The 555621-nt window shown below is 34.3% G+C and overlaps 83 protein-coding genes, 2 non-coding genes and 1 pseudogene across 127 annotated transcripts in view; 48 read left to right on the top strand and 38 right to left on the bottom strand.

Moving 5' to 3' along the window:
* The window catches only part of LOC108205830 (pentatricopeptide repeat-containing protein At2g20710, mitochondrial), a 3350-nt gene extending 256 nt beyond the window's left edge, over nucleotides 1-3094 (top strand). Inside the window, exons 1-2 of the mRNA XM_017375924.2 lie at nucleotides 1-270; nucleotides 1635-3094. The exon at nucleotides 1-270 is cut by the window's left edge and continues 256 nt beyond it. Coding sequence (XP_017231413.1) covers nucleotides 1-270; nucleotides 1635-2846 — 1482 coding nt within the window. The 3' untranslated portion in view covers nucleotides 2847-3094. The remainder of the gene's footprint in view (nucleotides 271-1634) is intronic.
* Nucleotides 3095-4052: 958 nt separating this feature from the next.
* On the top strand, nucleotides 4053-5093 carry LOC108207747 (uncharacterized). Its single transcript, XM_017378178.1, has one exon. The coding sequence runs from the start codon at nucleotides 4053-4055 to the stop codon at nucleotides 5091-5093; it is 1041 nt and encodes a 346-aa protein (XP_017233667.1).
* A 2667-nt stretch (nucleotides 5094-7760) lies between these two features.
* Nucleotides 7761-11145, top strand: LOC108209846 (protein TRIGALACTOSYLDIACYLGLYCEROL 2, chloroplastic-like). Its single transcript, XM_017380996.2, has 6 exons — nucleotides 7761-7903; nucleotides 8003-8634; nucleotides 8741-9070; nucleotides 9344-9459; nucleotides 10503-10593; nucleotides 10686-11145. Exons 2-6 carry the CDS (start codon nucleotides 8119-8121, stop codon nucleotides 10776-10778), a joined length of 1146 nt encoding a protein of 381 aa, XP_017236485.1. The 5' UTR covers nucleotides 7761-7903; nucleotides 8003-8118; the 3' UTR covers nucleotides 10779-11145.
* Nucleotides 11146-11599: 454 nt separating this feature from the next.
* LOC108209845 (uncharacterized) lies at nucleotides 11600-14900 on the top strand. 2 transcript variants are annotated; one of them, XM_064088086.1, is made up of 7 exons: nucleotides 11600-12472; nucleotides 12553-12671; nucleotides 12841-13512; nucleotides 13676-14054; nucleotides 14139-14295; nucleotides 14382-14475; nucleotides 14589-14849. In XM_064088086.1, the coding sequence occupies exons 1-7, from the start codon at nucleotides 11735-11737 to the stop codon at nucleotides 14701-14703; spliced, it is 2274 nt and encodes a 757-aa protein (XP_063944156.1). In that variant the 5' UTR covers nucleotides 11600-11734; the 3' UTR covers nucleotides 14704-14849. The 2 variants fall into 2 exon arrangements, with proteins under 2 accessions (XP_063944156.1, XP_017236484.1); XM_017380995.2 differs by having other exon boundaries at nucleotides 11605-12472; nucleotides 14379-14475; nucleotides 14589-14900.
* Nucleotides 14901-15707: 807 nt separating this feature from the next.
* LOC108207746 (uncharacterized) lies at nucleotides 15708-16703 on the bottom strand. The gene has a single exon (XM_017378177.2). The coding sequence runs from the start codon at nucleotides 16701-16703 to the stop codon at nucleotides 15708-15710; it is 996 nt and encodes a 331-aa protein (XP_017233666.2).
* A 1580-nt stretch (nucleotides 16704-18283) lies between these two features.
* On the top strand, nucleotides 18284-19652 carry LOC108206497 (uncharacterized). Its single transcript, XM_017376821.2, has 2 exons — nucleotides 18284-18505; nucleotides 19388-19652. The coding sequence occupies exons 1-2, from the start codon at nucleotides 18354-18356 to the stop codon at nucleotides 19443-19445; spliced, it is 210 nt and encodes a 69-aa protein (XP_017232310.1). The 5' UTR covers nucleotides 18284-18353; the 3' UTR covers nucleotides 19446-19652.
* Nucleotides 19653-22256: 2604 nt separating this feature from the next.
* On the top strand, nucleotides 22257-27506 carry LOC108209937 (actin-related protein 2/3 complex subunit 2A). The gene is made up of 10 exons (XM_017381155.2): nucleotides 22257-22468; nucleotides 22993-23059; nucleotides 23211-23418; nucleotides 24297-24466; nucleotides 24829-24906; nucleotides 25432-25564; nucleotides 25658-25749; nucleotides 26898-26954; nucleotides 27038-27109; nucleotides 27198-27506. The coding sequence occupies exons 1-10, from the start codon at nucleotides 22407-22409 to the stop codon at nucleotides 27219-27221; spliced, it is 963 nt and encodes a 320-aa protein (XP_017236644.1). The 5' UTR covers nucleotides 22257-22406; the 3' UTR covers nucleotides 27222-27506.
* A 720-nt stretch (nucleotides 27507-28226) lies between these two features.
* LOC108209939 (transcription initiation factor TFIID subunit 11) lies at nucleotides 28227-32362 on the bottom strand. Of its 2 annotated transcripts, none has more exons than XM_017381156.2 (5): nucleotides 32212-32362; nucleotides 30597-31015; nucleotides 29155-29242; nucleotides 28615-28714; nucleotides 28227-28527 (listed from the first exon to the last, which is right to left on the bottom strand). In XM_017381156.2, the coding sequence occupies exons 1-5, from the start codon at nucleotides 32317-32319 to the stop codon at nucleotides 28400-28402; spliced, it is 843 nt and encodes a 280-aa protein (XP_017236645.2). In that variant the 5' UTR covers nucleotides 32320-32362; the 3' UTR covers nucleotides 28227-28399. The 2 variants fall into 2 exon arrangements, with proteins under 2 accessions (XP_017236645.2, XP_017236646.1); XM_017381157.2 differs by having other exon boundaries at nucleotides 32143-32244.
* A 1490-nt stretch (nucleotides 32363-33852) lies between these two features.
* LOC108208414 (endoglucanase 16-like) lies at nucleotides 33853-36495 on the bottom strand. Its single transcript, XM_064088085.1, has 7 exons — nucleotides 36084-36495; nucleotides 35727-35936; nucleotides 35431-35631; nucleotides 35268-35345; nucleotides 34994-35143; nucleotides 34612-34884; nucleotides 33853-34391 (listed from the first exon to the last, which is right to left on the bottom strand). The coding sequence occupies exons 1-7, from the start codon at nucleotides 36300-36302 to the stop codon at nucleotides 34059-34061; spliced, it is 1464 nt and encodes a 487-aa protein (XP_063944155.1). The 5' UTR covers nucleotides 36303-36495; the 3' UTR covers nucleotides 33853-34058.
* Nucleotides 36496-38643: 2148 nt separating this feature from the next.
* LOC108206460 (uncharacterized) lies at nucleotides 38644-42204 on the top strand. The gene is made up of 7 exons (XM_017376765.2): nucleotides 38644-38991; nucleotides 39071-39107; nucleotides 40197-40267; nucleotides 40853-40947; nucleotides 41509-41576; nucleotides 41677-41787; nucleotides 41926-42204. The coding sequence occupies exons 1-7, from the start codon at nucleotides 38781-38783 to the stop codon at nucleotides 42056-42058; spliced, it is 726 nt and encodes a 241-aa protein (XP_017232254.1). The 5' UTR covers nucleotides 38644-38780; the 3' UTR covers nucleotides 42059-42204.
* Nucleotides 42205-43001: 797 nt separating this feature from the next.
* On the top strand, nucleotides 43002-44772 carry LOC108208549 (uncharacterized). Its single transcript, XM_017379078.2, has 4 exons — nucleotides 43002-43485; nucleotides 43562-43821; nucleotides 43911-44093; nucleotides 44203-44772. Exons 1-4 carry the CDS (start codon nucleotides 43074-43076, stop codon nucleotides 44515-44517), a joined length of 1170 nt encoding a protein of 389 aa, XP_017234567.1. The 5' UTR covers nucleotides 43002-43073; the 3' UTR covers nucleotides 44518-44772.
* A 1155-nt stretch (nucleotides 44773-45927) lies between these two features.
* Nucleotides 45928-50273, top strand: LOC108209992 (PHD finger protein ALFIN-LIKE 4). Its single transcript, XM_017381220.2, has 6 exons — nucleotides 45928-46060; nucleotides 46159-46304; nucleotides 46441-46473; nucleotides 47149-47377; nucleotides 48814-48946; nucleotides 49767-50273. Exons 2-6 carry the CDS (start codon nucleotides 46205-46207, stop codon nucleotides 50049-50051), a joined length of 780 nt encoding a protein of 259 aa, XP_017236709.1. The 5' UTR covers nucleotides 45928-46060; nucleotides 46159-46204; the 3' UTR covers nucleotides 50052-50273.
* Nucleotides 50274-50785: 512 nt separating this feature from the next.
* LOC108209506 (uncharacterized) lies at nucleotides 50786-65655 on the bottom strand. 4 transcript variants are annotated; one of them, XM_017380445.2, is made up of 16 exons: nucleotides 65468-65650; nucleotides 63963-64455; nucleotides 63227-63318; nucleotides 61324-61488; nucleotides 60855-61248; nucleotides 58263-58381; nucleotides 58085-58157; nucleotides 57792-58012; nucleotides 57662-57706; nucleotides 56939-57020; nucleotides 55778-55969; nucleotides 54611-54751; nucleotides 53778-53903; nucleotides 53499-53669; nucleotides 51553-51612; nucleotides 50786-51452 (listed from the first exon to the last, which is right to left on the bottom strand). In XM_017380445.2, exons 1-16 carry the CDS (start codon nucleotides 65506-65508, stop codon nucleotides 51345-51347), a joined length of 2523 nt encoding a protein of 840 aa, XP_017235934.1. In that variant the 5' UTR covers nucleotides 65509-65650; the 3' UTR covers nucleotides 50786-51344. The 4 variants fall into 4 exon arrangements, with proteins under 4 accessions (XP_017235934.1, XP_017235935.1, XP_017235937.1 ...); XM_017380446.2 differs by having other exon boundaries at nucleotides 56939-57017; nucleotides 65468-65641; XM_017380448.2 differs by lacking the exon at nucleotides 55778-55969 and having other exon boundaries at nucleotides 51205-51452; nucleotides 65468-65655.
* Nucleotides 65656-66460: 805 nt separating this feature from the next.
* Nucleotides 66461-71486, bottom strand: LOC108206237 (mRNA-decapping enzyme-like protein). 2 transcript variants are annotated; one of them, XM_017376466.2, is made up of 8 exons: nucleotides 71211-71486; nucleotides 69945-69985; nucleotides 69607-69656; nucleotides 68628-68772; nucleotides 68200-68256; nucleotides 67914-68019; nucleotides 67072-67524; nucleotides 66461-66668 (listed from the first exon to the last, which is right to left on the bottom strand). In XM_017376466.2, exons 1-8 carry the CDS (start codon nucleotides 71370-71372, stop codon nucleotides 66612-66614), a joined length of 1071 nt encoding a protein of 356 aa, XP_017231955.1. In that variant the 5' UTR covers nucleotides 71373-71486; the 3' UTR covers nucleotides 66461-66611. The 2 variants fall into 2 exon arrangements, with proteins under 2 accessions (XP_017231955.1, XP_017231956.1); XM_017376467.2 differs by lacking the exon at nucleotides 69945-69985 and having other exon boundaries at nucleotides 71211-71402.
* A 2598-nt stretch (nucleotides 71487-74084) lies between these two features.
* LOC108206236 (potassium transporter 5) lies at nucleotides 74085-78734 on the bottom strand. The gene is made up of 8 exons (XM_017376465.2): nucleotides 78479-78734; nucleotides 78033-78267; nucleotides 77615-77863; nucleotides 77332-77382; nucleotides 76569-76829; nucleotides 76318-76485; nucleotides 75383-75637; nucleotides 74085-75280 (listed from the first exon to the last, which is right to left on the bottom strand). Exons 1-8 carry the CDS (start codon nucleotides 78566-78568, stop codon nucleotides 74313-74315), a joined length of 2277 nt encoding a protein of 758 aa, XP_017231954.1. The 5' UTR covers nucleotides 78569-78734; the 3' UTR covers nucleotides 74085-74312.
* A 4415-nt stretch (nucleotides 78735-83149) lies between these two features.
* LOC108207745 (uncharacterized) lies at nucleotides 83150-88075 on the top strand. The gene is made up of 9 exons (XM_064088083.1): nucleotides 83150-83575; nucleotides 83750-84172; nucleotides 84265-84421; nucleotides 84534-84775; nucleotides 85018-85955; nucleotides 86052-86398; nucleotides 86551-86811; nucleotides 86896-87101; nucleotides 87239-88075. Exons 1-9 carry the CDS (start codon nucleotides 83228-83230, stop codon nucleotides 87938-87940), a joined length of 3624 nt encoding a protein of 1207 aa, XP_063944153.1. The 5' UTR covers nucleotides 83150-83227; the 3' UTR covers nucleotides 87941-88075.
* A 63-nt stretch (nucleotides 88076-88138) lies between these two features.
* Nucleotides 88139-90960, top strand: LOC108206258 (uncharacterized). 2 transcript variants are annotated; one of them, XM_017376498.2, is made up of 5 exons: nucleotides 88139-88517; nucleotides 88635-88876; nucleotides 89327-89439; nucleotides 90191-90331; nucleotides 90461-90960. In XM_017376498.2, the coding sequence occupies exons 1-5, from the start codon at nucleotides 88283-88285 to the stop codon at nucleotides 90711-90713; spliced, it is 984 nt and encodes a 327-aa protein (XP_017231987.1). In that variant the 5' UTR covers nucleotides 88139-88282; the 3' UTR covers nucleotides 90714-90960. The 2 variants fall into 2 exon arrangements, with proteins under 2 accessions (XP_017231987.1, XP_017231988.1); XM_017376499.2 differs by having other exon boundaries at nucleotides 88171-88517; nucleotides 88638-88876.
* A 607-nt stretch (nucleotides 90961-91567) lies between these two features.
* LOC108206551 (small ribosomal subunit protein uS11z) lies at nucleotides 91568-94163 on the top strand. Its single transcript, XM_017376887.2, has 6 exons — nucleotides 91568-91708; nucleotides 92403-92522; nucleotides 92596-92641; nucleotides 93123-93208; nucleotides 93515-93644; nucleotides 93893-94163. The coding sequence occupies exons 1-6, from the start codon at nucleotides 91706-91708 to the stop codon at nucleotides 93958-93960; spliced, it is 453 nt and encodes a 150-aa protein (XP_017232376.1). The 5' UTR covers nucleotides 91568-91705; the 3' UTR covers nucleotides 93961-94163.
* A 1237-nt stretch (nucleotides 94164-95400) lies between these two features.
* LOC108206812 (probable small nuclear ribonucleoprotein G) lies at nucleotides 95401-96806 on the top strand. The gene is made up of 4 exons (XM_017377228.2): nucleotides 95401-95552; nucleotides 95655-95677; nucleotides 96273-96394; nucleotides 96509-96806. The coding sequence occupies exons 1-4, from the start codon at nucleotides 95518-95520 to the stop codon at nucleotides 96569-96571; spliced, it is 243 nt and encodes an 80-aa protein (XP_017232717.1). The 5' UTR covers nucleotides 95401-95517; the 3' UTR covers nucleotides 96572-96806.
* Nucleotides 96807-97226: 420 nt separating this feature from the next.
* Nucleotides 97227-99484, bottom strand: LOC108208561 (alpha carbonic anhydrase 1, chloroplastic). Its single transcript, XM_017379090.2, has 6 exons — nucleotides 99263-99484; nucleotides 98877-99082; nucleotides 98661-98767; nucleotides 98429-98531; nucleotides 98141-98323; nucleotides 97227-97656 (listed from the first exon to the last, which is right to left on the bottom strand). Exons 1-6 carry the CDS (start codon nucleotides 99345-99347, stop codon nucleotides 97522-97524), a joined length of 819 nt encoding a protein of 272 aa, XP_017234579.1. The 5' UTR covers nucleotides 99348-99484; the 3' UTR covers nucleotides 97227-97521.
* Nucleotides 99485-105265: 5781 nt separating this feature from the next.
* LOC108210124 (uncharacterized protein At5g03900, chloroplastic) lies at nucleotides 105266-114568 on the top strand. Its single transcript, XM_017381395.2, has 13 exons — nucleotides 105266-105883; nucleotides 106966-107073; nucleotides 107153-107253; nucleotides 107398-107478; nucleotides 108397-108469; nucleotides 108555-108620; nucleotides 109420-109506; nucleotides 109724-109789; nucleotides 110463-110602; nucleotides 110689-110775; nucleotides 110873-110936; nucleotides 112733-112876; nucleotides 114253-114568. Exons 1-13 carry the CDS (start codon nucleotides 105473-105475, stop codon nucleotides 114394-114396), a joined length of 1572 nt encoding a protein of 523 aa, XP_017236884.1. The 5' UTR covers nucleotides 105266-105472; the 3' UTR covers nucleotides 114397-114568.
* Nucleotides 114569-116111: 1543 nt separating this feature from the next.
* Nucleotides 116112-118784, bottom strand: LOC108206661 (uncharacterized). The gene is made up of 4 exons (XM_017377034.2): nucleotides 118481-118784; nucleotides 118096-118234; nucleotides 117326-118003; nucleotides 116112-116426 (listed from the first exon to the last, which is right to left on the bottom strand). The coding sequence occupies exons 1-4, from the start codon at nucleotides 118561-118563 to the stop codon at nucleotides 116286-116288; spliced, it is 1041 nt and encodes a 346-aa protein (XP_017232523.1). The 5' UTR covers nucleotides 118564-118784; the 3' UTR covers nucleotides 116112-116285.
* Nucleotides 118785-120433: 1649 nt separating this feature from the next.
* Nucleotides 120434-122932, bottom strand: LOC108208091 (glucosamine 6-phosphate N-acetyltransferase-like; annotated as a pseudogene).
* Nucleotides 122933-123236: 304 nt separating this feature from the next.
* Nucleotides 123237-125212, bottom strand: LOC108206801 (glucosamine 6-phosphate N-acetyltransferase). The gene is made up of 2 exons (XM_017377212.2): nucleotides 125072-125212; nucleotides 123237-123886 (listed from the first exon to the last, which is right to left on the bottom strand). Exons 1-2 carry the CDS (start codon nucleotides 125128-125130, stop codon nucleotides 123388-123390), a joined length of 558 nt encoding a protein of 185 aa, XP_017232701.1. The 5' UTR covers nucleotides 125131-125212; the 3' UTR covers nucleotides 123237-123387.
* A 721-nt stretch (nucleotides 125213-125933) lies between these two features.
* LOC108208503 (ABSCISIC ACID-INSENSITIVE 5-like protein 5) lies at nucleotides 125934-128121 on the bottom strand. The gene is made up of 5 exons (XM_064086357.1): nucleotides 128005-128121; nucleotides 126766-127548; nucleotides 126479-126550; nucleotides 126364-126390; nucleotides 125934-126238 (listed from the first exon to the last, which is right to left on the bottom strand). The coding sequence occupies exons 2-5, from the start codon at nucleotides 127516-127518 to the stop codon at nucleotides 126158-126160; spliced, it is 933 nt and encodes a 310-aa protein (XP_063942427.1). The 5' UTR covers nucleotides 127519-127548; nucleotides 128005-128121; the 3' UTR covers nucleotides 125934-126157.
* Nucleotides 128122-132177: 4056 nt separating this feature from the next.
* On the bottom strand, nucleotides 132178-141889 carry LOC135150826 (uncharacterized). Of its 2 annotated transcripts, XM_064088082.1 has the most exons (5): nucleotides 141722-141889; nucleotides 133886-134148; nucleotides 133551-133762; nucleotides 133095-133365; nucleotides 132178-132728 (listed from the first exon to the last, which is right to left on the bottom strand). In XM_064088082.1, exons 1-5 carry the CDS (start codon nucleotides 141816-141818, stop codon nucleotides 132423-132425), a joined length of 1149 nt encoding a protein of 382 aa, XP_063944152.1. In that variant the 5' UTR covers nucleotides 141819-141889; the 3' UTR covers nucleotides 132178-132422. The 2 variants fall into 2 exon arrangements, with proteins under 2 accessions (XP_063944152.1, XP_063944151.1); XM_064088081.1 differs by lacking the exons at nucleotides 132178-132728; nucleotides 133095-133365; nucleotides 133551-133762; nucleotides 133886-134148 and adding an exon at nucleotides 138762-140762 and having other exon boundaries at nucleotides 141722-141874.
* A 1928-nt stretch (nucleotides 141890-143817) lies between these two features.
* LOC108205741 (uncharacterized) lies at nucleotides 143818-146815 on the bottom strand. Its single transcript, XM_017375790.2, has 5 exons — nucleotides 146503-146815; nucleotides 145556-145818; nucleotides 145250-145461; nucleotides 144750-145020; nucleotides 143818-144265 (listed from the first exon to the last, which is right to left on the bottom strand). Exons 1-5 carry the CDS (start codon nucleotides 146600-146602, stop codon nucleotides 143960-143962), a joined length of 1152 nt encoding a protein of 383 aa, XP_017231279.1. The 5' UTR covers nucleotides 146603-146815; the 3' UTR covers nucleotides 143818-143959.
* A 1238-nt stretch (nucleotides 146816-148053) lies between these two features.
* LOC108208708 (probable purple acid phosphatase 20) lies at nucleotides 148054-150280 on the bottom strand. Its single transcript, XM_017379231.2, has 5 exons — nucleotides 149841-150280; nucleotides 149349-149640; nucleotides 148681-149255; nucleotides 148444-148532; nucleotides 148054-148357 (listed from the first exon to the last, which is right to left on the bottom strand). Exons 1-5 carry the CDS (start codon nucleotides 150000-150002, stop codon nucleotides 148174-148176), a joined length of 1302 nt encoding a protein of 433 aa, XP_017234720.1. The 5' UTR covers nucleotides 150003-150280; the 3' UTR covers nucleotides 148054-148173.
* A 22373-nt stretch (nucleotides 150281-172653) lies between these two features.
* Nucleotides 172654-177386, top strand: LOC108209825 (serine/threonine-protein kinase D6PKL2). The gene is made up of 3 exons (XM_017380963.2): nucleotides 172654-172897; nucleotides 173772-175944; nucleotides 176391-177386. Exons 2-3 carry the CDS (start codon nucleotides 174119-174121, stop codon nucleotides 177235-177237), a joined length of 2673 nt encoding a protein of 890 aa, XP_017236452.1. The 5' UTR covers nucleotides 172654-172897; nucleotides 173772-174118; the 3' UTR covers nucleotides 177238-177386.
* A 531-nt stretch (nucleotides 177387-177917) lies between these two features.
* Nucleotides 177918-181148, top strand: LOC108206479 (tyrosine-protein phosphatase RLPH2). Its single transcript, XM_017376792.2, has 4 exons — nucleotides 177918-178544; nucleotides 179840-179907; nucleotides 180108-180287; nucleotides 180709-181148. Exons 1-4 carry the CDS (start codon nucleotides 178034-178036, stop codon nucleotides 180877-180879), a joined length of 930 nt encoding a protein of 309 aa, XP_017232281.1. The 5' UTR covers nucleotides 177918-178033; the 3' UTR covers nucleotides 180880-181148.
* A 2081-nt stretch (nucleotides 181149-183229) lies between these two features.
* On the top strand, nucleotides 183230-184651 carry LOC108206726 (beta-mannosyltransferase 2). Its single transcript, XM_017377114.2, has 4 exons — nucleotides 183230-183646; nucleotides 183876-183986; nucleotides 184158-184238; nucleotides 184336-184651. The coding sequence occupies exons 1-4, from the start codon at nucleotides 183422-183424 to the stop codon at nucleotides 184405-184407; spliced, it is 489 nt and encodes a 162-aa protein (XP_017232603.1). The 5' UTR covers nucleotides 183230-183421; the 3' UTR covers nucleotides 184408-184651.
* Nucleotides 184652-188903: 4252 nt separating this feature from the next.
* Nucleotides 188904-192148, top strand: LOC108206931 (uncharacterized). The gene is made up of 3 exons (XM_017377369.2): nucleotides 188904-190014; nucleotides 190620-190803; nucleotides 191422-192148. The coding sequence occupies exons 1-3, from the start codon at nucleotides 189481-189483 to the stop codon at nucleotides 191889-191891; spliced, it is 1188 nt and encodes a 395-aa protein (XP_017232858.1). The 5' UTR covers nucleotides 188904-189480; the 3' UTR covers nucleotides 191892-192148.
* Nucleotides 192149-194150: 2002 nt separating this feature from the next.
* Nucleotides 194151-195359, bottom strand: LOC108207743 (ethylene-responsive transcription factor ERF024). The gene has a single exon (XM_017378173.2). The coding sequence runs from the start codon at nucleotides 195067-195069 to the stop codon at nucleotides 194455-194457; it is 615 nt and encodes a 204-aa protein (XP_017233662.1). The 5' UTR covers nucleotides 195070-195359; the 3' UTR covers nucleotides 194151-194454.
* Nucleotides 195360-196579: 1220 nt separating this feature from the next.
* Nucleotides 196580-206299, bottom strand: LOC108210187 (25S rRNA (cytosine-C(5))-methyltransferase NSUN5). Its single transcript, XM_017381469.2, has 13 exons — nucleotides 205912-206299; nucleotides 204741-204799; nucleotides 203146-203196; nucleotides 202793-202922; nucleotides 201999-202084; nucleotides 200980-201078; nucleotides 200292-200345; nucleotides 200032-200176; nucleotides 199678-199739; nucleotides 199292-199379; nucleotides 198503-198583; nucleotides 197830-197991; nucleotides 196580-197108 (listed from the first exon to the last, which is right to left on the bottom strand). The coding sequence occupies exons 1-13, from the start codon at nucleotides 206123-206125 to the stop codon at nucleotides 196834-196836; spliced, it is 1506 nt and encodes a 501-aa protein (XP_017236958.1). The 5' UTR covers nucleotides 206126-206299; the 3' UTR covers nucleotides 196580-196833.
* A 1168-nt stretch (nucleotides 206300-207467) lies between these two features.
* On the top strand, nucleotides 207468-209076 carry LOC108205970 (STOREKEEPER protein). Its single transcript, XM_017376107.2, has one exon. The coding sequence runs from the start codon at nucleotides 207602-207604 to the stop codon at nucleotides 208661-208663; it is 1062 nt and encodes a 353-aa protein (XP_017231596.1). The 5' UTR covers nucleotides 207468-207601; the 3' UTR covers nucleotides 208664-209076.
* A 2710-nt stretch (nucleotides 209077-211786) lies between these two features.
* LOC108207742 (putative F-box protein At1g47790) lies at nucleotides 211787-213037 on the bottom strand. Its single transcript, XM_017378172.1, has one exon. It carries the CDS (start codon nucleotides 213035-213037, stop codon nucleotides 211787-211789), a length of 1251 nt encoding a protein of 416 aa, XP_017233661.1.
* A 528-nt stretch (nucleotides 213038-213565) lies between these two features.
* On the top strand, nucleotides 213566-214387 carry LOC108207740 (mitogen-activated protein kinase kinase kinase 20). The gene has a single exon (XM_017378171.1). The coding sequence runs from the start codon at nucleotides 213566-213568 to the stop codon at nucleotides 214385-214387; it is 822 nt and encodes a 273-aa protein (XP_017233660.1).
* A 505-nt stretch (nucleotides 214388-214892) lies between these two features.
* On the bottom strand, nucleotides 214893-224733 carry LOC108209333 (peptidyl-prolyl cis-trans isomerase CYP57). The gene is made up of 10 exons (XM_017380178.2): nucleotides 224207-224733; nucleotides 223223-223401; nucleotides 223043-223144; nucleotides 221983-222089; nucleotides 221738-221879; nucleotides 220799-221021; nucleotides 219604-219649; nucleotides 218515-218704; nucleotides 217441-217581; nucleotides 214893-215481 (listed from the first exon to the last, which is right to left on the bottom strand). The coding sequence occupies exons 1-10, from the start codon at nucleotides 224424-224426 to the stop codon at nucleotides 215341-215343; spliced, it is 1491 nt and encodes a 496-aa protein (XP_017235667.1). The 5' UTR covers nucleotides 224427-224733; the 3' UTR covers nucleotides 214893-215340.
* Nucleotides 224734-225004: 271 nt separating this feature from the next.
* On the top strand, nucleotides 225005-231460 carry LOC108209332 (U-box domain-containing protein 52). Of its 2 annotated transcripts, none has more exons than XM_017380175.2 (8): nucleotides 225005-225416; nucleotides 226077-226153; nucleotides 226768-226889; nucleotides 227002-227211; nucleotides 227306-227537; nucleotides 227621-227722; nucleotides 227962-228393; nucleotides 230443-231460. In XM_017380175.2, exons 1-8 carry the CDS (start codon nucleotides 225242-225244, stop codon nucleotides 231166-231168), a joined length of 2076 nt encoding a protein of 691 aa, XP_017235664.1. In that variant the 5' UTR covers nucleotides 225005-225241; the 3' UTR covers nucleotides 231169-231460. The 2 variants fall into 2 exon arrangements, with proteins under 2 accessions (XP_017235664.1, XP_017235666.1); XM_017380177.2 differs by having other exon boundaries at nucleotides 225250-225420; nucleotides 230443-231318.
* A 759-nt stretch (nucleotides 231461-232219) lies between these two features.
* LOC108206654 (uncharacterized) lies at nucleotides 232220-233789 on the bottom strand. The gene is made up of 5 exons (XM_017377025.2): nucleotides 233631-233789; nucleotides 233404-233514; nucleotides 232934-233004; nucleotides 232786-232848; nucleotides 232220-232701 (listed from the first exon to the last, which is right to left on the bottom strand). Exons 1-5 carry the CDS (start codon nucleotides 233692-233694, stop codon nucleotides 232363-232365), a joined length of 648 nt encoding a protein of 215 aa, XP_017232514.1. The 5' UTR covers nucleotides 233695-233789; the 3' UTR covers nucleotides 232220-232362.
* Nucleotides 233790-235254: 1465 nt separating this feature from the next.
* On the top strand, nucleotides 235255-235767 carry LOC108207739 (extensin). Its single transcript, XM_017378170.1, has one exon. The coding sequence runs from the start codon at nucleotides 235255-235257 to the stop codon at nucleotides 235765-235767; it is 513 nt and encodes a 170-aa protein (XP_017233659.1).
* Nucleotides 235768-238862: 3095 nt separating this feature from the next.
* LOC108210249 (probable magnesium transporter NIPA9) lies at nucleotides 238863-247104 on the top strand. The gene is made up of 9 exons (XM_064088080.1): nucleotides 238863-239068; nucleotides 239725-239823; nucleotides 241707-241836; nucleotides 242998-243086; nucleotides 244034-244090; nucleotides 244195-244253; nucleotides 245124-245244; nucleotides 245688-245836; nucleotides 246399-247104. Exons 1-9 carry the CDS (start codon nucleotides 238958-238960, stop codon nucleotides 246616-246618), a joined length of 1035 nt encoding a protein of 344 aa, XP_063944150.1. The 5' UTR covers nucleotides 238863-238957; the 3' UTR covers nucleotides 246619-247104.
* Nucleotides 247105-247913: 809 nt separating this feature from the next.
* Nucleotides 247914-249961, top strand: LOC108209688 (heat shock factor protein HSF30). 2 transcript variants are annotated; one of them, XM_064088079.1, is made up of 3 exons: nucleotides 247914-248340; nucleotides 248837-249739; nucleotides 249820-249961. In XM_064088079.1, the coding sequence occupies exons 1-2, from the start codon at nucleotides 248080-248082 to the stop codon at nucleotides 249638-249640; spliced, it is 1065 nt and encodes a 354-aa protein (XP_063944149.1). In that variant the 5' UTR covers nucleotides 247914-248079; the 3' UTR covers nucleotides 249641-249739; nucleotides 249820-249961. The 2 variants fall into 2 exon arrangements, with proteins under 2 accessions (XP_063944149.1, XP_017236223.1); XM_017380734.2 differs by having other exon boundaries at nucleotides 248837-249735; nucleotides 249820-249960.
* Nucleotides 249962-251138: 1177 nt separating this feature from the next.
* LOC108209687 (cytochrome P450 711A1) lies at nucleotides 251139-255034 on the top strand. 2 transcript variants are annotated; one of them, XM_017380733.2, is made up of 6 exons: nucleotides 251139-251261; nucleotides 252354-252581; nucleotides 253258-253410; nucleotides 253521-254295; nucleotides 254377-254472; nucleotides 254573-255034. In XM_017380733.2, exons 2-6 carry the CDS (start codon nucleotides 252373-252375, stop codon nucleotides 254909-254911), a joined length of 1572 nt encoding a protein of 523 aa, XP_017236222.1. In that variant the 5' UTR covers nucleotides 251139-251261; nucleotides 252354-252372; the 3' UTR covers nucleotides 254912-255034. The 2 variants fall into 2 exon arrangements, with proteins under 2 accessions (XP_017236222.1, XP_017236218.1); XM_017380729.2 differs by having other exon boundaries at nucleotides 252304-252581.
* A 2435-nt stretch (nucleotides 255035-257469) lies between these two features.
* Nucleotides 257470-258038, top strand: LOC108208172 (glutaredoxin-C10). Its single transcript, XM_017378673.2, has one exon. It carries the CDS (start codon nucleotides 257555-257557, stop codon nucleotides 257957-257959), a length of 405 nt encoding a protein of 134 aa, XP_017234162.1. The 5' UTR covers nucleotides 257470-257554; the 3' UTR covers nucleotides 257960-258038.
* Nucleotides 258039-258602: 564 nt separating this feature from the next.
* On the top strand, nucleotides 258603-258676 carry TRNAV-AAC (transfer RNA valine (anticodon AAC)). The gene has a single exon. It is a non-coding gene; the product is annotated as a tRNA-Val (tRNA).
* Nucleotides 258677-262398: 3722 nt separating this feature from the next.
* On the top strand, nucleotides 262399-270701 carry LOC108209925 (ATP-dependent zinc metalloprotease FTSH 4, mitochondrial). The gene is made up of 7 exons (XM_017381141.2): nucleotides 262399-262681; nucleotides 263172-263259; nucleotides 264339-264602; nucleotides 265218-265457; nucleotides 266428-266552; nucleotides 266688-267164; nucleotides 269522-270701. Exons 1-7 carry the CDS (start codon nucleotides 262655-262657, stop codon nucleotides 270497-270499), a joined length of 2199 nt encoding a protein of 732 aa, XP_017236630.2. The 5' UTR covers nucleotides 262399-262654; the 3' UTR covers nucleotides 270500-270701.
* Nucleotides 270702-271929: 1228 nt separating this feature from the next.
* Nucleotides 271930-278450, top strand: LOC108206259 (uncharacterized). 7 transcript variants are annotated; one of them, XR_010289191.1, is made up of 10 exons: nucleotides 271930-272069; nucleotides 272285-272400; nucleotides 272874-272956; nucleotides 273875-273996; nucleotides 275006-275170; nucleotides 275852-275945; nucleotides 276123-276428; nucleotides 276746-277076; nucleotides 277699-277804; nucleotides 278102-278450. XR_010289191.1 is itself a non-coding variant. In XM_064088078.1 (7 exons), exons 1-7 carry the CDS (start codon nucleotides 272051-272053, stop codon nucleotides 276364-276366), a joined length of 843 nt encoding a protein of 280 aa, XP_063944148.1. In that variant the 5' UTR covers nucleotides 271930-272050; the 3' UTR covers nucleotides 276367-276718. The 7 variants fall into 7 exon arrangements, 1 of the variants encoding a protein (XP_063944148.1); XR_010289188.1 differs by having other exon boundaries at nucleotides 277699-277808; XR_010289189.1 differs by having other exon boundaries at nucleotides 277685-277804.
* Nucleotides 278451-278543: 93 nt separating this feature from the next.
* Nucleotides 278544-280559, bottom strand: LOC108208465 (malonyl-coenzyme A:anthocyanin 3-O-glucoside-6''-O-malonyltransferase). Its single transcript, XM_017378994.2, has one exon. The coding sequence runs from the start codon at nucleotides 280538-280540 to the stop codon at nucleotides 279185-279187; it is 1356 nt and encodes a 451-aa protein (XP_017234483.1). The 5' UTR covers nucleotides 280541-280559; the 3' UTR covers nucleotides 278544-279184.
* A 3791-nt stretch (nucleotides 280560-284350) lies between these two features.
* On the top strand, nucleotides 284351-287789 carry LOC108206958 (probable beta-1,3-galactosyltransferase 12). The gene is made up of 7 exons (XM_017377412.2): nucleotides 284351-284840; nucleotides 285409-285561; nucleotides 285639-285721; nucleotides 285813-285912; nucleotides 286011-286124; nucleotides 286338-286480; nucleotides 287379-287789. The coding sequence occupies exons 1-7, from the start codon at nucleotides 284422-284424 to the stop codon at nucleotides 287465-287467; spliced, it is 1101 nt and encodes a 366-aa protein (XP_017232901.1). The 5' UTR covers nucleotides 284351-284421; the 3' UTR covers nucleotides 287468-287789.
* Nucleotides 287790-299214: 11425 nt separating this feature from the next.
* On the top strand, nucleotides 299215-308727 carry LOC108205588 (K(+) efflux antiporter 4). Of its 2 annotated transcripts, none has more exons than XM_017375545.2 (20): nucleotides 299215-299681; nucleotides 301376-301419; nucleotides 301653-301711; nucleotides 301849-301927; nucleotides 302012-302073; nucleotides 302155-302230; nucleotides 302318-302392; nucleotides 302783-302854; nucleotides 302985-303068; nucleotides 303492-303560; nucleotides 303653-303730; nucleotides 303996-304084; nucleotides 304930-305026; nucleotides 305177-305230; nucleotides 305845-305940; nucleotides 306879-307067; nucleotides 307162-307239; nucleotides 307439-307483; nucleotides 308026-308115; nucleotides 308237-308727. In XM_017375545.2, exons 1-20 carry the CDS (start codon nucleotides 299381-299383, stop codon nucleotides 308327-308329), a joined length of 1830 nt encoding a protein of 609 aa, XP_017231034.1. In that variant the 5' UTR covers nucleotides 299215-299380; the 3' UTR covers nucleotides 308330-308727. The 2 variants fall into 2 exon arrangements, with proteins under 2 accessions (XP_017231034.1, XP_017231033.1); XM_017375544.2 differs by having other exon boundaries at nucleotides 299242-299681; nucleotides 308026-308118; nucleotides 308237-308467.
* A 1379-nt stretch (nucleotides 308728-310106) lies between these two features.
* On the top strand, nucleotides 310107-316442 carry LOC108206331 (homeobox protein BEL1 homolog). Its single transcript, XM_017376591.2, has 5 exons — nucleotides 310107-311472; nucleotides 312578-313928; nucleotides 314311-314666; nucleotides 314846-314906; nucleotides 316128-316442. The coding sequence occupies exons 2-5, from the start codon at nucleotides 312747-312749 to the stop codon at nucleotides 316290-316292; spliced, it is 1764 nt and encodes a 587-aa protein (XP_017232080.1). The 5' UTR covers nucleotides 310107-311472; nucleotides 312578-312746; the 3' UTR covers nucleotides 316293-316442.
* Nucleotides 316443-317706: 1264 nt separating this feature from the next.
* Nucleotides 317707-322183, bottom strand: LOC108205645 (protein NDL1). Of its 8 annotated transcripts, XM_064088073.1 has the most exons (12): nucleotides 321785-322183; nucleotides 320930-321005; nucleotides 320687-320786; nucleotides 320020-320117; nucleotides 319803-319915; nucleotides 319597-319657; nucleotides 319406-319492; nucleotides 319225-319302; nucleotides 319085-319141; nucleotides 318932-318987; nucleotides 318338-318476; nucleotides 317707-318239 (listed from the first exon to the last, which is right to left on the bottom strand). In XM_064088073.1, exons 2-12 carry the CDS (start codon nucleotides 320966-320968, stop codon nucleotides 318018-318020), a joined length of 1050 nt encoding a protein of 349 aa, XP_063944143.1. In that variant the 5' UTR covers nucleotides 320969-321005; nucleotides 321785-322183; the 3' UTR covers nucleotides 317707-318017. The 8 variants fall into 8 exon arrangements, with proteins under 8 accessions (XP_063944143.1, XP_063944141.1, XP_063944144.1 ...); XM_064088071.1 differs by lacking the exon at nucleotides 320930-321005 and having other exon boundaries at nucleotides 321785-322181; XM_064088074.1 differs by lacking the exon at nucleotides 320930-321005 and having other exon boundaries at nucleotides 319803-319891; nucleotides 321785-322180.
* A 2331-nt stretch (nucleotides 322184-324514) lies between these two features.
* Nucleotides 324515-331304, bottom strand: LOC108206532 (uncharacterized). 2 transcript variants are annotated; one of them, XM_017376861.2, is made up of 3 exons: nucleotides 331131-331304; nucleotides 329511-330024; nucleotides 324515-324916 (listed from the first exon to the last, which is right to left on the bottom strand). In XM_017376861.2, exons 1-2 carry the CDS (start codon nucleotides 331299-331301, stop codon nucleotides 329533-329535), a joined length of 663 nt encoding a protein of 220 aa, XP_017232350.1. In that variant the 5' UTR covers nucleotides 331302-331304; the 3' UTR covers nucleotides 324515-324916; nucleotides 329511-329532. The 2 variants fall into 2 exon arrangements, with proteins under 2 accessions (XP_017232350.1, XP_017232351.1); XM_017376862.2 differs by having other exon boundaries at nucleotides 329511-330021.
* Nucleotides 331305-337820: 6516 nt separating this feature from the next.
* On the bottom strand, nucleotides 337821-339530 carry LOC108206902 (AAA-ATPase At5g17750). The gene is made up of 2 exons (XM_017377333.2): nucleotides 338466-339530; nucleotides 337821-338371 (listed from the first exon to the last, which is right to left on the bottom strand). The coding sequence occupies exons 1-2, from the start codon at nucleotides 339432-339434 to the stop codon at nucleotides 337913-337915; spliced, it is 1428 nt and encodes a 475-aa protein (XP_017232822.1). The 5' UTR covers nucleotides 339435-339530; the 3' UTR covers nucleotides 337821-337912.
* A 2880-nt stretch (nucleotides 339531-342410) lies between these two features.
* LOC108208341 (uncharacterized) lies at nucleotides 342411-343138 on the top strand. The gene has a single exon (XM_017378865.2). It carries the CDS (start codon nucleotides 342487-342489, stop codon nucleotides 342994-342996), a length of 510 nt encoding a protein of 169 aa, XP_017234354.1. The 5' UTR covers nucleotides 342411-342486; the 3' UTR covers nucleotides 342997-343138.
* Nucleotides 343139-343685: 547 nt separating this feature from the next.
* LOC108210281 (uncharacterized) lies at nucleotides 343686-348698 on the bottom strand. Its single transcript, XM_017381597.2, has 7 exons — nucleotides 348205-348698; nucleotides 347323-347361; nucleotides 347151-347221; nucleotides 346773-346837; nucleotides 346425-346514; nucleotides 346228-346320; nucleotides 343686-344245 (listed from the first exon to the last, which is right to left on the bottom strand). The coding sequence occupies exons 1-7, from the start codon at nucleotides 348612-348614 to the stop codon at nucleotides 343808-343810; spliced, it is 1206 nt and encodes a 401-aa protein (XP_017237086.1). The 5' UTR covers nucleotides 348615-348698; the 3' UTR covers nucleotides 343686-343807.
* Nucleotides 348699-351018: 2320 nt separating this feature from the next.
* On the bottom strand, nucleotides 351019-354755 carry LOC108206015 (leucine-rich repeat receptor-like serine/threonine-protein kinase SKM1). Of its 2 annotated transcripts, none has more exons than XM_017376174.2 (3): nucleotides 354615-354755; nucleotides 351756-354341; nucleotides 351019-351561 (listed from the first exon to the last, which is right to left on the bottom strand). In XM_017376174.2, exons 2-3 carry the CDS (start codon nucleotides 354301-354303, stop codon nucleotides 351209-351211), a joined length of 2901 nt encoding a protein of 966 aa, XP_017231663.1. In that variant the 5' UTR covers nucleotides 354304-354341; nucleotides 354615-354755; the 3' UTR covers nucleotides 351019-351208. The 2 variants fall into 2 exon arrangements, with proteins under 2 accessions (XP_017231663.1, XP_017231665.1); XM_017376176.2 differs by having other exon boundaries at nucleotides 351756-354346; nucleotides 354615-354754.
* Nucleotides 354756-363410: 8655 nt separating this feature from the next.
* On the top strand, nucleotides 363411-367494 carry LOC108206369 (uncharacterized). 2 transcript variants are annotated; one of them, XM_017376644.2, is made up of 3 exons: nucleotides 363411-363743; nucleotides 364342-364674; nucleotides 366780-367494. In XM_017376644.2, the coding sequence occupies exons 2-3, from the start codon at nucleotides 364495-364497 to the stop codon at nucleotides 367293-367295; spliced, it is 696 nt and encodes a 231-aa protein (XP_017232133.2). In that variant the 5' UTR covers nucleotides 363411-363743; nucleotides 364342-364494; the 3' UTR covers nucleotides 367296-367494. The 2 variants fall into 2 exon arrangements, with proteins under 2 accessions (XP_017232133.2, XP_063944139.1); XM_064088069.1 differs by having other exon boundaries at nucleotides 363468-363743; nucleotides 364160-364674.
* Nucleotides 367495-369707: 2213 nt separating this feature from the next.
* LOC108210234 (ankyrin repeat-containing protein At5g02620) lies at nucleotides 369708-373873 on the bottom strand. Its single transcript, XM_017381534.2, has 3 exons — nucleotides 373296-373873; nucleotides 370894-371309; nucleotides 369708-370767 (listed from the first exon to the last, which is right to left on the bottom strand). Exons 1-3 carry the CDS (start codon nucleotides 373750-373752, stop codon nucleotides 369856-369858), a joined length of 1785 nt encoding a protein of 594 aa, XP_017237023.1. The 5' UTR covers nucleotides 373753-373873; the 3' UTR covers nucleotides 369708-369855.
* A 731-nt stretch (nucleotides 373874-374604) lies between these two features.
* LOC108210235 (aquaporin TIP4-1) lies at nucleotides 374605-376592 on the bottom strand. The gene is made up of 3 exons (XM_017381535.2): nucleotides 376260-376592; nucleotides 375716-375957; nucleotides 374605-375051 (listed from the first exon to the last, which is right to left on the bottom strand). Exons 1-3 carry the CDS (start codon nucleotides 376384-376386, stop codon nucleotides 374674-374676), a joined length of 747 nt encoding a protein of 248 aa, XP_017237024.1. The 5' UTR covers nucleotides 376387-376592; the 3' UTR covers nucleotides 374605-374673.
* A 3176-nt stretch (nucleotides 376593-379768) lies between these two features.
* On the bottom strand, nucleotides 379769-386903 carry LOC108210089 (casein kinase 1-like protein 4). 4 transcript variants are annotated; one of them, XR_010289185.1, is made up of 17 exons: nucleotides 386689-386893; nucleotides 386466-386506; nucleotides 385706-385775; nucleotides 385465-385613; nucleotides 385241-385336; nucleotides 385033-385103; nucleotides 384000-384061; nucleotides 383832-383895; nucleotides 383507-383591; nucleotides 383045-383171; nucleotides 382686-382762; nucleotides 382456-382516; nucleotides 381235-381350; nucleotides 380866-380986; nucleotides 380642-380774; nucleotides 380164-380314; nucleotides 379769-380007 (listed from the first exon to the last, which is right to left on the bottom strand). XR_010289185.1 is itself a non-coding variant. In XM_064088067.1 (15 exons), the coding sequence occupies exons 1-14, from the start codon at nucleotides 386762-386764 to the stop codon at nucleotides 380897-380899; spliced, it is 1185 nt and encodes a 394-aa protein (XP_063944137.1). In that variant the 5' UTR covers nucleotides 386765-386903; the 3' UTR covers nucleotides 380424-380774; nucleotides 380866-380896. The 4 variants fall into 4 exon arrangements, 3 of the variants coding, with proteins under 3 accessions (XP_063944137.1, XP_017236835.1, XP_063944138.1); XM_064088067.1 differs by lacking the exons at nucleotides 379769-380007; nucleotides 380164-380314 and having other exon boundaries at nucleotides 380424-380774; nucleotides 386689-386903; XM_017381346.2 differs by lacking the exons at nucleotides 379769-380007; nucleotides 380164-380314 and having other exon boundaries at nucleotides 380471-380774; nucleotides 380866-381046; nucleotides 386689-386895.
* Nucleotides 386904-387169: 266 nt separating this feature from the next.
* On the top strand, nucleotides 387170-391612 carry LOC108206731 (protein NRT1/ PTR FAMILY 1.1). Of its 3 annotated transcripts, none has more exons than XM_017377118.2 (5): nucleotides 387170-387324; nucleotides 388244-388381; nucleotides 388493-388710; nucleotides 389940-390490; nucleotides 390644-391612. In XM_017377118.2, exons 2-5 carry the CDS (start codon nucleotides 388279-388281, stop codon nucleotides 391527-391529), a joined length of 1758 nt encoding a protein of 585 aa, XP_017232607.1. In that variant the 5' UTR covers nucleotides 387170-387324; nucleotides 388244-388278; the 3' UTR covers nucleotides 391530-391612. The 3 variants fall into 3 exon arrangements, with proteins under 3 accessions (XP_017232607.1, XP_017232608.1, XP_017232611.1); XM_017377119.2 differs by having other exon boundaries at nucleotides 387190-387324; nucleotides 388189-388381; XM_017377122.2 differs by lacking the exons at nucleotides 387170-387324; nucleotides 388244-388381; nucleotides 388493-388710 and adding an exon at nucleotides 389282-389417.
* A 649-nt stretch (nucleotides 391613-392261) lies between these two features.
* Nucleotides 392262-396216, top strand: LOC108206946 (protein NRT1/ PTR FAMILY 1.1). Of its 2 annotated transcripts, none has more exons than XM_017377398.2 (4): nucleotides 392262-392441; nucleotides 392540-392757; nucleotides 394000-394550; nucleotides 395057-396216. In XM_017377398.2, the coding sequence occupies exons 1-4, from the start codon at nucleotides 392339-392341 to the stop codon at nucleotides 395922-395924; spliced, it is 1740 nt and encodes a 579-aa protein (XP_017232887.1). In that variant the 5' UTR covers nucleotides 392262-392338; the 3' UTR covers nucleotides 395925-396216. The 2 variants fall into 2 exon arrangements, with proteins under 2 accessions (XP_017232887.1, XP_063944136.1); XM_064088066.1 differs by having other exon boundaries at nucleotides 392305-392441; nucleotides 392511-392757.
* A 2288-nt stretch (nucleotides 396217-398504) lies between these two features.
* LOC108205986 (protein NRT1/ PTR FAMILY 1.2) lies at nucleotides 398505-402406 on the top strand. The gene is made up of 4 exons (XM_017376132.2): nucleotides 398505-398743; nucleotides 398834-399051; nucleotides 400368-400918; nucleotides 401349-402406. The coding sequence occupies exons 1-4, from the start codon at nucleotides 398629-398631 to the stop codon at nucleotides 402229-402231; spliced, it is 1767 nt and encodes a 588-aa protein (XP_017231621.1). The 5' UTR covers nucleotides 398505-398628; the 3' UTR covers nucleotides 402232-402406.
* A 2470-nt stretch (nucleotides 402407-404876) lies between these two features.
* LOC108206803 (U-box domain-containing protein 25) lies at nucleotides 404877-406417 on the top strand. The gene has a single exon (XM_017377214.2). It carries the CDS (start codon nucleotides 405064-405066, stop codon nucleotides 406030-406032), a length of 969 nt encoding a protein of 322 aa, XP_017232703.1. The 5' UTR covers nucleotides 404877-405063; the 3' UTR covers nucleotides 406033-406417.
* A 5202-nt stretch (nucleotides 406418-411619) lies between these two features.
* Nucleotides 411620-417204, top strand: LOC108208095 (L-gulonolactone oxidase 3). The gene is made up of 3 exons (XM_017378578.2): nucleotides 411620-412483; nucleotides 413504-413759; nucleotides 416367-417204. The coding sequence occupies exons 1-3, from the start codon at nucleotides 411788-411790 to the stop codon at nucleotides 417179-417181; spliced, it is 1767 nt and encodes a 588-aa protein (XP_017234067.1). The 5' UTR covers nucleotides 411620-411787; the 3' UTR covers nucleotides 417182-417204.
* Nucleotides 417205-419198: 1994 nt separating this feature from the next.
* On the bottom strand, nucleotides 419199-427212 carry LOC108210034 (protein EMBRYONIC FLOWER 1). 3 transcript variants are annotated; one of them, XM_017381281.2, is made up of 8 exons: nucleotides 426944-427212; nucleotides 426313-426409; nucleotides 425575-425723; nucleotides 424689-424945; nucleotides 424472-424564; nucleotides 423436-424304; nucleotides 420344-421451; nucleotides 419199-420236 (listed from the first exon to the last, which is right to left on the bottom strand). In XM_017381281.2, exons 3-8 carry the CDS (start codon nucleotides 425715-425717, stop codon nucleotides 419743-419745), a joined length of 2964 nt encoding a protein of 987 aa, XP_017236770.1. In that variant the 5' UTR covers nucleotides 425718-425723; nucleotides 426313-426409; nucleotides 426944-427212; the 3' UTR covers nucleotides 419199-419742. The 3 variants fall into 3 exon arrangements, with proteins under 3 accessions (XP_017236770.1, XP_017236771.1, XP_017236769.1); XM_017381282.2 differs by lacking the exon at nucleotides 426313-426409 and having other exon boundaries at nucleotides 425575-425738; XM_017381280.2 differs by lacking the exon at nucleotides 426313-426409 and having other exon boundaries at nucleotides 426944-427211.
* Nucleotides 427213-435874: 8662 nt separating this feature from the next.
* LOC108206241 (protein PEROXIN-4) lies at nucleotides 435875-441354 on the bottom strand. Its single transcript, XM_017376473.2, has 6 exons — nucleotides 441240-441354; nucleotides 441081-441127; nucleotides 440136-440255; nucleotides 439936-440064; nucleotides 437997-438126; nucleotides 435875-436141 (listed from the first exon to the last, which is right to left on the bottom strand). The coding sequence occupies exons 2-6, from the start codon at nucleotides 441084-441086 to the stop codon at nucleotides 436053-436055; spliced, it is 474 nt and encodes a 157-aa protein (XP_017231962.1). The 5' UTR covers nucleotides 441087-441127; nucleotides 441240-441354; the 3' UTR covers nucleotides 435875-436052.
* Nucleotides 441355-442818: 1464 nt separating this feature from the next.
* Nucleotides 442819-447257, top strand: LOC108210115 (uncharacterized). Its single transcript, XM_017381381.2, has 8 exons — nucleotides 442819-443337; nucleotides 444006-444164; nucleotides 444382-444713; nucleotides 445730-446069; nucleotides 446429-446577; nucleotides 446669-446762; nucleotides 446864-446935; nucleotides 447050-447257. The coding sequence occupies exons 1-8, from the start codon at nucleotides 442984-442986 to the stop codon at nucleotides 447095-447097; spliced, it is 1548 nt and encodes a 515-aa protein (XP_017236870.1). The 5' UTR covers nucleotides 442819-442983; the 3' UTR covers nucleotides 447098-447257.
* A 729-nt stretch (nucleotides 447258-447986) lies between these two features.
* Nucleotides 447987-454109, bottom strand: LOC108210130 (la protein 1). Its single transcript, XM_017381400.2, has 9 exons — nucleotides 453954-454109; nucleotides 453759-453837; nucleotides 452560-452709; nucleotides 452292-452434; nucleotides 451493-451641; nucleotides 450506-451016; nucleotides 448979-449126; nucleotides 448500-448569; nucleotides 447987-448307 (listed from the first exon to the last, which is right to left on the bottom strand). Exons 1-9 carry the CDS (start codon nucleotides 454002-454004, stop codon nucleotides 448208-448210), a joined length of 1401 nt encoding a protein of 466 aa, XP_017236889.1. The 5' UTR covers nucleotides 454005-454109; the 3' UTR covers nucleotides 447987-448207.
* Nucleotides 454110-454159: 50 nt separating this feature from the next.
* Nucleotides 454160-454233, top strand: TRNAV-AAC (transfer RNA valine (anticodon AAC)). The gene has a single exon. It is a non-coding gene; the product is annotated as a tRNA-Val (tRNA).
* A 1498-nt stretch (nucleotides 454234-455731) lies between these two features.
* On the top strand, nucleotides 455732-460368 carry LOC108206442 (rhomboid-like protein 11, chloroplastic). The gene is made up of 7 exons (XM_017376744.2): nucleotides 455732-456086; nucleotides 457437-457558; nucleotides 457940-458025; nucleotides 458162-458202; nucleotides 458327-458493; nucleotides 458573-458635; nucleotides 460007-460368. Exons 1-7 carry the CDS (start codon nucleotides 455846-455848, stop codon nucleotides 460190-460192), a joined length of 906 nt encoding a protein of 301 aa, XP_017232233.1. The 5' UTR covers nucleotides 455732-455845; the 3' UTR covers nucleotides 460193-460368.
* Nucleotides 460369-460876: 508 nt separating this feature from the next.
* Nucleotides 460877-463139, bottom strand: LOC108207737 (proline-rich receptor-like protein kinase PERK1). The gene is made up of 7 exons (XM_017378168.2): nucleotides 462724-463139; nucleotides 462442-462528; nucleotides 462272-462342; nucleotides 462042-462127; nucleotides 461788-461932; nucleotides 461534-461695; nucleotides 460877-461105 (listed from the first exon to the last, which is right to left on the bottom strand). Exons 1-7 carry the CDS (start codon nucleotides 463013-463015, stop codon nucleotides 460917-460919), a joined length of 1032 nt encoding a protein of 343 aa, XP_017233657.2. The 5' UTR covers nucleotides 463016-463139; the 3' UTR covers nucleotides 460877-460916.
* A 1692-nt stretch (nucleotides 463140-464831) lies between these two features.
* On the bottom strand, nucleotides 464832-466180 carry LOC108207736 (uncharacterized). The gene has a single exon (XM_017378167.2). It carries the CDS (start codon nucleotides 466178-466180, stop codon nucleotides 464891-464893), a length of 1290 nt encoding a protein of 429 aa, XP_017233656.1. The 3' UTR covers nucleotides 464832-464890.
* Nucleotides 466181-470011: 3831 nt separating this feature from the next.
* LOC108206279 (glycosyltransferase BC10) lies at nucleotides 470012-473020 on the top strand. The gene is made up of 3 exons (XM_017376528.2): nucleotides 470012-470278; nucleotides 470816-471391; nucleotides 472261-473020. Exons 2-3 carry the CDS (start codon nucleotides 470864-470866, stop codon nucleotides 472897-472899), a joined length of 1167 nt encoding a protein of 388 aa, XP_017232017.1. The 5' UTR covers nucleotides 470012-470278; nucleotides 470816-470863; the 3' UTR covers nucleotides 472900-473020.
* Nucleotides 473021-474918: 1898 nt separating this feature from the next.
* LOC108206055 (vacuolar protein sorting-associated protein 32 homolog 2) lies at nucleotides 474919-481906 on the top strand. Of its 2 annotated transcripts, none has more exons than XM_017376228.2 (8): nucleotides 474919-475069; nucleotides 475201-475274; nucleotides 475864-475963; nucleotides 476380-476465; nucleotides 476565-476656; nucleotides 478569-478683; nucleotides 478768-478964; nucleotides 481598-481906. In XM_017376228.2, the coding sequence occupies exons 2-7, from the start codon at nucleotides 475203-475205 to the stop codon at nucleotides 478957-478959; spliced, it is 657 nt and encodes a 218-aa protein (XP_017231717.1). In that variant the 5' UTR covers nucleotides 474919-475069; nucleotides 475201-475202; the 3' UTR covers nucleotides 478960-478964; nucleotides 481598-481906. The 2 variants fall into 2 exon arrangements, with proteins under 2 accessions (XP_017231717.1, XP_017231716.1); XM_017376227.2 differs by having other exon boundaries at nucleotides 475158-475274.
* A 702-nt stretch (nucleotides 481907-482608) lies between these two features.
* LOC108209908 (protein HESO1) lies at nucleotides 482609-489604 on the bottom strand. The gene is made up of 9 exons (XM_017381117.2): nucleotides 489360-489604; nucleotides 487661-487849; nucleotides 487275-487448; nucleotides 486805-486989; nucleotides 485119-485214; nucleotides 484739-484784; nucleotides 483953-484059; nucleotides 483719-483820; nucleotides 482609-483629 (listed from the first exon to the last, which is right to left on the bottom strand). Exons 1-9 carry the CDS (start codon nucleotides 489379-489381, stop codon nucleotides 482850-482852), a joined length of 1701 nt encoding a protein of 566 aa, XP_017236606.1. The 5' UTR covers nucleotides 489382-489604; the 3' UTR covers nucleotides 482609-482849.
* A 1313-nt stretch (nucleotides 489605-490917) lies between these two features.
* LOC108208918 (calcineurin-binding protein 1) lies at nucleotides 490918-504761 on the bottom strand. The gene is made up of 19 exons (XM_017379535.2): nucleotides 504622-504761; nucleotides 503538-503612; nucleotides 502816-502935; nucleotides 502697-502737; nucleotides 501604-501815; nucleotides 499549-501374; nucleotides 499067-499288; nucleotides 498288-498959; nucleotides 497879-498114; nucleotides 496112-496322; nucleotides 495832-495987; nucleotides 494879-495036; nucleotides 494610-494802; nucleotides 493883-494277; nucleotides 493479-493659; nucleotides 493115-493344; nucleotides 492258-492921; nucleotides 491731-491809; nucleotides 490918-491482 (listed from the first exon to the last, which is right to left on the bottom strand). The coding sequence occupies exons 1-19, from the start codon at nucleotides 504622-504624 to the stop codon at nucleotides 491211-491213; spliced, it is 5946 nt and encodes a 1981-aa protein (XP_017235024.1). The 5' UTR covers nucleotides 504625-504761; the 3' UTR covers nucleotides 490918-491210.
* Nucleotides 504762-508802: 4041 nt separating this feature from the next.
* LOC108206269 (protein ALTERED PHOSPHATE STARVATION RESPONSE 1) lies at nucleotides 508803-514833 on the top strand. Its single transcript, XM_017376514.2, has 4 exons — nucleotides 508803-510109; nucleotides 512160-512335; nucleotides 512596-512819; nucleotides 513746-514833. The coding sequence occupies exons 1-4, from the start codon at nucleotides 509092-509094 to the stop codon at nucleotides 514572-514574; spliced, it is 2247 nt and encodes a 748-aa protein (XP_017232003.1). The 5' UTR covers nucleotides 508803-509091; the 3' UTR covers nucleotides 514575-514833.
* A 716-nt stretch (nucleotides 514834-515549) lies between these two features.
* Nucleotides 515550-517726, top strand: LOC108206387 (large ribosomal subunit protein bL28m). The gene is made up of 2 exons (XM_017376665.2): nucleotides 515550-515862; nucleotides 517022-517726. The coding sequence occupies exons 1-2, from the start codon at nucleotides 515663-515665 to the stop codon at nucleotides 517449-517451; spliced, it is 630 nt and encodes a 209-aa protein (XP_017232154.1). The 5' UTR covers nucleotides 515550-515662; the 3' UTR covers nucleotides 517452-517726.
* Nucleotides 517727-519413: 1687 nt separating this feature from the next.
* Nucleotides 519414-527864, top strand: LOC108210166 (peptidyl-prolyl cis-trans isomerase CYP95). 2 transcript variants are annotated; one of them, XM_017381444.2, is made up of 14 exons: nucleotides 519414-519517; nucleotides 519937-520059; nucleotides 520156-520210; nucleotides 520754-520842; nucleotides 521143-521167; nucleotides 521992-522030; nucleotides 523724-523841; nucleotides 524042-524184; nucleotides 524269-524623; nucleotides 524810-524910; nucleotides 525518-525728; nucleotides 525813-526562; nucleotides 526639-526704; nucleotides 527128-527864. In XM_017381444.2, the coding sequence occupies exons 2-14, from the start codon at nucleotides 519985-519987 to the stop codon at nucleotides 527609-527611; spliced, it is 2511 nt and encodes an 836-aa protein (XP_017236933.1). In that variant the 5' UTR covers nucleotides 519414-519517; nucleotides 519937-519984; the 3' UTR covers nucleotides 527612-527864. The 2 variants fall into 2 exon arrangements, with proteins under 2 accessions (XP_017236933.1, XP_063944135.1); XM_064088065.1 differs by lacking the exon at nucleotides 519414-519517 and having other exon boundaries at nucleotides 519871-520059.
* Nucleotides 527865-528613: 749 nt separating this feature from the next.
* On the top strand, nucleotides 528614-529537 carry LOC108207735 (U-box domain-containing protein 2). Its single transcript, XM_017378166.2, has one exon. It carries the CDS (start codon nucleotides 528614-528616, stop codon nucleotides 529535-529537), a length of 924 nt encoding a protein of 307 aa, XP_017233655.2.
* Nucleotides 529538-529657: 120 nt separating this feature from the next.
* Nucleotides 529658-532329, bottom strand: LOC108208484 (uncharacterized). Its single transcript, XM_017379019.2, has 4 exons — nucleotides 532075-532329; nucleotides 530776-531766; nucleotides 530144-530316; nucleotides 529658-530027 (listed from the first exon to the last, which is right to left on the bottom strand). Exons 1-4 carry the CDS (start codon nucleotides 532201-532203, stop codon nucleotides 529794-529796), a joined length of 1527 nt encoding a protein of 508 aa, XP_017234508.1. The 5' UTR covers nucleotides 532204-532329; the 3' UTR covers nucleotides 529658-529793.
* Nucleotides 532330-533691: 1362 nt separating this feature from the next.
* On the bottom strand, nucleotides 533692-538961 carry LOC108205584 (pentatricopeptide repeat-containing protein At4g01400, mitochondrial). Of its 5 annotated transcripts, none has more exons than XM_017375535.2 (4): nucleotides 537465-538961; nucleotides 535386-535769; nucleotides 535195-535250; nucleotides 533692-534366 (listed from the first exon to the last, which is right to left on the bottom strand). In XM_017375535.2, the coding sequence occupies exon 1, from the start codon at nucleotides 538939-538941 to the stop codon at nucleotides 537523-537525; it is 1419 nt and encodes a 472-aa protein (XP_017231024.1). In that variant the 5' UTR covers nucleotides 538942-538961; the 3' UTR covers nucleotides 533692-534366; nucleotides 535195-535250; nucleotides 535386-535769; nucleotides 537465-537522. The 5 variants fall into 5 exon arrangements, with proteins under 5 accessions (XP_017231024.1, XP_063944134.1, XP_017231022.1 ...); XM_064088064.1 differs by having other exon boundaries at nucleotides 535386-535504; XM_017375533.2 differs by having other exon boundaries at nucleotides 535195-535769.
* A 4659-nt stretch (nucleotides 538962-543620) lies between these two features.
* LOC108207734 (uncharacterized protein At2g29880) lies at nucleotides 543621-545360 on the bottom strand. Its single transcript, XM_064086356.1, has 2 exons — nucleotides 544492-545360; nucleotides 543621-544409 (listed from the first exon to the last, which is right to left on the bottom strand). Exons 1-2 carry the CDS (start codon nucleotides 544846-544848, stop codon nucleotides 543834-543836), a joined length of 933 nt encoding a protein of 310 aa, XP_063942426.1. The 5' UTR covers nucleotides 544849-545360; the 3' UTR covers nucleotides 543621-543833.
* Nucleotides 545361-555621: the final 10261 nt, after the last annotated feature.

The following is a 555621-nucleotide window of genomic DNA, read 5'->3' as shown; positions in this document are numbered from 1 at the left end:
AGCTCACTCCGGTTTTCTCGCTCTCTTCATTTCCACAAGCTCTCAGCATACTATTCTTCTTCTTCTACTAGTGCATCATCATCGCACACTGATTATAAAAAGGATGTCGATAGTTTGTACAGGCGAATATCCCCGGTTGGAGACTGGAGTGAGTCCGTTGTTCCCATACTTAATCACTGGATTCAGGAAGGGAGGACTGTCAACAAGGTGCAGCTTCAGAGAATTATTCGGGAGCTTAGACGATACAAACGTTACAAGCACGCGCTTGAGGTACATTGTGTCATTCTTCGTTTTGTTGTTTGTGAATATGTTGAATGTGATTCGATACAAGTTTGTTTGTGGAATTGGAATGGATTAGCTTCCTTAGTGGTGGTCACAGGTCATTGCTGAGGTACATTTTTAGCAGTGTTGTTAAAATCGCGAGTAGGCTAAGGTTCTCTGAGCATCGTTTAAGTGATTTTGTGTTTACCAAATTGGCATAAAATTGCGCAATTACTTGCTAAAAAGCACAAAAATCCACGCAAAAAGCTGGAATGTGTACATGAGAAAGACTGATAGTTCATAAAAGTTTGATACTTTTGTGTGATATTCCACTATGACTGAGATTTTTATTTATGTTTGAAATTATTTCAAGTACTATTCTATTGTTTATTGTTAGAAAAAATGATCTTAGAAGCATATAAGAATATGACCCTGTTTGGGAATCAGCGGTTAGCAGATTAAATTAGGTGTTTTGTTAGAAACCGTTTGGTAAATAGCTGTTTAATTAGCTTTTTGTATTCTAAGTAGATACATGTTAATTTTCTAATTGAAAAAGCTCCCCCAAGTAGCTTTTTAGTGCATTAGTTTTTAATGTATACAGGGTGGGACAGTAAAGACTCAAATGTATGGCCTTTGGTCAAAAGGGGGGAGGGAGGGAGTCTGGCCACTAAGCTACCCATAGATCCTTGTTTTGTAATGTTTTTTTAAGTGTCACTTTTGGGTATTTTATAGAGGTAGGTGCTTGTACCTAGATTTGACATTCAAAGCAACAACAAAAAAGCAAGGCTTGATCATTCGAAGAAGTGCTTGCACTAATATCTATCTAGGATGACTTTCGTCTTTGTTGATGAGAATGTTGTATAAAAATAGAAGTGGCTTCCCCTCCAAGGTTTTTCGCTATTAAAGGAAATGTAGAAAAAGAAGAGCGCAAAAAGAAGGGGAGACAGGACTTGAGTTTTTGTCATTTGGCTCCCAAGGTTTTTTAGAGAGAAGAGAGAATGTGTGGGAATGTTAGTAACAAATATCTTTTCATAGAAGAAAGACAAATAGTCAAATACTAATGGAAAAGTTACCTCAGAGCTTCTGTTCACTTCTCTCCCCATCATCCAGTAGCATGAACATAATTTTTTAGGTGTAAACTTGCAAGAACATTATTCTCTCTTTTCTCATTTCCCTGATTTGAAAATAAACCCGGGAGCATAACTTGGTATGAAATTTACAAAATTGGAACTAATCTTTTCTAAAATTGGATCGTTATTTTACTTTTTATCGTGAATTCATCCAGCAAAGTTCCTAAATATATGTAATGCTTCAGTACCGTTATATTCCAGATTAACATCCTGTTCTTCAAAATGTTCTTGTTGCTATATCAGGTTTCTGAGTGGATGAGTGACAGTATGTATCTTAGACTTTCACTTGGTGATATGGCTATCCGGATGGACTTGATCTATAAAGTTCATGGGATCGACCAAGCTGTGAACTATTTCAATAACATTCCCGAACAAAAGAAAGACGTGGAGGTGTATGGTGCACTTCTTTACTGCTATGCTGAAGAGAGATCTTTGGAGAAAGCAGAGGACCTCATGCAGGAAATAAGGGCTTTGGGATTGTTGATGGAAACAGTGAGCTACAATGTCATGCTTAATCTCTATTGTAAGACTGGAAACTTTGAAAAATCAAAGTCTCTGATACATGAGATGGAAGAGAAAGGCATCAAAATGGACAAAGTTACCTATAGCATCCTGCTTACTGCATGTTCCAGCAGCTGTGACACCAAAGAGATTGATTCGATACTTCAGAAAATTGAATCTGATCCTGAGCTGGTTTTGGATTGGAACATCTATATCACTGCTGCACATACATATATAAAAGTTGGTTGCATAGACAAGGCTTCGGAGATGTTGGAGAAATCTGAGGGATTCATACTAAAATGCAACAAAAAGAATACTGGATTTGATTTCCTTCTCACACAATACACTAATTTGGGTAATAAAGCGGAAGTATGGCGTGTTTGGGAACTCTACAAGAGTATAGAAAAAATTAACAACAGTGGCTATATACGGATGTTACCATCTCTTTTAAAGTTTGATGATGTTAAAGGTGCAGAGGATGTCTTCAGGGATTGGGAGTCCAGTCAGCTGACTTATGATTTTCGGATTCCAAACTTCTTAATTGGTTATTACTGCAGAAAAGGTCTTATGGAGAAAGCTGAAGTTCTTCTAGACAGGGCCAAAAATAATGGAAAACCACAACCTCAAACATGGTATTATTTTGCCACAGGTTATGTTGGTTGTGGACAACTTCCAAAAGCTGTAGAAGCAATGAAAAGAGCCATTTCAGAGTGCCGACGAGGATGGAAGTTGCCAAGCACAGATATTTTGATCGCTTGTTTGGAATACATTAAAAATAACTGTGATGTCGAGGAAGTAAAGGGTTTTATAAGGTCCCTTGTTGCAAAGGAAATCATCTCTACTGACACCGAAAAAGAGATGTTAAATTATTCTGGCATTAGCAAAGAAGATCATGATTCCAAAACATCTACTGAAGGTGATTTGATCGTGTTAGGTGAAGTATGTAAAACTTAAATTCTGAAGCAGTAGTAGAATCTCCTGGAAATGATTAGCAATTTTCTTTTAGTGAAAAACCAAATCGGAAACAAGCATCCAGGCGGGAGGTTTTGTGTGTGTGTCTGTGTTATTCAGTTAGATGTAGAAAGTAGAAACTCATCAGCAGTTTACTGCCAATGCAAATCGGTGTAATGTGCTCCCAAAGTGATAATATGCAAAAAAAAAAAAAAAAAGAAGTTAATGCAAAAGAATATCTTTTTTATATATATAGCAGATGCAAAGCATGTTTGATTAAAGAAGTTAGAATAGTACGGTCATGTTTGGAATTTACAGGTTTGACGAGAAATTTGAGTTTTGATGCGGGAATCATCATATTTTAGTATTTGGGGACTAGCAAATTGAAATAATGACTTAAATCTAGATGTTAATTTTGAAAGAAAATTATTGAGGAGTTTTTACAATTGTAAATTTGATGTGTATCTATTTAAAATTCAAAAATTATATTAACAACTATTATAAAAACAATTACATATAAATAACTAATTCAATTCATTAATAAAAATATTTACTCCAATCAATTAAACAACTCATTCAGCAACGTTTAACAAATAGATCAGTCAAAACAGCTCACTCATATGCCAAGAAGCCTCCATCAATTTTGGTTTATGTTATTGCATTTAAAATAAAAAAAAAAACCAACACATGCACAAAATATTACTCCCTCCGTCCCTCTCAATTGTTTACATTGGAGGGGATAAGGAGACTAAAACAATGTATAAAAAATGAGTAAGTGGGTAAAGTGGTGGGACCTATCAATATTTAATAATAGATTTGAAATAGTGGAGGAAAGTAGTGAGTGTAATAGTAATTTAATAGTGGAGGAAAGTAGTGGGTGCAATGATGAGAAAAATTTATTATTTATAGTAACGTAAAGAAAAGAGAGGGACATTCCAAAATAGTAACGGTAAAGAAATGAGAGGGACCGAGGGAGTATATTTACTTTAGCATAATATATCATTTTTTAACTTGTTCCAGAATGTGCTTTAAAAAAGAAAAAACTTGTAGTCAATTCGAGAAAACACAAGGGAGAAAAAAAATATATATTTGAAGTATACTAGCGCTCGAGCCGTAAAATCCATAAATCATCAAAATTTATATAACGTTCCAAAACCCCCAAAATGCGTCGCCCTGGTTAATTTAGAAGCCCTAATTTAGTCGGAAGAAATGGCGGCGTTGCGGTGGTTCTCGAAGCTCCGAACCAATCCAATAATCAACATCCACACAGCTACTTACGGAACCATCTCCAAAGATTTACGCGATTTAAAACTCAATACAGTTGTAAATCTGTTTGAATCTTTCGGGTTCTCACAAGCCCATGTTGACAGAATCTTGCTTGTGAAACCCACTCGTCTTCTCAGCCCCCGACTCCTTAAACCCAAGCTCCAATTCTTACAATCTATTTTCAACCAATCTGATTCTGACGTTGTCAAGATTGTTAACAAAACCCCACATGTACTAAAAAGGAGTTTGAAGAATCACTTGGTCCCAATTTTCGATTTGCTCAAGTCGATTACTGGTAGTCATCAGAATGCTGCTGCTAGTATTATGAGCAACCCCTTTGTGCTTACGTACTCTATTTCGACAGATTTGTTGCGGAATATTGAGCTGTTGCAGAGGATTGGGGTGCCTGAGGATCAGGTTTTGAAGTTTATTACGGGGTACGGGCAAGTTAGTGGGAAGAAACATGATAAGTTCTGTAAGGTTGTTGAGAAGGTTAGGGATATGGGGTTTGATGTTTCTTCGTATAGCTTTCGTCGGGCTGTAAATACTATGTGTCTTATTAGCGATGAGACTTGGGAAGCTAAATGTAAGGTTTATAGAAGCTTTGGGTTTTCGGATGATGAGATTGTTTTGATGTTTAAGAAGCTGCCGGCTGTTGTTGCTTATTCGGAGAAAAGGATTAGACAAGTGGTGGGATTTTATGTTGAGAAGTTGGGATGGCCTCAGTCTAGGTTAGCGGTTATGCCATATGTGACTGCGTTTAGCTTGGAGAAAAGGATTGTACCAAGATGTTCAGTTTTGCAGGCTTTGGAGTCGAGAAAATCAATAACTAGTAAGTTAGGTTTATATCAAATATTGGTGATGGCTGATAGTGCATTTTTGGAGAAATATGTCATTGCACACATCGTTGAAGTTCCGGATGTAATGGATGCTTACACAGGCAAGTTGAGGTTTGATGAATACAACTTTAGATGCAGATTTTGAGATTAAAGCAAGCCCTCGCATTCTGACTAATGCAATATATTTCAGTGCTTAGTTTGAGGCTTAATTCCTGTAACTAGTTTCCATGAATCTCTGGTATCTGCTAGTTTAGGAAGAGCTAGTAAAGGCAAAAAACGGCAGGAAACATATGTGGTCTTTTGTTCTTTGGTTTCTTTTCTTCAAATGTACTAGATTATCACATTAGACAATTCACAAACATTACCCGCTGATACATATGCTGTCAAAAAATATTCAACAAGGTCAGTGACATGATCTGTTAGGGGCTTATTAGACATCGCGATATGGTAAAGAAATGCCTTATGTTTTGCACAAGCAAACTGTGCAGTGGCAAAATCCCTCTATTTTAAGTTGTAATTTGTTAAGTTACATATATGCCAACAAGCCAGGCCATGATCTATCACTTGATTTTCTTGATGTGGTGCCATGTTGGTGTTTGTGTCATTGTGTCTGTGGTGTGGTGGGGGTATGTAGTCCTCCTTACACATTACACTAGTTACTGCAAAATATGAATGTTCCCTGCTTACACATCACCTGTTATCTTCAGAATTTGTTGCATGTTTTCATCACTGGATCAAACTATGGAAGGCACACAAAGTTTCTTTTTTCTAAATCTTGATTCCTTCATATACACATGTACCACTTCTTTCTATACTTTAGATTTGTCATCATTAATTAAAGTTCAAACTAAACTAAACCAAGGGAATCTATGTAGCTTTTGCTCTGCCTCCTGATTGCTGCAGGCAGACCACTCTTTGATCTTCTACTTCATTTCTGACTATCTGCTGCTTTAGATGTATTTGCTCTTCCAGTTTAATCTCAACTTTTTTCTTCCTCCATAAACTCTGGTTGACCTACCAAGAAAGGACAGAGGATTTTGGATATAATGAGCATATAATTATAATTGAGATTAGTAATGTGCTAATATAATCAACAGCTCAATTGCTCAGTGTACGCCTAAATGTCCTGATGGCTACCACTGGCTAGTCACTATGATACATATGCTTCTGCTAATGAGGATACTGTCTATTGCATGTTTGAGATACCGGCATCTAGTAGTAGGTGCAGCAAAAATTTTCGGGAGCAGAGTAGTTAAAGATCTTGGAAACAAAGCTCTCACAAACTTGAACATCTCTACGGAAAAGAAGAGAGGAAAAAAACATGATAACATATATTTATCTTCCTCAGAAATTATTAGGTTCCAGCTCTAGATAAAGTATAAGTCCTGATAATGTAACAGTTGCACTTTACAGAAGAGTAAAAGAGTGGAATTTTCAGCTAACTAAAGATCAAAAGTTACCTGCTGATCATTTGTTATTCAACCCAACAGGCAATCATGTTATCCAACAATGACACCACTTTTTTTCCACCCCCACCGTTCCGAGTACACCCTGAAAAGGCTTCACTCAATTCCTGAGCTTCCTTGATCATGGCTACCCTCAACAAAGCTCCATAAACTTGGGTTCTCAAATCCGGGCCGGGTACAAAACCCGACCCGACCAGCAGCCTAATAGCCCTAAGACTTTCCAAAAGCGCCCCACTCCTGCAAAACCCACCAGCAGCAACGGCGTAAAACCTATGATCCGGGTCAGGGCAATCGGGTCGGGTCATCCATTTAAACACTTTCATCGCATTTCTTGGCTGACCCTTTTTAAAGTAAGAAGAAAGAAACATTCTGGAAATGGTGGGTAAGAATGTGGGGTTCGTGTGCTTGATTCGGGTCATGAAGGAGATGGGTCGGGTCAAATCCGGGTCAGAGGAGAGAGAGTGGACTAGGATGGAGAGAGAGATAGAAGTGGGAGGTGGGTTAGTGAGGAGAGCTGTGTGGACAAGACTAATGGCTTGTGGAAGATTGTTTGATAAACAAAGACGAGGGATTAAAAGATTAATCCTGTTTAGCTCCTCTTCTGTAAGTTTAATTGTTTTATTACAGGAAGAAGTGGGTGATAAGCGTGGATATCTTAATGAGGAAAAGTGATGGAGATGCGTGACAAAATGCAGGGAGAACTTCTGAAGTGATCTCATTTCTACACCACCAACAATTATAAACACCAGGACATGATACTTTAATTTCAAGTATTTGGTATAGCTGTCATCTGTAGTCTCCTTTACAAGCTCAATGCCTATAGTACCTTGACTCCTTGAGCAACTTAAATGCTTTAGAATCAAGCTAGGAGAGTCCTTTTATCGGAGACGGCCTTGGTGAAGAAATCATCTTTGGCAGATTTAGAATCGGTTAATAGGATGTTTTTTTAGAGAAAAAGAAATAATTTAGCTGAAATTATAAGAAATTAGAAAATATAGCCAATCTATTTTAAAATATATTATTTTATTTATTAAATAATAAATAAATATCTTGTATATTTAATCAAAAATTAATCAATTTGATATTTCAAAATAATTAGGACATATAATTTGGAACAGGAAAAATATGCATGAATTCGCTAAAATATGCGATTGCACATTTTAATGCAGTTTCACAGAAATGATTATTTAATTTTAAGTCAATGAAATACGTATATCAACAAATTATGTTTCCCGACAATAAAATTAAAAAAATATGTGATATTATAATTTGTGGTAAATAGTAGAAATACACCACGAAAAAGTTACTAACCCATTATCTGGATGGGTGGGCCGAGTCAAAACCTGTATGCGTTAGTCTTTACATATTGTTTTTCCCTTTTCTTTTCTTTCTTCTTCTTTCTCACACACATCCCAGGCAACAACAAGAAGCTGCAGATTTGGGGGTTTCAGAAAACAATTTTCACTCACTCAGGACCTTCAATTCAAAGGTGCTTTCTTCTTATTCTTCTTTTCTTTTTCTGGGTCTGTTCATGTTTTGTATTTTCTTGCTTTCCATTACTTACACTCTTGCATTAACCTCAATTCAGCTCCCCAGTACATATGCTAATAATGTACATATAAAGTCAGATTTGTTGGACTCAAGAGTTGAATTTGTAAGACTAGAGTTACTTGAAATATTGAAACTTTGAGTTCTGATCGAGAAATGGTTGGGAAATCTTTGGTTTTATCGACATGTCCTAGTGTGATATCTTCGTATTCGGTGTCACCCGTTTTGCGAAATGGGGTTGCAAAGTACTTACCTAATCTGAATTCAAGACCCGGAAAGAGACTGGTTAGTATTAAAGCTACATCTGTTAATCCAGGAAATACCCAGCCACCATCCGAGCAGAAGAACCCACTTGCTGTTGTTCTTGAAATTCCTAAGACTATTTGGCGACAAACTTTGCGACCTTTGAGTGATTATGGGTTTGGGAGGAGGAGCATATGGGAAGGTGGGGTTGGCTTATTTCTCGTGTCGTGCACAGTTCTTTTTGTGCTTAGTTTGGCATGGTTGAGGGGTTTTCAGTTGCGCTCAAAGTTTAGGAAGTATTTGGCCGTCTTCGAGTTTGCACAGGCTTGTGGTATCTGTAATGGTACGCCTGTTAGAATTAGAGGGGTCACCGTTGGAAATGTTATTCGGGTCAATCCCTCACTGAAAAGCATTGAAGCAATTGTGGAGGTCAGTTAAATGTGTTTTTTTTTCCAATGTTCTTGTACAAAAGATTTGCTTAATTTGTCTGTTTGCATGTTTTGCCTTGTATGGCCTCACAGTTTTTGTTTTGTAGGTCGAAGATGAGAAGGTAATCATACCTCGTAACTCCTTGGTCGAGGTTAATCAGTCTGGTCTTCTCATGGAAACTATGATTGATATAACACCTCGCGACCCAATTCCGACTCCTACAGTAGGGCCGCTTCATATTGATTGTGTGAAAGAAGGTCTGATCATATGTGACAGACAAAAGATAAAAGGAATTCAAGGGGTAAGTCTGGATGCATTAGTTGGAATATTTACACGCCTTGGACGTGAAGCGGAGGAAATTGGTGTTGCCAATACCTATTCATTAGCTGTAAGAGCTGCAGCAGTTATTGAAGAAGCAAGGCCACTCCTTGCGCAGGTGGTCTTACATACATCTTAAATTTTATTTATTTGTCTGTTCAAAATGATTTTAGTTTCATTGGTTTGCGTATGGTCTTAAAATTTCAAGTGAGCTGTTTACTTGAGTTGCCAAATATAATCTCTCCTTCAAAGGCAACCAGTCACAGTTTTATGGCAGTATATACTTGAAACTTGACGGATTAAGACTTTTGGTTATGCTTGTATGGAGTTTTAATATATTGTATATGTGCTCGTGCATTGAAATTCTCGATTTGATTTAGTGATGTCCCAGATCAAAGCCATGGCTAAAGATGTTCAACCTTTGTTGTCTGAGGTTCGAGAAAGTGGTTTGCTAAAAGAAGTTGAGAGTTTAACCAAAAGCCTCACACAAGCGACCTTGGATCTGAGGTAAACAGTCATTTTAATATTTTGTTCTCGCTTAATGCTTTAGAAGGCCTGAACCAATAGTTGGACATAGTTCTGCTGTTTGGTGAGTTAGTTGCCCTGTAAACTAAGAATTTTATGGACATGTTGATATCATTGAAGCATTGTGCCTGGCCTGAGAGATTCACAACATCGTTATAGTTCAAGCGAAGTGTTCATTTTGAACTTTTGAATATATCACATATACAAAATAATATAGAATTCGTCAGTGACTCAGTGGCTCCCTTGTCTGAGCAGTGCCATAAATTTAAACATGACCCTCATTTCTGATAACTATGTCATTAAGTGGTAAGTCCAAAATGTGTTATCTTTTGTGGGACTGAGGTCTAAGGATTCAATGCCTCTTAAACCTTATTTAGGGTAGACCTTATACTCCTACGAATATCAATTGTAAAATTAGATGTTTAATGTGTATATTGTTTGATCGTTGGTGGTTATAACCATTTTTTGTTTGGTAGTAAAACTTGCTTTTCCTCTTGTTTATCCGCCATTTGATTGTGTAATGAATTGAATGAGAATTTGCAACATATCACTCAATTAAATCTTATTAAAGTTAAAACTGCATGATCCTTGCATATTAGTATCATAATGTCCAAGAATTTTGCTAATATATATGAGCAATGGCATGTATGTATATATCAGAAAGTATTTTTCTCTTGATAACATGCCCTTCGTGGACAAGAGGGGAGTGTTAAATTACTGAAAATTATGAATCATAAATTGTATAATGGCTCAACATATAAACAGTCTGATTTTCCAGATCTCGGTCTCCCCGCGTGCTTTCCTCGGTCTTGTATGTTTTTTGTATGATAGTCTTAATTCCATAGCTTGCTGCCCCCAAAAGTCCCGGCTACTCGCCATGCTCACGACTAACTAGCGTATAGACCATTCTTTAACGAACTCTTCATTGTTTGCCATCATGCTTGATATTTCCTTTCCATGTATGTGTGTATGAAATATATGTATTTGCATATCCTCTTACACAGGATCTGAATCTTATATTGCAGAAATGTGCATTCATCCATTATGACCCCAGAGAACACTGAGCTGATCCAGAAATCCATATACACTCTTATATTCACCCTGAAAAATATTGAGGTTGGAGACGAATTAGACTGAATACCATTTACATGTTTAATAATTATGTTTCTGCTATGTTTTCTCCTCTAAACTTTTATGCGAATTTGCAGAGTATAAGTTCAGATATTGTGGGATTTACTGGTGATGAAGCTACAAGGCGAAATCTGAAGTTGCTTATTAAGTCTCTCAGCAGGCTGTTATAATGGAAATGGGGGTTTGACTACATGGCTAAAAAGTATTGGCTTACGGAAGAGAAAATAGTATCTCTCTAGGTACTTATTGTCTGTCTGGCGGGTTATGTGTTTTCAAAGGGAAGTACAATGTGGGATTCTAACATTGGAGCCTCGTGTTGGTGAAGAGGCCAGAGTTTTTCAGTTGTTGGATGCATCGACATGAACTACTAGGGCAGAAATTCCTAAAACTTCCAGTCTAGAGTTCTCTGTTTTATTAAGAAACACATATCCTGCAGCTAGGACTTTTTGAAGGGTTTATGGCCTTACCGGTAAAAAATTACCAGCAAGCTCTTCTTAATGTGAAGTTTATGTTAAAATAAAGGCCCAGTTAAGAGCAGGTCTGCATTGCTCAATAAAACAGGGGGGAAATGAAAAAAAAAATCCTAATTTTTATTCCCAAATCCTAATTGGCAATGTTTGATTGGTTTTACTTATAATAATAATAATAATAATATGATCCTGTGTGTATATATAAATCATCCCATTAATATCATCTTAAGTTTGTCAAAATTTGGGGTAGGGACTAGGGAGTGACAAATGTTATTGCACAACATAAGGCTTATTGAATTTTACGTTAAGAAACAAAACAAAACTGAATATCATAATTCATGGCCCTTATAGCATCTTTCCCTCCTTTTTCTTCTCTCCAACCTCCAAAATCACTCCTACTTCTTGGGACATTTCTGCTACTCTTTCTCTCTGTTAATTCCTCCAAACGTTGTTTTCTATAACTATTTTCACGGTTGACTTTTTCTAATACACCATAATTTATCATTCTTGCCATTTCTTTTCAAGGGAGGTAAAAAAAAACTGGCAGATTTTTGAGCTTTGATTTTGTTCTGCTGTGAAATTCAAATTTTTGCTGATTTCGAATACTTGGTTCCCCTAATGCAAATGTATTCTTCTGTGATATCAAGTAATTTTAAATGTTCAGTTACTATGCTCGAAAATTTGATACCAGATATCAGCCTGCATCGGTGATGGCATCATCCCAAGTTGAAATCTCTTCTCGTGCTCCATTCCGACATGTTTTAGGACACCCCGGCAGCAGGGAAGATTTATGGGAAGGAGACTGCGCGAGACACACGAAGAGTCCTAAAGTTTCAGACAGATGGGCAAGAGCCCGGGAAATTGTGTTCGAAACAGAGACTTCTCCGACAACCCCTGACATTAATTCAAGCGAGAATCGGAAAATTCGTGCTGTATCTTCTCTTGTTCAGAAATGGAGAGATTTTGAGGCAGAGTCCAAAAACTCGAATGCAAACAACAATAACATCAGTCCAACTCTTAGCAGCAGGAGTAATGCAAGTTCAGTGTTTTCAGACAGCTCGACGTTTACTGATGTGATGCATGTGAGCAATTCAGATGTTTCGACAGAATATGAGACAAATAGAGTGGCGGATATAATTAAGAGATTGACATCGGTGAATGGGGAAGAATGTAATGACCGAGATCAGAATGTTTGTAAGTTGATGAAAATTCGGACAACTTCTCCTATATCCCCTCAGAAAAAGAATGCTGGGAAAGTAAAATCTCCGCGGATTAGAGGGCGTCAGGCTTCAAATGAGGTGTTTATGCAAATGGAGCGCGACAGGTACCAGGAGCTTCAAAGATTAGGAGACTGCAAGGCTGTATCCAGTTTTGCTCATCGCAAACAATTTCAGGTATTGTTTGAACAATGATGTTTATGAGTTTTGCCTATTGACAAGGTTTCTCATTTTCTTGTTCATTTCTTCATAAACAGAAACTGCTCCGGGTTAGATTCTTACGCCAAGGCTCGGATGCAAAAGATTATAGTAAATCTAATTTAACAGTATCCAAGATAAAGGAGCCATCAGAAGGATCTGGTATTATGCATCTTAGGTAATTAATGCAAGCTTGATATATATATATATATGATGCTAGCTACACATATACAATTTGCCATCTCTCTTGTGCAATTTTAAAAATTATGCATCTCTTAGTGTGAAGCATATATGGAATTTCAGAATCATTATTATTATGCTAACATAGTGTGTAAACATTTATTTAGGGACAAATTTAACACGGAGAGTACTGGCGCCGAGTCAAGTCCACGAAAGGGGCATAGAGTAAGGAAATCTGCGGACATTAACCCAACAAAAGAGGTTATAGACCACACAACCGCGAATGCTAAAACACTCACTATCTCCACTAAACACGAAGGGAAGACTCATCCGCAGGATATTGCTCAATCAGGAAGTAGCCCTCGTACAAATGCTGTTGCTAACATTCAAGAAGCAGATACTTGTAATGAGGATTTCACACCCTCGCATCAGAACACTAGCCAAGTGCAGGAATCAGATAAAGAAGTTGGTCCAGGATTAGGTGTAACGTGGAAACCAACAAGCTACAATATCAAAACGTTTGATTTGCAAGAACTTGCGGACAAGGCAGCAGTAGTTTCATTAAAAAGGTTTAAAGGCCTTGATGCAGAACCGTCCCTTGAATCGCTTCATGACTGGATAAAAGAAAGTGGTCCTGAATGGACTAGTGAATTTCCTCAAAACCAAAGCGAGTGGGAAGACATAGAAGCTTTAAATTATGAGCAAGCGGAATCATATCAGGACTGGGTATTTGATGTTTCTCGTCCAAGGAGTGACTGGGAAGATCTAAGGCAAGAAAGATATCAGGAGATGCTTGATCCTTTCTTAAAGAATAAAGATATAAAGAAGTTACTTGAAAGGTATGTTAAATACTAAATATAAACTTAGATATCCATTATGCTTATGTTTGAAACCGTAAACAATTTTCTTCTTCTTAACAACCATGATGGTATGCCGTATGTCTTCAAAAAATAAGAAGATAGTTCCCCTGTTATTATTGACAATTTCTTATATTATGTGCAGAAGAAGTGTATCATCATTTCTTACCAGCGAAATGCGAGATAAAATAGATCAAATAATGATATCTCGTACTGAAGCAAAACCAAAGCTAATAGTTAATCGAGTAGAACACAAGTTGGAGGATGAAAAGAAGGGATATGAACACCCGATAGTAACTAAGAAGATTTTTGAAGAAGAAAACAGGAGTCCTGTTGCACCTGGTGAAGCTGCCGAATGTTTTGAACAGACACCATCATCAATATGTTCAGCCTCACCATCTGTCCAATACAGGTCATGGACTCGTAATCCAATCCATAGTCCTACTGATGAATCATTTTCATCTCCGTCTCTAGATCAATCTCCCACACCTAACTTCTACACAAGGGATACTAAGCCATCACTTGTATGTGTTCCTTTTAATTTTTAATCTACTTTATGCACTTAAAATAATTTCAATATAAATTCATTGATATTGTTGATGAAACAGGAGATGGAACTCATTTATGGATTAAAAGATCATATGGAGCAAATTCATCAGGAGTTAAGTGACCTACGAAAAGCCTTAAGTGTCTGCATAAGCATGCAGCAGGCACAACCACAAAATTTAATGCAGAAAGGATTGTCAGATTCTTATATTCATTCAGGTAAGCACATTTGCTTTGTTGTTCAATTTTATAATGTGTTATCTCTTTGTAAACAAGCTACTAAGCTAATGTTCCTCTTGCAGTAGCTGTAGGAAAAGGAAATGAGTCTATCGGTAAAACTCCAGGAAAAGGGAGTTGTTGTCTTTGTTTCAAATCAGAAGTTGATTCACTTCTGTACAGGTGTGAAAAATCACTGTAAAAACACAAATGATAATTATGATAGATTTATTAAAATTTGAATTGCACGAGTTTTATACACATCATTTGTCATATGCGTGCCAATGTGTTTGCAGATGTGGCCACATGTGCACCTGTTTCAGATGTGCGCAAGAGCTGCAATTAGATAGCGGAAAATGTCCTATATGCAGTGCTTCAATACAGGATGTTGTACGGACACGTCCCAGATAAAGGTGAATCTTGCACCTGATTACCTTCTTTAAACAACATATAGCGTCGTAAAGAATCATAAGGTGGATGAGAATCATGAGATATATATTTTAGACAAATTATAGCAGCACAAATCAACGGTTCGAGTAGTACAGAGTATCAATTATAGTACTTTCAACCATTTTAGTTTTGATCTTAATTCCAGTAAAAGTTTATATATATCTGTGTGTGCTTTTGTTACTTGTTTATTTACCACAAGAAGAGAGTAGAACTGGTGTTCTTAACATTACAAAATAGGCTGAAGTTAGCTCTTTATATATAACTGGAGTGACTAATATCGAAAGTTGGAGAATGAAAATCAAAAATTTGAGCCAGTGAAAAGATAAGAGTACTGGTTTAAATGATTCTGCATATACTGTAAAACACAAGGCCGGGTCTAAAAGAAGTATACCCGGAAGACCGGGTTATTGGAACCAATGCATCAAGGATCAGACCGGTGTGCGTTCAGGCCGTGTTAAGAGGTGCATGCACAGTGAAGAAATACAACTCTATCTGGAATACTGGGATGGGGCGCAAAGGTGCTGGTGTGCTCAGGCCTCAGCAATGATATTGTTGTGCAACTGTACATACACTTTACAACTCTTGCACTAGATTTTGCAGTCGAAGAGGTGACATTATCTAGCTAGACACCCTGACCGACTATTATTGTAGTTCGTGTTCATTTGAACTGAGGAATATTCAATTGTTTTCAGGCTCTTCATATCACTTCCTTGCAACAATTCTGATTTCATAGTGATCCAATGAAGATTCCTTTCTGTGATATACTGACATTTAAGTACTGAATTAGTGTTTCTGGTGACTTGCCATTGAATTCTGTCAGGTTGATTCTCTTATGCTGAGTGTTGAATGTCAAATGTCTAGTTACAACTTATGCCAGTATACAACTTTGCTTAGTACCACGATTAAGAAAAATTAACTGTATTATTCTCCAGATTAATAAATTCTCAAGAACAGCAACATCGAATTTAAACCTTAGAATACTCTAACTGAACATCCTTGAAGTTCAACGGAACATAATCTCCACTATACACCTCAAGATGATCTGCGAGGGACAATTTATCGATGCTTTCACGGTGATAAGATTTGCAGATCAAGTAGATGATCGTTTGGATGACAAGTGCAAAGTGAATCAGCATGGACAGTAACAGAGACCAAAGACAGGCATGCGATATCTTCCCCAGAACTGACTCTCCTCCCACAACACTTGCTCTGAAGCCCAGGTAAATTCCGATAAAACATAGCTTATTGATAATAAAAATAGCAGCACAGAGTCCAGTGTTCCCCTTGATCAAATCCTTGCTCTTGAACAATGCTTGTATTCCATACACGTCTTCTAGCACCGATATAATGCCTGCCAAGTGCCACATAAAGCCGATATACAAAATCCCTGACACGTATACTAGTAAAACTATGATTCCAACTGTGATCCCAACCACACTTGTTCCTAAAGTAACAGCCCACAGAGCTGCTACAAGTAGAAGAACAATGATGGATGCAAAGACAATGATGAAGTTCCATAGAAAAGTGACCATGAGTCTTTTCCAAACCTTGGGAACCACTTTCATGACCTTCTTGTAGGTGACTTCTTTTGCAGTGTAAATGCATGCAATAGTGTACACAACTGCTGAGGTTGAGAGGAGGGAGAAAACCAAGGCAAAGATGAAATAAGCAATCTTGAAGAGCCAAAATGCGAGCAACTCGGATGAGAGGACATCTGAAGTCTTGGAATATTTCTGAGTTTCCATTTGGTCAGTATGATCCAGATCATACTCACTGCGGATGATTTGTCCAAACAAGATTTCGGAGATTTCGATTTGAGCCAGGTAGATGAGGGAAAGAGGAAGGATTATAGTGAGTGTGATTTGGCTGAAAATTTTCCTATGTGAGGATGTCACACTGAAGGCTTCTTTGAAGATGCCCAAGAAGCCAAGAAACTGAATTTCTTCTTGTTCTCTGTCCATTGCTATTATTTGCAATCTTGTTTCAGATAGAATTGAAATGGTTTTAAAAGCTGGTGTTTAAAGGGGGAGTTTGCATGTATTTATTTATATGCTGGGTGAAGGTGGGTGGGAGACTTGGGGTCAGGTCAACAAGGGTGGTCGCGCGTGGATTTCATAATTTTATAGATGAAATTATTGGTCTGATATGCTTAAAGTACAGTCTGAGACGAAGACGAGGAAAGAGCATGTGAATAAATGAAAGTATCATCGTAAAAAAATTATAGTACTGGGCAATCTTGGTCGGTGAGGACCAACTTTAGAGTAGTTTATTGGCCATGAATTGCAATGTGTTCATTCCATTATGGCCATATGGACAAATATATAATTATAAAAATACCCGAGAGTCCTTTAGGTTATCGGCAATTATTTTTTTGTTAGACATCAAAGATCATAATTCCAAATTTTTGCTAGAAATAGAATACTTAGAATTTTTCATTCAACACCTTCTTTTGTGATTTATTGGAAATTATTAAAAAAAACAGAAAATTTCAATCAAATCAAAATATCAAAATATCTATAAATCAATAAAAAAATTTAAAAAAATAATTCAACACATTTTGGAACACGATTCCGAACCCATTATCGTACATATAAAATTAGACAATAATAATTAATATTAATATTTTAATTAATATAAATTAATTTAATTATTTTTAAAAAGTTAAATATATTGATTTCAGCAAACAACCAAACACATGATATCAATATGATACCTTAAATAGTTTAATTCGTTATCGGTTATTATTGGTTTATTTTTATCATAATATTTATGTATAATATCGGTTATTGGATTGAATCAAATTATTCGATTACAATACTATATAAATACCAAGAAATTGCACAAAAAACTAAAATTAAAAATACTAAAAAATTGGGGATATTATTCAAACTACGTATATCTTTTTTTTAATTTTTTAAAACTACTATCACTTCTAAACAAATTATGAAAATTTCATTTTCCAAAATATGATCTATGGCGCCTCCAAATTGCAATTTTTTCTAGTTATTGAAAAAATAAATTGATTAATGTTGCTTGAGTTGTCTTTCTTATTTTCAAATCAAATTAACTTCAAACTAAAAATCTTAAATTGTATTTTGTATTGCAAATATTATGATCATATTAAAAATTAAATTCAATTTCCTTATTATATGATAGGCTAGTGCTAAAACGTGCACTATTCAGTTAAAAAGGATCTATTAAACTAAAATTAACATTTATTAGCATAATAATATATTTCTTTCATAATTATTAAATAATAAATATTATTTTAAAATATAAACAGTCATTAGATTATTTTAGAATATAAATAATGACGGACTCATTTAATTTTCAAATCTGATTTTTTTGTAAGGTTTTGTTAGTTGAAATATATATAATACTTTAATAGAATTATTTAATAAAAATACTATATTATCTTAAATATAAATATTTATATAATTTATGATATAATAAATATAAATAATTATATAATTTTAATTGAGATCAGTCCTAAATCGGTTTAGGTCGGTCACGGTTTCTATAACCCGGGTTACAACCCATATCAGCGAACTTTGATTTGAATCGAGTAGATAGATCACAGGAAGGGCTAGGGTTTTAGCAGACAAGAAAAAATGGCTTTAACGAACTTGATCCTAACAGTAGCAGGAGTAAGCGCAGTGATATTACTTATGAGAAGTGATGTCAAACAATCCGCCAACATCTTCAAGCGCAACGTTCGTCAGATTCGTCACTGGCTCGAAGAAGAATCCGCCTCTGCTGCTAAGTATGCCTAAACTTTCTATATTTCTTACTTTTTCTATTTATCTTTTCTTTAATTGAAATCATTTGCGAGATTCGATTCCTCTGTATGCTCTGATGTTTGGAGTGAATTAATTTATGAATTCAGTTTTAGTTTTAATATATATGTTTAGAATATATGAATTAATATGTGCTGGGCCTCCCAAGGCTATATGAAAAATCCGATATCTTGCACAAGGAAATTCTTGCTTTGTACTATTAAACACACAGTTTACAGAAAATTGGTGTTGTTGCCGGCTGAAATGATCGTGTTATATGAATCAAAACTAAGGCATCTTTGGGTGGTCATATCTACCTGTAAGTTTGTATCTGATATTGTTGGCAGGTAGCTTATATTTGTGTTGTAGTTTTACTTTTTGTTTGATTTGGAAATTGGGGATGCCATGCATTACTGGCAAACTAATTAACATAGGTGCAAGTATTGATTTAGTTAATATATATATATATACCCATGTCGCGGTGCTGCAGTTTGAGATCCAATTTTGTGATTAGTAATCTTATTTTAGTTCATAAGAGTGGACAACGTAAGATTTATATAATCCACCTGTCCTACAACAACAGCAGTGCAATTTATCAGGGACTCTAAAACTATTGTATCCAGGAAAAACAACTCAAAAATCAGGAAGCACAAAATGGTTCAACGTGTGATGTATAATTAGTATTTTGATCTGAAATTAGAGGAAGTGTTGTTGGAAGCTTGCCGTTAGGGGTTTCATTATTTAATGTTAGTGTTACTTGCTCACTTTCACATCTGGCTCTTTGTATTGGTCGATCTTGGCAGTTCTATCGAATTCACATTTATTAGTATATGCAAGTTGTATGAATTTTCATCTTGAAAATTGTGTAGGGAAATGAAGAACGCAAAACCAAAGGAGCTGCCACCGAAAGATGTTCCTAAAGAATAATGAACCACGGCTGTCACAGAAGAACTGGAATTTGGTTTATTTTCTTTTGTTCGTGTAGTAGTATATGATGATAAGTTTGGCAGTTATGATGCTCTTAAAACTTCCTCGTAATGAATTGGAAGGGCCAATGGTTTTCTTTCAGGAGAAGAGTCACTAGTATGTATTAATATAGCATTTTAATAAATATCCATCTCAAATTAGCAATGATCCTATGATAAAATGTCCTTGATCTGATGAAAATGTTAGGCCCTGTTTGATAACAACTGAATGATTAAAATGACGGACTCGTCGAGAACTTTATCCAGTAAAGATCATTTGACTAACTTTTACTTAAGCTAGACCACTTAAAAAAATAGCTGGATGACCGCGGCTCATATATCTCAATCGTCCAGATTGTTTATCGCCTATAGTGTGAAGACTGAAGATAATCTTCAATCATCATATATACTACTTTCCCGCAATTTTTAGGTGTTCTTTTCTCAAGACGGCTTTTGAGTTCATCTTCTTCGACTCTAGCAGGTATGAAACAATTTTCACTATTCATCGAGTATATCATTATGGTTATAACTTTCTACAAATTGAGATACTTGTTCTTTGTTTTCTTTGTGTCTTTCTTATATGTATGAGTATGTGTTTGGATTGTATTTCCTCTCTCTAAGAAAAACCTAAGAAGAAGATGGTGTGACTCAGTTTTTGCTTTAAATCTTCCTACCACTCTGTGTCCCTGTATATTTTGGCTTTTTCTCCTGCTAACCAAGATCTTGCTACCTCTGATGCAATTAAAATTTGACGAGAATTAGATCCCAGAGGTTAGATTCTGGCTGTACGATTTATTCCTTTGTAATTGTGTCTATTTTAGGTTTCTGAAAGCTTTACAATGGTTATAGGATAGGGATGAAGATAAGTGTGCTGGAGCTATGAGATATGTGGGGATCCTTTTTCATGGTCTTTGTAATATTCTGGAGTATTGGCCTGGATTCAGTTAGATTTATTCTGGAACAACTATTTTCTTGTTCCTCTACATACACAAAATATGGAATAAGAGGCATTATGATCACATTTCTAAATTCTTGATGGAAAGGTTCATGATCAGATGATGTTGATATAATAGATTGAAAAAAACATGGCTGTCTGGTTTCTGGTCGAAAGATAGTTGGTCATGTGTACAATAACCTCGAGCAATTTATTTAACAAAATCTTACTGAAATTATAGGATTGCATTACTGAAAAACATTAATGGCATGTATTGGTTTCATCCCATCTTGCTGACATGCAGTACTGAGTCTTAATTTATGGAAAGACTTTTTTGTCCTAGTGTTCATGTCTTTGGCGACCTAAATTGTTTTTGGTGTTTACCTGATTCTTCTGCAAAAATTGTGAATGCGTTGGAGTCATTTGAGTATACAGAAGGTTTATGAATAGGTTGCACTACTATTATAGTTGATGTTTCTTTGGTTTCTCAGATAAAGAATGAGGCACAATTGAGACTATGCTATCGGATGAAATACTCAAGGAGGAGATGCTCAGTTAAGCTTTGCATAAGAACAATGACAACTTATCCTCGGCGGTTATTAAAAACTTAGTATGTTGATGACATAGTCTATTGCTGGTTTTTATAGCAGAAGCAAGCATCAAATTGATAAATTCTAGAAGGGCTCAAGTTGATAATTATATAAACCTGAAAGTATATCCTATACAGTTTGTTTGCATCCCTCCATATTTAGAGCTATCAACAAATGGTCACCAAAGAGCATCTTTAGTTTCTTGATAAAGGTTTATTCCGCAGCAAGTAAACTTGCTACTTTAGTTTCTTGTGCTTTCAATTTTTATGCTACAGTTCGAGACGAGGAAAGAGCATCTGAAACAATTAGAGTATCATACATCACAATTTATAATACTCGGTAGTCTTGGTCGGTGTCCGGCATGAGTCAGCTGACCAACTTTATATAGTTTATTGACCATTAATTGCAATGTGTTTATTCCATTATGGCCATATGGACAAATATATAATTAAATTTATAGAATCATCCTGGAGTCTCTCAGGTTATCTGCGATTAATTTTAATTAAATTATTAAAGATCATAACTTCTAGACCTTTTTTTTTATATATAAGCAAGAATACACAATTTTATATCAATAGAATGTATAGAATTTTCCATCCAACACCTTGTTTTTTGACAAAGATATGATAATATCGTGAATTGAAGTAAGTCGGTTGATTTACTTAGTTTATGATTTATTAAAAAAACTGATGAATTAGAAACTTTTTAGTTATCGTACTACATAAATACATAGAAAAGGAAACTTAATCACAGTATCTATATTTTTTAAATTACTATCACTTCTAAATGAATCTATAAAAATTTATTTTTTAAAATACGATCTCCAAATCTCAATTTTTTGTAATTATTAAAAATAATGAAGTTGATTAATGTTGCTTGAGTTGTCTTTCTAATTTCAAATTAAATTAACTTCAAACTAAAAAGGTTAAGTTGTATTTTATATTGTAAATTATTTAAAAATGAAATTTAGAAAAACACACACACACACATAAATTATTTTTGAAATAAAAAATAGAAAATATATATCTTTGGAGAAAATTCAAGAAAAGTAAAAACTTCTGAGATATAGATTCGAGTTTACAAGAATTCTAATTTTTTTATAAATAAATAAATGAAATATATCATAAGTTCATAACTCAAGAAGAGAAAGATGATTTCTAAATTTATTTATAATCCTCCTGCCCATTGCCCCTGTTCTGCGACTCTGCCAAATAATAGTACAAGAAAGTAAAAATTAAGCAGCTAAAGCAAAGGGACTAAATTGTAAAAATTTGAAACTCATAGTACCAAAACTCTTGCAGTTTAAGACAGCAAGAGAGAGCTGCCTGCAGTAGACAAGAAGAAATCTCTTCCGACAATACACAACTCTAACATAGACATACACACGTAATCATCATCGATGATACTTTTGCAGTCTCCATCGAAATATCTCCTTCAGATCTTGTCTAATCGCCTCAAAAAGTATGTCGATGCTCTTTTCTTTTTTGCCTATTTTTTTCGACATTGTTAATTCTTGATAATTGCTGTTTATGTATATGTGGATTTTGATAATTTGAAGTGAAGCTTAGTTTGATAATTTAGATGTCTGATACGGTTAGAGCTAGATTTTTAATTAGTAAAATGCATATATAGAAATTATGTTATGATTCTCAGACTTTGAACATTGCCCTAGGTCTTAATGTAGTATATGAAAGTTTATATAAATCTCAATTAGACTATTCTTATTTTGTTCAGAAAATTCTGTGTCGGCTATAATAGTGATTAATTTCCGCTTAGGTGCTTGAGTCCGCTATGGCCTCAACTTGTTGAGGCACTCTCACTTGATTCAGCTTAGTGCCTAATGTTTTTAAGAGCACTTTTAGGCTCTTAAAAACTCTGGTTAATCTGCAAATGAAGAAATGTACCTGGGTCCCATTTTATTTCTCGGGCCTTGCTTATAATTTTCGTAGCAGTTAATAATTCTCTTTACCTCCTTCAATGTGCAGTCTTGAGAAAGGAGTCGAACTTGATTGTCAGTGGGTTGAGTTTGACGATGTCCGTTACCATGTTCAGGTAAATTGCTTAGTTTTTGCCTTGGAGGTTCTGTTAAAATTTTGTGTGTAGGAAATCTGTTGATTTTCTTGTTTTTTTGGAATCTAGATAATTGAGTGGGTACAGAACTCGATGTAACTTGAATATCTGACTTTGGATAATAATCTTGCAGGCATCTATGAAGAATCCACAACTCCTGCTACTGTCATTGTCATTGCCCACACCACCTCCAGAAACTGTATTTATTGGGGGCCTTCCTCCTGGTGCAATAGAAGCTGTAAAAGTAGCCTACGGTGCTGTGGTAAAAATTATTGATCCTCCAAAAGATGGATATAATCTCACAGTGAAATTGAACTTTTCAAAACTTCCTCCAGACGAAGGTTCGACAAGTCCCTTTTCTTATGTCATTATGAACATGCTATAATTGTGTTGTCGTATAAGATGAGTATTTAAAACTCCATATATAAATCTTATGTGATTGTTTTTATGCAATGTTTTTTAGTAAATATAACACCGACCCAACAACTTGGTACCATAGTTGTTCTACAGTTTATTCAGCAATAAAGCAGGTACCATAGTTGTTCTATAGATTATTCAGCAACCTAAGGTGTATAGTGGGCTGTTTGTGATGAATGTCTGTAGGAATTTCTTATAATTCTTTAGTGTGTATGTAAAAATCACTAGACAAAGGCACGCCCTCTCCGGATTATCCTTTCAGTTTTATATAAGCATGATTGTGTTGAAATGTGATGTACCTTGTAATATGCGTCAAGACAGGCATATGTAGTTTACCATACAGTATCGTGCCAACTCATAGTTCATCTAATTTCTTGCAACAGAAATAGAGCACTCTGGATGATACAAGTGTACTTGTATGTCTCTCGTCCTATCGTTTACCTGTTGAACTAGCATAACTTCAATACTGGATGCGTCGTTATTCTTTCACCTCTTATATATATTTGTGGGGCTTTTAATGTTAGCAAATATTATTGTGGCATTCACACAATTTTCCTTATCAGCAGTAATCTTTGGGATCACTTTTGATGGTTTAGTAGATTAAATTCAATTCTCATCATAGTTACGCTATTTAAAATTTAGTGAGTCCTGTATAATACCATGTTTTTTTTCCCAATCATCACATTATGAGTATATAGGAATTATTTCTTTATAAAATCTGTTTTTCTTACAATCATTTTCATTGAAAAATGGTCATGCTTGTGCTCTTCCCTTAATGCCTTTTGTTCTTGATATGATTTAGAGAACAACAAAGCTCTACTGATAAAGATTGCATCCGTAAGGGAAGTGGTACTGGGGGCTCCCTTAAGAGTAGTTCTAAAGCATCTGGGCGCCAGGACTCTTGCTCCAGATGTAGAGAACCTCATGGCCCTTGTACATCGGCCAAAGGAGTCCTTTTTCCTTGTTCCTCGGGTAGATAATTCTTCTTTACTAGTGTTACACCTTCCAGCACCTTAATTAATTAATCCAATATGCACATGTCGACTTACAATTTTCATGTGTATTCACGTACCTGAGATGGCCATTTGATTATTGACTAAAAAACCTGCAATTGTTTTTACCACTGCTGTCCATTTTAGTACTTTTTTCTACTCATCTCCAACTGACTCCTTTAATTTTAAGTTTATTTTATGTTTACAAAGGGTTGCGTGTATTTGCAATATGTGTGTTTCAGTGTACCAGTCTTTGCATCTTTTTCATTAGTAGCTATATATTAATGTGTGAGAAGCTCTTTTGATGGCAGTTAACTATTATCTTTCAATGGTTTATGACAGGCTGAAAAGGTGACCATAATTTTCCCCATGAGATTTAAGGATTCAATAGATACAGTTCTTGCAACTTCTTTCCTTCAGGTACCCAAAGTGTATTACAAAGTCCAATCCAAGAGTTATTGAATTACATCTCTCACTCTGTCTTGTCTGTCACTTCATTCCTACATGTCATAGTAGGAACAAACTTATATATTATCATTTTATGTTAATATATTTTGCTCTTGTTGTTTCGTGATGTTGAAGATGTATAGTGTTTAACAAAATGACTGCATTTTAAATCACAAGATTGATGTGAACCAATGCTATTTTTACCTATCATCCTGGGAACTGCTGCTTTGTTTTTAGTTACTGGATGTCCAAGACAAGTGCTGGATATGCAGACACAATTCACATAAATCACATTCATGTAATTGTTATGGAAGAAGCAAAATCTCACATGTTCCCTTCATTGTAAACAGAAAACACAAATTTTTAAGCAACTAAGCAAGATTATATACGAAAGATCCTTTCCAAGCTCTCTCTTAGTTCACCGTCGTTTCTGTGACAGCTATATGTTCACCATAATTAGTTGATTTTACAGCAATCTAAGAATTTATTATCATTCAGGAATTTGTGGAAGCAAGGCGTGCTGCTGGACTTAACAATGCACCATCTTGTTCGTGGTCTGCTTCTCCTCCCTCAGAACTAAAGGATGGTCCTGCTGAATCATTGTGTGTAAATGCTGGATTTATCACCTTTGGTAATGCCTGGAATAATGATAATGATGGGTTTTTCTTGATACAATTTTTCCTTGATACTCATTGGCTGTAATTTGCATGCTTGATTATGGCAGTCATTCTTCCTCGACATGTAGAAGGCAAAAAACTTGACAGAACTGTTTGGAGTTTATCAACATTCCATGCATACGTGAATTATCACGTCAAGGTAAAACTTTGTATCCTACGATCTTCATCAAGGCTTATCTTTTAATCACCTTGTCTTTAATCTTTCATATAATTTTGTAGTTATCTGGGATTATTGAATTGAAGCTTTTGAGAATAACTCACACTTTCTTGAGATGAATGACTTACTGAGGTATAAAAATTCGATTAGGCACCATGGGAGGACAAAGGGAGCTGAAAGATGTCCTTAAAAATGGTCATAGTTTTGGAGTTAGATTTAGACAATGACCAGCTACACCTTAACATGTAGTTTACCTATGTAGGCGCAAATATCATAATCTTTCTTGAAGTCATCCTGAATTTGATTTGAAACTGAGAGAATTACTAAATGATATGCTTTACATGGAAGTTGGAACTGATTTAAAGAGAAGTGTTTCACTAAAAGAAGTTAGTACTAAGTTGGAGTGCACTGCTCCTTGTTTGTTAAGTAGATACATATTTAAGAAACAAACTGTGATATTAATACGAAAATTCCAACTTATTTTGAATTATATAATAGCATTTAGCTTTGTACATTGAACAAAAAATTATGCCGTGTTACATTGTTTAGATCCAACTTGCACAAACTATTAAATGTCACATTGCCTTGATCCAACTTCGACACGCTATTATATGTGATCGTAATTCATTTCTTCCCGGAGTAATCAATTACAACTGTTTTGCTACTATATAATGTTTCATATTATTTTTCTGAATTGTCATTGTTGTTTATCTATTTTTTGTGGACAATTGTTCTGATTACTACTAGTATCATTTTTTTATTCTACTTGCTGCTTGTTATATAAATTCGAAATAGTTTACAGTTTAACTCAACTATCTAATTGGGTCCTTTCCCAAAAAAAAATGTAATTGGGTCCTTTACTCATAATTTACTGACCAAGGAAAGTTCTAGAAGCGGAACAAATACCCCACTGCTGATTTTTATAATTTCCACTATTGATTCTTATAATTTCGTCTACTTTGCATATAACAACATTTAATCTTGATTTTAATCAGAAAAAGAACGAAGCATGATTTTATATTTTAGTTCGTTACATTTTACTCTTTAGTTCTACAATATACAACTTATAAAGCTAATTACTTTATATTTTCATTCAATAAGTGACAATCATCTTAATCCAATTTAAACAGTGTTCTGAAGGTTTCATGCATACACGAATGAGACGTAGAGTGGAGTCGTTAATTCAGGTACATTATTATACTCTGGGGATACTTGTGTAATTACTAGCTTTACGACAACATCTAATGATAACAATGTTATTCTTGCTCAGGCTCTAGATCGTGCGAAGCCTGACTCACTAAAGACCAAGCGAAGTGGTCACAGCAGATCCTTCAAACGACTGGTGTGTGATAAAGACAGACCTACTACATATTACTTGAGATACCTGTATTCAATGTGTCCTAATTTTGCTTCTTTTATGACTGTTATAGAGCCTCAAGGACGGAAGGGGGTAAAATATATCATACAAATGGAATTCAATTGGTCAAGACCAGTAAATTCTGCTCGTACTTGAACTACAAAAGACCCAAGCAGTGGCTGTATTTAGGTAACTAGGATTATTGCACTGCAACTAGGCCAAACCTCAGTGACGCATTCCTTCTGCTCAATACGTTTTACTATTGAGATGTACCCATATTAGATGCTCCTGCTGATTGTTTTTTCTTAGGTATATCTGTATTTTCTGTAACTTTTTGTAGTAAATTCTAGGCAAAATATAATTTCAGTTCGCAAATCGGCTACATGACTTGTTTCTCCCATGCATCCAAAAGATTAGCGATATAAATATATATTAGTACGGCAGGATAATTGGTCAGCACATTAGAATATCCCCCAAGGTGTGGGGTTTTTGCATGTCACATTTATGGACTCATTTGGAGCAATGCTCTGAGACTCATAGTAGTATTTCTTTAGCGATTTCACTTTGTTCGCTACTTATAAAATTATAGTATGATTTATTAAAAAAAAAAAAAATCATGTTGGTCTTTGTAAAATACAGAATTATTTTTCAATGTCCATGGTTGTGTAATCATAAATTATTCGTAGATTACACGAATATACCGTTTTTTTTATACCGGCAGTACATTTTTAATGCATACTGTAATTTTTCAGCTTTATATTTATTAAATGTTATTTCAGTTTCTTTTTAGTTTTTTTATACAAGTGAAGAGACTCGTGCATTTTCGAACTCTCAATTTCAACTAAACCCGTGCAGTGTTTAAAACGATTTGAACCATCGAATTCGAGTAAGACATGCAATGACACAGGCACAAGTTATAAGAGACTATTATTTTATTCAATAAATTTTTTTCCCACAAAAATGCCAATGTAGCATATAAATAAGAGAAACTTCAACTATAGTATATAAAGGAATAATTTTTCTTTAGCAACATCATCACACTCGGCACTGGCAAACCTTGAGTATTCATACTTAAAACAAATTTAGAGAAACACAAAACAAATTTAGAGACAATAGCATAATCTGAGTAAGTTCAAACAAATTTATAGACAAATAGCATAATCTGAATCAGTTTATAGCTTACAAAGAAAAATTGAATTTTATGTACAGTATCTCTAGGTTTACCAAATGCAAAAGATTGTAAATATCCTGCACTACCCACATGACATACACTCTTCAGCGAAAGAGCCTAGGGACTGATCTTTTCGGAACCTTGCCTTCGAGTTTTAGTCTTCTATATGCTTCTCTTATGTGGCAAGGCCTTATTGGCCCAGTTTCATTTCTCTCTGTCATAACCACCCGGGCTGCCAAGTTGCAATGGCTTAATACTGGATCAATTACGAAGGGATAAAATGAGCTAGAAAAGTACCTAGCAAGGCTGAGTGTCTAACCTGTTTCCACAAGCTCGCCAACATATATTTTTGCTATTCCTGATACCACAATTGTCATAGGTACTGATATTTTTGGGCTTCCGGTGATGCTTCCTAGCAACTGCATTTCCATCATGAAAAATTACACTTGCACATTTCATTAGAAAAAATTGCAATGGAGCATAAAGCAAAAAATCTTGAAAAGACCATAAAGCTATATAACAGGAGAGAATTGCTGCATAAAGACTCCAAATAATTCGGAAAAATCTAAATCCCGGAGCAAGTGAAAAATCAGCAAAATTCTTATAAATATTCTATCATGTATAATTATGAGATAGGTTTGCACATGCTATGCACAATGTACATGACATCCACATACCAGAGTCATGAGGAATAGGAAAATATAATATCTTATAAGATGAAATTACTAGGATCATCAATGTCTCTGACTTTTTGGGAGCATAAATGCCCCATGTGTGTGTGTGTGTGTGTGTGTGTGTGTGAGTGAGCGAGAGAGGGGCTGTAGAGGGATTTGGGGGAGAGGGGTGGGTGGGGCATTACCCTTTTCATATTAGCCTTCTGGAATCCAGATCTCCGGAAAGACTCGTACCTACTCATCTGTTCTTCAGTGAATTGTGATAGAATAGACCTGACAAAGTACAAGTGTGATTAATTAGTCATCCAGTGACCGAGTTGCAAATATGAGTCACGAATCTGATACAACAGATCTAACATAAAAACGACCATTCAATGACATTGAATATCAGCTCCTGCTCATCATATAATCGGTAACATCAATTTGCTGTACTACGGCACATTTAGATTGTAGCAAATTGCTATATGATGATTTTAATATTCTTTACAGATGTTTATTAGAATTATAAAGATAACTCAGTATGTACCTTGTCATGTAGGTTATGTTTCGGATCACTTGGGATGCTAACCTTCTGAAACCACCACTTACTATACCAGATTTTTTACTTTTTAATAATGTGTGTACAACCGTCAAGTCAGCCTTAACACCATAAGTTTTACTGGGGTATTTCAGTATTTTTACTATCATCTTCTTCCTCTCAATTCACAAACATCATTGATAAAAATTTCGGAACTGCCCAAGCATCTTAGAACCCTTCTGTTATAACTTAGTTGAATATTCTCCGCTCCGTATACAAATTCATTCGTGCTAGTACTATTGGAGAGTATCTTCAAACTAAACCCCAATTCTCAAACCCTAAATGGCCAGTGACGCCCCCAATTCCAAAAAACCCAAAATCTTACCCGCTCCAGACCCTCCTAATTAGCACCCTGGAACCACCGTATCGCTGCCCTCACACAATGGATTTCACTTTTACCAGTTCATGATCGCCGGTTCTATTGCCGGAATGGTTGAACACATGTCCATGTTCCCGCTTGACACAATCAAAACTCCTATGCAAACCCTAAATTCTTTCCCAATTGCATAAGTTTCAGTGTTAACTTCAAATTTTTGTAGATCCAGTTTAACTTCAAATTTTGTAGATGCAGTCTTAACTTCCATTGACACTTCAAATACTCACTTACATGGGTCCTAAATATTCTCTGAAGATTCACAAAGCTTGTCAAGTTAGCAGCATGGCTGTTATGGTATCCGCCATTGCACCGAGTCCACAATATGGCGCTGTGTTGTTTAAAAATCATAAGGTGGCCTCACCATATAGTCATGCACTAAGGCGTTCTCCTCAAGTACTAGGGGTCATCATATGATACTTAATTCTATTATTCTTTTTCAACTACTAAGGAGCTTCAGGAAGAATATCATGTTAGAAGATGCTCCTTTAACAGTACATAACAATACAAAAACCATGTTAAGAGATGCTCCATCATCATAATGATCTATTTATACACACACACACACACATGCATGTGCGCAGTTTGCTGGAAGCTTACAGCAAAAATGACAATGGCATAGACATGCACAAACATTCGTGTCATACTAACTATAAATCCCAAAGTAGGTAACTTACTGCATCTTGGCCATTTTATCTGGATCCCCAGTTGACTGAAGCTTCCCCAGCTCAACATCCATATTATCCTCTTCTAATTCCTCCTCCTCATCGTCCTTATTCTTGCCACGACTTGCAGTAGCAGTGGTACCTGCTGCAACTTGCATTGATGATGATGCGGCCACAGTCGATTCCGGAGGACGATCAATTACAGTGTCACCATCATCATTATCAATTTCATTATCATCGTCTTCATCATAATTATCATCATCTTGAACATTAACGGCAGTGAGCTGGTGACTAGCTACAGATTGCTTTTGGGTATCACGAACATGATAATCAGGCAAAGAGTTGGCTGGTGATTCAGGGGGGGATTCGTCCTGTTCCTCAAAAGCAACCTCAAAAGGATCTTTCGATTGTTTCATCATAATAGGTGCTCCCTATATATAAAAATATTTTGATTAAACAAACACAATAATTAAACAAACACAATAAGTCAACTTTTGACTTATAAGCCAGTACTTGAGAAGTTGAAAATCCTAACTTCTTTTAGTGACTTATTTTTATGTTCAAAATTTGAATTTACACAAATGTATAGGATCACTTTAAAGATAATATACTATTTTATTATTTTGTTAATAAATTTTATACATAGTAAGTTGTAACTATCAAATAAATTATCCAAACACATATATCAAAAATTACTTTTCACTTATAAGCAATAAGCACTTTTTAAGCTAATACCATTCTTGAAAACAATTGTGAATTTGATGTCTTAAATCTCAAATTACAAGTCTGATCAGGGGCTGTTTCTGTTCTGGCAGCCCGTATTTGATAGTTTTCTACATTCATTACAACTTCAATATTTACGAGCCTTACCATTCTGGAAAGGTCTCAAAATCCTCTACAAGTTCCATGTTTTCCACTATTATTCGAGTTTATCTTTATAGGGTAACTAAGCATTTTCCAGAGTGATCACTCCTGATTATATATAGTAGTATATTTTTTATTATATATGGGTTCAAGTACATGTTAAATGGTGATTAAAGCACTTGGGATCATATCATGGTTAGCATTGTGTGGTATTTGGTAATTTTATAATGTATGTAAGTGAGAATGGCAATCCTAAGGTTTATGTGAGTAGTGTAGACATTCCCTTGGTGTAGCTGTAAAGTCGTGATATCAAGATCTATATTGAGAGTAACCAAAGACACCTTGAGTTGTGGGACGTTAAAATCTGAACACGTAAATCGATTTACACTACCAGCAAAGCTCAAGCAACAGTTAATTAAGCTATCAACTAAAACAGCTAGATACATCAGTCTATTAACTTAACATTATTTACCGAAAACCCTAAGTTTAACGGACTCGTTTCCAAACCCGAAACATAAAATCACCGAAAAACTAGCAAATATCAGCCAAGATAAACAGTGAATCAAGTACATACATCATCAACCAAAACCATATGATAAGAGAAAATCAACCAATATAAACATTCTCATTAACAATTAATCACTCAACGAATTCAACTATATGCTGTTGATTAGATTGTATACAGTATACATACATGTGTTTGTGTGTGTGTATACAAGATGGTGTGTATACATTGCACATATTAGATTGAGGTTGAATATACCTGAAAGAAGAAAGGGGGGCAATTTGTGTTCTTAGTCGTATATATATATAGCCGGCCGCCGGGTATTTCTTGGAACTTTTCTCGACCTAACGGGTATACTTGTACCATATTTTTAGAGCTTTATTTTAAACCTTCTTTTTGTTGATTTATTATTTTTCTTGAAAAAATTCTGCGACCTTTTTATATTTTCTTTGTCGGGAAAAATAAATTTTAATTATTTTTAAATATAGAATTTAGTTTGTAAAATTTGAGATTTAATATTTAATACATATGATTTGGTATTTAAATTTAAAATAGAAGAACTTGTAATATGACCAAAAAATTCAAATAACTCATTGAAAACAGAATTTTCAGATAATTTATTATTTTATTTACCTTTTTTCGAAAATATAATTTTATTTTTAACATATTTTCAAAACACATTTTTATGATTTGTTTACAAATATACAAGGAAAAAATTGGATAAAACAACACATTTGCACATTACCATCAGTTCAATTTTAAGTATTTAAAGAAAATTAAATCAAAAAATCTTACTAATGTTTCACGTGAAGACATTTTAATAACTATTTTTAATAAAATAATTGATTATAATTTCTTAAATTTTTTTTGCATATGCAAGATAATTACTATTTAAATTTTTAATATTAAATCCTAAGAAATTTACTTGTTTTGGTGTGTTCAATTTTGTTATTTTGGACCGTTGATAATGATTCAATTGGTGTATCGGGAGATCTGGGAAGCCAGCTTTAAATTTGAAATAGTAGTGATTATCGCAAAAGCTCGTCTTGCACAACGAAAGATTGTTCAATATATAGGGACATCTGTATCTCGGTTGACGTAACTGATGGGTATGAACACGTATGAACACGGGACTATCACCTGTTTTTTATGTGCGCAGGTCAATTGTGATGCTACTATATTTTCAACATTGTTGGTGTCGACTGGATTATTCTGGAAACCTTTGTATTCATTTTTATTGTCAAGAATATTTATATTTTGTTAAGCGATCTGAAAATAGAATGACTAGTTATTTAGCTTATTTTATTTCCCAATCAGGTTGTATTATCAGTTTGGGTAATGAATACATTTTGTCAAAAAAAGTTGTAAACAGTAATTTTGTAGAAAATTCATGATAGTTCAATTATAAAACATTCTAAAAAAGTGACTTACTTAATTTTTTGACTTTTATTTGTTATATCACAGATACTTTTTAACTTTGAGTAAAGGTCATATAATAAAATTTAAACGCTCTATTTATTATTATTACTAGCCTTTAACCCGTGCGAAGCACGGGCGGATATATAATTCGTAATTTATTATTTATAATTTAAATTTTAACATCATTTTATTAGTATTTTAGTATTAATGGATTGAATTTTAATTAAATTATATGTGTGTGTGTGTCATTGTATATTTATAATTTTATTTATAACATCATTATAATTTTTTTAATGAAATATTATATGATAATAAATTGTTATGAGTGTTTTTAGTATTTGAAACTGTTTAACAATATAATACTAATAAACTCCACATTTGTAGACTTGTAGTACGAAACATCGAATATCAAACCAAAAAATATAACTAAAATCTTGGACTACTAATTATACTTGGCTTATTATAGTATAGTATAGATATGTTTATCAAAGTTTTCTTCTATTTCTGCATGAATAAAGCGTTGTAGTTGAATACAATATACCTGATTGATGAACGTATACATTTTACATCATCAACGTTTCAAATTTGCTTAAACAAAGAGTACATGACAGCTCAACTTGTTTTTTTCTGCATTGTTAGAACCCCCAACAAAGTTCAGGAGGCAGAACAATAAACAGTCCATTGCATCAAATGGGATGACTACGATTGGCTAGTCTGGCCAGAGCGCCTACAGCGAGTGAGTTGGCATAAGTGACTGGCTCAGTGTAGGAGGAAGAAGATCGAAGATCCTCAAAGAAATCATTCTTGTCAGGCCCACCAACAAAGGCTCCGGTTAGCTCATTAGGATTTGGTACATTTGGATTGAACCAATTAGCAAAGCTCATGCCACAATTCACCACCTCGTTTGCAGCCAGGGGTGGAACTGAAGCTCCTCTGTGATGAGCTTGTTTTGGTGGATTTGTACCGAATCCCACCATGTATGACCTTCCTTGAGGATTTGCTCCTAAAAGATAATCCATCTGCATGCACATTTGATATTAATCAATATATCTTTAGAAGTAGACAGCACGTACGATCCTGTATAACTAATAAATATGGATACTGTTCAATGATTTACTGGTATGTTTGGTTTTTAAGTAGGTAATGTGGAAGTTTTTTAGGACTTTAATAGTTAGTTAATTATCTGATGAGTTCTGAGGAAAAGCAGGATGAGCTTGACAAAAGAACCGTGTTAACTACCTGTTTCTGAGAAAAATCCAGTACTTGAGCACAAGTGATTTGTTTATCACCACATTGCACGACTTGCTTGTTACGAGTGAGGAGATCACCATAAACACTAAAGAGGAAAGAAGTGCCGGTAACATATTGAGCATTTGCACCATCTCTAAGGTGAACCATGCCTCCTGGAGTTAATGTAACCTGGTGGAAAGGGCTGTCTGGATGATTAGAGCATATGTAACCATCTGCATGTTGCTTAAAGTTCTCCAATTCTTTTTGCCCTTCCCAAAATAACTGCAACAATTCGATTGTACAACAGTCACTGACCGTATATGAGAGAGAGGGCAGGAGGGGGAGAGCGGGGGGGGGGGGGGGGGGGGGGGGGCGAGAAAGAGAGACTTACTTCAGACAGGACAATCTGAGCACCGGCATACTTCAGGTCCCAATTAAACTCGGCCACATTAGCACCAATTGCCTCATCTGTAATGTACTTCAAGTACGTAGGCTGTCTACTTGCCTTGTACAACCATGTTGCAGCCCACAATAGTTCATCCTGCACACAACATGTCATCAATTGATTTCTTTGTGTGATTATTTATTTATTTTGTACAAACTAGCATGAAGATATTGGCATGTTTATGTACATGGCACGGATATGAAACTGGTTACATAATTACATTGAAGCCTGAATATGAGCAGTAGAATGGGCATTCTCCATCAAAAGTCCCTCTATGCGCTTTAGCAAATTTAAATAGCTACATGCCAAAAAAAAAAACAAGTGAATTTTATGATGTTGAGGAGAAACTAAACATATATATGGATAGATTATATCGTGAGTACGGATTTGGCTTTGTTGAGGAGACGACGAGAATAAGTATGATCAACGCCTCTAAACACCAAGGAAGCAGCAGCCATAGCAGCAGCCGTTTCAGCAGCAATCTCGGTTCCAGGATGATCTTTATCAATTGTCAGTACTGTTCTCGGTGTATTCATGTTTTCTGGCCTCACCCAGCACTCATGATCTTTGACCGGATCTCCTACCTTAATAATTCGTCATCATGCTAGCATTAGTACAACATATATATCTATATCAAGCAGAGACAATAATACATAGTTTCAATTGTATACGAGACGACCTGGACATGTAATTTCTCTTTGCCAGCGGCTTTCAAAAAATAATCTGTACCCCAACGGATGGCACACCTGACATTATCCATTTCTCCAGCAGCCTCGAGTTCTGCTGCATAGAAATCAGCTGCCCATGACAATGTTGTTATGGTAAATGCCATTGGAAGTCCATATTTCACATTGTCCCCTGCATCATAGTATCCTCCCACCAGATCCACCTACATAATACACAAACAAAATCGTCATCATATATATTATATCATAACTTACTGCAACTTATAGAACCGGATTTGTTAAAATTGCGCCAAGGACATATTCCCACAATGCAAATTTCCCAAAATTATAAATGATCAAGGAGACGTTACATGAGCTTCTTGGCCATCTTGAAGAGCAGAATCGCCTCTCCAAGGAACCCTATTGTTCGGAGGAAGCTTCCCTGACCTTTGCGCCTCTAAGAATAGAAGCGATTTTGTCAAGGCATCATGATAATCAAAGTGACCATTGGCCACATGAAGAAAAAAGGCATCAAATATAGCGAGCCATGTCACAATCAGGGCTGCTACTCCCCTTGGACCATTTCCCATGAACACAGACTAGTAATTAACTTTTTCGAAACCAATAGTTAGTTATGATAGATAAATATGTGTATATGGTTGTAGAAAAAGTTAATTAAGAAAGGTCATTGAGTCTTAGCTAGATATTCTGTTAATAAAATTTGTGAAAAATGGTGGTTGCAAGCATTTTGGCGGGAGTGCCAAAAGTGGAAGGTTAGTTGATTCATTGGAGTTGGAAAGTCTGGTTTTTCTAAAAACAAATCATACTGACTCATGGTTGATAGAAAAACAAGGAATTTTCAGCGGTTAAGACAGCCGTTTGCATTATTAGCTTTTGTATGTTATCTGTTGGTACGAAAATTTACATTGTCATTCTTCTATCTTTAGATAATGCATTTCTTCCGTCACACTCACATTTTTGTGTCTCTCCCCTGCAACAAAATCGAAATCAGCTGGCATTGCGAATGAAATTATTTATTCATTTATCGGTTTGATATTACCAGACTCAAATACAAATTTCGCATGGTAATATCTTAACAAATTTTTAATATCTTTATAATAAAATCTCCATGTCCGTCAGAATGAGTTTTTTACATAATTTTATAAATTAATGCAATTTTTTAAATAAATATATAATGTTTAGACATTAATTCAAAATATTTTTTTTTAATAATTGTATAATTATATTTTATAAATTTCAAAATATATTATATACTTATATATAATAAGCGTAAGGGAGATAATTTGGTCGCATGGTCTAACTTATCATCCGTTGGATCGTATATTGAACAAATAAGCACCGTTAGATTAAGACAAAATTAAATTATGTTCTATAAGAAAACTGATATCTACTTGCATGTTTATAATTCTTTTTCTAGGGTCAGGTTCCACATAGAACCGCTTAAACTTAGAACCTTAGAACCACATTAATAGTCATTAAATGAAAATAACCTAAATGTGTTTTAAATTAGTACATATTTAAATATACATGTATTCAATTAATGCACATTCCTGATTTTAATGAAACTAACCATATTTAATCATTCCAACAAAAAAAAATATTTGATCTTTAATTTATATATCTCATGTGATAAAATGATATATACATACAAATTAATTTATATACTGCTGCAGAATCGTGATATATGAATAAATCGAATATATCTATTATGATTTTTTTAACTCTATTATTTACATATACTGCAACAGAACTCCTACATACGATGAGCTAGAGATTTATCTATTATGATTTTTTTAACTCTATTATTTACATATACTGTAACAGAACTCCTACATACGATGAGCTAGAGTGTGTATGTTTTGATTTTATTTATCATTATTTTATGTACTGCAGCAGAATCTCTTGTTTTGTAATATTATATGAGTTATATATATGTACCGCAACAGAAATCTCCTCTCTTTTATAATATTATATGAGCAAGAAATGTACTGTAGCAGAATATCGTGTTTTGTAATATTATATGAGCTCGATATGTACTGTAGCACAATCTCATGTTTTGTAATGTTAAATGTATATATATTAATTAATTGTTATTGTAAGTAAGTAAATAATCAATGATTGTTATGATTTGTAATAATGATCTATATATAAGGTAAGGTATCTTAAATAGCATCTAGTTTTAATTTATATTTATATAGCTAGGTAAATCATGACCATTAAATTCATATTCATCCAATGGATGTGTGTGGTCCTAAGTTCTAATTATAATATTGGTTCTAATTTGAACCTCACCCTATATTTCTAAATCCAAAATAAATTCTGTCTTTCATGTCTTTTTGATTTTTTTTTAATCCAAAATAAATGTTTCCTACCAATTTTAATTGTAGAATCGTATAAATCGCACCATCACAAAATTATTTTTATCTAATATATTTTAAAATTAATATGCCCGATTTATGTGAGGAACGAATACTAAAACATTTTCTTAATCCAAAACAAATTCCACTATCTTATTGCATGTTTATGATTCATCTTTTTAGTTCAAAATAAATTGTGTTTATCAATTTTAATCTCGAACCATAAAAATTTTTAGAAAAATATTTGAATCACAGTATAATAATTCTAATATAAAATATATTTATAAATATAATCTAATAGGAGTTGGCATCACATATTCTACTTAAAAAATTTTAAAATTTGATAGAAAGAATTTAATACTTTGGCATGATACATATAATTTTAATTTATTATTTATAAATTTAATTTTTCACACCATTTAAAATATATTTTAAAAATTTATAAATAATTAAAAAGCTCTCGTGCCTTCCACGGGCTATAAGGTAGTATTTATAAAATATATAAAAATAAATAGAACACAGAGAGTAACTTTTTTACGGTTACAAAAAGGAAAATTGATTTCAGGCAACTAGAACAGACGTGGCAAACAGAGGATCGGATAAGACGTTGTCTTCCCTCCGGCGAAAGACCACTATATATACACACACAGCACAAAATAATCGAATTGTACGTATAGGCTGTTTAAAGCAATGGGAGCATCACCATTGTCTCAAATTAGCTGCTGCTACAGTAGCAGTAACTCCATTTCATCCCTCTCGCAACTCCACTCATCGGACTTTCCCAGTCGGAAATTATCGCCGGCGTTTTCCGTTACCTGCGCATTGTCACGGCGAGAGAGCAGCCGGAGATTAGTCTCCGTCTCTCTGTTCTGTCTCTATTGCACTTCATCAATTCCTAAACGTAATTTATTTTTGCCTAATTTTATAATTTCAATTTTACTTGAATGATTACTATAATTAAATTTCTTTTGTGTGTGTAGTTGCTGTGGCTGGTGGACTTGACAAGTACTTGAAAAGGTAACCAGGTGTTCGATTACTCGAGAAGTTTTTGGGTGTATTGCTGTATACATTGTGATGTAACTGTGGTGCTCATTCTTAAGTAGTAATGTATGAAATTATGCTTCATATGTTCAGCCACACTGTGTGTTTGATATGAAATTGCGAAATTCCTAACGAGACAGGAATATCCAGCACCAGGCTACCTCGAATCCAGAACTTTATATGAATTTTGTTCTAATACCTGAAGTGAAAACTCTGTACTTAGTTATATTAACTCGTGTTAGAAACAATTTACTTGTTCTTAACTTTTAGGATTATGTCAATATAGAGTTATCTCATGTTGGAATCAGACAGTTAATGACAAAATATAAAATAGCATATTTCCATTGTTTTCTGAGAATGAAACTGTAACATATATTTTTCAGTTTTTATCACATTGTATATTCTGAGACATCAAAAAGTTCGTCACTATCTTTTTTTCTCCCCAGTGTGTACCATTTCTTTAATATAAAATTAGATTGTTTCGGATCTTCTAGCCTAATATCCCGTTTAATTTGTCTTTACTCATAAGAGAAGCAAGTTTTTGTTTAGCATACTTGGTAATCTGATAGAAAGGATTCCTTATTCAGTTGTCCATTGTCCAGCTACTGACAGTGATATATATTGTACAGTCTTCTCATTTTGATAATAAGTTTCTCAGAAAATAGTTTTTACTAGTATTTGCACATATCACTGTGCTCCATTCATATTTACCTTTATTTATGTTTCTCCCACTGTACATAATATTCTATGTCTCAAAATAATTTATATCTCCATACTTTACCAGCCCCATATGCTTAATCTTAAATCACAATACTGCCCCACCTTTATATAATACTCTCCATCTTAATGTAGATTAACATACTCCCTGTATCTGTGCTCCCTCCCTAATTAAAATGATTCACCATATACCAGCATATTTATATGGAGAGTAAAATATGTACAATTATGTGCCTGAAATGTAAAATATACCGCACTGACTTGTGAACTTATCAAGCACAGGGTCTGGAGACTGTTATTATCCGTAATTCTTATACTTTCTTTTTTATATGCTTCCTTTGCCAACAGGAAAAAGCTCGACCCGCTAGAGGCTTATGTTCCTGCCGTAATATTGACACAGTTGCAGATTGAAGACTTGGGTAGTTGCAATTTCCTCTTAGCTCTAAAATAAATTTGATGCAGAATCAATACCGACATTTTTTATTGGTAACTAAAGTGTTTGTAAATGATTTTCTGGTCAATTATTCCTTCAATTTTTAAAAACTGCAATGGCACTCTCACAGATCTGAAAATGTTAATCTGGCACATTTTGGTCATAAATAGTGATGCATATTTTATCTCATGTTGTCATTATCAATAAAACTGCTAAATTGCTTTGAAAATTATGTAGCATTGTTCAGTTTGACTCTCTTTAGGTACTCAATTGCATCTTATTTGTATGTATTTAGTTTGACCTGCCCACGTCTGCAGGCCATACTTCTAGACCTGTTAATTTACGCTAAGTCATAAAATCTCTGTGAAAATCAGAACAGCAGAATCGCCTATGAAAAGGCCACAGTTGGGCGGTACATGTTTTAGGGACTCCATGATTGCATCTTTATTTACAAATGTAGTTATAAATGTATAGTTTTTTTGCAGCCAATATCCGTTAACAGCTTCATCTTAAGATGCAAATTGTTCAATATCTACTGTTGCATCATGCTTGACCTCCTGTTTCTATGTAGGAAAAATTCTGGACGTTGATAAACCTCAGTATGCTACATACCGTAATCTATTACGATCTGGCCCTGCAGCATCTCTTCGTGTTAATATCCGAGCTGTAAGTGACATATTGTTAACAATTTTACCATAAGGAAATGTGAGCATTACAAGTGCACAAATTGTGAACATTAACACCTTATCATATATGTAGAATAAAGCTACTACCAATTCAAGAGCTGTATCAACATGATGAGACTAGAATGACATGGTCATGACTGCTTTATGAAATAATAATTTAATGCACTACTTGTCTCGGAAGACACCTCCAGGCAGGAGAGTGTGGGTGGGTGGGAGGGTGGGGTTGGGCCATTGGGGAATTGGTTTTTAGATCCTAGGTCCTGGATATCAATCACCAAGTAAATGTGACCAATAATAGCTGATTGGGATACTTCAGACTTACATGTGAACTTTAGGAGCTTTAATATGCATTTGCTCTTTCCATTCCTCTTATCTCCAGTTTGCACACCTGGGCATAACAGATAATGCGGCATTTTCATAAAGTGTACGTATAGTTACCAGTTTTTGAGTTAAAAGTTAGGTCTGCTTTATTGTTTTCAGTTTCTGTGACACATCACATATTTCCTGCTTTGAGTGAATGCATCACCTTAATTTCTTTCAGGTGGCCCAATATGCAGCTGAGGCTGGATATGAGAAAACTGCTTACAGTAATGTTGATCAGTGCCTTGGGTATAATTTCTTTTACTTGCTTGCAACTTAACTTTGAAGTCTGTAACACGTAACTGCATAGTGAATTGAACGATCTCATATCAGTGATTTGTACTTATAGTGCATTGGAAGAACTAGATTCATTGCTTCTGCGTGCATCAAGAAACGATGGAGAAACATCAATTAAATCAATGAAGTTGAAGATTGATATTGCCGTGGATGCATTGAACAGGTAATTTACATTCAACCTGTTTTGCCTGTGAATCGAATATAGATCCACAACGAACAACATTATTCTAGGTTGACAATTATCTTCATAGGTACAGTTAGAAATCTTATTATCTTCTGATACCCTACGTTTGTCATGAAGCCTTCTTAAAACTGTTCCCTCGGAGGTGCTCAGCAAAGGAAAGGAGGTAGCTGATGCATACTTGACCCCAGAAGAAAGTGTCCCAACTGATAAATTGGACCCTGGTTTGAAGCAGCTGGAATCTATATTATGAGGCTTCCCTATATGTACGAGTATACATATATGTACAATGTAACATACTATATCATAAAGAATCTCTATATGAATAGAAGGTTAGTTGAGTTCGATGCTGGAAATAACATCTTTTGTCTATATGAATAGTTGCATTTTTTATTTGAATGTATACTCTATTATACCTAGGTAAAAGTTCTAAAAGTTCACTATATTAAACAATATAATGTCTAAGCATATTACATACAATTTATTATATAGTAAGTTCATGGTAAAAGGTAAAAACTAGAAATGACAGCTCTATAATTTTTGGTTAAAATGCAAAAGTAAAACTGGGACAATGCGGGTTAATCCAAAACTAACTCCAGATGTGGTCACAGTAATGTCTGATGTGAGACTGATGTCTAAGTCGCCCCTTGGGAGAAAACGGTATCATTGTTGGTCAGTAAAACATACTACTTGAATTTTTAAAATATTTTTTTTGATTGGTTTCTATCGATCCGTTCCATTTGTCCGTAGCTTTTATTCGAAGCATAAAAAACACCAACTAAGAAAGCAGTTCGTCTCCACCAGACATTTGCAGTTTCAACTTTGAACGAAATCTTTTTCCATCGGTTAGTATCAAGACACACACGATATCATGTTACACTACAAATCATTTAAACATTAAAATTGTCGTATTAGTCATTACTGATCCGTAACAATATTAGTGTGTCCGCGAAGAATCTACTCAGAATAACAATGCATTCACGCACACTGTAAATAACTATGTTGACGCGACGCCCCTACAAGCAGAAGCTAAAATAGAATACAGACGAAGCTTAGAAGTTTTGACTGGCTAGTACTAGTTGAAAGTTTAGCCGGCTAGATTCGTTATAAACAGTAAATTCCAAATTAAGAGATAAACTACATTTGGCATAGCGATTATTCGGGCGTTCACAGCTATAAATTTCAGTTCCTTGAGGAGTCCGAAAGCTATGCGAGGTTACTGAGTAACCGATATCATTCTTTTCAAATATAAACGTTGATGAGATTCTATGGGGAAGTTTTACTATTGTATCAGTTTCAGAAAGAAAGAAATGAGCAGCACCCAGACCTTGGTTTGTGTTAAACAAGTCAAGCAAGAAGCGGTGGAGGAATGGGACGAAACGATGCCATTGCCTGGAGACATTGTAGAAGGTATTGCAGAGGAGCCTAATGATGATCTTTTGTTTGTCAAGGCAAAAGGCAGGTCTGAATTCAGCTTACAACTTGGGAAAGTTGGGCGTCGTAGAGAGGAGTTATGGTTAAAGGTCCGGAGGGGTGAGCGTGTCCTTAAGCTTCGTGTTTGTGTTGTCCCTGAACGGAGTTCAAAACTTCAGAAGAAGTTCACATTCAGAGCAGCTTCAAGTGACAAACATGTTGCTGTTTTAGCAGATTTGACATTTGATCAATGTTGTGAACTGCAAGGTAATTGTTTTCAGGTATCTTCGTTATTTACCATTTTCTTTAATTGAAAAAATAATGGAGTAAATTTATTATGCAGAAATGAGCAGGAGGGTGGTTAAGGTCACACCTATTGGATTTAATCAGAAGGGTGTGAAGTATGATTGGAAAATGAAGGTGGGAACTTACTTACCCGATCCGAGATCAACCGTTGTGAGTTCCATAATATTCATGGCTCTTGCAACGGAGACTTGTGCGGGAGCTACAACAGTAAGAGCAATGGCATGGTTTACTGCAGCAGTATCTTCAGGAATTCCACTTGTCTTCATTAACATCCAAACAGAACAAATCATCAACTCGGTATGTTCCTCGTTTTTCTCAGTGATTTTTGTTGTTTGTATACCATCGTCCCCATCTGATGACATAGAGCCTGTTTTTTCTTTGTTTAGGACAAGGCTAGTCCAGTGGAAAAGGAGACAATTTGGGGCCGGCAGCAAAACTATGCTGCTACGATTCAGATATCACAAGCAATAAGGCTATGGTTTTTACCGGGAATAGAAGAGAAATTAATTGAATTAAAACCAAAACATGGAGATCTCAGATTCGGAATGGACATCAAACGAACAGAAGAGGTAAAGTCCATTCCACTTTGGTTGTAAAATATATTTTTTTATTTTTAATTTTATAAATCTGCAACAAACATGAATATCACTAAAATATAAAAGGATTTTGCAAATGCAGGGATTTATCTGTGTGAATAGAGTGACTAGAGGGACAGCTGCTGATCGCGCTGGCCTGAGGCAATTACACGAGGAGGCAACCAGAACAGGACACCTGGTGGTGATATCTCGACTAGACGGGAAGAGTCTGATGCCTTCCCAGGCAAGTTCTGCTGGCCTCATACACTGCTGTGACAATGCTAATATCAAGGAGACACTTAATTCAGCATTGGAAGATTTGGACAGTATAAAACTGCACATAATGTCATGGCCTAATAATGCAAGAACGGATCATACTGGACGAGCTGGAGCTGCAATGCTTAGACCACCAACTTGATTTTGATTCACAGCAAAACCAGCAGGGATCAAATAATAGTATTCTCTGCAATGACCTATCTATTAGGTGAAATTGTAAATTAATGCATGGGAACGACGCAGTGTGCATACTAGTTCAAGTTTTGTTTAGGATGGTGAGTTTGCATCAGCTTAATGTTATGCTTGCTCTAATTTGGCTGTTACATATTTATACATTTTGTTTACTTGCCATCCAAGTGAGAAAATAAATGATATAATGCCAAAACGGTTTTGTGCTAAGCACTAAAAATCATAAATTTGACTCATTTTGATTAGCTCTTGTTTCTTAATAATCCTTTACATATACAATTACACCAATCAAAATGTCTGATTTTTCAAAGGGGCCATGTTTCCATACTTGTGTAGTCGTTATTTTCAAATTTTTTCAACATGTTTTGACTCTCCCTCATTTTTAGTTATGGGAGAAAAATTTTCAGCATATTTTGACCCTCCCGGCTCCGCCACCGAGCTACACTCATTTCTAGCATCTCCAATAAGCTCTTTATTTGAGCTCTTAAATTAAAAAATAAAGAGCCATGCCAAATTTTGAGCTCCAAGAGACTCTTAGAGGCTCTTTAAAAGCTTAAAGTCTCTTCTCTTTCAATTGTAGGAGCAACTAGATAGCTCTTAACTAATATTTTATTATAAGTTTGTTCCACTTACTCTCTTTAAGAGTCTTGGAGATGCTCTAACATCATATTCCTTAGAATATTTTTGTTGGAATATATTAGGTATCAAATATTGTTTTCAAATAAATTTGAATAAAATTTGAGTTACTTAATATTATTCATTTATATTCGATGAAAATGCTAACTATATTGCTTAGATTTTTTTGGTATCACCGCATACTCCCGGTTTGACAATAAAGTTTTTTCCGATGATACTTGGGAGAGGAAAAAAGAAGAAATATTTAACTTTTTTAGGAGTGCTATTGCTAGTAAGAAAAACAAAAGAAAACTGAATATTTGGAAAGAATTTTATTATATATACTAAAAAATTCTCTTTAATTTTGAAAAGATTTGGACGTCTTATTTCTTAATCTCGGACATAGAATTTTCAAATAAAATTTTCTTCTCTTTCTTTCTTTCTTTTTTTCTTTGAAGAAATTTTCTTCTCTTTCAAAATTTATTATTTAAACTTTGGAATATGTACATGCCTCTTAGTTAGATGTTAAATATTTTAATTGATAGAAATCAATCATTTTCTTCATAAATAAATTACGAGTGAGTAAGATAATTATTTATTCGCCTTCAAAAAAAAAAAGATAATTATTTATTCCTTCAAAAAACTTAATTATTTTTCATGTGGGCAATGTCGAACATATCGGAATGCAGTAAGCAGTAATCAGCTTGTTGGGCCCCAAGTCCAAATCAATCTAAAATTAGTAAAGTGGCCCAAACACTGACTACACGGACTCAAAAGTGTGTATTAAATCCAGTTAAATAATCCGGTTAAGTCCCACTCATCTCTCCCATCTGTATGTATACATGTATGTATGTATCTGCGGCAGACAAGCAGTGAGCCAGGTCATATTATTTCCACAACATTTCTTTCTCATTGTTCCCCTTTATTTAAGTATTTATTATTATTTTACAAGTAATTAATAATATATTTATTTCTACAGAAATTCAGACAAGAACAAGAGCAGTGCTGTGTTTACTCGCAAGCTGATGGAAGGGGGTGGTCAACACTACAATCCTCGTACAGTTGAAGAGGTTTTCAGGGATTTCAAGAGCCGCAGAGCTGGAATTATTAAAGCTCTTACTACTGGTCTTTTTCTTTTTCAAATTTAATATTGCCCTTTTTGTTTTCTTGTTTAATTAATTGCCCTCTTCTGGGGTTTTTTTTGTCTGATTTTGCCCGTTTAGAGTTAATTTTGGTGTTGATTTATTGTGTTTTCTTGCAGATGTTGTGGACTTTTACCAGCAGTGTGACCCTGGTTCTCTCCCTCTCTCTCTCCCCCCCCTCCCTCCCTCTCTCCCTCCCTCTCTCTCTCTCTCTCTCTGTGTGTGTGTGTGTGTGTGTGTAATAAGTTAAGATTTAGTATTTGACTGTGTTTTGTGTTGAGTTTTATTGTTCTAATTGTGTGCTGTATTAGATGTTTATGCATGCTTATATAATTGTATTTGTGTGTGTTTTACTTTCTTTCTCCGCAATGAAAAATTGGAATTTTGTTCTAGTGGTATCAACAATGTGCCCAAAGTGCGACCTGATATGCATTTTTTTTCTTTTTTTTTTAACATTTTGACTTGGCACAACAAAATCAGAGTTGCTTTCTGTTATACTAAGTGAATTGCAACTGATGCCTTTTTTTTGTTACCTGTTACGTTTGCTTGCTCAAATTATCAAATTTCACATTATCAAGATTTTTTTTGGTCCAAGTTGTGATTTTGTGAAACTCTATATTTGAGGGTTAGAGAGAATTCTCTCTTATTTAAGGCCTTTGAACTACCTTTTTATTGCATCTAGTCTTGTGTGTAACTAAAAGTCTTCATCTTTTCCCTGCTTAACTCTTACAAGCTTACTAATTTCTACTTCATGATGATATGTTCAATTGAACTTGTAAATCTTCTTCTTTTTTTTGACTTTTAAAATCATCTCTCTTAAATAACAGAGAAGGAAAATCTTTGCCTTTATGGGTTTCCCAATGAGCGGTGGGAAGTTAATTTACCTGCAGAGGAAGTGCCCCCAGAGCTTCCAGAGCCTGCACTTGGTATAAACTTTGCAAGAGATGGGATGCAAGAGAAGGACTGGCTATCTTTGGTTGCTGTCCACAGTGATGCATGGTTACTTGCTGTTGCATTTTACTTCGGTGCTAGATTTGGATTTGATAGAGCTGACAGGTAATTAATTTGTCGCAAATCCCCTTTTCCTCCTGTTGTTGTTTATAAGGATCTTGACAACTTTGTGTTATAATATACTATGACACTTTACCTGTCTTCTGTTAGTTGTTTCAGAACTATAAAAAATCTGTTGATAACTAGACAGGTCCTTGACTATTGAGATGCATTTTCTGACATTCTTTCAATTGTTTCCTACAAAATCCTTTTGAGGAATTCTTTTGTTCAATGTGTGCAAAGATGTTTCCTTTGCATGCAATATGAATAGTACTGTTCTCCTTGAGGGACTCATACTGTATGAAATGAACGAAAAGTCTCTCCTTTCAATGTCGTCTATTTTAGGCGAGACATGCATAAATATTACGGCATCTGTGCATCTTGAAATTATGAAGTTCTGCACAAGCTCTATTACTCAGCTACAGTTTGGACATAGTTTCTTTTACAGCTAATGAGACCGCTAATGAGACTAGAAAGTGTTCATAAATATATTGTTTCTCATAAACATACTTACACACACACAACCCACATATATATCAAAGATGTTCAGTTTGAAAATTTAGCGATTGCAGTAAATTGTGGTCTGGTTTATGTCATATTAATGTATTCATATTGTCCATCTTGGAATTTATTGTGTCTATTCGTTTCACAATTTACAATAAGTTAAATAGGATGTGTGGGGTGTCTATTTCTGTTATCTGTTTATAACTGGATCCATTATCCTTCCACCTACAAGCTATGGTTGTTTTTATGTGTGTTCGTGTAATACTATGTGCGGTGTTCTATGGAAAAAATGTTATAAGTTTGTGTCTATTGTTGTATAAATGTATTCTGTCGACAGATGAAATCAGATAGCTGAATAATCTTATTTTTGATATCCCTGAGCTCCTACAAAGTACAAACACAGATGATATCAAAAAATTTTAGCCAACAGATGGACATCAGTACCTAAAACTGTACCATATGTCTACGACAGTGATTCTGGTTAGCAGCGACTGTTTAAAACCTAAATGATTTGCATCATTGAGGCAGGCTAAGCCAGTGAACAACGTTTTGGTTTAGATGAGTCATTATATGTTTGCATATGTGCTCAAACTTCATATTGTATTTTATTGTTATGCCATATAGCAGTGAAAAAACTTTGGTGCAAGCATTGTGCTTTACTTGTAGTAATTGCATAAATATTATGGACCTAGAAACAAAAGATTGTCTTCCTAGAGGTAAAAAAAGGAATATCCCAGCTAATTTCATATTTTGTGTTTTTGATTTGGAGTTCCACTGAGCGACTGACTTGAGGAACAGCCTGAGTATATAGTCTATCAGTCGTGAATATATAGTCTATCAGTCGTGGCCAGAAGTTTTCTATTGTGTTCCCTTATGGGATGATATATTTATGGTTTTATAACCATCAGTGTGATATCTAATACGTACTGTCTATGCAGAAAGAGGCTTTTTAATATGATTAATGATCTTCCATCAATATATGAAGTTGTGATGGGGATTGCTAAGAAACAGACAAAGGAAAAATCTGCCGCATCAAATCATAGTAGCAGCAAACCTAAGTCAAATCCCAAGGTAAAGAAGGCTTCCATCGTCTCTCTAAGATGATCTACATTGTGTTACTGCTATATACTATACTCTTAAGATTTTGTCTCCAATTATTATCAAACTTTACCTGTTAAAGGGGATGGTTTTTAATACAAGAGTTAAGTTAGATCTTGTATCATTGTATACATATGTTGAATAACTGCTTAGTAGGAATTCAAGCTCTAGAATTGCTACCTTGTACAAACTATTGTGAAAAAGAATTCTTGGAATTAAGACGACCAGTAATAAGTTGTTAATTATATCCAACCTTTTGTGGTAACTAGAATTATTAGCTACTTGTGCTTCATTTTTTATACAACTGTGGCAGCACATATCTCTGCACATTGTGAATTTTGGCAAGTTCTTTGGTTCTTGCACTCATCTGAAAATTTTGTTGGAGAGTATGAATTACATAGTACTTAAAATTGGATACAGTGTACGCCAAGTGAAAGCATGTCACTGTTACAGGACAACCCTGTACAGTTGTTACTTGTAAAACCAGTATATATGGTTTACAAATCTGTTGCTATCACATGTAAGCAGCCGTCTTATCTTTATTAGTAGATGAATGGCTGTGAATAGCAAGATATATAGGTATTCGCAAATTGAAGTCGTTATTGATGTCTTCCCACTTGTTTCTTATTTGATGATGATGATTATTAGTAATTAAAACACTGATTGCAGTAGCAGCTCTTGGTTACACTGTTCAAGTCAGAATATGAAAATTCACTAACATCACAAATATTTGATATATAATTTTTAGTGCTGCATATCTAAATTGTTGCGTTTGAATTTCATGGTAATACAGCGCATCATGGAACCTCAGGGAAAGTTTTCGAAGGGACTACAACAAAAAGATGAGGATGAGGATGAGGATGAAGAGGATGAAGGGTTAGAAGAAGAGGATGATGAGCATGGGGATGCTTTGTGTGGAGCATGTGGCGAGAATTATGGACAGGATGAGTTTTGGATCTGCTGTGACATTTGTGAGAAGTGGTTCCATGGGAAGTGCGTGAAGATCACCCCAGCGAGGGCTGAACATATCAAGCAGTACAAATGCCCTGCTTGTAGCAACAAAAGGGCACGTGTTTGATTGTGGCCGAGACAGCAGAATCCCCTTAATCTGCCTATGGTCTAATTTCCGGTTCTAGTCTCGGCAATGAAACAAGTATCTTGATTGTCACTTTTAGACCTACTCTTGCATTTCTCAAAATTGTTGCTAGTTATGTAGGATGATGCTTCTTTTGTTAACCTAAAGATGGTACAATCTGGATGCTTATTTTCTCTGTTAGAATACATGTTTTCGAACTTAGAATATGTGTTGTTCGTGAAGGCGAGTTTGTTGTGTGGGATGGGCTAATTCCATAAGAGGGCAAGTCGACTTGATGTCCAAACCGCCTGTTTTGTAAAATGATTGGCACTTCTTACCCTATTTCCAGATTTACCAACTTATATCCCATTTAAAACCGTAATGTATGCCAAAAATTCTATTATTATTCCTCTCACACGAACCGTGACCCCGGCTGCAAGGCGTTTGAAAATAAGCATTTCATTTGGATTTCAAATAACATGTTTTAAGTCATCGTTACAAATTTTCATGTTTAAACTAATATATAAATAACATGTTTTAAGTTATCATTACAAATTTTTATGTTTAAACTAATATTTGAATATTTGGGTTTCAAATGAAATCCAAATTTGAATTTCCAAATAGATTATAGATTATTTGATCAAATCTATAATTTCAAATGAAATTCAGGTTACCAATCAGGCTGCAGAAGTAGTCGTGTACTATTTAACAATGCAATTTAAGTTTCGCATAATGTATACACTGAGAGAGTATTTAATTTCTGTAAGTCGCAGTAATAGAGATTATTAGTACAAAATATATTTACATTTAAAAAACAACATACGTTGTCAGGTGACAAACACATGCAAAATTTGTTTTCCTGTACATTTCATATTGATTGCCTAGTAGTAATGAAAATTTCGTCAGACGTTGCAAAGTGTATATTTCATCCGTTAAATGGTGAAGGTCAAATGGTCAAGGAGGCCATATTTTGGAGTCTTTTAGTAGTCAGATTGGATTGTTAATACCAGGCGTGCTTGTTCTTGGAATGCAAAAATGCGAAACCTTTTGACATCAAAATTATGTCAGTTTAGGAAAGACGGTCACCCTTCATGCCATCCAGAAGCCGGGACTTCTGTCGATGCTCTGCAACCACACTAATGCTAGTGCCTATCTGAACTGCTAGACACTTGGAATGAACTTCTTTATGCTCATCTTTTGTCAATTGACTTCTGAGAAATGATGATTTGACCAAGGAGTCCATTCTTGAGGAAACTCATAGAACTATGAGCAATATAAGTGTATATTCTTTTTTAACTATTCATTTGCATCCTCAACCAATTTTCCTTCAGTGGTTTCCATTTCCTTTACCTTCTCAAGCTGCCTCAAGAGATCTAACCTCTCTGCTCCATATGTAGACGGAATCTACACATACAAAAATATATAAATATTAAATAAATACAATATGATATGCTCTATTATATCCTAGCAATCAAACTAGAGATACAGCAGCAGTAAGACCCACCAGTGCCGGTACATATCTTTGAATTGCAGCCAACATTGCTGCATGCCCAACTGCAGTAACCTACATCATGTATAATCAGTAAAACTCACTTGCAATCATAATACTCTGAACATGGACAAATCTGAATATTTGGGAATAGTATTATACTTGTAATGTCCTAAGCTCAGTGAAAGTAGAACTGTGTGTTATTTTCTGTCTTTGTTTCTATTCCCTCTGAATTACATTAGCAATGGATCATCAGTAGAAATATCAGGCCAAAACTTAGGATACATAGAGGGAAAATTAAAGTTCCATGACGATCTTTGTGATACCTATTGGAATATGGACTTAAAGTTATATACGTTTAATTCTAGTCACCAGCTAACTAAGAACTGGAGTAAACCTTAGTTCCTCAGGATATATATATCAATCATTGCCCATCTTGTACTATTTTGACGGTTCCAAGGGTTCAGTAATAAAGTAAGCTGTTAGCCTATTTTCACGCAGCTTGTAGAAAAGAATAATTGTCTCCACATTGATTCTTCTCAAGAACAAAACAATAATCAACTTCAGTGTATGAGGGTTCATTCATATACACAAAATTAGATGCAAAATATGTGCTGCAGTTATGTCACTTGAATATTATATCATACTAATGTTCAAAATCAAGTTCAATTAGCAGTTTGTTTCAAATCTTATCAACTCAAAAAGCGTTTTAGCCGTCACCCCATAATCAGCTTTTGCACTGGACCAGGACACCACATATATCATAATTTTAATCAGCTAATGGAGCAAGATATACGAAATCATACACTGAACAATACTCCTAACAACAAAGTTCTGTTTTACTCTGCAAAAAGAAGGTCATAACTGTAGTAATCATTATCTTATCAGTTAAAAAATACCAAGACAATTCACTTACCGAGCTTATAATTATGCAGCTTACAAGGTGTACTTTCTAACTTTAAATGTATATCAGTGCAAGTGTGTGTGTGTTCCAGATGTAAACTTAAATACAAAGTTTTACTTCAAATATGTTTTATGAACTACCGTAACACCTATAAAACTTGTCTACATATTTATTTTAAAGTGAAAATTAACTTAATTGACGAATAGTTGCTCAAAGTTTGTTTTTAGAAGATTAATTCGTATCGAAACGTATTCTCGAAAGGCACACATGAGCATTACCAAATAAACTAAGCAGTTGGACCGTTTCATTAATAATCATATTGTATGGCCCACTATACTTTACTATCTATGTAATATAAGACCTTAAAATGAAAAACATGTCCAACTGATTTTGATAAATGGCAAAATACATATTAAAAAGAACTGAGAGGAAGCCCTACAAAAAAAATGCAAGGATAAAAAAACCTAGATATTCTCACATCCTTCATTCACTCCCAAAAAATTCAATTGTTAATAACAATCTGTTTGTAATTATTAAATTTTGTAAAAATGTTTAAGAATCTGTTTTGGAATCTCAGTTAAAGTCACAAGATTTTTCTAATATTTCTAAAACAATTAATGATTGTACTATTGATTAAGGAGAAACCAACGTATGTAGCCATTTAATAAGAGCAAGTTTGTTATTTACTAGAATCTCTTTTTAAATTTCAGTTGTGGCTCTCTTGAGCCTGACCTATATGTATAAGTAATACTCCCTTTGTCTCATTTTAATTGATGTTTGACCTTTTGACACGTATATTAAGATGTAAAAAAAAAATAATGGTTGCACTCAACAAAAAAATTTAATTCTTAAATCAAATAAAAGTTTAGAGTTCTAAACTTCTATTTGATTTATTTTATTAAAATTAATTATGTTTAGATGTGATACTTTTAGCACCTTAAAACACATGTCATAAAGTCAAACATCAGTTAAAATGAGACAGATGGAGTACTATTTAAACAAAAGGTAGTTTAAAAAGTCAGGAAAGTGCTCTGTGAGAGACTCTATATTGACTTACAGGAAGCAGCATCAGAAAACCTATTGGAACTACTGACACTACGTCAGTCAAAGTTCTTCGTAGTGCTTGCTTTTCTTTCTCTGTCAATTCATCCCCTATAAGGAGTCTTCTAAGTAATCCTGATGCAGCAGCAACATCAATAGCTAGAAGCCGAGTCCCTTGCAATACATTCTGATCGTTCACATGTTTAGTGAAATCATTTATTAGTATGTGTCGTAACCTGTGGAATGTTATTAAATTTAAACTACAACAGTACTGGCGAGATTTCAGAATACATACAGTACTTGTTTCTTTTATCTTATCCAGCGATTTTTTAATAATGTTTTCTTTTTGAGCCTTAACCAATCCAGTCCCTATAGCGTCCTTAGCAAAACCAGCAGAGTTGGTTGTCATTTTGTTTGCCTCCTGCATAAAAAAACATGGATAACTCTAGTTGTATATAATGCCCAAGTAAGCCAAAGTATGTTAAAAGTTCCATGTGTCACAGTGATGTACTTGAAGCATGCAGTCTATTAAACAAATATAAAGTGCCAAAACTACTTGAAGGCTAATCCGAGTTATATATAAGCAGTTTCACATGAAAAAGAAATACCAAGCTCACTTGCACCAGTAACAATCAAAATGCCAAAATAATTATGGACAAAATCACAAGCAGTTGGAAATAAGCTATATTTGTCCTATTTCACGGGAACAGCTAATGTACAGTATTGATACGGCATTGCTCTTTTACACAATTTTATAATCGCCATATTACCTAGTCAGCAAACATATACAATTGAATGATTACCATATAGCACATACAGGATTTTTGTGCTGATTAAGGACCATCATATCAAAGAATATGAAAATTGGTAAAAATAACTACTAGGTGCTGCTCATCTTGAAATAGTTTCTGTCCTCTGATCTATTTTTGGTTTCTTTCTATATATACCTTACATTATCAAGTGGTTTTCCCTAAATTATGCGGATATTCTTTGCGATGGGGTAAAGTAGAAATTACATTTCTTTTCAGTTACTACAAACAGAAACATCTCAAACCACTACACCACACACCAAAAAAAAAATGTTGATGGGAAAATTATCAGGCTCCTAATAGAAACACTAAAAGGTACCTCTTCATTGTCAGATTGATCTTGAACTCTTTTCTCAAGTTCCATAAGCTCATTTCTCAGAAGCTCAAAACGTTGTATCTCATCTGACTCTGGCTCTGCAACGCCCCTACTGAAAGTATCTTGGAAATAAAGATCATCCACCTGAATACAGGGAATTCTCCAGAACTGTTATCACTTCTCACGTAAAGAGCATAACTTACGCAACTACACAAACACACAAGTATGAATTTCTAACACAATCTTGAGAGAGACTAACAAAATATGATGAAGAACACCATGATAAGGGACTCTTTTAAGAAGAACATATAGATGTTTTCTAGTAAAAAAGGGACCAAATGTTTGGGACCATGAGCCATGTCAAACAAGCTGATACTTTTGTGCTAAAAAGAGGTACTGAAACTCATCTACTAATGGGGTTGTTTATGTTTCGAGTGAAAATGGGCTATTCTCCATTCCGCACATTACCAGCAATCAAATTACGGCATGAAACTTTTCATATATGTGTATCTCCATCTTGAAAGATACATACTATTTCAAGTAAAAAGGTTGTATTACAATGGAGATTTTCAAGATTTTAAAAATAATTAAATTTGCTAATAATCAATTTATGTTGACATAGAGATCGAGATCAAGTGGAGCACTGTATACCTCTATGTAATACGTAATACTCAATATTTACCTCACACGTTCTGGCTCAAACTTGAGTCTATGTATAATGCCTCTCCTTGAGACTAAATGCTACTATGGTTAGTGATACAACAATCTCGAAGATCAACACATTTTATACTGGCAAGATAAATTAGATACTCCTTTTCCATTCAGTAGGCAAATAAATTGCTTAGTACCCAAGTTTCATTATATAAATGATTGATACAAAGACAGAAGGCCTTTTATAGTATCACAATTTTTATATACAGCTATATACATTATCTTTTAATTATTTACATAACAAGTAACTAACTATTTTAAGAAAGGGAAAATATATGTTATCTATAAGAATATAACCAATGGACTCTTGCAGAGAGAGAGTGTCAGTTGGAAACAAACCAATATGTAAGGCATGTCACAAAACATAAATCACAAGACATTTTTAGTTATCAAAGAAAATGATAATGAAATTCACAAATAGATTACTGATAAGAGGATTGGGTAAATACAAAATCATACATGTTGAAGGGAATCTGCCTTTGCTCTAAAAGAAGCCTCAAGAAATTCAGCCTCTTTTTTTAGTTTTCGCATCCTTTCTAGGTCAGAACAAGCAGCTTTTAAATGCTCTTTTCTAGAACTATTGCTTGAAACATGTAACTCCTGGAGCAGTTCTTCTAACCTTATCATAGCATCTTCAACACTTTCTAATGCCTACAGTCATGCGAGAATTAATTCATAATGAGACACAGACATCTTCATTTTTGAGTCACTAAAAAACTAAGGTTAGCAGAAGTAGTTGAGTGGCAACAAAATATCCTCCATGACTGCAGATATGTAAAATGTGACCTATGACATACTCAGCTACAGAGGCGACCTACAGGAAATGACCAACTATGCAGCCTAGGTTATAACAAATCAAATTACAAACTATTACATTAAAAATAAGCAAGATGGAACCATCCAAGATATGATCAACTCATTGAACAAGAAGTTCCCCCTCTAGCTATTTCAGATCTTAAAGCCTTTCAAAAAAAGTTATAAAAAAAGGCCTAAGTGCGAACACCTCTAATAAATTTTCAAAATACACTACTGCAGCGCAAGGAAACTGCATATTTGCAGGTACAATTATTCCATCATACATGACAACATAAGAGTATGATAGTAAATTTTTTAATATAAGATCGTATAGTGCATATGTATAACAAATTCAAGATTATCTCATGGCTAAGTGGTTATTCTGTATCATCAAACTATGGGATAACATTATACCAAATTGCTAACAATGATATTCACAAACCTTACAATTGATCGATTACTAGTTTGGACAACGCGTCACACTATGATTTATTCTTTTATAGAGAAATGACTCTCATGAGTCTCAACTACTATTACTTCATGCACAGATACATATACACTTATTTCTGCCAAATGAAAAGATGTATACGTACAGAATCAATCTGTAATTGCATGTTTTATGGTTCAACCTAGCATCAAGATGTGATGCTAAAATCTTGCAGACAATATACGCACAATGAGAAAATTTGACAAGTATTTTCGTGACATATTAGAATGATAATATAACCGGAAACGAGGAGAACTAGATGCATTTAACAAAGACGCACAAAAACTAAGAAGCACATCCTTTACGGCAAAAAAATTAAAGAATACTATGAAGTTTACCTTATCAAAAGAATCTAGCCCTCTCCCAGATCTAGTACCCATAAGAGATTTCTTCAGAGTGCTTTCCGTCAATTGTTTCCTGCTACATATTTTGTACAAGCTAATTCATTGCATTTGAATTATTTCAATAACTGTATCATTTACCTAAACAAGATTCATAGTTCTGATTGCTCTTTTTACAAAAAAAAAAATTGATATCTTCCCTGCAAAAGGCAATTATAAGCTTTATCGCCACAAGGATTAAAACTCTGTAGAGCTTTAACCCGTCTCAAGTCCTAGGCATATACTAGTAAAGTTCGAAAATATAAGCTATGGTTCATCAAGAATAACTGTAACATGTCAGCCACTTGGTCGCCCTATGGGAAATATGGCATCCAAGCGCACGTGAATCCCCAGTGACGCCTAAGCTATTAACTATATAATAATTTAAATTAATATCTGATCACACACACACACATATAAAGTAAACTAATCATTTATTCTTACAAGTAGTGAATTTCGAAGATAGTCTGATTATATATTAAAACATTTATAGATCTAATATAATATTAACCATTTACATCTTAGTTTTGCATAGTGATTTCTTTGTATATCACTGGAGGAAATTAAAGCAAAAACTTTGATCCATAGAGTAAAATTTTAATAAATGGTGCTGTTTGTAATATTTAAGCTTGAAACGGGTACAGAAAAATACAAACCCTTTCTGAGAAACATACTACTTACTTTTGTATCCCTAGTTCTTCCATACATCCCCTTAACATTTTGTGCCTGAAAATTCGGACATGAGATTAGTGGGGCATAGTTGTATGAGAAATAGTTCTGTTCAAACATTATGCATAATTAGTGAAAATACCCTCTGGAAAGAAATCTTGCCGCTTTAACATTAGAGGGGTTCTCCAGCCACATACTGTATTTAATAAAACTCTGTATCCAGTGCGAACAAACTTCTAATACCAGGGGAATAGCTTCAGCATTCGGAGGCCCTTCTCGTTTACTTCTGTCGCCATGGAAGCCTTTAGAGGCATCTTTATTAACAGGATAAAATGGAATCCAATCTAGCTCTTCACAAACAACCTACCGAAAACAAATTCAATTATCTCATAGAATAGAGTCCATAGATGATACGTGCATTTTATAAGCGCTAACCTCCACATACAACTGATAAGAACTTATAGATGAGAGCTCTGGATAATATAACAAACTTCCACCAATAAGGTGCCTGATTAAAAAAAAATAAACACATAGCTAAATATAAGAGTTACAAATTCGAAGAAAAAATATTACATATAAATAGAATTAAATAATCGTAAATAACAAACTATACCTTATGAATCCTTTCATAGGTTCATCTACCACCTCAAAGCCACTGGCATAGAGGAAGGACTGTGTACTTCTTCCCAAAGCAATAAAGAACCCAAATATAGCCAAATCCCTTTCTAACACCTACAATATTTAAGCAAAAACTTTCAATAAAAGAAACAAGTTAAAACATAATACAGACCTGGAATGTACGTGTATCTCTTGAATAAGTTCAGAAAAATACACAGATTAATCGTATAACCTTGGTTTTGTACTAGTATAAATACACCATAACCTGATTCAATTCCCTGACAATCAATATTGGAACGCACATTGCCATATATGCTACCTTCCCAGTAGTGTTTCTGATAAACAACCTGTAACTAATAAATTTTATGTCTGAATAGTATATATATTAAGAGATTGTAATATTATGATTTTATCACTACCAGGTTACACATTCAGCCTCATTTATCTGACATCAGTGTCATGACTTATTAGACAATGTTTTAGTGAACTACCTTTCTCAAAAGGGGTGTAGGCCCTCACAGTCACATTAATTAATAATATGGCCCTGAAAGTCACAGTAGGTTAAAATGGCCCTGATTGTCACAGCAAAACGTCACTTAAAATTCCGTTTATAGTGAAACGTCACTTCGGTTGACGTTTATATTTTTTTTTCTCTTAAAAAAAGCCAAGACGCAATTGCGTCTAACGTTTCATCATTGTTTTAAAACTACAGAACATAAACGTGGTTTTGACCAACGTTTTACACATTTTTTAATTTTTTAAAAAAATCTAAAAAGCCTTGCAATGTGAGTTTAAACGGCGTTTTGCTTCCAAAACACAGCTTTAAGCTGCGTTTTACCTCCAAAACGCAAGTTCAAGAATATTATTTTTTTAATTAATTTAATTTTAAGATAAATATATCATTCTAAAACCCAAATATGAACCCTAAAATATTAAAAATTATTAATCAATATTTTTAAGATTAAAATTTTAATTTGGTTCCTCGGCTTCAGGGCCTTCGGCCCTTCAGCCTCGCATTAATTAGGGTTTAGGCTCGACCCTCAATCCTAAACCCTAACGTTCGGCCAATTAATTTACAGTACGAATTAATCATTCTGCAACCCAAACCTAAACCCTAAATGTTAACGATTGTAAATTTATTTATTCCGCCGTATTCTCGGCTTCAGGGCCTTCGGCCCTTCAGCCTCGCATTAATTAGGGTTTAGGCTCGAGGGAGTAGGGCCTACCGGCGCTACACCCTCAATCCTAAACCCTAACGTTCGGCCAATTAATTTACAATTACGAATTAATCATTCTGTAACCCAAACCTAAACCCTAAATGTTAACGATTGTAAATTTATTTATTCCGCCGTATTCTCGGCTGAAGGGCCGAAACCTTCGGCCCTTCAGCCTCGCATTAATTTGTCGGGTATTTTAATTTTAAGTATAAATAAATCATTCTAAAACCCAAAAATGAACCCTAAAATATTAAAATTATTAATTTCAACTTTTTTTATAGATTAATATTGCCCTGTAAGACACACCAAAACATTAAGCATTGCGTCTGTATTGTGTAAACATAATGGTGAAACGCGGGTCTAGGTAACGTTATTAGCTTATAAAATATATTAAACATATGAACGCCACTTCATATGGCGTTTGGGGTGGAAAGTGTTGAACGTTAGTTGAAGCCACGTTATAGAGTGACAATAAGGGCCTTTATTTAATCCGGTGCCAATTGGGGCATTTCAAACCGTAAAAGTGCCACTGGGGGCCTTTTCTCTCAAAAGTAAGACGCATTTTCCCCTAGATGAACAAGCTGATAAGATTATGCCAAAACAAGCAATACTTGACTTTTTGTGGCCAAACTGACCAAACTTCTACTGAAAATTAAAATTGTCGTTTGACGATTTAAAAATCTGGACATTACATCTTAAGTTGATTTAGATATACTTTCCGATAATATAATCTTTTTTAATTATATACTGGGTGTCATTTTTGTTACAAAATTGGTCAATTTGACCACAAAAGGTAAAACATTACAGATTTTTTAGAAGGAGGAAGCATTAGATTGTATGAGGATCTAAAATCATTGCTAATTTTGGCCACAGATTCATTTTAAATTATGTAAAAGACATAAGAAGAATTGTTTAATCATTATTTAATTGGCATAAGTGGCACTGTTGGGAAAATTGTGATCGAGATTCTTTCAATGAATTTTGTCAAACTTCAATTTAATATTTTAAGGACATGACAATATATATAAGACTAAATTCAGATCTATTAGCTCTGAAATATGTAGAACACAGTAACAATATTATTTCGACAAAAGGTTTTAAAAAAGCTGGGCTAAGTAATAGGATGACTCCCATCTTAACTAAAACCGCTAGATTATAGAGTTATCTTTCTTGTATATCAAGAACTGATACATAGTAGGTAAGATCTATCTTATCACTTGCATCCTATATAAACAAATCAAACAGAGTTTGATTCAGGAATTTTCCTTTTGCAAGTTTAGCTGATAACTCCAATTACACATACACACATCTCAAAGTATCACCCACACCCTTTTTACAGAGTAACGAGCACGGAGTAGTTAAGTACTAACCTCAGTAGTTTCAGATGTTCTAAGTTTCGACCATACTCTCTCCCTATTGATAGCTCGAAGTAGCTGCTTCTGAAGGAGACTCACCCAGAATGCAACCTCTTCAGTTCTCCCATCATTTTTCACTCTGGATGCAGCAGCCCGAGGACCCAAATGGACCAAAAATTCTCTCCGTAAACCGATATCTTTTACAGAATGATAAGCTTTGCGTATGGGTATAAATTCAATGAGCATGTCCATCAATCTACCAGTTACATCAGGAATAATAGAGAAGAACTGTGCACAAGAAACTTTAGTTGGTCCAAGTTTTGTAATTGCCGCAATGCAGCTCAGTGCAAGCATGAGCAAAGATTTGTCAATTGCACGCCCTGCATCCAGAGAAATATCTTTGCCCCACCTGGAAGGCATGAAACACTTGAGTTCAAGTTTATTAGTAGAAATGGTTATGCTTAATAGGAACAGGAGTACTTACACTGTAGTAGCGGCAATGAAGCTTTGATCCTTCTCAAAATAATTTACAAAACTGGTCACTACTGCTGGAATTTGTTCAGACCAAAACCAGTCATAAGCATCAGGTTGTTTGGCTAGCATTTTCTCTCTAATTTCAATCTCTAAAGGCGCACATTGTCGTAATAAACTGCATCAATGTGTTTGTTAAGATATAGAAACATCATACTAGGCTCAAAACTAATAACATAGGACCGGTTAAAACTTTTACTAACGTATTGCCGAATAATCATCATGCAAAAGTAAAGCCATATGCTCCAATTCGGGAAATATTAGACCTGTTATTTGCCACTTGTGTTGACAGTTTTTTCATAACTTACCAACATAGTATCTCATCTATCTAATCGTTATCTTCATCTTTTTTCTAAGTATTAGCTTTACAAAACCTGATCATTATCTTCATCTTTTTTCTAAGTATCAGCTAGCTCTGATACCATGTTAAGTGACCGGTTCTCCTAAAACCTCGAGGTGTTGGGAGCAGGGCTTACCAAGATCATATATTCTTAATGATTATAATCAACAATCTTCAATCACCTTCTTATTATATTTGTTGTAGATAAAATAAAACATAACACTAAATCTTTTTTATACTATCATATTACCCTTGCCAGTGATGCATGTTTTTTCATAGTTTTGTGATTATTGTGGGAATATTTCATTTTGTCATCTTATTTAAAATAGATTTATATATATATATATATATATATATATATATATTTATATATATATATATATATATATATATATATTCCTCTTAAAACCCTTAGCCTAAAAACCCTTGGAACCTTCTAGTATTAATAAGGGTTCTGCAGCAGAAATGCACATGCAAAAGGTGTATTATATTTTAAAATTACTTTTGGACACAAACAACGATGCAAAAAACATGAATTTAGATTAAGATCCTGAAAATCTATTTAAAATTTATGGTTCTGCAGCAGAATCTTAGTGGTTCCAAGGTTCTATATTAAGGATGAGTTTTCTCTTGAGCGCGATATTATATATATATATATATATATATATATATATATATATATATATATATATATGCTCATGATCAAATAGAAACCACCCTTAAAATATCATATGCTTTATTAAACTTTTATTAATTAATATATGAATTATGATGACAAAATATAATTTTTTATCTTAAACTTTTCAATAATAAAAAAAAACTTATGATTAATACAAATAATATTTATTATGAGATCTTTCAAAAGAAAAATTATTATGAGAAGATAAATAAACTGAAACACATAGTATGCTTTGGGCTATCTGGAGGGTTCATACAAATTTTTTAACATCTCTCGTTCAACTGATTTCTAGAGTCGTTCAGCTGTCAAGAAGCTTAACAAACAGTCTTAACGAAACAGAATGGAACATCCAGTCCAGTTTAGAGTCATCCACCCGTTAACAAATGGGACCTAAGCCATTAGATCAATCTAATCTAATTCCCCTTTAGAATTCACCACACACAATAAACCTGTACCCTCCCACACTTGAATCCACATAATCCCTCCGTTTTTTATTTGATTTTTCCCGTTAATCGGTTCACTTTTTTCGAAATCCGACTTCACTGTATTTTTTTTCATCTCCCAACAATCAATTTCCCTACCATATTTGATATATTTTGATGTGATTTATAAATTTTTTATTTTGGTTTTTAGTTTTTATTCTAAGAGATGTTTGTAGTGGAGTAGCGCCCTGTGTGTGTGTGTGTGTAATTGTAATAAACTGTTAGTTATTTGTGCATACAACTGGAATAATAGTGCAGATGATAACCGTCCTTAGGCTTATGTTACAAGATGTTGTATCAATTTTAACTTTATGATTCACGATAATGTATTGCCATCAAGATCAGACAATGTTACCTTCTCTGGACAAAGACATTAATGTCTCTGTCTCTTCCATCTCCACGGGATGAAATCTCACATCCTGCTTGCAGTAAGGAATACACCGAAGCCTGGAAAAAATAGTATGATTAGCCTACTTTTACATCAACATACTAGAAACAGGAAAGAAGGATATTCATGGAATCTCAGTAGCTTGTGTCAAAGTAATCTGGAAGAGATGTCTATGAACTCTATTATACTTTTTTAGTCTGATCTTAGTGGCTGGCTGTCAGTACCCTTTTGGGGAAGACCCTTTTGGAAAGCACAAAAGTCTGGATGTAATTTATTTAGTTATAAATGCTACAACTAACATATGATTTTCAGATCCTCCAATGTGAAAGCTTCTCAATTTCAGTTGTTACCCTGTGCTCAAAAGTGTAAGTGGAAACAATGTAGGAAACCGATATAGGCTCGTCTTACAACTACAGATGGCACAAGAATCAATTTACATGTATATTGCATGATGAACTAATCCTGCAATATTCTGTGTTACAAGCAATAATAAGACTTACAGTAAAACAAACTTTTAATTTTGATTCATTACGATCTTCATAATGTTAAAACCTATATGAAAAGATGTTACTTGCTAAAAAAACCAAAACGATGTGTAGGAGTCGGAAGATGCATCTAACTGTCTGATATCAACAGTAAATCACATCTGAGCTCCCAAAAACAAAGTGTTGAGTTATAAGAGAAGGCATAACAAGTCATGAACCTGATAAGAAAGTGCCTTCAGCCAGGAATTTCTATCTACACCAAGCCAGGCAGTTGAGAACCAGGAAGTTTTTGACTCAGAGCTCTTTTGTTTGATTGCCAACTCAAATAGCCTTGAAGCATCATGTAGTGTTTGGACGAGTCCAGTACTATAAACTTCACCTTGCAATGTCTGATTAAATTGCAGTGTCATATTATCTACATCACTACTAGTGCTTGGTTGGGAACTCCCATTAAAAGTCACATTGTCATCTGCTGAAGCAAAGGGTAACAAAGTTCTCATCCTTTTCGGCTTACACATTTTTAAAGAGTGTATTTCAAAAGTAGCCAGTCTGCTGTTAAGACTCAGACTATCATCCGCAAACAAAGAAAACTTTATATGGTATCTCTTCCTTGAATAGCCATGTCCAGATACTTGGTGATCTAAGTCAGCTACTCTTTTGTTGAAAAAATGAGGTCTGGTTGGTTTTTGTGAAAACCATGAGTTGGAAGAGCTACAAAATTTAAAGTAACGGGGTGAATGAGCCATATAGAAATGTCCAATAGTTTTAAGAGATTACAAGAATCAAAAGGATTGCATGTTATAACAGTAGTCATTGAGAAACATATTTGTTGGTCATATGGAACAATTTCACCACATCCATAAAAAAAAACTGATAGTGATACAGTGATAAAGATATCTTCAAGCATCTGTCTGATTTACAACTAACTGAACGCCTCAGCTACCAATAAGTTGATCTCATTCTATCTATCCATAAGTTACTGCAAACGATCTTCACTACAGTTTAAAGCTACAGAAAAGCAAAAGTTTTACTTTGAACTAGAGAGCAACTAAGTATTACTAGTCCAAATAATTTATGTTGGTTAACAAAATGATTCTTTTGGCTGCTATCTATGAATCAGATAACATTTGTGAACATGGTAACTGAATCGCAGAGGACAAATAAGACTTTTACGATACACGATCTCTAGATTGAAGTTCTTAAAATTATTAGGCCAACCTAGAGTTTAAAGCAAATAAGCCTTGTACGTGGCACAGACATAGATATTAGGCTAAAATAATATCATATATACATACCAAATGTATTTTAAACCTATTGAGTTTCAGTTAATATACAGCAGTGTTAAGAGACGTAGAATCCAATTAAGCTCGTCTCCCCAAAACTGGATTTAACTCGTAACTCAACATAGTATCGGAGCTCAAGTCGCGAGATGTTGGAATTTGAACCTTCATACCCCCAACATTCTAAATTATAAATAAGTATCATTATTATCCGGACACCCCAAGGTTCCACGAGAGCTACATTCTAGCCGGTACAGTATGTGAGTTGTGAATACTGATACAAAATAAGCTAAGCTCGGATACAAATTACGTGTGAGGAACACAGTGGCAGCATCAATTGTGGAATATAAACAGTGTTCACTTCAAATTCAACAGCTCCATAATCACGAAATTAGAGTTAATATAGTTTAAGAGGGAAGTAAAAATTGAAGTTGAAAGAGTACCTCGAAGATACCAAGCTCTGATTATGCATTTTAAGTGACATTGATGAGTACTAAGACACTGTATAGGAGATTTAGGATTTGCTGAGTTATGTATGTATATAATGTTGAGTTCAAATATTTGTATACAGATATATACAGATTTCAGAGAGAGAGATAAACTTGGGCAAATGTGAGCAGAACGATGAGGTGGGGCTATCCGTAGACGTGTTAGATCAATCCATCACATACGAAATGTTTCTTTTTATGTAAGTTGTAACTGTGGGTAAACAGCTAAATATTCAGTTTTTTATTACTATCTATTTGAGTTTAAATATGAGGAGGAACTGAATTATTTATATTTATTTTTTTTTGAAAATGAGACAGAATCGGCAATTTACCGTAATAAACTGGTGAAATTTAAATAATAGAACTTTAATATCCGAAAAAAATATCTAAATATCTAAATAAATAAATAAATTAAACATTTTTCATATTTTTTATTAAATATTGTGATCAAATCATATTACAAATGAGATACTTTTTTATAATATGCATATTTTATTAGATATTAAATTATTATAATCGATCAGCTATGATTTTGACTCTTTAATCAAAAACATGTAAAATAATATGACTATTATTATGTAGTATATAATATGCATATGAAACTTTTTATCTTTACTTACATAATTTAAGTAAGACTTGTCTAAAATTCTATTATATTTATTTGAGTAGCTAAAAGCCATCCAACTATTTTCAAAATTTTGATGAAACATAATATTAAATTATTTCATTTAAGAAAGTTATTCTACTTGAATGTAAAATAATTAAACTTTAGCTAATTATATTAATATATAGTATTTAGTTACATGAAATATTTGAATGGATTAACCACTAAATATTTAAACAAATCATTTAAGTTTATATGTCCCGGATAACTCCACCGTTTGTAACCCATTAATAAAGATTTTTTCTAAATGCGATTTAACTAATTTGTATCAAACCATTCCGGTCCGGTCCAATCCCTAGCATTTTAACGGATCAGATAAACACCCCAATCTCTGGCAGCTAAATTGATATCCTTGAGTCCTTGACACCTCTATACAAAATGACTTCACTATAAAACCTACAAATAAATGAACCCAATTTATAAACTCTGAAGTGGTCAAGATCGGTGGACTCTCAGCAGTGCTTGATGAAACAGGTCAATGAATTGATTATCCTGGCAAAAACCAAACAGAAGTTAGATGGAGAACTATTGTTCTTCAAATATCTGAAAATTCATTCTATAAAACGAGGATGTGTTTGATTCTTATATATCTAGGATCTCTACACATATATGCTGCAGTCACTTGGGAAAAACGTTCTGGAAATATACAGATTTTCTGGTCTAATCTGAAAAAAGAACTTGTTTCTTAAGATTATTTTCTCAAAGCAAAAAGGGCATAACTGGCAACAGGCATTCATCCTCAGCTATGGTACTATGAAGGAAAAAGAAAAGCAGTTTTGTATAATATAACTACATAACAATATAACATATGAACTCAAATACAATTTGATTTTATTGATAGATGTTAACAGACCCCCATATATGAGTAGATAATAAAAGTGAGAGGTAGGCATGCCTGAACAAGCAATAGAAGTGCATCACGGATTTCATCTCTGCTTAGTGGTCCATAACTTGCAGGTGGTGTTGAACTAGGAGTTAGAGATATTGGTGGAGAAGGTGGTGGAAAAGGTTGAAGCATGGGAGTTCCATGCGATTGTTGTGTATTCAGGGGAGTCTGCAGGGGAAGAGTAGGCAAAGATGGATATATCAGTGGTGTGAGTGGTACAGAAGAAGGGGGTTTAAAAAAAGAAAAGGGTTTGAGAAGATTGGCAACAGGATTGCTACTATTAACTGCATCAGGGATATCATGAAGTGGCATTGGAAAAGAAGATGAAAGAGGTCGAGGTGGAGTTTGTGCAGCTGATGCAGGAGAAGGGGCAGCATTAAGAATGTGAGAAGATAAAGGGACAGCAGACTTATGTCCAGAACTCAAAATATTGGAAGAATTATGCCCTACATTTTTAGCCTTCTGCAAAACAAAGTTATTGTCACAGATAGAATACAATAGATGTGTCTCACACTCAAGACATAAATGCATGAACATGTTTACATAGAGAGAAGAATTAGTGGGAACAATCATGTGGAATCACACCATTAAGCTAAAAATCAGTTCTTATTTCTTTTTCTTTTTCCTTTTTTTTTTTTTGGGGGGGGGGGGGGGGGGGGGGGGGGGGGGTTAAGATCAGTTACAAAAAATCTAAATAATTCAAGCACATATTTGCAATCACTGAGCCTCGGACCCTTGACGGCTTAATAACAAGTCCAGCGTACTTGCATTTAAGATTGATCGACTTTGTGTATATGGTATAAAATGGATAATGTAACAATACTATGATTAATAGTTAAATGAATACTTACACTAAAGAAGTTGAAAAAGGAAAGATCATCTGGTACATTAAAAGATGGTTCCAGCGGCCCTTCAATCACGGCAGAGGTCGGTACTGCTTCCAGTTCCTCAAATTCACTAAAACATATGAAACAATTTAAAGAAAGGATGAAGAAAAATGAAACTGAATAATTGGAAATCATACTTATGCACTGAAGATATGAGTAGCTGAGCACACAACTTCTTAAGGAAAAGAAAATTTTGCCTTCCAAGTTGGCCAATAAGTAAATGCATCCACATTAAAGCAGCAGTCGGTACCTTTTGTTTGATGCTACTTTCAGCTTCGAAGGAATCTTTGCATATGCGTTGAGTATCCTAAAGATAGAAATAAAATAAATCCACCGTATGAAAGATATTACTATGCATTATATATTTATAAAAACATCAATTTAAACTGATCTTCCTATATAGTAGCTCTGCTGCATAAAACCATGTACTTCTCATGCAATTTTAATATATGAATAGATAGATGTTTCCTCTGTTATCTTTATCACTCTAAACTCCACTAGATCAAATCTTCTGATCTTCTCTTACGTACTGAACCGGGAGATCAAGTAACTAAAACATAAATTTGACATGCTATTACAAATAGTTATATGATAATACCAGCTCTCCTGCAAACTAACCCCCCATAGAAGCTACGACACATGTCCATTTAATAAATTTCTCAAAGTAAAATAGTGTACCTCGTAAATAGATTAGCAACATCTTCACATTCATGAGAATTATAAAACCAGATCCCATTGACTTCTTGGGCTTCATTGCGATACAGAAGATATGGAACTTGAACTTCAAACTCAAAATCTCGAAAGAGATTTTCCACAAGATTTTCTGTTGACATTGAGAAAAATGAGAAGCAAAACAACCATATGGTCTACGAATATATGTACTACACAAAGTTTCCTGATGGGAGCATCTATATAAATACATGTGCAGGTTTCCCTGTGCATTTCTAATAAAACATACAATGTACACATCTGTCCTGCTTATCCCTTACTCCATCAGAAAAGATGACATCTAATGTTAGAAACCCCCTAAGTTATATAACCTATGTCAAATGAGATGAATTGTTCACTATAGTTTACAATTAGTTAAGTTTTAAATGTCTGTTTTATTATTACTGTCGAGTAAACTTCCTTGCGAGAAATATAAGGGAACATGCCTGAATGAAATGTCTGTGTTAGTGGCGTGTTCCACTAACAACATCCACGGAAAAACATATAGGCCAGGCTTATAAATATACGAGAAAAAGAAATTGCTTGAGAAATTTATTTCTAAAAAAGTCTACCTAAAAGGCTAAAAGTATGAGGACAACTTTGCGGTGTTTTATTTGAGATACAGTATGTGTAAAGTGGTGAATGAAGAGCCAAAAAGATGTATGGATCAAAACAATCATTAGGACCCAAAGCTAAGACATGTTCTGCAAAACAAATTATTTTCTAACAATTAAGATTGTTATTGTAGCTTAAATCTTCCTCAAGTCCTACAAACAGGCGCAAGTATAAATGATGTACAAGTAACCTAATACAATCACTTTACAACACATTTAAAATATTCCTTCCAGTATCTTGTATACAACAAAAACTAAAATCTTGTGAACATTTGGGAAAATATTTACAAGTTGTCATCTAAAATTTCATGAGCAAAATAAATATATAAACCAACCTGTATTTCGCCTATTCATAACTATGAACTGGAATTGAGGTTGACAGTTCCTGCAATTGAAACCCAAAAATTAATAGCATCCCAATGCACACCAAAAAGTATAGATTCAATTTTATACTGAGAGCCTTCCATCCCCAGGATATATCAGCCACATACAATTAAAAAATAAAAATGGACATCAACACAGTTTCAATAGTTGAAACTTATATATTTGCCCTTGCAATCATGACAAACAAGCTATACTTATTTTCCATTGTAATTTACAGCTCCTATGAACACATGTTATTAAAATTCATGACTACTTAAGATACCAATATGGCAATATATATATAAACTACCTCTCGACAACAAAAAGAGACCCTTCAACATCTTTGCGACTCTGAAATTATAAAAAGAAACATGTCAAGACAAGAAATGTAAGAGAAATAACCATACTTCAGAAGCATTTTGACTATGGTTAAAACAGAGCCGGATACCCATTATGTTGTTGTCAATCCATATAAAGTAATACATGCATTTATACATCACCTTAGTACACATAATTAAATTAAAGTGGAAGTTTTACAGTTCCCAAAAAAAGAGATATGGAAAACAAGAACGACAATGTTTGTTGATATGAGAGTTAAGCTGTTCCCAAAATAAATGACATTATGTTATTTTATCTTTAAAGAAATCCTTGTATCAAAATCATACTATTCTTGAGGGCATGCTTAAAGAGAATTTCCATATTCAAAGTAATATATAAAGGGGGGTTGCAGATGCAAAAACGTTTAGGACCTGTCGTGTTGGGAGGGTCAAATATCCTTTGGGTAAGTTCAACTATATTTTTCTTTATTTTTACACAAATCATAGAGATCTTGGATGAGTAGGGAAGTCAGCAAACCGACACGCTTTTTATGGCAAGAAATTTCTACATCGACAATTATCAACAATCAATCTGTAAAATAAATAATAAGATCCAGACATCTTGAATAGTGCTGTTATAACTCGACATCCTGGCAAGGTAAAATCCTAAGTGCTTTCCTATAAATTACCTTCCACAGAAGTAAACCTAGCCCCCCTACACAATCATAGCAAATTAAATCAACTGTCGCAAACATTCCAGTCTTCAGTACTTACGGAACCAGGAGTCGTAAGTTTTATCAGTGCAGTCATGCACATCAAAGGGGAGATGTGCGAAAATTCTCTTTGTACGTGTAGCCACTTTCAATATCCCTAGTCCACGCCGAACCATTATCTTTTACTCTATATGTCAATTCTACTTGTATACTACAGCCATTAGCATAGATACTTTTCTTATTTCTCCCCAGTCCCTAGTAGTGTACAAGCATAATTAACAAACATTTTCTTTATCAAATTTCGATAAATCAAACAAACTTGACACGTTCACTAACACGAAAAGACCTAAATAAATACCCATAACTATTCGCACCCTAGTATAAAGTTACTTTAAAAGTACATTCAAATTAAGTACAGAACAAGCATGCACAGATGCACTCAACTGTTATGATTTCGCCAAAAACATAAAATCAAATAAATTGGGGAAAAAAAACACAAACAAAAATAGAGAACAATGAATAATCCGGAAAGGCGAAAAGCATTACCCATTGATTAAGATCGATATCGAAAGCATAAAACGTGACATGCGCTGCAGTGATTAATATCTGTTCAATATAAGGATCCATTCTCTGTAGTACTGTTAAATTTAGCACTCTTGTGCCCTGCTGATCAAGATTTGGCATCAATTTTCCGCTCCGATTTGACATTGAATTGGATCCGAATCAGTATAAACCCTACCCGATTTTGGATGCCACTTGCCAGTCTGAGAGAATATACATGCAGCGGGGGGTTTAATATTCTAGTCTGTTCCAGACTTTTCATACTTTTTCATAAAAAGCAGGGAATAACAGTTCGGTAGCTTTTTCAAACACCAGGCTTCTCATATTTTTATAAAAATTTATGTCAAAATGGAAAAGTATCTTCTGTCTCATTTTTAAATATCATCAAAAATATTATTTTCTATATTATATCTCAAATTATGTATTTATTAAAAAATAATCACATAATTATTTTATTATGTAACAATATTTTTGCCTAATTTTTTTAACGATGCTACAGTTTTTAATAGTATCATAATAATTTGGGTTGATATTTTTTTTTTTGTCGGAATTTGGATCAGTCTTTGATAAAACTTATTTATTTATTTTCTTAAACTAACTTTTCTTGAAAAGATAACTTAAATTGAATTCAAACATGTATTTTTTATTTATAAATAATTATGTTGACATTAATTATTTGTACTTAATAAAATACATGAAATAATGAATTATTTTTTGAAAGTGATGAAATAATGATTATTAAAATGATAGGAATATGACCCATTAATATCTCTAGTTCCTTTGATACATTTCTTATATCCCTTGTCTATGTTTGAAAATGCGAATACATCCTAACAAAACAGAATGAAATTTAAAAAGAAAAAGAATGATATTGAATTGTATTACTCGTTTGTTTATCCAGAAATAAAATTAAAAATTATATGATTATTTTATATTTGATTTTTAAATATTAAACAACATCAAAAGAATCAAATATGTTTGTGTTTATAATTTGATACATTCTATTATTTAAAAATTTTATTAACTTCTTAAATACCTTGACTTATAAATTATATCGCAGTTATTTTTAATATATAAAACTAAATTAAAATTTATGTTTGATTTACAAAAATATTTTACATATTATTTTTAATGTTAATGATTTTTGAAATAAATTATAAACAGAAAAACAATAAGAATCATAAAAAGAAGAAAGAAATACCTTGTGGGGGTGGGAAATGGAATATGAGGGGTTTTGAATAAATTTAAAATCAAAAAAAAAAAAAGAAAAGAAGAAAGGGGATGACAGTTTTCCTAAAACAAATAAAAATAAAGAGAAAGAAACTGATTGTTTCTTTTTTCCTTTTGTTAATTACCCCTGACCAAATGACATATATATATCAAGGGAAGTCAATCGGGTAAAAACTATTCATATTTATTTCTTAATATTTAATTATATTTAAAAATATGGTAATATTCATTGAAATGGTATAAAATCTTTTAACAAAAATTGAGGAATTTTTGGCTCTAATAAAATAATAGATATGTTGAAAGATTATTGTTGAATCCTCGGGACTATACTTCGCCGACATTTTAGGTCAACATTTTAGGTCAAATCTGTCATTTTTTCCCAAAATCAAAACCAACTACAATTAATTAAAATTCATAAATTATTATTAACTTATTAAAATGAAAACATAATTATTTTATGATGAATAATAATATTCTGATCTATACTATAAATATTTTATTTAAAATAACAAATATAAATTGGTTTTGAAGAAATCAACTCTAACCTCTTCAGTTTCACAATTAATTTTCATATTTTCTGGATATGTGAAAACATAAAAAGAGTATATTAATGCCAAATACTTCATGATTTCATGATGGTAATGTAGACAGTTTTTATTGATTAAACATAACAAATTGTGAATAAATAGAATGATAAGATATGAATGGTGTATTAATTGTTATATTTTAATCTACAAGATTACACATGTAAAGTTTTATCTTTATCATGAACGAAATGCATTATTTGACAGGAAGGAAATAGAGAATAGAGAGAGGAAAAAGAGCTGTAGCTCTGGAGACACCAGAGGCTGGAGCCTGTGAGTGTAAACACTTGGTTGTTCTTTTATTAATCATAACAAATAAAAGTATTTTACTGGTTGTAATATTATTGGAGTTTGGTTTAAAAGTTCATCACGTTTCCAAAACAAAATAAAAATTTGTGCATCCTTTAACAAATCAATGCAAAATGACATAGTTTAGCAATTTAATATAGCTTGATTTTTGGATAATAGTATAGAGTACCTTCAAATTGAATCATATACTTAACTTTCTGCTGCAAGAAATCAGTTCTGGAGAAGGGACTGTCCCATCCGTTAATGTTTGTAAAACCTGTTAAAATGAAATGTTATTGAAAGTACAGACATATCTTCGAATTTTGTAAAACTGCCAATAATATATAATAGTACTACAGACCTGCATAAGAAGGTTCATGCTTCCAGTAGGTGAATCAGAAATAATTTCAAGAAGCTGATGTGCCAATAGTGCGCACAAGAATCAGGATTTGGCCAAGAACTGCCTGCATCACATATCTACCAATTATTATCTTGAAATAAATACATAATGAGTTTCATTACAATTTATATACCGAACCTGTCTTGCCACATCTGACATGCTGTACTTCACGAAAAGGAGAATGCTTCTGTTCAACATAAGGATATAAAATGGATACCTTTCCAAGTGCAGAGGCAGCGGCATATAATTGTGCCACTCAATTATTGTTCAGAATTAATACAGCATGTAATCGAATCAAGCATTCCATTAAATATATCAAAGAAATTGTTAGAATTTCAAGAAGAAAGAAGCAGATACTCATACACAAAGCACACATTATCATGATAAAAATATAGTAAAGTCGATGACTGTAGGCATTTGTGCTACTCGATTTGTCAACTCATGGAATAAACAGAAAATAAGGCCTGACAACTGGTTGGCTTTGAGCCATCAGAAATAGGTCTTTAACTGACACCAACCATAAATTATTGCCACATATCATCATAGAGTTTGATAACTATGTGTATTAGAAGCACGGCTGGTTTTTCACAGAAGCTCATAAGTCATCCCAACTTTAAGCATCCTCTGTTGAGGTATATCAATCACCTTGTTAATGCTCTGTCTCACATTGTTCTTCAGGAAATTATAAGCATAATTAATTAAAACTCTTTTCCATAGGCTTGCGCCTTTGCCTGCAATCACTTCATTTTCTCCCACGAAATGCACAAGTCCAGCGTACCATGCCTTCTTGAACACCTCTGTCATCTCTGTGTCACATGTTACCTCCTCTAAGTCTCTCTCAATTGCCTCATTTTCTATTTCATCTTCCTGGATTTGCACAGAAATGTCATCACTATCCGCCTCATTACTTTGTAGATGATTTTGCTTACTTTTGTTAATTAAAAATTCTTCTTGCACGTATGCTTTTAATCTTTCTGCCAAAAGTCTTTCAAACGGTTCCTCTTCATTGCGTATATCAGTGTATCCATATCTCACAACGCAACAAAACATATTAAGTTCTTCAGGTTTAACTCGACGAAAGGAAAACCGCTCATCCACCAGAACTTTGCTGATTGGTAGTGACTTGATCGAGACAAAAACCAGAACAGAATGCAGAACTGGAACATTTGATACATACTGAGTAAATATAGGAGGTATCCCTTGAACAAGCTCTGAATAGAACACTGCAATGCCAGGGATTCGACGTAAGTTTGTGTTAAGTGCAATATCCTTCAACCTTTCAGTAGAAATCTTGTGTTCCAACTCATAGTAATACTTTCTTCGGTACACATCATTCCATGTGTACATTATTGCCAACAAAATTATAGAAAATACTAGCGGTAAGTATCCTCCCTCTGTAAATTTTGAAAGAACCGCACTTAAGTACATAATCTCTAAACCTCCAATGATAAGAATGTAGGAGATTATTAGGAGAATATGTGTTTTCCATATCATTATCATGATGACAAGAAGTAATGATGATGTTATGACCATCACAGATACAACCGCGAGACCTGCACATATCAATCTATATTTTACTCATGTGAAAGTTTAAATTGACATAATATGTATAAAATAATTTATAATAAAATAGATTAAATGAAAAAAAAAAATACCATAAGCATTTCCCAGTTTCCCAGGATCCCTGAATCCAAGAGTGACTGCGATACAAGCGAACATCAACAAATAGTTAATTTCTGGTATGTAAACTTGTCCTTCATATTTCGTGGAGGTATGAACTATTTTTACACGAGGAAAGCACCCCAATGAGACTGATTGTTGGATGATTGAGAATGTTCCAGATATCAAAGATTGGCTTGCTATTACTGCTGCCAAAACAGCTATCACAAACATAGGCCAATATAGTGGACCTGTACCATGTCAACAATTTTACAAAGCGATTATGATCTGTTGATTATATATAAGTTTGTCTTATTGAAACATTGGATATGCTGAAACATTTATTGAAATCACCAAGTATCTAGATACGAGAAAGTACAATCTATTTATATTTGGACAAGGGATCGAAAGGGAAGAGCCTTTAGTCCCTTCATGTATGTACATAAATTTGAATGTATTAACTAGAATGGCAGTTGTCTAAGGCACTTAAGGTCTAGTTTTGTTGTCGCCAAAAATAGGGTAGAGGACTCATTTAAATTAATAGCATATATGTAGTTAAATAGTGAGCTACGGATATGGTTGTAACAGGCGCTGATGTGCAGTGGCTAATAAGGTCTTCCATAGTATCTCTTATAAGAATCCAAGTCCATTGCTGATAAGATATCCAAATATTAGGTCTACTTTCCAGACATCATATTGCATACTAGGATTAAGCAAGCCTGGACTAGGTCTATTACGGTTTTTACCTTGAGATATAAGGTGTATAGCTAACTTTTCACAAGTTAACTATCATTTTGCAAAACTATTATCATTTGCAGTTTGCTTATACGAAAATTTGTCGCAATTCTTAAGTTGTGACTTTTCACTACATTGTTAATGACCAAGAGTAACAAGTCAAACTATAGCAATATACAATTTAAACTAGAATTACCAGGCACAGCTTTGTAGAAGGCATTCACAGCATCCATTTTGTGCTTTCGGAGGTAAGAAGACTGGCCCATGTATTGTAGTACAATGGCCGGAAAAACGACAGAACATGTACTTAATTGTATGGAAAGTACAGTAAAATGTCCAACATCAGCAAATAGTGCCTCAGCACCTGCATTTGCAAAATTAATGGTCAAAAAACATAAAGGATGCAATATTTTCTCTTCTGCTCTGGAATCTGGAATAAATGATCACCTGTTATGGAGAGGACAGTGCCTCCAAGGGAAATCCAAGCCTGTTTTTTGTCCCTTTTGAAATAATATACAATGTGGATCGGATTTAGAGCTTTAATTATAGAAGGATCGTGCTTGATGAAATTATACAGGCCAGTGAAAGCAATGAATATAAACCAGATGAAAAGGATGGGTGCAAAGGTGTAGCCAACTTTGTCTGTTCCAAATCTTTGAACCATGAACAAGGCAACTAGAACTGCAACTGATATCCACACTATCATATCTAAGAAACAAAGTTGCACTAGTTAGTATAAGTATAGGATATTGAAATATAATTGTCTGCGGTGTGTGTCGAAGGAAAAGTGTGTGATTTTATTACTAAAAAATACTCCCTCCATCTCATTTTAAGTGTCATGTTTGACTTTTGAATGGTCAAACTGACCAAATTTTGACTGAGATTTACACATATAATATAATTTTTAAAAGTAAAAAAAATTATGTCATTATAAAGTATATACAATATACTATAAAATGTAATTTTTAGTTTTTTAAAATAATAACAAATTTGTTTTTTATGCTTGGTCAAAAATTGGTCAATTTGACCGTTGAAAGTCAAAACAGGACACTTAAAATAGGATGGAGGGAGTATATATTTATAATGTTATAAATTTTGGTTTAGATTTTACTTTTCTCTGTTTCCTATATTTTAAAACGGTTGTGCTCTATATATAGTAGGCTTTGATTAGAACTGATTACAATGAGAATAGATAAATTGTTACTTTTACCTTCGTTCAATTTGTTCGAAGCTTGCTTAATTCCTCCCACAGCTGATAGAACTGTCGATCAAAGTGAAGCAGAAAAGTTAACATAACTTACTCATTGCCACACATAAACTACAAGTATATTAGAAATTTTAAACAGTTCTAAAATATATCAACCTTCAATATCTGATCATGGTAATAAGAAAGTAAGTATCATTTACAAAGCCTAGTCAATGGTAACTTGAAAGCTGTGATCAGTCCCACGTTATAAAAACTGTTCGTAAATTCTAAGAGAATTATAAATTACCTGAAATGCAAGGAGTGAGAATACCATCGCCAATAACCATACAAGTGCCAAGCATTGTGGCAAATAGAAGAACATACTTACAGAACTGGCTTTTCTCTAGCTTAGATTTCAGCTTTGATGCTCTTTTCAGCCTTTTATTTGGTGTCTCCAACTCATAATTCGATACATCACTATCTGCAGCTTCTTGACTTGGTATGAACCCCGCCTTTGCATATCGGCATATCAAAGAGTACAAAGCAAATGTCCCTCCTAATAATCAACATCGACATAAAATACTATCAAATCAAATAATTCAGGTAAGGAGCATAAGATGGGTCGGATAATATTAACATTATCTCCAACTATGATAATAAAGATACATTTAAAAATCTGTAACATACTTGACTTGCATATTTCATTGTGTTATTAAATAACATACCATCACCATTGTCATTTGCTTTAAGGACAATGAAAACATATTTGATGAGCGGGATCAAAGTGATGGTATAAAAAATCAAAGAGAAAGCACCGAGTATGTCATCTTCATGTTTGATTCCGTCCGGAAAAGTACCAGCAAACACATAAAGCGGTGATGTTCCGAGATCTCCATACACTATTCCAATACTCTGAAAAGCTAACCGCAATATGTCAACCCAGCCTAGACCATGCCCATCCTGCTCCGTGCAACATTTAGATGTTTATTATCTCAGCTTATACAACATCGTTCAAACTAATACACCAGCTAATTGGGTAATGTTATTAGACACATTGAACCCATACTACAATTATACTCTCACAATAAACAGTTGGGACAATTTTTTTTTAAATTTAATCCATCACCCTAAAATAGTAGTTTTAATACCAACAAATATTCATAAAAAATACCTTGATGGTATGACGGCCATGCAGATTTCCAGATTCACGATCAAAGGAATCCAAGCGCTTTTGATTAGTTGGCTTTGTTGTTGAAGTCATGATCTACATAAACTATATTGCTAGCTGAACTCAACTCAAGCAGGTTGTAACTAATTCTTGAATGAGATATAGAGTGCAGGTCGAGTAACGTGGAGAGATAAAAAACAGACTGAATGTAGTTTGTTGAAGACGCGTACACACTACACAATGCAATATTTTCCATGGACACGTTTTGTGGTTAGTCCATCTATGAAATCCTGCATTCGATAAGATTTGTTTTTGTACTTGTTTGATTAGATTATTAACTGATTAAATTAAATATTAAAATGGTCATTAAAGTGAGCGGAGCTTATATAACACCTGGTTCATCAATTTTATTATAGATCAATTGAATTATTAAAATCAAATAAATATTTCTAAATATGAGTTCAAACAGTAAAATATTATTTATAAAATCTTACAAATTAGTTTTGAATGTTATCATAACCAGGTAAAAGGTTATGATTTTTAGGGCAAATTTAATAGTGGCCTAAAGGTCCAAATTTGGACCGGTTTTGGTCTAAATCTCCCTAACAGTGGTCTAAATCTTGGTTCAAATTTAGGCCGGTGAATAGTCCCGGCCTAAATTTAGGCCGGCACTATTCACCGGCCTAAATCTTTTTAATAACATAATGATAACTTTTTATATTTAGTTAATTAAATGATTTTATGTTAATATAATTATTAAATATTTATAAATTATATTTAATATATTTTACTTAAATAATCATATATATTATTATGAAATATAATAAAATAAAATAATCATAAAATAATTCAAATTAACAACACATTAAAATGCTCGCTTTCAACAATTTTTTGGACGATATCGAAAAATAAAAAAAATAAAAAAGCTCATATTGCACCTCAAGATGCATTAATTGAGTATTTATGGGAACATATATTAGTTCGGAGTAGTATTGAATCTTTGTAAATTTTATTTTAGTTAATTAAATAAAATGCTAAATTTACTTTTATTTTCTTTGTTTTTCTAATTTAATGAATAATTGAGTTTAATATTAATATGAAATCTTATATTATTGTTAAAAAGATTAGAATAATAATAATAATAAAATTGTTAGAAGAATAAAATATTGATATATGAATTTGGACCAAGATTTAGGCCAAACTGTTGGAATGAAAAGATGGTTCGGTCTAAATTTGGACCAAGATTTAGGCCAAAAACTGGTTCCACTGTATATATGTATCATAAATATATATTAGATTTATCAAGTTTATTTATTATTTATTTTTATTAAAATAAAAAATAACTATATTATAAAAAGTAAATAGTAAATAAACTTGATAAAATCTAAATATATTATCGTAAATATCAGAAGTCATAACATTTTAGTTGGTTGTGGTAATATTAAAAAATAATGTGTAAAATTTTATAAATAATATTTTTACTGTTTGAATTCAGTTATTTTAATGACCATTTTGATATTTACCTCAGTTATCAACATGCATTTCTTGAAAGGATCCATCATCTATTATTTAAAGCAAATTTTAAAAATTTTAGAACTAGAAACGTTAATTACCTGCAAAGACAGAATAAAGGTTTTTTTTAATCAAATCTCATTCATTTTAGTATAATTTTTTATACGTCTCATTCAATTATATACACTTTTCAAAATAATAAAATTTAATAATATACAATTTTAACTACATTAATTATTTTCTTTCGGTATACACACTTTTGACATTAGATATTAGCAGCTTGTTCACTTTATTCATTTTTTCTCTATTTCTCTATTAAATTAGGAGAAGTGTATTCGATTAGGATTTTAATGTATTGTTTTTAGTCTACGAATTTTAATGGATTGTATGTGATTTTGATTTTGTGCGGATTCGTTGATAAAATGTCGCAGAGTTGATAGGATTTAAGCACAATGCTTCAGAATCCCATTGATTTTGATGGGATTTCAAAAAATTTAAAATACACGGAAGAATGCTACAAAATCCATCATTTTATGAAAGCCAAAAAAATCCATCAGCATTTGAATACCATCAGATTTTAATGAATTTTAAACAATCTCAATTGAATACCATTGGATTTTAAAGCACAATTTAAAATCCCAATTGAATACCACTAGATTTTGTAGCATAATTTAAAATCTCAATCGAATACCACTAGATTTTGTAGTATAATTTAAAATCTCAATCGAAAACCTCAAGATTTTAATGGATTTCAAACAATCTCAATCGAATATCCTCGGATTTCATGAATGCAAAAAAATGTATTAAAATCTCAATCCCGAGTAGGTTTTTTATTAATTTTCATGCGTCGTTCTATATGTATACCGAGGTCCGAGGGAGTACGCAGGAAGAAAATGAAAACTACTTCAGAGATCTCTGTTGCCTATGATCAAATTTTATATAATTTTTTCCCAATAACCTAATTCTTTGTTTAAGAGCCAGCCCAACAAAAAAAATTCGATGTCAAAACAAAATCTGAAGGTATAAAAACGGTATGTGTTTACTATTCAATGGTGTGTTTTGTTGGCCAGCGTGTAATAGAAACGGTATAGAGACTCAGCCGCACACAGAGTCTATCCATAAGGATACGGAAGGAATGACCGAAGGGATCACCGAAGGAATGATCCCAAGGGACACCAGAGAGTATCGGATTGAATGAATATGAAAGAAGAAAATGCGATTCCTAAACCGGTTAGAGTGCAATAATCGTTTTATTGTCAATACAGATTTAGTATCTTGAAAAAATCAGAGTTGGAAGCTCATCAATGCATAGTGATGGAATAAAAAGATAATTCCGATGTTTCAGCTCTAATCACCCCGGGATATTGTCATGGTAGTACTAAAGCATGGTTCAAAACTGTAGACGAATACAATGTTTTGTAGCATAAGTTGTTCTGAATAATAGAAGTATTCTGGTACCGAATCGATGGTTTATTTCTCCTGGAAAAATTTTATGAACAAATTTTTGCTGGTCGGCTGTGGGAATCTTGTGAACAGATTTTAGCTCTATGTAACAGGTAATCCAAAATTTTTATAATTCCATTCTTTTGTTGATGTATTAGCACAAACAAAACTTAATCTCATGTGAAGCCAGTATTGTGGAACAAAACGTCACTGTATTATATGCGCATTTGCTGATTATCAGAAAGATTCAAACAAGTAAACCAAGGTTAAAACTTAAAAGATAAGCCTCGTGCATAAAATGCTCATACTTTTGTAATTTATAGTCAGTGTTGGATTTGTTTTGTACTCTTCCATGACTTCCTTTAGTCCTTTTCATCAATCTGGATCATCATGCCACTACAAGAAATATAAGAATCTAAGGGTCTCTAAATGTGTTGTGTATTACTTCATTATCAAGTTTACTATAACGAGGAAAACTACTTCGCTAAGATAACTTGTCACTAGCTCGACTAAAGATGAAATTAGAGATTATACTGCAAGCACCGAATACAGCTTTGTAGTTCTTAATCTATTTGAATGTGTTCATATCAGCCACCCAGAATATTGATACCACCAAAGTCTCTCGAGAAGGCAGGTCATTGTTTGTGCCTTAACTAAGCAAACTGTGCACAATGCCTAAGAATGGATGTATCTTCATTCAGAAACAGGTCGTATTTTCATATTTAAGAATCAGTGTCACAGTCTTGAAAATTTTGTATTCTTTCTTTGAGATGATGCCATGTGAAAGATCTTGCATTGCCTGGAACATAAGTTTTTTTGTGTATTATATGGTAAATTGCTGTAATTACTGAGTGTTTACTTGTAATGTATATCAGACATTAAAACCAAAGAAACAGCCACATTACAACCAAAGAAACAGCCAATTTCCTACAAAAATGTCGCGAGAATGTTGTGAATTTGCAACAATCGTTCTATTATTATTATATGGAGTATACAAACACTAGTGTATGTCATGTTGCAAAAAAAAGACCAGCGTTAATTAAAATGACTTCTTGCACGCTCTTTCAACTATATTACAATAAAAAGTTTACAAATTCACACATTGACATTAACGGAGTTGTTCACATGTTCAATGCACATAACATAACTATTGTCGTTTGGATTCAGTTCAGCACAGCAAGTACAATGATCAATGAACATAAGATAACTACACAGGAGGCTGAATTAGAAGCCTTTTAATGAAAATATCGGACTCCTGCACTTTTACAGGGCAGAACTGCCTGGCAAAGCTATTCAGGGACATGAATCCTAAAAAATGGAGTGGTTTCTCCAAAAAGGGTGTCAAAAATGATATGAAGGGGAAAAAATTCTTTTGTTAATAATGCGGCAAATTTGGCACCTCTAGAATGGTGCCAACCGTTGGAGTGTGCTATTATGCGCCAAAGGGTGACACATATTAAACAATATACAGCAGTCCTGACTTACTCGAGGTCTCGAATTTAACCGTAGCTACGGTTGTTGACAATACATAGCTTTTTGTGGTGATTATATTTCTTTTCAAAATGTGAAATTTTGGACAAGTTTAAGAGTATGGTCAGGCTAGATACTATTTAAGACACATGATGTTGATATATAGAAGTTTGGCGCCATAGTATATGGGTTTTTGTTTTATTTACTTGGACGACCGTAACAGCCATGGTAGACTGAATCCATAACTGATATACTCTCACTTTGGTTTTATCAAGCACAGACTCAGGCTTATAAGTTATAATATAAATACAGAGATTCAACAGTACGATGTATCACATCAATGGTAATAGCAACTCCTATAAACAATTTGGCTTCTTTAGTTCTTTAGCACTGGTAAAAACCAAAATGGAGAAAGCAAAACCAGAAAACATATTAATTAGTGAAGGAGGAGGAGGAGAAGATGGTTATGATGTCGTTGTTGTTGGTTCAGGATATGGAGGTTCAGTTGCAGCTTGTCGCTTGTCAATGGCAGGGTTAAAAGTCTGTTTAGTTGAGAAAGGAAGAAGATGGGAAGCTCAGGATTTTCCAACTAGCAGTTTGAAGATTTTATCAACTTTCAGGTTTGAAAGCAGCAAGCTGGGAATCAGTTTTGGCCCTAGAGATGCTTTGTTTCAGGTCTTTCTTCATCCTCTAATTGATATATTTTTATTGAGATGAAATCATTTAAATAATGGCCAAATTACTCGTGTAATATTCAATATTAGATTTTGAACATAATTGAAGGTGAAGGGTGATTTAATTTGAATGAGCTGTTTATTGTTTTTTATTATATGTATTATCAAATTACAGGTATATGAGCAAGAGGATTGCTTAGCAGCTATGGCTTGTGGGCTTGGTGGAGGTTCATTAGTTAATGCTGGAGTCATGATACCAGCTCCAGTCCGTGCTAAAAGAAACGTGAAATGGCCTAAAGAATGGGAAAATGATTGGGAACTTTGTGAAGCTTCTGCTTCATCCATGCTAAGGGCTCAAAGTGTCCCCACTAAGTTTCAGAATTCCAAAGTCATGGAAGATATCATAAAAGAAGAGTTTGAGGTGAGCATAGAGAGTCCGCTGAAGCTGAGTATTAACTTCGATGAAAATAAACAACCATTGAATTCCAAGAATCCTGCTGAGATGGGATCTTGTTTAGCCTGTGGCAACTGTCTTTCCGGCTGTCCTTACAATGCCAAAAGTTCTACAGACAAAAATTACATTTTCTCAGCAATTCAGGTATCAGGAGCACCATGTATTTTCGAATTTAAAAGTGTTAGTTATTATATGCCCTTTTAAAAATGAACTCGTATGCTTTTCTCTGGATGCAGGAAGGATGTACAATAAGGACAGACTGTGAAGTGCAGTACGTGGTGAAAAACTTGGATAAAACTTCCAAAGAAAAACATTCTAGCACAAAAAGAAGACGGTGGCTTGTGTTTTTTAATGAGATTGATCATGTGAAGTGTGATTTTGTAGTTCTCTCAGGTTAGTCAAATATTACAAAAATAGTTCCAGAACTTTTGTTGTGATACTAATCTGGCTATTGTAATTTCCTAACAATTATTGTTTTTTATTATTGTAAATTGGAATTTTGTAGCTGGAGTTTTTGGGACAAACAAAATACTGTTTCAGTCTCAACAGAGAGGACTAAAACTTTCTAGCATGCTTGGATCAGGGATTAGTTGTAACGGAAATAATGTTGCATATCTTGCTAGAAGCTCAGCCCCCTTGAATGCCTCTGGCTTAGACAGGAAGAACTTCTCTGAATTACCATTTCAAGAACGGCCTGGCCCTGCCATTTCTTCATCCTACACTAATTCTTTGGGGTTCACAATTCAGGTCCGAAGCTTTCCCAATACATTATGCACCTCAATCACCTTCAGCTCATAAAAAATCTCTCTTAGACTAAACTGAATTTTTTAACGAATATTAGCATTGAATTTTTAGTCTTTCTTACGTGAGTAAATATGCATTTGTAGGAAGTTTCTTATTTGCTTATAAACTACTGGAATATGTCATAAGACTTAGCTTTTACTTTTCATAGCAAGGGCTTTCTGCATTTATTAATTTCATTTCCACAGAGTGCAGTACTTCCAACGCCTTATATCTACATGCTATTTAAAGGATTTACAAGTTACAGCTGGCCAGGTGGGTATGGTATAATACATGAAGTTTTAGACAAGCTGATGGTCAGTTTCGGAATGAAGAAAAGCCAAGGCATGGTTCTAAATGTTATGGGATATGATGAGAGTGATGGGAAAATTACGTTTGAAAGGGACACAAACAAAATCTACTTTCAAGCACCCAAAGATACTTTACTTCCGCGAAAAATCAAAGCCCTCCAAAAGCTCAGTGAGAAGTTAGGAGGATTACTTTACATGTCAAAATATAGAAGCACCTCTGTTCATCTTTTAGGTGGTTGCAATGCAGCATCAGATCCTTCACACGGTGTTTGTAATTCTAATGGTCAAGTTTTCGACACAAATTTCCATGATAGTGTCCATACTGGTTTATATGTCTGTGATGCCTCCTTAATCCCTTGCTCGGTAGGCATTAACCCATCCCTAACTATCGCTACAGTCTCAGAGCATGTGAGTAGGCATCTTGTGAAGGATGTTCTCAACTACGAGAACATGTATGGTGCCAGATTTAATCGTACAGCCATTGATCAAAAGCTTAGTTCAATGATTTCTAAGAACTTAGGAGGTAGTCGTACATCTTCTATTGCTTTTACTGAAATAATGAGAGGGCATGTAGGGGGTATGCCAATTTCTGCTCATCTCAGAGTGAAACTGAATATGGAGACCTGTAAAGATTTTGACAATATGAATATGATGAGTGGAAAATCACATCCCCTTCTAAGAGGAAAAGTTGGTGGATATGTTGTATGCCCAGCTGTAGAAAGCGACAAAATACATGTGATCGATGGAGAAGTAGACCTGTGTGAAGTAGATATCAGAACTCCTTACACGCAATACATGCACTACAAGCTCACCCTTGCAGCTTCTTCTGGTTCAAGGTTCAACAATAGTAATTTATATTATTGTTGTTATTTGTTGTCTAATCATCTTTTCTTCTTCACAGTACTGATTAAGGCTTTATCCTTAAATTGCAGATATATTCTTGAGGGAAGAAAAGTTTTGAATCCTTTTCTCCTTGGATTTTACATGATTAAAGAATCAACATCTATGAATGTTACGTTCAAAAAAGTTACGGCAAACAATACTAAAGAACAAGAAGCAATAGTCCTGAAAGGAGAACTTCATATCTCCGTCCTTGAGATCATTAAGTGTTTGATAAGCATGAAAGGAAGATGTAAGGGGAAGTTTATATGTCTTCTGTTGGAATCTTTTCTCAGAACTTACATTTTACGATTACCGCGTGGAATTAACAAGGATTTTACTACCCCACATGTTCTTGAAAAACCTTATCCAAGCAGTGATCTGCTAAAGATAGAAACAGGTACACGAAAGTATACTTGGCCAGGAAACGACAACTCTGAACAAGCTAATCTAGTGTTTTCCCCCCTAAATATAGTATGGTGCTCTTTATTTACGAAGTAATTTGAAGTTTGACTAAAACTGACAACATTGGTCCTTCTTGTAATTCTGCAGAAGACGGTTTCATAATCAGTTGCAAGCGCTGGAAATGCAGTCAGAGTTTTTCAAGACTCGGACATAAAATTTTGTACCCAGTCCTCCTTATTAACGGGTATTCAACAGAGAGTTATTGGCTACCTACTGAACCAAATGATCTGGTTAGGACTTTACTAGAACAAGGGCATGAAACCTGGATTCTTCAGCCAAGATTGCACCCTTCCAATTCTTCTAATTGTTTCACAATCAAAGATATTGGCAGATATGATATACCCAAAGGTAAATTTGGTGAATGCAACTGTACTGAATCAACTGTGAGATTATGTTGCAAGAATTTTAATTTCTCGTGTTCCTGATGTGCAGTGATTGATAAGATAATCGAGTTGAATGGAAGATTTGTAAAGGTACATGTGGTTGCCCATTGTGTAGGAGGCTTAGCCATGCACATTGCTCTTCTGGGAGGTCATCTCTCATCCTCCAAAATAGCTTCTCTGTCTTGCACTAACTCTTCAATGTTCTTTAAGCTAACAGCTCTACCTTCTGTCAAGATGCGGCTTCCCCTTTTGCCCGTACTGTCCCTCCCTCCCTCCCTCCCTCTCTCTCCCCCCCTCCCCCCCCCCCCCCCCCCCCCCCCCCCCCCCCCCTCCATCCCCCTCCCTCCCTCCCTCCTCTCTCTTATGTTAATTTAACATTATTCAACTTGCAGATGTCAATGGTAATACTTGGAAAAAACAAGACCTTACCTTTGTTTGGAACTCTAAAAACCACATCTTCACAAAGACTCATACGAGCCATAGCCCGTTTAATGCCACGTTATGAAAGATGCAGCTGCGATGAATGTGAAATATTTTCAGGAATATTTGGGAACACATTCTGGCACAATAACATCACCTCTAGCATGCACTACTGGATGAACAAGAAAAGCCTACCAGCCCTCCCAATGGCCGCATTTCCTCACCTTAGAATAATCTGTAACACCGGATTCATAGTTGACGAAAATGGAAAAAACACATACCTAATCCATCCAGAGAGAATGGCACTGCCAACCCTATACATATCAGGTGGAAGAACTCTTCTAGTGACTCCTCAGACATCTTTTCTCGCAAACAAGTACATGAAGCTACACCAACCTGATCACAGACACGAGAGAGTAGTCGTGGATGGTTTTGGACACTCGGATTTGTTGATCGGAGAAAAGTCATATAAGAAGGTTTTTCCACACATTCTGTCTCATATTGGATTAGCTGAAGAGGAAAAAACTTCCTCAGCAGTGAAAAAGAAGTACTATAGTAAAGAAGCCTTGGCCTGGGGCAATGAGCAGCAATATGAGGAAGGAAAAGCAGTCTTTTGGTGTTGCATTTTTACAATATTGCTAGCAGTAGTATTACTATTTACAGTGTTTTCTTAAGTGGACATTTGTGGGAACTTTGAGCTTCTGTCCTGTATTTAGCAGAAGAAATTACAATAAAATCTAATTTATGTCCATCAGAGCAATTTTCCCCCAGAATAACTTGTATCAAAATAATTTAAATTAATCCAGGATTTAAAGAATATAACCACAAACATAAATGGAATCATTCTGCACATTCCAAAGTTTCCATAACAAAGCAAACCACAATCACTTTGTCACAAAAAAAAAAAAGCAACCACAACGACGTCGTTTTGTGGTTTCTTTTTTTCTTCTCCTCCAGAATAACACAGCTACAAAACAGCTGGATACAACACAGACCAGAACGCAAGAACGTGATCAATGGCGACAATTACCCGAAACAAAGCCGGTAGAAAACTCCTGAACCGTTTAATCAACCCGGTTTTTTTCCGGTCCACAAGGCTGATCGAAACCCTAGCTTTCGAAGAGGTCAGATCGGACAAACCCTACAATCACACAGCACTCGTTCTTCACGGTCTCTTAGGTTCTGCTCGCAATTGGCGATCATTCTCTCGTATTCTCGCTTCATCTCTATCCACCTCCACTCCTCCTTCAGGTAACAATATATATATGTAATTAGTTAATCTGATAATTTTTACAGTATGTTTTTTGTTGTTTATTTGTAATTAGAATTGGTGAGAATTGTTTATTGAATGAGGTATTACATGTGTAGTAGAGTGGAGGATGGTGCTTGCGGATTTGAGGAACCACGGGAAATCGGCCGGATTAAAAGAGCTGATTGCGCCTCATGACATTCCGAATGCTGCTAATGATCTGGCGAATTTGGTCAAGTCGCAGGGTTGGAGTTGGCCTGATGTGGTTATTGGGCATTCTATGGGTGGAAAGGTTACTCTGCAGTATGCGCAGAGTTGTGCTCGCGGTGATTATGGTGATTCCGTGAAGTTGCCTAAACAGGTATTGTTCCTTTATGTGTTCCAGTTTTTTAGTACTACTTGTACTTTTCAAATGCTGCAACAAAACACAAGGAGAATGTGCATCAGCAAGTATTAATTCCTTTACGACAAACAAGTATTATCAAATAGTATAGCTAATGATACCAAAAAAAATTCATTATAAGAAAAGAAGCTCAAATGCCAATGACTTTAAATTGTTTTTACTCTTCAACCTTGTAGAATATCATCGATTAGGCAAATTCTGCCAAGTAGTTGATATGTTCGGATTTTTTAAATCAAAACTAAAGGTCACGGCTATTTATACATAAACACTTTATTTGGTACGTGTCAATTGATTTGACAATCTATAGTTAACTCACAGATGACAATCTATAAACACTTTATTTGGTACGTGTCAATTGATTTGACAATCTATAGTTAACTCACAGATGAGATACATGATGCATAACAGCTGTGGGTACTAGATTCTGTACCTGGAACGGTGAACCCTGAATTCAGTGATGGAGAAGTGGAGAAAGTTTTGAAGACCTTGCAGGGTTTACCTTCTTCAGTCCCTTCAAGAAAGTAAAGACTCTTATCACATATTATATGATTCTTTGGTTCTACGCTTCTATTATCATCTGAATGTTATGAATGTATGTTTGCACATATTTTTATAACAGCATTAATTATATAATATGGTGATCATTAGCAGAATACGACAGTAGATAGTGCAGACTTCAGCCTATATCATTTCAAAAAATAAATAGCAGCCTTTACTGATTTGTGAAATAAACTTGCACCAGCCAGTAGGTCTTGAATCTCCATATCTTTGATTTGTGTACGTTTCAGAGAGTTTTCAAATGACAGAAAATAAGTATCATTATTAAAACTGCGGTTAATCGGGTCAAATTATAGGCTTCATACATATCTGTTATTTTGTATATTAGATTTTGGACCATATTAAGTTTGAAACTAATGCCCGTGGTCGTGGATTAGTCAGTGGAAATATATTGCATTTAGGCAGTTCAGGGATTCATCTGTGGTCGTGGATTAGTCAGTGGGAATATAATGCATTTAGGCAGTTTAGGGATTGATCCGAGAATAGCAGGCATTTTTTTACCCACTTAGGTTTTATAGGTACTTGGATTCTTTATCATATCCACCGGAATTTCATAAAGATTGGTATTTGGGACTGAATCCTATCCTAAGATGCTTCTGGAAACTGTTTGGGCACCAATAGAAGTACCTTTTTGAGCATGGTATTTGGCTATTTGCCAAGGACAGCACCTTACTGATGTATACTGAATACCGTGATGACTTTTCCTAATTGTAGATGGTTGGTCAATCATATGATGACTCTCGGTTTTTCAAAGTCATTGTCCGATTGGATAGGCAGCAATCTAAAGAAAACAGAGGAAGGTGAGACATGGGCTTTCGATCTTGAAGGTGCTGTAGAGATGTTTAATTCATACAGGTAAATTTCAATTAGACTCCAGGATCATCAGAACTGTAATAGTTCGCATCATTTATTTTTTGACAATATTTCATTGAATGATTACGCCTTTTATTTTGTTTGCTGATGCTGTTCTGTGAGCTTTTTCAGGAAGACAGATTATTGGCCTCTTTTGGAGAACCCGCCTGAGGGGATGGAGATAGCAATTGTGCGAGCAGAGAATAGTGACAGGTGGGATCCTGATGTGGTCCAGCGGCTTGAAAGCCTTGCCAGTAGGAAAGTTGATGGAGGTGGGGGAAAGGTTTCAGTTCATGTCCTTCCCAAGTCCGGACATTGGGTTCATGTAGATAATCCGAAAGGACTTCTGGAGATTGTGACGCCTAAAATTTCCTCCCTCGATTAAACCTAATTCTTTGCCGATGTTAGGTCTGTCTCCTTTGTATCTTCATTTTGCTGAAGAGAATAACAGCAACACGACTTCAATTGTGATAGTTTGTTGTGGAGTACCAGATTGAACTTTAGTTGAGCTCCGGCTGAATATTTTTCTTTCTAGATAATTTAAAATATACTCTAAACTTCAAAAAGTGTTGTAGGACGAGTTGTATGTGTTTCAAAGATATTAATCTCAAGTCTGTTTCGCAGTTATGTGAGCTGGATCTAGAATATGGAAAAGACTATGGAAACTTGCAAGTTCATTTCAATTAAAAATTTTTGATATGATCTTGTCAATATCATATTATATAAATTCTGTTCATATAGAAGGTAGTATAGTGTCGTTTTTATAATGATATTTAGTTAATAACTTTTTTATATGTGTTTTAATTAATAATTAATAATTTATTTTAACATGTTGTTTATATTCAAATATTAGATTTTAACAATATGTATGCAAAATTTAATCCAATTCTATGATGATCAAATTTATGACACTTATTTATTTTTATATGATATTTATATTCTTATAGTTAGAATGTTGAAATTATTAAAATTGTACATTTTAAATAAGATATAAAGTATATATATCAAATAATTTGTAAACTAGTTAATTTTATTTTAACAATCAAATAACATTGGTTTTATACGTATTTCCAAAGTTATTGAACCGTGTATTATATTATCAACTTTTGTTTCTTGTAATTTTATAAATATTACGGATCCTAATCATAACACTGGTTAAAAAAAAATCTTTTTCAGAGAAAAAACATTAGCGAAAAAGTTAAAGATGAATGTGGACTGTGGAGGGGTAAAATTGGTAATGTAGCAGCGGCCCAGACCAAAAACCCTAGCGATAGTTATTTAAGACGAGTATGCATATGAGCACCGCTCCGCACTCGCCCCTTCCTCCGCCAGCACTCGCACGATCTTCAGCACCCATCTGATCACTCATCGCCGACAATGGTATTGTATTGTATTGTATTCTCCTCTCTGTTTGTAATTTTGTTTGATTTCTGATACATCGATTGAGAGATAATTCTGATTAATGTTTCAAATTCTTTATTTGTTAGTAACTAGTTGCGTATCGAAAAATGCTAATTAATCAAATTTTGATGTTATCATGTCAAATTTTCATTATCGGTTTATGTGAATTTGGATGTGTTGTGAAATCAGTTATTGGGGATTAGCTTTTACATGTCTTATCACTTATGTGGTGCATTCGGCATAGAAGCCAGTTTCTCTCGAGGTTTAAATAATCCGAGGATTAAAGTCATGTGTAGGGATTAATTGTTTAGGAAATTCAGGTAAATAATCTCTGTCTAGGTGATTTCTGGAATATGTATCTCTGTATATTACTTGTTGCATTGTTAAATGTTTAGTCGTGCTTGCTATCGTTACTTATTTAGGTAGTCTAGTTGTTGCGCAAGCTTTTTGTTTGATGGTCTTGTTAAGCTTCTAGTTTAATCAATTAATGAAATTTGTCTGTGAGATTCATTATTTGTTAGGTTAGGCTGTAGTGCATTGTGCCTTCAATATTTTTGCTGTCTTATACTCGTAAAGTGGCGAGTCATAAATAATCTAATGAATTTGAGACTTCTTTTTACAGCTAAATTGCTGTATTTGTTGTTGATCATCTGTCTTTTCTTCTATGTACCAGTCGAGGAGGAAGACCAGGGAACCCAAGGAAGAGAATGTAACCCTTGGACCTGCTGTCAGAGATGGAGAGATTGTTTTTGGCGTTGCCCACATTTTTGCTTCATTCAACGACACTTTCATTGTGAGTACTTTGTTGTCGTTCATTGCTTTTAGCTAGCGCTATGTTCTGATTATCATTTGTATCTGAATTGCAGCATGTTACTGACTTGTCTGGAAGGGAAACCATGGTTCGAATTACTGGTGAGCTTCTTCCCTCCAACTCACATTCAGTCAAACATAGGTGTGCACGCATGCACAGTCACACCCACACACGTACGCACACACATATATGTATAGATGTATATTGAGAGAGTGATTAAAGGTTGTCTCCTGTGTGATACTTGTTTCTATTGTTAATATGGAAATATTGACGTGTCTCTTTGGTATCAGCTGTAGTGGATCATTTCTTTGTTTTTAATGAGTGTATTATGTCGGTTTTTGTGATAAGCTTTTTGTATACGGGTGATATATACTAATTGTTAAATTGGAGGTATAAAACAACTTTAGTACCACTATTTAAATCACAGGCACCTTTAAATTTACCTAGCTAATCTTATTTTACGCAGAGAAATTGGTCTAAATTAGCAGAGTTTTTCGTCATGTGAATCAAAATCATATGGCATTTAAATTTATATTAGCTAAAAGAATCCTGATGACCCTCAAAAATGTTTATTTGGAATAGGGGGCATGAAGGTCAAGGCTGATCGTGATGAATCTTCACCGTATGCAGCTATGCTTGCTGCACAAGATGTTTCACAGCGATGCAAGGTTATTTATTCTTTCTAACCCAAAGCACGATTTAAGATTTTGATTTTAAATTATTTTTCAGTAATGTTTTGCAAATAAAATTATTATATTCGATTCAAAGGAAGAAAAATAGTATTATTTTTTTTACTCCTGCATGTATCTAGCAAGACAGTAAGGGGAGGAGTTGTTTCTTTGTTTTTTTAGTTTTCCATTAATTAACTCCTTCCAAGTAAAAATATATAGCAATTTTTTCTTTTGACAGTTTTTTTTTACAAACCGCTTTAAGTCCTGACAAGTACTTTTTTTATATTGCGCTTATAATTTCAGGAACTAGGCATCACTGCTCTTCATATCAAGCTGAGGGCCACAGGTGGAAATAAGACTAAAACCCCTGGTCCAGGTGCCCAGTCTGCACTCAGAGCCTTGGCTCGTTCCGGCATGAAAATTGGACGCATTGGTAATTGTTCCTGTTTTTTGTAGAAATTATCATTTTATCCTTCATTCTTACTTTAAATGTATATATTGTACCTATATCCTTCCTTTTACTGGTCATAGTAGCTAATTTATAGATTTTGTCATTTTCATTTTTTATTTTTTGTTCAAGCAAAAGTGGTTTCTAGAGTTCATCAATTGTTTGCATCGAGTCAAAAGTTCAACCTTAATAATGCTTTTTTGCAGTTGTTAATATATTTTATTAATTTGCAGAGGATGTGACCCCAATTCCCACCGATAGCACTCGTAGAAAGGGTGGTAGGAGAGGAAGACGTTTGTAACTGTCTCTCGAAGTTCTTAAACATGCCAGCAGCCAGAGGACCTTGTCTGTGCTCTGTAGTTTGTTTGAGAAATTGATGTGGCATTTAGGATATGTTTTCAGCGACATAGAATGATTTTGACATTATAAATTCTAAGATTTTGCTAAATTATATTCTCTGAAATAATGCTTGTTTTTTTTATATTTAATAATTTGTTTTCGTCCTGTTGATTGTTGATAAATGTTTGGAATGATATCAAGCAGCGCTAAGCAGGCAACTAACTTGAGATGTGCTGTTAATTGAATCAACCAGTAGAAGTCTGGGATTTTAAATTATTTGTATACAAATGTATTCCATTGTGCAAGTATTGTGATTTGTGAAAAACTGAAAATAGCTACATAGATCTCCTTCGTTTTCAGGAGCACGGTTGAAAGGTCTTCTGACCAAAATGCGAGAGTTTGATATACGCTGGTGTTTATTGTTCATGTAAGAACCCCCCCAGCGATATACAAGATAGTTGAGGAGGTTTGTACCTGAGAGTAGAACCCTTTCTAGGAATTTATTTTGAAATGTCTTGACAAAACTAAACTTTGAGTGCAAGTCGTCTTCAACATATTTAGTTTGTTGGCAAGAGGTTTTCCATGTTCTAGGCATCATAAATTCTCTGCTGTACTGGTCCAGGAGCCATTGTTCATGACAGATGAACCGCTACCGCTTTCATGATAAAAGTAACTTTCAATAATTAATATCAATCAAGTCAAACGATTTTTACCGCAACTTCTTTTTATCAAAATTTTGATCGGAAAAATAACTCTCCATATATAGATTGTAACGAGTCTAAAGTTTAAATCAATCTAGAAATATTTGTGAGAGTAAATAGCTAATAAAGAGGAGAAATACCTGACAAAAAAAATAAAGAGGAGAAATATTAAAATTAAGCCCTTTCATACCATGTCTTTGTCCCTTGTCGCTTAATGACTAAAATATTTTCTTGATAATTGTTGGATAAAATTTCACGAAATAATAATAAATTCTGAGAGTTAAAGACACACTAACGATCTTACCAAGACTATGTTCTCAATACAATAATGATGATAAAAATATTGCCTCTACTCTGTTAATAGTGATGATAAAAAAAATTAAATTAATTATTTCGTATAGTATAATGAATCATATGTCAAACACAATAATAATTTGTGAACCTGCACTTGACGAAATATTGTATCTGTTTTGCGAAAAATTATAATTAAATTCATAAATTCTATCATCCAATTAAACTAAATTAGCAAAAAATGATTTTTATTCATAATATTATTCGTTTATTGAGAATTTCTTCCGAAAAAACTGTTCAGAAGCCAGTAGCCAATCATTAAAGTATTCCAAAGCCCATTACCTACCCTAAACTTCTCCAGCCCACGGGCCTGGAGCAATATGTACAATTTACAAACAGCGCTACTATTACAATTTTACCCCGCCAGAATCGAGAACCCTAAAACAAAAACAAAACTAGAGAGAGCGGGTCTGTGTGTATTGTTAATTTGCAGAAGCCCTCAAGAATCTCTCTCTCTCTCTCTGAAGATGAGTCGGTCAGGCCAGCCCCCAGATCTTAAGAAGTAACCTTCCTATCCTCCCTTCATCTTTCAGTTATATATATTTTATTTATTTTAATCTATCACGCCTTAATTATTTCTAATTCGTCTGCTTCTTGATTTTAGGTACATGGACAAGAAGCTTCAAAGTGAGTTCTCTCTTTCAATTCATACTTTTTTATGCTTATATTATTGTTTAGTAATGTCTCATATGTTCTGCACAACCCCGATAAATTAACCCCGACCTAAATTTGTGTTATTATTAGGGATGATTATCGATTAGGTCACTTGCTTGGTTTCAATGTATTAAGTAGATTATCAACAAATTTTTGGTCTTATTTGCACTTCTCACTTCGATTTAAGTTGCATCTTGATATTCTTTTGTCAAGTTAGGTCAAATTAAATTTAGAAAGTAAAGATTGAATTCGATTGAAAAGGGAAGACGGTACATGTTTATTTAGTAAAACTGAAGTAGTCAGAAAGATGGGTGTATCCTGGACGGCTCTTTTAGTAGTGTTTTCTTAGCTTTTCCCTGGTTGGAATACTACAAAGAGTTGCTATCGGTACATGTAAAAATCTGCCTCCCGTAGTATTTTTGTCAATGATTGTTTTCTACATGAGAGAGAGAATAGCTTTCTGGATACTGCTGCTGCTGCTTTCATGGTAGTTGGTTATTGATGGAAACTTTGGCGTAACTTTTAGATTTTGGCATTTTAGCTTTGTAATGGTTTTATTCAATTGCAGTCAAGATGAATGCTAATCGCATGGTGGTCGGGACTCTTCGTGGTTTTGATCAGTTCATGAATCTGGTGATCGACAATACTGTGGAAGTGAATGGTGACGAGAGAAATGATATAGGCATGGTGGTATGTTTCCTGCCTTACCATCCATACACACACACACACATCTATACTTGTGCACATGCCATTCATGCCCTGTTTGTTCAGCTTCTAATAAAATGTATTCTCTATGGTGATTAGGTTATTAGAGGAAATAGTGTTGTCACTGTTGAAGCACTTGAGCCTGTAAGCAGAGGGCAGTAGCTGCAAATTTGTATTTTTTTGTGGTAGGTGGTTCTGAAGGCTTTTATCCATGTAGAACTTTTGAGGACAAAAACCATTATATATAAGTGCTAGGCACTGTGAGTTCTCATGAATTTTATTAGACGGCTATCAGACTTCTGTCTTGGTTGATATTGTATCTTAAAACTAAATAGATACTTTTGTTATTATTAACCTGGTTTATGTTATTCTAACCTCTTATGGTTTTCTTCACTGATACCATTATCTTTTGTTTTAGTTAATCACTGTGAAATCTTTTTCCTGTTGCGGAACTTGTTCATATAAAATTACTGTATGCTAGAGTGCACTTATTTATTAAATATTTTTGTTTTTAGAATTGTAGAAGGTGAGCATGGGCTGGTAAATTATATTGAGAGAGCTTAATTATTTTATTAAAAGTCTAGAAAGTGAGGTTGACTGTAAGAATTCAGGAACTTCAGCCAATGGTATCGTATGATGGAGAATGATTGCCAAAAATGATCCTGACTTCTGGTTAGTATCTCTTGAACAGGCAATAGTAAAAGCTTCGAACATAAGCTAACAATTAAGGTTGCAAATTGTACTCTGGGTATTCTTGAAGAATGCCCTAAGAAATATAGCTTAGCGGGTCATTATAAAAGAATAATAAGATCCCTCATAAAGCATAATAAGATCCCTCATTTGTTAAAGATAAAAGTAAGGTACATCTCAATTTGCAGTTGCATCCAGAAAGAATAATAAAAGAGAAAAACAATTATTTCCACTTCCGCTTTTACAAAAATATATAACAGGTTCTAAGACTTATCTTTCTGGCCATTAGCCTTGTGGTTATGGTAGCTATAAAAATTAACTCACGACAGCCCTTCACTATACAATTAGCTACATTCTATTAGTTGATCCTAGTACTTAATTCCTTTGTTAAGAATGACAATATAGCCTATAGATCCATCCATCTACACTTTCTTTGGCTCATCATGAAGATTGACTGGTCGACCATTGTCAGGTTGCACGGGCCTTGCGTTCATCTTATATGCCTCTTCCATTGGAGCTTTTAACGCGTCTATTTGTTGTTGAGACATAGATGAAGGCTGGCATTGCAACAATAAACTAGTTTCAGTTTGTGTATCCATGATTGTGTGTATAACCGGTGAGCATGAGAGAAAACGAAACCTAGTATTTTAGAGCAACTCCAGCAGCTTCCCTATATCATATCCTAAGTCCAATTATAAGTAATGTGACATAAATTAGTGCTCGAGCAGTGTCTTAGAAGTGCCTTAAATCACTAGGATCCTCCTTCCATGCCTTATTAATAAGGCACCACTAGCCATGTCTTATTTGATTTCTTTAATAAAAAAAATCATTTCTCTCTTTTATTGTAACTTATTTTCTCTCTCTTCCTTCCATCTTTTATCAATCTCTTTCCAAATTTATTATTATAATAATAATAAGGAATGAATTATAAGGATCATTGTTGGAGTTGAAATACAAAATCTTGTCCTAAATCACTAGGATTCAATATTTTATAATATTTATAAGGAAAACACTAAGACACTGCTGGAGATGCTCTTATACCTTGCCAAAAATAATCCAGGTAACATTCTCGGTACAGGGAGGTGTCGTGAAAGAGCCAGTGTATCTGAAATAGTTTCGAGTACTTCTCTTCAGTTGCCTTGTGCTCAAGTTCCCAAGAGGAATTTCAGAATGTTCGTTGGGTCCGCATTTATCTTTAGCCAACTCTTTTAAATGTTTTTGCACCTGCATGTATCCATTCATACATTTCAATTCAAAACACCTGTAATGCTTCTTTATATCTTTAGAACAGCCTGTTCCAAAGCGCCTGCAAATCCAAAAACAACTTACCCTGCCTAGAAACGAGTCTCCATTGCCTACTTGGTAAAGAATGCCTGTAATAGACATGCTGCCATCATCCGCCTTGTGGACCAACTGAAGCTCCGCGTCTAATCTGGAATGCAGCTCAGAGATGATAGTGTTCAGAGGCAATAAATCTAAAAGCCCTTCCAGAATTAAACACACAGAAAATCGCATTTCATATATAAATTAAGAGGGAGCTAATTAGTTAGAGAGAACATACTGCTTTCCATCCATTGTGTGTTCCGATGGAGTATGCCAATGCAATTGTAAGAGACTGTAATTCTTGCCATCTATGTTCATCGTTCCCGCGCTCGAGTCAAAGTGTACCTGCAAGTAGATACACACACACAAAAACTTGTGAGCTGGAATGGCTGAATGCAGAACAATATTGAAATTTTTCGAGAGGCATCAGTTTAAGGCCACAACGACCACTTACAGCGATGTTGAAGCCATTGTTTACTAATTTGGCACCGGCAGAGTAATAGTCTCTGGATAAGGCTCTGAGCTGGTTATTGGGGGTTGCTTTGGTCCTCGAAATGTCGATTGGAGACTGTGCTTTGCCATCTGCACAAACCGCGAACTTGGGGTCTAGGCTTCCCCATTTATCAGGTCCTTTAGGACCCACATACCCGAATTCAATAGCTGCTCCAGGAAAACAATCACAGAAGAAATTGAATTATTTTTGTAACCACATTTTAGTAATTTCTAAAACACGAAATTGACAAGATTACAAACACGACCAGAAACCCGAAACTACAACTGCCACGCTAAATAACCACTCAGACGGATAATGTTACATATTGGATTGAGAAATAAACATACTTTCATCGGCATCAAGTGTGGAATATGCTGTGACAATGACAAGTGAAATCGTGATCACCAGAACTGAGAACCTAAAAGATGCCATGAATTAAGAAAAATGAATAAACAAAAAGAGATGGATGATTAGGCTTTTGTAATTAACTAATGTTCCTGTAAATGCATATCTATGTGTGGTGATTAGTGAAATATAACGTTGAATGATGGAAATGTGTGGCCTATAGTTGTTGAAAATGCTGAAACAACAATAATTAAGCTGATCTTCATGCTAATTATAGATGAGGCTGAGAGAGAATCAAGCAGGGAAACCGATTAATTGTCCAAACTCTTGGAGCGCCTTTGCTTGGTATGCGGGTTCCTTTTTTCTCCGTAGATGGTCCTTGAAAAGTTGAAAATTAAAGCTCACTCTTTTAATTTTTGGTCTGAAAAAGGTCGGAAACAAAAATTTACAAGTAACTGATTACTTGATAACTAAAATTCAAAACGTTTCGAAATTAGTTGGATAGAAATGAACATGCATGCATGCTAAAGCTGAAACTTAAAAACTCTTGATAGTGGGTTGTTAAATAACTTTAACTTACATGTACTAGTGGCTAGTGCATACGAGTTGAGACAGTTGATGGTATGATAATTTGAAATTATTTAATTATGAAGATTAATATAAATATGAAATCTTATTATTATTATTTAAATTATAATTAATAAACACATGAGACGTGTCATATCAATCCAAATTTGTACTGAATTTTTGTACGTATAACATTTACCTTTCTAAGAACTTATGCCCGGTGAAGTATAGTATTTCAAGCTACTCTCTCTGATACATTATATCGGGCGTTTGACTCTTTACACATAATTTTGGATCTTTTAATCATATAGCAAATATTAATATCTATGTAATTTTCATTTTTTGAATAAAAATACAACATACATATTTTTATTTGGAAAAAAATTTACAAAAATACTAATTTTAAGCATGTAGTCAAACCTCCTAAAAATACATGTAAAAAGTCAAACGTCGACTAGAGGAGTACTGTGCGGAGATTATCTAAATTCTTTGAAACGTATACACATTATGAGCGAAAATACAAACCCCGGCAAGAGTACAAAACCCCCACAAATATGGCTCCCGTTGTCGTTTTATCACAGTCAGCTGTTGGCATAGATAGATTGATACTCCTATTGCACCTTGGAGTAGGTTTTTGTCATATTCATGGCAGCCTACTCAAACTCATTTCGAATTCTTATCCACATTGACCACGTTTTAAACAACCATCAACAAGCTATTATTCCCTATGAATGTTCAGAGTGGAATTGTTTGAGAAAAAAAGTATAACAGTACATTTAAGCGATTATTATTCCTCGGAACAATGCTACTGACTGAGAATTGAGATACATTCATACATATGAAAGTGGCTTGGTAACAGGGCAGGTGGTGCTGAGATATTTAAAATCTCATATAAAAAATTTAGTGTCCAATAATAATATTTTTTTATTAGATCAGTCATATAAAAAAAATATTTTACACATGTCCAACATTTTTCTAATTTTACACATATCTAATATTGTTGGCTAAATTGGACTTATATATAGAATATTTGATAAAACCTTTGAGTTTTAAGATATTTTACTAATACAGACTATATTTTTAAAAATATCATGTTATAATTATTTCAAATTGCACAACTATAATATATTATTATAATATGGTAATAGATGCTTTAGAATCTTGTTACAGTTCAAAAGCAGTAGGTTAACTAAAATTATATGCAAGAGTAGTTTTTCATTGGAATTGAATTTTTTTCAAATAATTTTTATAATTTTTTTATAGTATATATTAATTATGTTTAGCTAAGAATTTGAGAAGATGCTCTACCGAATTATTTAATATACTGAGTACTATTTTGAATAAAATAAAAAATATGTGCCCTTAAAATGGTTTTCTTTGCATATATATATGATTCCAAATACCATGTCAGCTATATTTCATTGATATTCATATTCTAAGAGAACGCTGTTAACATACAAGTATTTCTTCTATTTTGAAATATAAGTAGTTGGATTATTCTGCATGTATTTTTAAATCCTTTGACCACATGCTAAAAATGATTATTTTCCCAATTATTTCTTTTTAAATAAAAATATATGATTGATATTATTATTCAGAAAAAAGAAAATTTCAAATTAATGATTTTAAACCTCCAGTAAAAAGACTTTAAAAACGAGGGAGTATTAATTATCAAAGTGCCACAAAATTGATTACCGAGCACCAAAGGGAAAGAAAATTGTTCATTACTGCCGCCTTAGAAGCCTCTAAAGCAGACCCTCAGGTAATCCATGAAAGAATTTGCAGTCAAAAAATTCTGTAAAGCACTACTGCCAAGCAAGGGGATTTAGTAGTGGCCCTCTTTCATCTAAAAAGTTTCTCCACTGTTCTACAACTTTACGTAACCATTGCCCGGTAATAACGCACTCAATAATTTGTGACAATGTGCATGCACGGTTGTCTCCATGCTTCCATTTTACTGTCTACAACTCAATGCTTTTACTTTACTACAAGGCTACAACTAACAGTGTGCTAGTTGACACTGATTTTTTTTGCATTTGCCTTGTTAAATTTTCCCACTTTAATAATTAATCTTTGGGCATGAGCTTAGCAGCTGGTTTCTTCTGCTTGTTCACTATGCAATTCATGTTTGTGTATTTAACACAATATTATCATTGATTTTTTATTTTTTTTACTTCTGGACCAAATTTTATACAAATTACTTATCGTGATATTCGAGTGTTTGTTCATCGGTAACTCGATAATTAAAGTTAAAAATAGTTTTATGCATGAAACAAAAAAGACTTGAAATACACGTAATTTCTTATATTGATGCGAGAGACTTATGCAGCAAAAAATGCCGGATACAGGTATATATACAGACTAATCACACTGTCCTCCTTGGTCCACTAGTCTGTTGGACTCGCAAATTCCTCAGGAGGAGAGTTCCAAACAGGTGCTCATGTCAACAAGTAAAGTAAAGTTGAAAATCAATAAGGCGGGGCCTATAATCCAAAAGTGGGGTGTAGTTTATTTGGTTCCATCATTGTATTTCCATGACAATCTCCTATAAGAACAACATAATAATCCCCTTGACAACATTAACGAAATACCAACTTCTGAGTTGCATCTATTTCTCTCTGTTAACTACAGATTTCTTCTTGAGCAAAAGAAATTTAACTCAACTATGGGAAATTGCTTAGCTCAACAAGAAAAGCTGATTCAGGTCATGAAACCGGACGGAAAGATCCTGGAATATAAATCACCTATGAGAGTACATCAGGTTCTGTCCGAATTTGCTGGCCATGCAATCTCTCAGACCCTTCCGGTGATCAAACCTCTGTGGCCTGAGGCTGAGATGCACGCGGGTCAACTTTACTATCTCTTACCGCTCCCAGTTCCTTCACTAGAATTTCGCAACACAAGAAAAACGGCTGGAAATGAAGAAAGCAGAGGCTTGAGGATTAAGCTGGTAATCAGGAGACAAGACCTCGAGATGTTAAGTAAAGGAGGAGTTTCAGTTGAAGATATGATTTTGCAGCTTCAAAATCAAAAATTGGATGGTAATTGTAACAGAAATTATAAAGGATGGAAGCCGGCTCTGCAAACTATACCTGAAGCTTGCTAGCTAGTTTTGTTCCTTTACTCTTTTTATCTACAGAGCCTCGAACCCTCAAACACGTTGTTACAAGAAGAGGGGTATCCGCTAGGCTATAATTACGGTTACTGAAGATACTGGATATATGTATTAATGAACTTTGATCCAATGGATTGCAAACTAATTATAGCAGCATTGAAATGCACTGATAATCTACACAATTCATGTTTGCTTATCCCTGACTTTTGAACTGTAAGTGTTGTTTCAATCCTAGACTACGAGAAGCCTTATAAAGTTGGAGAAGTTTATATACGGCTCTATGATTTGCAAAGAGTGAGACGGAAGATAACTAATTATATGATCAATGCCATAAAGTGTTGTTTAAATCTTCATTAGCATTTGAAATTTTTTTACATATATAAAGTCGAGAAGCAATATATATAAGGGAATGCTAAATTGCTAATAAAAAAAAAGAAAATAATCAGTAAAGTTAGATGCTCTCTAAGCAAGCTGCATAACAATTTTCTGATGCACCACTTTTTGCTTGGAAGTTAGTAGTGAATTTGAATAGCTGTTTCACCCTGTAATAGTTCTGCACCAGTAAATTAGATTAGTACTTACATTTAGCTAGATCATGACATTCATAAATGACTGCCTGACTAACTAAGCACTGCAATGTTTGCTAATTCCGCCTTATTGTGATTGTACCTTGTTCACCGTCAAAGTACCATGCGTGAGGAATATATTTACAAAATTTTACTAGTTCTCTCAAAATAGAGCAGAACTAACTTCATGGTGCGGCTTCAAACTAGTGCTTTAAACGGGTGTTTAACCAACTGGTAGACCTATGCAAAAAAGCTAAATATCAAACTTTATTAAAAAAACAAAGATAGTTTATAAAATAAGTCACTAACATACTTTTGAGCATTTGGTTTGTTTCATGGTTGCTGAGTTACCTGAGTATGGTTACCTTATATTTATATTATATTTGGATTAATAATTTTATTGTGAGAAATAAAAATCTTGTTTATTGTTGACCGGGAAATCATTCTTTATGGACAGTTTGTGATATGAAATTTCAGGTCTTATTCTCATATCCCCATTCTTCCTATTTCTGCAATCAAATCCTACCCAATATAGTTCATGGAGGAAAAAAATCTACTTATATCAAGAATAAAATATAATATATTACTCCCTCCGTCCCACCCATTTCTTTACACTTTCCTTTTTGGGGTGTCCCACCCAATTCTTTGCATTTCAAAACTTACCAAAAATATTTAATGGGTCCCACCACTTTTCCACTTTTCTTTCCTTTTCACACTACTTTTACTCCACTATCTACTTTTTATACATTATAACCAATGGGTCTCACCACTTCACCCACTTTTCTTCCACTTTTCCACTATTTTATACTCCTCCGTCTCAATTAATAGGTCCATTTTGGAATAAACACGCATATTAAGAAAAAAGTTGGTTAGATAGAATCTTATTTCATGTATCATTAATTAGTGCATTGAAAAGTGAGAATATAGTTGAGTTTCAAAAAAATCACAATAAATATAAGGATTTAGTGCATTGAGAAATGAGAATAATGTTGATTTTCAAAAAAATCATAATTAATATGTAGATAAATTTGTATTGAAAGAAGTGAGTGACAAGTATTTTGGGACAAATTTTTTTTCCAAAATGGACCTATAAATTGAGACGGAGGGAGTACATATTTCTTAACCTCCGTGCCCAACCCATTCGATAAGAAATGGCTGGGACGGAGGGAGTAATAATTAAGTGAGGTTAAACTATGTGGGTGTTTGGCTAAGTTTCTAATAAGTGCTTCCGGGCTTCTTTTAGCACTTTAAGCAGCTTCTACTTTTTACGTGGTGTTTGGCAAAAATAAGCAGAAGTGCTTATTTTGGGTTTTTAAGCCAGAAGCTGGAAGCTAGACATACTAGCTTTTTTTGAGCTTTTCCCGTGATTTGCATTTATTATGAAGTTTTAAAAATTTTAATATATAATAAACTTTATTTATTAATAAAGTTTTTAATATTTTAATAATTTGATTTTTTTTAAAATTTATACATTTAAATTACCAAACACTCAATTGACTTATAAGAAAAAGTTATCCAAACACTTTTAATAACTTATAAGTCAAGTTCACTTATCAATTATAATCCACTTCTTTATTTTAAGCAATAAGTCACACTTTTAAGTTAAGCCAAACGCCCCCTAAACTTTGATTATTATTTTTAAAGAATACGCTTTCATTATTTTTTTCTCTCTGACCATTTTTCCGAAAACACAAACTGTAGTATATTTTGTGTCAGTTTCCTTATCTATCTTTTTCAGTCTGATTTTCTTGAATTTGAAAATTGAGCATGGTCTAAAGTTGGACACACTTCGCTAAAGACACAATCATCCTCTCATCCTCTCGTCTCTTCCGCCCTCACTTGTGCACCAACCAAACGCAAAACAAAAACCCCAATTAAGTATTTAACCTACACACCTGTACGTACACATCCATGGCCGAAACCCTAATTACTCCGGCCTAGAACTCCGTGCAGACCTCAATTCGATGGCGTCGTTGGCCTCGTGCTCAATGATTACATCTCACAAGTCTCGCGCAATCATGTTAACTCTTAACTCCTCTTCAATTTCATCTCTTAAACCAACTCAATTCAATTATTTTCAGTCTCAGTCTTCGCTTTTCTTGCGAAATAAATCAAACTTAGAAATTAATAGTAGAAGTGCTTCGAGAAGTGTGATTAGGGCGAAGATAGATGTATCGCCGTTGTCGATTAGGCCGGGAGGTATAATTGAGACTGATAAGTTGCCGTCTGATGTTCGCAAGATGACGATGGATGCGGTGGATGCTTGTGGAGGGAGAGTTACTGTTGGCGATGTGGCTAGTAAGGCTGGTATCAAGTTGGATCAGGCTCAGAAAGCTTTGCAGGCTCTCGCTGCTGATGCTGATGGCTTTTTGGAGGTAGTTTTATTCCTTCCTTCGATTTTTTTTTAGTTGACGTCATTATTGTGTTTTGCCATTGCTATTGCTTGTGATGTTGCAGTTTTGATTGTTACTAATTGGTAATTAAAGGATAACTAACACTTCACATTGATTATGTAGAACTTTCTGCTCTTTACTCTTTACTTATATGAAGTTCACAAATCTCTAGTCAAATTCAAATACAAATTCAATTTTCAAAGACCTAATTCATACTTATGTACAGAGTAATGCAGGGGTCCCAAAAGACACATGGCATGTTTTAATTTGTGGAGTTGATGTGCAGGGGGTGTTTCCATTTTATTTATAAGAATTGAACCAAATCCAACAACAAATTGATAACTCATCTTTTTGGAAATTTTTCTGGGTGCTCTACCATCTCTCAAAATTTATATAATAATTGATTTTGATAATATCAGGCCCTACAAGTCTGGGGTTCTAGTTCTTGTTCGCCTACAGTCAAGGCCACCCGTTCTAGTAGGTATCTAGGAGAAGGGGAAGGCTGGGTAGCCCGTAGCTTACAAGCTTCTATGCCATCAGACAGTGTGAAATGAAAATTTTTTGTGCACGTCACTAGCATGTAACACAGTAAAAGTACGATCCATGCTTTGCATTATAAATTTGTAAGTCGCGTATCCTATTTTCGTAATTTTTATTATGGTCACATTTTACAGTACATAAAGCTCAAAATATGTGTACGTATTGGGGAATTATGGACTCGGTTAATAGAAAGCGTATTATATAAAGGCAGGCTGTCAGAACATGTCAGGGATTAACATATCTTATGTAGGGATGACAAAACAATCCGATCCGACAATTACCCTATCCGTTTCAACCGATTGGATACAACCAAACCCGATAGTTTTGGATTTGAATTATATATGTGCCGAACCGAAATCCGATCTGAAATCTGAAACCCGATGAATACCCGATGGATTTGGATTTGTATATAGCTAAACCTGATCCAAACCCAACCATTGCCATCCCTAATCTTATGTATCTTTTAATTGCTTTAAGAAGTTTTTTAATTTCCTAATGTCAATTTTTGAAGAATCTATCAACAGGTTTCAGATGATGGTGATGTTCTGTATGCTTTCCCAAAGAATTATCGTTCAAAGCTCGCGACCAAGTCACTGAGGATCAAGTTCGAACCCTTATTGGAAAAGGCTAAGGTAATATCCTTATAAATTATTAAATTAGAATCTGTCTGATGCCATTACTAAGGAATAATGTGCTTGTTTTTCTTAACAGTCTGGAGCTGAATATGTAGTAAGAGTTTCCTTTGGAACAGCATTAATTGCTTCAATTGTTATTGTCTATACAACAATTATTGCTATCCTTTCAAGTAAAAGGTACATGGATCTTAAAACCTATAAATCCAATTTTAAAGACTGACTTGTTTATTGTACAATCCTTCACTTATTTAAGTACCTGTTCGCTATACAGTTAATTCAAGTGGAACATATTGACCAATTTTTATTTTATTTTTTTGGCAGCGATGAAGACAATCGTGGTAGGAGAGGTAGATCCTATAATAGTGGTTTCAACCTTTTTCTTAGTCCAACAGATCTGTTTTGGTAATATATACAACTGGCAATTATTTTCTACAATGTATTACTTTTAGTGTGGTAGACGATCTTTAAACTCCGACTTTTGAAGGGTTACATCTTATCCTTGAAATAGAATCTGATAAAAAGAAAAATCTATAAACATGAATATGGAGAAAATATGATTTATATAGTTATGATGTACTACAAGCTGAAAATCCTATGGTTATATTGGGTATACATTGCGTATTATGTTAGTTTCTGTCCAAAAATTGTGCTCGTTGATTTGTCAGTGTGCAGATCTCGGCTATTGCCTATGTCATATTTTCATATGCTCTGGCCCGAAGTAGGACATTTACTCAAAATCTTTTTACACGTTATAACAGTACTTGTTTTAAGATTAGTGAAAATTAAGCTGTGTGAAGTGTATTTCAAGAGATCATAAATTCATAATGGTATTGCGAATGAAAAACAGAAATTGTTCCGGACTTACATACACACTCCCCTGATTGCATTTTACACAATATAGGATTTTGTTTGTCAAATTCTATACCAGAGAGTAGAACAGTACTTAAAACAGTACTTGTTTTAAGATTAGTGAGAATTAAGCCGTGTGATGTGTATTTTTAAGAGATCATAAATTTAGTAAATTTAGGGTGGTATCGCTAATGAAAAATAGAAATTGTGCTGGACTTACATACACACTGCCCTGATTGCATTTTACACAATATAGGATTTTGTTTGTCAAATTCTATACTAGAGAGTATAGAATTTTACACAATAGCCATTTTGTTTATGGCGCTGATCCGTGGCTCCTGTTATTTGATACCCCCCCCCCCCCCCCCCCCCCCTCTCCAACATGGTTTTGACCCCTTCTAGTGAATAGATATGCCAGCTACGCTGTGATGTCCTGCTAGTTCTAATTTGCTTCTTTCTTTAATTATGTAGGTACTGGGATCCATATTACTATAGAAGGAGACGAGTACGAGCAGAAAATAATGGGATGAACTATATAGAATCTGTAATTGCTTTACTATGATGGAGAAGTTGTGATTAATTTGTATACGTGGATAGAGCATTTTTTTACTTGAATGTCTGCCTTGTAGGTCTTCTCCTTTGTATTTGGTGATGGTGATCCCAATACGGGTATTGAAGAAGAGAGGTGGAAGTTGGTAATAATTGAGCTCTGAATTAAGTGGTCCGTTACTTTCGAAGTTATGTTTGATTATGACATTGGTCTTGAAGTTATGTTTGATTATGTCATCGGTCTTGTGTTTGCTTCTTAATGTTTTCCAGAATTTCACTATGTCCTCCCTAATATTGAATCTAAAAAAGGAAATATAATACTCAACTATTCCGTTAAATGCACTTAATGATAAAGAGTGCCTTCTTCTACTTAAGGTGCTTAAATATTTTTAATGCAGTTTTACCATCTACATTGCGTTAACTTTTTGACCCCTGTTGTATTATATTGAACAATGATAGGTGATTTTGCTACATAACTAAATCCGTATCTTTGATAAAATTCCATACTTTTGCTGAACTAATTACTAAAATGGCTTTAAAATAACAAGATCTCTAGAATTAACCGAGTAGGCGAGTATAGTCCACTGTGTCTGGAATGGTAATATCAAAATATGAGAACTACATTTTCTACTATGTCAGAAAGCACTCTTTACACTTTAGCATGGGCAGAAGCTAATATATGAATGTATTCTTGGGCTTGCAGTTCTTTGTGTGTCTTGATGTAAACATCTTCGAACTTTAAAATGAATGTGAGGTTTTTTATTTGACATATTGGCTTGGCAATGCTTTAACTGCTAATTGTCATTACATTTGTGAGGTCTTAAAATCTCTATTCTTCATTATATTTAGAGTATGAAATTCTTCTTTATGGTCTCATGATGAGGTAACAGCCTCGTAATTGTCTTAATCAAGTGAATCTCATGGTTTTTTATTATCACTTTTCAGATGGGGGAATACATAGCATCAAATGGCGGTGTTATTGCCGCTGAAGAACTTGCTCCATATCTTGATGTGGAACAGAGAAAGGACATGGTATGTGAATAAACTCTTTAAATATCAGGCCTAGATGGTTATCTACCTTATTGTGCTCGTTATTATATATTTTATTGGACTTGTATATATTATATTTTTTACAGATATAATGGTAATGTATCTTTTAAGCTGAATGTCTCTTCGGTCATTATTGAACTGCATTACTAATCAAGCAAAAGCTTCTTGGTATCTCATGCTCTGCTGTTGTCTTTTACAGAATGACGAGTCATATATTTTACCTGTACTTCTACGATTTGATGGACGACCAGAGATAGATGACGAGGTGCGTCTCTTTTTTACATATATAAAAAAAAAATTATTCTCCATTCTTTTTTTATTTTTGACGAAATTATTCTCCATTCTAATGCCTGCATTGCATGGCATCCTCCTGGTGCTAGTTTTATATTAATTTTTCCGTATAAATGACATGTTATAATGGTGATTTATGTTGATAAATTAAGTAGCGTCACGAGTTCTCTTTGTGGTTCACTAAAAGATATTTTTAATTTTGAACTTGAGAAGGTCTTTCCTTTTTTTTTTTTTGAGAAGGTTATGTCTTGTTTTTGAACATCATAAATGTCTCAAGCTTGGTCAAACTTTAATCTCAGCTATATTTTTGAGTAGTATAAGAGTTAACCCTATCCAAATGTATCAATTCCACATTTGGAAATACAATTTTTTTTTAAATAAACTATATTTATTTGTCTACTTATATACCATTCATTGAATATGTTATTGTATAGTTTTTCTTTCCACATATGGATCTTATAACCTCAGTAAATGGACGATGTTTACCATGTTAATCAATAACAGGTTTATTAGAAGAAACAGATGAGAATCTGGAGTTTAAGAAGTCCTTTAGGAGATGCAAATAGTTGAAATAAGATACTATCGTCAGCCCGTAATGCTATCATATAAAGGTCCTATTTTTGAGTCCTTAAATCTCTTTTGTGCAGGGAAATATTCTGTACCGATTTCCGTCATTGCAAATAACAGCTTCAAGAAAGGGTGGAAGAAAAGAGTATGTAGGGAGAAAGTGGGCAGACTGGGTTGGAGGGGTTGAGAGATATTTCAGAGAGCAGCAGTGGCAATTCAGGTACCCTGCATTTCTGCTTTATAGTGTATTGTTGCTTTTTCATTTTTCACTTCCACTTCTGATATGTTCAATGTTCCGCGATGCAGTAAAACTAGTAGTTCTGAAACAGCAATGGTCGTTGGCTTAGGTGGGCTCAATTTGTTTGGTGTTGTCATTCTGGGCACCATGTTGAAGTAGGTTTTAGACATCTTAACACTTCTTTTCATTCCATGAATTTTTGCTATACCTCTCTAATACCACTTCCATATTTTATTACATTGTTACTTGAAGAAATATGACAGTTGTACCAAGTGGATTTATCACCTTCGTCTCCAACATATTCCCTCTGCTTCAGGTCTGACATTATGATTATTTCTTATTTAAACCTTGTAGGGTATGCTTTTCTTATACTATTTAGTGTATGTTTTGCATTTATATGTAGTAATTACCTATACGTTGCAATCTAAAAACCTGTTTACTTATTGACGTACCCGCACCCACATTTGCCTTTGACATGGGTTGGACCCAGGCTAAGGGGGTGAGGGAAACACTGCTGGAGCAAGATCCCTTTGGTCTGTTTAGGATAATAGAAGAATCTTAATATATTACAGTCCTTATGTACAGAGATTTGGTTTGAGAGATCTTCATGCATGTGAATGAATAATTTTAGAGTTCATTATTGACACCGGGAACATAATTGATTTTATATTGACATGTGATTCGCTGCTGATTCAGTGCGATGGTTGGCTGTCACATAACTAGTTTTTCACAATGCTTTGACCCTAAAACAAAAGTTTCTGTTAATTTTTGTATATAATCATTTGCAATATATTCAGAGTTTATTGCACTTCATGCCCCAAAACTATGTTTGGAATACACTTTGGTGTTGATATTTTGAACTCAAAACACTTTACACCCTGGAAATTTATGCTTCGCTTACGAAGTGCGCCCTTTCTGGTCACAAATTCACAATACCCGTAAAATGTTCAATTAACGTAAGGCATACGGGCTTTTCAGTAATTTCACAAACACACACATTTAAGATTTTATACAATTGTAACATATTATATTATTTTGCAAAGAAGAAAGCACTTACGATTATTTCTTTAAATTAAATTTAATAGTCGTGATATATTTGTTGAGAAAATGTAATTGTTTAAAGTTTTATACGGAATAAAAAATTCTTATTATTGATTATTGAAATGTGTCATTTTTAAATGATGATAAGAGATCATTATTTTAATATTTTTAATTGCAAATTGAAGTATGTTAGTAGGGTCCTGGTCCTGGTCCCTGACAACCATTTGTCAGGGACAGTTTATCTAACAGACACTTCCAGGGGTGTCGGATCTATATTTCAAGGGTCCAGATTGAAACTTTTTTTTTTTTAACTATCCGCTATAATTTTCCGCGGAAAGGAAAAGTTCCGATCCACGGAAAATTATAGCGGATAGTTAAAAAAAAAAAATTAATCCAGACCCTTGAAATAAGGCTTTCCTGACAAATTGTTGTTAGGGACCAAAACCCATGTTAGTATTGTTTCTATGATGTTTTTATTTTATTAATGTTATCATGTTAAAAGGAGGAAAAGTTAATTATTTGTTTATTGGTAATAGTTATGACAACAATACTTTCAAGGTTTATTTGTTAGTAAGCACCCAAAGTTGCAACTGCAATTTATTAGTATATGTATGTAATTGTTTGCAGATTTACTGAGAAACCCCTATGATTTAACATTAATGGAGCATTTAAACGGTATTGTTATCTGAAGAGGCACATTCAGCAAGCCTGTTAGTGTTGAGTTTAAAAAATCAACACCAAAGTGCTTTTTGAACATATTTTAGGGTGTATGGTACAAATGTGCAATGAAAAGACTCTTTCAATCCTAGATGCAGATTGAATAAATGCATTGCCATAGTGAGACAGATTTTGCCATGGCTATTTATCTAATACACATGAAATGGAATAACTATTATGAATCTTATTTGGCATAAAAATAGACCAAAATACTATGCTACACATGCAAGAGGGATGAAACAGTATATACTAATATAATTTTCCTCTTTGTTTCGTTAACCTATGTTTTTATTTTACCAGACCTAGAATTTGGGCTTTGTATATGTAGCCTTAATAATAAACATAACTTTTCAGATATATGCTGCCTCGTTTTTTGCAATTCCTTTGGTCCGATGGCTCCTTGTTCAGAAAAAAAATGCTGAAATAAGAAAAAGAAACCAGGCAAGGGAACAACGTTATTTGGCACTCCAACAACCAGATATGGCTCTAAGGCGAAAGGTAAAGTATATATGTGTTGCTTGCAGTTTCCCATAATTATATGCATTTAAATAATGTTAATTGTCGAGGGTTTGTGTTAAATTATTTTGAAATAAAACTGATTTCAAGAGTTGAGTAAGCTTCTATTTTCTTTTAGTTCCAAGTCAGAGTTGATCTGTTACCCCAGGAACTATTTTCAAAAGAATATGAGAGATTTAGGCTTTTTGCTTTCATAAAGTGAAGGTAGCCTAATGGAAATACAAATGATAGTTAATTAGTACCTGAGAAAAATTGGACCTATTTTTTCGTTGTTTTTTATATACACATGATTGATTGTGATTCAAAACTTTTGACTTACACGTGTAACTCCCATTTTCATGAGGGCATTTTTGGCAGTTTTAAAGAGAAAGTCAACTATTTATATCATGAGTGTTATATATTTTAAGTGTATCCTTTAAAAAAGTGTTTTCAAAATTGTGGACTTCTACTACTGCTAAACCTTATATATTTCTCTTGTAATTTTTCTATAATATTTCTTTCTCAGGGTACTGACAATTCAACTTGAATTGTTATATTTGTTATCATCTTCGAGTGTTGGATCTGTGAAGTGTGTAAAATTGATTAATGCAATATAAGCTTATACCATACTACTTGTCAGTGAAACTTTTGTTCATAGTATTAAATGCATATTATGACACTGCTGCTTCTCATGTTTTGACTAAACTATAGGACTGCTGTATTATTCTATTGAATTAAGCATCAACTTGAGTGTGCACATTTAAAAGAATCCTGTTATACTTGTGTGTTTGACTCAGCATCGAGTGCTTAGGATCGCCGTTGCTTAAATCAAGTTCTTTATGGTGAAATATAGTTGTACCATACCATTACATATTAGTATATCACATACTACTCGTGTGATTCATTTGACAATAACAAATTACTGATATTCAGACGCGTGTGTAACTAAACTGTACATATGACCAGAGCATGGCCAGCATTGTGCTATAGCTCTATTATGAAACAAAGAGTAAAATACATCACTCTAATGGTGTGCTAAACATTGTGTTAAAATAGCACAATGGTATGGTTGGTGCTATATATAGAACTAACCATCGGAGACATGTTGTTCTTACACCAAAAATCACTTTTTGGTGCTAAATTATGATTATAGCTCCACCGATTTTAACATCACCATTGACCAGGCCCTGATATAGCCACAAATCCCACTCCCACAACAGGCTTGCTGATATAGCCTTAGCTTTCACAGCTTACATTGTAAATGTTTTTGCATTAAATTTGTTTAACTTTGTGCTGATCTGGCCTAAAAAAAACCTTTGCACTGATCTTTAAGCAATATATTTACAAATCGTTGCTGACATATTCGTGATGCGATGCAGCTTATCAGTGCTAGAGACATGGCCAGCAGAACAGTCATCAGTAAAGATAGGATTGTATACAGTACTGAAAGGGACTTATTTGAGCAAGACTATGAAGCCACGGAATGGGATAAGAGATTCCAAGAGTTAGAGAACTCTGAATAATTTTTTACTCTTTTTTTTTTTAGCGATTTTTGATTTTGTAGCTTATTTTTGATTTATACTAGGAATGTATCATGTTCTAGACAACTAGTTAAATCCTGATTTTGTATTTGCATGTACAGACATTATGTGATATACTTGATATAAATGAAAAGGTGAATATTATTAGTTGTAATACTACTAAAATATAACTAGTTGTAATAGTGCTGAAACACAAAGGGTAATTTGGTATTTGCATGTACAGACATTATTATATAATACAATAGTATTTGTTAGTTGTAATAGGGCTGAAATTTTGGACAGGTCCCTATCCTTTCTTCCTTGGTATAGAAACATAAAAACACAACACTTCTGTTTTGTTGGTCGTACTACATCGGTCTTGTAATTAATAATTATGGACCGTCATCATTGTAATTATTCTTGGGGTTCTTACCTGATCAGTCTGCATGGATAAAGCAGACAATAAATAATCACAGCTTCTTCCATAGGGCATATATGTGACATTTTCTTTGAAATTTTTAAAATGCAATTTATGCGTTGTTTGTGTTTTTTTATTGCAGCATGGCCTGAAGTTTGATGTGCACCAAGTTTGGTTAATTATTAACCGTCAGTAATCTTTGTGTTCAAGTGTATCATTATCTTTGTGTTCAAGTGTATCATTTCAACCTTTTTGTCGGTTTTCGTCTAATTTATTTCTATATAGTTTCTATTTTATTTTTGTATGTTGCTCCATTTCTATATATTTCGAAAATAATAACTTTTAATAATATAAAATATTATTACGCCTACTTTCTTCCACTGTCTTTATTCAATAATAATATAAACACTGTTACACCAATTATTTTCCTCCACTATCTCAAATTTATTACTCTTTCCATCTCATGTTATACGTATTGTTTTGACTATTGAAGAGTTAAATAGATTAAAATTTGACCGCAAATTATACACACTATCCAATTAAAGAGAATTAAAAAAGTTATACTATTAGAAGATATATCTAATCGCCTTCAATATCCATTTTTCAGTATTCTAAAATAATTAATATTTTTTTTAAGTAATGGTCAAAGTTTGCTCAAATTGACCAACTAATAGTCAAAAGAGAACAAATAATATGAGATGGAGAAAATATTAAATATAAATGAGTCTCATCACTTTATCTACTTCTCATCTAACTTTACACATTTTCTTAACCTCTGCGATATTGGGTGGGAGTGTGGGACGGAGTATTTTATTAATGATAATCTGGCAGAATGCAGATACTCCTGTCTTCTTCCAGCTACCATCCTCGGGCTGAGACCATTATATTCGATGAGTCCGCTATTTGTTTTATTATTCCGGAATTCTTTTCCTGCAGAAAAGTGGTTCATTGTTTTGCAATTTGTTTCGATTTGTAATGTATGAGATATATATCAGATACAACCAAGACACTCTACAATTACCAAAGGGGTGGTGCTCCAGTGGACATCATGTCCTCTCCCTCACATGGGTTGAGACTTCACAACCCACCTTTTTTTTTCATGAAAAAAATGAATATGACAAGTTCAAAAAAATCTACTTGTCAAGATTCTTGAGCATGTTATGGAAAATGATGCATCACATCGAGTTTAAGTGCAATAATATATTTTTGACCCACCGCTACCTAAATTTATACCTTTTCGCTGGCCCGTGCTCCCCTTTACTTTAAGTATTTCATGCTAAACATTATAACATTATTCGACTTCAGATACTGGCTGTGACCCAAATTCAAATTGTAAAAGTGTTCATAACAGGATTAAAATAGGAGGCATAGGTCAAGGAAGGTATATAATTTTTTCATATATATAATAAACAGATGGTGATACCAATTCAAAAACAATATTGGCTTTCAATCAGTAGCATGGAATGTGGATCTTTTATGTTATACGAGGCCTTTGATATTTTCTCCACCAATCTCTGATCCGCCAAAATAAGTACATCACTGCTGCAAATAACTCCAACCACAATCTCTGAACACTGCTCCATGCAATAGCGAATCTCAGTGATATAGACTGACGCTGGCAAACAAAACATAGCACAGTGTAAATACAAGATGTGAAGCAGGAAGCAACCTAATAACTTGTGAAATTCAGTTGATTTCACAGTTTCAAGTCCCACTAATTTGCATATGCATCATGTTGACCAAGCAAATTCTCTTCACCACACCTTTATATAATTAGCGATTTGTACACTGCTAATCATGCTGCAATTAAACTGTTCCCATCTACAGACATTTAACATATTGCCCTACTTAAAAGTTGAACATCTACTAATTCTACATAAAACCTCGCACTCTAAAAATTCATTTCTTTACTATTCAAAGGCCAGGAGGTCCAACAATTTCAAAACTTTAAAGGGCATCGAAATGTCTTAAAGGTATCACATGTTGGTACTAGTTCTATATTTTTTTCTTTATTACATTTATTTTATACCAAGTGCCCATGTAGCCTATATTACAAAAAACAACTTTGTACCTATGTCCTATAGAAACAATGTTGCCTATATAAGAGAAACAAGCTAGTAGCTGTATCCCATTAAACAATGTTTTCTTCGGTAGCGGTAAGTTTAGCATGCATCTGAGAAATAAATGCATGCCCACTCTTCTTGTTCATTCATGTATGATTCGTATAAAATTACTAGCAGCATAAGCATCTTATTAATTGCCCAGCCCCTAAACATATTTTGCTCAGCTGCCAGCATAACAAAAGACGTTCATAGACTGGAACCAAGTTCTCTAAGTAACGAAATTTTCTACCATATTTTTCTTACCCTTCTAGAAATATAGACGTATTAATATAATTTAACTAAAAACATTTTCGAATTTGGCATGAATTTAGACGAGTGTCCACATGGACTTCTAGAAGCAATATACTGCAAGCATAGTATAAATTATCACAGCTCAATGCAGTTAAACTACCTGCATCCCTTGTGTAGCATGGAAAATATCATTCCAAGAATGCCCTTGCTCTTCTGCATCTTCCCACTTCTTAGTAAATTTCCTATAGCCTCTGGTCCCATATGCCGACAATACATTCCTGAATGACCCCAAAGTTTTAATTTTGTTGTAGAACACCCCCAACTTGTTGCCGTGAGAGTTGTTCTTACTATCAGCTTTTTTAGCTTCCTGAACCCAATCCTCTTTCTCATTATGTTCGGACACTTCAGAACCAATTTGCACATTATACTGAGAAGCGACGTTTCTTAACACCACATTTTCTGATTGTTCAAACGCACTCATATCCAAACTAACATACTCCCCAGGCTTCTGCTCAACAATCTCATTATTGAAACTAGTTGATGAGGATGGATCCAGAAACATCGTCATCATGCTGCGATCTTCTATATTATGATGAGCTACATCTTGAACAGAATTACCCCCCGATAGAAACATTGCAAACCCGTCTCTGTCCTGTTCATCCAAGTCAGCCCACTCGTTCCTCACCAAGGACGTATCCTCCAAGCTTTGACTCACCTGTGATATTTGTCCCGCAATGGCTCCTATAAATTGCTTGTGCCTAGAAATGGCAATTTGCTTTCTCTGAGACTTGTCTGATGTAGCTCCTGCCAGTGCCACCTCTCTTTCAAAATCTTCAAGCTGTTAAAACAGTCACAAACTACAATTAAAAACAACAGTACTCTGAGTGTACAAAAAACAAACAGTAAAATTAAGGTATTTATAATATCCACCTGCCACTTGACAGTCTCGAGACTAGTTGCTAGTTGACGCCTGTGAGATTGCAAGGATGCAAGCAACCTCTGATCAGGATGATGGGTTTCTTGAACAAGACTTTGTTCGTGCAACAAAATACGATACACTGATTCCATCCTAAACAATAACAATAACAATAACAGATCAACCATGAATTTCAAGAACCAATCCTTTGATTCACATCAATATGCAAGAACCTCCTAGTCGATAATTCATTGCCATATCATATCTTTCCTATAATGTACAATATAACACTTGAATTTTTAATTTCAATGCCAATATTTCATGAACATATACATATAAAAGCAAGCACAATATACACACAGATAGCTATATAAATGAAGAATGAGAGGTTGGGGGTACCTGTCTGCGGAATCTTGAACAACTTCGGCTGCTGAGAAGAGCGGGTCGGATTCCCATTCTTGGTAACCCGAACCCGATGCCATCTTTATCAAAATGATGTAACTTAAATTATAAAAAAAAAAAAAAAAACAAAAGAAATATGAATCTTTGTAATCAAAAGGAAGTAATAGATAGACAAACAGTGTGTGAAATACAGTTATAGGAAGATGTTGATAAGCAAGAAAGGAAGAGGAGCAAGTGCGTGTTGGTGTGTGTTTTTCCCCAACTATGACTTGGGGTTTGACAGAGGATGTAGATGCAGGTAGTTAAAGAGTTGTAAAAGTATAGAGTATTACTTTTATTTATATTTATTTTTTGTGATTTCATATAATTGAATTATGTGAAAAAGACAATTTGCAACTGAATTACTTTTACTTTTATTTTTGTATATTTCTAAAAATATTTGGCCTATGTTTCAGGATTGATCTCACAATTTTGAAAAATAATCTTAAAAATCACATTTCAGAAAAATATTCCTAAAATATCACTTCAAACACTATTTCATTTTGTGTTGCTCAAAAGATATCATCATATCGGTTTTCATAATTTTTATTAGAAAAAATAAAACACTACTTTTAATTCGGTTTTCAGTTCAAAACATAATTTTAAATTGATTTTTGAAAAAATAAAAATAAAAAAACACTACGCAATCTAGCATTTTAAATTGAGAAATAATAATTATGACCATCTTTCCGAGATGTAATATTTGGAGTATTACTTCTCAAAAATATGATATTGAAGGGCTTTCTTTTATTTTACATGATAAAATTTTCATTCTATTCAGTATCCAGTTATATTTCGCTAATTGAACTACCGTGTGCTCCGAAGTATTTTTACAGAAAAGTTCCAAACGTGATTTTGCAAACAAAAAATCAAAAAGAACTGGAAATTAAATTTTAGTGAAAAAAAACACTTGATCTTTCTATCAAATTAGCCGAGAGGTTTCAGAATGAAGTTAAGCGTGCATATTGTAAAGTTAAAGCACAACTTACCTGGAATTGTTTTCCGTTGAAGTCAATTATCAAATCAGTGTTCTTACAATGATACTATCAACAACAATTAACAATCAGATCATGACACCAGTTGATCTGTTGATGTATTGTTAACACGGTGAATCCATATATAGTATCAGAGCCGGGCCTGAGGGTGTGCGGGTTGTTCAACGGAACAGCCCTCAAATATTAGGGGCACAATTTTTATGTAGGTGTATATATATGTATAGTTAAAATGAAAAAAAAAACAGCAAAAAAAGTAAATTTTATTTTTAAGATTAAAAAATTGTAAATGAAAAAAAATTGAAAAGTGTTATACACTTCAATAATTTTTAAATGTTATCTTGAATAAGTTATATAAATTCTAAAAAATATTAATTATAGCATAATCATGTTAATAAAAATAAATACTTGTATTGAAAAATAATTGCATTGAAAATTGTCACAGTTAGATAAAATTCTAATTTAACTACTAACTTCATTAAAGTTAATTAATTTAACTACTTATACTATTTTTTTTCTTTCTTGATGACCATATGCAGTAATTATATCATTAAAATAATGATTCAATCTTTAGTAACTAATTTATTTTAAATTATATTCATTTTTAATTTATACATGCATATATATATATATATATATATATATATATATATATATATATATATATATATATATATATATATATATCAAATATGAAACAAGTAATTTAAATATAAAATGTAGACTATAAAAATAATTTGTTGTAAAATGTAGACTATAAAAATATTATTAATGGATTTGCTTCAAAAAATGTTAGAAAAACAATTTTCAGATAATTTTATATTATCTATGTATTTGTTTTATTTTTTTACAATTTTCCGTTAATTTTTATAATTTGAAAAAAAATATGTTATGCACTTTAATTGTAATATGATTTTTACAGTTTTGTGTCAATATTTATTATTGCATGTACTCATATATTTTTAGACTATTAGGGCACATTTTTTACATTTTGCACAGGGCACTTCAAATCTCAGGCACGGCCCTGTATAGTATGCACTGCTCATACAAAATAATTGTCCATCTGAATTGCTCCCTGCTTAAAACCACACTTCTCATAGAATCCGATGTTTCTAGCACCACAATAGAGCACCACCTTGTAACATCCCACTGAACAAGCATGATCGGTGAGAAATCCAACAATTTTCTTTCCTAATTGCAAACCTCGTGCATTTGAGTCAACTACAACATCTTCTATGTGACCCGCTTTGCCACAACTCCTTATAAACTTTCTTTCAATAAACATACTTCCGGTTGCTATAATCTTATTTGAACTATCATCTTCAATTACACATACTACACGGTCATCACCATGTGATTTCAGCTCTTCAAAACCGATTTTGGAACTCTTGGTCAGAGACAGAATCACATACAGTTAGTTGTTGCAGTAATTCAAGGAAGCCCTTATTTTTGTCAGATATCTCAAGTTTACGAACTTGATACTTTTGTTCAACATTGGGGCAACTACCACTCTGCATTTGGTATGCCTGACCGACTTGACACCTGAAACTCAAAAAGAAACAAAAAATTATATACGTGAAATTTGTTCGTCTGGAGGATGAATTGGTATTGACTGTGGTGTAGGGAGACCAATTATCCTAAGAATTAATGATACTAATAACCAAAAACCACAAAATACACCTAATAAACATATACTTAAAAGCCAAACCAGCCTTAGACTTCCATAATTACTAAAGTCCCCAACAGAATTAGACTCGGATATGCAACATTGCAACTCATTTGTTATAATCTAATTAATCATATCAACACGACAAAAGAATATGCAAGATAAATACACATTTTAGTATTAGCATCATCATAATTCATATCTAAAGACTTTAAAGTGCATACAATTAGCAACTCTCCCAACCCTAAAAAAAATAATAGAGCAGATACACTACTCCCAGCTCGCAAAATTGTAAAAAATGTGGTGAATACAGGACACTTGATGAAATGTTAAACAACTAGAAGCCATAGAAATTACAGTCAATAGATAGGTCTAAACCACCAATATTCATTAACCCCTTCCTCCGCTCTCCTACTCTCCTTGTCTACTGTAGGCCACCCAAAATATAAAAAATCCCTAAGTTTTCACTAAATGGAATCGAGCCTGCTAGAAAACCCATAGACATGACAATTGAGTTGCACAAAGAATTGTGGAAATAGTTTTCATTTAGTAAAAAGAAAAGAATTGTGGAAATAGTGGGAGCTAAAAGACAGCAGACTTGTTGACATGGAACTTTTCAACAATAGTAAAATCTGGTGCAAATTTGTACACCCACAAAACTTAAAATCGAGTTGTTTAAAGTTTTAAAACCGAAGCATGTAACAAAATGGTTGAAACATTCAGAAAATAACATGATAATGACTTCAGCTTCACATGGCTATCTTCCCCTTCGTTTCTCAAGAGTTTGAGATAAAAGGAACAGTTAGTTCCATAATCCAAGCTATGTATTAAATAGATCAAAAACCCATTAAGGACCTTAAACTTAATATTCAAACTAATCGATGAGGAATGTTACAAACACTATCGAAAGCCACGAGCACAAGGATTCTCCAGCATATAAACAACTTCGCTTATAAATGGTTCAATTCATGGATCAGAAACAATGATTAATCATAACAATTAAGGTGTTCCCAACAGGCTTTAACTACAATCACATACACTCATAAACTAAAATTACTAAGAGGGGTGTATTGGATTGGGATTTTAAAGCATTTTTTTGCATTCATGAAATCCGAGGGTATTCGATTGGGATTGTTTGAAATCCATTAAAATCTTGAGGTATTCAATTGGGATTTTAAACTAAGCTACAAAATCTGGTGGTATTCAATTGGGATTTTAAATTATGCTTTAAAATCCGATGGTATTCAATTGTGATTGTTTAAAATCCATTAAAATCTGATGGTATTCAAATGCTGATGGATTTTTTTTCATTTCATAAAATGATGGATTTTGTGGCATTCTTCAGTGTATTTTAAGTTTTTTGAAATCCCACCAAATTCAATGGGATTTCGAAGCATTGTACCTAAATCCTATCAACTCTGCGACATTTCATCAAGAATCCGCAAAAAATCAAAATCCCATACAATCCATTAAAATCCATAGACTAAAAACAATGCATTAAAATCCCAATCGAATACACCCCCGTAAGTAGAGTAAATGTGACTAATTCATGGGCAATCAAGAATGAACTACAATGGCCTCAACGGTAACAGAGTAAAGAGAAGTTACCAGAAGGGCCGGAAAGATTTCAATCGAGGCAGCAGTGGAGAAACCCTCATCACTATAATAAATCAAGTTGAAAAATGTGTGGAACTGAAAGATCTGTTTCTAATTTAAAACATAGGATATTACTTATTATCTTCTGAAAAGTTATTTTTGTGTGGTGCTGACTTTGTTTGAGTTTGTTTATTACCTTTTTTATATTTTTTATCAATATAATTTTTATATGAAGCAAAAGTAGTTTTACCTGGGACATTAATCAAAATTATGATATTTAATTATTTAATATTTTTAAACAAAATTTAATTTAATTGCTTAGATGTTTTGTATTTTCCTTTAATAGCTATTACCTGGAAATTTAATTTTAGTGAAAAAAACACTTGATCTTTCTGTCAAATTACCCCCGAGAGGTTTCAAAATGAAGTTAAGCGTGCATATTGTTAAGTTAAAGCACACGTAACCTTGAATGTCGTTTTCCATTAAAGTTCAAATATCAAATCAATGTACTTACAATGCTACTATCAACAACAATTAACAATGAGATCCAGACACCAGTTGATCTGTTGATGTATTGTTAACACGGTGAATCCATATATAGTATGCACTGCTCATACAAAGTACTTGGCCATCTGAATTGCTCCCTGCTTAAAACCACACTTCTCGTAGAATCCGCGGTTTCTATCACCACAATAGAGCACCACCTTGTAACATCCCAGTGAACGAGCATGATCGGTGAGAAATCCAACAATTTTCTTTCCTAATTGCAAACCTCGTGCATTTGAGTCAACTACAACATCTTCTATGTGACCTGCTTTCCCACAACTCCTTATAAACTTTCTTTCAATAAACACACTTCCGGTTGCTATAATCTTATTTGAACTATCATCTTCAATTACACATACTACACGGTCATCACCATGTGATTTCAGCTCTTCAAACCGATTTTGGAATTCTTGGTCAGAGACAGAATCACATACAGTTAGTTGTTGCAGTAATTCAAGGAAGCCCTTATTTTTGTCGGATATCTCAAGTTTACGAACTTGATACTTGTTTTCAACATTGGGGCAACTACCACTCTGCATTTGGTATGCCTGACCGACTTGACACCTGAAACTCGAAAAGAAACAAAAAATTATATACGTGAAATTTGTTCGTCTGGAGGATGAATGGGGATTGACTGCGGTGTAGGGAGACCAATTCTCCTAAAAGAATTAATGATACTAATAACCAAAACCCACAAAATACACCTAATAAACATATACTCAAAAGTCAAACCAGCCTTAGACTTCCATAATTACTACACTAAAGTCCCCAAGAGAACTAGACTCGGATTCGGATATGCAACTCATTTGTTATAATCAATTAATCATATCAACACGACAAAAGAATATGCAAGATAGATACACATTTTAGTATTAGCATCATCATTTATCTAAAGACTTTAAAGTGCATACAATTAGCAACTCTCCCAACCCTATAGAAAACAATAGAGCAGATACGCTACTCCCAGCTTGCAAGATTGAAAATAATATGGTGAATACAAGACACTTGATGAGATGTTAAACAACTAGAAGCCACCAAAAGTACAGTCAATAGATAGGTCTAAACCACTAATATTCATTAAGCCCTTCCCCCGCTCTCCTACTCTCCTTGTCTACTGTAGGCCATCCAAAATATAAAAAACTTTTCACAAAATGGAATCGAGCCTGCTAGAAAAGCCAAAGACATGACATTCGAGTTGGGCAAGGAATTGAGGGAATACGGGGAGCTAAAACACAGCAGACTTATTGACATGGAACTTCTCAACAATAGTAAAATCTGGTGCAAATTTATACATCCAGAAAACTTACAATTCGAGTTGTTTAAAGTTTTAAAACCGAAGCATGTAACAAAATGGTTGAAACATTCAGAAAATAACTGGACAATGACTTCGGCTTCACATGGGTATCTTCCCCTTCGTCTCTCAAGAGTTTGAGATAAAAGGAACCCATTAAAGACCTTAAACTTAATATTAAAACTAATCGATGGGGATGTCACAAACACTATCGAAGGTCACGAGCTCAAGGCCTCTCCATCATATAAACAACTTCATTTCTAAATGGTTGAATTCATGGATTAGAAACAATGATTAATCATAACAATCAAGGTGTTCCCAACAAGCTTTAACTACAATCACATACACTCGCAAACAAAAATTACTAATTAGAGTAAATGTGAGTAATTCATGGGCAATCAAGAAATAACTACAATGGCCACAACTGTAAGTCTGTAACAGAGCTAAAGAGAAGTTACCAGAAGGGCCGGAGAGATTTCAATCGCAGCAGCAGCGGAAATGGAGAAACCCTTATCATTAAAATAAATCAAGTTGCAACTTACAAATGTGTGGAACACTGGAACTCAAAGATCTGTTTGTTTTTTTTTTTTTTTTTTTTTTTGTTTTGTTTTTTTTTTTTTCCAACAAGGTGTTGGTGTGGTGGTAGAGCTCTTGTACCCACTTGCGGGAGGTCGGGAGTTCGACTCCCCACGTGTGCGTGTGTAATCAATTAGCAAAAAAAAAAAAAAAAAAGATCTGTTTTTTTTTAATTTAAAACATACGAGGAGTATTATTTATTTATTATCTTCTAAAGAGTTATTTTTGTGTAGTACTGACTTTGTTTGAGTTTTTTAATATTTTCATCAATTTATTTTTTATGAAGGAAAAGTAGTTTTACCTGGGACACTAATGAAAATTATGAAATTTAATTGCTTAATATTTTTAAACAAAATTTAATTTACTTGCTTAGATTTTTTATTTTCCTTTAATAGCTATCTGTCTTTAAAAAAATTCCTCTGTCCTCAAACACTTATTTTGGTTAATATAATTTTTTTACTTAATTACTCATTAGATTAGAGTAATTCTAGAATTTATTTTTTTTCCCTCAATGCGCACTTGTTTACTTTTCTATCAAATTTTGTGAGAGAACATATTTTGGTCCGCTCATATGCCTCCTCGAGTCCTCGTTTTTCATTTGTTAGACATGGTATTGTTACACTCCAGTTGGTCATATACAATTTTTTAATTTATACTCTATCTCATTTTTCAGAGATTAAAATTTTGTATAAATAAACATACCACAGCATTTATTTAATTTCCACTCCGTAACACAGCGATAACAATAACATAACATTTATTTATTAACAGTCCAGATTCCAGACAAGGTAGTGAGTGAGACATGTCACAGCTACACCTTTTACCTTGTTTTATTAAGATTTAAGTTTGCTAGCAGCAATGATTTATTTAAAACGAAGAACACCAAATCGAAACACCACGAGAGCAGCGGCATAACACCATGGCAGCAGAACAGATTTTGCTAGGAGAGTATTGGTGTCGGTCCTCCTTCAATACAGACAGCTCCAGCTCCTTTTGAGGCCTTTCTTTCCGTCATTATCCTTGCGAGCTTTCTTCAACTCCTCCATCTCCTGCATCACGTCGTGAAAATATGATTCTGATTCCTGAATGTGATTGAAAACAAGTCTACCGTTTGCAATATTAGTGTGTGTATTGCAATTTGTTCTTTGAAGGTATTAGTGTGTGCTTAACATACCTGCTTCTTCCTCCTGTCCATGGTTTCCTGTTTACAATATAAGAAGCATCATATCAACTTGTCAAAATATAGATCAGTTTTACAGAAACAATGTTGTATCCGATATCTTACTTACCAAATCCTGTCGCAGACGAGAATTTTTTTCGTTCAGCACTCGCAGCTTCTCTTCGAGATCACAAGTATAAGCCTAGCCACTCAAAAATTTTAAGTAAACAAACTTTAGAAATACAACTGTTCCCTTCTACAGACCATGAAACACTTCGTTTTTCGGGAACATTTCTTTTTAAATAGATTTAAACCAAATTAATTTGCTCAATTCTTAAAGTACTAAGCACTACTCCCCCATCTTTCATATTATCCCTATATGATTTAATTTATCATTTCACTAGACACAGACCGTACCTGCCTCCTAGCCCTTGTCCTGGCAGCAGATTCTCTGTTTCTGATCTTTCTTGCTGCCGCTTTCTCCACTGGATCATCGAGCCTGCCTGATTGGTCTGCCCCGACACTCTCAGAGGAAGTTGGATTAGATGGGACATTTATGCCCCCTCCTGAAGCCATAACAGGCCTAACCATATCACCAGCTGGTCCAGACGGAAGTCCTGTACTGTTGTTGTGCTGGTGTGAGACAAAAGACTGCTGATGAACAGGTGAAGGAGGCCGGTCAGATCCCGGAACTACACCTGCCATGATAAAAAAGTCTTCCAGCGTCATCCCTCCGTTTGTTGCCTGATGCTGGGAAGAGTCAACTTCTCTCCATATAGCAGTATCATTCACTGATGATGTACTAATCATGCCTTCCGGATGTTGTGGATTATTATTGGAGGTGGCTGCAGCTGTGGGAACTATGGCTACTTCCGTGGGGGCAGCAGTGCAGAGGGCAGTACTGGTGTTGGAGACCAATGTCTGTGCAAAAGCTTGAATTTCCTCTTCTGTCACCATGTTGCTCAGAAGCTCATCCATGCTCATCGATCCAAAGCTTCCAATATCACCTGAGAATGTGTGTTGAAAGTCATCAAGGGTAAGGGAGAAGAATGATGATTGACGATCTAGTGATGGGTGCTCATGGTTGTCAGGATGTTCAGGGGCTGATGCTTGAACAGATGATTCAATCTCTCCTTGCGATTGAAAATCTGAGTGGTCTGGCATCACCATTCTGGAAGAGAGTATCAGAGTAATCTTTATCTGCAGTATCAGAAGGAAAGTAAAATAGAAAAATTACTTAAAGTTTAACCATAAACATAATAGGATTTTTTTCAATAACGATGCAGCGACTCCGGCATGTGGTTGAATCTAAACCTTTCTTGAGAGAAAGAAAGAAAAATATAATGCAATCTAAGCCTTTAAAGCATCCTCAATCAAATAAATATAGGTATTATCTGCGTGAGAAATAACTTATCATTCAACTGCAATAGGCAACTAGGCATGAAATCGAATTGCGAAAAAAGAAAAAGATAATATATGTGTAGCTACCATAATCAATTTTCACAAGCACTCAAAGAGGCAGAGATCACTAATTCAACAGTGGATTATTTTCAGCGGTTGGGAGGCTTTCAATGTGACTGTCCAACAAATCAGATTCGAATTAAAGAACTGTAACAGAATTACTATTAGCAAAAGCAGAGAGGATCAGAGACGCACCTCTGGTTTTGCAGAGAAGGGGCCGGGATAATTCGCCAGACTGATCAAAGCCTGATGCTGATTTATATAGATGAATGCTCCCTACCAAGGTCAAAAATTACTGCGTGCAATTATACAACCGTGGACGGCTAAACCGTTTGCTTCATTAATATCGTATACTATCTTGGGCGATAGTTATATTATATGCTTTAGCGATAGAATTGCGATGAATAAAGTGTAACTGCCGCAATGACGTTTAGTTGATAAGCATGAATTCTATATGGAACCAAAATAAAAAGCGGAAAGTAACGCATGTTTTTCTTCCATGCAGAGATTAGTAAAGGTGTTTCAAACTTGGATATATACAGAATTCATTTGTGGTTCGTAGATGTGACAATCGTTTCATGTTGTGTATATAATGATCTTTGTAAAAAAAAATCTCTAACACCTCGAAGTTTTACAAAAACCGCTCACTTAATATGATATCACAGCACAGCTCAGACAATCAAGGCCTCGAGTTAGCTTCCTGCCAGCCCCATATTATGGAGATGAAGGTTGAGAGAATGTTAGATATAGGCCATGTGACAACCCGGGTCAAATCCCGAGCCTTTTCCGAAAATCAGGTCAAGTCCCAAATTCCGAATCCGAAAATAAGCCCAAATACACTAGTCAAGTCCCAAATTCCGAATCCGAAAATAAGCCCAAATACACTGGCTCAACTGCAACAACTTGGGTAATCCACAAGCCCACCACAGGCCCCCAAAAGATCATGATTTGTTGGTGCAATTAGTAGTAGTATTTATGCTTATAAACTGAACTAAAGTCCACACACTCCTCGATGTGGGACTGGGGTGTTACAAGCCATGTTAAGAAGTTATAGGTTTAAATCAAAGTAGAGGTTTGACTAGATGAATGATCTAATATTGGTGTTTGAACGTTAGCATATTGAACTAAGGCCTGGACTCGATAAGCTAATTGTCAAGAAACTAGAGCTATTTCAATTTGAGGATATTCATGTGTCAAATATAAAAAGCTAATTCAATAGTTATTCACCAAACAATTTTGTTCAAACAATATTGTTCAAAAATAGCTAATTCAATCCGCTAGTCAAAATGGATAATTCAAGCAGTCGGTCGAAATAACTAATGCAATCCATAACTGCTAACCGCTAATTATCAGCGCCATAATGATCCACTTTCGTATGATCAGGATTCTGGAGTATCAAACTCAAGACACTAAGTAGATTTGTGTACTTCCTGGGAACATGTGATTCATTTCAAATGACATAATCTGAGTTGTCATTTTTAATTCTACTTCATACAAAGTAATATTCATATGTCTTGGATTTACAATCAAATATAAATACAACTTATTTGTTTGTCCAAAGATGTAATATTCAAATCCACAACTTCAATTAAAATCCAAGTTCCTAAACATGCATTAAATAATTCTTACAAATATATATACTAAATTTCATGTCTTGTCATGGTTTGTCAAGAACTACAAATAATGCTTTAAATTGCCATTTACGGCTCAAGGCCCATTGAATGTGTGATAGGCGACTTGAGAGTTGAGATTGATTATGAGCAGAGTTTGAATAGCCAAAGATGTAAATGAACTTAATTAGTCAATATAAGATTACTCAAGTTAAATCAAGCTCGGTAATTATTATAAAAATATTAATAATTTGTGTAGCATATTCCTAAAATATTTGTTAATAGATTTGTACTTGTTAAAATATCACACTCTTGATACATTACAACATGTATTTTCTTTATTGGTCAGAAGCCAAGGTCTTTCTCGGTACCTTAGTGACAACCACTTGACGACCCAAAAATTATTACCAGTCGAAGTTCCTCTTGGTTTTGAAGCCAAGCTATTTGAAAGATACATTGTTTGGGATACATTATACTCTATACTCGAGACTGGCTTTAAAACACACACCGTAGAACCACTCCAGCTTGAGTGTAGATTGCATAAGTTCGCCAATAAGCTTGACCTCGTCTAGCTTAATTAACTTGTTTCACTTTCAAACTTGACTTCATATAACAGGAAAAAATGCAAGTTAATCACCTCAAGCTCGGCTGAGCTTAGATACAACCTAGTTAGTTTTACTACAAGATACTTGCACATGAATAATTTTAACCAAACCATTATTACATGTTTCTACTGCTATATCAAATTCCCTCCCCCAAAATAATCCCTATTTTCATAAATAATAATAATAATAATAATAAAAAAAAAGTCTGGCAAAACATGCCCCAAGACTAATGCTCTCAAGAACACTTTTATATCAGTATTAGGGGTGTACACGGTTCGGTAAAACCGACCAAACCAACCCGAACCGATCACTTTTCGACCGAACCAACCCGAATTTTTTTAACCCGATATGTATCTGGTTTAAAAAAATATAAACCCGACTTAATTGGGTTGGTTATGGGTTTGAATATTTTTAGGCCGAACCAAACCAACCCGAATAAAAAATAAAATATTTTAAATATTATATATATATGCATAGCCCAGCACTTTGAATATATTTTAAATATATCATGTTGGCTAAATTAGTGATTAGTGTTACAAGTATATGATTATTGTTCACAAAATGGTATATCTTCTACAATGTTTCCGAAGGTAAAGTTTCTTAAACTACCTCAGAAAATTTATTATAAAATATTTAAGTTACATGTTTCAGTTTTACCGAGTAGTCTGATGTGATTATATTGGTATGCATAGGGGAGTAAAGAGTTGAGCATCAGTTTATAATATTTATTAACTCAACCGAACCAATCCAAACCGAACCAAACCGAAGTACTACAAATTGGTTTAGGTTACAAATTTATACGATTCGGGTTGAGTTGAAATTTTGAAAACCCGACTTAATTGGGTTGGGTCAATAAATTCTATCAATCCGCCCAACCCGAACCGTGTACACCCCTAATCAGTATAGTGAAAGATTCTAAACATTGTTCAAACTGCATTTCAATTTCTGTTCAGATAACAGTTATAAACAATTAAAGGCAAGAACAAGTTCAGATAACCAACATAAATTCAATAAGATCACATTGACCAAAAAAAATAAATCAGTAAGATTACATCATACACATAGAATTATGTATAAACATGCATGTATATATAAAAAAAATTAATAATGATTACCCATTGAGCTTGGCTATATTTAGCAGCAAGACCATCTCCCATGTGTAAAGAATTGAAACAGACATGCTTTGATCTGTAATAAATTTATACCGCGGCAGTTATATACGGCTAAACTGAAAGGCATAATTGTGAAACTGGTAGTAACGGATAAATATGAGCAAGGCAAGTCAATAATAATAAGAAAGTGTATCTGCAGGGAAAGTGGGCCCCAGGCATTGACTCACCTCGACGTTTGATGAAAGAAGAAGAAGTAGAGCAGAATTTGAGTTGGGTCAGCTGCTTGACACGTATATGCCACATGTCGTTACCACAAGCCGCATTGTTCATACATCGCTGTATAGAGTCTATGAATATAATTTTATTTTTTTTGTCACATGAATATAAAATTTTTGGTCGGATACATGTTCGTCGTTTATTATAAAGCACCAAATAGATCCGTTTGAATATTAATAAATTAATTGATTAATTGATGTAGTAGTAGTTATATAATAATGAAACAATAATATAGAAGATAATATTATTACTCCCTCCGTCCCTTTTTATCTGTCCATTTTGGAAAAAAAACACATACCAAGGAATAATTGATTGTATGAACTTTTTCATTAATTACCTCTAATTAATATCTTGAAAATGGTGGAATACCCCTACTTTATGTCTTGAAAACATGAATTTAACCAAGTTTTAAATAAGTCAAGCCTTGAAAATTGAAATTATGGAGATATATTTGAAAAACTATCATTAAATTAGTTTTGAAAGTATAAATGGACAGATAAATAGGGACAAATTTTTACTTCCAAAGTGGACAGATAAATAGGGACGGAGGGAGTAGTATTTTAATTTTAATTTACTTAAAAGCTAAATATTATTATTGACAAATTTAAAATGATATAAATATAATAGCACGTAACTGATACTTTATTTGACTTTTATATAATAGTTTAATAAGGTTTATGATATTAATCATATTATAATATTATATATCTATTAGTTATTTGATAATTTAAATAAAATAAGGTATACTTGTTATGATACTTGAAATAGAATAAATAAAAATAATATGTAAAAAATTCTGCATATTTTGTTGATTTTCTCCTGATCCCAGGTAGAAAAAAGTTTGTACATATATAATATTAAAAATAAAATATTATTTGATCGGCTCTGCAGAATTTACTTGATCGGGATCCAAATGTGCTAAAGCGATCCACTTTCTACATGTAGAATGGACCACTACATTATATTTTCAAGACGTCCGAATCAAACAGCAGATTGCATTTTTTTTCTCTTTAAGGAACGGTGTCTCCTCCCATTATAAGCGCTTTGATGATTGCATTGCCCATTCCATCCGAAAAAGGGAACAAGTGGCCAGCCCCTGCAACTTCATGATAATGAATCCATGCTAGCTTTTGGACAATGTATCTTTGCAGTGTCACAGGGACAATCATATCTTCATCACCTTGCCATAAGTGCACCTGCACTTTATTGCCTGGGAATGGATTCTTTACCTCCAGAGGATCAAATTCCCAGGTCCCGAAGCCAATGATTAAATCGCGGTGCAGGGACTCATATTCTCCTTGTTGTCTTACCTGGGCCTGTAGAATCCAAAAATCAAACAGAACAGAAATAAGAAATTGTTTTCAGCCGTTGTAGAACTATGCTCATGCATAACACGACTAATGTTTTTCTCTGAGATTGATGGCAACAGATCTCAAGTCAGAGAATCCTTAAACTATAAATTGGATCCAAGATCTGCCATGAAGCAAAGCCAAAGAACAATGTGGTCGTGACACTAGTAATTCTTAAACTGCATCAATAACAGATGATATTATACTTTAGTGTGTGACTTTTGCTAAAGCTAAAATGGAAGTCCAAGAGAGACCTTACATGAATAACGAAATTATATGCCACTAAGTATGTAATACCAGATTGAGATGCCAAAAAAATGTCGCAGTAAATACCTCATACTGCTTTCTCTCTGCAGTAGAAAACACAGTGAGAAGTTCCGTGTCTTGGCGAGAAAGAATGCCAGGGCTCTGAGCTATAAGAGTTATATAAGGAAACCATTTCTGAGTGTTCCACCAATATGTTAGCCAAGGGATGTAGTGAGCAACTCGAAGTGACCACTGGTCCTGTGGAAATTGCTGGTAGTATGCTTCACTAGATAAGTTTGAGGGGATGCCAGGCCACCAGTAATTAACAACTGGGGCTATAAGGGTTGCTCCTGCTAACCTGTTTCCATTACAAAATCCAGCATAAGATGATAGGGAGTAACAGCGATACATTACACACAAAAAAGAAACTTAACTTACACGACAAAATGAGAGAATGCTGACAAAATAAATGCAATCTTTTAGTCTCTTTAAAGCATGACTATTTTTGGTGTGCATAAAAGAATTAGGAAAACTAAATTATACCTGTGAGGAATATATTTGAGGCAGGACCAAATTAATTGTCCACCCATTGAATATCCAATTACATAAAATTTCAATCCAAGTCCTAACTGATCAGCTAGCTCTTCTATATCCAAAGATACACTCTTTACTGTTCGATTTGGATCAGGATCACTCTCTCCATAACCAGGACGATCAAATGAAACCATGTAAATCCCCAGGTCTACAATGACATCCTGTTGAAGATATATTGTGTGTGTATATACTATATATATAACTTATAAGCCAGTTGACTTCAAAGTTCAAATATTAAAACAAAGCACATGAAATTCTTATAAGGTTGTCTAAGGAATCCATACCGGAGTAAGGGAGGTGGCAGAAAAAGTATAATGTCTGCAAGAATCGAACCCATGAACATACACTATTTTGTGCTTGGCAGTATCTTTTGGAACACCATATTCCTTGTAGGCCAAATGTCTACCATCCTTGAGTTCAATTCTAGATGCAGTGACAGGAGGGCCATCTGGAGAACCACATATCTTAGGTGGAGGTGGCTTACTTGCCTGATAACCCCATGCCAGTATTACCGCGAAGAAGACCAGCAGTATCTTTGTTACTAATCCTGTATTTTCGGTTAAGTTCAGTATACGAAGTCCTTGAAGAATTGAATAGTACTAACTATTACTGAAAAAATTGTTATGATAAATCAGGGATGGTAACATAAGAATTCTTTTGTTAGTTCTTCCTCGACAAGGTGGTGGTTTGATTCAGTCACCAAGTATATCTTGTAAATGCTTTTATTTCTTAATCTTTGTCTACAATAACACCATGAAGTTAAAACGGGAAGGGAATTCAAGGTTGGAGGTGAAAGTTGAAACTTGGGCGGTCCTTAGTGGCAGAACCAGGAAACTATATGAGCCGGGCTAAAATCTTGATAATAGTTTAAATGAAAAAACATATTGATTTTAAGAACAACACAATAACACCCTGAAGTTAAAATGGAGAGGTAAGTCAAGGTTGGTGGTGAAAGTTGAAACTTGGATGGTCCTTAATTTTTTCTTGTTTGAATATTTGCAAGAAGCAAAGCCAATCCCAGGGAACAGTGAAGCTTCATAGGGTCTTTCTGTCCAGATGCAGGTAGTCCGCATCTTCACAGACATGTCTATTTCACCGAGCCTCTCTCCGAGACAGTGCCCAGATTGTTACGCCTATCAATCTGACGGTATGCAGATCGAAGAAGGCACTGTATAGGCTTAAACAGTTTTTAAGGAACTATACTCGACAGATTTAGACAATGTAATGGAGAACAGACTTTCTTCAGTCGGCATTTGAAGGGTCTCGCTGTCTGTGGACATGATATATTAATTACTCTGGAAAATACTTTAAAAAAGAAACAATACACTTAAGAACACAATGCAGTATGAAGTTTGAAGGATTAGGGCCTCCTGACAGGTTCTTTTTTCTTTTTTGGTTTTTTAGCTTGTTCAACTGAGAAGGGGATAGTACTTTCTCAGAGTAAGTATATAAGTCATTTGCTTATCGAGATAATGGTGCTGGGATATCGCTTTAGTTTCACACTAAATGGATTCGACAGAATCAGAAACTTGTGCAATCAATTAGGTGATCCAAATACATAAATAAGTAAAGGGTGTTATCAAAAGTTGGTACAAAAAATAATCTACTTCTTTCCAGATATTATATACGATGTTTTCAATTTAAGTAAATCTATGCAGAATGGAGCATTTGGAGGCAACTTTCAGGATACTCAGGTACCTGAAGGGTAGTCCACGAAAAGATTTATGGTTCAGGCTACATGGCATTGCAAGATGTGATGCTCACACTTACTACAATAACAAATTAAGCAAGCAAAAGCAAACTCGATCTCAGATTACTCAAAAGGAAACGATTACAAAAGGAATACTCGGAACTTTCGAGAGGTTCCGCCTCTCCAAGCTTGATAATGTTTATAATTCTCCAGATAGATCTACCCACTACACAACCTCCCCTTTAACCCCCCAGTCCACCCTTTACTTCTTTACTGTTTTACTAGTTACTGCTTGTAGCACTTGGACCTATTGGACCCGCTGTTGGGCTGCTTATCTTGTCTTTGGGCCTCCGCCTGTTATATGCAATTAACGCCTTAGGCCCATCCTGGTGCATCACATTACCCCGGCGCCAAAGAGACACCTTGTCCTCAAGGTGGAAATCAGGAAACAAATGATCGAGAACATCAGCACTCTCCCAGGTGGCCTCACTGACAGGAAGGCTCTTCCATTTTACCAACACCTCCACATCTGCCTGATGCTGTCGAACATTCAGTAGCATTTCAGGCTCCACCACCATTTCCAGCTCCTCATTTAGCTGTGGAGGAAGAGTAGGGGACACCAGTACTTCTCCCACTGCACGCTTAAGTTGAGATATGTGAAATACCGGGTGAATCTTACTTTCTTCAGGAAGCTCTAGTTTGTAAGCCACTTGACCAATGCGCTGAAGCACTTTGAAAGGCCCATAGAAACGGGGTGCTAACTTCCCATATGGACGCTTAGCCAGTGATCGTTGACGATACGGTTGCAATTTCAAGTACACTAATTCATTGACAACAAAAGAATCAGGCCTCCGTTTTTTATCCGCTGCTAGCTTCATCCCCTGCTGCGCCTTAAGCAAATTAAATTGCAGGTCATCCAGTATGGCGTCCCTGTCAAGCAAATACTCTTCCAAACTCTGGACTGGTGTTCTACCCTTGTTCACACGCAGCACATGCGGAGGTTCTCTCCCATATAGAATCTGAAAAGGACTGAATTTCGATGAGCAGTGGGGAGAAGTATTGTATGAAAACTCTGCCCATGCTAACCATTTTGCCCAGCCCTGCGGCTGTCCCCCAACAAAACACCTTAAATAAGTTTCCAACCCTTTATTCACAATTTCAGTTTGCCCATCCGTTTGGGGATGGTACGCTGTGCTGCGTTTCAGCTGCGTTCCCTGTAGCTTAAATAGCTCTCTCCAAAACAAGCTCATAAAAATACGATCCCGGTCTGAAATAATTGAGGCTGGAAAACCATGAAGGCGTACAATCTCCTGAATAAATCTTGCAGCCACCGTAGATGCATCAAAAGGATGTTTCAAACCGATAAAATGTGCATATTTGGACAAGCGATCCACCACCACTAGAATAGTATTAAACCCCTTGGACAACGGCAATCCTTCCACGAAGTCCATAGTAATATCCTCCCAAACCATCGATGGCAGTGGCAGTGGCTGCAATAAGCCTGCAGGATGCTGTTGAGATGCTTTTTGTGTTTGGCAGACAGAGCATTTTTGGACATATGCAATAACATCCCGTTTCATGCCTACCCAGAACCAATCTTTCGACATTCGCAGGTAAGTTTTCAACTCCCCTGCGTGTCCTCCAACAACTGAGTCATGATACTCATAGAGTAAAGTTGGTACCAACGTCGATGTGCGAGGAAGAACCACCCTTCCTTTGAAATACAATCTGTCTGCCTCCAATGAGAATCCCCCCAATTGACAACCTCCCGATTTCAGGCCCGAAACAATGCCCTGAAGAACTTTATCGGCTAAAACCTCAGACTCAATGGTCCCCCAATCGACACTGTGAAATGATGCCATCGACTGTAAACCTATCTCGCCATTTTGTTTTCTGGACAAGGCGTCGGCGACTCGGTTGGACGCACCTGTCTTGAACTGAATGTCAAAATCAAAACCCAGCAGTTTGATAATCCACTTCTGATACTCCGGATTGATTTCACGCTGTTGCAACACATATTTTAGAGCTTGCTGGTCAGTCCTCACCACAAAATGGCGCCCTACTAAGTAGTGTTTCCAGCGCTGTACTGCCATACAAATTGCAATCAGCTCTTTCTCGTATATCGACTTCTGCTGTGCTTTTACCCCCAACAACTTACTGTAAAACGCGATTGGTCTACCATTCTGCATCAGCACTGCACCAAGGCCGTAACCCGAGGCATCCGTTTCAATAACAAATAGTTCTTTGAAATTAGGCATGGCGAGGACAGGAGCTCTAGTCATGGCTGCCTTTAATGCTTCGAAAGCAGATGTAGCAGCTGGAGACCACCCAAAATTGTCCCTCTTGAGTTGTTCAGTGAGAGGCCTTGCTATTTCAGCGTATCCACCTATAAATTTCCTGTAATACCCGGTAAGTCCAAGGAACCCCCTCAATTGCTTTAAGTTTCTGGGCTGTGGCCACTCGAGCATTGACTTCACCTTGTCCATGTCCATCTCAACCCCTTCAGCCGAAATCACATGGCCCAGGTAACCCAGTGTACCTTGCCCAAACTCACACTTTCCCAGATTCACAAACAAAGAGTTGGAGCGCAAAATTTCAAAAACTTCGGCCACATGCTGCAAATGCTCTTCTCTGTTCTTGCTATAGACTAATATGTCGTCAAAGAATACCAATACTGTCTTCCTTAGCAGAGGTCGAAACAAGTCATTCATCAACGCCTGAAAAGTTGCCGGCGCGTTCATTAATCCAAAGGGCATTACGAGAAATTCGTAATGTCCGTCATGTGTCCGGAATGCGGTTTTATGAATATCTTCAGCCTTAACTAGAATCTGATGATAACCAGATTTCAAGTCGAGCTTTGTAAAGATTGATGCCCCATGTAGCTCGTCCAACAACTCATCGATGACCGGAATTGGATATTTATCAGGTACGGTTTCTCTATTAAGGGCGCGATAATCCACGCAAAAGCGCTATGACCCGTCCTTCTTCTTTACCAACAGTACAGGGCTGGAGAAAGGGCTTGTCGAAGGCTGAATAATACCTGCTGTCAACATTTCAGTAATCAGCCGTTCAATTTCGTCCTTCTGGTTTTGTGGGTATCGATATGGCCTGACTCCCACAGGATCACTGCCAGTCTTTAACACAATAGAGTGCTCGTGTCCCCTGCTTGGAGGCAGCCCTTTTGGACTGTCAAAAATCTGCTGGTACTGAGTAATGAGTGGCTGAAGAAACTCAGGTATGTCCAGTGGTGGCCTCTGCTTCATAGACAGCGCAAACTTGTTCTCAATTGACTGACATTCGACTAGATATCCTCCTCCCGTCTTCTTAATCGTCCTGAACATAGCTTTCAACGATATTTGGGTGCGTACTAAGGACGGATCACCTACCAGTGTAATTAACTCACCCCCTGAATCGAAGCGCATCACCTGCGTCTTCCAATTCGTCATAACCTCACCCAATTTCTCTAGCCATTACCCCCCTAAAATGACATCAGTACTACCCAACTCTAGCGGCAGGAAATCTTCGACCACCTCCAACCCTCCATCCAATTGCACTCGAACACCTTTACACAACCTAACTCCGCGCACAGCTTCACCATTACCCAAAGAAACCCCAAAGCTACCAGTAGGCGTGACCACAATACCCCCTGCAGTCACCACATTGAGAGATAGAAAATTGTGGGTGGCTCCAGGGTCAATAAGGACCACCACATCTTGCATACCAATAAGCCCTCGTAGTTTCATGGTTTTCGGGGCAGAGAATCCTACCACCGAATTCAAAGATACTTCCGGCACTATCTCAGCGGTCGGAGATGGTACAGGGTCACCTTCGTCACTCAAACCCTCCTCTGTTTCATCCTCAATTAGGAGGACACTCAGCTCCTTGCGTTTACATTTATGGCCCATAACCCATTTGTCATCACACCTGTAGCACAGACCTTTGGCCCTTTTCTCCTGCAATTCCTTATCTGTCAAACGCCTCACGTCGCCACTTCGCTTAGTACTCAACACCGAATGTTGGGGAGACTGGACAGATCCCTGAGATTCGGGAGAGGCTGGCCCCCAACTACGACTGGTTCCTGGAGTGCTAGGACTGGACAACGAAAGTGGAGCCACCGTCGAACTGCCCTTGGTATAAGAGGAGAATGTTCCTGTTTTAACCAAACTCAAGTTGGGCTTCCTAAAACTCGCAACCCTTTGCTTTTCCTCTATACGAACTGCAAGCTCCATTGCTTGTTCCAGATTTAAGGGACTCAGCACACGTACCTCAGCCTTAATTTCGTCCTTCAGACCATTAATAAAATGCCCCATCAGCACATCTTCCGAAACCCTATCAAGAGGGGCAGCCTTTTCTATAAAAGCCCGTCTATACTCTTTCACTGTGGTCGACTGAGTGGTCGAGAGCCACTGCTCATATAGAGAACCGCCACTAACGGACCTGAACTGCCTTAGAATAAATCCTTTCAGATCATCCCATCGACGAATTGGACGGCGCTTGTTCTCCCATTGGTACCAACGCAAAGCATCGCCGTCCATAGCTACGGCAACTGCCTCCAACATTTCGTCTTCCGAGAGTCGATAAAATGCGAAATAACGCTCGACTCGCAGGATCCAGCCATCAGGATCCTCACCATCAAAAATAGGCATGTCTAGCTTCCGATATCGCCAATTACTCTGGCCTCCGCCCTGAAACCCCCCAGTATACCCACCACCATTTCGCCCGGAAGCCCCGGTTGTGTACACCGAACCCTGGTGGTTGGGCTGTCCTGGACCACTGCCTTCACCACGTTCAGGGCCTGGAGTAGAGGCTACCAAGCCAGCAAGAGTAGATTTGATGTCGCCCTGAAACGTAAGCTGTTCAGTACGAATCGCGTTGATGAGTGCCTCTTGGTGCTCTCTACTGCGGTTTATGCGACCCTCCAAACGACCCGCTAGGGTTTCAAAATCAGCATTCAACTTCGTGGCGGCTAGGGTTTGGTGCTCACGAATCAACTCCGTAAGAGAGAGACGCATCGCCTCTATAGCTCGATCTACAACCTTGGCAGCCATTTCAGCCATCGTCTCCTCGACCTCCGTCGCCTTCTCCTCTAACTGATCAAGCCGCTGAGTTACAGTTGGAGGACCCATGGATCGTAAATGCTCTGATACCACTTGTGATGCTCACACTTACTACAATAACAAATTAAGCAAGGCAAACTCGATCTCAGATTACTCAAAAGGAAACGATTACAAAAGGAATACTCGGAACTTTCGAGAGGTTCCGCCTCTCCAAGCATAAGATAATGTTTATAATTCTCCAGATAGATCTACCCACTACACAACCTCCCCTTTAACCCCCAGTCCACCCTTTACTTCTTTACTGTTTTACTAGTTATCGCTTGTAGCACTTGGACCTATTGGACCCGCTGTTGGGCTGCTTATCTTGTCTTTGGGCCTCCGCCTGTTATATGCAATTAACGCCTTAGGCCCATCCTGGTGCATCACACAAGATCAACAGGGGAGCTTCGATTTAAACTTGAGTATGCTTGTACAAAAGAGGATCAACGAATTTCTGACAGTAGGTCACCAATAAATATTCCTAAAATGCAGTTCAACATGATAGAACCAAGCACATAAAGATTGATTGATTTTACATCAAACTGAACATGGATAGGAAGGATCTGAGCTACATAAAGACATGAGAACAATATCAAATACTGAATTTCAAGTCGCGCCTCTATAAACCAGTGTTCTAAAAATCTCTGATTTAACCGATTAATCCTCTGCAATATGGCCAACCGATTCGATTTTGAAATCTGGTATTTTTAATCAAAGCATATATAATAATTTATTAAAATTAAAATACCATATTGCTTTAACTATGAACAATTGTAGAATTTATGATATAGTTGATATATTTTTGTTAACAAATACAGTAACTAATACAATAATAATTAAATATTAAAATACATCCGATTTTTACTTCGATTAATTCCCGATTTTCGATTAATCCTAAATTGATAGCTCAGCCGATTAGGTCCGATTTCCGATTTGTGTAACACTGCTATAAACTAATAGTCTTGGAACCGGAGAAATTTAATAATAAATTGAAGTAAAGAATACAATTATAATCCGGACAGATGTTATTAATCAACTGAGTATGAGATCATCGAGTTAAACTGTACACAACAAGACGAAGATGTTTGGCGTCTAATTTCCACTTTTAGCTTGAGTGAACTGTAAAATAAAAACAACACAAAAAAACAAGGGCCTAAGCGCAAAATAAAGTTGTTCAAGAAAGTAGATAACGTGTTGTAGCGCTTACACAGAAGTCCGTAGTGTTAAATTGTAACAAGTGAGTTGAAATAACAGGGGAATTGTGCTATTAATCACATGAAGCAGCATATTCCATGAATGATGAATGACGAGAAGAAGGAATGAAGAGAAGAGACCTGAAGAGAGTTGAATGGGAGATTTGTGTTGGGAATTTCTGGTGTGAGTCCTGGCAGATGTTGCTGATATTCTCCTGCGGCTCTGCTTAGTTTCCATTCTTACAACATTAACCTCACAAGACAGACTGTCAGACACACACTCACGCCTAAATGTTCCTGCGACATCCCTGTTGTCTGTTAACAAAAAACATAAATTAAGTACTCCCTCTGTTTTTTTTTATATGACGCTTTGACTTTTGGCACACACTTTTAAGTGCTTTGACCAGGTAGTTAAAAATATTATTTTTTAAAATTTCTTTTTCTGAATAATAGTATATAATCAAAATTTTTATTTAGAAAAAGAAAATTCAAAAAATAATATTTTTAACTACCCGGTCAAAGCACTTAAAAATGTGTGCCAAAAGTCAAAGCGTCATATAAAAAAAAACAGAGGGAGTATATTGGAAATAATATTTTATTCTTTTAATATTCTAATAAGTGTCATTTCCTATTTTCGCCGAGGTAATTTTTTTTATTTTCATCCTTTATTTTTCTACACATATATGTAATTATTTATATAATTAATCCTAGATATAAATAAATAAACATGAAGATGTGTTTAAATAATGTGCTTAAGTTCGAAGATTTAGATAGGTTGTTTAAAAAAAAAGGCAAGTCTCACTAGATTACGTTTTAACTAGTTGAGAAGCCGCGCGTTGCGGCGGTCTATAAAAAATTATATTAATGATTCAATAATAATATTTGTAGAATAAAATAATTTTATGGCTGTCTATAAAAAGTATATTAATGTTTCAAAGTTAATATTTGTAGGATAAAATAATTTATATTATAAAAATCTTGATGTAATACCAATACTAATATATAAAATTGCAAAATTGGACTATAATTCATGGTGAAAAAATGAAAATAAATCTATATACGTAATTAACAATTTAAAACTCGACGAATCTTAATTTTATTTGTTAATCATGTTCTTACATTGTCACCTTCCTCCAATTTTTTTGGATTGATTGTGCACAAAAAAATCTAACTTAAATTCGTGAGATAGCGGTCTATAACTATCTATGTTTGTAAGCACCTTTAATTGTTTAACACTGTATAAACAATGTTCACTTAAAAGTTGTTTGAACGGAGCAAACAGATTATGCATGAATAATTTTATCCAGTATACAAAGTAAATTATATAAAAATTAACAACAATAAACATGTCCGATGAACAAAACAAATATTATAAAAAAAATAACCAACAAACATACATCACTAATAGTTAATTTATTGATATCATCCATCAATATCATGTCAAGACTATATTTTTTCCCCGTGTTTGGATTTGTCGACTCCCACATAGCGGTCTAACCTTTGCTTGCAACAACCTTTATTTTTTTAATACTGTATAAACAGCCTTCACTTATCGTTGCAGAAGAACGACACCACCGAGTTAGAAATCGAGCAAGACAACTATCACCGGAGAGAGGTATACGGGTATTTATAGGTGCAGAGAGACTTGTTTGCTACTATTTCCCACAATTAAATAATCTGAACAAAATCAGATTAAAATTTTCAAGCTACTATATTCCATAAATAATTTGTCTTTCCTATAATTAAATAATCTGAAACAAAATCAGATTAAAACTTTCAATCTACCATATTCCATAAATAATCTGAAACAAAATCAGATTCTGAAACTTGCTTCTAATATACCCGAAAGTAAAAAAAGGTAATTCTAATTTTTGATATTTTTCATCCGAAAATTCCAGAAAATTAGAAAAATAGAACGGAGCGATGTGAGAGGCGCCACCTAAACGCCCCTCGCTTCTCCTTTATATAAGTATATTGATTTGAAAAAATTATAAGCTGATCTGAATACCTACACCTGATCGATCATATTTTCAATATTTTAATTTAATAATATAAATAATATCAATTATATAAAATATTAAAAGAATCGGATTAAACCGACCTAAATGGAATACCTCTACCAAAATTTCTTAAAGTCAAACAAAAAATAGGACAATAATGAATAAAGTACATATAAATAAAGGTCAGAAAATTTTTGAAATTTTTTTGATAAGAATTAAATTCTGACTGTTCCTATATCAAGTACAAAAGACCCACATTGATTTGTTGAAAAATAGTGTTCTTAATAAAAATAAACGTGTTCCTTATATTGCTGCTACCTTGGCCCTTCAAACCTATTACATGTAAATTTACCACAATATTTCAAAAACCCAACTTATTCTATGAAATGGTGTTTTCTCCAATCAAAAGTGCCTTGATGATGGCATTGCCCATTCCACTTAGAAAAGGGAACATGTGGCCAGACCCTGCAACTTCATGATAATGAATCCAAGGTAGCCTTTGGGCAATGTATCGTTGCAGTTTGACAGGAACAACCATATCTTCATCTCCGTGCCATAGGTGCACAGCCACTTCTTTGCTTGGAAATGGATTTTTTAGCTCCATAGGATCAAATTCCCAGGTTCCAAAACCAATGATCAAATCACGGTGGAGGGACTCATATTCTCCTTGTTGTCTTACCTGTGCCTGTGAAAACCAAAAATTGATTTAACAGAAAACATAAATTCTTACAATAGTGATTTTTATAAGCATTTGCAAAATTAAGCTCTGTATAGTTGCAGGTTATAGCCCTTTTCTTTTTGTGGCATTTATTTTTCTCATGTTTCTTTATGAAGCCATTAAAAATCACTGACTGCTTCTCAGGCTAACAAATGAATCTAAGGTCCTCTGTCATCAGTCGAAGCCAAAGAAAAATTTCATCAAGGAAGCCGTTGATTTTATTACATTTTTAGCTGAAAGAATTTTCACAGCAGCAAGTGCGGATGATCTTGCAATATAATCCAATTTGTGTGACTTTTGTTTAAGCTAAAACAGAAGTATGCAAGACAAAATAGGCGTGCTTCTATAACAAGATATCTACCATGTCTAACTACTATCATTAAATATGAAATCATATGCCATTAAGCATGAAATACTAAACGGAATGCAAGAAAAATGACAAAACATATACCTCATATTCTTTTCTTTTTGGTGTAGAAAACACAGGCACAAGTTCCAAGTCTTGGCGAGAAAGAACAGCAGGGCTCTGAGCTATAAGAGTAAGAGATGGAAACCATTTCTGGGTGTTCCACCAATATGTAAGCCACGGGACGTGGTGAGCAACTCGCAGTGACCACTGGTCCTCAGGAAATTGCTGGCTGAATGCTTCACTGGATAGATTTGAGGGGAATCCAGGCCACCAGTAGTTAATTGCTGGAGCTATAAGTGTTGCTCCTGCTAACCTATTTTCATTACAGAATTTTACTTGAGATGAATAATAAATACACAAGATCCACAAATTAAGATTTTCCTACATGTACTATTTCCATCCCTCGTGCATATATGATATACCTAAAGTTCAATAATCAGGTAAACGAAGAATTCTGACAGAAAATACAGTTTTTGAGCCAACTCTAGGGCATGCCAATCAGCATTGTTGGGCATATAAGAAGGCTAGATAGTATACAATACCTGTGAGGGATATACTTGAGGCAAGACCAAACAAGTTCTCCACCCATTGAAAATCCAATCACATAAAATTTCAATCCAAGACCTAACTGATCAGCAAGCTCTTCTATATCCAAAGATACACTCTTCACTGTTTGATTTGGATTAGGATCACTCTCTCCATAGCCAGGACGATCAAATGAAACAATGTAGATCCCCAAGTCTTCAATGACATCCTGTTATACATATTGTAAATATAAGTCCCCAACTTCAAATAATAGAACATAGCACATGGAAACCTTAAAAGTTGGACAAGTCAATCCGATATACCTGAGTAAGGGTTATGGCAGAAACAGCATCATATCTGCAAGAATCGAACCCATGGACGTACACTATTTTATATTTAGCAATATCTTTAGAAACACCATATTCATTGTAGGCCAAATGTCTACCATCCTTGAGTTGAATTCTAGATGCCGTGACAGCAGGGCCATCTGGTGAGCCACATATCTTAGGTGGAGGTGGTTTAGTTGCTTGATAACCCCAGGCCAAAAATCCCACAATAAGGACCAGTAGTGATTTTTTGAGCAATCCTGAAGTATTGGGTTAAGTTGAATACATGAAGTCCTTAGAAAAACTGAATGCTACTCAACATAATTGAAAATTCTATCATGATGATATTGTCAGCAAATTAAGGTTTAGCTTATTCATTCCATTTGACAATAGGCCTGGTATTTATGACAATTTCTGTCCCAAAACATAGACTATTATCAATTTATTTGAATATGTAAACAACACAATAGTCTCAAGTTGCATAACATCTTCCATTTGCATACCACCATCAACTACATGTTAATTATCCAATATAGAACAAGCAACAGCAAGTGCTTATATATGATTCGGATACAATACCCTTTCTTTATTTGGGTAAGAAATTCAAAAATGCAAAGAGGCCAAACGGAATCACTTAGTGATGGTCACTAAAACAGCAAATTCACCACAAAAGTCATGAATTGCAGGCATTTCATGTAAAATAAAGGCAGGGTGAATGTGATGCATTGAGCACATATTTTTCGATCTTCAATTGAAAAAAAAAAACCGATACGGGAGTATTGTACATAAGTTAATTTGGTCGTACACTAAACTGTAACATCTAAGGTGACATACATGGAAATTATGCTAATATCAATCACATATAACAGCACAGCACTGAATAGAATTAATATAGAATTAAAGATAAAAATGGATAGAGTAATAGCAGCAGCGAACGGAGAAACCTGAAGAAAGTTGAAAAGTAGAAGGTGTGTTATGTGATTTCCTGGTGTGGGCCCTGGCTGATGCTGCTGATATTTTCCGGTTAGATGCTACTGCTGCCATCTCTAACAACACCCTCTGTACTTTACTAAACTAAATTACTACTATTGTATGCCTGTGTATGAGTATGAGTGATGAGCTCAACCTCAGATCTGGTCCATCTGGATGTTCCAATAATCGACCTGCCAATCTGCCATGCGAGTTGCCTTCACTTAATATTTATTTATTTTTTAATCTTTCTTTGTTATTGCACCATTTAATTACTGACTTGACTTTTCTATCGTCTTTACCTTTTCTGCACTTTCAGAGTTTCAGTCTCTTCCGGAACTATTGTAAAAAAAAACAAAAAAAACTATATACTCTCTCCGTCCCTATTTATCTGTTCATTTTGGAAGTAAAAATTTGTCCCTATTTATCTGTCCATTTATACTTTCAAAACTAATTTAATGATAGTTTTTCAAATAAAGTATCTCTATAATTTCAATTTTCAAGACTTGACTTATTTAAAACTTGGTTATATTCATGTTTTCAAGACATATAGTAGTGGTATTCCACCATTTTCAAGATATTAATTAGAGGTATTTAATGAAAAAGTTCATACAATCAATTGTTCTTTGATATGTGTTTTTCTTTTCAAAATGGACAGATAAAAAGGGACGGAGGGAGTACTACATAATCATTAACATTGAAAGAAGATGAGAAAAACAATTCGTATACTTTAAAACGCAACAGCCCAACTTAAGTCTTTACCGATTTGTTCCATTTTGTTTGGGTTGGGTCCAGATTATAATGTTGGACTGTTGTTATAGAAGACCAACTCAAATGCCGAAAAGAAAATGTTGCACGTATTTGATATTTCTGTCAATTGAAACTTTAAGCTAGTTTAGACAGTCAAAAGGAGGGAAAAGCCGTTTGCTCGATGAGTTATTACGCACTAAACTTGAAGTACCGGAGGGAATGAGAACATGAGAATTCGAACTCTGAAAATTCTCAAGTTTTACCGGGCTCCTTATTCACAGCGAAATCACAAGAATTCCGAAATAAGAGGGTTATAATAATATATCGCTAATATTTGAAGGCTAGCACTGTTTTGTTCTTAAAGTCGGTGATCACGATTAATCTTTTATTCTGTATTTTGCCGAACTGATTAAATATCCGATTATTATATTAATCGTCCGATTAATCCTTGATCAATCCAATTAATTTCTGGTTAATTCTTGATCAAGTCCGAAATCTGCTTTTTAAGTAGTGATTAAAAGTCAAGTTTTTTACATATTTTTGTCAAAATATTCTGATTTAAAGATAAAACTTTCTACTAATTTTTGAGATGTTGCCTGAATACTAGTTCAATTCCGGCTTGACCTTAAATTTGTCCTAAGACTGTTATCTAGTTTAACCCTCCCTGTTTCCACCCCTCGACTCATACAACATACGAGACTATCAATAAATTTCCTCGACTGATGCAATCGGAGTTGCTTAGTCTTGTAAAATGAGAGGCACTTGTGGTCATGGAGTTGTAGCTGCATACTAAACTTGGATATCATATAAATGGTCATTTTACACACTGCAGAGTCTAGATTGACAAAGTAAGCGAATTCCTCTATCAAACGAGCTAACATGAAGCTAATTTGGACCTAAGCCGAACAACCAGTGTTAGCTGCAAGGCTCTGCAGCCATACTTGATCAGACACAACAGCTTCATCGTCATCATTCCTATGCCAGGTCCATTGTGTATGTGTCGAATTGACCACCTCCAATTCACCGTGTCCGAAGCTAGCCTCCCTAAACAGTGATATGCTTGGTTGCGGATACTGGTACCTGGATATTATCGAGTTTATGTGATGCTACATAACTTCACCGCTACAAATTAAAATTTACTTGAAACATATTGTGAAACAACTTACTTGCTGGCTAAGCCTTCACGGTTGCCACCATCCCCAATGTTGATATACACCGGACCACAATTGTTGGCTTGATCTTTGTATACTCGCGTCTAACAAAATGATAAGCAGCATTACTTGCGATGAACATTAGAAGCTTTTAATTCTTATGGATCCTACTTATTTAAATTTGTAACCAATTTCTAAATTTGTTTAAATTTGAAAACTAAATGAGTTGTCGATGAGAAGAGTAAAACTTACAAAGCGCTCGTAGGCATGGACATGGCCTGCAAATACAATATCTGCGTGTGCTCCAAATATCAAATCTTCCATGGATGCTTTCATGTCAACTGATTCACTCTCTCCTTGATGAGCAGTATTGGAGTTGTACCAGGGCGCATGAATGATCACAAATAGCCACGGTGTTCGTGTCCTATCGACTTTTTTCAAATCAGCCTGTAGCCACTGGTACTGATCAGAGCCACTGCTAAAATCAGTATAAGAGCCCAGCATAACGACATGAACTCCAGTAACTTCAAAAGAATAGTATAAGTTGGAATCTGAACCACTCTGTGCATATGGCATTTTCCATCTCGCATTGTAAGCCGTAAAGGGCGTATTGTGAATAACTGGCATCTTTTCCACATCGTGGTTCCCTTGTGTCACCATCCACGGACGTTGGCTTGCCAATGGCTCGACTAGGCGACCAAAAGAGTCCCATTTAGGCTGATCAAAATCCGCGTACGACAAGTCCCCTGGAAGAATCAACACATCATAATTGGATTTCGATACGTGGTCAAGTGTTGATTGAGTCCATTCAGTTTGTCCAAGGTCTCCTGTATTCAAATTTAGTTGCAACAGAAAAATTAATATCCAACCAACACGAAATCACAATTCACAACCATCTGAACCATAAAATTACATATTACCAACTACTGCAAATTTGATTGGAAATTGAGGCGGAGGAGTTTCAAAATTAAATTCCTGAGAGGAGCCACCACAGCGATAGAAGTACGTCGTGCTAGGCTTCAACGGGCCGATGATAACATCGTAAATATAGCCGGACGTATAGACTGCATATTTGTAAGTAGAATAAGTCCCGGTTGCTGAAGTCCCAGCTTTAAATCCTGCAGAGGTACCGTATTCTACAGTGGATTCTACAAGGTCATCTGTGATCCATGATATCCTCATCTTATCATTTCCCACCAGAGATATGTGCACCTTCATCATTCAAACACTAGTATTAGTACCTAATACACTAAAAAACTTAAAATAAAAAAATTCATTCAAGTAAATATTTTTCGAGATGGGCTATTTTGAAACAACAGTTACAGATTGTGTGAAAAAGACGTTACAAATGATTGGTGAACATTAAAAGCATGAGATTTATAGACATAAAGAGATGAGTTTGAAAAAAGAACCTGTTGGGGAGAAGAGGGATCAGAGTCTTGAGGAACGGAAAGAAAGACAGAGTTGCGGGCAGGAGGCCTGTGATAAGAATGAACACTAGAAGCCCATGAAGCCATAATCATCAGAATCGTCAACATGACGAGGCCTGAATAACAATACCCTTTGGCCGCCATAGCAACAAAGTTTAAATTTTGTCTAAGGGGAGGGGGGTATAAATAAATATCTGTATCTGTATTTAATATCTATGGGTATGAATATCTGAATCACAAAGATACTATGCAGCAGTTAAGAAATCTGAAGACTGTTTTTGTCGCGTATTTATGAGTGTGGATGTGCGTTGAGAGACTGATTTCCAAATATCACTTGCAGTTTTTCCAACAATCGGTGACAACATTAATCAACTTCCTAGTACTCTTTTGGTTTCATGTACTTTCACCAATTTGCTTGCTAACAACATTAATAGACCTTTCGAACAGATCTGTCGCCCAACCTGTGCAATTAATTTTATACTCGGTTTTTGAATTGAAATTTAAATATTAAATTTTTATTCAAAAAAAAATTAAAAATAAGTTATAAAATCATATTATTAGTGGTATTAAAATAGGTGTCATAGTGAGTCTTTTGAAGGATTGGCCGAGGGAGTAGTACTTTGCTCTCACAAAATAAAATGAAGATAACACGTATATTTTTTAATAGTATAGATTTTATTTTGTTATATAATGTATGTAAAATCAATATTTAATTATGAGTTTAAAAAATCAAACAAATCTAAATTTTGGGGACCGGACATTCAATGCATTTTATTTTCTTTTGAGATGAGAACATTTAATACATTTTCGTATGCATACATAGCATCAAATAAGTCATTAATAAATCATTTACTCCCCCGCTCATTTCAATAAGTCATTAACAAATCATTTACTCCCGTGCCTCATTTCAATAAGTCATTAATAAATCATTTAGTACTTCCTATGTTTCGTTGTGTTGTTTGTACTGGTATTTAGGGGGTGTTTGGCACCTACTTTTAAACCGGATTTTTCGGTTTATAAGTAATAATCACTCATTCGTATTGTTCATGTAAAAGTGAAGAAGTATTTATAAAAAAATTTAAAATATTAGCTTTTGTTTAGGGCTGTAAAATGATTCGAGCGATACCGAGTACCCCATTGGTTAAGTAGTGGATCATATAATTTTTAGCTTGTCCAGATTTTGGTCCGGGATCATTTAATTCGGATATAAACCGATCCCGAATATTTGAGATCGGATCTGAACCGAATATGATCCGATATCGTATATTTTGTTTTTTTAACCGGGTAGTTTATGATCCATCGAATATGAACTGGATATGAACCTATATTAAATATCATTATTATTTCAATTATTCAAATAATTATCATTTAGTTTTAGTAAAAATAATATTATAAGATATAATAATTTTAAATTATAACTTATAATTATACGTTGGTATATATCATTTATTATGTGTGTGTGTGTGTGTGTGAAGATAATAAGCATTATCACTTCGAATAAGCATATTTTATGAAGATATAAACATAAATAAGATATTAAAATTTTATAAAATACCTTTCAAATTTTTTTTATAAAATAATGACTATTTTATTACAAATGTGATGGATTTAAAATATTATATGTACATGAGTTCGAATCGAATATGAGCCGTGTATCATATTCGGGTATTCGGGTGAGCAGAGATTGGGATTGTTTACAAAGCCGAATATAAACCGAGCCACCGGATAGTCAGTATCGATTCACAGCCCTACTTTTGTTTCATGACTTTACTTCTCTCTCAAACACTTTAATCACTTATACCTTTCCATCCACTTTTTTTTTTTTTTTTGGTATGGTCTACATAATCGTAGATGAATTGTATCGAAATACAATAAACCGCAACCGGGATTCCTTTCTTTCAAGAAAGTTTATCATCTAACCGAAAGCCATGCAAGCATAACTCCGGACGTTTAGACAATAAAGCTTAAATGAATGAGAAAAGAATACCCATACACCTCGCTTCCACAGTATCCTGAGAGAAAACAATCAAACAAAATATAAATTAATATACAAGAAAATCTAATAAAAACAAAAACAAAAGAGTCTATGTATAAAAAAATAGAGAGGAAATATATATATATATATATATATATATATATATATAATATGTAGAATTATTAATAAATATCTAACCAAAGGAAAATCCTTTGGTTAGACACATTAAAATTTAATAATTTAACTGAAGAATAAAAATTGAGTTTAACACGTAATTAAATATATTAAATGCAATGACCATCAAAATGGTAAAATAAGCCATAAAAATGGCACTAAAAGCCATTAAAGGCATAAAATGTCATCAATAATGATCCCCATAAATGGTACTAAATATTCATAAAGAATATTTATTCAATCATAATTTAAAACGTAACTAATACAATTAAAACTAATAAAGATAAATAATGAACAGCCAATAAGAGAGATCCCGTAATTAAAGTCAGTCCAAATTAAAATTAAATTATTGCCTAAAAATCAAACAATCATGATAAATTATGAATTCATAAAACTTAAAATTTAAACCTTAAGAAGATAAATAAAGACCATCATAAATGTTATTAAATATTCATAAAGAATATTTATCAAGATATATTCCTTTCCAAAATTAACCGAAAAAATTGAATACTTGCATTTTAAAAAATTTGCACATAAATATACAAACAAATATAATATATAAAAGCAACGCCATAATTCAAAATAAATTGATATCGAAACACTTAACAATATTACATGCACCTAAAAACATGTTAAAAAACTAAAAAGATTAATCTTGAAGATCAAATCACACACTTAACAAACACATACAATCAAGAACACCTATCGAAAATCTATATCGAGAATCTATAACAGACCTAATTTCAAATCGATATTCCGGTCAACCATCACAAATCCGGCTAAGATAAAACATGTCAGAAAAACGGGGAAAAAATGGATACATAACTCGACTTGATCTATAAAACTAATCAAACAAAATTCTAAAACAAATACGAATCCATGATTTCAATCAACTCAAAATTCTATACAACCTTAAAATTAGAAGAGGAAAAGCATAAAATGATTTCTATGATATAGATATGTTATCGTAATTCATAAGATATACAAAACAAAAAGAACAAGCAAAAACACATAACAAGCATTTATTTTGGATCATAACAATATAATCAAAAGAAGATGAAAGAAGCGTACCTTTTCAAAGAGATGGAGATATTTTGAAAAACTATAAAATTGAGAGAATAAACATACCGAATCCGAAAATAAAATCCATAAATTATCACGAGCAAAATCATCTTTTGATCCATCAAAATCTTTTAAATATTACATCACCTTGTTTTCTTTGGTCGTTCGGTACCTTCTTTCTTGATTGGCGGTGGTTCGTTGTTCGGATCTACATAGTATGCCACATCCCCTTTACTTGAACAGTGATGTTCTAAATGTTAAAAAAACACTTCAGAAACAAGAGTTTAAATATTAAACTTCCGAAGAAATCTCTTTCTTATGCTATCCATCCTTACCTTTCCATCCACTTTAATAGAGTAGCTTATATCTCAAATTACGTGTGCCAAGTCAAAGTGATTATTATTCTGGGACAGATAGAGCATTTAAGATAAAATAAATATTATAATTATTATTTTATCTTTTTACAAACAATACTATTGACATAAGATCATGAAATAATCTCATACTCCCTCCGTTTCTAAATAATAGTCGCTTTAACTTTGTGCACGTAATTTGAGGTGTACAAAAAATATATTTCTTCATATTATTTTTCAAATTTTCTTGTCCTGAATAAAAGTTTGACATCTATATTTTTATGTAAAAAAAAAAAATTTAAAAATAACATGTAAAAATACGTTTTTATTGCATCTCAAGATACGTGCAAAAAGTCAAAGCGACTATTATTTAGGAACGGAGGGAATATCTTATTATTTTTTCCCAGATTTTCACGCTTCTCTTAATATGACTGGAATTAATATTTCGTCACAATAGTGTGAAAATGAATTGAAATAGAGAAAATGTGTCTGTATATTATCATTATAAGTAGGGCTGTAAAATGATCCGGGTGATCCCGGGTACCCCTCTGCTCAAGTACCGGATCATATTATTTTTAGCTTGTCCAGATTTGGGTCCGGGATCGTTTTATTCGGATCTAAACCGATCTCGGTTATTTGAGATTCGGATCTGAACCGGATATGATCCAGTATCGTATTTTCAATTTTTTAACCGGGTAGTTTATGATCCATCGAATATGAGCCGGATATGATCCACTACCACCAAGTATCATTATTATTTCAGTTGTTCAAATAACTATCATTAGTCTAAGTAAACATAATATTATATGTTACATATTTGATGATGTCACAGGTATCTAACTTGTTTAGTGTGCAGAAGCAAATATCAGAGTTTAGCTGGATCAGAGTTTAAGCGATGATCAGAGTTTGCAGGCGGCTGATTTTCAGGAGCATATCTGACTAAGTAAGGAAGATAAAGATCAAGAGAGATTGTGCAGATCAGGACAACAGAAGGATAGCTACTGATTAGATTATTTTAGGAAGAAGATATTTATAAATCAATCAGTAGATATCATGTAACTGTGTATATAAACACAGCTTAGGGTTTACTCTAGATGTGTTATCAATTGAGTATCATTCGTGTAACCTAGCAGCTCTTAGTGATAAATTATAAATCACTAAGAGATTATTTGTAAGCTACTGTGAATTGTGAATAAGAGTTTAGTTGAATTATTCTCTTATACTGGTGTTTTATTCTTGATTGTGTTCACTATATTATCTTATATAGTGAGTTTATTCGGCCTAACAAGTGGTATCAGAGCCAGCTCTGTTGATATACCTACAGTGAGATCTTAATCACACAATCATGTCTGAGAAATCACAAAACAGTAGATATGAGTCTCTTAGGGTTCCGGTCCTCAGGGCATCTGAATATTCTGTCTGGAAAGTAAGAATGATCATGTTTCTGGAATCTACAGATCCAGAATATCTGGATAGAATTTATGATGGTCCACACATGCCAACAAAGCTCTCTGTTGCAGTGGGAGATGAACCCCAGAAGATGATCCCTAAAGAGAAGAAGGACTATACTCCAGAGGACATCTCATCTATAAGTAAAGATGCAAAGGTGAAGCATCTGTTGCATAGTGCTCTGGACAATGCTATGTCAAATAGAGTAATTGGATGCAAAACTGCAAAGGAGATATGGGATGCTTTGGAAGTCAGATGTCAAGGAACCAAAGCCATCAAAAAGAACAGAAGGACCATACTTACTCAAGAGTATGAACACTTTGATTCAAAATCAGGTGAATCACTGACTGATCTTTATGATAGATTTGTCAAGCTGCTGAATGACTTGTCTCTTGTGGATAAAGAATATGATCTGGAAGACTCAAATCTCAAATTTCTGCTTGCTCTTCCTGAAAAGTGGGATTTGAAAGTAACCACTATAAGAGACAATCTTGATCTTGAAGAGATGTCTCTGGATGAAATCTTTGGAAGGTTGAAAACTCATGAACTTGAGATGGAGCAAAGGAGCAAACGACATGGTGGGAAACCCAAACCAGTTGCCCTAAAAGTTCAAGAAGATTCAACTGTGAAAAGCAAAGGAAAAGCAATTGTCAAAAAGTCTGATACTGAGTCATCAAACTCTGATGTTGACTCAGACTCTGATATTCCTTCAGACTCTGATGACAGTGATACTGAGATGATGCAGCTGGCAGCATTAATGGTAAAAAGCTTCAAGAAGATGGCTTACAAGAACTTCAACAAAGGGAAGAAGTTCTCAAGGAAAGACAGAAACTCTGATAAGAAGGTCTTCAAAAGGAATGAAGGCAAAGAAGAAAAATCTGGAAAATCTGATAAGTCTAAATACACCTGCTTCAATTGTGGAGAGAAAGGACATTTTGCAACTGAGTGCAAGAAGGCTAAGAAAGAAAAGGAACAGGCCTTTATCACAAAGAAGGGGAGTTGGGCAGACTCATCAGAATCAGAGGAAGAAGTCAACTATGCCTTGATGGCAAACATGGACAACAGCACTGAGACTGTTGAAACTAAGGTACCTCATTCCACTCTTGCTTTTGATACTGAGGATATAACTGAATTAAGATTGTTTCTTAAAACTCTGCATGTTAGTTATAGAGATCAGACATTAGAAAATGACAGATTAAAATCTGAGATCTTGGATGTTAAGAAAAGAAATGATTATCTTGAAAAGGAACTAGTTCAGATGCTTGAAGTTCAGAAGGAAAGAGATGATTCTATCTTTGTTAAAAATGAACTCTTAAAGAAAAATGCTTCTCTTGAATCAGAACTTGCTAAGGAAAGAGAGATAATCAGAACTTGGACTAACTCAGGGAAGACTACTCAGAATATCTTAGAGAGTGGGAACTGGAAGAAAGGGTTAGGTTACTCTGATAAAAATGAAGCTGAGTCATATAAACAAGAAACCATTAAAATTGAAAAACCTAAGGTAGTTCCAGTAAGATTTGTTTCAGAATCAAAGACTAAGGACAAATCAAAAACTGATACTCCTAAACAGGTTAATATTGGTTTAATGACTCAGAAACAGCTTAAGCATAAACTCAAGGAGGTTAAGAAAGAAAACAGGATTAAGGAACCTAGGAAAAATAGGAATGGAAAGGTTGGAATAAACAAAAGCAACAATTACATGCCTATTCCAAATGCTCCTAGGAAAACTTGTCATAATTGTGGTAATCCTAATCATCTTGCTTCTTTTTGCAGGAAAAATAAGGACATAAATGCTATGTCTCCAAAATCAGAAGTTAAGACTAGGAATACTAGATTTAGACCAGAGAATCCTTGTTTTCATTGTGGTAGTTTATGGCATTCCATTTACACTTGTAAGGAATATCATAGTTTGTACTACAATTATTATGAATTAAAACCTTCTTTGAAGAAAAAGATTGATTCTCCTAGTTCAGCATCTGTTAAAAAGTCTGTTAGCACAAACTCTGATATAAACTCTGATAAATCTTCCGCTGCTAGTGTTAACAAACTTAACAAGAACAAAGGATCCAAGCAAGTCTGGGTCCTTAAAACTAATCATTAGTTATGTATGTGATTGCAGGGCAACAGGAAAAACATCCTAGTTCTGGACAGTGGATGCTCAGGACATATGACAGGAAATAAAGCCCTGCTATCAGACTTTGTGGAGAAGGCTGGCCCAAATGTTTCTTATGGAGATGGCAACATAGGGATAACTTTGGGATATGGCAATATCAATCTTGGAAATGTCATCATTCAATCTGTAGCTCTGGTCTCAGGACTTAAGCACAATCTGCTGAGCATAAGTCAAATCTGTGACAGAGGATATCATGTCAATTTCTTGGAAGAACACTGTGAGGTCATTAGTAAAAGAACTGGAAAAGTTGTTCTGAAAGGATACAGACATGGCAACATCTATGAAACTAAGCTATCTTTAAACTCTGAAAGCTCTGCAATCTGTCTACTTGGCAGAGCCAGTATTGAAGAAAGCTGGAACTGGCACAAGAAATTATCTCACCTGAACTTCAATAATATAAATGAACTTGTGAAGAAAGATCTTGTGAAAGGACTTCCAAAATCAGTTTTTACTCCAGATGGACTCTGTGATTCCTGTCAGAAAGCAAAACAGAGGAAGTCTTCTTTCAAAAGTAAAACTGAGTCCTCAATTCTTGAGCCATATCATCTGCTGCATGTTGATCTTTTTGGACCAGTAAATATAATGTCCATTGCAAAGAAGAGATATACTCTGGTCATTGTTGATGAATTTACCAGATATACATGGGTATATTTTCTTCACAGCAAGGATGAAACACCATCTTTATTGATTGAGCATGTCAGACAGCTGAATAAAATCTCTAAAGATGCAGTAAAGATCATCAGAAGTGATAATGGCACTGAGTTCAAGAATTTCAAGATGGAGGAGTTCTGTAAAGAAAATGGCATTAAACAGGAATTTTCAGCACCTGGAACACCTCAACAAAATGGTGTTGTAGAAAGGAAAAACAGAACTCTGATTGAAGCTGCTAGAACCATGTTGGAGGAAGCAAAGCTACCAACCTACTTCTGGGCTGAAGCTGTGCAGTCTGCCTGTTTCACACAGAATGCAACTCTGATTAACAAACATGGGAAAACTCCATTTGAAATGGTTAAAGGCAGAAAACCAAATCTCAAATACTTCCATATTTTTGGATGTAAATGTTTTGTTCTGAAAAATCATCCTGAACAGCTGACTAAATTTGATTTAAAAGCTGATGAAGGAATTTTTGTTGGTTATCCCTTATCAACAAAAGCCTTCAGAGTTTACAATCTGAGAACAAGGGTAATCATGGAATCCATTCATGTGTCCTTTGATGATAAGAAAATTACTGGAATGGAAGATTTTGAAGATCATGAGCAACTGAGATTTGAAGATGAAGATGCATTCTCTGATTCCATAAACTCTGACTCTGAGACAATATCAGAACATGTCACTACTAATCATCAACCTCAAGCACATGTTGAGGGGGAGCACTTTCAAAATAAAAATCTGAATGAAAATGTTGCAGACTCGGCAGAAAACACAAACTCTGATTCTGACTCCTCAAACTCTGATCACTCTACATCAGAGAATCAGGAGAACACATCTTCAGGGGGAGCATCAGAAACTCAGAATGCTCATGGAGATAGCATGGATAATGGGGGAGAGGCATCAGAAACTCAGAATGATACTGGCATGGATCATGGGGGAGGATCTAGTTCCAGAAATCAACTGCCACATGAAAGAAAATGGACAAAGTCTCATACACCAGATCTGATTATTGGGGATCCAGATGCTGGAGTACAAACCAGAACTGCAACAGCAAATGAGTGTTTATTTCATTCATTTTTATCTCAAACAGAACCAAAGAAAGTGGAAGAAGCCTTGAAGGATGCAGACTGGGTAACAGCAATGCAGGAGGAATTAAATGAATTTGAGAGAAATAAAGTCTGGACACTTGTACCAAGACCAAAGAACAGATCAATAGTTGGTACTAAATGGGTTTTCAGGAACAAAACAGACAGTGATGGTGTAATTACAAGAAATAAAGCCAGACTGGTAGCTAAGGGATACTCTCAACAAGAAGGAATTGACTATGATGAGACCTTTGCTCCAGTTGCCAGATTGGAAGCAATCAGAATTTTCTTGGCTTATGCAGCACACAAGAAGTTCAAAGTGTTTCAGATGGATGTAAAGAGTGCTTTTCTCAATGGGGAGTTGGAGGAAGAAGTGTATGTTGAACAACCTCCAGGATTTGTGGACACAAAATTTCCAGATCATGTCTACAGATTGGATAAAGCACTGTATGGACTAAAGCAAGCACCTAGAGCATGGTATGAAACTCTGGCTCAATTTCTTTTGGACAGTGGTTTCAACAGAGGTACAATTGATAAAACTCTTTTTTATCTCAACCATGGTAATGACCTGCTATTAGTTCAAGTCTATGTAGATGATATTATTTTTGGGTCTACTAATCCTAAACTCTGTGAGAGATTCTCAAAGCTTATGCAGTCTAGATATCAGATGAGCATGATGGGAGAAATGAGCTATTTTTTGGGACTTCAAGTTAAACAGACTGATGAAGGAATTTTCATTAATCAGTCTAAATATACCAAGAACCTGCTAAAGAAATTTGGCATGCAGGATAGCTCAGCTGCTACCACTCCAATGGCAACTGCCACTAAGTTAGATAAAGATACTGGTTCACCAGTAGAAATTACTAACTACAGAGGTATGATAGGCTCACTCCTATATCTGACTGCTAGTAGACCTGATATCATGTATGCAACCTGTCTCTGTGCAAGATTTCAAGCAGATCCAAGAGAACCACACCTTGTAGCAGTCAAGAGGATTTTCAAATATCTCAAAGGAACAATTGAGATGGGACTCTGGTATCCCAGAGAATCAGACTTTACACTGATTGGTTACTCTGATGCAGATTTTGCAGGATGCAAAATAGACAGAAAAAGTACAAGTGGGAGCTGTCAATTTCTTGGAGGAAGATTAGTTTCTTGGTTTAGTAAGAAACAAAAATCTATTTCCACATCCACTGCAGAAGCAGAGTATATTGCTGCAGGAAGCTGCTGTGCTCAGATTTTATGGATGAAGAATCAACTACTGGATTATGGGTTAACTCTGACTCAAATTCCTATTTATTGTGATAACCAAAGTGCTATTGCTATGACAGGAAATCCAGTACAGCACTCCATGACCAAGCACATCAGCATAAGGTATCATTTTATCAGAGAACATGTGATGGAAGGAACAGTAGAGCTTCACTTTGTTCCAACAGATCAGCAGTTGGCAGATATCTTCACCAAACCTCTGGCTGAAGCAACATTTACAAGGCTTGTAAACGAATTAGGGATGATCTCTGGTCCTCTCTAAACTCTGATACATTGCATAATACTATATCTGTTAATGTTTGCTATTGTTAACATGATCTACAACTGCATCTGTTATTCTCTGATCAAGACTCTGATGATTATACTCTGACTTGATAAACTCTGATATTTAAACTCTGACCCGACAAACTCTGATGACTTGAATTTTTTTTCTTAATGAAAGATATTCCTGTGAAGAATATGTTGCACTTAATTGAATCTAGTCATAAGCCTCTCTAAAGTCTGAACTTTGTGATATTACAGCTGTGGAAATCCTTAACACACATCACATGAGTTAATTTTGTTACCTAGACTGTCTTACTTCTTAAATATTAGATATGTACTCAGAAAAGAATCTGCTTTTCTCCTCTCATGAGCTAAGAGTTAATATATTTCAGTTATGGATCCTCAAGAAATTTCTTCTCAGTAAAGAAAATCGAAAGAAAAGAAAAACAAAAGAAATAATCTCAGGTACTCCTTTGAGATCTTAGAAAATTTGTGAAAGGAAAGAACCAAGTGCACTGCTGGTATTAAGCAAATGCATCAAAAATTGAAACAATTTTTTTGGTGACTTTTCACATTCTCTGATTACTGGAGAAATACTCTGAGAAAACAAAAAGTCTAATAAAGGTTATAACTCACTTACCATGAGGAGTTTCCTTTCAAAAAGACATTTGTGATTCCAAAGAGAAGAAATAAGTATACTCTGATTCATTTGTGAGAAACTCGGCTTATGAGATGCTTAAAACATTTTCTTATTATCTGATTCTTTCTAATATTAATTAAGAAATTTGACAATCTCTGTAACATTAGAATATTCATGTTAACACACACCTCACTCCACTTCTGTGATTAACAATTTTTTTTTGGCTTCGAGTAATTTTTGACTAGAGTTCAACAAATATTTGCAAACTCTGAGGAGCAAGTGTCGTTTAGATCTTGAATATCTATCTCTCATCATTACAAGATTCTATGATCACTCTCTGATTTGTCAATTTATAAGTCATTTATTTAAACTCTGGTCAATGGTCAGTCTCTGATCGAAGTCCGAGTTAAAATAAATATTTTGGTCAGATAATATTAGTTTTTATTATCAAACGGTAGAAAAACCATTTGAATTCCTGAGTGGAGAAAAACACGGTAATTAATTGTGTTTTATTGGTAAATGGTGCATGTTTGTTCAGATTCACACGCCACTAATTATTACTTCTCCACTACCAAGTTTTTTTTACCGTTCAGCTTTTGCCACGTGCCCCACTAACGGGAAAATCAAAGTTTCGTATATACAATCGTATATATATCGATTTTGAATTTTCTCTCTTCACTTTTCACACACGTATTTTACTCTCTCTCTCTCAAACCCTCTTCTCATTTTCTCTCAAACATTTTGTCAAACACCATACGTGCATAACTTCAAACTCTCATTTTCTTTTCAGAAATCATGTCGACTACTGCCTTCGAGTTCAATGGAGCAAAATTTGTCACCAATAACTACTCAGCCATTCTGGATAACGATGAAGCACCCAAGGAGTTTCATCTTATTCAAGATTTCCTGGCGCACAGTGAGCTGATGTATGCTCTGACTGAGCCAGAGTTAATCTCTCCTTCTCAAGTTCTCACCCTCTGGAGATCAGCAAACTACGATGATGGAGGTGAAAATGGTTGTCCATCTCTGACCTGCAATTATGAAGGTCAAGAATATGCTATCTCACCTGCAACTATCAGGAAGGCTCTTCATCTTCCTGAAGAGAAAAAGTTTGATTCATCAGTCCCTACTCAAACTCTGAGGGACATGATGATCTTTCTTGGGTACACAGCAAGCACAGACAAAATGGGGGAACTTAAGCGTCCACATCTTTGCAAGGAGTGGAGCTTCTTTTATGATTGCATCACCAGGGCTTTCGGCAACAAATGTAGCAACTTTGATGCCATTCCCATCTTCAGCCAGCAGATTGGGTATTTTCTAATCCACAATCTCAAATTTGATATTGCCACTTCTATTTTGAGATTCATTGGTGATAGGAGAAAAGAAAATATGAATATTGTCTACTACTCAAGATTTTGTCAGCTTATATTTTCTTACTGCTTCCCTGATGTGCCCCTTCCTGAAGATGGAAATGAACTCCCATTTAAAATTACCAAAAGAGCTTTTACTGATCTGATTAAGAAAGATAGTAAAAAGAATGTTGTGCCTGTATTTGCTATTCCTGTGACTGTACAGGATAAACTAAAGATAGCCTTACCAGACAAGTATGAAGCCTTATTCTCTGATGAGAATATCCCACAGCCTCCATCTCCAGATCGTAACCCAATAGTAACTGCAGATCCCAAACCAACCTCTGGTTCTTCTCAACAAGGACCAGTTGTAATATCTTCACCAAAAAGAGTACTGAGGTCTTCTAGATCCCCATCCAAACAGCCATCTCCTCCTCCCAGGAAAAGAAGATTCCTTCAGAAGATTTCAGATTCTGAATCAGAAGAAGATATTCCTCCTCCTCCACCAGCAAAGAAACTGAGAAAGAAAATAAAGGCAACCTCTGTTACTGATCTGACTGTGGAACCACCACAATCAGACGATCCTAAACAACCTTTGATTCCATTCTCTGATCAATCTGCAGAACCATTGTTGATAGAACCTATCTCTGCAGTGCCACTTGATATTGCTGCAGCTAACCAACAAATGTCAGAGTCAACCCCTGATCACAATGATCAATCTGAAGGGGCAAAATCTGTTGAAGAGAAATTAGCAGCTGATATTCTTGTGTCAGAAACAGTTCCTGCTGTCCCCAATCAATCAGAAGATGCACAGATAGAGTTGGTTTTGCAAATGATTCAGGATTCTCTGCTTCAACCTGAAGTTCTTGTTGCAGCTCCTGCTCAGGAGATTACTGAAGCTGCAAACTCTGATGCAGCTACTGCAGCTCTAGAGTCACATACTCTGAGTATTTGTCTTGCAGACATTGATGATGATGAAGAAACAGAAGTCACATCAACTCCTATAATCTCTGAGCCAGTCAGAGAAAATTCACCAGAAAGGGTTGATTCCCCAGTTAAGATACTGTCACCAATTAGGGAATCCACTCCATTTACAGCACCTGCAGTTCCAAGCTCTCCAATTCCATTTTCTGAGCCTGCTAGAAGGAAAATTTGTCACTTGTCATATAATCACAGGATGTGCAGAACCACATCACCTTCTGTGGAAGATAGGCTTACCTCTATTGAAGCCACTCAGGCTTCAATGAATTATACTCTGGCAGATTTGAGTGCTTCTGTGGCACAGCTGGTACAGGTTCTCACCTCTGCTGATGTCAAAAAGGGGGAGAAAACATCCAAAGACAAATGCAAACCTGATCAGCAATTAAAAAGGAAAAAGCCAGATGATGATGAGGCAGAAAAAGGGGAAATAAACAAACAGCAGAAGCTGAAGCTGCTGCAAAGTAAAGAAACAAAGAAGAACAGTAGAGAAGCAGCAAGCTCTGAGAGACCACCCAGAGAATCTCAAAAACACAGATCAATGGAACTGACTGTTGTAACTCAAGCTCAGAACATAACCAAAGCAGTCAGAGATTCAGATGCATTATCCAAAGAAATTGATCTTGTGAACTCTGAAGTGGAAAAGAAGAAAGAAAACTTGGTTGCTGAAGCTGAAAAGCTGATTGAAGCTGGAGACCCTGAGTCTCAGAGATTTTGTCAAACTCTGAAGTTCAGAGGCAAAGAAACTACTCTCTTTTATAAATCTCCTTCCTTGCAAGCAATTGATGAAGCTATGGCAAGAAAAATCTTTGAAAAAGAAAATCCAGGAGTGGATATTGAGGCCATCAGACTGGAAGAAGAAAGATTGGCTGCTGAGAAGAAGAAGATCAGCAAGACAAAATCTGATGAGCAAAGACAGATTACTGATTCCTCTCAAAAGCAGGAAATTCCAAAGAAAAAGGGAATAGTAATCAGTGAAGTAAACTACACTGATATCAACAGACCAAGAACTAGATCTCAGACTCAATCTGAATCTGATATAGCAGACAAAGGAAAGAAACCTGTTGATGGAGTTCCTTCAGCTACTCCTGTAATAAAGAAGTCAATGATCAAGATAGCATCAGAGATTCCTTCTAAGAGGATGTTAGAGCTGAGCAGAAATGCAAATATAATTACTGATGTATCTGATCAAGTTATAGAAAGAGAAGCTGGATTAATGAGAAGAAGAAGAGGTGAAAGCAAGCCAATATCTGATATAGCTTTAACCTCTGACAATGCTCAAGTTAAAGTTCCAGTTGAAGAAGAGAAAGTCAAAGAAACTAAAGCTTCTTGGTTAAAGTTAAATTCTGAAAAGACTCAAGATCAGAAGAAGAAAAAGAGTTTATATGGGAGTCTTGGTACAAATTTATACAAGGAAAGCTCAATGCTTACCAGAGTAAGAACACATGGTACCAGAGGGAAAGAAGCTTATGACACAACTGGCCTTGGTCATAGAAAAGAAAAGATTCAAACAGGCTCAGCAACTACTTTCAGAGATCCTTATCCTCTGACTGAAAAAGTAGGAGAAGCTGTTACACAGAAGGATCTTGACAAAGTTGAGTCAGTACAGATTCTGATGGACACTCATGATGGGCCAGAAGATAAAGAAAAGATTGCTATATTTCTAGAATCTGGCAGAGTGTATAGAATATCAGAAGCTGATTTATTGCTGAAATCTCTGAGAGAGCTGGAACATTTTCACTATATGTTAGAGATCAAGAATGAAGCAACTCAGAGATGGTCAGATCTGATGAAGAAAACAATTAGTGAAAAGAGAAGATTCTATGGAATAAAGTCTGATGAAGAATACATTCCACAAATAGCTCAAGATGATGGTTCTGAGATCAGCATGGAGAAGAATAGCTCTGTGATGGAGACTATTGCAAACACCAGAATCTTGGGTTATAATAATGAAGCAGACAGGCCTAGAGTCATTCAGCTTGGAGAAGCAATGAAGAGAAGCAAAGCTAATGCTTTGAGATCAGCCATATACCAGACAGGAGATGAAGATGAAGAATTGAAGACTGTCAAAGCTCAAATGATACAAACTCTGAAACAAATTGAAGAAGATCTGATTACCAAGTTTGTTAAGGAGAGCTATGGGTATAGACTGATTGGCTGACTAAGTTCTGATATGTACTGTAAGTTGTAATTAGTTCTGCTCAATCTGTAAGTTATGATTCATTTATGCAGATTAATTATTTCTTGCATTTGTCCTTGATTGTTTTTGACATCATCAGTAAATATATAGAACTTGTTCATTATGTCTAATGTACAAGTTGGGGGAGATTGTTACATATTTGATGATGTCACAGGTATCTAACTTGTTTAGTGTGCAGAAGCAAATATCAGAGTTTAGCTGGATCAGAGTTTAAGCGATGATCAGAGTTTGCAGGCGGCTGATTTTCAGGAGCATATCTGACTAAGTAAGGAAGATAAAGATCAAGAGAGATTGTGCAGATCAGGACAACAGAAGGATAGCTACTGATTAGATTATTTTAGGAAGAAGATATTTATAAATCAATCAGTAGATATCATGTAACTGTGTATATAAACACAGCTTAGGGTTTACTCTAGATGTGTTATCAATTGAGTATCATTCGTGTAACCTAGCAGCTCTTAGTGATAAATTATAAATCACTAAGAGATTATTTGTAAGCTACTGTGAATTGTGAATAAGAGTTTAGTTGAATTATTCTCTTATACTGGTGTTTTATTCTTGATTGTGTTCACTATATTATCTTATACTAGCTTTTAACCCGTGCGAAGCACGGGCGGGTATATAGTTCTTAATTTATTATTTTTAATTTAAATTTTAACATCATTTTATTTGTATTTTAGTATTAATGAATTGAATTTTATTTAAATTATATTATTCAACTGACTATATTTTCTTCTGATTACTTGAAAATGGACAAACCCTAATAAATATAGTCGATCGTGTATTACTTTTGGAAAAGTTCAGTAATCTAATCAATTGAATTTCAAAGTAATTTTGTAATCTTGATTTTTTTGACAACAATAACTTTTAAGAATAGAGTTAGAAAGGATTATGCAGTGGTTCGTGTTTATATTGAAATAGAACACGTTAAAATTAAAAAGAATTATATGAAGGTTTTTGTTAAAAAAAGATATTTGAAAATGTATATTTATAATTTTATTTATAGCATTATTATAATTTTTTTAATGAAACATTATATTATATGATAATGGATTGTTAGGAGTGTTTTTAGTATTTGAAACTGTTTAACAATGTAATACTAATAAACTCCACATTTGTAGACTTGTAGTACCAAAAGGAGAGTACCAAACCAAAAAATATAACTAAAACCTTGGACTACAAATTATACCCATGTTGGCTTATTATAGTATAGTATAGATAGTGAGTTTATTCGGCCTAACATTATAAAGTATAATAATTTTAAATTAAAATATATAGTTATATGTTGATATATATCATTTATTAAATATATATGAAGATAATAAGTATGATCACATTAAGTAAATCATATTTTATGAAGATATAAACTTAAATAAGATATTAAAATTTTATAAAATGATGACTATTTACTTGCAAATATGATGGTGTTAAAATATAATATGTATATGAATTTGAATCGAATATGAACCGTGGATCATATTCGGTTATTCGGGTAGGATCATATTATGAAAAGTTATATGAGACCGAATCTGAGCGGGTATAGGTGTGCTCGTATCCGGGATCATATATTATACGGGTTTAATTTTTCCGCCAGATTTGGATCGTTTTTAAAACGGATATGAGATATGTATCATATTTTCGAGCCGGATATGAGCCGAGACACCGGATAGTCCGTATCGATTTACAGCCCTAATTATAAGCCACTAAATGACGCGGGCCGAGAAATCTGAACACGAGACAAATGCAAGCAGCCTACCAGCAATTAACGGTGTGATGTTATCAAAGACTGTGCTGTTATGCTTTAGCATATGCTCTCCATCAGTTTTTGCGTACCGAAACAGCCATCCTTCTCATTTGCAGTTACACCTCACCCGCTAGCTGTTAAATCTTTCATCCCATCATTTATTCTGGGACACTCTAGTATTTTATTACGTAAAAAATATAAAAAAAATATAGATATTTCAATAAAAAATGAATGACAATTTCGTAATATTAATGCTCACCCTGTATTGGTAGTCATCTGAAACAGTCCTTATAATTTGTCAGAATAAACTTGTCTGGGAGTGAGTGAAAATTTGACACTTCTTATGGTTTTTACTTATTGTATGTATTTTGAGATGTAACAAAAAATATTTTTACATATCGTTTTCCAAAATTTATTTTTTGAATAAATGTGTAGATACTGAACTTTTATTCAGGAAAAAAATTAAAAATAATAAAATTGATATTTTTAACATCACAAAACTCGTAAAAAGGAAATACCGGAATCTGAATCTAAAATCGGAAAACGTACAAGAGATCGGGATATGAATAGATCATAGATTGATACTCCCTCCGTCCCCCTGAGTAGTATACATTGGGGGACGGGGACGCGGCACGGACTTTAATACTCCTGTAAAGTATAGTTGTGTAATTTATTTTTAAAATTTTCTTTTTCTGAATTAAAGTTTGGATGTTATATTTTTATTCAGAAAAAGAAAATCTCAAAAATAAGTTACGGAATTATATTTTATAAGAGCATTGAAATGCGTGTCGAACAGTTGAAAAGAAACGTATACAATTAAATGAGACAGAGGTACTTGATAGTAAGGTGAAGTTGGGCACAACAGTACAGGTATCCACTAAGAATTGGGCTTCCAGGGTGAAGTTGGGCACAAGTGTGTTTAGGATAGGAATAAAAAGAAGTGATTATAGAAGTGGGCTTCAAGAGATATAGGCCCAACCCAACTCATCCTCCATTGTGATTTTCATCCGGCTGAGAGTCAATGAGAGTATGACGATGTAGTAATTTAATTTTAGAAAAGATAAAGACAACATTGATATTTCCATAGAAAAAGTTGTTAGACAAGATTTTCAAATTGATATTCGCTACCATACTCATTACTCAAACAGATATAGTATTGTTTAAATAACTATTGAAGTCGATGTAGTTATTTTTACACAAAATATAATTCTCATATATAACACGGTTAAAGTTTATTAGAATAAAAACCATATAATATGATTGAGGAGAGAACTGATTATATAAACAAAAAACACACATGTATGCATAATAAAAGTGGATCTTGCATATATTTTATTATTGCTTACATGATCTACACTTCTTTAATAATAATAAAAAATGGCTTATTTAAAGGCTGGATCTGACAAAATAGCATGAAACCCATCAAACTGTTTCTCCAAATATAAGAATCCTAGGTTCTCCAACCGCCTCTTGCCCTCTTAAGTATAAACTGTAATATTAAATCGTTTTAGGTACAGAGAAGTTAAATAAAAATAATAATGTTATAGTAAAGGAAGACCACGTCATATTTCACCGTTCTTATTTTGTATAAGAATTCAGTTTTACATAATTTTTTAAAAAAGAATATTAATATTTATTATTTATCAGAAATAAATACTTATTATTAAAAATATAAAACTCCTTCCGCTCTAAGCATGTTGTTTACTTTTACTGTTTGCACGCATTTTCAAACTCCTATGAGATATAGTTCCATAGCGTTTTTTTATTTATTTATGTTCGAATTAAAGTTTATACTCCAAATTTCTTATCTAGGGAAAAAATTCAAAAAAATATTATGAAACTATATTTTACAAGAGGCTTAAAATGCGTGTCAAAAAATAACTTAAAAACCTGTTTGGACAGAAGGAGTATAATTTACATACTTTTTTGAAAAATAAGTTATTATTTCTTAAAAAGCAAGATATACGTAAAAGGAATTTAAATATCATCTTTATCAAGTTTTTTAAATATATGGGTGTGTCGTGTGTGTTTATATATGTATCCTAATACAATAATAATGATAAATATTACAGTAATTCTTTTCCCGGGAAAATAAAACTGTTACTCCCTCCTTCCCATTTTAATTGTCCTGTTTTGACTTTCAACGGTCAAATTGACTAATTTTTGACCAAGTATATAGAACAAATTTGTTATTATTTTAAAAAAGTAAAAGTTACATTTTATAATATATTGTATGTACTTTATAAAGATATAATTTTTTTAATTTTTAGAATTGTATTATATGTGTAAATTTCAGTCAAAGTTCGGTCAATTTGACCATTTAAAAGTCAAACTGGACAATTAAAATGGGAAGGAGGGAGTAGATTGGTACCAATACATAAGATGTGAAGTTAAGAGGGGCATGGACCATGAGGAGACGTAGCGCAGAAATGTAGGCGATGGTTGAATAAATGGGTAGCATGTGTGTTCCACTCTATACCTGCATGATGATGGTCCATGCCGTTTCTAATTCAATTCTTACCGGACGAGATTATTGTACCACAATTCCATCTTTTTCCATTAAATAAGACATGGCAAATCATGGCCCTAATCTTTTTTAAAGAAGCTTTGCGACTCCTTGCTCAGCTTTATGTCTTTGTCTCCTTCGCCAACCAGCAACTTAGTAGAAAATCTTGCATTGTTAGTACCTTTTGCTTTAGCTTGCGTAACCAAATGCTTAAATGTAAAAGCTATATTTAACATGTTATACAGGTATTATTAAGTTTCTAAATAAGGGTACCTAATAATCTAATACGATATCATGATTATATTCCGGAAAGTTGTTTAATTCAACATTTCACCCTCTTATTTAACAATATAATTCATCATAACAAACAAAAACAAATGAGAACATTGTATTATTATATATAATAAGCGCAAGGATGATGATTTGGTTGTTTAATACAGTACTAACAAACATGAACTGTTAAATTTTATTATTTGATAAACGATTGATATTACAGAAAAATAAATAATATAATATTTAAATATTAAACAAAAATTTAAATATCAATGTCCTTATTAAATAGATGTAGATTTTGTAAATAAAATACATATTTTTAATAGAATATATTTTTATTTTTTTTATGTTCTAAACAAAATAGAGTTAGGTTTTGTAAAAATCAAATAAAAATTGATATTGTAAATTTCACATAGAAATAAGTTTTAAAATTAGAATAAGATTAGAGTTAGGTTTTGTAAAAATCAAATATAAGTTGGTTTTGTATGATTTAGAATTTTAGATGGAAGTAAGTTTTATAATTAGAATATGATTTCAAGAACATGTTCTAAATATAATATAAATATGAATCATTTGATCTTATTATTTGCCACGGTTATATTCTTAATAACAAAGTGATATATAATATGTAAATATGAAATATAATCAACCTCTTCATATTTTTAATATTTATCAAATTTTATATAAGAAATATATAAGAATGTTTCACATTATATATTATCATATTAAGTGATATATTTTCTTTATCAATATAATTAATAGCATCGAAACAAAATATCTTATAACTTTAACAAATTGTACATGATAATTTCCGGATTCATTTTAGTAGACCAATTTTCTCGATCCCAAAATGCTACTCCCTCCGTCCTTCCCATTTCTTATCGAATGGGTTGGGCACGAAAGTTAAGAAATATGTATAAAGTAATGGAAAAGATAAAGAAAAGTGGGTGAAGTGGTGGGACCCATTGATTTTTAATGTATAAAAAGAAGATAGTGGAGTAAAAGGGACCCATTGATTTTTAATGTATAAAAAGAAGATAGTGGAGTAAAGGTAGTGTGAAAAGAAAAGAAAAGTGGAAAAGTGGTGAAACTCATTGACTATTTTTGATAAGTTTTGAAATGTAAAGAATTGGGTGGGACACCCAAAAAGGAAAGTGTAAAGAAATGGGTGGGACGGAGGGAGTATAAAATAATTATATACATATATACATACATGATCATAAATAAAAAAAACAAATTTTTTATGGTGTGTCTAAGGGCACACACCAGTCACTAATCTTCTTCATAAGGATAACTTTTGATCAGATAATAAATATTAATGCCCCCTCTATTCACACCAATTCCACCAATCAAAATATATTTGACACATATTAAAAAGACTGATTTGCAATAAAAGCATATGGAGGAGCAGCTGAGAAAGGATAAATGGACAAGCACAATTTGATCCGTCCTTTTCCGTAAAACTCCTGTAGAAAAGGATACATTGCCTAATATCCATGAATCTATGTCTACATAGATGTCATTCTTCGCAATCGGAAGGGATGAAAATCAAGTCCTTTACTAAAATGAAAATGACAAGATCCGTGGAATTACTAGTCTATATGTACAAACACGATTGGAGGGGACCAATGTAGTTGTTCGTAGACATGCAGCATGAACAAGTGGTTGTAAGTTGTCACCAGCCCACCAAACTTTGTTATATACAAACGCCATCACCAAACCACAAATCCCGAGGCTTTGCATTCTCAGATCTTTTGTTATGCAATTAAAATATTTTTTTTATTTAAGGAGTTTTGGATATATAGCGAGAAAAAATAATTTTCTAACTTTTTAATTTAATATTTTGGTTTGAAAATATATATATATAATATCATTAATAATATACTCAAAACTCTGTATGTCAAAAAGCTAACCAATAAACAAAAAACATTAGTCTAATTTATTTAGTATTTCAATTAATATGAACCTAAAAATAAGAAAACAATTATATGGCAACTTTGTTAAAATTCAATATTCTGAATAATCGGATACTTAAATAAATTAATTTTTCTGAACACGCCCTCAATATATAATACTATCAAGATTATTATATTTTTTTTATAAACAAAATTATTATACTTAAGCAGTCATATTATTCTTATATATCATGATTTTAATCGGAACATGATTATCATAATGAACATAAAACCTCAAAAGTTAGATTAATTTACACCGACAAATAGATGAAAAAACTTGTTATTAAAACAAATACCGATTTGATTATGTTTTAGTTTTCATTGTAGATCAAAAGTACAGACCAAAAATATTTTCAGACTTTTGGCGAGAGTGGATAAGATTAAAGAGTAAGAAATAAATTTGGTTGAATAATTTGACAGTAATACATCCCTAAATCCTGACGTGCTTACATGTTACATCTGCCAAATCCAGGACAATGACTTCTCAACTCCTAATTATGTAATATTTTAATATTTAAGTTACATCTAAAAAGTAAAAACATAACTTTCCAACTAATATTCTAAATCCAGTAGTGAAACTGTTTTAGAAACCTTTTAATTTAATAAAATCGAAAATATTTTTCTTGTTTTTCTTTAATTTTAAAAAGATAAAAGTCTAATATTATATGAATGCAGCTGCTAACTCCGATGTGGTTATGATGGACAGACACAGAAAGTGGGACCATTTCCGCTAATACAAACGAAAGTACTCCACTGAAGAATTGCAAGAAACAGACAGAGATACACAATTATACATACATACTGTATGTTTTTGTAAATCTCTGTATCTATCTCTCTCCTCTCTCCTCCGATTCAACTTTCCGACAATATTCACCTCTAGGGTTCCGCAACTCCCACAATTTCCTTCTCAAATCCTCCCCACCTCACTTATCCTTTATTGTAAGTATGTTTTTCACACACACACACACAATGTTAAATTGATGTCAACTCTGTATTTGCATTCTGTAATTTGTTCTATTATTTGCTTAAATAATTTAATTACTCAGGAATTTAGCAAAATGTTGTTGTTTATAAAGATTTATTTTTACCCATGTGTTGCTTTTATTTCTTGGTGATTGAAGATCAATAAATTTTTAGCCAAGTGATTGATTAAGTGTTGTTAGATGGATTCATTAATGTATCTGATGAAATGCTGCTTTCTTCATTAATGTGTTTGATGAGGTTGGAGATAAAGAATATGCTTTGTTGATTCACTAGTGTAACTGTATAAGTCAGTTTGCCTCATTGCAGTTGCTATTTTCTTTGAATCTGGGATCTGCACTGATTGCAATTTGGTATGCAACAATCATGTTTCAAATTGAAACCTGTACACCGAATTGTTTTTATGTAAGCTTAAGTTCGATTACTAGTGCACAAACAATTCATGTTATCTTGGGGTCTTGTGGTTGTGGCGGGCTTTGTGGATTACCGGTGTTGGTCACATCTGCTCTAGGTCTACTAAAACTCTGATGTTATGTTGAAATATCAAATTTGGGACAGAGTTGAATTTTCGGTCGGTAGGATGTGCTCTTACTAATAGCGATTAGTTAACAAATTAATAGCGATTGGTTAACAAGTTTTGTAGATGAATCATACCAAGATAGTAAATGTATGTTCAGTCACGATGTGATAGGTGTTACTTTAATAATGGTTGATTACTGAAAATGAAATTTACTTTCATCTTTCCTTATGCTACTAATGTTTTTATTTATCATCTTATTCCGTCTTGAATAATGGCATACAGAGTTGTTATTGATTTATTGTGATCATTCAGGTATAGGCGCTGCACCTGTGAGATAAGTCAAGTGGCCTTAAGAGGCTTCTAAGTTCAGCACTCGTCTTAAAGCAAAACCGCTTCCGTTCATGTCTATTTTATGGATGTTCTGGTATTAGGCGGTGCAATTGTCACTTAATTTTGGTGACTGAAATAGGCCTCTGGGCTCTGTATGCAGCAACATAAAGGAAAGCTCTAGAATAAACACCTTTGTATTTAAATCATGTAGACAGGCACTCAGTAAGATTTTGTTGAAGGGACTGAGAATCTTCCAGTGTTTTATGTTCTTATACAGAGTTAGCTTGACATAGTCTGTTTTTCTCAATCCTCTTCCAATCTAAAAAAGAATGGGATCACTATCTGGTACTTGTGAGATTGTTGAAGAGAAGGAAGAACATAATTACCAAGCAATTCACCGTTCAGTTGCACATGGCAAAGAGTGGAAACCTCCTATCCATAAACAAGGGCGCATTAGTTCTTTAGAAGATGATATCAACAAGCTCTTTGCAGCGGTTAGCAACAAAACTTCATCTAAAGGTCCGACATTGATTAATCAGGCAGGTTCTGCCGAACCAAGTAAGAAGGATATGAAAAAACCAATGAGAGCGAGTACATCTACTTCAGGAATTGGATTTTCTGAGCCGGTGTCTCTAAAGCAGGCTTTAAGGGGATTGTGCATCTCTCAGGCATCTGAAATGGCAGCTATGAAACGCCTATCAAAGATGCCAGGATCTCCTTCAGTTTCAGAACTTAGAGGCACAAGAAGCCCGTATAGGTCGGTTGTAGTTGAAGCAGGCGGTTCAGGTGTTTCTGTCGCTGAAGGTAAACAAGGCAAACTTGAAATATCTTTGATTTCAGAAGAGAGAACATCAAGCTCATTGGAGAAGATTCCTCGGTACCTCCAAGAGACCAAGGTTAAGGCAGTTGGGCAGAGTGCCAACACATCACCTCAATTTGTGGTCCCGATGGCTGCTAAGAAAACTTGGTCAGTGAATGAGAAAAGCGATGTTGAATATTCTTCTGAAGCAATTGGAAAACGATCTGCAAAGGTAGAGCCCTTACAGGACGAAATCAGTACGTTAGCTACTTCTCTACCTGGTCATAGTAAAGGCTGTAAATCATCTAAGCAAGGAAGAAGCGTCTCTTCTTCTGTAAAGGTTCTTAAAATTGGAAAAAGTGGTAAGAAGAAGAGTTCTACTCCATTCAGGTTAGCAATCAGAGGAGCACCCAAGGTAAGATTAAAAAGCAAATTTCGAACTGCTGCTTCTACATCTGCCACAGTAAACTGTAATAAGTTAAGCAAGGCAACATATAATGATACACGGGTATATAAGGCAGGCATTGGGGATAAGAGTTCTATGAAGAACAAAGTAAAGCAGGTTTCCATCTCAGCTCCTGACGTTTCTAGTGCACATAATAATGTCAAATGCAAGTTAGATACTAGTCCACACGAAGTGGTATGTCAGACTTGTCAGTGTTCGCTGAAAGATGCAAGTAAAGTGTCCAAGAAAAACCCTCTAGTGGCATCAAAAAGTGAAGACTCTCCAGAACCTCCATTGCCAGTTGTTGCTCCTGGGTGCAGTTCAACTAATTTTCTGAGCACTGCAAGCAAACCCCACACTATTTCTTATAATAGTTCTCTTGTTGCGAAAACGAAGAAGTACCCGAGACCTAGAGAAAAAGGGGATCTATCACAGAGCTCTAAAAGTAGTATTGGTGAATTCAGTAGCAGCACAAGCCTCAGTGAAGACAGCAATCTCAGTGGATCTAGTTTTGGCAGTAGGCCGCATATGTCAAAAGATATGAGGTGGTCAGCCATACAGCATGTGACAAAGCAGTGTGGATTTCTAGGTTTGGGACATTTTAATTTATTAAAAAAGCTTGGTGGTGGAGACATTGGTACGGTATATCTTGCTGAACTGATTGGGACGAATTGTCTATTTGCGATAAAAGTCATGGACAACGAGTTTTTGGCGAAAAGGAAGAAGATACCAAGGGCCCAAACTGAGAGAGAAATCCTAAGAATTCTGGATCATCCTTTTCTCCCCACATTATATGCCCAATTCATTTCAGATAATCTGTCCTGCCTGGTTATGGAGTATTGTCCAGGTGGGGATCTGCATGTACTCCGTCAAAAGCAGCCATGCAGATATTTTACAGAACAAGCAGCAAGGTAAAACTCTAAGACTTTGTTTAAGGAATATGATTTCTTATTGCTACAGGTTAAAAACAGTTGAAGATAAGATACTAAAAAGACAGTAGTAAACGAAGTCTTTGGTCTTTTAACTTATTTTAGTACATACAGTATTACTGCGTTTAATTTAGAGTCTGAATTGCTTTGACTTTCTGCTCTTCTTCTTATGTGTTTTTTATGTCTCCCTGGATTAGTGAGATTCAATCCACGTCAGTATTACATTCTAGTTTTGTTTGGTCATATTGCTGTTTAGTTTTGGAGATGTATTACCTCAGCACTTCACTCCAGCATAAATGGTGTTTTTTTCTTGGCTCCTTAATTAGAACCAGTTCTAGAGAGTTGTCCTATCATGTATCTCATTTTTCATCCTTACATATTTTTACGAGATCTACAAGCTAATTGACTTACTCCGTTCACTTTTGCAGATTCTATGTTGCTGAGGTCCTCCTTGCCCTTGAATACTTGCATATGCTTGGTATAGTCTATAGAGATTTAAAACCTGAAAACATTATGGTCCGAGAAAATGGTCATATCATGCTTACAGATTTTGACCTTTCACTTAGATGTTCTGTAAACCCAATTCTCCTGAAAACATCTACCACTGCCATGGAGCCACCACGGATGTCAGGTCCATGTGCCGGATCCAACTGCATTGACCCCTTCTGCATGCAGCCTTCTTGTCAAGTCTCTTGCTTCAGCCCTAGGCTATTACCCGCTTCTGCAAAAGCAAGGAGGGCAAAAGCGGCTTTCGCGGCTAAAATGCGCTCATTGCCACAGCTCGTTGCCGAACCATCAGATGCACGATCTAATTCCTTTGTCGGTACTCATGAGTATCTTGCTCCTGAGATCATCAAAGGAGAGGGACATGGGAGTGCTGTTGACTGGTGGACATTTGGTGTACTTCTATATGAACTTCTCTATGGGAAGACACCCTTTAAAGGTATAGGAAATGATGAAACATTAGCAAATGTGGTACTCCAGAACCTTAGGTTTCCTGATACCCCACTCGTGAGTTTTCAAGCTAGAGATCTCATTAGAAGCTTATTGGTGAAAGAACCTGAAAATAGGTTAGGATCCGAGAGAGGAACTGCCGAGATCAAGAAGCACCCTTTCTTTGATGGACTTAACTGGGCACTGATACGCTGCACAGTTCCCCCTCAGTTACCAGAACCTTCCTATATATTTTCTCCACAAATACAGTCCCAGGAGAAGGGGACCAAGTACCTGGAGTATGGGACTACAGGCGAGCCCCTGGAATTTGAGTTATTTTAGATTATTAGTGAAACAATCATTGAAGAAAAAATATCTTGATACCAAACCAAACTCCCTTGGTGTTACGAGGATCCATTCTCGGGGTCTACAATGTAAATTTGGCTGAAGATATCAAAAGAGTTTTAGTATAATAATATTTTGCCGATCAATATGTTGTTATCACTTCTCATTCTGCCCAGGCTGTTTTAAACTGAGTTCAGTGTCCAGTGTTCATATACTCCATCCCTTGGATAGCAATTATTTCCTTACCAAGCAGCACTTTTAACAGAATATAATCATCAAAAACCAATCGTACATATAGATTCGTAAGTTTGGTTACCTAGAGCCCGCTTGGGCGATATTAAAATCGTGCCTTACGATTTATAATAACTTATTGTATGTGCATTTAGTATATTTGAGTAATTTTATACATTAAGGTAATTTATGATTTAATAAAAATATAATAATAAAATAATTTGACAGTTTAGTTAAGTTATTTGAGTTTTGAGATTAAATTTTTGTAAAAAAGTTTGTAAAACAAATAAGTTGTAAGAAAAAAGAAATCCTACCGGCTTATAATTGTAAGTCAATGTTTAATTTTAAATTAATTCCAATCTATTACATAAATAAATATATATTATAATACAAATTACTAAAATACAAATTAAATATAAATTCAGTCCTGAATTCAGGATGTCGATAAAGAGCACCATCATTCGCAAACAAGCAAATTTGAATTTGTGGCCTGCAAAATTGGCAACTATATACCCCAATTATCTATCTCTTCAGTGACCTGAGATCGTTCTCGTCAACTAAAATGGAGCACCAACAACACAAAGTGGTGTGCTGCATAGGCGACATCCACGGATACATCACCAAGCTCCAGGCCCTCTGGTCCAATCTCCAAGCCCACATCAACCCACCTGACTTTGAATCAGCCCTCATTATTTTCCTGGGTGATTACTGTGATCGTGGCTCCAACACTCCCCAAGTCCTCGACTTTCTCATTTCTCTGCCCTCTAAGTACCCCAATCAGACCCATGTTTTTCTCTGCGGGAACCATGACCTTGCATTCGCCGCGTTTCTTGGTGTTGCTCCGAGGCCTTGTGACGGGTCGGAGTTTAGAGAGACGTGGAGAGAGTATGAGATGAATGAGGAGAGAGAAGGGTGGTATAAGGGGGAGGAGTATGAGAGAATGCATGTGCAAGCGAGGAGATGGGCTGGGAAGATGAGTGGGTTTAATCATGTGAAGAAGACTGAGTATAAGGGCTCAATTTATGATGCTGCCCCTACTTTTGAGTCTTATGGGGTTCCACATGGATCTTTTGGTATGATTCTGTTTTACCCTTTTTGTTTTTCTTTTGGGTTTTCTGATTTCTTGCTTTTCTTGATTCTTTGTGGTTTGTGTGATATGTATGATCCAATAAAGGGCCTCAATTAGGGTCCCGAAATTTCAGTATCATGTATGCATAAATTCAAAGAACATGTCAAGGCTATATGAATTAAAGCCACTTAGAACCAATTTTGACTAGGGCCATGTTGACACCTCTTTGGGAGAGCTGACCAGGAAACATGCACCTTTAGGGTCCGGGAGAGCTGTTTGCTTTACAATTAGAATTAATCTTCAGATCAATTGTTAGGATGGATTTAATTTTAAGGCATGCCATTAGGAGAGTCTCCTAGCAAAATACATGGGAATTTTAGGTATGTTTTTGGGTTATAGTTAGCTACTCATAATTGTAAGGGTCTATGAGCAGGAATGCAGATATATTGGATATGGTAGGTTTAATGGTTTGAATTAGGTTGTTATGGTTAAGTGGTCTGTCATATTACTTAATTAAACTATTTTATTGCCATTATTGAAACAAGGGTAATGGTCTAGAATAATCAATAATAAGCAACATACATTCAATGGAAAAAAATTGCTGAATAAAAAAAACCCTAGGATGAATGATTTTTTCGCTAAATATACAATAGTACCCTGCATTTTTATCAAAAATCTAGGGTTCATGCCATCCAGGGGAAAAAACCCGCTGATAGTATGCTACATCATGCGTATACCAGGGACCTGGACCCATGAAACAATGTAAGACCAAAAATACCCAATCCATCTTGCTAGTTGAGTGAATCTCCCTGGGTGACATCTGCTTAGCAGGGAATGTCAAGTTAGCTGGAGATTGATTAGCAAGACAAGGCAGGGTGAGGACTTGACCATTGTGAGATATAACTAGTGACGGCAAGGTGTGCACAGACCTCACGTATGAGTAGACCTTACAGACAAGTAGAGTTCTGTAAAGACCCTTGGCTTTATCAGTGCAATTTTTGGCATTTGATTAGTATGTCACTGTCTCTTTTCCTACTTATCATAAGAGATGTAATCAAATTTGTTGTGTGGCCATGTTTAAATTAATTGTCATTATATTCTTTGTACAAGTACAGTGTACAGGTAAGCTAAGCTCATGGATTTACTTTTCTTAAAACTAATGTGCGTGGGTTTACTTTCATAAAGATTGATATTTTTATCTCAGGTTTTTTTATCTATGGGTTATATGTATTATCTATAAAAACAATTTAGGTATTTAGTTAAATTCAGTTCGTATTAAATTAGGATAATTGTGTGCAGATTTGATCAAGGCAGTTCCTGCTGAACACAAGAAGTTCCTTGCTGATATGGTTTGGGTCCATGAAGAGGTTAGCTACTTATGATTTGTATTCTGTTAAAATTATTAGCTTACATGATTTGGATATGGTTCTCTGATCTGGCCAAATTGTGGGAAGTACAGTTTGCTCTGCACTCGATCAATAATTTTGACATACTGTTTATCATTTCAATTGACAAATAGAAAAAGTTGTAATTCTATGGCTTCATTTTCTGTCCTTTTTACTCCCAGGATAATGTTTGCATAAAGACCGACGAAGGAATCAAACAGTGCAAATTAGTTGCTGTGCATGCTGGATTAGAAAAGAATAGAGGGGTAGAAGAACAACTAAAATACTTAAAAGCCAGGGACACCAGGATTCCTAAGGTGGAGGCACTCAGCGGTAGGAAAAATGTGTGGGAAATGCCGAAGGTGAATGTTTTCCCCTGCCTACTTTTCTTCCTTTCAAACTTGAAATGCATTTTTCATATTGGTCTATTTGGAATTTTGGAATGCAAATCTTAGTTCTAGGCCATGAGCAACAGTGAAATTCCTAGCATCCCTTTATTATTTGTATTCCTTAGTATGACTACAAATATTGAGATTCAAGTTTGTAGCTGATTTTGGAGGGAATACCAGTAAATAACATTTCTTGAAAGTCATTTTTAAAAGAATCTTGAACTGACGAGTGAAGGGCCAGTGGCCCAGTGTCGGTGTCTTGTAATTCTCTCTGTTGTCAGGTATTCATAGGAATTCTGAATGTATATGTTTCATTCCATACTGTTACTTGAGAACTGAATAATTTATAAATTCAAGACATAAGTTAGATATCATTGTTTCTGATATTCAACAGGATCTGGCTAAATATCCAACTATATTGGTAAGTGGTCACCATGGAAAACTTTACACTGAAGGTCTTAGACTGATTATCGATGAGGGTGGCGGACTAGAGCATAATCCAGTCGCTGCTATCGTGCTTCCTTCGATGACAATTGTCCGTGATACTGATCAACTGAGCAAATAGCTTACTCAATTCACAATCCATAGATCATTATCATGATTCCTCGTATGACTGTGGTTGAAGCACGAGATACGTTCCCTCCCATCTAATGTAGATGTTAGTCGTTTATTTTTCTTGTTTCAGCTTGCAGTTAATTTTGAGTGCTGTATATTCTTGCAAGATCCAGCAGAGCTTCAAATGTTTTCTGTAAATGTTTTTCTGCCTTATTTTAGCATGTATCAGCAGTATATATAATTGTCATATCATTGCAATGTTTCAGTGCTTTTATTGCATCTTCTTCTGTGCCCAAGGAAATAAATAACGATTCTTTGTTGACTCATAGGGACAAAAGAACATTTGTACATATTTCCCCGACATAGTCAAAGATGATGACCTGGGAATATTTATAGGTCATGCCCAATAGAATATTCTGGAAGTCTGTGTAGGAACTTGCAAACACGAATTTAAAGGGTATAGTCAAAGAAATATACATGGCGAAATAGAATATTCTGATACTTTCTTGTTGGGCCTTTGCTATGAGGTGTCTTGTAGAATCTGTTTCAGATGTTTTGATTTTTGTACAAAAACTATATTTTAGAGTCCTTGGTGGCTTGGCGGTGGAACTTAGGTTGGGTTCACTTGGATGGAATGTCGAGAGAATGGAATGAAATTTGTATTATAAATTGAGATGATCGAAGAAAATGTATATAATTTTCATTTTTTCAATCATTCTGTTCTAAACTATTTGAACTAGAATTCTAACCCACATATTTTGTAAGTAATGAACTAATGCCCATTCCACTTCTTAATCATTTTTCTTTACAATATTTATTATAAAAAAATTATCCTCACTCGTATATTTAGTCACGATTTTCTCATCATTCTTCTTTCTTTATAAAACTTTCTTATAATTTGTCATTCAATTCTCATCCGATTTCATTCGATCCATTGATCCAAGTGAACAAAACCTTAGAGCTGTTGACAAGAACGAAAAAAATCATTAGGAGTTGCATTTAAGCAGAAAATGCATTGTACCTGAATGACTTAGAATGGAATAGGCTAAAAATGAAAGTATCATGTTTTGTTAGTTATGTCTGGGTACTGGGTAGTGTTGCAGTGACAGTGATTCCATGTGGTACTATCAACTGAAGAAAGTAATTCATGTGCGTTCCTAGCCCGTTAAGACTTTGAACCATTCATCATCCATGTGCGTTCTTATCCCCTTCTTCACACTAGTTCTAGTTGCAGAAGGTTCCCATTTCAGGTCACCATGTTAGATATACGCATTAGTTCAACGACGTCTGTAACAGGACTATAATGGCCTGGTGCCATTTCTGATGAATGTTAGGCCGCAGTATTTGTATGTTGAGTGCTATAATGGCCTGATGCCATTTCCTCGAGTCTTTCTGGTTTGAGAAGGCTGTCTTTTGCTGTGATTGTATAATATACACTATTTTTTAAATCCAAATGAATCATAAGAACGATACAAATTATAATTATATATGAGGAGTTAGGGAAGACAGTATTATAGAAAGCCTTAGGCTATGTGAATGTAAGTTGTAGCTTAATTGTCAAGTTCTATTAAGTTCTGTCTGTGGTTATATTATCGTCGAATCAATTCATGTTGTTGACAGACAATTGTGTAGTTTGCCTACTTTTGAAATCTTTTCGACCACAAATCTCTGCTCTTCAGTTTGTGTAAAATTGCTTCAACATCGCCATCTTCAAGAAACTAGTGATTTATTTTTAGTTATATGTTTCACGACAACCATTCGTCCATTCCTCACCTTCTTATCAAAAATAAAACATTTATTCTTCTCTTTTAGTCTTTCCTTCCTTTTCACATTTTTTCCCAATAAATTATAATTTTAACATTATACTAAAATCCAAAATTATTTCCCATTCTAAGATTGTAATAATTAAAATAAATTCAAATAAAATTTATTGTTGGAATTGTAAAATTTAATATTCTAATTTATTAGAAAGTATAACTTTTTTATTATATTATAGAAAATTCACCGGAATGCGCTGGAAGATTGCAGATAAAAATAGTGCACAATTATATTTTGTTACGACTCTTAGTAATTACTAGTATGCGAAGCAGCAGTAGCTGTCGACTGAAAAGGAGCTAATATGATGTTTTTCCTTTATTAAGGCCAAGGTTGGCAGTTGGTTCATCTAACTTTTATGCTTTCGTGATGTATGCATTCTCTTACTCAAGAGCTTTACCAGTATACATGTTAAATTAATTATTAATATAAAAGAATCAATATCTCACCTAATAGCCATTGATTTTTGTTTATATAAATTTTCATAGATGTGATAAATATATGTGGGGTTTGATAAAGAAAGCTAAGCTGGCCGATACAACTTTAAACAACAAGGGGAGGGTTGTTGTTTGTTCATACTTCATAAGCACCACCAAAACAGTAGAGAAAGTGTGTACACACACACTTGATCATTCCAAAGCAAAAGCAAAAGAACAAGATAAATAAAACAAGATAAAAGAGAGCAGCTCAAGATAAAAAACACACCAGGTTTCTGCTCTAAGAAATACTACATAAAAATGATGCAAACACAACAGCAAGCTCCAGGTCCAGTTTCTCAGAGTTTCAGCTTCAATGGAAATCTCACCAAGGAGGAAGAAGAAGAGCTGTCAAAGTCTGCGCTTTCAACGTTTAAGGCCAGGGAAGCAGAGATTGAAAAGAAGAAAGTTGAGGTTAGGGAAAGAGTTCAGGCTCACCTGGGTCGCATACAGGAAGAAACGAAACGTCTGGCTGATATTCGTAAGGTAATCAGTTCTGTTCTGTTCTCAGATTTGTTACTTCCGTAATAATTCATGGTATGACTGAGTGTTTAGGCTGTTAAGTTACAGTTTTTTTTAGTTATTATCAGTTTTTGCCCTCAGCTGCTGTCATGAAAAATCTAGAAATAATTGAAATTAGTGGTTATTGATAAGATAAATATCGGTCATTTACTGTAATAAAATATCGATTAATTTTGATATTTTGTTTGGTTAGGAACTCGAAGGATTAGCAGATCCGTTGAAGAAGGAAGTTAGTGTTGTCCGCAAGAAGATTGACTCAGTCAATAAACAGTTGAAACCGTTGGGACACACCTGCCAGAAGAAGGTTCAATAACTCTCACCGACAACTCTTTATTTTCTCATTATTTTATTAATTCTAGATTCTTTGATAGACATTATTCCAATTTATTTGTCTGTACTACTTATAAACAAGATTCACTTACTTGATCGATGAATCATTAATTAGCTAATGAAAAATATTGGAAACTGGAAACAGGAAAAAGAGTATAGAAATGCTCTTGAAGCTTTTAATGACAAGAACAAGGAGAAAGTACAGTTAATTACTAGATTGATGGAGGTTAGTACACCAATTTGTCAATCTATCATGTACAGAATCCTTAATCCTAAAATGAATCTGATTACGGTTTGTTTAACACGATCTGTTGTTGAAACAGCTGGTAAGCGAAAGCGAGAAATTGAGGATGAAGAAGCTGGAGGAGTTGTGCAAGAACATAGAACTGAATTGAGGTGCTGAATTAACTGTAAATTTGATCACTTGATTAGGGAGGTGTGATTGTATTTAGTACTAGTGTATGGGTGATTTGGGTTTGGTTGTATTCTATTGCTGTACCTTTGTTACCAGTAAACAGGTCATGACTTCGGATTCTTTATTGGGTAACTTTTTTAATTACGCCAGAACTTGTTAAAACTGACAGTGTATACTGTATACAGCAGGAATGCTTTTATTTGTTAAAATTATGATTTATTTTATCTTCTTTTTTCCTTTATAGTTGATTGAAGAGTATATATATTTATCACCATCTTCGATAAACTTTGAAATTTTAGTATTTTATTGATCCGAGAAGAGGGGTATCCGATAAATTACTTCTGTCACTCATAAATTGAAATACTCCTAAAGAATATCGGCCAGATTGTAGTGTTAGGAATTGCTTGAGAATATTACGAGTTTTGCAATATTAAAATTTTAGTTGAGGGTATTTATAACAATTTATGCATTTAAGACAATTTGTTTATGGATAAGATAATGTGGGACTAGAATTAAATACCTGCCCCGAGAAGCATGGAAAGCAAGACAAGCCCAGCCACATGATTTATTTAGTTGTTCCATCATTAACAAAGCAATATCTTCTGCTTGAGAAATATCTTGAGCTGGAAACACAACAAGTATCATTTGGACTTGCAAGTTGAACTCCCGCGTGCGATGGTTGGCAGACAACTTTGAGCTAAATTTCGGTGGAGAGGGCAAACAACCTACCAACACTAATTAATCGGTCGTATTATAGCCCCGTACACAACGCTTATCTGCTTATAAAGGGAAAAGAACTTATATTAACTCTTTAAGAAAAACTTTTCCGTATTCATTCTAACTTATACTCCCTCCATCCCCCTGAGTAGTATACACAGGGGGACGGGACGCGACACGTACTTTAATACTCCTGTAAATTGTAGTTGTGTAATTTATTTTTAATTTTTTTTTTTCTGAATTAAAGTTTGGATGTTATATTTTTATTCAGAAAAAGAAAATCTCAAAAATAAGTTACAGAACTATATTTTATAAGAGTATTGAAATGCGTGTCGAACAGTTGAAAAGAAACGTATACAATTAAATGGGACAGAGGGAGTACAACTTATATACAGTAATATCGTGTAAATATATAATCTCTTTTTATAATAAATTATAGCCAAGAATAATTTTTTTATTATGAAATTTTATACTTTTTTAAGTACATTTTATAAATATCTCTATATAATAAAATAGTTTAATATTATATGTATACTCATACAAAATACAAAATACAGATATATATTATATAAAAGTTTAAAATGAGTTAGTCAATTTATTTATTATTTTAACATTATATGTTATAATAATCTTATTGTTCAGCTAAAACGACTTTCTATAACTTACAAATTATTAATGGCTAATATATTTTAATTTTTTTTATATTTCTTTCATATTTATGTATTTATTATGTAAATAAATATTATTTTTCCAAGTTTATGATAAAAAATTCAAATTCATATATTGAGTATATAGTAAATTTTCTTAACTAGTTTTAAATACTATAACTTATATGTTAACTTCTGTTTAAAATAAATTTCTTATAACTTATACTAAATTTAATATTATATCAATTTAAAATTTTTAACTAGAATTTTGATTATTCGTTAGGGTTAATATTTTATTGTCATGTTCGCCCTGCAAAGTTAATTCTATGGGTCATTATCACTTTTATAATACTCCCTCCGTCCTTATTTATCTGTCCATTTTGGAAGTAAAAATTTGTCCCTATTTATCTGTCCATTTATACTTTCAAAACTAATTTAATGATAGTTTTTCAAATATATCTCCATAATTTCAATTTTCAAGGCTTGACTTATTTAAAACTTGGTTGAATTCATGTTTTCAAGACATAAATTAGGGGTATTCCACCATTTTCAAGATATTAATTAGAGGTATTTAATGAAAAAGTTCATACAATCAATTATTCCTTGATATGTGTTTTTTTTTTCAAAATGGACAGATAAAAAGGGACGGAGGGAATACTATTTTCCAGGTGAAATACATGATACTAAAGTCTAAGAGTCTGTTTGTCTGGGCTTAAACCCCGGATTTTAAATCAACTCTGGTTTTAAACTAAAAAATGTCTGTTTGTGTAATAAGCCAGAAGTCGGCTTAAAGTCAGAAACAAGCCAGAAACTGACTTAAAATCAGAAGTTAGTTTGAGGTACTTTTTTCAGTGACTAATTTTTTTTTGAACTTTTTATTGATAAAAATTACTCCTAGGTCATAAATTACTCATAAATCATTTTTATTGCTATCATTATATTTTTAATAACTCATAAGTCATTAATAAGTCAAAATTACTCCAAACAGACATTTTAATTTTTAAACTCTCAGCTTATCAAATAAGTCACGTTAAGTCATAAGTTCAGCCAAACGGGCTCTAAGTCTGGGTGATTTTTATAATACTGTTATCCAGGTGATTTTTGTAATATTATTTTTGAAATATAAGGACTCGGAGACTCTCCAACTTTACTCTATATAATGAATTATGAATACATCTCATATACATGTCAATATAAAAAAATTCAAAAGATAAAGAGGGATGGAAAAGTATATTTTAAATCTAAGTCTTATTGCTAGCACGAGGATGTTATTGTCTCCTACGAGAAGGACCTGTGTGTATAGAATGCTATTCTGGCAACGTTTTTGTGGGCATCCTATTGTTTTTAGGCAGTTTAAAGTATTGTTTAGCGGCGTGGTGCTAACAAAGTGTTACAAGAAAGCCAAATAGAGAGAGCAAGATACTCCTTTGTTTTAATGATATGTTTAGTGTAAAAATATGATATGTTCTTTAATGCAAAAAAATCTTTAGCAAAAAAAAAAAAAATATGATATGGGATCCATAATTAGCTACGCTCTTGTCTCATTCTACTGTATATAAACAATGGAACTAAACGCCAGTGGAGTCATCAAGCTGGTTTCAGGTGCTTTGCATATCAACAAACAACAATAATTTGCAAGTCTAACGTGGTACATGTCTAGTCGTGCATATAGTACTGTAATAGTGGATCTTTAGTAATCATAAATGAGTGTCGGAATCCTATGAACACTAGCATCAGCGTCACCAGAATTCAGAAAGACGCGGGACAGAATTAATCAATAACGAGTAACCTTTTCTTCATAAATCATATAATTCCTTTGCTGATTTTTTAGGATGAAAATATGAAATAAAAAACTTAAGAACCGAAATGAAATAAATTAATGATTTTCAGCTCATCAGCATGGGTGACGTGATTCCTCCTGATTTTGAAGCGGAAGGAGCAGAATGTACGAGTAGAATCCTATGCAGAGAATAGAGATTTAATGCCCAACAAACACATGGAAAGTAGGACCCATGACGACAATGGAGGAGCTAGGGCCTACAAAGCTCCGGCCGTCATCTGCCTCCACGACGGCATAGACAGTAGAATCACAATTCACCAATGGCCTGTCAATGTACGTCTGTGTGCTATCGCAATGTCTAATTTTTCAAATTAAAGTAAATTTGTACGAGCGCTCACTTCGTATCCGCTGTTGCCTTGTGAATTTCTGGTTTACATACGCTGGAGGCTGGAGCTCCCTTCTGCAGCTGTCAAACTAAACAACAAAAATTAACAATCATTGACACTGAATCACACTCACTTGAGAAAATATAGTATCACTAGTTCACTCATTAGTCATTGCTATTAATCTATATAATCATCTTAAATTTTTAAAAGAACCGGTCATTTATCATGATATCAACAGTCCATGAACCGAGTTCAAAAACCGAGATTATGTAAGATTCGAGATTTGTTAACATCCATGGACAATGTTGTATCCGACAACATATTCATGGATTAAGCAAGTGACACTCTTGAGTCTTGTATCATGGAAACTACTGTTTTCCCTGTTAAGCTGTAGACGTCCAATCGTTGTGTATGTTTCACATGTTGTTATGTTGCAGACACGTATAGGTATAGCGATCATCCAAAAGTGCAATTCAAAAATCAAAATCCGACATCCCCTTCTTAACGTCTCCATCAAACTTTACCAAAAGGTGTTAACAGTCGAATAATCTAGATGAGTGTGATACATTTTTTCTCGATGAATAATTGAATTTACCTGCAATGGCTCAAAGTATATGAACTAGCGTAGGGACATATGGGTTCTCCTAGTGAATATATAGTTTAACATGCATACTTTTATACGTGTTCGAAACTAAAATCAGATGGTTTACAAATTCACAACCGTTCAATATTTTCACTAATATTAAGAAAATGATGATACTATAGTAGGTAGGCACAATAATGGGAGTAGGTAACCACAATAATTGTGTAGATGAAACATGCAGTGGGAAACATTGGATGAAGCACTTAATAAAATGGCATAGTAGATGATGAATTGATGAGGTTATTTCAGTAATGTTAACAGGGGAGTATGAATTGAGGATACAGAGCACATTTGTCCAACAAATATAACCAACTGCAGCGTCATCTGTGGTGCAGCTGCTGCTAGCCTGCTACTAATAGTAATTGCTGCACCAGATGCAATATACATATGATACATATATTTCTCTACTCATAACAAAAGATAAGTTTAGGCTACTCTGTCAAAATTGCACACCCCAAAGCAAGCTTCTCATGTCTTGCTGCACCACTCTTCCTTCCTGCGATTGTTTTCGTATACATACAATGTTACGCTATCAATTCTCCTAAAACTGCAAGTCGGTATAAAAAGGGCTTAACCGAATCATATTATATATATATATTAATATTATCATAAGCACTACACTTGCGACCTGCTGTTAGTAAGAGACAAAATTGAGAAGCAGTACCTAAAAGTGTTGCTGTTAGGCTCTCCCTTTCTCTCACAAAACAGACTAAATGTCTAAATGTGCTAAACTTTTTCACAATCAGGCCTACAAAAACTTTTCACCTGTCCACTCCCAACTCCATGTTTCAAACCTTTACATTTTCAAAACCTAAAGCTCAGACCATATCTTTGTCCTTACAACTCCCAGAGAAAATCACAAAATAAAGAAATAGCGTACATGGCTCATCCGAATCTCTTGCGAGACGTGTTGAGAGAAGATCAAGAACCATTTCAACTCCATCACTACATCGCTGACAAGCATTGTATTAATTTATACAAGCCAACATTTCATCAAACATCATCCTTAAACCTTAACCTCTGCACAAAATCATGCTTCAAGCCACCGCTCTTCCATTCTGCGCGTAAAAGACCATCCAAGCCCCGAACCCGTGCCATAAATATTGGATTCTGTTCGTATTTGAAGAGGCTCTGGGATAAAAACAAGGCCAGAAAATCTAGTGATAAACTGGAAGTAAATAGTGAAGATGCTAGGCTTAGCACTGTGGGATGGTCCGAGAGCAATGAAGGCAAGTCACTGGATATGGAGAGCTCTTCTAGTAGTTCAACATATGATTATGCTGATATACATTCTTGTGAAAATAAATGTAGCTCAAGCCAGCCTTTTTGTTTCGCACTTCAGAGGAGCTCTTATGCTGATCACACACCTGACTTCTTATCTCCGGTCGCCTCCCCAATTTCCCACGATAAACAGGTTTGTACAATTATTACCGGTCATGTTCCGCTACAAATTATCACGTAAGCAGAAATTACCATAGGTTAGTCTAGTTTGTAATTCGAAGACGGAATTAATTGTGTTGGAACCGAATGATTAGTACTAATATGTAATGTGAATTTTGCAACAAAGAAAACTTGGAGTCGGAGTGAGTTAACGTGGTAGTTGTCAGGTGAGTCGACTGTCATTTTAAATCCGTGTCAAGAGGATCTCTATGCGGAGTGTCAGATTTAAAATGACTGTCTTGCCCCACAAAATAAGAAAAATCCAAATAAATAAATGAAGGTGGATTTTGTCATTTGGTGGTTTCGATAGGAGGACCTCTCTGTTTGTTTTGTAGCTGTACCCTTTTTTCTTGACGTCTCTGCTACCAAAATCTTTTCCACTACAGTCATGTCTGTTGAATTATTATTTTTATAAAAGACAAATTTATTTAAAACCCCTGATGATTAAAAAAATATAGGCTACATTAGTTTTTAAGTGGGTGAGTTTCGTAGCTAAACTTAAATTCCATGTTAGTTGTTATACATATTATATTGTTTTTATTTAATTTTTAGTAATCGATCGTGCATGTAATTCAACAGCACAATTATGATGAAGCGGAAAGTTTACAGAAAATTCAAGTAGAAAAGGAAGAGGAAGAAGAAAAAAATCAATGCAGTCCAGTATCTGTACTGGCCCCACCATTCCAAGATGATGATGAACAACACAGAGGAGATGAGGAAGATAGTGAATTTGATACTGAGCGCAGCTACGCAAGTGTGCAAAGTATGTCATCAAATTTTGAATTTTTTCACAGCATCAGTTCTTCATGTTCACAAATTTTGTGTTATTCAGTATTCACAGACATTTCATTTTGTCGTATGCAATCTTCTAGACCTAAATAAATTAAGGGGCCGTTTGGAAACATGCATTTCATTTCAAATGTTGGATTTCAAATGACCGGATTTGAGTTGTCATTTCAAATTCCAGGATTTATACTAACATTTGAATGTGTGGATTTCAAATGAAACCCAAATCCAAATTCCCAAACAAGTTATTTGATCAAATCCAGAATTTCAAATGAAATCCTGGTTCCCAAACAGGGCATAAATGAACTTTAAAATAAATTCTAAAATGATTCGTAGGAACCATTGGATTGACTTTAAAAACAGTCTCGGGTTCAATTTACAGTCCCGTGTGTATTTATGCCTTACTATATTAAAAATCTCAGAGTTTTAAAATTCTCAATTAATTATGATTAATTTAAAAAATATTTTATCGATTTATCCATTGAAAAAACATCTGATAATTAATCATCAATAAATCCTGAATTTGTGGGTCAATCGATTAGTTCCGGTTCCGTAAACACGTTGGCTAGTAAAGTTTTTATCAAAATTTTGACAGGGCTGCGCAGGTTTCAGAGAGTGGCAGAGTTGGATCCGGTGGAGCTGGAAAAAACAATGTTGGAAGATGGCGATGAAATAGTGGTCATAGTGGAAGAACAACTACACAATCATGTCAACTACCCAGAATCTTTCGACATGGAAGAAAATGTTAATGAGGTTGTTAGACAAGTGTTGAGCAGATCAAAGCAGTACGATGAAAACAAGATATCCTCAGACGTGAGACAGCTGCTCTTACAACTCATCGATGAAGAGAAAAAGAGTGGACCGGATGTAGTAGTGAGTAGGGTGTGTAAGAGGTTAAATGAATGGAAACAAGTGAAATCGAACACCATTGATATGATGGTGGAGTTGGACTTGAGAAAAGATGTTGATGTTTGGAAGCTGTACGAGGAGGAGGTACGAGATAAGCTGGCTAGGGAAATTGAGTCTGCCATCTTTGGCTTACTGCTGGAGGAATTAGTTTTCTAGTTGGAAGAACAAGTCTCTCTGTGGTAAGTTAGTTTTAATGCAGATAATTTTTGTCCGTTCATTTATTCCATGAACCGGGGGTCTGAAATTAAGTCTTGATTAGTGAGAGGTAGCTAGGTAGATTAGTGCAATGAAATGCATCTCTTGTGATGTGAATATATCTGTAAAAACTCTCTACTTTGGCAATGTAACTATTTAAGTAGCTAAAATACATGCATGGAAACAACAATATTATGTAACAAAATACCATTCACTAATTTATTATTTTGATACATGCAAATTACTGCCAGAAAAAAAACTGATAAAAGGTTACACTGTACCGGTATATATAAAAAAGGTAAAATCCCATCATAGGTGATGGTGGTGTTTACTGTTTAGACATGTTTTTAAGCTCTATGGGTCATTTATAGTTAAGGGCCTCCAGTTTTTGTTCATAAGTCAAAATTTGAGAAATTATAAATCCTGACTTCTTTCACCACTTGGTCATTTTATTTTACAAAAATATATGATGTTTATAAAAGTTAATATATAATATTTATTATTACATTATTGTTTTCTATTTGATAAATAGATTATCAGTAAATTGATGAATCAAAAATTATTTTTTATTTATATATAATTCAAATAATGAGCAACTATTTCTAAATTAAGCCGAGCCCGTAAAATGCGGAGCGCCCGCATGTGGAAAAGCAGGGACTTTACATAAGAAACTTGTGAATTAGCAGAAACACCAAGAACAAATAAAGCCAAACTGTACAGCTAATCTCACAGCCCGCAACTGGGCTCGGCAGGACCCTATTTGAGTACTACTCTTGTACATTAGTACTGGACTCGCTCATTTTGAATTTTGATCTATTGATTGAAATGGACAGTAGTCTTTATAGACTACTGGGCCTGGACTCGCGGCCTTGTCAATTACTCCCTCCGTCCCAATCAATTCTATACAGTTTCCTTTTTGGGATGTCCTATCATTTCTATACATTCCCAAAATAGCAACTTTTTATAATATAAAACACTACTCCACCCACTACATTCTCCCACTATCTCCATTCTATAATAATAAAAACACTATTACACCCACTACTTTCCTCCACTACCTCAAATCTATTATTAAAAAATATGTGGATCCCACCATTTTACCCACTTTTCATCTAACTTTACTCATTTCTTACATTTTTTTTCTTGGTCTCCGTGTCCAATCCCAATGTATATAATTCATTGGACAGAAGGAGTATATTGTAAACTGAAACTGAGCCAATACCTTTTACGATACACATCTGTGTCCTAGTCCGATGCAGTCATTATGAGAACATAAGAGTATTATATTAGTTAGAGTATTGTTGTGTACGGAGCTTTATTTTTAAATAGTTACGAGAGCCGAAATGCTCAAAGTCCTGATTTACAAAAATTCAACCGCAGCAAAGTCTTAGAAGTCATGAGTTTGATTTCATTGCTAATTAGTACATCATGGACTAAATATTAACTTAATAAAATAACAAGTAGATTAAGAGAACCCAATTTCTCACCAAAGGTAGAACGTCAGCGTCGCATCTTCAGAAATGGCACTTGAGATTGTCTCCCCCACTCGCTCACTGACACGTGTCATATGAGAGGGACACATCAACAGTAGTAAATCGCTCCACTTTTTCTTCTGTATTAAAATATTAACTTCTCTATGCTGCTAACTTTTGTAGTTCATGATGATTTGTTGTACACTTGACCCTACTTAAGATCAAATTAAGATCAAAGCCTAAATAAATTATACTCGTAGTTGACATCTACTTGGAAGATGTTTATATTGTGCGTCTAAATGTCTGTTCCATTAGTATTGTGGAGATGCAACCAAACCCTAGCTACCTAGTTATATAAAAACCATACATGTACTCTGATAAATTTTATTCGACGAACAAAAAAGAACATCTCCGCGGTTACAGCTAGCTCCATGCATGATGGTTACAACAGCATCGCATATATATCTAATGATACGTGTGTGTTAAAATATATTACCTTGTACCTTCATTTCTGCCAAGACTGTATCGTTCCGTTTACAGATGCGTATATGAGATTTACCGCCTATACATATATGTCCTCAATGCAAAAATGCTGAAATATACTGTATTCATTTTTCTTTTATATGGAACATCGAGAATTCGAATTTTATTAGAAAAATGTGTGAATACTATCAACCGGAGGATTAGTTCACTTAAGGTTTTAATTTTAAAGAACTTGTTTGATACAAATAATCTTATTGTGTTCGTCATTTCAATTTCTTTCATTCGCAGAGACCACACCCTTTCTAGAAATTAAAACCAGTAATGCAGAGAATCAAACCAAACATAAGTATCCGATATATCCATCGGAAGTAAAGTCCACGGATCCCGTAGAAAGAAGGCATAACAAGGTAAAACATACAGTCATTTGATCTATCCTTGCTCCAAAGAGTGGACAATCAAATCCCGTAACAAACCCTGCTAATTAAAAACGAGCATATACATATGCTTCCAGGTTTTATATATTCATATACGGTACTTATATATTAGCCGGTGACTTGCGAAGAAAATAGTTATGGATAGTTCCAGAGGTTGTCTCCTGCATAGTCTGGATCGAAATCAGCTTCCACATTCATTCTTGGAGGGCTCAGAAGCATTCCATGCGCCATATTGACGAGAATATTCGGCATATCGAATATCATATCCTCATCAACGAAGTTATTATCATGATCTACTCGACTTGCAATAACATTATTATTCGTATTAATATTCGGATCGGCTATCATCGCCCTTGTATTAGTAGTCCTGTCAACTCCGCGAAATGTGTCAACAGCCGCCCCAGCGGCTGAAGCCGCAATGGCTGCAGCTGCTTGGATGTCACGCGGGGAAGCTGACGCGGGTACCGGCAAGGAAGAGGCCGAGTCGGGAAAGTTCAACTCGGCGTCTTTGCCTTTTAAGGCAAGGGCTGCCACGTCATATGCCACCGCAGCCATTTCAGCCGACGAAAATGTGCCTAGCCATATTCGGTTAGGCGAGCGCGGCTCACGGATTTCAGATACCCATTTTCCGCTCCCACTTTTCCTACGCCTCACACCGCGATAAACCGGGTGTCTCCCGGAAGACGGAGAGCCCGAACCGGGAGGCGAGGAATTGTTGGCATCAAAGCTGCTGCTAGAATATCGTTCCATTTATAGATATTTGCCAAGGAACGGAGGAGTTGGATGAAGCTTAGCATGGTGATTGATTCCATTTATGGGGATGGGATTACAAGGGTTTTGGAGTAGTGAATTGTAAGTGGAGAGTGCAGACCAGTTGGGTGATGAACTGGGTGTTTTAGGGTTTGAGGTGTAAACCAGTTTTTAGTTGGAAGCAGCAGAAGCTACGGCAGGAGATAAGCACACTCACAACAATACAGTTTGGATCCCAACTAATTAATTAATAGTCGCCAGTAAGGCAGTAATTTCAGATAATGACATGCATTGCTTAGATGTTACCTCAACTTAATTCGCTTTCAGAGTTTTTCTTCAGTATCCCCTCTGTCCCTTGTAGTGTTTTTTGAGCTTTGACACTCATTTTAGGATTTTTCTGACATAGATTATTTTTTTTAAAAATTGTGTGAATAAAAATTTATATGTTTATACAAAAAATTCAAAAAATATATTATAAATTTTTATTTATATATATATATATATATAAATTAAAATACGTATCAACCAATAAAAAAAACCGTAAAAATGAAAGGGATGGAGTGAGTATTTAACTATATCATCCATAACCATGGGTTCCAGTGCACGAGATGTATTATGATTATATATGATATAAAATATTCAGTAATTTGTAACTGTATAACTAGGTGTATGTCATGGAATTAATTCTAAAAAAAATATAAATCCAATTTATTGTACAACTTATATATTGAATTATTCAATATATACTAAAAATACTAATTTGCTAAGCAAATATCATTTATTTAATTAAAATATTACAACTCAAGTAAAACATATTTCTACATGCAACATGTTACTACTTACTAGTAGCTGCTTGCTAACATAAGTTGGTTTAGAAAATGCATGCGTACAGAATTCTTGAGGTTGACCGTATGTTATGTCCTAATTAATAATATGTTATCATAGAATAAATATCAAAAAATTTTAGGTATATATAATTCAATTTTTATTATATAAACATAATCTTATAATTTTTTGTATTGATATATAGAATAATAATAATAATATAGTATTAATATTATAAAAAATAAATTTTTAAATGAAAAAGAAAAAAAATCACTAAAATAAATTAAGATTTTCAACTTCTATGCTTACACGTTAGACTTGAAATTTTCAACACACCGTATATATAAACCGAGAACACACCTGATACCGACCCTTTTTAACTAGTAGTACCACTTTTTAACTATGTACTATCATATATTATTGTCGTCCACTTTCGTTTTATCTAGTAGAGATTGTTATGCACTACTCTATTCGATCTGAATCCCAGATTATTATGGTGGAGCAACTATGTTCGATCAGAATCCCAGATTACTACTGCTAAGCAACTCTTCCATTTGCCTGTAGTAATTTTCAATGCAGCTTTATAACAGTTATATCTTGAATCACTGCTTAATTTTATTAAAAGTCCAAAAGATTATTAAATGTAGAGACCATCTTCATTTTTCTATAATACAATGGTATCAGGTGAGAAATATTACAAGATTCTCTATAAAAGAACTAAAAATAATAATTAGTTCATAATCTTTTGAATTCACAATAATTAGAATAGTCCAAAAACTATAATTACTTCAACCAACCTATCCTAGGGATATAATGCTCACAATACCACATGGATTGGTTCCAAGATAAAAAAGTTACTACTCGGTCAAGTTACCCATAATGGAGATCCCCGACTCGGCAAGAAGAAGAATAAGTAGTAGTGTTCTAAATGTTGGTATTCTATTCAACTTTTTTGTTCACCACATCGAAGTAAGGGTTTAACAATATCCTGGACATTCTTAGGGACATTCTGGGAAAGAAACAAGAAGAGCGTAATCTACTTTTATTTATAGTTTTCACCTTTCTCTCAGATATTTTGCAAGGTACCGCAGGATTGTGGCAGCTGCCAATTTCTTTTTGTTGGTGCGGTTCTGACTGATGGATGCTTCTCACAAATAGTGCAATGAAGAAGCCTTCCTTGTCCTCCACAGGGTCAGCACGAAGCAAATGTTTAGCTGTGAATTAGTAACTAGAATGTTAGAAAAGGTTAAAGCAGGTCAAACAGTTTCAGATTTCCATTCTAAATGAGTAATATGTCAAACACTTTCCAATAATATGTGAAACTAAAAGTGGGATTAGTCACCAGCAGTGAGTTAAGATCCAATTGAGCACCTAAATGCCTTAAGCAGCCAAACCGGTCAAAATTTTGGTAGAGGACCTCATAGACTGGTTTCCTCAGTCAAGTATCTAGAATAGTCCCATTAACTTTAACTCTCCCAGAAATACAAAACTTGTAACATAAATGTTAGCCACATCTGCTATTTATCATTTAGTAAATTAGAACAGCTGACGAATCTCATGTATGATATGGAAGGCTTTTTATCTGAAGAAGAAACCAATCGTCAAAGAGTAGCAGATATACCCATCCTTTTTCTTCTTTTTTTTATATAGTGCTGGTAGAATGGTTCGGGATTTATAGAGGTACTCTCCATTCTCCAATGTTAACTCTCTGTCACTTTCTTCACTTGGAAAACTGAAAAACTAATAAAATTGTATATAAAAGGCTTTCTAAGATCATCCCGCTTTCAACGTCACTGGTAGACTCCAATATGGAGTTCTGCTTTTAAGTTGATCTATATTAATGACAGAAACCTCTTCAGAATATGAATACCTCACACATATATTACAGCTTCTCAGGGAAGAAGATAAGGTCAACCATTAATAAAAAACACTCACATTGTTCAATAACAGGAAGACCACGTCGAGTCCACTGCGGGAATGGTGTGCCCAGTTCAAAACCTTGCGAAATAGCAAGAGGAAGCACAGAATTGATCACGTCTTCATTCTCGATTTGGTGGATGGAACAGGTGCTATATACAACTCTTTCAACTCCTGGGACTACAGAAATAAACAAATATCAGTGTGTACACAAAGCTTTGACCTATATAAGTTGCAGCTAATTCGAAACAACCAGACCTGCGTCAACAAGCTCTCCAACAAATTTCAGAAGGTACAAGAAGATGATTTTAATTTTGATAAAACAATAAACATACTATTTATCCTCATATAATAAGTTTTAATATCCCTAGTTACTACAATGGGCAGAATATACTTTTCAATGCATGAATACAGTTTACAGGTAGTGTTTTCTACCAACAGAGTGCCGAAGCTTGTCAACTGTATTCAATCTGGCAGAATGTGGAGGGAGTCGTTATGACTGGTAAATTTATATTAAAACAGTTAATACATTTAAATATTCATATTGTTGGTAGAAAAAGAGCAAGCATATCCTTAACATACTTCTTAGGGCATGAAATGTAAAACAACTTCAGGAGAACACAAGGCAAGTAAAATATCCGTGAATATATAAACTTACAAGATAATGCATGTTCTAGATATATAAACTTACAAGATAATGCATGTTCTAGAGCCATTTTCTGGAATGCAGCAAGTTTTGTTAGCCTGTGTATTTCACCTGGATCAACATGGCCTACAAAAAGAAGAAAGATGAGAATTAGAATATAAAGGAATCACTAAAGAGCCACACAAACATATACATATTGAAATTAGGGCATACTACAAGACTGCTAGAAGTCAAATATTAGAACTACCTCCGTTTCAAATTACATAACCTGTTGTGACTTTTTTCTGGCCAAATTGAGCAATTTTTTACTGAAATTTACATATATTATATAAATGAAAAATCATAAAAATATACATAATTTACATCCGAATGTGTTTTTCAGAATTCTAATATTATATATAAGAAATAAAGTATAGTAAAATTCAGTCACAGTTGGGTCAATTTGACCAAATAAAAGTCAAAACTGGACATGTATTTTGGAACAGGAGTACCACTACTGTGTCAGTAGCTTTTTACTCATCTTTCTTTCTTTTGTTTTTAATTATCAATATCTAAGAACCAATTGAGTAAAACTAGGTTTGTACCTTAACTAATACGACGAAGAAACTAAAGTACCTATCTAGGAACTCATCGCCTTTTATAAAATGTAAATATCAAAGACTAGACATCCTCTAAGGTTGTATATCAAGTCTACATATATACAGCAGAAAACAATAAGAAGATAAAAACAGACATTGTCCAGTTAGCCTGGGCCGCCGACTTGTATAATTCTCAAGTAAAGCAACACATATGCAAACTAGCGCAAGACTTGTCAAAGAAGTATGCAAAAGTTACCCGGTTGGTAAGATGGAAGCAGGTGATCTAGTCTGTCTACAGCAGTCCCAGATCCAGAACAAGAAGGATCTACGAGTATTCCACGAACCTGCAAATTGAGCATTCCTTAGCTTGTCAATAAAAACCAGGAACTCGAGAATATATGAAAGTGTGTAGACATAGGTTAACTTGTCCTCATATTACACAAGCGTAAACCATATTATATTTCTTATGTGTATAAGCACGTCAACTTTTATTAATGTTTTGAGTTACTTCATTTAATTTACATATTTTAAACACGTAAGAACCTATAATACAACTGCAACTCACCCTTAAATACAACTGCAACTCAACTAAGGTGACTCTTTCAAGGTTCATACGAGAAAAGAAACACAACTGAAAGTTACCTTTGAGTATGACGGGTCTACTGGACTCAACGTTAAGAAGTCCTCGTGCAGAACTTCCACATCTAGAATCCTGGTTAAGTCATTAATTCTACTCCAATGAAGAGGCAGGCTACTACCAAATGCTAAAAATAAATCATTACACAATGTATTACTTGCATGCACTAGCTTTCCTGAAAATAATTCTGATCCCCGATATTTTGGATACAAATTAATTGTGTGCATATAGTTATTTGGCATGCACACTATATAAATGTGAACAATATTTTTATCTCATACAATTGTATTCCTGAACTAAAAGGCGTCAATAATTCAATTAATAGTAGTTTACAGGATAGACACTCTCTGAAAGGATACTAGTAGCACCAGCCTGCTTGATAGTGTATTCTAGCAGTTTGACCCTCTCTTTATTCTGTTCACAAGCAATTATCTTCCCTTCCCCTCTCATTAAGGCAGCAAGATGAACAGTTTTGTTTCCTGGGGCTGAACATGCATCAAGAACCTTTGGAGAAAAAAGAAATTTGATTAAACCATCATAGGCCTCTGTAGACAACAGAAAAAAGATAACTGATACTGTGAGTCATAACTCAGCCCTGACTGATACAAGTCGAACTCACCTCCCATCCTGGTCTAGGATCAAGGGCTACTGCCACCATAGAACTTGCCTTGCCCTAAAAGAGGAAAAAAAAATTAAGAAGTTATACCAATACCACTATTCTGGATTTATTTTATAAAAAAACCAGCGTATTAATAATGCTAAAAAGGTCGAGAAAAAGGTTGATCATAGGAATATATCCTACTTCTGAAAAGAGAGTCAGCAGAAAATACAATTAAACCGCAATTTTATTCATCACCTAATATAATACAACTCTAATCAATAATGAATATCAAAAGAATTTTTTATATTATGTGGAAACTAAGTGAATTTCTAATGAAAAGAACACTAATTTTTCTATATATTAACTTTCCAATAATAATCTAACACCACAAGATACATGAAACAAATCATTTAATTCTACTAATACCATAATCTATAATCTAAATTTCCTAATAGTCATATCTAAAACTGCTTCTTGTCCAAAATGTAAGTCGCTCGACTTTTTGCACAATCTCTGTGTGCTTTGACTACCATAGCTAATATTGATATTTTTTTTTTTCATTTTTTCTTTTTTTGAATAAAAGTACAATGAATTTTAATTTGGCAAAAAAAATCTTAAATATATTCCTATTTAAAATCTTAAATGTTATTCTGTTCACAAGCAATTATCTTATTCAATTATCATATATGAAGGATACAATTCTTACTTGCAAAAGGACACTTCCATTTTTCACCAAATGATGATCATGCAAATCTGTACCAGGTGGGAGTACTAACAAATCAGGAACCAAGTCATCCTTGTGAACCTGTTGAGCAAGAGAACAATCTAAAAAACAAGTAACAATATAGATAGAATATGAAATGGAATGACAAAAAATATCAAGGAGGCGTGATAGTTTGCCTCCACGGCAAGATTCTTACAAGCAGACAACCATCACCACAAGAGATGAACGAACGTATATGTCAGCTTATAAAGCTCTATGTAAATACTACTGCATGATCATAAACAAAATATATATAAAAGAATAATGTAAATGAAAAAAAGGACTATCAGGCACCTGGCTAGCCAAAATATAATCAGGTGCTAAGTGCTGACAAAATTAATATGAAGTGGAGTTTATTCACGATCTAACACATCCTCATATTTTTTTTTTTTGATAGGGCATAATACCTTTTCAGTTGTCCAGAAAAAAAATAAAAAAAATCATGTATAGTCTCTAGCAAATACTTCGAACATCACACAAGCATTGAGTGGATGAATCCAGAAACTTGCCATTCGAAATAAATAAGATCCTCTTATCATTCGACTCTTCAACAATATGTTATATATGGCATAAAATAACATTAAACATTATAGCGCAATGCACCAAAGGCATTAATATGATTTAATAATCCAAGGAAAGTGAGTGGCATCATTATTACCGCATGCACTATTTATATGATTTTATTATTGCAGGTTTTCAATATTTGGAGAATTAAAAAAATTGAGGATATAGCATGAAACTTTACATATCAAGAATTTCAGAAATTTGCTGAACTTCAATATATTTCATAAGCAAATTACACAAGCATCCATAACTACAAAGAATTCCGCTGTATGGCACAAGCAAGTAGTTATAGTAAGAAGAATTCTGTATTCCAAATAAAGGGAAATGGTCTAGATAATCTAAACATCTGACGTTGATATTGTGTTGTATATTATATTATTATAGTTAGAAGAGAATACCTTGTAATGCTTGCCTAATTCGTCTGAGGCGGCTTCTGTACTCAACTTCAGAGTGTTTACGCGAACATATCGCGGCTTTGATACATCTGCAACAAAATTAATAATAAATAATATTCAGAATGATTGCAACTAATCCAGTAGCAGATTTGATTCCGGACATTGTGGTTTATTGTTAAATGTGTGGTATTGAACTCTTAAGTTATTCTTTGAAGCACAATATAGTTTGTTTTATATATTATTACTGTTTTAAAGGATTACGGAATGATCTAGTGGTAAGACCTATCTCTCTCTTATGAGAGATCAAGGAATTAAAATGGACAAGTTTAGGACATGTTGAAATGGACATGTTCAAGAGAAGTGTTGGAATAGAGATTGTAAACTTGGAGAACAATTATAATTCTCATAGGTAGCCAAGGAAACCACACAAAAAAGAAAAAAGAAACCACAGAATTTTTTTTAAGAGTTCTATTTGAAATATGTACATGCGGGCCTCACGAATTTCACTACATTATTTATTGGTTTTTATCAGAATTAAACATAAAGTGATCTGAAACCGTGTAGCTCCAAGTCTAAACTAATATATCGCTCTGCTATAAACTATACATTCCACCTTAGTATTTTATGGTAGAGTGATTATACTTGTAAATAAAGTAGGGATCTTATATAGTCATCTTGAGTACCAATAACACTAGTTATTGATCAAAAAATCAACCATGTGTGCATGTCCATATCCAATCATAACCCTGTAACCATCTAGCGTATATAGTTGTCTTAGCATGCAATAAATAACCAACCAGGTTGAAGAGCCATCAAGTCCTGTACATTCTTCACCCTATTTCTCACCAAAATCTGAGCAAGAGCTGATAGCAGAGCATCTTTTTTGCGGAGGAGAAACTTTTCAGCATCACCTACCAATGCAACACTCTATGGGGGCACAAGAAAATGACTAAGTAAAACATCATTACATCACGAGACCAGCCATTCCACAATTCACAAGTGTAGTAAGCACACATTTACTTCTATACAAACACACATTTTAAAGAATCACTTCAAGTCCACGACATTAAGCATGGAAAAAAGGCTCCAACTTAATATAACATCCAATATTGTATATGTTTAGCTATGACAATATTGAAAATCTAGTTACCTGGCCAAAGAGAATATCATAAGTAATTAGGTACATTAGCGCTTCTTGCTTCTGCAAAAACACAATCAAAACAGAAAATAGATGTAATGAGCACATGTTGTGCTAATAAAGGCTGTCCATTAACGAGTAAACCCCTTTATTACAAAAAAGAAAAAGGAAAAAGAATACAAGTAAAAATGCAAAATACGCCTTCGTATCATTACCATGTATCAGCCATGTTGTCACTAATGACTGCCCTTATTACAATCAAGTTTAGGGGAATAGGGTAATTAAGTTTTTAACACTGTTAGGGTATACTAAACTATCTGTTTGAAATTTATTTATTTCCGACCATTTTGATTGAGAATCATTTAAATATTCGCTTTGTCTAAAATTATAGATTGTGAACAATTTATTGTGGGATACAGAAGATTAGATTGTTAAATTTTCATATCATATAATAAAGGTTCACAGTCTAAGTGGTGTTAGACAAACACTGGAACTACTGAAGTATTATTTAATAATAGTCTATCTTAATTATTATATAATACTTGTATATTATGTGTATATTGAAGGGGGTCAAAATAATAAAATTGTTCTTCTATTCTGACAAATAAGAAATAAGATTTTATAGTATTATTATTGGTTAGGTTCTTAATCCGGATATAGTCATCGACTTCTGTGTGCAATGCACATGCTTTGATTTATAGTGATGTAATTTATTGTTAATCACAAAATCATGTATTGGGCAATCACATTGCATTTAGAATGGGATATTAAATGTAATTGGAAAGGGTGTCCGAAAATATTCAGGTGATGATGTCCTCTTTAAAGCTCATAAAGATAATTATGCTTTAGTCATATATAGACAGATTTGTTCTTGCATAATTATAAGGTTGAGTGGATGATCAAGGATAAAAAGATATTAATTAAATTATTTGTCAGGAATTAATTTAATTAATGGACATGCGATAAATTCAAAGCAAATAATATTTGAGCCCAATTAATTAATGTAATGCCAAAGTTTGTTCTTGCTACTAATCACTAGACTACCATTGACTAGTATCATACACAATCTATACGTCTTCTTAATTCTCTTCCTCGTTTTTTTTAACAAGCAGTAGGGCTTCAAATATGTAATTAGATATTTCTTAGGCACTCTGTAAAAAAAACTATGATACTTTGTACATTAAGTGAAAAGTGAAAAATAGTGGAGAGGCCACATGGAGCTCCATTGTTCATCTCTAAATGATTGTATATATTATATACTATTCCAAATGATTGTTAGAATTTCACTCTTTCAGCAAACTGGACTTCCAAGAACATTGTGGATTTATCAAAGTAACGAACAGGATAAAATAAGACAGAGAAGGCAATGGTTAACAAATTTTCTTCATGGATGATTCTTCAGATATCTAATTCATAACGTCTTCTCAAGGATCAGGAAACATCTAGTCCATTTAAATTGATAACTTTACTGAAAGAACGATAACAATGAACAAGGTAATAAAGTATGTTATGTGGAAAACTAGAAATAGGAAAACGCAAAAGTTAAAATTACTCTGTTCAGAATTTAAATAACTGCAAATTTAATTGTTTTAATTCTTTTGCGATACCTTCCACTTGCTATTCAGTATGTCAGAAGATTTCAAGATTTCCTTGATGTATGGAAGACCTGTAGAGCATAGAGAGAAAGAGATCCAACACAACTCTTTAAGCACCTATTAATAAATATGACTACACTCACCAGAACAAAAAAAGTCATTAGTGTTTTACTATAGGAGCATACTTTGTTTTATTGAATTTGACATATAGTACTACAATTCGGTGGAGGAACTTTAGGACACCCTTGGGATTAGTCAATGCTATTCACAAGGCAGCAGCTATAACTATATTGTCACTATCTTGCTACAAGTGAATCTCTAGCAAATTTATTGTACGCTATTTGAGTAAAAATAAACATATGTATGGTGTACAATATCCAAGCTTTTCACATTAGCTAATCAAAGTTACTCTGTAACATCCCACATCGGTTAGATAAAAGAGTATTTGGGCCTTTATAAGCACAAGCAAATAACTAATGTATACCAATTTGCTAGCACTTTTGAGCCGACCTGTGGTGGGTTGTTGGGTCCAGTATGCATATAGTTGTGGGTTTGGGATGCTCACTCTTGATAATACTTCCTTTGTCTTTTTTCAATGTCCTGATTACTTTGCTTAAAAAAGTTGGGGCCGGTTTTGTAAGTATTTGTTAGAAGTACTTACAAAACCGTCAAAATCAACTTAACTGGTTTGTTTGTCAAGTAACAACTCATGATGTCAAAGTCACTTACGTATTAAGAAAGGTTTGCTTCAAGTAATTACAAGTCCTAATCGACTTATAACTGACAATCAGTTTACTCTCAGTAATATTGTCAAATAACTACTTCCTACTTAAAACTAGCTCGTTTATCGAATTTTTAAATTGCACTTCAAAAAGGAGGAATGATGTACTTATTTTATCGACTTGGTCCAAAAACTCATATTAAGATCATGCCCTGTAACTTTCAGCCTTTTTTGTTAAATTTAAGTTATACATTACTACTAATTATAAATGTTAAAATAGATGAGTACAGCCGCAATTTACATAAAAATCTACACATATAACACTATCCAGAGACAATGATATCCAAAAGCATAAACTAAAACAACAATCAACTTGAAAATAAAAATAAGTAAATAAGTACAATCAGAAGAAACTTATTTTTAAAAAAAGAGTGAACTGAATAGAGTAAGAAATAAGCATACTCTTAAGAGTTTGACAAACAAGAGCAAAAGTAGCTTTCTTATTGCGCACAGAAGGTTTGAAAACGAGGGATTTAATAGAGGCGACGGCTTGGCGGCGAGCGTCGCCAACGAGAACGGAGTGCAACACCTTGGCCGCCTCTCTCCGAGCAAAGAACGATGACTTCTCGGCGTTGCTCAGCCGCGCCGTTTTCTTCTGCTTCGTCGCCGGCGGCATTCTTGTGTTTGTGTTTGCTTGTTTGGGGCCGCGTGGAGAATATAACCACTACAGCTGGACTACTCAGAGCCCGTTGACCACGATAGGCCCATTAGATTGCCGTATTGCTCGTAGCCGTTGGCCACAATAGACCCATTATATTGCCGTGTTGCTTATAGCCCGTTGGCCACGAATAATAATACGTTTTAATTTTTAATGTTTAAATTAAATTAACATTTGATAAAAAATTTAGAATTACTTTTAATTATTAAAATTCAAAAATTGTTTTAAATAAACTATATATACTTTATGTTTATATATATATATATATATATATATATATATATATAGGGATATGTGTGTATGAATGTATATGTATATATATATATAATATCTAAGCTTTTAAAATTTTAGTTAATTAAATATTTAAAGATATGACGAAATAACTAACTAAATATTTATGGAATAATATTTTAAAATTCAGATTTATTATCTAAAAGGACATATATTATATTGAATAATAAAACTAAAAAGACAGATTGACTTTTTCAACTATAATTCAGTGTAGAATAAAAATCATGAAGTATCATAAAAGAATATATTTAAGATACGGATCTTGTAATTATATTATACCATGTGTTTCATATCATATATCTTCTATGAATATTTTTTATTTATTTGAGTGTTTAGTCCATCCTATTCAAAATTGATTTGAGAAAACAAAAACTGAAAATCAAAAATTTTTGACCCTTTAGAATCACATCGAGTAAAATAAATCTTACGAACCACATTATTATGAATCGAACTAGATCCAATATAAGTAATTTTATTCATTTCAAGTTAGTTTTTGAAACCAAAATATTATATAACATTGATAATTTATCTACTTATATCAAGTAAAAGATATATACATTGACTAATACCCTTTTAACTAACTATTGTAATTAATATCGTTAAATATTACGAGCATGATCAGTTCAAGTGGTGGGTTTATCCTCTCAACTTCAGCTCATCTTTGAAAATATTAGAACCGATATATATCTGTGAAGTATATAAATTTAAATTGTCAAAAAAATATCGTGAAAAAATTATAACATAGTCCATATTCAAGATTTTAGAAAATATGAGTTTTGTAGTAATGTCGGTTATCCAAATTGGATGAGTAAGTTGGTAAATATATGTTGATATCGAAATTTTAATTTAAAAAATTAGAAAAATAATTTACAAAACCATGTAGTTAACGGCTTAACGCATCTAAATTATGGGTCCAAAATCGCCAGAAGCATCTAATTTCGAAGGAAAACAGTAAAAAAAATTTAAACAAAAAGAGGGAAGGGGCGGGCTGAGGGCGTAAATGATTAATGGGCCGCATAATCCTTACCGTTACATTTTTTTTCATTTCGTCTTATAAATTCTAAACGAACCTTACAGTTGTTTCATCGTCAAACCACTCAAACAGTTTTCTCGGCACTAGCCCCCCTCGCATGTTTCTAGATCATGGCCCGAAAGCGACCTTCTCGTCCTATCGACATTCTCGCTGCTGCTGCCGCTAACGATCAAAGCCGACACCCCGACAATCACGCCGACCGTTCCGGATCTGGATCCGAATCAAACAAGCTTTCCGGGTCGGATCCCGATTCTGTTGTGATTCCCAAACCAATTGAACAGAATTCCCCTAATCGCAAGTCATCCCGTAAGCGATCCTTACCCAAACACCGTCTACTTGACGAGTCCGAGGGTTCGAGTAAGAAGGCTAGGGTTGGTTCAATTGGTTCTGTCAATCGGGTTTGGAGCGAACAGGATGAGATTGGTTTGTTGCAGGGGATGATTGAGTTTAAGTCTCGAAAAGGCGAGGACCCGTATTCGGATATGAACGCGTTTCATAGTTTTGTTCAGGACTCGATTAGTGTTCACGTGTCGAAGAAGCAGGTGGTTGATAAGATTAGGAAGTTGAAGTATAAGTATTTGGCCAATGCTGAGAGAGGTGATGTTGTGTTTGTGAAGCCTCATGATGAGACGGTTTTTGAGCTTTCTAAGGTGATTTGGGGTGGTGATGGTTCGGTTAGGGTTACGAAAGATAAGGAAGATGGGAATGTGGTGGAGAATGGAATGAATGAGAATGGAGTTGAGGTTGATGATGAGGAAGGTGGGAATGTGGTGGAGAATGGAGTGAATGAGAAGTTTGTTGTTGTGGAGAATGGAATTGAGGTTGATGGCGAGGAAGGCGGGAATGTGGTGGAGAATGTAGTGAATGGGAAGGTTGATGTTGTGGAGAATGGAGTTGAGGTTAGTGATGAAAGGGAGGATGGAGGAAGGGATTTTAAGGAGGTTTATCCGTATTTGAGTATAGGTTGGGAGTCAGATTTTACTTGTTCATCGTTATTCAAAAATTACTTGACCGGTAATATGCATTCCGTCGGAAGTGGTAAGTTGCGTGAAATGGACAAGAAATGGAAGAATTTGTACATGGAGGAGTTGAAGCTGTATGTTAAGAAGCTAGATTTGGTGAAGGAGCATGCTCAAGCGGTGCTGGACCGGTTGTCAACTTCAGATTCTTAAATGTCTGTGCTTGTGCAAGTGCATTAGAAGCTCCCAATGTATATTACATCTTATAAGAAACTAAGTTTCAGGTGTTAGGGTAATGTCGACGGCAAATGTCTGATGTGGTTAAGTCTTGGTGGATTTGAACCAAATTGGCGAATTCAATCCCGGTCAGAACATCTATGTTTTTGGTTATTATTATCATGTAGTAGAACTTGTTTATCTTTTTACCTGTCTCATGTAATTTGAAGTGACTAGAACCATGTTGTCTTATTTGAATTTTGTATGTTTAGATTTTAGCTATTATGTGTTGTTTAGTAATTGTGGTGATCGTGCATTCGTGCTGAAACTCCAAACAGCTCCCCGGTCCCACCTGAAACCATTGTTTGTCAATGTTGATTGTTGAATAATATCTGTACACTTTAGCCTCAGTTGTGATGATATAAACTAGTGACTGTGAGAGTGGTTTACTCTTGCCATTTATATCATTTGTTCAAGTTACATAGTGGCAAATAGAGATCGTTATTTTTCATATATATGTCTACCCAATGAAACACTTCTAGTTCCAGATTAGAGGCATAGAGCTAAGAGTATCTTCCATAGTCTCCTAGTTAGTTTTTTTTTTTTTTTTTTTTTTTTTTTTTTTTTTTTGTATGGCATAGTCTCCTAGTTGGCTCCTAAATATAATATAAAATATTAAGCTCGTAGTAATTTAGTACAGTATTAAGAGTATAAACTTCAACGATGCTCTTTATATTCACTCTTAACATTATATTTTATTATTATTTGAACTCCACTATGACAAAAATTCAAATTCAGATGGGTGAGAGTGAATATTGTATTCTAGTATAAAAAACAAGAGTCATGTAGATGTTCTTAAAAGAGAGGAAAAAAGAGAGGAGAGAGAAGAGACTCTTAGTATTTTTAGGAGCCACAAGAGCTCTATTTTTTCTCATGCTCCTTATTTTTGGTCTTAAGAGCTTAGTTAAGAGGTTATTGGAGATGCTCTGATCTGGTAGTAATTATTTTGCGGCTCTTGTAAAGATTTATAGTTATAATATTGGCATTTCATAAATTAGCATTTAATCTCATAAAATCAATTGTAAAGTACATGATTAGCTGATCTTATGTGGGTTATTTTTTGCGATTCATCTTCATATTCACTGAACAACTGTTACTAGCTTATGATTAAGTATTACTATTAGTAAGCATCCAGCTGTTTTTGCATGCACCTTCAGAATTTCGTATAAGGATCAAGTAGCTCCCTTTTAAGATTATGTAGGAATTGTTGGAGCAGCCATCTTTGGTAAAAGTTCTTTGCAAGACAAGCGAATGTTTAGAGTTTTGATCTTGCTTTGTGCTTAAGCTTCAAGCTACTTTGGAATATTTTACAAGTTGGGGTAGATAGATATCAAAAGGAAATTATGTCTACATCTCTAATACAATACTTTAGTATTTATTCATTTCTAGTGAACGAAAATTGACTACTTTTCGTACTTAACAAGTACTCTACTGACTATGCTTTGTGTTAAGAAGTAGCGTAAGAACTAAGTAGTATGGTAAAAAATTGCTCAAGTGACACACAATGGCTGTCTATATAAGGACATCTCAAGTACTCTTCACAAAACCTGCACAAACAACATTTATCCCCCATGTCTTGTTTCAATGGTAGGAGGCTTCCATCGGCTAGGAAGTCTTGGAGAGTTTTCACCCGAAAAATAAAAACCAACCTCTACAAGCTCCAACTAACCAAGGCCATAAAGAAGCCAAAGACGAAGAATCGGCTCAAAGCTACAGCAAAACCATCTTTCTGGGCAGCCTTGTCATCCTTTCCATCTTATCGCCAACAGGGACGAGGGACTAGCAGAGTCTGCAAATTCATCTCTCACGGCCGTTACAGGGCTCAGAAAAGAATTCCACCTCCGGTGTATATAGACCAGCTCTTTGTAAATAAAGATGAATCGAGTACAGCAGCATCAAACAACCAGATCAAGAAGTGTTTGCCACATACAGAGAAGACTAAACTCATTGACCAACAAGTTAGTGCAGAGTCGATAAGAAGCAGCAGGGAAGACGATGTGAAAGAAAGGAAGAAGCATACAAGTGCGGATGATATGTGGGAGTCATTGGTCTTAGGATCGCCACAAATGTATGGAATTAATGAAAGGGCTGAGGAATTTATTGTTAGATTCCGGGCAGAGATGCAGAAACAAGAGAGATCAGCTAGTCATTTGTAGTCTTTACTTAGCTGGGGTATACTATGTGCACAGCAGCAGTTGTAACAAGTTAAGTGGCATCTCCACAATGAAGTATTTACATATTTGCAAGAAAAAATATACTAAAGCATATGCATTCAAATAACAACAGAAGATGGTAAACAATAAACAGCTTGAACTTGACGCAGCAATTTACAAAAACACTTTTAAACATGTTCATCCTAACTCCTAAGCAAACTGCAACCAATAAATCCAGGCTTCTGTTTCATTTCCATATCATTTGGCCATAAGGTATGGAGTAAGTATAATAAAGGGAATTAGATATACTCATGCATCTGACGGAATTACTATTTATAGTAACGTAAAGAAATGAGAGGGACATCCCAAAATAGTAACGGTAAAGAAATGAGAGGGAGAGAGGGAGTAGTACAGAGAGCAAGTCGGTATAGACAGCATGAGGAAACGACAAATTATATCAAGAGACAAGGAAATCGATGCAATAATGGCATAAAACATATCAGACATTTAACTAACAAGTAAAAATACTCATAATAAATCTTGTATGATGATTTTTCTGTACAATAATGACAACAAATTTCGGGCACCAATTCAATACTCATAATAAACCTTGTATGGTGATTTTTCTATACAATAATAACAACAAACTTCGGGCACCAATTCGCATTCCAGAACTTACAGGCCTGCAAATATATTATAGAAAAACCGTTTTAAGAAGGATAAAACACATTTTCCTTTTAACTTCATTTTTTCTCATTGTTTAATTCAGAAAACAGTTATAAAACTATATTATATATATAACTCTCACAATGAAAAATATTGTATAGAAATGAGTAGAACAGACGGAGTACTTATCAAATTTTCTTCTAAGCTCTTTCCTTCCACCATGCTGCAATGCATTAAAAACTTATTGGGTTGGGCTCCACTGCAACGTAAACAAGGTAGAACTGCAGGTAGAATCCATCTCCGTCAGAGAAAAAGGATGCAGGTTATCTTCATTAAATAGAAGAAGGCTTTCCACGAAGTTAGAGTCTATGCGGCCATGCAGGGTTGGATATTTTGGTGGAAGTCTAAAACGAGATCTTAATTCTGTAAATGATCTAAATTCTGTTAAATTTGGAATCTCCGTGTCACACAAAGACAACTTGGTTACACATGAATCCCCTTCCAATTCAAAATTCCTCAACAAATATTTACCATTAGGCAAGAATCCGACAGCCTGAAAGCTAGTAGTAACTCGAAGGCTACTAACTTCAGGCACTGCAATGCTGAACTTCCTTTCCCAGGGCGACGAGGACGACTTGTCTCTTAATATCCACATGGTTAGATAATTCTGGTCTGTTTCCAGGAGAGCTATAGTTTCTCCATATGCTTCCATAGTAGCAATATCATTATCTTCAGGAAGCTTGATCACTCGGAAGGTCTTATTGTTCAATTCATAACAAACGACTAGTTCGATGGATGTCAACATATATGCAGTGCCATCTACAAACTTGGTAGTGCAGACAAAATAATCAATAGATTTTATGTCAATATAGAAATTTATTGTTTGAATGGTGTTCCAGCTATTAGTACTCAAGCTGTAAACAAAAACAATGAAGGTACTTTTAACATAAACAATGACTATCACCTTATAGTCGTCACAGTAATATCCGAAGGTCATTCCAGCAGACGGTTCATGACCGAACTCATCCTTGATTGGGATTTCAAGACCGAACTCATCCTTGATTGGGGTTTCGATTTGCGGAAGCTTTTTGACTTTTCTGCAAATCGGATTCCACAGATGTATGTTATTGCCAATATGATAGCACGCACGCGACACACATACTAGCCCATGACAAGCTCCGTAAATCTCTAAATCCCGGTTGTTACAAGTGAAATCAATCCCGAATAATTCAGGCGTGTAGAATAGTTTAGAATGTTTAGTACTATCAAAGAGGGGGTCACTATTGGTGAATAAAGTGCACAAATTGTCATCATGATATAGGATATACTTATTTGAGGATGAGGAAGCTTGTTGACATGCGAGATGAGATTTAGCGAACCAAGGAGTGGCCATGATATGATACCATGTTTTACAAACACACCTAAATCGAACAAGAGATGCAACTGGCAGCCTGTAAAGAATTTCTAGCAAGATATCGACCGGCAACGACATTGGTGATATATGTAGCTAGGTTAAATAAACACGAGGGGTTTGGAACGAGAATATAATAATTTCAATAAAGTGAGGTATAATTAAGCAGGTTCTTTTATGCATAAAAACCAAACAGCATAAGCTCTATTTATAGGCAAAATACTAAAATCATAAAGAACATAGGACTTGTTTAAAACAAATCGCAAGGTTCCGAGTCCTAATTCACAGTTGAGTTTAAACAGTCCTATTCCAGCAAGGCTAGAAGTGGCGGTTCGATGATTAGCAACTCGGGTAGGAAATTTAATAATTCGAATACATACGAGAATATATAGGTTTCGATATAGGCATTAGGCAGATATACGCTCGTTCTTTGAAAATATTCTTATAATTCGATTAGAAAAAGAAGATACAAGTCCTAACTGTATTTGGATTCCCTTACTTTAGGTCTATAATACATACGTTCCAGTACCTAAATCCCGAACGTAGAAATCAATTTCTGTTGTCTTATAACAAGAACTCGAGAGATTAAAGAAGAAGAAGAATATGATCATGAATAAGGCTTCGATCTTGGAGTGGGAAAAACTCAGGTTTCTGGGAGAAGGGTTATGGGGATCCGTTTACTTGGCAAAAATAGTGTCACATTCGTCGTCCTCTATTCCATCATACGTGGCCTTGAAATTAGCAGACGCCAATAGTTCATCGACTCTTCAACTTGAGAAGACTATACTAGATGATCTTAAAGGCTGTCCCCAGATTGTCCAGTGTTTTGGTTGCGCTTTTAGTGTTGAAAACGGTAAGCTGGTCTACAATCTGTTACTTGAGTATGCCAATGGAGGCACTTTGGAGCAACTTATGGAGGTTTCGGGTGATCGGATGCAAGAATTTGAAGTGAGCAAGTTTACTTATATGTTGCTCAAAGGCCTCTGTCATGTGCATCACAAGGGTTATGTTCATGGTGATATAAAGCCGGATAATATTCTTGTTTTTGTGACAAAACAAGAGGACGGGGAAGATGAGTATTCTCTCAAGATAGCGGATTTTGGATTGGCTAAAAGCACGAGTTGTGATAATGCAGGTGAGGTAGGCATTGTGGGAGTGGATATATGGGCTCTTGGGTCCGTGGTGGCGGAGATGCTTGTTGGCAAGTCCTTGTGGTGTAGTAATGTTCAACTAGATGTTATGTTGCTGATAATGTGCAAGGAGAGTGTGGACAAGTGGCTGGAGATATTACCGGAGTTTCTGTCCAGAGAGGCAAAGGATTTCTTGAGGAGGTGTATGACGATGAATAAGAATGATAGATGGACTGGCGATAGACTTCTGCGACACCCCTTTATAACTCAATTTCATGGTACCAGTCTGTGTGAAATCTGATTCACAGCCTGCAACAAACCACAGTTGAATCATGTTTGAGAAGTATTTAATTTTTGTTACGGTTTTCAGAAGATAATTTTAGATGTGAATTTCACCCTAAGAGCATGCAAAGTTACTATACTTAAAATTAATGGTGCAACTCGCTAACACAATTTACAGACTCTAATCCTATTACCACCACAATGAGCAAAATAAAGTAATAAACCTCCTATTGCACAATGTATTTATAACACTACAAATTTACATTTACTTTTTTTTACTGGAATACAATAATATGAGTACATACAATTTATGCCTCACCTATTTGTTTATGAGATTATAATTCCAAACCATCATATTATTCTACCTGAAATTCAAAAGAACTATAATCTCGGTAAATTATATTGTAATTAACTTATTCACTTTCATGAGATTATAATAATTTTACAAATAATGTAATCTTGCGAAAATGAATCGGGGAGATTATAATCACTTGCATCATCGTAAACAAGCTAAACAATCTTCCTAAAAACAAATATGACCTTTGTTATATAGAGAAACAACATCAACACATTATAGTCACGTCATCAGTTGCTGATTACTTATAAGGAGCTAAATTGATTGTAACGGAGAATATTTGCTGCTATTGCAGCTGTCTTCTAATATTTTACAATTGACATGGATCAAAATGTACTATGATCCTATTATACAAGATCACTCAATGGTGGCCGACTGGCCGCTATGCAGTAAAGTCACAAAAGAGGGTGGGATTCCAGAATAAGGTAATGATGATGCTTTTGCAGCTTGGAAGGATTTGCACAACCAACAGATTGATGTCCCATTATGCAGTTCAAGCCAACAGCTATACAGATCAATAGATTTAAATACTCTGCAGAATTAGCTGAGATTTAAGTTCTATATGAGTGACCTTGCCAAATCCAGCATAACTTCAAATAGAGAGGACCAAGTCTGGACTATGTAAGCGACTTGCCAGCCCATTCTCGTTCTCGTCGCTTTTGCTTTGCTTGCATTTTGTTGAACTTCTCCTTTCCCTTCTCAAGAAGAGGGTCATGAACTACATAGTCGTTCACATTCTCACTGCGAGTCATATTATCCTGTTGCAATAGTGTCTATCACAATCTAATATTTAAGATAACACTAATCAAATGATCTTCTACAAAACTTGACATGCGATAAGTAAGACCTCTCCAATTCCAAACTGGGATGGAATGAGACAAAATGGAGAGCGATGAATAAGACTTCTTCAATTCCAAAGTGGGATGCTCAGCGGAATACAAAGGAATATACCAATTTAGTTCATAGGATTGTGAAGGTAGTATTTGACATGAAAATCAAAGGGCTTGTGCATGGGCATCCCCACGTTCTGGACAGCTATCACCTATCATTTCACAGAATAATTGTCTATGGAACTAGAAAGGAAGTGGTCATTGTGGATCTTGTGAATTCCCTTGATAAAAAAGAATATGATTCGAATGAGAAAACAGTTGATAATGATATGATCAGCAGGTAAATGTACATCATGTTCCAGAAGATATTGGGAGATGTTGAACTTCCCCTTCCAAGAGTATGGAAGAGCTTGTAAGAAATGATGAATGAATTCGCAAATGAAGATTCGTTCAGGAAGATGACCAGGAATAAAATTGATGCAATTTATGTCAAACTTATAATAATCAAGAAACATTTTTTCTATTGGGATTGGACGTGAATAGTGGCACTATATAACCACCTTTGGTCTATGTTATATTGGTTGTTAAAATCTGAGATGGTGAAGAGGTGATTACTCCGGAGATTGAAACTGATCATGAACTTTATCAACGTCGTCATATTTTAAAGGAAGTAGATAAAAAGCATCAAGAGTAGTTTAGATGGTTTGATGTTATACAAAAGGACAACCCATTAAGTCATTTTCTTCAAAGTAATGGTTATGGAAGAAGTTCCTTCTATTAAATAAGATACATTCAGTCCGTCCAACACTACAGTGAAAAAACACAAGACAAATCTAAGGAATTAAAATATTTCGGGGCCTGAGGAGCAACTGAAACCAAGCACAATAGGTAAGTCGAGATGGTAGTGTGTGAATGGAATTTAGGAGAATAGTCAGTGACCTACAGTCCAGAAATGGAAAGAAGCATTCACACACCACCATCTTAACATACCTATCATGCGTGTGGATTCAATTTTATATTTATGCTCGAAATATTTTAATTCTTTGGAATTGTCTTGTGGTTTTTCACTGTAATGTTAATGGAGGGACGAATGCATCTTATCTGTTGCAAGGCATTTCTGCCATATTCATTACTTGAGAGAAACTGACTCCATGGATTGTCATCTTGATACTTTTTACCTAATTCCTTTAAAACATGGCGAGCTTGTTCATAACAAAATTTTAGGTCAGCCTCAATCTTTAGAACAATCTCCCCCTCCACCATCTCAGATTTCGACAACCAATAAACCATCTCAGGTTTCGACAACCAATATAACAAGAGTGATTATATAGTGTCACTGATCCCGTCCAATCTCAAGAGCAGAAATGATCCTTGATTACCAAAAGTTAAATAGAAGTTGCATCAATTTCATCCCCAGTCATCTTCTAATACAAATCTTTATTTGCAAATTCATTCATCCTATCATACAAGTTCTGCCATACTCTTAAAAGCAGAAGTCCAACACCACCCAATATCTTCCGGAACATGACGTCGAGTACCTACATCCAATCAATTGTTTTCCCCTTCGAAAAAGATTCTTTTTCCTCAAAAGGATTCACAATATCTACAGTAACCACTCGCTTTCTAATTCCATGGATAACCACTTTATCACATAATTGGTGATAGGTGTCCAAATTGTCGCCCCACAAGCCTTTAATCTTCATCTGCCTCACAATCCCATAAATTACATTGGTACATTCCTTTGTAGACCGCCGAGCATCCCCCACTTTGGAATTGAGCGAGTCTTATTCATCATTCTCCATTTTTCATACTTTATGATCTCTTAAAATTTCTTGTTATGCTATCACTGCATCATGCGATGCTCGACAAAGGAGAAAGGAAAATTACCTTTCCAGATTGAGGTTCAAACTTGAGCTTAACTTTTGTCCAGTCAGACAAGTCCTCATCCTTGTGCCCTCCAGATTCACCATCAGCTCCAACAGATTTGGAGGACATGGTGGCCTTAAACTTTTCAAGCTTTGCTAGCACCTGTCAATAAGAATTCAAAGTTGAAACAAAAATAAAGAAAGACGAAATAGTACAACTGAGTAACAAGAAATTTAAAGTGACAAAAGCTCTCGACTTTCCACTCACTCTATACTTAAGTAGCCATTAATATTTTCTTAATCACTGCGTCGTGTTCATTTTAATCCAACGTCCCTAAGGGAAAAATAGAAACATGGGCCAATGTACTAGTTTCTATTTGTCCAATATCATTAAATTTAAATGTGTCTACTTGCTATCGACAAAGTCACATGTAATCTGCCTGTGAGTTATTTCCTTTGTTTCCTAGTCCTGTTTATTGATGATTGTAAGCTTTGTTAGTAGCTAGAAGCGGCTAGGAGCTTGCTGTTTTTTAGCCCTCTATTGGGATTTGGGACTGTTCTTGCATTTTGTGCGGGGTGTGCCCCTAATGCTGTATTTCCTTTTTCCTTTTTGTAAAAATTCTATTTAGCAAAAAAAAAAGGTCACAGGTTTGAACACCGGAAACAGCCTCCTCATTAGAATTAAAGGCAAGGCTGGGAACATCAGACATTTTCAAACCTTGCTCATGCAAAAGCATTGCGCACTAGGTACAAACTTCTTTCTCATGAATTTTTCAAGAATAATATTTATAATTTAAAAGGTGATATGCTGCCAATAATATCAAAACAATCAGTTGTTCCAACTCCCTCTAATTTTTGAAACATGTTATATGCAACTTGATTGATGAGTGACCAAGAAAAGCATTGGTGGCAAACGTAGCAATCTAAGGCCTGTTAACAGTATTTATCAAGACAGCAAGTCAATGATGAGCAATCATTTTAAATACCTCAGAGAATTGCTGAAGGCAAAAGAAGAATTTGCAATAAAAGCACAAAAAAAGAGGATGGGCAAGTCATAAATGACAAATGATAAGAACATTATAAATTTGTGGCATACATCATCTTCGTGCCCATGACGCCGGCGCCTCTTCTGCTTTTGTAGCTGCCTATCTCGTTCAGCTTCTCCCAACAGTTGCAAGTCCACATCAGCATTGGCCAAACGCTCGGCCCTGGCTTCAGATCCTATTCCCTTCTTCAAAGACAACTTCTCCACTTTTGGTTGATCATCGGAATTTTTGGCATTTGACCTGATATGAATGACAGCAAACCATCAGTTTTAACATTAAACATGCAAATTTTCCTGAAGCTTTGTTATTGCACAATTTGCAAATAGTTGGAATCAGAAATTAAGATGTGAACGTATTGGATTCAACAAGCAAACAAAAGAGAAATCATGCAGATTTATTAGGAGGGTATATTCTTTAGTCCTTAAACTATTCACTGAAACAGGCACGGATAATTATAACTCCAGAATTCTTATACATAAAAGTCATGCATAATAGTCATGAATTATAATCCAATTGAACACGTCTTGGTTATGTTCCAGAAACAATGATTCTCCCCATATGTTAGTATTATTGGTGAATACGACTAAAATTGTTTTATACAAGATACTATATTAAGAAGCTAAGATATGAGCAATAACCCTAAAAACCCATCTACACAGTCACATATCATCAGCAAATTGTTCTTCAAGCAAACTGTAATACCCTAGACTAAACAGCCTGTTGACTTCTCACTAATCAAAGAAGTGCCCCGAAGGGTAAAAAGGGGAATGAAGGAAAGGAAAATGCTAGAAGAAATACAACTAAACACAGAAAAGGAGGCACGTGAAACACAGGTGGACAGCTGATAATGAGGGTAAAAACATTTCATAGTTACGTTATTGAATTAGTGAGTTCAATTCTATTGTCTAAGTAAAGAGCTTGGCCTCTCAAATGTCCAGTAAACTATCTGAATTATTGTTTTTGTTTTCTTGTCACCGGAAGTTGTATTAAATTAGTAATATGTCAGCAGTCTGGGTTGGTTTTTTATATTGTTCATTGTTCTATTGTTTCTGTTCTAGGAAGGGGTTTGGTCTGAGAATGTGAGTTTGAGCATCGCACAAAAAAGTATTAAACAAAAGAATTCAAACTCAGATTATTACCTGGGTGGAGAATAGGAGCGTTCACGATTCCTTGGAGTTGAACTCTCTGAAGAAAGAAAATGATGAGAATTCAATTAAAATATGCGCTACGGTGCTTAACATAATCATATGAACTACAGAATAGAAAAAAGTAACGATCACTTTCTTCAACTATAGTGCAAGTGGAAGTGAAGAACTTACAAAGTAACCAATCGATTGAATTAATTATTTCTTTCAGCGATTAGCTTTCTTCAAGTTTTTAGTTGCCTGATTTTTTATTTTAAAAAATTGCATTGGCACACAAGACCACAATGAAAAATGACATCAATATAGGTTTCTGTAATTCACTTTTGTTTTGCAAAATATATAAGTAATGATATGCCTATGCTACATGAACATATACCTTCCACCTTCATTGAACTACTAAAAACACGAAGTCCAAAATATAGCCTCAATAATGGGAAAAGTGTAGGAGAAAAGCATAAATTGTAACAAGGAACAAAACCATTGTTGGCCCCACAAGCTTAGTTGAAAAACCTCAAGGTCTTAAGAGGCCTTAATTGGATAATAATATCACAGTCAATACTCCCCCTCACTTGAAAACCCATTTTGGATTGAAGACTGGATCAGTAGAAGGTCATCTTTGGAGAAATTTTTTTACTTTGAGTCCATACAAATTAACTATAATGTAAGAACATCGCGGGTACGAGGGTTCCAACTATATACCTCTCGTAAATGATCTCCATGTTAAGTTACAAGCTACCATAAAACCTCAAGGTGCTGGGAGAGGTTTAATTCAGTCATAGTCTATTATAATCAGTAATCTAAAATATATAATGGTAAGTCACCAATTTTGACCATATAGAGTCATTATCAGCAGGACAGAATGTAACCAATAATTCATTTATTTTCTATAATTAGTTTTAGCTGATATAAAGTAAAATGGGAAGTTTTTTGTTAAGCGATTACCACGATATGTGTGCACAAACATATATAACTCCAAACAACTCTTACAAAAGGTGCAAAGGTCTGCACATACAATGTACTATGCACGTGTGTCAACAAAGTTGTTTTACCAGTTCGGAAATATATATTCGTGCGGAGAAAGAGAAAATCAGGTTCATTGTAAAATCTTCATGTACAAGTCAATTATTTATATTATCTATTATGAATGCTCTAGTACTTGGATATTTAATACAGATAGTGCATATGTTACCATTGTGTGATTTTTGCTTAGTTGAATGATCTCCAAGCTCCTTCCTTTTCTTAAGTATTTGCAACCGCATCCTGTTATCAAAGTTGGCCTCGTCATCATCGCTATCAGCAAGAGTCTCAGAAAATTTAGTGTGCGTCTCTTTCCAGGATTCATCCTTCTTTGAACTTAAAGCTTCTCTCACACTTAACTGCACATCTTTTACAGCTTTGGCTTCTGATTCACTCTACATCAATCAAATTAACGCATCTTGTTTGTTATACATCAATTTTGAGTAATGCAAGAAAGAAAGCAATTATATGTAGTAGGTTCAGTATGATTGTATGAAATATAACATGTACTCATCAAAAGGTCACATCATAAGCCTTGTGTTGCAATGTGTAAGCAGTAAGCAGAAATGTAGTGAGAAGATCTTTTCAATATTATTGGTTTGTACAAGGAAGCTTACTTTCACTTTAAGCACTACACAGATAGAGAAATATGTGATATCAAGTTAATTTTCCTCCTATATTTTAATTTGATTTAAGAAGTTTACCAGCAAAACAAGGGAAGATTACAAGGACATAAGGGGAGAGAAACTGCAGAAAACGTCTCCTAAAGTTGTATTATTAAAAGATATTGCTCACAAATGGCTATTTCTTCTTACAAGCAAGCCTGCTATATACAACTACTGCCCAGTCCTATTAACACTCTGATCAACATTCAAAATAGACTAAAACTGCTTTCAAACCTTATCTACTTTCATTATTTGAGGTTCAAGGTTCAATTGCCCATCCCAAACCTAGAAGTCAAAAATATTGCAAAAATGCAGTTGCGACTACTTATAATCTGATATCTTATCTTAAAACAACATGCTACCTCTTGAAACAGATTATTTTACTAAGCCACAACCATAGAGGTTTGGTATAATACTGAAGTGTAGTGATAAAAATTGATCAGTACCAATTTGCCAGTTGAACCGTCTTCCTTCAGCAAACGAGGATCATCTAATACATCATGACTACTTCTAATTTTCACCTTCACCGCTGCCAATTCTTTTTCCTCCTCTTCAGCTTCTTCTCCAAATGAAAGCAGGTTCAGCTTTCTGTGTAACAATAACTGTATATTATGTGCAACACAAAAACAAGTATGAAGTTTGATATAGTTCTTGTTGTAGTCAAACCTATAGACAAAAGGATACAACTTACTTTGAAGCCTTCCTTTTTGTATCTCTGTTGCTAGAATCATTTGACGAGACCAAAACTTTAGCTGGGGCAGCCTTTGGAACAATATCATCAAATGGGTTCCATATCACCTGTAACACGAATGCATTTATAGTCTCTTTCTTAAGTATTTATATGTGCTATCCTGATCTGATTATTGTGTTATATTAGATAAGGTCGCCTTTGACTTTCAGACTTTGGAATTATATGATGTTATACCAAGTTCTCTTCAACTTTAAGTTCTAACTAAACATGTATTCTGGTTAAAACGCTTGTTTGAGATTAGTAAATTCCGTAGCTTTTTTAAACACTTTTACCCAAGTTCTATATTTAAAGTATATCAAAGCTGCAGAATATTTACTTCACACAGAATGTCAGTGCCAGAACAGTTTCTTTTGTGAATATTCAACCTCCCCAAAAAAAGTACTAATTGTACTTTATTTGCTGTCAAAGAAATATGATTTCGCAGAGTTGCCCTTTTCGGAACATATATTGTCTTCAAAGTGGCTACTTCCAATACAAACAATCCCACGTTTATAAGGTTAATTCTAAATTATATTGTTTTTCTCTCTCCTATGCTTTATCTTCCCTATCATTTCAATTCATGTATGTTTCTCTCTCCTTTTTTGCACACAGAAAGGGAATCTGGTACATAGAGATGAAGAGGGGAAATAAAGAAAACATGACTCCAACCTTAACTTATTTTTGGACTAATATGTAAGTAACTATCTAGTTTTTGAACCATTTTGAAGGTACAGTCAGGAAAGTTTAGGTATAAGTTGTACCAGTAATACAAATAAAAAAAGTTTGAAAAATTCACAAATACTATTAGGAAGTTCAATATGAAATGTAGGTAGTGGACTGGATCGACAGAAGATTCAATTATAAACGAAATGTAAATGACATTCACTACCTCTGTGTTTGTGTTTGTGCATTAGGAAAACATATAAAAACAAAAAAACAAATATCTAAAAGAAATTATAAATATTGTAGCTACAAAGGAAATAATGACACTGAGTGGCAAAATGAAAAGAAAATAAGATACCTCGACTGAAATCAGTTTAGGGGGAGAATCTACTGGTCGATCATCCGCATCAGTTTCAACATCAGAAAAGTTTAAGAGATTGTATAATGAATCTCCAGTTACCTAAAAATCATCGATTCTTAAAATATTAAAAAAAAAACAAGTTAAAACAATATTGAACAGAATTCTAATTGGCCATACCTTTCCGAAAATCGTATGTTTACGATCAAGCCAATCACAACGATCCAACGTTATGAAGAACTGACTACCATTTGAATTTGGTGATCCAGCATTCGCACATGCAACCAAGCCCCTGTGATTGAACCTGAGGCGTGAATGGAACTCGTCAGAAAATGTACCTCCATATATACTTTCACCACCTGTGAATATGAAATCAATAGCATCATGACACAAGGGGGAGATTGATATTTAAATAATAACTATTCTCCATTTCTACTACATTATGGTCCATGTCAGTGAAGTAAAAACAAACTAAATAGAAAACACAAAAACCTAGCAAACATTGCGGCACAAAAGTGTATACATAATAATCGAATAACAAGCTAGGGGGGAGTAGAGATCTACCATGACCTAATGGCTGTCTGATAACTACCGAGAGAATAATTGTGAATAATAAATCCTGAAGCTCACTCTACAAATTACTGCAGCTAACGTAAGCCAACAATAAGTTTTAAATGTGTAAAAGTTGATATGGCTAATTATGAACTGATGATTGTGCAATATAAGTGCGGTAATTACTTTAGAAACCAACATATAGGTGGTTTGAATGTGTAAAAGTTGTTAATGGATAGCTATACTTGATTGACACTATGGGCAGTGTCCTCAAACATACAAGGTCATTGAACTACAAAGACTTGCAGAAATTTAGCAATCCAACCACAAATTTAATCATCGACAGCCAGCAAGTCCGGCCTTATTTATTCAAGATTTACATCCCCGTAAATCATAGGGCATATCTCCTACTCACACTTCCCAGCTTCTTTTTATCTGAAATGCCCTATTTGATTAGAAGGTACTCATACCGATTCGACCCAGACCATAATAAAAAAAAACTACATATCTATCAAGAAAACAAAAACACAGAAACCCTAACTCAAATTAAACAATATTAAATAATTTCCAGCACGTACAAAATTCAAATAAAACGTATACAAACAAAATTACCTTTGCCAGTGCCCGTAGGATCACCGCCCTGGACCATAAAAGACTTAATAATACGATGAAAAATTGTATCATCGTAATAGCCTTCAAGACATAACTGGACGAAGTTGCGTACGGCTTTAGGAGCCTCTTTAGGCCAGAGCTCTATGTCCAATGGACCGTAGGTTGTCTTGAGTGAGACTTTGCCTTTGGTCGGAGGCTCCGACACGTATATAGATGACATTCTTTGGGTTCTGAATTTCGAGGTTTTGAGACCGCGGACCAGGTGTTTGTTTTATTGTCTGTGAGAACTGAGAACCCTAACTTGTTCCCTCTCGTCCCAATCTGAAAAGCCTGTCTGTGCTCGCTTCAGTTGAATGATTTTATATCTCAGTTTCTCGGTATTGTTATTTTGTGTTTCTGTGTTCCCCAACAGAGAAAGGAAGAGAAAGGGTAAACAATTCAAAATCTACCTGTTTATTTTGTACTAAAATTACATAAAAGATCAATTAGAAGGAAAATTTAAAACAAATTTAGAAGGAATTTATTATGATTTTTATCGTAGCTTTAACAAACCTGTTCTTCTTCTCCAAAAATTGAAAAGCATCATTCCTGAAATTAAGTAAATAATTAATTATGTTAATACAAATTAAAAATCAGATTAAAAATTTATAAATTATATATTGTGATATTTTAGTGAATGATAGAAATTCTTCTTTTGATAAATATTTTATTTCAAATTTCAAATAAAATTAGTTTATCAAAAAACTTAAACCAAATCATGTTTTGTTAGTAAATTGTTTCTTTATCCACGTGGGCAACCCCGCTCCATCATCTCCATTCCAATTCCAGATCTCCATAATCATAAAATTTCCTTATATGACAAAAAAAATCATAAAATTTCCTGTGAATTGGACGGAAGGAGGAGGCAGAGGCTTGCAATCAAGCTCGGCCTCCTCCATGTTCCGTCCCTCCTCTCTTCTTATATCTGTTTTTCTTTGACGCTCACCAGGTGTTTGTTGAAAGTCCTGAACCAAATAATCAATCAGATTATATATAATGGGTGATCGTCTAGTGCCTATAGATGATGTTGCTTTGCCCAACAAAATGGTGGCGGTGGGTGTTTCCAGGGATAATAACAGCAAATTTGCTGCTAGATGGGCTATTAATAATCTCTTGACCCACAAAACTAAATCATCACTCTTTCTCATCCATGTTAGGAGGAAACAACACCGTAGGTACCCCTTATGTTTTTCTTATACTATGCGCATTTTGTTCGGGGATATGTTCTTAATGATAGTGCAATGAGTAATGCTATAATGCAATACAAACTTTTGAGAATAACTGAGTGCTCGCTGAATTTGCCAATTGCTATCACCCAACCACACAACACAAGGTGTCCAAAAATTTGAAATTATCCCCCCCAAATTATTGCCAAAAAATTTCCACTGGAGGCGTTTAGCCATTGAAGCACAGTATAGACCTGCGGGTGGCTAGAAATTTAGTGAAGTAAATATACTCTTAGTAGTTGATAATTCCTGGATACTTTTCTCTTCTAGACGAGAGTGCCATCCTCTTCCGAAGAATTATAAGTACTTTTGGTGTAGAGGGAGTATCTGAAAAATAGGCAGTAATCCATATGCTTTATTCACTGCAGAAAATACATTTATATTATCAAAATCCATTGCCCTTACTCTAAGCATATAATGGTATTGAACTGCTTCCTTGCATGAATATTTGCAGGCAGAACTATTTTCTGTGGCTGATATTTTGCACACTCAATGTTACTGAGACAAAATCTATAATAAAGTATTTTTATTATGTTACACATTTTGCAATTACATTGAGACATATTGCACATTTTTCACTTACATTGAACATAATACTGCTCCAGATGAACAGGGTGACTTAACTGATGCTGACATGTCACAACTATTTAAGCCCTTCCGAGCATACTGTGCACGAAAAGAGGTATGTTAATTAGCAACAGATATATCATATACGTACAAGCATGAAGTGGCATTATTAGAGTTTAGTGATTCTGAAACTAACAGAGGGGAATTTTATATCTGAAAATTAACAGTGCCTCCTGCATTAAAGACTAAGTCACTTAAAGAGGTTTAACTGTTCAAGCATAATTAATCAGAATTATATTTTATATATAAAAGACAAGTTGTTTGGGGTTTTTTTTTGTTTGGGGGGGGGAGAGGGGGGGGGGGGGGGGGGGGTGTTCATAGTTGTTGGTTTAAATTATTTAGGACACTCTAGCTTTATCTATTAATTGCAGTATATAATGTATTTCTCGGCCAAACAAAAAATTTGAAAAAGAAGAAGATTACCCATCTAGTGAGGATATTGTCACTACTTTATCTATTAATTGCAGTATATAATTATATTGTGTATATTTATTCAGTTGAATTAAATTTATTCAATCAAAAGATCAATAAAATGGTATAAACCTAAAATTAGTAACAGGGTCGTGACTTGTGAGTAGAAGATATAGTAGAACCAATAAATATGCTTAGCCAAAGATTTTAGATATATGAGTACAAGATTCATACACTGATTTTGATCTTTGACTTAAGGTTCTGGCAAAAGAGATAGTCATTGACCATGATGATATTTCCGAGGCGCTTCTGAACTTCGTAGATGACAACATCATCACCCATTTTGTTCTTGGAGCATCAACAAGGAGTACTCTTCAAATGTTGGTTCCCCTCCACCTACCCCCCCTCCCTAACACACACATGCACTCTCGAGTCTCGCCGCATGCACACCTACATATTCACATGATTTAAACTTTACAATTTCCCAAACAGGCAATGGAGGGTCCCTGACATTCCTACTATGATCAATGAATCTGCACCAGGATTTTGTTCAGTGTATGTAATTTCAAAAACTGAGATACAATCTGTCAGACTAGCTGCAGTGCCTGCAGCCATTCTTTCCTCAATTTCTAGTACACCAAATTGTCAAAAAATGTTATCTCATTTTCTAACCAAGCAATCTGAACCAGAGGAAGAAGTCAGGTACCCAATAAGGAAAAAGATTGTATAGAATTCAGATATGCGATAATATTTTTTACGAAGGTTTGTTAAATATATTATGTTTAATGGCTTTCAGCGAAAAGCAGAGAAGTGTAAGATCTGAGAGGAGGCGATGGAACCGAAAATTATCAGTAGACAGTATTGACACTTTGTTCAGGGGGGAGAAGAATATTTCTAACAATAATCGCCTTGGCGTGCACGAAGATTCAAATGACCATCTAAACTTTGTATCACATGTTGTTACTGACCAGAATGAAGATGTTACCACTTTACAAGAATCGACAGAGAGATTGCACAGATTGCAGTCAGTAAGTGCAAAGCCGCATAAGAGTCAATTTCAAAAAAATGACTTAACTTGATGAACTAATCTATAAATAATGCAATATGGCAGAAAAATGTTGAAGCTAAGTTGAGAAGGATGAAGCTTGAACTCAAGCAATCTATAGACATTTACAACAGAACTTGGAAGGGAGCGTATACAGCCATTAAGAAGGTTTGGCTTTGATTTTATGTAGACTAGTTCCATTTGGTTTTCAGTTTCTTTGGGAAAATCAATACTTCTATAATTTGTTAATAAATGTCTAACGTCTAAAATTGGAAAGTATTATTTTACTGAATATATGATCTTAAGTTGGTCAAATAAGCTCACACAAGGCTCTTGACTTTTGATGTTAATTGTTGGACACGGAAAGTTGTATGCTCTAATTTCTTACATGTTTGGCTAAATTTTAGGTTAAGGAAATTCATCACTGCAAACTAGAAGAAAGTCCCAAATTCGAGATAGCAGGTCTTCTCGAAGACGCAGTTGTTAATTTGTATGAGGAGAAGGAGATGTATATGCACAGAGCTGCATTTGAAGCAGCGAAAAAGGCAGAAAAGGTAGCTAAACTGGAAGCAGAGAGAAGAAGGCATGCAGAATTGAAGGCTAAGAGGAATGCTGAAGCAAAATACAGAGCATTAGAAGTTTTATCTCACAATAATGTCAGGTACAGAAAATACACAATCGAAGATATTGAGGCTGCCACTGATCACTTTTCAGATTCCTTTAAGATTGGTGAAGGTGGATATGGACCAGTTTATATCGGAAAGCTTGACCACACAAAAGTTGCTATTAAGGTTCTTGGATTAGGTGCTGCACAGGGAAATAAACAATTTCAACGAGAGGTATAAATCTGTCACACTGCCTCAGGTTTATGTTAATGTAGTAATGAAAGGGTACACTGTATAGAAGATACCTTTCTTGAAAGCAAACAGATGACGATAGATGTAAGTAATTATCAAAATACAATGATATTAGAGATGTGAAGCCGACATTCTTAATGAATTCATTAATTAGTACCCTTTGGGTCTGGGGACGAAACGCCTATTCCTGGACTGTAATATGATTTATTCTATCAATTAAGCTTGAGTAACATTTCCTCTAGAAGTATATAGTAAATCACAGGAAATCCGATTTTAGCTTTCCTCCGACTTCTGCGGAGCAGGAAAGAGTTACTTATAAAAGAAAAAAGCTTTGGAGCAAATTTGAAGAGTTTAGGAGATGAGGAAATGATTGCTTTTCACATTGGTTCTGTTTAACCACGCATGCCGATGGTTTTAAAAGAAGAAAAGCTTATGATTATGAGCATGTCTATTTGGATGCTGCTCAGAATGAATCATAAACTCACAACAGTTTCATTGGCCCAGCCATGAGCTATGTATTCCCTTAATCTTCACATGTGACTTGTTGAACGTCTGAACTGTGGATGAATAATCAACTCCTTTGATTCAGTCACCAAGTCGCAAAAATAGGAAGAATAGCATGTCTATAAGTATCTAAAGTTTAGTTTTGTATTAAAAATCCATGTAAATATGTGGGAGAAGCTCCATTGATCCACCAGTACCTCTAGGTAAAATTCTCGTTTAGTTTATTTAATCTTTCGATTGATCTTAAAGACAGTGGTTAGGGATTAAAATAATATGGTTCTGCTGATACTGCTGTAATTTTTGGCAGATAGTATTCATATATAGGGTCGCGCTCAAGAGAGAAACAATCCTTGAAATAGAAACTTAGAATTACTAAGCATTTGCTGCAGAACCTTAAATTTTAAATAAATTCTTTTAGCATCTCTTTGTTGTTTGAGATCATTCTAGAATCACATTTATGTATATACATACATGATCCCTTTATAGTTAAGTCATCTAAATGCACTAGAGATTATCTTTTAGCATCTCTTTGTTGTTTGAGATCTTTTAGCATCTCTTTGTTGTTTGAGATCATTGTGGATGCACATTTACTTTTCCCGTCCCCAATCAATTTTTGGGTTCAAAATGCCAGGTTTGGGTTACACCATTTTGACAGAAAATGCTCAAAATGGAACAGATCAGAAATCTGGTCCATATTGGTACATTGATAATGCAACTAGAGCATGCCTTACATGGTAAAAACACATTTTACATATTCTTTTCCGGTGAAACGCAGGCAATGATTTTGTTAGCGAAGAGTCCAAACTTATATAAAATTGTGTCTAAAGTGAAAAACGCAATTATTATTTGTATTTTCTCCAGATTTGTAATTAGAATATCCGGGCCCATACATGTTACTCCACATAACCAAATAACTTGGAGTGCAATTTGTATACTTGTTTTAGCCGTTTTGTCCAACCTCTTCAGTAAGAACACTTTGATCTAACAACTATGCGCTGTATGCATGTGTGTTTGCAATTGTTATATGTGTATAGGTGAGGAAGGGCTGGGGAATGATTTGGAGTAGTCATAGAAGCAAAATCTGGATTTGGAAATAGTCATAGAAAGAAGATTTGATTTGAGAGAAGAGCTAGTAATTGAAACTTCTGTTATTATGAGCAACTAATGCAATCAAGTTTTAAGTTATATATATGCAAATTAAGGGCCAATGTTTTTTGGATGCCATTTCGGACCTTTTATATAAAATTTGTGCCTTTTGGCCCTTTTTCTCTTGCAATATATGGGTTAAAACTCGCATCTGTCTCCCCCCTATTTAATTTGCTGTTGATTGTCACCTCATGACATATCAGTCATGTGTGATGGCTCCCACACCCGTACAATGACAGATTTTAATCATGATATACTTGCCACTTGGTGTGAAAATTGCCAGTCTTTATATGGTGTAGATTACTACATATTGACTCACTCTATGAATTCCTTTTTGTTTTCTTCTGTTCATTTGTAAAAAATTGTTTCTGTTATATGCAGGTTGAGATCCTATCTCGCATGAGGCACCCAAATATGGTCCTTCTCCTGGGTGCGTGCCCCCAGTATGGCTGTTTAGTATACGAATACATGAGCTATGGCAGTCTGGAAGATCGTCTATTTAGAAAAGGTAACACTCCCCCAATATCATGGAGAATACGGTTTAGAATAGCAGCTGATATTGCAACTGGACTTCTGTTCCTGCACAATGCGAAACCAGAACCTCTTGTGCACTGTGACGTTAAGCCAGCCAACATCCTTTTGGACAGCAATTACACGTGCAAAATTGGTGATGTTGGTTTGTCACGTCTACTCCCAGCTTCAATAGCTGATAATGTCACACAATATCGCATGACTTCAGCAGCGGGGACATTTTGTTACATTGATCCTGAATTTCAACAAACAGGCAAGTTGGTGGTTAAATCAGATCTGTACTCATTTGGTGTAATGCTACTTCAGATTCTTACTGCTAGGCCTCCCATGGGTCTAATTCGTCGTGTTGAGAAATCTATTGCTGAAGGAACATTTGCAGATCTGCTTGACCCTAGTGTTCCAGATTGGCCAGTCAAAGAGGCCCTTTCTTTTGCAAAAATTGCACTTCGATGTGTCGAGATTAAACAGAAAGATAGGCCAGATCTTTCTTCAGTGGTTTTGCCAGAGCTTAACAGGTTAAAAGAATTTGGAAGTAATAACATGTCAGAGTTAAATTCTACAGACTCGAGTTCATAAGTCATGAGAAGTGATGGACAGGCCCCCAAGTTACCCACCGCAAACAGAGCAGATGCATTCTGAAATGTTAGAGCTTCCTGTCTTTCTACATTTGTCTGCTCAATTAAGGTTTGAATTAAAGTCACACCAGGTCACTAGCAAGTATACTCCTCCAAGCTGAAATTTTCACAATTAGTAAATTACTTACTAATGTTGTCATAAATTAGGGTACATGGAGGTGTTTGAGGTTTTTGATGTTATCTGGGATTTGCATCCTTTTCAGCTGCAATCAAAACTAAATGATTTTCTCGAATTCAATAGTCTAGGGACTCTGGGCAGCACTTATATCCCCCATTGCCATTGGTGAATATCCTCTTAGCGAGAACTGCAAGCAGTTTAGTTATCCTTCGATGTCATGGCCTTGAAAAAAATGATGTTAAAAATGATACTTTAATAGGTATATTAAGGTGTAATAATAATAATAATAATAATGTTCAACAAAAAGTTTCAATTTTTATATCAAATTAATTTTAGATTCTAAACTCTTGTTTGATATTAATTTTAGAAAATATAATTATGTTCAATGGGATTTTTTTTTTTTTTTTGAAATTTCAAATTAGATATAAAAAAAGTCAAAATCAGTAGATGGAGTATATATATCCCAAACTCTGCATAAATTTTAAAGATTTTCGCAATGTCAATTGTCTTTCAAGAGTGTGACAAATATGGTGTTGAATTGTTTCTTGGAAACAGCTTTGAAAGACACAAACATCAAGATGTTTTCTGAAGGAAAAAGCAGGAAACAAAAAGGCCAACTTAGAGGGCTATCCTCCCGTGGCAAACTTTGATCACTTGCCAGATCCTTCCAACACAAAATAGTATATTGCTTGCAACAAAATAAAATGACCACATCCCACATGTCCAAATTTGGATCATAAAGTAACGGAGCAAAATCTTGAATAGACAACAATTGCTACAAGGTTCATGTAGGTCGACAATAGTAACACTATATCAAAACTTTTGCTTTCTTCGACCACACTGCCGAAAATCCATCAACAGGGTTATTCAAGAGAACATGAAATAGATTCACCTCAATGTCGCTAAAACCTGGTTGCAAAACTTTTTCTAGCTTGATTGCACCATCATCCTCTGACATAATCCTGAAAGATGTAACTTTAGAGTTTGTGACTTAGTTTTCATGTTGCTAAGGTATCATTAAAGCTCCACAATCTTTGGCCGCTTGTTTGGTTGTTTTTTTCTCATTTTTTCGTATAGTTTCGTGCCAATAGACTTGGCTCTTTTTATGTTCACAGGAGGGCATTTAAGACTCCTGTCATTTTTCCCCTGATCATGTTTATTAGAGCCACGCTGCTCTTTGTGCTCATCATCTGAGGTGCTCTCACTGTGATTGTCATCTACTTCATCTTCGTCACTGCTGTCACTCGACTCACTTGTAGCCACAGAGGAAGAAGCTGGTTGATTCCCATTAATTGCAGACTCGGCCGCAGCAATAGCTTCAGGGGTATTGAGGTCAGCAACACCCAGCATCAGATCCTATATAATCGCAACCATAACTTACATTATATGGTAGGTAAACTTCAGCAAAGATAGAACATGAAAAAAAAATATTATACATACCATTTCAATATGTGGTGAATCATCGTCTTCAATGGATTCAATATCAAATACCTTCGTATTGTCCTGCATATATCATACCATAACAATGGTAAAAATTCTTAGCAGGCAAAGAAACAACCCACAACATTATTCAAGTTTCAAGTAGTACCATGGCAGCAAGCTGCAATTTTTTATTTGCTTCAGACATGACTGGTAAGAAATCCTTCAGTTTATCCAGAACTGTAAAAATAGTATAAAAATAAGACTCGGCAACAATTCTCACTAAATATTAATCAACTCGGACTTCAAAACCCTTCTTCAAGTGTGAAAAATAATACATATGCTGATCATCATACAATAAGATGAACTACTAAGTACAGCTCAGTCTCTATATAAACAACAACAATTCACGCAGAGCCGGCAATTAAAACTGTAACAATGTCTTTCACAATGGTCTACGGGATATAAAAATTGAGTCACACTAGTTTCTTTAATTCTTTACACCACCCCTCATACATCTATACACAAAAAACGTGATAACGATGTAATTAAACTCACAGATGACAATAATTCAACATAGGAGAATACAATGGCCCCCAGTATCGTGCATATACTTAAAAATTAGGGTTATCTATGTACCTTGGCTTTTGGGGAGGGGCCTAATTGCAGGTTTTTTCTCAGGCTGAATCGATTTCGCAACCTTAGGCTGCCGGCTTAAATCATCATTCACGCAGAAAAGAAGTTTGGATTCTGCAAATAATGTGTAATTCAATGCGATACAAGCAATTAACTGAAAAGAAACGTATATTCAAAGAGAACAATTCGAAAACATTTATGTACGCAGAAGAGAGAGATAGAGAAAGTACCTATAGAAGACGAAGCAGGGTTGTCGGCTTCTAAATCGAGAAGTATGTTGCTGGTACGAGCCATTCGCGTGTGTGCGGCGGTCTTGTTAGGGTTTTTCTGGTACCGGCGCTCTTCGCTCTTTTTATTCTGCTTGTGTTTTTACAATTACAATTTTTTTAATATTTATATATTTTAAATTATAATATAAAAATAATATTTTTGTTAAGGTTTGACGATAAAATATATAACAGTCTTTCACCTTATTAAAAGTTTTTTTTTACATGTTTCAAGCGCCGGGTCAGGAAAGATCGAAATTCTAACTTGTTTTGAGTAAAACACATGTCAATATAATCAATATCAATATTATCAAGTAGAATGAGAAGGATTTTGGGATCAGATAAATTTGTTTTGATAAGGATTTTGGAATTAGAAATAAGTTCTAAACGAGATCCAGTAAGATCGGAGTCTGATGAAACCAAATTTTGGATATTAAAACCTGTTTATTATAGTGTGTGATGTGGTTTATGAAAGATTTGTCTGTATGTGTATATATTTATATTAATATATAAATTATCTTATTACATTTTAATGTAAACGCTTAAAAATAATAAATACTAACTCCAAACAAATATCATAACATTTATACATCTATTTTTTATGAAATATTTATACATCTATTCAATGTGAGATTATTATTCATAATTTTCAAACAGAAAGTACACACAAAAATATTTATCGATTATTGGCAATTTTATTAAATTTGGACTGTGCTTGATAAAATTACTGAACATATTTTTTTATGTAAACTCATTTGGATAACATATCAAAATGGACTTTTTGTTATTGAACTTAGCATTGCTTGACAAGCTGAAAAATCAAACAATATTTTCCTCTTCAGACTGGAGTCCGCCTATCAAACCAAGCTCATAGATTTGAGTTGGAAGTCGAACAGTAAACTGTACAGTTTTGTTTCGTTTAAAGACTAGCAGTCTAGCATGATGATTTAAAAAAGAAAAAAGAAGAAGCTAAATTCGCAATCACAAAAGTCCATAACTATAAGGAAGGCATTAAACTGAACTCGATAAGATCAAAGCCAAAGTCCACAAGTATAAGAAAGGCATACATACACTAAAAGATGAATGCTTAAAGTGTTAAAGTTGGTTTGAGAGAATTTATGCCTGTACAAAGTTTGATTGCAGATGGAGAAAGGAACATATGATGAAAAGGAAAGCTAATTTCCTTATATTTTTTATTTTCGTTTTATACTTTGCCCCCTTCAAATGAAAAGAATATGTTTCTCTGTGATGTATTTTAACTATCCTCTACATCTGTAAAATGCAGAGGAATCAAACAAGGCTAGTTCAGCCCCAGCTCATGTTGTCCATCTCAGCAAGAAAATTTAATATTCTCTTTTTCTCTTTTTTTAAAAAATAAAATAAAATCTCAGTCATGTTTTGTTGTACTTGAGGATTCTAGCTCACACTAGTATAAGGATTTGTTGGCTTGTTTATAGCTTTACTCTATAAATAAAAAGCCAGATACTACTAACATTTACTTGTCTCTCACAAAATGAAACCTCCCAATAGCCCAACATTCATCAACTCAAAATGCTCATTTTTCTCCACAACACTTGTGATCATAGAAATGATCTTGCTTTCCAAACCAACATTCGGAACATCATCTACCATATCGCCCGCAGAAGGCTTATTCTGCATTAGTGATTGTGAATCATGTCCTGTCATATGTGCACCCCCACCTCCACCACTAAAAAGCACTGCAAGCCCACCCCCATCGCCTCCGAAACCACCACCACCTCACCACTCTTCACCGCCTGAGCAATCTTATTATTTTGAATCCCCACCACCGCCAAAGAAATCATCGCCAGCTCCCACAAAAACATCTCCACCACCTTCTTACATTGCATGGGGCGAGAGCCCTGATTCGCCTTCACCACCTCCACCTCCACCTTCTCCTGATCTTAACTATGTGCCTGTCCCGGGTGGACAAGGCACATTTCCGAGTTATAATACAGGGCAAAAGAATTCCTCAAATCCGTACTATTACTTCTATGCTTCGAAGGGTTGTTTGACTACCCTTGACTTGTCATTTTTCCTTGTGGTATTGTTGTTTTCTCATGCAATAGTTTGGTGTTGCTGAGCTAGTTTTTCTATATTTAGTTCAAGTTTTTGGAATTTGGTTCAAGTGTTAATTTCATTATGATAATGAAGACCTCAGCGGGGGCAGAACTCCCTTAACAAGGCTTCATAATAGGCCCGGCCAGAGAGGTGTTCGCCAATCCTTTGGTTACAAAATATCAATATTTTTCAAATATTAAAAAAATAAGAGCGTCCATTATTTTTATTCTTTTCATTTACTCCCGGAGATTTAGTTGTAAATTGATTATTTTGTTATTCATGCATAGACCTCAACATTTGTAATATCACTTATTTTATCGAACTTTAATTTCTGTTGTTATAAAATGATGACTAATAATAGTAATGTATAAAAAATCAAGATTAGAATCGTATAATATCAATTAAAATAATAATATTATATCTGTTACGGTGTGATTTGGACCACATTTCTTGGTTAAAAATACAACCCATGTCATGTGATTCATAAAAAATGTAATCCATAATTATATCATGAAAACTGAATATATTATTTTATGATACGAATTAATGCGGTTTATACGATATGGACAATAGCAAGAGAATTTTATCATGTTAATTGTCATTTGGGCCTTTATGATTCAAGAAAACAAGATGTGTTTTTGTAAGATACAATTCATCCATCTCTTCCCTCTCAATTTTTTATATTAGGATGGAACACGAAAGTTAGAAAATATATATAAAATATGATAAAATAATAACAAAAATAAATGAGATATTAGGATCTATTAATATCTAATTGATAAATAAAAAAATGTGGATGAAAATAGATGACGAGATTAATTAAAAAGTTAACATTTTTTTGAGAATTGGAACGCGAAGAAACATGAAGATATACAAACAATAAAAAAGTACAACTCGTCGAGCGGATTAAGTGAAAGGGACGGGAGAACAACTAAAAAAAGATTATTATTGTGAAAGACTGATTAATCAATGAATAATCTTTGTTCCATAACTCGTCGAGTGGATTAAATTTTCAATTATACAATTAATTATCTAACTAATCTCTGATCGATTCAATTAATCTCTTGTTAGTCCTTATTTCGCATCTTAACTATTTGTTCAGCTCCAATTTTTTTTTACAGAATACAAAAATAGTTATTTAGTATTCTTTTACCACAAATTATATAATAATGAATAAATTGTGATGAAACTTTATCCCTTTTTAACATTTTAACATAAAGAATTTCAAATTTAAAGAATGTTGATAGAACATGTAAGCTTCTACTAAAACACTAGAGTGCATGTGCATCTATGAAAGCAACACTGTATTTACATTCCTTCAATATCTTACGAACTTGACTAGAGAGAGAGAGAATATAGAAAAATGAGTTTATAACAGAATGACTAATTGACATATACACATCCAGCTCAGCATGCCAACTAAGCCTCCAGCTGTTACCCAGCTGTCACACCCATCTTGCCTGTCACACCTTGCTTGCTTGCAGGTTGCAGCAGCATTACTAACATAGTAACATTCACCAAGTCCTCAACTACACAGTATTTCCGCAGTCAATAATCAAAACTAAAGTGTTTTTTGCAGTAGGTATAGAATTTGAGCTTATAAATTGAATTAAAATGTATGCTCAAGGATCTTCTATCTGTTCGTATCTCTCTAGCTTTATATCCAAATCGAAGGTCTCGTCTGCAATCAAAAATTGCAATAAAAAATGGCCAACATCGGATCATCATTTACGATCTCACTCTCAACAACCACCCCTTGTTAATCACTTGTCAACGCACCCAATTTATCAGATTCCAATTTTGAGGCTAAAAATTCAAATTCCACGTCCACATATATTTATCTTCTTCCTTCTTTTCAAATGATACTGCTCGTCGATATGCTCCGTTCTGATTCGGTGCCGTCAAAGATGAAACGTATGCGTTTTTCGTTCATTTATTTTCCAGTTGGATGAATTTCTTTTTGTTTGATTAAATCATGATTAATTGCTGTTGATTATAGTTATTTGTTTGATTTTAATTAAACTTTTTGTTTGATTTGTGCCTCGCTGAGTAATCGGTTGATAATCTGAGTTTATAGTTTTGCGGTCGTGTGCGAGAGAGATAGCGTAAAAGTGGTGGCAGTGGTGGCGGTGGCTGAGGGTCGCAGCGACGACAGTTCTAGAATCCGTCTTCAGAGATAAAAGCGTTAATTGTGCCTTAATTGAAGGCGTTATTTGTGCCTTATAATTGAGGGCGTTATTTGGTTAAGGGCGTAAACTGTGCCTTATTTGAAGGGCTATGTGTCTTAATTAATGACGTTAATATTTTATCAATTGTGTCTTAATTAAGGGGTTTTTTTTTTTGACTAATGTAGTCTAGCCTTACAATTTGAGTATCTGTTCTAAGATATTCTCGAGGTGAGTCAGAGTCGAACCCAGAACCTTGGCCAACAGAGGATAAACACTTAACCACCGGGCAATTAAGAGTTTAATTGTCTGAGTTATCATAATTGTGTATATTTTTTAATCAGCACATGCATATACACGTGATTTTATTAATAATTAATTATTGAATATATTTTTTATTTTTATAATTTATGTAATCTAATATACATCGGCTTATATTTTTCTTGTTTCCTTTGTTTTATTTTCAGAATTCTTGGAAGAATACCGGTTTTTTTTTTTCGGACATTAAAATTTTATTTACACATTGAGTAAGTTTTATTGATTATTTGTTATTTTCATCTTCAAAAAAGTGGTTAAATATCTCTTTCGAAAAAAAATTCTGTAGTCAAATTCTTGAAAAATTAAATCAAAATATGAAACATCAGATTATAAAAGTGAAATTTTGAACATAAGAGCGCTGCGTTTGACCACAATTTTGTAATTTATTTCATATTAATTTAGTATATTTTTGTAAATTTGAATAATAATCTGAAACAGGAATATACTAATACATATATATATAAATAAAATGAAAAAAAGATATTACCATAATCTCATGTTATATAAACATAATTTGAAATTAAAATATTTCTAAACATCGGAAATATAAATAATAAATAAATGCATAAAATCTTGTAGCTGCAGATAATAACTAGCCTTTTAGTGGAAATCCGCTAATAAAATAAAGTAAGCGAATTAAGTGGAAAAGATCACGAGCTGTTTTTTTACACAAAAATATAGAAGAAACACAGGAGGGAGAGATAGAGAGAGAGAGGGGCAGCGAGAGAGATGTGGGAAGCGATCTTACTTACGCTGGCAGCCACCGCCGGAAATAACATCGGAAAAGTTCTCCAGAAAAAGGGCACTATTATTCTCCCTCCTCTCTCCTTGAAGCTTAAGGCAAAACATCCCCAATCCCTTTTCTTTAATCTCTATACACTTTCTTTAATATACTTTTTTATGCTATAATTTGTGATTTACTTTATTCTTATTTGTCTAAATCTCTAACCCATTTTCTTGTAATGCTGTGATCCTGTCGGTGGGTATGGATGTAGGCTTTGTTTTGTTAAAGGGTAGTATTTCATATCCATTAATTTGGATTGAAAACATGTGTGTCATTATTTTGCTTTTAACAATTACGCTGCGATACCGAAAAGGAGATTTTGTTTCTGGGTTGTCAATTGAGTACTAGGATTCAGTTTATTGATTTTTATTGGATGCTATGTCCCTCAGAAGTGATCAGTCATTTACTCCACTATTTCTACACATGAAATTGGTAAAAACTCAAATGCAGTAAAGATTCTTTGATTAATTTGAATTGTTTCCTCATACGATCACTGTATTTGTTCAACTAAAAAGAATTTTACCTTACCCTTTGTGTATCACACTATCACTATCGTTGCTTATTAGAGGTTGTACATGATCCCATACTATAGTAATAGTTTTTAGTAGTTATCAGTTAACTTCTTTTTCTTCATTCAAGAATAATATTTTGTTTTTTTTAAAAAAACTTTTCTGTATGAAACTTGGATAAACACATCTCTCTCTGTTTCCAGGTCATAAGAGCGTATGTTTTTAACAAACCATGGATAAGTGGTTTCCTAATGGATATATTTGGAGCCATGCTGATGTTGCGAGCATTATCTCTAGCTCCTGTAAGTACCTCTTCATCCTGATATGCAAACTGAGTCCACGGAATCTGTTTAATCAAAGCAGTTGGTTAAGCCACCGAGATTATGCATGAAGGCAAAGATAAAAGCAAAATATCATATCAGCGAATACCTGAGAATAGTTTAATATATATAATCCACATGAAAGAAGATCCGAAATGTATGAGAAGACTTTAAATAGGGTAAGAACCAATGAAACAGATAGAAGCTACGGTCACAATAAAAATACTACAAAGAGACAAGATAAAGGTGCACGTGCACTAGTTTTGCTAAAAAAATAAAAAGAAATTGGAAGAGTTTAGACACTTCACAAAGAAATATAAACAAGTAATTGGTTGCTTGTCTAAATGTATGTATCTTAGTGATTTGACGTTTCATCATGTTATATGACATCTTTCCATATTTTCTTGTTCCGACCATATGAGTGTTGGCCTACTATATCCAAAAACATAAAGTAAAGATAGATTATTTTTTAAATTATCTTTTTTAGAAGGGTGCATAAATAGTAAAGCCTATGATTGTGTGGTTTTCATATTGATAATCTCGGAGACTGTTGAAATGGATCTCTTAGCTTTGTTAATTGTAATCCTCTTGTTATTTTTAACCAAAAATTGTACAAATTCTTTGTTTACTCAAAGTGTTATATTTTCATCTTAATTGAATATATTAAATTAGGATTTTATATCAAAGTGTCCATCATTCTGGTTAAAATATTTCACCTAGCTACCCAATCTCCATAGGGACTCATTTCAAACACTCAGATCATTATAAATATCACTAGATTAAATGTAGAAAAGTTATTGGTAGAAAACTTTACGAAATCCTAGTCACAAGATAATATGTACTACATGTGACTCATATTATATAAAAAAAATCACAATTATAATGCACGGGCACTTTCAGAACACATATATTCACATAGATAATATGTTTGCTTTAATCTTCTCTTAACACTTTCAGCCTTAATTTGTTCTTGTACTTGATTTCAAGTGATTAAACCAAAAATATCCTAATTGCTTATGTCTAAAACTAATCTATTGAACAAAAAATCTCCAATTCTGTTAAAAAAATTATTCAATAACTTGAGTGATATATCTAGTGATTTGAGTGCTTTAAATGAGTCCCCGTGGAGATCGGGTAACTAAATGAGATATTTTGACGAGAACGGTGGCCACTTTGATATAAAAACCTGTTAAATTATCGTAACCCTCCCCTATCCCTTTCTTTTTTATAAGGAATTTGTTGATTAAAACTTGAAAGTCTAGACTTGAGAGTAGTTAAATTTTCCTGTAGTCATATAGAAACAAATCTAAGTATGATGTTCGATATATATATAATAGAGAGACCCCAAGTAAAATGAAGGCACATTTTTAAACAAACTAACAATTGTTTAACAATCCAATTTTTACTGGACCATCGCATCTGCTTCCCCCTTCCTTTACCCAGGGCATTTGTTGGTAAGGGTAGACTAAAGAGCTATTGATTTCGACTGTCATTTATATTTACAGGAGGTGCCCAATATTGGTATATACTATATTCCTTGATGGGAAACACAATTCTGACTTTCCTGGTACATTACATATCTAGATTCCCATGAGAGTCATTAGAACCAAGGTTCTCTGTCTTTGGTCATGATTTTTTTTGGCCAAGAATATTTACAATCTCCTTCTGTAGTCCTGTTAAGATCATACTTTAGTCTGAATTTTCTTTTTTTGACATGCAATGTTTGCATCAAGTGCAAATATTGATCATTGTAGGCGTTTTTAAATATGTGAATAACAAATTATGATGCAAGCTGCATATTACTGCAAAATCGGTTAGGTTATTAGATCTCCCTGTAACATGTTGTTATAATTGATTGATTCCAGGTCTCAGTCATTCAACCAGTTTCTGGTTGTGGACTTGCTATACTTTCTATCTTTTCCCATTATTATTTAAAGGAGATGATGAATGCTGTTGACTGGGTTGGGATCACGTTAGCTGGCATTGGCACCATAGGTAATGTAAGTTCCTTAGAGTTATATTTTAAATGCAACTGCCAAATCTGGTATCTTTGATTTGATGTTTAGTTCTTAGATTAACGAAGGTTATAAATTTTTGCTTTTTTATGTCAAAATTTTCTTTTAGATGAACAATAGATTTAGTAATACAGCTGCAATGTGAAGTTAATTCACCCATACCTGCCTTGTTGTTTCTAATAGAAGTTACTTTATTGTGTATGCGGCCCATCTGATGTTAAAAGTGCTTCCCGATCGTTTCAACCCCAGTAATGAACACAAAGGAGTTGTAGACCCACTATGCATCGGCAGCAGGAAGTCAATTAGCTGAACAAAAATCGATGCACCCGCCGATTAATATGTTTAGACTGCCCCAAGTGAATCCATAGATTGTGCTGTTGCACTGTTTTAAATTGCACAAATTAGATACAGATAGAGCCCTGAATGCAATGCTTTTTGATTCCATTTTATTTGGAATTTCGATCCCAAAAATAGCAAATAGAGGTGAAACAAATAAGCGACAAAGAAGACTTGAGAATCGCAGTGTAGCATGGTTAAACTCCCGATTCCATAAGCGAAACCAACTTATATTTATGGTAGAGACGAGTTACAAGCCATCCCAGATTCAACATCCTTAATTCTCTTGCAAAATCAGTATGCCTACAACCTAAATTTATAGGCTCATAAAAGAAAGAAATAGTGCTTAAAACATTAAGGATGGCCTATAATCCTAAATAAAGTAGGAACAGAGTGGTGTGCCCAGGTATGGGTACAAATCATTTCTGATGAGCAGAGACAATGTAGACTTGGAAGCAGTTTATTCAACATTCATAACTAGGTTTGGAGAACTGATCATCCAGTACTTACTATTTAGCAAACTTGAGATATTACATCTCACATCACATTGGCCATGGGGACTGGGGAGGATTACTAGAATAATTTAAAAAGTGCAGCTATCATCTGCTCAACGGAATTTCCAGTAATAAAAAGCAATGCTTCTTCGAGATTCAGATTGGGCCTTGTAATTTTGAGAATTCTACCATCACTTTCTACCACTTGCTGAAGTTTGACCTCATAATTCTCTCAAGATTGTTTTTTGTTTTAATCTACCAGGCCAGGAGTTATGACTTATGCCAATGTATATGTGATCCTTAATGTGCAGGAGTTGGTGCTGGAGGGGAGGATCAAGAAGCATCTGCCATTTCAATTTTTCACTTGCCATGGCTTGCTTTTGTTGTTGCGTTCATGTTTGTAGGTATCCTAACCTTTGCACCATCTGATATTTATAGTGTCTACTTAGCATTTATATAATTTTAATAACATTTTAAAGGGCATAGATACGGACTATGTAAAGACATACATATTATTCCAGAGATTGCTGGTCCTCACATGTCATTCAATCTTCTTGTCAGTAATTTTGTATCATTTTCTTTGAACCGGTATGTCTTATGTTGTCATTCAAATTGGATATTAGTCTACCCCCTTATACTTTACCTTAATAGTGGACTAGGTTATCTTGACTTTTAAGCTGTACCGATGAAGCATAGTATTGTTAGTGTGAGGTTGCACTAGGATATCTGCATTCTTGAGCACGAAGCACCTTTGGTCTTTGCTTTTGTAATGGTGCCTTGCAATAAATTCTACAAGAGCTAAAAAAGAGTCTCATCATTCACGACTAATCTTCTATATCGTAGATGCTTGTAGGAGCTCCTTATGGACAACTTTGTAAATTACTTGTATCTATGATGTGGTTCCATCACTCTACAATTTTGCACCACTTTTGTATGTTTTCTGCCCATGCATGCCTACGGCCGTCCATTCCTTTTCTTTTTTAGCTTGATCCCGCCCTTAGACTCGTTACGTTGTTCGACTGAACTTGTTCGCTCCGTGCTGCATTTCTTCTGAGCCAGGATCAAACTCTTCTTTTGAGAACGAAAGGAGAAGATAACTTCGTATTTTGGTAACTCTCTAGGAGTTATGAATGCATTTAGTTTATTCCTGGTGGAACTCCTTATATTTGACTCTGCAATTACTAGTATCTAAGATGCGGATATGACTCAGTAGCTCTACAGTTTTGCACTGTATTTAATTCTTTTCTGTCCATAAATTGGTTAGGATTTCCTCAAGTAGGATGTAATTATGTTTCTATCTTTTTTAGTTATACATATTCACAGAGTCATGTGCTTTTGTAATTGTAGGTTCTCCTTAATGGATGGCTACGTATTTACAGGCGCCAGCGTAAAGAACAGGAGCTGGTAATTCTGTCTAGATTTTCTGGAAGGTTTTTATTGAGTCATATCTTGTCATATTATATTGTTAGTCTTATAATAGCAATATGTATTTATGTGATTATCGCTAGATGCAATCTGAAGTGGTTGAGGAGATTATCTATGGCCTGGAATCAGGCATTTTGTTCGGGTATGTTGGCCTGAACTTGAAATTATATATAATTTTTATTACCAGTTTTTACCTTATCATGTCTTAAGCTCATGTATGATTAAGCTAAGAAATAGCATTTCTAATGATAGTGGTTCTTCAGAACATCATTTTCCTCATATAGAAATAGATAACCCCCATATATTTTATTTGTATGGACCAAGTGCCATCTTATATAGAATGGAGAGTTTTTCATATACACATCAGGCTCATACCAAATTTAAGGATTTTAATTATATTAGCACCCTCGGGCCATTAATTTGGACATGATGGAATAGGCAGTACAAATATTTATATTTAGCTTTTAACCTACATATACAGTGGTGAGATTTGACCTTTCTTTTGGCTTAATTAAGAAAAGTTCTGGGCGTGTTTGATATAGTCCACTATTGTGGCAAATCAAATAGGATTTAAAACCCTAATATTGTCAAATTTTCGTGGACTATGATCCAGTCTCGGTTGTGGAGAGAAAACCAAAAACTCTACTTTATCTCGTAGCTTCTCTTCTATTTTTCTTTTATTAATATATTGGAATAGTCCATCATGCATTGTTACCAGTTTGTTTAAGATGACTATATTTGCATTTTTTTTCGTGAACCTTTAACTTTTCCGGACAAGATGACCGTTTATGCACCCAAGACCTGCGTTCTCCAGTTATGTTCAATAGTGGTTCGCACTTCGCACGTCAGCCCCTCTACTTAACAATAGTATGGATGGTCTTCAGTTTTTTAATATTCCTAGCGGTTCTCACGAAAGCCCCTCTATTTAACAAAAAGATGGATAGTTAGTCTTCAGTTTTTTTGTAATTCCTCATGTTTGTACATTGTCTCAGAGTACATATAACAATTTCAGGATTGCATCTGTCATATCAAAAATGGGATTTCTATTCTTGGAGCAGGGTTTCTCTAGATTGCTTGTTCCTGTTTGTGTTTCAATAAGTATATGCTGTAGCGGGACAGGATTTGTCTATCAGGTTTGCAAATGTCTTTATTCATTAAGTTTCCTCCTAGTTGAAGCATTTTGCAAACGCCAAGGATGTAATAAATTGTTGCTTGAGTAAATGGCACAACAATGCAGTTTTTAAGATTGAAGTTGGGTACATTGTGTCATTTTAGAGTGTATTATTAACACAAATGGACTCTTTTTGGAGAACAAATTGCTCTGCCAAGTAAAACTCCTTCCTAGAAATGGAGTTCATTATTAAAAAAGCAGGATATATAGTAATAACTTGGGAAATTTTGGAAAAAAAGAGTATGTTAACTAGAAGCACTACAAATCCTGGACTCGCCTTTTTGTTTTTTAACTTCCATTCTCTTTCATATTTTCTCCCTTGTTTATCAGGTCACAAATTTTTTTTGCGAGGATTAAATTTTACATTATACATGCTTAGATTCGTTTCTTCTTGCCTTAAAACAGACTCGTGGCTTGAAGCATGGGAGGGCGATTGTGGTGTCCACTTGTGCTGCTGTGGCTTCTATCGTCACTGGTGTACTTGCTGGTATGCTTGCTCTTGGGGAGAGGTTGCCTTCTGCTCCAGTGGCCCGTTTATGGCTTTTGCTTGGATGGTGAGTAAATTTGATGCCTTTTCCTTGTCGCTGTCACTAGAAATAGAACCTGGCCCTAAACTAACTATGCTAAACATGGCTCTTTGGAGGGATTTGAGCCCCCAAAATTGTGGCTTGTAGCCACATACTTTAATCCTAACCCTGCCAGATTCAGATTTATTCGGAATATAATATAAATCACGTTCATGTAAGAAATGATGACTAATCTGATTGGGATTCCAGAATGGTTGTAAATACATATTTATAAGGAATTGAGGGTTAAGTTTAAATTTGAAATTCTGATCCAGCAGTTATAGTTAAGAAATAAGATTGGACAAATTGTCTTTGCAATTACTTTCAGATCATGTATTCGTTGGTTCTACTTGGTGCAAAATGCTTGTTTAATTTTTCATCTCCTTTGTGCCTAGCAGTGTGTGGAAAGATTCTGACACTGTTTTCTATGTATTTCATGGGATGAAATGAGAAGCTTAGGTGAAACCAAGAAAAAAACCTTGTATATAAAGTTCATGCTAGGTGTTTAAGCTTTTGTATCCGTCGAACATGATATATTTTTGAATTTCAGGCTGTTAATCATCACAGGCGTGATATTACTCGTATGTTCAACACGCTTGCTGCGATATATTCCACGGCCATGGCGGAGAACAAAGCGATCCAGTGTTGATAAAACCTTTGGTCTTCGACGAGCTGTATCCCTCCATAGCAGCAAGGATACCAGCCCAAGCGCTGTTATACAAGCAACCACATTGCATCATTTGATAACTCCCCCTAGACAGAAGGTATGAACTGCAGCATGAAGATTGCAGAAAATCACTTTTGAAAGTTGAAATACAAGCTTACATGTAAAGGTCTAGGGTAATATTGGGGTTGGTGTGTGTACATTCGTCAATGAACTTTGGAGGTGTAGTGGAAGGTGTGGAATGCAAGATTGTTGACTGTTGATGGGGTTGTCGAGCATACTTGTGGCCTGGCATAAAGCAGTTGAATTTGATATTTTTAGGTGCCCTTGAGCAAGAAGCATCGGTCTGTATTTTCTATAGTTGTAGTGGTCTATATTTTGAATTAGCTAATGAATGTCACTATTTCGTTTTTATTGTTTTTAACCTAGTCTGTATCTGCTTACTGCAGTTTAGCAGTCTAAGCAAAGAATGGTTTGAAGGTTGTGTTTGATATGTTCTTACAGTTGTAGCCAAGTGGCCAACAATCGGTCGGAATTTTTACCACCTGGTCCGGCTTTCATCGGAAATAATAAACACCATCCGACAACAGCATATCGTGCGCTTTAAAAATACTTTACCCCTTTGCAATTCACACTTGGGATAATTTTGAGAACTCCATTCTCTCTATATACATCATACTCTCTCTCTTTTATTGTAGAAGAGTAACAGCGATGTATACCTGCTTATGAAACAAATTTGTTCTCTTGTTCTTTATTTAGAGTAAAATATAGAGGGTTATGTAACAATCACATCACTTAAAATTGTTGTGTTTGGTATCAAAACCTACTTTTTGGTACTATATTGTATTCATTTTTGGTGTTATATTACAATAATTTCACTTATTTTTAAATCATCATTAATGTTTAAAGTGATATTTTCGCGTACTTTCAAATTATTTTCAATAATGAAAATCTATATCTTTTAAATCTGTTTTCTTGGGTTTTATGGTGTATGTAACTTTTTACTTGTAATTTTAAAAGATTTGAGATGGAATAAAATTAATTTTTTTATTTTATTCTTTTGAATTAAAAAATATATATTATTAATAAAAAGAAAAATATAATAAAATCGGAGTATCCCTTTGTCCCCAATAATTATGCGACTTTTGAAATTAGTCAAACGAGGACATTACAGTTTACAACTAATCGACGGCTTGTCCATAAAAATTAAAAAATCTCGTTTCTCGGGAGGACAAATGTAGGCACTAGTTCCCTGTCACTAAAAATCTGGTTGAGACTGAAACTGTAAGCATGGATTGGATGCAAAGCCCAAGTACTCACACTGTGTGGCCCAGCAGCGTCCACTCAGAGTGAAGACAAGTTGACAAGAGGAGACAAAAGTGTCAGAAACTTCAACCGCTGCCCACTCTTCTCCCGAACATTCCATCCTTTTCAAGAACTTTCTAAAGTCTAAATCATCTCTCAATATTAACACTCCCCACTCTCTCAAACACTCACTAACTAATCACTTGCTTAATCTACTTGATCACTTCCTCAATCATATTCTTCACATAAATACCTGGTAGTAATGGATGGGCAGAAAATGAAACAAGCAGCAGCTGGTTCATCACCTCAGCCAATGGAGGGATTGCATGAAGTGGGGCCACCTCCATTTCTTACAAAGACATATGATATGGTTCAAGACCCGGCTACTGACACGGTTGTGTCTTGGAGTGCTGCTAAGAATAGCTTCATCGTTTGGGATCCTTACAAGTTCTCGACTTGTCTGCTCTCCAAATGCTTCAAACATAGTAATTTCTCTAGTTTTGTTCGCCAGCTCAATACCTATGTAAGTACTTTCATGTTTCTGCTTTGTACTGGATTATATTATGTGGCTTCTTCTCTTGATCTGTGTTTGCTCAGTTGGGATTTTGCTTAAGCTTCATTTCCATATTCATAATTTGCTGCATGTGGTCGAGAATTTTAATTTATTTATTTATTTTGAATTAGGTTTTGTACAAGTCCAAGAATGTGTAGGATTCTGTAGGGTAAACAATTTCAGTCGATTAAATATTCACTAGGGTGATTGCTCTTATAGTTCTGTTACACATTGGTAATCCTAATTTTTTCTTTGTTGTCTTTTCGTTGGATTTGCTTCTTATGGTTCTTTGTTATGATTTTTGGTTGTTAGTTGGTGTCTTGATTGTTGATTGCTTTTATGTTGAAATGTTGAAGACTAATGTATAAAATGTTGATTTTTTTCTTTGGAAATCGAATGTGTTCAAGGGGATTCTTAATACCTTGTTTTCAAGCTTACTGACGGGATAAAATGTTTGAAATTGCAGGGTTTCAGGAAAGTGGATCCCGACAGATGGGAGTTTGCGAATGAGGGGTTTCTGGGAGGTCAGAAGCATCTCTTGAAGACTATCAAAAGGAGGAGAAATGCCACCTCACAGGGAATACAGCAGCAAGGAGGTGGCTTGTGTGTCGAATTAGGCCATTATGGAGTTGAAGAAGAGCTTCAAAAACTCGGGCATGATCGCAGTATTCTATCTGCAGAAATTGTGAAACTCAGACAGCAACAGCAGGACTCACAGAATGTAATCGCAGCAATGGAGGATAAAATTCAGAGTTTGGAGTCTAAGCAGCAACGTATGATGAGTTTTCTCGCACAGGCACTTAGGAGTCCTGAATTTATGCAGCAGTATCTGGACAAGTATGTGCAAAAGATGGATCAGAATCAAATTGATATGGGGAGGAAACGCAGACTAACTATGAGCCCAAGCCAAAGTTTGGAGGACTTGCAAACACAGAGTTTAGATTATTCTTATCAGCAAAAAGAAGAGCTAGCAAATACGGGAGTGGATGTGGAGTCATTTTTCTCAGATGCACTCGACCCAGGGGCAACTAGTGGTGTAAAGGAGGAAATGGTTTCATCGCGTGGTGGAGAGTTGGATGCTGTAAATGAGATTATTTGGGAGGAGTTGCTTGATAATAATCTTGCAACTGTGAATGCAGAAAAAGAAGAGGTGGCTATTGATCTTCCAGGTGTGGAAGTGGAAGATTTTGCTGCAAATTCACCAGACTGGGATAGTGAGGATCTAAAGCCACTTATTGATCAACTGGAATATCTCAGGTCAAATCCATGAATGGTCAATTATGACCAAGGATTCTGTTTCAGGTGTCTGTGTTGTACGTGGTGTCATAATGTGGTCGTCTCTTTCAACTTCATCCCCTAATAATCGTTGGTACCGAGTACAGTTATTCTATTTGTTCCTCTGCTTTTTCTTTTTAAAGCGTGTAGCTAATATGTTTTTTTATAAAACAGGGGTGAAGGGATTTGCAGGGAAGAGACACAATGTTATATCCTTTTCAAGATATTATGTCCTTTTAAATTTCATGAATTTATTGTTACATTTTTCAGTCCTTTTAAATTTCATGAATTTATTGTTACATTTTTCAGTCCTTAATTTACCCTGTGAACGTTAATTTGTTTTTCATTTGTGCCTTTCTAGGATATAACTATCTGTTTACTGAAGAGGAGGTCCAGACATGAGTTTGAAATATTTATCTGTATGTCAAGATCTATATTTTGTGCAAGTACTGAGTTTCTGCACCTTAATTAATATTGGTAGATTTACATGGTGTCTAATTATATCATTTGCAAGTACTGGGCTTCTGCACCTTATATACATGTAGACTACTTTCTATATAATCTTCAGAAAAAGAACCTAGCAATGAAAAACTTGGTATAGGTGGGTTAAAAGAAATCTTGTTTATCCCTGGGAGTATAAGTACTCCAAAACACTGGGTCATCCTTTTAGGTGGTGGTATGTAAGATATACAGAATTAGGGTTCTCCCTTTTAGCTCATAGCTGATATTGTAATGTTATGAGTTTGCCGTGCAAGAACACTGATTTGGGTACTAATAGTGAAAGTGAGTCCTGCATTCGACTCGAATTGAGGGCAAAATTGCAGCATAAGTTGCCGTTTTTTTTGTTTGTTTCCTTCTGTTTTGCCTATGAGAAATAGTTTTAACTTGGAAGTGTTAAGGTTTGCAGTTGTAATTGTCGCTCTATATGCTTTAAACTTTGATAGGCAACAGTATCCAAATTAGCTGCATGTATGAGACTTAAAAAACTTGCAAATTTGCTAAGAGATTATTGATGGCGGCTGGTTACTGCCACTTCATTAATTAGTAAACTTGGTTGATGCAGATAACTTATAACCTACATCAATAACATTCAAAGCACGTTGTTGCTGTGGTCCTTCATCTCTATACGAGAGGAGCGCAGGAGTCCATAGGATATGGCACTTGATTGCTTGGACAGAAGAATTTTCTACACTATTTCTGGTTGTTTCTTTATTTGTTATCTCATTCCATGTAAGTGGTAGTCAACAGTTGCATACACATCTAAACTGAAAGCTATTCATAGTACCAGGACTAACATTGTTTGAATTGCTGCTAGCTCTCATTCCACCATTTCACATTTATGAAGGATTAGCTTCTCGACGTACCTATAATAGTAGGGGTAAGTTATTCTGTTCATAGTAAGACATTCTGGCAACTGTTACTAGTGGAACTAATAGCTGTCAGTGACATTGTATTGTCTATGATAGGTGAAATTATGTTCTTTTGCTTTGAAGGAAACATGATAATGGAATAGGTCAATTACAGGGTCCATGGTTATCAGATAGGGAAAAGGCGCAATGAGAGAGACAAGCTAGCTGATCAAGTGAATCGAGCCAAATCCATAGTAAATATATCAAGTAAGTTTACTCTTTGCTGATTAACATCAGATTTGTTGGTCAGCTGGTTTGTTGTAGGTCGGGAGGAGATTTCAACGAGGAAAATGTTGATGCGGAATCTATCTTAAAGAAGAAGACAAACTAGAGTTGAAATTGGTTCGATACTGTCATTGTCTCATAATGCTTATAATATACAAACACATACAGATTCTAAGCCGTTTAGATTAATATATATATGATATAAATCTCATCAGTCATCACCAAACATCAAGACAAACTTGATATAAAAAGAATCCATGGTGTTTTAAGGAAGCATATTTCCATGTTTCAACATCAAACACACCTACTAAAAATATTAATGAAGTATATACTGACCTTTTTACCATAAATCAGCAAATTTGCTTTATATGATATTCATGAGAAACACCTGGATCACTTCCAAAAACTAGGAACTAAGAAAATGTGAAAGTCATTACTCATAAAATAAATTGACTTGCACTTCGGGTGAGCAGGTATATCTAATGACTGGTATATATCTAATGACTGTACCTCCCGGTGGTAGTGGTAGCAAACAGTGCCTAAAAACATAATAGCGGGTCAATTGACAACTGAAAAACAAAATTTTCAATCATAGTAGGCTTCATGACAAAAAGACCTAAAACTTCATTTTCTTTAGATTCTATCAGCACAATTTACAGAGTCCACAGGTTTGTCATATTGCTTAGGAACCAGACGAGTGGGAGTGGAATAATTAACTCATCCTTTCTAAGGTGATACAGTGGCTATGGTTCTCAGTCTTCTTTATACCAGTGATACATAATCAAAGCCAAAGATTCCAACAGCTTAAGAGCAGCATAATGAAGTGTGGAAAGAATGATTAAAATTTAAGGCAATATAACAAAAAATAGTATAATATAAAGGACCCACCATACATTTTCCTACATTGTTTATCATGTACAATAAGGACAATTACCAAACTGCTGATTGCTCTTCATTAAGATGCTTTCTTAGTTTCTTGACACCCCTCTTTATATTTATTTCATTTACCATCAAATTCTTCCAGTAACAAATTTCTCCTCACAAAATGGACTTCATAAGTGAAGCTTCTCACAGACTTGCAGAGCTTGGACTGATGCTGACAAGGTTACCTGTCTCTTCAGCTATATGCTCCTTGTTAGCTTTGCTTGCTGCTGTTTTGTGTTACTGCTATGGACCTTATTGGAGAGTTAGGAGAATACCTGGTCCTCCTTCTTTCCCCTTTGTAGGTCACTTGCCGTTGCTTGCTAAGTATGGTCCTGATGTGTTCTCGGTTCTTGCCAAACGTTATGGCCCCATTTTCAGGTCAGTGCATAGTTTCATTTGATTAGTTTGGTTTGGTTTTTATCAGATAGATCTGTATCTCTCAGAAGTCAACCCTAGTTCTAAGGTTCACTTGAGATCCCTGGAGACTGAAGTGTTTATGTTTAAATGCTTGAATTCCAATACCATGCATATCTACAATAGGCATAGTATTGTAAACTGCAGGCAGAGAGCATGCTTGAAGTCCTGTGATATTTTTTCGAGATGATGTGTTATTGCTTACCAGCTAAAAGTTGACATCTGGTGGAACAGACTTGAATGTACTTTACAACCAGTTAAAATAGTTGTGTTAAAGGTCTTGAAACATCTTTTTTAAGATACCCCACCATCACTGCTTGGTTCTCAAAGGAGCAGCAAGTTATGGTAAAGTCATACTTGGTAAATTAGTATCATTTAAATGCCTTTTTCTACTCGTAATAGTGGAACAGGGTCAGGGATGCGACACTAATTGAAGTGACATGCAATTTCTAATGCAAAGTAACCCTTTATCGTGAATTAATCTAATGAGGGGCATGTACCTGAAGTCCTGAACAACTTAATTCTAGTGACAAAGTTATCTTCCAAGATAATGACTGTGCTATCTTTTTCCAAGTAATTTGCAAGAAACACAAGTAATTTTGAGCTAATAATATATTAAGTCAGTTGTTATATCGATCAGGTTTCACATGGGAAGACAACCACTTATAATTATAGCAGATGCAGAGCTTTGTAGAGAAGTTGGAATTAAAAAATTCAAGGACATCCCAAACAGAAGCATTCCATCTCCCATTGCATCCTCTCCCCTTCATCAAAAAGGTCTATTTTTCACCAGGTATGTTTTTTTACTTTTGCTCTTGAGGTAGAGGAATTATATACGAGGCTGTTAAGAAGCAACTTATTTTGTTTTATGATCTCTGTTTTGTGAACTGTTGATTCTGCCAGGGATACCAGATGGTCAACCATGAGGAACACGATACTTTCTGTTTACCAGCCATCGCACCTAGCAAAACTAGTTCCAGTAATGCAAGACTACATCGTTTCTGCTACTCAAATTCTCCCCTCTAAAGAAGAAGATATAATTTTTTCTGACCTTTCACTTAAGTTGGCCACTGATGTAATTGGACAGGCTGCTTTTGGTGTCGATTTTGGTTTGTCTAAGCCGCAATGCACTGCTTCAGTCAAAAATTCGACAAGCAATGACAACGATAAGGGAGTTGAGGACTTCATTAAGCAGCATATTTACTCCACAACTACTCTAAAGATGGACTTATCAGCTTCCTTTTCGATCATTCTTGGTCTCCTACTTCCAATACTTCAAGAACCATTTCGGCAGATTCTTAAGAGAATACCTGGGACTCTAGACAGGAAAGTAGATAGGACTAACCAGAACTTAAGTAGTCGGCTTAATGAGATTGTCATGAAGAAAATGGCACAAAAGGATAATGGTTCAAAAGATTTCTTGTCACTTATATTAAAAGCAAGGGAGTCCGGGACGGTGTCTAAGTTCTTCACTCCTGATTACATAAGTGCTGTGACATACGAGCATCTTCTTGCTGGGTCAGCTACTACATCGTTTACGCTATCCACAATCATTTACCTAGTTGCTGCGCATCCAGCAGTTGAGAAGAAGTTGCTTGAAGAGATTGACGGTTTTGGCCCCCGAGAAAAGATCCCAACAGCTGATGATCTACAAGACAAGTTCCCTTATATTGATCAGGCTAGTTGATCTTCTTTCTTGAATTCAACACTTCCTGTGATACCTTTTCTTGCTAAAAATTAACATCAGCAAATATTGCAGGTGATTAAAGAAGCCATGAGGTTTTATACTGTGTCTCCTTTAGTTGCTAGAGAGACATCAGCACAAGTCGAAATTGGTGGCTACATCATCCCAAAGGTAACATCTTCTATTCCTAGCCAGAAAAGAAAGGCCTAAAAGAAACAAAATTGAAAGTAAATTTTTAGTGTATGATCATGATCCGCATGTGAATCTGCAGGGGACATGGGTGTGGTTGGCTCTTGGAGTATTAGCAAAAGATCCGAAGAATTTCCCAGAGCCCGAAAAGTTCAAACCAGAAAGATTTGATCTCAACTGTGAAGAAGAGAAGCAAAGGCATCCATATGCACACATCCCCTTTGGAATAGGACCCCGGGCATGCATCGGCAGTAAATTTTCTTTACAAGAAATCAAACTCTCCATTATTCATTTGTATCGAAATTATGTATTCTGTCACTCACCCAACATGGAAAAACCTCTGGGACTGGACTATGGCATAGTTCTCAATTTCAAGCATGGGGTTAAGGTTAGAGCTATCAAACGTACATCAAAATCCTGAATTCTGGGCCAAGGATGTTTTGTATGTTAGTGTCACCCGTCTTGTGTGCTGAAACTACAGAATAACTCAGAATTCAAGTGTGTCTGAAAACAGATATAATATCCTTTGTCTTGCCTGTGTTCATCAATATGTCTCAGAACTTCCTCGGTTTCAGACAAAACTACAGATTTCCAAATTGTAGATTATTTTTAGCAAGGTTTGGAGAGACCCCTCTACTTATTTTTATATAATCTACCAAAAATTATAATATATCATTTCCAACCATTTAATTTGGACACCAATATTAATATTGATGTCCTGAAAAATTTGATCCTGCTTTACAATGCAAGAATTGGAACGCATACCGAATTCTATAACAGTATCAAAGCGTGAAATTCTTCAGTTTTCTTTTATTACAAGTAAAGACTTTGAGTTGGAAACCCTTTTAGTTCGGCCCAGGAGGACTAATTTATGTTCAAGTTGAAGTATCGCCAGCCATAAAATGATATTCACTCATGTTTTGTTTTAAAAATCAGCATAATTTTTTTATATATAAATCTCGGCTATTTTCTTGCTACAGCCTACAGTATTTTGTCAAGTATTTTAAGATTTCTATAAAATATAATTTAATACCTTATTTTTAAAATTTTATATTTTTGAATAAATATTTAGACACTAAATTTTTATTCAAAAATAAAAAATTAAAATAATTTATAAATTATATTTTATATGAATTTTTAATACGCACCAGACCCTCCCTCCCGAATGTACGCTTTCAACTTCAACGGAGGGAGTACTGGTTTTGCAAGGTAAGTTGACAGGACTTGCAAGATTCCATGGAGACCGTAATATTCCATGAATCTAAAAGAAAGAGTGAAAATGGCGACGTAATCCAAGCCCACCGCAAAAATAATAAGCCACCACCGACGGTCCTCCTTAAACACTACTTCACTACGTTCTCTCTTTTTTGTTTTTATATATTCCTGGTGGCTGGTGCCCCCTCCACTCCCCCTCCTTTGCTTTCATTACTCTGCGTCTGCAACTCTTTTTTTATTCACCTTCTTTTTGCTTTACTGCTTAATAAATCACTCTTTTTTTGTTTAAATTTGTAATCAACTCATTTTTATTTTTATATTTTCACTTAACCGACAAATATATCTCGCTTACTGTTAGTGCTCTTAAAATCCCGAATTATTAAAATAAATTGACTACCCTCTTATTAATTTTAAAAAAAAATAAAAATTTACTGATTATATTCTGATTTGCTTAAAACTCTCTAAATTATCAAAAATATTTCCTAAATCATTATGCCAATAGATTAATTTTGATTCTTAATTGCAATACCTGGCATTCAAGAAAAAAAAAAAAAGGTGTGGCACTTTCGATAATAACCTACCAAATGCTACGTCATAAGCAGATAATAATTCGGAGAGACTGAGAGAGAGTGACGCACGTAGAAATTAGTGATGCCCATCAGCCCATGTGCTGCAAATATTTAGCAACACTTTTCTCTTATTAACTTTAGCTCACATACTTCCAAATCACAGCTCACATTTTTATTTTCGATCTCCAATAATTGAAAAAATAAACACGATATTTATAACATACGCGAGTTCCAATATTCGTTACTTATTAATATTATATATTATATTCATCATCAGAAGAAAAAACCCAATGATCCTATACTCAGCATAATACAAAATAAAAAATATCACATAATTATGTCTTCTTAGTTTTTTTTTTTTGAAGCAAAGGTGTTAATCTAATAACAAAAAGCCATACGGCATCTACACCAATGATCGAGTCGAACAAACAGTAATTTGCAATCGCCTGTTCTCATAAGGAGACAGTTAAACGATATTTTGAAGAAAATGTATATACAAATACAAGTACCCGTTTCATGCATCCTCGTTGAATTACTGGTACCCTCTTCATCATGCCCTGACAGAGCTATCGTTTGAGCTATCGACCAAAACGGCGATTCCATACAAACTTTCATCACCAAATCAAAAACCCCGCTTACAATTAAGAAGCGAAAAACAAAACTCTCACCAGGGAGAGAAAACAACCTTAGATCTGAAGCACAACCACAAAAACAAGAGAAATCAGACTGAAAATCCACCCGCTTGAAAACAGAGAAGAAAGACACTGAAATCTCCGATGGTTTTAGATCTAAGAATTCTCCCGAGAATAGATCCGGAGCAAAACCACAAAAACAAGAGAAATCAGACTGAAACTCACCCGCTTGGAAGAGAGACAGGGAAATCTCCGATGGTTTTAGATCTAAGTTTCCCGAGAAGATGTATTATTCAGAAAACTAGAAAGAAAAACAAAGCAATCAAGTGATTCGGGGCTTTCCACCGGTGAAAACCGATGGAAGCCCCAGACGGCTACGACGAGAGAGAGGCTATGTCTTCTTAGTTCTTCATCGAAAGTACTCTATAATCCCAGTAATTTTATTTCTTCAATATGACATCATTAGCAATATACGTCACTTTGTAGCTTTAATTTATCAAAAAAATTAAATAATATTACTTATCACACTAATTACAAAGATTGTCTATAAATTACAACTCACTCCATCCGTCTCTGTTTCATTATTTGTTTGCCACTTTATATTATTATTTCTCTCCTACACAAAATAATATCTCCCGCCGGCCGGACATGAACGGACTTCGATTGCACGACGGCGGCGTCCGCCTAGAACTCACTCCACCTACTTGTTCACTTGCCATCGATGTCTCCGAGTCACCGGAGATGAGAATCCACCGGCTGATTTCCGAGAACCCCGTCGTGATCTTCACGCGCTCTTCTAGTTGCTGCATGTGTCACGTGATGAAGCAGCTTTTGTCGAATATCGGCGTTCATCCAACGGTGATCGAGCTTGAGGACGATGAGGTAACCGCCGCCGGGGAGAATGCGCCGGCAGTGTTCATCGGAGGGACACGTGTGGGAGGGTTTGAGAGCCTTGTGGCACTTCATCTGAGTGGTCATCTTGTTCCCAAGCTCATTGAAATAGGTGCTCTGGGGAGCTTGAATAGAAATAGAATGATGATGATGGTATTGTAATTTATTCTGTAGCAGCCAGGCTTTTGTATTTCATGCATTAAGTCGATTTTAGCTTATATATGTTTCAATTTTACTTAAATATCTTTGCTATGCTCAAATACATAGAAATTTGAATCTCGTCGGAACGACATATCTTTTACAAATTTGATGGTGAAAAATTAAAATAAAAATCTGATGGAATCTTCTCAGGTATCCTCTTGTTTTTTGTTTTTTTTTTGTCAGGTGCTTTTGGTGTGAATTAATTGAAAGCTTGAAATTAGTGATACTGAATCATATATATTATTTTCTTTATAAGGAAAAAGAATGAAATATTTTATTATGTTTTATTATTATAAAAGCTTAATGAAATCCTAAAATATCTAGCAAGTGCTGATGTAATTATGGGAATAAAGAGAGTATCTTGGTCACGGTCAAGGGAAGGATATATTTCAGGTTGAAATGGGATAACAAATTCGGATAATTGCTTTCTACCGTGAATAACTACTTATTCTTTAAGCACAAATTACATAACTACACTTGCCATCTCTAGGTCAATAATATCTTTGCACTACCCTTGAATCTTGATCAGTCATTACTCATCCCATTACATTATATTGAGAATCGTATATCAATAAAAAAATAAACTTCCAGCCCTTAACATCAAGGTTTCGTGGTGTAGTTGGTTATCACGTCTGTCTAACACACAGACGGTCCCCGGTTCGAGCCCGGGCGAAGCCATACTTTTTTGTTTTTTCACATGATATGATGCTCTTTTTTGAGTATGACGAGTGCACATCTAATAAAGAAAGTTGGGATTCACATTTCACGGGCTTCCTCTCTCCCCACCTTTTTTTTTCATCTTTTTTAAGATTCATTTTGATTATAGTTTCAAAATATATTTTTAAAAAATATCTCTTTAATAAAAATTTGATATTTAAACTTTATTCAAAAAATAAAAGATTTTAAAAAAATCATATAATTATATTTTATAAGAATCTCAAAATACGTGCAAATATCGAACGGTACATGATATGCAAGTGGCAACCTTATATTTAGATTCCCTGGAATACTTTTTATAGGTCATTTTTCTTTGTCAGGACTTTTTATTGGTCATTTGATTTGACTATTTGGAGGTGATTTTGGATGCTTTGATCATATAATAAAAATTTGTTAAAAGAATTTTAATTAAAATAATAATATTTTTTATTTAGAATTTTTAATTATAAATATGTACCCAAAATTTTTATTAGAAAAAAAAATAAATTTTAATTAGAGCCATTTCAAGTCTTCAACAGTGTTGGATACAAATGATTAGCTAACACCCTCCTCCCGAGTTTTAAAATGGGAGGAAAGCAAGTGAAGAGGAAGTAAAGTTATCTAACTTTCACTCCTTTGCATGCTCCCGAGTTTTTTAAAGAGATGAAAGTGAGTGAAAGTGAGTGCAAATATAGTATAGTTTCACTCCAAAAACTTTCACTCCAAAAGTGAGATGAAAGTGAAAGCACACTTGCTTTCACTCGCTTTCTCTCCTAACAAAAACTCGGGAGCAACACTTGCTTTCACTCGCTTTCTCTCCTAACAAAAACTCGGGAGCAAGCTGTAAAATAGTCTTCGTACGACATGTATAAAATTTGTCGGAATATATGACATTGTGTTTTAATGATATAATCAAATTAAAATAGAAATTGTAAGTGATCTGAAATCTTATTATAAAATCCATATCTATTTTTCGTGCTTCCTATTTTTTTTAATTGGAAACTAAATCAAGACCAAGAGCATGTCTGGGTGAATTTAATATCAAGCATCTTTCAATGCAACATTTTACAACCAGTAATGAAACAAACATGCAAGAAGTATTAGGAAGTTGTCAATTTTGTTGAATCAAGATATTGCGTCTTCTTTTTGCTTCTTAAAAAAAATACATTATATTATATATATTAATATAAAATATTCGTACATCATATAAATTATTAAAACAAACATATATTTTTAAAAATTATCCATGAATGACACAAGTTATAAGTTAATATTGTTAAAATTCAAAATACAAATATTTGATCATTTTTACAATCATTAGATCCCATAATTAAATGATAAAAATTGTTAGATTGAATTAAAATTTCATTAAGATATTATTAGAATTCTAATATTTAAGTTTCATAAACAACATACAAAATATAGGGTTCTTTCAAAAAATACTCAAAAAAATATATTCAAGATTACCGATTTTTAAAAAATATTTTTAAAAATTAGTTTTGCAGCTATTGTGCAACTCATCAACCAAATTTAATCATAAATACAACTTTAAAATTTTAATAATTGAACAATCACCTGCTACGCAACCACACTCACCAAACACTACACCATCATTAGAAAGGATAGTTTCACCCGACCAATTCTGAACCGATTAAACCCATTGTCATCCCTAACCATCACTCTCTTTAGCGGTGATGGTATCGGTCCCAAAATCATCATTCTCACCGAAAATGTTCTTCAACTCACCAAAAATGTTCTTCAAACTCGTCGTTTTCTTTGTCAACTTTTATAATACATATCTGAATCATGAAAGATAAATCATTCTCCCTCTCCTTCTTCTCCTCATTTCTCTTCTCCATCTCATTAATTGTAAAAGATAAATCATTCTTCCTTGCCTTCTTCTCTTCTCCATCTCCTCAATTAGTTGTGATTAGCAATTAGTTGTGATTGTATTTAGAAATCACTTTTTAAAATTAAATCAAAATTACATTTTCAATCGCAAACCATATATTTTAAAATTAAATATAAGAAGTGATAAATTTGAATTCAACAGTATTTGAATTTTTTATTTAATTAAATATTCTAGGTAATTTCAACAAAATATTTATTTAAAATATATAAATATTTTTTAATTATTAAATTGAACTACATGTATCGTATAGGCAATACATCAATATATATATATATAAAGGAGGATGCGGGCGTCTTCAGAATTGTTCGATTCAGTTTTCTAATTTTTCTTAAATTTTGAAGGGAAAAATATAATTATAATTCAAAAAAATGAGGTTTAAGAATTCTAAAGATAATATAACTCTTTTCTTATCGGATTCTAAAGCTAATAATACTCTAAAATTTCGATAATATTTCGATTCAATCTTATATATTTCTTGAATTTCGAATAGAAAATAAAATTATAATCCAAAAATCAAGTTCAAGGATCTTACAGGTAATGCAATTCCTTTTTTTTATTGGACTCTAAAAATAATAAAAAAAATTTCTTATAATTTTCTTAAATTTCGGATAGAAATTATAATTATAATTTAACAAAAATCAAGTTCAAGGATCTTACAGGTAATGCAATTCTTTTTTTTATTGGACTCTAAAAATAATAAAAAAAAATTCTTATAATTCTCTTAAATTTCGGATAGAAAATATAATTATAATTTAAAAAATCAAGTTCATGGATTCCAAAAGTTAATACAATTCTTTTTCTTTTTTTGGATTCTAAAGATAGTACAATTCTTTTCTTTTTAGGAATGCTAAAAGGAATAGGATTATATTTATTTAAACTAACAATCATAGATAAAATACAATTTATATTTAAGATTTGTAAGGTAATACGTACAATTTTTATGTTCAATTTAGTCTTATAATTTTCTTAAATTTCGAATATAAAATAGAGGATTGTAAAGATAATAGTCAATAAAAAACGAATAGCAAAAAAAATTAGAACCATAAAAAAATAATAATTTTTAACTAATATATAGGAATCAAAAAATAAAAATAATTAACAAATGAAATAGGATATATAAAATAGGAATCATATATTGAGTTTATGATAATGTAATTGATTCTTGATTAGTATTGTGTTTGACGGGCACGGGAAGCGACCCAAACTAATTTTTATCTAAATAATAATAATAATTTTTCTATCAGTATTATGTTTGACGGGAAAGTGGCTAAAATAATTTTTTATCTATGTTATAATATATTTTTTTGTTAAAACGAGACCACAGTTCAAAATAATTTTTATCCAATTATAATATTTAATATTATCATAATTAGAATAAGTTTTATTAGTATTGTGTTTGACAGTAAGACGACTCAAACTAATATCTAAATTATGATGTTTTGTTATTAGTATTGTGTTTGACAGGAGAGCGGCTCAAACTAATTTTGATCTAAATTATAATATTTAATTTTATCATAAAAGTAATAATTATGGATTAATATTGTTTTTGACGGGAGGGGTGTTCCAACCAATTTTATTATTAGTATTTTATTTCGAAGGATGGCCACTTAAACAAATTTGTATATCAATTATAATATTTTTTATTTGTGATATGTTTAACGGGATGATGATTCAAAATAATTTTTATACTATTATAATACTGATTCATATCATGATTCATATCAAAATTTATCACGCCGCCCGTAGCGCGGCTTTTTTCGCTAGTTAAACTAAACACAATACGCGTGTGTTTATCCTAGAAGCTCAAAGTCACGCTCTCACGGGGATTTGATATCACTGCTAATTTTGTTCTGCGACGGCTCGGACAGTAGTAGTATCTTCGCAAACTAGAGAAACCATTCCCGGTCATGACAATTCGCGACCATTGCATAACCTAACAACTTTCTCCTCTATTAGTTACTCCGAATTTTCGTGTACATATGCACTCATACATTACACAAATTTTATCCTGACGAAGTTTGGATCGTTTCGGGTTTTCTTGATCCACAATGGCTTTTAGGCGCCTTCTCACCCAGGTCGCTCCAATACCCCCCCCCCCCCCCCCCCCCTATTTTTATGCTGATTATTTTGTTTTTTATTTTTAATTTGATTCTTGTTTCATCGGTTTGTGCGAGACAATTTATATCTGGGTATTGCATAAATATCTGTTATGTTTCATTTATCAGGATATTTTATGTGTTCTTAGCTTAGTTGTAATAATCGGTGGAGGTGCTGATTAGGGATTAATGGGATTAAAAATTGGATATTTTATAATATTATAATAATATTTGATATATTAGTTTGATTTACTATATAGCATATTATGTAAAAAAAATTACAGTGAATAATTGGATTTTGAAAATCAAACCGGGGAGGCACCTTGCAGAGGATTCATCAGGGATTAATCGGCCAAATCGGGGAATTTTAGAACCATTCACTTCTTAGTATTTAATTTAATATTATTTTGGTGCCTCAGCCTTCAGTAAATAGTTTGTCTTTCTGCTGTTAATCCTTTTTATTGAACAGTTTGCAGAAAAGCACGGAGAGATCAATCACTTGAACAAGTTGTCTTTGAGGTCTTATTTTACTTCAAGGGCGATTGACGGAAGCAGAGGTATTAGGGGAATTTTCTTTATTCTAATGCAAGCACTTGTATAGTTCTTAAGCTCTGTTTGGTGGGGAACAATGTAATGGAATGAATGAAATTAAAGGGGGATAATGGTGGTAGTAGGGGGATTTTCTTTGTATTAAAACAAGAGTGCAAATATAAATGATGAGAAGTGGGTAGAAAATTGGTATGAGCATTCCTTCTTCATTTTGGGGGTTGCGCTCTAGTTTAGGTGATTACGAATGGGTCGGAGGAAAGAATTAAATTACAATTATAAACCTAAACCAAACATGATGTTAGTCTTCCCAACTTGATTTTGATAGGTTAATGTTAATATAACCATCCAGTTGACTAATGTTTTATGTTAATACATCATTACATGTTTTTGGAATAGAAGAAAAAGTTATTTTGCAAGTTGAAATTTCTTCATGTAAAAGGGCATTTATAGGGATACTTATATTTCATATCCCTTCCATATATTTTTCCCGTTTGGCTTATTAGATTACTCACATATATCTGATCTGTTGATTAATGTTCTATTTTATAAACTGACAAGACTTGAAACTTCAAAAGTCTTTGAACTCAAATACATACACTGTTCTGTATATAACCAATGGTTATAGTAATTAAAAGATGTTCTTCAGTCTTCACATAAAGATAGGTAGAAGGGGGGTGGGGTTTACGTCATGTTTTTTTATATCACATGGTTGTAGGTCTGCAGTTCTATATTATTAGCTTGTTAAAAATTTAAATGTTTATTTCTTTCAGTCACCTGTATGTCTATGCTTGTTGATATTTTTCGTTTAAAGAAGTTTATCAAGCGAAAACTGAGTCCTCTACATCTATTACCTTAACAATAAATTAATTATCAGTTCCTAAGGTCATTCTGAAATAAGATCTCTGTCTTTTGTTGTCAATTGGATGTAGTATACTTTACTTTATATATTAAATTATTTTTACTGTTTAAACAAGTATACAGTTATTTCATGAAACTATTTGAAAAACATTGTGCATGTATAAGCCCTTCTTTTTATTCTTCAGTGCAATATATTAAGTTTATTGAATTCCTTTTCATTCTTGTGCAGTGAGCAGTCTGTCTGGCGGTCCTCGTCGTTTTCAGTCCAGTTATATTGGACGTTTAGCTCGGAGAGTACGTGATACAGATGGATCAGGTGATGCAGCTTATCTTGGAGAGCTTTTACGGCGAAATGATCCAGATGAAGTGATAAGATTGTTTGAAAGTCAACCTTCTTTGCATACCAGCCAATCAGCACTTGCTGAATATGTCAAGGCATTAGTTAGAGTTGATAGGTTGGATGAGAGTGAGTTGCTTAAGATGTTACAGAGAGGTGAGTTTCTTATCAGAACTTGCTTCTGAGTTCGAACTCTTTTTTATACTGTACATAATTATGGTCACCGAATTTTTAAGTTTCTTGGAAATCTTTTGTTTTGTACATATATTGCACTTTTAGGCTGAATTGTCAATCCTCTATTACCTTTACCAACATAACGGTCCCCAACTTTGCGTTTTATGGTTTTGGTTTAAAACCATGACAATGGTTAACATTAGAAGTCATCCAGAGGATAGAATTAAAAATACAATTTGCAATTTTCGCTGCAAAAGATGCCTTGTTAGCTTTATAGTTGCGATTTCTCAATAGATAAAATAATATTTCATAATTTATTAACATGTGTTTAATCCATTGCAATACATATGGACATATTGTTTCTGAGCCATTCCATTTAAAAATTAGACGTTGGGGTGGGGACACCAAATAGACCTTTTGTTTGAGATGAACATATCACTGTCTGCAAAGTCACATGCATGTACACACACACATGCAATATTGTGTATATGTAATTAATATGAACATCAGGGATCAAGTTTACACTAGTAAGTCCTATTGATTCCATTGGGTTGTCAAATGTCATACTCACTATTAATTCTACACAATTCCACACAGGAGCTTCAGGTTCTAGTAGAATGCGGGAAGAAAGTATTGGCGGCCTTTCAGCCTTTGGAAGTGTGGGTAAAAGGACAAAAGACAGTGGTCTGGGAACACCCTCTGCTCCTATACATACGGTGGCTACTGAGGGAGGAAGCTTTAAACAACAGTTGTGGCGTACTGTTCGAACATTAGGTTTGGCCTTTCTCATAATTTCAGGTGTTGGGGCACTTATCGAGGATAGAGGAATAACTAAAGGTACTACTTATAAACTGGTATCATAATAAATTTTCTCCAAGAATAAATCTTGGCATACATACGTATGCATTACTTACTCACGACCTAGAATTGTGGAATAGATTAGGAATCACTTCTCATTCGGTTTTCTTTTCTTTGTCTCTGTTAGACTTTTGACGTAAGAGTATTGTTATAGTTTCAATGTAAGAGTATCATTGCTATCAAAACTTATGTACAATTTTTTCCCCTTTTAGATCCTGATGTGTGTCATATTTTGAAACAATACTTTTCCTTAAAAAAACGTTACTTTATATATTATAAAATTTTATTTATATGTATTCTATGAAAATTATATCATATATCATATATATTTGTGTCATAAACATTTACCAAAAATTAATATATTTATAGAATATATAATTTTTTTTACTGAACGTGATTATGTTAAAAACAATTATGCAAAAATCTTTATATAACTTTATATCACATTGTATTCTACCTTTTGAGTGAATTAACATTAACATTGTTTCAAATCATGGCAAAAATATTTGGAGAATCATATGTATAGTGATAAACATCCTATTGAAATTTAAAAAAAAAGAAGTAAAGTACAATTAATAAATTATCTTATTTAAAAATAAAGAAATACTATTTTATTTAATATCAAATATCATGATATAAGTTACTTTATATAATACTTATTAAAGTACAAAAATGTTACATAATAAAAGATAAATATGTGATCACAAAGTTAATGCATTAAAAAGGAAATAGACTATAGGTTAGATTTTTTTTACTTGTATTTTTAATCCTTAACTGACATTAAATAATAGTAGAAAGTGATAAAGTAACTAGAAGATGTGCTCTAACTTGCTCCTAAATTGTAGGTAGCGAGTTAGTAGTGTATATGTTAGTATGCTGAGATTTATTCTTTCTACAAACACGTCTTTTTTTCTTTTAGCATTACCCTCTTCTTTTTTCTACACTGCAGGGCTTGGTCTCCAAGAAGAGGTGCAACCAACCATGGAATCTAAGACAAAATTTAATGATGTGAAGGGTGTTGATGAAGCAAAAGCAGAGCTAGAAGAGATTGTTCACTATCTTCGGGATCCTAAGGTAATTACATCATCTCAAAATTTTAGAGAACTTTTTGTACCACTGCCTCTTTGTTAGAAGATAAAAAAACAGTACTTCGAATGGGCATTAGTATTTATTTTACATGTGCATTTCTTAGCTTCTTGTTTGTTACAGCGCTTTACTCGTCTCGGGGGGAAGCTACCAAAAGGTGTTCTGCTTGTTGGTCCTCCTGGCACTGGCAAAACTATGTTGGCAAGGGCTATAGCAGGTGAAGCTGGGGTTCCTTTTTTCTCATGTAGCGGCAGTGAGTTTGAAGAGATGTTTGTTGGTGTTGGAGCCCGAAGAGTGAGAGATCTATTTTCAGCTGGAAAGAAGCGGTCCCCATGCATAATTTTTATTGATGAGATAGATGCCATAGGAGGTAGTCGCAACCCAAAAGATCAGCAGTACATGAAGATGACTTTGAACCAATTGCTCGTTGAACTGGATGGCTTTAAACAAAATGAAGGGATTATAGTAGTTGCTGCTACTAACTTCCCTGAATCATTAGATAAGGCACTGGTGAGACCTGGACGATTTGATCGTCACATTGTTGTACCAAATCCAGATGTTGAAGGCCGAAGGCAGATTATGGAATCTCACATTTCAAAGGTAAAATTTCTGTTGTCAGAATTCATTTGGTAATTGACAATTGTTAGTGGCTGCATGCTAAAACCCAAAAATAGAACTTGTTGAAAGCATAGAAAGGTTGATTTACTATGGGTTTTTTTGGGCTTAACTATAGTCCATCTACGCACGATATTAGCAAAATACATTAAATAAGAAACCAAATTTTAGTGCTTAATACACAATGTTTAATTCTAAACTAAAAAGCCAGTTTTTCAACTTAGAACTTCAACCTTAGAATTCATAGTATGATTTTTTTTTTATTGAATATTGTATATAACAGCTGTTGTATCAAGTACTGTATTGGCTTGTTGTATGAAATTTTACATTTCCACTACTTAGGTACTGTTTGGCATTGTTGTTGCATACAGCAACAACTTTTTGCTAAAAAGAAGGTGAAAAACTGTTTGGTAAATCTATCAGCAGCTTTGTCGAACAAGAGTTTTTAGCTGAAAAGCTGCTTTTAGAACAAGCAGGTCCTCCTATGCTTTTGGAAAAAAACTGCTTTTCAGCTATTGTAGGAAGCTGTTACAGATTTTATTATCAAACCTCACCAAAACATTATTTTTTTATGTTACAACTTAAAATAGGAAAATATCAAAAATATTACCAAACAGTTATCTGATTTCTGCAACAACACCTTTTTTACCAGCACTTTTTCTGACAACATAGCAATTTTTAACAGCACTCTCAAACAGACCCTTTTGAGCACTTTGAAATAACAATCCTTTGTAATAAATATATAAGAAGCGAATCTAAGAATAACCTAGCTTCCAGAGTTCAATGCTGTAACACCCCAGTCCCACATCAGGAAGTGTGAGGACTTTAGTTCAGTTTATAAGCATAAGTACTACTACTAATTGCACCAACAAATCATGATCTTTTGGGGGCCTGTGGTGGGCTTGTGGATTACCCAAGTTGTTGCAATTGGGCCAGTGTATTTCAGCTTATTTTCGGATTCGGAATTCGGGACTTGACCCGATTTTCGGAAAAAGACTCGGGATTTGACCCGGGTTGTCACATATGGTATCAGAGCCAGGCTCTCGAAAGCTTGATTCGTCAAGTTGCCGGAGTTGGGGACACGAAGGCTGGTGGTATTATCCCGCAATGGACAGAGATCCGGAGGCGGGGACACGAAGCCAGCCGGTATCATCCCACAATAGCTAGAGAGGTTCGATCTGGGCCTATGGGCTATCCGTTTCGGCCTGACGAGGACGTCAGGAATTTAAGTGGGGGAGTTTGTAACACCCCAGTCCCACATCGGGAAGTGTGAGGACTTTAGTTCAGTTTATAAACATAAGTACTACTACTAATTGCACCAACAAATCATGATCTTTTGGGGGCCTGTGGTGGGCTTGTGGATTACCCAAGTTGTTGCAATTGGGCCAGTGTATTTCGGCTTATTTTCGAATTCGGAATTCGGGACTTGACCCGATTTTCGGAAAAAGACTCGGGATTTGACCCGGGTTGTCACAAATTCTTTTACTAAACTCTACTACCACTAATTAAAATTAATAAAGTATTTGTAATCATCTACTTGACAATCAATTTTTATTTGAACATTAAAGTTTCTATGAGTCACTCTCTTGTTTATAAGGTAGTTTTTAAAGTGACTTATCTTCCATGAGCATCACTAAATTAAATGAGTGCATTGGCGTGTAAGAACAAGTAAAAACAAACTTGTAAGGGATGACATATTTGTGAAAACAGTAGTATTCCGATTTTGATTTAATTATCACATGCTAACAGGGCATGTGATAACACCCCCAGGCCCCAACATTCTCAAAAGTGCTTGCTAGTTTGTCAATTATGACTAAGAGTCTCTGTATTTGGGATTTCTCTCTGCAAACTAGCAATTCGAATCATTTAAAATTGCAAGTGACCATTTAATTGTATATGTGAGGGTTTTCTAGTACTTACGCACTTTCTTTTTAAATTACTGTATATGCATTACTTCATGCCATTGTTGTTTCTTGTTATCTTAAGGAACTTTTAATTTACTTGCATAATTTTTAAAATCTTATAAACCTTTTTAAAGCATAGGTCTTCACAAAAACTAACCTCCACCTTAAAAGTAGGGTCCTTTGTACAGCTTACTCTTCCCTGACCCTTCTATTTTTTTTCTGGTTTGGCTGGTATTATCTTATTAATAATCATGGTTATTTGGTGTCTCAGCTAAGGACACTTCCCGAGGCTTTTTCTGTTGGTGTTCTGTATGCTTGCTTTAAATCGCACCTAATATGATTGTGATGAAGCCATAGGCAGGCGGTTATTTCTGAAACTTAAAATACTTGAGATTGTGGGTAACTCTATCGAATATGTATCTAAACACCATTTGACAGGTTTTAAAGGGAGATGATGTCGATCTGATGATAATTGCCAGAGGAACTCCAGGGTTTTCTGGTGCAGATCTTGCAAATTTGGTCAATGTTGCAGCTCTCAAGGCTGCTATGGATGGTTCCAAATCGGTGAGCATGGCTGATTTAGAATATGCCAAGGACAAGATCTTGATGGGCAGTGAACGCAAGTCAGCTGTTATATCAGATGAATCAAGAAAGCTAACCGCTTTCCATGAGGGTGGCCATGCGTTGGTAGCAATCCATACTGATGGGGCTCTTCCAGTACACAAGGCAACTATTGTTCCTCGAGGTATGTCTCTTGGCATGGTTTCTCAGTTACCAGATAAGGACGAAACTAGTATATCCCGTAAGCAGATGCTGGCTCGGCTTAATGTTTGCATGGGCGGGCGGGTTGCAGAAGAGCTTATCTTTGGTGAAAATGAAGTTACATCAGGTGCATCTTCTGATCTCAAGCAAGCAACTAATCTTGCCAGAGCAATGGTTACAAAATTTGGAATGAGCAAACAAGTAGGGGTTGTTACTCACAATTATGATGACAATGGAAAAAGCATGAGCACTGAGACTAGACTTCTCATTGAGGAAGAAGTCCGAGAATTATTGGCGAGTGCATATAATAATGCAAAAACCATTCTCACCACCCATGAGAAGGAGCTCCATGCACTTGCCAATGCTTTACTTGAGCGTGAGACGCTTAGTGGAAGTCAGATCAAGGCCCTTCTCGCTCAGTTCAATTCTGACCAGCAAGAACAAAAGGTGGTTGCAGCCCAAAGCAATATAAAGTGCACCCCAGTCCCCCCCTCAGGACCCACTGCCGCAGATTCTGCGGCAGCCGCAGATTCTGCGGCAGCCGCAGATTCTGCGGCAGCCGCAGAAGCTGCGGCAGCTGCAGCTTCTGCAGCAGCTTCCGCTGCCGCTGCTGCTGCAGCCAAGGGAAAAGGTGTTGCTCCTGTTGGATCTTAGCATAGGATTGTGTAATGGTTTTTGTGCATATTAATATTAGCAGGCAAATAGTTAGTCAAGGACATTACTGTAGTGCTATGTACCACATCATTAGAATCCTCATTCCACTATGTCAGCCTGGAGCTTAAAACAAAGTGTAGAAGAGAGATTAAATTTTCTCTTTTGCTAAATCAATTAGATCTGCAGCAATTTATTTATTTTACATAGTTTTCTTAATGTACTTTATCTACCATACTTTTCCGAACTTGGAATTGTAATGCTTTGATTAGAAATCTCTACCAACATCAGTTGGAAATTCAAATGATTCTTAGAACGTATCAAAATAGTCTCCAATAAACTCAGAACCTTTTTTCATACTTGGAATTTGGAAATGGTTGGACTTTTTTTAAAATATTTTTTATTCATTAAACAATACATTGATTTCATGAATGCGCATTTTTTGAAAAATATAAGATTTTGAAGTTAATGTTGGCATTAGAACAGTTTATTCATCAAAATGATATGACACAAGAGCAGTTCCGAAACTTGATAATTTTGCATGACAATATACTTTAAACTTCCGTAATATAGTTTCAACATTATAATATTAAAAATTTACTTGATATTGTTAAAATAGGAAATTGGAGCAAACTATATAAAATTGATGAAATTTAGTAATTTTTAGTTGCTTTAAACGCCGACAAATTATTCAAAAAGTCACTTACAAATAACAAGTTAGGTTGTAAGCTAGTTAAAAAACTAGTTAAAATTTAGATGCATGCCATTGAGAAGAAGTTAAAATTACATTGAGAATTTATATACTCTTATTTATTTATCATGAATAATATGAAAATTGGTTATGGAAGACTAAATTTTATGAGGTGTTCAATTCAAAAAATTTATGTTGTTAGTTTTTTTATTTACAATAAAATATATCATATATATAATAAAAAGTGGAAATCATAACTAATAAAATAATCTAAATGTTTAAATAAATAATTTATTAAAATTGAGTTAATATTATTATGATATTTTTAGTTGAAGTTTTAAAACTTTTCCCTCAAAATATTTACCAAATCTAATATTACTCAGACATTTTATTTATTAATACGCTTTCTTAAACCGATTTGAGCAATCGTATATAGTTACCGAAATAATCAATAATTTCGATATTTTCCAAGTTTTCATAAAACACACATATACAACAAAAACTTGATATTCTTAATAATTTTTTATAAATATTTTTTGAACTAACAAGTGCTTTTAACTTATAATACTCCATCCATCCCAAATTAGATCGGCTCGGTGATTTTAAATAGTCCATTAACCACGTAGTTATATTACTTATATTTAAAATTTTATTTTTATAAATAAAATTTTAAATATGCAATTTTCATTTACAAATAAAAATTTTAATCAATACACTTTATAAGTTTCCTAAGTCAACTAGCACAGGAGGGACGAGGGAGTATGCTCAGAGACTGTGCTTTTAAGCGCCAAACACCCGCAATGTTTGGTGAATCCTAAAATACTAAAAAGAGCCACCGGATTAAAATTTCCCAAACTCCTGGGATGGCTGTATCAGACCCAGGTAATTTGCGTCTTTTTCTTAATTATTGAATTTTAGTAGTGATTACTCGTGTGTAAAATATGGGTAAAATATTTGGTTAATAGTTCATGTATAATCACTAACTGTAATCTCTTGAGGTTGCTCTGACTTCTAACTAATTGTAATCACTAGGTAATTGAAGCTTTATAAAGTTGTTGGAATGCTTTTAATAGAGCTAACCTACGTGTTGTTTTCAGTTCAGTTGCAGAGAATTATAGTAGGAAACAACCATGGCGAGAAGCTTGTCGGCATACTACATGAAACAGGCTCCAAGGAGCTTGTAATTATCTGCCATGGCTTTAGGTCTTCGAAGGTAGGTAATATCTGCCAAGGAAGCTCATAGTGAGAATTTTGTATTACTTTAGAGGGGATGTTGCATTGTATCGAAGTTTTACACATCCACCTGTACACAATTGATATTAAGTTCACCTGCGTCTTTGCATACAAGTCATGACATGTCGTTATGCACGATTAATCTGTTATCAGTATCAGGTCATGAAATTTAGGGGTCCTTAACAGCAATTGAGTCGTACATTATTGATTATACACACTTTGTCAACACTTTGCAGGCAGTTTTATGGATAATATTCTCCATTTAATTGTTATCTACACATTGATTCCCGTTGCCTGTTATTGAGTTCTCCCAAAAGGGTTCTTATGTTCGTTTTTGAATTTGCTCTTCGGTTCTACTATGTTGCCAGCCTGTAATGTTGAACTGTTGTTGGGATTTCACTATTTCAGTCACACTGTCCTTTTGTATTTATTGTTTCCCTAACTTATTGCTAGGAGAGAATTCCTATGGTGAACCTTGCTGCTGCTTTTGCAAATAATGGAATTAGTGCCTTCCGCTTTGATTTTACGGGTAATGGGTAAGTTTTTAAAATCTGAACACAAAGGAGGTGGAAGATCTCAATTTGTGTTTAATAATTTAAATTTATTTTAATATCCATTCAGCTGTTTGGCCACTTATTCCTGACAAATTAGCTAGCATTCAAGTGCAACATAGTGGTAGTCTATCCTTAAGTTCTCTTGCTAGCAGCAAGGTACACCCAGAATTTTCCTCTCTAAATCTAAAAATTGTTCTCCACTCCTTAATAACTTCATAAAAGAAATTAAGTGCTTGTGCACTTCATAAAAGGAAAATAAGTACAATGAAGTTGTTGATGTAATACAATGCATTGCTGCATTTGTGCTTCACTAAAGAAAACTATGATGAAGTTTTTGATACAATACAATAGGCAATATGCTTTGTGTTCGTACTGTAGTTACCACCTTACTATAACCAGGGAATAACAGGGATACATGTATAAATAAAACATGGATGCCCAAGCAGGCACAGATAACAGATATTTTTTTTCTTCAAGTCTTTATACCTCCTTATACCTCTCTTGCTCTCTAGAATATGGGTTAACTAGATAATATTAGAGAGATGAAAATGTATAGTAGATGTGATATGAGCTAGAAAACCAGGAACAGAGTTTGAGGCTCTTAAAACCAACTGCTGGACCTGAAAATTAGTTTATCACCAAAAAATCGAACCTGATCTGGGATCCCCATCACATACCAGTGTGTGTGTATTTGTACAATTATCATTCATATTTGATAAAGTTCTGTGTGAAAATATTGCACGTGGACTAAATTGTTGTCTTTTCGGAATTCATCACAAACTGGTTATTAAATTCTGTTTAATTTAATTACTTCAACTAATAGTCATCATACAAATACTGATATTGTTTGTCTGAGCTTACAATTCTGTTTGTGAGTAATCCAACTTTACGTTTTATTAGGGAAAGTGAGGGTTCTTTTCAGTATGGTAACTATCGTAGAGAAGCTGATGAGTTGCGCAATGTTGTTGAGTTCTTTCATGCCAAGAAACGTCTCATTGCTGCTGTTATAGGGCACAGTAAAGGTCTCTTTTCTTTTTGAAATCTTAACATAGAACAGAGCTGTGGTGCTTTATTCTTTATATACTTGAAAGAACTATACGGTATGTTATTTTATGAAGGCGGGTAAGCAATAAAACAATATTGAGCATATACTCCCTCTGTCCCAATAGGTTCTTTATGTTACTTTTTGACACGCATTTTGAGGCTCCTATAAAGTATAGTTCCATAATATTTTTTTTTTCTAGAATAAAAGTTTGACGTTTAAAGTTTTATTCAAAAAACAATAAAAAAAACATTATGGAAATGGAACTGTACTTTATAGGAGCCTCAAATTGCGTGCAAACAGTGAACGTAAACAATCGGAGGGAGTACATTTTAATGATGTTATGCAAAAAATTACATATCTTTCTTCTCTTTTTCTGTTGCAGTAATAATTTTTAAGTTATTGTGTAATTTTTTTTATGAAACACAGTGTATTATCTAAAGACCAAATGCAGATAGATTATTTTGTTTTCTCCCAGGAGCTTGTGGCAGGCAGTTTTTGTTTTTCACTTGAAGCTTATAAAGTCTTCTTTGTTAATAGCAGGAAAAAGATTTGATGTGGCAACTTACAATTTAATTCTTCATATATTAACCACAGATTCAACATAATAGCACTTTTAGAAAACAAAACCAGCTCTGGCATTGAGATAGTTCTTATAATTGTTTTGTCATATACCCCCGTCCTGACTCCCAAATTTACAAAATAAGAAAATTATTAATTCCTTTTATAGGGGTGTGAAGCATCCTATTACACTTATTGGAGTGCTTTTGCTATGGTAGGTAGTCCCAACTCCTGAAGAACTGTTTTTGTCAATCATGGTATCGTACCCCTGACCTCGAACTCTTGGAACTTGATTTGCACACTTCAAAACTACTGGACAAGATATGATTTTAAGTAAACTTGAATAGATTCTACATGATAGCAATGCAGATATACTTTTTCAGATATATTTTTGATTGTACAGATACGGGTATGTGGTATATCTGCAGGAGGCAATGTAGTGCTGCTGTATGCTTCAAAGTACAGGGATGTTAGCACAGTTGTCAACATTTCAGGTCGCTTTAATCTAGAGAGGGGCATTGGAGGGCGTTTGGGTAAAGACTTCTTGAAAAGAATCAAACAAAGTGGTTTTGTTGATGTTAAAGACAGAAAAGGTGAGCATACATGCATTTTAGACTTTTATTTGGGATTAAATTAAACTCCTTATTTTCAAAATTAGGAGTTTCCTATGCTTAATTTACAAAAAACATATATTTTTATTATCATTTGTTATACTCCTTAAAAAAGCAGTTGTTGGCTTAGAAGAGGTGCTTACATATATAGGCTGGACGAAGAACCCTTTGCATAATTACATTCTAGCACCTCTTTTCATCAAGAAAACATTAATGGAGAATGATGTTGAATTTTCTGCAGATGGTAAATAATTGGGGGACTTCAAGCAATATTAAAAACTTCATTCAGCCTACATACTCATATCGATATATACAAAAAAATGAGTAAAATATTAAGTCCATAATTAAATGCTTGTTGTCTGCCCTGGGTAGTTACTTTTGATTTCTTTTGTATGTCTGCAGGAATGTAACTTTAAATCTAGACTGCTAATTTTTTTATTTGGTTTTTTTTTTTTTTTGTTTAAAGGGTGGTTTTCTCCTGTTTTTGGCAAATGCTTTTGCATCCAATGTTTTATTTAATTTGACATTCTGTTTACCCCTTATATATCATTTTGCTTGAGGAGAGCATATAAATATATACATCATGTTTACCCCTTTACCACTAATGAATTAGTAGCACCTTGTTTGTTTCTGAATCATTGTTTGAACTAAATGGTTTCTCAGGCAAGATAGAGTATCGAGTGACTGAAGCAAGTTTAATGGATCGTCTAACAACCGATATGCGTGCAGCATCCCTTGCAATCCAACGAAACTGCCGGTGAAAAAATTCAACTCGTTACATTATGTTATATGCAGAAACTGTGAATTTTTTTCTCAGTCCAGTGACATATTCAAAGTTGCTGCTGTCTTCATCAAACACCAATAATGGATTCACATTTTAAATGGGTTGAATTTTTTTGAATCATTTTGCTGTTTCCCATCTTATATTTTGCAGGGTCTTGACTGTTCATGGTTCCAAGGATGAAATGATACCGGTCGAAGATGCCATGGAGTTTGGCAAGTACATTGCAAACCACAGACTGTTCGTTATAGAACTAGCAGACCATGAATATACTTCACATCAAGATGAATTAGCTTCAGTGGTTCTGGAATTCGTGAGTCAGAATCATAAGGACGAGTCTCTTCCTGATCAGCTGTCATGCAGAAAAGCAGGAAGAATTGTTCGACCACGCATTTGATTAAAAGGATAATTCGAGAACGCAACTGATTCTCTAGTAAATTATACTTGGGAGAGTCTGAGGTAGTTTTGAAATCTTTGAACTTATATAGGACAGTGCTATGTAGAAGAGGCTGTTTCTGCATATATAAAAGCACAAAAATTGAACAGTAGCAGTTCCGAGTTCAGAGTCTCATGATGCTCAAGTTGTATCCATAATCAATAAGTATGAGTTGCATACTAATCTGTGAAACAAAGATGATAGCATTGAAAATCAAAACTTTTTTTGTAATATTATTATATCAATTGTAAGTGTCAGGTAGCATGAGACCTTTTGCCTTGTAATACTTATTTTGGGTTTTACTCGAGTAAGACATATATTATGTATTTATTTTTTATAGGAGCTCGTCCCTGGCCATTGATGGCCAGGAATGGCCAGGGACGTTTTATTCGGCCAGCTATGATCCAACGGCTGAGATTAAATATTCGCTTCAAGTTACCAGCTCTTTTTTGGCTTGAAGGTGAAATTTTAAAAATATTTACGAAAATACCATTAGTGCTTCCGGCTTAAAAAAAGAGCTGGTAGACTGGTTCGATTCAAAAGAAAGGTCCTCTAAAACCCTACTCAATCTCCCGCTTAGAAGTTAACCATCATTTTCAAGGCTGCCAGCGATTAGAAGACGATCCCATCACCTTCTGCGATTGTACTGCAAGTTCATTGGTGATTAACAGGTATGTTCGTTTTCTTCATATTATACTCTTCGGTCGAACTGAGGATTAGGTTTAGGCTGTTAATTAGAATTGGGGTTAGGGTTACAGTTCGATTTGTTCCAATTAGCGAATGTTTCTGTTAGTAGCAGTTAGCATTGCTAGTATTGCATTATTTCTCCACAATAAACAAAATTTGAGTTGCTGCTTATTTATTTTGGTGGTTATTATTTTTGTTATTATTATTTATGTAATTACAATGTCTTTATGTATAGATATATGTAGATGGAGTTTGTTTCTCTAAAAGTTTTGAATTGTTTTTAGTACCGGAGACGAGGCATGTAGTTTGGACCCATGAGTTACAGTTGAAAATTGTAATTAAGTTAGGTTGTATATGATGCTGATAGTTGTATAAGTTGGGTTGTATAAGTTGTAAATGAGCTTATCGAGGGACTACGTCTTAAGAGGGATTTTTGGGTTTATATGGTACTTGGCAAGTTGATAATTAACTAGGCCTCTGGTTTTCTCTAACTTATCAATAATCCCGAACTTGATTTTTTGGCTGTATCTAGATCACTATAGAGAGATTACTGCAGATGGAATGTTCCTTTCAGTTCTAACTTGGGATATAGGTTATGGGTTTCAGGGAGTTCTCTTGCAAAAATGAGGTGCAAATTCAATCAGTATTCTGCTACCTGAAAGTCAATCAGGATTGAAGACCAACCCAAAATGTGTTCTACCTAAAATATAGAGTTAGTAAGTTGATGGTTTCACCAGCCAAATTCAATATTTTAGTGTAGTTCATTACAATCAGATATATTTCATCAGTTTTTCGTTTATGCGTGTCCCTAATTTTAAACATCCTACTAATAAACTTGAATTTAAAAATAAAAATTATATCAACATAACATTATAAACATTACTTATACTATAGTTGCGGAAATTAGTAGTTTACTTTATAGTTTATTATAACTAAGAGATTTAATTTAGTTGAAATTTCAGGTGTTGAATGTCATGAATAAAATCACGTTTTTGTTTACAATTTGCAGGTATGGATGACAAATTGGCAGGACCTATTAGTCAGACAAATTATATTTGATAATGCATTTTGCACGTGAGCTTCAAAAGGGGAAGATGAGACCATTGACAATGCTTCTATATAGTTGTGATTTTATCAGAACTTTTATTAGATAGAACTTAAATTTGTGGTGGTTATACTTTAATGTCTACTCGTAGTTGTAATGTAAGAATAATGCTAGAGACCCCAAATTCGGTACCTAGAATTCTTCCCAAGTAACATGGCGTTGATGATGTGTCAGTTTGGGATGTTTTAGTTGTTGAGATTATTGTGAATACTCGGGGCCTATTATATTTTATAGAGTTTAGTTAATTAAATCATGATAAGTGACATTTACGATTCATTTTGGAAATAGATTTGGGTGCTCTAGCATTTTTCGTAATTTAATGGCTTTGTTTTATTTGTGTTTATGTCGGTGGTTGTGTGTATTCGTATGCTGTATTGAGTTGCTTGTAATTCTTCTTTAGTTGGATGATGGGATGACTTGTACTGTAGTTGGTTGTTGCTTACAAAAAAAACAGGACTGGTAACTTGCATTAACAGAGAAGTGCTGCCAAAATTTCAACAAAAATTAAGGGGATCAGTGCTGCTAAAACAGAGCAGCACAGGCCGTTTTTCAACTTACCTACCAGCGCAAATTTGTGGGTGCTACTGCGAATAGCTGGTTGGATACAACCGATGGCTAGGGACAGGTCCTTCGGTTAATTTAAACAGTTTACTGAACAATTCGAGTTTCAAAATTTCACAGAATAACAAAGATTATTTGGTAAACACTCTTTCCGCAGATCCAACAATATTGATCTGCCGTTATCGTGGAAGTGGCTAGCAAGTAGTTGATAATGGCACAAATAATAGAACAAGTTAACCACCGGACATTTTAAGAAAAGCATTCAAGCACTTTTGCCTTGATAACAGAAAAACTGTGTGCGTTTATAAAAACTAAAAAACAGTTATTAGAAGACATATAATGTTTTGTCCCATTTTTAATAAGAGTTCTGAGAAAATACGTAACCAGCAAACAGAAAATATGAGAAACGTTGTTTCTGAAAACAGCTTAGCCGTCCAAATCACGCAAGCCTTGGATGAAAAGCGTTGAGAACTCATCCATCTCAGCTTCAGGCAAAATGACTCCAATTTCAATGTCCATTTTGGAATCTTTACATCTCGACAACGATAATGTCTCGTTCACGAATTCGAACTTGAGAGGCTTACCCCATCCGAAATCAATATTGTTGTAGTAGTCCAATTTCGGGGAGCCAGCAATGCCAATACTCCATTCCCCTCTCATTAACCCCGCGAATTGCTCCATCCATTTCTCCGAATCGTGCAAGGGACCTTCCTTGAGCTTCACAGCAATTGCATTTCCCAGCACCTCTGCGGCAGCCTCTAGCCCTTCATCTCCTGCCATAACTCTCCCAGTCTGCGCTGCGATGCAGGGGACTAAGCAATTGCCGAAGTAGGAATTAGGCAGGGGCGGATCCAGTCGAGCACGACAGTCCATGACAAACCCGAAGTTCTGAGGCTCATCTAGCCTGTGCTTCTCCTTCTCCACATTGTATCTTGATTTTGCGAAACATGTCCAGAGATAAGCACACGTGACGGTGAAAGATGACACGTAGGATAATTCAGGCCGTTTGGCTAAAACCGTCTTCTTGAGGGCTTGAATTTTAGATTCAGTTAAAACAAACGTCGCTCTGGCCCTGGGGACCGAAGATTCTTTTATCTGGACCTGTTTAATTAGCGGTCCTAAAGATTTCATAATCATGGTGCCCAGACCGTAGGGATCCTTAATAGAACTCCTATCATAATCCGGGATCATGTAATCCTCTGTAGACACAATATCAGAGCTGCAGAGTCGTTTAGCAATCGAAGCCCATGCTCGTATAAAATTGAACACAGTGTTCCCATCTGCAACCACATGGGAGTTCATGATTCCAATAGAAATGGCCCTGTTCGGGAATACCGTAACCTGAATAGCAAACAGACTAGTCGAAGAGATTGGAGTAGCAAGAGGCTTTAATACGTCTGCATCGCGTGCATGGCCTCCAAAGAAATGATTAACATCGCCGTTGCACTCAGCAAATGTGACAGAGACCGAGTCTCCGTCCGAGTATCGGATCAGGCAATCAGCGTTGGAATCAGCATCGGAGGGAATTAGTAATTTTCCAGCCAGGGGAGTGAAGTTTTTGAGGGCGAGAGAGAGTGATGTTTTCAGAATCGGAACGGTTTTTTGAATAAAATGGTTGGTGGAGTGCGGAAAATCATACAAGATGAGACGGCCGAGGGGATGGAAAGTGAGCCATAACAAGTCGAAAAATGGGAGGTGCAGAGATGTCACGGGGACACCGTCTGGGGCTGGACTCACTTTGCAGTGTTCAAGCACGGTTACTGTGGCTGCTTCACCCTCCATTTTCCCTAATGCGACAAGCTTTAGAGATGATATATCTTGTTTAGTTGGTACATACGTTGTTTTATACTAGTTCTTTGTCTTAGCTCATTTCTTTCTTCTTTCGTTACGATAACAGAAATTAAAAGAAATAGAAAAAGTGTTGGGAATAAGAATAAAAACGTATAAAAAGTATACATGAGATAAGGGGTGTATTCATTAAGATTTTAAAAAGATTTATTCATGTAATCTAGATACATCCGATTTTGATTTTAAAAAGTATTAAAATTTTGAGATATTTAGTTAGAATTTTAAACTTAATTGCTACAAAATTCAATAGTATTTAATTATGGTGGGTGTGTCCAACTAATATTTAATGAATTTTACAACTGTCTACAGATTTTAATGAATTCTATTTGATTTTGATTTTATGCGCATTCTAGATAAAATGTCGTGGAACTGATATAGAATGTTTAAGCACAATAATTTAAAATCTCATGAATTTCGGTGAGATTTCAAATATCTTAAAATACATCAAGCAATCCATAAAATTGAAATCTAAAAAAATCCATCAGATTTTAATAGATTTTAAATACTCCCTCCGTCCCATTTTACATGTCCATTTTGACTTTTGACCAGTCAAATTGACTTTATTTTGACTGAACTTTACATGTATCAAATAATTGAGAAAAATAATAAAAATTATATCAATAGAAAGTATATTTAGTTTATTTTAATATGCAACTTTCAGATTTTAAAAATAATGAGTAGATAATTTGTAATGTTTAGTCAAAAATTGGTCAATTAGACTCTCGAAATGCAAAATGGACAGGTAAAAGGGGACGGAGAGAGTAATTAATACCATCAAATTTTGAAACATGATTTAAAATCATGATTGAATACCACCATATTTTATAACATAATTTAAAATCCTAATTAAATACTCCAAGTTTATGATACTTTTTAAAACACGAGTTGAATACTTTCGGATTTTGTAAGTAAAAAAAAAATCCTTTAAAATTCTAATTGAATACACTCTTTTAGATTTTTTAAATTATTCTTAAAAATTTGATGATATACAATTAGGATCACTTAAAATTCATTAAAATCTGTTACATTTCAATTAAAATTTTAAATATGTTACATGATCTGGACTATTTAATTAGCTTTGTAAATTGTACTGAAAAAATCTGATAGTATTTAATTGAAATCATTTAAAATCTATTAAAATTCGATAGTATTCAAATACTCTTGAATTTTTTTGTACTTCATAAAATAAAAATTTTGTGTGATATTGTTATGTGTATTTCATTTTTTTCGAAATTTCACCACTGATTTTGAAATATTTTGTTTAAATCTCAAATTTTTTATGTCAACTCTATGACATTTTATAAAGAATTTGCATAAAATCAAAATGAACACACAATTCATAAATCTAGAAATCATATATAATCCACTAAAATCTCAGTCAAATAAATTTTTAATTTTTAAAATTCCAAATTTATTATTTATTTTAATATGAAAACAGAGAAAAAAAACAGTTAAGTACAAAGATTTTTCTCGGATATAATATTTTTAGTGTGCGTCTTTCCAAGAAAATGGCACCATAGAATACTATTTTGGCTCTTGCTTGTAGTCCACAGTCCACACATGGTAATTTTCGTTTTTCTTTCTTCACCTTCTAGAATATTAATTAATTTTGACAATAATATTCCACATTAGTATATTTACATAAGTTAAGCAAACAAATTTCCTAAATATTTGCTATTCTTTATCCTTTATTCATCAAAGATTAGCTGTTACACTACTTTATTCATTCTTATTCTTTTTTGTTATAAAATATATAAAAAATAACATTAAAAGAGTTATTCAACTTTACTTTTTTGAAACGTTTAGAATATAATTTTATAATTTTTGATGAAGAAATTACAATATAAAAGAAGTTTTACCATTTTTTTATCTTCATTTAAAAAATATTCCGTTCATTCTACCTAATTGTTTATGTTGGTTTGAACACGAAAACTAATATAAGTATTAATAGTGTGAGAAATAAAAAATAAGTAAAATTATGTAAGCCGTTAATATTTAGTTCATAAATTTGGAAAGGTTGTGAAAATACTATATCACATTAGTTTTATATCATGTAATGTAAATTTATAATCTGGGAAAAATTGAAATATAAACAATTTAAGAAGGTTATCAAATGAAAAACGATGAAAGCTCAGAATTGAACACCAGACAACAACCAGGAGAAAAGTAAGCATTTACAATTTTACCTTACGTGATCACACTGGATACCCAAATAATCAAAATATTGGGCCCGACAACAGATAGATACCCTGGTGGTAGTGGATCTGTCTGGGTAGGTCTGGGCATGCACAATTCCCACTCTTTGAGCCCAACACCCATCATCCCTGTTAAAATCTTTTCACCGTGGTCTCTTTTTTTTAAGAACATCTTTCTAAAATAAAAACTACTAATGTAACGGTTTTTTCCATAAACACATGTTAAACGCGAAATTTTATATGTTTGGGAGTTTTTGATTGGTGTTTATATTTTAATAATGGTGACCCTCTTATATATATAACAACCACAAAGCTCCCAAATATATAAAATTCCGCGCCATATGCCAAGAGACACATACTAGACAAACCATAATATAAAATAGCATTCATTGATGATGTTACCTCGACCCATCTCTTCGTCGAACACACCAGAAATAAGTGTGCGGGAATGGCCGTGACAAGAGGACATTGCCAGATTCTGGTGAGATCGTGTTAGATAGGAAATGAGGAGTCTGTGGAGGAGTGGTAATAAAGGAGTGGTAATAAATGGAGATCGGCAGGCTCGGACTCCGATAAGATCTTGTTGACTATCAAACGAGTAATTAGAATACACATATGTTTATATCTGTGTCCGTAATTATTGGATTCGGATACAGATAACATCCGCTTCTTTGGATACGAATAATATATGTTTTTTCTCTGATATGAATGTGGATATTTCAGGTGGATATCAGATTTTTTATAGGCCCATTATATTTATGATGATTTTAGAACAATATTTTACGATTTAAATGATATTTTTATATATGTAAAATATTTGTATAATTATATAAAGTCTATAAAAATGTAGTATTGTTTAATACATATATACAATACAAGCTAATAGAATCAATTTTTAATTTTATTTAATTATATAATATAGAATTTAAATATCTTGCATGTATTTAATCTCGGATTCGAATATCACATATTCGGATACTGATAATATTTGCTTTATTTCGGATACAAATAATATCCGATTTTTTCTCGAAGATGAATGAAATTTTTTTAGACAGATATTGACTTTTTTTTACAATCTCGGACCATTAGATGGAGAGTCGTGTTATAATATAATATTTGCATTTAAGAATCGTAAAGTAATCTGCGATGCAGAATATCATACGACATATTGTAATAATATGTGATTTCATGTATTAGATTTTTGAAATCGTATTTGCAATTGATTTTGATTGATCATTTACAACTATTGTTGCAATAGTAGTAAACCGTTTGAAAATTCTTTATTTTCAGAAATATTTTTAAAAAACATATATTTGAAAATATGATATATCTAAAACCCCGTTAAATTTTTATATACTGCACTATAATTTTGTTAAGAGTAGTGCTAGGTGCACATAATTGTGTACAGAAAATTTGTACATAATGATGTGGCAAGTGATGTGGTGGGTTTTAATTGAGGTGGTTGGTGTAAATGCAAGGGGGCCATCCAATTAAAATCCGCCACATGTCATCATGTACATGTTTTTGTACACAATTATGTGCACCAAGCATTTTCCTTTTGTTAATCAATCATCACCTGATTACCGTCTGGCAGTCCATGTATAACATGAGGGTACAGTAATGCCGCGTAAATTCTCTCCGTTCAACTCGGCCGCCGGCATTATAGCCACCGCCGATTATCTCCCGACCTTCGGAAACTCATCAAGCCCAAGAAAACCCATCTTTCTTCTCCGCCTCTACAACCCCACATGGCTCCTAGTCTCTCTCAGCTTCATCTTTTGTCTCTCCGGCGTCATTTTCGCTCTCTACGCCGTGCTCGGACCCATCCCCACTTTCCGATGTGGGCGCGTGGAGGACACGTTCCGCCCGTTCTATTCGCTCTCTCAACGACCAGGTGGAGAGTCCATGACCAATGGGGTGCTGACAGATAGGATCAAATTTGTCGGGTTGGTGGGTATACAAACCGGGTTCGGGTCACGTGATCGCAGACGGGCTCTGAGAAGTACATGGTTTCCTTCTCATCCTGATGCTCTTCTTAGGTACTACAGTCGGACCTCAATCGGAAAAAGTAATATGTACTTAAAATAATATCTTTGTTGGTCCTGAAATATTGTATTTTTACTCTCGATAGAATAATAAACTCGAAAGTAACAAGTTTTCTTGGTCCATTGTTATTATACTTTAGCTATCAACATTTTTTTGATAAGCTAATTCAGGAGTAAAATTTGGTTGTTGCAACTGACATGCCTCTATTCATTGTGTTTTGTGTACACTGTAAAAAATGATGAATTTATTTGTTGTGAATGAATTTCACTTGTGCTTCTGTACAGTACATCTTTCAATGGTTCCTCACTTCACCATACATTTTTATGAATAAGCAGCGGAACATGTTAGTACAGTCTTATTGTACATGATAAGTTTGGTTCTTTGCTGTGAAAGTTATAAGTCCGTCGTTGCACTTGCATTGAAACTTAACCAGGAAATCAAATTTCTTCTTCTTTTCTGACTCATGATGAAAATGCCACAATGACTGTCTTATGTTGTGAACACAATAAAAGTGTTAGTAGTATTACTAAATGGATATCATTTTATTCTTACCATATGTAGGTTGGAGCAAGCTACAGGATTAGCTTTTAGGTTTGTTATTGGTCGAACTAAAAATGCAAGAAAAATGGCAGAGCTTGAGAAAGAGATCGAGGAGTACAATGACTTTCTGATTTTAGATGTGGAGGAAGAATACCGAAACCTTAAATACAAATCGTAAGGATTTGAATATCTGAATACATAATTTTATAATATCTAATTGGAACTTATCAGTACATGTTCCGAAACCATAGATTGGCATATTTCAAAGCAGCTTTTCAACTGTTCGAAGCAAATTATTACGTCAAAGCTGATGATGACATTTATCTGCGTCCAGGTATTTTACTGTCACCTCAAGTTTTAAACTAGCAGTGTCATACATATATTTAACTAGTTATACACTTATACTTATGTGTAAAATATATCAGATAGGCTTGCAACTCTTCTAGCTAAGGAAAGAACCCATGCACTGACTTACATTGGATGCATGAAGAAAGGACCCGTGTTTACCAATCCAAAATCAAAGTGGTAAATTAATATAACTATATGCCTTGTGCCTCAGTTATACAAAACTGCGCTATATTCTGTTCTTTATTAAGAAAGTACTTCCTCGCTAAAAATTTCAGGTTTGAGAAATCAGCGGACGTAATAGGCAGCGGATACTTCATGCATGCTTATGGACCTATTTATGTTCTTTCCGCAGGGGTCGTGGCATCACTGGTAATTGCAAGGAACAATAGGTATGTCATTATATAGGTTTGTTGTTTTTTTTACTTGGGGATGTCGTAGCATTTCCAATAAGAAGCCCTTTTTTCTTTGATGTGGTAGCAAGAGAAAGGATTTTACCATTGAGGCCATAAGTTCAGTACACATAGGTTGATTACATTTTAATCTGTTGGTTATGCTTATAGATTTGTTCTTTCTGTTTGTTAAATTTAATTCAAAACTGCCAGTTTAAGAATGTTTAACAATGAGGATGTTACTATTGGCTCGTGGATGCTTGCACTGAATGTTTGGCATGAAGATAACAGAGCAATTTGTGATTCACGATGCACCTCTACCTCCATTGCAGTCTGGGATATACCAAAATGTTCAGGTACTAAGAGTTTACTAATATATCAGCAAAATCTTATTGGGAACTATACTAAGCTTACATACAAATCATGGATATTCATCATAACAGTATCTGCGCAGTCGATTTATTTATCAAGTTCAAAGGAGTTTTGGAGTCTTAAGAACATAGTTCTATTCAGCTCATCGTATCTTGTGCATTGGGCATGGTTTTAAGAAATTATTGATTTTGTGTTCTTTTTTTTTTGGCTCTGTCCGATACACAGGCATCTTTAGATATAGGCTTCAGAAAATGTTAATATGAGTCATAGGAGCAACTGGCAGGATTTGGTATTCTTCCTCTGTAATCTGCTATACAGAAGACGCGGGTTTTCTAAAAAAACCATATAATTTCTCCTTGTTTTTTTTCCTACAAGAAGTGTACAACTTAGACAATAGAGATCTATATCCTCTTTGAAATCCTAGGATGCCTCTTGGAATTAAGAGAACATTAATTACTAGAATATATATACGATTTGGAAAAGAAAATTAGCAAAAAGAAACCAGGTTTGTAGAACTAAATTTTGGGAAGATATATCACCTATGAGAAGTAATCTTAATTTTAGGGAATAGAAAGATATATTTCTCAAAAGTCATAGACATTCTAAGATATCTAAAGAAAATGATCCATTCTAATTAGCTCCAGTTCTACCCTGTGACTCCTGTTGAACTGAAGTAAGGCTCTCATGAAATAAATTTCATCAAAGCAAAACCTACTTTTTAAAGTTTCAGTTCCCAATGCTGATCTTCACTCCGTAAATTGGAATTGGGAGGAGCAAATGTTGCCTCAGTAATGTTTGATGTTTAATTGTGGAGAAATTTTTCCATTTATGCATATATGATCAAAGTACTCTCTAATTAGCTATTTATTGAGGAATATGCAGGGTTATGCAACCCAGAAACCAGGATGAAGCAACTTCACAATATCAGCATGTGTTCCAAAAGTCCAACGCTGCCACCACATGGTTGGTAGTGAGTTACTGGTGTGAGTTTGCATAGCACTAACAACATTTTTCTAATGCGGCGTCTATTCAAGAGATATGCTATCTTTAAAGCCAGCTCCGGTAGAGATGTCATGCTCACTTTGGTGATTTAGAAAAAGGATTCCTACTTTGTTATTTCGACTGCCTGTTTTCCCCCCATCTGGCAGGATATTTATTGCTGTTGTATAGCTCTAAGTAATTATATTTTGTCCTAGCTAGCCCTTTAACCCTAGTGGCAGTATAGAGTATGAAATTATACACCTAGAGGGGGGGGTGAATAGGTGTTATGGCTAATATACCCGATTTTTATAAGTTACCGAATAATTAATCTGTCAAAGACAGCCTGCTGTTAATTTTCAGAGTAAACAGTTAGCCTGCTAACAAGATAAATGCAATGCAGATAATGTAAAGCAGTATGCTAGCAACACCAAGAATTTTAGCCAGGTTCGACCCCTAACCCTAATGGTCTACGTCCTGGTCCCCTACCAACTGGTAAGAGATTATATTATTAATCAATAATAGCAACGATTACAAGATTCAATAATATAACTCCCTTTCTCCCTTGTTCCTGTTATCAGCCTGCTGAAACCCCTGAACCACGAACCAAAAGCCTACCAAGACCTATACTTCCCAAGTATACTCTTCTAGCTAACTAGTTCCCTTGTTCCCTTGTTTCACAAGCTCGATACACAGCAACAAAACATTACACCTTGAACAATACAATGAATGAGTGTAATACAACCGAAACTATGAACTCTCAATATAGATATATATGCAAATATAAGTACTAGAGCTCAATAAAAGATTTAGCAATGTAGAAAGTTGTATTTCAGAAAGCTTGGTGTGTTCTCCTTGTTCTCTATCGAAAATGAAAGCACACACAAATTTATATACATCATACCAACGGTCATAATCCAACAAACTTCCCAACGATCTTGGTAACAACCTCACGTTTAAATTTGAATTGAATGATGAACGTTTGAATGAAGTAAGATTACTGAGTAAAAGATAAACCACGTTTGAATTCATTTCAGTAAAGATATTTAAACTAAAAACCCGTTTGAACAAAGTAGGAGTTTGTTAAAGATAAAATCGATTTGAAATAAAATCTCCTATTTGTTAGGAAAACGTTTTTGAATGAAACTCTTTATAAAACTGAGCTCTAATATTTATATCAGATATATATAAATATTAGAATCCTTACAAAGTCGTTTCCTATTAATTCTCCTTGAAAATAGACTTTGATCTTTATCCGCTTGTTTCTCTGTTCACGCTGTAAGCCTGCTGATAGCTTGTAAATATCCCTGTAAGCTTGCTGACAGCTATAATCATGCTAACATCCTGAAATACTGTTAGTCTGCATAGATAACCTTTGATAGCATGCTTACACATATCAGTTTCATGTTATTAGCTTGCTGTTAGTGTCATCATCAAAACCTTGAGAGTATCAATCTCCCCCTTTTTGATGATTACACTATATTAGGAAAAGTAATGAACTCCCCCTAAATATAGCAATCTAATATCACTAAACTTTCACACATATCACAGAGAATAAAATCTAACAAATATTATCTAAATCAATTATGCAAAATTTAACTAACACAGAAACAATTAATCAAAACAAATATGCATAGATAATTAACCAGGATAAACCACCTGGTGTCCAAAATATTATCCAACAAAACAAACCCAAGTTAACTCAGGATAAACCACCTGAGACCAGCAAATTCAAATCCAACCAGCACAAAACAACTTAGTCTTAAAGCAAATTAAACTTAGGGCCAATGTACTTAAGCAGATTAAACAAACTTAAGCAAAGTATTATTAATAATTTCCTAATTTCCTCCCCCTTAATCATTAAAAAGGTTAGCAAATCAGGTTCCAGGCTTGTCCTGCGCATCCTTCTCGAGTCCATACTTCTTGGCAAGTTCAGCAGCAATCACATTCTGAGCTAGCAATGCTTCCCCTGCAGCAGCATACTTAGAATCAGTTCTAGCAGCTTCCTTCAGTGCATCCAAAGCTGTCCTTGGCCTTGGACTGTCCGTAGCATCATCTTCCGAAGTAAAAGTAGCCTTGACATCTGATGAACCTCCAGAGCCATACATCCTTTTGCAGAGCTCATAAGCAAAGCTTCCAGAACTGCACTTCTCAGAAGCAGTTGAAGTTCTAGCCCCAAACATCATATCCTTCCAAAAAGCAACCTGAGAAACCAACTCAGCCATCTGCTCAGATAGCTGCTTCTGCCCATCCATCACATCCTTGTGATTTGCTCTCAGCTCTTCCATATATTCTTGAATCTCTTGTGCAGAAATTCCTAGATCAACCACATTCACAGATTGTGCAGAGGGTGGAGGTGGAGGAACTTCCACAACAACCAACTGACCATCCTTATCCAACTTCAAGTTTGATTGAGTTAAGAATTTCAAATCAAGAAATTCTTTAGCAGACACAGAATCCTCACCAACAAAAGACACCCCAAACCACTCAAAAACTCTTGTCAACAAAAACCCATATGGCAGTCCACCAGATGACTTACCCTCAACTGAATCCAGCATATTCTTTAAAATCAATTCAGCTAAATCAAATTTTCTACCAGCCATTATCATCGAAACAACAACAATATCTTGTGAAGACAAATTTGACCTAGTACCAAGTCTTGGACTGACATTCTCAATAGACAGTTTAAAAAGTGCTTGAGCAAGTGGAAGTAGTTGTGTAGTGGAAGGAAACATAGTATCAGAAACATTCTCAGACCCAGTTATCAATTTTAACTGGTCGTTGTGAGAAAAACCCTCGACATCTTTCGGACCTCTCTTTGTATGGATAGACACAGTAGATGGTGGAATTTTTAAAATCGCACCCAAAAACATCGACGACAAACAGATCTTAACATCCGAAACAAAAGAAACAAACTGATCCGACCCAACCAGTTGAAGGTTTGCATAAAACTCACGCACTAAATCAGGATAGCAAGTTTTAGGCAAATCAACTAAGAAAGATTGAAACCCTAGATCCTCAAACAACTTGACAATACCACAGGTAAAGAGAGTTTTGCCGGAAATAGGCTTACCCAAGATGACTTTCCGACCAGCGAGACCACGAACAGCAAGAACTTCCGATTTCACCTTCTTCTGACCCGATTCAACTCCAGTATCACCACGATTGACTCCAGACAACTCATCACCGCTTTCCACCGTGACCAACTCATCATCATCTTCATCAATTAACTTCCTCTTTTGTGAAATAGATGTAGGCTGTGGGGTGTGGGCTTTGAGATTAGCTCTCGTCTTCTTCCTCATTGCGACACGGAGACCGATTGAGGCAATGGTGAGTACGAAGAGTTTTCGGAGAAGTAGCGATAAAACCCTAGCGTCTCGGGGAGGAGTATATATGTAGTTGAAGAGGCGTGGAGAGAGTATTGTTTTGAAAACTCTTTTAACAATTATCAGGGGAGTAGTTTTAGGAATAAAATTAAACGAACTAAAATTCCTAAAATAACTCATGTTAATCTATTATAAACCGAAAGAGTTAAAAGATGTTAACATTACTTATCTCTTATCACATATATATATCCATTTAAACTAATTTGAATTTTAAACCTTATCATAAATTATACAGATAAGCACATAACCACGTATCAAAAATTCAACACAAAATTTCAACTTTCTAAGCTTACAACGGCAATATCATTTAAGAGCACAGATTTCAAATTAACACTTAAACTGACCGGCATGCAAAAATAACAAAAATTATGTAAAATGCTAGGAGTAAGCTGATAGTACCCGAACCATGCTTAAGAGCCTGCTGACTGCACATCACACATACCCAATTCCCTTCTCAGCACGACATAACGTTCTTCAGGAAGAGGTTTTGTGAAGATGTCAGCTAGCTGATCTGCTGTAGCCACAAATATTAACTTGACAGCACCCTTTGCAACATTATCTCTCAGAAAATGATGTCGAACATCAATATGCTTTGTCCTTGAATGATTGACTGGATTTTCTGAAATGTTAATTGTACTTGTGTTGTCACAAAAGATAGGAGTTTGCTTGCACTTGATTCCAAAGTCCTTCAATTGTTGTCTCATCCATAGCATTTGAGAGCAACAGCTACCAGCTGCTAAATACTCCCCCTCAGCCGTAGATAGAGCAACTGAAGTTTGCTTCTTGCTTAACCAAGAAACTAAGCTTTGACCCAAAAATGCACAAACACCACTTGTACTTTTTCTATCAGTTTGACTACCTGCATAATCTGCATCACTATACCCAACAAGATCAAAAGCATTTGTGATAGGATAGAATAAGCCCAAAGTAATTGTTCCACTTAAATATTTAAATATTCTTTTAACAGCTTGTAAGTGAGAATCCTTTGGTTTTGCTTGAAATCTAGCACAAACACAAACACTATACATAATATCAGGTCTAGAGGCTGTAAGATATAGTAAACTACCAATCATACCTCTATACATTCGAATATCAACATCTTTACCATTTTCATCTGCTGTCAGCTTGCTGACAACGCTCATCGGTGTTGATTTTGCCTTGATATTCTCATATCCAAATCTTTTGAGTAGATTCTTGATATACTTGGATTGATGCACATAAATTCCTTCTGGAGTTTGCTTAATTTGGAGCCCCAAGAAATAATTGAGCTCTCCCATCATGCTCATGTCAAACTCACTATGCATGCACTTTGAAAACCACTTACACAAAGAATCATTAGTAGATCCAAATATAATATCATCTACATATATTTGAACAACTAATATATCTTGACCTTTAATAATGGTAAACAAAGTAGGATCAATTTTACCTCTAATGAACCCATTTTTGATCAAAAATTCACTTAACCTTTCATACCATGATCGAGGTGCTTGCCTTAATCCATATAGTGCCTTCTTGAGCTTGTAGACACGGTTGGGATATTTTTCATCCTCGAATCCTGGTGGTTGCTTGACATAGACTTCTTCCTTGAGATATCCATTTAAGAATGCACTTTTGACGTCCATTTGATGTAGCTTGAACTTCTTGTAGCATGCAAATGATAAGAGCATCCTAATAGATTCCAATCTTGCAACTGGAGCATATGTTTGATCAAAATCAATCCCTTCTTGTTGATTGTATCCTTGTGCAACAAGTCTAGCTTTGTTCCGAGTGATAGTACCAAATTCATCAACTTTATTCTTGAACACCCATTTGGTTCCAACAATTGAAGCATCCTCTGGTGGATCTACAAGTTCCCAAACATCACACCTTTCAAATTGGTTGAGTTCTTCTTGCATTGCCATGATCCAATTTTCATCTTGTAAAGCTTCTTGAACATTCTTTGGTTCCTCTTGAGCTATGAAGGCAGCATAAGCACAAATGTTGGCTTGAGCTTTCCTTGTCCTGATTCCAGCTGATTTATCACCAATGATCAACTGAGGTGGATGATTCTTCACTGTTCTAGTTGACTTTGGTAGATTATGTTGAGCTATGACTTCTTCATTCCTTGTAGTCTGCCTCGGAGGAGTCTGATCAACAACATTTTGGTTTGCTGATGAAGTTTGACCTCTGGATTCATCCAATGTAAGCTTTGACATCTTATCCAAGGTTTCCTCAAGAGATGGAGTGGATTCAGTAGCTTTATTGCCTTCTGAAGTTGTGGCAGTTGACTTGTCAGCTTGCTGATTTCCAGTTTCCTTCACTGTCAGCTTGCTGCCAGTACCTGTACCTGCACATTCTTCCTCATCCCTTGCAAGATCATCAGTAGACTCTTGAAATGAAACATCAATAGACTCTTCAACAGTATGTTTACCAAGATTATATACTCTATAAGCACGACTTGTTAAAGAATAACCCAAGAATATAGCTTCATAAGATTTAGAGTCGAATTTACCATCCCTATCAATGGTTTTGAGTACGAAGCACTTAGATCCAAACACTTTGAAATAGCTGATGTTAGGCTTCTTTTTCCTTAGTAATTCATAAGGAGTCTTGTTGAGAATTGGCCTGATAAGCACTCTGTTAAGAACATAGCATGCTGTGTTGACAGCTTCTGCCCAAAAACTTCTTGGCAGCCTGCTCTCCTGCAGCAATGTCCTAGCTGTTTCTTGTAAGGACCTGTTCTTACGCTCTACAACTCCATTTTGCTGAGGTGTACGAGGTGCTGAGAACTCATGTGAGATTCCTCTTTCTTCACAATAAGTAATGAAGTCTTTTTGGAATTCCCCACCATGATCACTTCGAATACCTACAAGTCTTGTATCTAGCTTGTTCTCAAGCAACTTGATTAGTTTCTCAAATTCACTAAAAGCACAGTCTTTAGTACGCAAGAATAATACCCAAGTGAATCTAGAATAATCATCAACAATAACAAAGGCATATTGTTTACCTCCAATACTCTTATAAGCTTCGGGACCAAAAAGATCCAAGTGAAGAAGCTCTAAAGGTTTAGAAGTAGATACCATTTTCTTTGCCTTATGTGGAGTCCTTGTTTGCTTTCCCAATTGACAAGCAGAACATGTCTCCATCTTGACATATTTAAGCTTTGGTAGTCCTCGAACAAGCTTCTTTGCTGACAGCTTGCTGAGATGATCCATATGAGCATGTCCAAGCCTTCTATGCCAAATTTCTGGATTGTTATCCACAGCTGCTAAACAAACACCTGCCTCCTGTTCTTCAAAGTTCAAAACATATATATTTCCTTCTCGTTTTGCAACTAGAGGAGTTTTGTTAGCACCAACAAGTATAGTACATTCATTCTTACCAAAGTTAACAATATGACCATCATCAAATAACTGACTTATACTAAGCAAGTTATAAGTAAGACCTTTAACATATTGTACCTTGTTGATAGAAATGATACTATTACCTATAGTTCCTTTGCCAAGAATAGGAAGAGTTTTGCTATCACCAATTGTGACACGTCCACCCTTCTTCATCTTCAAGCTTAGAAACTGAGATTTGTCTCCACTCATGTGCCTAGTGCATCCACTATCCAATATCCATTGATTTGGCTTTACTTTAGACACGAGACAAACCTACAAAACAAACACAAACAACTCAACGTTTTGGTACCCATATTTTGTTGGGTCCAACAGTGTTAGTTGATAAAACATATAGAACATTTAGATCAGATTTCTTGATCCACATTTGAACCACTTTAGAACTCTTCTTCCATGTTCTGCTGGTCTTATCAGCATACTGTCTTGGAGCTGTCTTCTGTCTGTTTGTGTTGTCAGCATACTGTCTGTGAGCTGACTTTCTATTCCAGCTTGCTGTTTGAGTATTCTTCATTGGACAATTGTTAGCAAGATGGCCCTTCTTTCCACACTTGTGACAAGTCACCCAAGGCATGGCATAATTGTATGGAATGCCATTTTTCCCTTCATATCTCATTGATGATGTGGATGTAGAAGCTGCACCAATGCCTCCTTTGTCATGAGAACCTCTAGCTTGTTTCATCATAGATTTGAGACTTTCTTCTCCTTGAACAAACTTTCCCATGGCTTTCTGAAGATCTTTGACTTCTTGCTCCAATGATTTGATCTTTTCAGCTTGAATAGAAATTTCGGCTAAGCTTTGGGTTTTGCTTAACTCGAATGCTTCCAAGCTAGCATCCTTAGATTTAAGATCTGCTCTCAGCGAGCTGAGTTCCTTCATAAGTGTATCATTCCTTCTTTGGATTTGCATGTTGTTCCCTTCAAGTTGTGAGATTTGTTCCTTGAGAGTAGCAATGATTCCACTGCTTGCCTTGGCACTCTTTTCATTCAAGAAATCACCTATGACTTTCTTCAAATGAACATTTTCTTTCTCGAGCTCATAGTTCTCATTCTTTAGATCAATGAGTTCCATAATTGATAGACAACTCTTATCCTGCATGGTTAGTTCACAAGATGTTGTATCAATAGAATGTAATTCAGAATTAATAGAATGTACCTCACTATTAGTCTCTGAATCTGAATCAGTTGTCTCTATTGAACCGTCGAGACCAACAAGAGCCAAGTTAACCATCTCATCACTTGAAACATCAGAAGCTGACTCATCTTCATCATCACTCCATGTGAGAAGTGCCTTTGATTTCTTTTTGTTCTTGTAATCAGCTTGCTGTTTAGGCGGCTTAGACTTGTTTTTCAGCTTGTAGCAATCCCTTTTGAAATGTCCTTTCTTGCCACATTCGAAGCATGCATCATCTTTTGGATCTTTCTTTGCACCAAAAGCTTTGCCCTTTTCTCTTTTCATCTTATTCTTCTTTTCGATCATTCTCTTGATTTTTCTGGACATAAGAGCTAGATCCTCATCTGATTCTGTTTCCTCATCTGATTCCAGCCTGCTGGCAGTAGAGTGGAGTGCAAGATTCTTCATTTTCTCTGTTGGCAGCTTGCTGCTTTCTGAGCTGTTAGCTTCAATTTTAGATTCAAATTGTTCCAACTCAGCAAATATAGCCAGGTGATCCATAGTATCAATGTTGAGAGCTGACTCCAATGCTGTGACCTTGGCACCATATTCGAACGGAGCTGCATTCAGGATATTCATGTTGATTTCCGATTGAGGAATCTTTTTCCCAAGTCTTTCAAGGCTGTTAAGAGTAACTTGGAATCTAGCTTGGCTTTCACGAATGGATTCTCCTTTCTTGATAGCGAAGCTTCCAAATTCTTTCATGAGCTTTCCGAGCTTGACCTTCTTTAGACCTTGTGAGCCTTCATGATATGTTTCCAATGCATCCCAAATTTCCTTTGCTGTTTTGAGAGAGGAGACCTTGTCATATTCAGCTTGATTCAGCCCATTGATCAATGTACTCCTTGCTTTTCCATTGGCAGCAACCTTTGATAGCTCGTCCGTTGTGAGTACATCAACGTCTTTGACTTTGCCATCGCCATCACGATATTCATAAGGACCTCTTTGCACAACTCTTTGCATTAGGGGATCTCTGGATAGATGAGCCTCCATTTGGCCTTTCCACCAATTGTAGTTGTCAGAACCCGTGAGGAGAGGAGCTCTAAAATCGGACTTTCCCTGAAAGTTATCAGCCATATCGATCGATACTATTCCTGTTACAGAAGTATTAGTATAACACAGCTCTGATACCAATTGAAATTATACACCTAGAGGGGGGGGTGAATAGGTGTTATGGCTAATATACCCGATTTTTATAAGTTACCGAATAATTAATCTGTCAAAGACAGCCTGCTGTTAATTTTCAGAGTAAACAGTTAGCCTGCTAACAAGATAAATGCAATGCAGATAATGTAAAGCAGTATGCTAGCAACACCAAGAATTTTAGCCAGGTTCGACCCCTAACCCTAATGGTCTACGTCCTGGTCCCCTACCAACTGGTAAGAGATTATATTATTAATCAATAATAGCAACGATTACAAGATTCAATAATATAACTCCCTTTCTCCCTTGTTCCTGTTATCAGCCTGCTGAAACCCCTGAACCACGAACCAAAAGCCTACCAAGACCTATACTTCCCAAGTATACTCTTCTAGCTAACTAGTTCCCTTGTTCCCTTGTTTCACAAGCTCGATACACAGCAACAAAACATTACACCTTGAACAATACAATGAATGAGTGTAATACAACCGAAACTATGAACTCTCAATATAGATATATATGCAAATATAAGTACTAGAGCTCAATAAAAGATTTAGCAATGTAGAAAGTTGTATTTCAGAAATCTTGGTGTGTTCTCCTTGTTCTCTATCGAAAATGAAAGCACACACAAATTTATATACATCATACCAACGGTCATAATCCAACAAACTTCCCAACGATCTTGGTAACAACCTCACGTTTAAATTTGAATTGAATGATGAACGTTTGAATGAAGTAAGATTACTGAGTAAAAGATAAACCACGTTTGAATTCATTTCAGTAAAGATATTTAAACTAAAAACCCGTTTGAACAAAGTAGGAGTTTGTTAAAGATAAAATCGATTTGAAATAAAATCTCCTATTTGTTAGGAAAACGTTTTTGAATGAAACTCTTTATAAAACTGAGCTCTAATATTTATATCAGATATATATAAATATTAGAATCCTTACAAAGTCGTTTCCTATTAATTCTCCTTGAAAATAGACTTTGATCTTTATCCGCTTGTTTCTCTGTTCACGCTGTAAGCCTGCTGATAGCTTGTAAATATCCCTGTAAGCTTGCTGACAGCTATAATCATGCTAACATCCTGAAATACTGTTAGTCTGCATAGATAACCTTTGATAGCATGCTTACACATATCAGTTTCATGTTATTAGCTTGCTGTTAGTGTCATCATCAAAACCTTGAGAGTATCAGAGTATGCAAATTAGCAATGTAACATATTGGCTGTGTTAAAAATCAAACGTACAGAACTAATGCTGGAAGAAGAACTTTCTTTATTGTGTTGAAATTTTATCAAATGCTATGGTAAAGTTTCTTGATTTTTTTTTTATCATGTTGATCAAGGAATTTCAGGTCCTCAAAGTGCCCCCTAATTATTGCGATCTATGTAGAGTTCTAGTTTTCTTGACATTATCCAACTATGCTGAGTTCTAGTTTTATTGACAACGTCGCACCAGAAAAATGTCGAAACTAATTCCTATCCAAAGTAGTCTTTTATTTAGGTGGAAACTTTTGATTGTGCATACAGAAACACAAATAATTCCTCTAACCTGCAGTGCTGAGATGAGCCACAACTTGACGAGAGCTGTGGTTGAGGAGTGATGTTAAATAGCTCCAAGGAGGTTTTTATGTCAGTTTTTTGTTGGTAGTGGATAATGAGAGTTTAGACTTCATCAACTCTTGTGATATTGAGGTGAGCGGTGAATCGATGATGAAAGTAAGGCTTGAGTTACAGAACATTACTGCTTAGACACAACGTCTTAGAATCAGGATTATTAACTCCCCGGAAAGTATATATATCGCGGTTAGGAGGACAACGATCTACCCAACTCGGAGCCATTTGTTGTATTTTAGGGTTTAGCTTGGTGTTCTTAATGTCTGCATGAATATATTACAATAAACCTTGAACATATTTAAGAGGTTGATATGTACTCATGATAACTTTTCTGTCGGCATTTCAGTTTTTTTTCATACACTATATTAATTTATTTATTTCTCATTTCTAATCTATTTCTTTGCTTTAGTCAAGAATTCACTTTTTCAAGTTTGCCGAAAAGCCTGTGATACTTTTGAAAAATGATCCCACATCTCATAAATTTTAAAAATAATGCCCGACATAATAAAGTTGGTAAAAATGGCCCCAATACGAGTTAGTGACGCCCGATAATCTTTGGGAAGAAAACGCTAAATCGTTATTTCGTGTAGCGTTGTGTTAGGGTTAACCCAACGGAACGCTATATAAATATTTTAATCCAAAATAACGCCAGACGATGTAGCGTTTTGCATATTTATACAAAACGCTACATGATGTAACTTTAATAAATAGTATTTAGATCCATTTTTCCGGATCCTGAGATTTAAGACATTAATTATGGATATAGTGATAGTGAAGGTAACACCCAATACTTTTATTACGCGATATTAGTGAAAATAAATGAGTTTGTATTACTCAACTCAATTTTTATTATTACAAATTAAGGACGTTCTAAACTTTTGTGAATAGTGAAATCACATGTGAGATAAATATTTTGGTAGATGACAAAAATTATGTATAACTAATATGTATAAATATAATTACATAAGAAAACAAACGCCTGACAAAAAATTTTGCTGATTATTATTATATCTTTCAACAACTAATGACGTGCTGTTAATTAATTAAAACTACTTTTCACACATCTTAAGCATCAAGAACGTCTTTACTTCACTCTAACGATTACTCTCTCTCTCGCCCTTAATATTTACATCATAATAATCATTCAATACATACACGCATATACACAGCGGAAGAGATTCAAATTAGAAGTTCGCCGGCGAATGCGATGAGTAGGAGGAGATCAGCGTCCTCCACAATTCGCTGTCGTATATATATAATAACGGTACTCGCCATTTATGTTGTGTGTATATTCTCTCTTTTTTCTCTCTTACTCGCTGTAGACCCCGATTTGGATCTCCAACGCCTGCAGCAGCAGCAGGAGCTGCTTGATCATCGAAATCATACGAATGATGACGACGATTTATTTGCCAAGAATAATGCGTCTCGTAAGGCTCGGGAAGATAGCTTTGCTGGTATGATTGATCGAGCTCTCGAGAAAGAGTTTACCGAAGGTGATCAAATTCAAGGTCCGTACAGATCTCCTCGTCTCTTTTTTGTACATATTGTTACAAATCTCTCTCTCTCTCTCTCTCCCTCCCTCCCTCCCTCCCTTCCCCTCTCCCTCTTCGTGTGTGTGAAGTGTTCTATAAATTAGTTATGCATTTATACAGAGAATTTGGATGTAGTTAAGGAATGTTGCTTACTGGAAATTTGGTCGTCATCACGGTTTGTGTGTTAGGAAATGTGGTTTGAAGGTGTGATTAATTTGTGCGTTTAGGTCCAATCAAGATAGATGGTATAAAATTTGATCTGATTGCACATGTTATATATTAGGTTTAGTTCTCATTTTAATTGAATAGCAATACCTTCTACCTCTCACCCTCAGCTTCGATAGGGAAGCTTATTTCCTGGTTTTTTGACTTTCAATGGGGGGTCCTATGGGCTGCGTTCTACGGTTTTATTATATGTTTTAACTGACAATGTTTATGTCTTTTTTTTCCTTTCTATATGCTTGTTCTATATTAATGCTGTACATATAAAATTGCTAGAACTATTGATTGTATGGGCCAAAAGAAGTGCTTTGTATGCACTACTGTTGACTCTATGTATGTACTATATGATACAATTGTGTAAAAAATGGGGGGGGGGGGGGGGGGGGTTGTCAATTGTGCTGACCACTTCTTCTACGCCTTTGTTTCGCCCGTGAACAGTATGCATCATGGATATTCTACAATGCAATATATGGATTATTGCGCAACCTAAAAAGAGTGCAGCCAAAGTTGTCTTGAAGCTAAACCTTCAAGACTTCTGAAACTCGTACTAGCTATATAATTACATGTTCATGGTTACAAACTGGAATTAGGATATACAAAGCTCAATTACTGATAAGTAGTGTTTAGACCTGTGCTGTAAGGACTTGGGTACATGTGTTGGTAGTCCTCTTGGTCGCAGACTTGGCCTCCTGACATAATAGGATGCAAAGATGCAGTGTAATATGAGCCAGAATATATCAGATGAGTGTGTATGTTAAGTATACTCGTTTAAGGTGATGATATAATCAGTTTTAAGATTCATTTGATGTAAAAGGCTATAAGTGCGGTTTATCTAATTGACAAGTTATGTATAGCAAATTGGTGATCAAAATTAACAACAGCTGATATGAACACTCTGATCAGATGAGATGTATATAATTATTGAGAAGATACCAAAAAGTCTTTGGGATATGCAACAATTTGTGGCATAAGCCTGGTACACCAATCTTAGCAGGAACTTCAGGTTGAGCAGAGTACAGTAAGGTTTAGCTCAGGTAATTGGCTTCAGTTTCTACAATTAAGAGGATTAGACTAATTGCAACATTGATAGTAACATAATAAAGGATCGAGGTAGGGTGATGAGCAGAAACAGTTGCTCTTGTATTGGAATAGTGAGAGGCTGAGTAAATTATTAATGAATCACATACTATGTGATGAACATGTTGAATGATAGAAATTCGCTTATTAGACTCAAGTTTTACCTTATACTCATATCCTTTTGTCATGTGTACAATTAGAGCTTTGGTTTGGATAACATAATTTCCCATTTTCCTTACCCATATTAGCTAGATCAGCAAACTGTCATTGCTCTAGTTATATTTTGTTTGTAGTCCTTGTTTATTTCCTTTAAGTTCAAAACTAGTCCGAAAAATTGTTCATTACTTCATGGGATTTCATTAATTTGGCAGAAAATGATGCTGGGGGCTTCAACAACAGTGTGAATGAACAACAGGTTGGTGGTATACATTTGTTTTGCCTCTTTCACTATAGAGTAAACTTATGGTTTAAGTAGGTTGAAATTATATCGTAATTTAATCGAAAGTCTTCATACCTCTATAATAATTGAATATCACAGCTACAATGGCGAATATGAAACTAATGCTAGATGCGGTATCTTTTTTCTTCCTATTTTCTTGCTTGGATGCTTTTCTGAAATATATACGTTTACATGTTTGTGTTAATCAGGCAGTTTTGGAGACTGTAGCTAGAGTTAAGTCCAAGAAAAATGACACGAAAGAGGAAATGTAAAGGCTTCTACTATAAAGAATAATCAGTATATTTTCCGTTCTTTATGCATATAATTGATAGAGTACATTTATTTTATGCATAAAGTTTCTGTTGTAGAATTGTCTTTTTTTGACACAAAATGATCATTCTTTAGGTCATTTAAACTTAATCGTGTTTTCAATTTGGATAATGATAATGGAGCAGAAGAAACTCCTACATTGATAGATAGAAAGGTAAACATGGATCATAAGCATGTGTTCTGATTTAAACGCCAATAAAGTTTCACATGCTAATGAATTGTGCTACCAATATTTCAGGATAATGTCTTCATCATATCCAATTTTAAATCAAAATACCCAGTGTTACAGCTTGATTTGAGGTAAGAAAACAATAAGATTCTACTCTCAAATTAAATTAGAAGTGATTGATTACTAATTGCTGCAATTTGTCATCTCATTAGGTTGATATCTGATTTGGTAGTTGTCATTGTGTCTGCAACTTGTGGTGGTATCGCTTTTGCATGTGCTGGACAACCGGTCTGCTCAAGTTTGATTTATGCTATATCCCTGGCTGACTTCCTTGGGGATTAATAAAACTAATTGTCACCCTTTACATATTTGAAGGTCATGACGGGATACTTGCTCGCAGGGTCTCTTGTTGGACCAGGAGGGTTGAGTGTTGTTAGTGAAATGGTACAAGTATGTATCCTCTAACCTAGATGCATAAATTTTGGTCTAATATGTCGTGTTTTTTTAACCCATTTCTCTTGTTGAAAACCACACAAGTTCATGTATTAACTAATCAAACCCCCCACCCCCGCCCAAAAAAAGATAATGTTTCTGAAGAGAATTTAGCCAGTTAGCCAGTTAGCCAGTCTATCATCCCTGCATATGCTGAGACAGGCTTGAAGCATAGTTTCATCTTTATTGAACATGCATAGGTCATATGTATATCAAGTTCGTGACCTTTTCCCTTGAAACTCATTACTTTCGATTCAAAACGCTGGCTTCATGTCAGATACAATATATTTGTTTCCAGGCTAATCAGATATTTCTAGGTTTCACAACACATTGTTTCCATGTATGTAGGTTGAGACCGTGGCACAATTTGGTGTGATTTTCCTTCTTTTTGCATTAGGTTTGGAGTTCTCTTTGGTAAAGGTTAGTTAATCTGTAATTGTGGATGCCTCTTAGGCTCTTGCCTCTTAGGCTCTCTACAATCTACCAAGTGTGGGCAATATCAATTTAGTACCAATAATTCTGCCTAAAATCATTTTTTTGACAATGATAGCTGAAAGTTGTTCGAGCTGTCGCAGTTATGGGAGGTCTGCTTCAAATTTTTCTCTTCATGTGCCTTTGTGGGATTACTGCCTCAGTATGTTTAGGAAGTTCATAAAAAATTTATGAAATCATGCAAATTGTTTCTATCCTCTTTTATTTAGTTATCTGTTTAATATTTCTTTGTTATGAAGATATGTATCCAACATAAACTAAAGTAACAAATATTTTCTAGTTCCTCAATGATCACTAGGGAGAACATGACTTTGCCAACATAATTACTTTTTAGTACCTTAAGATGAAATACTAAATCAACTTAAAATGAGTTCGATGACTCCTGAGAATGTTATTAAGCCTTTGTTAGGATTTGCCTATGTCCTAGTAATCTAGAATGTTTATAAGAAAAAAGTCCTGTTTATTTTTTTTTTAATTTTAATGTAGCACCTTTGCCATTTTTTATGCCTTAAGCCTTCAACCCAAACTATCAATTCCTAATTTTGAATTTCGATGATATTTGCAGTTATGTGGTGGTAAACCTTCAGAGGGGGTTTTTGTTGGTGCGTTTCTTTCAATGTCTTCTACAGCGGTGGTAATGCTTTTGTAGCTCTACCATTGTTCATGTACATAAATCTCTTTAATTACAGACAATTCCATGTGCATCGTCTTACTTATTGTCCTTAGGTTTTAAAATATTTAATGGAGAAAAATAGCGTCAATGCACTTCACGGGCAGGTTACTGTTGGCACACTTATTTTGCAGGTAATTAACTCCTTATCTTCTGTAAAAGCTATATGTAAATTTTGTAGATTACAAATTTGTTTTGAGGGGCTGTACCAACTGTAACTCAAGAATCAAGAGTCTTCCTATGCTCTTTTTAACTGAGTTTTGGCTTGTGGTAGAGCCTTATTGGAGATGCTCTTCAACCTTACCCTTGACAAAAAATAGCATTTTTTCTGTAAACAAATATAATTACATCATTGTTTTTTCTATGTAATCCAAGGCTGTACTTCATTTTCTGTCCCAGGACTGTGCAGTTGGTTTGTTGTTTGCTCTTCTTCCAATATTAGGAGGAACATCAGGTGTTCTACAAGGAGTTATATCTATGACTCAGTCGTAAGTTAACGCATAAATATTATCTTTTTGTGTCTTTAAGGTCAGGTGTGTGTGTGATGATTACATATCATTGCATCCCTTTATGAAACTATCAGTTTTTGACAGTGGAATGTGAAAGTTATAAAGTTTGTGAAGAAAGGAAAAAATTCCATTTCCTTAGCATAAACGGCTTTAAAAAAATGAGGTGATACATATATAAATTGCTACAAAGTACAAACTAAAGAAAAGGCTTTTATATTCTATTGTTACAAATTACAGAGCATACAATAGTATAATATTGTCCGCTTTGGGCCTATTTCGCACGGGTGTGAGAAGACCTACCTTCATATAATATTTTCCGCTTTGGCCCTAGTTCGCACGGGTGTGAGAAGACCTACCTTCATAATCTGTCTCTGATACCACTTTTTCCCATTCAGTATATGATATTGTCCGCTTTGGACCTAGCTTGCACGGGTTCGTTTTTGGGCATCTCCCAAAAGGCCTCATACTATTGGAGTTATCGCTGCCTATATTCTATCGGTCTTCCCTCCTACAACCGATGTGGGAGAACTCATAACAAAAAGGACATGGGAAAGTAACCTATCGTTTAACTACTATAATACTCATAACATTTATAGGTTTAAATAACAAGGACATGAGAAAGTAAACTATGTTAACTGCTGTAATACTCTTGACATTTATAGGTTCAAATAACAAGATAGTGCTTAGATTACACAAATGTAGTAAAAAGGTGGAAACGTTAAAGTCTTTTCTGATGAATTGTATATTTGAACTTTTACCTGCAGAACCTAATTTTTCCTTCTGTTCAGTAATGTCTGCTTGGATATCTTACTATTGTATCTCAGGTTGGTGACGTTGATAGCCTTTCTGATTGCTTTAACAATCATGTCTCGCACTTGTGTTCCTTGGTTCCTCAAGCTTATGATGAGTCTATCATCACAGGTGTGAATCATCTAATTTAGAGATAAATCGTTGCCAAGTATACTCATATTGATCCGTGTTTAAAAGTATGCCTTAATAAACAATATTATAAACTTCCTGATTCTGCGTTGTGTGCTCTCCCTTGTTAGTAATTCATAATTTCTTATGCAGACCAATGAGCTGTACCAGTTGGCAGCAGTTGCTTTCTGCTTACTTGTAGCATGGGTTCGTCTCCCCTTCCACAATTATTTCTTGTAGTTTCCTGTGGCCATGTTCTCCTCTACCCGGGTGTTCAATTTTTCATGTTCAGTCATTCTTATTGATCAAATTCTTACATGAATTGAGAAGCTATATTTCACTAAACTGCTAATTTAGTTAGATGTCGTATCTGTCACAAAGTCTGGTGCCCTGCCATGTTTTTAGGAACATAAGAACATGGTCTTTTTGTTTCCAGATCTTGCATGGCTTTAAACCAAAAAGTGAACTTTATACTTCCACTGTTTTAGGGTGAAACGGGAACATTTGATACAAGTAATTGATTTACACAAACATGGAACAGGCATAGCTGATAGCTCCCTTCAAAGTTAAAAAAACATTACATTGTAGCAGAAGTCGGATCAATGGAAATAACAATTTATATGTGTTTTTTGTATCAAATGTTAAGATGTGCAGCATTATTGCTTTGAAATTATATAGAACCTTCAGCACCTTGCTGCATACCAGAACACTATTGCACATAGTAATAATTATCATACAAGAGAGCATCTTAAACCACTGAGGTTTTGTTGGATTTCATTATTGAAAATTGTATAACTTGCTTATCTTTTGTGTCCTTACAGTGTAGTGATAAGCTGGGTTTAAGTTTCGAGCTGGGCTCATTTGCTGCTGGAGTGATGATAGCAACAACTGATCTTGCTCAGCATACACTTGAACAGGTAAGACTGCTTTCCCTCGTGTGCTCTATCCGTTGGTAATGTTTTGAAGTATTGTTATTCTTAGAAATCTTCTTTGTAAAAGGAACCCCCTTTTATTAAAATTAACCGAGGGTCCCCGATTGAGCTCTTTAAAAGAAAATAGAGAAATGTCCTGGGAATTCAGTCCAAGTCTGAGTCACCTGAGTCTAATTCGGAGTCTGATAATGAGAGGTGTAGAAAGCATAAGACTCTACCATCTTGGGAATCTTTCTTCAAGATACTTTCTTTCATGTCAAGACAAGCAAGGAAGGGCGTGGCGATACATTTATGCAAAACTTCTACCCCTCTAATCATGAACGTCTTTGTTGTTTCATTCTATATTTATTTAGACTCTGTGGATAACTTCTTTCTGTTTCATGTTTATTTTTAATTAGACTCTGTGCTCTACATGTTTGCGTCCATACAGTGGCGGACGCAGAAATATATCTTTGGGTGGTCTGAATGAAAATAATGTAAATATTATTATCAGTAAGAGCATCTCCAGTGTTGCCTTTGAAATCAACTTCATCTTCGTGTTTGAAGTTAAAGTGTATAAACTGATCTCGAATGAGACTTATCTTTATGTTCATTTATAAAGTTTTATACTTGCCTTCAAATATGGAGCACTACCGTGCAAACGAAGACATTAGTATCTTATCTAACCCTCTCACATGCTTCCCCCCCCCCCCCCCCCCCCCCCCCCCCCCCCCCCCCCCCCCCCCCCCGCATTAATAAATGAAATAACATTTAGAGTAATCAATCTTGCTCAGTATAATTTTTTCTTTTGTTGAACAGACCTAGAGAAGTATCAATTGAGTAGCAAGTTGCTTTCCTCTATAGTGTGTTATACTCATTGTTATCATTTAGACTATACTGTTTTACATTAATCTCCTTGCTCAAAAACATTTTTGCTTGTGCAGGTTGAACCCATTCGAAATTTCTTTGCAGCTCTCTTTCTTGCTAGCATCGGAATGCTAATTCATGTCCATTTTCTGTGGAATCATGTTGATATCCTGTTAGCTTCAGTATTCTTAGTGGTGGTTGTTAAAACAGTCATTATTTCAGTAGTTGTGAAGGGTTTTGGCTACAACAACAAGACTTCAGTACTGGTACTATATTACATCACTAGTCTTACTGTACCAAATTTTTACCTCTTAGCATAATATTTTTACTGAAAGGACACTCGAGTCTTCAACTATACAGGTTGGGATGTCTTTAGCTCAAATTGGGGAATTTGCTTTTGTCCTTCTCAGCCGAGCTTCTAATCTTCATCTTGTTGAGGTCATCTTTAATTAAGTTTCTTGCTTTGAATTAAAACCTAACTAAGAAGAAAAAATTATATGAAAATAAATCCTCACCTTAATGATCATATAGATCCAAACTGAAGTACAAAGTTTAGCAAGTTTATTATTATAATTATTATTTTTTGTCATAAAAAAGTTTAGCAAGTTTAATTGTTTTTTTCTCTATAATATTTTAGGGAAAGCTTTACTTGCTGCTTCTTGGTACAACAGCTCTTAGTCTGGTATGCACTTAATTTTGAACAATGCAAATATAGTTCCATCATTTACAATTTACACGTGGACTACGTGTGCTTTATAATGCTATGTTATACTATTTGCTGTTTCTTGTTCCATAACATCTGTTTATTTTTTTAAATATTAAAATGGGAAAATTGTAATTTCTTTACATATAGAGACGCAAAACTTTACATATGACAATACCACCGGATGGAATTTGTTGGGTCCAATCTTAACTGTTCTATTATAACAATTTTTTGATGATATTCTGTTGCAAGTAAAATTTTTATATCGCAGCTCCGAACTACGTTCGCACTTTTAGAAATGCTAATATAGGTGGACAAATATAAACGTATTGCCTGCGATTTTACACTAGCTGCTCTAAACACCAAGGTGCAGCACTTGGCTAGAACTTAAGGCCACTTAATTTTGCAAGCAAACAGTCCTATGATCATATATTTCAATTATATTTTAAGGAGCATATTGGTCTCTTTTGTGATTTGACATCATATATATATGTTTTAATGCGTATATTATATTGCCACAGGTGACTACTCCGTTGCTTTTTAAGCTAATTCCTGCTGTTGTGCATCTGGGGATTCTGCTACGGTGGTTCTCTCCTGATTTTCAGACTGAGGTGGTAATTACACCAATAGCTAAATACCAACATTAATTTGATTTTGCTTCATCCCTTAATTTATCTAGTTTTATTTATCATTGCTTAATTGTTTAAATTCTTGGAATTTGCTCGCTTCTAGATTGTATTTAAAGGAGAGATCCTCCGGTCTGACAGTAGTGCTAAACAACGCCTTGCGGTAGTAGCTAAGGATCTCATGATGCACGAAGTTTAGGAAGTTTACAGAAAATGGATAATCAGTTGTGCCCCGTGAAATGATCTGAACACAGAAGTGACAATGATTAGGACACAAGAGGGGAAAAGCATCCTCTATGTTCCTTCATCGATGCATTTATGAGTAAACAACTTAAGCCTCAAAAAAAGGGCAACGAGATATAAGGATCCAACTGACAAAACAGCTAACAAGTAGAAGGATTACAGCGTTCGTAGATGCAGTGGCGTAATATATCATTTTTGATCTCTTCTTTCAGAAAAAATGTAAATTAGCTTTCAAGATTTCAGCTTTAACTAGATTTCAGCTTCAACTGTAATTATTGACTGACTATGGGTTTGAATCGCCGGATGAATGTATAAAAGAACGAATTTCAATCACAACACATGCAGTTCTAATGATTACGTGTAATGTTAATTTATAAGATGTTGGTTTCTAATGATATTGTATAGTATGTTAGTTGTAGATGTGTAATTCGAGTCGGCCGGCTCGCGAGCTCGCCCAACTCGAACTCGTTTAACTAGGCTCGACTCGGCTCGTTTAGTTAAACGAGCCGAGCTCGGGCAAAGATTTCGGCTCGTTTAATTAAACGAGCCGGTTCGACTTGACTCGTGAAATTATACGAGCCGAGTTCGGGCATAGATTTAGGCTCGATTAAGTGTAAAATTAAACGAGCCGCTCGCCCGACTCGCTAAAACCGGCTCGTTTAGCTAAACGAGCCGCTCGACTCGTGAAATTAAACGAGTCGAGTTCGGGTAGGGATTTAGGCTTGATTAGTTAAACGAGCTGGCTCGGCTCGAATTACGCCCAGTTCGAAATTCGGCTCGCTCGGCCCGAATTACACCCCTAGTTAGTTGTCTAAATAAAAATTTAAACACCTTCAACGAAGAGGACTAACAAAATTGAACATCGATATTGTGAGAATAAAGAAAACTAATTGGGGAATAAATAATAGTGTTAGGGCATCTCTAATATTGTCTTGACAATTTTGTCTTTAATTCTAAAGTCAAAACTAATAAATAGTGATTCCAACCATTTTTAAATCTATCTTCATACATGAAGTACTTAACGATTTAGTTTCAAATTTGAAACTACATTGTAAAAATGAAATATGAAACAATAATAAACAAAGTACAATGCAACTTGATTTTACACATTTTTTTCTTGAGACATTGAGTTTATGTATATGTGTGATTGTATGCATGTACATATATAATATTTATATAATAAAGTTTGAAGAAATATCTAGAATAATGGTTGGAAATGTAATGGTGATATGTAGTGAAAAAGGTAAAATATTAAGATAAAGTTGTTATAAAATAGAGTTGTGATTGGAGATGATCTTAGAAAAAATGTTTTAAATTTAATTACGTAATGATATAAATCATATTTGAAAAATATTATTCTATATGATGATCACAAAATAAAATTTATTAGTGTCTTAAATTTAAATAGATATGTCATCTAAATGGACGTAAATATTTGAGAAAAACTAATTTATATACAAGTATTATTACATTGGTTTATTGTTTATTTTTATCAAGTGAATAATATAATACTTAATTATTTATATTTTAAGTTTAGATAAATAATTTATAAAAAATTCTCGAACAATAACCCTTCCTCGTGTATGTAAACACAAAGGGACGGTAATACGGTACAAATCAGCGAAAAACATTAAAAATAAAAATAAAAATACATGGAGCTACTAAATTGTTGTATGGCATTGGCACCACTGACCAGTGACCACACCACCAATAAATACATTCAGGCGAAGTGTATCTATCCATTAGATCTTCTCACAAAACCCAACTCATATCATTACATTTTTTGTCTTCTCTGACGTCATCATCCGAACTCATTTCACTTCTGAACACTGTTGACATTCAATAGAACCACACACAGAGCAGAAACACACACATGCACACAAGTAACTTGTAGCACCACCTAATTGCCATATCCTCTTAGTTGTTAGACTTCAAGCAAGAAAGTATAAAACTTTGTTACCATTTCTACTCTTCTTTCTCATCACATTTGCTTTCTTTTCTTTTCTTTATTGTACTAGCAAAAGTAAAGCTCTCTTTTTCCTTAAAATCTGAGCTCAGAAGTCTCTGCATGAACAGAAGTTTGATCAGAGATAATGAAGGGTATTAAGGAGGACAATGTAAAGATGGGTTTTTTATTTTTTTTAAAAAGATTAGGAGGGAGAGATGGGACCCTCTGGCCTCTTTAAAGGCTGCAACAGAAATGAGTGGCACTGCACCATTAAAGATCAGTAATCACCTTCATGTTCTGTACCTATACTTACAGCTGATGTATCTATCTATAATGTATGTACTTCACTGTAGGTCTTTGTTTTTTACTCTTTTGTGTCTGTTTGTGTTGAGTCTTATTTAATATGGGTCCATTCCATTTATCCTTCTAACACTCTGCACAGCCCTTTTTTGGCTCTTTATTGCTCTCTTTCTTTCTTTATGTGGTGCACCTCAGATGATTGTCCTTTGGTTTACAGGATCCTATTTTGTGTTATGAGCTTTTAAGTCTAGTGGGCATTTTGAGTTTCTCTTTGTGTGGGTGAGAGAGATGACTCAAGGAGCAGAGTGATCATGATTATTCATCACCTCTGACTCTCTACTACTTTTTCCAGTTTCTTGGGGTTTGTGTAGTGTACAAGAGAGATATATCTACATACATAGTTCTTGTTACTTTTCTTTCATGCAAGCAAAGAGTAAACCACTTTTTTGCATTTGCTTTGCACTCATTTCTTTTTGAGTTTGTGAGGATGGCAATGTGAGTGCATGAGTCCTTGTGTGCTTTCACATCTTGTTGTTTATGTTAAAGGAGAAACATTCAACCTCTCTTTTAGCACTGTTTCTTAACTTTTGATTTTGTACTGTTTGGGAGAAAGGGAAAACAATGATTTCTTTTGAACTTTGTACATCATTGCCTTGTTTTGGTTTCTTTGAGGAAAACTACATATAGGTGTGTCAATTCATACAGAAACTGCCCACCCTGCCTCTCCCTTTTCTAATTTCTTATGAGCATGACCCCTTATATACCTGATCAATGTTAAACAAGACCCCAACATGTCCAAGAATTTGATCTCTTGTGGTGAATTGTGATCCACATTCTTTGCAATCATAAAGGTTGGTTTCATAATTTAACTTCCCTTGTATGTGCATAAAGGTTGCCAGTTATGCATTCTCTTCTATGGATCATCTTTAAACTCTGTGGCTGATTTTTCTGATCTAATGTATCTTGATTGTTCTTTACATGTATCTTCGGCTTTTTGGTCTAACTTTGCATTTGTTTTCCTTGACGTTTCTTGTAGTTTGAAGGTGAGGTATATACCGGGACAATGTTGAAATATCTTACTGCTCTAGTTTTATCTTTGTAGTTTAGTTGATTTTAACTGCATCATGATTTTCTGATAAAAGGTGCAATACAGCATTATGATTAACATTTACAGTAGCAAGTAATGACACTGAAATTCTCTTTTAATAAGATGAAGATAAACACTCAAAAAACAGGGAACCATTATGTAGAACTGGCAGATCGTTTCTTTTTAAGTGGCCTAAATGTTGTTACTTAGTTGCCCCACCTATGTGCTAGGGGTTATAGCTTTTCTAGCGAGAACTCAAATTCTCCAATTTTGTGTTTTTTTTGTGTCGCAACTTAAGCTCTCCTGGATTGACCACAAGCTAGGTTGCCAAACTCATACAGTTAATAACTGTACACTTTATTACACTTTTGGTGAGGTTAGGCTTTGAATTTTGATATAAACAGTTAGTAACATATGTATATAATGTCTAGGAATGGATATGTGTCGCTTAAGCTTTAGATGAAGTTAGGCACCATAGTCTAGGCTTTCTTGTTCCGGTAATTAAGTTCTATACAGTGGCCTCATGTTAAAGAGGTGAGTAATGTACTCCCATTTGCATTAACATGAAGGTGTTGGGTAGAATTTTGATCCTAGTTGATTTGATTCTTTTGTGTAACCTAGTAGTACTCTCACCATGTTAGTCACAAGATTTGATAGGCAGCTAAAATAAGTTGGTATATGATTTTTCTTTAAAATTGGTTTTTTCTTATTTTTTGTTGATATTTATTCATAGTTTGCTATCATTTTGCATATACAAAAGATACATGTTTTGCAGAGGAAATGATAAATATTCTACCTTTCAAATATTTAACATTTGTCTTCTCGCCTGAGCTGATTGTTACTAATAATTTTTGCACATCCTGTTGCAGACTTGCAAGCTTATTGAGTGGTGCAGAGCTAATTAGGACATTAAGATTACTTGATTGTAACCTGTTTCCTGAAAATTGAGAGATCTTTTGTAACAGAAGTGGCATGTTATGTACTAAGAAGCTTCCAACTCTTAAGGTTCTTCTCAAATTTTAGTTCTCGCATACTATAATGGATAACGATATATTTGGTGTGCCAGCAGACACGGTCTACCAGAACCCTGTTGCTGGAAGTGGAAATGTTTTGTCTTCCACCTTGTTTTCCTTCCTTCAGTCCCATCCACATGATCTAACCAACCAAAACCAGATAATGGCTGGATTTCCAGCACTTTCTGTGATGCAAGTTGAAACCCCAGATGAACTTCATGATGTCCATCAGTTGACAAGTCATGCTGGGTTTGATACTTCTAATGCACTGGTTCTTAAAGGTCCACAACCTGGCAGAAATGTCACAGGAAATACCTCAATCTGCCCACCAGGTTCACCAAGTAACAAAGAGGCTGATGTTCGATTCATGGCAGGAATGCACAATTCTACTACTTCCCTCGCAACCCTTTTGGCTGGAAGATATGGGAATCATAGAAATTTAAATGATATAGAGAGGCTGGGGTATTCAGGACATCATAGAGAAGTTCCAGAAATTTTAGGTTCAAACGAATATGCTGATTTAGTACAAAGTTCATATGGAACTTCTATGGACTATAATAATGATGTGATGCTTGGCAATGTTAGCTGTAAATGGGGCTCCCACAAGTTTGCTGCTCCTCAATCGGCTGGGACAGTTCCCCAGAGGATTGGACTTGAAGCTTACCAGAACATGGGAAACATGGACCATAATGGGTGGACATCATCAGAAAATAACATAGGCTCTGATAATACCTCTGACTCCTCCAAATATAGCAACGGGCTGTCCTTGAGTCTTCTAACAAGCCAGCCTGCAACACTTGGGGGAACAACAATTGTAGAACATTGTTCAGGGATGAGTGCTTCGGGTTTAAGTTGCCAGTCTTTGCATGGAAAACAACTGGGCATAGAGCAAACTTCCTTTAACAGCAAAAATATGTCTTCAACTTTTGGCAAAAATCCTGTCCAGCTTTCAGATTTCTTATCAGGCGGAAGATTTCTTAGTGAGATGCAAGAAATTCTTGCAGGAATAGCAAGGTATTCACTTGGAAATTCCGGTCGTTCAAGCTGCCCAACTAGTGCGCCTGTACCAGAGGAGAACTTCTCATTCTCTTTTAATCTGTCCACTGGAAGACAAAAAACAGTAACGGGAACAATTGGCAATGACCTTATGACGTGTGAACAGGAAGCTGCAGCAAAGAAGAAGCATTTGATTAATTTACTAGAGATGGTATTTTCTCGACAAAAAACTCTTGGCAATTACAATTTTAGTTTGAAATATAGTGAGCTTGGCAACCCCATATAAAACTAGTAGATTGGATTGCTGCATGAAATATAATTAATATTCGAAATTCAAGCATGCTTTCATCTTTCAGTTCCAATCTAAAATTCTTGAAAGTGAATCACCAAACATAAGTATTTCTATTTCTGGTAATTTGTTTTTTTCTCAGTTTGGAATCTTGTTATTGTTTAATACACATGACACATGCGCACGCGTGCGCACACACATATACAGTTATATATTACATCAATATGATTTTTTGTACTCAATGAAAGCACTGAAATCTTTAGTTCAACATCATGCTCATCTTCATGATATGGTTAAAATGCAGGTGGATAATAGATACAACCAATCATTGGATGAAATCCATAAAGTAATATCAGCATTCCATGCTGTAACTGAATTGGATCCTCAAATACATGCTCGACTTGCTCTTCAAACTATCTCTCTCTTGTATCAAAGCCTGCGGGAGAGAATAAGCAATTATATTCTGTCTTTAGGAGTGCATGTAAACGAAGGAGGTAGTGAAGAAGAGGAGAGGTCATTTGAAACATCTTTTATTCAGAAGCAGTGGGCCCTCCAGCAGCTGAGGCAAAAAGACCATCAATTATGGAGACCCCAAAGAGGCCTGCCTGAAAGATCTGTCTCAGTTTTAAGGGCATGGATGTTTCAGAATTTTCTTCATCCGTAAGCACTTTACCTTAAAAGATTCTAGCATTTATTTGTTATGAGTAATTTATGTTGCTGAGGTTGTTTTTTAGCACACAAGAATGCTCTCTTGATATTAACTGCAGATAGTTTTAATGAAATGCTATTTTCTCAACAATTTCAAAGATCTTTTCAATCAAGTAAATTAATGGTTGTAGGTATCCGAAAGATGCAGACAAACATTTGCTTGCGGTAAAAAGCGGATTGACAAGAAGCCAGGTAACTAGCTCTCCTGCTAGTGTTTGTATTTTCTGCGTATCTGTTATACTTAAAGTGTCCTACTAATGATTTAGCAGGCCATATAGTTATAGTCCCTCATGCTTCCCTTCTCTCTCTATATTCTGGAACTTCTTATAAATAATCTTTCAACGCACACGGCTACCTTCTGGCAGTGGCAGAGACAGGGCCGGCTCAACCAAATTTGGGGCCCTAAGCAAAACTTAAAAATGAGGCCTTCCATATTTATATATAATTTTTTTTTGATATAATATAAATTTATTAATACAAGACCCTTATCTCAATATTGGATGTTAAACGATGAAGATGAGAAAGATACCAAAAAAAGATTATAATAGTTCAGTAGCTAGTCGTTGAGGAAGAGTTATAAATAGATGTACACACAACAGTGAAAACTGAAAAGACAAGCTCAAACACTAATTTCATCATAATTATTCATGATATATATATATTTTAATTTTTTTGAACAAATATTCATATAAATATGATAAATATTATTAATAGAAACATAATAAAAATAATTTATATTTCAAGAATCTTTCAAAAAAAATGATACTTTACTTAATTATTCTCATTTTTAAATAATAAATCAAATTTTTTATATCAATCAAATATATTAAAAAAATTAAAATTATTTGGTAAAAGTTTGTTTTCAACAAATTTTTGATAAAACAAATATTAATATTTATGTATGCAGATATATATAAAAGGGTTTTAAAAATTTGGGGCCCTTTTTTGTTTGGGGGCCTAAGTCCCTGCTTAGTTTGCCTTATTGTAGAGCCGGCCCTGGGCAGAGACAGCAAATGTTATTTATGCAATTAATTTCTATTAGTTCAGCCCTATGTTGAAACTTGTCAGTTATCAAAAATCACAACTGCATTTTATGAGAAGAAGTTTTTGAAAATGATCACAATTTATTATATTACTATTTAGCATATAATACCTTCAATGATTGAGTAAGTTGCAAATTTATTTATGTACAAGACCAATTTTTTCAATCACGTTCCTCATCTTATAGTATATTTTATTATTTTATTCCAATAAAATAGAATTGTCCGTTAGACTACACAATTGATATTATTTCCTCCACTAAGTCTGTGTCTGCTAACTGTAGACCTAAACTATGCAATCAAATATATCATTTTATCCATTTTTTACTCTGAAACATTAAATTGAACCTTCGCAACTTTTTTTCATATTCAGGTATCTAATTGGTTTATAAATGCTCGAGTTCGGCTTTGGAAACCAATGATAGATGAAATGTATTCAGAGATGAACAGGAGGAAAATTTGTCAGAACGGTGATGAAATTAATAGCCAACATAAAAATCGCTTTAACATCGACAGCCAAAGATTTAGAATGATCTGATTCAACAATGTGGTAGAGCATGCTTGATCATATAGGATACAAGTGTAGACACGTAAGAATGTCATTATATGTGTTTTAAGTATTAAGCTACAAGCCTTTGTGGTTGATTAAAAGTCTTTTGCTGGTAATTTGAGCAAGCATGTTCATTCTCGGGCTTGCTTGCCTCTGATTGTCTACTAGTTTTACGTCCAAGGTCTAGGTCTGTAAAGGTGCTCACTTAATCTTGTTCTCCCCAATTACAAAACTTGCTTATTGTCTGGTAAAAGTCTACAGTTGGTTTATATGGGACAGTTGGGCTGTAACCTGTATGCCTGTATTGGCTTATGGTTGTCACACTAGTAGATTATGTAATAAATTGTATGTTATATATTAACTGGAATAAACTGCTACAGCTACCAAGGTTCTGTTGGTGGTTTATTAGAGAATCTGATGTTAAAAAACCAGACTTTAGAATTGTTAGGAACAGAATAAATGTTGAAAGATGCAAGCTGACTCTCATCCTGAGGGTCAGCGATGGATAGTCCAATGATGAAGTGCTTACGCTCTCCTCTCTGTGTTTTTACGTACACTGCCCCTTGGGTTATAGCTATCTGAGAAAGATTCTTGAGGAATTTGTATTGCTTGCTAAATATTTATAGCCAATTACTTAATTATATATCATGAGTTTTATTGACAAGAACGTATAAAATCAAGAACACTTGTTGCATAAAATCAAGAACAGTTGTTACAAGGACTCTGTTTTCTGTCGCCATAGATAACTAGAACTGTTTTCTGTAGCATAGATGGAACCCTTACGCTATTATTTGGTAATAATAATTGAATTATTAGATTACAATCAGGACCGTTGTTTGGATATCAATTTAACTGAATATTGGACTTCTCAAATACGACTAGTGGCTATATGTTAATCTTTCCTTCAACAAAAAAGATATATATTAATCTAACATTAATATAATAAAATCAATAAATTATTATTCAATTAATTAACACTGTATACAGGAATTAAGTATGTTTTCCAATATTTACAACCGTCTATAATGTTGCAAAAGAAAAAGGAGTTAAATTTAAACATCCGAAGTAGCTCATTTTGATTTCAAAATTAAGAGTTTAATAGAAGGGTCTTGTTCCCTGACAACTGTTTTCATGAAACATTTAACCAACACTGCTTCCCAGTCATTTCAGTCCTTCCGCGTAAAAAACCCGCAGATCATTTAATTTTTTTTTCTTTTGTCCCAGTCGTTGGATCCTGTTGGATTGATCCAACGGTGGAAGCAATGTGTTGGTTAAATGTTCTTGACACACAGTTGTCAGGGAACAGGACCATTAACAGAAAGAGGCTAATCCTGGATCAGAGGTACTTCCTCGTCAAAAGGGAGACCAAATTTTTTGCCACAAAAATACAAGTAGCCTGTACTAATAGCCAAGCATCGCAGATTGGCATTAACTATATGTATATAGTATTCCCACTCATCTTCACGAGCCATATACTTGTTTATATCATTACACGTAATTACTCTGCTAATCTTCAGCAGTACAAAACTTTAAAGCTATGCCTTTTCTAATGCATGTACCCCCTCCACCTTTATCCTCTCCATATTTGCAATCCTCAATCACTTCCCTTCTCTACATAATACACAGTTTCACAGCCAAATCTTTGATACACGAACACTTGCGTTGATAGTTGATACACATTTTACAAAACCATAGCTCCTATATCTAAGTTTTTCAAACTTCAAAAGAAATTTTTGTTTTTATAGGTTTCAACTTTAAGCCCATGCTTTCCGGTGAGAAAAGCTCAGGAGATATGCAAGTCGGACTCAAGGGACTTCTCGGACTGAGAGTATATTGAGATGGTCTATAGAAGCCATACCCCATAAGGAAGTATTCTAGTGGTATTAACATTGCATCAGGTTGCTCTTCTGTTACCAAGGACCCACAATGCTGAACCTGACAACCATAAAAATCAGGTACAACCTCATGTTACATGTGTTTATATTGACATACAATCTAGAAGTGAGATTGGCACGATAAGATTGTGTACATACCTCAACCAAGGCAGTGTATCTTCGATCTAGTTTTGAAGTCATGTGAAGGGACTCGTAGTGGAATGGAGAGTTCTCGCCAATAAATATTAATGACCGACATTTCAGCCTCTTTAACCCTTCGGAGATGTCTGGTCTCCTGCTAGAGAGAGCAGAACTTAAGTCCATTGGTACTGAGTGGCGAGTGCACCCTTTTGTACAACCGCAAAACATACAGTATGCTCAATGTCGGGCCCTACTATAACTTTTAAGTATTCCAAATTCTAGCTTTCAAGGGTATGATACTTCGTTAGATATCTCTGTATCATGTAACTCTTGGTTGACGTCATACTTAATAACACACACGACCAAATAATGCTTATATTAGCTATTAAGTGAAAATTAATAGTAACACCTATCATATTGAAGACCTAGCAAAGGATTGTAATGGTGCAAGGATCTTTCACATGCAACTCTATAACGAAAATACTGTATTCCAGACACGATGTGAACCCCAATAAACAAAACTCTACTAGAAAATCACAATATTTTTCTACAGGCCTGGTGTAAACAACTAAACATGAAAGAAAGTAATTTCATATCTAAAATGCTGTGTACCCGTTAAAAGTTTCCAGAAGTCGCAAGACATTCGGACTTTGCCTCTCGCCTAGAAACTGCAAAGGAAGCATATACTTGCAGAAATCAAGAAGGTGCCCCATAAAGTATCATTATCTACACTTATGAACTTAAACAAAAAAAACAGAAACATACTCTTCTGCACGCCTGAACAACATCCGAATCTGGTACTTGCACATTGCCGCGAACATCCTATAATTCATTATATATCTAATGAGCCTACAACTGGTTAAGAATTGGGTATATAATTATATGGATTCTGAGCAGAAAGATACCTTGCTAAAGTAACGCATGAGCAACAACTCCTTCGCTAAACCACACATGCCATAATAGTACAGTAAGTTTGACATAACCTGTAAATAATTGATCCTCGAGTAAGAATAAGATAGTCACTGTTCCAGTTCCCAACTACTTTCTTTTTACCCTCCAAAATAACCAAAAGGTTGAAAATTTTACCTTATTATACAACCACTCTGTCCAGCAGGGTCCTTGGCATAGAGGGGACACAAGTATTAAACCAAGTACCCTGCACGAATGTTTGATCTGTTGCCAATAATGCACAACATCAATACCTCCATTGTAAAAGACTTATAGAAAACAATCCATGCATTAAAAATTAAGCATACTATATAAGGCCATCAACTTACAGCAAACAGAGTAAGGATGTAAGCACCAGCTGTTACTCCCATGCACATCACTTTACCAAGTCTGTATATTGGAATACAAAAATGCAAGTCAATTAGGAGATAAAACCATATGCAACTTTTTTGGAAATAATGATAATAAAGAGATTAAGAAGCTCCTAACCGAAAAGAAATAGAAAACTGAGATGTTCGGAACAATAATTGCTTACCCGAAAAAATCAAGAACCTCAGCAACCTGATCTGCCAAGTCATCAACAGATAACACAGCATCATCTGGTATCATAATAGCAGCTCCCAACTGCAATAACTCTTGAATATGGTACTAAATAAGAAACACTGTTATTGATGGTGCTAAAAAGTATTTAAGCACAACCACATATTCTGCAAGCATAATAAGTTGATCAGCTAAGTTGTTAAGTTACTGACCTCATGCCCAGGTGGACTAATGTGATAAATGCAAAAGTTATGAAGCAGCAATGAAAATGCCTCTGGACACATTAACAGCCCTTGGAAACAGGATACATCTGCTTAATCAAAAAGAGAAGTAAGAAACAGACTTTAGTTTCAATTAGACGTATATATCTGGTAGTTGAAATATATCTATAATCAATTATCTTAAATTTTTAATACAATAAAACAAGAGAGCATCTCAACGTAAAATGTAGCACACAATTGAGGTTGGAAAAACAAGTGCAAAACAACATTATCTATGATCAATGTGAAGTTCAAACAAAAATCTTCAAATAACTTTTCTAGCCAAGTGTAGAAGAAGCAAAAAACAAATTTGCACCATACAAATCATCCCAAGACCGATATATTTATTTTTTGATTAAATATAAAGGGAAGTGGCAACTTAGAAAGACCCGATAGCTAACCCATATTGCATTAAATACTTACTATTTCTTAGAAGAAATATTTTGTTTACCGAAATATAAAAATTTGGAGAAAAAACAATGGATAAAAGCCTGTCTGCAGGGCGCAGGCCTCACAAGTAACAAATTTGAGTAACTACATGGAATAGAACTTGAAGAAACGTTGTCAAAGCGTTTATATAGGCAAAGAGTATTACAGTGATTTTCATCGAGTCACTCACAATTTAGTGCCAGATCAGGATAAGTAACTAAAGCCGGCTTGTCCCGATCTCCATACACAGCAACAGAAATAGAGCCATGACTAGTTTTTATCAGATAGTCCTGAAGAAAATGGATAAAAGCACATTCAGTTAAACACATACTAAAACATATTATTAAACCATATTAGATTAAAAACTAGACCTTCATTAAGTCCAAGACCTCATGGAAGTCATTTACTTAAAAAGCGGAAAGATCACTTATACCCAAGTTTGGCATCTTTTGCTTGCAACTGAATTATTCATCCCATGTGCAGTGGTCAAGATTTATGCTCTTTTAAGCCTGTGTTGCCTTTTATTAGGGGTAGTGTAAATGTAAAGAACAACAAAGAAACCCCCCACAACAATCTTCCGTAACTTAAGGCCAAATAACCAACAGTTGCATTAAAATGAGTAGTATAGTCAACAATTTTCAAATGGGTAAAAATTGAACTGTAAAAGTCAAAGTGATTATCAAGAAACTAGTGATTCATGACAGAAAAACAGATTCAGATCCCTACAGTAAGTCAGTAACTATTTTACTTTGGTTAAACCTGGCAATCCAAAGAATACTTGGGTTACAACAGTTACTTCAAAAAGAGACCTCGAAAAATGTCATGATAACATTAACGGTGTACAATGATGCCAGCTAACTACTGAATAGTTAAAAACATAAAGCAATAAATACAGCGGAAACGAAATTGACATGAAACAATAATTAGTAATCCTTTGATCCTCTGAGTACTGTACTCAAAACAATTGAACAATTTTAATGTTCCAAACGCAGAGAATGCAATCAAACACACAATTAATCTTCAACAAAAACAATAGGAAAAACTCAAGCTGTGGAATATACAATTTATGCACTTACAATTCTATATAAAGCATAACATAATCTTGCTTATATACACACACATGCATGATCATGAGGCCATGATGAATCAAAAAACTTGAATTGCACAACAACAATTAAGGAGAATATACAGCTTAAAAACACTTGAAGCAAGTGTCATAAACTGTAAATTCAATACATAACAAGTGCGCACACAAAATAATGAATGCACGTATATGTGTAAATTATACCTTCCCAGTAAGCGAGATCGTCTCCATATCAATGGAAACGGAATCGCTCGACTCCCCCATCTCTCTCTCTCTCTCTCTCTCTGTAAATTTCACTTCCTCTCTCCAGAAACTATCTCTCTCTATAAAAAGTCATCACCTATTCTCTCTCAATCTCTCTCAGAATTTAAGAAGCATTGCGTTTAGCTTGCCTCGCTTATATACTACTACAATCAATCCTAGTTATATGACTTCTCTCTCTTATAGTTTATAGTTTATACACACGCGTAAACACATACAATGTGTGTGCACATATATAATACACACAGCCCCCCTCTCTCTAAAATAATAAAGTCTCCATGGGCTGTTAATTTCTCTCTCTAAAACGTAAGAGGGGGTGACAACGGCACGGGCTCACCGACGCTCTTATTCACGAGTTAGTTAGCTTGTAATCTAACCACAGTTAGAGACCGACATAATTTCTTTTTTTGATTTTACCAAAATACCCCCTCCTTCTCTACCATACCCCATTTGACGTTGACATCATTAAATGCCCCCCTGTTCATACCATACCCTTTTTATTACTCTCATTTTCCCGTTTGTTATTCAGAAAAAAAAAATATGTTTTAAAATACTTCTTCATTTCAACTTTCAACGTAAATTTGTATTTTTAAAATCAACACTCTTTCACATATTTCAAATTTATATTTTTAAAATCAACTATACATCATATGTTCAATTAATAACTTAATACACCTCTTTTGTCTCAAAATTTATTTTATTAAATTATGTGATTTTTTAAAAGTGGACATGTAATTTGAAACGGAGAGAGTACCGTTTTTTTCCTACTTGTTGGATAAATTAAAAAAAATAAATTAAAAGTACTCAACACCCAGTAAAAGTCAAATTCGAGATGATATATACTAAGCTCGTAACCAATACTCTCTCTGTCCCATTTTAACTGTTTTTTTAAAGAGATGCACACAAACCAATTTTTACATTTATTGTGGTGTTTATTTGAATACTTTTACCTAGCTATTCTTAATAAAAGTCAAACTAAAATACCATTTGTATTGCATTGAAAATATAAGCTGCATTTAATGAGGGGTAAAATTGAAATTCATCTACCAAATAGTGTATGAAAACAAGAGAAAATCACATATTTTGGGACAACAATCAAATTCTAAAAAAGCAGTTAAAATGGGAAGGAGGGAGTACTCGTGGAACTGACACATTGAATTGAGTATATAGGTTTCTGCCTACGTGATCGAAACGGGTATCGCACGCCGGTGATGTGGACCAATTTTCTTTTCTTAAAAAATTTATTTTAGGGATGTGAACCAAATTTTAAAATGTTGCTGCCCTAATTTCTTAAATGATAAAACGGAATTAATTTTGGACAGAATTAACAAGGTTAAATATAAAAATGCGCAGACAATATAAATTATGTATAGAAAACTCAAATTTTAAATTTGACTAATAACTTTTAGAAGTAGTAAATAAATTGTAGCTCAATTTTATTTAGAGTTCAAAACATTAAATGAACTAAATCAGAGTAATATAATTTTGACAATTTCAAATAATAATACAATCCATTTTATTTCACCAACCAAACTTTTAATAGTATAGTATAGATTTGTTGGATAACCATGAATCCGATTAAATTAATAATAATAATAATACAATTATATGAAAAATAACATGATACTTGATTTCAAGCTAAAAGCAGCTCAAAACTTTTCCAAATATGTCGGCACACTCGTAGTCATGGTTTCACCATGAAGTTCATACATGTCATTACTTGTTCGAAAATAAATTACCTCAGAAAAAGGAATAAATTTCAATTTTAGAGCTTAAAGAAACTAATAAATTATATATCCTTTGATTTGCTGACATACCGGTCCCTTTCAACTTGAAAAAGGAAGAAAGGTACAGTAAGTGTTATGTTGCACTTCGCTTCAGCCGACGAAATTCTCACAAGTCCCGATCTGATTTCTGTAATTGGTGCACAAATTTACGTTAGATCAGCCCGACAGTTGCATTTCTTTTATTTAACTATGGGTCTTTTTATATATAAAAAATTATGTAAAAGTTTGAGCAGTGGGGCACCAATGATTAATAAAATTTCGAATTAATAGGAGCAGAATTTTTATTATTCAGTTAATGATTACTTAAATAGAATACATGTGCATGCATCACAATTATATCGATGTAATTAATTAAAAAAATAGGAGCAGAATTTTTAGTATTCAGTTAATGATTACTTCCCCGTATTGAAGATATCAAGTAATAACATAATCGAAAACATATCTAAGTAATAAGATAATCAAAAACATGGGGACAATGGTACGAACTAAACCTTGCGTTCTAGGAAGAACACTAAAGACTTGAAAAGAAGCATCTGATCATTAAATTCCGGGGTATAAACAATTCATTACTCATCTCTCAGAATGATTTGAGGATCATGTTTTCTTGGCAATCAAAATCTACTCTGATCCGCTTCTTATAAGTGGCTGATTTTATCTGATTCTGCAAGTAACATATGGCTTCACCAATTTCAACTCATTCTTGTTTTCTTTTTCTTTTTTGTGTTGCAAAAATTTCAACTCATATCCACAGAAAATGGGGAAAGAGAAACACAAACGGGTGGGTCTGAGTCCTGACATAAATTTCACATTTTATTATTATTGAGTGGAGCTCAAACTGAATTATCACAGCTACATGCATGATACACCAGATTAGGCAGTCGAGCAATTAGACTCATAAACACTAATCACACCATTTAAAGAATATATATTACAGACCGGGTCAATTAAAGCTCTAAGAATATTTGAGCAACAGGTCACAGAATTTGTAGCTGGTTTGCGGAGAAAAATGTTCATTAACTAGTGCATAGACCAAGTCCATAAACTAAAACTTCAACTAGTCAGGTGGTTTATATAATCCATTGCAAAGTGGATGCTATACAACAAAATCCGATTTGTAAACGACTTTCTATTGACATTGTATAAGAACTCTGAATGGAGATTATCCCCAGGTATAATTTTGATTTTGGAATATTTCATTCTTGATGCTCTCACGTCTTGATTTGAACAGATTTAGGATCAGAGAAGAGTACTTGTTGAAGCTGTCAAGTGGGTCATCAGAGGCCCAAAACTAGAAGCATGAAAAAACACAATCATTAGTACAAGAATTGCAGTAAATTGGCGACTAAGAACTAAAAGCATGGAGAGCACAGTGGTTACGAGACAATGCAGCGCAATCAGCGATTCTGAGAACTACAGTCTAGAAGCATGAAAAGCACTATAACTGGTATGACTTATGAGAGACTGCAGCAAAATGCAGTTCTAAAACAACAATGTACCTTCTTCCACGAGTTTCTATGGAACGGGAAACAGAATTCTTCTTATATAATAACTATTTAAAGAACCTGGAAAAAAAAAACCTCTCTCTATAAAAAGAAAGATACATCTGCTGTTTCTATGGTGGCGTGTTTGAGTTCTATGAACTAAGTTAAATCTTTTTCACAAAAATAGACACGTTTACGAAAGAGCCAAACTTGAAATTTGCACTTGAAGAGAATTTTTGTCAAACACCGGAAAGATGGCCCTAAAGTATGGACGAACATTACATTAATGGTGAAACCTTTCATGAGCAGGTTTGTGACCGTTTCTCTCATAAAGGCTACATAAAATAAATTTTAACTAGCAAAAGACTTAGAACCGTGAAACTCTCACATTATATACAAGTTTTGAGAGAGAACTAAAAGGTATCTAAACCAGAAAAAGAAAAGAATGACAATACTAATAATTACTAATGACTCCCATGTACTCAAATGCAAGTAATTTACAGATAGAATAGTATGCTCTACACTCTATGTATGTGTGTGTGTAGGGTCTTACTCCACTAGAATCCTCGTTAGAATAAAAAATAGAAAATAATAAAAAAAATCCTAAATCTCGTCGAAATATAGCACATATTGTATGCAGACTGATAGTTGGGAGATGAAGAAAATACACTGAAATCAGATTTCAAAAAAAAAAAAGCTCACCGTTTGATGTGCAAATCAAATTTAAAACGGAGGGAATTGTGTGTGATTATGTATAGGAGAGCGCATTTTAATCGTGTGTGATGCCTACTAGAGGGGCATCAGATTAGATGATCTAAGGGTTTAAATCAATTTCTACTTTCAAATTCAATTTTGGTTTCAATCTGAGCACTAGCATATATATAGAGAGTCACACTCGATGGAGAACCACTTTATATAGATTCTTGTAGAGAACACCTGTATATACACACAAAGTACATAAATCAACTCATTTTTCATCAAATATTAAATTAGTTTATTTAAAAAATAAAGTTTTATCATTTTTCCTCCAAAAAACTATTGAAAATTAATCATAATATCCAAACTGATCTATAGCAGAACCTTTGTCCAAAGTGGTTCTGACCAAATGGTTCTTTAGAAGACTTTATATAAGATGATTCCCTATGGAAGGATAACATATATATATATATATATATATATATATATATATATATAGGGTCCTACTCCAATAGAAACTACTAGAATAGAAACTAAATGGACACCAATGCGATTAAGTAGAATGATGCGGTTTTTGGGACCGGGGATGGACCCTGAGATGGGCCTAGACGGGGTCTAAGTAAGGCCTAATAGGGCCGGGTCGGGACCTAGTGGGACCATGGTGGGGCCAAGGTTTGACTCTTTAACACTGTCTGAAGCCTGTCCAGGGCCTGTGAGGAGCCTTGGCGAGGCCCTAGCGGGCCCGAGGTGGATTGAGTGGGGGTGAGGGTGGGCCCTAGGTGGGTGATGACATATAGGGGGTGGGTGTGGTCATTTAGGTATAGGTTTTCTTGGTTTCCATTTTAGAATTTATTTTAGTTGTTTCTTTTTGAGCAATTGCCTATATATATATAGGGGTGGGTTCTGGTACAAACTTACAAACTTTATGCGTTCAACAAATATATAATTTGAGTTCAACATTTTTTTAACAAATTTTGTTGAACATCGATTAAAATTGTGTTGGAGAAGTAAATAAACTAATTTTTCAATGTAAGAACTAAGGTAAACGTATTATATAACTAATATTTATGATTCTAGACCCTACCTACACCCCAGAGGTATAGTTTAAGTACCCTTATAGATATATTCAACATAATGATAATTAGTGCTCTACCCCCGATGTTGAACCCTAGTTACAAATGTGTTGAATGAACGATTTATTTATGCGATATTTTCAAAAATTGTGATGTTTTTTCAAGAATTTTCAACATGGATACTTTCTAATACTAAGGATCAACACGATGGGAGAATAAAAAAAAGTTTGTAAGTTTGTAACTCAAAAAAAGATTTATTTGATCCTATCCCTATATATATATATATATATATATATATATATATATATAGGCAAGTGCTCAAATACAAACTCCTTAGTGTACAAACGTACAAACAATCACTAAATGACTTGAAAAGAATCACTAAATGATTGAACAGAATCACTAAATCTACCAAGGGGGTCTGATGGAAAGATAAGGGGAGGGGAGCACTTATGGGGCGGCATAGCCGAGTGGTGGTGCAGCGCGGCCGGCGGCAGCCGCGACGCCGGTGCGAGGGCAGTGCTAGAAACACGATTGAGGGAGAGAGACACGATTGAGGGAGATGAGAAAAGAAGTGGTGAATGTGTGTGTTTGTGTGTGTATAGCACTAATCGGTGAGCGAACAACCACAGAGAGAGAGCCACTGGTAGTGGTGGTGGTGGTGGTTGGTGGTGGTGGGTAAGAGAGAGAAAGAGAGAGGTGTTGGGCAGTGGTGGTTGGTGGTGGATGGTGGAGAGAGAGAGAGAGAGAGAGAGGCGTTGGGCAGTCGTGGTGGGTGGTGGTGGTTGTGGTGGGTGGGGTGGTCGTGCGTGGTGGTGGTGGTGATTGGAGGTGATTGTGGTGGCGGTGGTGATGGATGTATGTATGTATTTGTTAAATTAAAATCTGCTAATCACTAAATATTATTGTCATAATCACTGGTTTGTATGTTTGTACAGTAAGGAGTTTGTACTGGAGTAAGACCCTATATATATATATGCCAACATTCTAGAGAGGGACTCCTTATATGGAGTTACATAGTGCGCCACTATAAATCATCAATTTTATTATAAATTCTGTTATAGAATACATATAAAACGTGATTCTAATATAAAATACTATAAAATAAATCTATTTTAAGTAATTTAACACTTAAAATTTGATTAAAAAAGTATATTTTCGAAACTGATTCTACAACAGAATAATTCTGGATGATTATTATTCTGTTATAGAATCATGTTGAGATATTGCATAATTTTAGATGATCTTTGGAATAAAAAATTGTATAACTTCATTTTCGGTTTAATAATCAAAATTTGCAATTATATTTCATAAAAAATATAATATAATATATATATTATGTATATATTTATAATGGTGTGCTACGTAACTCCATATAAGAGGGTATGCTATGGAGTGCTACCCTATATATATATATATATACATATATATATATATATATATATTATTTCATAGAAAACCATCTTATATAAAGCCCTGTAGAAAATTATTTGGTTCTACTTCAACATCTCATTAATAATTTTATTAACAAATCATACTTATGCATAAAACTTGTTTCTAATATAGAATACTAGTCATATATAACATGCATAAACAATGCAAAAATTTTGATTTTTAAATTTGATTTTACTGCCGCATCACTTTGGTTTTACTGTAAAACCAGTTTCAATTGTATGATTAATTTTCAACGAATTCTTGGAGGAAAATGATGAAACTTTATTTTTTATTTACTAAGTAAATATTTGATGAATAATGAGATTGATACATGACTGTGTGTGTGTGTAGTTGTATATGTATGTATATGTACATGTATAACTTCATGTACATAGTACAAGTTGCAGCTTTGACGTTGTGATCTCATTGTAGTTGGGGTGGACAATAAAATTAATGCCCATCAAGGAAAAACTAAATTATATCAAATATAAAAAAACATATGAGAAATTACATTTCACTACCACACAAGATTCATGTAGTGCATTATTGTTGACTCATAAGTCCTCAACATCTGTTTAAATTGTATAATGAAAGCTACTTGTACAAATCAATTCACAAACATAATATTTTGCGCAACCACTATTGCCATAGCCATTCGTGTCTATAAAAATCACATTTTTGACACAAAACATAGTTGATAAAGCAAATCTAGCTCAATAAATATAGTGGGGCTGGTTGGCTAAGCTTAAAAGAAGTTATTTATTGCTTAAAGCAAAGAAGTAGATTATAACTAATAAGTAGAAAATTAAGTTGTTACAGTATTTGGATAATATGACCTTATAAATTATACAAGTGTGATAATTTTACTTAAAATGTTTGGTAATTAAAAAAAGTAGAGTGTTATTAGAAAAGAAGATGGAAAATAAGTAGAAGTTGTAAAAAAAAAAACTAGTTTTCTGAACTTCCAACTTTTCTCTCCAGGGCTTCTGCTTCTTTACATAAACGAGTCAAGAAAAAGCAGAAGCCGGATTTTTACTAAAAGAAGCCCTAGCTTCTCATTGCCAAACAACCACAGGATATTCAAAAAAAAAAAAAACCCGCCAATTATAACAAAAAATACATGCATACATCAGTGATCAGGCATATTCTATGGATAAATGATTAAGTTATAAAAGCTAATAGAAGAATGCCGACACACCTTACACATACTGTTATACCAATTAGTGACGATCACGATTACTATTCTCCTTCTCAATCTGCTGCTTTTGCTTCTCTACGAGTTTGTCAATCGCTGATTCTACAGCTTCTCTTCCACCAATGAGCAGTTTGGTGATGATTTCTGGATCTTTCTCAAATTTGGCATCTTCAAACTCCTTTCGTGCATTCTCTCGGAGAATGTCACGCCACAAAACACCTCGGGCATCAGGCCACATGAAGAATCGGGTAGCCCGAATTATATCGCGATAGAGACTCAGTGCCTCTCGACGAGTACTAGAGAGCCTCTGTCGAGCTACAATTTCATTTTCATCATTATCACGGGATTTATCTTTTTTCTCGATGATGTGTCTGTCTAATAACTCCTCGAGTGTGTCTGGACCATTGTGTAATACACGGCAATGATGGTAGAGGGACCCAGTGGCTCGGTGGTGCTTCAGAGAGGACAAGAAACTTCGACGGCATAACATTTCCCCTCCCTTGCTTTTGACCAACTGCTGAAGTATAGGAATTTATTCGTTTATAAGATAGGTACTGCAATTATGAATAAATCTCATAAGTGCAACTCAAAGTCCATGCAACAATCATATTTTCACCTACGACTAGTTTGCGAATCTCTCATCATTATATCAGCATCGAGGCACAAAGAAAATAAAATAAAAAGAGGAGACAAGACAGACAATTGGACAGTTTTCCTCTTCCTTGCTTTCTTGACTAACTTCTGAAGTATCTATTTTATTCATTAGAATGTTATATGGTCCAATTAGGGATAAACCTTTTAGTGCAATTGAAAGACGATGTCGTAATTTCACCCACAACTAGTTAGCTCTTATCTTCATATCAACATATTGAATGAAAAAGATGCATAAAGAAGATATACTCCTAAGAATAGTATAGACAAGAAAAAAAATAATTAAACATGGACATATAAAATCTGTTCTGTAAACTAAGTGGCAACTAAAATCTTGAGTATATAAAAATCATCCAGGGGACTGAATTGCTGTTACTTACATTCTTTTCTTTCTGCGAAGTACTTCAAACTAGTGATTTGTATGCATGACCTCAAATTTTTAAAAGGAAAATGACAATTTATTAGGGAGAGCTGTAGTCAACCCATGAGCCATTCCTTTGTATACACACACACACGAACATATCCAATAAAATCAACAAAATCCACATTACTTCGCGAATTGAGCAGGCAATTACATATAGCCGGACATTAAAAACCTGAAGTAACTCAAATTACTTGGTGTCACAAGAATGGTAGTTCAACATGTGGATACAAAAGATATAGTATTTCTCAGCAATACAATTCCTATACAAAACTAAAAGCAATCATTGGGAAATAAATAATAAGTAATTCAAAGGGAACTTTAATCAAACACTTAAATGGCATATATCACCAATTCCAAAACAGCAAATACTATCGACAGAAAAGAATTACTAACAAAAATGGAAATGGAGCATCACCAATTTCAATACACATCATGCTCAATAAAAAAAGAAAAGAGAAAGAATTCGACGAACGTAACCGAAAAACAAGTGTGTTTTTTCATATAAACAACGAGTGGATGCATAAATGTAGGAGAAGAATGGGAATTACCAGAGACCCGAAACTTTGAGTTTTCAATTTTCCACAAATTTTACCAAAAGGGGGCAATTCAGGTGTCCAGATTTGGGATGAATCCTTTAAAGTGGGTTTCGTTTGGTTGGAGAGAGGATATAGGTTTGGAATGAAGAATCGGGTTGGAGTCGTACGAGGTTTAAGTATCATTTTTAATATCATGTGTTTGGTTAAGGGTTCGAATGAGAATATTTTATTTAAATATTTTTAAATGATTAATTATAATTAATTTAAAAATATTCGTGAAATAATTTTTTTATATATATTTGAGTCATCAATTTCATTTGGTAGTTAGTACTAATAATTTGAATTTAGTGACATAAATAAAAATAAAAATAAGACAAACAAAGTTGATTCTTCAAACTTATATTTCATATCTACCTCCTCCCTAGGTATGAAAATCTCATATCTTGTCAATTTGAGGTACTTGTTTGAAGGAAATGAAAATCTAACCAAACAGCAGGTATGAGTTTGGAATAAACGAAACACATGATGGCAGAAAAGCATGAACCATACGAAACCTTAAGATCTTTGCTCGGGCCTTTTTTGCTCTGGCCCTTTAATACCGTACTCCCCTACACGAATTTTTATGATTCTTTTTTACAGATAATTTTTATGATTCAATAAAGCATGTTGTGTAATTTATTTTATTTTTAAAAAGATGTAAAAAATATAATATTTATATTTATAAAAAACTAAAAATTTTAAAAATAAATTATAAAACTATATTTTATAAAAAATTTAAAATGCGTGTTGAACCGTTAAAAGTTTATAATAATTGACCAATATTCATTCAAAGTTAATTTTGTAGAAGTGAAATTTTTTCTTTCAAGAAGGTTGTAATTCTATATAAAAGGGAAATGTTATTTCGATAGCAGATTTTTTATATCCGAGCAAAAGAGTCAGGAAAAGACGAAATTAGCCTCATATTATTTTTTTCTTTTGCTATTATTGTGTATGCACGGGTCAGTTTTGTCTTTTAATGATTTGTTTGTTTGAAAATTAAAAATTCAGCTCTAGATATAGCATTTCCCCATATAAAAAAAAAGAAGTTTGTATTTGTATTATATAATTCGTATCATCACAAAAATTCAGAAAATCGTATTGCGCTAGAAAAATAAAAAAAAATGCAACATTTTTAGAGAGCTCCATTTTTTAAAATCCTCTGTTATATATTTTTTATATAATTTTGGTTGAAATTAGTTCATAGTTCAATAAAATAGAATATTTTTAGAATTTATAATACAGATTAAGTAGCAAAATTAATTAATTTATTTATAATGAAAAATAGAAGATAAAATTTAAATTGTTATCATTAAATTATTATGTTACATATAATTTAATCAATAAAGTTGATGAAATTTTATAAAAATTACAAATAAATATGAAATAATATATTTATCATTAATATTTTATATATAAAATTATATATAATAATTTATGTTACACGACATTATTCTTATCCTCGGCGGATGCAAAACATTTTCTTCCTATAAATTTTTTTGACCGTAAGTATAACAATAATTGTGTAAATGTAAAAACTAAAATAGAATGATAAAAATTGAAAGTTAAAGTAATTATATCTTAAATAATTAATTAAATATGTATATACACACACACGCATAAAATATACAAATTAATTTAAAATTATAGGCAAGTGAAAATTAAATTAAATAATGAAATAAAAATATTTCTTATGTAACGGGTATAAAAATATTATTTTATATATAATCATGAGTTTTTACTATATCAGCACATTAAATATTTTTATTAAGTAAAAAATACAATATCAAATTTCAGTGTTTTATTTCAAATAAATAATTCACACATACACAATATATATATATATATATATATATATAATATTATTTATTTTAATTTGTGAAAATACTTGACAAAAATCAATATTTATAATTAATATGGTTCATTATTCATTATTGTCGAGTGAATAATAACATATTTAAATACTAATATTTTGAGTTGATAAAATTAATTTATACATAATTTCTATTCAAATTGATTTAAGAAACTCTCTGTTTTTTATTTATTTCATAAATGAAAATCATTATAATTTAATAGTAAAATAATGTAAATATCACTCCCTCCGTCCCTGCCTTTTGTTTATGTATGGTTTGGGCACAGATATTAAGAAATATGTATAAAATAGTAGAAAAAAGAAAAAAAAATGGGTGAATTGGTGTGACTAATTGATTTTTAACATATAGAAGGGAGACAAAGGAGTAAAAATAGGATGAAATTGGCATTAAAGTGTGAAAGTGGTGGGAGACTATTTTTGATAAGTTTTAAAATGTGAAAAAAATTAGATAAGACACTTTAAAAAACAAATTATAAAGAAATGGTTGGGACGTAGAAGTAATATTTACGCATATAAAAAGAGGCACTAACCACATTAAACGGTCGATAATTTGATTAGTAAAGTAAATGAGCCTCGATTGATGGTCGTTTATTTGTTAAAAAATATTTTTAATTAGGTGTATAAAGAAAATAATTTTTTGTACGGACTTCTTTTTCAAAATCTTTTCTTTTTCTTGACATTGTAATTCAGACAAATTTAATATGAAGAGTTTACCGTATCAGAATTATAATTACCGTTTCACAACATTATTTAAATACTAGTACGGTGATGTTTTTCCTCAAACCTATTACTCTTCTACTGAGTGGAAACATCTGATCCTTTGACGGGGACAAACGGATTTAAGATTGGATACGTAATTACTAATTTAGAAGGTCCATCTTATGTCGTTGTACGGCAATTCGTAAATGTTTTCTTGAGAATCTCTTGATATTAAAAATGTGATGATTCAGTTCGACTATGCCTCCGCCGTTATTGGAAGGAAAAGTCTCAAAATTCCTGTGGACATTATGGACATGATATGTAGAATCGGTTTGCTTTTAAAATCATTAGAGGAGTATTCGGTTTCACACTTAAATCGAACTGAATATGGATTGTGATCTTTTCGCCGGCGCGGTTGGAGTTGATGTTACATCGGAGGAATTTGATATGTTTTAGGATGTTGATAAGATTTAGAAATCGTGTAAATCTCAGATGGTTACCGCTCAATATTCACCAAATTTGATTTTTATTCTTTTTTTTCTTTTCTTTTCTTTTATTTTTATTTTTAATTATTTAGTGCTAAGTTTGATTTGACCGTTAAATGCATGGTCAATTTTAGCATTTGAGATTCTGTTTATTTAGTTATTTCTTTAGAATATGTCTTGTGCTGGCATTTTGTTGTATATTATGTAAGTTTATTTTTATGAAATTTTAGGTTAAACTTAATTTGGTTTCAGAACATTTTTTAACTCGTATAATTATATTAGGACAGTATTCATACTGATATTTAATTTTGTATTTTGTAGATTACTGTTTGAGATTTAATTTTGTATTTGTAGACTGACATTGAGATGTGTGAGGTTGTTGACCACTAAAATGAAGATTGCCTGATATTTTTACCTCTATGTTCATTTTAGTACCTTTTATTTCTATGAGAATTCATTTTCTTATTTCGGTAATAATTAGAGATTTATGAGATGAAATTCTTAATATATGAAAATATTTGCCACTAGCATGTTAAAAATGAATTTTTATGAAAACTAACATGTTAAAAAATGATAGCAATGTAGCATTACCTTGTCAGAAATGTAACAGATTGTGATTATATACGATACCATCACATGAGCAAGATAGTGAACAAGGAACAAACAACACTGAAAATTGGGAATTACAATTAGAAAAAAAAATGCTAAAGGTCCAAAACATATGAATGAACAAAATATCTGGGCTAAATTTAAGTAGAATTGTCTAGGTATATATGGAGCATTACAATTGGAAATAAAATGCCAAAGTCTGAGAAGAAATAAATGTACAAAATATCTAAGTTAAATTTTAGCAGAGTTGTCTCAGGCTAGTGAATCTAAAAAAAGCGTACAAATAAAGGAGGCAGCCTTGGAAAATAACTCATGTTAAATACACTAATAACCCAAAATCCGGTAATTCAGTAAAACTTGCTGATTTAAGCAAGATGCAGGATAAGAACATCAACAACTTTAAATAGACAATTCTGTTAGCAACCACATTTTTTAATTCAGGGGAAAGAACTCCCCCTTTGTTATCAAGCCCATTGATTTAACAGTGTTGTCATTTCTTCCCGAAGCCCTAACACAAGCATGCTGCTCACTTTAAGTTTTCATCTAACTGCTTCGAGATGTTGATACACAGAGATAATATGTTACAATCAAAGCAGAACATGCTAAGCTTCGGTTTAACATACATAATAAGCTTCGGTTTAACATACATACTCTATTCATTTCTATGAAAAGTCCAATTATATTACCAGATTATACGCTTGTTAATTAATATTATGTACCAAAAGTTGTGAAGAAAGAGAATAATAGTGGTTATTAGATTAACAAGCATACAGTAGTTCATGAAAAGTTGCATAGATGCAATACATAACGGAAAATTGGAAATTAATGACAATATATCATATAAACAAGAAGAAGAAGAAGATTTCCATGAAAAGAAAAACCAAAAAAACAAGTGTGGTTTTTCATATAAACAAACGAGAGAATGTATTAACAAACGAGAGGTTGCAAGTTAAGTACACAGCTGCAGACTGCAGACTGCAGTCACACAAAGAATTGAGGCCGTTTAGGGGGAAATGTTAATGTTCAAAACATTGTTATTCCCTCCGTTTTGAAATAGAGGTCGTTTGACTTTTTTTTAAGTATTTTTAAGTTTTTTGACTGCATGTTTAAAATTATTATTTTTGAAATTTTCTTTTTTTGAATAATAATATCAATCATATATTTTTATTCAGAAAAAGAAAATTTCAAAAATAATTATTTTTAGCGTGCGGTCAAAGGACTTAAAATTACATGCAAAAAAGTCAAGCGACTTATATTTTAACAGATATAGTTTTTTACAAGTAGGAATAATATTTTGTTTTCCTGGAGAGCTAACTCTTCACTACAATCACTATCTTCAATTACAGGGATGGACTGATATGCAGTCTCCGCAACAATAATTTCTTGTGCCCAGAGTCGTCATGCTTCACATTATGTCAAACTCTAGATTATTAGCCAATGCAACTATCAAACTCCATTTCCCTGTCTCTGGAGGCACGGCACGTATATAAATCAAATCTCCTGACTCCTAAGTATAAAGATTTGTTTCCAAGCTTTCTTTTTTCTCTGAATGAGCTTTCTTTTCTCTAGGCTTTGACAAGAAAGCTTCAAGTTGGCGAGTAACTATTTGGCTAAAAAGTTGTCCCAAGGAGAATGTCAAATGCTGAAATAGAAGCCTCCGCAGCATAAGCATAAGCCGCTGATGGGGAAGTCAAATCACTGAGAGCCACCATGTTTAGTTTCTGATGAATTTTTGTGGAAGTACGATAATATGGTTCGGAAGGTAATAGGTTTGGGAGTGATTTGACGAGATCTTTCTCTCAACTTTACAATGACTTCAACACATGCTTCATTTTATGTGTCTGGCGTGAAAGATGAGTACGTGTTACGTGTTAATGACAACTTTGTAGTCTTTAGTGGATTCCACATCAGTACCCACAAGCCAGATTCAGACAAACAAAACACCGTTCACCTCAGGGAAAAAGAAGCAGCAAGGTTTATTAGACCAGCAAGAGTTATATAGAATGTGAGATTGGATACCTTAGTGATGTTTTGTTGAAAAATGAATGATAAATGATGACAGGATTTCTCATAATTCTGAACTGTACCTGTCAATTCATTTCAGAAGGGCTTTGTGTTTAAAGCTCTTAAAATGCACTACTATAATTTTACGAGGAACAAAAAAGGCTTGCTAGTATTAAGTTTTGTACACAACTCAAATGATAGTCATTGGTGTCATTAAGTATTTGTCTCGTCTCCTAGTATTAAGTCGTGTACACTATTCAAATGATAGTTACCAGTGTCATTTAGTATATCCCAGTACTAAGCTGTATACACAACTCAAATGATAATCATAACTCATACTTTGATTTTGAAAGTTTTCAAAACACAAACAAATTTTAGTGGGGTCTGTATAGATTCGGAAGATGAATGCAAACAGAAAGTCTGGGAGCTCTGAAAATGACTGAAACAGATGGAAAGAAACAAAAGTAGACAGCAGCAGCAGCATTTCTATGACACGACTTCCACCAGAAAGAAGTGTCCAATTACACCTAATTGTAATTGGTGGAAGATGGGGTTATTTTTTAATATGGGAAACATTTGGTAGGGAAACCTCTATTTTAAAGTCATATATGTCGTCCTTAGATACATGCACCACTCTAATCTAGTCCAATGAGGAATAACATATGACAAAGATTAATTACTAGGTAGGAGTATATTATGATTTGTCTACTACTTTTGTTATGACATGTATGTTGGATCCACGTTATCGTTTCTAAATCTAGTCGCCTTCAACCGACCCATTATTTCTATCACTTTTTTTATTTTACCATACGACAACCAATCTGGCATCAGTGATTTCTTTGCTTACGATTTTTTTATGACCAAGTTAAGTAGTTTCTAGGATAGTTATGAATTTGTACTCAAGTGTTCATATTACATGACCCTTTCAGTTTGTGCCTGGAAAAACTGGCGTTGAAATACTGTTTGATCCTGAACATCAGAAGATAAGTACACAAATATGTTAAGAAATTTTTATTCCTCTCGATTTTACAATCCTTCTATGGCTAAACTGATAAATTAAACGAGCAAACAAAACACGTCAACAGAGATCAGACCTCTGTAGGCGCATTGGTTTTTTGCCTTTTGGCATATGGAATCTGAGTCTCCGAGGCTTCAATTCCATCAGCCTTGGTGGTTTGATTTCTAATTATCTCCGACTTCTTGCCCTTAAGGAACTCGACAAGTCCCTCGATACAAAGACCAATGTCACTGCTCTTCATCAGTTCTTCTGCAGCTTCCGCAGGGGTTACTTCTGTACTCCCCATTAACTCTTTGATCTCTTTATAGCGCGAATGACTTTCTATTTTAATTCCAAGATAATTGGATGCTAGGATCTTCAATCCGTCAATGCTGAGATAAGACATGTGTATGTGCATGTCCATTCGTCCTGGACGAATCAATGCTGGATCAAGCTTTTCCATGTTGTTTGTAGTAAATATGGTGATTCTCTCGTCTCCACAGCTTGTCCATAGTCCGTCTATCGAATTCAATAGCCCCGAAAGTGTAAACTGCAACCAGATATGAATTTTAGCTCATTTAAAACACAATACAAGATCCTAAACATGGTAATGAACGGAACTAGTAAAATGAATTAAAAATCACCTGTGAACTACGAGGCTGTTGACCAGTTCTATCAGGTAACTCAACACTGCAATCAATATCCTCGACCACGAGTATGGATTTGTTGCGAGTAGCCAACAACAATTTTCTCAAACAGGAGTCACTCTTGACATTCATAAGCTGCAAATCATAGATATCAAACTTGAGATAGTTAGCCATCGCGGCTATCAAACTCGACTTGCCCGTGCCTGGAGGCCCATGTAACAAGTACCCTCGTTTCCACGCCTTCCCCATTCTCTTGTAATACTCTTTCCTCTGAAGAAACAAATCCAAATCTTGAATAATTTCTTTTTTCAACTTCGGGTCCATAGCCATCTTGTCAAAAGTAGACGGATGCTCGAGTTTCACTGAACTCCAAATTGTCGAACCTCGACTCACCAAAGAATGGAGTTTCAACACCTTCTTGTCTTGTTGAATAGCCTTGGATTTTTCCAACACAAACGGGACATAAAAATTCATCACAAAATCCTTGTGTCTCTTGTCGAAGCTCAACTCAAAGTACTTCCTCTCCGCCTCAGAGTCCTCCAAGTCCTCGTCATAACTAACGTTTTCAAGTTGTTGACGAACAAATCTCCACGTGATCTCAACGCCTTGGTAAAAATCAAAAATAGTTTCCGACTTGTCGAACTTAATATTTAGGTGATCGTCTTTCGAGCTTTTGCTGATATTCAGGTAATCAATGTGAGGATGGAGTTTGGTGGATGTAAAAATCTCGGATGCTTTGTACAATTCGTTTTGTGACATGCCATCTTTTTCTTCGATAACAAGTGTCAACTGAGAAGTATTTGCGCTGGTGAAAATGTAGTGGCGAATGGAGGATGCGATGGAATTTTGTAATTGATGAGGAATGATTTGGTTGATTGTGGTTCGAAGCAGCATTGTTGAGGCGGATATTGAGGCGTAGGCGGAGTAGACAGTGGATGGTGAAGGTAAATCTTTAAGTGACACCATTTCCTCTTACAAAGTTGCTAGTGCCTAGTAGCTCTATCCAATATAATGTTGTATGTTGTCGAGTACTCTGTTTCCTTGCTCGACTTGAGATGTTGTACACTTATACAAATATTGACAAAGGTGAACAGTGTCGGCAGCCTTATATTATATGCATAAAATTTAGCCTGTGGGTCCCAAGATTCAATTTTGTTTGGCTGTAGCTCACCGTAAGATTTTATTTATATGAAAATTGATGATATTTATATGAAAAGGGATGACATACAATAGAGAGTTTCAAGATGGGTTACGAATTTCTTTTAAACTTAAGAGTATCTTTTTTCGTTAATAAAGAAAATTCTTCCAATAATTTTCATTATCTTTTGGTTTAAATATTATAAAATAACAAATTAAAATAATACAAAGAGTATTCTCTTAATAATAATTTATTGACCTTATATATATTGTATACTATTTACATTATATTAACAGATTAACTAGAATTTTAGATTCTAAAGATTTTGTTATTTTGTTAATGCAAGGTTCAATCGACTTTTGTAACGGAACCAAGCCAATAGGAAGAAGGTGAGTGGCTGTAGCACCTAAATTTAGGTAAAGCGGACAACTCATTTGTATTTGTAACCTATCCCAACAAATATTTTTCGAAACTAACCATTTTCTTAACCCATTGTTCTGTATTATTTGTGTAAAATATTTATATTAATTTTTGCATTATTTTATTATATAATTATAATGATATTTATGAATGAAATTGATTATTTTATTACATAGCTTATCTAACTTTTTTTATCAAATTTATGATTTTATTACATAGCTTGTCTAATTTTAATTGATTTAAAATTGTTAATTTATATTAAATTAATATATATGTGGAATATTCATATTTTTATAATATATTCTTGAATAATATATATATATATATATTATAATTAATTAATTAATTAATTTTCATCGATACAAATGAAGTCGGTTTTGATAGGTGGAGGAGTATTTTAAGATAGTTTTAACAATGTAAAAATCAGTGTCACTAATAGTTAAAATCTTGAAACAAAGATGGTTAAAACATCAAATTGAACACGTCTCTATCATAAAAATTTGATCATTCTTATAAATTAATTTTATCAAATAAATATATTAGTTAATTAAATATTTAATTATTCATTCAGCAAAAATGAATATTGAAACCGAGTAATTATAAATTAGATTTTTTTCAAGTATTTCCACCCATTAAAATAATGTGTGTGTATTTATATGATTTCAAGTTAAGACACTAAAAAAAGAAAATTTATATTGTATTTTTCACTTAATAAAAATATATAATATACTAATAATTTATGTCCATCAAATTTAATATTCAGACTATGTAATTTTTTACCGTTTCACCGTATTTATTTACTGACCACACATACAATACTAAGTAAAGAATGCAGGTATATATATGTAACACACTTAAATGAACAGAATCGTAACACAATATGTCCGTGTACTCAACTCACGTCACCGTAGCCATGACCATGTGCTGATTAACATGCAATGCCTTAGATAGTTGATCCTCCATCTGTTAAAAAAAATATTATTTTTAATTAAAGTATAAAGAAAATGATTTTTTGTACCGATTTTTTGTTGTTTTTGTTGTTGAAATCTTTTCGTTTTTCGTCCTTTTCTAAAATCTTACAAACGTGATAAATGAATTTACAAAAAATTAAGTTTCAACTTATTTATTTCGCTATTTGGATATTAAAAAAAAATTCAAAATTTACCTACCGTGAACGAGAATCCATTAGTTACATCTTTAATCATTATTATGACTGTGAAATTTACTCAAAAAAATACCTTTTTATTAGTTAAGGATTTTTTTAGTAGATTCTTTATATGAGTTTTAACAAGTTCAAAATAAAAAGGAATGATATACTCTCTTGTTAATTTAGGACGTTTTTAGTAGATTCTTTACCTGAGTTTTATAAACTCATAAATAAAGAGAGATGACATGGGTAGAGAGCTCAAAATGGGTCATGAATTTCTTTTAAGAATTTTTTCTTTATTTTTAAAATTTTCATCTAGTATTTAACTATTTTTAATTAATAAAAAAATTCGTTCAATAATTTTCATAATCTTTTGGTTTAAATATAATAAAATAATAAATTAAAAGAAATATAAAAAGTATTGTCAAACAGACACTCTTAATATATTACACTCTTAATAATAATATATTCACCTCATTTATATTAAATTTACAAATTAACTTAAATTTTATATTTTAAGATTTTTATTATATTATTGATGCACTAGTTCAACTTTTGTAATCGAACTGAATCAGCATGGAGATAAAGAAATAAAGAGGACAGCGAGAAGCATGACACACAAGACTAAAAGAGGTATGAAGTATTTAAGTAATGTCATGCGATGCTCAATTATGATTTAATTCTTTAAATATTGTCACGATGCTCAATTATGATTTAATTTTAATGATTTTTTTAACGTGTGTCTGCGCACAAAAAGTAACGACCAATTTTTTTGAGATTTTTTTGAAATGTAGATCAATTTGTTAAACTTGTTCTTAGTTAATACAAATTTTATCATATTATTTGTAATTTTAGGTTTCATGTAGTAACTTTCTAGAAAGTTAAACATACTCTCTGTAAAATTTAATTTCAATAAGTCACGTGAATATTTTCGGACTTTAAAAGGCTGGAAATCATTTGATACCCGGTATGAATATGGTTGAAAATCATCTCACACCCGTTAGGGATATGATTGAATTCAGAAAATATTCCTCGATTAGTATATCAGGATTCCTTCCCATCACGTTTTATTCGAACGAATGCTCGTTCGCTTATCCGCCCAAAAGCGTTGAGGTGTCACCTAAATATCGGTCTCTTTAGCATAACTCACAAAATGACCACACGTACTTCTCAATTCCAATTAGGACTGTCGGAGGGACCACTAAACATGCTTATATTGTACAACAAGCTCTTTTTTTTTTCTGGGTATATAAACAGTTTCTAGATTTAACCTCATCACTTGTGATTTTAACATCATAACAATTTCTGGAAAAATGGGAGAAGAAACAAAGGCAGAGTTGTGGGAAGGCAAAGTGAGTGTCAAACTAATAGACACCAAAGCAGAAAATGTATGGCCACTTCTTTTCCAAGATTTTTGTAGCATTCACAAGTGGCTTCCAAGTGTCGATAAATGTTACAAAGTTGAGGGAGTTCATGGCCAGCCAGGCCTCGTCCGATACTGCGGCACAACCAGGACATCTTCATCTGGTGGCAGTGATGAGCCCTTCACCTTGTGGTGTCACGAGAAGTTGTTAGAGATTGATGAGACCCAAAGGTGGCTCAGCTATGAGATTATGGAAAACAACCTGGGGTTTAAGATGTATAGGGCTACTTTGAAGGTAGTTCCTTTGGAGGGTTGTGATGAAAAGGGCTGTGAGATCAAGTGGTTGTTTGTTGCTGAACCTGTTGAGGGTTGGAAGTTTGAGGACTTTGTTTCTTACCTTGAATCATCTCTTCAAGTTATGGGAAAAAGAATGGAGAAAGCCCTGCAATCTCCTAACTAATTAGTTGATGTTATCAGTGTGGGATTATTAGTCAATGTTATTAGTGTTTGATCATGTATTGTGCATCTAATATTGATTATTACAAAACTATTTGTAATTGTCACTCTCAAAGCTTCATTATGGTGCATTTCTTTTTTCCCTATCGACAAATGTTAAGGAGTTTTAACAAACTGAACTGACAAAAATAAATAACTTATTAAAGATACATTATATTTATTTATTTACAAAAAAAAAACATATTGAATTTTGAAATCAAGCCCAGAGACACCATGCTTATAGTTTACTAATGGCCTGTCTTTGAACCAAAGCAAACTGTTAAATGGGGGAGAAGTTGCGTAACGCAACAAAAACAAACACGTTTGCTGGTTTTCAATAACAAAACTAGGACACTTCAGAATCAGACAAAAGGAATTCCAAGTGTGCAAGGACAATATCACGACCTCACATTTTTGCACGTGCAAGGGACAATCTCAACTCTCAAGACCTCACATTTCTGTGTACCACCACGTTATTTTGCTAGGTTCTTTGGTCCACTTATTTATTAAGCTTGGGACCATCCGTCTCCATTCAATATCAAGGCACCAATTTGGTCCACATCCTTTAGCTTAGAGTGAGCATGACAGAGGAGTGGGGCATATTGTATGGAAATATACTGGTGATAGCTCTACTTTTTTATATAAAACTGACGCTACAAAAAAAGTTTCATATTGATAGATGCATCTCATTTTTGATGAATCAAATTCCATAATAAAACCAATCCAGCATGGGAAATACCTATACTTACAATCTATATCATACATTAATAATAGTTTCACCAGAGGCTATCAATATCTGTAAGACTGCTAACACTTAGTCTTTTCTCCATCCAATCAATGATATCCTGGGCAATTTCTTCGCGCTCAGGCTCAAATAGAAGGTCGTGAAGGAATCCTTCATAAAGCTTTATGTCCTTGAATTTGGATGGTGCTTCGTTGTACAGATCCTGAGAGGCAAGGGGATCGGTAACTTTGTCAGCACTTCCATGGAGGACGAAGAAAGGAACGGTTACATACTTAAAGTTCCGCATCAGGTAGGAGGAAATGCGGAGAATCTCATGTCCTGTTCGAATCCTCATGGGACCAGTGTAGACCAATGGGTCAGAATATTTGGCCACAAGTGCAGCAGGATCTCTGGAAACGGGAATGCCTCGTTTGTTGGCACCTTTAAACTGGTACTTGGGAGCTACCAATGAAAATAATGGAGCTACAGCCTGCATTATAGACATTTAGAAGACTAGCTTATAGCCCGTGCAAGGCACGGGAACTTTTTAATTATTTATAAACTTTTTTAATATATTGTAAGTGGTGTGAAAGAATTTAATTTATAAATAATAAATTAAAATTTTCATCTAAATAAATTTTGAAATTATGATTTGTTTGTAAGTCAGAACTATTGTAAAAATATATAGGTTCTACTTGTTTCTGTAAAAAAAATTGGTTACATATGTTGGATCATCCGACGATGCGATATAAAATACACCGTCACACTCATTAATGGCTTCAGGTAAACTATTGTAATCAAGCCATTACTTTTCTGTTATGTATCATGCCAAAGTATTACTCCCTTCGTCCCTATTTATCTGTCCACTTTGGAAGTAAAATTTTGTCCCTATTTATCTGTCCATTTATACTTTCAAAACTAATTTAATGATAGTTTTTCAAATATATCTCCATAATATCAATTTTCAAGGCTTGACTTATTTAAAACTTGGTTAAATTCATGTTTTCAAGACATAAAGTAGGGGTATTCCACCATTTTCAAAATATTAATTAGAAGTATTTAATGAAAAAGTTCATACAATCAATTATTTCTTGGTATGTGTTTTTTTTTCAAAATGGACTAAATAAAAAGGGACGGAGGGAGTATATTTTTTCTATAAAATTTTAATATATATTGAGAAGAATATGTGACATCAACTTCCATTAGATTTTATTTATAAATGTATTTTATATAAGAATTATTATAATATGATTTAAATTTGGCTTACTAATTTTAAAATATATTTGATAAAAATAATTTTGTGACAGTGCGATTTATATGATTCTACAATTAAAACTGGTAGAAAATATTTATTTTGAATTAAAATATCCGACTTATTAATTTTAAAATATATTAGATAAAAATAATTTTGTGACGGTGCAATTTATATGATTCTACAATTAAAGCTGATAGGAAATATTTATCTTGGATTAAAAAAAATCATAAACATGTGAAAGACAGAATTTGTTTTGGATTCAGAAAAGGAATTATAAACATGCATATCAGTTGCCTTATAGAATTAGAAGTTAATTTTGTTCTAATCTAACGGTACTTATTTGTTCAATATACGATCCAACGGATGATAAGCTTTTGGACCATGTGACCATGCGACCAAATTATCTCCCTTACGCTTATTATATATAAGTATATAATGTGCCAATAGAATTCCAGAAGAAAGATCCCCTTACACTTAAATGTTGAGCGACAAATCACTTATTAAAATGAAGGATATGTAGCCAAAAAAAAGTGAAGAAAATAAGTTCTATAATGATCATAAACACCAGAAACGTGCATCTTCCAGAAACCATACTATTTAAGTATTTATCTAATATTTAAACTTGACGGTACATAGGGCTTTAGTTTTAGAAATAGAAGAAAATCACTGAAAGTGTGCCGCAATGATAAAAATATTACAGGTAGTGTATTACGCAGCTCATTATGCTACAACTGTTATCTTCCTCTTTTCTCCTCCGATCCAAATATTCAAACTGATAGCTCAAACTAATGCTATTCTGTTTTTACATACAAGATTTCTGTAGCGATCTAATGATAGAAAATTATATAGACAGTAAATAGCACAAAGAAGCCTAGTTAAAGTGCAGCCATAATCTAAAATGATCTATTTTCCAAATAATGGATTCTGAAAAAAAGAGCCTCACAAAAGAACTAGCATATAAATAAAGCAGGTGTTTAAAGAGATCTTCAAGTCTTCTTCAAATGATAACTGTGCATCAGATTCATTCATTCTATTTTCTGCCCAATTTCAAGTGTTCCGAAATTATAAATGAAGTCTTTTTTTTAAGCAAAGAAAATATAAAACAAAAGGACAATATAAGAACTCATCTAGCATGACATGGCACAATAAGACTGATATTCTATTAATTTACAGGCATTCACATCATAAAACGCATTTAAGCAAAACCAAAAACTTACTCCAACGATGGGATGTGCTGGCTTAACCCGCAGAGCTGGCGAAGTCAAAATAATTCCTTCCACCATTTTTTCAATATGCGGGTATGAAGCTGCCTGATCAAAGAAGCATACTGACACATTAGCTTATATGCAAGTTAACTATTGTGCAAAGATATGATAAGATGTATAGTATAGGCATAAATATATATAAATCGAACCTTAAGAACCACAGATCCTCCAGTAGAGTGACCATAAAGGAAACAAGGTACTCCAGGGTACTCAAATTTAATCTTTTCCAAGAAAGCCCCCTGTTAAAATAAAGACAGAATAAATTCATTGCAACTTACAGAAGAAGTTACTCTAAAAACACAAGGCAGCAAGCTATGGATGCGCCAAGAACAACAATTTGTTCTACTAGTAATTGGTAAAACCAAGAGCTGCGGGAATCAAGTGTATTATTTTAAGCCTGTATGTGAAAATATATTCATGAACCAGACTATATGTATCTTAATACTAGTTATATAGAAGGAGATGCAGAAGATGGGAGAATAACAAAAGGAACTCACAGTATCCGACACAACATGATCCAGTGAAGGTACATAACCATGCAACCCGTCGCTCCCACCATGACCTTTAAGAATATCAGAAAGATTTATGAACACTCGAACAAACTAAATACAAATGGGAGGAAATATCTCATTTAAGTTGTCAGTAGCATTCACCAAAAGTACAATACTCGGGGTTTTTTTTGTTACTAATTTCCGGGATAACATTTTAGCTTTGCTGGGATTGGAAATTTAAAATTTCTACAAATTGTTCATATTTAAAAGAAATCTCATGGGAAAGGTTGTTGGGACACATAATTATAGCTGCCAGAATTATTGTACTAACACAGCTGCAGCTTAAACAGTTTTAATATCAAGAACATGCACAATCAATAATACCTATCCAGTCCATTGCATAAACCCCAAAGTTGCAAGAGTTCAGTTGTCGTGAAAAATCAGCATATCTTCCACTGGGAGCAGACAATACAGGTTTTTGTAAGGTATAGATGAAAAAAAAATGAATTTAGTAACAAAAAACCTATATGTTAAAAATGACCTATAGGATGTTTACCTGTGCTCGTTAAGACCATGTATGATAATCAGAATTGCCCTGGAATAGAAACAATGGCTCATAAGAAATACAGATGGAAAATATATATGTATCCAGAATTCTGTATATATCCAGAATTCCAGAAGTTATTCACAAAATCCACAAGGAAAATGTTAAAGAAGCATAACTTGGAACAGTCGAGCACAATTTACAATCAGCACATCAGCTCATACCAAGGAGTGACTAAAAAGAACATTGTACTTACGACAGAGAAACTTAACTATGAAACTAAAAGCAATATTGACATATTAACCTATACTGTTAAGCCTTAATGTCATTCATCTCTTTAGAAAGCAGTTGTCTATAAAATTCATCCACAAAATAGTTCAGAATTTATGGCTTCAAATAAAACAGAAGTATCAGTACAACTAGAGCATTCAAGCGCGATTCGGTGTAATTAAGGACTGCATATCCTGAATTTTCCAAATACCACGATATTGAATCTTTCAGACCCTCTAGGCCAATTTACATTGTTCCATGTAGCCTCAACCATGGGTAAAAAAAACCATATTGATTGATAAACTAATCTTTTGTAGCCTAATGACATGAACACAACACTTCCTTTAAAACCAGCAGCTAACAAAAAATTCTAAATCAAGCGACTCGTGCCTGAAAAATGAACATCAACATTAACATTCTGATAAGCCTTTAATTTGTAACACTAGCAAAAAACAACTCATCTAATTTTTCTTCTAAATTCCACAACCAATACATTATCTTTGTAAATCGTTGTCTAGCAAAACCAAACACAACTGTAGAGTCTCAATTCTAATAATCACACAAAAAACACAGAACACATATAGGTTAAATTGTACTGTAAACAAATAGAAGAAGCGACCTTACTTCATCTCACCGAAAACCGGGAGCCAGGAGCGGCAAAACAAGGCGTTTCCTCTATGTCCATAAAACAACGACGTCGCGGACTCATAAAACTCACTCTCATCGCCGCTAAGCATTCTAAACCCCTCGGCGAGCGCTCTCCGCCGCAGAATATCCTCCTCCTCTCTCCTAACCGCCAGCTTCCTCTTCGATGACGACGACGCCGAAGAATTCGGCGACAAAGGCGGAGACGACGCCGGCGAGAGGCGGTGCCGACGCAGAAGCAGAATGAACCACAATAAAATCGATTGCACGAAAATCAACGATCGCCGGAGCGATTCATAGCGCGGCAACGATCGCCGTATGTTCCTGAACACCGGAATAATCCGGCCGCTTGCGCCGGACGTCAGCTCTTCGATTTGCACAGCTTCCATGGCTTAAAACAGAATGGAAAGTTCTGATGTATAGATACAAAAGTAATGTACGTATAGTCTGTATAAAGTATATTTAGAGGACAATAAGACAACTACGCGTTTGGAGTATTGTTACTAAAAATAAACGGGGAATGGTTGTCTGCGACGCGGTGTAATAGTTATTGTGGAGCTGGCCACGTGGGTGGCGGTGATCTGTTTATGTGAGCTGATTTGTTGGAGTTAACGAGTTTTCCGGACCAGTGGAACAGAAAGAATTGACCGGTTGACTTGCAGGCTCTCCAGTCTCCAGGTAGATTGGGCGGCTGGAAGATAAGGCCTGTTTGGTTGAATTGAAATTTGGTGGCGTGGATTTTGTGGCGAAAGTGTCGTGTCATGAATTGTTTTGAATAATAAGTTGAATAAGATGAAACAACACAACTATCGGCATCCACAGCTACTTCAAGATAGGAGACCAATCTATTGGTCCTTTTTTGATTTTTAATTTTTTTGAATATTTTAAGATATTGTTTTTTACGTGGAAATGCATGTGTGGTTCCCAGTCCCAAGTAGCAAAATCCACTATGTTAAATTGTTATGAAAATATAAAATAAAAGTTCAGTCTGAATGCTGGCCAGAATTGTCCTTCTTCCCTTGGGCATAGTCCAAGTTGTGTCACTGGCGGTGGACCATTTCATTTAGAAGATTGTCTTGCTCATTGACATATTTATTTGAAATTAAGAATAAATAACGATGGGACATTTAATTTAAAGGATGCATAACTTAGCTGGGGGTTAAAATTATTGAGATAAAATTCTTAAATTGGGTCTTTATCTTTAAATCAATATAAATTTAAATGATTTCTTTTAAAATAAAATAAATTTTTAATAAAATATTCAGGGATCCTTTATTTTCACCCCATGTGACATTTGATACATATATTTATATTACACATTTTAAATAGCTACAAATTTAATAAAATAAATATCCGCATATAATTATTTATTTATAGATAAATTGATTTAATTAGTAACTCGAGATATTTAAATCACATAAGTTGATTCCATCCACCGTTTGAATGAAAAGAAATGATTCACAGCTATACCAACCTAATCCAAATCCATATTTTCGGCTTTCAATGAAAAAAATATAAGTTTTGTTCATGTCGCCAACATTATTAATAAATATTAATGGAGCATTGCTAAGTTGAAGTTGCAACTCTATTTTTGGGCTTTGCATTATCATGGACCAGGCCCGTGGGTAGTAGCCGTATGCAACTAATTTTGTGAGAACATACTTCCCCATCTCTGAAGGCCTGGGCGTAAGATTTTTAAAATAAAATATAAAAATTGCCGGTAGGGTTTTCAATGTAATATTTTGCTGACTCATACATTTCTTTCATCTATCAAAAGGGTGTACGCCTTAATTATGTGCCTTCTCTTTTGAAAAACCGATACCAAATTATAAATACAGTACTTGATCGATTACATTGTTTCCTATGCATCTCCGTTGATCAGTATAAAATTTATAAATAAGCCAAGTAAAGATATGAGTAGTATGGTTCTGAATTCCTTAATTCCAAAGTGCAGCATTTCTGCATTTTTCACGAGTATGTGGAGGGGTAGCTACAAGCAATCAACTTAACATAAGAGCCGATACAAATTCGTGTTAAAATATGTGATCGATTAATTACAACACCGCAATGCAATCCCTATGCTGTTGGATTAAGGAATATATTTTTGGAATAATATAGTGAAATGTTAGAGGAAATCTATCTTTGAGCATGCATCATGATTCCTCCATTGTAAGAAAAGCTATAAGTCATAGGTAAGTGGGCGATTCTTGTTCGAAAGACACCGACTTGATGATGATCAGTGGCCTGGTTAGTTATCCTTTTTGACCTAATTAGGGGACCGCGAGCACTCCATAAGTTTGACAACACTACTCAAGATTACAGAAACAACTGAATAATCAATGAAACTTTAGCAACGTTTTCTTGTTTAATTTGCTTTTATTTAACATGTAAAAACAGATGACCAAGATGGTCCCTCCAACAATGAGAATAAGCTTTTTAGTGTGTAGCTTCTGCCTCATACAAAAATTATTCCTTGATCAGGACCATTCAGCTGCGCCTGCTCTCTGATGATGCCTGCTTTTGTCCGATACGATAGCCACAAATCAATATGTTCAAGCTGTGCCCACTCGTAAGCTCTAGCTATATATTTAGGTAAAGCAATTGCTCAGGATGGATAATATTCCACCTTTTTCTGCTTCCACGGAGACTACATTATACTTGGTTGTGGAGATGAAGAATCGACCAGAACGGAAATAACTAAAAAAATTTATTAGATTCATGTGTGTTAAATTTTAATTATATTAATCAATCATTCATTAAACGCTGCTGAAATTAAATTTACTTATAACTTAATTATGTGTTTATATCTAACCCACATGCATGTCTTTTATATATTCGTCATCAAATCCAGCAATACATGATTATATTCTACAAATCACTCTCACTCATCAAAACCTCATATACGAACGACTGGATTTAGAACCTGAAAACTAACGATAGAAAACCAAAAAAAAGTTGCAAATCAAATTAATAACTAGTTAATTCAATCTATATCTATAACGCACGAGCTAGAAATCATGATGCGCTTTAGGGTTTTTACTAGGTCATTAGCACACGGCCTGACCGCCGGGTCACAAGCAGTGCATTGAAGCGCCAGATTCATTGTCTCCACAATTTGGCTGTGATGATTAAGTGCATAAGCTTTAATTATTGGATCAACCCACGTCTCCAGATGACAATCCGCGTAGCAATAACGCGCCCACGCGACTATATTCTCATGCACACTTAATTCAACACGGCTGCTTGAACTTCTTCCGGTCAGCAATTCAATTAGCAGAAGCCCGAATCCGTAGATGTCACTCTTTTCAGTAGTCCCTTTGGTTTCTCTGCAGCTTTCTGCAATATCAAATCATCGAAAATATAATTACAGAGTCGAACCCACGATCTAGACCAACTGAAAATAAGCCCTTAACCACTTGGACTATATATCCAATCATGCTCTACGAGATTTGTTATATTAATCTAACACATTTAGGTGAATATTGATCAAATACCTATTGCATAAGATTGGTGAAGAGAGTATTAATTACCTGCAGAAATGTAAGCCGAAGAGAGAAAACACTTGGTATCCATTGATGAAGTTGTTCCTGATAAGGTCAGTCTCAAGCAAGGCTCATCTTTCTCAGAAACCATAATTTTGTCACTTGAAATTTCACATAGAAGAGTACTCGGTGAACTATGAGAATGAACATGCTTGAGAGCTTTGGCAATTCCAACTGCAATGTCTTTACGATTTTCCCAGCTTATTTTTGAAATAATCTCTCTCAAAAAATTCCCTTCAACATATTCATAGACCAAATATCCACCCTTGGCTGACATACAAATGGCGATGGGCTTCGCTATGTTTGGATGCTGGAGCCTATAAAATTCACAAACTTGCGATGGAGAAATTGAGCTGATATCATTAATCAAGAACTGCATATGCATGTTGGCTAACGAGGACTTGCCTATGTAAGAGTTTCCAAATTTGCCTCTTATGATGATATCTTCATCTCGAACAGACGATAAAACATCATCAATTGTGATCCATTTACAGGCCTTGTCATGCATGAACTGGAGCTCCCAACTTCCATCCTCACTTCTTTCCATCCTCTGAAGATTAGTAATCCTTTTTCTTCGTACAAGTAGAAGAATGACAAAAGCTGAAAGTCCAAGAACGGCTAAAGCCGCTACAATGCAGCTCAGGAGAAACCACCAAGCAGAAGTCTTGAGACCTTTGCATGGCCATAAACTGCTAGTAGAACCACCACATAAGTTGTTACCTGTCACTGCACTTGGTTTGATGGCGACAAAAGCTCCGGTAGATGGTAGACTTCCATGGAAATGGTTGTGAGAAATGTTGACTTGAACAAGTGACTCCACTTTGCCTAAACTGTGAGAGATTTCACCAGAGAGTTGATTACATGACAAATCAAGCTGCCCCAGGACTGGCATTTCGGAGAAACTAATAGGAATCTTACCGATAAGCTGATTATGGCTTAGGTCAAGATTCACAAGCATTCGGCAGAAGGATAATTCTTCTGGGATGTTTCCTGAGAGCTTGTTTTTACTAAGCTTCAACTGCACAAGCTCCGATAAGTTCCCAAAACTTGGTGGAATTGGTCCGGAAAAATCATTTTCGGATAAGTCCACATTCTCCAGGTTCTTACTACCGAAACTCTCAGGCAAATTGCCAAAAAATTTGTTGCGTGATAAGTTCAGCATTTCGAGTTCTGGCATAGACCAAGTTCTCTCACTGATCCTGCCCAAGAATTTGTTTCCTGAGATATCAAGGAAGTAAACAAGTGGCAGTTTGATGAATTCTGATGATAGTTGGCCTGAAAATCGGTTGTTCTGGAGCCGTATCCTCTGTAGACTCGTGCAGCGGCCAAGGCTTTGGGGTAATTCACCTTCAAGTGAGTTTGAGAAAAGGATGAGCTTAGCCAGATGGCCAGACTCACAAAGGGTTTCGGGTATTTTTCCTGTTAGATTGTTGGTAGAAAGGTCTAATACGGTGAGATTATTATATTTTCCAAGATTTTTCGGGATCTCCCCAGATATTTTATTAGACCATAACTGGAGGACTTGGAGATGAGGCAGAAAGGTTACAGAATCTGGGATTTTCCCTGTAAGATTGTTGGAAAACAAATGGAGAATCTGCAAGTTGTTTAACTGGCCTATCAGTTCTGGAATTTCACCGGATAAAAGATTATCGCTTAAATCAAGCGATTTTAATCTTTGAAGATTAAGAATAGAGTGAGGAATGGATCCACTGAGGCTATTCAAGTACAAGAACAAGTATTCAAGATTGGATAGATTGCCAAGAGATGGTGGAACTTCACCAGTAAGGTTGTTGTACACAAGATTAAGATGATTTAATGAAGATAACTCACCAATGCTCCGCGGAATCTGACCCGAAAGATTGTTGTATCCCAAGTAAATCAACTTCAAATTCTTCATCAGGCCTATCTCACTTGGAATTCCTCCAACTAATTCATTAGAAGCCAAAGTCAAGTATTCAAGATTTGTCATGTTTATGATGGATTTTGGAATTTTCCCCACCAAAGCATTTCCACCAAGATCAAGAACTCTGAGACTGGAGATTAATCCTATTTCTTCAGGAATTTCACCTGAAAACATGTTGTTCGAAATGTCTAGTGTTTGAAGCCCGGAAATCCAGCTTTTTGGCAATGAACCTGTAAAGTTATTGCTGCTTAGATTGAGATATCTAAGATACAAACAAGATGTAATATTACTTGGAATTCCACCCTCGAGCTGATTATCAGAGAGGTCGATGACTTGGATGAATGGCAACTGAAAAACAGATCCGGAAATCTTCCCAGATATATTTTTCGCGGAGAGCTCAACTTTCATAACATGGGAGGAATTGTCACAAGTTATCCCTTTCCAATAGCAAAACGAAGTGGAAGAATTCCAAGAGGAAAGCGAGCCCAAAGGATCTCGAATAGAAGATTTAATGGACAACAAATTTTGGAATTCGGTTCCCCTACATCTGCATGCAAATAATCCGATTAAGCAGAACACCAGCACCAATGCTCCTTCATCTCTCATTGACCTCTGTTTCAACATATTTGTCATGCGCGCTGTGGTACACCAATAGGATCAGTAATAGCTTTCTGCACTATGCAACATGAAAGATGATGAGTTAAAAAAAAAACATTGGATCAAGTGCTTTCAAAAGTTCGATTATAGCATGATCCCATACAATCACGAGTAATAATAATGGCATTCATGATAATTAATCTATTGCACCAATGACAGAATTATTGCTATATAAATTGTTGAAATTAACTGAAACATACTAGACATATCAGATACAATAAGATAATCATTAAAGCTCAAATATAAGTTCCTTATAGGTTCAATTTGTAAAATGTTAAGTCACTCACCAAAAGTTACTTGAGCTGGGCATGTGAAGCTTTGTCGGGCTTTAAGACTACGTACTAGCTCAGAATGAATCAAAAGAGAAGCTTAATTATGTTCGAAGTGAGTAATGTAGAGTGTTTAAGTGTGAGAAATATGAGTGTATGGACACAGAGTCAGGCTTCAAGCTCTTTATAACGGGGCTCGGCCCTATTAATTTAATTTATAAAAATATAAAATTGGAAATATGTTCTTGACTTTGGATTGGTCTGAAAACGAAGAGTCGAAAGAAGGGGAAGAGCAGGGACAAATGTGTAAGCTAATGTCCCAAAATACTCTTTCTTTTGACTGGCTTAGGATTGTGACAAGGGATGCCCCCTGTAACCGTTGAATAAGTTGAAAGGCTTCGCTATAAATCTCTTCTTTACATGCATAAATGTTGCATGCACTACAGCTAAAAGATAATCTTTTTAAAACTGCATATGGTTAAAGTGGTGTTTGTTATGATGAGGTTTCAGCCTGATGCACTTGCAGCATTGTATTCTAACTGTATGTATGTAGCCCACTGCAATTTAAGCTCAATTTTGTGGTCTGTTTCTTACTCCAATACCAGCTAGCCAGAAGATTCATATAATGGTTTATTGTTTCGAATTTACATGTACCGGACACAAACAAGCTAACTTATAAAATTTAATATTTAGCATATGTTCATGGGTACACTAGAAAAACCATAACATATCTGTGAAGACAGATCGGAGGAACTAGGGGAAGCAACCTAAGTCGGTTTAACCTTTGAAAATTAATAGAAATTTTGACTCTGAGTCCCGAGTCCCAGCAGAAAGTGAACAACTTCAGTTAATTAGTATTATGGTTTTTTAATTTATAAATTATTTTGATCTGCAGCTTCTACTATACAAGTTCCAGATGTAAATACTTGAAATGTTTGGGCATATCACATATCTGTGGCATGCAAGCACAAATGCAGCTTCTTTTTGCTTTATCGTCCTAGTGCTTTATTCCCCTTTTGAAAACATGTTGAATTATGAAAATAGTTTGAAATCGATCTTCAAAAGAAAAGTGATACCCTGAGTTGTCTTGTGTCCGCTGGATACATATTTATCAGACCAAATCATGAAAGGACATTTATATATGCAAGTTTATATTTTTGCATAATTAGTACATGTTTTTAGAGCTAAAGTTGGTTTTGTTAGAATGATTCAAAGTTGTGATTACTTAGTACTTGACAGAGAAAAAGAAATCTTTATGAAGCTAAGGGATAAAAGTAAATTATTCTTCAACCCCTTCTGTTTGGACGCTTTATATTATCGCCTTAGATTCTCCCCAACAGTACAGAAATTGAAAAGAAAGAACAAAGAACCAAAGAGAGATCGAAAGATAGAAAATTACTTAGTGGGCGGATCAGCAGAATAGCAGATTATTCTCTCCACACCTTTTCTGCAACAACTTTTTAACATGCTGCTGCACTGCACATAGATATTAAACTCCTTAACTCTTCCTCCTAATTTTTTTATTTGATAATTATTCCATAGCATGCAAGACAATTTTCCAAAACTTTCTAGATATATCAGTCAGGGATGCCTTCCATCTATTAATTAATAAATTAGAAATAGTTAATAAGATTAATTATCATGATATTTAATTTGAATTATTATATATTCATATAAATTATCTAGTATATTCTTTTCCTAATAGAGTATTTAACCATTAAATAACACAATATCAGTTATTAAATAGATATTTGACACAATATAAGATTATTCGAGATATATATAAATATATGTACAAGAAAATAATTAAAAATTAGTTATTTTACATTTATATGATATCATGTTATTAGAAATGAATAAGCTTTTTTATTTGTGTTATTAACTTGTCAACATTTTTATTTTTAAAATAATTCAGCGCTATATATAGTTACAACATCATAATAAACTTATGACTGATACTGGTCTTAGTTTGAGCCAAGATTAAATTATTAGATTTTATGTTTATGATGAGTATTTAAAATGTCACGATAAACTAATTTCATCACAAATTTGGTTTTTTTTAAGAAACTTACTTTATATAATTAACTTCGCATTTGGTGCAAATTTAGTATGAATAGGGTGTTGTTTTAGTTATTTTAATAAATACCTGACACAATTATGAAAGCGGTAGAAGTGGTTTTGGAGTAAAAAAATAAACAAAAAGATATGAATAATGATTGTAGATAAAATAATATATATTTGTTTTACAGTGACTTAAATGAGTTATGTGAGATAGTTTTACGTAACAGATGAACGGTTTCATATAACACCCGAGTTAAAAATACTAGCGCAAAGTAAGAGCAAGTCCAACAGCTGCCTCAAATGATGTCCTAAGTCATAATTTGAGGCATTTGATTGAAAACATGACTCCAACAGTGTCCTAGTGATGCCTTAAATCATTAGGACAACTTACTTCAGCCCTATTTTTAGGCCTCACCTACTTGAGCCTCATTTCACTTTTAATAATAAAATATTATCATTCTCTCTCCCCACTACTTTTCCCTCTACTTTTACATTCAAAATATTAATATTTTAATAATAGAGCTTGTGGATAAGGCTTTTTGTTTGAGTGAATTTATAAAAGTGATGTCCTAAACTACTAGGACATCATATTTTATTATTTATATAGGGCATCCTCTAAGACACTCTTGGACTTCCTCTAAGAGCACCAGAAGAGTAAATGGTAGAAAAGTGGAACGTCTTTACGTTAAAACACTACTGATGGCAGCTCGTGCGTATCTCCTCTTCATGATTCAAGGGGTCCTCTTCCTATTTTAAAATGTTCTCTTTCTCGAAAGAATAAATTCTGTCTAGTCTCTGTCACTAACACTCTCACAGCATGCTCTCGCTCTCTCCCATCTATTTCCATTTTCTAGGGTTTTTGCCTCGCACTTTATATTCTAGCCTTCCACTTTTCACTTTTTAATATATATAAACTGTAAATGACTCTCCTCATCGTGGTGAAATCATATAATAAGACCATAGTATCTATCCAAATAGCTACTCTCTTTAGCTTTTCGCAGTTAAACATTGCGGTAATCAAGGGTTAGTGAGAGTTTATCTACAAGTAAACCTACGAGACATTTTAGAGTTCGAACGGTGGAAAATGTGCACTCGCTGATTTCTAGTTTAAATCTCACGTACCCCTCATTTTATACTTGCAAACAAATCAACTATCGAAACGAATTTATGTATTTTACACTCAAGCATATATGAAGTTTTAAGTGCGTATATATAGGTTTTTGATGGATCTTATTATTGTTGAAGGAGATAGAAGTATCTGAGTAGATAGTGCACCTCCACCAAATTAAGGTATAAAAACTTGACCAAGTAGTGGGACATATGATTGTGCGAGGAGTGACCAGTCCACTTCACATTTTATAAAGCGAGAATGAATGATTGAATCTGGTTTGAATTTGTTCTTTTGCTGCAGACTGGAAACAAGTAGACCTCTGTAATGGGGACTGGGGTTCGCAACAAAAATTTACTTATTATTAGAGGCATGGATATGTATAGGGCTGTTCACGAACCGAGCCGAGCCGAGTTTTGACCGAGTCGAGCCGAGCTTTAAATTTTTTCTTATCGAACCGAGCCGAGCCGAGCTTTCTTATCGAACAAAAAAGTGTGTTCGAGCTCGAGCTCGATAACTAACGAGCCGAACACGAGCTTGTTCACGAACAAATACGAGTCGAGTCGAGTCGAGCCGAGCTAGAGAAAAATAAGGCCAAACCGCTACTTTACTCTTAAAATAGCAAGCCAAATAAAATTTTTAGTATGTTTTGATGGTACCATATTATAGTTGATATTCTCATGATCGATTTGATATATTATATGTTGAATTCGGCGTTCAATAACATATATATATATTACGAAATTATTATGAAAATATTCTTTTTTTTCGAGCTTTAACGAGCCGAGCTCGAGCCAAACGAGTTCGAGCCGAGCTCGAGCCGAGCTCGAGCCGAACATACTAAAAGCTCGGCTCGAGCTCGTTTTCTTAACGAACAATTTTTTGTGTTCGAGCTCGAGCTCGTTAACTTAACGAGCCGAGCCGAACGAGCTCTTAACGAGCCGAGCTCGAGCTTGTTCGCGAACAGCTCGGTTCGTTAAACAGCTCTAGATATGTACCTTACAAACGGATATCGATCCATTGAGTTTGTGATAATTTCTTCCTCGGAAAATAATGATTGTTGTATTTGGATACCTAATATTATGCAAATATATGCTTTAAGGAATAATATCTATCGGAGAGGTTCCGGTTCATACAATAAAATTGGTGATTCAAACGCTAACAACGACGCATATATGGTTAATTGAGCAGAGAAGTTTAAGTAACACTGATGACAGATAGCCTATTGTCCATGTTTAGAGTGAGTAGTTTAAAACTGTTAGAAAAAAAATGCATGTTAGTGTCAAAAATTTGAAATTGATTTAAAGTTAAAAATAAGTCAAAAATTTATTTTAATTCAAAAGTTAGTATGAGATATTTTTTTAGTGGCCTAATTTTTCAGACTTCTTTATGTAAAAATTATTCATAAATCTTAAATTGATTATAAATTAATTTTATTTTTTATTATAATATTTTTAATAATTCATAAATCAGCAATAAACATATATTTTAAGCTCTAATTTATCAAATTATTATAAATCATAAATCAGAATTTTAATCCAGCAAGACATGCTCACGTTGAACAGAGAGGTTTCGATCAGAAATTTTTTATACTCTGTTATTATTCTCTGTCATATCACTGTTTGTATTCGTTATTGTTAGTCTGGTTATATTTTCTTGATTAATTATAACTTGAGGTATGCATGACGACATGCCGAGCCAGGGTTTTTCTCTTTGTTAATTATAGTAAGAGCTCCATTATATAGATTCGTGTATAGTTGTGGTCCAACAATACGACTAGCTTAGTCCAGTAATTTTCTATTTTAAAATATATGTTTGCCTACTAAAGCGAAGGCAGGCACAAGGGATCGACCAATAAAAACTGAATATAAAGCATATATAAGAAATTACATTTAGACTTTAGAGTCGTGCATGTATTAAACATAATGCAGCTGGCCAGATACACAAATCACTCTTTGCGGAGACAAATCGCAGAAAACTAAATTCTGATGTCTTGTTATTATTATTTTTATATCAGCCTAAAGGTCTATCGCATATAATAACTTAAAGTTAGATAATGATCGCATGACCAGAATAGTCGGCCAATAAAACGAAAGAAAGTGTCGAACAGTCAGCATAGAGGAAACAAAGATGATTGATACACCATGCCCACATACGTTACAATTTGTTCTAGCAACAAAAAAAGTAAAACGACTTTTGTTGAAATTTGATTTACGAATTTTACGAATTGAATCTACTGGTTTCGGCCTTTTAAGTTTTGTTCATGTTAGAATATGTTTTCCTTCAGTGCTCCTTAAGGTGTTTTCTTGCTTTCATGGAAGACAAGTTTTGTTTTAGGTGATCTGTAGGCTGCTTGTTTACCTTTGACAACTCATGTCTCATTTGATGTTTTGGACATGCGATCGATTTCAACGTTATGTTTTTAATCTTCAAAACCTTGTGTTACTTAACTGGATGCGGCCCTTTTGAGACGGAGTCCTGTTTGGGGAGGTTGCTTTGAAAATTCGAGGGTTTTATTTGTTTTTTTATAGAGGATCTTTCTGGTTCATATGCACACAATAACTAACTGGTGTGAAAGATTTTAATTGATAAAAAATTTTGTACATGCATACGATCATCGTTACTAATATGATGAGAGCCAATCAAAATTCACCCACATAAACATACTCAGTTCCACAGACACACTAGAAAATCCATTTTATAAAAATACATATTTTTATAATTTTGTTAGATATAAATGTTTGAATAGGTGTTTTATAGTCTTTATTTAATAAAACAATGAGGATTTATTTCAGAACAAATAGAATTATATGTATTTTCTTTAAAAACAAGTCTTTATCTCTCTGAAAAAAAGTTAGGGAAACGGCCACGTAATAGAGTGAAATGATTATTGATCAATGATTGACAATTGTGATGATAATTTTTTTAGTACAAATTTGTGAGCACTGATATTAACATCAAATTTAATCGAAATATATTAGAATTAGAATTATAGCTTTGGCTTTGTCGTTTCAATATCTTCACTCTCTTTTAGAGTTTTTTTTGACATCTTTAACGCTAAAATATGCTTCACTAATCTATACTATACTATTAAAGCCGAAACATTAAAAGTTTGGTCGGTCGGTACGCGGGCTTTCAAACAGACTTTTATAATTAGCGGACTTCAAACAAAATTAGTGGGCTTCAAACAAAATATAAACAAATCGAAACATAACGGGCTTTTATACGGACTTTTATAATTAGCGGGTTTCAAACAAAATTAGTGGGCTTCAAACAAAATATAAACAAATTGAAACATAACGGGCTTTTATACGGACTTTTATAATTAGCGGGTTTCAAACAAAATTAGTGGAATTCAAACAAAATATAAACAAATCGAAACATAAAACAAATATATGATCAAATGATAAAACAAATATAAAACCTATTTGACTATACCAAAACTAAAGTCAAACCTCAAAAAATATTATACTATTAAAGCCGAAACATTAAAAATTTGATCGGACGGTACACGGGCTTTTATACGGACTTTTACAATTAGCGGGCTTCAAACAAAATTAGTGGTTTCAAACAAAATATGAACAAATCAAAATATAAAACATATATAAGATCAAAACATAAAACAAATATAGGACCTATTTGACTATACCAAAACTAAAGTCAAACCTTAAAAAATATATACGCATCTATATTATACTATTAAAGCCGAAACATTGAAAGTTTGGTCAGTCGGTGCTTAGGCCGAAATACGGGGCTATCTATATACCAATTATTCTTTTTAACTAAAATATGTTATTTTTTTATATTTTCTAACTAAAAAAACTCCATTATTTAAAATAACATCGAAATATATAGTAATTATCTTTTTAACCACATACATTATCTTTTTTATATATTCTGACTAAAAAAATGGATCTTCTACAATTAACACGGGCTACATATATCATAATTTTATTCTCACAATAATATTAGTTTACTATATTATTAAAGCCGAAACATTAAAAGTTTGATCGGTCAGTACTTGGCCAAATTATGGGCCTACTTATATAATCAATTATCTTTTTAACTAAATCTATTATCTTTTTTTTATATGTTCTAACTAAAAGAACTCAATTTTCTAAAAATAATATTGGACAACATAGCAACTACTGTTTTTAACTAAAACACATTATCTTTTTCAGAATCCAAACTCAAAAATCGATTTTCCAAAAATAACACATGCAACATTCATATAAAAAAGATATTATATATCTATATTATTATACTATTAAAGCCGAAATATTAAAAGTTCGGTCAGTCGGTACTTGTGCCAAAATACGGGCCTATCTATATACCAATTATTCTTTTCAATTAAAATATGTTATCTTTTTTTATATTTTCTAACTGAAAAAACTCCATCATTTAAAATAATATCGAGAAACATAGTAATATTATAAATCTATAACATACTATTATTCTGTTAAATTCGAAATATGAAAAGTTCAATTAGTCGGTAGGTCAGTCGAGTTCGGTGAGCCGGTTGGTATTCGAGCCACGAACCTCCTTAATTTATAACATGTTATAATATATTTTTTATTATCTATTAAACCAAAATATTTAGGTTAGTATGATGGGTCGGTATCTGGTTTTAAGCGTCTTTTTTAACTTAATATGTTCCATACTATATTATTAATTATCAATAACGAAATATTAAAAGATTGATTGGTTGATTTATATCTGATTTTTAGATCTCCATAAATTATAACATGAAAAAAAAACGTATTTTAACATTCTAAGTAAAATATATATGTTCGACCTAATTTTTAATTAGCCATTTGACGAAATTAACTATTAAAAATTTATCATCTGTTAAATAAAAAAATTATTTAATCATATTATTTTATCATAATTTTATTCTCACAATAATATTAGTTTAAGTTAATATAAATACGATAAAATAGCAAATATTATAACCGCCCGTGCATTGCACGGGTTATAAGCTAGTAGCTATCAGTATTCGTATATTATAACTTTATAACATAAATAGAGCACAAGTAATTAATTTAATTTAATATAATTAATCTCATAACCGTCCAAATATAATTTATATTAAGAAAAAGTATTTTTGGGGATAAGGGACTCTTTGAGTCTCACTAATTCACAACAAAACAACAAAACGTGCAGTTATCACTTTCTTTAAAAAAAATTATTTGATATTAATTATTCAAGTTATTCTGGCTTTGAGTCTGGTTAAGATATATTAAATTTAAATAAATTATGATTTATAATATTTTAATGTGATGAATATATAATATAAGTTATTTGTTTGAATAATATTATATATATTATAGGTTATAAAATATAATAATAAAAAATAAATTTGATAGATTGACATTTCAATGATAAAATTGATTTTTGTCAATAAAATTACATAACTAAAATAATTTGTTCAAAAATTTACGGCCTATCACTTTATAGATTTGAATATAAGACATTTCTCGGTTAATATTTAAAATGATTACCTTACAAAGTACAAACACTATTTTTAGCTCTTAATAATATTCGTGCTGACATAGCATGATCATTGAATAATGCATACTAAATTACCAATTAAGGGCTTGTTTGGTTGGGGGTTTATAGGCCCGGTAAACAGGAATGGGCTTCTCATTCCATAACCGATTGTTTGGATTAGATTTTTAACAAACGGGAATGGTAACCCGCGTACTGACAGCCGGTTAACACAAACCCCGCAGGTACCCTGGGTTACTGGAAATCCATACCCGAATAACCTCACACTTCAGCCGATCGTCTCTCCCACTCAATGTCTCTCATCTCCTCCTTTTTACTTCATCCTCGTCAATCTCTCCCCCTCTCTCCCTGACTCTCTCGCCCTCCGTCTCTGTAGATATCACGTCTCTCTGTAAATCTTTCTCCCTCCATCTTTGTCGATCTCGCTATCTCTCTGACTCTCTCCCAATCTCTCTCACCCATATAATTCTGTAAGTACTTCTCTCAGCCATATAAATTTCTCTCCCTGACTTTCTGCATAGCTCTCACAATATGTATGTATATTGTATGCATATATTTGCCTATGTTAATTGTTTATGCTTATTGTATATGTGTGAATTTGTGGTTCCGGTGTGTGTTACTTGTTTCTCAGTACTTGTTTAAGAATCAGCTACAAGGTGTTCGATAAAATGTCCAGGAGAGTACACTGTTTCTAAATTAAACAAGTCATATTAATCTATGTCTTTCTGGTTTAAAACCATTTTTAAAAGCGTTTTCATGGATTATACTATGATTTTAGTATGTGGGTCAAGTTAGGCAGCTGTTAAGTGATTGATTTTGAAAGCTCTTGCATATTGTGCAGTTGGTATACTTTTGGAGGACTAATTTTTGCAATTTTCATGTATAGTATGAATACTGGCAGAGGCGGATCTTAGAAGAGGCAAGAGGGGGCAACTGACCCCCCTTAAATATTTTTTTTTTAATATTATACATATTTTTAGGTTGTAAAATTGAAATTGACCCCCCTTAATTTTTTTGTGACCCCTTTTAATTTTTTTACAAAAAAATTGACCCCCCTTAACTTTATAGTCAGATCCGCCACTGTGACTGGAAGAGGGCAGAATAAGGAGTGATGAGGAGGATCGTGCTCTCATTGAAACCCTGCAAGAAGTGGCTGTTGATATAAATTTGAAGAGTGAGAAGGGATGGAGGGATGGTTACTTGGTTCGAGTTGAAGACTTGATGGCTATGAAAGTGCCTATGGCGGGTTTAAAAGCTAATCCCCACATCGAGTCAAGGTGGAAGTATCTAAACCGAAAGTATCACGCGATAGCCGATATGCGAGCTAGTTCTGGATTTGGTTGGGACGAGAATTCAAAAAAAATTCAACGTGACAAAAGCGTGTATGACGAATGGTGTAAGGTACATAATTACTTTCTTAAATTTAGACTATTCAAGTGATCAAGTAATGATGTGTGGTAGTACTTCTATTCCTCTGCATATTTTTTTATTTTAGATACTTTTTTGCTAAATGAGATTCCTCAATAGCTTAAGCAGTTTCAGACTTCTGATTAAACACAATTCAAACCAGTGTAGATAGGAAGTGTTGCAGACAATCTAGAATTTAGCATGAAGATGTGGCGTGTAATGTGTTAGTGAGGTTTAATATTTTTAGAACCATTTATTGGGGTTCTTAAAAATATTTTTTGAAAGAAAAATTAAATGAAAGAAACTAGATTGTGAGAAATGTATACTTGTTACTTTCTTGAGTAGTTGAAATTAGAATGTATTTAGCTATTTTCATCGCGTAAGTGGGTGCAGGTTGTATGAAATTATATGTTCTGTAATTTTCATCGCGTAAGTGGGTGCAGGTTGTATGAAATTATTTGATATGGCTAATACATGTGCTGTGCATTGATTATGAAATACTCACACAATTCTTTGTGCCTTGGTGAACTAGAAAAACTTGCACCTCTGTGGTCGGACTCTATATACAACTCAAACTATTAAGCAACCTGAAAACCAGCCTTGTTAACATGTCATATGAGAGTCAGAATAAACATACAGGAACCTGTGAAATATATTAAAGGTCCATTAACTACCCGGTTTATGAGAGTTTGCTACAAAATCAGACAGTCGAGTCCTAGTTCTTCGTTGGTTTATGACAGTTAACAATATGATTATCTATATACAACTTCCTACCTGAGATTATATTAATACTTGTTGGCTAGTCATATGTAATTGTGAGGGTCTGAGGTGATAAAATAAATATTCACAAAGTATTATATTCTTTCTGTGTCACCAATTCTTTAATAAAGTCTATCAATATTAAAGTATTGTTACTGGAATTGATGTATGCTTTCTTCTGTTGTGTGATATTTATGCAACTAGTCGCAAAAATTGGTGCTGGTTCTATAGTGTTAAAAATTGGTGCTGGTTCTGTAGTGTTAAAAAGTATACCTGCTAGAACTACTGCAGGTGGTCTATTGTGAGCTTGATTTAGGGTTTCTTCATGTGGTCTATTACTTGGAAATAAACTTTTGGCACAAAATATCTGGTGATTACCAGTAGAAGTGCCAATATTTGTGGTAGCTCCATCAAAACAGAACTTTTTTAGTTTAAATTTCGTGGTTCCTTCAGAAGCTTGAACATATCATAATATCTTGTAACTTTCGTGGATTCTGATGATTATGCTCTTTCAATTGCGTTATTAGAGGAGATCTCAGCTCATAGATTCCCTATTCTAATTTGTTTAGAGAGTTACATTGTTGAATATTTAAGGGAAGCTATGACTGGACTGAGAGTTCTGTTACATTTTATAGTTCGTATAAATAAATTAGTAAATTCCGTTCATTATCAATCGTAAATTTTATGTGACAATTACTTGTTTAGGTTAAGCATACCGATGGAACTTATATCACTACATTTCTCTATATGCCGTTGGATTTGACGCTGCTTGTGTAATGTGACATGTATGTCATGATGATTGCTGAAATGTGTCTTTTGTTTTATGATATTTGATTGTACTGGAGATAGTAGTATCATTGAGATTATGTTTTATATGGTATTTTTGTGGCTGAATATATGAATCATAGTCGAGCTTACTGGTTCTAGATGAAGTACGTAGTTCAAACTAACTATTTCGTTTTATATATTAATTTGTTCTTTTGCTGCTGTGAAACTGTGGTTAAGTGATCTAGACAAGCTTTGGTGTTGGTCTGTGCAGTATTGTATTTCTCTGGTAGAAATATATATTTTCTGTCTCCCTTTTTTAAGTTGTCGCTTGTATGAGATTATGTATACATTGGACAGAACAATACTTATGTTTGAGTTTTTGTGAGCTGACTTCATAATATAAAATAGTGCTTTTTTTATGGTGACCGTATAATTTAAGCTTTTTTTTCCTTTTCTTTTTGATTAAATAATTGCTATATGTGTAATATTATTGCAGATTCAGATTGTATGTATGGCTTGTATTTAATATGACTGTGGCTAGCAGCTAATGTTCTTGTATTTGAAACTTTCAGAGTCATAAGGATGCTAGAGGTATGTGGGGTGTTTCATTCCCGCATTTTCATGCACTTGCCGAGTTGATGGGGAATGATCGAGCAACGGGTAGTAATGCTGAAAATTTTGCGGAAGCAATAGAGAATATGGGGAATGAAACAAATGACTCGATGTTTAGCGCTTCTACAGAAGAAGCAGATCAAGATTCTGTTTCCAAACCTGGTAAAAGGAAGCGATCAAAGGACAACCCTGAAAAAAATTTGATTTCCATGTTTGATGATGTATCTAGCAAATTAGGCTCATTTATGGAGAATATCGATAAGCATCTTGGCAAGTTAGTTGCGAGCGAGAGTGATGACATGGCTGCTAAAGTGATGGAGGCTTTGAGACAGATGGAAGGATTGTCCAGTGGCCAAATGCTACAAGCTGCTGAAATACTTATGGCCGAGCCGCCTAAACTAAAGGTTTTTTACCATGCCGATACAGAGTTGAGGAAAGAATATATTTATCGTCTTTTATTAGCTAAAAATAAGTGATTAATGTTTCTTGATTTTATTTATTGTTGATTCTGCAACCTGTTTATGAGATAGTAACATCTAGCAGCATGAAATTGTTTGTTTTGCTACTAGCCAGATTTATCAGACCTTGTTCTAAAGTGATGGAACTTTTTTATTCGGAAAAAATCTTGGATGCATGAAAATTTTATTTAAATTATTTGTTTTGCTCCTAGCCAAATTTGTCGTTTATAAATTTTATTTAATCACGGGAAATTCGCAACACTCAATTTTTAAAAAAATTAATTTTAATAAAATGAAAATAACTTACCTATTTGTGTTTCAATTATTATTATTAATTAAGACAAATAAGTTGATTTTAAATATTATATTTAATAATTGTTTAATAGAAACTTTCAATTTTAACCAAAAAAAATAATTTCATTCCCATTCTCATTCCAGAGTAATCCAAACAGCATCATTTTGTTAACAAATTCCGATTCCAGCGCAATCCAAACAACCTCGGTAACCTCATTCCCAAACCCGATTCCCCCCATTCCCATTCCCTTGATTCCCATTCCCGATTCCCATTCTCATCAGCAATCCAAACGGCCCCTAAATCTTAGTTATATTATAAGTGATAACAAATATAAGTCAATGTTCACAATATTTATATGATAGATGTACTTTATTTCTTTGTCAGACTAGATAGATGTAGGAGGGGTCGTTTGAGTTAGCTTAAAAGAAGTGATTTCTTGCTTAAATTAAAGAAGTGGAGTAGAATTGAGAAGTAAATGAGTTAATAAAGTGTTTGGAAAAGAAGTAGCTAGCGCTTCTTAAAAGTGCTTCTACTTATTTACACAAATGGGTAAAAAAAAAAAAAAAGAGAAGCAAGAAGGGTAAAAAAAAAAAGAGAAGCAAGAAGTAGAAGCCACTTCCTCTGCACAAACAGGCCCATAGTTGCCATAAGGTTCTAAAATCAGATTATACAAAGTTCCATTTTTTTATAGTAAAGTCATGACAGATTGCTGGGTTAGCTACCGTTAACGAAAAATCAGAAAGTGACCCATGCCCTGCATGATGCAGTGCTCAGACCTTGTGCGTACAAAAACAAGCACGACGTTGTTAGATTCAATAGTAGAGATGACTGATGAGAGAAGTATATGACCTCTGTTAAATTTTGAAATATACCTCAATTTGTTTAGAGTCATTACATATGTTCAAAATTTGCATAACCAGAATTCTAGAATAATAAGAATGAGGGAAAAACAATCCTGCATACACTCATATTTCAACTTTTCTGCAACTTTTGCGTGTAGATATAAAAATAAAAATGGAAACTAACACATAAACCCATGCATAGAAGAAGTTCCTGCATTTTATTTGTTATTATTATTCCTTTGAGTGTATATATAATCAATATGGGTTGCAAGTGATCTTTTTATCAAGCAGTCTTCTTCTTCAGGTCCCGAACAATTCGCGTTTATTGATACCTTCGCTACCTCTTCATCCTGTAACAACAATAATTTAATTAACGTTGGTCATTTTTGTTCGATTCAAAAGAGTACTATTATGACCTGATATATGAAATCATCACAATAAAAACATTTAACTACTAATTAGCGACACATGAGATATATAAATACCTCACGATATGTTTTCATTGGTGTAACATCATTGAACGTCGGAAAATTTCTAGCAGTTGCCTGAGTTAAGATGATCAAGAGGACGAAAAAGATCATGTACTTAAACATTGTGATAGTCTGTACAAGATTGAAAGTAATGTGAGATTGAGTGAAAAGAAAGGACTGTTAAAGTATTAACTTATATACCCCTTGAAGATTAGAGGGGCAATTATGGGAATGAAGAAACATTATTGACTTTGAAATGAAAAATATAATGCTAAAAATATGGGTTACGATGTTTAGTCCTCAAAATAGGGCTGGCCTTTGTTATTTAAGCTAAGGTTTGACAGATATTATGATGACTTTGAAATCTTTTTCATGTACTTGTGAATTGAATGTCATTAGATCAGTAATACGCTAGACTTGGTTATTATCCGAACTTATTTATAACAAACATGAATGATAATCAAAATATATATTAAGATCTAAAAATCGAACCTATTTAAAGAAAAATAAAAAATGTTGTATGTATTTTGTGTAATGATTGAAAACATATTCTTTATACGAATATGTATTATAGATGTATAATTGTCATTTTAATCTGTCTATCAAACCAAATGTTGTTAATTTCTCATTTTTGTTTCGAGAAATGATAAATCTGAATTCATGTTGTATATCACTTGATCAAACTTCTATCAAGAATTGTTCTAATTTAAGTTCGGTTTTTCTAGCGTGTGCCCATGGACACATGCTAAGTGTGGAATTTTACAAGTTTGGGAGATTTTGATTGGTTTTCATATGATGGACCCCTGCAAATACAATAACCACATCAATTAAAATCTTCTAAACATATTAAATTCCGCGCTTAGCATGTACCCGTGGGTATACACTAGACAAACCCATTTAAGTTTTAACACATGTAACTAAAGCATATATGTGTGTGTTTTTTACAAAATTCAACAAGTATTTAAAATTAATTATAAAGGATAATAGCCCAGATCCGAGCTATCAACATCTGAGTTACTACTAGAGTCACGGCTCTTCTTGACGTGCATTAAATCAGCAATTTTGCTTGTCCTACTGCTATGCGGGCTTCCATCTTTATTTTTCTTCCCCTTTTGCTTTCTCCATTGCCTCTTCTGAATCCAATGCCGAGCAAATAAAATCCCTAACCCAAGAAAAATCAACAAGGTTAAACCACCGCCAACTATCAATAGCTCCACGAGCACCCAATTTGTTCCCCTCTTTTGTGGCAAAATAGCCCACACAGCTGCAATATAAGAAGCCGCCATGAATAATGTGGAAACCCACATGACCTTATGTGTCATCGTAAGTAGTGTGGTCATTGATTTTCGCCTAAAGGGTACTACACTAACAAGCACATTGACAATGCCTAATGACAAGAACAAAGCTAATATGTTGCACACCATAAATACTTTGAAGGGTCTTTTGGTGCCCAATTTTGCCCTTCCAGAATCTTGGTCAAATCCACCAGGAGGGTTCACTCCAGCAGCGAATGTAACAGTGGCTATTAATACTGCTACAATTGTTATGGTGTTTCTTGCATTCCTCAATCCTTCATTTTGGTGCTTTAGTTGTTTTGACCTTTTGTGCTTCTGTCTATGCTGAGCTTTAGGGTTATGGTGATAAGGCTGAGTGTATGGTGAATTGTCTGGGAATGTTCCCGGAGGTGGTTCATGTATCTGTAGTAATTCTTGTGACTTAGGGGGCAATTGTTCACCTCTTTTGGCACCGGCTTCTTGCAATTTCGGTACGATTACAAGTACACCAGAATTACTTGATTCAGATTCAACCAGATCCAATGCTGTATAGCCATTGTGGTTTAGGACATTCACTTCAACGCCACGATTTAACAGAAAGCTGACCATCTGCTCTCACAAAGACAATATGAAACATATAAATAAATCATGGAAGAAGGCCATTATGAGATGAACCCATCAACTATAGCTAATGTAGCAATAAAGAAATAGTTAGTGACCTAGAAATATTCTTACAGCTCTGAGCTTTCCAGCAGTTGCGAGATGCAATATAGTATTTCCATCATTATCCTGCATATTCATCAACTTTGTGGTATTTAGTGCATCCATCATATATTTTACAGCTTCATATTGATTATTTTTCACCGCCAAATGAAGAACAGTGTCACCGTTATATGTAACCAATTCGGAAGATTCTAGGCTTGATGATAAAATTTCGTCTATAACGTTAAGTCGGCCTTTGATTGCTGCCCAATGAAGAGGAGTTCTACCTTGATTGTCTTGTAAGAAGGAGAGATCGTTGTCGAAATTTAAAAACTCCCTTATTATTTCTAGATAACCTTTGCTACATGCAAGATGCAGAGGTGTCAATCCGTCTGCTGTTTTCTTACTTGCAAAATCAGACCTGGCTTTCAATATTTCCTTCACAATTTCTGTTCGAAAAAACGCAGAATCTTATTTAGAGTAATTATCATTTTCAGTATAAATTCATATGTGATAATATAAATTTAAATAAATACATATTATTTTAAAATCTATAAAATAAAGACACTACTTATAATCAACAATGATAACAAGTATGTGTTAGAACACAATGTTTATAATCAACGAAGGTGGAAGATGCGTTTTAACAAGTATTTATGTTTTTAGTAAAGTTTCTCCAAAGTTAGAACATTCCCTATGTATACAACTATACATGTAGAAGCGGATCTTAGTAGGGTTTTTTTTTTAATATTATACATATTTTAGGTTGTAAAATTGAAATTGACCCCTCAATTTTTTTTACCCCTCTTAATTTTTTTTTAAAACATTGGCCTCCTTTAATTTTGTAGTCTGATCCGCTGCTGTATACATGCATCCTATTTAATTATGAAAAGGCCAACTGAGCCGCTAGTATTTGCGTAAAAAGTAGAATAAATTAAATAAATTTTTGTTGAAGAGAGATATGGACATAAAAGATAGACATAAATAAAACCGTCATAAAAAATATAATAATCTCATATAATAATGTATATATCCGAGTCTGTCTCGCTATACTAATTAAGAAAAGTAAGCAACTCTAAGGTCAAGAGTTGACCTTAACTTTAAAAGGGGAGGAGGCAATGTAGAAATATGGGCATAATACTTAATTTTAAAAAAAATATTTAAAAAAAAAGGTATGAAAACATTACTCCAGAAATGTTGAGTTTTATATAAAAATGCATGTATTCAGCAAGTTCGCATCAAGGCAGAGATGAGACCATGATGAAAACACAAATTATTTCAACTCTTGACGTATCAACAAATTAATGATGAAAAAGATAATCGATGAATTCAGAATTCTGCATATTTTAGGAAATTATTTCCTCTAGTTTTGGGGGCCGGCGGTCGCCTTCTCTCGGGACCCTTTACTCCAGCAAGTTGGACACAAGCATGCAACTTGCAAATGCATTACGACTTTTAATGCATTAGGACTTTTGTACCTCTTATGAAAGTAGTTGCACCATAAAGATGATATTAAGGGCAAGTTAGCTAAATATATGGTCACTAAAATTTGAAAAAAAATATTTATAGATATATGTAATTAATTAAAGAAAATATTAGTAAGTGTTTTGGTTACCAAAGTTATCATTTCATGCCGTGTGAAATTTCTTAAATCAAGTCACGTGTTCAAAATTAACGTTCCAATATGTATTAACAGAGAATTAAGAAACTTAATTCATATGAGTTTACAAACACTATATGCTTTAAGAGCTAGATTAAGAGTTCAATCACGATCACAAGCTATTTCCATCAATATATAAGGAGTGGTATTAGATAGGAACATCATCGAGAAAAGGACAAGTCAACTCCGTTACAGGTCAATGATATTTAGCCGACAGATAAAATATTATTATTTTTGTAATTTGTTCTTTTTTATCGATTATACTTGTACAGGTACACCTAACATCATATTGCACTATATAATTACACACACACACACTCGATCATTTTTTAAAGTAAGTTTGTTTATCAGGAGAGTTGTGCCATATCCAACGCAATTTCATCACCAGGTTGTGTTGAAATGATATTATGCATTAGATGATGAGAACTTCCCTCCAATGTAACGTTGTAGTGTAATATACGAGAGAGAAATTATAACATCCTACGTCCATGTACTGTTCTTCTAAAGACGAGATGGTATATAATTAAAAATGATATTATGATGGTATACAGTTGAACAGAAAATAGCTTGAAAATGGAAATCGATAAAGTTGTTTTATGTAACTTAAAGTGCATTTCTATATCCAAAATTTTGGAAACACTTGGTCATTAGTTTATCATGATATCATACGGAACTGGGTGAGAATCAAGACACAAATTTTTGTGGTTGATTTTGTTACAAAAAGAAAAAGAACAGGAATCAAAGTAATTAAGTTGGAATCAAGATTGGGATGTACCTGTATGACCAGCTGAAGCGGCCACATGAAGGGAAGTACTACTCAAAGCATCCACCTCGAGCATTAGTAGATTTGGAAAGAACACCAGTAATTCCTTCACCACTTGAACTCTTCCTCTCTGACACGCCACGAAAAGCACACTCTCTTGGCGGATATTGAGCTTATAAATAACCAACGGATCAGACTCTAGCAGCAACTTCATCACCTTAACATGGCCCTCTTTGCATGCCTCATGCAAAGGCGTCTCCAGGTCTCTATTCTCTGCAGCCACCAGTTCAGGGCGCAGTTTCACGATTTCGGCTGCTAATTCGACATGACCGAATCTCGCAGCTAGATGAAGCACGGTGTTTAATGATTTGTAAACTGTTTGGTGTACGGAATTCGGGTTTTGAGACACAAGTTTGAGGAAGGCAGCAACATCGCCCTTTATGACCGCCACTTCTAGGTTTCTGTCCATTTTTTGAGGTTTGAGTCGGAAAGTGTAGCTAGTTGGTTAGAGAGTTTAAATTAATGTTGAGCAGTACTGGTACTGAGACGCTTATTTATGAAGATGAAATAAGCAGGTTTTTCCACAGCGGCAGCAACCTGGAAAATTCACTTGAGTTTTATTAAACGTGTTAATTATCATCTTGTCATTGATGACATATCAATTTGATCATTGATGAAACTATTACAAATTATTTCAACTCTCTCGACATTCTAGACCCCAGGTATCAACTTGAGTACTTCACTCTGTCTTTTTTGTTAAATCAGTATCCGGGTCAGCTTACTAATCTGGTTGGGCATACTTGTACGTTCATATCCCGAACATGGTAGCTCACTTACTCCCCGAAAATATGAAAATATGAGACGAAAATTTAATATTTATATTTGTACTTTAAATACACAATAACTGTCGTGATTTAGTGCATATTCATGTGTAGCTAGCCTCTCTCTCCAGTGTTAACTATAGTGCCCTGCTACTTCGTGCAGCTTTCATGACTGTAGTAGTGTGAACTGATGTTGTTTTGGTCTTCCCCACGGGACATCTTGTCGACTACAATTATAGGCAGAAGTAAATTGCCCCACAACTCCATAAGACCTCAACAATCCAACAAGTATGCGCACAACTGTATTTTCCCGGCCAATATTTGCATACCCTATGGCGAAATAGGCAAAACAAATGATACATCATCCTTTTAAATGAGATGTTTTGTATAAATATTTTTTAATTTTAATTGATCAAATTTTAGTACGGTCTAAACTATCGATCTTGGCCTTCTTACGATTTGTAAGTGGTGATTTACAAAATTAAACACAGATCAACAGATTTGTAGAATTGTAGTCATGCAATTGATTGATAGATTGAACAAAGATAAAGAGCAATAGAGCATAACGTTTAGCTCTCTTCATCATCCCTTGAAATAACAACATAAGACCTAACAATGAAAAAGTTCTCATAAACCAGGCCAGCAAGCCCGCCACCAATGAGTGGCCCAACCCAATAGACCCAGTGATCAGTCCATATTCCGGTAACCAGAGCAGGCCCAAATGATCTAGCCGGGTTCATGGAAGCCCCGGAGAAAGCCCCACCAGCCATGATGTTGGCCCCCACCACAAATCCAGTAAGTAAAGGGCCTAAACCATAAAGAAATCCCTTCTCAGGATCCACAAGAGTTGCATAGACTGTGAATAACAAGGAAAACGTCAAAACAATCTCCATGACAACTCCTTGTAGACTGTCCATTCCAGCAGCCAGTGTGTGTACCGGAGTATTCTGCACATATCAAATTACATCAACCACTCAAATTTTAAAAATCAAATAATTGAACAAAAACTTTCAGACTGTTTTCTATATTCATTTATATACGTGCATCATTATCACAGTTGGGAAATATGATTCGCTGGAGCCATACTTAAATTAAATATTTTATATTTAGGTCTATATATGACTAGGTTTGTGCTGGTGCATTATGCATATACGCTGACATCTCTCCGTCCAATTTTATTTTAGCCACTTCTTTTCAACGAGGAGCGGATCTAAGAAGAGGTAGAGGACACTGCCCCCTAAAAAAAAATTTAATATTTTTTCATAATTATTCTAAATTTGCAAAATTATAGAAGTGCCTCCACAAAATTTCAAAATTATATAGATATTTTCCGAAAATTTGCTTAATGCCCCCAATGTTTAAATCCTAGATCCGCACGTATTTTCAACACGCAATCATATAATGATGGACGTTCTCAAGAGGTACTTGTATATTTTAGAGAATATATGTTTTGTTTGTCAATTTCTTACAAGTCAGCTTAACCTAAATTAAATGTCTCAGATAATCATTAGTTTCAGTAAAACAGTTTGTAGTTGGCAGGCTATTAGTTTGTTAATTAGGTATTAAAAGAATATTATACATATCATAAAATTTTCGAAGATAGGGTTTTACCAATCCTCCAGTAAGATACTTAAGAAGAGCACAAGCAGCCACAGAAGCTAAACACTGATCAATCCAGTAAAGGATGGAGCGGACGACGGTGATATGACCACCCACACACAGGCCGAGCGTGACGGCGGGGTTTAAATGACCGCCGGAGATTTTAAATCCTGCAGAGATCATGACAGCCACCACTAGTGTATGCGCCATCGCCACAAAAAATAGTCCCACCACCTCATTTCCACTCAGCTTATCTGCATGCACCGTTACATATCAATTAGCTGTGTAGCTATAGCTTCGATAAAATTAAAATTAAAAAGCAAACTAATAAATAAACGGTTTTTCCCGTGTCTGCCCTGACACATGCTAAGCGTGGAATTAATAAGTTTGACTATTTTTATTAACTTTCATATTTTAATAATGATGGATCCCTGCATATGCAACCACCACACCTATCAAAATATCTCAAACATATAAAATTCTGCGATTAGCATGTCCACATGGACACACGCTACACACTAGACAAATCCATAAATAAATTGGAATAGTCAAGTACCAGTGGCCATGGCCGATCCCACACCGGCGAAGACGAAAAGAAAGGTGCAGATAAATTCAACAACGAGAGCTTTGAAACAGTCGGGCTGGAGCGCCTCCGCGCTGCTGCCTAATGCAATCTTTGCCATTATCACCTGACTTTACGTGCAGAATATTAGGGTTATATTCTCAAACTTAGTAGTACAAAACTTTCATGGGTCTGTGAGTATATTTATACAAGAGGTATGGTGATTGGTGAGTGTGTATGTGTAGACTTGCTTGCTTCAATCATTACATATTTAATAGTGCCAGAGAGTAAAAGATTCCACGTCCGAGCAGCTAATTAGGCTACGTTAATTATACAGGTCTCTGACGTTGTTTATATATTGCACTAACTTTAATATTATTTTCGTGTGACAATTCTTTTTCAAAATGCTCAGCTAGTCAGTTTGCACACTTGTACTTTCTTGCTTTTGTACCACTCTCATTTTTTCTTATCTTTTCTTATCTAACGTTTTGATTTAGACGTTCAAACTAAAAATTATTTTTTAATTGCTTTTTTTGTGATTTTGTTAGATAATTTTATTCAGAAAAAAAATTTATAAAATAATATTTTTAACTACCCAAGTAAAATACTTAAAAATATGTGTTCAATATCAAATGTCGAGAGAGAGAACTTTTTTGAAAGCTTCCTTTCGTATTTTATTCTTTTACTATTGCACGTCCAATTGTTGTTGATATCCCTGCCATGCCATTGCATGATTTTTCTAATTTTGTGAGCTACTTATTTTACTTAAATTTTAATATTTAGAAATTACATCTTTTCAAATTATATTTTTACTAATTTCTTATTTTGGATATAAACATAATATATTTTTACGCAGTAAAAAGTTTTGTTTGTAAAATATTTATTTCACACATTAGAAGTGTGAAAAAACGTGCTCCATGTGGACGAAGGTTCATCGGAATTTGGATATGATTCAGAAAACGTAGAGCGTTTTCTTCTTTGATGATTTTTGAAAAAAAAATAAGTAGCTGAATCAGTGCCAGAGAGGATTAAGGATTCTATGTTCTAGCATGTTGCCGATTGATGATAAAGTACTCCCTCCGTCCCAGTCAATAGTATACATTGGGGGACGGAGGCGCGGCACGGACTTTAATGCTTCAATATAGTATAGTTCTGTAAATTATTTTTAAGATTTTCTTTTTTTGTATAAAAGTATAACATTTATATTTTTATACAAAAAAAGAAAATCTTAAAAATAAGTTGTGGAACTATGTTTTATAAGAGCCTTAAAAAGCGTGTCGAGCAGTGAAAAAGAAATGTATACAATTGACTGGGACAGAGGGAGTATAGCTCTAGGTTAGTAGGCATGTTATAGTAATGTAGATTAAACAACACCAATATTATCAGAATTATGATTATTCACATTTTCAAGGAGGAGATAAATTATTTTATTAGCTGTGTTATTTGACTTGAAAACAGTAGGGCAGCTGTATATTCCGCATAATCAATCAATTGCCTAAAGTCAGCTCTACACATAGAGTACATTATACATACATGTCAATATGTCATACTCCGAGTTTAGGCTTAGCCTCTGATCTATAAAGTATACTTAAAACCCATCAAAGTTGCTACTTACCCCACCTTAATAGTCACTTATATTAAATGTTTCATTTAATTGTACTCGTAGATAATAGAGAACTTGGCTAATTACAGTGCGGATCTTATTCTATTAATATAATCAGGTTATACCTTGCAGAAATCAGGTTATACTTGTTTCGGCATAACAATAATAGGATTATTAAGTGAAGTATTTCGATTTATCTGACACACTAATTATGGATACACAAAATGGATTTTACTCTTCTCAAAGTATCCATTTTATGATTACGATTTTCAGGATTTTAAATTTCTAAAGGATAATTTGAATTTCCAGAATTTTTTTGATTATTTTAGCCCCATAAAATAAGAAGTAATGAATTAAGAGAACACAAAAAAAGGGCATTACTACTCTCTATGTCTCATTTAATTGTATACGTTTCTTTTAAACTGCTCGACGCGCATTTCAATGCTCTTATAATTCTGTAACTTATTTATGAGATTTTCTTTTTCTGAATAAAAATATAACATCCAAACTTTAATTCAGAAAAAGAAAATTTTAAAAATAAATTACATAACTACACTTTACGAGAGCATTAAAGTTCGTGCCGCGAGTATATTTTATTTTGTTTGTTCTATTTACACACCTCTCTTGGTCACTAAAAACTCCATAATGCAGAATAGGCCGACCACTCTGCATATTCTCCTAGGAGATAGGTGATGTACTTTACCATATTTTCAACTTCCCGACATAATAATCCGTCAAAAAAAAAAAAAAAAAAAAAAAACTTCCCGACATAATAATTAGGAAAAGATAAATTCCACTTCCGCGAATGTTACGTAAGAACCCATGCGCTTTGCTGCATTATTGCAACCATTTCTTTCTCAATGCCCAGTTACGTTAAATGACAGGCTCCATTTTGTGAAAATTGTGCAAGTAGCAGTGTGTTATTAATTTTTCTTGTTTCGGCAAAAAAGTACTCCCTCTATCCCTCCCATTTCTTTACACTTTTTCTTTTGAGGTGTTACATTCAATTCTTTACATTTCAAAACTTACCAAAAATAGTCAATGGGTCCCACCACTTTTTCATTTTTCTTTCCTTTTCACACTACCTTTACTCTACTCTCTTCTTTTTATACATAAAAACTCAATGAGTCCCACAACTTTACCTACTTTTCTTTCTCTTTTCAACTAATTTATACATATTTCTTAACCTCCGTGCCCAACCCATTCGATAAGAAATGGGAGGGACGGAGGGAGTAATAATTATGTGCAACTTATAAAACTAACCACTCATCCTAGGGTCGTTTGGTTTGCCGGGTCGTATGGGGTTGGAATGAGGTATCGAGTTAAGGTGGTATGGGTTTAAGATATCATATCTGATATCATGTGTTTGGTTGGATTCTGGAATCAAAAAATCCAAATTTAAAAAAAAATCTATTATTAATTTGTGTTAATTAAAAAAATTAAAAAAAATATTATTATTATATATTTTTGCATCATTGATTATTGTTGTAATAAAAGTTAATATTTAATTACTAAAACAGAGATAAAAAATCAAAAATGAAATTGATTCTCATACCCTTCATCTCATACCCACCTCCTCCCTTGGGTATCAAAAACCCATATCGTGAGGTTTAAGGTATGGGTGCATGTATGGGTTTGAAATGAACAAAACGCATACATGATTCTAAATTCCCGTCAACCAAACGACCCATTACATCTCTCTTTTAAAAAATATATATAATAAAATGTTCAAAATTACGTATTTTAAAAAATATTAATATTAATTGAATAGTTTCTTTTCTAGTCTTGTATTAAAATAATATTCTACGGAAAAACATTCGAAAAACAGCTTTTAGGAAAGAAAAAAAATACAAACTGCTTTTGATTATTAATCTTGGTATAGTTGATCAATTCTCGTTCATAATTATAATAACTTTTTCTGCTCATACTTCAAAATTTACAATGTATATTTTTACAGGATATTGTCAATTTTCAGGAAAAAAAGCAAGCTTCACATGTCAAATGGAGACAATTGTGCAATTAGCGCTGGTTCTGAAAGTGAAGTTCCACCTCCTTTACCCTTTACTAATTACAAGTCAGAAACTTAAAACCACATGAAAAAATCACCATCTAATTGATCGTCTCATATACCCATAGCACCTGCACAAAAACAAAGAAAATCTTCAATTATCTCTGCAACCACAACTTGAACAAACTGGATAAAAAAAAAGGCTTCTAAACAGATTCACGCACTTAATTTCCTAGGCAACAACATTTTCGATTACACACATGCACTACCGGTAAGTCAGTAATTACCTCATTAGCTGCAGGGCAGATTGCTCCACATCCAATTGCTGGATAGTTTTCAGTTTCCTTTTAAAAACCAGATTGATTTGACATTAAGACTTCCAGACTCCAGTATGGTCCCATCATGATTAATAGTTTGAAAACCCTTCTATATGAAAATCTGAAAGTAAGAAATTATGCCAATAAGCAGTAAACCTAAAGGAGCTCCTCAAAACCTTGAAAGCTTGTAATGTAACACTCTATGAGCCAGGATATTTAGGGCAAAACTGTTCCAGGAAACATCCGGGCTTTGATTCAAAATAACTAAAGCAACTAAGATGGAAAGGAACTCATTCCTGATTCAATAATACACTATCAAAACTGCCATCAAAATCAACAAAACTTTTTATGATCCGCTGATTGCAAACGACAAGTCGACAACACTTTACATATAAATTTAATAGTTATGTCACCCATAACAAATCTTGAACGGGCAAAACTCTAGCACCTTTAGCATGGTCATGCTCGGAGTCACCTGGAGAAATACATTCTGTGATCTGGTACAGATAGAACCTATAAATAACTCCATTTTACTGGTGAATCTGCTATGCCATCCCTAGAATGCTGCTTCACTTCCACATCTAAAATGAAATAAATGAAGTCAATTCATCAAACAATTTTAACTTCTGTTATCAACTAGGAACAGGTAATGGATCTTCCGCAGCTCCATACCGGTTCACTTAGTTGAGCAATTACAATGCACTCATTGCATCCAATTGTTTGACGCCACAGCTTTGTCATCAAGTTCCTGATCAATAGCTGCAGCAGCAAGGTCTTCTGTTTTTGGAAAGTTCTGCTTGGAAGGGGCACCCAATGTTATATTAGTGGATGGCATGTGTGCATTGCTTATAGTCTGTGATAAATTTAAAAATAAAACAAGTCACACTGAATAGTGAAATATCAGCAGAAAGCTATTGGACAAGAATCATATACTCTAATCATAAGAGCCTATATATCAACTATACTTTACAAAGACACATTTTCTAGGAAGATATAAGCCAATTGGAAGAAAGTAAAGTGACCTCCGGCAAAAAAACTCACATTCTTATCCAGTGATTTATCTGCAATCAAATTGTGCGCTAATCCTGAACTGAAGTTCATGTGGTCGTCTGGACACATCAGGTTACTTGATCCTTCGTGTTCATTGGCATAACCTCCTAAAACAGAGAGCAAAATAAAAAAAATATGCAATTATCATTCTATTACAATCATAATGTCCAACTATCATGAACAGTTTTGAGATAGTTCATTCTTGATATATCTTTTAAGAGGTTCCAGCTTTCCAAAAGCTATAAAAAGATGTCTATTCAGTGAGATTTTACAAGTATATTATAATAACAAGAGCTTGCATATACAAATACACAACCAAAAGCAAAGTTTTGCCTAGTTTACATGAAAGCAAAAGTAGATGAAACTGTAAAAGAAACAAATACTGTGTTGGATTGCAGAATTGAACCGGCCATCACAATTTACAAATATCTCCATTTAATAACTTACCATAAGAAGCCTCGTGCATCAACTACAGTTAATAACACAGTGGCATATCATATAGACGGGCATATATATAGATGAACAGAAAAGGAGAGTCGATATTGAAAGGCGAATCTTAAAATAAAGAAAAAGATCAAATTTGAAGTTGGATATATTTCTTTCACTTCAGCATCTAGGAGGAATATATTACTTGCCGTGTGCATATAAACTGAAAAGCATCATTCAGTGACAAGACTTTGTTCACAATCAACCAAGTGAATCATCACGTAGGTTGAGTTAAACTGATTTAATTACAGAGCTTAACAATTTTCTCTATTTTGATTTACAGTTATTCATTTTGAAATTTTAAATTAATCTGGGATTTTAAAACATTAATATACTTTCTCCAGGTTTGGAATTTAGCACGTCAAAACCAGGTAGCCCCTAAGCCAACTCAATTCATATACATTCCAGAAACAATAGTAATAACAAGCTTTATAGATCCTTGTAGAGGCATAATACTTCCTTGACTTGCTTACTAACATACTGTCTTAGTGCTGTTTGATATTTAAGAAATTGTTGCATGCCTTCATCCAAGTTGGTTCACCGTTCTTAAACATGATGAATCAGAGTTCATTAAAACTACCTCATATCTTGGCTAGCTCAAATTAAGTCTTCTAGACATCCAAAAGCCCAACCAATCATAAACTGGTAATGGCAAATATGGAGGGCAACTTAATAATGACATGAACACAAATTATAAAGCTTTAATGAGTGGGAAATAGATATTACTGTGATGCTTGTCGCCTGGAGACACTCTTGTGCTGGTCATTCCAGAGACTGGCTGCAAACTCTAGATTCATATATAATGAGTGATCAGTCATATAGATCATAAGCCAAAAGAAATTACTCTGATAATTTAAAAGAAGCAACTACCCTGAAAAATGGACGAGGAATGAAAAAATGAATTTAAATGCAAAAGTTAAGCAGTAATAATCGATGAAGTTCAAGGAGATACTAACAGAGTCCATCAGGTTTGTCTTTGATGATTGTTGATACTTCAAGATGGTCCAGTCAAATACATTATCACTCTCATAACCTACACATTAAAAGAGAACATAGTGAACCACTTAAGATACTTATAATTTACTTCATATTTCAAAAGAATACAGAAAGTTGATCTTCATTAACTACAAGTAAGCTCTAGAATATACTATTATAGACAGAGAGATATAGATACATATGTACAGAAATGTATGCATCTTGTAGAACATGATTTATCCCATAAGAACCAACAGCAAACTTGAAGAGAGACTAATATTAGTACAGTTCAATGTATTAAGGAATCTAGTAATATTAGGGTTGGTACTATTATACAAACCTTCACAGGTGAACAAATCACGGAAGAGACGCTTCAAGAATCCATAATCAGGCCGCATATCAAATTTTAAAGAATGGCAATAGTGGAAGTAAGATGCAAACTCGATCGGGTGGGACTTGCATAGAACCTGATGATAATATAATAATAGTGAAGTTAATAAAAAGCCTAATGATACTGGAAATCTGATGCACCTACTACTACCATGACCAGGATGTTGCTGACACATTTAAAATCACAACTTTAAAATTACTATGTTTCACCTTCAATTGTAAAAAAAAATCAAATACAAGTTATGAGAGTAAGCGCAATACATATAATAACTGAAGGAACTGCTAACTAAGTAACTGCTCAGAATTTATATAACTAAAGAAAGGGATCCTATGTACCATCCTTCTGCTCATTCTCTAATCTGCCCAAATAAATCGATTCAGTTAAGCAAATATTTCAGATTATCGGACTTACGTCAATCGGAGTTGCTAGCTTCTTCTCTCGAATTTTGTCATATTTCTGCTTCTTTGTTGGAGCTTTTAGACCTTGCCATGGAAGGCTGAAACGAGAGACTAAGTAAATCACTAAGTAGCTTGACTTTCTATCACAAAGTCATAATATCACCTAAATTGATTATGTTGAATTATTAAATAAATATATTACAAATACAAAAATACAACGGTAAGAGCAGCATTGCAAGGGTCAAAGTCAAAGCCCTATCCTATTTAAAGCTGTGGCGAAATATTGTTTGTAACAACTAACAATGATCATCAGTATAGAGCACTAATCAGGGATATACCTTCCTTTCAAGAAATACAGTAAAACATAGCCAAGTGACTCCAAGTCATCACGACGGCTTTGCTCTGCATCAAAGAATGATAAATTAAAATATGTCGCCCTCGTAAACATCAATCTGGAAAGATTAATATACTTTTTGACAATAAACACTAATGATAGCAAAACTAACCAACACCCGAATGAGTGTTGCAGCTTGCATATCGTGCAGTTCCCGTTAGATTCTTGTTCTCTCTGTGTAAGGTCAAAAGTTGCAATTTTAGTACAAAGACGAGCAACAATGTCATAAATTATAAGCCAACAATGTAAGGAACAATAGTATAAGCCAATAATGTAACTAATATGTACATAAACCCCTTGCTGAAAGGGGAAAAAAATTCACCATGATAAAAGCAAACCATCCAACAAACTGTCTTGAAGAGAAAAAATAATATTAGCAAATATATTATAAACTACAGAGTATACATTATGCTCCAAGCTCATTAGACCAAGTCCAATAAATAGATATTTGGTCATATACCCAAATATAGATCAAAATACGAAACGAATGCATATCGATAGTTAATTGCATAGCTAATAGGCATGTTTGGCCCACCTTATAACTTACTTATCAGGTGAAAAATACACATATTTTTCAACTTCTAACTAGATTTACAAAATGATCACTCCAATGCCTAGCAATAACTAAATGGGAACTTGTGAACGAATAATTGGTTCTAAATATATGGCCAACAATGACTATAACCATCCTTGCCACATTTTTCATCAGAAAAAGAGCAAGAAATCATTCACACATGAGTTTTAACCAAATGGCTATAGCATATAACCCTTCCAGCATAGCGTTAGAGTATAATCCTTATTTCAGCACCAAAAAACACTTTCTGGCACCAATTTATTAAAAAAGCTATAGCCAATTAACCATTTGCTACACATGCTCAACATTTATGCATTCACTTACAGCTATGATTAATCAATTTGTATCAAAGCTATATTGACAGATATAGCTAGTAGCTACACTGCTACAGTTATCCTTATCACACCACCAAAAGAAAAATAGTTGGTTCAGTTTAAAATCAAACATTTAAGTGGAAGTTCTATTTTAGCACTAAAAAGTCACTTTCAACTTTGGCTAGCCATCAGAACTAGTGCTTCATAAGTTAATATTTATATGAAGAGAAGAATAGCGAAGATTTAAAGAAATTAACCTGTATGGGATATGACGGTGAGAGCCTGTATCTCGATATCTTTTTGCAAGTCCAAAATCAATAAGGTAAACCTGATGCAAGAGACTAATAGTTTAACCATGTTTATTTGACAATTGATGATGACCAAAGAAAAGACCGTACAAGTACAGAAATGTGGAAGCGGAAGTGCATCATATTGTACAAGTGAACAAGTTATAACTGCAATTACCTGAGTTGCTTTCCGACCAAGACCCATCAGAAAATTATCTGGTTTAATGTCTCTATGCAAATACCCTTTGGCATGAACATACTCAATTCTTGTGAGCTGGAATATGATAAAGAGAAACAAATGCATTTATAAAACGAAAATGATAATTGAAAGTTTTAGTAAGTAACAAATGCAAGTTATAAAGGTTTACTTAAAATGATTAATATAGTCCAACAACTAAGTACCATTTGATCAGCGAGCATTAAAACAGATTTCAGTGAAAACTTTCTACCACAATACACAAACAAATCTTCTAGACTTGGTCCTAAGAGGTCAAGAACAAGAGCATTGTTTTCTCCATCTATGCCACACCATCTTATGTTTGCAATACCAGCTGAAAGATCCCAAAAACATTGTAAGTGTATCATGTGTACAAAAAGCAATTAATAGCTTAAGATATCAAACGAACGACAATTACATACTTACCGCCGCCACGGAGAATGTTATACACCTTTGCCTCGTAAAGTAACTGAGGGTGCTTTGTCTTTCTACTCTCCTAAACATGAAAACAACCACTTAGTATTTATTCACATAGAAGCAATATACGCAAAAGTGATGCTAAGCAAACATGCTACAAGTTTACTCTATCAAACATATCTACACACTTCCATCACGTATCAAATTTCAATCACAGGTAAGGCTTACATATTTGACTGCTAATAACAAGAATATTATTATTACTATCATTATAACCTTTGTCATTTTGAGTAATCTTCACTCACTACAACTCACATGCAAAATCAGCAGAAATGTTGAAGGAAATAAGTAAATCATATCATAAAAACAAATATGCAGTAAAAATGCATAGCAACATGAACATTATAAGCATCAACAGGCATTGACGCTAGGTAATCTATCGGCAAATGGATCAAAATGATTCTTCCAACCTCAGCACCACCAGCGGCGGACCCAGAATTTGTAATCACAGGGGCTAACTTATATTTTTTAACATAATCACGGATGAGGAAAAAAAATCCAATTCATTAACGTTAGCATCATTTGAATTCATTATAATATGTGTGTGTTCCTCCCATGAGCACCTCCAATTTAAGTTTCTAGTGTAGCGCACCAAGCCACCAACACTTAAACGTATGATTATGTACACACATAGCTGAATTAACACATTTAGCCTTGACTCTATTAGAATTTATGCAACAGAAAATGAGAATTGAAAAGGTAAACTTACAATTTTAACAGCAACGACCTCCAATGTATTAATATTAGTAGCTGAATTCAGACAACACATAGAAGAAATTAAATAACAGTATACGCATAAATATATACACACATATACCGAGAGAGGGGGCAGAGGGGAGTAAGAAGGACAGAGAGCGAGATAGTGGGGCAGAGAGTGAGAGAGAGGGGGGGGGGGAGAAAGAGGGCGGGAGGGAGGGAGAGAGAGAGTATACCGAGGAAGATTTCACCGAAGGATCCACTACCGATCTTTCGACCTAGCTTATACTTTTTGGCAACAATCCTCTCCATCTATTCGGCCCTGATCCTTTCTCCGGCAATTCGATCTTTGATAATTGATATGAATATATCAGTTTCTAGGGTTTCTGTTTAACGGTTGCAACGCCATCCTAAATTCCACTCCCTCCGTGCCCCCAATTTATTTATATTTATAATATTTATAATATTGGTTAAATCGGTGTCGATGTATTATTTTTAGATTTTCTTTCTTAAAATTAAAATTTCAATATTAAATAATTATTTAAAAAAAATCTAATTAACAAAAATTATATTTTTAGTATTAAAATACATGTCTAGCGGTCGAAAAAATAATATATAAAATTAAATTGGATAAAATAAATATTTTTAATTAATATATCAACAAATATTTGCTTAATCCCCGTATTTTTAAATTTTACAAATACAAATTATTGTATCCCGTGCCGCACGCCCTTGCCTGGGTCACCGGAAATAATATTCTCAATATATGGATGGCGGCCTCTAATTTCTTGCCTGTGGTTGGAGCTTTCCTTTCTGATTCTTACGCGGGTCGCTATCTTATGATCGCACTTGGATCCATCTTTAGCTTGCTGGTAAGAATTTTGTATCCACATTCAAACTATTATATTTATCTTTTTAATTCAAGTCTCGCGAAAGGAACTCAACAGAATTGCCAGAAGGCAGAAGCTGAATTTGTTGATTAGGAGATAATGAACTTGCTTGCATTGCATTCACTTGATTAACTTCTTGCTGACTGTGGAAAGTGAAATCCGGGTTCATCAGTGGATCAAACTTGAAATATATAGAGTAGACTTGCGTTTTACATCAATTTAAGGCAGGGCACACAAAGTTTTACATAACTAAAACATACTCCCTCTGTCCCATTTAATTCTATACGTTTCTTTTTAACTGTTCGACACGCATTTCAATGCTCTTATAAAATATAGTTCCGTAACTTATTTTTGAGATTTTTTTTTTCTATATAAAAATATAACATCTAAACTTTAATTCAGAAAAGAAAAATTTTAAAAATAAATTGCACAACTACAATTTGCAGGAGCATTAAAGTCCGTGCCGCGTCCCCGTCCCCCAATGTATACAACTCAGGGGGACGGAGGGAGTACTTATATAGTTATATTCTTAACCTGGGCCATTATTCTATGATTCATCATAAGTTGTTGCCTGATCGTCAGCATCTATACTAAATATTATATGCACAGACACATCACTACCTACCATTTACAGTATTATAATAGAGCATGGTCCTTAAAAACTGGAATTGAATTCAATTATGCTTTATCTCAAGCTTACCATCCAAACTCTGCAACTGCCTAGACTAGTTTACTAACTCACCAATCGAATAGATTAATATTGTTAATTTGGACTATGTATATGTAGTGGAATGTAATACTTAATGATATGATTCCCCAACTTATACTCTTTTATCAATAAATTAGGATGTAAATTTTAATGGCTGTAGTACGACATACTTAATATATTCATGTGTTAAAGAGCATGAGAAAAGGTAGAGTCAAGCCTTGAGAGAAATGGACGATAATTCAGATGAAATGGAGGAGATGGAAGAGCCTTTGTTGGGCTCCAAGCAGGACTCAACAAAGGGTGGCTTCAGAACCTTGCCATCCATCATTGGTACGAAATCCAATTCACCTTTTCAATTTTACACACACGAATTTCTTATAATTATAGAACATTTATGATATGTATGTATTAGACGTTGTTGATTTTTACATGCGAGTGCAGGAAATGAAGCATCTGAAAGACTAGCAAGTTGTGGGTTGACAGCAAACATGATAGTTTATATGAGGGATGAGTACAAAATGGATATGGTCACCGGAAATAATATTCTCAATATATGGAATGCCGCCTCTAATTTCTTGCCCGTGGTTGGAGCTTTTATCTCTGATTCTTTTGTGGGTCGCTATCCTATGATCGCACTCGGATCCATCTTTAGCTTGCTGGTATGTATCTCTAATGACGATACTCTCCTTCGTCTTTTATTTTCCTAGTAGTCTCTTTATTTCACTGAACATTATTGCTGTGTAAGAGCATCTCCAAGAGGCTCTTCATTTAGGCTCCTAACTTGAGATTTGAGGAGGGAGAGGAAAAATGTTGCTCCAAGAGACTCTTAAGTGGCTCTTAAATCACTAAGAGCCTCTCGTTTCTCTCTCCTCTCTCCTCAAAGTTAAGAGCCACCACATTGCTCCTAACTTATTTTTTCACAATAAAAAAATCCTTCCCTCCAATTCACCTCCATCTTTTCATCTCTTTTGTTATAGTGGAGCCCAATATATGAATAAAATATGAAATAGAGAAGAGATGTAGAGAGTATTGTTGGAGTTTACACTCTTAACTTTGTCCTAAATTGCTAAGAGCCACATTTTTAATATTATATTTAGGAGCCAACAAGGAGGCTCTTGGAGATGCTCTAATAAGCCGTACCATGTCGTGACAATTTATGTTGGTGGCTCTCTGGTCCTAGCTGGCAAGAGAATATTTTCTGTTTGTTGTCTAACGGTACTGTCCTCTATATAGAGTGGTAGGAATAGCCTGTATCACTCAGCTTTTAGATCTACAAATGATGAAATATATGCATCTGGATTCTGGGTTCTTCCATTCTCTTTAGCTCTCTACTCTGTTATTCATCATTTAGCTTTAATTCATAAAGGTAATAATCTCCTCCAAGGTTTTAATTACCATTGTCTTTTTACGTATGGAGTTCCCCAGAACAACTTCATTCATGTAGTTGTCTGAGTTGAAGAGTTTGGGATTTATTTGGATTTTGGTCGACTTCTTGCTAAAGCACATGACTATAAATGATACAAAAAGGCTGAGATCCACTTAAATGTAAGAATTGTAAGAACCAGTATTCTCGTGCAACGGAAAACTAAAATTCTGCATTTTTCTCTATGCAGCGGTTCTCACACTTCTCTGCTTCTGATTTGACTAAAATTTGATAACATATTGGTATTTATAAAAAATGATTTTAACTTTTAATTATTAAAAATCATTAAAATTGGTGAATAAGTCATATTTAACTAGTAATTAGCAGGAATTTGTTAGTAGTTTGAATTCGATTTACAATTCCCAAATCCAGAGTGATGATTTCTGGACTTAGCTCTGGACTAACTTTATCATACTTGTTCTTTACAATTGATTAGTTTTTCATGGATACAATTGATTATGTCAGGGGATGATAATGTTATGGTCAACAACGATGATACCACAGGCAAGGCCTTCTGCCTGCATCCAGTCTAGTAGCAGCTGCAGCTCCTCTACAGCTTTCCAAGTTTTTTACTTATGTTGTTCTTTTGGAATTATGTCCATTGGTTCTGGAGGAATCAGAGCGTCTTCCATGGCCTTTGGCACAGATCAACTAAAAGTGAGAGACAGCTCCAAAAGTTCAGTTCCTCTGGAGAGATACTTTGGTTGGTATTATGCAACTACTAGCATTGCAGTTTTATTTGCCATGTCTTGTATTGTATATATGCAAGATCATTTAGGGTGGAAAATCGGTTTTGGGATTCTTGTAGTGCTCATGTTTGTAACAGTTCTTTCATTCTTCTTGGCTTCTCCCTTCTATATCAAGGTAAAATCTGAAGCAAACTTCCTAATTAGTTTTGCTCAAGTAGCTGTTGCAACATATAGAAATCGAAACACCTCTTTACTGTCAGAAAGCACAAGCATGGCATACCATCACCAGAAAGGATCTGCACTTATTGTTCCAAGTGATTATCTAAGGTACCATTTTTGTCTCACACGCCTAATTTTTCATAGTCGACTTCTTCTTAGCAAAAGAAGGGTATCATGAGATCACTGTTTCAACAATCTTTATATTAACCAATTTTTTATATTTGGATATATACTTTTCAACTCTTATGTATCTTGCTCCAGGTTTTTAAATAAAGCTTGCACAATCAGATATCGTGGGCAATATTCAAGTGCTGATGAAATCGATTTAGACTCATGGAACGTGTGTACTGTAGACCAAGTGGAGGACTTAAAAGCAGTAATAAGAGTGATCCCTCTATGGTCTACAGGAGCTATAATGTGTGTAAATTTAAATCAGCCCTCATTTCCAGTAATTCAAGCAAGGTCTATGGATCGACACATAACTTCCTGGTTTGAAATCCCAGCAGGATCTTTTGGCACTTTTATCACACTAGCTTTTATCCTATGGGTTGTTGCTTATGACCGCTTAATTATCCCCATGGCATCATGGATCATCAGAAAGCCTGTCCGTTTAAGCCCAAAGCAAAGAATGGGAATCGGAATATTCCTGTCAATATTTGCCCAAGCAACAATGGCAATTATAGAATTTTTCCGCAGGGAAATGGCCATTGAAGAAGGATTATCAGGTGACACGGATGCTGTAGTTAAAATGTCAGCAATGTGGCTATTACTGCCGAATTGTTTGAATGGCATCGCAGAGGCTCTTAATATAGTTGCGCAAAATGAATTCTTCTTCTCAGAGTTCCCTAGAAGCATGTCCTGCGTAGCATTGACGCTGCGAGGAGTTGGCATGTCAGCTGGAAGTTTGTTAGCAGCTTTTATATTATCATTTGTTGATAAAATTTCAACAAGTGGTGGGAATATGAGTTGGGTTCCCAGCAATATTAACCAGGGTCGCTATGATTACTATTACTGGGTTCTTGCTGGGATAAGTGCTGTTAACCTTATGTATTTTGGCATGTGTAGTTGGACTTATGGACCGGAAGCTGAAGAAAGTAAGGTTAATGTCATTGAAGATCATCAACTTGCTAGCACTCACTCGTCATAATCTCAATTTGTCAAATGACTAATTTTTGTCCATTATTAGCATGAGTTAATCGTAAGTTTGGAAAAAAATTGTTACTCCCTCTAGGATGAGTCAATCATAAGTTTGAAAAAAAATTGTTAATAACATTTTTTGAGTACCCATTCTTTTACTAAATTTTTAATATAACATTATTAATGATAGACTAAATTAATAGTCTAGATATTGATGATCATAAAGTCAGTTGTGGATCTTAATTTCACTTTTACATTATTTGATAGATTTAGATTTGTTCTTGGATTTCTTAAAATACAGAGAAATAAGTATAAATTTGTGTATATAATTTTATGAGTTAACAAAAATTTAAATCAAAATTAAAATTTATAAAATTTAAGTTAATGTTAATAACGATATTGGTTTTTATCAATTAAAATTCTGAAAAACAGAAAATATCTATAAAAATACATAATACTAATTTTACTTTTCTAAATTTCAAATTATCTTTTAACTTGTTATAGAAGGCATATTTTTTAATCTGTACTTAGCAATCAAACTACATAAATATAAATATACATTTAAATTGATCTAATTTATACCTGGTTCTGGACTAAATTATTATCAAACCTAGATTATAAAACTGGTGCTCACCAATCACATGTATTATTATTGTTGTTAGGACTTTGTATATGTAGTGGGGTGTAATATTAAATGTTATGATTCCCCACTTGTACTCCAACTTAATTAAATGAAGACTTGTAGTGGAAATGTGGAATGTACTTAGCATATGCATGTGATATTAAACATGAAAAAAACATAGTCAAGCCTTGGGAGAAATGGAAGAGAATTCAGATGAAATGGAGAAGATGAAAGAGCCTTTGTTAGACTCCAAACAGGACTCATCAAAGGGCGGCTTTAGAACCTTGCCATACATTATAGGTAAAAAATCCACATTAAGCTTTTTAATCTCACACCAACATTTGTTTATGTGTAATAAAAATGTGTTAGAATTTGTTGATTTTAACATGCGAGAGCAGCAAATGAAGCATCAGAAAGACTAGCAAGTCATGGGTTGACAGCGAACATGATAGTGTACATGAGGGATGAGTATAAATTGGAGATGATCACCGGAAATAATATTCTCAATTCGTGGATTGCCGCCTCTAATTTCTTGCCCGTGGTGGGAGCTTTTCTTTCTGATGCTTTTGTCGGTCGCTATCCCATGATCGGATTCGGATCCATCCTTTTCTTGCTGGTATGTATCCAATTTGTTTCTATGCAAGTCTCCAAGTAGATAAGGGAAAACTTGTTAGAATTTCTCAAAATCAACTTTAGGCAAAATAAATAGATTTTTAAATTTTAGAAGTTTGGCTGGGCTCAAATTAAGGTTTTATAGATTTTTAATGATAACACCTGTGACACCTTACCATCCCCGGCCCATTATTCTTTTAATTGTTATAAATTCAGACTTATTTGTTAGATTGTTTTACTCTTCACTTTTTTAGTGCTTGAACCGATAACAATCTTTCGGCCAACTGGATAATGCTAGGGACCCTAGAATTTGTCCCCAAATTCTTTTCCCAAATGACGTGGCAGACATATGGTGGATTTTGGTTGGGTGGTTTATGTGCATACAGGGGTCCTATTATTTATTGGCATGAGTGTAACCAATCACACATTTCCACATAAATTTGTGAAAAGAATTTGAGAACAAGTTTTGGGTACTTAGCATTTTCCTTGTAAGAAATTGGCTATTTATTACTTGGTGTACATGAAGCATAAATAGGGACCCAGGAAAAAGATGTAAATGGTTATTAGGACTTAATTACAAATTTCTTTTTTTCATAAAATTTGAAATTTTGTGAATGTAATTATCCTAAAGAAAGGGTAAATTAAGGGGATGATCTATTCGCTAGCAATAAATTATTTAGTTGGCAGTATTTTTTGTTAGTATCTTGCCTTAATAAGACTAGCTATCGGAAGTCCTCGTAAATTTGTTGATGTTGCTCTCACTTAAGTCCAACGATAATTAGTCTCTTTAACACAAGATGCTTCTCTGTTCTCTTGGTTTTGCTGATCCACACCTGGAACTGATTAATTTCAGTGGAGACATTAGGGACTGTCACTCCCATGTAATGCATAGAGATTTGTTTCAAATACTAATGGAACCTGAAATGATGGTTTGTTTCAGACACTGCTGAAATCAGATATGATTTGATAATATTGTTATGCAAATAACCAAAAACTCAATGGTCAGTGCTCACTAGTCCAACAGTTCAGTAGCCACTCCTAAGAAGCTTAGTGCTCCAAGCCCAAAAGTATATTGTTTACGGGTAATGGGCATAGGTCTACAAAAAAAAGAAGTTAGTACCTATTAAGACTGGCTGATATGCACTTATTTTATTATTTTTTATATGCATTTGGTATATGACATGTAGCTAGTCTACTTGAATTTTATGAAGTAAAGATTAAGCTTTCTAATTATATGTTTCTGCAGGGGTTAATAATGTTATGGTCAACAACCATGATACCACAGGCAAGGCCTTCTACTTGCATCGAGTCTAGCAGCAGCTGCAGCTCCTCTACAGCTTTCCAAGTCTTTTACTTGTGTTGTTCCATTGGAATTATGTCCATTGGTTGTGGAGGAATCAGAGCATCCACTTTGGCCTTTGGCGCGGATCAACTGATAGTAAGAGACAGCTCCAAAAGTTCATTTCCTCTCGAGAGATACTTTGGATGGTATTATGCATCTACTAGCATTTCCGTTTTGATTGCCATGTCTTGTATTGTATATATACAAGATCACTTGGGGTGGAAAATTGGTGTCGGGGTTCTCGTAATGCTCATGTTGGCAACAGTTCTTTCATTCTTCTTGGCTTCTCCCTTCTACATCAAGTTGAAATCTAAAGCAAACTTCCTAACAAGTTTTGCTCAAGTAATTGTTGCAACATATAAAAATCGAAACGCCTCTGTATCATCAGAAGGCACAAGCATGACGTACCATCACAAGAAGGGATCTGTACTTCTTGTTCCAAGTGATAAGCTAAGGTACCATTCTTCAACATTTTCTTGCCAACTAAAAAAGTCTTACTATTTCTTAAAAATCATGGCACTAGACCAACTTTTCAACTCATTTGTGGTGTTCGATTCTGTGAATTTGTTAACAATTTAATATATGCACACTCATAAAAGTTGTTGCATGTGTAATATGAAACAAATTGCACTGACGTAGTAGTCCTCCCACGTCGCTTTTGATGAGAAGAACAAATGTAGTTTACTTGATTTTAAATGGAACTGCAAAATTGAATTTTACTTGGTTTGATCTGTTTACAAATCCATATCAACCATATTTAAAATAATTTGCTACCATTTTTTATTATTGGTATGATCTAATGGCATAAATATAAATGCTCACACCTATCTTTCCATTAAAACTCAAATCGTCCACCTCTTGTTGCCAAAAAAGGGGTTTCATGAGTTCAGACAATCTTTCTATTGACCAATTTATTTGTCATCTGGACATAAAATTTCACCTCTTATCTATCTTGCTTTAGGTTTTTAAATAAAGCTTGCACAATCAGGCATCCTGGGCAGTATTCAAGTGCTAATGATATTAATCTAGACTCGTGGAACGTGTGTACAGTAGATCAAGTGGAGGACTTAAAAGCAGTAATAAAAGTGATCCCGCTGTGGTCTACGGGAGCTATAATGTCTGTAAATGTAAATCAACCCTCGTTTCCAGTAATTCAAGCAAGGTCCATGGATCGACACATAACTTCATGGTTTGAAATTCCAGCAGGATCTTTTGGTATGTTTATGACACTAGCTTTTATACTATGGGTTTTTGCTTATGACCGCTTAATTCTTCCCCTGGCATCATGGATCATGAGGAAGCCAGTCTGTTTAAGCCCGAAGCAAAGAATGGGAATTGGAATTTTTTTGTCAATATTCCCCGCAGCAATAATGGCAATAATAGAATGTTTCCGGAGAGCAATGGCTATAAAAGAAGGATTATCAGGTGACACGGATGCTGTAGTTAAAATGTCAGCAATGTGGCTATTACTTCCCAACTGCTTGAATGGCATTGCAGAGGCTCTTAATATAATTGCACAAAATGAATTCTTCTTCTCAGAGTTCCCTAGAAGCATGTCCTGCATAGCATTGACACTGCGAGGACTTGGCATGTCGGCTGGAAGTTTGTTAGCAACTTTCATAATATCTTCTGTTGATAAAGTTTCAGCAAGTGGCGGCAGTATGAGTTGGGTGCCCAGCAATATCAACGAAGGTCACTATGATTACTATTACTGGGTGCTCTGTGGTATAAGCGCAGTTAATTTCATGTATTTTCTTTTGTGTAGTTGGGCTTATGGTCCGGAAGCTGAAAGAGGTAAGGTTAATGTCATTGAACAGCTTGTTGATTAGAAGATCATGAACTTGCTTGCATTCACTTGATTAAATATTTAAATCCTTGCTGACAATGCAAGGAAAATGAAATCCTTGCTCTGTGCATTGTGTACAATGACTTGTATAGGCAAGTGGAACTCAGAGTCTCAATTTTTAGCAAAAAAAGAACCTCAGAGTCTCAAACTGTCTGAATAGAGTTGATAAGATTGAGGTAACCAGGCAGAATTATTTCGCTCAGTTAAACCTGATGGGGAAGAAGCAAATCGTATTATTGGATGGAGAGATTGCATATAATATTTTATATTTTATTCTCTCTATTTTCAAATATATAATGTTTGTCATTTCGACACACATTTTTAAGAGCATCTCCAACCATGAGAAACCCTTAGCTAAAATTCTATGCGACTTTCCAAAATTAAAAAATTTAGCCAATGTCCACAAAAAACACCACTCCAACCATAGCAAGCCATTGTTTATAATTATAGTCATCCCCCTATCGATATCTATATTTGTCGAACCACTGCAGATTCGTAGAACGTCATCTCCCGCAATTTATTTTCCAACTTCCCGCTGATTACATGTAAATTATTACCATATTAAACTGATATATTTTATTTATAACAATCTAAATATTAATATAACATACTATTTTTAAATTATAGTCAACCAATATAGCCAATACCATTGAAGCACAATGTCTTACAGGTTCAGCAAATCAATATACTTATATAAAGGAGAAGCGAGGGGCGTGTAGGTGGCGCCTCTCACATCGCTCCGTTCTATTTTTCTAATATTCTGGAATTTTTGGATGAAAAATATCAAAAATTAAAACTACCTTTTTTAATTTCGGGTATATTAGAAGCAAGTTTGAGAATCTGATTTTGTTTCAGATTATTAATGGAATATAGTAGCTTGAAAGTTTTGATCAGATTTTGTTTCATATTATTTACTTATGGGGAAGAGTAGCACACAAGTCTCTTGGCACCTATAAATACCCCTATAGATTGTAGGGTTTTGGATCATCTAAACACAACCTCCTCTCTTTTAAGCGATAGTTCTCTTGCTCAATTTCTAACTCGGTGGTGCTACTCTTCTGCAATGATAAGTGAAAGCTGTTTTAAGAAAATAAAGGTTGTTGCAAGCAACGATTTCTAACTCGGTGGTGCCGCTCTTCTACAGCGATAAGTGAAAGCTGTTTATACAGTATTAAAATAATAAAGGTTATTACAAAGTAGTTATAGACCGCTACGTTGGAGTCGACAAATCTAAATACGGGAAAAGAATATAGTCTTGACATGATATTGATGGATGATATCAATAAATTAACTATTAGTGATGTATGTTTGTTGGTTATTCTTTTATAATATTTGTTTTGTTTATCGGACATGTTTGTTGTTGGTAATTTTTACATGATTTACTTTGTATATAGGAAAAAATTATTCATACATAATCTGTTTGCTCCGTTCAAGCAACTTTTAAGTGAAGGCTGTTTATCCCGTATTAAAAAATAAAGGTTGTTACAAGAAAAAGTAGTTATAGACTGCTATCTCACGGATTTAAGTTAGATATTTTTGTGCACAATCAATGGAAAAAAATTGGAGGAAGGTGACAATGTAAGAACATGATTACTTAAAATAAAACACACAAATAAAATTAAAATTCGTCGTACTTTAAATTGTTAATCACGTGTATAAATTTATTTTCATTTTTTCACCATGAATTATAGTCCAATTTTACAATTTTATATATTAGTATTGGTATTACATCAAGATTTGTATAATATAAAATTTATTTTATCCTATAAATATTAATTTTGAAACATTAATATACATTTTATAGACAGCCACAAAATTATTTTATTATACAAATATTAAAATTGAATCATCAATATAATTTTTATAGAATTTTTATAGGCCGCCGTAACGCGCGGCTTCTCAACTTTTTACATATTGTCTTACAGGTCCAATTTAGCCAATGATTATAACCAATGCCATTGGAGATGTTATACGTGCATTGATCATAGTTTAGAATTTTCTTTTTTTATGAATTTTTTTTTTGCCGAACTTTTTTTATGAATTAAATAGTTTTAAATTTAAATTAATCCCATTCTAAGCTTACAAGAAATAAACATGTTTCTAGCTCCAAACTAATTCTGTTATAGAAGAGATATTGCATAATATTAGATGATTTCTGAAATAAAAAAATTATGTAACTTTATTTTCGATTTAATAATCAAAATTTATAATTATATTCTATAAAAATTAAACAAATATATGAATTATGTATATATCTGTAGTGGTATCTCTGTTATGAACTGCTGACTAAATTATAACATAACTTAACTCAGAGACTATTCAACAGCACCACAATTCAAATCAAGCGTGTTTGAAATCCAAATCGTTTCCCAACTAACAAAACAGGAGTCCATAAAAATATTTACAGTGGAGCAGGTATATTTGTATTCTATGAAGCCATGCCATCCCATTGGATTACATTATTTGATATTGTCGTTGCTTCATTGTATCTGTTGACTAATAATTCCACCACGTTTTGATGATCCAAGTTCAACAACTCAACTTATAATATTAGTATTATATGATCACCAAAAAAATGTTTTGATGATTACTAGGCACTATACAAAGATATATTCAGCTACTTATAGTCTCCACCTTGTAATAAAGAACCAAATATTTTCAAGATTTTGACTCATTATTCTTGAGCTATGGAGAGAGGAGAAGCTATGGATGAAGAAGTGGAAGAGCAAAAGGGTCTACTTCAATCTTCTTCTTCTTACAAGAAGAAGAAGGGTGGTCTTAAAACCATGCCCTTTATCATTGGTAAGAGCACACAACTGAACAAACACTTGATATACATGTGTATAGCTGTATGTATGTGTGTATATTGATATTTGGGATTTGGGTTTTCAGTGAATGAGTCATTTGAGAGATTGGCAAGCACAGGGCTGATGCCAAACATGATCTTTTACTTGATGAATGATTATCACATGGCAGCTGCAACTGGTTCTATTTTGCTGCAGTCTTTTTCAGCTATTTGTAATGCTCTGGCCCTTTGTGGAGCTTTTGTGGCAGATTCTTATCTTGGTCGATTTCGGGTCATTGCTATTGGATCCATATCTAGCTTGCTGGTGAGTATTATTTTATACCCAATTTATGTTTAACTTGGTTGATGAGTGACTAGAATCATGTGTGAAATGCTCAGTACTTATGTTTAGGATCTCTGATTCTTGAAATTAGAATTAATGATATGAACTGTTGCTTGTATAGTTTAGGTAAGCTGCTTGTCATTCCAATTCAAATTATTGCGGATCTACTCAAATACAGCTTAATTACCCAAGCCTTGGGCCTAAAAGGTCTTTTGTCTAGGGCCTCAAAAATTTTAAACTCAGTGGTTATTGGTTAATACTCTTATATATCTGTTTATCTTGGAGGGAAAAATTAGGAATAAACTTCATTAAGAAAAGAAATATTGGCGGCAGGTCTCGCTCTATTTTTAAGTTACACAAATATTTTGTCTAAATTTAGCCTAGGGCCTGAAGCTTGGTCGGATGGTTCTGGATCTAATATGTGCACAGACCCTTTGCCAGTTGCTGTATATCTTAGGGTAATGGTTAAGTGAATCTATTGAAACTTTTATCAAGTTCTCCTGTGGTTGATTCAGTAATCTGGATTCTTTAAATAAATGATTATGTTTCTGGATCTTCTATGGTATGTCACACTGTAATATGAAGTTACCTGGTTCCGAAATCTGACCTATGTTTCAATAGAGTTTTGAATTACCAGTGAGCGTACATCTTTAACTTTTCTTTTTCGAAAGAAAGATTAAATTCTATGTTTTGTGTTAAGGCATAGGAAAATAAGGCGAATCATCCCCTGAATTCTTCATCGGGGGAGGCCCCTAATAATCCAGTAACTAGGTATAAGAGTTGACATGGGCACCTCTCTGACTATCTTGAGCCTTGTGAAATATACATTATCTTAGAACTCCAGGCTATGTTTGTTTTGAAGGTTTGTAATCCTTGGGCTATTACCTATTTTGTCTTAATAAAGGACTAATCCTACAGAGCTATATTTTAATCATCTTTTAGCGTGTTTTTATGGATTATGGTACCTATTCAGAGAGGTATAACGATCTCATGAAAATGTACCAAAAAGGATAATTTTAATATAATTATATGGAAATATTTCTATAACTATCAAAAAAGATTGTAATCGTCTGGGGATTTTAATCTCTTCAAACAAACATGACCTTAGTGGAATTGTCGTTTCTTAGTGTGAAACACTGAACTTATTCTGGACTTAATATTAGGACCCCGTGTACAGTGTTGAAAGACTTTTTGTTTTATCCGAACAGACTTGCGCTTGCTCTAGCAGCAAGCCAGCAAGTAATCGTGCGGGCCTTCAGAACCTAATTTTTTGGGTTTCAAATTGTGTTACTTTGTAGGGAATGATAGTTCTGTGGTTGACTGCCATGTTTCCACAAGTCAAACCAACACCCTGTGAGCAGTACAGCAGCAACTGCGAACCTGCAACGGCATTGCAGCTTGCTATATTGTACGCTTCATTTGGCCTGATTGCTATTGGAGCTGGATGTGTTAGACCTTGTTCTATGGCCTTTGGAGCAGATCAGCTTGACGACAAAGAAAATCCCAACAATGAGAGGACTATTGCCAGCTTCTTTAATTGGTACTATGCTTCAACAGGGATTGCGACAGTCCTTGCATTAGTAGGCATTGTGTATATCCAAGAACAGTTAGGTTGGCGGGTGGGATTTGCTGTTCCTGCCATCCTCATGGTCTTTTCTGTTCTAATGTTTGTACTGGGTTCTTCTCTCTATGTCAGAATCAAAAGTGGCAATAGCTTGTTTACTGGATTCTTTCAAATATTGGCGGCTTCTTTCAAAAATAGAAAAATTACTCTGTCTCCTAGTACCGACGATAACTGCTACCATCAAAGCCCTGATAAGACGTTTCCTGGACCGACTGAGAACTTGAGGTACTTTTATTTTCTTCCCTTAGATCAGATTTTCTGTATAGCGATATCAAAACAGGGACATTGACACATTCTTAGTAGATTGCAAGTACCTGAGATATAAAATTCATAGATAAAAACAACTATTAACAATACAGAGCTCACATTCAGCTAGTAAACCTTATTTAGAATATTGGGCCTGATGGCCGAGGGGGACCTGGTGTAATAACCTAAGATTATAAGGTTTACTAGTATAAAATTACAAGTGTATATTTGTAGATACAAAGCTGAACATAAATTACGAGTACACTGCCGTGATCCTATACTATAAAAAGTTAGAACGTCATGTTGTTAGTAGTTACCTGTGGTCACCATCAGACCCATTAGTCTCATCTGAAACATTAAATTCATCATTTGAGATTGCTAATATGATATCATTATCATTGTTCTGTAGGTTTTTAAATAAAGCTTGTGTTATTAGAGATCCTGATAGAGATCTGAAACCTGATGGCTCAGCCTCAGATCCATGGAGTCTTTGCACTGTGGAACAAGTCGAATCATTCAAAGTACTTCTCCGCATTATCCCAATGTGGTTGTCGGGTATCATGCTCCTAGTAAGCATTGACCAAAACTTTTCCACCCTCCAAGCAAAAAGCATGAACCGACGTATACTTTTCAATATTGAGTTCCCAGCTGGATCCTTCAGTGTTGTATTGGTTGTTACTATTACAATCTGGGTTGCCTTCTATGATCGTATAGTTGTTCCTTTCTTAGCAAAATATGCAGGAATGCCTAGCGGGATTAGTCCAAAGATCCGTATGGGGATCGGACTAGTATTGTCATTCATAGCCTTGGGACAGGCAGGCATAGTAGAAAATATACGTCGTGGAAAAGCTATTGAAGAAGGGTTCGATGAAAATCCTGGTGGTGTTTTGGAAATGTCTGCAATGTGGTTATTTCCTCAGTTTATACTGCTCGGTTTGGCTGAGGCTTTTAATGCTATTGGACAGATTGAGTTCTTCTATTCCCAGCTCCCGAAAAGCATGTCTAGTATTGCTGTTGCTCTTTACACTTTTGGAATGGCTCTGGCTAGCTTATTGAGTGCCTTTCTCATAAAAATTGTCGATAGCATCACTTCTAGAGGAGGTAATGTTAGCTGGCTCGCAACTAATATTAACCAGGGACATTATGATTATTTCTACTGGCTGATAGCTAGTTTAAATTTCCTCAACTTATTCTATTACCTATATTGCTGCTGGAGTTATGGCTCTTTCAGCAGTAGGAAAAATACCGAAGGCATTGAGGAAGAAGAAGAGTCATATCACCGCAGGCACTGAGGTTTTTTTTCAAGTATGTAATGTCACGTTCAAAAAAATTGCAGAAGTTTAACCTTCTGTACAAGTGATTCTGCAATTTCAGTTATCTCCCTCCCTTCAGCTGTAGCTATATAGAGGAGTTCTTCTGACACCATTAGAAGTTAAACTTAATAAAAGAACAAGATATATTATCACAGATTTATTTGACATTTTTTTTACTATAAGTTTGATAAATAATGGAGAACCTTGAGAGAATTAAAGTTGTGCCACGTGATATCATCTCATTCTTGTGGCAACCTAAATGTTAGGATTTGCTTGGCCAAACAATTTGAGAGTGGCTAGATTATTAAATATCTCTGTCTCGAAGATTATAATGAAGTTCATGAAATCCTACAAAACAAATTATTTGGACATTATTTGGGCAAAGTAAAGTAGATATCCATGAGTCTCAGGATACTTTTAATTACCTAGAGAAACCATTTAGAATAAAACTACTCTCCATTATTTAATAGGCGAAGATAAGCCCAAAGTGACCACATTAGTGAAGATGTTTATCATACAAATATTTCCATATTTCTGAATTCACAATGAATTCAAATAATTGAAGTTGTGTTTCATAGAAAGCCAGCAATGTTGTAATGTATACTATACTATAAAAAACCAACATGGGTATAATTTGTAGTCGTACAAAATTTTGGTTTGGTACACTCCTCTAAAACTAAAAAGTCTGCAACATGTAGATATCTATTGAACAGTTTCATATACTAAAAACACTTCTGATGTATATTAATATCTTTTAAATATAATTTATAATTAGTTGAAAAAAGGTGAAACTATTGTTAATAACATATATTAATATTAAAAAATACTTATAAATAAATGTATAACTAATTATAAATATACAATTTTGAATATCTTTTGTCTAAAATATATATAAATAATTGAAAACGTTACTTTTTAATTATAACGTATTCTACTCGAAATTTAACTCTAACATGTTATATTTCATTACAAATATGAACCATTACATAACATATGAAGATATATGATATATGAAAATTTTGATTTAAAATTAATTGAATAATAAACTGTCACATATCAATATCAGAAAAATATTTAAAAATAGATAATAAATTGTGAAAGCTAATTTTCTGTTAGGAGATATAATGAGTTGGTTAATATAATTTAATTAGAATTCAATTCACTAATACTAAAATACTAATAAAATGGCGTTACGATTTAAATTATAATTAATAATTAATAATTTAAAAATTATATACGCGTCCGTGCTTTGCACGGTTAAGGCTAGTAGTAATAATAATGTAAGACTGAGATGATAACATGTACACCTCTGAAACATGTCAGTTTTGCCGCCTTCACGAGCCTAGAATTCCATTTCCTTGAATAAGGTTTAGCTTACATTTTTCCTTTTAACTTTTTCAAGTTATTTATTTGTTCATGGATGTTACCTTATTCAGAAACTCTTAAAGAGAATATAATATGTATAATATGTATTATGAAAATTAGAATTGTTTATTCTTGTATTTAAAAAATTACAAGCATTTTTAAATAAAATATATATACTCTTAAAACTAAAATGTTTATTATTTATATAAAAAAAATCTTATTTGACGCTGGTCAATTATCTTAATGGTACATGTACATATTCAGCGGATCAGAAAAGAGTAAAAATACTCAAATCAATGCTCGGTGAGTTTAACTTTTCATGTGCAGTAGTACTTGCTTTATGATTTTAATTTTGATTTATAAAAGCTTGTACTTCATGAACATCCATCACTCTGGATTGTACCTTGCAAGTAGAGTGAGGACACTATCAGATCTTTTGCTATTTAATTAGTTTTGATTTATTATTTATTAATTATCATTTTTTTAAATTCCACGAGAATGGAGTGTTTTTGAATGTCACAGAACGTAATTATGTTATACTCCCTCTGATTCTTTTTACTTTTCCCATTTGGGATGTTGGAACTGTTCACGACATGAGACAAATTACTAATTTACGCATAATTCATATGACCAAATATAGTCATGAGTGATCTTGTTAGATTCGTATTTATAAGTACTTTAATAGAGTGAAATTTTTATATTTAATACTAATACAAAACTAAAAATATTAATGATTAAAAATGTGTGTTGGCAAACGTGAAAAGTACAAATGGGAAAAGTATTAAGAGACGGAGGGAGTAGTTGATTCGAGAAATCAACAGACCCGTTATTGATCATATATTATCTGAATTAATTACCTCTGCACGTTAGAAACTGCTAAACAGCCCGGACACAGTGTGTTGGGTAAACGTTTTCCTGACAATCATTTGTCAGAGTGTGTTAATATTTGTGTTGAAGTCGATGTACTAAACACCTCTGTTAAATACTACTCCCTCTGTCCCATTTAATTCTATACGTTTCTTTTTCACTGCTCGACACGCATTTCAATGCTCTTATAAAATATAGTTCCGTAACTTATTTTTGAGATTTTCTTTTTCTGTATAAAAATATAACATCTAAATTTTAATTCAGAAAAGAAAAATTTTAAAAATAGATTGCACAACTACATTTTATAAGAGCATTAAAGTCCGTGCCGCGTCCCCGTCCCCAATGTATACTACTCAGGGGACGGAGGGAGTATAAGGTTGAGTATGTTTATATTTATGGTGAGCACAGACATGCACGTGTTGTCTGAAATCCATATATGAACCATGCAGCCTAGCTACCTAATTATTCGACCACCTGTTCAACGCTCCTTCGCTTCCCATAAAACCCTAAGACACCCATTATTCAACCAACCAACCTATACCTAACTCTCACTCTCCTTTGAGTCTTCATTCTTCAACCATGAAAACACATAACCATCACCATCACCATCCACCCAAGCTCAAAACCCCATTCTTCTCCTGTGCTTTCTTTCGCCACTGCACTCAAACTGTGCTCAGTCCCACCGCCACCTCCGCGACTACTCTTCCGCCGCCCTCCGCCGCCCCACCTCCACCTCCCCCGCCTGAATCTTCGGAATCTTCTTCCTCTTCCTCCGCCACCTCACAAAGCTTTACCCAGTGGAAGTTCCCGCTCCCGCTGCCGACCACTCCGACCCGACCCGACCCGGTGCCCAGACCTAAAAACCCGGTCCCACTTCCCCCGCCGATCACTGCCACTGAGCTGCAAGAGCTCTTCCACGTGGCGGAGCTCCAGTTGAGCACCGGGTCGGATTCGGATCGGGTCAATGCACTACACATGCTGGAGAGGTCGCTTGTGCCCAACCCGCATTCGGTCTGCGAAAACGCTTTGTGCCCTACTGCCGTTATGGAACAAGTGGTTTCTAGTTTGAAGGAGAAACAAGTTGCCAAAACAGTGACCAAAGTTTTACTAGCATTATGTCTTGCTGAAGGCAACCGACACGTGGCGGTGGAGGCTGGTGCTGTCGGAAGAGTGGTGGAGGCACTTCCCGACTTGGAAGGCGCGGCGGCGGAGAGGTCCTTAGCCGCTCTTGAGCTACTCTGCACGGTGGAGGAGGGAGCGGCGGGGGTGAGGGCCCACGCATTGGCGGTGCCAATGCTGGTGGAAGCTATGGGGAAAATCACGGCCAGAGGAAGAGAATACGCCATCGGTGTGCTTGCGGTGATCTACGGCGGCAACTCGGACGATGAGCTAGCGGTGGCGCCGCCAGAGGAGGTGGCGCGTGCAGTGGTGCTCGCATTGCAAGGGGACTGTACAGCCAGGGGAAAGAAAAAGGGGGCCCAGTTACTGAAGATTCTTCAAGAGAATGGACGGTTGGATTTGAGTGATGAGGAGGGGAATGAGGAGTAGATTGCATTTGCACTAAACAAAGACAAACATGATGATATATTATTAGGGCTAGGTAGCTTATAATTGTAATGGGTTGTTTGTAGCAATAAAATAAAAGAGATTTGTTATAATTATATATTTTTATAGGTGGTGGGGGTTGATATAATTAAGGCTGAAGAAACTGAGACAGATTGTGGGGCTGTCTGTACAAAATAAAGCTAAGTGGATTTCATCAATGTCAGATGACTCGTACAAATCTAATACTAGCGTCCTGTTACTATTTCATTATTGTACTGTCATCTGTATCTATCTGTCAATTTATATTGTCTACGAATCACTGTTGTAAATCTTAGTGTTACTGTTGTAACTTTTATTTTGAATCTAGTCGAGACATGCTTATATTTCATATTTCGATTATAATCAAACAGTTTCTATATACAAATACTCTCATCTCGGGGCCTAATCTACTCAACAGTACATACCGTATACTCTCGCCTCTCGGTGTACTGGTGTATAGAGCCGGCCATTCGGGCGGGCCGGGGCGGTTCGGGCCGGTTCAGGCGGTTTCTGAACCGTCGCCGGCGAAACCGTAACCAGCACGCCAGGATTGGCGGTCCGGTCCGTGCCGGGCCGGGCTGGAGAAAATGGAAATCGTAACCGTGTTATACGGTTTACACGGGCTCGGCGGTTCAACGGTTTACACGGTTAATACGGGAACAGGTCTTTGGCGGTTCAACGTGCGGCGAGTGATGTGAATCTGCTTGTTGTGCACTTGACTACTTGTATCAGTTGTGTTTGTGTGACTGTGTCATTGTGTGTGTGACGGTGTGTGTGTGTTTTGGTTTTTTTTTTTTAGTTTATTTTTTGTCACATTCTTTTTTAGTTTATTTAGTTTTATAGTAATAGGTTTAAATTTCATTAATTCTTAAATTTTAAAAATTCGATAATTAGGAAAAGAATACTAATTATATTTATTAGTATACACGTTCAGTTTAAAGGATGTTGGGACAAAGATGGTATATTGATTAGATTTATCACAATTAGTACACCAACATTGAACCCGCCAAGTTTGAATGGGAATAGCGCAAATATTTTAAAAATCTATAACTATATTACCCTTTAAATAGAACCGTCACTGAACTTGACTTCAAACCAGGACGATATAGTTTTAACCTACGTACATGTTACTGGATAGAAGTTCGCAGAGCGTCCACCCTCAAGGCCTGATGCCTCACACACACTCGCTGACCTTACTATTGGAAAAGAGTGACTTGCAACAAGAAAGAGTAGAGCTTGGGGTTTTCGGTTTATATTTTAGTTTTAATATGAGTATATATTATTCATTCATTTCTTATTTATATTAAAATAATATCTCGAAATTATATGAAATAAAATCTTTATAGATAAAATCTAGTTTTCCAAATAATCTCACTAAGACAATACAAATATATAACTATCATATATATATATGGAGATTATATATGTATATATTAATTTAATGATAAGAATTTCATTTATTCTAGTTAATAATTTATTTACGCTTTATCATGTTTATAATATTGAAAATATACTAATGTAAAATCGGGTGTGATCAATAAAAAATAGTAATTGCTTATGTAATAAGGTAATTACTTAACTGCAATTCTTTGATATGTACCGTTATTATAATTAAGAATAAGCTAAAACTTGTAGTACTATTTTAACGTTACTATATAATACATTTACCAATTTTAATTATATATATTTAAGAGTAGATATCTGCGTAACTTGTATTTTTCTAATTATTCTGAAGAAACATGTTAATCACGTGTTTTAGAATGGACGTCTCTGTCACTTGAATTATTTTAAATCATTTTAGAAACATGTCTATCATACTTTTGATTATATTTGTATTAAAGTAGAATAGGTGCTGTCTAAATATTTCCTTATAAGACAATTTTTTTTGTTTAACTTTTAAAGACTTAAACAATTAAATGTTTATTAGCCTTCAACATGCAGAAATCTAATACCAAATTTCATATTTACTATTTAATTTTTAACCTTATTATCTTTTTATATGAAATTTCATGATAATATATTAAAATTTGATTAAATATTATTTAGTAGATAATTATATTTCTTTTAATTTTTTGGTTTTTATAATATTTTATATATATAATAAATGGGAGTAAAAATAATATATTTATAAGTATTTTTGATATTAATATATGTTATGATAGTAGTTTTATTATTTTTCTTAACTAACCATAAAATTATATTCTTCATATTTTTTTATTTTCTTCATTAATAAGTAAATAATTATTATGAGCTCATAACCTCATGTTTATCTTGGAATAGAATACATTAGAGTAAAAAACAATTCACGTTATTTCGTATCTCGGTTTTCTATCAGAGACTATGTATAAGCATGTTCTGCAATCCAAATATCATAAAATTTAGTATTTTACAAAACATGTAATATAAAATTTAATATTCAAATTTAGTGGTATTCAATCATTAATTTAGATTATGTTTTGAAATTCGATGGTATTCAATTGAGATTGTTTAAAATTCATTAAAATATCATAATATTCAAATGCTTGTGGATTTTTTTGGACTTCATGATGGATTTTGTGAAATCGTGTATTTTAAGTTTTTGAAATCATACTAATTAAAATACCTGAGATTGAATTTGTGCTTAAATCCTAAAAAATGTATATTAAGAATTCGCGTAAAATCAAAATCAGATACTAAGTCATTAGAATTCATACACTACAAATTATTAATTAAGATGTCAGTTGAATATAGCCCTGGTCATGTTCGAACATAGTTTTTCGACCCTTAAATTCGATCAAAACCGGCCGAATTTTTGTCTATAGTTTTCAACTGTGGCAAAAAAATATTGAACAAAGAAATGAAAAAAAATGAATTTAATACAAACTACAATTTCGACCGTATATATTCCAAAAATCAAAATTTTCCGACTTACATTACATTTTAAAACATTTATTCAGTTGAATTTAATAGGTCCTAAATTACTGTACCTATTCGGTTTTACTGTCTAATTTCACAATCGGACAAAGTCTGTTAGATATTACAACATTTGTTAAACTCATAAATTTTTAAAAATAGAAAAAATTTCCCTATATTAAAATATTTATTAATTATGTTAATGTCATATAAAAAGCCGAAAGATCCTAAGATTGGATTTGAGGTCAGCCTAATCAATACCCTTTATTAATAAGCGAAACCGCGTTTCGGTGGAACATCGGTACCAAAATACCAAAATTCGGTCACTTTCATATTGATTAGGATTTTATAGTCATTATTATATTATTATCAAAAGACTTCTATATTGAATAAAATTTTATTATTAAAGACCTCAATATTCATTAGGACTGTGAAAGACTTCTGTATTGATTAGAATTTTATTATTAAAAACTTCAATATTGATTAGGACAATGTTATATAAATTTTTTTATTTAATAACAATAACCATTATTGAATTATGAAAAGATTTTCATATTGTTAGGATTTTATACTTATTATTTAAAATTATTATTATACAATTATGAAAAGAATTCTATATTGATTCGGATTTTATTATTAACAATTTCAATATTGGTTAAAATTATTATCCTACTATAAAAAGACTTCCATGGTGTTTAGGATTTTGTAATATAACATTTATCCTATCCGCACAGTTAAAACGCTAACAATTTAACTTATGAAACAGTTTTATAAAATTCATATCAAAATTTGGTTATCATCATATTATTTTTTATTCAACAATTATTACTATTATCAAAAAACTTCTATATTTGACAGGATTTTGTATTATAACAGTTATCTCACTAATAAAAATATATTACCAACAAAATTATTTGTTTTAATTTTTTAAAGCTCAAATAATTAAATATACGGAACAACTTTATAAATCTTTTATCATGCTTCAGAGTTCAAGGAGTTCATATTGATATTAATATAATATCCTATCAATTGAATAATAATGTCAACAAAATTTTCGTTTTAATTTTTAAATCTCATACAATTTAATTTACGCAATAAATTTATAAAACTTCTATCATATTTCAGAATTTAAATAAACATGATTCAATATTGATACCAAAGTACCAAAAAACTTGATCATATATTTTTTAATAATAATAATTATTATCATTTAGTGTTTTTCAGAAAATTACGATAAAGACGAATAAGACGGTGGTAACACTGACTTGACAAATGGAAAGTAAAAAAATGAAGTCATTGTCCATATTGCAACATAAAATAAAAGAACCGAAACTCTAGACATATGTAAAATATTCTTTTAATTTTTAAAACTCATACAATTTAATTTACGAAACAAATCTATAAAATTTCTATCATATTTCAGAATTAAAATAAACAAGATTCAATATTGATACCAAAGTACCAAAAAACTTGGTCATATTTTTTTAATAATAATAATTATTATCATTCAGTGTTTTTCGGAAGATTGCGATAAAGACGAATAAAGCGGTGGTAACACTAACTTGACAAATAAAAACTCAAGAAAATGAAGTCACTATCCATATTGCAACATATAATAAAAGAACCAAAACTCTAGACATACGTCAAAATATTTGATATCAAATTACTTTTGGAAAGTTAATTATTTTTGTCAAACTACATTATCAGTTTATTAAACAACTATAACAACTGTTAGATCTACAAAAACTCCAACTAGAATTATATATAATATTTGCCTATTAAATGTATAAAATAATTGTGACTTAAAATTTTGAATTTTTGTTCAAAATTAAAGAATTAAAGACGCTATAAATGAACTTATATGTGTTGATCTTGAATATTATTTTCACAATTTAAAAATCATCAAACAACATAGTAATTTTACTAAAATAAAACATATTGTTAGAGTTAAGTTCCATAACATTTAAGGCACAGTAAGTACTAGTCATAATCTTTTAGTCTAATCATAAATAATATCTTTACTTATTCAAATTTTATATATAATTTACCATCTTTAAGTAGTTTTAAATATATAATTATCAATTAATTATTAACATCTTTCAACATTTACAATCATTAAGATTATTATTCTACTTATAAGTTATATTTTAGAACATATATAGTGTTTAGTGATTTATAATATAATTGTTTTATCTTTTGATTGCAGCGATTATATTGTAGAACATAACCTGCAAATTGTCATATGTTTACAAATATTTTAGACTAAAAAAAATTAAAATTGAAATGAGTAGATTATTTTTAATTAATTTTGGACGTCAATACTCTTATTTTGTGGACTACATAGAACAAGAACCCATATTGTTATGAAATAAATTTGAAGTAGGATCAAATTTTAATATATAGAAAGTCTTATATTAAATAACAATAATTTAAATATCATTCGAAAACAATAATTTAAATAAGTAATATAAAAATATGATAATGTAACTAAAAAAAGACATTATTCTTTTAATAAATAACAAATTTTAAAATTTTATTTAAGCCCGTGCTTGGCACGGGTTATCAACTAGTATTTATTAAAATGTGATTTGAATAAACTATCAAAGTGGTTAAACTAAAAATTAAAACGAAACATATATAGTATTTGGCAAGACTGGTACAATAAGAAGCATCAAGAAAATAAGCTACAAAGTCTTGATGCTCAATTCAAGCTACACTATCTTTTTTCTATTGATCTATTACTTCCCTTCTAAGCTTCGCTGTATTAATATTCTTCACTTAGAAATAAATAAATAGTTGCCGTAATTGTTTTCACTATTCGTCATCGATGGCTCATATTATCTGCCTGCTGGTTCACAGAATATCTCTGAATCTCATCATAGTATGGGTTTCAATACTAACCTTACCATCCATCTATTGCATGCCACCAGCGTCGCCAGTCCACTGCAACGCCACCGGCTGCACGCTGTCCAATGCCTACGGCGCGTGGGGAGACAGAAAAGACTGTAACTTCCCTCAGATCATGTACCCTAAAACAGAACAAGATATCATCTCCGCCGTGGTTAGTGCTAGCAAGAGCCGGCTTAAAGTGAAAGTCGTGTCGAAATTCTCACACACCATTCCTAAGCTCGCTTGTCCGGGCAGTGGCCCGGGAAATTCGATGGTCATTAGTACCGAAAATTATGATCGTGGGATAGAAATAGATTCGGAGAAAATGGTGGTGACGGTGGACTCAGGAGTAGGGCTGAGGGATATGATTGACACGATTTCAAAAGCTGGATTGAGCCTCGTGGCGTCGCCTTACTGGGAAGGCGTGAGCGTAGGGGGGATGATAAGCACCGGAGCGCACGGGAGCTCGTGGTGGGGCAAAGGGGGAGCAGTGCATGATCATGTAGTTGGAATGAGCTTGGTGGTTCCAGGGACCAAACAGGAGGGTTATGCAAAAGTGATGAGATTGAATGGTCAGGATTTGGTTTTAAATGCAGCCAAGCTTTCGTTGGGATTGTTGGGTGTCATCTCCAAGGTACGCTACTATTTGTACTATGATTTATTTCTTGTGTTCTGGCTTTGTCCCCTCTATTTGAAATCTCGCTCCCAAAGTGAATATTGGTACTCTCTCTGTTCCTCTCATTTCTTTACAGTTAAAAGAAAAAGTTCAAAATAATTTATCGAACTACGTTTTACGAGGATATTAAAATGCGAGCCGAGACCCATCCCCCAATGTAAACAAATGAGGGGGACGGAGGGAGTATGAATTAGATGGTAACTAGCCTGGAATTTTTCAAAGAGAGAATGATAAGATATGGAGGGACCCCAGTGATTGGTAATTAGACATGGGGTAAAGCCAATTGGAGAGGGGATGGTTAGGAGACAAAGGAGACAAAAGCACTCCCCCTGTTGAGTCATAAAAAAGAGTGAAAGGGAAGGTTTAGATACCCGCGAGAGATGAATGTAGTTGCCTACAAGAATACAGTTACTTTTATTTGGAGGGAAAAATATTGTTTTTCTGATTGTTCACCTATATTTAACAAAGACTTTAAGAGAACATTAACTAACTAAAAAATTATAGAGAATATTTTCTAATACATAAAAAAAAAATTAACTATCTATATCTTAATTAATTAAGAATGCGTTAATCAGTAGAATTTAGTAAATAATATTTGATATTGTAATTTTTTAAGAAACAAGCTATACATATAGTGATATTAAGTTCAAATTTTAAATTCAGTGAAAATTTATTATAAAATTCTTCGGATACTTAATATAATATTAATATGATAGTAGATGTAAAAATGGGTCATTATTTGATCCCACTCATTTTAAATAAGAAAAACTAATTTCATGGATTCGCATTATCGTAATTATCCACAATTAAAGAAATGTGACTTATTAGTCTAATACTTTTGGGAGCAGCAACAGAGCCTGAATTCTTAATTTTGTGATAGCATAACACACATATACAAAATTCATTTCCCAACGCTAATTTGTGACTCCAATAATTAGTTTTGAAAGAAACAAGGTTTGAATATATACACATACACAGGTGACATTTGCTCTGGAAACAGGATTCAAGAGAAGCATAACATATAACTTCACAGACGATAATGCAATAGAAGAAGCGTTTGTAGAGCATGGAAAGAAACATGAGTTTGGAGATATAACATGGTACCCATCAAGACATACAGCTGTATACAGATATGATGATAGAGTCTCTTTATCTGCTTCTGGCGATGGTGTTAATGACTTCATTGGTTTTCAGTCTAATCTTATTCTTATTTCCAAATCTGACAGAGCTGCTGGTACGTACTAATTGACCTACTTTTCTTTTTTTTTTTTTATACCCACACACATAAATATAGATTCTCTATCTTTATATTTGTCACTTAGTATTTTTTATCCATGTTTACTGTCTTTAACCTAAGGCGCCTTTTTGCGTTAATTTGCTTGTAAAACTATTTATATGTAGACACAATGCTATGTGCAGGATTTTTCACTTTGAATGCCTATATAAATCAGGTTACCTGGTTTTTAGTCAAATTTTTTGCTCTAATTTATTTTATTATATATAATATATATATATAATAATTTAATAAAAAATATTTGTTCAAATATTTATATTTTTATTATTTCTTGGTCATATTACTTTCTATTATAAATAATATTAGAAAATAAAAAAAGTTTATGAGATTACTAAAATGATATAATAAAATAAAGTCATATTGTTAGTTCAGAGTTATTCACCTTCTAGCTTTATTTTATGATACTTTCATCTTCATCTCGCGGATAAGTTGCATAAAATGACATGATTTGACTTTAATTATGTTAGAAAAGTTGTTAGACAATTTAGTAAATATTGCTGTCATATAAAATGTAGTAGTAGTTTATGTGTTAGTTTTAATAGCATATAAATATTATAATAAAAATAATATATACAAACACACACATATATATTCTCATTAAAATATTATATTCTATAATTCTGATATATTAACTTATATTGTTAAAATATATTTTCTTAGATATAAACGTATTTTTATTATTTATTATATATAAAATAAACAAAATTTTGTGCAAACAATTTTAAGAGAGTTTAAAGCGGATACGGGACAGGTGGGTCATTCATTTGGTAACCTATATCTAGCTAGATAATAATTAATTGGCACTACAATTGTGTTGAGTGATATAACATTAAAACGATGATTTCACTGTAAATCATGTTTTTTATGGATCACAAAGTAGGGGAGAGCACGGTGCGGATCGGTGCGGTTTTAGGGTAAAACCGCAACCGAAACCGCAAGTGTTCGGTTTTTAAAATTAGAAACCGCAACCGCAACCGAACCGCCGGATCGGTTTCGGTTTCAAAAAATCTCGGTTCGGTTTCAAACGGTTCGGTTTCGGTTTTAAAACCGCAATAAATAATAATAAGAAACATACTTCCAAATTAAAATAGTAGATAACTTATGTTGACTCGATATATACTTCAAATTTAATAATGAACCACATTATTATACTATCGGATTTAAACAAGATTAGATTACAAATGAAACTTATATATTATGTGGGGATCATGATGGAAGTAGATTAGCGACTCAATTGTAATGATACTAAAAGAAAGTGCTCGGTGGAAGAACTCGTTCGGATAAAACAATTTTAACAAAACAACCTGGGCACATTTCAACCCCACTTCCTAGTAACCTCCCATGTCTCCATTTTACTTTTTTCATTACATTTACATATTATATATAAATATTTATATAAATTTTGCGTAATATACATATATATAAATATAAATAATATTTTTTTTTAATAATCGGTTCGGTTCGGGTTTTTGCGGTTCGGTTTTGGCCTAAAACCGGAACCGCAACCGTTATAATCGGTTCAGTTTTTAAATTTTCGGTTTCGGATCGGTTCGGTTTTTATCGGTTTTCACCGGTTTCGGTTACGGTTTCGGTTTCAATTCGGTTATTTGCTCACCCCTATCACAAAGTACCCTCCTCATGGTGGTGGTATTTGTGGTTGAATGGACACGGTAGAGTATGTAGGGCACAATACGGGAAAAAGGTGTGAAAGTGAAATACGGGAGGTCAGGTAACTACAGGTATAAAGCTGTCTTCACAAAGGCCAGTTGTCTGTATTTCCTTCTGTGAAAGTGAACTTCACTTATGACAGTTAATTAGCACACAAATGAAGCAAAAAGACACCCACAAACGCATGTATATGTCACTTGCACTGATATGGAATGGAATGAGCGGTATATAAAACATTATTATATAGTAGATGTTCTCATGTTAGAGCAAGTCCAATAGGTTACTTATATGAGCTCTTAAACTCACATTTAGGTAATGAACCAAAAAAAACCACTCCAACACTCTCTTAGTGAGCTCCTAAATCACTAGCACATGCTCCAATATGCTAGCCATTACCTATTTTTAAGTAACCCCTAGCCATTACCTATATATTATTTATGAATAAAAAAATCATCTCTCTCCTTCTTTCTTTGTCTTTTCCCTCCCTTTCTCATTCTTTCTCCCAAATTTATTATTAAAATAATCTTAGGAGAACAAATATAAAGATTGCTATTGGAGTTGACACTAAAAGTAGATTACCTAAATCACTAAGACTCACTAGGATTCATTATTTTATATTATTATATTATTAATAAGTAATGAGATAGGTAACCTATTGGACTTGCTCTTTCCCTTTAAGATATGCATCTGTCCATTTCGCGCGTGTCCTTTGTAGCGGATCAAGTCAACGATGCCAACTATAACATACATGTACATCACTTTAATTTCCTCCCTATCTGAATTTTGATATAATCTATTTCCCAAGCTAATTGTGCCTTTTTGTTTTATACTAGTACTCTTGACACATTCTTATTGTATATGTATTTTCTTGGTCCGCAGAGAAAGCATGCGAAAATGCAAGAAATGTACAAGGAAAATGCGCCCTGGCGTCAACTTTTTTGGGATACAAGAAATTAACAGCAAACGGGCTGAAAAACAATATATTGTTCACAGGATATCCAGTAATAGGTCATCAACACAAGATGCAGACCTCCGGTTCTTGTTTATACTCATCACCTGCTAGAATTGACGTCTCTTGTGCATGGGATCCAAGAATCCACGGCTTGTTCTTCTACGAGACGACAGCCATATTCACCATTCCAAACTTCAAAAGCTTTCTTCTTGATGTTAAAAAACTAAGAGATCTACAGCCACAGAATTTCTGCGGGGTAGACATGTACAACGGCTTTCTAATCCGTTTTATCAGACAGTCAAGTGCACATTTAGGTCAGTCAGAGGACTCTGTCGTGGTTGATTTTAATTATTACCGTGCTGATGATGCAATGAGTCCGAGATTAAATCAAGATATCTTGGAAGAAGTGGAGCAGATGGCATTCATCAAGTATGATGCTAAGCCACACTGGGCAAAAAACCGGGCTGTAGCATTTTTGGATGTGCAGAGAAAGTATTCAAAGTTCGATATGTTCATTGCAGCAAAGAAAAAACTGGATCCGTCTAATATGTTCTCTAGTGAATGGTCTGATGCGATTCTTTTGGGGAAGGAAGGGGAGAAACTTGATGGATGTGCTTTGGAAGGACAATGTATATGTTCAGAAGACAGACATTGTAGCCCTCAAAATGGCTACTTCTGCAAAACTGGACTTGTGTATCAACAAGCTAGTGTCTGCAGATATTCACCATCTTTCGTCACCTAATACAAATTATTTTTTTTTCTTAATTCCTCTACAGCTTCTTGAAATAAGACAAGATTCTTATTAATAAACTCGAGGCTAGGGAACATGCCTCTATCTTCCATGACAAATATTTTTAAAATTAAGTTGCAGTTGATTTGCCAAACATAAATATATAAAAATACTTCTTTACCTGATCATTTCAATCCTTTACATGCAAATATGGAATTCTATTTTATTTCAAGTTCTTTTAATTAACTTTTGACCCAAAACATCATATAAACATGACTCCCAAATTGAGTCTATTTTTCAAATAATAATAATAATTTAAATTCATATGCAGCTCCGTCCATGCATGAATTGATCAATAGAGCCTCAAATTCATTCCTTCCTAAAAAAAATAATAGTTAAACAAATAGAACACAGATATTTCACAGAGAGCATAGTACGTATCATGATATTTTATTACATAAGATATATGTGTTCTACTTACCCGCACAATATATACATACTATTGTGAACAATTTCTAAATATTTTTGAAAGACAAATATGAATATTTTTGAAAGACCATGTGTGACTGCTCCCTCCATTAATTAGACCTTTGTGAATAATTTCTAACCTAATATTTAATCTCAAACGCTTTATCTTTCGGAATCTCCAAATTTAAGAACCTATACACAACTAAGCTAATGGATGTCCGTACTCCAACATAATGGTAACATGATATACACTTACTTTTTTTACTAACCAACTCGGAGCCCCTTATTGTGAGAATCCTAAAAAGCTTTCCAGTTAAGAGACATTGATCCATGGATCGATACATCCATCACCGACTAGAAGCATAGTTGTGTAAAGAATTTAAATGAATATTAATTAATTTACGTAATTAAGTATATATGTTACATGTAAAATTGATTTATTAATCTGATTGTCTAGTTAGTTAAGAGGACAAATACGGGTGTGGAAATAAAACAAACATGTGGAATGATGTAAAATAAGAAAACTGCTGCTACTGTTGTATAGATAGTTTAATGATGACAAACAAAGCAGCTAGTTAATTAACTCAGTGGTGAAGATTTGTTAATTTGCCGCCTCAAAATATTGTATGGACTTTGACTAGTTAGGTCTCGATATACTAACACGTACGTCTGTCATGCATAAAATGTATAAAGTGCTTGTTAGAGAGAAACTATATACATTGCTGCTGTTCTGATCCCGCATAGTTATGGTTGCATATGTAACCTCAAGCTATATTAAGGTACCAATCTATCTTCTAAAATATAATAAAAATATAACTAACCCGTCTAATAATATTATAAATTATAATATATTATAATAATTATTTGTGAAATATGAACCCTTTATATATGTAATTAAAGCGGCAAGTTAGTTATAACAGGTCAGACATACATCACTTGTCATGAAAGATAGACTCTCACTAAACAAAGTTGATCATATATATTACATCAACCCGTCTAAAATTCAAATAATTTTTCCTCAACTCTAAAAGGAATTCCAACAAAAACCGCTTCATAACTCTAAGCTCAACTGTAGTCTTGCATATGTTTGTGCTTATAGAATGTTGGTTGATAGGAGTTTTTTAAAATATATGTGAGATCAACCTAAGTACCATGAAGACGCTACCTTGCAACTACACTTCGAGAGCTGTTAGACCCTTTCGAACCACAAATATACAAGCAACAGTTTTTAAATCACATTCCACATATTTGTTGCCTAATGTCTTGTGTTACTGTTCAAGTGCTATAAATTGAAGGAATAGGGTCAAATAGATATAGTTTTGTGTGGCAATATTTCACAAGAATTCATTTCCTTCATATAGGCCCCCACTGCCTTTGAATGGAACCAGCATCTTTTGCAAAATTTCACAAGGCTAAGCTGTTCTTCAAGAGCTTGGAGCTATGTCCAGGAAATGAATGCAAGCAAAAACGAGCATCCGTATCAAGAGATGCATATATTATGCAAGGAAACTTTATAGAACAAGAACTGTTATCCAAGCTCACCCGCATTTAACACAAGATGAAAGTATCAACACTGCTGGTATAAATTATTCAAAGTTACAACTCCAACTTAAAAAACAAAAAAGAACTGTATTCTTACGTCCCTGAAGCAAACATTCAATAACTTCAAATGTCTGGTAATAACACACAAAGGTCTTACAAAGATATTTCATAACAGAACCAAAGCTGTAGCTTGTATGTGATCTTCTAAACCGCAAAACCATTCTAACAAACATCAAGAGAGAGAGAGAGATCACACAAGCTATTACAGCTTGATTCTGGACTATCAAAAGTTCTAGTATAGGCAGCATTACCAATCAGCCACATATCAGCTCAACATGGATATGGAACAAGCCAAATGGTCACAGATCTCAATGCAGAGCTGGATTGGATGGCCCTTATTGTCTATTTGGAGTTCCTGTTTATGACTATTTAAAAAGTTTACATAGCATGAAATAAAACAGATAAAGTCTAAATGGGGATAAAGAGACGAGTCTTTTGGCAAATAAACTCTCACAGACAAAAGTAGACATGTTACTGATCCTTACTCTTTGCAGTTCTTCCCATCAAGGAAACGCAGTTGGTGCCCGACCCACAGCTTGTCGTTTTGAAGCTGTTAATTTCGACCCATGCCTCCTTGGTCCACGAAAGCCACCGACCCTACTCACTAAATAGTCCTTGCTAAATTTCAGATCTCCACCACGAATCATGTACTGGCTTCCTGCTTCTGGACTGGAGAAATCAGAAGGGTTTCGGTTAACACTGCATACTTCCTCTTTGGATATGTCCCTCAAAGGCCTAATTGTTCCATGCATTTGACGGGACCCCACGTCTTTCTGGTTCTCTGTAATTTTAAGTGCTTTTGGTTGTGCAGGAAAAACCAGATCAACTGTGGCACCTAGGATGCCCTTTTGCTTTCCCTGATGAAGATTGCTGCCACGAATCATGTCTGAAGCACCAGCCGTGCCTACAGATGTTCTAAACATCCAATCTTTACTCTGTTGAGGTATATATGTTTTGTTTGCTTTCACAGGCTGCTGACAGGTAATGATATTTGGTCCTGCAAAACCAACAACCATTTTAAGTTGCTATTCATGTGGAAACAAGAGATGTGACAATAAAAAAGTAGATGAAAAGGCACCAGATTTGTCAGACTGGAAATTTTACCATAATAAGCTGATGGCATCTGTGCCGTGCTAGCACTGGACCTGTACACAGAAGGCCCTGGCCCAGGATGTTCCTTCACCTGATGATTCTGGGGAAAAAGAGGTTTCTCAAACAAAACTGCTCTTTCATCCATACCTCTGCTAGGGTGATAATTTCCGGGGAAAAAAGGCCTCTCAAGCACTTTATTCGTATTAATGCTGAATGGAGGGCGTGAGGGCGTTCCTGCATCCATGAGGCTGAGCAAATGCATTGCAGGTATTGCTTCATTAGAATATGAGTGTACTGAATTCATCTCCTGTAGGTTAAGATATTTTACTGTATTACTGGCCACAACAGGAGATCCGCACAATACTTCCACATCTGAATCATTTGGATCTGTACGGTTTAAATCAAGATCCCGAACCGTCTTCCCCTTGTGTAGGTCTGGATATGGTAAATAAGTAGTCATATTGCTTGTCCCACTTGATATATTTAAAGGAAAGTTGGGATTTGAAGGCACAAGACTTGATGCACCAGAGGCCCAAAAATTTGCTGCCATTCCCAGATGTGTCGGACCATTATTTGCTGTCTTGTTTGTATCAATTACCTGAGCATATGTTGATGATGATCTGTGCACCATCCTATCACCAGTCCACAGAAGATTCTGCGTGGCAATGAAAGTTCTTGAAGCAGAAGGTTGGGGTCTTTGGGCACTAAATGATTCTTTCTGTTGTGTTTGCGAGCATGTACCATACACAGGCAGCACATGAATTCCTTCTCTGTTACCAACAACACAATGGTTATTGTCTGCTTGAGATAATTTAACGGGAATCCATCTGTTGTGTTCCTTCTGCAAGGGTCGCATTCTGTTCCCATTTACATCAGAAAGTCCCATCATCTCATAATTGCGCTCATCAATTCTTTTTGTCAGGCAGGAATTTCTTTCAGCTTCAGAAAGACCTCTCTCATATTGATGCTTAGCCATGAGTTCGACGATGTCCATTGGTATGTCGTCATAGCTTCTCTTTTCAAATACCGTTTCAGATCTTTGATCGGTTTTATTCCTATTAGCCTCTGAAAACCTTTTAGGTTCAGCAGCTTTCTTACTGCTGCACCCAAGAGAAAGTTCCTGGTACAAGAGGATTTTTTTTATTACTTGTAATAGTGTAGCAGAACACATTTAAATGTTAAACCAAACAAATTGCATATGATATGTTAATAATAAACGATACATATCAAAAGAATTAACATAAACTCAAACATATATATTAATATAGACTATCCGTCTTCATACTGAGAACAGGCTATATTTTCATAATTTGAAAAATACCATATGAAACAAACATGGAACTGTCATCATTTAATCAGGCAGGCGTCTCATGTGAAAGTTATGCATCACAAAACTATAATCATTAGTATTTTTTAGTGGTACCAACAAGCATACTCTCTTATATGCCAACTAAAGTAATCATTATCATATAAAATTCATACTTGCACAAAGACAATACATTTCACTAGGTGGTTTCAACGTGCAGCTAGAAGTTTGAGTATTGAAGCTTCACCTAATCCATGTCCTTTAATTCCTATCTTCCACTTATAAGCCTAATGGTTATGATGATGTGTGTGTGTGTGTGTGTGTGTGTGTATTGGTTATCTTGTCTGATTTTGAAGATACTTTATTAAGGAAACATATACAAAGCATCAAAAATAGGTGAGAAATGAAGCAAAAATTAACATTAATTGATAAAACATGTCATCGAAGATTAACTAAGTTAGCAGCTCAATTACTGGAACATCTGGAACTTGAGATAAATAAAAGTCTTCACCAGAAAGACAATGCAGTTTGTTGAAAGATGAGAGAGAATTATTCAGCCTGCCTCATCGAAAAGCAAAAGACCAAACGAGTCCCAGTTATAAGAGGATTCATAAGTCTTATAGCATTCTCATGTCCTCTATTTTCATAAACAAAAAATGTTTAAGATCCACCAATAGCATCCATATACATCTCGTCAAACTCCAGATTTCGAAAAACTCTTGAGTCTTTTTCTTAATTAGATATATCGTGTTGAGAGTTTGTTAATTTGAGGTATAACTGACTACACCTTGTACATCTCTTCAACTCCAGATTGCAGAATACACTCAAATACTAAGCTTTGTTTTTATTTATCAGATACATATATAATTTTTGACAATTTGTCAGTTTGAGGTGTAATTTATTGTTCTATATCAGCCGCCAGTATTTGCCTATGGAACAATACTGCTGAAAGGGGCATATATTCCCCATTAGCAAAAAGGATGCTCGAGGAGAACAAAAGTGTAAAAGTAGGCCATCAAGGCTGCTAGGGATTTGTGGTTGAATCACTGTTAATCATATAATATTCCACCAAGTTGAGAGGGACAAGGAAGTAAGCCACAATTCTAGATGAAGGGCTGAACCTAGCTAAATATAGTAGAATTGTTACTGTTCTTTACTTGCATTCATCATTTCACCTTATCTCTAAAATAACAAAAAGTATATAGAGGAGGCATAAAAAAAGAACCAAACATACATTGATCATTAAAATTCGTGTTTGTGGCTAGTTAAATCCTGTCTCATTCGCTTCTTTAGGAATTTTAGATCTCATTTGATTACTATGATGCTAGTTTATCTCTGTTTTTAATATTATAATTATTTTTAGAGTATAAAAAGAAACTACCAGCTTTTTGTTATATTCCTAGATAAGCGGGACCAAGTCAACAGAACCATGCAGAGGACTAGAGGAGAGAGAGATAGTATAATAGATGTGTGACTGATCCCTCCAATTTAAACCTATCAAGGTTCAGAAAAATAGGTTTGGATCCAGATAGACAGTATACTCCGATAACACAAAATTCCTTTTCTTGTACAAAGTACCAACTAATCGTGCATGTTTTAATACAAAAAGGGGTTTATATAATATCGTAATTGATGAGAAAATTAGCAGTAAATAAAAAAAAAACGACAAAGTACTTCCAGCAAACACCGTTCTGAATATCATAGAATATGCAATCACACAGATATAAATGAAGCGCAAAGACAAAGGCATGAAGATCATAACAAAATAATGATTTAGCAAGTTTAGAAAGGCCCTTACCAACTTTTTACGGAGTGAAAGACTGTTTTCATGCTGACAATTGATATCTGTCCTATTAGCAATTCTTCCGCTCATATCTTCCTCTATATCCTTGCTAAAGGAAAAGTCAGGAACAGATGAGGGACCAGTACGACTTCCTTCTTTCATCCAATGATCATTATTGAGTGTGGTCTTTTTGTTCGGGACTATGTTCTTGTCAACCTCCATGTAGCTATTGAGTGACAAATCAAGCGCAATATCTTCCTTGTAGTTTCCTCTATCCACACTCTTGTAAGAACTCTGTCTGTCTTCACCATGTGACATTTTTGTTTTCATCTTAGATGGACAAGGCTCATTCCCAGCTTTCGGCAGAGACATGCGACTTTTAAAGCCTGTTCCGGCAGATGCATCATCTTCAACAGATTCTGATCCAGAGTTATGTATTGTTGCAATTGTTGTAATAGCATCTCCCTTGGAGGCTCGAACCTTTTTGGGCTTGCGACCAGGAATTTGCATCTCCTTAAAAGGCTCCTGATTAATCTTTCTTTTGCGCGAAGCAGAAATTGAAGCTGGAGCAGCACATTCTTTGGGAGTATTGTGAGAAGCTAACTGGTCGCTTCTTTCTTCATCATTTACATGAAGTATTTCAGCCATCGAACGCACCTTTTTCTTTCGACGGGTAGAACTAGCCTTCTTCACATCCTTGGCGCTCGTATTTGCGTCAATCTCTATATCTTTTTTTTCCATTTCAGTAGCTCCTACAACAGTCATTTGATCCTCATCAACAGTATTGGCTTTTTCTGCAAGACACTTTTCACTAGAACTGCTGCTTCTGCAGCCTGGGTACTTAATTGCAAGAACATTAGTTGCAGCCACATCACTAGCAGGTTCTGAAACACAAACATTACCCAAGTCCCTACCAATTAATTCCTCACCAATTGCCATGCGGAAAATAAATATATTAATGTTTTAGATAGTAAATACATTAAAATCATATTACATAAATACAAGAGCATTTTCCAAATTAATGATAAATAAATTCAAACTTTCAGCTTACCCGTCTCATTGGTCTGTCTTGCTGCCTTCACAAGACTTAAAGTTTGATCACATATGAGTTGACCAGAAAATTCTTTCACACCATTCTCCGGGCCTAAAGAGGAACAAAAGACAATATATATGTGCAAACACATAAACAATTAGAAACTTTGTGAATCTCTGCGACATAAATTCATTGATAGTATATTGCGATACTGCAATAGCACAGAAGAGTATACCCTGGACAGCTGAGGATCCCACTAAAGCATTGTCCTTTTCCTTGTTACTACTACATGGTGATGGATGAATTTCACCTCTAACTGAACTGGGAGATGCTTTCTCTATATCCTGCACACAGCTTTGGCAGCGCCACCATCTAAATTTGGGAACATCTAATGGCGGAAGCTGCTCCCTTAACTTAACTTCATCATCACTATCACGAGCAAATGGTGCACAGACTCTAACATTTTGATTCCTCTTATCCACACAATATTGACTGCAGTACACAAATTAGAAAGATTCAGTAAATGAAAATAGCTACCACATAAGTAGTAATTTTTGCCTGGTATCAATCTTCATATGGTGTACTAGGAGCCTTAAATAAAACTTTATCAGCTAATTTCTTTTCTCAGTAATATAATCTTCAGCGATGATTATCAGCTGATCAGCTTTTCCCCCCCTTCTCATTTCAAACACTTCATCTATTAGTAAATAGTGACAGGTGACCAAAGAGCTCAAATTTGCAAATGAATACAAATCCGATGTATAGTTTCAGTCATAGACCTTTGCATTTTCAATATATAGAAATAAACAAAGTGTGAGCAACATAACAAGCAAGAAATTCATTAAAGTCAATTCTTATTGACAATGTTTATCTTAGACCATGTTAAAGGTCTGCTTAGTCCCAGCACATCTGTTAAACATCAATATTAAGAATACAGCATTTTGAACAAAAAGTATGACTGTCAACCTGAATTACATATATATGGAGCATCTCTAGATTGTAAGTAACTAGCAGGAACTTCATACTTAGATAAAACATTATTAAGAAATTAATCAAGGTTTCTTCATCATCTAGGTAATAAGCCATGAATAAAGTGAAGACTTGCAATTTTAAAAGATTACCGCAGAGAAAAATGATGACATTTATCTGTGACTCGCTTATCCATGGCCTTCCCGAGGTCTATTGATATTGAATCAATCTTTACATGTGCTGCTGCTGCTTTCGAGAGAGGTGTCACAGTGCTGTTTTTGCTATTCTTCTCCATGTTAAGCTGAAACCAAAAGTACTGATATATATGATGTACAAATCTTTCATGAGAATATTAGGATGTTTAAGACATAAAATTTTATTGGATAACTAAATAATATATATACATAAAAAAAACTAAAAAAATATTAATCTTGTATCTAAAAAATGTGGAGAGATACAATATCAACACATTGTAAAGTACCTCTAGCAAAGAGATGTGCATTAAAAAACCAAAAAAGAAACAGCTACTTAATGCAACTAAACTGGAAGTTATAATCTCATATAAATCTGCAATAAATAAGTGGAGGAAAAAAATCACAAAAGCAACAAGACAAATTATTTTTGCATACTAACAGGTTCAAGATGCAATAGACTCATTCTTAACACCAGCTTAATAAAGACTATGCATATATATGTTACATATAAGCATACATATATTTAACTACAGACTTCTTAAAATGTTAAATTGAAATATTAGACGATCTCAAACAAACATGTATCTCAAGTTTTAATTCCATATATCCACGCCCAAATTAATGTCGTAACACAATTTAATCACAAACAATATCAGAAATATTAGCTCACAGGTACATCTCAGGAATAAAAATCACCTTTACTAAGTCGAGTGTCGTGAACCCTAATTCCTCTCGACGGCTAGTGTAGATTTACCAGAAGCATTAACTGGATCGTCGTGCGGCGTGCGGCGCCCTATAGAGCCAAACCAACTCAACCAACTCCAAACAAATAACAAAATGGGCTGCCCAATATATACCCACTAGGGTTTCATATTCATTTCACACAAAAATGGGCCCAACAATAAAAACAAATCCAAACCATATCAAAACTCAATCCACACCGTCCAAACACATTCCCAAATCCAATCCACAAAAATCATAAATTAGGGTTTCAGGCCTGCGCCGCATCGAACCACAACCCGGAAAAGCCCACTTCACCACACACCCCATACCCACATAAACCCCAATTGACAAATCAAGTAACATAAATATCACCACCACCACACAATCAACACAAACAAAGAAAGTCAATTCATACCGATTATACCAATCCTCATAACCAAGCACCAATCACTATCATCACACAAACAAGCATACATATCCAGCTTAAATCAACCAATCAACAAAGACAGAAAGCAAGAAACAGTAAACACAGATCTAGAAAGATAGATAGATACAAATCATGTAAGTATATATAAAACCAAAAGTTTCAGATCGAAAACCATACCCAACGCTTCACTTTTGATTCCCTTAAATTCACCACCTTTACTCTTCTTGATCGCCCCCCAAGCTAAAAGATCCAATCTTTGCCCTCAAAACCGATGCGAAGCTGTGTAATTATGAGTGCGCGATGAATAGAAACCCTAAGAAATTTAGGTTTGTGTAGAGAGAGAAACACGAGACAGGACCCCAAAAGCTAGAGAGAGAAACATGATAAGAATGAGTGTGTGTGGTGTGTGTGAGACTCACAAATATAACAAGTACTATTGCAACAGTGAATATACACACACGCAAACCTATATTTTTATATAAGTTTCATCGTCGGAACATTTTTTTTCTAGGTATACTTTCTATTAGCCAATCAGGAGCTGCCAGGTAAGCAGAGTAGGTGCGTTTCTTATCACAACCCACTATGCAGTCATTGTAAAACCTAGTTAATTTGCACTTCTCGCGAGTGGATCTCACGCGTTCAAACCGAGTCGTATCTTTTTTGTCAGAGACGTTACGTGCACATGCCAAAGCACTTACATTCGATGTAACTGGAGCGTGTAAGCCACGTACACCCAACCGCGTGGCCTTGGAATATGCCGAACCGTAGTAAAGTGTGATAGCCCTAAACTAGGGGCCGATAAAACGGATGGTGAATTAATTACTCACAACACGAGATACAACTATACAACTATACAAGTAGTCGATATATATAATTATCATTTAGGTGTGATTAAGTTACCTTAAACAAAGGTTAGGGTTTTAATTATGCTATTCAGCCCATTAAGCAAAGTGGGTATAGGGTTTAATCCCAGCTGTCACGGACAAAGCATGTATTTCATTATTAAATTGCCTTTCTTAAATTGATTGAATAGGACAAGTGCTAGTTAAGTATGAGTCTCAGAGTTTTAGGCTTTTAGCATACTGTGACCGATACGTAATTACATTTATTAAATTCTTGAATAAGCATTTGGGAAAAGCTGGAGTAACAGTAATCTCTTTGATCTACTCTTCTAAAATTGGATAAAGTTCACACATATCTTATTGTGCTCAGTGCTATATTTATACACTACTCTGAAGAGGATGTAAGCTTGCTTGGCTCGCTTGGCATTCTTGTATATATGCAAAGAAATTTTCGTTGTTTATAACATCAGTTTTCATATTTTTACAAACTGATTATCTATGTCGCACTGGTAGTCGATAATGTCAGGAATACGATATTTATACGTAATTTAGTCTTGTGATACCTACCTATTGTGTTATATACATATTAATAACTATTTTGAATGTGTTTAGTAAGAAATTTTATTTATCCGCGTCAATCATTTTTATTGATTATAAAAAGATTTTGGATTCGTGATACTAATATAATCCGGTGAAATCATACATTTATGTACAATAAGAAAAGCATGTCGTTACGCGGTATGAGTCGCGTCTACACATTTTATTTTATTTTTTATCACAGAATCGCGCTTAAACATTTTAGTATTATTTTATGTAAATAATGAGATTTATTATTTTAAATATATTTTTTTGAATTATGTCGTTTATAATATTTCACATGAAGAATGGGAAGTATACTCGCTAATTATATTGTATCGTGTAAACATAATATCTATTTCTATTTATATAATGGGAACGTCTCCTTCGTCATGTTCTAATTGTCCTTTCTTATATTCCGCTTAAAAGTCACTCATGACACACATGTTATACGTTAGATTGAATTGATTACCAATAGCACGAGAAAAGAGTTCTCTAGAGTTGATCACATTGAAGCTATCAAGTTAGTTGCATTTTATAGTCCTTATGAGTGAGTCCATAATTACAAAAATCCATAAAAAGCGGACAATGGTGATAAATAATAATTCTCATTCTTTTACGGTAATAATATTTAATATAGATACACATAATGGTAAAATCTGTATACGGAGTGTGTATATATAATATAAGAGATACGGCTGTTGAGGAACACATTCATTTTATACGAAGAAATAATATCTTTGTGCGGCATAAACCGCGTCTACGCGTTTTTATATTATTTCACGTAGATGATGAGATTAATTATCGATATATATAGAATTTTTTTGTGTGTATATGTCACTAATTATTGCAAGATAAATATATTCAATTGAAATAATTTTGTTATATTAGGTATAAATGATAATTTGCGTTGAAACAATTAAAATTATGTTCTTATGCGTACAAGTAATTAAGAGCCATGCATATATTCAAATAAAGAAGAGATATGTGCGCATTAATATTATGTCACATAAATAATAAATTTTTGTATGAAAATTTAAAATTTTGTTTATCCCATGTATTAGTAATATTTTAAATGGATATTTAGATATTTTAATATCTGTTTTATTATTAATATTATAATTGTAAGACGTTTTTAGTGTATGAAGAGAATTTTGTTTCTATGTAAAAATGATGCAAATATATATGCACATTAATAATACATCGTATAGATATAATATTTGTTCGTTATAAAAAATTGTCTAATAATATATTACCTCGTATCCCGCTCAAAAGATAAAAGTTAGTCATGATATATGCACATAGAATTGAATATCCACATCATGTAAAAGGAGTTGGCCCGTGTTGATCATATTTAAGCTATAAATGTACAAAAAAATATGGCCCCTATAGTTAATTGCGTTCAGAGTATCAAGATAGTTGAAATTGCACCTAGTCGGCTCTTGATTTATAAGAAAATTCAAAATATATGAAACGGAGCAGAGTAAATAAATATTTATTATTTTTGATAATGTTTTATATAGATACTAGCTAGTTCTTAATTGGTGCAAAGCACAAGTTTGCATATTGATAAAAATATATGTTAAATTTTACTAAGATTATACTTAGAAAGGAACATTTATTAAAATTACCCATAGTTCGAAATTATTCTTAAAATTACGACTAAAGTTGCGTCTGAAATTGCAACACGGTCGAAAGCAATTGCTCTTTGAATTACAGCGGCTATAATTGAGTTTGCATGTATGGTTGCACCGTATTTTTAAAGAAAAAAACGTGTGATTTGCATATTTCTTAAGATAACCTATTATAAAATTAGTTTAAATTTATAATAACAATTTTGGAAATTGTCAATATAAACGGATGTACCTAAAATACAAATATCGTGTAAATGCAATTGTTGTTATTAGAAATATATTAATTTTGAATTCATTTTACCAAAATTGTATATATAAATTCTAAAATATTCAGGTACTACAAAACTCTATCTAAATAATTTCTCTGTATATATGTGTATATGTGTGTGTGTTAGACACACATTATGGAAAATCACCATATATAGAGGTTTAGTAGAGAACATCTCCCCCCCCCCCCTCTCTCACCCTATATACATACATACATACATACATATATATATATATATATATATATATATATATATATAGGGGAGGGTTCTGGTACAAACTTACAAACTTACAAACTTTTTTTGTTCAACACATATATAACTTGAGTTCAACATTTTTTTAACATATTTTGTTGAACATCGATTAAAATAGTGGTGGAGAAGTACATAAACCAATTTTTAAAGGTAAGAACTAAGGTAAACATGTTATATAACTAATATTTATGTTTCTAGACCCTACCCAAACCCCAGAGGTATAGTTTAAACATGTTTTTAGATATGTTCAACACAATGATAATTAGTGTTCAACACCCGATGTTGAACCCCAGTTATAAATGTGTTGAAAACGCGATTTATTTATGCGTTATTTTTAAAAATTGTGATGTTTTTTGAAAAATTTTCAACATGGATACTTTATATAACTAAGGATTAACACGATGGGAGAATAAAAAAAAGTTTGTAAGTTTGTAACTTAAAAAAGTTTTTATTTGATCCTATCCCTATATATATATATATATATATATATTCATCAAATCAAATATATAATTAGTAAATTAATAAAAATAAAGTTTTATCATTTTCTCCCAAAAAATGCTAAAAATTAATTATGATATACAAACATGTTCTATAATAGAATCATATTCATATAGTAAAATCAAATTTAAATTTTAAATATTTACTTAGTTTGTAAGTGTTAAATTATTTGTGCATGTTATATATAATCAGTATCCTACATTAGAATCAAAATTTATGCATAAGTATTATTAATTTTAAATGAATATATATATGTGTGTGTTATATTGTCCGTTGTCCGTTGGCTATCGGAAATATATATTTAGTGTAGAATTCTAAATCTCACTAAACAAATATATATGTACTAATTAATTATGTAAAAATTCTGATCTTATTATCAGTATTTGAATAAATTATAAAATTGGTACTGAACTCCAAAAAACAGTGTTATCTTAAATGGCTTTTATATGTTTGCTATTAATAAAATTATAATTTTAAATATAAGATTATAATTTATAAAAATCAAGCGAGACATACCTTAAAACTCAAAACATATTGGTGCTATATATACACGAACCAAGATACATTCCCATTGCCAAGAACTTTCATGAACCTTTAAATTTCCCAAATTCCTTAATATTGATATATAATAATTGACTCATAGTTATCTAAAATGACAAATAACCTTAAATTAATTATAAATATTTCTATAAAAAGTCTCGAGGATAAAAACTGAAGCCAAACATATATGTGTCGGCTTGATCTCTCCGACACATAGCTCTTCAGTTGCAAACAATAAAAAACCGAAGTTCTCTACTTACATAATTTAATTATTCTAGCAATCTTAAAAGGAAAACTTTCATCGAATTTCTCTGTAAATAATTGGCATAGAAAGAAAGATATATTTATTATTTGTGACCGACAAACAAACATACACACAAGAAAATTTATAATAAATCGTGAGCTATTTAATTTAAAGAGATAGGTGGATGCATGCATGATGCATTGCGAATAAACAACCAACTATGAAAGAAATATGTATTAGTAGATTATAGCCGGTTAAAAAAAAACATGTAAGTAAATTTGTATGTCTATATGAATCTCATAAGGGATGACAAATGCAATGTAAAACAGATAGACAGAGAAATTGGTTGTTGGGACCCAGTACCCACATAAAAAATAAAACACAAGTTACATACGGTGATGTTGTGGTTTATGTAATTGTGAGTTGTGAGGGCGTGCAAACAAAGAGATGCGTACATGTTTTAAGAATTAAACGGAGGAAGAAAAATCGATGTTGATAATATTCAAGACAAGAAGTATCCTTTTTACTTCATGCATTTTTTTTCTTATTTGCATTTGAATGTATACAATTTACAGGCACCTGCATGTCCCACTTCTAATAGTTTCCAGGGAAAATTCGGAAAATTCAATGCACAGTTCTCCCGCTCCTCTAACTGCACTGAAAGAATTGGAAGGTTGCAGCTGGTACCGTATATTTTAGAAGCCTCAAGAGTCTATCTAATATTTTAATTTAATTTATTAAATAATTTATTTAAATCATGAGTTAATTATTTTTTCTCCTGAAAATGAAAAATAACCTCTAATTATTTAGACAAAATATCATAATGATATCCTTCAAATTCGGAATATATCACATAAATATGAATAAAAAATAAAATCACGAAATACCAATATATATCTTAATAAAAATGGAGATAAAAATAATTATAGTGAATTGATCTCTTATAAATATAAATAGGATACGAATGCATCTTGAAAAAGGATACGACGAGAGACACCTTTTAAATTCGAGATAAGATTAAATGAAAACTCAAAATCTTGTAATTCGATTATTCTAGCAATATCCAATTATGTATTTACCGAATTCCTCCTGAACATCCATAAATTATTTGGTTTTGATATAAATCATATCCTTGCATAATCATAAATAAAAATAAAAATGAAGCAAAATATGAATCAAAATCGAGATTTAATTAAAGAGAACCATAAGTTTAAGATTGTGGCTTATAATTTATATTGATTTAACGTGATAAGGGTGCAGTTTAAATTATCTTTTTAGATAATTTTATATTTTAGGTGACATGTGACTTAATAAAGCTATAATAATAAAAGTAAATGTGATAGGTTATAAGTTATTTGAGTGATGAAATTGATTTTTATTAAAATAATTATATAAAAAAATAAGTTGTTTCAAAAAAATATCCTACCAACTTCTCACTTATTTTTAATCTTAAGTCGGCTTCCAATTTTTTACACTAAAATATATTTTTCATCTTAAAACATAAATTAAACCGATAAATCCTGCCCAACAGTTCTGACAGGCGACAGCTATATATCAATATCGAAGAAAATGTTTAACTATGAAAAAGTACACGTGCACGTGTGAATATTAGCATCGAAGTGATCAAAAGAATTAAATATCAAGGGGTAGAAGTATTAAAATAAATTTGTCTTACTTTCAAATCTCAGTTGTGGAATGAAAATTTTATAATAAATTATGTTAAAATTTAATTACATTCTTTTCATTTGATTCTAACCTTTTTAAACAATTCAAAATACAAATAGAATAAAAGTATACTACTTTATCTCATTTTTATTTGTTTCCTTCCCTATCAAAAATTTGGAACATGATGTAAAGCTTCGCTAATGCAATCAGAATATATAAATCGACCATATAACAACCACAAAGGGCTGTGTCAGAATATGGTTCTAGAAATAGGTCAACCATGATATAAAGTCTGATTTTACTATGAGCCTTGTCCCGGCGTTTTAAGTCATAAACTTAAAACTATTTTTAACTTTAAGTTGAAATTCTATTTTTAATAAACCTGAGTCATTAAGTTAAAATTATTCAAAATATTTTAAATTATCAATTTATCAAATAAGTTAAATTAAATTATAAGTGTCATAAGTTCACCCGGACTCTATATTGTTTTGAAAATAACTACAAGGTCAAATTTTGATTGAAATTTGACCAAAGAGCAGGCGCATGTGTTTTTCTCTACACAATAGTGCTCAGTGATTGCTATCGACCTCCTTGTCTATCCCCTTTACAACATTCTGTTTTTTCAATGCAACCAATAAATGAAAAACTAAAGATAGTGGTACACAATTTTGTTCACAGTATCTTTTTCTTATTCTTGTTTTTATTGAGATATATTTCAAATTGTGTTAGTGATTAACTTTGAAATAGGTTTAAACCTAGGGTGTGGTTAGGTGTAGAATATTTAATTGTTAAGTTAATTTTATCTAATAAATTCATTAAAAACATATTTTATAAAAAAAAATGTCATAATTATGTTTTAAAGAATTAAAGTTGACATAATTATTATTATATGATAAATAAAATATACTATGTCAACTAATGAAAGAAAAAAAAATTAGAATAATATCTTTTATAAGAAAAACAAAATGAATACAAATTTAATTAAAAAATATTTTAGATATGAAATGGATTTAACAATACAACTACACTTAAAAAAATAAAACGGCGAACTAAATTACATATTACTTTATTCATTAATCACAAACAAGTCATTAAAATGCAAAGCGAGTCTTTAAAAAATATCTTAGTTTACTCATTTCTTATCGATGAAATTAGTACTGTTTTACACCTTTTCATTTTACATCTATATAAAACTTAAGTACTAGATCAATTATAGTATTACAATAAAATTATATTATACTTGATTTTGAAAAATATTACAAATAATATACATGTATATTTGTAGTTCAAGCACACACCTGTGTTGATCATTGTAGAACAAAAAAGATAAGTTAAAGAAACAAAATCTCTCTTATAATTTGTCTTGGAATATTTTTTTTCATCTCATATGAGAGTTTAGAGTCTTTTTCCTCAAAATTCAACTATTTCTTGTGATCTGTCTTTTGTACAATATTACAAATTAAAAAATATGGTGCATTGAATAATACAACAAATATTTAAGTATGAATCCTATTTCATTTTATTAGATAATAGGTGCCTCCGAACTAAAAAAATTTGTTTTATTAGAATTTTTTTCCTCCTTTTTTTATAGATTTAGAATGGAGCCCAGTGAGCTTTACTTCAACTAGCGATACTCACTCCTCCCTCCGTCTCTTAATACTTTTCTTGTTTGCCTTTATTACCCTTGCCACACACATATTTGATCTAGGGATGGCAGAAAAAACCGATCCGAATGGATACCCGACCGTTTCGACCCGAATGGATCTTACCGAATCCGATATTTTGGATTTGGATTTGGATTTGATTTTTAGACCCGAACGAGTTTGGATTTGGATTTGGATACTAGGTATTCCGTATCGAAACCCGACCCGAAATCCGAATCCGATCCAAACCCGAAACCCGAAAAAAAATCCAAATATATGTATATGTATATGTATATGTATTACTAATATACTTTTTTCAATTTTAAATCTACTAAATTGTGTTTATATATATATAGGTAGAGTGTGAATGTGTATATTCTTGGGTTATATTGACTTTTTTTGTTTAACTAATGAGTTACTTTAAAATTTCATACTCCATACAGTGAAGATTTGTGTTTAGAAATTATTAAATACGGTTCAAGATTTTATTAATGTGTAATGCTTTATTATTAAAGTAGTTTAGTTTTAAATATAATGAAATTTAAGGGTGAAAAAATCAAAAATAATATTTTTACAATACTATATAAATTTCGGAATTCAGGTTTTGGATAAACCCGAATAAACCCGAACCCGATCCGAAACCCGTGGATTTGGATTTAGATTTGATATGTGAAACCCGATTGGATTTGGATTTGGATTTTAAAAATAATTTGGATTTGGATATCTCAAATATCCGAACCGATCCAACCCGTTGTCATCCCTAATTTGATCGTTAATATCTTTAATTTTATATTAATATTAAATATAAAAATTTCACCGTATTAAAATATTCATAAATACGAATCCAATATGATCACTCATGATTATATTTAGTCTTATAAATTAGAGGTAAATTATTATTTTGTCTCATGTCATGAACCATATCGACATTTGAAACATGAAAAGTAAATGTAAACGGAGGGAGTATTATTTATCAAGATTCAAGAGAGATTGATGCAAGTGTCAGGTATAGTGAACAGGTGGAACACATTATTACAATTGCCATAGTTAATCACATTGAGCAATAATGATAGTTTGACAGATTTGTTCAGACACTGAAAAGCATTTATACAAAATTACCAATTTATCCTTTCTTCGGCCTTGCTGCTAGGTTAGTATACATTTTTGCCATAGACTGGAATCCTCTCATATCACCAGAACGAAGAAGATTACCTATGCAACGATTTTAAACAATAAGTTAAATTATCATAAAGCAAGCTCATTAAATGTGTTTAATTAATTTATGTGAGTGTTGTATAAGGAAAAAAACTAGTAACCCTTATAGAGGTACTAATTTATAACTTTAGGCTATTCACAAATATATAACTTCCTAGCTTATTGCCCTTTCTCTGGACTGCTTTTCACATGTAAGAGTCACGGATATAGGTCGTTGTGGCCTGATAATTGACTACGTTGGCAGAGCCAGAGCCAAAGAGAGGGTCGGCGAAAATTTTCTTTTAGACACAATATATATTTGCACTAATATTCAGACACACACACACACACATAACTCAAAACCTTAACATATAAGTGCAGATAAGTAATTTTAGTTGATGTAAATAACGATATAATCAAAATATAGTTTTTAAATTTAGTACGCATAATCTGAAAGTGGAGTATATTAGCAATATTTAGAATTCAATAAAGCCCCTTCATAATAATAAAAAAATATTTAACACAAAAGTATATTTGTTAATTAAATGTGAAAAACATGAAAAGCATTTGTGTTGATGTGGGTTGGGGGGGGTGGGGGGGTCATACAGCAAAATACAAAAAGATACACAGATTTTGTAAAAATGAGCAATAGCCCTCCACACTTGTATATTGATTTAGGATATCTTATAAACAAATTGCTAAATGCTAATTCTCTGGGAAAGTTGAAAGTGTGCAGGACAAGCACACGAGAAGCAGAAATTGATGTTTTAATTATGGGGTATCTGGTGTAGGATTAGTTTTTCTGCTTCTCTTGGTTACAGTGACGGAGCTATTGCTCATTTTGTATAGCCCTCCACACTTGTATATTGATTTAGGATATCTTATAAACAAATTGCTATTTCTCTGGGAAAGTTGAAAGTGTGCAGGACAAGCATACCATGGCCCATGGGTAGCTCCGTCACTGTAACCAAGAGAAGCAGAAAAACTAATCCTACACAGGATACCCCATAATTAAAACATCAATTTCTGATAAAATTAGATCAAACTAATGCCAGAATTTGATGTACCATACCTCCATTTTTTTTTTTTTATCATAGTCTTACCCCCACAGTCACATGAACATATAAACAAACCCATAAACTCTGCAAAAGTACGATTGCAGAAATGTCTGATTCAGAACAGTCCTTAAGTAAAATATAGGGATTATGTTTGTTTGCCAAAATTATACTAAATTCTGGGCTATCTAAAATTTCGACTCAGTTCAGCAATACATAATCCTTAAAAATTATTTTATGCACTGTTTTATTTGACAACTTTCTAGTTCATTGTTGGGGGGTGGGGGGTTTACTTTCACCCTCTTTCTAGGTATTATTAATCCCTTGAGTCGTTTGGTTGACGGGCATCTGAAATCAGGTATGGGTTTTTGATACCCAAAGGAGGAGGTGGGTATGAGGTGGAGGGTATGGGAATCAATTTCATTTTTGATTTTTTGTCTCTATTTCAGTAATTAAATGTTAATTTTTAATTTTTAATACAACAATAATCAATGATGCAAAAAAATATAATATATAATAATAATTTTTAATTTTTTTAATTAATATAAATTAATAATATACTTTTTTTAAAATTGAATATATTGATTCCAGAACTCAACCAAACACATGATATCAGATATGATACCTTAAACCCATACCACCTTAACCCTATTCCTCATTCCAACCCCATACCACTCGGTGAACCAAACGACCCAAATGAGCTAAAAGTGAACCAAGTAAAAAGCTAAAGAATAATATAAAAAAATAGCCAGGATATTATTATGGTTTACCAGAAAGCCAAAAAGTCATTTACATAAAAATACTTTTGAGATGTTTACCTGAATCACAATTTAGTGGACTATCAGGTTCTGGGTGAGCCATCAGGGCAATTATGGCCCTGCAAACAGACTGTAGTGTCCAAGCTGGGCTCCATGCATTCTTCAAGATGTCAAGGCAAATCTCTCCTGTCTGGAAGGACCAAAGTAGAAGTAAATAAGAAATGAAACTCACAGAAGCAGTGTTAATTAATATCAGCTTTCTTGTGCAGATATAGCTTTTGTTCTATTTCCCTTTGAAGAGGGGAAGAGGGACTGCTTGGAGATATAAAAAACTAAAACTTTTCACTTACCTGACCCTCCTTTCCCCCACCAAGCAATGCAAAAAGTACAACTAACCCTTTTCTTAGTGATGTGCCAAAACTCTAGAATGAATAATATTTTTTATCATGTGACTGTCATCAAGTGATAGAGACACAGGAAGCAACTGGAATTATTTTGAAAGAAATATGCAAGGAATTCAATGATTACACCCCCGTTGCTGAGTTTTAAGAGGAGGGGTAAAACAGGAAATGCCAAAGATATGGAGAAATAAGGAAAATAGAATAATGATAGGAATATATATAAAGGAAAGAAAGTAGGGGATTAGGGTATTGAATATTGTGCGAGTATTTTATTCCTTGAGGGAGGCGACCTCTCCTCGAACTGGGGTGTTTTCTAAGTCTAGATCTGAGCATTTCTAGTATCGTTTGTAATTGAACTTCTTATCCTGGAGTAATCTAAGCACTGTTATTCTGTTTGAGTTAGTAAATCCTAGCTAATTCATTACAAAAATGCCAAAAGGTAAGACCTAAAAAAACACATAATTGTGCTATGTGTCAGATGTATGAACCAATTAAAATTCAGCATATTAAAACTTTTATTTTTAGTCTAACATTCTGCTTCCATCATTTAAACGATGATAAAACATATATTAGTAATTGAAAGAGAATATTGATGTTATTGTACAAAACAATAGCAAATCGACAAATTGCTGATTTCACAACACAAATACTGGAGATCCAGCAGTCATTCATGGTGCAGGTCATAAACCTATATCCACCCTTTAAATCAATGCAAAAAAGAAAAAATGATTGCTACATCTCCTCCATAATATTATAATATACCAACATTTCATGCAGAAGTCAGGAAGTCACCCAATAATCTACTCTAACCTAACTTATGAGAATCATATACACAATTAAAGTAAACAAAATTCTGACTTGCACCACATGACATTCTTATTCATGTTCTCTAAGGTTGCGTTCACTTGGATGGAGTGAAATGGGAGGAAAAATGGAAAGAAATTTAATTTTACTCCTTAACGATGGAATGTTCATAATTTTTTATTCCTCTTTCCATTCATATTTCCTCCCCTGACAATCTAAACTGATACTTTACCCCCTCCCCCCAAAGTTGGAAGGAATGCTACATTCCCCTTGCTCATGTTACCTACAATTTTCATCTGAGGAAAATTTTTACTCTCTTAGGTTGCGTTCACTTGGATATAATGGAATGGGGAGAGAATGAAATAAAAAATTATGACGAAGTTTTATGAAGAAAGTATGAGAAAATAGTGCTATATATGTGAGTGATTCTAAATTTTCTATGATTAAGATTGTAGGGAAACATGATTAAGAAATGGAATGAGCATTCCTTACATAACACGTGGGGTTATAATTCTATTTTAAATATTTGGATTGGAATGATAGAAGGGAATCAGGGATGAAAATTATAGACATTTTCTCTAATCACCACCAATTTAGAATACAAATTTAATTCCATTTTCCCTTCAATCCATTCCATCCAACTGAACGCAGCCTTTTAGTTGTTCACTATTCTCACCTACATACTTTCTTTCTCCTTGAATTATTATCATGATTTTTTATTCCATTCCTTTCCTTTACCATATTTTCGAAGCGCACACAACCTAAGTGAAAGACAAAATACTGGAGAGTTGTACCTTGAAATGTACATTTGGATGAAATATTTTTGTTAAGAATCGCACTTGAGGAGGCTGCAAAGGATATTGCTCAGGGACAGAGAAAGCAAGCTGGAAAACACCAGCTTCATAAGGAGTTTCCGAAGGCCCCTAATAACACCGATTAGTCAAAAAAAAAAAAGTAATTTGTTGTTATTTATTTCCGCAAGTGTAAAACTTACCTTGATAAGAGCAGTCCACTTAAATATATTGGAATCGTCACAGACAAGTTGAATATCTGGATCTGCTGATTTTTCCCTCTGCACCTCTTTGTATTCCTTGAATAGTCTAGCACGTGATGCCTGTAAATCAACATACACCAAAAAAAAAAAGTTTTGTAACACGAGAATCGTAATTACAAGTCAACTTTAACTTATAACAATGAAAGTTAGGGACCTCTAGTCACTGAACTTGCAAAATGTACAAACTGAAAGAGTACTTGTAGCTAAACACCGAGTCCAGTACTTAGCAAAAACAAAAAAACAAAAAAAACCGAGTCAAGTGCCAAAAAAAAGTCACAGATAATGACAATTTTAGTGAAAAATATACTCCCTTTCTCTTTCTAAATTACCCCCAATCAAACCGCCAATAAGAGAAAGTCCAACAATTTTTTACCAAATGGCCTATAAATATATTAAAAAATAGTGTACTAGCGATTTAGGACAATATTTATATGAACTTCAACAATATGTCTTATAGTTGTGCCTTATGGAGGAAAACTAATTTTTTATTAATAAAAATAGTTTAGGACATGCATACTAGTGCTTAAAAATAAGGCACATGTTAGGATGTTTGTTGGAGCACTTATTTCTTCCAAATGCTGATGACCTCTCTGTTAATATCGGAACATAGACTATTAACAAAAGAAAACTGAACGCTGGCTCTAGCTGTATATGTTGAATTGGAAAAGTGAACACTAATCAAATACAAAGATTTACTTAAAAATTAGTCTGCCTTAGATACCAGATAACACAATTAACAACAATCAGTATGAGGTAAAATTGAATTAAATGCGATGCCGCTATGGCCTACGCTATCCAGTAAAAACATGAATTGTTGATTATTGAATTGGTCAAATGAGTAAGCGAATATATAGATGCAAAGCAGTTGTGTGTAGAGATTGAGACCTGCATGTTTTAAGCGACACTTTGGAGGAGATGCAATTCCCAGAAAACTGTGAACAGAAAAGGCAGATCGGAGAGCTTAAACGCCGATTCAAGAGAATAAAAGAAACAAATTAGAATTGAAAGAAAGAATGAAGAAAGAGGGAGAAAGGTGTATCTCACCGTCGATGTTAGTTCGAGCACAGAGGAGGATCAAGGATGAGATTAACAAAGTGACGCAAAAAGTCTTTGAAACTGAAACACCGACTCCTCTTTCTAAATTACCGTTGTCCTAAAATCCGAAAAATATTTATGCGATTGTCATTTACAATTTCTAATAAATTTATTTCTTGATTTCTTGATATTAAATTAGTTGAAATTTTTTTAAAAATATATTTTTTCAATCTCAAATTACATGATAAAGATCAAATCATCTGCTATTCTAAATTAAAGAAAATATATAATTAATTATGTTTTATTTTTAACATCTTGCCAAATTACATGAAAATTTGTAGTACACTAAATAACAATAATATTCTGACAAATAATAATAATAATAGTAATAATGATAATGATAATAAGGATTTGTATCAATAAATTATATTTAAACTTTATTTTAGAATTTGGAAAACTGGAAGATACTCCAAATTAATCAACAAACATAATATTATGTCCGTGCCAACCATTTCTTTACATTTTTCCGTTTTAAGATGTTTAATCCAATTATTTATATTTCAAAAGTTATCAAAATGATAATATTTTATAATATAAAATCCAGAGTTGTAAACGAACGAACTGTTCGGTAAGCTCGCTCGGTGCGGTTCGTGTTCGAGTTCGGTAAATTCGTCCGATAAACTTACTGAACACGAGTTCGGACAACATTTTCCGTCCGATAAACTTAACGAACCGAACTTTTGGGATGCTCACTTCGTGTTCGATTTGTCAAGCTCGTGTTCGGCTCTCGAGTTCGAGAAATTCGTATTCGTTCGACAATAAATAAAAATATTTACAATCTTATATGTAAATATGATATATAATATCCAAAATTTAGGTATTAATATTATTTTATAATTGCAGATTTATTTAAAATTGATATTGTATATGTTGTAAATATATAAATAAAATATTTGGGTTATATTTCTAATTAAATTAATTTAAAAATAGCCTAAATATTTTTTTAAAATATACATTGTTCGCGAATTGTTGGTGTTCGGTTTGTTTCTGTTTGGTTCGTTACCGTACTCGAGTTCGGATATAAAAATTTGTTCGATAAAATTATCGAACATTGTTCGGTTCGTTAAGATTTTGTTCAAATTTGGTAAGAGTTCGTCCGAGTTCGTTTCAGCTCTATAAAAATCAATTACATCCACTACTTTCCCCCACTATCTCAACTCTACATATTAAAACTAAAATTAACGAGTCCCGCCGCTTTATTTACTTTTCTTTCTTTCTTCCACTGCTTTTTAACCTTTGTGTCCGACCACTTGTAAAGAAATGATTGGGACGAAGAGACTAGCTAATTTAAGAGGATGGAGTATTGTGTGCTATAATTTTTAGTTGAATTCCAATTAATTTATAAGATATTTTAAAAAATGTATTGAAAATATTCATATTCATATGATATTTTAATAATATATGCAAGCTAAATGTTAAATTTCTTCAAAAAAAATATTTATAATATTCATTTATTCATTTATATTTGAAAATTTTAATAAGTAATTTATTTCAGATAATCGTCGGTGTACATTACTTTGTTCGTGAGGAACCGGAAAATGGGCTTTGGCCATTAAACAAAACAGGCCCAAAATCAACTACCGTATCCCCAACCCAAACACACTCTCGACTCTCTACACTCAGGCTAGGGCTTAACACAGACACCATCACTCTTTTCTTATCCCCAAACCCTAATTCCACCCCTCTTTCGACAATGGCGTCCAATTACGAATTCGACGACACTCAACAGCTCGATTCCGCCGGGTACGACCCGAATTTCGTACCCGACTCCGTGAAATCCTTCGTCGTCCATCTCTACCGACACATCCGCGAGAAGAATGTGTACGAGATTCACCAGATGTACGAGACCTCGTTTCAAACCCTAAGCGAGCGCTTGTTCAAGGACACTCCTTGGCCTTCTGTGGATGCGGTGGCGCAGTACGTGGATAATGATCACGTCTTCTGCTTGTTGTATCGGGAGATGTGGTTTCGACATCTTTACGCCAGGCTCTCGCCTACTTTGAAGCAGAGGATTGACTCTTGGGACAATTATTGTAGCCTCTTTCAGGTATACATTGCTCATTTTTATGTAATTATGTCATTTCTATCGCTATCGATGATTATTGCGTATTGTTCTGTTGTCGATAATGTGTGCTGTTTTATTTTGTTTAGATTGAATATTCGTGTGAAGTATAATTTTTACTACTGTTTTTATGTTTATTGGTTTGCTACTGTGTTTTATAAATAGAGAGATAATTGAGCCTTAGGAATGTATAGAGTTTGTCAAATTTTCGGGAGACCTGGAATAAGGTCGGAAAACTGTTTAGGTACTATTAGGGAATATTTTTGTGCTACGGTTGCTGTTATTGTAGTTCACCTACAGAATTCTGCTGGGACATTATTTAGTGATCAGAATTAGATGCTGGTAACCTGAATATATACACATTGGTACATTTTATAAGTAACATACGGGCTGCATTAATTTTGTTATGTACACGTTATATGACGTTTTGTGTTTAAACCTCTATAAAAATTGTAAATCTAAGAAAGTCAGAAGGCAATATAGTGTGTTATATTGGCTAATGTGCTAGTAATTACTGAGCATTTGAATTTGCTGGTCTCTTTTATGCATTTACATGCCTGTTGACTGTTGTCATGTGCGAGTATGTTAATGTATATTCGAAAAAGTTGTATGCACAATTCTTGCTGATATTTTTTTTTTGCTGCGACTGCTAGGTAGTTTTGCATGGAGTTGTAAATATGCAATTGCCAAATCAGTGGTTATGGGATATGGTAGATGAGTTTGTGTATCAGTTCCAGTCATTTTGTCAGTACCGAGCAAAGATGAAGAACAAGACTGAAGCAGAAATTGCACTTCTGAAGCAGTTTGATCAGGTACTTTGTGTATCTTTTTAGAGTTGGCTGGTTCTTAAACGATGAGAAAACAAGTACATCAGATGGCCATTATTTAGAGGTTCAAATATAAGTTATGCTGGCCTTGTATATATATAATATGCCTCGGCTAAAGTTTAGGGAGTACAAAAAATATACTTGATTTGCCATTTACTCTTTGATTAGAATTTTGAATTTATATCTCATTTTTTTCTCTCAGGCCTGGAATGTGTATGGCGTGCTCAACTTCTTGCAAGCACTAGTGGAGAAATCAACAATAATACAAATTCTTGAGCAGGAGAAGGAAGGGCTTGAGCAGTTCACTGCTAATGATGGATATGATTACACTGGTGGAAGTAATGTGCTGAAGGTCTTAGGTTATTTCAGCATGGTTGGCTTGCTACGAGTACATTGCTTGTTAGGTGATTACCACACTGGCCTGAAGTGCATACAACCAATTGACATAAGTCAGCAAGGCGTTTTCACTATAGTGATAGGCAGCCACATCGCTACAATATATCATTATGGGTTTGCCAATCTTATGTTGAGGAGGTATGTTACCATTGTCCAATTTTCAAAAGCTATATTGAATTATGTGTGTTTTTCGGTTCAAATTAACAAATGAAACCATATTTCATTATTCCTGGGTTCTATGACATGATGTATGTTGATTTCTGGATTTTATGCATGTACTGATAGTTTCCATCTTGCCTAATCATGTTTCTTGATTACGAAGGTTTGGTTTAAATGCAAAACTTATGTATCTTGATTCTTGATACGGGATTATATAATGAGTTGAATATTTGCTTCTTTAGAATGATAGAATCCTGTCTTGCCGTTTCTTTGAAGGCATTGCCCAGATGTTTATTTTGCGTACTACTACTAATCCTTCTTGATTCTTGTTCCATAATTTGTGCTTTGCTTGAGGGCTGTTAATATCTCATTTCTTCTATAGATCCCATTTTTAATGCATCTTCAGACAGTGTCATTTTACCATTAATTTGACAATTTCGAGGGCTATTTTCCCTGGTTGTATGTGCTCCTGTGACAGAAGTGCATAGTTCCGAGTTATTACATAGTAATGTCATAATGAAATTACACTTGTATGAAGAAATAAAAGTATGTGGGTACATATGCAAGTGACTTCTGTCACTAAATGTTGATAGCCAATGTACCCTAGACTCGGGTGTGGTATCAGACATGCCGTACTCTCAAGTCAGGGAATTACAATATTCTTTGTTATGGATCCAGTTGGACACAGTTATGTACTTACGTTTAATTTTTAGAATTTGAATTACAACGTCCTTTGTTTTGGTTACATTTCTACGAACAATGAAACCCGACCTTGCTTGTATAGAATTTTTTTGCCCATTCTTTATTTTCTTCTTATAAGTGAATTTGACAAACTGTATTACCGCATAGATTGCCTAATAGAAGTGGAAGGTTGACCCTTTGCTAAAAAATACTTTATTATTTTTCTCCTTATCTACGGATTTAATGATTGCAGTTTCTTGTGTTTCGTAGTCAACATCCACAATAAATTAACCAATGTGTTCTTGTTATTGCAGATATGTAGAAGCGATACGAGAATTCAACAAAATTCTCTTGTACATTTACAAGACTAAACAATATCACCAAAAATCTCCTCAGTATGAACAGATTTTAAAGAAAAATGAGCAGATGTATGCTTTGCTGGCAGTTTCTCTTTCTCTTTGCCCCCAATTGAAGCTTGTGGAGGAGACTGTGAACTCTCAGTTGCGGGAAAAGTATGGAGAGAAAATGTTGCGAATGCAGAGGTATGACGACGAAGCGTTTGCTCTTTATGATGAACTCTTCTCATATGCGTGTCCCAAGTTTATTACACCATCTGCTCCAACTTATGAGGAGCCTCTTGTGAATTACAACCAGGTACGTATTTCTTCCAAACATGCCTGTAATATTTGCGTAGTGCTAAAAGGCTTTATACATTTTCCCAACATTTATTATTTCCTTTTTGCGGTACTCTTACTTGTACATTGTTGTGGCAATCTTATAGAAGAGATTGTGTTTGATGGTATGTATTGGTACGTGGTAGTCTGATTCTATTTAACTGTTAAAATGTGTGGAGGATTAAAGTAGATTCTGTGGTTGAAGTATAGACTTTGACTATAATTTTAAAAAGTTCTACTGTAATTAGTTTTTCCAGCCTTTATGGTTTCACCCTCGTAGGCATGAAATACTGTATGATATGTACAGGTATGAGACTTACGGCATTTGCCTTTTGGCAGGATGCATATAGGCTTCAACTGAAGCTCTTCCTTTATGAAGTGAAGCAGCAACAATTATTGTCTGGTGTCCGTACCTTTTTGAAAGTTTATTCAACGATCTCTGTAGGAAAGCTTGCAACATACATGGAAGTGGATGAACCTACTTTAAGGTCAGTGATTATTAGGATTTGGGTTTACCTTAATGTCTGGTAAATGCAGTTTCCACACATTATATGGTAAAATGTATCTGATAATTTGCAGGACAATTTTGATGAGTTACAAGCACAAGACTCATGCCGTTGATTCAGATGGGAAAGTTGTCTCCAATGCTGATATTGATTTCTCCATTAATGACGTATGTGTATCAAACTCCTTAGTAATATCTTACTATCTTTATATTGGTTTTGACAGATAACGGTTAGTCAGTTAAAAACAATCCTCCTTCCATGACTGCAGGACATGATTCAAGTTGTTGAGTCGAAACCAACAAAGCGCTATGGAGATTATTTTCTGCGACAGATTGTCAAAGTGGGCCTTGTTTATATAATTTGATACTACATGATTTCTTTTTAATAAAACTTTTTATGCCTAAGAAATTTAGTAAATGTGGTCTTAACAATTTCAATCTTGTGAATTGTGCAGCTTGAAGAATTAATGACCGATATGGACAGGGTTAAGCTGGAGGCATAATATCTGCTGAAATTTTTTCCTTATGCCTGTTTTTTAGGACATTTTGTTTGCTAAGATAAGCTCTGATATGTTATCATGGTATTACATGTTACTAATCTGTATCTGAGGAAGTTTAATTTTTTATATTACACTAATGCAGGTTTAAAGTTTTTGTAGTAAATTATAATCCTCAAGAATGCCTTTGAAATTTATTAGATCACAAGATGTGAGGAATGATTGTCTACAGTAGCAGCATGCTCTTTTAGTTGGCTGTCAATCTCTTGTTTAAAATAGGAGCAGCATGCTCTTTCGGTTGGCTGTCAATTTCTATACAAATAAATTTGTGTCAGGTCTTACTATAGTCGGCAAGTCTAAAATATAGTTGTTGCCTAGATTTTATTGCCCTAACAATGGTTTCTGTAATTTTATCTATAATTTCAGATAACTTAGAAGTCCTGGTTCTTATTTTTTTTGAATATTTTCTGAACTAGAGAATTGATAAATTTTCAACTGGATCAGAATTTTGTGTTGGATTAAAATTTTAAACTTCAACCGGTTTTTGAACATAATTATATAATTCTATAGTTCTCTATTTTCACGAGGAACGTGTCGAGCATTTTTCAGAAAAGAATTAAATGTTATTTATGGGAATATTTTTTAGGGAATATTGGCAAAACGTTTTCTAAATACTGTAGAAAAATTTCCTAGAAATTTATATGGATGAAAATGTTTATGAGAAAATTTTCATAAGAGATTATTGAATAATTTTTTAGAGATTTTTTTTTTTTGAAGAAATGTTAAGAAAATTCTATGAAAACATTTTAACAAGAAATAAACGGAGAAAAATTCTTTCTTTAACACATTATTTCTTTCAAGTATAGGACTTTGAAAAATCGCTACATACTTCTACTAAAAAACTTTTAAACCGAACTTGAAATATAAATTTTTAGGAAAGAATACACTGTTTCTCATTTTCGATTGCATCCATATCACAAGAAGTTTTGTATATTGGAGCAGAGATGAACTTGGCTCTAAAGTCTTAAAAACCACGCAAAAATTTTACAATCGGCAAGCCGGTGTCAGAGAAAACTGGACCTCAGACTGTTGACAACTTCTGCATGGCCAAGTTTCTCATACTTTCTGTGCTTTTCTTGGACGATTTGAGTCATCATTATCCCTTGAACGGGAGTGCTTTCCATATTGTCTCCCACCTCTATTTGATTTCCCACCCCTGAGAAGAAAATGTATTTTAGAACACTTTTTCTTTGTTTTTTTTGCATAGTAGCACTTCCCCAAAACTTCCAATACATATGCATGTTCATATAGCCATACTTTAATAGTGAAAGCCGATTAGGCTAGTTAATAAGTCAACTGTTTTGTTCTGCATACAATAATCAGAGCATGAACAGATTGCATATCATACCTTCCACGACTGCCCTTGAACTTCTCCTGATTACCACGAAGAAAACCCCAATATGTTTTTTCAGCCTCTCCTGAAAGGATTAAAAGAATATAATGAAGATCCAGAATAGAGTTGATCAAGACACCTATATGAATCATAACAGCAACAGAAAGTGTTATTGGTACTACATAAATCCGATCTAAAATCACCCGGAACAAATAAAAATTGATGAAGTCCATGGAAGCACAAGCCACGGACCTTGAGGCAACTAAATAAAAATATATATATACCTACATTAGACTGTTTCTACCAAAAGGCACTCTAAGCTCTTCCCCCATTTTAATTAAAAATCCTCCAATAATGTTCTATTATACATCTTAAGCCTTTTCATCGGGAACAGGAAAACAAGTTATAAACATGATGAAACTTACATCCTTGCTTCCAACAAGTCAACAACAAGCGTATAGGAATAATTTAACTTAATTGAGGAGACTGCCTACCAGTTACTGGTTCTAATACAGCCACATAGTTTTTGACCATCAAACCACCCTCTTCAGCAAGTACGGCAGCAGCACGCGCTTTCTGTGCTGCATCTGCTTCTTCGAATCTAATGTATCCTGATTCAGCTCCCATTGTAAAATCAACAAACTGCAAAAGATCATAACAAAAATATAATTAGCAGAGTATATGCTAAAAATATAAGTTCATAAAATAGCACTAAAAATGTATCTTCTACACTTAATAATAGAAAGGCATGCAGAATATCTAAACCACTACAAATTCTGCATGTCTTCCATTAAAATATATTCAGGGCTTCGCTCTTACTCACATATCATAAAACACCTTAAACGTATAACACAATACACTGTACAGTGTACACAAAAAGTAAGACTGAAAACTTGGCTCTTCTTTTGCAAATGAGAAGCTTTTGTTTTGAAATTCCTTTTAGTAATACAAACGAGGCGCTTGGTTTGAAAAAATATATTTATAAACTTATCTACCAGCTTCCATTATAATCTAATAAAAATAATGGTTTTGAGCAAAATATATAAACTTATACACCAATGATAATATTAATTTGTATCTCTCAGTCTTGCTCTCCTATGTAAATCACAAAATTTCTAAAATTGTCACATTAAGGTATTAATAATAAATAATTAAATACAATGTAGGTAAATAATGTTTTAGAAAGACCAGAAATTTTAGAACCACGACTGAAAGCTTCATGGATGAATACACTAACAAAATGCAACCTCTAGTAGTCTAAAATTGTAAGTCTAAATGTTTAAAAGAATGTTATATATGCTGAGGACGCAAATGTATCACAAAGAACCATAGAGATGATATTTCATATATAATCGAGAAACTACACAAGAGCTCATAAGGGAGAGCAGAAGTTAGCGGGAAAATGTGTTATGGAGTGAAAAGAGAAATTGTCACAAGGGAGGGAGTGACTACAATATGATTTATGTTTTATAAAATTTATTATTTAAAAAAGTAATGCAAGAAATTTTCCCTGAATTAGAATATGGAAATCTCTTGTACTGGGGTAATTTCAATTTTAAGTGTTCTAGTAAATAGTTGAAGCAAGTCCTACTTGCAAAAACTATCACAGGCCTAATTTTAAGTCTATAATTGCATTTCAAAGATTAGAAACTGATAAATGAATGAAACTAAAACCTTTAGCATTTCCTGGATAAATGTTTGCAGACATACAATACATTAACCTTACGAATGAGAATAAAATTTTAGTGTATTCCTTGGAAATATAGGAAGCTCGTTTAGGGCATGGATTAAGCTTCTGTATTTAGTAGGCTGAGCATAGACATTATTAGAAAGGAGAATAGCTCTAGTAACTAAAGAAAACTTAACTAATCAACTGTCCAGTAAACAAGTAGCTGCATAGCATGTGGAGGTATTCGTACTCCTACTAGATTTTTTTTTCCTAATAATACTATGGGTCAGCTTTAAATCTTACATATAATATAAAGTAGTTCAAGAGATCAAATAGCTATTCATGATCATACCTTAACTGAGCCGAACTTTTTGAAAACATTTTTCAGATCTTCACGTAGAACAACATCCTTGTTGTCCTTGTACATTATGGCAGTTGATTTGCCTTCAGTACCAGCTTTAGCTTCCTCTTTTTGCTTAGATATATCAAAAGATTCTTTTTCATCTTTACCTTGATCACTTCCGTTAGTATGTTCATCTTCAACCATTTCTTCACTTTTGGTTTCGATGTTTTCTTCCGGGCTTTCTTCTTTGACTTTAGCATCTTCAGATAACTCAGCAGTTTGCTCAACTGAATTTGGTTCAGGCTCTACCTTGGAAATATCAATACTTACACTTGCGGGCTCCTCATTGCCATCCTTCTCTGCAGAATCATCAGCTGATTTACTCTTTAATGTAAATGCAACAATTAAGCCTTTAGGGTAGCTGTTATCGTCCTTTGAGTTGTTTTTACGATTCAAGTCATGTTTGGGACGAGATTTCTCAGCTTCTTCTAGCTTTTCTCGTTCTGCATCAAAATCCTTCCTGAAATGTTAAGCACATTAGAAACAAGTAACCAAACCATACACTGAAGTACGCTGCAAAAACTAATTATACTACAATCCTATTGCATGCATGTTACTGCATATGAAACTAAATTCTTTCATAAGTTGTGCACACCTAAAAACTTCCACCGAAGATCATTCTCAACATTTTCAACAAACACCTATGTTCTATCTTTTGATAAAATAGTTATTCGCCAGAAAAGGAGATATTAAGTATAAGTATGTAGCATTAACCTTGACCTACGTCCCAAGAAATCGCATGATCAGATATTATATTATTATGTATCTAAGGGAGTAAAATTCTAATGTTTGGCTCATCAACTCAGCATATAAATATAAGTAGAAATATCATATAAGAATTGATAACCCTTTTCCATTTAGAAACCAAAGGTGAATCAACCTAACAAGTAGCAAGTGACATTATATTGTACTTCAGATTTTCATAATACTGCTTACTTTGGTATAAGTTCCAAGTTGGCGCCTGCATATACCAGACTTTTTTTCAAAACTTCTGCAGCTTCTTCCTCGGTTGCAAACTCAACAAGAGCAGTGCCACAAAGCTGCTTACTGTCTGATACATGACGAGGCAGCCTCACACTATTTACCTGTATTATGCAAATGTGAAATATACAAATCACCAAAGTGAATACTTTCTGTTATTTTATTTTACATTGTTTTCGAACACTAAAATCAGATTAGACAACATGTATATGTCCGGACTTTCAACTTATTATCCAATGGGTAAGTAATAAATTACACAAACAGGAACCTAGCACAGCTACACATAAAACCAAACTGCAATCAGGATTGACATAGTCGATATTACTACAAATCTATCTATCCAACACAAAACAAATTATAAACCCCCCAACAGCACATTACATGGGCACATAATCTAATCCAAGTGTGGAATATGTATCTAAAACTTTCCTTAAAAATATGTTAACTAGTTGGCAATTCTCAGCTATGTCCATATGTCAACTAGTACTCTTCTCTGTATGAAATTATCATATAGACCCTATAATTAGTAAATATGGCTTGCCACCACACCTGCTGGATACCTTCCTATATTTATACAGAAGTAGCAAATTTCATCCATAAAGACAACAGACTACAATTTTGGTTAAACAAAAGATCCTACAATGAGAAGACTAAATGAAACAATTAATATAGACGTAAACATTAAGGATTAGTCAATCACATTGGCACCCAACTTTTGTTTAGAGAGAGTAAATTAGGAAAGGGCAGGTAGTACCTTGGCAAACTGAGCAAAGAAAGACTCCACATCTTCAAGCTTTACATTGTGCTCTAGTGGAGATGCTGCAATTGTTTTAGCATCTAATTGTTCAATAATCTCTTCCGGTTTTCGTAATTCTGTAGTCCTACCAACTCTCTGACCTACAATGCAATAACAGAGACTTAAAATTTAGTTCATTTTATTTAACACAGATCTAAACAAAAAACATGGCCCTAGAATTTTGAACTGGCTAAATACGCATGAAAACAATGCAATGAACACTCACCATCTTTAGAAATCTTTAAATAGGGGGAACTCTTTAGTGTCTCAGCTACAGATTTTACTGTATCTTCTGATATATCTTCCTGTTTTGCATCTCCCAAACCCAGATGACCTCTCATCCTAGAGAATGAGCATATCAACGCCAAGCTGACCACTAGAAATCCAGTTAAGAGAAGCCAAACATGGTAGCACTTTCTTCTGTATAGATACATTTTAAATTTCTCCATTCTAATATTTCAAGCAAAACTATCATGCTAACTGCATTTATATATATATATATATATATATATATATATATATATATATATAATACTTTTACATCAAATTAAGAAAGAAAAATAATATATATGCCAAGAAAGTTGATGACTTTACTGCTGGTGGCTTAGGTACCGTTTGGGGTTGCTGTTGCAGACAGCAACAGCAGCTTTTTGCTGAAAAGCAGGTGAAAAACTGTTTGGTAAATCTAAAATCAGCTTTTCCGAACAGCAGCTTTTAGCTGAAAAGCTGCTGTTGAAGAAAGCAGGTCCTCCCATGCTTTTGGAAAAAGCTGCTTTTCAGCTTTTGCAGAAAGCTGTTATAGATTTCATTATCAAATCTCATCAAAAACATTATTTTTTTTATATTATAACTCAAAATAAGCAAATATCAAAAAATTACCAAACAGTTATCTGATTTCTACAACAACACTTTTTTTACCAGCACTTTTTCTGACAGCACAGCAATTTTTAACAGCACTCCCAAACAGACCCTTAGTAACAACTAAGTCAAAAATCTGAAAATGATTTATTTTCTTTTATAGCTATATTGATAGTTTAATACAGAATCCGTCAGGATATGAAGTTTCATTTTCACAGTCATTCCCAATAAAAGCTTGCCTTAAAATATACCTACTAATAAAAAAATGCAACAAAATTAAACACATACTCCCCCCAATCATACACTATGACACATACATCCATTACAAAATTTATAACATTAGAAACACACTAAACTCCCATTATTTGTTAACTTTGAAAAATACGAAAAAACTCAAACAACTTTATTTCCAGTTGCTTAAAAATTGTTCCCATATGAAATCTAATCAGAGAAAGATGATAACGTTACATTCATGATTCACCCACATATTCAATACAGTAAAACATTATAATAAACACAAATACACACACATAGATACAATATACATACAGCAAATAAAAAGGATACGACCATCTTCACTCTCACTGATAGTTTTTGAGAGAAACCCATCTCTGGGAAGATTGCTGTCACTGAAGTAGAACTCAACCTGCACCAATAAATCACAATCAAGAATTAACAAAATAAAAGTGGCATCTTTAAAGCAAGAATTAATAATTGATTAAGCTTAAGATTATGTAAATGCAAATTAAAGATAAATTGAACCTGTCTAATGACTTTCTTTGAAGTTTCAGAGTCCAGAGCTGCTGCTGCCATTGTTGTAGTTGACGCAGAGAAGAAAGTGGTTTAGGGTTTTTGCACGGCTGAAATCTCTTGCTTTTAAGTTGTCAATTAATACAGAGCCGCGAAGCTGCACTGTGAGTTTTGTCCAGTATAAGTAAATAAGTTTCTGTCGACTGCTTTGACAGGAGGGTTTCGTGGTGTAGTTGGTTATCACGTCTGTCTAACACACAGACGGTCCCCGGTTCGAGCCCGGGCGAAGCCATTTGCCTTTTTTTTTAAGGCAGTCACGTAAATAATATTTTTGCTATATTATTTCTTTCGCTTTTATAATTTCTTTCTTCCCAATAAGTAGTAACCCAACTAGCGGTGTACACGGTTCGGGTTGGGCGGGTTGATGGAATTTATTGACCCAACCCAATTAAGTCGGGTTTTCAAAATTTCAACCCAACCCGGACCGTATATATTTGTAACCCAAACCAATTTGTAGTACTTCGGTTTGGTTCGGTTTGGATTGGTTTGGTTGAGTTAATAAATATTATAAACTGATGCTCAACTTTTTGCTTCCCCGTGCATACCAGTATAATCACATCAGACCACTCGATAAAACTGAAACATGTAACTTAAATATTTTATAATAAATTTTCTGAGGTAGGTTAAGAAACTTTACCTTCGGAAACATTGCAGAAGATATACCATTTTGTGAACAATAATCATATATTTGTAACACTAATCACTAATTTAGACAACATGATATATTTAAAATATATTCGGGGTGTTGGGCTATGCATATATATATAATATTTAAAATATTTTATTTTTTATTCGGGTTGGTTTGGTTCGGCCTAAAAATATTCAAACCCGTAACCAATCCAATTAAGTCGGGTTTATATTTTTTTAAACCAAATACATATCGGGTTAAAAAAATTCGGGTTGGTTCAGTCGAAAAGTGATCGGTTCGGGTTGGTTTGGTCGGTTTTACCGAACCGTGTACACCCCTAAACCCAACCACATCTCTCTTTCAATTCCATACATTCTTTCTTATTCAATAAGTGCTAATCTAAGAAACTATAGATTTGATCCTAATTATATATTGTATGAAGTTAAGTAAAATTAAAATCGATGGTGTTTTACCCATGATCTTGAATGATGTAAAAACTTATAAATTTTACTATTTCAAGTACTATATCTAGATTAAAAAATTATTATTTAATGTAATTTTTTTATTATTATTGTAATACAATAAATAAACTTCTTTACTATATTTTTGTTACCAGTTATTTTCGCTTCTCATTTGATCTCCTATTTTGCGACTTTTTTATAAAACCTAAATCTTGTTTTTTTAAGATGAGATCCCGTCATCAAGATTTCTCTATATTCATATTTTTTGGATGTTCTTGTGTTGTTTTTTGATATTTTTGTGTGTATTGATACGAGTTTTAGTAATATTAATAACAAGGATTTACATGATTTTTTAAGGGATGTATAAGACCCAAATCAATTTTAAGACGGTGGTGATTGCCACAAGAGTTCACTAAAAAATGTTTATATTTCAGAGCTATATGTTGCTCCAATATCGGTTATTTTAATTAATGATTCCGAAGTTGAAGAGTGCTAATGTGAAACTCAATTGCGATGTTACCAGTTTTACGCTTGATGTTCATTCAATTGCTTGGCATGTTATTATAATATTTTTATAAAAATAAAAATATTGTATATAAATATATTTATTTGTAAAAGAAAAACAAATAAATCCGCATAGACAGCACAGGACACAGGAGTATTATCCAAGACCCAAATTGCCGTTGAACAGACATTCATTCCTCCGGAGCCAACCGGAGTAGACTTCAAATCCCATCCTCTCATTCCTGTTTAGCATGGCACACTATCTTGCTTTACACCGCCGCCTCCACACGCGTAAACCTACCTTCATCTCCCAATTCAATTCCATTCCACCCCCACTTCCACTACAACTCTCTTTTCGATTCCATTCCTTTTCTCGTAAACCACCACCACAGTCACCAGTACCACTATCACTATCTACACCCAACAACACTCACTTTCACATTCACCCCAGATCATCACGCTTCCCATGTCAAATCAAACCTTCTGACTCAGGTTAGTTCACCTTGTAATACACTTTTTCGCTTCTCATTTGAATTGTAACATGTATGATTCTTGCTTTCCTCACTTTCTGCTTGGCATTTTATCATACACTTGGTGTGCCCAATATAACTTGCCTTCTATCTTACTACATCACTGGAATTTGTAGTAATAGTACTATTATCATTACGTTTTATTCATTTAATTTGGACACTAGGCTAGTAGTAGACATATAATTTAGGAGCCTTATGTAATGGGAATGCTTCATTTTGTGTATATAACTTGTAATTTGGGGTATTGGGTCGGGTTGACAAGACTTGGGTCATAACTCTGTCCAATTTGACCCGACCTGAAAGTTTAACGGCTCTGGATACTCAACCCCTAACCAAACTAGCACTGTCCAAGGGTAACCCGAAACACTTCAAAAATTATTAATAAATATATATACTTTTTAATAATAAATAAATATATGAATACCATTTTAATCTTTTAAACATCATCATAAATTAACATAGGGCCGGTTTTGAGCAAGTGCACCAAGTGCAACAGCACAGGGCCCATAGAAATTTAGGGCCCCCAATTTATGACTACTTCTTTCTATCTTTTAGTATACTCGTGATAAATTGATCTCTCTTTAATTTTTATCATAATTTTATTTGAACGCTAATTAGTACACTGTACAAGCAGTAAATCCCACACGGCCACACACATATTTAAGTCTAACTACCCAAGAAAACAAATAATTTTTCAGTTGTAGTAGTACAATTTTGTTTATGATATCTTGTTATTTTAAATATATTAAAATTTTGTTTTGTCATTTGAAAGGGCCTCATTCTTAAAGTTAGCACAGGGCCTCAAAAAAGTCCCGGACGGCCCTGATTATTAACATATGTATGTATTAATTTAAATAATAGATGATACATAAATAATATAATATATAATATATATGTAAAGACTATAAATATATAATATTTATATGATATATATATATATATATATATATATATATATATATATATATATAATATAATTTTGGGTCAGTCTGGGTAACCCGAAAATGACCCAATTTTTTCGGTCCAATTTGGGTCAACTAGCAACCAACCTGAACCCCAAAAACTCCAACTGGAATTCGTACTTTACGGGTCGAATTCATGTCGGGTTGGGTATGATTTTGTCCGCCGTACTTGTGTAGCTAGATTATTCCGGACTTTTGATGCTCATCAATTATTATGATCTGAAAAAGCCTTTATTTCAATAAATTTTCTTGAATACTTTAAGAAGCTTGCTCTCTTTGCGCAATAAATTGTGCATATCATTAATATTTTCAACAGGAATAAATGTAGCAATTCATAATATGTTTGTTAGATATGATATCACAGCTGGAATTGGGGAAGCCTAAACAAAGGAGGCCAGTCAAGCAAGTTAATGGAATATTCTGGATTCTACTTCTTAACATTGGATTATTTGTGGCAGATCACTTGTTACAGGTTCCAGTAATTTTTTCTATGCACAAGTTCAGTTCCTGAAATCTCTCTTTGATAATTTTATTAATGGGTGCGGAGCATACTTGATAACTGTCCACATTTGAGAAAAAAAAAGCATGAATGATAGAAGTTCTATACTGTGTAGTGACTCAATTCATTGTTTGAACTGTGGAGAAAAATGTCCTCAACTGTCTAGTGACCCGAAGCATAGTATCATGGAATAGTGAAGCTCCTTTAAATGGGCTGAAAGCATTAAATATAGAATTCCACATAATACAAGGGACATGTCTCAACCTTTTTTAGTTCCAGGGAGTGATATATACTTGTGCTAGTTATGATGCTAGTGACAGTGAAATTAACTCGAAGGTACCTTGATGGTTTCAGGTCCAAGGTGTTAAAGCCTTATATTTATACCACAATTGGCCTACTTGGTACCAGTTTGTAACTGCAACATTTTGTCATGCTAATTGGTAAGAGCAGAAGATTGTCTTTGGAACAATGTAAAATTGACACTGCTGTGAAATTACATAAATTTTATTTACTTTCTGTATATTCTGCCTTCATTCCTGCTGTTTAATGTAATTCATTTGTTGCCTTGTATAACAGGAACCATCTTTCTAGCAACCTATTCTTTTTGTATATATTCGGTAAGGGTTTAGTTCTTCATTGGATAAACACAGTTGACCTCATTACTGGATAAGCAAAGTTGACAGATGGTTTAGCTCAATAATGTAGAATTGAAGTATATTATATACTCTTTCTTGCATATAGGAAAGCTTGTTGAAGAGGAGGAAGGAAATTTTGCTTTGTGGCTGTCTTATATCCTTACAGGAGCTGGTGCAAACCTCGTCTCCTGGTTGATTCTTCCAAGAAATGCAGTTTCTGTCGGAGCTTCCGGGGCTGTATTTGGCCTATTTGCTATTAGTGTCCTTGTGAAGGTAATTGAACTCTATAGTTTGTTATTAATATTCAAAGGCTTATGTATATTGACTTTTGAGAGTCTTTTTGTGATGCCAGATGTCTTGGGACTGGAGGAAAATACTTGAAGTTCTTATACTGGGTCAGTTTGTAATAGAGAGGGTATGTTACTTCTGATATCTACTATATGGTATTATGATTGTTCACTCTCATTAAATTCTTTTTGTTGCATTTGCGTTGCATATTGAGCTCGATTAGTGGATATTAGAATCAATTTTATGAAATCAAGTAAAAACTAGGCATCTAGGTATCATAAAAATCCTTTAGATGGCCAGACTGATCATCATCATATTAGTCCCCAAAGTTCATCTACCTTGGAGTTTTTCTTAAGCATGATCAGGTGCACAATTATTACCAAACATAAGAAGGCTAGTAAATATCTTCTTTTTACACATTTCTTGTAAATATCTAGTTTAGCTTTCTAGATGCCAATAATTGATAAATTTTAGAAGTTATTTAAAATTTATCTTCTAGCGGCAGTGTGTGCACGTTGATGACCCAAGGCATCTATCCTCTCTCTCAAAGAGTAACAGAGCTCTATCTTTTTTATTTATCTGAGTTCGTATCTCACTTTTTCATAACAGTTTTATATCCCCGTTATTATGTATTTTCATAAAAGGTCTCACTTCTACCATTGTGTAGATGATATAGATCATGTTTGTGCACTTTATATTGCTTTATCTTGACAAATCATATCCCTTGTTGTACATATGCTTTTTGAAGATTTGGCCTGCAGTCTGTGTTTAAATTTACTGACTAAATGAAAAAGAACAATTTCACCGTGCCATGAGATAATCAAAGGCAGTTGGTAAAAAAAAGTGTCGCACAGGTCATGTAGCTCTTATTCTTAAAATTATCTGGAAAAAGGATGCTTTACTTTTGCGAGGTTTCAGTCTGAATTTAAAAAATCAGCTAGTGCATGCAGTGGGTTTTCTCAATGGTTGTGTTACCAGGAGCTATGTATGTTACTCAGACTCGTATCATATCAGTGTCAGACACGAGTGCAGATCCAAGAGTCGGATCCTTAGTTCATTTATTAATAGGATTCTTGATATGGATCGGAAATGGGACACGGGTGCGGAGTCTCAGCATATAAGTTCAACAAAACAAAAATAAAACTTATATAGACTAATTTACGGAACACTCGGAAAAACAATGTCTATTACATATAAAACATATACACTTAGTTATGCATATCAAATTGTAGCTTATAATCTAAAGAACAACATAGAAACAAGTCATGTCCACACCTGTGTCATGTCCGGTGGACACGGGTATAAGGACAAAATGGGAAAAAGCAGGGAAGAGTCTTTTTTTTTAATTTTGTTAATATCCAGTGTGGTTATGAATTTTTGTATGTTATTTATACACTGCAGTACTATTTTCTGCTTTATGGGGAAAAGAAAAGAAAAAAGAGAAGGGGTCGATTATAGTTAATGCTGAATAATTTATACATTCGTGTGATGATACCAGGTGATGGAAGCGGCCCAAGCTTCAACAAGCATGTCAGGTAGTTTCCGTGGCAGCTCAGCTTTCCAGAATGTCAATCACATAGCACATCTCTCTGGTGCTCTTATCGGTGTGGCATTGGTATGGCTTATAAGCAGATTTCCTGCGGATCCACCTGATCCAACCTCGAAGACAAAACACCTGCAGTGATGAAGTGCATAATTAATTATTACATGAATATTAAATGAAAACATTGATTACAGGAGTGAAAGTAGTGTTATTACACTATCAAGCATTCATTTGCCTTTCACACAAAAGAAGCGGGTTATTTGTGTGTTTTAAAAATTACAGATAAATATTGGAATGTAATTACTTTTAGATTGTGATACGGAAAAAACGTGCTTAAGAAAATTGTACGATTACATTCTAATTTGACTAAAAGTTCTCGATTTATCAAAAACAGAAAATTGATAAATTTTAAAAATCAACGTGTACATGCCGATTTTAAGAATTAAAAGGTGATTAAGCGTAAATGATATTGTGAATATATTGCACTTCACAACATGAAAATGTTGCACTTCACAATATGAAAATTTAAAAAATACTTTAGAAATAACAATTTTTACGTAGAAATATGCGTCGAAAGTTTAGGGTAATAGTTTTTCAAAAACTAAACTACACATTTTCAAAATATATGACTTCAAGTGATTCTTGATGTAGTGCAACAAAAGGCAGCTTTGTACTTAAGAATCAGGAACCTCGTTTCAAATGCATCCACCGGAGAACTTTGCGGGACACTCTCACCAGTCATCATCATCAATCATCCCTAGTAAATGAGACAGATCCCAGAAGCTATATGTCAAAAACTCTCAGAAGGTTTTCATAGAGATGACCATAATTTAGTTTTGTTTAAGCTACATATATGTGTTGAGATTTAGAGTCGCCTGTGGTAATTAGTTCCTGAGCGACGTAGTAATCTTGTTTGGGGATCACTCGTGTTCCCGGTTTGTCCAGAGCCCAAGTGTAGGATGTCAAAAACGTCATGAAACGAACTGTATCCAGGTCTTGTTCCATCACTGAAGAGTTCCATTGGAGACACATCACCTTCCAAGGTGCGTAGTATCTGGATCATAATATAAAATCGCATCATTCTAAATTTCTAATATAGATACTGTGATCCATATACTTGATTTAGCTGTATTCTGGAGGAGAAAAGGTCCCAAAAGTCACTATTTTAAGCCAAATCGACCTCAATGTCAATTTCTGGAAAAATGGCCTCAATTGTCAGTGCAAGACACGACTTGAAGTTGTATTTTGATTTTTCTGAGGAAAACACGACTTGAAGCTGCATTTTCAACTGAAAACACGATTTGAAGCTGCGCTTTAGTAAACACAACACAAAGTTGCTTTTTGAGGTGACAGTTGGGGCCATTTTTCCTCAAAAATGATAATAGAGGCCTTTTGCTTCTAAATAGTGACATTTGGGGTCAACACCAATTGTGGAGTGAGGTATAAATTATGTAGTACCAGATAGATATGACTAGGACTTACCTGACTCATACGTGGTCGCAGCTGTTCTGAATTGCGCACACAGGCTGCAGCACAGGATGCCATTATGGCAATCTCATCATAGTTGCAGTTGTTTCCCAGTCGTGGATCAACAAGAGTGTTAAATTTGTTGTTTTCCATAGCTAGTCTAAGCAAAGGCTTGGCCTATATTTCAATACGAAAAACCAACAGTGTCTAGTTCAGAAAGACAAGACTGCTTCAAGTTTTGCAGATGTTGTACACAATAGGAAACATACCCATGGAACCAAGAAATCTGTGGATGAGAAATCTTTGCTCAATGGTTTACGTCCAGTAATAAGCTCCAAAAGTATGACACCGTAGGAGAAGACATCTGATTTATGAGAAGCTCTTCCACTTGATGCATACTCTGGAGCAAGATACCTGCACGCATATGGTAAACATATGTAGGAAACATTAAGCCAAAGTTGTTCTTGACAACATTTATACCCTATACCTTAAAACTAAGGAAGGGAGTTGAGAAGTAAGATACCCAAAAGTTCCGACCACCCTGGTGGTGACATGAGTTATATCATGATTGGTATCAGTAAAGAACTTGGCAAGTCCAAAGTCTGCAACCTGTTCTTTCCTTTGTCAGTAAATTATAAGTTTTAAGAACCAAAAATAGTATGAAAAGCTGAATTATTTACTATAAGAGGTTCGAAACAAGGTGACAATCAGAAACTAAAACCACAAAATGATCTGCATTTGAATTTTACTTGCCTTTGCTTCAAACTTGGAATTGAGAAGAATATTAGCTGATTTGATATCACGATGTATAATGGTTGGATTACCTGTAAGCATATATAGGTCCAATTGGCAGAACAATCAAAACATTAAGATGCCTCAAAATCAGCTGTTTATGAGTAGAGAAATAAAACAAACGAACTTACAGTCCTCATGGAGATATGCCAGTCCTTTTGCAGAACCTATCGCGATTCTCATTCTAGTTCCCCAGTCCATAACAGGACTATCTTTCCCTGCACACATTTCTTTGTCATATCCTAAATTACTTGATGTAAAGCAATAAAAATTAGTATATAAATGTTAGCATACCATGTAAATGATATTCCAAGGTGCTGTTTTCAACAAACTCATAAAGCACACATTTCTTTGTCATATCCTAAATTACTTGATGTAAAGCAATAAAAATTAGTATATAAATGTTAGCATACCATGTAAATGATATTCCAAGGTGCTGTTTTCAACAAACTCATAAACAAGCAAGCGTTCAGTGCCTGCAATACAATATCCAATCATGGAAACCAAATGTCTGTGATGCACTCGGCTTATCGTCTCCAACTCCGCTTGAAATTCACGTTCCCCCTGTCTACTTCCCAACTTTAACCGCTTCACTGCAATTTTTCTCTCATTGGGGAGAACTCCCTTGTAAACATATCCGAATCCGCCTTCCCCTAGGAGATTTTCAGCCGAGAAATTTTCAGTGGCCACTGCCAGTTCCAACATTGTAAAGTTCCCTCCTGCAACGTTCAGGTTCTCTGATCTGAAATCTAATACACTGCTGTTCAAATACGGTGGTATTAAAAACGTATTCCAGGGCCTTAGATCATCATTATCTCCTGCTTGATCAAGTCCTTGTCGTGAGGGAATATTATTTAATAATTTTCCTGAATAATCACAATTAATCAGTATGAATTTGGAAGATCACGATAATTAAACAGCATGCATGATAATTAAAGAACTCTTACCCTTGTGTACCACTGGTGGCAAATCAGGAGATGATGCATGGATATGATCAACTCTTTTCTCTTTTTTACCGAAACAGAAAATTAGGAGCATAATAATAACCCCTCCTAGTAGCGCGCCACCAATAATAAGTCCCACTAACACATCTTTATTTGCTGATAATGACCTAGACCTACTCACGGGAGGTGGTAGCGGCGGTGGTGGTGATGGCTGTGGTGGTTTTCGAGAAGGCCATTGTCGATAGGGACGCGGCGGAGGTTGGATTTTAATAAATGAAGGCGACGGGGCTCTATTTTTAACAGGTAACGCGGTTGGAGTTGGCGCAAGTGATGGCGGTTGAGAAACAGTATGTGGCGGGAAAGTAGTTGAGTGCGATGGAGTGAAGGCGGGAGAATAAGGAGCCGGAGCCGGAGAAGGCGACTGGGTAGGTACCGGAGATGACGGTGAGGGAAGCGGCGGCCAGGGCCACGGCGGCATTAGAAATTAAAGAGGAGACGGTGATGATGAGAAGAAAGAGATAAGTACGTAGAGAAGTTATAGTAAAGAGTACATGATCGAGTAGTTGTTTGAGTTACGTGCGGTAACTATTCTATCACATGTTCGAATGGATTCAAAGTTCAAACTCTTTAGGCTCTTTGTTATTAATCCTCCTTGAATAATAAAACACTACTCCAATTTTCATATAAATATTATTACTGTATTATTTATTATTGTTGACTTCTTGTTCATAAATATTATCTCTTCCTGTGTGATAACGTTACAACATCTGCTAATACATGCTAAAAATAATTAGCTAAATTAAACCGGTAAAATATCATGTTTAATTTATTTTACTTCGTGATGGCGGTATATTATAAAAATAATATATTATTATTACATATAAATAAAATTTATTATTTTAATATGATAAATAATAATGTGAAATCTTGATAAAGAAGTTGACTATAATTTTAGATAATAATTTTGTATAATTAGAGTGGAGAAATTGTGTATATATTATTTATAAATTTTATTTTTAATATGACTTTTGTGAGAGATGCTATTATATAAAACACATAGTTCACAATTTTTCTATACATAATGATATTTGAATAATTTTAAGGTATATAATGGCTCTATAATGCATTTGTATAGAAAACAAACAAGATTTGACTTTTTAACGTATATTTTTAAATGCATTGACCTCATAGTTAGAATTAAGAAAAATGCTTGGTGCACATAATTGTGTAAAAAACATGTACATAAGAGCATCCCCAGTGCATGAGCCCAAGTCCACTTACATGTGGGTCCTTTTTAATGCCACATAAGCATCAAGTGGACTTTGAAAAAATGTGGTCACACTACTCCAATGCACAAGCCCACTTCCACTTACAAATGGGTCCCATCAAATCTTATCTTTCTTTATATAATACTTGTTTCAATTTATAATATAATCATAAATATCTTATGATATTTTAATCATACTTAATTTAAATAAATAAAAAATGTCAACATATAAAAAAATTAATTTCAATAAAAATATTATATTTGATTCATAATTAAAATATATTACATAATTAGAAAAAAGAACATTACAAGAACAACATAATGGAAAACAACACGAACGATACTAAACAACTTAAAATTTTAAATAAATTAATGGGCAATATGGAACTGCGAGATATGCTCAACCAAGTCTGCTTGTAGTTGGCGGTGTTTTGGTTTATCACGAATTCTGATATTTCTTTGAACGTAGTCTTCATAAGGAGCAAAAGGTTCCTCGCCTAAATTCGGTTGTGATAAACCATCCACTATGTCATCGTAAGATGGAAGCGGACCAAAGGGAGTGGCATATGTGTCTCTCTCGTCCTCAACAATCATGTTGTGTAATATGATACATGCTCTCATTATTCTAGCAAGATCTCCTTTGTCCCAGAATCGAGCCGGACCACGTATAATTGCGAAGCGAGACTGCAACACACCAAATGCTCTTTCCACATCTTTTCTTTGTCCTTCTTGATATTTAGAAAATAATTTTCTCTTCTCTCCTTGTGGACGTGGGATTGTCTTAACGAATGTTGCCCATTCGGGATAAATTCCATCTGCCAAATAATACCCCATGTTATAATTGTTGCCATTAATATTGTAATTTACCTGTGGAGCACGGCCTTCTAAAATATCATCAAATATCGGTGACCGATCTAACACATTGATATCATTGTTAGAACCAGCAACTCCGAAAAAGGCATGCCATATCCACAAGTCAGACGAGGCAACTGCTTCAAGTAAAAGTGTTGGAACTCCTTTGTGACCGTTCATGAACATCCCTTTCCAAGCTTTTGGACAATTTTTCCATTGCCAATGCATGCAATCAATACTGCCCATCATACCCGGAAAACCACGAGCCTCTCCCATTTCAAGTAGACGATGTATATCATTCGAGTTTGGTTTTCGTAAGTATTCACCCTCAAACATCACAATAACATTTGTGACAAATCTTTTCAAACATTCAACCGCAGTCGACTCGCCAATACGCACATAGTCATCAACGACATCGGCAGATACTCCATACGCCAACATACGCATGGCGGCAGTGCATTTTTGTATAGGTGAAAGACCTTTTCTTCCCAATGCATCAACCCTTTGTTGAAAGTACGAGTCATGATTTGAAAGTGCATCAACAATACGAAGAAAAACATGTCTTCCCATTCGATACCTACGTCGGAATGTCTCAAGAGGATACACTGGATTTTGTGCAAAATAATCCCTCTCTAGACGTTCAGCACCAGCTTCACGATCTCTATGTATCATTCTTCGTGGCTTCGATGATGATCCACCATAAATTTGCTCATAAAGCTCATAGTGACGTTGCTCCAGCGAATCATCGAATATAAGTTCTTGAATAAATTCTTGAGCTCCATCAGATGAGTTATCCGAATCAGACATATTGAGTATTTAGATGAGAAGTAATATGAAAGAAGAAACAAGTGTTGTGAGATTGAGATGTGATACTGAAGGAATAACTCACAACTTATTCATTTTTGTTGAATTTGACAAAAATAATATGAATGATAGAAGTGTGAAAAATGAGTAAGAAGAGTGAGTATTTATAGGATTTTTTTTTACAAAAAATTAAATAAATAAACAAACGGTAATATTTACGTTTGTAAAACAACGGCTATTGTAACGTTATGATAATAAAGAGAAGCAGGTGTGCAGGTTTGTGCAGGTTTTATGCAGCTTTAATCCATTCGGGCCTGGCCAGCTTACCGGGCCTGACCAGTTTTTTCTCGGTCCTCCAATGCATGCAGCCACTTGCCAGATCAGTTTGGGAGTCCCCAGGCAGCAAGTAGGCTTGCGCTGGGGATGCTCTAATGACATGTGGCAGATTTTAATTGGATGGCCCTCTGCATTTACATCAACCACCCCAATTAAAACTCAGCGCATCACTTGCCACATCATTATGTACAAATTTTATGTACACAATTATGTGCACCTAGCACTACTCTAGAATTAATATTTTTTTGATAAATTAAAGTATAATTCAAGAATTCAAGGTTTTGAATCAGAATGACCCAGCAAGATGAATCAAGAATCAGACACAAGTTTAAATAGTTCCGGGGATTACCTTTCAAGTTGTTCTGATACAACATACAAGCATTAGGGCTAATGATGCAGAGTTTTGATAGAGGGGCACAATAAAAGCATTTGTAACATGCTAAATCAGAATACGGGACAGAAGATACGAAGGGGATGTTTGTTTCCGGTTAAAAACCGAGCTTTTGGTTTATAAATTATAAGCATTTATTTGTACCGTTTGTTTAAAAAGTCAAGAAGCACTTATAAAAAAGTTAGGAATGTTAGTTTTTGTTTCAGGTTTTCCGTTTATTTCCCAAACACTAAGAGGGGTGTATTGGATTGGGATTTTAAAGCATTTTTTTGCATTCATGAAATCCGAGGGTATTCGATTGGGATTGTTTGAAATCCATTAAAATCTTGAGGTATTCAATTGGGATTTTAAACTATGCTACAAAATCTAGTGGTATTCAATTGGGATTTTAAATTATGCTTTAAAATCCGATGGTATTCAATTGGGATTGTTTAAAATCCATTAAAATCTGATGGTATTCAAATGCTGATGGATTTTTTTTCATTTCATAAAATGATGGATTTTGTGGCATTCTTCAGTGTATTTTAAGTTTTTTGAAATCCCACCAAATTCAATGGGATTTTGAAGTATTGTATCTAAATCCTATCAACTCTGCGACATTTCATCAAGAATCCGCAAAAAATCAAAATCCCATACAATCCATTAAAATCCATAGACTAAAAACAATGCATTAAAATCCCAATCGAATACACCCCGTAAGTTTTAACTTGTTTCTAACTTAACTCCACTTTTTTATATTAAGCAAAAAGCCAAACGGGCCCGAAGTTGATCCAATCCAAGAACGGGGTGGTATATGAAAGCCTGACATTCACTAGCTAGTATTCAAGACGTACAAATATCCTCTTCTAGTCGCATTCACAGGGGTTGAGGGAAATTATGGTCTACACGACCTATGCATCTTTTTACTCCGTGTTTTAGCAATGTATGCTGTTGATGACACTTTGGATCAGTAACTGAGTTTAAAGTCTTTTTGTTTGTCCTAATTATGTCCTCTCTTATCGCAGTAGCATTCCAAATACGGATTTTCTAGAAACAATTACTTCCTAATTAGACTGGATTTTTATGATTCAGATGCAATTCTATGCCTTTAATTACAATCTCATAAACCTAACAACCAACAACAAAGTACCTACAAAAATAAAAGCATGAACGTAGTTACGTAAACATTAGTCAGGCAAAACATTCTTAGAATTAACAATTTCATCCGCTATACATACTCTACTCATCACTGACAAGAATCGAAAAGCCAACCACAATATTAAAAAACCGAGAAGAGAAGCTCTTTCTTGGATTATGCAGCGAGGTGATGAACAGGGCATCATAGAATCAGACTCTCTTCTCACAATCCGGGCTTTGCAGGGGAAGAAAAAATATTTACTAGAGGTGGGTCACGTGGTGGATTCTTGTAAGTCGCTCATCCAATCGATCCCTGGTTTTGTGTTCTCTTATGTCGCAAGCAAGCTAACAAGGTAGCTCATGATTTAGCTAGATATCCTTGTTCAGTTAATTGCTCCCATGTATTTACGTCTCCTCCTTCTCAATTGTTGGAGACTATCATGAATGCTTGTTCTAATGAATAAAACAGTCCGTGAGTTTCAAAAAAAAAAAAAAAACGGAGAAAAATTGTCTTAATTGCTCACAGACATATCAGGAAGAGCTCTCGCTCCAGGGAGCCACTTTTTCATGGCGTAACGTTTTACATTCGCCACAGGATGAAGCATCAACTTAAAAATCCCATGATTCGTTCCGCCGTTTCGCGAAAATTCTTCTTTCGACACCAACATCAAATTTTTATCTTCTTCGTGTTCTTGAATTCTCGAATGCCAGTCCAAATTATTATTAATATACACATAAGAATCATACAAGAATTCATCGGACCTTAGATAATTATATTCACACCAAAAACGATTTTTCGCATCGAGGAAGGCTTTTTCAGCAGCTGAATCATCCCACTCCATGATCTTGGCGTTACTATATACACGCTTCTTGGCCATGACGAATCTTTCCCATGCAAAACCACCAATCTTCTCTGTAAACTCCCTTTCCCAAGCAGGCACTACACAATGTGGATTTTGGTGCAGATTTGTTCTTCTTCCCTCTGACACCATGGTTTTGAGTTAAAGAACAGAAGCAAGAGTATATCTGAACTAAACACAAGTCTTTAAAGTTTTGGAGTTAATGAGTTGTGTAATAAAGAGAGATTTCAATGCCAATGAAAAGAGAATGGCAGTGCTTGCAGCAGTCTGAAACTTGCTTTCAAGTTGGTACGTAAGAGTAAACTTTATATAAATTTGGTATAATTTTTTTTCAAATTCAACTTGAATTCTGAAAATATACAGTGATATTCAATTTTGATTTTAAATTCCTCAATTGAATCGAATGAGGATGTTAAATTATGATTAAAAGTACAACGGTGTTCAATTAAAATTATTTGAAATTCAATAAAAAAATCTGATAATACTTAAATATTGATCAAATTTTTGGTACTTCGCAAAATGATAGATTTTGTGAGATTATTTGTTGTATTTTATGCGTGGAATACAATAACATACGAGATTTTAGATCATTATGCTCAAATTCTAAATATTTCTCCACAATTTATCAAAAATTCGTATGAAATAAAAATCCGATAACTAAGTATCCGGTAGAATCTATAAATTATTATTAATTCACTAAAATATTAGTTAAATATATCGTTGCAATGTGTTCTCTGACAAAAATAAAAGATTTTTTGTGTGTTCAATTATGTATGTTTATCTAGTTTTTTTAGTACTGAAAAATTAAATTATTAATATTTAAAGAATCATAAATTATTATATTTAGTTATTTGATTGCTTTTGTATGAAATAATAAAAACTAGTAACAACATAAAAGTATTAAGTTCAAATCGTTTTATCAGAAAATCAGAAGATACGATATATTTCAAAAGAGAAAAAAGATATGAACAAGAAGCTCGAAAACACAAAAAATCTGAAAAACGAATAATTTGAAAAAAGAGAGTAAAAAAGTGGAGCCAGAAATAGACAACTCATTTTTATTTTCTTCCTTGCTGTCGTTGTCGAACGTTGTGTGTGTATTACAAGTGTGTTGTGTGACGAAACAAGAATACTTTTTCTTTGAATTTTCCTAGATCTCTTCGCTGTATCCTATATTTCTTCACCCCCTCTCTCTCTAAACCCTTTTAATCTCTCTCTCTTACAACCCTGTTAATCTCTCTATCCAAACCCTTTTTAATCTCTCTCTCTCACTCACACACACAGCCCTTTTAATCTCTCTCTCAACCCTGTTAATCTCTCTCTCTCTCTCTCATTTGAAGAACGGAGGACTGAATCAGTTCATCTCACTGCATACATCTCAGTACTTATTTCCTAATGGTATGTTTACTGACACTTCTTTTATTCATTTCTATTAAGCTTTATTTGTTTTAGTGAACCCCAGTTAGAAATGAAGTGATATTAGCTGTTGAAATGAAGTTATAGACATAATTTCAATTGCCTTTTTTGTCATTTGTTCTTATATATTTACAATTCGAAAGTACCCAAATGGTAATTTTTTATTTTTTGCCTTGTGATGTGAGTGTAGTGTTGGCAATTACGATTTCGGGCAGTTTTCGCATTTATAAACGTGTCAATCTTATGTCTTTTTATATTTTACCGGATTTTGATAGCAATGATCATCAAAAATATGTGTTGAGTTAGGCATTCAGTTCAGTCAAGTTGTGTTGTGTCGTGTCATCTATGTCATCTATGATCTCTTGCGTGTCTATAGTGGAATTCAAGTGGGGGACTGGACATCCGGACCTAGGTGCAGTATAAGTTTTTAAAGTTTGTACCTTTTGGAGATTAAAGTGTCTTACTTCTGAGATATTTTTGGTTTTTTTTGCTCATTTTCTACTGAATTTGATTTATTAGGAAGGTCGGACTGGGTATGTTTGGTGAGACTATATAAGGTTGTTAGAGATGCACTCGAGGATTTTGCCAATGGAGGAAAGCAAAGATGGTTTTGTTACGATTAGGCCAAACCAACCGAAGGTTTTGCCACACAGGATGCTTCAGTTTCTGGTACTGTTTCTGGTTATGTGTGTCACTTTTTCGGTTGTTAGTGTATACCTGATACGGCATTTTGGAGCTCAGAACATAGTTGCAGCCACCGGATTCAAGACCAATATATTTCAGTGTGTTGAAGGAGCTAACACTAGTTTAGATCGATGGATCAAGCCCCCGTCTAATTTGCTGCACACTATGAGTGATAAAGAACTTTTCTGGTTGGCATCGCTTGTGCCCCGTAGGAAAGAGTATCCGTTTACTAGAGTACCAAAGATTGCATTCATGTTCTTGACAAAGGGGCCACTTCCACTGGCACCTCTTTGGGAGAGGTTTTTCAGAGGACATGATGAGCGATATTCTATATATATCCATTCACTTCCGTCGTTTGTACCAAATTTTCCATCTTCATCTGTTTTTTACAAGAGACAGATACCAAGCGAGGTATGTTTCTGCCATTCTTCTGCATTGGTTTATATTGCTCAAGCTTCTATATTAATCGAATATAATGCATAGGTAATTAGGTTTGACTTGCTTTTTGCTAGTGAACTAATAGTAGAATGTAAAATTGGTGACATACATGCTTAAGAGGATTTATATCTATAAAGAATGAGCAGGAAATGTTAATTTAACTGTTAACACCCCTTGTGACAAGTGGGAACAATAATTCATGCCAACATTGTGATTTAGTTTACATCTGTCTCCTTTTGTGTGTTGTTCCTGATCAACTCTGTTGTCAGTTTGAAAGTGAAATCTTAATGTCAATTGATCACGTAAGTGGAGATTATCACCTCTTACACACCGGGAGGCATGGAAATGGATATCCTGACCTGATCGATTCAGTTATATTTGTTTATATATATTAATTTTAAAGTAGAGAACGAACTCTATATATGATGGGTCTCTGTGGAAGAATGCACACACACACACACACACACACACACACACATATATATTTATATATAAAGTTTGAAGATTGAATCAGAGACAAAGACCAATAACCATTTCCAAAGAAAAAAGATTACTTGCAGAATAGTCCTGCAAGCGTGTACTGTTTATTATGGTGCCTGCCTGTCAATTTTGTTGAGCAGTTTTTTGGCTGCAAGCCTAGCTGTAGCCTGTATGCATAAAAATTCCAGTGATAGCATTCAACTTTAGGCATCTCCCGCTGATATAGAAGTTTATTTACACGTAAACTGATGTGTTTTCTGGTACATTTTGGACTTGTACAGTATACTTGTGCCATTGAACCAACTGCATGTCATCCAAAATTCTCCTGAATAGTAAATGATTTTGTATCCTATATTGTGCAGGTTGCAGAATGGGGTACAATGAGTATATGTGATGCTGAGAGAAGACTTCTTGCAAATGCATTACTTGATGTATCAAATGAATATTTTGTTCTCCTTTCAGAGTCGTGCATTCCACTCTACAATTTCAGTGTCGTCTACGACTACATCAAAAATTCTAAATATAGCTTCATTGGTGCTTTTGATGACCCTGGGCCATATGGAAGAGGCCGGTATAATTATAGGATGGCACCCGAAATAGAGATTACCCACTGGCGTAAAGGGTCACAATGGTTTGAAATCAACCGCAAGCTAGCAATCCACATAGTAGAGGACACGACCTTTTATCCAAAATTTAATGATTTTTGCAAACCAGCATGTTATGTAGACGAACATTACTTTCCGACAATGCTGACTATCCGAGCACCAAATCTGCTAGCAAATAGAAGTGTCACTTGGGTGGACTGGTCAAGGGGTGGAGCTCACCCTGCTACCTTTGGCAGAGGAGACATCAGTGAGGATTTCTTGAAGAATATATTTGTAGGTGGTGAATGCTTATACAACGATCGTAACTCTTCAGTTTGTTCCCTTTTTGCTAGAAAATTTGCTCCAAGTTCACTGAAACCCCTCCTATTATTAGCACCACAGATTTTAGGATTTTGAGAAACAAGTTTAATTTGAAAAGGTAATTGTCACTAAAATAGGGTCATCAAGAATGGGCAAATATGGTGCCAGATTCTTTATATGTTTGGTACTTTTTAATGTTATCTTTCTTTGTAGACAATGTTCATATTTAGACTTCTAGAGTAATATTAGGCACAGGCACTTGTTAAATGTCTCTGGTGTGATGAAGATTAGACATACCCCAGGTATCATATTTCTTGTGAGATTTAGTAAAAAAGTCCGATTTGATTCGGGACCTTTTTGCCATGTTTAATCTTACGTTTATAATGCACAATAGATATGTGTATCATCTGCATTCATTTTCACTATTGTTGTTCCTGGTCACAGATTGTTTCATCTCAAAAGTTATAATTACAAGATTATGGTTATAAAGTCTGTGCAACTCAAGTCTTGTGAGCTTCAAATACATGTTCTTCTCGGTCTTTTTGAAACTTCCAGGGTCGTTTGGTTTTCCAAGTCTTTTTTGAAACTTTTAGGGTCGTTAGTGTGGTTTGGGGTTTAGCTATTATTTTTGATATCATTTTTTTGCTGAATGATGGAAAGAATATCATTGATTTAAAATATTTTTGAATGAATGATGTAAAATATTATTTTAATCCAGATTTTTATATATCTTTAAGTTGTTGATTTAGTTTTGTATAAAAACTATATGTAATTGTGTAAATATATAGATAGAAGAAAAAGGAAAAAAAATTGATTTCTCAGGCCCATGCGTGAAATCAACTCCCCTTCAAAAGCTCATTGTGGATTTGATGTATGAATTTCAAAAAATATTTTTTCAATGATCATAACATATAACATATATTTTATATTAAAATATAATTTATTACTTTCAAAATATACCTCATAAATTTGTGAGGTGCGTAAGTGTGAGTCTGGTAACAATCAAGTAAGTCAATATTCTTAATAATATACTGAAATGACAAAACTATATGACGGATAAATCGGTCAATTTTTGACACAAACGAATGTACACGATATAAGTATATTTTAATGGAGAAAATGTATATATATATATATATATATAGAGTTAAGTTCTATGGAGTACATAAAAACATTGGAGTATTGGAGTACAAATCATAATTTTTTTAGTTTGATCCTATATAATATCTTTGATTATCCAAATTTTGATATAATCTATCATTTATAAGTTGTCTTGCACATAATTATCAATTCATCATTAATATCTTTCAACTTTAACAAGTATTAAGATTATTGTTCTGCTTATTAGTTATATTGCAGAACATAGAGTCCTATGATTTATAAAAGTAATTATTCTACCATTTGATCACGATGTTTATGTTGCAGAACATAATGTGCAGGTTGTCAAATATTTACAAATATTATTGGACAAAAAAAATTGAAATTTAGATGACTAAATTACATTTTATCAAACTTTGTACTCTAATACTCCAATTTTTTTTTGTACTCCATAGAACTTAACTATATATATATATATATATCTATATGAGTAAAACATACATACATGCACACATTTACACACAATCATATGCAATATAAAGATTTTTCATATATTTCATGAAATAATACATAAAAATATATTGTTTTAAATTTATTTTAGTTAAAATTTATTATTATACCTATATTAAATTATGTACACGATACATTTCGAAATGAATATAGATTTGTGATTGCATATACGAATTATAACAAATCGGATATGAATTTTATCTTCAAATACACGAAACACAAAAATACACGATATGAAAATAAATGACACGACAACGTTTCAAAATGAATATAAATTTATGACTAGAATGATAAATTATAAATAAATCAAATATAATTTTTACGATCAAATACACTGAACATGAAAATAAACTACCCATCATAATTTGGGCAGTCTGCACATCACCAAGTTAGGACATTCAACCTGATATAGTGGTAACTGTTATGAATTTTTTAGAGTTTTTATTCTCAAAAATAAAGTAGAAATGTTTTTACTAAAAGGGATTGGATATGTAACAAAATAAAAATGGAGTCGATTAAAGACATTACATTACTCATTAGTTTAGTGAGATAGAAAGTTTGAGAGCGTAAACACAAAGTCGACATATCAAGCAACTGCCTTCGAACTCTCGTCTTCTTGCAGATTCACCGGCGACTTGTTGATTCTCGATCCAAACAGGTAATCTCTTAATTCTTATTCAACCAACAATCCCACCCGATCCAATTATGAGTTGTATGTCAGAAAAGGCTCTTTTTCTTGATCTCAGGTTTCTTGAATTAAAGGTTTCTGATTTTTTTATCATCAATCAGACATGTTTACTCGTGTATTTGGGAAGCCTAAGCCAGAAGCTAATGCTGTTGCTACTTTGGATAAGTTAACTGAGGTGCTCTCTCTCTCTCTCTCTCTCTCTCTCTCTCTCTCTCTCTCCCTCTCCCTCTCCCTCTCTCTCTCTCTCTCTCTCTCTCTCTCTCTCTCTCCCTATCTCTCTCCCCTTCCCTCCCTCTACGACTCTCCCTCCCTCTATGACTCCCTCCCTCCCTCTCTCTCTCTGTATGTGTTTGTGTGTGTATTTGGTATGACTTTCTTGAATTAGTCTTTTGCTTGGCTGGTTGTATATGCTATGCTTCAGATGCTTATGTATATATTACTCTTATCTGATTGGGTTAGCTGCGAACTGTGATGCTAGAGTATATACAGGAAAGTGGAAATTATAAGCAACTGCCTTGTTCTTCCAAACCGTTCCTTCAATTAACAAAAACCCTTCTGTTATCTTCTTTTAACCATGTGAAATAAATATAAGTTTGTTCTCGAGGGAAAGAAAGCTGTTCTTGACACTAATATATAGTTTATCATGCAGTTTTTTTTTTTATGCTTCTAATAGTCATTTTCGTCTTTTTGTTTATAATCATGTCATAAAGAAGGAATTTACACTGCATCTGTTCCCATCATGGTAACTGGTTCTCTTAATGCAGACGCTTGAAATGCTGGAGAAGAAAGAGAAAGTTCTTTTGAAAAAGGCTACAGCTGAGATTGAAAAGGCCAAGGAGTTCACTCGAGCCAAGAATAAACGGGGTGTGTTTTTAGCAAGTATAGAGTTTCTATATATTTTGCGGTTTTATCGTGGCCTTTTTTTTTTTGGAATTACTATTTTGACCTTTACCCTAAAGATATTAAAATGTATACTATATATATTTTAAGGTCAATCATACTTATATACACCGTTTGCCAATGCTTACTGTAAGTTCTTTAACGATTACATATTTAGCATGTTGCATGAGGAAGCAAGGCAAGTTTTTTATTATTTAATACTGCGCCTGTCACTGTCCTGGTGATGTTTTATAAGTGACATTCCTCTCTAATAAAATCTGTAGTTCCCATTTTTTTTCAATATTTGGCAAATAGTTCCAGAATCCTCCTGCATTGATTTGTTATATCAAAATTTTCTAATTCTTACCTGCTAAACCATCTACCTTATTGCTGTTGGACAGCGGCAATTCAATGTTTAAAAAGAAAGAGGCTTTATGAGCAGCAAGTTGAGCAACTTGGGAATTTTCAGTTACGCATTCATGATCAGGTTCTCTTGTTAAGATATGTTATACATATACAAGTGATTTCTTTCTCTGGATTATTTGATTTTATTTTTGAATCGTCATAAATGAACTTTTGGCATCAGATGATAATGCTGGAAGGTGCAAAAGCTACAACAGAGACTGTCGATGCTTTAAGAAGTGGAGCAGCGGCAATGAAGGCAATGCAGAAGGCCACGTAAGTCACCGCTTTAGTGTTATTGAATTTCACCTCATTCCCTGTATTTATGTCCAACTCTTTATCTGTTACTCGTAAAATACATTTTCATGGCGCTCTTGCGGTTTGCCGTGCCAGCTGTGCAGCCGGATGCCTGCCCACTAGGCACTCATGGCTTTTACATATTACATTTTAAATTTATTAGTATCAATTTATGGAATTGTATGTGCTTGTTGATAGTAAAGTAGCTAGAATGAATTAAAGGCAACACTACTCATCAGTTCGTTCATTAGCTGGTACTTGGATAGCATTATCTGAAGATATTATTTTGGCTACCAAGCTTAAACGAAATTCAATTAGCTAAACCACAATAGTCTGCGTTGTGATTATCAAGGATTAGGAAAATACTAAGCTCTCACCAAGTCTGGTTTTACTGATAATTAATAGTTACAAAATATTATCAAGAGCTTGCTTTGTCTGAGGGTGCCCTCAGGTAACACTCTTAAGGTTAAAACAATTTGAAGTATATAATTAGGGGTGTTTTTATATGAATGTAGGGTTGGAGATTATATTTACAAATATGCCATTCCCATTTTGTACTATAAATTGTTTTTCAACCTTTGGAGAACTCCTTGAGGCCCTCAGGCCCAGTTTTCTCTATTATTAATTATATAATGTGATTTATCGCTACAATATATACTACATAGATTTTGTTTATATTCTAGTTTCGCTACTAGCTTTCCTGATAATTGTAGATAGTGTAATATCAAATCCATGCACATTATCATATGTCATATATAATTATTTATTACTTTAAATTATAAGTTCGTACCATTACGTAGTGTCGGGCATGTGTGGGGCACCTCTCCACTGTCTGTGCTGCTTGCCCATGGTAGATATTTGAGTTTCTATTTAGAAGCACCCTGTGTAGGGTTTTTTTTTTAGCATGGGGGCTGGGATTGACAAGCATACTTGCAACTTAGGACAACTTATGAATGTTTGTTTTTATTTTGTCCTAACCATTTTCTCCTTATGCCCCCTTCAATTTTGTTTCGGAAACATTTGCACATCATGTCTGATGTATTTATATATGTCTTTGTGAAGTGTACTACAGTTTTTCCTTCTAGAGTTGGTATGTTCATTGGCTTACTTAATATCATAGTGGATTCGGTCTTATGCATTCCGTGGATCATCTCCTTGAAAATTTCGTACAGCTTGTTAAGCATAACCATTACTTAACAGCATGTAGGAAAAGGTTAACTTGACCTTCTATAATGAACAGTAATAGATGTGTTTCAGTTAGTCTTTGAATGTACTAAAGCACCTATTATCAGCCTATATGCTATACTTGCACAGTGCTGCACTTTAGTAATTGTGTTTTAGCCATTTCCAAATATAAAATTTTGCATATAACTTGGTGTTAGAATTATGCTTTGATATTGAAATTTAGATAATATTTTAATAATGGGTTGATGTTGACCAAATCTTTTAATTAAATTAGATTAGGATTAGATTTGAATTACATTTGAATAGTAGCAGCTTTTTTAGTGAGATAGGCTATTTCAGTCATGTTCCACACTTATATAAAGCCCATGACTTGTATAAAGCCCATCCAGATGATTATAATAATATATATGATTTCATGCTATATTTTTCTTCTCTAGTATACTTGTACACACATTGAATTGACCTACACTTAGCATCTAAAGTAAATAGTTATCAGGGCATGACTGTGCAGTGTGCATCCATATGGAAATTGCCATAGTTGTGTGAGAAATTAAGGCAATATTTTTTTCCACTAATGTGGTGAAAATACATGCGGCTTTGTGCATATCAACTTTTTTAGTGCATGGAGTGTCTGTAATGAGCACACGGTTATGTCTTTCCTCCTATATCACTAACGTCATAGTGACACCTTAATCTTATGTCTCAGAAATATTGATGACGTGGACAAGACGATGGATGAGATTAATGAGCAGACGGAGGCAATGAAGCAAATTCAAGAAGCACTGTCCACACCAATCGGCGCGGCGGCCGATTTTGATGAAGTACATGTCTTTCCTATTTTCATTGACTATTTAAGCCATTTCCTAATGAACACGTGAATGTATGATATATTCTTTTTGTCGTAGGATGAGTTGGAGGCAGAACTTGAAGAACTTGAAGGAGCTGAGCTGGAAGAACAGCTTCTCCAGCCTGCTACAACTGCCCCAGCTGCTTCAGTCAGTGTTCCTGCCGGCAGGCAACAATCACGTCCAGCTCCTCAAAAGAATACAGCCGAAGAAGATGAACTTGCTGCGCTGCAGGCAGAAATGGCATTATAGAATTGGTATGCTTTTCTATATTTAATTATTTATATTGTTTTGTATTTGTCAATTGTCATATTACCTATTTCATAGTACCAAATCACTGCCGTACTACTTGTGCATGTCGAGCTAATCTGATTTGATAGTTTTTTTAAAATTTGTTAATTTAGTTACAACTGAAACTGTGGTGGTGGTGTTTAAGGTGTTCCCCATGCAAATGCAGGACTATTTTTTTACTTTGATCAGAACATAAGGCTATGCCTATTATGGTTCAAACAAGGTTTCAACTTAGAGGAGGTGTAGTTGAGATTTCAAGTGAAGAAAGACAGATATTTGATATAGAAATATAGAATATAAGCAATCAACTAAATGTTTAGATATGTACAGATAAATGCATACTCGCATGATAATTTCGTCTAGCGATATTAAATCTCCAAGTTATAAAACATTTATAATTAGTGGCTTGAATCAATTTTTGGCTCTGTACCCTGGAAGTTTATCCAATGGTTTATGTCATACGAAGAAGTTTGATGTGTGACGACAGGAAAAACCAACCCATCTGGTAAAAGTGACCCAAATCCCCCCCCCCCCACCCACCCACCCCCAAAAAAAAAAAGGAAAGAAAGGAAAAAGATACTAAATTAATGATTCTAATTGAAATGAGGTCTAAAATCTAACTGGTAGAGGGGACTTTATTTTTTCTAAGATGTACAACTAAAGCATGAATCAACATAGGTCAACATCAGATGTTAGTGTTGATTTGGTGCATCAACACACTTTGGGGTTCTGTCTATTTAAAACAGAGAATCATGATTCAGTTCTTTTTGCCATACGTCAGGATCTTATACAATGCAAGCCGATGACCCTTGTTTATGATATGTTTTGCAAATACATTTTTAGTATTATCACATGTATTTTACCGTAAGTATACTTGAAAATACTCAATTAACAATACCCAAAATGTTTTAAATATGTATACTGAATTTAATTACCTAATTAGTATTTCTGTTTATACTCTTCATTAATATCCAAAATTCTTTTTTGGTGGAGCGCATACTGGTACCAAAATTTGATTATCACCAATTTTTTTACTCAAAATTGAAACCTACTATGAGATGTTGGTGGAACACGACAGTTTAAACTTTGATCAACACTCATTTATCTATAATTTTTTTTTAGAAATATATACTTTTTCCTACATCCTTGTAGATTTTTAAAACCCTTGCAATGTTAATCACATCTCATATAACTAATGTTGATCGTATGTATACCTTTTATCAATACCCGGAATCCCTCTTTGATTTATGTCTCATCACACCATATTTAGAAACCTATTCGTATATTTTTGAATTAATTTATTGGTTTACCCCCTATTATTTGAAGAGATATCTGGCTTGAATTTTGATTAAAATACTCCAAAAGAGTTAGCAACTCACATCTTACACCAATTTGTATAAATATACCATAACAATAATGTACGTTCATGTTAGACTATATATCTATTTCTAAATTATATGATCATATGTATTACTAAAATTGATTAATTAGATAATAATTTTATATAAAAAAGATTATCTTGGTTCGTGCAGATTATATAATGAATATTCTGTAAATTTACATAAAATGTCTTAAAACTACAAAGTATTATGGAGCTACACCCTAAATAGTCGCAGTTTCATCTTTGGATTTAGCGGGCTCATGTCAACTTCAAGTCCTTCCTAATATTGTCATGGATTCAAAATTTTGTCGAATTTTGCCACTTTAAGTATTTTTCCCCATTCACCACTTAGTGAATCCCCTATGCGCTTCATCCTCAACTTATTTCATGCCTTTTATTTAAACCAACTGCAATATGTCAAACGTCATTACTCACTGTTACATGATTTCCAACCTATATATGGCAGCTAGCAGGCCTAGACCCAGCATCTTGTTTAGGTGCGAAGGACTATGAATGAAAATGGGATATAACTAGTCCCTGTAAATTTTTTAATTATATGCAGCAACCAGTAATATATCCACAGTTTTCATAAACACCAGTATTGCTTAGTAGCGTCAAAATAGTTTCTCTTACTGGTGAGCCTGTAGTGATATCAGTTTGTGTTTGATCCCGCTGTAACATTCTCTTTGTTGCGATTGTGCGACATTAATATCATCAGTCTGTCCTAAATAACAAGTAAGCATTGGCATTCAAAGAGGGATTATAAAAAAGAGAGAGAGAATCTCAATCCATTCAGTCTGTCTATTATTTTGTTTCAAAGAAAACAAACCCATCTCATGTAATTGTATAGTATTGAATAATCATAATATCTGTTGTGTTATACCAATAATCCAGCACAGGTAAGTGTAAAATTCGTGGTCGGTTCTTTTTCGATCCCATAGATGCTATGATGGAGGTTTTGTTGACCGCCAATTTTTTTTGGGACTATCAATGAACTAAAAAGATCATTCCCGTCTAATGTTCAAGTCTGATAATATTTTATGTGGCACTTGCTACTTGTGTTTTTATGTTTAAGTTGTGGTGTGACCAAAATTTACGTTATTGCTGTGTATTCTTTTTATGTATTTGATTCAATTACTTTTATTGCAACTAGATAATGTGTGTGTGTGTGTGTGTGTGTCTTGGAGTTCATTTAACACTTCTAGATTGCTTTTGCAGTTCTAGATGTCGAGAAGAGGCTGTCTTAAAAACTACTTTTGGCATGCACTTGGAGGTTAGTGTTGGGCGACCTCAACCGACAATTCCAACTAATTCCTTGAACATGTATTTTGCTGATAAGACAACAATGTATAGAAGTCAGAAGACATCAAGAATAGAGGATCCATTCTGAATGAGGTTTATATCAGTGTGCCAGCTTCATTCTTATTAAGGTTTAAGATTGTGGTGAATAATGCTGTAGTAGATATTTGGAATATAAAGGTGGGCAGTTGCTTCTGGGATTTCGAAACAACTCCTTTTGATTTTTTACATGCTTATTTAGTACTCCCCTGTTTCAAAGTAATGGTCTCGTTTTGATTTGACTCGGTCAAATTGATTGGCCAGTAATTACATATATCATATATTTTTAGAAAATTTTAAAAAATTACATCATTAAAATGTATTACTGATCTATGTTAATGTATTTTTCACTTTTCAAAAATTATGTAAAAATATTATTATTTTTTTGAAGGCATGTAAAAATATTTTTTGATTTACAGTTGAAAATTAGTCAATTTGATTGTTAAAAAAATCAAACAAAATTATTATTTTGAGATGGAGGGAGCAAATCATAATACCAACCAAGGTGCAGTATAATTTTAGTGTAAAATATTAATATAAAATTGGAGGGAGATGAGGTGGACATTTTTATGTATAATAGTTAGTTATAAGTGACAATTAAGATTTAGCTAACATGTTTGTATGGGTTGAAAATGCTCTTATATGACATATCACAATCATTGGATGAATATTCAGCTGAAAAGATTATAATATTTTTTTGGCGAATATTCAGCTGAAAAGATTATAATATTTTTTTGGCACATCCAGCAATTTTTTTCACTCAACACATAAAATACTCATCGACCATACAGAAAAAACCCACTAAACGAACGAATGATCATTTCTTGTAATAGGTTTAAAAATCACCGATATATACATTTTCCTGTAATAGGTTTATAGGTTGAAGGGAGATATCAGGAAAGACATTAAAATTTAAATACAGCACTACATGCACATCAGCACATGTATAAAGAGTACTTAGATTGCAGAAAATCCAAGCCTTTTACAGATCTTACAAGGAAAACTGAACGACAATGGTACATGTGATTACAAATCTGAGCCTAGAGAGTACATATGGACAAGATCAACCCCAAAGAAGATATCAGGGCAATCAGATTGCTAAGGGAAGAAACTGGGTGCAATCAACAAAACCCTACCAAGATCCTCGAGGACTGAAAGGCCGTCCATGCACTGGATTTCGGTCACGTGTAACAAATGTTTGAAGATTTTGATTTGATGAAGTTGGATGACTAACAGAGTACCCAGACACTTGACTATTTTTGTTATAATGAACATTAGCTGGCAATGAATTTCCCCATTCTCTGGTCCCTGGCATCTCTTCAGGCCATATATGTTCAGCAGTAACATGTTCAGCAGTAACAGTCGGCTGCATTCTAACCCCGTCTTTACTTTGGTAGCCTACTAGAGGGATCATATTAGGGTTGACAATAATAGGATATTGGTTGTTCCTCGAATAACCTCCTGATATCCGTCCCCAATTTCCATTAGAGGTTCCTACCCAATCTTCTGCGGGTTTTTCTTCCCAGCCACCAGTAGTCCGCATCTTTTTTGTTGCTGTCACGTCGGAAGCCATAACCGGATAGTTTTTGTATGCAGATTCACAGTGTGTTGCAAGCCTCCCACCCCAAACAGTGGTAGGTGGCTGCATACTTGGTTTATAATCAATAAGCTCGAGTGGCAAATGATTCAGTTTTGCGTTTTCTTCCCCACTTGCGGTGCTTGTATGAACTGACATGGGTATTGTAGCATCACGGCCAAACAAAAGGCGCCTTAACTTTGATTCTTCAATTAAACCATTCATAAAATCAAATATGTATATAATTGATAGTTCAATGGCTTTATTGATATTTGGAATTTCTGCTTCTTTTACCGCCCTTGCAACATTTTGAGACCTGTCTGTAAAATCCTCGACCTATACCAGATAAATAGGTATATGATTAGCAGAGATTCAGAATTTTAATCTCTCTTCTTTCTTTTTCTGACAAGAGAAGTTCAAATTACACTTATGCAGCCAACTTCGGAATTCCATGATTTAGAAATCCAAGCTCCTTGGTACGCACTGGCGCAGAGACCTTTACACCAAAGTGTTGAAACAGATGATAGCTGCAATGGTATTTACAATCTCCTAAGCTATATACATATACAAGAAATATAATTGTAATAGTATAAACATTTGCCTTCATGCTAAACTGATAACAACAGAATCACAGATACATAACCTTAACAAATGATTACCTTGATTAACAGAGTAAGGAAAAGGCTGGCCAATGACTCTTTATTTCCTTTCCCATAGTTCGAATATTTCTTTACACACTTCATAACAGATGCAGGATCAGTGCCATCTAGAAAATGCAAACACGTAATATCAATAAAGCAAACTATTATATAGGCTGATTACTACTGAGATAACAACTAATAAAATAAAATAAAAAAGTTGCGAACAAAAGAAATTGAAAGGAACTATTTTGTCCCCTGACGATAGTTGGTTTAAATTTCAAACATTTTTATCAGTCCAAGTTCCAAGAGTAAGTTGGTTAAGCCAGTGATCTTGAAGTGTTGTCTATTAAGAGCAAAACTCTTGTCTAGTATATTCTCCGTAGTATGCGAACACCAAAATACTTACACGTACAATTGAGCTCTGACGATTAGGAATAATTTTTGTATGATAAGATTAATCACCCTGAGTTTAAATATTATGAGAACAGTATATACAAACAGAGTGATAAACCATTGTTATCTGATCCTGATACCCAACACTGCACAACAAAAATTGTTTATCTAGTCTAAAGAAAAAAAATTAGCAGCTCTGGACAAAGGAACAAAAAAATTTACAATATGTATCAGATATACGATATATCTGGAACTTCACAATTTTGCGAACATAATGGATAGTTGCTATCCAAGAAAACATTAATAGTCGAATAGCTCTATAATCAAAAACTACAATCAAATTTTTATCCAAAAAGTTGTACAATTAAATAGTTACACGTGTATCTATCTAGTGGAGACCGGCAATGTTACCTTTAAATAAGGCAGAAAGTGGTGGTAATATAGGGGGATTTCGAGTCTGCAATGTAGACAGGAAAACAGGTAATTTCAGACAAAAGAGCTAGCAATAAACCTTAAAAGATTCTCTACTCGGATCAACTAATGGGCATGGGAAATGTCATTTGTAGCATTACATATAAAGGGCGCGGGAGGGAAAAACCATAATTTTGCAATTTCAAGTCCCTATATGAACTCCATGCATAGACAGGAATAAACCAAGTTCAATAAAAAGTTTTTATTCAAAAGATCACTAGTTTATAACTAACCCTACTATTCTTAGAAAATATATATTCCGAGTATAATCAGAATAATATAACAGTTATGACACATATAGCATCCATCACAATTCATACCTGTAAATGGAAAGTCACCAGAAGTATTATGGATAAAGAGTTCAGTGTCCCATCTTTTGAACTGTTAATGTTATGCACCTTTGCCCAGGTTTTCATCTGCAAAATTTGTAAATATCTTGGGATGTATCATACATTCATACTAGAAATTGGATACATATCAAGAAATGCATTTAGTGACACTATCCTATAAAAAAAAACAAGAATTGAAAAATGAAAGTTATCTCCAATGCAACAAGCTTTATCAGTAGTATATAAGTAGTGCATTAAGCATGCAGGAACTTACATCCTTCTCAATACTAGTTCGTGGTTTTGGATAAATATTTATACATAACTGTAAGACATTAATAGAACTCACAACCGTGCATCATCGTGCTCTACATTGTCTTACTTTGTGGTTGAACTCGTTCAAAACTGCAAATTTGGGATGATATTTTACGAGATAATTCCCTTAACATTTATAATACACCCATTGTCCATTGAGATAAAATGAAACAGTTTATCGACAATATAGATTAACAAAACAGAGACGAACAAGGGTGTTAGATGCATATGTTCCAACAATATTTTATAGCCAAGGTCAATGGAAGCTCCGCATGAACGATGCAGACTAAAAGTGACAATTCAGGTCTAATCCTGAGCCTTAATCCCATGTCCAAAACATCATGATTTGTATGTACACTTGTTAACTCGGACTCATATCCAAAGTAAACTGCCCCACTTGTTTCGAAGGGAAATAGGACGATAAAATCCCACACTTAAACTATTCCTCGTCCATATTGGCCCCAATCGCCCGTTCTGCACTAACACTTATTATCTGTTATAACAACAGAATTTAGTACTCATTCATGTAAGTATTTTTGGTGATTTATGTCAGAAATTTTGGTTCAATTTATGACTAGATAACGACACAATGTAGTGGCAATTGGAAGAGGTCATGGTGGCCGAAGGTGGTTGTGGTGGGTTTTTGTATGGTTAGTGCGTTGTGCTGATGTATGCGCTGTATACACACACACACATTGGGTTGGGATGTTTTAACTTGTAATGGGCTTAGTAAATTTCTAGATTTTATCTTAATTTGGTTTCAACTAGATTAATAACATTTATAATTTTTCATGCTACACAAAAAATGCTCTTTAAATGATATTAAATGACTTCTAACTAAGTGAAGTTAAGAGCATGTAATACTAATACTTGGATGATCAAAGAAAAAACTCAAATAATATAGCATAACAGACGAGATGCAATGCATAAATTATACTTCTAATAGATGCAACATTAATGCAATACAATAATTGCATTTCCAATCACTGTAATAAGTAAATCTATGTCGGAAGGTCACGCATTGCATGTGGTGGGCTGGCACCATCAAAACCCCATTCCTCAAAGACCCATAATATAATTTGAATGTTGTTTTAAAGTAAATAGATAATTGCATTTTAGTGATGGCCACTAAGAATCAGCCAATAATTAAGAAGCGAACGATGAAACAAATCTTTGGGCTTATGTCTATATTTGGACACGTGATTTTAATATGAATGAAAAGAGGTTTTTAATTGTAACAATATAGTTATAATTAAAACGCGAGAAAACTACTGTAAATGGTTTAAAAGGTTTCTGCATGTCATTGATGGCCTGTTGATGAGAGATGATAAGTTTAAAGCTTAGGAGAACATAATCACGCCTTACCAAAAAACATAGCTTCTGAAACCTATAATCGATCAAAGATATCATGTGGACGATTTGGGATTTCAAAATTCCATCTTTGTTCTCTACTGAAATATCACATTCAACCCCAGTTCCAGCATCAACAACTTTAAGAATTGGCACCCTGGCAGTAAATATAGGCTTAACACCAGAAACATGTCCTTGACCTAAAGTAAAAGAACATGCAACGGTTAAAAGATTTTATGAAGCAGCAAGTAAAATACTTTTAGAAACAATTATTACTTATGGCTTAGTTATATTAAGGGTTTTACTGTGTAGAAGATATACAGGAAGGTTTGTAAACAGGGGAGAATTTTAACATACCGCCAATTGTTTAAGACCAAATTTTCAGTACTATATACCACCAGGTTTTAAGAAATGGAATGAGTACAAGATAAATCATAATCAACGTGCAATAATTAAAAACAGGAGGCCTTCAAGATTAACATTACTTTTAAGTGCATAGAACTTTCTCAGAAACTTTCGAAGAGTTTTGATTTTCTGGTCGCGGGGGTACTCAGCTGCATCATCACTGAAATTGACTGAGAGGTCCAGATCGCTGGTGGAACTGAATAAGTCCATCACAAATGAACCAAATTCCTTCACAACAGGACGGTTACTGTTTCCTGGAGATATAACGAGTGATTCATGTTCTTTAATTTTAAAAAATTCTGCATAATTTCATTGAACTTTATAATATATAAATCCAATGGAGTGATGCTTTCATGAACTTGATTACAGTTTCGATAGAAAAAAAATTATCAACCATATGCACACAACAAATCCAAATCTCCCAAAGTGCAACAAAAAGTCGGTAAAAGCTTAAAAAAACCAATACCATAGAGCTCCTTTGCTATATCGTTGAAGACTCGAACCAAATCCAGTCGATCATGATAATCACTTGGTTTTGGTCGAAGGATGAGATAAACATCTTGAAGTAGTTCTTCCAGTCCAGATAGCTTTTCTGGAATCAGTTTATGTATTTTTAATCCTTTCACCTCAAGCTTCTCTACCTTCTTGCGCAAGACTAAATCAAGTAAAAACCAAGTTACAAATATACAAAATCAAGGACAAAATCTTTAGTGATATATGATCAAGTACAGTTATAAGTAGAGCCGGCCAATCGGGCAGTTCGGCCCGGCCCAAACCATTGACAAAACTGGTCAAACCACAGCATGAACTGGGCCAGGTTAGGCACGGCACGAACCGCAGAGAGCCACAAGCCGGTTGTGGGTCGAAAGTTACGGGAACGTGAACCGGCGCAACCCGCTTATCACCCATTTTACTTAGACTCGACACAAACCCACTTGTCTCTCGTTCAATCAAGAACCCATTTTTCTCTTAGATTTCTTTTTATCACCAAACCATTTAATCTTGCCCCCACTTTCTCATTCGCACGCCCTCTTGTTTCTTTCTCAAAAGTCTCTTCAACAACTTTAAGACCCAGGCGTGGTGGGAATCATCGTTCTTCTAATTATTTGTATAAGCAGAGCTTTGGATATGGTAGGTATGCTTATGATGAGTATGGTTCTGGACTGGAGACTGATCGTGATTCTCAGTCTTCTAAGCAATTGGTGAGTTCTTGGTTGCGTAATTTAGTGTTTCTTGGTTTGGGTTGTATGCATTTTGGATAAAGGTTGAATATTTTATAAGAATTATGTATAAAAATTGAAACCTGCCCTACCTGCAAACCGCCCCGGCTCGCAGTGCCGGTTACGGGTTACCGTTTCCTGGCACGGCCCGCCTAACAGCGGTGCTGGTTCCGTGCCTGGGCAGAACAAGCACGGTCTGCCTTTGAACTGGCACGGCAAGGCTCGAACCGCCCGTTTGGGCCGGCACTACTTACAAGGTCCAAACTCCAAACTTAAAGAATTTACAGCTCAATCTGACAAACTGGAAATTTTTATACTGCAATTCGCAGCACTAAAAGGTAACACAATTACAAACTAAAGTCTGGAACTTGGTTTTCACAATCTACGGGGCTACGGCAATGCCACTCTCAACTCAAAAGGTCTAAAATAGATTGTATAATCAAAAAGGGTAGCAAATAGCAGTACAAAAACGGATATTATAATGTTTTCTAAACAGAAATGAAATATTTAAATTACCAAACATGTCCAAACTGATACCACATACACCTCTATCTACAACCACACATATACACAAACATTTATTCAAAACATCATGAATATCCCGGGACAATCATTGTCCTGTCATTCATAAAATCCCCATAAAAGAAAGTTTCATTTTTCACAAACTAAACAAACGAGATCAATTGAGTCCAACATATCAGTACCAACTAAACCAAAATCGATAAATTTTCCGATCAAAGTAACAAAAAAAAACACATCCTCAAAACTCACAATTGTTACATACACAAAAACAAGATTAAAATAATTAAGCAATCAAGAAGCAGACAAAAAACAACAAAATCAAGAAACACGAAAACTAGTAAACAGATTGAAACTTGGCATATTAGCATATGAAATTATGAATCAAAAGGGCGATAAATAAGCTAAACAAGAAAAAGATGGTACCTTTCTCGCGTAAAACAGTCATTTTAAATCAACCCAGAAAAGAATCAATTTGTATATCAAGAGAACAAAAGCTAATGTTTTTAATCCCTGCAATTACATGGAGCAAGATTAGCATTGAAGAACATAAGGATGCTCTGATTTTGAGATTGGAGGAATATTTGAGAATCTGTTCAGATAATTTCTGGTGGGGTTTTAACAAAATTGACTTCACCGGGTATACAATACGATCCACCTTTGTGACGGATACGATTAAAAAAAAAACTCATTAAATATCATTTATCAGGTGCATACTTTCGCGGCGAGATAATGGAATGCGCATCACGGGTGGCAATCGTTTCGTTTCGTATACCTTCGTTTGGTGTATTTTCGTATTTTGTGTACTCGAAGGTGAAACATGTATCCGCCCGTTATTAATTTCGTGTATCTAATTTGAAATCCGTATCCGATCCGAAACGTTTCGTGTATATTTCGTGTACTTTTCGTGTATATTATATATAAAAATATAAATATATTTTTTAATCAAAAAATAGATTTAATATATATTTTCCTTTATAATTTTATTAAATGTGAATGATATATCTATATTTGTATACATTTCTCTATAAATTTGCTAATGTATCTATAATATATATCCACACGCACATATAAATATATACTTTTTGCACAATTATATATTAAATATATCATAACATATATATAATAAATATTATGTACAAATATTTCGTGTACTTTCGTGTATTTCGTGTACCCCAAATGAAAACCCATATCCGACACGAAATCTATCGTGTAATTTCGTGTTCGTGTACTTTCATGTTTCGTGTATCGGAAATCAAAACCCATATCCATTTTTTTCGTATGGTTTCATTTCGTGTTAGCGTGTCACGTGTCAAATTGTCATGTCAAATGCGCATATACCAAAATGGTGCATATATGATAAGCTGGCTATAAATCTCCCTTAATAACGAAATAAATTATTTTTTGATTCGGTATAGGCCTGGTTGTCAACCTCCTGTTTAAAAAAATAATTAAAAAATATAAAATTTTGAACTTTATGAATATAAATATTAAAAAAATATTTCATATTAGTTATTTGACAAAAATAAAATTTTATTTCAAAAAATAAAATTATATTTCTTTAATTCAGATATAAGTCTTTATTTTGAAAAATAAGATTAGCCAAATCCCATCCCATAATATTGCGAGGCCATTTAATAATTTCATACATTGGTACAAATAAAATAAAATCATTTTGCCAGAGTCAGAAAAGGACATACCAAAAATTAAAGATTACATACACTTTCTTTTTATATAAGCATTTAAGTGACAGGGAAAAACATCATTTGATATTATTTCCACACTATATAAATATGAAAAGATCAACCAGAAAATCTGACTTAAATTTAAACAAAATACAACTATTGGCCACGCATAATATATATCCAAAAAAATAACATGCAGTCTACAGAAACAGTAGATATATATAATATATCAACAATGTAAAAGAGACAGACATGATACACATTACATTAAAAATTAAAAAACAAAGAGATAACTCACATACACACAACATAGTAATAAGAATATTAAAACCAAGCAGAGAAAAAAGCATCCAAGTACTGAAATATTTTTCTTCTGTAGAAAATGAAATATGCGAATGAATATCATAATTTCTATCCATACTCTTGTCAGCTCTCACTAATCACTATACATGCATGCTCAAAAATCCATCAGTTCTACTTATTGGTCTACACTATTTTCTATATATGGGATCGAAGTTGCTGCTTTCAGTGCAAGCTACTTTTGCATTGACTGTTTCTGAAGTTGCTGACAGAGTGCGATGGCTCTCAGAAGTTACATATGCCCGGCACTATTTTTCACAGCAACTACAGGAACAGATCCCTCAGTCTGAGTACTTTCTGTTTCATTAACTAAAGTTTTGCCCGGGTTACATGCTCTTCCAGTTTCAGGTAAAGATGGTCTGGCCTCGCTTGTTGTTTTGGATTTGGGCGATGAAGAAGATCCATAGTTATGTGCATTCTCAGTTTCAGATTGAGACGTTAATATGGCTGTTGATGGGGGAGTTTCTGAGTCATCACATTTACTAGCTCCATCTTTCCCACCACCTGCAATATGCAATTTTTTTAGACTTGCACCAAATAAATACACACACACACACACATACATACATATATATGTGTATATATGTATATATATCCTAGATGGAACTGATTATAAGAATAATCAGAATACATGAAGGAAAAATGAACAAATAATAAACAGAGTTGCAAGTCAGCACACATTCTTCTTGATGCTTTAGCAATTTAATATTGGATGTGGAAATATATAACATTTCTAGAAAAATTGTGATAACCTGGATGACAAATTGCGGCAGTGGCTGTGCTAGGACTTGGAGCAACAGATGAAATTCCAGTTCCTTTTTTCAGCTTTGACTGCATCAAACAACCACTTCACAACATTACTTTCTTAAAAAGTAAAAGAAGCTGTATTCTGAACAGCGATGGCAGCCCTGACGCACTTTTAAGCGATTGCAAATTATAAATGGATTTAGAAAAGTTCGATCCAAGCTCAAGGAAAATGGTGATTGTAGTTTTAGCCAAAAAAAATTTGCAAGTAAATTGCTTATATACTATATTAATCACTGTCAATGAGGGATGCCTACTCAAGACTAGGAGATAGATATTACTGTAAATTGGCATTTATTACATATTTAAGATTTGACGTACTGTTGATTAGTGAATATTATTCCAAGAATTAACTTTGTAATCTACTCTTTTTCCTGAACAGAACTGAATAAATTATAACACTTCTTTCAGATTTATCTACTTAACGCACAACATGGGACCAAATAGTAATCTATAATGGGGCTAAATTCCATACCTTTGCCTGTTCTTCACAGTACTTTATAGCAACAGATATGCTTGTGTAGTGTCCGTGCAACAACGTATAAGCCCACAAGATAAGCTTCCGTGAAGTGCTCATATCAATAATGTCAACCCCATCAATGCCTAGCTGTATGTACATTTCTGACGCTAACTGAGATGGCACAGTGTATAAGTTTATACCTGATGGAAGCATAGCACAAGAAGTATCTTTGTAAAAGTTGTAACATGATCTAAGCAGTGTGGTTGCAGTCTCCAAATCTTCGTCAGAAGCTTTTTTGATTATGACATTCTTAATCTTAGAGACTAGAGGATTCCATTGCATTTCGAGAGTCTTTAAATGTTTCGAGTCCTCGAGTGATGATGTCCATAATTCATCAGTTTGCAAATCAACACATAGCAGTTGGGTGTTTTCGGAAGCACCATTCAACAGATTAGAGACTTGGATATCACTCGAAATTCTGGAATGCAGTGGCGTGATCAAGGCCATGCGAATTACTAGGGAACGACACCAAGCAACTGATACCTGTTTATACACTTTAGCAAAATTGCTATTGGACAATTTTGGGTTCTTCAAACGCTTTCGTATTTTCTCATTAATTCCCTCTAGTGTTTCCGACTTAACATATCTCTCTAATGTCTGGATATACTGGTAGAGATACCTGTAACAATAAAGTCAACGTGAATATCACTTGTGGAATAAGAAGGGTACAGAATACATAAATCAAATGGATCCATTATGCATTCTTCACCTTTATGTAAATCACCCCACCATAAAGAATTTGACATGCATAAAGTTTGATTCTAGTTTACAACTAGAAAGACTTTCGAGTGTGAATTCTTATTATCACTTACCCATATAAACTGCTTTCTGATAATTCAGGGCACTTAATCTCTGGCAAACTGCATATATCTGACCATAAATTCACCTGTTCCATATACAAAGAGAATATCTTTTCTAACAAATTTCCATTTGGGGTTTGTTCAGCACCACGGGCACTTTCGGTTTTATAAATTGATGAAGTTAGAGATTTGGCATATCTCCCGACAGCTACTGGAACAAGATCTTCCAAGCACAAAGAAAACTGCAAAGTTATCAAATTTAAGATAACAGAATGAGGTAAACATCCATCCAAGATATTACTGATAATATCAGTTTCAATAAAATTTTCAAATTGACACAGAGCCACCATGAAGAAACAAATTGATATACCCATACCCTCTTATCTGCCCGTATAGAGATATAAGCTCGCTCTAAAGTTGAGGTGTCCCCTGTCTCTTCCAGAAGTTTCAAGTAAAACAATATGTATTTCCTAATGGAAGTAATAAATTTACGAGAACTTTCTGGCAAGTTAACTTCAAGGGCTCTTTTGTTTCCAGAAACACCTGGAGTCTTGCGCCTGGAAAATAAAGAAAGAGTGGTAAACACTTATGCTAGCGAAGACAAAAATTTATCTGGACTGGTTACTCCTAAGGATATAATAGAATTTCCGGGATTCATGAAATCTTCTTGCCTGCATTTTATTCTTAAAAATATGCCACTTTCTCATGTTCTCAGCTAGAAGCTAAAGATGTGACACAAACTTAAGTAACTTGAAATTCAAATGCATGAAGAGTTTGTACCTTCCTTTTTTTACCATACCATCTATCTCCCACATATTATATGTAAAGGAAGACCGAGAAGATTTAAAGCAAAAAGAAAGTTCATCCCTTGCTTTTTCTAGATCTCCTTTGTCACCCCGTCTGTAAAACCCCTGAGCAAGCATGTATCTGGCCTTGTGAAAATGTTTGAGATCCCCTTCTACACAAATCTCAAGGGCAGAAAGGCAATCATTATAAAGCATATGCCATACACCCTCCAACTGTTGGGAACTAACTCGCTTTATATTGTTAATATTAGATTCCCTGCTTCCCTCCTCACCAGCAGTTGCCAATATTGATGTTTCAGGTTCCATGTCTCCAAAGATAGCCATGGTGGCCACTTTTGTCTCGTGATTAAAAGAATATGCAGAAACAGCCTAAAAAAGATCAGAAGATGAATACAGATATCTAACAGCAGGAATATTTGCAAGGTCTACAACTATCAAAGACCAAGATAAAAAGAAGGATTGTAGGAAAAGCCACAATATTAATATTGTTTGACGGGTGCAAGTTTCTTGTTCTTTCTGCATTCCACAAGTTTATCAGACTATTATTATTATATATTTTCATCTTCATACAGAAGTAAACAGTCACAGATTGTGCAATGCATGAAATTGAATGGAATGAAAAATCAGAGAGAGGATGAAAACGACAATCACCAGAACTTATTATAAAAACAAACTTAATCTTGGAAAAAAAAATTAGAAACCTTTAGAGCCTCCTTATCTTGTTTCCCGCATGTATATAGTAACTTCAAGCGTGAAGCATGCAGTCTGTAGAAAGGATCTACAGCAGTCTGATTCAGTGAAATAGCCTTGTCATAAAATGAAAATGACATTTCATGAGAGTATTCAAGCTTTTCACACAGCTTTCCAAGATAAAAAACAAGGGACCAATCTTCCCTGCAATAAAAAAATGTTAATTGATAGACGAATATGTAAAGTTCAAAAACTGACACCGCTGCGAAGAAAGATTTACTTGTGTGAAAAAGCCTTCTTAAAATGTCTCATTGAACTCTGGCAAAACCTAAGCCATGTTGCATCTTTTGAGGGCATAACTAATCTTTGATCATAAATTGGGACCACATTTTGAATGGCATCATAATAGACCAATGCCAGTAGCTCATGTATCTCACCCTGGCACAAGAGTTCATTGAAGTAGTTGATGCGTTAATATCATATATGGATGCATATAAGAACCATTACCAGCATTCTGAGAGAATTAAAAATTCTACAACCAACTCAAGAAATATGTTTCTAGTTTAATACAATCACTCCATATTAATCTACCGAAAAAAAATACGTAACTACTCCATCTAATCTTTCAAAAATAAAAATACGTAACAATTACTTCATCTTCAAGAATTTGAGTTGGGAGCTGTACTGGTACTAAAGGGTTACTTATCTATAGGATCAGGCATTTAGCAATTTTTATCAATTAGTTGCAACTCAACTACAAGGGGGACTTAAGCTACTTTTTATGCAAGAGGTAAAGCAATAAAGTGCATCACCAATGCCTGTCAAAACGTTGTTGTAGTACAAAAAAAATTCAAATATATGCAAGGAGAAATAAAGCTAGACCTGTAGTTCAGGAAGGGTCCTGATCCAGAAAATATCTTTTTTGCATTGATATGAGGATTCAGAGCATAAATAGTTAAAACATATCCTATTTGTTTCTGGACATACCAAATTAAACGTGGAAAGAAGAGCTCGATTCATTTTAATTATATACCCACAGACCATCTCCAAGAAAAGTTGAGTATTAGTCTTTTAAATGAACCAAGTCAGTAATTGTAATTAATTCATTTGGTAGTATTACCTTCACGTTAGTTATCAACCTATTTGTCGTGAGTACATTATTGCGCATACATACCTAAATAAGAAAAATTAATAAAATATTTCATCATAAATTCAGATCGATCACGTAAAAACCTGCTGAACAGCTGTTCTTGCTAGAGCCAATGTCATTAACAAGCACCGCCTACTCCTCCTCCGACTTGTCTCGACTCTAGTTGATAATGTAGTATTCTTCTTCCATGCTGCAGCATTTATCTGTTTACTACCATCATTTAGCAACAAATCGACCTCCTGCACACATATAACAAAATGCTGAGCAAGCAAAGCAACTACAAAATTTACTCGCAATTTCCAATATTGGAAAGAGCGTCCACAGACTAAAAAAAATTTAGAACAACAGGCACGGCTATCTTACCTCGTCATATATATTTGCTAGACCTTGCCAACTCTCAAAACGAAGTGGGTTATATAACAAATCATATTTAAAAAGGTTTGCATTTTGCTCCACAAATTCTTCGCCTTCCTTTGTGAGTACAAATCCAGGCCACTTATCAGTAGCACTCATTTCCTCGGAAAGAGCAAGTACATAATATAAGTTGTTGTACACCTCCAAATATGGCTCAGAGCTGCAATTAATTGATAATTAAAAGATTCATGAGCATAAATAAAGTCTATGTATATGACAATGTAAGGATAGGAAAAACAGATAAAAATATGGTCATACAGGCATCTTTCCATACATACTTGCGTATAACAAGATCAGAGCAAACAAGAAGATCATAATGAAATTTGTTAAGGATATCGAGTAGGACGACTGAAATGGGCAACTCATCTGACAATAACAAACTAGAGGAAACGTTGTGGAATGGAAGGGGGTCAAGTATAATTATTTTTAAATGATTTAAAAATAATAAGAAGGTAGCAGTTTAAGGCAACTCAAACCTATATCTATTTTAACCAATCGCGACCTAAATGACAGAGTCCTAAAGAAACAAAGATTAAAGATATATGATTAATAAATAAGAATCTTATATGCTTGCACTGAATATAGTTATCAGGAATTGAATAGTTTTGCATGTCCCAGTGTCGATTGGACATAAATGAAGCTAGATAAACCATTATATGGCACGATCAGTGAGTCATGCCATGGAACCACAAACCCAAGTTTGTCCCGGTCCACTATGGAAGACGATGTTCACTAAATCTAACCATCCTCAAATTTTAGAGAAAGAAATAAGAACACTGGTACTTGTAATCTGAAAGAGGGAAGAAAAGAGGAAGTTCTGAGAACAATTTAGAAACAAAAAAATGCACAAAGGACAAGTGACAAATTTAAAGACAAAGAAAAGGAGACAAATTGAAGGAAGGTTCTTGTATCTTGTATCCGATTCATGGGAATAACGTTCCACGTACCGGAACATCTCGTGTTCCGTGTAACACTGGTATGGTTTGCAAAGTTGTTAAACGATTGTGCAATTTTTTGGTATGTTATGTCATAAGGTGTAACAAATACAGGAAGGGGGGCATTATTTTTTTGTATGGCATGTCAAGAATAACGTATAACTATTACAGAAAGGGGTAAATAAAATCAATTAACCTTTTTTGACATTTATCACCCATATATATGTTTGAACCAGTATCTATTAATGAAAGATTTAGTAATAAAGCAATTACAATAATTATGAACACACTTGTTCAAACTGGTCAGTAATATATCCCCAGTGGATATGATCTAGTCGTGCTCCCAGTCTCAAGCTCCTCGTGTGGAATTAAAACTTTAAAATCCTGCACTCGAGATATTCCCAATACAAGTCCTCTACTAGACTCAAGGTTTTCCAACTACAGTAAGTGCTCTTTTGTAGGATTTTTCCAACTATAACAAGAGCTCTTTGAAGGATCTTCCAACTATAACAAGGCTTTCTGTAGGCTTATACATAAGTGAGGAACCTTTCACAATCTCTGACCTCACAATGATTAGTATTGCACAATATCTGAAATCCAACACTGACTTGGCATATATAATTCTCGATAATAAAATAAAGGACGAGAAGTTTATCAAATCTTTTTACTGTTCAACGCATAAATTAGTTAAACCCTCCAAAACTAGATACAACTTGAGTACTTAGATTCACCATTGAAACTCAGGAAGAAAAATACTTTACAATAGACTTTTAGATCCTACCTTCCTATCAATGAAGTTGTCTGCTGCTTGAGACTTCCATCATTAGGAAATATTACTTGCATGATGGAATTAAGAAAACCTTCGGATCCAGCCTCCTCTGAAAGTTTATCTTCACATAAACCAGGATCATCTAAAAATTTGTCTATCGCATTTTGAGTTGATATGTTTTCAGGTGGTTGTGGGAAGTGCTTTCGAATAGCTCTTAATACTCTCCGCAGTTTCACTAGGCCAGATTTCTGAAATAAATACAAACAAACAACTAATTACCGAAATAAGCTCTGCATTAAAATTACATACTATTATTGTTTGCAAGGAAGATATAAGCTCAACTGGAAGATATAAACAAGTAGAACAGAAACTGTAAAAATAAATAAAGACAATGAAGAGAGAACACAAAGATTCTACTCACAGATGAAGCCTTTGCATAGGGCAGTATATATCTAAAAACATCAGCACACTGTTCCTTCGTCTGATAGTCACCGCGATTTGTATTTTTGTGCATGACTAAATCATCTTCATACGATGAATCAGATCTGAGATGCAAGCCGTACAAACATAAGAAACACTGATCCAGAGCATTGTCAATACCCAACTCAAGTTCGTCCCTTTCATCCTCAGTTAATTCATCAGTACATTCAGCATATTGGCTGTTAACATTGTCCGATTTGTGAACCACAACATCAAGCCCGTCACTAGAATAGTTGCCACACACTACATCTTTATTCTCTTTATCTAGATCTTTATGAGATTGGATTCCATTTGACGTCATCCACCTAACAGTCTCCTTTTCAAAATTGCTTGTTTCTTTTATCCCAGTATGGTCCAGCACCAAAGATGAATCCAAATTTGTTACATATTGAGATCTTTTGGCATGACCATCTAGTGAAAGTTGCTCATCAGCTTGGGTAACTTCCATTCCCTTGCTAGATGAGTTTGAATTTGATTTTAGTTTCATATCCAAGGCCAATAAATGTTTTATCGCAAGTTTGAGAAATGTTCCTTCTTCCTCTTCACCGTCTCCACCCGCACAGCAGAGACCATACTCAGCAAGCAATTCGTGGATTGCGACAATCAGTTCAATCTATGGCAATAAGTTGGTCAAATGAAGCATGACAAACAAAAATGAGAGAACATTATCACGACCAAACCAACTGAAATACAGAATATTTTGGAGAGGAAGGTTTTTACCTGTGACTTTATAGGGACACTGGGGGTCAGGTGTTGAAGTTTAAAGAATGCGGTTGCTGCATCAACGAAGTAGCCTTTCTGCCAGTGTTCGCTTTCCTCGGAAACAGAAACCCCAGAAGACCTTCTAGAAACATTCATGTTCAAATTGCTGCACATGAGAGCTAGCAATGATAATTGAATTTCCCCAACGATTCCCAACGCAACAATGACATTTGGTGGTTGCTAAAAAGAAAAAAGAAGATTTTAATAAATTGGAAAATATCTAGCAATTGCTTCCTTCTGTTACAGTCTGGTTTGCACCCTATCCTACGGAAAATAGTTGGGAGAAAAATCAAGTGTATCCATAAAGTCTATTGGTATTTAGAGACCATGGTGACATGAAAGATGCCTATACCAGTTTAGAAGCATGAATATATTCATACCTTTTGTAGCGCTCAGTAGTGCCAGAATTAATATCAGTACGACAAAGTAATATCACTTACAGAATTTCCACAAGGATTGGTGAAGGTCTTTATGCTTGAGACATCTCGAGAGATCGCTTTCACTTCTTCCACAAGCAAGTGATTCCATTGCTCAGTTGAGTCTTTCAACTCCTCTGGAAGGGTGATTGAGTTGAATTCCGACATCTTAAAACCTGAGCTTTTCAAGGCAGGATGTACCGAGATACCAGCTTTAACCATCAGTATTTGCAACTTCCGACAGTGACACTTTAATTTAACCTCGACATCCATTGGCCTCACCATTTCACAAGCTTTACTAAGAAGATCCAATGCAGCTAATATAACTGAGATCCCATCAAATTCTTTATTGATCACACATGACACTCCAATATGGACATCTTCGGTACAAAACAGAAGGGGAGCCAGCAAAAGGACACACTCAGAATACATCTCTTTTTTTAGCATATCTTCTACAGGCTTCAACAAGAAATCTACCTCCAGGATGGTGATCTCGTGGAGAACCTTATCAGCAGTCAATAATTGTATAACTTTGCTATGTGGCACCTGCACTGATGCACCAGGATTGCTCACACCGTTCTCATCAGCCAGAAGTGAGAAACAAGTGCCAAATTCTTTCCGAGCTCTTGCCTTGTTGCCATCCAGCACTGATAAATGACCACTTATCCAGTAAAACCGAACCCAGAAAGAAGGATTATCACTTAGTAAAGAAGTAAAATCAATGCTAATTTCAGAATTATCTTCTGAAATTTTGTCCTTAGATACACCACCCATAGGAATTGGATAATTCTTAAGTAGGGACGCGATGACATCACAAACAAGATGATTTGCATCCGTCATTAAGTCAAGCTGCACAGACGAGTCCGATGACCGACATCCAAAATCAAAATACAGCTCTGATAGAAAAAGACTGCACTCAGGAGTCCTCTTTAGTCCTATGTGCCTTGTCAGTTTCTCCAACTCAAGAAATTTATTAAAAGCCTCCTGATAGAGAATGCCTTTAGAGGAAACCTCTTCTAAAAGCAAGTGGCCCGCATAATAAGCAGAATAATTTTTTGAAACTTTTTCGGCAAATCTGGCAACCTCATCAGCTTCAGTACTGTACGAATTGGTCACAACTTCAGTGCTTTTATCTCCAATGAAATTCTTACACACTGATCCACCCACAACAAAAGGTTCGAGAGACTGAATCACAACTTTTCCCAGATCTTTCGAAAAATCTAACTCCTCCTTATCTGATTTACGACTCCTAAGCCTTTCAAGACGAGTGCTGCGCCTTTCTTGAGGTTGTTCTTCAAATGCATTTGGTTCTTTCACCCTAAAATGGCCCCTCTCTGGATTACTATCAGCAGCCGATATATTCACCTTATTTGGGGTGACAGCAGGTCCTCTCCCTTCCTCGAAGCTGATCGCATTTTCTGAGTTTTGAGGCAGATGTATATTAAATCTAGTATTTCCATCTCTGCATGAACCTTCAATCGCTACTTTAGAACCAGATACACTCGATGGGAGTAGTATGTTAAGTAGGGCATCAACCAGGGCTATCCAGGTAGCTTCTGCAAGGTGGACATCTAGATTCTGATTCAATTTCTTTGCAGCAACACCCTCTGCTTCGTCATCATCTGTTGCCTTTCTCTTTTCCTGGAATTTTAGTCGGACATGTTTGGGTTCCAGCTTATCGATACCTTTTGGAGCAAATGGTATTGGATCTGGATCTTCAATGGTATTTTTCACATGCAAAGCCCGTGAATGGGAAGGCCAGTGTCTTAAAATTAACTCTGCAACAGAAAGGCAGGCAACTTCATCGCCAATAGCAATAAGAACTTCCATCAATTTTTCCATGCAATTCCCTGAAGAACAAAAAGCAATTATGATGTACAACACTGTCAGAGTGGAAGAATAAAAGCTCTTCCTTCTGAAAAAATTCATGGCCCACCAAGCCACATTAGTATATTATAAGATAAAAAAGATATCTTCATGCAAAACGCAGTCTACAAATGAAAAGGAAATTATTATATAAGAAAGAAAATACACATGTGAGTGTGCATGTGTATCTGATACATATAAATAGAGACTCACAGTTGTTTGGACTACAAACAAGCCCTTGCTCAAATGCCCAGCGCGAGATGCTCAGTAAGCCCATTGAGCATGACAATGTGCCCAGCTGGTTCCAGACAACAGAATCTTTGGAATCAATCTCCACTGCTTGGAGATAGCATTTAAGAGCATTCTCACGAAAATTAGAACCTCGTTGAAGGAAAACAGTAGCAAGATTTTTTAATGCCAGAAATCTACAGAAAAAGGTTAAAGTAAGGGCCCTGGCTAAATACATTTTTAACAATACATCAATTAACATTCAACTGTTTTTTCTAATGAATATACCAGAAGTAGCACGTAAATAGAACATATATAATATTTGTCAGTACGTGCATTCCAACCAAAAAAGCTTGATTTTTCACAAATGCCTAAAGACAATGGGATATTAAAATGTGAAAAAAGCCAAAAAGTCCGAGTCAACCTATTAGAATACATGTCTTTACATTACAGCACAGTTTCAGGCTTTGATATATGGGTCCCGGTCCAGCCATTGACAGCTGTGGACAGGTTAAGTAGAAAGCGCTGGACGAGTCCCCATACAGCGATTAAATAGCGCTGCATGTATTAAAAATTTGTTATAATCTTGGTTGCTGGATATTATCCACCGGCCAGAAAATCAGATGTCAGTATGTCACCTAACCTGTCCACAGCCATCGATGGCCACACCAGGACCCTTGCTATATATGTGCAAATGTTGCAACAATTAAGCCCTATTTGCAATTCAACCTGACAAAACCTAAAAAGATACCATTGGCAGCAGAGACTTGTCTTTACAGTGATCCTCTCCTAGTAAGTGAATTTAATAAGCGTGAATTAATAGAAAATTATTGTGACAACCTGGGTCCAAAACAGTCCTTTCCGAAAATTGGGTCATGTCCAATTTTCCGAATTCGAAAACAAGCCGAAATTACTGACCCAAATGCAACAACTTGAGTAATCCACAAGCCCACCACAAGCCCCCAAGATCAAGATTTTTTGGTGCACTTAGTAATAGTAGTTATGCTTATAAAGCCCAAATGAGACCAAATAACAGATTAATGGAATGAAATAAACACTATAGAAGTTGAAAACAAACCTGAGCTGTAAAAGATGGCCATCACTAGCACTAACATCAGCCTGCATAAGGGGAAAGGTCTGGTTAAATAATTTATCACAAGCTCCATTTTCGTCAAATAATTAAGGTTCATCTGGCACCTGAACACTTGAAAGAATAGGATCTTTCAATACTTCCTCTAAAAGCTCCTGAGCCTTTTCATATTCTTTAGACTGTAACTTCCGAAGTCCTTCGTGATAGGTTTGCGAAAGATGAAATTCCTGATATCATAAGATCCTTTGGGCATGAGCAAATTACCAAAACCAAAAAGAAGGGGTCAAAATCTGATGTCCAGATATTACATATGCACAGTTGAACCTCTATAAATGAATAACCTTAGAGTCGATAATTTATCGAGGGGACCCAAAAAAATTAAATAAATCAATTTTCAAGGGGTATTTATTGCATTATAACATCAAATTCTCTTAGTTTTATTTTACATGATCTGTGCTTCCTGCGAAATACAAACAGCCTATTAGATACATATAGTTACAGTATTTAATATTATTCATCGATGATTAATTTTATTCCGTTTCTTACAAGCCCAAGAGTCTCTAAAGAACAGCATCTCGACCAAAAATAGGGGAATGTTCGTAACTATTATCCCATACAACCCCGCTTTCGTTTGAGATGCACATAACTTGAATATGTTTGATTTGGGTTTGATTTATTGTTAAAGTAATCCTCTAGTGTAGCATTCCAAAACCTGAACACAAATACTACAAATCAAAAACATATAAACCTACCCCAAAAACATAACCGGAAACACATATACATACACACACAAACAAAAAGAACCCAGAAAAGATGGACAAGGTATTACCTGGGCTTCTTTTGTAGGGGCTAAAGGCTCCCACTGGCTTTTAGCATCTGTATCATTAATAGCTGCAATTGAAAACTGCAATAATAATACCAAAAATGAATTTATAACAAAAATTAGCAGCGACTTGTTTCAGTTATAATCATAACTAAATAAAGTTCAAGCAAAAAAAACACATGAATCCATAACAACAAAAATTAGGGGTTAATTATCAACTAGGTCACTTGTTACGCTAGAAAATATCAAGTGGGTCACTACGAAATTTTTGGTCTCATTTGAATCACTAAAGTCATAAAAAATATCAAATAGATACCTCTAATATCTTTTCGAGGAGTAAATTTTATTTTTCATTGAGTTTCACACATTTTTCTTAGCTGTTAGTATATTCAAATGAAAGGTTATGAATTCTAGTATTTACGATAATATATTTAGATTTTAAAAAATTCTTTTATTATTTATTTGATATAAATTAAACAAAATAATTGTAAAATTAAAAATAAATAGTAAATAAATTTCTTAAAATCTGAATATATTATCATAAATACTAGAATTCATAACCTTTCATTTGATTATACTAACAGCTAAGATAAATGTGTGAAGCTCAATGAAAAATAAAGTTTACTCCTCGAAAAGATATTAGAGGTATCTATTTGATATTTTTTATGACTCTAGTGATTCAAATGAGACCAAAAATTTCGAAGTGACCCACTTGATATTTTCTAGCGTAATAAGTGACCTAGTTGATAATTAACCCCAAAAATTAGCAGTGACCCGTTTGAGTTTAAAAGCATAATTAAACATAATTCAAGGCAAAACAACACAAAGAATCGATAACAACAAACATTTGCAGTGACCTATTCAAGTTAAAATCATAATTAAACATAATTCAGTCCAAAAAAACACAAAGAATCAATAATCCCAAAAATTATCAGTGACCCATTTGTGTAATAGTCATAACTAAACATAATTCAAGCCAAGAAAACACAAAGAATCAATAAAAACAGAAATTAGCAGTGACCCATTTGAGTTGTGATCATGAGTAAACATAATTGAAGCAACAAACACAAGTGAATCGTAAAAAAATTACCATCGTCTGGTTGTTTGTGTCTCAGCTCGGAGCGAAATGGCGAGTTGATACTTGTTGTCTCTCACTTCGACTGGTGTTGTCAATGTGAATTTTTATATGTAAAGTTGCTCGAATTGTCTAGACTCGAAAGCAAACGTTATGTTAGTACTATTGTTTATATAAAGGCCCAGTCGGCAGTAGCCCCGAATATAATTCGACCCGGTTATAACTGTAAAAGAATTAATAAAATACATTTTGGGATATATTTATCCGGGTTTGTTTTGTGATAAATAAATATGATTAAAATAATTTTTAAGTGTTAATTTATATAATATATCATAGATTAAAATGATCTTTCACTCATATTTTTATTCGCTCTTTTGTTATTTACCTAGTCTTTTGGAGTTTTTTTTTCAAGTATCTGGTCTGTTAATCAAATATCAAGGTTTTTACTTATTTTTGATAGTATTTTAAAAGTATATATTGATAGTTTAAATATTTTCTTTTATAGGAAAAACATTTAATAATATGTGAATAGAGTTGGGCTCCTTGGATTCTAAATATTTTGAAGTATTTGGATGCCACATCTAACACCATTGGATCAACATAAAATGAACGGTTGATTTTAAAAATAAGTGGATAAGTTTTTTTATTTTTAAAAAATGAAAAGAACTACTGCGTTAAATCAAGTGCAGAACAAAAGAACCGGACGTTCGAGCATTGCATACTCTTGAATAATTGTTGTCGAAACAAAACAATAATTTCCTAACCCGACTGTTTTTCTCTACTAATCATTTGCAGAACAATGGGGAGAAGTAAGTCTATAAGATAATAGGTGCGAAACAAGTTGGAAGTTACACAAACCATCACTCCGAGCAACAACATGACAATTTGTAGATATACATATACGGAGAAACGGTTGTCCGAAATTAGCGCTACTACCCCGACTGACAGTTATAAAAGTTCTGTACAGTGCAAATATATTATACGGTGACATACGAAAGACTCACAGCCGTTAGATTGCAAGTGAATGGAGGGCCAAGATGCAGGACTCCAATGCTCCAAACAATTATGGTCTCCACAAAACTTAATTAAATTTAAGTTTTTTCTAATATAATAATATAAAGAGATTATTACACTTTGTTACTCTCAATTTTGGCTAATTGGCGAATAAGTACCAGTATTTTGAAACGCGACGCTGACACTCTCAAGTTCATATTGTATTGCAGTTTGTAACCCTTCCGTTAAAAAATTCCGTTAAAGTTAATATGAGGTGTTAGAGCAACTCCAACCGACCCAATCTGTTAGCTAAAAGCCCACGTGGAAAGCCCATATAGCTAATAGAAAGCATTACGTCCTCTCCAACCATAGTCTGTAGCTAACAATAATTTTACATAACGCCATTTGGTTTCCTATATTTATCAAAGTGCAGCAGATCTGTAAGAACCTCCACGTCATCTCCCTCCATTTCACAGCTCCCCTCCAGCCATATCTTTCCTCCAACTGCCATCCCTAATACTCTTTTCCCTCAATAAAATATTATTTTTTAAATATAGATAGTAGTTATAGCTAACATGGTTGGAGCAAATCACCTTTTTGATTATGTATAATTTTGCTAACCGTTATTTTATTATATTTTAGCTAATGGATATAACTAATGTGGTTGGAGATGCTCTTAGTTAATAGGCATTTCCGTACTTGCATAATATAATTTCTAATTTTTATCAAAAATATTATCTAATAATTCGATTCGATTGGTTAAAATAATTTTTTTTACTTTATTACTAATACTCTCAACTATCATTACTTAAAAAATAATATTAAATATAAGCATTTGAATCTCATTAAAATTATCTAAAATATTTTTTCCCTAAATAATAATTCTTAAATTGTAAAAAAATTAATCTCATATTCAATTTGCATAATATGATTTAAAAAAATTCAATTAAATCATACTTTATTTAATCTAAAAAAAATATTTATTATAAAAAAACTAATATTTTAAATATAAAATCGAATTATTATATATGTGTTTTTGATAAAAATCAAAAGTTATATTATGCAAGTACGAAAATGTCTGTGAACTGACACCTTATGTTTGATTTTAACGGAAGGGTTACAACCGCAACACAATATAAATTTTGGAGTATCAAGTGTCATGTTTAAAAATAAGAATACTCATATGTCAATGAGTCAAAGGTAAGAGTCACAAACTGTAATAATCATTAATTTCAAAATATGGGGATACTCATCTGTTAAATCTGTTAATGAGTCAAAGTTAAGAGTCACAAACCGTAATAAACACCAATGTAAAACATGTATAAGCGTTAAGATACAGTATGCACCGACTTTTTTGAGACCAAGTAAAAACATGAATAACATTCAAAATCTGAGCTATTTTGGTGTCCGTGTCAACTGCAATTACTTGTTTCGAATCTTCTTACACGTCGCTTGTCAAATTTTTTATTTATACAAGTGTAAGAGGAGTTCTCTGGGTATCCACCGATTCAAGACTTCTCCGCGTATCCACCGATTAAAGATCCCCCTATTGCAAACTAAGAAAAAACTCAACAAAACCAGTCACGAAGCCAATTTTGCGATAGCTGGCTCAGCTATCAGATCTCAAAAACAGGTGTGATCTTTCTAAAACATAAAACTACATAATTATAATTATGCGATTATTTATTGATTTATGATATATATTATTGTGGTGTGGTTCATATTTTATTTTTTCATGATTAGATATGATTTCGTGCTTGATTCTTTCGTGTTATGGGTTGTTTCGCATCTATTTTGGTCAGAATTTGAGAAAATTGGTGTAATCAGTTTTATATTATATGATTAGTTCATTATATTTGTTCCGATTCTTCATTTTTGATTCTTAGTTTTTGTTAGTGTCCATAATGATTGTTTGCAGTTCTTGGACGGTGAAGGTCGAGGTGGAGGTGGTGTAGCGGTGACTTAGCGCGTCTGATTGTCTAATTTTATTCCATGATTTTAGTTTAGCTTGGTAATTTTGGATTTATTTATTTAATAGTAATTATGTAAATCTTTTTTTTTTTTAACGTAGAAACCCGCAGCCGCTACCCTTCGGGTGCGCACTGGGTAAACCCACGAGCTCACGCAATAGCCTGCAAACTACGTGAACCAAGGTAAACCGTACCTAAGCGCGACAGGCTCTGATCCAGGAGGCATAATCACCAATTCTGCTCCCTTAATTTTAGCTATTTTTGAATAACAAGTTGACTATCCTTAAATTTGTTTATTTTTGAAATCTGAATTTCTCTAAATGTTTTAATTTGAATTGTTGTGTTTTCGTTGGAAGATTAATTGATAGAATATTTATTGCTGATTATTGTACCTGAATTTCATAATTCATGGGGGCCGTATATGATGGCTTTATTGTGCCTTAATGAGGTATTATTACGCCATTAATGATTGATTAATTGGTGTATACCAAATTTATATAGTGATACATTGTTTGCCAAGATTCTGTCTTTTCTTAGCTATGTTATCAATTTCCAATTATATTTTAAATTTTGTTAATAATGATAATTAACTAAAATCGTGATACTTTTGCTTGTCAAGATTTTGTTTTATTTTTGAGTAGATAAATTTTAGATCTTTTTTCAATTTTCAATTATATTTTTCTATTTTTTAAATTAATAGTCAGTTATTTTGTTCGGATTAAAATTTTATTATGTATCTAACCAAAGAGATCTTACCATCTCTTTGGTGTAGACTTGTAATGATTTGTTTTATGTTAGTTTTTATATTACTTTCCTTATTTTTTTAAAAAATTATATTATATTCATATATTTTAATGAGTTTGTTGACTCTTTTCGTCTTTCGTTTTATATAGTTTTATTATTCTATTATCTGTATGAACTTATTATGGTTTTTATTTGTGTTGTATTTTTCAGGGTACACGAGGTGGAAGAAAGAACGATAACGGGACCTTTTATGTGTGTTTTCTTATCGAACATTAAAGCTTTATTGTCTAAGCGTCCCTGAAACTCCTGAGAACGACTATTGTATCTTGTGACGGAAAAAAAAAAACAAGCGTTAAGATACACTGAAAAAGTTTATTATACGCAGCCGCAGCGGAGTAATATGGTAATAATGCCTCGAAGTTCGTGACCGTTACAAATTCCATATTTAAAATTGAGCAAGTAAACAAACACAAACATACTCTCGCGAGTAGGGAAAAAAACCAACAAGTACTATCATCACTACATTACATGTATGTCCTCTCTTACTGCTTTGCTGAACCCCTCTCCAACACATTTGTCCGTTTCTCTCTTTTTTCTCACCCACATCACCCCCATTTCCTGCCCTAATTTAACAGCACATACACACACTTTTCTGTATCTATACTTTCAAGATTTTGTAAAACGCCCTTTTTGATTCTGTGCTTAAAAGGGGTTCCAAGATTTTGTTGGTTTTGCAAAACCCATATCTTGATTTTGTGTTTTAAAGGGTTTTAAGCAAATGGGTTGTGCTCAATCCAAGATTGACAATGAAGAATCAGTGTCAAGATGTAAAGAGAGGAGGAACTTTATGAAAGAGGCTGTTACTGCTCGAAATGCATTTGCTTCTGGTCATTCTGGGTATGCTGTTGCTTTGAAGAACACTGGTGCTGCTTTGAGTGATTATGCTCAGGGTGAGGGTCAAGAGCAAGACCATCTTGTTCAATTAGGTCCCATTGATCCTCCTTCGCTTGTTTCGAAACCCCCTCCTCCTCCTATGATGGATCATGGCCTTCCTCCTCCGCCTCCACCGCTGCCTAGCTTCTCTCCTGCCACGCCTTTGCAGCGGTCTGTGACAATGCCGGTGTTTTCCAAGGATATTAGGAAGATGGATAGTGTGGAGATTGTGGAGGAGGTGGAGGAAAAGGAAGGGGAGGAGGCTGGGGGGTTGGAGTTGAGGAAGAGGAGAAATGGTGTTGTGGGGAAGGAGGAGACACCGCCTAGGACTCCGGTGGCACCACCTCCACCTGATTCGAAAGGGATGGCTTGGGATTATTTCTTTATGGTTGATAATATGCATGGACAAATGGAGGATGTTAGAGAGGAGGAGGAAGAGGAAGAAGGTGAAGATGATGATTTTGATGAGAGATATAGTGAGCATGAGATTCAAAATCATAATAATCATGATACTAAGAATCATGATAATGGTATGGTGGGTGGGAAATTTAGTGAGGTGAGTGAGCCTAAAACGCCAGAGAAGGTGGTGATGGAAGGGTTCACTACCGAGGAGGAGGAGACACCAGTGATGGTAGGGTTAAAGGAAAAACAGTTTATGCATTCTAACACTGCTCCTCCTGATATGCGGCGAATGCCAGGAAATTATAGTAAAGGTGGGGCTGGCCATTCTAGTGTAAACTTGTTGAAGATATTGGGTGATATTGATGATCATTTCTTGAAGGCGTCTGAATGTGCACAAGAGGTGTCAAAGATGCTTGAGGCAACTAGATTGCATTATCACTCCAATTTTGCTGATAATCGAGGTGACTACCTTTATGTGTTAGTAATAATTATGTCTCTGACTTTTTAACTATTTTATTATGCCTACAATCTACATTGATTGATTGTCTGAGATGATTGACTTGGGCTTCAGGTTTGGGAAATAGGTTTAGCAAGAGTGACATACCAAGTGTCATTATATATGATTAACCTGTCATTTGCAGTTGTTTTATTTGTGAATTTTTACTGGGTAAAAATGGTCACTTTGAACTTTTATGTCTGTCAAAGCTCAGTGAATCTGCGATGAAGAAAGCTGTGTTCTTATAAAGCACATTGTTATTGACAAAGCATGCGAATATACTTAGGCATTATGCATAGTCATTTCTTGAAGTCATATATGCAGAAATTGTTGTCCGAAGTTCTACTAAAATAATTTGAAATATCGAATATCAAAAGTTTGGAATGCTAAGAATATCGGTAATAGTAGTTAAAGCAAAGCATCTGTAAAGTTCTTTCTTTTTCAATGATAAAAATTACCCTCGGTACTAAATTACAAAGCCTAGCACCAAGTAGAAATTGAAAGCCTCCCCTCCCTTTGGTTGCACATTACTTTGAAATGATAATTTGATGTCTTCCTTGAAGGTCTGCAGAAAGTATTTCCTTATGTTTTGTTTGGTTTGGGTGAATGAAAATAAAGGGAACAAAAACAAATTTAAACTATAATACAACTAAATGTTTAAAATTTTCATACCTTCCACCACTCCATTCCTATCACTCTTAACTAGAGGTTAAACCCTCCACTTTGTGAAGGAATGCTCTATCCTCTATCATACTCATTTTCTACCCAAATCTCATCGTAGAATATATGCACTCACTCATTTTTTTCCAGTCTTCCCTTCTACCCAGTATTTTACCCTTCTAATTTCACTCATTCCATCCACCCTAACCAGACGCAGCATTAGTTCCTTAAAGTATTCTAGTTGTCTGTACTATGTTTTTTTAACCTTTTTAAAGTTAATGAAATATATGCACTCACTCATTTTTTTCCAGTCTTCCCTTCTACCCAGTATTTTACCCTTCTAATTTCACTCATTCCATCCACCCTAACCAGACGCAGCATTAGTTCCTTAAAGTATTCCAGTTGTCTGTACCATGTTTTTTTAACCTTTTTAAAGTCAATGAAATATGTATCATGATCTATGGTCTTATTGTGATTAGGTAAACCTTTATTTTTTTTTCCATGTGAAGAAACGTGCCAAACAATTCTGGAGCTTACAATTTTTTACCTGTTCAAAGATTGTTTCTTTTGTTGTCAGTCTTTTCACCGATGCAAAATGTTTTTTTCTTGCAAAGGTTGAAACTTCAAATTAGTAGTAATTTTGTGCAATAACAGGGAAATTCTATCCACATGATCAGTTGCAGAATTTAAATACTTTTATGGCCTCTTCACAAGATATGAGGGGTATTAACTTGGCTACTTGCTATCTGAATCTATTTCCACAGTCAGTAAAGGTTTGCTTGTGATAAGTAGGTTGAAGCAATTGCCTTTGCCTCCTCCATTCTTCAGAATTGGCAGTGTTTGTGAAGTGGAAATCTTTCTTAACGTTTGGAGATTAAAGGTGTTGGGTCTAAGGTTTACTTACCTTATTTCGAACATGAACTAGTCACAAACTTTCTTTGTATTTTTTATCATATATACCAACACAAACATTTGTATTAATGTGTGTGTTTGTGATTGATTACACACTTTAATATTAAAATTGCATACACCGTTGTATTATTAATCCCTCAGCAGAAAGCTGAGATTAAAATATTGTCCATCCTCTTCCAATTCGTTTTTTTGCAACTTGCTGTATCACTGTAAGACCTGCATATTTGTGAGAAGGACTTCCCCCGTAGCTTGTATACCCTCTCATCTAATGAAAAATCCTCGTTTGTCTAAATATGAGTAATGTTTATCAGTCTGGCCAAGAGGGCCATGTAAGACAATGTTGTAATTTGAGAGTCAAAGCTATCCTTTTAATGTTCAAACCTTTTTGATTTGCAAATATCTTTACAAGCAAGTTTTCACAAATTGAACTCTATAAAATGCAGGACACATTGACCACGCAGCAAGGGTAATGCGTGTTATTACGTGGAACAAATCATTTAGAGGAATACCAAATGGTGAAGGTGGGAAAGATAGTTATGATGCCGAGGAATACGAGACTCATGCCACTGTTTTGGATAAGTTACTGGCGTGGGAGAAGAAGCTTTATGAGGAAGTGAAGGTATTTCAGAGCATTTAAATTAGTTGGTTTCATGCTGTAATTCACCTTGCCACAATTTGTTGAAGTGCTCAATGCTCATAGCTGCATGCCTGCATCCTGACCCTTTGAAATCATTACCACATATTTATGCATCGCTTATGGCTAAAAAAAAAATTATGAAATGGCTCTAGAACCTTTATCTGACCCATTACCTATTGTCTGTAGATCAACTTAAATTCGGACCAATATTTTGAATCTTATTCTCTTTTCTTGTTGTCAAGGCTGGTGAGCTTATGAAGCTTGAGTATCAGAGAAAAGTGGGCCAGCTGAACAAGCTGAAAAAACGTGGTGCTAGTTCTGAATCATTGGAGAAGACAAAGGCTGCTGTAAGTCATTTACACACAAGATACATAGTTGATATGCAGAGTTTGGATTCAACAGTTTCAGAAGTAAACCATATACGCGACGATCAGCTATACCCAAAACTTGTCGCTCTTGTTGAGGAGTAAGTTATCCTCCTAAAGAATGTTTAAGCGTTATTAATAATATGTTTGGTACACATGCATGATATTGTCGAACAACATGTATCTTACAGCGTGTTATGTTCTTAAATGATCTCACTATTTCAGTACTATTATATCATAGTACTATTATATCATATGTTCATCAGTCAGATTGGATAGCTATTTTCTCAATTTAAGATTCCGTAAATTGCCACGTATTTGTCAAATATTGCTTCAGGAAGCTACTTGGTCTTATTATTTTGGCATACATGACATAATGTGCAACACACTCAATCTATGTGGCCGCAGTATGAAGTTTATATTCAGTGAACTACTTCAGGTGGGCATTTGTAGAAGTTTTGTGTCGTGTAGCAACTTGGTGAACATCTGTAGTCCATAACTAATTTAGAACATTCTAGCGTGTAAAATACTGAATTCTATATCTAGCTTACACTTTGGTTAAACTCGTGAATAAGAACCTTTTTTACCATCTTTAGCAAGAAGTATGAACCATACCTGAAGTCCCCACATGGTAACTGTTAATTGTACTTGTGTTTCATTTGCAACTTATTTGATACGAAAGCCATTTTTTGTGTACTTGGAAGTTCTTGGAGATCATGATATGAGAAGAATGTCTCAATAAATAAACTATATTTCTTCTTTTACTTTCACGTGTCTAATGGCTTAGTGTGAGATATATTTTCACTGCAAAGTTTTTGACTTTTGGGGCGAAAACTGGCTCTCTGCGTATTGGTAATATACCATGCTTTATATAAATGTGTGTCAATTGATAACAAAGATAAACCCGTATATCCACTTCTAGTCAGCTGCTTGTATCTACCAGTTTCAGCACAGCACAAATATCAGAACTAAAGCGTGCTTGTTTTCTGTTTTAACATTCATATAAATGTATTAATTTTATTTTCAGGACTACCAAGATGTGGGATTCCATGAACTTGCATCACCAGAGCCAGTTGAAGATTGTTGAAGATTTGAAATCCCTAGATCTTGCTGGAAATCCGAGGGAAGCTGGTGGGTATATCAGGGAAACAAGCAGACATCACCATGAGCGTACTATCCAGCTTTGGAATGTAGTTCAAGAATGGCATTTGCAATTTGACAAGCTCGTGACTAATCAGAAACAATACATTCAAGCCCTTAACAGCTGGTTGAAATTAAATCTTATTCCCATCGAGAGCAACTTAAAGGAAAAAGTTTCTTCGCCACCAAGAACTCAGAATCCTCCTATTCAACCCCTTCTCATTTCTTGGCATGACCTTCTCGAGAAACTTCCAGATGAGATTGCAAAAACTGCAATTGCCTCATTTTCAGCTGTGATAAAAGCCATAATTGTTCATCAGGAAGACGAAATGAAATTGAAGGAGAAATGTGAGGAGACAAGAAAAGAGTACTTGCGCAAGAACCAGGCATTTGAGGACTGGTACCAGAAGTACATGCAACGCAGAACCCCGCCTGATGATTTTGATCCTGATAAGGGCGTCGAGACAGATCCTAAAGACCCTATTGTTGAGAGACAATTCCAAGTGGAGAGCTTGAAGAAGAAATTGGACGAGGAAGTGGAAGCTCACCAAAAACATTGTATTCAGGTGAGAGATAAGTCACTGGGGAGTCTTAAAATCAGGCTGCCTGAGCTTTTCCGAGCAATGTCAGACTATACTTATTCTTGCATGCAAGGTTATGAAAACCTAAGGTCGACGATTGCACAGTCAACAAGGCCAAATGGAAGCTCCCAGTGACAAACTGTCTGCTCTTAGCTGTCATTTCTTTTTTACTTCTGGGTTTAATTAACTTGGTTTTTCATCATGAAAATCCTTTTTCCCGCTTCTGCAGTTGTATGAATGATTTTATTGATGTTGGTGTAGAATAGTCTGCACTTATTTGTAGCTGGGATTTACTGGGAACCAGAAACTTTTTTTTTTTTTTTGCCGAACTGGGAACCAGAAACTTGATGTTTCATGATCAACTAATTATTCTACCCCAAGAAATTTGATCTGATCAGTATGGGAACTTGTACATCAATTGTCATCAGCAGACTATGCAAGAGACTATTAGCTTCCCAGTTCTCACAATTAGATATTTAGGTTGTGTGTCACTTGGATGGATGGATGGAATGAGGGGAGAATTGGATGAAAAATTATATAAAAATTATATAAAGAAAAATGAATATAAGAGAAAATAATGATCAAATATGAGTAAGTCTAAATTTCTTATGACGAAGATGGTAAGAAAAATATGGTGAAAAGTATAAATTTTTATGACGAAGATGGTAAAAAGAATATGGTGAAAAAAATTGAATGAGTATCCAAATTATTTTTCAAAAAATACTCTGGACCAAGTGATGTGTCAAATCATGATTTTAGCAGTAAAGTTGATAAAATTATATAGGTCCGTCTTATTTAATTATTGAATATCCAATAAAATGATTATTTTTTTAACTTATATGCAAATAAAAAGATGCAGCTTGAATTTTTTTTTTTTTGGAATTTTTTTAAATGTCTAATATTTCCCAATAATTTTTCCTCAGTTTGATGTTACATAAACTTCTGCATAATAATAAGAATATAGTAGGAATTTATTAATCAGAATTTTTCACACAACAAAAATTATAATATATTTATATTACAATTTTTATGTACGTGTAATAAAAGTAGTAAATTACTTTTTTTTTTAAAAAAAATAGAAGGAATACGCAGAGAGGGGAGTGACAGTATGAATTAGTGCAACAACAAAACCCGCCCCAAAACCCTAAATAACAAATCCCCAAATTTTACAAATAAGTTCTAGTGAGAGATCGCTAGAGAGAGATCGAGATCGAGAGAGAGGGATGGCGTTCAGATCGAAGGAAATGATGAAGAAGCTAATTAAAAAGATAGGAGGCGAGAAGAAATTAGCACCCGGCGTCAAAGAGTCACTGGAGAAATCCATTCCCAATAGCAGGGTGGTTATGGGTAGGGCCCACCGGGGACTCTTCGCCGGCCGTCATATTCAGTACGGCAATAATGTCAGTGAGAAAGGTGGAAACACGTTAGTACCCTCTCTCCCCTCTCACGCCGAAACTATTTTATTTGTTTTTAACTCTCCAAGCTCCCGGATTCGTTATTTGCTACAAATGATATGCTTTCACATCGGTAAATAGTAGTATTTCAATATCACAATTCATTCATGTGTTTATATTTGATAGTCGGACTTATGTTGTATGATGTATTACTTGTAATTGGTAAACAGTTTTGTTTGTTATAATCTAGTTGCTAATAATCGAAAATTAATTTTGTGCTCAGTAGGCTCTTGTTGCTAATATTTATTACAAGGATTTATGACTAGGAATGAGGAGAGAGCGTTGTTGTATTGATCGGTTGAAAAGCACAAAAATTTGTTAAAACTACAAAAGCAGGTAACATTGGTTAAATTTCAACGTTTATTACACACGGAACATAAATTACTTATGCGGCTAATTAAATATGAGATCGGTTGATTAAAGGCCTTATAGTAAATTTCTCTACTAATATAGACTAATGTTATATGTGAGAATTTTTGTTAAATTTGAATAAACTTAAGAATTGAAAAACTCACAAAAACTAGTATACTGTGTTGGTAGTAGAAGAAAATTGGAAGCTGGAACAGGTAAAAAGGTTCTTATATCTGGTATGCCCCCATGAAACGTAGTGTTGTGTTGGCATAAATTTGTTTTAGGGTAATCTAATTTTTATGAGAATGCAGATATTTGATACAGGGTGATCATCATAGTTAAACACTTAAACTTGTTTCTTACGGCTCGTTTCTTACCGTATTTCTTCAGTAGGTAATGGTATTCACGTTGTTGGTGTGTGTAGTGCGTACTTTACGTTTATGTTGTATATGTTAGAAAGGTAAAGAAAGGGAGATTTGATATATTAAACTTTACTTTATTATGCTAATTTGTGAAGGGAGAGAGTGTTGTAATGTCGGAGGATTGTTTATTATTGTGCTTAATCATTTACGGAAAGTAAGTGGAAAGACAGACTCTGTAAGGCTTTGGTTCTATTTAATTGTATTATGAATGTGAGGTTCAACTTATTGAACTATGTTTCTTTAAACATCAATCTTTTTGACGAAGTCCACGAGAAACCTAGATTAGAAATGAGTTATTCTCAAGTTTCTTGTTTGAACTAATTATAGTTGTGTGTGTCTGATTTGTTGGTTATAGGACAAGGAGATTTTGGAAACCTAATGTACAAGAGAAGCGGCTGTTTAGTTACATATTAGATCGTCAAGTTCGTGTAAAAGTAACAACTCATGCCATTCGTTGCATAGATAAGGCAGGTGGGATTGATGAATACCTGCTCAAGACACCATACAATAAGATGGACACTGAAATGGGCCTCTTGTGGAAGGCCAAAATAGAGAAAATGTATGAAGAACTCGGAGAGAAGGAGGTTGTCTTTTTCTCACCCGAGGATGAAGCCAAGTTTGAAGAAAAGTTCAAAGAACTTAACTCAGCTAAAAAGACACATAGACGAGATGCCAGGAGACAGCTTTATGGTTGGTCAGGTAATTCAAAGCAAACCGAAGTAGGACCTGAGGAAGGAGTTCCGGATGATGAAGGGTCCGAGGATTATTTGATTGCCAACTCATGAATGCATTTACTTTTTCATCTTCATCTTACCATGCAATGGATATTGCCCTCTCTTAGTGTTCCATGTGATATCGGAATTAAACTACATAAAATTGCAAGTGTTGGATTTACGATGTCAAGTTCAAGTTACTAGCAATTTGGTAAGGTATTTTGGTCCTAAGAATTTATTTTACTGGAAAAGTAATAATAAACATGTTGATGTATTATTATTATGCTTCTATACTTGTACTGAAAAGGTGATAATATGACTGATTACCAATGGAAGTTTTTATTTTATTTTTACGCATTCAAATATTCAATTGAACAAGAGTAGTGACAGTCGTATTCCCATGGCTATGATAAACAAGTGACAACCAAACCAGAGTAGTCAAATTATCTACAAATTTTCTTTTGTTAAACAGTCAGATATTCTGCGATTGCTATCTTGCAATTGTTATATTTATGATCACTTGTGGAATGCAAGGGATGTAAAAAGTTGCTATCAATTGTTATATTTACGATTAAGCTTTTCTGAACTTTTTATTTTTTGGAGAAAACACTTTTTGTTGCATATTTAAATACTTAATCGAACAAGAGGTTTTAAACTCGTTTCTAACAGTTTTTTTTTTACTGCATTCCATATCATCGTCCCTGTTTCATTTGAAGTTGGGCAACCCACAGGTCAAAAACTTGGTTAATTACACTTCGAAAAAAATATCACTTGCAACTCAACAATGACACAGTCTTTATCCAAAACTTTTAGGCCAGAGAAAGTGTTTATAAATACTCGGAGATAAGAAAACAAATCATGTAATATCACATTGTCACAGATTTATTGTAACAGAGCATATTAACTCCCTCCCCCTTTACTTGTATTATCTGTACCATTAATTACTTTTTTAATTAACAAAAAAAGGTACAAATAAAATTATTGGAGCAAAATATACGATTATTTCTAGTATGGAATGATTAAATCGTCCACTTTGATATTTTTTTGATAAACATATTACATTCAATTGAACTGTCATGTATGAAACTGGTTGTACTTCTCGGAATAACAAGAATTCGGAGGTGGGTGCACCAAAATAGCTGAAATTCTCACAATTTTAGAGAAGTGCACTCTTGATTTATAGGATGAGATGAAATAATTAAATTATTTTATTACTTCATCTCATCATAGATTTCTCTTATAATCGAGTGAGAATTTCCTTACCTTCTGAGAGATATATATTATGCGTGACTATATAAATGATGAAAATATTGATAAGCATGTGCAATTAATTAGTTAAGATTCGTCACATACTACTGGAGCTACTGAATTATAAAAAAAATTGTTAATATAATAGGGAGCTTAGGCATATTGTGCAATATTGTAGTAAGAAAAATCCTAGGAAAATGTTTTTGAGCATTTATATATTATTTCCTCCATTTTGAAGTAGGTCCTTTATCTTTTAACACATATTTCTGAGTTTTTTGATCGCATAACAAAAATCATTTTTCTACTTTTTCATGAATTATAATATTAATTATATTTTTTTTAATAACAATTTTTAATTACATAATCAAACAATATAGAAATACAGGTTAAAAAGTAAATAACTTATATTTCGAAATAGTATTTCGAAATAGAATGACTACGAAGATAAACGGTAACCAAGTGTTACTGAGAACCTTTGCTTAACAAGCAGGAAAAGAAGAGATCGGTTGCAAATATGCTCAAGTCTATCACATTTATGTGAATTTTTTTTTTATGTAACGATGAAATTAAATATTTATACTATGAATTTTAATATTTAAAAATCATGAATAAATAACAAATATATAAACTATTACTAATTGCGATTTACTGTTACTCCAATTTAACAATCCAGAAATCCCAGCACAGGAGCCCAATCAAGTCCAAAAGTGCAACAAAAATTCGCCGACGTAATTTACCCAAAGCCCAGGGCTAAAACCGTAAATTAAACACCCATCATTACCGTTTACAGCTTACAGCTGTCAGCAGCCTGGGTGTAAACTTGTACTAATACACACACACACACACTTCAGGGTTTCCGCACCACTTTGTATCGTCGTCACATCTCTCAGGTATAAACCCTGGCTTATTATACATACATGTATGCATTGTTTCTTTACAGTTCTTGATTCTGCTACATCTCGCCCAATCGCAATACTAATAGTAATCAATTTCTTATATTCCATCTCTTCACACACACACACACTCACACACACGATTTTTGTATTATTTGTCAATATTTTGTTCGCTGGATGTGTTTAGTTTGTGCTACTGTATCGTAATTACGCAATTCGTGCTTTGATTCTGCTACATTAGCTCTATTTTCGCCAGTTTTCGATAGTATGTCTGTTCGAAGCTCGATAAGTTGTGTTTTCTTTTTTATGTTTTGATTCTGTATATGTGTGTGTGTGTGTGTTTATATCTGTGAATGTTTTGTTTAGTTAATTGTTGAAGTAACGGATATTTGATATGATTGGAATGTGCATATCAGTTTTTTTGGTGATGATAGCTTGAGTGTAGTAGCTTGAAAAAGGAGAAAATGAGTAAGAGAAGTCGGTTTGTGTTCTTGGACGTATCTATCGATGGAGATCCTAATGAACGTTTGGTTTTCGAGGTACTGTTTTAATCTGAACGGTTTTCGTGTTTAATTTGGTATGTGAGTTAGGTCCGTATGTATTGTTTCATATCCTTATTTGCTAATTTTTTGCAGCTATTTTATGATCTTGTCCCGAAGACTGCAGAAAATTTTCGTTCACTTTGTACAGGTATAATTTTTAAGATATTTTTTTGTAGTTTAGATTTTCGAAGAATCTCGTTTGTTTTTTAGCCAGTTTTTACTTAATTAGCTGCCAATTCGCGTCCAAGGGTAATTATTACCAGAATTTCTCTGACAGAAGGAACTATATATCTGTGTTAAAAACGTGGTTGACTTTACATAGATCATATTTGGAAAAGACTGCCCACCAGTGTTGTGAAAGAAGCAAAAAAAAATATGCGCCAATTTTGAAGCGTAACTTGCAAAGCACGGAATTATTTTTCCCGAAAAATGAAATGATCTTATACTTATATAATTTTGAGAATGTAAGTGCGAGTCAAGCGCGATTTATGCCAATTTCAAAATTGCACTAACTCGCTCATAGGAGCTTGCAGAACTTTTGCCTGATCGCAAAGCGTGATTAATCCGACTTTAACAACACTGTTGCACACCTCTTGCATTCTCTTGTTTGGGTGAAGTTTTTTTTCTGTCATTACTCTAGTACAATTATATGTATCCACATTCTTATTCTCAATGATTTGTTATCATTTAGGAGAGAAGGGAATTAGTTCAAGGACAGGAAAACCCTTGCACTACAAAGGAACATTCTTCCATCGTATTACTAAAGGATCTATGGCACAGGTATGTACTTGTATCTTCCTTGTAGTGACACACTAAAATTGCCAAACATCCATTCTTGCTTAGCTAACAGGTCTACCATGTCTTAGAGTCCTTTCTGTCTTTTCGTCAGCTATCCTCTTTTATGCTGTAGGATACAGGGCTGATGATCACGACTGCTTTTCTTGTGATCTAGTTTTTAAGGTTATACTTACAAAGTTTTCCGTACTTGTGTATTGAACTAGTTTAATCAATTTCTGTGACTGTTCTACATGCTCATTTTTTTTGTATTAAAAAATTGACACCTGATTCTTCTTTTTGTAGGCCGGTGATCTGCTGAGGCGTGATGGTAAGTTCTCTGAGTAGTGCTCATTATTCACCTAACCTATATACTCCATGACTTGCATATTTGAAGTGAATTAGAGTTTCTTTGGTATATAGTTTTCATTTGTAATGCATGAATGTTCAAATTGTGGTATGCTTGTGAGGCTTAATTGTTTCATGCTAAATTTGTTTTATTAATCTGAGAAAGCAATTAGTAATAAAATTGTTAGATGTGAATATGAGTGCAACCAATACAGTGCTGCATGCTCTTTGGTCCTCACCCATTTGTCATGCTTGGCATAGCTTATCTTCAAAGATTACTAATAGGTAAGCACCATTGTGCATTAGATAGGGTAACATACTAAAATATTGCAACAGGAAACCATATTCTGCGACTGATATTCTAATTTTAAGACCTTACAGCTTGCCCGAAGGTATATGTTTTGTCACTCAAGTGAAAAACAGTAACGATGAAAGTTAAGTAAGCAAGGATGAATAGTGAAGATAACATAGCATATTTATAGTTCAAGTGGGATGATTTGTACTGTTTCACTGCTTAAAATGAGTAGTAAAACAGGTGAGAGTGATATTATAACAATTGGATTCTTCAGGATTGCAACAAGGAGGCATTTGTTGGTACTTGTTATAGCTTTTCCAAAGTGCCATCATGATATAAAAATCTTACACATTTACAGTATTTGTTACTTCTCATGGTTGATCTCTGGTTCTCCAAATTACAAATACCAGCTTTTATGTTTCTTTCTATTGCTACTTGTTGCTGGTTTACTCTTTAAACCGCAGATAACTATGTGCTCGACAGGCTATCAATTTTCGTTTATTGTTTTACAGGGAACTTTGGAGAAAGTATATACGGGGAGAGGTTTCCAGGTGAGAGTTAATGGATACTTAAATTTGCCAAATTAGTTATAAAGCTATCCGCTTCAGTGATTCCATCGAGTGCACTGTATAACCTTTTTAGACGTGCATGCGCATTCCTATATATATATATATATTATCCCACGAACCATTTGTGTCTTGAGAGCAATTGGATTTCCGTTTTGCGTAATCGACCCAATGAAAATGGAAAAGATATATATGTCTCTTAATATGGTAGGGTTTATGGATGCTTTGCCTATTTATGAAACTTTTGATATATGGTTTGGTTGGTATCTAGGTAAAGATATGGAGTCGATGAATTTTAAGTATTGTCATGATATATTTGTCCATCTAGTCATCCTACCTCATAACTTGTTTACACAACATGTTTATTATACTGAAAGGTGCCACTCTACTTTCTAGGAAAGATGGATATATCACATCTTGCATGTTGGTTGATTTGTTTTGAAACATAAATTTTTCTCGTATAGGATTTCATCTTTTTATTCGTTTGCATATTATGTACATATATGATTGGGTTACCCGGAACTAAAAATACTTCACTACGTTTTTCTAAATGAGGACATTATTAGTGATTTAGTGCAACAGAATTACATTTTTGATTTTGATCAACTGCAATGTGTGACACTATCTAGCTATTACGGCTGCTGCTTCAAAGTTCAACCTTCCTGTAACCTGTTTACCGAAGGCCTTTGTATGTACTACACAAGCTATCTGCCTGATGAATTTTTCTGTTCATGCCACCTATGCAGCTAATACATTGACTCACAGAATCAAACGCTCTTTTGCATGAATTGGCATCTCTATTCAGTTTTGTAGCACACTCTTTATCTGCACATCTCTTATGCAGTCTCTCTTTATATTGGTTTCTTAGCTAATGATTTGACGTGGTTAATCTTGACGGGAAACATAATCTTGATTAGTGCTGTGCATTCAGTCAACAATTTTTTGCTCAACCGAAACTAAAAATCGCGAAAAAAGTCTACTCAAAACCGAACTGATCTCATTCCGGTTTTAGAATTTATTACTGAAAATTGGAAATAAGAAACCTAATTTACATTTTTGTCACTCTCAATTAGGTCAGCTGAACTGATTGCAAAACCTTAATTTTGATCATATACGAGAATATTTATATATCTTATCAATCAAGTATATATATTGTGTATATATATATATCTGTGTGTGTGTGTGTAGTGTAGAGGGAAAGAAAGTAACTTTTTGTGTAGGGCTAGTAGTTTATTAAATTAAATAGTGCTAGGAGTTTATTAAATTTGTATTTTATTTGTAAGAATTCCAACTGTTTTAGGTCATTGCTCATTAGGTTATGTTAGTGTTTCTGTTCCTCATATAAGTGTTGTGATCTCGACATACTACTGGAGACTTGTTTATTGAAATATGTTTGAATTTTGATTAGAGTCTAACCCTTATGGGTTGTGATTCATAGTCTTTCTCCCTTTTGCTTGCGGGAATCCCTTGGCTAGTAGATTTACTGCGCCTAATTCACCCAGTTCTGTTGTCATTCTTTTTTATTTCTGTTCAATCAAATCTGTCTTGCATCAGTCTTGTGCTTGTGTACTGGGTTGTTGTGGATGTAAAATGTATTCAATATATTGAGCTGGCGTACATTTGAATCGTACATGCTCTAGTGTTGTAGGTTTTGTAAAATGGGTGTTAAATATTGCAGATGAAAGATGTAAATTATTACATGATGAGCCTGGTCTACTGTCAATAGCTCTTGCTGATCGTGATGCACGGGGTTCCTTGTTTAGTATCACCTTTGAAGCTAATCATGATCTAGATAGGTATGAGTGTTTCTTCCATTTACAACCATATATTTGCATGTATTAATGCTAATAAATTTTAAGCTGGAAGTATTGCTGTTAGGTAATTAATCGATAATTTAGCATGACTTGCTAATTTCTTACCTAGTACATAGTGCGCGTCTGCTACTAAGGATATTAGCATTAATGACCATGAATTCAATTTGCCTTTGAAAAAGCAGGAAACATATTGTGTTTGGAAAGCTGGTTGAAGGACTTGATGTTCTAAAAAGGATCGAAAGTTGTGGGGATAAAGAAGGAAAACCTGTTGTACCTGTAAAGATTACCAAATGTGGTGAACACCGAAATGAGAACCAGTATACAGGTTTGTCAAAATGTGAATATGCGGTTGTTTATAAATGTGGTGTGTGTGTACTGTATTTGCTCAAGTTATTATCTTCATTCGCAGACATGAGAAAAGCAAGTAAAATGAGAAATGGGAAGGAAGCATCATTCGAGGTAAACAGCCGTGATTTACGGCGTAAGAAGCAGCATAAAAAATCTTCAAAAGGTAGGAGGAAGAGGAGAAGGTACTATACATCTGATTCTGATAGCTCAGAATCAGAGACCGAAACATCAGACTCAGACAGTGTGTCAGACTCTGATATATCGTCATCGTCTGATAGTAGTTCATCAAGCGATGATAAACGCAGGAAGAGAAAGAGATCCAGAAGAGACCGAAATAGACGCAGAAAAAAGAGGTATAGCAGACGCGACAAAAGACGCAGACGACGTGATAAGAGATCGAAACGTAAATCAAAAAGGTTGTATTACAACATGAGATTTTGTTGTATATGCACTTGACTACTTTTTTTTTTTTTACATGTAATAATGGTTAATTTTTATCTTAACAAAATAAGGCTGTGCGATGATAAAGTTGTAAGTTATCGAATTTTATTATTCACAATTGTCATTATCATTAAACTAGTTTTTTTTTTTAATTCGTGCAGGGCTTTGGGCCGCTTTAGTGGAAGTGAAAGTAGCACGGATGATGATTATGGCACTGCTTCCAGAAAGGACTGCAAGTGTAAAAATCCTGCTCAAGTAACAGGTATCTGATAGTTAGTCAAATAATTGCCGAGAGATATTATTTTTACTTGGTTGTCAGATATTACTATTTCTTCTCTGTATACAAGGGAGATTGGTGTGAACCTTATGCTTTATTTTTAGTGTAAATAGTTTGTTCTATTCATTGTGATAGTACTGAGATTTTAAACAGCTCTACTTTTTGTTCAAAAATAAACAAGGGACCTGCATCTGCTTGCAATTTACCAAAGGCTGTTACGAAAGGAAAGCTGTTTATCTCTGACACCTATTCTACACTAGAGTTTGTAGTAAGCCAACTAATTTTAGTTGATGAATTTGGTTGCACTCATAGGTGTAATTGCTTTTTGTGAGTGCCAGGTTGGCTGTAGCACTGTCTGATGTCTCATTCCTTATAATTGTTTTAACATGTTCAAGATTAGATGTTCCAGTAGGTTGCGGAAACAATTTCCATACTATTGTGAATCAATTTCTAAGTAAATCTTAGCATCTTTTCCCGAGCACCATGTATAGTGTCTGCCAGTATTGTTGGTTGTATCTTTATATCTACTATAATGATACCCTTTTATCCTAAATGTCTCCTTAACGTCAGTGCTATTTTTTAATGTATGCAGGTGAAGTTGATTCATCTTTGCTTGGAGAAAGGGAAGACATTACTTTTCGTTATAAAAAGGTTGATTTGCCGGATATGCTGGAGTGCAACGAAGGCAAATACCCAAGGGAAAACGGACAGCGGCAGAGCAGCAAGATTGGAATGGAAACTAAACTTGATAAAAGGACAGAGAGGCATCCTGATTCTGTAGATGTTCATCCTGGCAAAAATAGGTCTGCTATTGATAATTTTTCACCTATTTTCTTTACTTTGAGTTCTCTTTCAAATCTTGTGAATTTTCCTACATTGATGGGCAGGAATAAAAGCATTAGTCCTCCCAGGATATTGAGCAGAAGTAGTTTGAGTCCAAAATCAAGCTTGAGAAAGAGCCCGAGCATGAGCCCTAGGAGAAGCATGACCCCTGATAGGAGCATGAGCAGAAGTGTTAGTGGAAGCCCTCCACGTGTCATTCGTGGAAGCAGGAGTTTTAGCAGAAGTCCTATTAGAGGTGGAAGTAGTCCTGCTAGAAGTGTGACCAGAAGCCCTGCAAGTCCCAAAAGGGGGGGAAGCATCAGCCCTGTCTCAGTACGCGCCAGACCTTGGCGAAGCAGTTCCAGGAGTCCCACATCATCTCCACCTCAGGAAAGCCATAGTCGCAGCCCACCAAAAACCTCATCTGGGAAATCATCTAGAAAACTAGAAAGCATGAGCCCGATCAGATCTCGAAGAAGTACAAGTAAAAGCCCTGTAAGATCATCTCGAAGAAGCATCAGCCGGAGCTCAGGTAGAGCCCCTTCTAGGAGAAGTTCAAGTCAAAGTCCAATTAAAAAGAATGCAAGAAACAGTCGTCATAGTTATTCCAGGAGTCCTTCTGGTTATGGTCGTAGGGCAAGGTCACCGTTTGCAGATCGTGCAAGGAGCACTGGTAGAAGTCCTTTGTCAGATGGTCTATCTAAGCAGCGGATTAAAAGGGAAAGGGGTTTCAGCCACTCTAATGCTCACAAATACCATTCTTCAGATCGTTCGCCTGTAAGGTCATATCGTTATAGTAGAAGTGAGCGAGACAGGTAATATATATTATTGCTACAGGATGTTGCATTTCCTGAATTTTTCGAGTTAAGAATTTTTAATTTGTTATCGTAGATATCCAAGTCACAGGAGATCCCCCAGGCGTTACAGAACTCCGCCAAGAGAAAGAAGTCCAATAAGGTATGCTTACTCTTTCTACTTCTTTCTATATCTGGGAATGCAATAGTTTATAGGCTATTAAATATTTATAGCTAGCAATGTTAAGTAATGGTGAAGTGGATAGTTATTGGATCTCCTGCATTTGTAAATTATTCTGATTATCAGTTAAGGTTAATATTTTTTGTTTTTGTCTAGACAGTTTGGTATTATGTTTGTGTACGCATTTTTACTTCATAATATTGGTTGGAAGGTAGTATATAAAGAACAAGAAAGTGCACCTTACATTTGTCCATCCAGGGCATGTTGATTATTTATTTATCTCAATTGTTCTGTGAATGAATATGTTGGTTTAAAGATTGAAGTTTCCTGACAACTAGTTATTTCCAAGTCATTATTATCTTATTATGATTGTGACATCTGTGTGCTCCACTACACTTGCTCCAGATACAGAAGTCGAAGAAGCAGGACTGGAAGTCGGAGTCGTTCACGAAGCCCAGTCTGCTATCGCAATCGACGTCGGAGTCTCAGTAGATCTCCCATGAAGACAAGGTACTGTGCATTACCTCGTGCCAAAAGGCGGAGTTCGCGTTGGAGTAGGAGCAGGTCCTTATCTCATTCGCGGTCCCCCATGAAGACAACAAGGTACCGTGCATCACCTCATGCCAAAAGGCGGGGTTCGCGTCGGAGTAGGAGCAGGTCCTTATCTCATTCGCGGTCTCCCATGAAGACAACAAGGTACCGTGCATCACCTCATGCCAAAAGGCGGGGTTCGCGTCGGAGTAGGAGCAGGTCCTTATCTCACTATTCGCGGTCAGAATCACCTAAACGGGCTAACAAAGAGAGATCTATATTTTCTTCTGAAAGCCCTCCAGCAAAAAACGGTGTAGTCTCTTATGGAGATGGGTCCCCTGTCTCTGGTAAAAGATAAGATGAGATAACTGAGTCACCATTGAACAGTCTAGTGGAAGTTATATGGTGAAGTTCTGTCTGGGTAATATAATGAAAGTTTATGTTAGCTGAATTAGTGGTTTCAAGACTAATTAGCAAAAAATTAAGATGGAATTTTTTCAGGACTGCACACCATCTTAGTTTAAGTGTTCCTTGTGCTTTAGGCGCATTATCTGGATTTGGATCATTTCTTTTATAGATCATTAATATAATTGATAGACCTTTTTTGAAAAGTTGCCAGGCTCATTATTACTGAAGATGTTAAAGAGAGGTGAGCTGAAGAAAGAACTCATCTTTCCCGCCAATTAAGGAGTTGTTTGGCATTATTTTCTGTTTTTTTTTTTCTGAAAACTACAGGGTCAAAACATTCATATGTTCTGTTTTTTTTGTTAAATATATCTGTTTTTTCTTTCAGAAAACAGAAAACATTTGTTCAGTTATGAAGCCAAACAGCCGCTAAAGCATCCACGTCGATCAGAAGTTCTATTTCAGTCTTTTATGAACGTTTGATATGTTGAGCAGTACATGGTGAAGCATACATTAGTCGTTTTCAAAAATATCTTGAGAATTTACATAGCTAAGGCCAAGCTAAAAGATTGAGCAATATATATGTGCAGTTATGCACCGATTTGTACATCTGTGTACACGTATCTGAACTGAGCTGGCGATAATAAGCCCGAATTGGTTGGTTGGCGATGTGCCAGCTGGTTCCTATGAACCAAGCCTACCGATTTTGCACTTGCATTCGTATTAGAAAATGAATGAATAACAGCAAGGTCGAACTTTGTCCTCTGATAACATCGCAGGTGGACGAGGAAAAATATATTTTGGATTTTCCAATGCAAGAAACATCGGAACCATCTATACCCTGTCTTTTCTCTTTCGTATCCAAGGAATTTGCTGACAATTATTATTATATCATGCATTCATAATTATATAAAGACTCTTCTGAATTTGCTTATCAAGTACTATCAGTTCTGCAATGACAACCACCAGGTTACGCGACTCGATCTTCGAGTGTCTGGCAGATGCTAAATCCGACTCCGATGATGTCAAACAAAAAGCTCTAAAAACTCTGGTTTCCATCACCAAAGTCAGTCCACAGAACAGAAATCTCCTTGCACAGACAGATGAAGCCCTTCCAACTCTTCTCAGCTCACTCGAGTCCTCTTCGCCGCTTCTCCAGACTCTCACACTCTCCATTCTATTCAATCTCTCCTTGAATCCTAATCTCAAACAGTCTCTAACTGATACCGAAACAATTTACTGCCTCAACTCCTTCATTACTTCTCCGGTTTCCCCTGAGTCCAGCAAAATAGCGGCTTCCCTGATATGTAGCCTGGCAATGTTGGACAAAAACAAGGCCAAGTTTGGAGTAGCTAATACCATTCAGTGTTTAGTCAAGGCGGTTTCAGGCTCTCGCTCTCTGGCTGCTCATCACCTGCTGAGCTCTCTAACGGAGCTCGTGCAGTTCCATGGGAACTGCAGCGTTGCTGTCAGGGCTGGAGCTGTTCCGGTCCTGATCAAGCTAGTGGAGGAGAGTAGGGCTGATGGTGAGGATTTAGCCGGGACGTCTCTTGCTATCTTGTCTCTTCTAGCAAGGTTTAATGAAGGATTGAGCGCGTTGAGGAAAACGGATGAGATTGTTAACATAATGCTGGAGGTGTTGAAAGGGAGGTGCATGTTGAGTAAGGAAGGTGCAGCGGAAGTTCTTATTCGACTGTTTGAAGAAAGTGAAGGGTGTGTGAGAGACGCTCTGCGACTTGAGTTCTCATCCGTGTTGGCTGATCTATCGGTGAGAGGCTCAGCAAGAGCTAGGGAAAGAGCTGGCCTGCTACTCAAGAAGATGATGGAGGCTGACCTCGATACCTATATGGAAGAAAGCCCAATGTATTACCATTGGTAGTTTCTGATTCAGATTGTGCTCCTGTTGTAACCATGTTCTAGACAAACTTATGAGTTGCATTATAAATCATCTTGATTACATTCAAAAGCTTATTTCATAAAATTCTAATAACTAACTGTCCAGGAGATAAAATGTTTCTGTATGGTCCGAAATTTTTGTTAACAAAGAAGACACGAGGCCTAAGAGTATGGAACCGGAAATAAAATGTTTTTACCCATAACTGAGGGATGTAATCTGATCTTGAAAGTAATTCATCTCACTTTGTTTTAACATCAATCCTGAAGATCGTCTTCTCTTCATCCACAAGTTTGAAAGCACATTCATCTCCTATTCGCAGTCCATTTGACATACAGAAGTTTTCCCAGCCGCTTGTTAAAGCTTTAATACCAAGTTTGTTATGGTATAGGACTGGCCAGACTTTTTGATTCGGCCCTTGAAGGTTTACTACCTTCTTTTCGTCCGCCCATAGTATAACTGCTGCCGCCACCTCCTGCTCAAGTTTTATGAAACAAATCATTTCAAGAAACTATTTTAAGCAGAAACTTAAACCATTCACTTGTAAGGTAGTACTGAGAAACAACAGTGACAACTAAGTGTATAACATACCAAAACTTCGGGGCTTCTGACAATGGCCGTAAAAGAGAAAGCAGATGCATCCAGACTATCGCCATCAGATGAATTCACAAGTTCAGTTTTTGTTACTTTGCGGACTTCATTCTCTCTTTCCTCCCCACCAGAAATCTGATTTGTTCTTTTACTAATTTTTGTTGAATTTCTTTCTGCAATATTGCAAGCAAATATAGATAAGCAAGTCTAACAAGCACCAAGTCATAAAATCATAAGTAGGTGTCAATAGTAGGTGATTGACCCAATTACTCCATTAGCTCTGTTTTACATAACTTGCAATCTCACCTTCTCAACTTTTTACACAAGAACTTTTGCGTAAAAATTGCAATTACTACAAGCATGACCGGCAAGACATGTGCATCAAGATGCATAGACTTTTATTGTACTACAACAGGTCAGCAGCATGTTAGAGTACCACTAATGAATAACAATATGATCACAAGATTTTATGAAGTTGAGCCAGACATCAGCTGCTCAAGCTCGATGTTATGCAGCGCTTTGTCCTTTTAATTAACCGTATAAGGTGTAGCAGGTATAAGAGCTTGTGTATTACTTTGCCTGACATTGTTTTGTTTGGAGAAAATAAAGAGAGAGATATAGAGAAAACTTACTTGATTGTCTTACACTTCTTGCAGGCTCCCTTCTCACTCTCTTCCGTGACCCAGTTGAACTTTTGATCCTAGATTCTGAATGGACCTGATTGCTTCCATGATTATCATTGATGACTTCTGCCACGTACTCTGAAGTGATATTGTTGTTGTTAGACAGTGCAACAACCACTTCTGCAGGTGGATTGCTTCCATGATGATCATCGAAGACTTCTGCCACGTACTCTGAAGTAATATTGTTGTTGCTGTTAGACAGTGTAACAGCCACTTCTGCAGGCGGATCACCAATCACTACCTTTGCAGACTCTAGATTCTCACTAATATTACCTGCAATTGCATCAGATTCTGTCGCTGCGTTAGAAGGATAAGTTCCCTTATCAGTACTTCCATCAAGTTCAACTCCAAATTGCATTTCAGAGTTGGCAAGATTCAGCACAGTAGTCCTGTCTTGCTCGTATTTAGATCCATCATATCTGTCAATCATGCAGTGCGGCTCTATATCACAATTAGCTGATGCAGCAAGCTGGTATTCACCATTTCCATTTTCTAAACTCAAAGATTTATCCTTGGACATCGGTTGACTCTGTGTTCTAGCTTCAGAGTCTGATGTGCCAGAAAAAGCCACACCTTGATTTTTACTCGAGTGATTAGAAAGATTCTGGCATTCTCCAACAATGGCATTACAATTTCCATCATTTTCACTTGTCTTTCTTTTTTTCCCAGTTGCAACAGGAAAATTGATCTTCTCAAAGCCAGTTCTATCAAAAATTTCAACAACAAAAGGAGCATCCATCGTATAGTGGAATGCCAGAATATATCCCGTTTTCAGGCCATGATCTTCATAAAACTTATTCCATCCCTCTCTAAAAGCCCAGTGAATTTTGTCTTTAATGCCTAATGTTACTTCCCACTGCTGACCATTCGTGTCCTGAAGAATATACTTATCTCCAGGAACTAGATTCGGAATAGCTTGAGAAATTTTCTGAGGCAAACACTGGAGTGACCAGACACCAAAGGCATCATTGTAAGTAAAAATCTTGTGGCATATTAGATTGGAGATTTTAACCATACATTCTTTAGAATTTCATACTTAACATGACATTAATGACTCATATGCACAGGACCAAGTACATTGAAACCATTCACTTCCACAAGTATATCCTTCCTTTTAGATGTACTTATAAATCAAGTAAAAACTGTATTAAGTTGGCCATTTCCAATAATCATAAAAAACAAGATCACACAGGAGTTAACTTATGAGTGAAGAGGATATAAAACTTGTAAGCAATTGGACGGTGGTACCAGATCTTTGGAAATGTCGTAACCTCCAAAGAGGATTTTGTTGAAAGTGGTAACTGGAGCTGCTTTCTTTCCATGAATCAATGAATCCTTGTGTTTGCACTCGCCACATGCTAGTTCTTTATCACCCATATCTGTGTTTATGCAGAATTAAGATATTTACCTGCAATTAACACCCCATATACACATGAATCAATAGAATAAGAAAGCTGGCGGGACAAAAGACAAAGAAATCTTAAAAATCATGCATAATTGAGAAAGAAGATAGAAAAACTGACAAGAAGATATGACATCTTTGAAAATATGGAGACTAGAGAAATCTGGAAAAGCTGACACTAGAAAAATATGGAGACAAGACAAATCTTGAAAAACTTGCATCCGGAAATAATTCATGTAATACTGTATCAATTGAAAGATCTCGACGTTATTGTAATATTGAAAATTATCAGTTTCTCAATGCATCATCTTAAATTTCTCTACATTCATTCTTAAGAATGGCACAATCAAACTCAAAAAACATTCACTCATGACACGGTCAAAATTAAATTTAAAACAAACAATTCTTTTGCCCTCACTTATAAGTCACTATGACAGAATGTCTGAATTATGTTTATAACTAACCGTACCGCTGAAAGTGGTCAAAGAAAATAGATATAATTCCTAAGAAAATCGGACATAAAAACTTACAAGTTCTATTTAACAACTTAATTCTACAGGGTTTAAGGGTTTTACTCCAAAACCCTAATTTGCAGCGTAAAAAAACAAAAACAAAAACATGCAGCCTTTTAACCTAGCCATATATAAGCACAATCTATATGTCAAGTACAAAAGTCTCACCTACGTACAAACATAAACACTAAGCGATCATGCAATTACATACATGCATGTGAATTTGATACCTTTTGCTTCTTAATTTCCGAGTAAACCAAACCTATAATCACTCCCTGTTTTTAGTTTACGCCAACAAATTTACGTAACGTCTGCGCTCGATAATCCTGCACTCTTTTACGTTTGGAGTTTGGACATGTCCTGCATTATAGCCCATAAAAACTCTACTTTTACAGAAAATAATTTTTGATATATATAAAATAGATTAATATAATATATATATATATATATTCGAAATAACTAATAAGTGAGAGAAACTTTAATTAAAAAAAATTAAGGTATAATAAAAAGGTATCACGTGTCCAAATTATGTCAATATAAAGTATGAAAAATTATTATTATACTTTAAAATAATTAAATGAAAAATTATATACATGAAATATAAAAATCAAATACAACCAGGTATCATAATAATATTAAAATAAATCCAATTATAAATTTTGTAAATATTTTTTATGTGTATAATATAAGTATAGACACCAATTCTTTTTTTAATATCTTATGTTTATTCAATTTTTTTGGTTAATTCAATAAAAAAAGAAAAAATCAAAATACTCAAACAACCATAACCGAATTAATCAATACTGATTTTTTTGATATTTAGTCAACAGAACCCTAGTTCAGTATATTCGATTAGCAGATGCTCTTGACAACTTTGTCATAACCTTTCCGAATTAAGTAAAAATGATATGCATTCTTTTTGCCCTATATCGGTGGGATATAATCGAATGATTTAATTTACAAGCATCCTTTTTCCCTTTTTATTTTGGCAAACTTGAGAATATACATTAAAGGAAGGCCGAGAATACAAGAGAGGGAGCTTTAACAGCTAACCCAAAGCAAGAGAAAAAACCAACTTAAAATGACAAACTAGAGATCCCTATCATCATCGCAGCTCTTTACCCAAGCAAAGTAGCTAGAAAATTAAAATAGAATTAGACAGGGCCATTCTCCGGAAAGAGACTGCCACCTGCACCCGAACCCCAAGTGCTCACACCAACTTCTTTCACCCCAGAACTAGAGCCAACACCACCACCAAAAACCAACTTCAATTTCTTACCTGCATTGTCCTTGGGCTGCATTTAGGCTGCATCTCCCACCCATCTGCTTCGATGCTTCACCAACAAACATCTCCCTTTTCCCCTTGCCTTCCAGTGCTTCCACTTCCATATATTTTTCCTACAACTTCATTATTCGGCTCTTTAATTTGAATACCCATGTTCCGTCTACGACCCACATGCACCAGACCCCAACAGTTTGGTTCCCACCCAACTTCACTGCCCATAGACGCCCTCGCAGCAGCAGAGAACTGAAGCGCGCTACCAGCAATGCCAAATTCTCTGCAACTTGTATCTCCAAGTTCAACATACCATCATATATTCTAAGAAAATATTCTCAGCGTCGTGTCTGGTAAACAAATGAGGTTTCATTAAACAAATTTGCACCAATCTGAACAATAATTTCTGAATAATTAAAACTTTGGATGAATAGATAATGTGGATGATGAATGAATAATCTTGTTTGGTAAATTGAAATAAAGTTTTTTGAACAATACATTTATTTGATATAACCTTAATAAATAAAGAAACATTCAAAAAATAATTATATAATTTATAAGAATAGCATGAAATGATATATGTTCTTTTATTTTAAAACTGAGATACCACAATATGTATCAATATATTTAATGGTATATAATATAATAAATTGATAATAATATATTTTTTTAATAAAAAAGAAACATATTGATATTAAATAGTCTAGGAAATTTATAAGTTCTGAGTTAAAAACAACGAGATGCACTTGTTTAAACTTGGATGAAATAATTATTCAAAAGAAAACATAACTTTACTGACACAAAAACATAACTTGGTGATTGTTCACTTCTGATGGAAATAATTGCCTTTTTCCAGTACTCCCTCTGTCCCCTCTGTCCCATTGAATTGTATACATTACTTTTTGACAAGTTTTTTAAGACTACTTTGAAGCATAGTTCCATAATATTTTGTTTTAAAATTTCTTTTCTAAATTAAAGTTTGATGTTTAAACATTCATTCATAAAAAAAAACATTATGGAACTATACTTTATAAGAGTCTCGAAATGCGTGCAAACAGTAAAATTATACATCCCAGGGAAATGGAGGGAGTAGTACATAAGACAGCAACAAAAGAACTAACTATATTTCTAATGTATAATGTCAATACAAGCATATACAGAAGTTAAAGAGTCCTTACAATTGCCTTGAAGTCCTTCATCTTGCTTGATTCCACCTTCAGGTTTTCTTTGTTATCTGCAAAAAAACAAATAGAAATCTGAACAATCTAATCAATTAGCACTGAACCATACATATCATAATGGAATGTAGTCATAATGTCATATATCATCCATTCACTACAGCTATCTTGAAGTTGTTAATTGTCCTGACCAATGAGTTGACTTCCTTGCACGTACGTTAAACATAGCAATATAATATATAGATGGAGGCAAAAAAGGAACTCAAAACTTGATTTTGCATTGTAGTCATCCACTTGATTCAGAGTACACCTACAAACAAGTCATAAAAGCACCATATTTAGTAAAGGTAATGCTTGCTTGGATAGAAATCTGGATGCTACCCGACTAAACATCACTTTCATGTTCATCTCTATAGAATATGTTAAACTGCATAATCCAGGACACTAGAAACCAGTGGGAAGTCTTGTTGAGGAGATCGAACGGAGTGTTCACGGACACTGGAAACCAGTGGGAAGTCTTGTTGAGGAGATCAAACAGAGTGTTCACGAGGAGAGATAGCAGCTTAATCCATTTACTGCATTAAATTTATTAAACCTTAGTATTATTGAGCACTGTGCATTGTATCTCTAAGTAGTTACTGGTAGTTATTTGTTAGCTGGTATTTGATTTTTGTGGGCAGGGTGTGCCCCTAGCTTGTACTTGCCCATCTTCCGGTTTTAAAATCTAATATTTAGCAACAAAAAATATCTTGATCTGGAAATCAGTTTCTAAAGTACAATGCTTTCAACGGTGGGAAGTTTGTGGTATGTTTTCAACCGCGTGGATTGCAAAACCATTAATATACTCAGAAGTGAGAAGTTTGTTGGATTATATCTGCTCTTGCCGGTAAAGCCCAACTGATGCCTTTGTTGGTTGGTGGTGGGGCGTTGAGAAGAAAAAGGTTTGGTGCAGCCGCAAAAGAGAGAGAATAGAGAAAAATTACAAAAAACTTAAGTTAAAGAAAGATTGTCCAGTTTTGAAGAAAAAAATTATAAGGTTCGTTAATATTCTATTTGAGCTAATTTTTCCCATGCTCCTTAGTAGTTAATCTATAATATGAGTATAACGGTATTATATCAGTGTTCTATATTTATGGACGAATTTGTTTAACCAACTTATATCAAGATTGTTTAACCATACCGCCAGAAACCCTAGTTATAAGGATACCGTACTAATCAGCACATGTTTTACCTATTTAGTTGATGTCACCTATACATCAGTCTGCGATGTTTATGTTATCATGTCATTTAAGTTTTTTTTTTTTTTTTTAGTTCATTTAAATTGAAATAATCATGTAGAGTAAATTGCTTCATATGGACTAACTATCAAATATTCCTTTTAAGTTTTAACATCTGGGTTTGAGCCAATACTTTACAAACTTTGGCTTTTTCTATTTCTATTGTGTCAGGTTGATTGCACACTAACTAATAAAAAAAAAAATTGTCAATGTTTTCAACATTCTGTCTTGCTTCTATGTCAATTCTACTAATAAGGTGCAAACTGCAAAATAACAGATATTACAAGGTCAATCAACTCTCAAGGGGTTCATAAAACTCCAAAGGACCCACAACCAAAAGATATTATATAACAACCAATTATTTTCCTCTTACTTTGTCCAGCACTTGTAAGTGGTTTTTTTCCCAGAAAAGAAAGTCATCAAAAAAATTCAGCAGGTTAGAGCAACTCCAATGCAATACTATACTTGGTTCTATTGCTATATTATAGCATCAAAAGTAAAAAAACTCAACTCCAAAGGAGTGCTATATTTGGATGCATCCATGCTTAGATGCATCCTTGGTTCTATATTTGAAACCAAGGATGGATCCATCCATGTTGCCACATTATCAATAACTAGAAATTGGAAAGTAGTTAATGAGTTAATGAGTTAGGTAAAAGTTAATGAGTTGGTTCCATATAGAAGTTAGGTAAAAGTTGATGAGTTGGTTAAATTTGAAACTAGTTATAGAACTTAGCATTGGAGTGCAAGTTTTATTTTAGCACCAAAAAACACTTTTTGGTGCTATATTATAGCAATAGCAATAGATATATAGCATCTAGCATTGGACTTGCTCTAAGGCCAATAGTACTGACCAACAGATTATCATTACTTCAACTTAATATTTTAGTTTGTATATGTAATTATGTATAATTCACTTGGCCGTTTACATTGACCTAAAAGATATAGACAACAATATTATGACAATTGGCACCATGGAAAGAGTAACCGCACCTGGGAGCCAATTTGATACAGAGTGAGAATTGACATGGACCCAGAGATCAAAAAACACTCAAAACTTCTTTCTTCTAGTTTGTATCTTCCTGTTCATATACTCTTCCAAACCAGCACCTGCCTCAACTATCTTTGTGTGAGGCTTTATCTCCACCTTCAAAAGTTTTTTCAGCGTATCCTCCACTCTTAAAACTTCATCCTCCGCGTCGCAAATCTGAGCTACTATCTCTGCCCAAGTATCTACATGAGGAGCTTCTCCGAACTTCAGCATTTCGACTAACAACTCGCAAGCTTCCTCAATCTTACCAACATTACATAAGCCCTTGATTAACACATGAAAAACTGAAAAATGTGGAGAAAAACCTTTACGTATCATTTCCTTGGTATACTTGTTGGCATCATCGTACAATCCCTGGTTACATAATCCACCAACTAAAGTCCGATACGAAACCAGATTGGGTAAACAACCATTTCTATACATATCCTCAAGAACTTTTATTGCATGAACTGCCTTGTTTTCCCGACAAAACCCAAATATAAGTGTATTATAATGAACAATATCCGGATTACATCCTTTCACCTTCATCCTACAGAGAAGCTTATAAGCCTCTCTAAGTTTCTTCTTCCTACACAAACTATTCAATAAAGTCGTGTAACTCAACGCATCAGGAACAAAGCCTTTATTCAGCATATCCTCCAACAAATCAGCAGCCTTACTAACCTGACTCCTCCTACACAACCCTTGCATCACTATTCTATACGACTCGACATCAGGAACCAAATCCCTCTTAAACATTTCATTAAACAACTTATACGCAATACTCAAATCACCATTCAAACAGAAAGCAGACATCAACACATTATATGATTCGACATTAGCCAAGACTCCATACCTATGAGCTGACCTAAACAAGTCCAATGCTGGCCGGAGAAACCCGCGGCGAGCAACAAGAACTCTCAGAATAGCATTGAGGTGTCTAGGCAACGGCTTGGTGTTAAATTCAAGAATTGTGTGGAACATCTTGAGGGCCTTTTCGGGGTGATTGGTTTCGCCATAAACCCGAATAAGTCGGGAGAAGAGAGAAGGGGAAATGGGGTAATTTCGAGATTTGAGTTGAGCAAGTAGGGAATTGACGTGAGAGAAGTGACGGGTGTGAGCTAATTTGAGAATGAGGGAATGAAAAGTGGAGTAAGAAGGGTGGAAATTGGGTTGAATTGAAGCTAAATCGAAGATCTCTTTGGCAAGAAGAGGGTCGGATTGAGAGGAAATGAGCTTTTCAACTCGATTTTGAGACAGGATTGAAGTGGGTTTTGATGAATGAAGAAGACGACTTGTTATAAAAAAGATTTGATTATTACAGGGTTTAAGGGGGTGTGAAATCAGGCTCATCTCTGCGGGTGCTTGAGATTGTGATTTGTATAATTGTATGTGAAGGCGAGAACCTTTATAGCAGCGTGAATTAAACAGGGAAAACATCGCTTAAGTCAGGTCAAAGTTGGGTTATCCAATTTAAAAACACTGCGTTTTATACCCGTTGAATGTATTCGATTATTTGCGTGTCCCAGACACATATTATCACTTTTTAATTATGTGTATATCACTTCCAAATTATGTGTATATGATGCGTATAAACCTCTCCGTTACACAATTATACGATAGACATATCTTGTTTTTGTCAATGAACTGACTCCTGATTTCTTAAAAAAGGAGATGGATGAATTAGTTGAAGATCAGGGATGAGTATCCAGCCCGCCTCGCTCGACCCTGATCTGATCCCTACTTCGTTCGGGTCGGGGATTTGGAGAATTTTTTAGCGGTGGGGTGAGGATCGGGGAAATTTTTATAAAAAATTTGGGGATCGGGTCGAGGTCTAAGGTCTCCCTGCCTCGATCCCCGACCCCGATTGTGTATATATATAAATAATAATAATTATTTATATAGGCCAACATTCCAGTTTATATCTATTTTTTTGCCAAAAGTTTATATCTATTTTAAGTAATTTAACAATTAAAATTTGATGAAAAAAGTATATTTTCGAAACTGATTCTACAACAGAATAATTCTGGATGATTATTATTCTATTATAGAATCATGTTGAGAATGGGGACCCTATTTATATAAGAGAGTATGCTATGGAGTGCTACCCTATTTATATATATTATGCTAAATAAATTATGAAACATAGATACTTGGGGAATTTGGACGCGACACCGACTTTAATGCTCTTGTAAATTGTAGTTGTGTAATTTATTTTTAAAATTTTCTTTTTATGAATTAAAGTTTAGATGTTATATTTTTATTCAGAAAAAAAAATCTCAAAAATAAGTTACGGAACTATATACTATAAGAGCATTGAAATGCGTGTCGAGCAGTTGAAAAGAAACGTATACAATTAAATGGGACAGAGGGAGTAATTTTTATAATATAATATAATTTAAAAATGATCTTTATTTTTATTGATTGATTATAAATATATTGTAATATAATATATTTTAAATTATCGTTTATTAATGTTATAAATCAATTTTAATAAGATTTGATATTGAAAATATAAAATATTATTATTTTATTAGTATATTAGGAGTTAGTAGTTAGTAGTTTTTATATTAAAAAGTATATTATATATTATAGAGTTATTATTGTTTTATTATAAATTAAAATTCCCTGAATCCCCGCAGAGATCTCCATTTTCCGTTCGGGGCGGGGATCGGGGAGGAAAATAATCCTCGTTCGGGATTCGGGGCGGGATAAGGATGAGTATTGAATTCGGAGATCGGGGACCCCGATCCCGAAGTGCCCCATGCCCATATAGTTTTCATGAAACGACAATCCAAATGCTCTTAAAAGAGAATAAATCATGTAGTTTAACCTGATGTAAATACAATACTTATATAACGTATTCTTTTTTCTCTATGAAAAAATACCATCTTACGTTCAAAAAATAAGAAACAAATAATGAAATAAAAATCAATGCATAAAAGTCTCAAATACTCATTATCTAATAAATACATATCGTATTCAAAAATCAACCCGTTGTCGTAAATTAGTATATATAAGTTATTTTGTTTGTGCTCATAAACATCGCGAGTAATTATTATCTAATCGATGTTAAATGTCACATAAAATATATTGTAAAAAAAAATAACAACAATGTAACTGAAAAATTACCATTTTAATGATACAAATTTAAACATTATCAGTGAATAAAAATAAAATCAATATTCATGATACTTCTATACGTTATTCTTAGATATATGAGAATCAATATGTATATATAAAGGAGAATGCAGGGCTTCTCTAGAATTGTTCGATTCAGTCTTCTAATTTTCTCAAATTTCAGAGAGAATATATAATTATAATTAAAAAATCAAGTTTAAGAATTCTAAAGATAATATAATTCTTTTCTTAGCGAATTCTAAAGCTAATACTCTAAAATCTAAAAAAGAAATTATAAAAATAATACGATTTTTTCTCTTATTTAGCAATAAATAATATAATTCTTATTTTTAATTACCAGCTTACTAACAAAGTCGACCACCATAGCTCCGCATCTACTGCACCATCATTTGATAAGGCCACTACTGGACTCACATGAGTCACATAGCGGTAAGGTTATTTGGAGTCTCTACAAATTTTCCGTTTAATTTTTCTAATTTTTTGAGAAAAAACATATAAAGTGGCTAAAAAATAGTAATTATAAAAAAGATATAATTCTAAATAATTAAAAAATAGGAATTTTAACAAAAGTATAATAACTAAAATCTATGAAAATCTAAGGGGCTGGTATTGTATCATGACTTTTAATGACAAATTTTGGGAGGATGATTTTGATGGATTTTATAGACTTTTAATGACTCTCGTTGACTTCTTAAAGATTCCAAAAACAATTCATGACTCCCGAGACAATGACTTTTAAAAACTTTAACAGACTTTTTTTTACAAATTCATGACTTTGAAATACTTTAATAGACTTTTTTTAAAATCATAAATAGCCTATCTGAAACCCTCTCGATCTTCTGCTATACCCTCTCGGTCTTCTGCTATACCCAAGTTGGGCGTATGTTCACAAATTCGGCGACTACAAAATCGAGTACAAGGTATTATTGCTGTATTATATATACAATAATACTGTTTACTGAATCATATTTATAAACATAATGTTAATTGTGACCTTGTATCAGATTTTTGTATTCACTTTTGATACCATAAATTTACGGATTTTAGGGTTCGAGAATTATGTGCTTTTCACTCTTCATATTTAATAATGATGCAGAGCTATAAGTGCTATATCAGTAACCACTATTGTTATCATGCTATGTTTATATAATCTCTCTCTGTTTTGCAGCCCTTCCATTACTATAATATCTTATGTGTTTTTTATTTCACTTTGTGTTTTTTGATCTAGCTTTATTAATTTGTAGAAGATCAGCTACCCTCACCAAAGTTACTTATTAAAATGAACATAAATATGGATATGGAAAACCAAGAAGAGGAAGAAAAAGAGATGGCTGATGAGGAAGAAAGGAAAAAACAACGACAGGAAATTTTAAAAACTTTGTTGACAGTTTATGAAGAAGTGCTCCGTGTGCTCAATAAGCACACGATAACCCTATCTAATCAAAGCATCCCACGTTCACTAACTAGGCGACCTGTCAATTCAAGAGGATATGAATATATTCATGGTGTTTTAAATGATGATCCTGAACACTTTCGAAAACTTTATAGGATGTATCCGCAAGTTTTTCTTAAGCTATCCAAGATTATTAGAGAAAAAACACTTTTGAAAGATACAAGATTTATATGTATTGAGGAGATGCTTGCAACTTTTCTACTTGTTGTTGGTCAGAATTCCCGATATTCTCATGTTGGTGAAACATTCAACCGCTCACATTTTAGTACTAGTCAAAATTTCAACAAAATTCTGAAAGTTTTGAATAAAATTGCGGTGGATTTTATGGTTAAACCTGGTTCTTCAACCCCGGAAAAAATCAGAGAAAGTACAAGGTTTTTTCCTTATTTCAAAGTAAGTACCTTTTTTTTTCTTTTCTTATTGGGTGTATCATTATTACTCGTAGATGTGATAACCTACATCTTATTGTACTCCAAGAGTATCTGCATCTGGATGCGGTGTTATCATTGTACCTTTTAAGTTCTGGCAGTAAAGAGATTTCTGAAGTTTATTTTGATCCTACAAATGATAAGTTCTGATGCATGGCATTGTACTTTACTATTTCTATATTGATTAGGTGTTGTATGAAGGATTTGTACTTAAATTGTCTCCAAGTACTTCACTTGTGTTTGCAACTGAAACTGTTTAGGATGTTATGATCTGCTTGTAGGTTAGTCAATAAAGTATGGAGGATTTTGTCCTAAGCATTTAAAGATTTTAAGTTGCCAACTGGAAATTTGTTTCTTTTAGTTCTCTTAAATCTATATAAGTTCACTAAGAACCCAAGTCTCATTTTAATATCTCCTCATCCCTTCTCTCCTTGAATTCTTCTGAAGCAATATCCTCAAGAAGTTCTGCTGAATTGGCTTCTGCACTGGATGAGATTAGGCAACTTAAGCTTCAGCTCGAGATGGTAACTGATATAGTATGGAAAGAGTTGTTCTGACTGTTAATTCCTTTGTGAATTTCTAGTTCCTGGTATGCAGTAAAGATTAGGCAGCAAATAGTGACACTAAAATATCAGTAAACATAAAGCAGCACCAAAAGATTTTATAACTAAACAAGATGCTGAAGCTGATGTATTCAATATCCGGGCACTAATAATCTGCATTTTCATGAGCAAAATACCAGTGTCAAGTATACAGCAGGGTCATTATTAGCTTTTGATATATTTCTGATCTTAACTTGAGTTGCATACACCTCTCAGGTCCCTAACACCAGAAAGACGATTACAATGCTCCAGCTCTTGTAACAAAGTCCACAGAACTTCCAATGTACCCAAAATTTATTATGAATTAATTATATTTAGAAGTTTAAAGCCTTCACCACTGGTGTACAGACCTCTGTTGGCATATAATTTTCTCAAATACTACCTCAACAATGCTAACAATAAAGCAAACACAATACTACCACTATTGATGGAAGTGGTTTTGCAATTCACAGAGCACATTATAGCTCAATAGATCCAAATATAAAATCTAGCAATTGATAAAAGCAAAGGTCCAGCAGCCAGCAAGTACCACAATTTTAAAAACTGATCCAAATATAAAATCTCGACAAAACAAACATTGAATTTTATTGTAGCCTCAAAACTTTAACATTGAAAGTACTTGAATAAGCATGGAAGAAAACTAGAAGCATCAGAACTCGGTCACCAATGATATGATCAAGCCTTCTGCTTTTCATCAGAATTCTAGTGTCACATATCTAATTCAAAAATTACCCAAGCATAGCGTTCATCAGGGGTCATCTTCACGAACACCATCTTCTTTGCTCTAGTGTTAAGTAATTTAAGCGCCCTGAAACGTGTAAGCTGATCCAAATCAGGCAAATCTTTGATAAGATCCCAACAGCTACAATCATCATTATTAAATGACTTAACAGCTTCAACCATCTTCTCAACTGAGTGACTAATTTGCATTATAGCATCTGGCTGACTAGCATTGGCAGAAGAACTAGAATTTCCCTCGAACTCAGACCGGTTGCGCTTTTTAAGTGTTGGAGGGGGAGGAGCATCAAGATTAATAGATTCAGAAGGTTGGGTCAAAGGATCTTCAAAATCATCCGGTGTATAAGCTTCAGTATTATAATCATAAACTAAATCATCCAAAGGTTGATGTTTTTTACTTGCTTCATTGTCATAAGTTCTTGCATCAGTATCATCTCTTAGTCCGATGGCATTCTTTCCGATAGCAGTTCCATTTCCCACTGCAATTCTTAAATCATCATAATCTCCAAAAGTGTCCGTACGATAACTTTTGTGCGTAGGATGTACCTGATGAAAAACAATATGTTAGTATAGTAATCATGTCAAAAGTTGGAAAAAAAACTCAATTTTTAATAAATAAATAAATAACCTTAAAATACTCCTCCCAAACTTCATCTGGAGCAGTAAATTTTTTTGTTATAGGATCCCATCCAAATCCAGAATTAAACAGCATCAATCTTGAATAGTTGGTGTATCTAGCTTTAAACCACTTCAAACGACTAACATATTGAGGATGAGTTCTTTGACAACCAAGCTTTTCATTCAGAACAGGAAGAATCTTTTTCTCCACGGTAACCTTCGTGAATAAACCATTACTATCTCGCCAACCACGTTTTGCGGCATCAACCATGAGATTCAATAACTCATTACTTTCCTCAATTGTCCAAGTCTTATACCCAGCAGTTTTTCCTTTCGGATTGTCGTTCTCTTGACATGCATCGCCCATTTTTCTGTGTATATTGATACATATATGTGTGTATGCAGAAGAAATAAAAAACAAGTAACGTATACATTAGCTGAAGCAAGTAGATCTATATATATCTAAAAACACATAATGATAATAGAGAATCATAATAGAGAAGAAAAGGAACCTTTTTCACAGAGGATGAATTGGGGAGACTTTTCGCAGAGGTTGAACCCTAGGTTGGAGCGACCGGTTAATTGAGGGAAGATAAAGTCATGTCAAATCTTTTCAAGAATGGCCTGACAATTTTCTGAAAAAATATATGCAATATTCAATAGAAAGTCATTAAAAGTCTATCAATTATATTTTTCCACCAAAGTCATTGATATATTGAATAACAACTGACTTTTAATAACTCTTTAAAAGTTGTAATTCAATACCTCAAACTTTGAAAGACTTTTTAAAAATCCTGATACAATACCTCTTTACTTTTAAGGAGTATTTAAAAGTCTTAATTGAATACACCAAGATTTTAAAAGTCAATAAAAGTCATTAAAAATCAAGATGCAGGCAGCAGGGATGCGAAACGTCAGGACTTCGAGATGGCGAAGCAAATTTCATGGCAGAGTGGAGTCAAGACAAGAAGGATGGAAGGAAGAGAAAGCAGCAAGGCTACAACATGAAGAAGCTTTTGATCTAGAAAAGAAAGGGGTGCATGCACTAAGTGAAGAGGAAAGACTCTCCCTCAAATTCTCTATACTGAAATATTGGTTTTTATTGGACTATGAGCTCAAAGAGGCAATTACTAAGGATAATCTAAAGCTTGCAAGAGTGGCGATACAAAGAATAAAGTTTCTTTCGCCGTATGTGAAACCAGATCTAATGAAGGGTGCAATAGAAGGAGATGAACAATCCTTAGAGATGCTCACGGACTTTCTTATACAGAAGGGTTTAAGTGAAAAAGCAGATAGACTAAATATCTCAGAGGTATTAGAGCCAATCTCTCCAAAGAAGATCGCGGCTGAAAAACGGGACCTGATTCTTTTCATTTGGGATCATAAGGAACTTGTTCATCCAAATGTTTTGAAGAATGTACGTCAGGATGATGAAGAGTCTATTAATTTAGCATTGAGGCATATTCACTATGGGTCCCTTCAGAAAGCAAGAGAGATTAAGAAGAAGGAAGCTGAATCGTCAAAGATTGAAGCTGATGAAGTTAAGAAAGGGTACAAGGAAGCTCTTCTAAGGCCAACCTTTAATAAACCTTTAAGATTTGTTGATAAAGGCGGTGAGAAAAAATCAAAAGGTCTCGCTCCTAACAAGACGGTGTTTGTTTACAATATTCCGGCGGAGGCAAAAGTTCAAGAAATCTGGAAAGGCTTAAAGGCATGGGGTAAGGTGCTGGACATTTCTCTTCCGATTAAGAAGGACAAATTTGGTAGGAGATTTGGATTTGCTAGATTAGCATCCTTAAATGAGGCGGAGAAATTCATTTCTAGTGCCAATGGTAAGTTTTTTCAAGGCAATCAATTAAAAGTGCAATATGCCAAAGATTTCAAAAAAGATAAGGCAGGGAGCTCTCCTCCATCTCGAGTGGAATCCAATGGAGGTTCGGTAGAAAGCTATCCAGATGCTGGCTTTAATTTAGCTTCCCCCACTAAGTTTCTGGAATTTGAAGCAAGAAAAGACTTAGAGGAGGAAATTGGTAGAAGCATGGTAATTGAACTTTGGAAGCCTAGTTCGGTTACAGAAGTGGTTGACACTCTGGAAATGTTGGGTTTTGTAAATATTGTGGTTAGAGGAATTTCCAGCTTTAAGTTTCTTCTAACTTGGGATTCAGTTGAGAAACTTGAAGAAACTGATATTGAGCTGCTAAGTCTAGGCTTTTTAAGCTGTAAAAAAGCATCTTGGAGAGACATAATCCCAAATAGAAGGGCGATCATCGAATGTACTGGTATGCCTTGGGTATGCTGGAACTTGAGCAACTTATCAAAAATCCTTCAGGAGTGGGGAAGAATATGTGCGATTTCCAATCCAACAAATATGGACATGACCTTTCATAATCCAGTAGTGATCATTGATACTGCAAGACCTCGAGATCTCTTCAAATCCTCCTATATCAGGTTTCAAGGGGAGACTCTGAAGGTACATTCAAAGGAGATTTATGGGGTGGAATTTGAGGATGCCTATGATCAGTATTTATGTGCGGATTTAGAGGAAAACTCGGATAGGAATGTTGAAGGAAAGTCATGCTATGAAAATCCTTCAGAAGGGGAGGCGGAGGTTATAAATCAAGAGGTTAATGAGGAAGATAATTCTCTGTCTGATATATTGGCCGAGCCAGGGTTGAATAATGAAAAGAGTATAAAGGAGGGAAACTTTGAGAAGAGCTATCAAATAGATTTTAATTCTCCCTCTCTCTTCAAGAACTCATTTGGTGCAGAAGCTCTTGAGGATGGGAAGAATCTAGAGAAAAGAAAGGAACCCAGGAATTCAAGTGCAGAAAGCTCTGTGCTAAAGACAAACTTAAAAGAAGATCATATTGGGGACTCTCTTGTCAACTCAGCAAATAAGTCAGATCGCCTATCTCCTCAAAATGTAGAAAGGCTGGAGGACGAAAAATGGAAAGCAAGAGACAAGACCATATCTTCAAATTTCTCAGGTAATACTTCTTTTTCGTTGAAAGGCTCTAAGTTGGAAGATAGTATTAAAAATGGAGAAGTTGTTTCAGTTTCCTCGGTTGTAAATCATGTAAATAAGCTTCATTTGGGAAAGAAAAGAGGTAGGCCGGTAAAAAAGACCGGTAAGAAAGTGATAAAGAGCTTTGACATTAAAATCAAATCAAAGAGTGATGACCGCTTTTCTTCAATCCTTCCTAGCCTAGAGGAAGAGAGTGCAAAGGTGTTGGAGTCTTGTCTTTTAATGGGTTTAGGGCTGGAAATGTGCAACTCTGATGCATTGGTATGCATCAAGGACAGATTAAAGTAGTCTTGACATCAGATCTTCTGCAGTTATTTTGGTTAATGGATACAATATCTATATTGAGTTGGAACATAAGAGGTTTAGGATGTGCGATTAAGAGAGATAATGTCAAAAGATTGGTGCAAAAGCATAATCCTTCAGTGGTATGCATTCAAGAGTCTAAAATTTGTGTTAATGACATTTCTTTGAGAAGATCATTGGGGGTTTATGACCCGTTTTGTTGGGCAGAAGTTTTCCCTTCAGGTTTATCTGGAGGTTTGGTCTCCTTTTGGGACCCAAACTTGATACATATTGATAAGATCGTGGGAGAGAGGCATTGGCTCTGGATTACAGGGGTTATTAAAAGTTCCGGCAAGAAATTTCACTGCTGCAATATCTATGCCCCTTTGGATTCGTTTGCAAAAGTTCAATGTTGGAGTGAATTATCTCAGATAATGGAATACGCAGGGGAGGAAGGCATAGTCTTCATTGGAGATTTTAATTGTGTGCGTAATGAAAGGGAACGGACCAATTGTGTTTATAAGTCTAGAGACTCTGAGGCTTTCTCTGATTTTATTAAGTCTAATGCCTTAATTGATGTTAAATGTCAGAACTCGGTGTACACATGGTGCGGTCCAAACAATAAGAAAAGCAAATTAGATAGAGCTCTAATCTCGCTAGAGTGGGTAAATCATGAGGATTGGATTGTAAAAGTATTGGATCGGAAAACGTCAGATCACAGGGCAATACTTCTTTGTAATACAGTGGAAGATTCAGGGCCAAAACCTTTCAGAGTCTTTGACATATGGTTAAAGGATAGCGAGCTTATGAACAAAATACAGGTGGCTTGGAATAGCAGCAATAGGAATCTCATGTTCAAGTTCAAAACAGTGAAGAATTGCATAAGGGAGTGGAATAAACACGTGAACGGCGACATTAATGAAAAAATTGAGCAACTAGAAAAAGAACAATTTCAATTGGAAGAAGCAGGAGGAGATGCAGATTTGATAAGTAATGTGTATCAAAAGTTGTTCCAGATGTACGAATCAAGGGCTAGCATGTTAAAACAAAAATCAAGGATTCAATGGGATCTTCAAGGGGATGAGAATTCTAAATTTTTTCACAAGGTTGTGAATAAAAATTGGTGCAAAAATAAGATCTTGGGCATCATGTGGAGAGGCAATTGGATTCAGAACAAGGACCGGATAAAAGAAGCTTTCTTTAACCACTTTAGAGACTTCTTTAAGAAAAGATATGATCACTCAATTTTTAACTTAGGATCTCTGCTTGATAGCGGGCTGAATCAGGAGAAGTCTCAATGGTTATCACAACCTTTTTCAATGGAAGAGTTGGAGGAAGCTTTGAATAACAGTCCAGCTGATAAGGCTCCAGGGCCAGACGGCTTTAGCATGGGATCAATGAAGATGCTTTGGCCGTTAATTAAAGATGAGCTGTTGGATTGCATGATCAAATTTCAGACTAGTGGTACTCTCCCTGGAGGTATGAACTCGTCTTTCATTTGCCTTATTCCTAAATGTGTATCCCCAAAACACGTGCAGGAGTACAGGCCTATCAGCCTTATTAACTCAAGTATGAAATTGCTCTCCAAAATGTTAGCTTCTAGGCTATCCAAGGTCATTGGTAATATAGTTTCAGAGGAGCAAACAGGATTTATTAAGGGTAGACTAATAACAGACGGGATTCTAATGATTGGGGAAATCATAAATAGCATCAAGTCTAAACAAAGTGAGGGATTAATCTTTAAGATTGATTTTGAAAAGGCGTTCGACTCAGTGGATTGGAGTTTCCTTTTTCACTTATTAGAAAAGTTGAATTTCAGTTATGATTGGATTCGCTGGATCAAGGTAATATTGAAGTCTTCTAAAACTTCAATATTAGTCAATGGCTCTCCTACAAGGGAATTCTCCCCGGAAAGAGGGCTTAGACAGGGCGACCCTTTATCGCCGTTGTTATTTGATCTAGTTGCTCAGGTGCTGAGTTGTATGATCAAAAAGGCAGAGCAGCTTGGCATTATAGATGGTGTCAAAATATCGAATTCCTCGGAAGTGATAACACATCTCCAATATGCAGATGATACAGTTATACTCATAGGGAACTCTATGAAATCTGTGATGGGAATTAAGAGTATCTTGCAAGGTTTTCAACTGTTGACGGGGTTAAAAATAAATTTCGACAAAAGCCAGTTGTATGGCATTGGTCAAGATAAAGATCTAGTAGGCAACTGGGCAAGGATTTTGGGGTGTGCAGTTGGAGGTGATAGTTTTATCTATTTAGGTATGGAGGTACTTAAATCCTCCAGTTCAGTTCGCTACTGGGATCCTCTGATAGGCAAGGTCAAGAAGAAACTAGCAAATTGGAAGGGGAAATCAATATCGATGGCTGGGAGAGCAGTTCTCCTCAAGGCAGCAATTGACAGTCTGCCTACATATTGGATGAGTCTCCACAAAATTCCGCGAACGGTAATCAAGGATATTGACAGGATAAGAAGGAAGTTTTTATGGAGCTACACTAAATCCAATGGAGAGGTAAGTAACAAGATGCACTCTTTAGCTTGGGAGAATGTCTGCAGACCGAAAGAGGAAGGAGGGTTGGGCTTGAAATTGTTGGAAGAAAAAAACGCATCAATGCTCTTCAAATGGTGGCACCGTTGCTTTACTGAAAGGTCGAAGCTGTGGAATAAGATGTTAAAAAATAAATATGGCACGCATGTTTGGGTTGATCCAGGTTTGGTAGACAAAAATAAAAATATGTCTGCTACATTTAGAAACATTTGCAGGATCGGTGAGGGATCAAGCAATAATAGATTAAATGCTAGAATGCTTGTCTGGAGAGTATATAACGGTGAAAAAGCTTTGTTCTGGGAAGATTTTTGGACGGGCTCATCTCCTCTCAAAGTTACATATAGCAGATTATATGCTTTGTCATCTCATAAATGGACTAATATTAAAAGAATGGTGGATCTTTGGAAGGGGGGCGAATTAAACGGTGAATGTGCCTGGCAAAGAAGACTCAGGGCGTGGGAAGAGGAAGTATGGGTTGAGATTGAGAATATTTTGAAGAATGTTCAGTTATCTAGTCAGGAAGACCAACTGATATGGAGTAATACAGGAAAAGCTTACAAGGTGGGTGATGGGTACAAAGCACTAATCACTTCAAGGGGAGCTGACATTATATGGAATAACATATGGAAAATAAAAGCCCCTCATAAGGTCAGATTACTGCTCTGGAAAATCGAACATGGTATTCTTCCGGTTAAAGTCTTTTTAAAAAATAGGCTGCATGCTAGCAATTTTAATGTGTTGTGTGGATGGTGCGGGAAATATGAGGAAAGCTTACAACACCTTATGAAAGAATGTGAATTGGCAAATTGGGTTTGGGAAGAGATTGCAGTCTGGTGGGATATTCCTTTAAGTAGATTCAATTCAGCCACCTTCTCTCTAAGAAATATTTTCTCCATAATTGATGACTCGATCCTGAACAAAGCTTGGAAGTCGGTTGTTGCTGCAAGTCTTTGGTATATATGGATTTCTCGGAATAATAAGGTTTTCAACCTCTCAACTATTGACAAGAATTCTCTGATAAATAATGTCAAGATGAGAGTGTATAGCTGGTTATTGTCGTCAGGTCTGATAGAAAATGATCATTGGAGAGAATGGAAGCACATCCCTCGTTCTGTAATCCAGCAAAGTTGGCTGAGGAAGAGGGAAAAATTATGGGAGGTATGTAAAAAGAAATATGAGATAATTTGCTTGGTGGATGGTGCATTTCTACAGGGTCCTAAAGCAGGCAAAGGTGGATGCATAAAAGATAGGGATGGAAATATTTTGTTCATTTTCTTTGGACCCTCCAATGCTTTAAATAGTTTTGAAGCGGAGTGGGATGCGGCTATTTTTATGATTAAATCAGTCCTGGAGCACAAGCAAAAGTGGAATAAAATTTGTTTGTGCACTGACTCCATTAAAGTAATTAAAAAGCTTAAGAGAATCAAGAGAAGTCAATTATGGGGTGAATTGGGTCTGCCAGATATTCTAGGTGTAGCACTGGATAATTTTGAATTTATTCATTTGGGCCGAGAGCTAAACTTGGAAGCGGACGGCCTAGCTAAAGCTGGTATGCAGAAAGCCCAGATGGTAAAGGGTTGGCTATGAAAAAGCAGCCAGTCTGAGATTTGACAGTCAAATGTTTCAATTTCATAAGTTCCAAGACGCATGCCTCTCTAATTTTTAACAGCTCCAAGGTGTAGTCATGCATGCAGGGAACATTATTGCAGTCTTAATATCTTTCCAGGTCTTGGAAATATAACAAGCCTCCAACCCAGTTTAAATAGCTACTCAAAGAAGGAGTTGTAGCATATTCAGAAGACTACCTGGGATTGTTATCAGGGAAGGTATTGGGGGAAGGCAGCATGACAAAGGAAAGGAGAAAATGCATGGCGAAAGTAGTTACAGATTTTAGGATTATTGTAATCTTGGGTCACTTGGAAGATTTGGTATCATCTTGTTTGTAGTTTCAGCCGCATGCAGTAGGTCTAAATGTCTAGTTATTCTGCTTGGTTCTTAGTTTTCTTTTAGGTTTTCATGAGAAGTGTGACCCTTCTCCCGTTGTACTCGTTTTTCTTTAATGTTATGGCTTATCAAAAAAAAAAAAAAAAAATCAAGATGCAATACCAGCCCCTAAGTAGTTAAGAAATAAGAATCTTAAAAGAAAAAAAAGATAATTCCAAACAATTAAAAAATATGAATCTTAAAGAAAAATATAATAGTTAAAATCTATGAAATTGTATATATTTATCCAATTATAATTATAATTTTATCATAATGTCAATAATTCTTGATTAGTATTGTGTTTGAAGGGAGTGTGGCCCAAAATAATTCTTATCTAAATAATAATAATTTTCTATTAGTACTTTGTTTGACGGGAAAGCGGCTAAAATAATTTTTTTTATCTAAGTTATAATATAATTTTTTATTAAAACGAGCCGACAGCTTAAAATAATTTTTTATTCAATTATAATCTTTAACTTTATCATAATTATAATAATTTTTATTCGTAGTGTGTTTGACGGTAGGGCGATTCAAACTAATATCTATATTATAATTTTTTGTTATAGTATTGTGTTTAACAAGAGAGCGGCTCAGACTAATTTTTATCTATATTATTATATTTAATTTTATCATAATTCTGGCAAAAAAATTATCATAATTATAATAATTCTTGATTAATATTGTCTTTGATGAGAGGGCGGGTAAATAAATTTTTTTATTAGTATTATATTTTACATGAGGGCCACTTATACAAATGTTTCCATTAAATTATAATATTTTTATTAATGATATATTTAACGGGAACATGACTCAATTATAATATTAATTCGTATCAAAATTTTTAAAAAAGATTCTTGATTAATAGTATTGTGTTTCAGGGGAGGGCGGCCCAAATTAGTCTTTATCATAAATTTTCTATTAGTATTATGTTTGACCGAAAAACGGTTAAAACAATTTTTTTTATCTAAGTTATAATGAATTTTTTTATTAAAACGGGATCATGGATTAAAATAATGTTTATCCAATTATAATCTTTAACTTTATCATAATTATAATAATTTTTTATCAGCATTGTGTTTGACGGGCGACTTAAACTAATATCTATATTATAATTTTTTGTTACCGACAGCTTAAAATAATTTTTTATCCAATTATAATCTTTAACTTTATCATAATTATAATAATTTTTATTAGTAGTGTGTTTGACGGTAGGGCGATTCAAACTAATATCAATATTATAATTTTTTGTTATCGGTATTGTGCTTGACAAGAGAGCGGCTCAAACTAAATTTTATCTATATTATTATATTTAATTTTATCATAATTATAATAATTCTTGATTAATATTATCTTTGATGAGAGGGCAGGTCAAATAATTTTTTTTATAAGTATTGTATTTTACATGAGGCTACTTAAACAAATTTTTTCATTAAATTATAATATATTTTATTAATGATATATTTAACGGAAACATGACTCAAAATAATTTTTATGCAATTATATTATTAATTCGTATCAAAATTTTTAAAAAAGATTCTTAATTAATAGTATTGTGTTTCAGGGGAGGGCGACTCAAATCAATCTTTATCATAAATTTTCTATTAGTATTATGTTTGATAGGAAAACAGTTAAAACAATTTTCTATCTATGTTATAATGTATTTTTTTTAATTAAAATGGGACCATGGCTTAAAATAATTTTTATCCAATTTTAATCTTTAACTTTATCATAATTATAATAATTTTTTATCAGCATTGTGTTTGACGGGCGACTCAAACTAATATCTATATTATAATTTTTTGTTATTAGTATTGTGTTTGACAAGAGAGCGGCTCAAACCAATTTTTATCTATATTATTATATTTAAATTTATCATAATTATAATAATTATTGATTAATAATATCTTTGATGGGAGGGCGGTTCAAACAATTGTTTTTATTAGTATTGTGTTTAACAAGAGGGCCTAATATTTTTTATTAATGATATGTTTAACGGGACATGACTCAAAATAACTTTTACGCAATTATAATATTAATTCGTATCAAAATTTATAAAAAATTCATAACGCCGCCGCGAAGCGCGGCTTTATTCACTAGTATATATTATATATTAAAATAAAATTTACATAATAAATCTATATAAAATCAATATACTTATATAAAGGAGAAGCGAGGGGCGTGTAGGTGGCGCCTCTCACGTCGCTCCGTTCTATTTTTCTAATTTTCTGGAATTTTTGGATGAACAATATCAAAAATTAGAACCACCTTTTTTAGTTTCGGATATATTAGAAGCAATGTTCAGAATCATCGCTCATTTTCTGGTATTTTTGGATGAAAAATATCAAAAATTAGAACTACCTTTTTTAGTTTCGGATATATTAGAAGCAATGTTCAGAATCTGATTTTGTTTCAGATTATTTATGGAATACTACCCTTTTTTATTTTCTGATATATTAGAAGCAAGTTTCAGAATCTGATTTTGTTTCAAATTATTTATGGAAATTAGTAGCTTTAAAGTTTTAATCTGATTTTGTTTCAGATTATTTAATTATGGGAAAGAGTAGCACACAAGTCTCTCTGCATCTATAAATAGTCCTATAAGTTGTAGGGTTTTAGATCATCTAAACACAACTCTACCTCTCTCTGGTGCCAGTTCTCTTGCTCGATTTTCTAATTCGGTGGTGCCGTTCTTCTGCAACGATAAGTGAAGGCTGTTTATACAGTATTAAAAAAAATAAAGATTGTTGCAAGCAAAGGTAGTTATAGACCGCTATGTGAGAGTCGACAAATCCAAACACGGGAGAAGAATATAGTCTTAACATGATATTGATGGATGATATGTTTTGTTTATTGGACATGTTTGTTGTTGTTAATTTTCATATGATTTAATTTGTATACAAGAAAATATTATTCATGCATTATAGACCGCTATACAAGGAAAATCAATATCAATATACTTATATAAAGGAGAAACGAGGGGCGTGGAGGTGGCGCCTCTCACATCGCTCCGTTCTATTTTTCTAATTTTTCGGAATTTTTGGATGGAAAATATCAAAATTGCTCCAGTATAGGTTGTTACAAGTAAGGGTAGTTATAGACCGCTATCTCACGGATTTAAATTAGATGTTTTTGTGCACAATCAATCCAAAAAAAATTGGAAGAGGGTGACAATGTAAGAACATGATTACTTTTCAAAAAAATAAACACAAATAAAATTAAGATCCGTCGTTCTTTAAATTGTTAATTACGTGTAAAAATTTATTTTCATTTTTTAACCATGAATTATACT

Source organism: Daucus carota, chromosome 2, assembly GCF_001625215.2.
Source record: "Daucus carota subsp. sativus chromosome 2, DH1 v3.0, whole genome shotgun sequence".
Lineage (NCBI taxonomy): Eukaryota > Viridiplantae > Streptophyta > Magnoliopsida > Apiales > Apiaceae > Daucus > Daucus carota.
The sequence above is the reverse complement of the archived record's forward strand: the minus strand, read 5'-3'. Positions and strand labels throughout refer to the sequence as shown.

What these genes read in the sequence shown, in the direction of transcription:
- LOC108208414 (XM_064088085.1), bottom strand. Translation starts at nt 36,302, where the DNA reads ATGGGAAATGGTCCAAGGGGAGTAGCAGCCCTGATTGTGACATGGCTC. An exon ending in AAGATGGCCAAGAAGCTCAT is followed by an intron (nt 35,937 to 36,083) that starts GTAACGTCTCCT and finishes TGTATTATGTAG; the next exon opens with GTGGATCTGGTGGGAGGATA. An exon ending in CTCAGATTGTCCTGTCTGAA is followed by an intron (nt 34,885 to 34,993) that starts GTAAGTCTCTCT and finishes GAATTGTTGCAG; the next exon opens with TTATTTTGGGAAGGGCAAAA.
- LOC108206812 (XM_017377228.2), top strand. Translation starts at nt 95,518, where the DNA reads ATGAGTCGGTCAGGCCAGCCCCCAGATCTTAAGAA. An exon ending in CAGCCCCCAGATCTTAAGAA is followed by an intron (nt 95,553 to 95,654) that starts GTAACCTTCCTA and finishes TCTTGATTTTAG; the next exon opens with GTACATGGACAAGAAGCTTC. An exon ending in CATGGACAAGAAGCTTCAAA is followed by an intron (nt 95,678 to 96,272) that starts GTGAGTTCTCTC and finishes ATTCAATTGCAG; the next exon opens with TCAAGATGAATGCTAATCGC.
- LOC108209908 (XM_017381117.2), bottom strand. Translation starts at nt 489,381, where the DNA reads ATGACTGTTTTACGCGAGAAAG. An exon ending in TTCAGAAGCTATGTTTTTTG is followed by an intron (nt 485,215 to 486,804) that starts GTAAGGCGTGAT and finishes CAAATTTTGCAG; the next exon opens with ATGAAAACCTGGGCAAAGGT. An exon ending in CCGAAGTTGGCTGCATAAGT is followed by an intron (nt 483,630 to 483,718) that starts GTAATTTGAACT and finishes TATCTGGTATAG; the next exon opens with GTCGAGGATTTTACAGACAG.
- LOC108208465 (XM_017378994.2), bottom strand. Translation starts at nt 280,540, where the DNA reads ATGGAGGGTGAAGCAGCCACAGTAACCGTGCTTGAACACTGCAAAGTG.
- LOC108205588 (XM_017375544.2), top strand. Translation starts at nt 299,381, where the DNA reads ATGAGTAGGAGGAGATCAGCGTCCTCCACAATTCGCTGTCGTATATAT. An exon ending in GTGTTACAGCTTGATTTGAG is followed by an intron (nt 302,074 to 302,154) that starts GTAAGAAAACAA and finishes TCATCTCATTAG; the next exon opens with GTTGATATCTGATTTGGTAG. An exon ending in TGGAGTTCTCTTTGGTAAAG is followed by an intron (nt 302,855 to 302,984) that starts GTTAGTTAATCT and finishes TGACAATGATAG; the next exon opens with CTGAAAGTTGTTCGAGCTGT.
- LOC108210034 (XM_017381281.2), bottom strand. Translation starts at nt 425,717, where the DNA reads ATGGAGAAGAATAGCAAAAACAGCACTGTGACACCTCTCTCGAAAGCA. An exon ending in AAGACAGACCAATGAGACGG is followed by an intron (nt 424,305 to 424,471) that starts GTAAGCTGAAAG and finishes TTTGTGTTTCAG; the next exon opens with AACCTGCTAGTGATGTGGCT. An exon ending in GATGCCATCAGCTTATTATG is followed by an intron (nt 420,237 to 420,343) that starts GTAAAATTTCCA and finishes TTGGTTTTGCAG; the next exon opens with GACCAAATATCATTACCTGT.
- LOC108205741 (XM_017375790.2), bottom strand. Translation starts at nt 146,602, where the DNA reads ATGGCAGCAGTAGCATCTAACCGGAAAATATCAGCAGCATCAGCCAGG. An exon ending in CTCAAGTATATCCCTCACAG is followed by an intron (nt 145,021 to 145,249) that starts GTATTGTATACT and finishes TAATGAAAATAG; the next exon opens with GTTAGCAGGAGCAACACTTA. An exon ending in CAAAAAGAAAAGAATATGAG is followed by an intron (nt 144,266 to 144,749) that starts GTATATGTTTTG and finishes TGGTTTTCACAG; the next exon opens with GCACAGGTAAGACAACAAGG.
- LOC108206387 (XM_017376665.2), top strand. Translation starts at nt 515,663, where the DNA reads ATGGCGTTCAGATCGAAGGAAATGATGAAGAAGCTAATTAAAAAGATA. An exon ending in AGTGAGAAAGGTGGAAACAC is followed by an intron (nt 515,863 to 517,021) that starts GTTAGTACCCTC and finishes TGTTGGTTATAG; the next exon opens with GACAAGGAGATTTTGGAAAC.
- LOC108210124 (XM_017381395.2), top strand. Translation starts at nt 105,473, where the DNA reads ATGGCGTCGTTGGCCTCGTGCTCAATGATTACATCTCACAAGTCTCGC. An exon ending in GCTATCCTTTCAAGTAAAAG is followed by an intron (nt 107,254 to 107,397) that starts GTACATGGATCT and finishes TTTTTTTGGCAG; the next exon opens with CGATGAAGACAATCGTGGTA. An exon ending in GACCAGAGATAGATGACGAG is followed by an intron (nt 109,790 to 110,462) that starts GTGCGTCTCTTT and finishes TCTTTTGTGCAG; the next exon opens with GGAAATATTCTGTACCGATT.
- LOC108206551 (XM_017376887.2), top strand. An exon ending in AACCATGGTTCGAATTACTG is followed by an intron (nt 92,642 to 93,122) that starts GTGAGCTTCTTC and finishes TATTTGGAATAG; the next exon opens with GGGGCATGAAGGTCAAGGCT. An exon ending in CATGAAAATTGGACGCATTG is followed by an intron (nt 93,645 to 93,892) that starts GTAATTGTTCCT and finishes ATTAATTTGCAG; the next exon opens with AGGATGTGACCCCAATTCCC.
- LOC108206661 (XM_017377034.2), bottom strand. Translation starts at nt 118,563, where the DNA reads ATGGCATCGGGTTCGGGTTACCAAGAATGGGAATCCGACCCGCTCTTC. An exon ending in GTTCAAGATTCCGCAGACAG is followed by an intron (nt 118,235 to 118,480) that starts GTACCCCCAACC and finishes GTTATTGTTTAG; the next exon opens with GATGGAATCAGTGTATCGTA. An exon ending in TCGAGACTGTCAAGTGGCAG is followed by an intron (nt 118,004 to 118,095) that starts GTGGATATTATA and finishes CTGTTTTAACAG; the next exon opens with CTTGAAGATTTTGAAAGAGA.
- LOC108206902 (XM_017377333.2), bottom strand. Translation starts at nt 339,434, where the DNA reads ATGGTGTCACTTAAAGATTTACCTTCACCATCCACTGTCTACTCCGCC. An exon ending in AACAGCCTCGTAGTTCACAG is followed by an intron (nt 338,372 to 338,465) that starts GTGATTTTTAAT and finishes ATCTGGTTGCAG; the next exon opens with TTTACACTTTCGGGGCTATT.
- LOC108206259 (XM_064088078.1), top strand. An exon ending in TTTGATTTTACGGGTAATGG is followed by an intron (nt 272,957 to 273,874) that starts GTAAGTTTTTAA and finishes ACGTTTTATTAG; the next exon opens with GGAAAGTGAGGGTTCTTTTC. An exon ending in TGTTATAGGGCACAGTAAAG is followed by an intron (nt 273,997 to 275,005) that starts GTCTCTTTTCTT and finishes GTATATCTGCAG; the next exon opens with GAGGCAATGTAGTGCTGCTG.
- LOC108208561 (XM_017379090.2), bottom strand. Translation starts at nt 99,347, where the DNA reads ATGGCATCTTTTAGGTTCTCAGTTCTGGTGATCACGATTTCACTTGTC. An exon ending in ACAATGGCTTCAACATCGCT is followed by an intron (nt 98,768 to 98,876) that starts GTAAGTGGTCGT and finishes ATCTACTTGCAG; the next exon opens with GTACACTTTGACTCGAGCGC. An exon ending in CCTGGATTATTTTTGGCAAG is followed by an intron (nt 97,657 to 98,140) that starts GTATAAGAGCAT and finishes TTGCAATGCCAG; the next exon opens with CCTTCATCTATGTCTCAACA.
- LOC108207734 (XM_064086356.1), bottom strand. Translation starts at nt 544,848, where the DNA reads ATGGGCGATGCATGTCAAGAGAACGACAATCCGAAAGGAAAAACTGCT. An exon ending in TTTGGGAGGAGTATTTTAAG is followed by an intron (nt 544,410 to 544,491) that starts GTTATTTATTTA and finishes GTTTTTCATCAG; the next exon opens with GTACATCCTACGCACAAAAG.
- LOC108205986 (XM_017376132.2), top strand. Translation starts at nt 398,629, where the DNA reads ATGGAGAGAGGAGAAGCTATGGATGAAGAAGTGGAAGAGCAAAAGGGT. An exon ending in AACCATGCCCTTTATCATTG is followed by an intron (nt 398,744 to 398,833) that starts GTAAGAGCACAC and finishes TTGGGTTTTCAG; the next exon opens with TGAATGAGTCATTTGAGAGA. An exon ending in GGACCGACTGAGAACTTGAG is followed by an intron (nt 400,919 to 401,348) that starts GTACTTTTATTT and finishes ATTGTTCTGTAG; the next exon opens with GTTTTTAAATAAAGCTTGTG.
- LOC108209825 (XM_017380963.2), top strand. Translation starts at nt 174,119, where the DNA reads ATGGGATCACTATCTGGTACTTGTGAGATTGTTGAAGAGAAGGAAGAA. An exon ending in TTTACAGAACAAGCAGCAAG is followed by an intron (nt 175,945 to 176,390) that starts GTAAAACTCTAA and finishes TCACTTTTGCAG; the next exon opens with ATTCTATGTTGCTGAGGTCC.
- LOC108205584 (XM_017375533.2), bottom strand. Translation starts at nt 538,941, where the DNA reads ATGTTTTCCCTGTTTAATTCACGCTGCTATAAAGGTTCTCGCCTTCAC.
- LOC108206801 (XM_017377212.2), bottom strand. Translation starts at nt 125,130, where the DNA reads ATGATAAGGGTTTCTCCATTTCCGCTGCTGCTGCGATTGAAATCTCTC. An exon ending in AAATCTCTCCGGCCCTTCTG is followed by an intron (nt 123,887 to 125,071) that starts GTAACTTCTCTT and finishes TTCGAGTTTCAG; the next exon opens with GTGTCAAGTCGGTCAGGCAT.
- LOC108206241 (XM_017376473.2), bottom strand. An exon ending in AGTGGACTGCTCTTATCAAG is followed by an intron (nt 440,065 to 440,135) that starts GTAAGTTTTACA and finishes CGGTGTTATTAG; the next exon opens with GGGCCTTCGGAAACTCCTTA. An exon ending in ATCCAAATGTACATTTCAAG is followed by an intron (nt 438,127 to 439,935) that starts GTACAACTCTCC and finishes TGGTCCTTCCAG; the next exon opens with ACAGGAGAGATTTGCCTTGA.
- LOC108210249 (XM_064088080.1), top strand. Translation starts at nt 238,958, where the DNA reads ATGTGGGAAGCGATCTTACTTACGCTGGCAGCCACCGCCGGAAATAAC. An exon ending in GAGCATTATCTCTAGCTCCT is followed by an intron (nt 239,824 to 241,706) that starts GTAAGTACCTCT and finishes GATTGATTCCAG; the next exon opens with GTCTCAGTCATTCAACCAGT. An exon ending in GAATCAGGCATTTTGTTCGG is followed by an intron (nt 244,254 to 245,123) that starts GTATGTTGGCCT and finishes TAACAATTTCAG; the next exon opens with GATTGCATCTGTCATATCAA.
- LOC108208095 (XM_017378578.2), top strand. Translation starts at nt 411,788, where the DNA reads ATGGCTCATATTATCTGCCTGCTGGTTCACAGAATATCTCTGAATCTC. An exon ending in TGTTGGGTGTCATCTCCAAG is followed by an intron (nt 412,484 to 413,503) that starts GTACGCTACTAT and finishes ACACATACACAG; the next exon opens with GTGACATTTGCTCTGGAAAC. An exon ending in CAAATCTGACAGAGCTGCTG is followed by an intron (nt 413,760 to 416,366) that starts GTACGTACTAAT and finishes CTTGGTCCGCAG; the next exon opens with AGAAAGCATGCGAAAATGCA.
- LOC108207742 (XM_017378172.1), bottom strand. Translation starts at nt 213,037, where the DNA reads ATGTCGTTGCCGGTCGATATCTTGCTAGAAATTCTTTACAGGCTGCCA.
- LOC108206731 (XM_017377118.2), top strand. Translation starts at nt 388,279, where the DNA reads ATGGACGATAATTCAGATGAAATGGAGGAGATGGAAGAGCCTTTGTTG. An exon ending in GATCCATCTTTAGCTTGCTG is followed by an intron (nt 388,711 to 389,939) that starts GTATGTATCTCT and finishes TGATTATGTCAG; the next exon opens with GGGATGATAATGTTATGGTC. An exon ending in GTTCCAAGTGATTATCTAAG is followed by an intron (nt 390,491 to 390,643) that starts GTACCATTTTTG and finishes ATCTTGCTCCAG; the next exon opens with GTTTTTAAATAAAGCTTGCA.
- LOC108205970 (XM_017376107.2), top strand. Translation starts at nt 207,602, where the DNA reads ATGGCCCGAAAGCGACCTTCTCGTCCTATCGACATTCTCGCTGCTGCT.
- LOC108209687 (XM_017380729.2), top strand. Translation starts at nt 252,325, where the DNA reads ATGGACTTCATAAGTGAAGCTTCTCACAGACTTGCAGAGCTTGGACTG. An exon ending in AAAGGTCTATTTTTCACCAG is followed by an intron (nt 253,411 to 253,520) that starts GTATGTTTTTTT and finishes TGATTCTGCCAG; the next exon opens with GGATACCAGATGGTCAACCA. An exon ending in GTGGCTACATCATCCCAAAG is followed by an intron (nt 254,473 to 254,572) that starts GTAACATCTTCT and finishes GTGAATCTGCAG; the next exon opens with GGGACATGGGTGTGGTTGGC.
- LOC108208918 (XM_017379535.2), bottom strand. An exon ending in CCAATCCTTGTGGAAATTCT is followed by an intron (nt 499,289 to 499,548) that starts GTAAGTGATATT and finishes TTTTCTTTTTAG; the next exon opens with CAACCACCAAATGTCATTGT. An exon ending in AAGATAAGGAGGCTCTAAAG is followed by an intron (nt 494,278 to 494,609) that starts GTTTCTAATTTT and finishes GATCTTTTTTAG; the next exon opens with GCTGTTTCTGCATATTCTTT.
- LOC108209992 (XM_017381220.2), top strand. Translation starts at nt 46,205, where the DNA reads ATGGAAGGGGGTGGTCAACACTACAATCCTCGTACAGTTGAAGAGGTT. An exon ending in GGATTTGATAGAGCTGACAG is followed by an intron (nt 47,378 to 48,813) that starts GTAATTAATTTG and finishes CTGTCTATGCAG; the next exon opens with AAAGAGGCTTTTTAATATGA. An exon ending in AACCTAAGTCAAATCCCAAG is followed by an intron (nt 48,947 to 49,766) that starts GTAAAGAAGGCT and finishes ATGGTAATACAG; the next exon opens with CGCATCATGGAACCTCAGGG.
- LOC108209939 (XM_017381156.2), bottom strand. Translation starts at nt 32,319, where the DNA reads ATGGTACAAGTATACCCGTTAGGTCGAGAAAAGTTCCAAGAAATACCC. An exon ending in GATAAAATGGCCAAGATGCA is followed by an intron (nt 29,243 to 30,596) that starts GTAAGTTACCTA and finishes GTACTTTGTCAG; the next exon opens with GTCTATTCTATCACAATTCA. An exon ending in TGGCGAGCTTGTGGAAACAG is followed by an intron (nt 28,528 to 28,614) that starts GTTAGACACTCA and finishes GCAACTTGGCAG; the next exon opens with CCCGGGTGGTTATGACAGAG.
- LOC108207743 (XM_017378173.2), bottom strand. Translation starts at nt 195,069, where the DNA reads ATGGAACGATATTCTAGCAGCAGCTTTGATGCCAACAATTCCTCGCCT.
- LOC108206946 (XM_017377398.2), top strand. Translation starts at nt 392,339, where the DNA reads ATGGAAGAGAATTCAGATGAAATGGAGAAGATGAAAGAGCCTTTGTTA. An exon ending in AACCTTGCCATACATTATAG is followed by an intron (nt 392,442 to 392,539) that starts GTAAAAAATCCA and finishes ATGCGAGAGCAG; the next exon opens with CAAATGAAGCATCAGAAAGA. An exon ending in GATCCATCCTTTTCTTGCTG is followed by an intron (nt 392,758 to 393,999) that starts GTATGTATCCAA and finishes ATGTTTCTGCAG; the next exon opens with GGGTTAATAATGTTATGGTC.
- LOC108210166 (XM_017381444.2), top strand. Translation starts at nt 519,985, where the DNA reads ATGAGTAAGAGAAGTCGGTTTGTGTTCTTGGACGTATCTATCGATGGA. An exon ending in TCGAAACGTAAATCAAAAAG is followed by an intron (nt 524,624 to 524,809) that starts GTTGTATTACAA and finishes TAATTCGTGCAG; the next exon opens with GGCTTTGGGCCGCTTTAGTG. An exon ending in AGTAGAAGTGAGCGAGACAG is followed by an intron (nt 526,563 to 526,638) that starts GTAATATATATT and finishes TTGTTATCGTAG; the next exon opens with ATATCCAAGTCACAGGAGAT.
- LOC108207737 (XM_017378168.2), bottom strand. Translation starts at nt 463,015, where the DNA reads ATGTTGGAACTGGCAGTGGCCACTGAAAATTTCTCGGCTGAAAATCTC. An exon ending in ATTCCAAGTTTGAAGCAAAG is followed by an intron (nt 462,128 to 462,271) that starts GCAAGTAAAATT and finishes AGGAAAGAACAG; the next exon opens with GTTGCAGACTTTGGACTTGC. An exon ending in AGGGTGGTCGGAACTTTTGG is followed by an intron (nt 461,933 to 462,041) that starts GTATCTTACTTC and finishes ATATGCGTGCAG; the next exon opens with GTATCTTGCTCCAGAGTATG.
- LOC108209506 (XM_017380445.2), bottom strand. Translation starts at nt 65,508, where the DNA reads ATGTCACTTAAAATGCATAATCAGAGCTTGGTATCTTCGAG. An exon ending in GCAAGATTTCTTTCCAGAGG is followed by an intron (nt 57,707 to 57,791) that starts GTATTTTCACTA and finishes CCGAATTTTCAG; the next exon opens with GCACAAAATGTTAAGGGGAT. An exon ending in AGATAAAAGAAACAAGTACT is followed by an intron (nt 53,670 to 53,777) that starts GTATGTATTCTG and finishes GTGAACGATCAG; the next exon opens with AATGTATTGCAAGGGACTCG.
- LOC108206236 (XM_017376465.2), bottom strand. Translation starts at nt 78,568, where the DNA reads ATGACTTCAACAACAAAGCCAACTAATCAAAAGCGCTTGGATTCCTTT. An exon ending in TCTCACTCCTTGCATTTCAG is followed by an intron (nt 77,383 to 77,614) that starts GTAATTTATAAT and finishes TTTGATCGACAG; the next exon opens with TTCTATCAGCTGTGGGAGGA. An exon ending in GAAACTGGGAAATGCTTATG is followed by an intron (nt 75,281 to 75,382) that starts GTATTTTTTTTT and finishes TGATATGTGCAG; the next exon opens with GTCTCGCGGTTGTATCTGTG.
- LOC108206726 (XM_017377114.2), top strand. Translation starts at nt 183,422, where the DNA reads ATGATGCAAACACAACAGCAAGCTCCAGGTCCAGTTTCTCAGAGTTTC. An exon ending in GTCTGGCTGATATTCGTAAG is followed by an intron (nt 183,647 to 183,875) that starts GTAATCAGTTCT and finishes TTGTTTGGTTAG; the next exon opens with GAACTCGAAGGATTAGCAGA. An exon ending in GACACACCTGCCAGAAGAAG is followed by an intron (nt 183,987 to 184,157) that starts GTTCAATAACTC and finishes AACTGGAAACAG; the next exon opens with GAAAAAGAGTATAGAAATGC.
- LOC108210115 (XM_017381381.2), top strand. Translation starts at nt 442,984, where the DNA reads ATGGCGTCCAATTACGAATTCGACGACACTCAACAGCTCGATTCCGCC. An exon ending in GCCAATCTTATGTTGAGGAG is followed by an intron (nt 444,714 to 445,729) that starts GTATGTTACCAT and finishes TTGTTATTGCAG; the next exon opens with ATATGTAGAAGCGATACGAG. An exon ending in TTCTGCGACAGATTGTCAAA is followed by an intron (nt 446,936 to 447,049) that starts GTGGGCCTTGTT and finishes TGAATTGTGCAG; the next exon opens with CTTGAAGAATTAATGACCGA.
- LOC108210235 (XM_017381535.2), bottom strand. Translation starts at nt 376,386, where the DNA reads ATGGCAAAGATTGCATTAGGCAGCAGCGCGGAGGCGCTCCAGCCCGAC. An exon ending in GGGATCGGCCATGGCCACTG is followed by an intron (nt 375,958 to 376,259) that starts GTACTTGACTAT and finishes CGGTGCATGCAG; the next exon opens with ATAAGCTGAGTGGAAATGAG. An exon ending in AGTATCTTACTGGAGGATTG is followed by an intron (nt 375,052 to 375,715) that starts GTAAAACCCTAT and finishes TGATATGTGCAG; the next exon opens with AATACTCCGGTACACACACT.
- LOC108206532 (XM_017376861.2), bottom strand. Translation starts at nt 331,301, where the DNA reads ATGATACTTAAACCTCGTACGACTCCAACCCGATTCTTCATTCCAAAC. An exon ending in CTCAAAGTTTCGGGTCTCTG is followed by an intron (nt 330,025 to 331,130) that starts GTAATTCCCATT and finishes CCTATACTTCAG; the next exon opens with CAGTTGGTCAAAAGCAAGGG.
- LOC108210281 (XM_017381597.2), bottom strand. Translation starts at nt 348,614, where the DNA reads ATGGAAGCTGTGCAAATCGAAGAGCTGACGTCCGGCGCAAGCGGCCGG. An exon ending in CCGGTTTTCGGTGAGATGAA is followed by an intron (nt 347,362 to 348,204) that starts GTAAGGTCGCTT and finishes TTTCTATTCCAG; the next exon opens with GGCAATTCTGATTATCATAC. An exon ending in ATCATGTTGTGTCGGATACT is followed by an intron (nt 346,515 to 346,772) that starts GTGAGTTCCTTT and finishes TTATTTTAACAG; the next exon opens with GGGGCTTTCTTGGAAAAGAT.
- LOC108207745 (XM_064088083.1), top strand. Translation starts at nt 83,228, where the DNA reads ATGTATCACATCAATGGTAATAGCAACTCCTATAAACAATTTGGCTTC. An exon ending in ACATTTTCTCAGCAATTCAG is followed by an intron (nt 84,173 to 84,264) that starts GTATCAGGAGCA and finishes CTCTGGATGCAG; the next exon opens with GAAGGATGTACAATAAGGAC. An exon ending in TCTGCTAAAGATAGAAACAG is followed by an intron (nt 86,399 to 86,550) that starts GTACACGAAAGT and finishes GTAATTCTGCAG; the next exon opens with AAGACGGTTTCATAATCAGT.
- LOC108206958 (XM_017377412.2), top strand. Translation starts at nt 284,422, where the DNA reads ATGCCGCGTAAATTCTCTCCGTTCAACTCGGCCGCCGGCATTATAGCC. An exon ending in ACCAATCCAAAATCAAAGTG is followed by an intron (nt 285,913 to 286,010) that starts GTAAATTAATAT and finishes TAAAAATTTCAG; the next exon opens with GTTTGAGAAATCAGCGGACG. An exon ending in GTAATTGCAAGGAACAATAG is followed by an intron (nt 286,125 to 286,337) that starts GTATGTCATTAT and finishes CAAAACTGCCAG; the next exon opens with TTTAAGAATGTTTAACAATG.
- LOC108209688 (XM_064088079.1), top strand. Translation starts at nt 248,080, where the DNA reads ATGGATGGGCAGAAAATGAAACAAGCAGCAGCTGGTTCATCACCTCAG. An exon ending in TTCGCCAGCTCAATACCTAT is followed by an intron (nt 248,341 to 248,836) that starts GTAAGTACTTTC and finishes TTGAAATTGCAG; the next exon opens with GGTTTCAGGAAAGTGGATCC.
- LOC108209845 (XM_017380995.2), top strand. Translation starts at nt 11,735, where the DNA reads ATGTTCAGTTACTATGCTCGAAAATTTGATACCAGATATCAGCCTGCA. An exon ending in TCTGGTATTATGCATCTTAG is followed by an intron (nt 12,672 to 12,840) that starts GTAATTAATGCA and finishes ACATTTATTTAG; the next exon opens with GGACAAATTTAACACGGAGA. An exon ending in ATAAAGAAGTTACTTGAAAG is followed by an intron (nt 13,513 to 13,675) that starts GTATGTTAAATA and finishes TATTATGTGCAG; the next exon opens with AAGAAGTGTATCATCATTTC.
- LOC108205645 (XM_064088071.1), bottom strand. Translation starts at nt 321,844, where the DNA reads ATGGGGGAGTCGAGCGATTCCGTTTCCATTGATATGGAGACGATCTCG. An exon ending in TTAGTCCACCTGGGCATGAG is followed by an intron (nt 319,916 to 320,019) that starts GTCAGTAACTTA and finishes TTTCTTATTTAG; the next exon opens with TACCATATTCAAGAGTTATT. An exon ending in CAGAGTGGTTGTATAATAAG is followed by an intron (nt 319,303 to 319,405) that starts GTAAAATTTTCA and finishes AATTATTTACAG; the next exon opens with GTTATGTCAAACTTACTGTA.
- LOC108206015 (XM_017376174.2), bottom strand. Translation starts at nt 354,303, where the DNA reads ATGACAAATATGTTGAAACAGAGGTCAATGAGAGATGAAGGAGCATTG. An exon ending in TTCGGCTTACATTTCTGCAG is followed by an intron (nt 351,562 to 351,755) that starts GTAATTAATACT and finishes TTGATATTGCAG; the next exon opens with AAAGCTGCAGAGAAACCAAA.
- LOC108206479 (XM_017376792.2), top strand. Translation starts at nt 178,034, where the DNA reads ATGGAGCACCAACAACACAAAGTGGTGTGCTGCATAGGCGACATCCAC. An exon ending in TGGTTTGGGTCCATGAAGAG is followed by an intron (nt 179,908 to 180,107) that starts GTTAGCTACTTA and finishes TTTTACTCCCAG; the next exon opens with GATAATGTTTGCATAAAGAC. An exon ending in ATGTGTGGGAAATGCCGAAG is followed by an intron (nt 180,288 to 180,708) that starts GTGAATGTTTTC and finishes GATATTCAACAG; the next exon opens with GATCTGGCTAAATATCCAAC.
- LOC108207735 (XM_017378166.2), top strand. Translation starts at nt 528,614, where the DNA reads ATGACAACCACCAGGTTACGCGACTCGATCTTCGAGTGTCTGGCAGAT.
- LOC108206055 (XM_017376228.2), top strand. Translation starts at nt 475,203, where the DNA reads ATGTTTACTCGTGTATTTGGGAAGCCTAAGCCAGAAGCTAATGCTGTT. An exon ending in CTTTGGATAAGTTAACTGAG is followed by an intron (nt 475,275 to 475,863) that starts GTGCTCTCTCTC and finishes CTCTTAATGCAG; the next exon opens with ACGCTTGAAATGCTGGAGAA. An exon ending in AGTTACGCATTCATGATCAG is followed by an intron (nt 476,466 to 476,564) that starts GTTCTCTTGTTA and finishes TTTTGGCATCAG; the next exon opens with ATGATAATGCTGGAAGGTGC.
- LOC135150826 (XM_064088081.1), bottom strand. Translation starts at nt 140,417, where the DNA reads ATGGGTCCTCCAACTGTAACTCAGCGGCTTGATCAGTTAGAGGAGAAG.
- LOC108206460 (XM_017376765.2), top strand. Translation starts at nt 38,781, where the DNA reads ATGGGAGCATCACCATTGTCTCAAATTAGCTGCTGCTACAGTAGCAGT. An exon ending in CTTGACAAGTACTTGAAAAG is followed by an intron (nt 39,108 to 40,196) that starts GTAACCAGGTGT and finishes CTTTGCCAACAG; the next exon opens with GAAAAAGCTCGACCCGCTAG. An exon ending in GTTGCAGATTGAAGACTTGG is followed by an intron (nt 40,268 to 40,852) that starts GTAGTTGCAATT and finishes GTTTCTATGTAG; the next exon opens with GAAAAATTCTGGACGTTGAT.
- LOC108210187 (XM_017381469.2), bottom strand. Translation starts at nt 206,125, where the DNA reads ATGCCGCCGGCGACGAAGCAGAAGAAAACGGCGCGGCTGAGCAACGCC. An exon ending in TAGACCCGTCATACTCAAAG is followed by an intron (nt 199,380 to 199,677) that starts GTAACTTTCAGT and finishes CTCAATTTGCAG; the next exon opens with GTTCGTGGAATACTCGTAGA. An exon ending in TCTTCCTGTTATTGAACAAT is followed by an intron (nt 197,109 to 197,829) that starts GTGAGTGTTTTT and finishes ACTAATTCACAG; the next exon opens with CTAAACATTTGCTTCGTGCT.
- LOC108206369 (XM_017376644.2), top strand. Translation starts at nt 364,495, where the DNA reads ATGGCTATGAAAGTGCCTATGGCGGGTTTAAAAGCTAATCCCCACATC. An exon ending in TGTATGACGAATGGTGTAAG is followed by an intron (nt 364,675 to 366,779) that starts GTACATAATTAC and finishes TGAAACTTTCAG; the next exon opens with AGTCATAAGGATGCTAGAGG.
- LOC108206497 (XM_017376821.2), top strand. Translation starts at nt 18,354, where the DNA reads ATGGCTTTAACGAACTTGATCCTAACAGTAGCAGGAGTAAGCGCAGTG. An exon ending in GAATCCGCCTCTGCTGCTAA is followed by an intron (nt 18,506 to 19,387) that starts GTATGCCTAAAC and finishes AAAATTGTGTAG; the next exon opens with GGAAATGAAGAACGCAAAAC.
- LOC108208503 (XM_064086357.1), bottom strand. Translation starts at nt 127,518, where the DNA reads ATGGTGATGCCAGACCACTCAGATTTTCAATCGCAAGGAGAGATTGAA. An exon ending in CTCGTCTGCGACAGGATTTG is followed by an intron (nt 126,391 to 126,478) that starts GTAAGTAAGATA and finishes TATTGTAAACAG; the next exon opens with GAAACCATGGACAGGAGGAA. An exon ending in TGGACAGGAGGAAGAAGCAG is followed by an intron (nt 126,239 to 126,363) that starts GTATGTTAAGCA and finishes GACGTGATGCAG; the next exon opens with GAGATGGAGGAGTTGAAGAA.
- LOC108206654 (XM_017377025.2), bottom strand. Translation starts at nt 233,694, where the DNA reads ATGGCTCGTACCAGCAACATACTTCTCGATTTAGAAGCCGACAACCCT. An exon ending in GCCCCTCCCCAAAAGCCAAG is followed by an intron (nt 233,005 to 233,403) that starts GTACATAGATAA and finishes CTATTTTTACAG; the next exon opens with TTCTGGATAAACTGAAGGAT. An exon ending in AATTGCAGCTTGCTGCCATG is followed by an intron (nt 232,849 to 232,933) that starts GTACTACTTGAA and finishes TGATATATGCAG; the next exon opens with GACAATACGAAGGTATTTGA.
- LOC108208549 (XM_017379078.2), top strand. Translation starts at nt 43,074, where the DNA reads ATGGGGAAGTTTTACTATTGTATCAGTTTCAGAAAGAAAGAAATGAGC. An exon ending in TCAATGTTGTGAACTGCAAG is followed by an intron (nt 43,486 to 43,561) that starts GTAATTGTTTTC and finishes TTTATTATGCAG; the next exon opens with AAATGAGCAGGAGGGTGGTT. An exon ending in ACATCAAACGAACAGAAGAG is followed by an intron (nt 44,094 to 44,202) that starts GTAAAGTCCATT and finishes TTGCAAATGCAG; the next exon opens with GGATTTATCTGTGTGAATAG.
- LOC108208708 (XM_017379231.2), bottom strand. Translation starts at nt 150,002, where the DNA reads ATGGCGGCCAAAGGGTATTGTTATTCAGGCCTCGTCATGTTGACGATT. An exon ending in AATCAAATTTGCAGTAGTTG is followed by an intron (nt 149,256 to 149,348) that starts GTAATATGTAAT and finishes ATTTGAATACAG; the next exon opens with GAGACCTTGGACAAACTGAA. An exon ending in TCCATGCCTACGAGCGCTTT is followed by an intron (nt 148,533 to 148,680) that starts GTAAGTTTTACT and finishes TCATTTTGTTAG; the next exon opens with ACGCGAGTATACAAAGATCA.
- LOC108208341 (XM_017378865.2), top strand. Translation starts at nt 342,487, where the DNA reads ATGGGAGAAGAAACAAAGGCAGAGTTGTGGGAAGGCAAAGTGAGTGTC.
- LOC108210089 (XM_017381346.2), bottom strand. Translation starts at nt 386,764, where the DNA reads ATGGAGAGGATTGTTGCCAAAAAGTATAAGCTAGGTCGAAAGATCGGT. An exon ending in CTTCGGTGAAATCTTCCTCG is followed by an intron (nt 386,507 to 386,688) that starts GTATACTCTCTC and finishes GTCTGAATTCAG; the next exon opens with CTACTAATATTAATACATTG. An exon ending in TAACATTCTCCGTGGCGGCG is followed by an intron (nt 385,614 to 385,705) that starts GTAAGTATGTAA and finishes GGGATCTTTCAG; the next exon opens with CTGGTATTGCAAACATAAGA.
- LOC108209937 (XM_017381155.2), top strand. Translation starts at nt 22,407, where the DNA reads ATGATACTTTTGCAGTCTCCATCGAAATATCTCCTTCAGATCTTGTCT. An exon ending in AAAACTTCCTCCAGACGAAG is followed by an intron (nt 23,419 to 24,296) that starts GTTCGACAAGTC and finishes GATATGATTTAG; the next exon opens with AGAACAACAAAGCTCTACTG. An exon ending in TTGCAACTTCTTTCCTTCAG is followed by an intron (nt 24,907 to 25,431) that starts GTACCCAAAGTG and finishes ATTATCATTCAG; the next exon opens with GAATTTGTGGAAGCAAGGCG.
- LOC108209925 (XM_017381141.2), top strand. Translation starts at nt 262,655, where the DNA reads ATGGCTTTTAGGCGCCTTCTCACCCAG. An exon ending in TTAGGCGCCTTCTCACCCAG is followed by an intron (nt 262,682 to 263,171) that starts GTCGCTCCAATA and finishes TTTATTGAACAG; the next exon opens with TTTGCAGAAAAGCACGGAGA. An exon ending in ACTATCTTCGGGATCCTAAG is followed by an intron (nt 266,553 to 266,687) that starts GTAATTACATCA and finishes TGTTTGTTACAG; the next exon opens with CGCTTTACTCGTCTCGGGGG.
- LOC108206269 (XM_017376514.2), top strand. Translation starts at nt 509,092, where the DNA reads ATGGGTTGTGCTCAATCCAAGATTGACAATGAAGAATCAGTGTCAAGA. An exon ending in AGCTTTATGAGGAAGTGAAG is followed by an intron (nt 512,336 to 512,595) that starts GTATTTCAGAGC and finishes CTTGTTGTCAAG; the next exon opens with GCTGGTGAGCTTATGAAGCT. An exon ending in CTTGTCGCTCTTGTTGAGGA is followed by an intron (nt 512,820 to 513,745) that starts GTAAGTTATCCT and finishes TTTTATTTTCAG; the next exon opens with GACTACCAAGATGTGGGATT.
- LOC108207746 (XM_017378177.2), bottom strand. Translation starts at nt 16,703, where the DNA reads ATGGACAGAGAACAAGAAGAAATTCAGTTTCTTGGCTTCTTGGGCATC.
- LOC108207736 (XM_017378167.2), bottom strand. Translation starts at nt 466,180, where the DNA reads ATGTCTGATTCGGATAACTCATCTGATGGAGCTCAAGAATTTATTCAA.
- LOC108206331 (XM_017376591.2), top strand. Translation starts at nt 312,747, where the DNA reads ATGGATAACGATATATTTGGTGTGCCAGCAGACACGGTCTACCAGAAC. An exon ending in TGATTAATTTACTAGAGATG is followed by an intron (nt 313,929 to 314,310) that starts GTATTTTCTCGA and finishes GTTAAAATGCAG; the next exon opens with GTGGATAATAGATACAACCA. An exon ending in TTTCAGAATTTTCTTCATCC is followed by an intron (nt 314,667 to 314,845) that starts GTAAGCACTTTA and finishes TAATGGTTGTAG; the next exon opens with GTATCCGAAAGATGCAGACA.
- LOC108206442 (XM_017376744.2), top strand. Translation starts at nt 455,846, where the DNA reads ATGGCACACTATCTTGCTTTACACCGCCGCCTCCACACGCGTAAACCT. An exon ending in TGGCAGATCACTTGTTACAG is followed by an intron (nt 457,559 to 457,939) that starts GTTCCAGTAATT and finishes TGATGGTTTCAG; the next exon opens with GTCCAAGGTGTTAAAGCCTT. An exon ending in CTATTAGTGTCCTTGTGAAG is followed by an intron (nt 458,494 to 458,572) that starts GTAATTGAACTC and finishes TTGTGATGCCAG; the next exon opens with ATGTCTTGGGACTGGAGGAA.
- LOC108210234 (XM_017381534.2), bottom strand. Translation starts at nt 373,752, where the DNA reads ATGGACAGAAACCTAGAAGTGGCGGTCATAAAGGGCGATGTTGCTGCC. An exon ending in CGCTTCAGCTGGTCATACAG is followed by an intron (nt 371,310 to 373,295) that starts GTACATCCCAAT and finishes TTTTTCGAACAG; the next exon opens with AAATTGTGAAGGAAATATTG. An exon ending in CTGCTGGAAAGCTCAGAGCT is followed by an intron (nt 370,768 to 370,893) that starts GTAAGAATATTT and finishes TTGTGAGAGCAG; the next exon opens with ATGGTCAGCTTTCTGTTAAA.
- LOC108206931 (XM_017377369.2), top strand. Translation starts at nt 189,481, where the DNA reads ATGGCTCATCCGAATCTCTTGCGAGACGTGTTGAGAGAAGATCAAGAA. An exon ending in CAATTTCCCACGATAAACAG is followed by an intron (nt 190,015 to 190,619) that starts GTTTGTACAATT and finishes GTAATTCAACAG; the next exon opens with CACAATTATGATGAAGCGGA. An exon ending in CAGCTACGCAAGTGTGCAAA is followed by an intron (nt 190,804 to 191,421) that starts GTATGTCATCAA and finishes AAATTTTGACAG; the next exon opens with GGCTGCGCAGGTTTCAGAGA.
- LOC108208172 (XM_017378673.2), top strand. Translation starts at nt 257,555, where the DNA reads ATGAACGGACTTCGATTGCACGACGGCGGCGTCCGCCTAGAACTCACT.
- LOC108206279 (XM_017376528.2), top strand. Translation starts at nt 470,864, where the DNA reads ATGCACTCGAGGATTTTGCCAATGGAGGAAAGCAAAGATGGTTTTGTT. An exon ending in AGAGACAGATACCAAGCGAG is followed by an intron (nt 471,392 to 472,260) that starts GTATGTTTCTGC and finishes TATATTGTGCAG; the next exon opens with GTTGCAGAATGGGGTACAAT.
- LOC108206803 (XM_017377214.2), top strand. Translation starts at nt 405,064, where the DNA reads ATGAAAACACATAACCATCACCATCACCATCCACCCAAGCTCAAAACC.
- LOC108207739 (XM_017378170.1), top strand. Translation starts at nt 235,255, where the DNA reads ATGATCTTGCTTTCCAAACCAACATTCGGAACATCATCTACCATATCG.
- LOC108209333 (XM_017380178.2), bottom strand. Translation starts at nt 224,426, where the DNA reads ATGTCATCTATATACGTGTCGGAGCCTCCGACCAAAGGCAAAGTCTCA. An exon ending in TCCTACGGGCACTGGCAAAG is followed by an intron (nt 223,402 to 224,206) that starts GTAATTTTGTTT and finishes TCATATTCACAG; the next exon opens with GTGGTGAAAGTATATATGGA. An exon ending in TAAGCAAAAATCACACAATG is followed by an intron (nt 219,650 to 220,798) that starts GTAACATATGCA and finishes TTCTTTCTTCAG; the next exon opens with AGAGTTCAACTCCAAGGAAT.
- LOC108209332 (XM_017380175.2), top strand. Translation starts at nt 225,242, where the DNA reads ATGGGTGATCGTCTAGTGCCTATAGATGATGTTGCTTTGCCCAACAAA. An exon ending in CATACTGTGCACGAAAAGAG is followed by an intron (nt 226,154 to 226,767) that starts GTATGTTAATTA and finishes CTTTGACTTAAG; the next exon opens with GTTCTGGCAAAAGAGATAGT. An exon ending in ATAAACAATTTCAACGAGAG is followed by an intron (nt 228,394 to 230,442) that starts GTATAAATCTGT and finishes TGTTATATGCAG; the next exon opens with GTTGAGATCCTATCTCGCAT.
- LOC108206237 (XM_017376466.2), bottom strand. Translation starts at nt 71,372, where the DNA reads ATGTCAAATCGGAGCGGAAAATTGATGCCAAATCTTGATCAGCAGGGC. An exon ending in GTTGCTAATCTATTTACGAG is followed by an intron (nt 68,257 to 68,627) that starts GTACACTATTTT and finishes TTCTATCTTTAG; the next exon opens with GATACTCAACGCATATGCAA. An exon ending in AAAGTAGCATCAAACAAAAG is followed by an intron (nt 68,020 to 68,199) that starts GTACCGACTGCT and finishes CATATGTTTTAG; the next exon opens with TGAATTTGAGGAACTGGAAG.
- LOC108207740 (XM_017378171.1), top strand. Translation starts at nt 213,566, where the DNA reads ATGAATAAGGCTTCGATCTTGGAGTGGGAAAAACTCAGGTTTCTGGGA.
- LOC108206258 (XM_017376498.2), top strand. Translation starts at nt 88,283, where the DNA reads ATGGCGACAATTACCCGAAACAAAGCCGGTAGAAAACTCCTGAACCGT. An exon ending in CCGTGAAGTTGCCTAAACAG is followed by an intron (nt 88,877 to 89,326) that starts GTATTGTTCCTT and finishes GATGCATAACAG; the next exon opens with CTGTGGGTACTAGATTCTGT. An exon ending in GAGATGTTTAATTCATACAG is followed by an intron (nt 90,332 to 90,460) that starts GTAAATTTCAAT and finishes GAGCTTTTTCAG; the next exon opens with GAAGACAGATTATTGGCCTC.
- LOC108208484 (XM_017379019.2), bottom strand. Translation starts at nt 532,203, where the DNA reads ATGGGTGATAAAGAACTAGCATGTGGCGAGTGCAAACACAAGGATTCA. An exon ending in AAGAAGTGTAAGACAATCAA is followed by an intron (nt 530,317 to 530,775) that starts GTAAGTTTTCTC and finishes GCAATATTGCAG; the next exon opens with AAAGAAATTCAACAAAAATT. An exon ending in TCAGAAGCCCCGAAGTTTTG is followed by an intron (nt 530,028 to 530,143) that starts GTATGTTATACA and finishes AAACTTGAGCAG; the next exon opens with GAGGTGGCGGCAGCAGTTAT.
- LOC108209846 (XM_017380996.2), top strand. Translation starts at nt 8,119, where the DNA reads ATGGTTGGGAAATCTTTGGTTTTATCGACATGTCCTAGTGTGATATCT. An exon ending in GCATTGAAGCAATTGTGGAG is followed by an intron (nt 8,635 to 8,740) that starts GTCAGTTAAATG and finishes TTTGTTTTGTAG; the next exon opens with GTCGAAGATGAGAAGGTAAT. An exon ending in CAAGGCCACTCCTTGCGCAG is followed by an intron (nt 9,071 to 9,343) that starts GTGGTCTTACAT and finishes GTGATGTCCCAG; the next exon opens with ATCAAAGCCATGGCTAAAGA.
- LOC108207747 (XM_017378178.1), top strand. Translation starts at nt 4,053, where the DNA reads ATGGCGGCGTTGCGGTGGTTCTCGAAGCTCCGAACCAATCCAATAATC.
- LOC108210130 (XM_017381400.2), bottom strand. Translation starts at nt 454,004, where the DNA reads ATGGCAGCAGCAGCTCTGGACTCTGAAACTTCAAAGAAAGTCATTAGA. An exon ending in TCTTTGCTCAGTTTGCCAAG is followed by an intron (nt 451,642 to 452,291) that starts GTACTACCTGCC and finishes TGCATAATACAG; the next exon opens with GTAAATAGTGTGAGGCTGCC. An exon ending in TTCAAGGGCAGTCGTGGAAG is followed by an intron (nt 448,308 to 448,499) that starts GTATGATATGCA and finishes TTTTCTTCTCAG; the next exon opens with GGGTGGGAAATCAAATAGAG.